Source organism: Accipiter gentilis, chromosome 31, assembly GCF_929443795.1.
Source record: "Accipiter gentilis chromosome 31, bAccGen1.1, whole genome shotgun sequence".
Classification (NCBI taxonomy): domain Eukaryota; kingdom Metazoa; phylum Chordata; class Aves; order Accipitriformes; family Accipitridae; genus Astur; species Astur gentilis.
The window spans coordinates 10,969,182-11,545,897 of record NC_064910.1 but is presented as its reverse complement, the minus strand read 5'-3'; the positions used below and the strand labels follow the sequence as shown (position 1 = coordinate 11,545,897).

Sequence of the window (576,716 nt, the reverse complement as noted above, 5' to 3'; positions counted from 1 at the left end):
AGATATAGTGGAAAGTGAAACAGATTGGAGATTTTAAAAGTAGAATGCAAGGATCACAGAATTTCTCATGTCCACTGTTCTTCAACTCGAAGGCTAGGATGTAAAATAATAATACAAGAACCATGGAAAAGTCTAAGAAGGGAATAGAAAATGCTAGAAACATGACATATGCCAATAATCAGGATTAATATTCTGCCACAGTGGTCAAAAATGGCATCTTAGAACACATTTTCATCAATGTTAGAAATCCAGCACCTTGTTCTTATACAAGCCAGTGTTTCTTGAGCATATAGGACTGAGTCACATGTAAATTTTCTTGGGTGTCACGACAAAAGCATGGCTGGGACATCACCTGGTCAGCTACTCCATGTGTCACTATCACAAGCAGGAAAAACACTATGAGCACAATGTATTTGTGGGTCACAGGATGCTGGCAGCAACTCTGCTGCAGTTCCCAGAGGTACCTGGACTTCTAGCTGTAATAAGCACAGAAGAAACTAATGTGATCAGAAGACAGAGGGTAACTTCCTCCAAATGTCATGGTCTTTCTCAAACCCGGTTCCTTCATAGCACTAACATTATGGACTTGTTTATTAAGCTAGGTAAATACCTTTCTCTCCAGCAAGAGAGTGAGCATGAGCTGAGGAGATAACCCCCTGCTATTTCTTATTTGCTGGTTTTGTTGATGACAAGAGAAGGTCAACAGAACAGGGCATGGCAGACTTGCTGAAATATTCCTCTATCCCTAGTGAAAGGCTTGACAAATTATTAATACCGTGATTCAGTTGTACACTTCTCATCAAGGACGGAGCATGCCTATACACTACAGGGATAACAGAAAAGTATATAACAGCCCATCCAGAAAGTGTGCTAGGTATACACTTTAACTTGCCACATGCTCTTACAATCCTTCACCAAAAAAAAATCGTTACGCGGTAGTTGTGTGGTGTTTTGCACATTCAGGGTGTTGAAATAGCATTGAATGTCTTCTGAAGTAAGATACCTGTGTCAGTTAGCTACCCTGAATTCCTGTTAAAGCTGATGAAAATAAAATGGGTGCTTATAAGACCCAGCTCATTTCCTCCAAAAGCAGAAGCCATATGAATCACATCCTAAAAGCCCTTATTTATTTCCATCACCTACAGAGAGACCATTGAGTAACCAGCTCAGATGTAGATGTCCACAGCCGAGAAGGCTGAGGCAGCGATTCCCATCCCTGGAGAACAGATCTAAGCAGGGTTTTGAGGATCAGTGCAGGAAGGGCACAAGGTGCTGGGAGACACGTGGTCTGAAAGAGGCTGGAGTGTTGATGAAGCTGTGGCAGCGGAGTTTGGTTCAGGCTGTACAGGCTCCATGTCCACTAGCAGATTTTTAAAAATTACACAGGCAAACGCCTGCTGACTTCCACACGTCCTCAGCGTCAAGCTCAGCTTTAACATACAAAGTGGTCTGACCCCATCTGCCTCCACGGTGGCACTGTGTCAGTTCGTGACCTTGGTGGCAGCCCCGCGTGGCACCGATTAACCCTTCTGCCTGCGGGAACCGCAATCAGGGGGGTTGTGTGCAGGTCTGGAGGGAAGGGACATTATTTGGAGATCACTGTGCCATCACTGCCTTGCTGAAATCACTCCTTCAGCCAGGAGATCTGAAATCCAGAAGGCAGAATAATCTAACCATGTGTCTGGCAGTTTTGTCTGCCGTGGTGGGCAGGCGCTCCTGCCAGACCCTGAGAGATAGCAGCCAGCGTGCCAAAAGGATTGCCGGCTTCTTGCACATGAGGCATGAAGACATCAAACCCATCACTAGGGACTAACTGAGCTTCCTTGTGGAAGTGTTTGTCCCTCTCACTGACTTTACTCAGAGCCTCCTCCTTCCACCAGATGACAAAAGTTATGTAGGAAATATGCTGTCTTGACATCCTGATTTAAACAAAGCCCACTGACATAAAAAGCTCACTCTCTAATGATTTCAGTAGGGTTTGGACTTCATTAAAGAAAAGAACAATGACCTTGATACGATCTCTTCTCTATTACCGCCACCAGCATATCGGCTAGATCGGAGCCAAGGAGTCCAACTTCGGATCGGAGGCAGTTACGGGGTAGGTGCTGAGCGCTACCGCGGGAGGTGGAGACCTTTGGCAGGGAGGACATGCAGTCCCAGGCACGGCTGAGAGCTGGCCCTCCTTTTCTGCCCCATACTTGAGAAGGTAAGCTGTGTTTTCACACCTTCTGTAGGAACTTGAGTGAATACTGCAGAGTTATTGCTGGGTCCAAGGCTGCAACCGTATGTTCTTGCTAAGACCGGTATCGCAACCCTGCAGAATTTAAAGCTTGTACGCGTATGTGATGAAGCATGAAAGACCACATGCCGCCGTTCAAGGCAGCATGGGGGTTTGGGCACAGGAGATAAAAGACCTGCTAGGAAGGCAACGGGAATGTGTACCCAGAGCACTCAGAGGGGAACAGTGCTCAGTGGCAGGAGGCATTTACCCTCAGGAGGGGTGCCGGGGGGACAGTTGTGCTCAGGACATGGATGCAGCTCCCACAAGCTCAGGGAGGTAAGATGGACCAGCTTCATTTCCTGACCACGTCAGAGCCTCCCGGTATTACAGAGCAATCTGAATTTACCTTATACCATTTCTCTATGCCTTAGTTTCCCTTTAGGAGAAAGGAAGTAATAACTCTTCCCACCTCCCCGCGATGCACAGTCACTCGCGTTTCTGGGGCAAGTGGAGCCCTGAAAGCTCCTCAGCTGATAATCTTCAAGTGGTTGATGTAAAGTGAAATACAGGACCAAGATGGGGTCAACCTGCCTCAGAAGGCTGCTTCTCCACCTTTCAAAGAGGGCTAACCAAACAAGTGGATCAAGAAGATGATATCAAATCAGAGTGGGCCTGAAGGTCACCTTGGCTGAAACAGGGCCATCCTCTCAGAACACCAGTCCAAGAAACAGTTTATTAAAAAGTGGTGAGGTAAACCCCACTTGCAGGAGCAAAGGGAATTGTTCCACATTTTTGGCTCCAGGAGGCTGGAGGAACCCTCACCTGAAGTCATTTTAAAGTGCTCTGCAAATACACTAAATAAGAGGGGGGTTTCTGCACAAAATGAAAACTTATACAATCCCTTAAAAAAGCCAAACCTTAAACATGTGAAAGCTTATGAAAAATTAGATGATGTGAAAAACACTTTAAATCAAAGCAGCAGGTAAAGCTGGAAATAAAGTTATCTTCGGTTAAAATCTCTATGTACCACATTGACGGTAATGCTTCATTTCCTGTAGACTGTAAGTAAATCAAAGCCTACTTTGGGTTTCCATATCTGTCTAAGATCTCATCTCCAAGAATGTATTATTTTGGCATTTCCCACATTGGAATTACCTCTGGTCCAAATTTGGGTAATAGAGTATGATAACATATTAACAAGTAATAAGCATGAAATTTTTATCCATTTTAAAATGTATTACTGAGAAAGAAAACAAACACATAAAAAAGCCAGCATTTCAAAAGTAATCAACGATAGAACCGAGAAAACAAAAGACTTAGGTCACAAAAGAAAAATGAAAGGAAAGGAAAGTATAGCTAATTGGTGGCACTTTTGCAGAGAAAGAATGTAAGAAAAACTGCATACCTATTCAGGAAAAGTAAAACAGATGTGTGAAGTGTCTGACTGAGCTATTGTTTTAACTGTGTAATCTAAAATAGCTGACTTGATTTCATTTTAACAAGGGATTAGTTTAGCAGACAGTTTGGATTAGCAGCAACATATATAAATAAACATGCTACTCTTAAAACTTAAATACTCAGCTTACAAAATGCAGGACAACAAGAATCAGGAAAATGCTAGCCTTGAACTTTTAGATTATAGAGCCAAAACACATGCCCATTCCACAGAGACAAGGAATTAGCAAGAGCCCTCACACTGAATAATGTAATACAAGAAATATTTGTTATTATGATTTCACTGAGAAGCAACTCAAGCCCTGCTCTATGCCCTAATTGCAGAGGATTACAAAATATTTTACACCTATGCTATTTTAAGAAAAAGAAGGATAAGCTCACACTTCGCTATTCATATGAGAAGAAACCTGACACAAGTCAGAAATCGTGGTCGGGGATTTTGTAAAAAAAGATGCATGTTGCTTCGGCCATAGGAGAGGGGGAAAAAGCCTGTCTGTAACCAAAGCAAGCCCTTTTCTAATATGCTTTTCACACAGCAGCAGAGATCAGGATTAACAGATCTGAGGAGGGGAGGTGTCTGGGCTGGTAACCAGAAAAAGGATGAGACTGGGAGAGAACCACTCTCCCTCCCCTGTAGGCAGACAGCTGCCTTTCAGCGAGCAGTCTCAGAGCCTGCACTAACTTTTAAGTCATAAACATTCACAGACATTTGGGGTTTTATATAGGATCTTGTATAGTCCCTTCCAGCACTGCCAAGCCGGATGTGATTCTAATGTCATGGTGTTTTCTGTAGCAGTCATTTTGCTGCCATCTGTTAGAGGTCAACACTAATACAGGTCCTCTATTTTTTTAGGCCCTTTAAGTCAGTAAAGGCTTAAGCCTGCTACTGATTTCAGTGCACTTTGGCTCTTGCCATCAGGGTGAAGACCTGCACCACTTGGATATACAGAATCACAGAGACTATTCACGTACAGGAGATGGGCAGGGTGCTCCCATGAGTAGCAACTACCTCGGTTGTTACAGGAGTTTTCCGTTCAGTCCCTGAATTCCTGCATGCACTGTCTATAGGAATAGCCATGCTGGAATGGTCTTCCTTGGAAAAAAGTACAGCAAAGAGGAAGGGGATGTGCTGTTCTCCACATCCATGACAAACAGGCGAAACCCAGCAGGCTTTAATTAAAGCAAGATAAATTTAAGCTAGACGTTAAAATCTGCTCTAATGCTACAGATGCAAAAATGTTGTGAAGACTTCGTAAGTGGAGGTCTGTAAAATGAGTTAAACATACATCTGTGGGGAATGGCTTAGGAAGGCAGAGCCTGGGCTATATCTGAGGTTCCTTCTGTTTCTCATGGAATAACATTCATCTGATCGAGTACTGACAAACACATTGGCTACTCACCATCAGGTGTATGGCAGGCAGAGCCTAACGTGTGTTAAATCCAGAGAATCTGCAAGAGTTCCAATTCAAACCAAGAATCTTTAGCAAGGAGTTGCATCTGTGTGGACACATGGCTACAAAAGAGAGGTCCTGAGAGAAAGACCCTGCAGGTGCAGGAAAGCAGGCTACTGAAGAAATCGGAAAATGTCAGACCAGAGACACATACCTCCTACCAAGATAACTTGCAGGTAAATGCACAAGGTAATAAAGAAGAAAGCAAGCATGATAATACAACAGGAGCAACAAAAAGGTCATTTGGGGAGGGAGCCATCTCCTGTGAAGAAAGAAAAAACTAGTGACACCAAAAAGGAATAAGAAAGAAAAAAAAAAAAAAGAAGAAGAAGAAGAAAAAAAAACAACAAAAACAAGCAAACAGAAAGACTGTAGTGATAGGTAGGAATGTACAAACATCATTTTTGAAAGGCCAGTGGCAATAACGTATCTGACACTTTTTTCTCTAGATTTATCACCAGTCATGACAGTTATGTCCTCCAACACATAGTGTAATTTCATGGAGCCCCAAAATCTTCTCAGGGGGCTGGTGCAGAAAGAATATAAAGCAGGGTAACAAGGTCTGGCCTCAGCATTTTGGAAAAAGAAAATAGGAGAAATAAGTTCATGGCATCCAGAAGGAGGCCTTTGGCCTTAGTACTACCTGCATGTCTCATCTTATGCTGAATAAAAGGCAGCATCTGAATCCTCTTGCCTAAGGGAGAGCTGACCTGGCAGAGAGAAGAGAGTACAGAGAAATTTATCAAAAGCAGAGCTATTTCATGGCAAACATAAGCTCAGGCTATGGCTGTGCCCTCCAGAAGATGTTCACAGATTGAGAGAGTGAATTAATTCGGGAGCATCCTGCTTAGTACGGGAACTCATAAACAAAGGGCTGCTCCATAGCAGGATGGTGTATATCTCTGAAGAGGGGAGAGCAGCTGGTGTTCTGTACTGAAGACCCTCTCCCCTCTTTGGGAGTGAGGGGAACACAGAAAGGTTCATCAGAGAAGAAGCTGCTTCTGACAACAGAGGGCAAGGAAACTCACTGTCGATCCACCTGTTCATCCTCCCAAGGAAGGAGCCTGCTGCCTACAGAATGATTACAGGGAAGAGCTGGAAGTGGGTTGAGTTTTGAAGCCAGGCAGCATGTTGCCCAATAGCCCAGTAAATCATTAGTAACAGGACACAAGCTTCACACTAACTCTGTAAGGTCTCAAGACCCTTCAGGCTTCATCTGGACTTGTCTTCACCTGCCTGAAGCTCTGTTTTATCTGTATAAGTGATCATCTGATGACACCGTGGCTATTGCCCAGTTTGTTCTTCTGTTTGCTAAACATCTATTTACATTTTAACAGTTGTTTGAGGTAACCATATTTTTTATTTAGATATAGTAAGTAGTTATTCTTGGTAGAATGAAATATCTATGAACCCAGGATAATGATGCAGTGTAGAAGAATGTAGGCACGAGATGGTAACAGAAGGGACATGGGAGAGGATACTGGAGACCCTTGAGCTATTAACTTATCAGTGATCAATTACAGATGATTAACTGCAGTTCTTAAACAGTGCCAGCTCAGCCAATCACATGGCTAAGACCCCTCTTCCTTCTGAGCCATGGTGGGAAGGTGCTGACCAGGACAACTGGCCCCTCTGCAGCTACTAAGCTGTTCTGTGCCGCAGGCACCAGCAGAGTGAGAAAACCATGTCCGTGATGTTGTATAAGAGCCAGTATCACCCAAACTCAGGTATCTCAAGTGCGTGCCTTAAGTCAATGTGACTCGGAAGTATCATAAGAGCACTTTTTTAGAGCTCCCAAGCCACTCATCTGTCATGACAGCAGCTATCCAGGGAAAAAGGCAGTAGTTTGGTCTCAGTGGTTTCCAAAATGACTGTTTCATTGGGAAATTGCCAGATACCAGTTCATCTCTCCATGAAGAAGGTTGGGCTTTTGAATCTTTTCTTCCTGTAGTGACAGATCGCTGGTTTCACTTTTTTAACAAATCCTCTCCCCAAAAAGGTGGGGGGAAGGTCTGCCTGTTTGCCACAGCAAGGAGAAGCAGAAGACCCATCAGAAACTTACAGTCACCTGTTTGCCTATCAGGCTCTTCCGGACATGAAATTCACCCAACTCAAGAGGACCCAGGAGTAGCACATAGCTAGAGGCAGGGGCTGAAAGTGACCCTGGCAAAGAGAAAGCTTAGGAAATCAAAACCTGAAGTAGATCCTTTAGACCTTTGCTTCAGGTAAGAGCAAGAGGACTTTATCAGCACATCCAGGCTAAGCTTCCCTCGTATCCTTGGTCCACCCCAAAATCTCACCAACCAGGCACTTATCCAAGCACAGCTGTCCTTCCACTCATGTACCATGTGTGGTGGAAGGGCATCCTTCAGGAGACAGAAGGATATGCCTGTTCTCAGCCGGGGATCTTCACAGTCGCATTCACATGCATTTCACAGTATAATGAGAGTAGTGCTGAGGATCTGGCCCGTGACTCAGCCCTGACCTTTTCTTCTGTGGCACAGCCTTAACTGGTGCGACCTAAAAGTGTCAAAAACACGGAGCAGGGAGTGAGGCAATATTTGCATGTGCCGCCTGCCTACCTCCAGCCTTGCCAGCACCTGACAAAGCAGAAAGCAGAGAAAAAGCAAGTTTTGACTACTCCAGTACATTTTGCCTGAGTAAAGACTGTGAGATATGTCCTAACACTATTTTAATTAAAATGCAATATCAATTTGATTTGAACCACCACCTTTGATACCAAACTCAGCAACTTTATGTAGTAGGCTTGAGTAGAGATAAAAAATTAATGTGTTAAATAATTTAGGCATCAGAGAGAGTCCCATGACCATAATATAAACATATTGATGTTGGCAAGAAAACATTTATTATTAATTTTACATAAGAGCTACAAAGTTCCAGGTGCATTTCCTAATTCATGCCAAACTTTGTAGACATGCAGAGCTTCATGGTAATTAGAACTTATTTATTTGTATCAATTTACATTTATGTTAAGAAAAACGATAATTATGCAAAAGAAGGAGGATTGTTCTAAGTTTTCTATGTATATTTGGCTTGAACAAGAACTCTTAATAAGTTTTCAGTGCTGCTGCAGTAAATGAATAGGTGATTACAGGAATACAAAATCTATTAACTAACCACCTTTGGAATTGTCATGGCAATGCCCCAGATTTCCCATAAAATCCTGAATAGATACTGACTAAAATGTTATTTTCTTCTGTGTTTCTTTGCCTTACCTAGAATGACGACCCCCCCATCTACAGAAAATATATATGTGTATATAGATATATATACTTACTGTAAGTACACACCCACGGGTGTGTGATATACATACATACATTCAGGAGGCTATATATGTATGTGAGATAAACTAAAAGGCCACAAGCTCCAAATCTTCAAGAAAGAATTTACATATTTTTGTTGCTGTTAATAATCACCTGGCAAAGGGTCGTTCTTGTGGTTTCTTCATGGTATGCATCTTCAAGCAGACTCTCATTTTCTGAATACTGCAACTTTAAATGAAGAAATCGCTTTGCCTACTCTCATTTAAATTCAAACACAGGTATTACAGTAAGTTACTGTGTTTGCTCTCTTCATGATCTGGGCCCAAATTTCCAAACAAAGATTTTCATGCCAAAATTTTAGACCCCTAAATTTGGAGAGAAACCCAGCATCGTTGTATTTGTTTTTCTTATTCAGCATTTTCCTGTTCTGAAATAACAGTAATGGAAGCAGAACAGACTGGCCAGTGCTGAGCCCCGGCTCTGGCAGCCGCACGGCGCTCAGCAAAGCGGCTCGGAGGAGGGAGTAAGGCTGTTCTTAGGTGGCATCAAGATGCTGGGACTGGCTCCAGCAAAACGAGCGGGCTGAGACTGCAAGGAGCCACAGCTGGACCTCCTTGAACTCGAGTACTGCCCGAAGGGTGCTGCCTTGCCACCGTCGCTGAGGCTGCCGTAAGCTCCAGCAGAAACCTGCGACAGAAGAGCGAGAGGTTTGACTGGAGCTGCTCTCCTCAGCCCCGAGCACAGCACAGCTCAGCCAGCCCAGGAGAGCCGTCCGTCCATATTATGCGGCTTGTGTATAATAAAACATAACTCACGCGTTTTTAGATCATCAGCTGCAGTATTAAAACAGGCACCTTGCTGAGAAAATAAATACAAAAAACATGACTAGAGGAGATGGCACAATCTCCTGAGCAACTGAGAGTAAAATCAGAACTATTCCTTCTTTTTCTTCTTTTTTTTAACTAATGTAATTAAAGACTTCCTCAGCATGGACACAAAGGGAGTATTTAATGTGAACTTTAAAAAAATAAAAAGATTTAAAGGTTTAATATACCTCCAGGAAAAAAAAGCAGTTAAAAGATTTCCTTAAAAAAAATATAAAGATCCACAAATGGCTGGTGAAACTCCATAAAGCAGCTGGAACTTGTTAATAGTCACACTCTCCTGTGACCTGAGATGCAGGAATCTAACCATGAATTTTTTACAGATATCCTTTAAAACAAGTGCTGGTTGATATCACTGTGGCCTCCTGGACTAAAACTTTCTGAAGATACTGTGGCACCTAGAGGAAATCATCTCTCCTGACATGTAGGCTTCAGGAAAAAACCTTTTTTTTTCATTTCTTTTTCTTAAAAAGAAAAAAAAAAAAAAAAAAAGAAACACTTAATCAGTAGCAGTGACTCAGTATTAAAAACCAACAGTATTCTTTTCCCTCTGCTCTGCACATATGGTTCCTCTGAGAGACCAGAGTTAATGAATAATAATAGTAATTTCTTCACTAGCCATTGCTAACTTTGATACCATGTGAAAAAGATTAAATGCAAGAGAGCAGTTTTCTACAGAGATGGGCCCAACAAACCTTCTGGATCTAAACAGCCAGAATTTTGCAGGGAGTTGATAAATGGAGTCTAAATGTCTCTGGCTTAATCACAGCCCCAAACAAACCCCCAGCAAAAAAACATGTTCAGAGTCATGCTTCCAGGCACTGAAATCAAAATCCAGATTCAGATTTTGGTCACATCTTACTGGGAAAAACTGAATGTTGTATTATACCAAGGGTTCTTCTAAACGCTGTTAACACTCCTAACTCAGAGTTGTGCAAAAATAAAGGCTATGCTTTCCTGCAGGATTTTGCCCCAATGCATCAAGGATGAAGGCCCTACTGTGGTCCATCCAGTGACCCATCTAATCTTCCCTTATGGCTCCCCGCTTCCTTCCTTGCACAGGAAGAAAATAGCACATGCTGTGCCAAGCAAGCTGACCGGCACACCAACGCAACATAAGCCGGCTTCAGACAGGGTCCTAGTGGCTCTCTTGTCATGGCACTACACATTTAGCAGGACTTACTGGATAAGCTGGAGGACACCACCAGCCCCGGGAGACCACCCAGCTTCTGGGTTAGAGCACATCCACCTTGGGGTGCAGGTAGAGTGAGCGCAAAACTGTTTGCAGTGGTCAGTACACCCGCCCCTGTGGTGATGCCAGCACGAGGTTTGAAGACATTGTGCCTAGACTGGAGAACCCTTGTTAAGAAAAGCCATGGGGTGGCCTTTAGTAAGTCTTTGCTAAAGCAAATTCAGGAGTGGGACCTTGTTTTTAAAAACCCCCAAAACATATCAAAATCTGGAGGTACAGCAAAGTAAAAATTTGCTCCCTGAGCCATTACCTACTTACTGGAGGTAAACTCAGATTCTCATCATCCACAGTCAAAACACAGCAGGATCGATGTGCTGTGCTAGCCAGGACACTGGAATAACCGAGTCCTTTTGTCCACTTAACTGCGACAGGGAAAGCTGTTTTATTTCCCTATGCCTCTGCTCCTTTATTAAAGAGATGAGGTAGGAGGGGTTGTGGCTTTAAGCATTTCTCCTCCCACATTTTTTGCTGTCTTGCTCTGGGTTTGTACAAGGCCCAGCAAGTATCAGAGCCTAAGCGCGGCTGTAATAATAGAGCCCTTGGGAAAGGTGGCACTTCCATGGCTGCAGGTGTTGAAATACTCACCCTGAGATCTCCATCTCATTAGCTCTGCTCACCAGCCTCTTATTATTGGAAAGGTTATTACAACAGTGTGCCTATGTGAAAGAAGTCAGGCTCCGATTTGGACATGTATCAGCCTCCCAGAAGCACCGCCACATTTGGCACAGCCTGGCTGTCAGTCTTAGCAAAAAGGCCGAGAACTGGAAAGATGAAGACTGACTCTACTGGGCCCTGCAAAAGGTCATTCAAGGTCAAATCAGGGTGGTAATATGGGGAAGCTCACTCTGCTGGAGCTCGTCCCGTGCCCATTCTGCAAGGAAAACTACAGTCTTTAGGGCCGCCACTTTCCTTCACAACCACTAAATTCAGACAAACATTTTTAAAAAAAACAATCTCAGAAAAAGTTAAACTAACAAACTCTAAATAGGGAAAGGTGTTAAATTATGTGTGGCCTCATTCTTGTGCTCTCCCTGACAAACAAAATGTGGCCAAAGGAGAATTACAAGCTATGAAGCTGTTAAACTTTCCTTGGACTCTTTATTTCAGATTCCTTATGAAGGAGTTGATAGACTGGATACATCGGCATGCTGTATGATACAGGCCATGAGGAGAAGGGAGAAGAGTGATTCTCTTCTCTCTACATGCACGCACACACACAAACACGTGTGTACACACATTGCCATTGAAATGAATGAGCCCATTCATAGGAAACACAAGTTCTATTGGTTTATTAGGCTTGGAACTAAGTCACACCATCTCAACCTGCCAGAGTTAAGTTGTACATACCAGAAAAATGTCTCACCTGCAGTACCTGTCAGCCTGTTTCACATTAACGTAAGCCTTACGATTTCCACTGTCTATGGACCAAATCCTGAAGGCCTTTCGCAGCCCTGAAAACGGGCAGAAGGAGCTTTTCTGCCTCATATCGCAGTCGCTGGGACTCACCACCTCCTTAGGAGGCAGGCGGTGTTTCCCGCAGGAATGACTGCCGGCGGGAGGAGGGACATTCCTTGAGGTTCCCCTTTCAGAGACTTCTCAGAATCCCTCTCTCTGGGTGGGTTGGCATCTCCTCTGCCAGCAGGAGCAAATGGCCTATCTCCCACAGGGTCTTAGCTGATCAATCATAGGTGGAGGGCAAGTTGCCTCTAGGCTGTCTTCTGGCCCTCAGTAGCTCTTCCCTCTGTGGTCTTCGGAGCTACTCGGCAGCGGAGGTGCTGGGAATGATCCTCTGTCTGCATCCAGCTGTCTGTGCGCTGCAACAAGAGCCTCACAGTGCCCTGCCAAGCTGCTCGGCCTTTGAAGGCACAGCCCCAAATACCACACGTTCCATTCCAAGGCAGAATGTAACGACAGCTATAATTAAAACCGTTATTAATGCAAACACATGAAGTCACAATAATAACTAAACTGTCCAACAGTGTCTGAGGTGGTGTCTTGCTTCCTCTGGAAGATCAGACCTGCTCCTGTCAGAAGACAGGACAGCTGCTTCTCCTGGCTAGTTCATAACCTGGAGACCTATTGTCTAAACTCTCTGGGTTTCTTTCCCGTCTCACAAACCGCTTTTCACCCGTCTCCTGGACAGAAGCTCGCTGGGACTAGTTCATAGCTGATGTGGTGGGTTGACCCTGGCTGGACGCCAGGTGCCCACCAAAGCTGCTCTGTCCCTGCCCTCCTCGGCTGGACAGGGGAGAGAAAATATAACAAAGGGCTCACGACTCGAGATAAGGACAGGAGAGATCACTCAGCAAGTACCATCACAGGCAAACCAGATCCAACTCAGGGAAAATTAATTTAATTTATTACTAATCAAATCAGAGTAGGGTAATGAGAAATAAAACCAAATCTTAAAAACACCTTCCCGCCATCCCTCCCTCCTGCCCGGCTCAACCCCCCTCCCGGTTCTCTCTCCCTCCTCCCCCCGGCAATGGGGGTTGGGGTCAGCTCGCCACCCCTGGTCTCTGCCGCTCCTTCCTCCTCAGGGGAGGAGGACTCCGCACTCGGGCCCTGCTTCCCCAGGGGGGGTCTCCCGCGGGAGACAGTCCTCCACCAACTTCTCCAACATGGGTCCTTTCCACGGGCTGCAGTTCCTCACAAACTGCTCCGGCGTGGGCTCCTCTCTCCACGGGGCCACGGGGCCACAGGTCCTGCCAGGAGCCTGCTCCAGCACAGGCTTCCCATGGGGTCACAGCCTCCTTCGGGCACCCACCTGCTCCGACGTGGGGTCCTCCCCGGGCTGCAGGTGGAGATCTGCTCCCCCGTGGACCTCCCTGGGCTGCAGGGGGACAGCCTGCCTCACCAGGGGCTTCCCCACGGGCTGCAGGGGAATCTCTGCTCCGGCTCCTGGAGCATCTCCTCCCCCTCCTTCTGCACTGACCTGGGGGTCTGCAGGGCTGGTTCTCTTACATGTTCTCACTCCTCTCTCCAGCTGCAGTTTCTGTCCCCACCACAACTTTTTTCCTTCTTAAATCTGTTCTCCCAGAGGCACTACCACCGTCGCTGATGGGCTCGGCCTTGGCCAGCGGCGGGTCCATCTTGGAGCCGGCTGGCACTGGCTCTATCAGACATGGGGGAAGCTTCTAGCAGCTTCTCACAGAAGCCACCCCTGCAGCTCCCCCACTACCAAAAACTTGCCACACAATACAGCTGATTAAACCAATATTGCACTGCAAACTGCTTACATTCACAAGCACCTAATTTTGGCCTGGTGCTGTCAAGTAAGGTGTGTTAGACAAGAAATGATCTTTGATGTCTATCATCAGTTCTTTACCTGTACCTCCCAACAAAATTATCTCAGAGGAGTCAGAATAATAGTAAGTACATAGTTCATAGAGTTCTGGTTCGGACTTTTTTTTCCCCTAATCAATGTAAATAATCTATATGTACTTTGCTCCAGCCAGTTTTTTCTCCGTACCATCAATACAACACTTTCCTACACCTTGATCTTTATTTCTGGCATATGCAGCAAAACTTAAGAGCCTCTTCAATACTACTGTTCTTTTAAGGTCAAAAAACCTCTCCTCTTTCCTTTAGAATTTTTCTCCTCAAAGAACCCCTATCAACCTCCCTGACTACTTTTCGCAAACTTTTTAATAACGACTTAGGGGTCATGATTCTTGAAACAGGATTTCATGCAGTGATAGCAGTTCCCTTTACACTGAGAACAGTGATGAGGAATATGCTGGGTTTGCCACTATCATTTTAATCTTAATTATTTTGTGTAAAGCCTCACCCTAAGTAGTCAACCTGGAACTCACGGTCCTTAGCTCACCTTAGAACATAAAGTTTATTTTTGTTAGTGTAACGTGCTAATGCTGGATGCCACCTCTGTCAAATGATTTAAAGAGTGTGTCTGCATCTCCAAATCTCTTCCTGGTTCAGATTCAATTTACAAATCATCCATTTGTAGTTGGAAAAAAAGTAAGCTGTGAATTCTCTGGAGTGTTCGCAAGGCCATTTTCAGTAACAGCAATAAGTGGTTTGCAGTCGATTTCAGCTAATAAAATAGTAATAGCTAAGGCCTCCCACAACTAAGACATGAAGTCTTTTACAACCATGCCAAAGCCTCCTTCTCTATCTGAGCTTATTAACTCTCATTTCCTGTTAGCATCTACTATGCATAAACCACTGGTCTCTAGCTGTGACCACTCTCCTGCAAGAAGATTGCACCAAAATCCTTTTTCAGAGACACCTGTGGACAGTAGAGGTTTGTGCATACCATCCTCTCAGATTAATTCCTTTTACTTCTTGGACTTTTTATTAAGGTCAGGCAATGTCATTGCATAGGAGCATTCTCTATTTATTTATTCAGGCAGCAGTATAAGGTACAATTGTCCTAATGTAATCCATCATTCCAAGAAATCTACTATTTCTTTGTCAGCTGTGGTGGTTTCACTGTTACCTATGTGTCTTGCTGAATAACCTTCTCTCCCAGGTGTGTTATTTATGTTACAGAAAATGTACATTTTGCTGGCGTCACATTAAACCAGCAGCTCTGGTTCTGTTCCAGGATGCTCAGAGATTCCAGTCATTCTCTTCTGACATTTCAGTTTCTTTTACCATTTTTACCAGATTAAAATATCATCTATGGTACCCCAATTCCTTCTGTACTATCAAAACTTTTTTCTATTTCCTGATGATGCAAATGGAGCGCTGTGCACAACCTAAATGGAAGTTTGAAGAAAAATGGTTTTCTCAATAAGACATGGAAAACGCACAAACCATGTGCTGTGTTTTTCCAAAGACGTTCCCCAGAACCCTGCTGATATATCCAGTGTATAAAAATATCTGGTATTAGACAACTTCCCTGAAGATGATCCCCTAACAACTACTGTGACTTTTTTCGTTTTTTTCATATTTATTCAATTCTTCTGGTCTATCCAGACACAAAACATTCTGTCCCTCTTTTCTTCTCTAGAGATGAGCAAAGAATGTACCCACAGTTCATTTTCTTCGCATTTTGCAATTCTTGGGGTAATAAACTCACCCAGCTCCTCTTTTAGCCTCTTCCTTAAGAGGAATGGAATTTGAATAGGAAGAGGGACTGGAGGGAGGCTGACTCCCTCCTCTGATGTGTGCTCTGCTCAGAGACAGCTTGTTCCCTAGCTGGTGTCCTCTAATGCTTCCTCAGGTATATTGTCCTCCTGCCCCCTCCTGTAAGCTCATTGTCCTGATGAGAACAAAGTCTCGACATATTATTTATTCCATAATGGATGCTCTTCTCCATAAAGTTAATACAGACTGTATCTGTCCACTTTATTTACCCTCACGTTAACTTTAGTTGCTATTAGCTTACCCCTGTAAGCCTCCCCTGACTCTCCATTATCTGCTTCTTGTCAGGAGGATAACATTATTTCAATCAACACACCATCATGTGCACCAGTATCCAATTTAAAATGAATAAATGTCTTACTTGCTTTCAGGGTGATAGTCCATTCATCTTCTGATGAATTGCTCTTATGAAGAATCCCCCAGAGCAAATGGTGCTGTCATTGATCTCCTGTACGCTGCTTCTTGCAAACTATTGCACAGTGATGTAATCTAGTGCATACCTTTTTCCAGTTTATGGCTTGAGCTATTTTCCACACCATCTGCAGGCCCAGATGCTGCTCTTGTAAGACTCCAGTTATAACTTCCTCAAGCATCTTTCTTTGCACTATTTTGGATTCTCAATTGTGTCCTCCCCTTCATTCTGAACTGGGGAACTGGTTAGTTTGACAAACTCTAACTCCTTTGTCAAGAGTTAATTCTTGATGTTCCAATGATTTGTTCCAGATCCCAGTCACAACCTCCTCTGTAATCAGGGTCTTGCTCCATTAAATTACAGAATTTTCTCTTCAGCCACAGAGACTCTGACTGTTACGGATTTTGCCTTCTTTTTTAATACATTCTTCTTTTTTTAAAAAAAAATCCTTATATTTCATTATTTCAGAGTAAAATACTCCTGAACACTTTCATAGTTAATTCTGACTGCCTAAGTAACTGGAAACCAAAGAAACCTGTCAGGACTTCAGTACCACCTATTGTCAGACAGAGCTATTATCTTCTAACTGTCTTCCCTTTTGTAAGCAGATAAAGAGTATGGGATCATTCACAACTTCTACTGTTATCTTCCACAAACCCAGAGTTGTCTCCGCAGTGAAATTTTTCATTGCTTCATTCTTCCACTCGAGGTACTTTCTTCCTTCCTTCCTTTTTATTCCCAGCACCATCAGTTACCTCCTGGTGCTTAATTTGTGCGTACAAGGAATTGACCTGGTATCTCGCCCATTTCCCATCACCATGGATAGCTACACCAGCTCCACGGTCCTCAACCGGACTGGTCACCTGGGACCCTTTGCCTTTACAGGCTGGAGATCCGATCCCGCGCCCTGTGGCTTGCCAGCACAGCGGTTCACAAGTGCCGCACTGACAAGGCTGACACCTCGAAGGAGTTTCTAAGGCACAGAGGTTGCTTTGCTGCCTCAGGGGATTATAGAGCCTGCAGCCATATTAACTGTTGAACAGATTTCTCTCTCAGATACTAAGGTTTCTAATAGTCACTGAATTTGTCTTCTGTCCAAAGCTCACAGAAAAAGTTTCCTGAATGTGGAAGCACTCCTTGAAGGTCAGTTTCCCTACAGTGGAAGGCATTTCTCTTCTTCTTTCTAATCCCTCAGAAGAACTAGGGCTAGGGCAATTCCTCTCATCATTTCCTAGGTGTGCAAGCCACGTAGCACAAGCTCAGTAAATCTAACAGTTCTTGGAAGGACTGGACCCGTTACACATGCAGGGTGCAGATGGTCTGCACACATCCAGTAAATCTACTGCTCTCAAGATGCGCACAACCTAGCACATCTGGTTCAAGATGAGTGGTACAGTAATAAATAAAAAAGGCAAATAAACTCACACCTTTGGTATAAAAGAGAAGCAGGCAAATACCACAACAGATACATTGAAGTGGGAAAATACCATTTCCCTCTGCTTGTCCTTGACTACATCTTTATCATATGCTCCATGGAAATCCCAGGCTTGCTGCTTTTAAGATTATCTCACCCATGCTCAGTATGACAGATCTCTGAACATGGTAAGCGAGACTTGAACTACACTGTAGGCCCAAGCAGGTTGTCAAAAGTCTGAAAATCCATTATAAATAAAGGCAGTCTTCAAATTCCATGTGGTTAGAATTGGCAAAACATAGAAGGGCATCATCTGGAAAACCTAACAAAATGTAGCTCTAAGCAGAGCCAGGAGAAAGAAAAGAAAGGAAAATTACTCAGAGTTACCTCTTATCTTGCTTTTTTGGCTGAAAGGCAGAGTTTGAATGTGATGTACACCTCAGTGATATGCCAGGTGATAATGAAAGATCCTCCGTATAAACATTATACATAGGCATATCTGCAAATTCGTAAAAGGTCTGAAGCTGCTGCAAGAGCTGACCCAGTGAGTAGTGTTGCAAATCATTGTCTCTTTGTCTCCCAACCGCATAAACAAACTGTCTCTATATAATAACTGAGAAAGATGCATCATCAGTCCATGAGCTCCTGCCAAGAGGTAGGATGTACTCTCAGATTGTGTTAAGGTATTTAACAAGCCAAAGCTGAATCTGAAGTTAGACCACAATAACAACACCTTTAGGGAAAGACCCAATGAATTAATATCATAATCATTTTTTCAAGGTTCTCACAACACATAGTTTTGACTGAAGTCCTTACAATCCAGCAGCAACATGCTATAGGACAGTGCAAGAATTTATAGAAAAGTTTTCATCTTCTGTGTTCACACTTCATATGCTTTTTAAATAACTGCTACTACACTTTTGGTCTCCCCACTGTGCAAATTCAGTAGGATTTACACATAAGGGCTGGTCCATCGTCTGTTTATGGAATATTCAACTCTTGCAGGGAAATAAACTATCTGACATAGCCAAACTTTCCTTGTCCAAATTCCATGTTCTCATAATCCCTGCAGAGCTACAGATTCCAAGAGAACTGCTGCAATTACAGACCAATGCGAGGCCAACCTTCACTCAGATTCAAGGCTCTGGAAGCACTTTTCTTAATCCAAAACAAGAAGTCAGATTAAATTTTTCCTCCCAACCCTGAGCAAATCCATCACTTTAAACTCTCACAGCTTAAAAATATTAATGTTTTTTCCCTTTTGAATTTGGCAAGATTCTCCTGAGTCAGTGAGAAAGCTGACTGTTTTAAGTTGGACCTGCATAGGTCATTGTGTCCATAACAAAACCAAAAGAGAGTGGTTTTACTGACATCATTCAAGGTACATTGTGGTTACACTGGCTGAAGATACAGCCATATATTTAGCACCATTTCAAGTCATAAAAGCTTGCTCGCAATTTTTTTTTTTTTTTTTTTAACTTGAAAAGTTTCTGGCTAGTCACACATGGACAATTGCAAAATGACTGAACAAATCTTCCAAATGTCAGGTTTCTTTTCAAAATATATTTGTCATTAAACTGAGATGACACTTGATGATTTTTACTGCCAATGGACCATTTTAAAGAAAATGTGACCGAGTGAAAACAGGATTACTACAGAGATTTTCTAATCTACTATAAGCAGTTCAAATATGAGGATAATTTGTGTTCCTTTCTTGATTATCAGGAAGGCTTCTGAAAAGTTTGGAACTAAAGGCTAGAGACACCAAAAGGGAAGTTCAGAGTTTTGTCAATTGCTTCCACTCTGAAAGATTTCTCAGAGTTTGGCTTTAAAAGAATTTTTGAAAGAGTAGACATCAAGCTACATGGTATGGAAAGTCCTGTATATTTTCCGGTGGGGGAGGGGAAGGAAGGTCCTACCAATCATACTATTACCATTCTTATTACTAGTTTTAGAGGTGAATGACCATTTTGCAATTTTAGAAATAATGACACTGTATCATCTGATCCTTCTCTTTCCATAATGCAACATCCTCAAGAACACAGTTTTGGGGTCCATTCTTCTAAAAATACCTAAAAAGTTACAAATTATTCCTGACTGTCAAAGTTGGTAATTGTAATATATAGACAGCACTGACTAGCCAAAATTCCTGTAATCAAACTCACATAGAGAGATAACAGCCTGTGCACCACAGGCCTTAGCTCACTGAACAACCCTCCCTTAGATGAGCCTGAATTCATAGGGCTGGTTACGATCAGCACGGAGCACTTTCCCTATCCTTGCTGGTGTTCTTGCAGAAAACAGAATAGTGTGTCTCCCTATAGCTTCCACTCAAGAGAGGATTTAAAGGATTGAGGGTTCCTAAGAAATGTGTAATTAAATACAATAGATCTGGAGGTCTATAGCATTACAGCTTCATTTGGCCATTCATCAACATTTCATAACCCTAAGCACATTACCTTGACCAACAATGCGAAATGTGAATGAACTAGAACACCGACAAGGTTGAGCCCCAAGAGAGAGGGTAAAAGAGATAGAGAAAGAGAAAGGATGGTGGGAAAAAAGCTTACTGAAAAGAGATCTGAAAGAAGAAATAGAATTAGGCTTCGTAATGTTCGCAAATAAGATAAATGGACATCAGCATTGCAAGTTTTATTATCTTTAAGGTTTGGGAAGCAGAATTGCTATCAGGAGGGAGAAGCTGTCTCTCTTGGTCTCAGATCAGGATATGCTAAAATTCAAAATATATGACATAATAAGGAAAGATAATCGGTCTTCCAGTACTGAAATAATACCTGAAAAATTAGTCTTAGGTCTCTGTTCTGCCCTGAAGGTACTTTTTCTGAACATGATCGGAAGTGTTAGCTCCAGGAAGGGAAGGAAAGTTAGCCCTAATGAGGTAGAGGCCATAGGTCGCGCCATGTGCCAGAATGAGAGAGAAGCATATGGCAGACCTGCGGACCACAGGTGGATTTTTGCTTCCATTGACTAAATTGTCTCTTCTTGAGTCAGGTCATATTCATACCCCAGTCAGTAGAAAGCCAAAAGCCAGCCCTAAAGCAGGATGCAAAGTAAGAGGCTTTGTTAGTAAACATGTTGATGGTCTGCAGCTGGCAATCTGACCTGGAAAAAGAGACTTCAGTAGCTGACAGTCAAAGTCTCGACTCTAATCTACAAGTGCTTCAGAAAGTGCCAACTGACCCCCAGGTTTATGGAAGGGATAGCCAGTTCAATAGCCTTGCTAGACAATTCATTTAGCCTTGCTCACTCCCGATCCTTTATATGTGAACAGGGAATAATCCTCAAGCAACAAGATACTTATAAGCAATAGGCATTTTTCTGATCATGACAGTCTGCCCTCGCTCACCTTCTTTCCTGGACCCCTCTGAAGCATGTAAGGTTTTCCTTGAGGCATATATGGGGTTTAGCAGAGCCTTAGCCAGCCCAGCAATTCTGGGAAGTATCAGCCTATTACCCTCGTGTAACAAAGCCAATGATCCCAAGCAGTGCCAGCTCCAGTGCTCCTGTACAGTGGATCCCACTATGATGGGAGACAAGATGCAGCCTGTGGTCTCATCTGCCACTAGGAGAAGCTACTTGGCTCCTCTGACCGGGAAGGCAAAGCAATATTGTTTTATGACATATGGAAAAAACTAAAGGCAGGAAAAGTATGATTTAATGAAAAGTGATTTCTGGAGTGCCCACTACAGATGCACTCAGCTGCATCGCATAAATTGTAAGGAAAGACTCTGGATTTTTGTGCTTTATTTGGCTTTAGGGCTTTTTCTCAGCCTGCTGGATTTCTCAGTGCAGGTTTCTGCTGCTTCAGAGATTCGAATTTATGCTTTAATGTTTTTTCTTTCTTACATGAAGTAAATTCCTACAAATGCAAAAAAAATATTTTTGTAACAGACTTTTCTTCCCAGTACCAATATGTTGTTGTGTCTATCAGGAGTATGACAGATGCTTCACTACCGGCCTCATCAGCTTGAACAGGTGGGATTTCCACCTTCAGAGGGTTACCTCTACTAGTGTGTAAGATTTAAGGCATTTCTGCTACAGAAACAAGTGCAGTCTGGCATTTATGCCATTTCCAGCAATCAAATCATATTTCAGCCACATATATGCTGATCTGTTGATCTTGAGGTATTATTTCCAAAAATCAATGTTCTGTGTATGACCTTCAGACATATGTTTTTCATTGTAGGAGGCTGATGTGAAGAGTATGACAATCAGCCAGTCTTTTATCAGCGCCCCACCATCACGCCTGTCCACTGGGACAACATGGGAGGTTTCTGTAGCTGCGTCACCGACCATACCCACAGTGGGCATACCAGAAGAGTTACCTCTGATAGTCACAGATTTTGAGACCCCTACAAATTGCTTTATATCTCTTATACATTTCCATATTGCCTGGCAGCATGCTTAGTGGCCTGAAGCAGATCAACGATTTCATGTGCTCTCTTGGGATGCTATTTTATATCTCTCTCTCAGTTTCCCCACCTGTAAAATGTGTTATATTTCCTACTGAAGGATATTGTTGTGGTTAGTTTTAAATGTTGCTGAAGCATTTTGAAGTTGAAAGGTTTGGGGTAGTAGTTTCTGACTCAGGTTTACCTTAAGCAAAAGTGAGAGTGTAGAGAAGGTATGTTGCAATTCCAAGCAGCGAATGAGAATCACTACAGCAGTTGTGAGGAGAGGCAGGTGATATAGTGAGAAAATAGGTCCCTGAACATAGATTCAAATAACAGCTGGAAATATATTTTCATGACATTTGGAATCACTTTAGTGCATTGCATGCAAATATTCATAATTTTAAAAAGAGAATTTTTCCAAAACCACAGACTAATATAAACATCCAAACAAGAACAAATTATTATCCATATTCACAAGATAAGCTTTTTGTAGTATTTATTAAAGTCTCTATGCCTTTGATAAAGATCAGTTACAAAGTCAGAAGGAATACCGCCGAATTTGTTTGACTAATCCCATATCATATGTCACAGTCAACATGACCAAATTCCAGGAATTAGTCATGGCACAGTGACTCTGGAGTGGGAATTTTGTTCAAGATTCAGATACCTAAACTTAGGTGTTAACAATGTAGATGGCTGCAAAAGAATGAGGTGTCAATCTACTCAATGGGGAGAGATCACGGCTCAATTAGCTGCCATTTCAGGTACTCTAGTGTATCCTGAGAGGTGTCAGCTCCCTCTCCAGAAGGTCCCTCATATCTATTACATCAAAACTGATGGCCTCACTTGGCGGTCTCAGGTACCCTAGAACATCTCCCCTTGGTACACGGATCAGGCCCTAACTATCTGCTCTAGACTCCATTGACTGAATTAACTAGACCTCCATCCCCTTTAGTGGGAGTTTGGGGCACTGAGCTAACATAGAAACATACGTTGTCGACACCTATATGGAGGCCAAGCTGTATCCCACTCCAAGCTGTAACCAATCCCTGAGGCTGAAGTACGTTATTGTTTACATAAAGCAGCTTTCCCAAACTGTGGTCATTTGACCTTTGTTAAAGAACTCATGGAAGAGTCATACTAGCACAACTCCTGGGAGGTACAAACCATCCTGTTTATTTTAAAGGTGTTTTAACCAATTGCTCTGAAGAACCCTTTTGATGTTCTTAGGGGAACTGTGTGAGGTAGGGAGAGTGCAGGGGCCCAGCAGGCAGTGCTGGGAACTGCTCTCCAGTGTCTTCCTCCAGAAGAAATGGCTTTCCTCCAGAGGAAAAGGAGGTTGTGCTCTTCCTGCCAATTTCAATGAGAAAGGGTTCTTTCCGTACCACAGCAAAGGGAAAAAGGGGCTTCCCACCATGCTGCCTGCTGTATAGCAAGAAAAGGAACCTCTTTACTCTGCAACTTCCAACAGGGGGGCAGATCGTAGTATAGGTGGAGTTAAAAAACAGAACGAAAGCTTATTGCGATATGACACTGTTTCCTAACTGCTGACACAGATACTTGTTAGTGCAAGGCAGAGAGAGTTAATTTTGTGTCCTTTTGGAGAGTCTTTAAAAATTTCTCTTCTAATAACGATCTCTTTTAGGTAAGGAGGGGTCAACTTTAGAGTTTTGAGCATCATACACCTAACAAGTGGTTCAAGAGGTGTTGCCATGCTAGCAATGTGTCACTGGCACAGGGACAGCTGGAAAAGTGGTGGAAAGCAAGCGCAGAAAGACTGAGCCTTGAGCCCCAGCTCTTCACCTAGTCCGGTCCCATCCAGCAGTGGATCATGGCACCCATCCCCTGCTATGCTGCATCAAGAGACCTTACTTCGGACTAAGACTTTTCTTGTTAGATTCCTAATATTACCTGAAACAAATGGTGGTTAGGATGAGCAGAACTTCACCACCAGCACAAATGGGAAAAGAAGAGTGGGGTCAGAAGTAATGGGGGAAGTCAATGGGAATTACTGATAATTTCTACCCAAACTTGTGCTCCTTGGAGGTAAGTGGTCATATTATTCAGGACAGCAGGAAAACTTGGAGGAAAACTGGTGGAAAGATACCCTCTGTGGGCTTGTGGTGCAAGAAGGAGAAGTGATGATTTTTGGTCCTCAGATAACTTCTTCTAGATTTACAAACACCAAGGAGCAAGAAGACACTGAAGTAGTTACTCTACCCCCAATGAAACTATAATTCTTATGGCCAGTGTAACCCACTCTTTCCTCTAAGAGCCGCAAATGCCGTATTTTACAGATGGCTCCCAGAGAATGTCAAAGGATGTAAAAAATCACATGCAGCCAGACGGCTCCTGACTGAGTACCTGTCTGAGGAGGCCCTAGAATGAGAGGTACTCAAGGAAGTGATATGAGATAAAAAGCATTTGTTAAACTTGCTGAGATGTCATAATACGAATAATTACAATAACAAAGAAAGATCACCCTTTTGTTTCAACCTCATCTGTTTAGGGGGAGGGGTTGTTAGCACAAACATTAGACCTAGGACACCTCTCAGCCTATCATACATTTTAGTAGGATGTCAGAAATCTCCAAGAGCAACAGCATTGCACGGGAGCTGCTGATAGCTCCTCAAATGCATAGATTATTCTATTTTTGATGATATGCATATGTCAATCTCAGAGCAAAATTGAGCCCTTAGGGCAAAATTCTCCTCTCAGATCCACACATCAATGGGAGTTCCCCTCATGCAGGAAGAACAGACTATTGGAGCTGAGAGCTGCTGTGTAGGTCAGGATGGAAAATTTTGTCTGTAGTGTTTATTTTTGAAATAGTAAATTTAAAATATAAATATAATTTTCCGTCATAACAAAACATTTTAACAAAATCTAAATCTGCCCTGCCAGCATCACAGAAAAACATACCATGTTCACAAACATAAACAAATATTTAGCTCAGGGGTTTTGGAGTGAAAGGGGAGGTAAAATTATGTCTTCAGAAAAACTGAATATATTAAATTCTTCTTCTACAATGGTGAATCTCTTCAGAATGAAAACACTCTTTATTATAACAGTCTCGCTGGGGACAAGGTGCTTGAAGAATCCGTTTTGTGTAATCCTTCATAAGGTGAGAAATCAGATTCCTAGTGCCTTCAGGCCTTTACAGACTGTCTGGGTACATATGTAAAGAAGAAAAGCCTCATTCCACCACGCTCACTATGAAGCATGTCCAGCATATAAAATGGAATTCCATTTTCCACAGGGCATGACGAAGAAGGATCACTAATCTAGAGCAGCCACTCAGGAGCTCTAGTGCAACCTTCCCAGATCTGCACAGGCCAATTTTATATGTAAATTTTTAGTTAAATGTAATAAAATGTACATGTACAAAGACAGTAGCCAGTCAAGGATTTAGCTTTGGAATTGCTGCCAAAGTGTGTATCTGAGCCAGATCTGTGCTCACTTTACACATGCTTTTCTTTGCATGCTGCTTTAATGATAAAATTAACCCCTTCACAGTGAAATGGTACAGAACACATACCTCCTTATAATTCCTAATTTTCTCTACTTGCTAATTTGAAAATTAGCAGCTATTAAAATAATGTTTAAAAGAGTAAATTGGTGCGTATATCCTATACTGATCCTTTGGATGGGTGTGAATTTCACCTGAAAATTCCAGGCTGCTGCTGTGAGGTTTTAATGCTGGTGGTTTGATTTAGTGTTCAAAGACCTTTTTTTTCTCCCTTGCTTCTGCTATTTACTGTCTTTCAACATCTTCTTGCTTGAAAACTTCTATACTCATTAGTCACTATTGAGATCATTAGCACGCAGCCTGGGCTCTCTGCAACTACTATAAACAAAGACATAAAGTGCTTTCTCATGTTTCTTACTGCATTTTTGGAAGCAGCTGATACTGCAAGAGGGTAAAGGGACTTACAGCTTCACACAGAGTACAAGCAAAGCAGCAGTCAGGGACAACACCTAAGGCTCTGGAAAAAATGGCACTATTTTGAATTATTAACAACAAACAATCTAAATTAGAAACTCCACTAATGTGGCTGTAGGAACCACATACCCCTAACACAAATGTTTATGAATTAGGTAAGCATTTAAGTACTAGTTAAATATTCAGCTATAACCCATTCTGCCTGTGGACATGTAGATAGAAATCTTTGTTATCCTGCTAGAGACACTATGTATATAAAACAGTAACAAGGACAGCTATAAAAAGTTTGCAGCCTATTTCCACTTGAGAAATGTCAAACTTTGGGTTTGTTAGTGGCTCTCTGGGAAACATTTCTCAGGCAGTTTTTTAACCATAACCTGAGAAGGGTATTTAATTGCAAGAATAATCACTGTTGAGTATCAAAATTAACTTAATACTCATTAGTTCTACTATGGCAGTAGTTCTTAACTTGACTTATAAAATTCGTGCAATGAATTATTGAAAAGCCATTATTGAAATAACCTCTTCTTTTCTAACATGGCTGCTTATGTTTCCCAGCTGAAATACAGCATGCATCTGTTGCCATAGCTACAGTTAGTTTCTGAAATAAACATTACTTATTTCTCATTCCTATGTCTACATACAAAAAGCTAAACTATGCCATCTTTTCCAATTATATGTATTGTAGGTACAACAGTCCATTTAAATAATAATCTTATTAACGATAAAAACCTATCTTACCTCAAAATGCAGACATTTCAGTGACATGAGCGATAGTAAGTCTCAAAGTTTATAAACACAACATGGCATGTACATATACAAACTTTAAAGGAATGACCTTTCTGGGACTCCTGTTAGCGTATAAAATGGGATGAGGAGTTTCACTAACAAGATGTGGGGCACAGGGAATGGTTTAAATAAAAAGCAAGTTCCCCAAAGTGTGCCTGTTGTACCTCTGGGGTTCCAGCCCTGTGGTCTCTGCAAGCTTGGAAAAGAACCTTCTGTTCCATGGCTGGGTGGAATTTGGGGTAATTTTATTTGTTGAATTGGGCAGTCCTTTTTAACCTTGTCCTCTTGCAGGACAGAGAGTTTGTGTAATTTTCAAATGTCTCATATACAATTTCCAAAAATAACACTCAGTTCAAGGAACTTAGGAGACTGTCCTTGGGGGTCAGTCTTGCCATGTCCATGCTAAGATAGCCTCATGCAGCAGTCATGAAGGAAACATACTGGTCCAAAGAAAACGTATCATACTTCTGACAGTAGGGAGGAAACAGAATTTCCAGAGGTTGCTTCTCTGCGAACTATTACACATGCAAAGCACGTGAGTGAAGACCAAACTAAAATGACACCCCAGAAAATCAACCACGAATGCACATACAAGTGACCAGACAAAGCATCGTACAAGTTTCATCCAGGTCCACTTCTGACTATGGTGAAGGAGACAGACAAAGTTATCAACAGACGCTTATAGCTCAGACCCAAAACAAGGGCCAGGAATGTGGAGGATATGAATCGGCAGTTGTCCTGCATCTTCAGCAGAACGACACTGCAGTATGCAAGCAGTAGTCAGCCCTCATGGTGTTGTAAAAGTTGTGTGGATATTCTAAACATTTGCTTGGGTTTTTTTAAGAACCCATCCTCAAAGCACAATCGACACAGAGCAAAAGCAGGCCGTATCAATCCCCAAGAGCCTAAGTAGACAGATGTGCCTTGCAGCATATCTTAAGGGACAAAGGATTGGTACTATTTTGGACCACTTCAGGAAGTAGATCCCAAAGGGAATACCTTGACAGCAGCCTCCTTTATACACTGGAAGATTTTCAGAGTAATCGTTCTTTACTGACCAATAGAAACGTCAAGAGAGATGTGTAGGTAAGTCCAGAGCCACTCAAGGCTTTAAATACTGAAACCAACTCGTTCAATATCACCAGAAAAAAAAACAAGCAGTTGCTGTTTAGCACAGAATGGTGGCTACCAGCAAGATATTCCAACATCTGAGTCAACATAAGATGTAGCTGTATTTGCAATATATTATGATATTCTGTGATAGTTTACAGATCCTAGCTAGCATTACTCTTCCTTCCTGTGAGCGTAAAGACACAGATCAAGAAGATATAACTTGCTAGGCCCTATAAACTTCACAGATTACAACCCAAGTGAAAGGCTGAGACTAGACTAGCTTGTGACCTGGCTGTGCTGTGGTGTATGATAACAGTATGGCTCTTACTCTTTCAAAATTCAGTGTTGGTCTGGCAGTGAGGGACCCCAATCACCATTTTTCAGAAATCTGTGAAAACTTGCAATCTGGTTTTAGCCTATTTATAGAAAGACCGCTATAGATTACAGTTACCAAGCAAGACTGGATGTGGAGCAAGCATCCAGATAAAAGGACTAAAGGAACACGGAGTAACTAAGAAAGCAGACAAATTGAAGCAATTAAAACAATCTGAGAGAAACTATCACTTGCCAAGAAAAGCTATGCCTTTCTGCAACAGCAAAAGTCATAGGGTCCAAGGTAAAGTGAATGAGGCCCAGAAAGAGACATTTACAGTAATAGGTATGAGAACCTCATTTTCTTGAGATGCATATAGTTTTGATAAAGAACTAGAATTTGAACATTTAAAGGACATAAGTGAGTTGAACTCTATAGCATCTTCTCCCTTATTCTCCGCTATTCTTGTTCATCAAAATTACTCCAGACCTCACATCATCTAGTGTATCACTTATTCAGGACGAGTATTCATGGTAAAAAAAATATCTGTTTTTTCTGCTTCTCCATGAATAAAATGCTGAACCCTTCTCAAAGAAAAGGTATTAGACACCATTCAAGGCCTAGACATGCTTTATTTCCAAATGGAGCATTTCCAAATGTTCCCTACCCAATTTTTTAGCAGCAAGGATGAAGGGACAAGCAATTCCAAGGCACTGATATATGAATCATGTGCCTCTCTGCTAAGCAGAGGGGTTCCCATGAGCACAACACCCTAGTTCAAGCCCTGGCTCCGATGACAACTCCAAGCTGGACTTTCTAAAGCTGCAGGCATCTATTTATACCAGCAATCATATCTCTGCCCATCACTGGCCAACAAAAGCTCTGTGTCCCTGTAAAAGTGCAAGTCTCAAACACTAAAGATAAAGTACATGGGGCCCAGAAATAAACATTCCCAGGAAATCAGACTCTATTCTAATTCTGCCACACTGAGAAATGGCTCAATATTTTGTCAACACTACAGCTTTCTCTTTATAGCAAAGTTAGTAACTACAGAAGGAGCAGTAACAATCTCTCTATATTAATAATGGCTGGCACCTCCTGCAAACTTTTTGTCGTGATCAATAGTCCTAGGGCTCAGATACACAGAAAAGTCAGTTCATCCACAAATATCCATACACATGTTCATAGTCCTTGGCAAACATGGTATAAACTAGATTAAATTAGCCCTTGAAGAAAGACCTCATTTGTCAGCCAGTGATAAAACATTCATTCATCTCACCCCCGTAATGCCAGGTTAGAGCTTGTGCATCTCCTAATGAAATCACTTCAGATTTGGCCAGCTTCTGCATTTCCCAGCTGTTCCCCTTGCTTTGAGCTAGCTTAGCTTCTGCTTGCAGCCTAGAGCTTTCTACGTTTTGAACAATTATATATCCAACATCACCAGCACTGGACCGCAAGTGATGATGGAGAACACTTCACAATGTACGGGACACATCTGGATGGGATGAAAACAAAAGGGGACTGAGACTGTTTTTCCCAAGTCAAAATATCCTAAGGTGATAAATAGCCTAAGGTGATAAAAAGCCTAAGGTGAATGCACGGTCTGCTGGCCACAGTTAATATCTGTGAGCCTTTCATATCCTTTACTGGTAAGCAGAGACTCACACTGCACTGAAAGCTTATGTGAGCTGAGAACCTACCTCTTACTGACCTCTACGCAGAAGACGGCCTAAACCCCTTCCCCTCAACCATCCCTCATATCAGAGGGCTCCAATGCCTATAAAATGGAGTCTTTTGTACGTTTGGTGACAGTGAGTTCTACACCCCTTGAGATGGCTCCTTTACCCAAGTCCCATGTAAGCTTAAGACACCGTAACCATCTTTTTTTTCCTATGAGCATAGGTTCTTTTGTGGACCAAGTGATCTCTAGACTTCAGCAGAGTGTCCCAGTCCTAATGGTTCTACAGTGTATGCAAACTGGCCCTTTATTTTTAATTCAAAAAAGGATAACTACAGACAATTGCTTATGTAAACGTTGAAGGAAAGATTCTTAAAGCTGAAAAAAATAAGCGTCCATTAATTCATTAAACACCCAAAGTCGGGAAGTGCCATTACTGGCATTTACTGTGCAATCGAATTCTACTCCCATGTGTATACACATTATGATACATTCTTTAATTATACGATAAGTCTTCTTTTTTTTTTTCCACAGGACCCCAGCTTTATTCAGTGCACAGTGTTCAGTGAATACAGCAGCTGCTCAATATTTCTCTTTATCCTCATGCTTTATTTACTGCACATCCTCTGAACATTGCATTGAATACAGAGTTACTTGTTGCCTCGTGGGTTTTGTGCTGATGCTCACAAATCTAGTATATCAGTGTACTATAAAGATGAATGAATTTACGGTCACAATCCCCCTATGTACACACTAGGAGAGCGTCATTCCTCTGTACACATTAGGAGAGTGTCATTAAACCCATTTCATAGACTGAAGCAGAAAGACACAATGACCTGCCTAATGTAAGGCAATAAGTCAGTGGTATATTGCATGAATCTACACCGCTATGTAATGCTGTCTGCTTCCTCAAAGTCCCAAACCTACATAGTTTGTGTTAATTAAAGTTGCGGCAGTCAACACTGAGCCTTTCTGTAGATCAGACTCCTGGTCTTGTGGCTTTAGCCCCCAGAAAGCAGGAAGCACACATTCAGTGTTACCCTGGATATGTCTTCCTACCTTCAATGTACCGGTTTGAAAGAGTGTAGCAGGCTAGATCTACTTCTCCTACATGCTCATTAACCGTGCTAATGAGGAAGCCAAACTTGCACTTATTGCCATGTTTTCCCTCATTGCCTACACACGGACACCTACCAGTATCTCATGCAAGTGAGGAATACTCCTAGAAAACAGCTTCATTCTCTTCACAGTCCCAGTTCATTCCTTGAGCACAGTTTACCTCATGGAGCAACTGAGACAGAGGTCCTGTGGTAGGAATGTACATGATAACAGGTGATGGAACCATATGAGATTGCTTCATTAAAGACCCTAAGGCTATGTGTGTGGCAATTTAAATTCTGTCAGGTTTTGAGGGATTTATTTATTGATGTTTATGTGTATATGTACATCTCTATCCCTCCTCTCAGGAGGTCTTTCTGCAACCAGGAAGAGAGAAAAATTGGAAACTTCATGAAATCTAGGAACTTTGCTCTGCAAAGCTGACATATTTAGGAAATATTCAAATATTATTGTATTGAGCCCCACCTAGGGAAAATGATAAGATTAATCTTTTTCCCAAGAACCTGTAGAAAAACAATTTGCACTTTAGTTGACTATAATATCAGAAAACACAGTAGGGAAACCAGTTAGAATGGAAATCATAGCAGAAAGGTCATTTGCCTGCTATGTCATCAAAGTGGCATCAGCTACAGCCAACTCATTCCCGAGAGACCCATGTCTAGCACATTCTGTAAGTATTTCTCCAGAACCAAGAGCTCTACCTTTTCAGCTACCCCATCTATTCAGACAAAGGAAGTCAGGAGAACCCAGATTGTAGAGTCCTGTGTGAATCTACTAGTCCCTGAGTCCTTGTGTGAGAAGAAATCTCCTCCTCTGAAGAAAACAAAGTTGTGGACCCACTGTCATTTGTGGCATTGTGTGGAGGACACACGAAGGAAGCATGTGGAAGACACTTGCCGTGGAATTGGACATGTCCGTCCAAAGGGAGATGTCTACAGAGGAGGTGGCTATACGTGAGCTAGGCTGCTTCTAAGGCACACCTTAGCGTACTCACTGGAGGTCTATTTGCTAACAGTGTCTGCTTGCTTCCACTGACAAGTTCTGATGTAGATGTCTGAATTGTAAACATCTGCAGTTAAGCAAGATGAAACAGATGCCCAGTTTCTGTAACTCAATCAGGCTAAAAAGGGAGCAAGCCTCCCAGCCACAGAGATCTGTCAGGTGCCAGGCGCATACAAAAGTAGAACGTGAGGCTCATGGAGAAATGTAATGTGTGGAACTAGAAGACCTGCAGTCCTCGGGCTTCAGTAGAGTTTGAGAAGCAGCCAAGAGTCCTGTGTTAAGGTTTTGGAACTAAGTGCTTAAATTCCTCTGAAGTCTAACTTTAGAGTGAGGCATTAAGACCCTTTTTTGGATCCAGCTTTCTGAGCCTGTATTTTATAGCCTCTTGGTAGCAATTATAAACCAGCAATTAAATGTAAGAGTAGGATCATTACCCTTAATCATATTGGTAATGAAGTCTGAGTATTTGATTTGGGGAAATGAAATTACACATATTTCCTTTTGTTCTGTTGTCCAATCTCTAGTCATTTACATGTGGTCCTTGAATGTAGATCTGCCTTTCTGTGGTTGCTCCTGCAGACTTGAGTATACAGATTTCTCTCTAACTTGAACTGGACTTTTGGATATGCGAGCAATATAGGACTGAACCACACATACTGGTAAAATTTCCACAGTTCACGGGTATTCATGCCAGCAGATACTCAGTCCTGTTTCCTGTGTAGCTCCTCATAATTTTCTTTTCAGATGTTTGCAGCTTAAAAAGTAATAGTCTAAGAAAGAAGCTACTCAAGAAAGAAAGGAAAATTTTACTGACAATTCATAAGGAATTTGTTACTGTGTTTATTCTTATCCAATTCAATTCAGATCCTACAGAGAGAACTAGAGACAGTAGCCAAAAATGCTGATGGCAATAGGGTCAAAGTATAACTTTGGGGGGAATTAAAAATAAATTTTCATGCAATGAAGAAGAAAAACGTACACAAAGACAAGAAAGAGGAAACCTCCCTCAGAACTGTCAATGATTTCAGAAAGCAATAGAACAAGTAGCCATTGGAGAAATATGTTAATTAACAGAAATGAAGTGGGGAAAAAAAACCTTCCTAACAACCAAACTGCCAAAAGAACTTATCTCTCTTTTTAACTTCCAAACTGAATATGGATAGACAAAAAATAAGAGTGTTAAAACATATTTATTTATAGAGTGCTTATTAGACTGTCTTCTGATGAATCTAATCTTTCAGCACACACTGTTATCACTTTATATTTTATCTGATTGCTCTTACAGTACATGCTCCTGACAACCATTCACTGCCCGTGTATCTTTAAGAGACAGAAAGGAAGGATTAATTTTCTTATAATAGCCTGTCTCTTACATAGTTAATGACAGGAAAAACAGGATGTCAGTTTGTGGTGTTGGCTTAGAGAGAAGCAGTAGTCATGATGTGGGAATATAGTACCAACTGCTTTCCAGCAATGTTCCAGGTCAGAGCTCCAACAGACGTAAATACTTGCAGAAAATGCAAGGTTAAAAAAGCTACATACAGGTTCTGACTTCAGTTTATACAGCTTACACAGCCAGCTGCAGACAAGAAAGAATAAAGACACGCCGGGAGGACTTGGGGGAAGGGCTGGGATATGGAACTACACATCTTGTAAGGCTGATGAAGTTTAAATGCAACATGTGTCAGACAAACCGGCTTTCAAACAAGACAAGTCTAACCTAACTCCTCTGACTAGTTCGGAAGTTTAGAACCTGATCCACAGACTGCAACCTAACAGAGAGATTTCCACCAACCCAGTTTGCTTTGGCGCTGTTGATGAAACAACACGGTGCATGAGAACAAGAGGATTCCCTGGGTATACTTTTCAACGTCAGAATGCCAGATTGCAACTAGAAGGAATAAAACTATAGGAGAAAATTACATCTAAAATACCGACAAGCAGGGACATGGAAAAAACTCCTTAATCGCCTGAAAAATAAGAGCCTATTCTAATGCCTCTCCTATTGATTTGAACAGACGGCAGATCTGAGCCATCAAATACAATTCTTAGAATGGTCCGCTGTGAAGACTCCTTTATTCCTCCTGACACTAAGGAAAAATTATCGGTCCTTTAAAAAAAATAGGATGCCAAACAAAAAAAATCATACCGATAGGTGGGATGCAAAAGTAGCTTCTGATTAGTCATCGTTAAGCTATAACTTGCTTTGTAAAACTTACACAGAAGCCTGTGAGAGAACTGCAAGCGGAATGGCTACAGGTTAAGATGCAATGCATTCATTCCTTGCAAGGAGAAAGTGAAGAAGGTGCTTAAAAAAGAAAAAGCATTAAATACAGAAGAAAAAGCTATTTTAACACGGGGAAATGCCTTGTTATTAATAGTCCCTTTTCCCTTTAGTAGTAGTTATTTTGGGTATCCGTTAACACGTGTTTACAAATATTTATAAGTTTATTCATATCTCACTTTTACAAGATGTACATTCATATCATGTGATTCAACATAATACACTCTGAAACTGGAACTCAACATGTCTGGTGAATTCATGTAGGAGCATGCTGGCATAACCGAAACCCAAAAAAAAGTTGTTTGCTTGTTTGTTTTTCTCTTCCACAATAACAAAGGGGTACAAACTTTTAAGACGAGTTGGTTTTGGAGATTTTTTTTTTTCTTTTTAGCAATCCCTGAAATGTCTGTAAACTCAGACACACTATTTGTACATAACCAAAATAATGCAATGGTACCGCAAATCATACTGGCTGCTCATAGTTTTGCAAAAGCAACAGGTTTAAAAAATATAAAAATAAATGCAAAGCATTGTCAAATTTACACTCAACATAATTAAAATAACACACATTTAGAAATTTTCAAACAAAAAAATAAATAAAACATCCACATACATTAATACAAAGAAACAGAGATATTTGCCTGTCTTTGATGTAATTAATACATACCATAAGCCTAGATTCATGAAAGTATTGCCTTTCAATAAATATCTTCAGCTCCAAAATCTGATATTTTCTACATTCTTCAACCGATTTTAGTTAAATATCAATTTTCAATATAAGGTGTAGGAACTGCATCAAGTTTCAATTATTTATTGGAAATCAGCAAGTTTCTAGGCTGATTTACTAAAATTAGGCACCAACTTTTAGCATCAAATCTGTCTAACAGACAAACAAAATTTGAGGGCTATCTGCTATCATACGCCTTTTGAAGAATGCCTCAAACACCGAAGCCTATGACCTTCCACTGACCTGGCTAGAAAGGCCAACTAACAAAAATAACCAATATAATAGTAGCCACTGGGATACATTGACGGAACCCATGTTGCACCTTTTAAAGATGTGACTTAGAGATGCAATTTTACAAAAAGCGTGAGTCGTAAAGCAGAAGGCTCTATACTTCTCTTAAGGAGGGGAGATCACGCTCTGTAGCACACCACATTTCTCTTTTTTTTTTAGTTTCCAAGCAATACCAGGCCTTCTCTGGTCCTACCACATCTTACTGCAACCAGTAGAGATTTTCAAGTGACCGAATGAGAAGCTCTTGCCATGTTAGCCACAGCTGTTTGGAAACTTGTTAGCCATGGGAATTCTGTCACATCAAGGAAAGAAAACAGCATAATGGGGTCAGTAGGCTGCTTACAGATGAGGAGTGGGGCACTTCGACCATCCTTTTTAACCAGGAACACAAAAAATTTCCAACCACATTGGTCGTGCGCACTTTATAGAGTTGAGTACAATTAGCAAATTACAAGGACACCACCTGGATCTTCAGATATTAGATATTATAAAAATAAACACATTTCTAAGAAAGATGTGTAATCTATTTTTCCTATACTTTGAAAATTTTCCTCAAACCGAACGGGGAAAAAGCCTGCCACCTCCAAAGCAATAATGCTTCCAAAAATTAAATTAGTTGTTTAAAAAAAGAAACAATTTATTTTGCCTAGCACATTTAAAAGAGCAGAAAACATGCGTATTTTTTGTCACCAAAAAAAAAAAAAAAAAAAATCATAGCCTGGGTTTGCCTGAGGGATCTGGATTTCCATAGGACTACATGTCTATTGTATTTGAGTCAATAGTCCCAACGTGTCAATGTTATGTCAATTCAAAACCATGTCTTATTATTATTTTATAGGCAAACATAGGACTAAAAGATATAGCAGATAAAGCATGCAAAGAATTGACATCAGCACACTTGGTCTGTGTGAAAAATTTATAGTAGGGGAAGCTGGAAATCAGGGGTTTCTAGCAATTTGTACATGCTGTCGGGAACTCGGATTTTTGGTTCTAGTCTTAGCACTGCCGCAGCTCGGCCCCACTGAGCCATAAACCAAATTCCCGCTGACATACGGGGTCAGAGGATTGGGCAGTAACTTCGTGTTCCGTGGAAATAACTCACAGACAGAGTCTGCCACTCTGAACCACGCTCAGTGTTCCCTTTAAGACTTTTGCTGAAGTCAGGTACGGAGTTTAAATTTCTTGGAGCAGGGCCTCCGCTACTTACAGTTGTGAAAGGTGTCTAGCACCACAAAGTTCATGTCGGACTATGATCTGCGGGAATGCTGCTACATTACAAAAACAAAAGTAATAATGCCCAGTGCTGACAATGGGTGGTGGAGCCTGGCCCTTGATTTATATGCCTTAATTTCTACAAAAATGGGGATAATAATTCTTACCTACTTCATAATGGGTGAGGATTAAATAATAAACATTTATACAGTGCTTTGCAAATAAACATTATATAACTGCTAAGTATTATGATATTAACCAAAATGTCACTACATCTATATGACCCTACTAAGCAAAAAAACTTCCAGTATAATTTTTTTCACACGTTTCCAAGTCAATAAAAATGAACCATGGAGTCAGCTTGCTATTTTGATACAAACGGATGAAGTACTTAAGCTTATTTGACAGTTCCAGAAAAATCAGAGACTATTTTTTCCATTATAAAGGGGCCCATGTAATGCAAAAAGCCTATTTTTATAGACTTGTTTATAAACAGCATTATTCATTTGGCATTCATTCAAGTTATTTTTCAAATACCAGACCAAACTTTTGAGGAAGATTCTTCAGCAATCCACGTACACTAAATGAAGGCCTCCTCCAAGGGAATTCTGCCCAGCGGCCGCCGTTCTGATGATCTTGGGAAATCTCACACTTCTCAAATGAAAGATTACACAAAGTTCAGGCTGGATGATGGTGGACAGTAAATGAGGCTTGGCATGCCTGAGAATCTAAAACAATTACCATACTTATAGACTTTAATAAGCACCTCAGGACCTTGACTATCTTATCTTCAACCTCCAACCTCCTCAAGAAAAATAATTAAGGAAATGCAAAAAAAAAAAAAAAAAAAAAAAAAAAAAGACCACACGTTAACAGAGATGGAGTAGGCGCTTTGGTCCAGATTCTCAGCTTGTATGGATCACTGGAGCTCCACACGGCGAACGGAGCCACAGCGACTTACACTTACTGAAAAGTACAGTCCAGTACACGGTAGCCCAGGTAGGACTCCTCATTTCTTCCCAATGTTGTAAGGATGACAAGAAGAGGAGGCCACCTGCATGCATCATCCAAAACAAGGCAAAGCTTTTATACCACCACTGATGCAATTGGCCCATCCGAGAAATAAGCAGAACCGGTTTCGGCTACAGCCCTTACGCAGTGCACCTTTTCATTTCCTTTCGTGCTAAATGAAATGCAAGAGCAGCATGAAGCGCCTTGGTAGATTCACAGCAACACCCTGCCCCTCTCCCCAGGCTGATCTATGGTACCTCCTTCAAAACAGACTAAGCTGATAAATCTTGCCACCTCCTTCCCTTCTGCGGTAGAGGGCAAGGCTGTCCTTGAGACATCCATTGAAAGCAATCAGAAGAAACTGTAAGAATTTTCCATTCTGGAAAAGATGTATGCTACACTACCAGCCTTGTTTCACGTTAGCAGGGAACTGTATTCATGTTACCGCTATTTTTTGAATACAAGAAAGAAGCTGTGTGTAGCAAAATTTCTGAGAGAAATCGACAAGCGTTTTTGCTGTGTTGGTACCTAGTAAAACAGCAAAGGTGGAAAAGTTATTCCTTCCAGTATGAGGTGGACGCATAACTCTACGTGCATCCTGTAACGCTGTGAGATCGGTAGCACTTCACAGCCTCACTTAGAAGATGTCTGAGAAAATTCAGATCCCAAACCTACAGCTTCGACTGAGCTCATTCTATGGAATCGTTTGAGGGTGAAAATCACTCCTTTGCGAAGGTCCAGCACAGGACTGAAAAAAATCACATTAGCCTCTCTTAAACTCTCAGAAGAGGATTTGAGAGGGTAATAATTAGATCACAGGTACAGATAACAAGCAGTTCCCGCTCAATCGAAAGCTCTATGCCTTCGGTTTTCAGCACTGTGTATCAAATTCTCCTTCGATGGCTGTGGGTATCCAGTACAACAGGTTACTTGTTATAGCCTAAAGCATCTCTGTAGTAATGTTTATTATTTTTCAGATCTGCATGTTAGAAGTGCTGGAACCACTCCAGGTATTTCTTATTTTAGCCAGAAATTCATACATCATCATGAATAACGTTTTACTTTCTAGGTAATGTTTTGTTTCAATAAGAAGTTGTTAATTGCCTGAGACTTTTGTCCGTATTTCTCAGCAGCAAGCAACACTACCTTAGTATTTTGGCCTTGCTTTAAAAAGGTACTGGGCTTTCACAGAGAGGTAGAAAAGGCAGGTAACATTTATCAGCTCTAGCAAATCCAAAATATAACTACTTCTCACATAATAAATAGAAGGGAAATGGCACAACTTTTGACATTCCAGAAATTTCGCTTGCTAGAAAATATCAAAACTTGAAGGAGAAACAAAAAAGAAGACAAGTGTCTAAAATTTATCTACAGCATGAATTTTTGTCCTACAGTAATATTTGGATTTGATAAATATCAGCAAAAGCCAAAACTAGTAATGGATTGCTAAACGAGACATAAAAAGCAGGCTTAATAACGGTACTATTGAGAGGATAACCTTCCACCAACACAGGCCTCGGTAACAAAGGCAACAAGTAACTATCTTGTTAGATGTAGACAAGACCAATATTTGCACCTTCCTCTCTCCTCCCCGCCAAAATTTTTTTTTTTTTTTTAAAAAAAGGTCATAAACTAATTAGAAGTGAATAGCATAAAAAGTAAAAATGGGGTGTCAGTAAACCCAGACACTTTGGTAATATAATTTAAAGGATTTCCCTACTCCCCATCCTTTCTGGATTTATATTAGTTATTTTGCTTAAGCATTAGCTTAAAACTTGGTGTCTAAATCACAGGTAAAAAGTTAAATGTCCAAATATTGAACTTGTCCACCTCTACAAAACACTTCTGTGGGTTGGTTTTTGGGGGTTTTTTTTTTTTTCCTTTACTTAAGATGATTGCAAAAGTGTCATACAGACTTTTCAGCTTACTTCCCAGAAATATGGCACATTAACTCCACTAGAAATCATGGCATCTACCTTTTTCCGTATGCGATGCATATAACTTTATCCATTCATAGAAGACTCAGACCATCATTTTGGCGAGAAGCTGCAATGCACCAGTCTGAGTATAAAGGACTTAAGTTATGGTTCTTGCAGAATTGGTTATTAACAGAATAAGTACGGCTATTTTTTTTAATCTATAATATTTACAGTATTGCACTTTACTGCACTTAATTGCATTTCACTAAAATTAATGCTGCATCAGTATTATGCCTTAAAACCATATGTCCATCTTTGTTGTATAGGTCATTCTTTCTATGTCCTGTAAAACAGCGAGATTTTGATTCAAAGATCCAGACGTTTGAGGAGAAAAAAAAAAAAAAAAATTAGAAAAATTGACCTGTTTCTATGGCACAATGCATCTCATTGAGTTCAGGTGATTCTGGCAAAACAGGTGCATTTTTTATTGTTCCCATCTTTCAAGTTATCACTAATGATTAGTAAATTCTAGTCTCTCTCTTTTTCTCCTTTCAAAGGACATAGCCATTTGAGACGCACATTTTTTGTTATTGCTGCTTTTTTTCTTTTTTTTCTTTTTTTTTTTTTTTTTTTTTTAGGAAAGAAAAGAAGAAAAAAAAACTGCCTTGCCTCAGATCTGAAATTCCACATTTAAATTCAAACCAGTTCTGCAGCAGCAGCTCCTCAGTGATGGAAGAGATTCATGGCAGTGAAATAATACTGTTGGCAACAAAGAAATGTCATCTTTAATGGAGACCAGCCCCAAGGATTTATTATTTATTATTATTACTATTTGTTTTGTTTAGTTTCGTTCTAATATATTTCTGATCTTCAAAACGTGTTTAGTTAGACACATGCACAAGGTAGCAAAACTGACAGCAGCAGATGACGTTATGCTGGAGCGATCACTTTTGCCAGGCTCAAAAATCCAAAGTGTCCTCAATGTTCACAGATTAACATAATTTAGAGATCGTTTCCTTCCTTTTTTTTTTTTTTTTCTTTCTTTCTCTGCGTGTGTGTGTGTGTGTGTGTGTGTGTTGGGGTTTGTTTGTTTGTTTTCTTAAACTCTCCTTCCTCTCTCCTCCCACCTACTTCATCCTCCGCGGAGTCTCCGACCCGTGGGTGCGTGTTTGCTGCGCGCCCGTGTGCGTGCGTGGGTGGGTGCGCGTGTGCCCCCCTCCCCCCCCCACCCACCCACCCGCGTGTGCCGGTGCCCGCGGCGGGCGCAGAGTCCGCCCCGCGCCGCGCAGCACCCGTGGGCCCCCCCCCCCCGCTCTTCGCCCGGTTCTCCCGGCCGCCGAGTCTCTGGGGGGCGAGAGGGTGAGGATGAGCGGCGGGAGGAGGCTGCCGCCGAGCGCTCAGGGACCTCGGGAAAGGGGAAAGAAAGAAAAAGGGGAGGAAAAAAACCAAAACGATAAAAACGACCGAGCAAAAATAATAATAAAAAAAAGAAACCAAACCGAGAGAAGGCGGCAGGGCGGCCCGGAGCGCCCGCTGCTCGGCCTGGGGTGAGAGGAGGAGGAGGAGGAGGAGGAGGAGCGGGGGAAGCGCGGCGGTCCGTGCGGGTCACCCCCCCCCCCCCCCCCCCCCCGCGGGCACCCGGGGCGGGGTGGGGGCTCGGCCGAAGCGTGTCAGAGCCCCAGGGCCTCGGCGTGCTTGCGGGCCTTCAGCCGCAGGTCGGCGATGCTGGAGTTCTTGCTGTTACTCTTGGCGGCGGCGGCCACCACGGCGGCGGCGGAGGCGGACTCGGCCAGGGAGGCGATGGGCAGCCCGAAGGGCGGCGGCGGGAACATCAGGTAGGGGGCGTGGGCCGCCAGGTGCGGGTGCAGGTGCGGGTGCGCGTGGGCCACGCCCTCCAGCTGCAGCTGCGCCTGGACCTGGGCGGCGGCGGCAGGAGAAGACACGGCGTCAGCCCCGCGGGCGGCGGAGCGGACCCCCCCCCCCCCCCCCGCACACACACCCCACCCCACCCCACCCCCCCCCCGCCTCGACCCTTCCCCGGCGGCTGAAAGAGAGATTTGTTTAGCGGAGCCCCCCGCACGCGAGGGGCGGGGCAAAGAGCGCGCGGCCCGGCAAATCTCCGCTCCGCACTTGGCCGGGGGCATGCCTCACCCTCCTCGCATTTTTAAAAAAAAAAAAAAAAAACCTCAAATAAATAAATAAATACGCGGCCCAACGCACGGGCGCCAACAAGTGCTAAATAGCTAATTTTTTTATAATTTTTTTCTCTTTTTTTTTTTTTTTTTTTTTTTTCCAGGGATGTTTATTTATACCTTGCTAAAAACTCTTTGGCCACCGGTCCCTTATATACCGGGTTGGTGTTTGCTTTGGAGCTTTCTCGACCTACACAAACACGTTGGGTTGACTGAGAGATTTCAGCTCCGGGTAGGTTCGGGGAGGAGTGGGGGAGAGTTTATTTATGTATTTAATTATTTTGGTCCAAATATGTCTTTTAAAAATCAATACAATTAATCTGTCCGCTCCACGTGCCTCAGAGACGGAGAAGGTGGTGGAGGGTCCCTTTGGGCTGGGAAAAATCGATTCCCCGATTAATTGACCCCAAATAAAAAAAAAAAAAAAAAAGGGGGGGGGGGGGGGGGAAAGAGGGTGGAAGTTACAAACCGGCTGCCAGGGGGGTGGCTGGAAGAGGGACGGAATTTCATCCCCCTCGTCCCGGTTTGCCCCAGCGGCCTTGCCCCGGGGGGGACTGTACCTCGCTGGGGCAAGGACCCGGGCCCCGCGGCGGCCCCGGCGGCAGCGCTTCGGGGAGAAGCCTCCCCACCTCCAGGGCGGCCGCCTCCCTCGGAAAAGACCCAGGCCTCGACAGGAGGGGGGGAAAACGACAGCGCAAGGGTCTGCATAGGTTGATTTGGGGTTGGGGGTTTTTGGTTTTGTTTTTTTTTTCCCCTTATGGTTTCGCCCACCGGCGCCGGGCGAAGACCGAAGGTCCCCGGGGCGGCTCGGCACCGGGCCGCTCCGTCCCCGGGTGGGGGGGGGGGCTGCGGGCCGGTTTGCCCTGGCTTCTCCCCCCCCCCCGGGAAAGCGATGAGCCCCCGGGAGGCCAGCCCGCCTTTGCCACGTCTGCGGGCGGCCCCGGGGCCCTGTGCCTGCCCATCGCACGGCGGCGGGGATGGAGGAGGGGGGGGGGGGGGGGGGGGGGGTCTTCTCCTCCCCGGGCCCGCGGGGCGCTGAGCTGCCGGCAGCCGGGCGGGGGCTCCTTCACCAAGTTTTACAGCCTGTTTTTAATACGTGCCAACTTCTATATAAATGGCACTTGTAAACGTGTCCGGCTTCCTCCCGTGCAAACGAAAGGGGGTCGGAGCTTGCCGGGGGAAAAGGAAAATAAACCCGGAGCTAACTACCTGTTGGAAAGGCATCCTCAGGGCTCCCATATTCACATAGGGGGCCACTCTGCAGGCGTCTAAATGGCTGGCGGTTCCCAGGATCACACCTGCGGGGAGAGACAGGGCCGGGTGAGCGGTGAAGGCGGCCCGGGGCTCCGCGGCCCCCGGCCCGCCCGCACCCCTGCCTCACCTTTGTGCATCTGGTTCTCCTGCTTTCGGCACTTTGCTCTCCTGTTCTGGAACCAGACCTGTGAAAAGAAAACGCAAACGAAAAAAAAAAAAAAAAAAAACCACCCAACGAAACAACAACGACAACAAAAATGGAGGCAGACCGGGCGGCTGCTAAGAGAGGATTCTCTCAGGGGGAGGGATGGAGGGGAGAGGCGAGGGACTCCGCGCAACTTTGCTGAGGTCTTTCCTCGGGAGAGGTGAGCCCCTCTAGTGCTGCCGTGGGGGCTGTCTGGGGGGGGGGGGATCCCGCTCTTTGGTTTCTCAGCGGGAGCTGACCCTGGGAGCCCAGAAGCGCCCTCGCAGCCGCGGAGCCCGGGAGCTTCGCACCGAGCGTCCGAGACCCCCGGGCGGGCAGCGGCGGTCCTTGCGGCACCCGTCCGGAGCGAGGGGTCTCTCCCACGAGCACTTAAAGTAAGCCCACAGGCAGGCCGGGTGGGACCCTCGCTCCCTTTGCAGTGACCCCTCAGCAGCCCGGGGACAGCCGGCCCCGAGCGGGGCTGGGAAGCGAGGAAGAGCTCGGGGAAGATGCCAGGTGCCCAACTCGCCCAAAGGAGCCGAACCGTTCCCCAAACGTTAAAAGAAAACAAAACTGGCTTCTGCAGGCTTCCGGACAGACGCGAGCAACGACACCTTTGCAGGCGGGGGCGTAAAGAAGGGCTTATGCCCCTACCCGAGAAACGCCTGTAATCCAATAATCCTGCCCTAATTCCGGCCGTTCTGACTCAAACAAGCGCAGAACTTGCCGCGGCCGCTGCGCCTCCCCTGCCTCTTTTCCAGGGGCATTTCAGACCTTCAGACCTACTTTCCCCCTGCCGGGGTTACAGCTCTCCCCAAAGGCTCCTCAGAGGCACGGCCCACAACGTTTCGCGGCCCCTCATCCTTACGCCAAAACCTACCGATTGGGGACAAACATTGACTTTCGCCGCTGATAAAAATCTTGTAGCTAAGTAAACACCTACAACCTTTGATGTTCTCGCACTTGCCAAGAGATCATACGGTTAATTAATACTAACTGCACTTCCTACATCAAATTTTCCCTTCAAGCTTTCTTCAATTGCCTTAATGATGGTCATTTACAACGGAGTAATTAGTGCAAAGAAAGGCTTCCAAAGGCATTAATTACCTCGGGTACCTCAGTGATTTTCTTAAGTAGGAATTGGCCTTCTCTGATTCGGAGCACCATTTTTCCTGCCTAGGGTGGACGGCGGGGGAGCGGGGAGCGGGCGGCTGCGGAGATGGACCGACCGACCGACGGACGGACGGACGGACAGACAGACAGCCAGCCCGTTCCCTGCTCCCCGCCGGCTTGTCGCTAGCTCAGTCCTCCCCGCTCCCTGAAACGCGCAGCACGGCACAACTTGTTTTTCCCTACGAGCAATACGCAAATATTAACAACATGCAACGCTTCTCCTTTTAACCGGGCCGTTAGGGATTTTTATATATTTTTTTTTTAAATATGAGCATGCAAACTGTCGTGGTGCTGTAGCGACAATAATACTTTTTTTTTTTTTTTTTACGGTTGTAAATACTTGCAGGAAATCTCCTTGTGTGTGTTCCCCACGCCCCCCCTCGCTCCCCCCCCAGGAGTATAAATTGTCAGGAGGAATTTAAGCAGCGTTTAAACAACTTCTCTTGCAAATCAGAACATCTTTCAAACAGAAATTATATTTAAATCTGGAAAACGAAGTGCCCTTTCCCTTTAGCTATGAAAAAATAAGGTTATGAGGAATAAAAGTGATGAATTAGCCACTACGTTAAGCGATAATAAATCAGGCTTGGTGTGATTCACGATCAATTCCAATTAGTCATGAATATGCTAAGTAAAGCACAGTACACTGTTTTAGACAGTTATTTCTTCATTAAGGATCACTCAGTGATTTCTTTCACAAATGCTCTAATCTGATTTCCTTTTGATTTCCATTAGAGACAGTGAATAATGACATTTAATTTAGCCCTGCACCATAAACCCAAAGATATTTGTTGTAATTGAATTACTGCCTGCTCCTCACTATGGTCTCATAACTTTCAATTATAACCCTGACAGCTGGGTGATATGAGTTTCCAGTACAACACTAAAAATAAAAGGTTAATAAGGACTAGCTACCATAGGAGCTTCAATTTATTTACAGCAAATTTCCACACTAAATTGAAACTATATCCTTTAACAGCAAGGGACAAGCGGTTCAGATAGGAATTAGAGAACAATTCCGAAAGTATTAAAAAAAAAAAAAAAACCAACCTTTTCCTTTTCCCCCCTTCTCCTCCTTTTTCCCCGCTTCCATTTATTGATGAATATCAAGCTCTCTGCTTATTTCCTAATTAATTATCCATTTCTCCTCTTTTCCCTCTTGATATTTCTTTTATTTTCATCCATGAAAACCTCTTTTGTAAGATGATTAAATTTATTAAATTTTTTTGTCTCATAATCTCCGCCTGAATCAGGGTTGGTTGGGGTTTTTTGTTTGGGGTTGGTTTTTGGGGGGTTTTTTTGGTGTGCTCTTTTAAGATCTGTAAGCACTTGAAGCACCAATTTTCCTGTAACTATGAACATCCTGTTAAGGTGCTGCTCAGTAATAAAGTACTTGAAAGAAAGAGTGCAGAATTCAATTACAAGTAATTTATTTTTATAGAAACAGTACATCAAGGCCTTGGAAAGATATTACAGAGCCCAAGTAAGAAGATCTGGGAAGATGACATAAGAGTTGATGTCCCCTTCAGCAAAAGTTTAATCTTTTCATTAATTTATATGGTGTGGTTAGATCAATCTTCCAGGAGAAAGTAGGCCAGCAGCACTCTGAACCCCTGCAATATCCCCTGCAAGCCACCCTTCCTAAGGCATGTGCCCAGCACCATCCCTCGCCCAGCTCGGTTTGTACTGAGAGAGGCAGGAGCTGAGGGGAGAAAAGAGCCTTTCAAAAACCCACCCAACAAAACAAGAAAGAAAACGACCTAGCTGCTCTATTTATTTCGGGAAATGCCTCCAGGAGGCAGTTTAAAGCCAGATAGTCGCTTACCCGGGCAAAGGCTTGGGAGCGGGTCCGGGGGGAGTGGGAGCTGCCTCTGCTTTCCACGAGTGGGCACGTTGAAGGGGGGGTGGGGGGGGACAAGCCGACCCCTCTCCCCACTCCAGGTCGGGGCTGTATTTGCCGTCTTCCCCCTGTGCCCTGGGGGTGAGGGCAGGCACGGGGACGGCCGCCTGTGCCCACGCAGCCACACCCGCACCTATGGGTACCCACGCGCGCGCACCTATAGGCAGATATACATATGCATGCGCATCTCTTATCTCCGGGGTGCGAAGGCGTTTTGCTCAGTGGAGGGGTTGGCTTGGTGACTTTTTCTTCTTGGGTTTGCGTATGTTAGGCCAAGCACAGAGTTACAGCCCAAGCAGGGATTTCCTTCAGGTTTCTCCTGCTCTAGGCCTGCTCGTAGAGCCACAGGTTGATCTTATTAATTATTTCTAGGAGAGGTTTCTGTTGGTTGGGGTTTTTTGTTGGTTGGTCGGTTGTTGGGGTTTTTTTAATACGACATCTGGTTTGGGGACGCATTCCCTAGTTAGCTTAAGGGGAAGGGGCGGGGAGGGGGGGATTTTTTTCCTCTGCATCAAACCGAAAATCAAATTTTAAAATAATCGATGTGAAACCACCCAAACAGACGGCTCGGATAGCTCCAGTACTACAGCAGCCCGGACCTATTTTCAAGGTTTCGAAGGCTAATTGGTATTTAGCCGTATCTGAAGCGGGATGGGAGGAACGGGAGGAGACTCTACCAGATGGGGTGCCATGCATTCATACGCTTGCTGCGCGAATCAGAGCGGGCACCTTTCCCCCGGCTCTGGCTAATCCCGTCCCTCAGCACCCAAACCGTCTAGCCTTATTCACGGCGATTGTTTTCTGGGCTTTTTTTTTCCATAACGGCCCCATAAAAGGAGGGGGAAGAAAGTGTGGATTAAGGGAGAGTTAATGGCACGTTTGCAAGGAAAAATACAATAATTAAACCAAAAAAAAAAAAAAGCGAGTTGCTCAGCTATTGGAGACTTGTCAACACTAGCACTACCACCACCACTACTAACCCCCGCCCGGGAAAAAAAAAAAAAAAAAAAAAAAAAATCCTTCCTAGGAAATGCAAGGCACGGGCAGATACTCCCAGAGCAGAATTACTGTTTGGCAGGACAGGTACAGCGGAGTTGCAACCAGCTTCCCCATCACACGTGTCGTCTCTGCCTTCACCTCCCCGCTTTGGATGAAACGGGGCACTGTGCTAGGATCCGCTGGCAGTTAGGAAGTGAGGTGAGGACGTTTCCAGGAACAGAGCCTTTCTCTTACCTGAACCCTAGCTTCAGACAGTCCCAGCCTCTGGCTTAGTTCCTCCCTCATGAAGGCATCCGGATAGTGAGTCTCATCAAAAAGTCTTTCCAGCTCATTCAGCTGCTCTAGTGTGAAATTGGTTCTGCTTCTCCTTTGTTTGAGCTTGGTCTGTCCATCTTCATCTTCTGACTTCACGTCTTCCCTCTTCTCTTTGCACTCGTAGATCCCTGCCGGGGGGGGGGGGGGGGGGGGAATGGGGAAAACGACACTGAGCCTCCCCTCGCACCTCTCCGAAGCTCCTCTCCGCAGCGCACGGGGGGCACCCCCCTCCCCTCTCTTCGTCCCCAAACTCAGCACGACATGCGGGGGCAACGGGTGGGCGGGAGGGGGGTCCCCGGGCCGGCCCCGGCAGGCCGGAGGGGCGGGGGGGGGCTGAGGCCGGGCCGGGGGGCACCGGTGCCAGCCCCGAGCCGAGGCGGGAGGAAGGGAGGGAGCCGCTCTGCCTCGCCTGGCTGATGCCCCATCAGAAAAAACCCTAGATCTATAAATACAATTTTATTCTCTTGCCAGGGTGAGGAGGAAGCCGTGCCGCCGGTTGGCACGGGCAGTTCGGGGAAGGGGCTGCTAGGGAAACCGCCGGCCCCCCGATACCTCCAGGCGGTGGGAAGAGGAGAGGAAGGGCATTTCTCCGTCGCCCTTTTCTCCCGAAGTAAAGAGGGTTGTGCAAGAAGCTCCCCGCCGCTGCCATGGAGAAGCCACGCTGAAAACATTTGCCTCGTAAAAGAAACTTTCCACGGGCCTGAGACCGACACCGTCTGTCCCTCTGCCCCTTATCACCCGTCCTGTCCCCAAAATACCTGCCGGCGGGTCGAACCCCCCCCGGGGCGGTGGGCCTGCACGGCCCGGGGTGAGGGAGCGCTCTCAAGAACCACGGCTGCCCCCCCAGCCCCTCCAAAAGAGCAGACACCCCCCCAGCCCCCGTGGACCCCGAGAGGGCTCGGGGCGAGCCTGCGGCCGGAGGCAGCCGCTCCGCACGCTTGTCCCGGCCAGAGGGGAGGAGGGCTGGGGAGGCAGCGGGGAAAAGCAGTTGCCCCTTTTGGTCTTGGCGAGGAGGGGTGATTTCTTTTGCTTTGGCAAATTATCTTTCTTTCCTCCTCTTTTTTTTTCTTTTTTTTTTTTTTTTTTTTCCTCCCCTTTTCCTTAACGTCAGGCGGCCTAACGCACCGGCCCGCTTTTAAATCCGGCTACCGAAGAGAGGAGAGGTGCTGGAGCAGGGGGCACCTCTGGAGGCCGGACCGGTTCCCCGGGCTCCCCTGCCCGGCCGGGGTGCGCATCCAGCGCGGGCACCGGCGGAGTCCCGGGACGAGCCGGCTCCGGCTGCCTCCTTTGTCCTGCTTCACCTTCTGGGCGGTGTGGGGCTGGCGTGGGGGAAGCCATATCTGCAGACGATCCCGAATTGAATCCGTTTTCCCTCACCAAACACGCACATATTTTCTCTATGTATATGTATACGCACGCACGCAAATGTGCGCACGCACATATATACTAACCCTCTATACTTAGGGGCATCCCAAAATGCAAATCAGGAGCTGCAAGTCGTAACTTAATCGAACGTAATAAAACGTCCTGAACTGCATCTGTGCTTAAGCAAGGCGGGGACCCAAGCCCAAGCGCTCCTTTTCACTTCCGAGACGAAAACTGTCCCTGGCCGGAATCGCTCCTCCGGGCTCCCCGTCTCCCGCTCCGGCTGCCTAAAACTTTGGGAAGGGTCTGGCCTCCGGAGGTGTGTGTGTGTGGGGGGGGGGGTGTCGCTGGGTGGGTTTAATGGCGTTTCTCCTGTAAGAGGAACCCCTGTGAAAAGACGAGGGTGCTAACCTAGCAAATGCCTAGGGAAAATTAGGCGCGTTCAAAAGCTCTGTCTCCTTTCGGAGATCCGAGGCTACAGCTTGTCCGCGATAGGTATAAAATATTAACTAGCATATCGGTGGGACTGAAATCACACGCCGGAATCAGTTGAAATTACACTGAAACCTGGCATGAATTTAAACTGTCACAAGCATCTCAGCTCTTTCCAACTCCTCCCTTCCATCCCCACCCCCAGCCCCTCTCCATAGATTAGATTAGCTAAACATACAAGCCAGAATTTCGATACACAGGGAAAAGGGAGAGTAGTAGAGATATTTTTTTTCGTTCGTTCGCATTATAATTTTTTTTTTTTTTAGATTTTTTTTTTTTTTTTTTCCTGGAGCATGCCCTGCTTTCATTTTTTAAAACCATCTCCTGCGCGAACGATTCCTCTAAACCGAACCCTCTCTTTTTGCAATCCCTCGACCAGAGAAGGCAAATCGGCAGTGCTGAGCGGTACGGGCTTGTGCAGAAAAACGGGTACCCGAATATGTGATTATACCCGGTCCTTCTGTTTGGGGAGGGGGTGGAAGAGAGGAGGATATTAAATAAGCGTTTGGGCTGTAAATTAAATTGCCTCTCGCCCAATGTTATATTAAACAAGATCAAACAGTAGGAAACAGCTGAAAGACTGGTTGTTGTTCCCCAACCTATTAACCGTTTTTTATTACCCCAAGCTAGCCAGTAGCTCCCCAGGCAGGTCCACCTGTCTAACTTGCCTAGAGACACTTTCTCAACTTTCTAATCCCCCCGCCCTTTTTATTCTCTCCTTCCCCTGCCAGCCCGTGCGGGATTTTCAGCTCGCTTGGTTTAAAAAAAAAAAAATTATTTGTAATTGTCATTTCTGTTCCGCTACGAGAAGGAACGGCGCTTTCCCCCTCGGCCGGCGGCGCCCGCCCCCCGGGGGGATGCGGTGCTGCCCCGGCCCGGGTGAGAGGGGCAGGCGGGGGGGCACCGAGGGACCGGGCCGGCCGGTGCCTCTCTCCGCAGGGATGCTCGGTCTCACCCGGGCCCGGGCAGCTCCCGCACAGCCAGGCTCCTCTCCTCCTCCTCCTCCTCCTCCTCCTGCCGTCCTCCGCCTCCTCCTCCTCCTCCTGGCCGGCCGGAGGCTCTGGCTAAGGGCAGGCTGACCGGCACAGGACAAAATGTCCAGGGAGAGCCCTCTCCGCATCCAGCTCTCTCCCAGGAGAAGCAGCAGCATCCTGACGGCCCGGAAGCAGGAAGAGCAGGTCTCCTAAGGCATTCAACCTCCCCGGACAAGGTTTCCTCGTCCAAAAATAGAGACAGACAAAAATGTCTGACGTCCTGCGCTGCCCCCTTCCCCCGGCCGAGCGAACGCCCTAACGCACCGGATCGATGTCGGATGCGAACGGGGGGCTGGCGAGGAGCGGGGGCGGGGAGCGGGAGAGGAAGGACCGAAGTTGCGACTTATTTTTCAGGGCTACGTCCCCGTTCGGCATGCGGGCGTATGTGTTTCCAGGCGTTATGTCCCCGGTGCCGCGGGAGGGAGGCGGCCGGAGGAGGGAGGCAGGATGCGGGAGGCGAGCCCGTGAGCCCGGCCGGGGCCGGGGCCGGGGCCGGGGCCGGGGCCGGGGCCGGGGCGGCGGTGACCGGCTCGTCCCCTCGGCGGGGGCGGCGGGGGGCGGCCGGGGAGGGGGCCGGGGCTGGCGGCGAGGGGCGCGGGGCGGAGGGCGCCCAGCCCCGCTCTTACCTTCCGCCGTCCTGCCCGTGCTGAACTCCTTCAGTTTGTCCTTGTCGCTCTCTACGTGGTCTTTGAAAAGATGCACCGGGCAATGGTTGCTGCTCTCGGTCATGTCCTGAAGGTTAGAGTCAGAGTTTCCAAGCTCCCTAGAGCGAGCCAACCCACTCTCCAAAACTTCCCTGTACGTGATCGTCTCCTTCTTGTTGCTGCTGCCACTGCCGCTGCTGCTCTCTTTGCTTTTCTGGTCAAAAGATTTGGATACAAAAGCCGTAAGTTCTTCCATGGCTGCCCGGTGCTCTTATCCACAGAGATCCACTTGTTTTCAGTCGGAGATGTGGCCGTCCTCCGCACGCTGTTTTTGCACGTAGAAGATGGGCTGTATAGGGTTAGATCACTCCTGCTGTTATTTATGCCTTTCAATTTGAGATCACACTATTTATACATGGCTACCTCAGCCCAACCCCCAGCTCTCCCTGTCTCCAGCAATTACTGACTGCTCCATAGTCGCAGGCGGACTCCTAGCAGCTATCTCCCCCACCTCAGTCCAGCAATTGGCTTTCTTTTCATTTCATCACTCTTTGGCATCTTTGCACCTTGATTTAGGGAGGCGAAGAGGCAAAAGCGAAAAAGAGGGGGAGAGAGAGGGAGAGGGAGAGAGAGGAAGAAAAGGGAGGGGGGGAGAGGAAAACACCAAAATAGGTATCTGCATTCTGTAAATGGGTTGCAGAAATGAAAGTCGAGGAAGACTTAATTGATTGTAAGGACATATCCTGTGCGTGGCAACACTGTGAGTAAAACCGGACCTAGCTAATCAAATAACTGTGCTCCTGCAATTAAATGTATCGCTGTCAAGAGGAAAAGAAAATGAGTGTTCAATAAAAAAGGTAATGAATAAAAAGCCGGAGATGTGCATTTGTTGTAATCACTGGAAATTCTACCTGGTTTGCTATTTAGCTAATTGCGCTTAATTAAGTGGTCAAAATAATCGGCGAACCAAAAATGCTGTTTTAAAAGTGTTGCCTGCTCTGGCGGGTGGCTGGGTGGGTGGGTGCGCGGAGGGGGACGTGTGTTGCAGTTAAACAAGTCGCGAGGTGTCGCGGAGATCCGTGTCGGTGTGTTCGGAGGATTTGGAGGGGGTTGCTTGGCTGGGGAGGGGGGGGGGGGGGGGGGGTTATCCATGGGTAGTGGGGCTCTCCAGATGCGTGTAAACATCGCAGGATCTGTTGTCTTGTTTGCTGTTATTATGTCGTCTGAAGATACTGTTGGGGAAAATTAAAATCTAAAATGTTTTTTTGGACGTAGAGCTATCCTGCTGCGTGAAGCAGAGGGGTAATTTGTTAACACGAGAGTTTGTAGGCGACAAATAGAGCATTAAATCGTCTTCCTCCCCCCCCCCCCCCCCTTCTTTCTTCCCCAACGAAACCCATCCTGCCGGATTTAAGATAGAACTGGCAATAATTTCCCCACCTTGTTCTTGGTAGGCTGCTGTTATTTTTGTTGTACTCCCGGAATAACTATTATTATTCTGTGCGCTTGAATAGCTGCCTGAAATTCATCATCAGATAACAGCGCCGGCATTTCTAGCGTCTCTCCGCACCGTTTGGTCCTCTCGCGGAGCCGACTTTCCAGCTATTTATTTCTATCTCCTCTCCTCGGGCTTTAACGCGAAGGGTTATTTGGTATTTGGAGGAATTTTGTCTTCTGGTCCTGTGGCTTTTTACGTCCTTCTCATTCCCTCGCCTCGAGTTTGAGATAATCAGAGCCCATCATCACGCCACCCTCAGCTCTGAATCGCAACCAAAGGAGGCTCCTTGCTGGAGCAAGGGGCCATTGTTTCTTTTCCGGGGGAGCGTGGGGCTGCTCTGAAAATTAGCAGAACGTTAAAACACTAAAAATACGTTTAATTAATCCGAAGGTGCCCCCAGCACCAGAGTTAACACCTCCACAGGAGGAGGGGAAAAAATAATAATCGAGGAAGCAATTAATAAGGGGCTTTAAAAGAAAAAAAAAAAAAAAAATCAATCTCCCCCCCCGTGCGAATTTAAAATGATTATCTAGGGGACAAGGATTGATCATTTGATCTCGGCACTGCGGATATCCCTGACATTTATTATATTGTTGTGTCTCGGTGGCATCCTTCCTCCAGAGTTCATTTAACAAGTGAGGGAGCCGAGGAAGCCTTACAACTTAACAAACAGGTCTTGTCATCGCAAACGCCAATCAAATCCGAGGCTCTAATGTATATCACACGGCACCACATAAATAATAAAGGCAAACGATAGACGTGGAAGTAACGTATGGCTAAGGAAAGATCCCGGCACGACACGCTGCTTGTGCCTCCCTCCTGCAGGCTGCGTGGCGGCGGATTGCTGCACACGCGGCTGGCGCCCTGCGAGGCTGTCACGGACACGGGCACCCACGGGGACACGGAGGGGAGGGGGGGGGGGGGGCTCACTCCCGCGGGGAAGAGGCTCCGCGGGGCTGAGCTGCCGCCGGGGAAACTTTCGCCAGCCCCCGGCCCGACCGGCATCGATCCCCCCCCTCCCGCCCCCCCCCCAGCCTCCCTCGCAGCAAACAGCAAATAAGGACAAATATTTACTAACTCCGCTTCCCCAGCCCCGGCGCGGCACGGTGAGCTTCGGCTTCCCCAGGCTGCCGGAGTTTGCACCCCCTCCTCCGGAGCTCTCCCCCCCCCTCCTTTCGTCCCCGCGGTTCCCCCCCCCCCCCCCGCGCCCAGCCCCACGCCTCCACCCCACGCGGGTGCGGGGCCGCGTTTCTTCTGGAGACATCCCCCCCCCTCCCCCCCGGGTCCCTCCTGCCACCGCCGGGGCTCCTGCCCCCGAGGACAGGGGCAAATCCAAGCCCCCCAAAACAGAGGAGGAAAAAAAAGCCTTGTTGCCCCCCCCCCCCCCCCGCCATCCCCATCCCTCCCTCCCTCCCCGCTTCGCGGTACCGCGGGAGCGCCCGGTGGGAAACCGGTTGCTCCACGCTCCCCTCCCCCGTCCCCGGCTCCCGCATCCCGTGGGGCGCAGCTCGACCCGGGGCAGCCACCGGGCGCGTAAATCCCGCGGCAATCCGCGGCCCACCGCCACTCGCCGACCCCGATGGCAGCGGGGAGACCGCCGCGGGGGGGGGGGGGGGGGGGGAGCCCTGCAGACGGGGGTGGGGGGGAAACTTGCCTTAGACTCCGAAAGCGAAAAGCGAAACAAAGCACCGGAAAGGGAAAAGGGGAAAAAAAGGGGGGGAACTAAAAAAAAAAAAAAAAAAAGCGGTGCAAGACGCAACCCTCCCCGGGGATCCGGCCGCGGACCCCACGCCGCGGAGGCGCGGGCAGCCCCGCGGGCGCGCACGGTCTCTCCCTGCGCGCTCCGCGCAGCGCGGAGTTTTGGGAGGGATGAGGGGCCCGGCGGGGAGCGGGGGGAGGCGGGGAGCACCCCCGGGCCCCCCCCGCGGCCTGGAGGGCACCTAGGGCAAGGTGGTGCGGGTGTGGGCAAAAGTGGGGGGCACTTTTGACCCCGCTACAAACTTTGGCTGCGGGTTCAGAAGGGAATTGCGTTTATTGCTGCTCCGGATAACGGGCTGGGGAGGAGGGAGGGAGGGAGGGAGGGAGGGGGAGAAGGAGGGAGGGAGGGAAGGAGCTGCCGTCCCAACCCCATTCCCTTGCAGGCACCGAGCTCCTGGGACCCTGTCGCAAAACTCAGAAGTCACCCAGGCCCCCGGCTCAGCTCGGCACCCTGGATACCCCTTTGCCTCGGTACAAGCGACCCCCCCCTCTCTCCCTCACCCCCACCGCCCCCAGCCGCCTTACAGCACCGGCCGTCAGCGGCATGTTGGGGGCTTCCCCTGCAGCACGGCCTCCCGGGTCACCTGTGGGGCACTGTCCCCCCAAATTCTCCTCCTCCTCCCTCCCCACCGCCCCGGGGCACCGGCCAGGAGCCCTCCGCCCCGCTGGCCGTCCCAACTTGACAAAAGCCGGGGGGTCGTGTCCCCCCCCCCTCATTCTTCCATCCCGCTTTCTTTCCCCTGCCGGCGGTGGCGGGGAGCCGCCGGCGGGGGAGGGGGGAACCGGGCAGCCCCCTGCACCTCTGGGGTGCAGCCCGGCGTCTGTGTCCGGCCCCCGGAGCGCAAAACCCGGCGGCGCAGGCCGGGAGCGAGCGGGGCAGGGGTGCGAAGAGATATTTGCGAGCAGGGAATCTCGCCCTGCCAGGGAACAGCCCCGGACCCGGTACCGGCGAAGAGGGTTTATTTAGCGTGGTGTCGATAGGTGTGTTATTTATTTATTTATGGTTTTATTCCTCTTTCAAAGGGAGCTCTTCACCATTGCGGTTTTTTCTCCGAGTTAAACGAGAGGAATAATTATGAATGGGTTGAAGCGTTGCATTAGCTTTAAGCATTTCCAAGGCAAAGTATTGGATTTCATATTTATAAGAGGAATTTACATTTGTACATTGACTCATGGTATGACGTAGGGTGAAGCCGATTTCCTCCCTCCCTCCCCCCCCCCCCCCCCCCCCCCTTCAGCTTATTTTGGTCGAAATGGGGCAAATAAGTAAACAGAAAAATCACCGGTTTAATCCACGCTTTAATAAGCGCTGACCCGAAGAGCAAGATTTTGTTGAGTAGATAACCGAGTCCTCTCTCTCCATCTCCCTCCCTCCTTCCTTCCCTCCCTCCCTCTCTCGTGATTAATTCAGAGACTGTAATCATGGACATTGTACATCAAACCTTTCTGCTCACGCTACAGACTCCTGCAGATTTTTATTGGTTTACATGAAAGCGAGTAAACATATTTCAGAGGATGCCCTTTCAATCTGGCTCCATTTCCACAGCACATAATTCCAAGGACAATTTGTTTTAATAATAAGAATGGATGCAGTGTTAATGGTTTTCAATTTGTGTTTAAAAAAAAACATTAAATATTTATAAGTATCGATCGAGGGTTTCAGGATTTTACAGACGTCTTAACACATTTCATAGATGGGATTTTTTTTTTAATTTAGAAACCTGCGTCGTATTCTCTTTTATGCTGTTTATTGATTTAAGCAACATCCGTGTCTCAAGTGAGAGACTAATAGATTTTCATTAAAATAGGCTCTCTTAATCCTGATTGTGAATGGATATGATTGATCCATCCAGCACACTACACATCTATAATATTAATAAAGGACATTATCATGGCAGGACTTGCTTTTCCGTCATCAGGGCACTTTTTTTTTTTCCCCCTCCTTGCAACCTTAAAGATTTATTTGGGAGCGGTAAAATGGCCCACAGGAGGGAAACGCATTGCGAAGAATACAATTTTATATTAGATTTTTTTTTTTTTTGGTAGCTTCAGTGGAAAGACTTTTTTTTTTTTTTTTTTTTTTTTTTTTTTTTAAATCTGCAAGCCGCTGTGGCAACATATGGTGAAAATTAAACTGTTTCCCCGCAAATCTAATCTTAAAACATTTATGTTGAGTTTTATTTTTAGAAAAACATTTTTAAAGGAGAGGAAAACAATCTTGGATGAAAAGTAAAATAAAGAACATTTGAAAGGCTATAGTTTAAACCAACAATAGCCTACTTCCCCGGCTGAGGCTGCTGGATGGGTATCGTACCTGATGAATATGTTACGAAGCGGTCGGGACAGGAGCGGCTACAGTAATTAATGGAGTGTGACAGAAATGCTAAGGGCTTAATTGTCTTTATTCCGACTTCTAGAAACGTAACCAAAGGGATACCTTAATTCAATACAAAGCCACACAAATGCTCTTCTCTCTCCTGCACGGAGGCACATGCAAACACACACGCTAACGCACACGCACAACGTCTCTTCTCTATCACAATTATTTTTTTAAAAAAACGCTGGATCTTTCCAGCAACGTTAATTACTCATATATTCATTACAGGGAGCCTAGACGCGTTCAACTCCTCATCTACTTTTACTTCTGTAAAATTAAACATTCACGTGGTGAATTACAATAAGCAATTGCCTTTGTGTGTAATTAATTACAATTTAGTGGACGAGCATAATGGGTGAGTAGCCCCCTTGATTTCAGTCGCCCTGGATAACTCGACCAGAATTGGAAGAGTCTCTCAGAAAAACCGCAGAAAAAAAAAGAGGGGAAAAAAGTTCCGAGCTGTAAAGTTTGTACTGATTTTAGCAACGCAAAATGCACACAGAGAGAATTGTTTGCCTCCTCCAGTAATGTGCGAGGGACGCTGCAATTTTGAACTCTGTAATAATGATTAATAAGTCAAAAGGGCATATTTTTCTTTTATGGTATGCAGCGCTCAAGGGAATATTCCATGTATGTCTTTAAAACGAAGTAGGACTATTTACACACATGCACAGAGTTAGCAACAGCACCAAAGAGAGAAAAAAACCCACGAATATTTCAGTGAACTATTACATTTTTTCAATTATTTCCCAATGAGTATTTCAATGAACTGTTACATTTTCCCAATTCACAGGGAAGATTTATGGGATTACTAAGATTTCTAGTGGAAATATTATACAGTGGAAGTTTATCGTCTCTCAGGGATTGTACACCATTTGATATCAATTTCCAGATGTTATGATCTTTTTCAGAAAACAATTGAGTATATTAACTTCTTTCCTACAGAAGACTATTTAGGGTTCTGTTTATTTATTTATTTATTCTGCTAAGGGCACAACCATCTCCCCCCCCCCACTTTTCCCTTAGCAGAATGAAATTGTTGCAACATTAGAGCAAACTTAAATCAGATAATAGTTCAATACTCAAGGGAAGGAATAATTCATTTGCCAGTTTATTACAAGCAGAAGCCCGTGGATTTACCTGTATTTTGAAATAAGAAGGAGGTACAACCCGAGAACACCCGCCTGCCTATTTCGCTGCCCACAGCCGCGGGGGGGCGGGGGGGGGGGGCGCGGTGGCGGCTCTCGGTGGGTGCCGGAGCCCCCGCCGGACCGCGGCGGTGTGCGTGGGGGGGGGGTGTGGGGGTGTGGAAATCCCGCGGGCCCCCACGCTGAGCCGCGCTCCGCCGTGACCGCGCCGTTAAAGCGACTTGGAAAGGACACGCGTGGTTTCCCAAGGGCTTTTCGAGGGGCTGCTCGCCTGGCCCGGCGGCGGGTCCCCAAGTCCCCGCACACGCGTGGACTCTCACGCACAAGCCCCGCACCCCCCCCCCACCCCGCAGCACCACTCCGGGTTGTGGCGGGGCTCAGCGGCGGGATGTCCCCCCCTCCCCGCTGCCTCCCGCTCCCCCCCCGTGTCAGACGGGGCGGGACGCTGCCCTGCGTGGGGGCTGCATCCCCCCTCGGGGCAGGGGGGGCAGCGGCGGGGAGTGGCAGATCCGCAGCCGTGCCCAGGAGGAGCGCAGGGCGGGCCCCCCCCCCCCCCCCCCCGCCGCCGTCCCCCGTCCCCACTCGTGTAGGCTGCGGGTGGGAGAGGTGTGCCGGCCGGTCCGTGCCGCTGAGCTCTTCCCCGAACCCCCGAGGGGGTGGGAAATCAGTGGGTGCCCGACCCCAGCTGCCGCCCCCCCCCCCCCCTCCCCGCCGCGGCCCTCGATGGGCAGAGATCCCCCCCCCCCTGCCCCCGGCCGCCGTCGGAAGGGATGGGGCCGGCAGGAGCGAGGTTTCACCCCCCAAAAAAAGGGATTAAGGGCTGCGGTGGGCTTGAGTGCCCCTGCACGGCGAGGTGGGGAGCGAGGGGGCTAACATTTCACAGGTTACCTCGCCTCGCGTTTAGCGGGGCAGTTAAAGGGAAAAAAAGAGGTGGGGGAAAAGGAGAGAGAAAGAAAATCAACTTTAAGAGGCTCCGGGTTTAAATAACAGCCTTTGATATTTTGACAGTAAAATGGAAAACACTTAACAGGAGTCAAGTTTTGATGTCTGAGGCTGGCAGCGCCCCCTAAAATTATATTGTCTTGCCTGCTGCTTCAAATTGGACCCAGGACCTTATAACGTCTCTCCAGGTCTTTATCTGCAGCCTTTCTGATTGCAAAACCATAATTGTATCGTTTTACACCAGTCAACTAAGCAAGTGCCAGTGGAATAAAATCCACAAAGTGCACACACATACCGGCTCTCCGGCTAAAGCAGTCTGTTCTTTGCAAGTTGTAAAGGCCTGCAAATTAAATACCAATTACTGCAAGCAATAAAATGTTTTTTTTATTGCACGAAATCTACTTTAAACAGAAAAGAATAGCCGTTTTATTTTCGGGAGGGGGAGCGGGGGGCAGCTCACGAAGACATATATTGGCAGAGAAAGATTATATACAGCGCCTGCACGGGGCCACAATGGAGACATTCTACCGCCGGCGGCAGGCAGGGCTTCCCCCCGTGTTATACAGAGGAGGGTTATGCAGAGGTGCTTATGATAGGGATTATTGTAGGTGAGAGCCGGGGAGGTGGGAAGCCCGGGAACAGTAGCTCTAGGTAGAAGTGACTGAGCGGTGCAACCAAGTTATACGACAGCAGGCCGATGGCCTTTTAAGCCCCTTGCCAAATGAGCTTCTAAGGGGTCGGTGGTGAGAATAACATGAGGGGGGGTGGTCTGCAAGGTGGTACAAGAAGCAGCCTGCCCTCTCCTCCTTCCCTTGCCCTCTCTGCCTTCCCCGCTTTGGGGAAGAAGGGGTTACTGGCTTTCTCCCTTGTGAGCATCAGCATAAAAAGGCTCCTAATTCCCTACTGTACTCTCTGGCCCCCTCAGTGGGGTAGTCCTCCCCCGGAGGCAGCATGGGGGGGAGGGGGGGGGGAACAGCAAACTCCAGTGTTCCCTGGAGTACCAGCCCACAGCCAGGCTGCCAGCCCCCCCCAGACATCCTCAGCTTTCCCCAGATGAGACACCCTCAGCTTTGCCTGAGCCGGGCTGCCCTTCACCGTAACGCAGCCCGGTGTCTAGCACAAAAAAAGAAGAGTGGAAGTGGCCAGAAAGCCATGCTCTGGCAGAGGAAAACCGGTGGGATAAGTGATACGACAAATTTCATTTCATACGCTCAGCCCCTGAATTGCGCATCGAAACGTCTCTCAGATACATGAATGCCACTCCTAATTTCCCTAGTGTTTCATTACTCCCGGAACATCCCGTCATTGTGGTTTTCCCTTACATTGTGCCCGCGCTTCACCCTTGGCTTCACTTAATGCCAGGAACTGCCTGTGGACCGGACAGGGGACAGCCCTGGGGAGCACCTACCACGCATGGCGGGTCACGACACTTACGCTGACGGGGGCTTGCATTGTGCCTCTGTAAACAGGATTTGAAAGAGCGGGGTTTATTTTTTTCCAGTGACAGAGGCGATCTGAGGATTGCAAGCTTGTTTCTTAACATGACCCCATTCTAAGTGAACTAAATTCTCCGACTCACCAGAGCGCATTATACAGAGCCAGGCTGAGGCAACAAAGAGATCTTCCAAGCTAATTACCCGCAAGCGTGCAGGCTTTCTGTAGATGAATTGGATTTAGCAATGCTTGAAGACTAGACTTGACTACACTTGGAAACACAGGGAAAACCGAAACTCTGCTATGTCTTTTACTGCCATTTCAAAGGTTCCCTGAGCTTGCCATGTGAAAACTCCAACTTTCGAAACGACCGATTTAAGCCGCCCCGCTGCTGCTTGCGCTGCGAGGAGAGCAACGGCGCAGGCCGGGGCTCGGGGCTGCTGGTTACACGCAGCCTTTGCCTGGCCTGGGGGAGCCGTCACCCCCAGAGCCCGTGCGATGCAGAGGGCCCTGGGCCGGTGCTGGCCTCCAAGAAGAGAAGGTGGTCGGACGGGTGAAGGTGGTGCCTGGTCCCATGGGGCCACCCTCCAGCACCACTGGGGCTGTTGCGCTGGTGGGGCTGGCTGGAATATTTTCCAGCCGGTGGAATATTTTCCCTCCTTTCCCCAAACTGGAGGGGCTTTGGGGTTTATTTTCCCATCGGATATTATTTTTTTTCTCGGTTGCACTTTCCCCCCACCTCTGTGGCAAGAAGCGCCCTGCCGGTGGTTTGCCTGGGGTTCGCTCACGAGGGCTCAGCTGCTCAGCAGTAAGGACGTGGCCTTCAGAAATAGTTGGGTCTCCTGATATCAGCCCCAAGGAAATGGAGGCCCAGGGCTGACATCTGCAGTTCCCTCTGCTGCGCCGGGTCCTCATTTAATGCGGAGTGAGGAAAAGCTGTGGGAAGGAAAAGGTTTAATGGCATAGTAATGCTGCTCCTTTTGGGCCAGGGGGCGGGAGCCACTGTCAGAGAGAAGAGTGTTTATTCATTCATTTTTCCTTAAAGAGGGGAATTCTGTCCTCCACGTTGCTGAATAAGCAGGGCTTAGGCTGCTGCGTGCCCAAATCACACCATGTGCTCCCGTTTACACCCCTCAGTGCACATCCACGCGTGCAAATATTCACCCATTGAGGAGGCTGTGGAGGCTGCTGGTTTTGTTTAAAAATTGGCCGCCTGCAGCCTCCCCTTAGTTCCTCTGGGTACGCGTGAGCAGCTGTGGAGAGCTGCAACGCTAGCCAACAGACCTTGTAGCCCCCACAGATGTCAATTAGTTTCTCTCGGGCTTCCTTTGGATACACTGGGGTCTTGAGACCTCCATGTGCTGACTTATTTGTAAAGCATGAGTTATTCACTAACTCCGTGTTATTAATTAGAAGATTATCAGCTCTCGGTGGTTCGCCTGCCTGCTGCAGGGAGGTTCCAAGGAAACCCTCGTACAGACTGTGCTCAAGGAGAGCGTCAATTGATTGCTATGGTGGGACAGTCCTGCTTTCCACATTAAGGAGCAACTGGAGGGATATGAAAGGCTTTGGAGACCGTGAGTGCCTTTCCAGGCTTGGGTAACCCAGAAAGCAGCTTGCTGCAGCTGCGCTGCCGTGGGTTGGTGAGGGCTGGCCGGCCGCTCGTGGAAGCAAGCCCGGGGACGGGGGCCAAAGGTCTCGGGAAAATGTGCAAAGAGCCCGTGTTGGGCTGTAGGGGGAAAAAAACCTGCATAAACCCTTCTGGCAACTAGAAAAAGACAAGGAGCTGGGTGCTGAAAGTGCAAGGAGGAAGGGAACGGTTAAGCACATCGCCTCTAGACACCACAGCTTTTTAAACTAGTTAAACTGACTGCGCTCCTCTGGGAATCCATTTTAGAGGAGGCAAAATTGAATGCATCTTTAATTTGCCTAATTTTCTTCATCCTATACATTTTTGGATCCTCCCTGTGCTAATGAATCCTTGCTGCGTTCACGGGGAGTGAAACTTGTTAGTATTAGCAGAGGTCATCACGGCCTTTCTCCGAGCCATCACTGTCCTTCCTGTGACTCGATCAAGTATTCGGGAGGGGAAGGAGAAGGGTCAGCTCAACCCGCCTGAAGTTTAACCGCTTGCCTTTGAAAGAAGGCACACTTTGATCTAAGGTGTGGCATCAAGCACAATATATAGTTAGAGATAGAGAGAGATATATATAAAAGCTTTTGTACAGAAAAAAAGAAATCAGGAGGCCAGCTCTGCAGTAACATGAAAGTCTTGGTGCAGATAAAAACCACCGGTGAAAGCCAGAAGGAGAAGGGTTTGGGTACTAAAGAGGGTTTGGTGCTGATGATGCTGAAGACCTGGAATATCTGCTGTTTGTGATCTGCGGCTTTTCCCATGTGCTGTTGAGTGAGTCACTTTTTAATCTTTCTCTGCCTCAGTTTCCCACCTGCAAGATGGGAATTAAACAGAACACTTGGTCTTCTCTTCATTTGTCTGCCTTATCTACGCAGTCTATAAAATTTAGGGCATTGCTTCTATTTTTGTTGTGTCTACTGCTTGGCAGTTTCATGTTCCTTGGGACCCTTAGGCATTTTCCATAACACAGATAATAAGTTTAACAGGTTCTCTCTTTTTTTTCTGCCTTTGGCCACGGAGCTCGTCACATCTTGTTCTCATGAGCCAAATGCAGGAAAGTGTCTTCACAGCATCTCTGTGGGGTCTCTGCCCCTCAGGGAACAAGGTCTTACCAGATTACATGGAAATAATAATTAATAATCACTGCTGTCCGCCAAACTGACCCATCTCATCTGTTCTGCCTGGCAGATTGGTCTGAACCACCAGAGACCCCAAAATAACTGCTCTTCTTAAGACAGAAACACTAAACAGCAAAATGGTTCCATGATTTTAAAAGGGATGATTTGTGGAATGAGAGGACCCTTGCAGGATGTAGACCTCACGCTTGAATGACAAAGATGCAGAAATCCTTTACCAGGGTGGCTGGGAAGAGCAGAGCCCCTGCTTTAAAGTGGCCAGTCATTTACTTGTCTCTTCCCTCCCTAATTTGAGGCAACATGTCCAGATTTAAAACTGTGGCGTGTGTTGTCAATTCCTGTTGTCTTCAACCCTAATAAGTTGTTAAGTACCGTGCTCTTCAAGAAGTCGCGTCCTGCCTATCTCCTAAATCACCAAAAGGTGAGGCACCTCAAATTAGAGAGTGCATTCGAGAGGGTAGGTTTAAGTAATTACAAATTGTTTTGGTTTTTTTTTTTCCATTACAGCAAAAGAGGGGTATGATTAGATTAAATCTGGCAGAGCTAGCTGGAACAGTTTAAGAAGTTACCATCACCAGCTGTTTATTGCTGTTCCTCTGCCAGAGGTTGCCTTCTCCCACCCGCAGAGAGCGGAGTCAACGTAGACCTCGGCCACTGAAATGCATGGGCCAGCACCTTAGCTCAGACTTGCTTTCTCTTTGTGTGCCACTTTCTCTTTTATCCAGCATGGCACCCAGGGAGTAAGAGTCGAGGACTGCTATATTCATAGTTTGGACAGTCAAATACATACGTAAATGTTTGGGACTGACTAATTCCTACTTTTTATGAATACATAAGTAAAATGTATTGGAGTGTTCTGAATAATTTTCCTTATTTAATTTTTGACGTAATAGCTCATGTGATTGTTATTTCAGAAGCACACAGATGCAATTAATTTTGAAAATAACTTACTAGTAACAACCGCTAAACATGGTTGTGTTTTTTATCCATTACTTTCTAAGATTTTTCAAACTAGGTTTTTTTTCTCTTTGTTGTTTTCTTTTCCCATGGCAAATATTCAGGCTCTGTGGACACAGACTTCATGCTGCTTGAGGGAGGAGATATAAAAATGATATTGTCCTTCAGAGAATCATAATGTGAATGAGAGAGAAGAAAACTCCTTTTGTGGTCTATTTGTGCATTACCAGGCAACCTTCCTATGCCTCAAGATCCTTCACATTCAGATACATCATCCTGATATAATAGACAGATTGGATGAAATGTCAAATGTAAATTGTGCACACTTCAAATTTCTATGACTTCTAAAGTGATTTTAAAATAAAACAGGCCCATTGGGAGAAAAATTGCATGAGTATATTTGCTAATCCTAAACTGTAGTTTAAGGAAGATTTTTGGCAGGGGTGGCTGAACAGACATTTCTTAACATTGCTTTGTTTTTTGTTTTTTGTTTTTTTTTTTTTTTTTATTAGACAATCGATCAGTAACAAGGCTCAGCAGTAACCAGTTTTTCCTCTGAGTTAGATGCGTGATGCAAACCAGGTGACTTCATGTGGTTCTCCTGCTTGCCCAAGTTCAACAGAAGATGTCAGAGTTAGGTCTGCTACTTGAAGCTATTTTCAACACAAAGAATGGCAAACCAATGACTTTCCAAAATTATTATAAAAAATTCTGAAATTTGTTTGCCAAGCAAAACTATTTCTAGAATATTAGTAATGCTTTCTCAGTTTGTTAAAATTACACTTTTACATAAGTAAATATAGACTCCTTCATCTACACCTTCCCTTAGTATTAAACAAAGCATATTGTACAGGGGGGGAAATTAACATTCACTAGGAAAATACGTATATAGTCTCCATAAACAAATTCTTCAAAAGAAACAAAAAGAAAAGCTTACATGACATACACAGCTGTAAATGCATACAGGTCAGTTGCAGAGCTGACCCCATTTAGAGCTGGACTAGATGACCTACCGAGGTCCTTTTCTACCTGAATTATCCTATGATCCTAAAATCACAGCTCGTGATTAACCATGTTTCTGATGCACATGCAGGCCATAAATCCCTGATGTAAAATTTGAAAGCCACTAGTATCACCACTGCCCCCGAACCAGAACCGCAGAGTATGCTCCATCCCTGAGTGAGATGTTCATTGTGGAACTGCCTGACACTTGTCAGTGGGAAATGAATTTAGATGCATCACCACACTTGAAATACTTAGTAATTGCCTGCCTGCTTCACTGCATGTTTTCAAAGGCTTGACCTTGGGAATTAATTTTCAGGTGGGTTCACATGCCAGTCTCCCCAGTTACGTTCAGGAGACCAAGCTCAGAGCCTGGACAGACATCCATGCTGCTGAGTTTCATTTGTGAGGCTAGTCTCACTGCCTCACCCAGGGGCAGAGGCAAGTCTCTCAAGGGGTCTATTCAAAGCATCTAATTTAGGGCCTTTTTCTGAATCTCCCCCTAACAGAGAACACCTTCATGCAGAAAGTCTTTGCCTGTCAGCCTCCTAACATCGGTACTTAAATTGGGTATCTACTATAGCCCATATAAACAGCTCCTCTCCACCCCTTCCAGTCATAATCCCTCTCCCTTTCACCTCCCTGCTCCCAAAGACGAGGACTCTGCAGCCACTCCATACCGGGCACAGCCGTGTGTCCACACCAGCCTTTCAGCTCAGACCAGGAGAGTGTTTGTCACGTAAATCTGATGACCATTGGACACCACTGGAAGCTGTGCGCCCGGAGCTGCCTTGGTGCACACTGGTCAGTAGTGGGAGTTCATTCCCCAGGACCTGACTAGATACAGACCAAAGGAACCCCCCCGAAATGCAGATGACATGGGTGTTGGGTTCCCAGCACCCTTTTGCTCTAGTGGTCAGCGCCTGCTGGGATGGGCTACTTGCTAACGCAGACGTAGCCACGACACGCTCCGCTGTTGTGCTAGCACAGCTACCTCTCTTGTGTCCCTGGTGGCAGATAGAGATGAGAGAGCTCCCCAAAGTTTTTGCATGAAGTACTGAATACTGAATCCGTTACCCCTCAGAAAACTGTAGGAATATCTTTGTTTATTCAGACGTTGTGCTCTCTACAACTTGCCAAGCCTTTCAGTGCATCCAATGAGCGATGATATCTGATGCTAAAGGCAACTGAAGACACTCAGTAGTGGTACCTTGTGTAAAAACTAACTAGTTCTCCACTATATAAAGTACACAGATGATGCCAGTCAGGAGCAAAGTTTCCTTACCCCAAAGCAAGGTGCAGTGTAACTTTGAACTCCTTAAAAGTGAGAAACTGAAGCCTGTGGAGAGATACCAGTCATGGGAACATCTGACTGATAAGCATTTTAATAACAAGAAATTAATTATACATACCCTTTGCCAATGTAACATCTACACTAAAGTGGCAGTTGCACTAATAATTGGTATTTCTTTGATAGGATCAAAGTGGTGGGAGTGTGGAGAAGAGTAAATAAAAGATATTGCAAGCAGACCTTCTAGTCCAAACAGACAGCTCTTCCACTGATGTCAAAAACTTTTTATATTCAGGTCTCCTTTTGTGCAGAAGGAAGAAGAGACCATCAAGGACATGCAGCTTGAGTGGAAATGTGTGAAAATAAGATGATAGGTTTGCCAGCCATGTTATTGATAAAGCTACAAACTCACATCCAAAGGCTTTCCACAGCGGGAGTGGGTGCAAAGGAACAAGCAGACAGACTGGAGTAGATTCACTGGGTGTCAGGTAACTGCTCCCAGCACAATTGAGCAGAGATTTCTGTGAGAGTAATGCAAAGCTCAGAGCTCCACTAAAAAGTTCAAAGAAGGAACAGATCTCCAGAGAACTGTAGAAATCCCTCATGGGCACCACCAATGTCTCCTACAGTTATCTGTCATCCTGAATGTGTAGAAATCCATAATAGAAACATTAAAATCAGTCTGAATGGAGAATGAATGGAAATGCTTCAGTGTGGGAGCACCAGATGAAAGGAAAGGTAGAAGGAATGTATGTTTTTAGCACCTAGTCTAGCAGGTCATCGAAGTTGTGCAAGATATACGTGCAGCTTCTCAGTTTTGGAAAGCAAAGGAAAGCCAAAACTAGGGGCGGGGGGGGGGGGGGGGGGAGGGGGAGGGGCAGAGAAAGCCAAAACTAGGGGCGGGGGGGGAGGGGAGGGGGGGGGGCAGAATGGGACTGGAGCCTCAAAACATCCAGAAAAAGAGAGGCAAAGGAGAAAGAATAAATCCCAATGATGCCAGAGGTGGGATAGGAAGGAAAAAGAGAAGAAAGAGGGTAATCGTTGACAACTCCTAAAAGGGGGTACATCCAAAACCAGAACATGACCACCAGTCTAAAACCCCAAGAGAAGTAAAAAGGAGTCACCAGGCAGCACCTCTTGTTCTACCTGTCAGGGAATCGGGAATCCGGGAACACTGGCCGGGCTGTAGGCACCCAAGACTTGGGGCTTGGGAGCCTGCGGGTGTGAGAGCATGAGCCAGCCAGACCTGTTCTGCTGCAGAATAAAATTGCCTTCCCTGCCCAGCTTGAGCTCTGCTACATTGCTGCTGCAAGGCTGCAACAGTATACTACCTTAATTAATGGCTACGGGAACAGGGAACAAATAGACCAACGTTTGGCATAGAGGTTTTATTCGGGTTCCTGGATCCCACAGAAAGTACTAACTAAAGTATGGAAGCAAACAGCTACAATGAAAGCCAAATCCAAAGCAGGCATTTCTTCACCCCTAGCAGCAACACACTGCAAAATTAAAAGGCTGATTAATGAAGATGACATTACGATAGGCAGCCCTTGCAACTCTTGCATAATTCAAAGGGTAAGTTGAGATACAGGTGCTGATAGCTTAAACGCACACTGACATGGAGTGTGCTACAGTGATAGTGGAAAGGAGCATTTATAAATGATGAAAACAAACCATTTCAACAGAGCGGCTCTTCACTGGAGTGGAAAATGCAGAACTGTATCTAGCTAGTGAAACACTGGTGTTAAAGGTGATGGGAACCAGAAGAGACTTAGCTCAATGGCTGAAGAGGCTTCAGACCATCGGTGTGGGTTCAGGCAACCAGGGCCAGGAGTGAGCACTCGGTGCTCAGGGACTCCCAGATGCCGGCATTCGGATTTGGAAGTTTTTCCTGCACAATTGGCCTCTGTCAGGGACAAAGAAGGCTACGGACCAGAGGTGTTTCTGGCTCCCACTGCTCTGCTCGGCTCCAGAGAGCCTTCTTTTTAATGCAGTTTTCCTTGCTTATTCATTTTCTTCACATTTAACCTTAACAGAGATTTGTTTTGACTATTGGGAGAAGGGGAGTAAGCTCAAGCAGGTGCGCGGGGCTTAACTAGAGCTTCGATAGGCTCGGTTATATATGGGTATGTTAACAAAAATGAAAAAAGAAAGAAATTGCAAAAAAAATAATAATGCAGGATAGCAAATGTTTCAGGGTTAGGCCATATGTCCTTAATAATTATCTTTTGCACAAGTTACTAGAAGCAGTCTGGAGACAAGAGTATTGGACTACTAAGACTGACAGTGAAACAAGTGAGACCTAACAATGGAATAAGTATGTATATTTTTAATGATTGTCTGTAATCGTCTTGTACTTGTAACTCATCAGTAAGTAATTCTTAATTTAAAAAAAAAAAAAAAGGTATTTAAAATTTTTCAGTAAAGCTGCCTGTAATGTGATTCCGAGATGTTTCGTTGGTCTGAGGTATTCTCAGATGGCTGATATAAATAAAAGTGTCTGGTAGTGATTCAAAAGCATAAACAAGGCAAGAAGGCTTTTAGGATTCCTTTGTGTATGTGTGTCTATTTATTTAGGTCCCTTCTGTCCTTCTGACAAAACTCACCTTTTTCAGGGTCCTCTTTTTCCACAGGTTTCCCCTTATTTTGTCCAATGTCATCCACAGCCTCTTATTCACTCCACACCATTTCCCCATGCTGAATGTGTTTTTACAAAGCTTTCAGGGTTCCACACATTTCCAACTGCTCATTTGGGGGAAATAAAACCCCTAGCTATTTGAACAATAGCAAAAGCCATGAAGTTGAATTTATGTAAGAGAGGTGTGACAAATAAACAAACAAACCTCCTCTTTTGAGTACCCAGGAAAAGATGTAATTAAATTCCATAGGAATAAACGGAATTACTCCACACACAGACTCCTTCGGGAGGCCACAGCCTGATTCCAAAATGGTTAGAGTAACCCTCGGTTACTCTGGGCACATGCCGCCCTGGTATAAACAGTCATAATAATGGTGAGTTCAGGAAATCTGTAGCCGTTTTTATAGCGTGGACTTTTCCTCCCAACACATGGCTGACTGATAACACCCCATGGCGGCAGCAGGGACTGGGTGCGTGGACTGCACACACAGTTTCCCCACAATATTAAACCAGGACGCTGTCCTCGATCCCCAGATGTTCCCCGACCACAGCAGAGCTGTGTTTGAGCACACAGTGCACTTCTCCTTGCTCACTGCTCTCTGCCACCCGTTACCAGAATTCAGTGTGCCTGCCCAGGCAGCTTGACCCAAGCACACTTATTCACGTAGGATGTACATTTGCCAGCTATGTACTATATGTAAAGTATAAACTGTAAAAGTCAATGAAAAAAACAGTCCAGGGAACACTGTGTCACAGAATGGAACCAGAAAGAGGAATTTATTACATAAAATATCAGACTTGCCTGCTTATTTTGCCTGAAGCACAGCGTAAACTGAGAATGTTGCCGACGAAAAGTGAAGTTGATTTTAAATTAGATGCATAAATTAATCACATTTTAAAACATAACATTGAGGGTATTGAGTAATGAGAAGTAGAATTGCATTCACATCACCTGAATTTACTTATCTAGAAGTTAGGTGTCCAGTTAAAGGTGGTGGTGTGGGCTGCTTCTCCTGTACTGCATAAAGAGGCTGTCACCCCTAGGGGGGAATTTGTGCTGTTTCATTTCTCTCACCCATCTCAGCCCATGCTGCATGCCCCAGAGGGATAGCTCAATTTCACTTTCTGAAGGTTCTTCTTTGCCCACTCCAGAAAAATCCCAAGCAGGTCTCTCAGAGTCATGCTTAACTCTAAAGTAAGGTAGGATGAGCCTTACCCTCCTATGCAACACCGCGGACTCAAAAGTTATTGCCTGCCATTTTCATAATTTATTAGGAGCAGCTATAACACAATTTTATTCTGGTAACCATGTGCATGACTGTGGCCCATGCTCTACCGATGATAAAATCCCACAGTTTGAAAACAAATCCTTTCAGTTCTTACAATAAATGTAAATGTACCTATTGCCTTCTAGTGAACCGAATAAAACCCACTCATGTATGTATCGGTCTCTATAACCCTAACTGCTTCTGCATTATTCATGCACAGATTACTATCCGTACACAGGCATATAAAAAAAAATTGCATTTGTATACCTTTACATTTAAGTGTCTCTGAATGTGAATAATATAAAGACAGCTTGCACAGTATGGACTAGTAGCTTATAATTTGAGGATATAAAAAAATGTGGGTAATTTATCTTGTGTTTTTAAAGAACAGCTGTTTCTCTATCTACGTGGCTTTATCTACCAACTAGCTTGTACTGTCAGGTATCACTGAAAGAATATCAGCTTTACTTATGCCTTCTTTTTCTACAGCAATGGTTTACAATATGGAAAATATTAAGGTGCATGGCTCATTTAATCAGCAGTTTTGCAAGTGTTTTACTTATGTCAACAAAGAACAAATTGTTTTTAGCGTCTGGTATCTAGAATGCAGTATGCAGCATAAATTATTCAAATCAAAGCAACATAAATCTTTGTACAGAAAAAGTGAAGCTACAGAATTCATCGCTGTGTGTTACAGCTTTGGATAGGACAATGACCTCTAATCAAAACTCCTCAATACAGTCCTTACACTTAAGATGCCAACTTGCCACTAAGGACCTGATTATCTATAAATTTATGGGAACCTGCAATAACTGGTGTTTGCCTCCTGATAATGTTTTCTGACACATATCAGGAGATTCAGCTGATCTGTGTTAGAGATTATTGTACAGAATCTGCAGTTTATACAAGCAATGAGTAGACAGAAGGTCCATTTGAGACCTTTAGCTATAGAGAAGCACATAAGGAAAACTGTTTCCATAGAAACATGCCCCACAGCTGTAGTTAGTATAGGAAAAATAGTTTTATGATTATTTCAATGAAGTTCTACCTTTTGTTTTCAATGCAAGATGTATAAAGTAGGTTGTTTCATAGTGTGATCTCAGTGTAGCTACAGTCTTACATGTGAAATTCACCCCAAAGTGAAGGACCCCATGTTTCTCTTATGTGTTCCTAAGAGTTTTATTAGATCGTGTGCACAGCGTCCGCAGCAGAATGATTTTTACATAAAACAGTCTTGCTTTTCAGTATTTATTCTCTATACAATGAATTCTTACTTTTACATTAACTCACAAAATTGCACATAAATTTCTCAGAAATTCTAGATAAAGAGCAAAGGACCAGATAAGATTCCAACAAATCCAGGAGAGGGATGTCCAATGATTCCAGGAGGAGATGAGTCAGGCTGAAGGACAACTACAGGAAAACAGGAGGAGGGTAGGCATGAATAATTTGCAAACAGTTTGGCAACATCTTCTTTCCATTCAAGTCATTTCTGATCTAGATGGAAAATTTCTAACCAGTTCCCTGGAAATGACAAGGTTGGTGCATCTCCAAGCTAGTTAATACAAGCCATTTTTAGGAGAGCTTTTGGTCCTCCTTCTTTGCTTGGCTGCAAAGGCACAAGGCAGAATCCATCTTGTGGTGGTAAGAAGACAGATCCGCACGTCCAGTTGAGATTTTTCTCCCTCTCATTTCAAAAGTGTTAACAAGGCTGCAAATTTCCCCTTCCTGCCTGGCACGAGCACGGACTTTATTAGCTGCTTCCATGTACATATGCAATGCACAGAGTAATATGATGCTTGGATTTTTTCTTAATGAGTTCGAAATTAGTATAGCAGAATTGCACCAAGTCACACTACGGGCTGGGAGATGCAGGACTTTGACTAGGAGCTGGATTTTGTGCATGAGTGAGTGAATAAGCCCAATAAACAAGGATTCAACACTGAATGTGTTGAAATCTGTTGCCATGTCAGCTGTGGCACAGGTTTTGTGTGTTTATGATAATAAGAGTGGTTATTTTGTTTACTCTGTCATTTCCAAACAGGATTGAAATCACATCCTCCTGGACAAATTTTGCTTGTAGACTTCATACCCATGCAAAACCAATGCAAGTTGGACAGACATCTGTCTCAGTGTCTCTGAAAGGCACATTTTCCAGAAACTGCGTTCAGTACAGTGAAGGAAGACAGAGCCAGATAAAAGATATTTAGACAGAAACATGTAATAGCTTACAGGGAGGGAGCAAAGGTTCTCAAGTTAGATGTGATCCCACATACTGCTTAACAGAGCTGTGCTTCAGGGGCTCCATCTGCCCGCCAGCGGTCTCTGTATGATGCTAAGTTTTAAAGTTACGTGCTTAAGCTGGTGCTAAAAAGTAGCTGTTGTCAGTACACCCAAATAAGTCAGCCCTGCTTCAGAAGTGATGTCCTACAATCTACCAACTCAATAAAAATTAGGTTCGTAAATCCCAGGCAACTGATGCGGTAACTGATTTTGGTGGAACCTGTAGCATTGCTACCATTTTAGGCAAGTAACTTCAAAATCTATCTCTTTGAATGGTAAGAAGAGGCAAGCTAATTCGCTAATTTGCTAATTCTACAAAATCCCAGAACAGCACTACAGAAAAAGAAAAGAAAAAAATGGGGTAACATGTTGTGCGCTATTTTAACAATAACATACTAAGACCATACCAGTATGAACTGGTTTGGCTACAGAGGATTTGAAAAAGTACTTCAATAAAAAATAACTTAATAATCCACAGTTCAGTAAGATGTAACCAAATAATTCACATATACCAGACAAATAAACACTCCTACATGCCTCCAAAGCACCTCCAAGGAAAAGTTTCTTTCCAAAACAGAGATCACTAGCTTAGTCATTTTCTTTTCAAGTTTGCAATATGACCCATCTTGGCTTCCCAACAACTACAGCAAGGCTTCAAGAAGATTTTCCTCGTAGCATTTAATTTGTTAATGGGATTTGCATGCACCCTTCCAAAGAAGTATCAAGAAAGTTGGCCTCATTGTTCGTGATGGCCAGACAAGGGGAAGAATAATTGTGTCATACAAAATCTATCCATGTTCTCCCCACAGAGACATAATTACACGTTCAAAAGTTAGAGAGGTGGAAGAGCCAGCTCAGATTGCACCTAAGTCTGAAGGATTAATCTCTGTGTCAATTCTAATGGTACAAAAGATCTGAGTGTAATTTCCTCTTCTGCCTTGTGGTATACCAGATTGCAGAAGATTGCATGTATTATTTTAAGTTTTTCCAGCGAAAATTTCCCCGGGCTTCCCTACAAGGACTTTCAACCACAGTACAGCGTTTAAGGGGAAGGGCATTGGAAGAAACAGAAACGGAGTACTTAAGGAGTATAGGAAGCAAGTTTCAGAGCAGGCAGAGACGATAAAAGAGGGAGCAAATTCATGATGGTATCTGAAGATGACAGAGGAAATCTTGGCCTGATGAAAGGAAAAGGCAAAATTCCCACTGACTCAGTGGAGCCCAGAGTTTACTCCAGGAGGGAAAATTGTGCTGAGAGGGAGAACTGTCAATAAAAAGCAGGAGTCTGAGATACATCAGCAAGCTGAATTGCCACATTTTCGTACAAACTTGAATGCCACGAGCCAATACTGGTAGATGCACAGAAGAAGGGAGCTGCAGTGGAAAGGGTCAATATAAACAACTCTTGCTGCTGGCAGAATCACCAACACAAAAATTTTGATAAAGGGTGAAAACAGAAACAGCTTTGATTTGGGGGACTCTGGGTGCAGGCAAGGCGTAAACTTGTCCTCACTGTAAGCTGACAGGACTGAAGGAGCCACGAGGTAACATTGCGAAGGGACCCAGCCTGCTCGGGAGCCTCAGCCACTGATCTGGGCATGGCTGAAACTCGTGTTCAACGCGGAGGAGCCAGACCTGCAGCCGCGGCTGCTCCAGCCTAAGTAGCTGCTCCGTCACAGCAGAGATATCTTTGGCTGCTCATTTCGGGGGGGTTTCATGGAGGGGGCCTTCGCCTTCTTTGTTTTCAGGAAAAGCATGAAGTGACTTTCCCCCCTATACTTACAAAAGAAAACAAAAAGAAGAAGGAGCTCTGTAAATGGAATAAAAAAGCAACAGTTATTTCTAAAGCTTCTGAAATTAGTTCAAGCGCTTAGGCAAAGCTAACACAGCTAGAGGCTTCTTAGAAAGCCACAGCAAAAGGGGACTTTACCCCCATCAGGCACATGTGACAGTCCCCCACCACGGGCAGAGATGGGAAACGGCCAACGAGTTTCGTGGTTCTCTCACCAAGCCTTCTCCTTGCTTTCTATTTTGACTGTATTGCAGGGGTCCGTTTTAACGTGCTGGTTTTATTGTTTTGTTTTGTTTTTTATTTGTAGTGCTATCCAGTGCCTGACTGGAGAAGAGAGAGAGACTTGAGAAAGGCAAATCCATTTTGCATCAAAAACAAAACATCACATTTCTAAGGGAAGGAAAACAACTGCTTTTTTAAAAACAAGGCTGTGCTTGTTTGTCCGTTGGTTCGTGCAGAACGGTTATCAAGCCAAAAGAGTCCTGGTGATCGTGTTTTGCCAGCACAGGCAGAACAAAGGATTATTAAAAATAATATAAACTGATGACATATGTTACCAGTATTAAAATTGATGCACATTCCTGCGTAGCATAGAAGAAGCCAGGAGCCGGATTTTATCTTTAACAAAGTCAGAAAATAAAAGCAAATCTTTTCGGTCTTATTACCTCTAACAGGGAGATATTTTTTTCTGTCTGCTTGTGGGGGAGAGGTTGGGGGAGCAAGATTTGGTTTGGACAAAACTCAGTCAATCTCCATCTCCGTCCATCCCTCCCACCCCTCTGCAAAAAAAAAAAACCCAACAAAAACCCTAGATCCGGCTTGACAGAGGTACTTCTGCAAATATTTTCCCAACAAAAAGGTTATGAAACAGAGATGGGAGCAACCAGATGATTGTCAAAAAGTAGCAGGATCAGACCCACCATCTTCAGACCCAGAAAGCCATTTCATAAGACATTTTAATATCGGGTATTAAAACTTTTTCACAGCAGTGGCATGTAGACAATGCTGCCAGAAATTAAGGTCCTTTTGTCCCAGCCATGAGACAAATAATTACACAGAAAGCCACCCCTGTTTCAGAAAGTTCTCCCACCTAGCTGGTGACTTCTGTACCACCACAAGCAGTTTGAAGCCGTTCACAGAGGTCTTTCCTCGTGTCGCCCCTTAACCCATGCTCACCTGGTCTTTTGCACGGTCTGGGAATCCTCAAATGAGGCTGGGTTTGCAGTTTCGCTCTACGCCTGACCTTATGGTTCCCACAAAGTGAAGAAACTTGTTTGTAATGCTTGCACATTACATGGGGATGGCGCGCTGTCAACACATGCAGCGTTATGGACTGGAAAATCCAAATACAGTTTGCAAAGCCATTGGAGGTTTTCCACAGAGTACTTGCAAGGGCCTCTCCTAATTGAATTTGCCAAAATTCACATGAACTCAGATTTAATCCAATCAGTTCTACATCACATGTCTTTCAACATTGACAAAATATTTTTTTCTAATTGTGACTCTCTTATGGAACCAAATGAATCAGAAAGGGACTTAAATGAAAACCAGTCGAGATTGTTCTACACTTTAACCTTACATCTGTGCTTAATTAGGATGCTCAATTTCCCTAAACTCAAGTCATAAAATGGAAGTAATCTGTGGCCTGTTTGTCAGTCATTATAGGGCAGCAGACCTGCAAATCAAGGCAGGCTCAAATGCACAGGATCCTGTTCAACACGGCCATTGAAGGAAACATGGGAGATGTTATTGTGCAGCAGGCTGGAAGGGATTCGGGAGAAAAGTTTGCCAAGAAAGACGCGTGTGAATGACCTGCGTGCTGAGAATGTGGCTGAGCCTTGAAAGAAGGGAGCAAATGAATGTGGAAAACATGTGTGATTATTTAAGGCTCCCCCATTCTGACCGCATGAGGCTCTTACGAAAGGCCTGATAATAACTGGTGCTGGACAATATCTTCAGCCACAGAAAAGGCAGCAGCCTCCTCCTCAGATCAAAACTGTTCTCTTAGGAGTGCCAGCACCTTTGGCTGGTGTAACCTTTTAGGGTGCGATTTCGGGACGTTACAAGGTCCTCGGTGGTCACACCGCTCCCCCGGCCCTGCTCTCTGCTCCTGGTCCTGCACGCCACGTGGCTCATCCATCCTTCCCTGCCGGTGCAGTCATGTGAGGGGCTGTGCTGTAGAGCCGAGCAAGAAAAACTCCCCACAACCCCAGGTCCCCCTTTCCAAGGGCTTTTCTAAGGACCTGGATCATTTCCCTGGCTCGGTTTCATAGCCCGGCCCCACACGCTGCGGTACCAGCCGCAACCACAGCAAGGGAGGGCTGGCATCTCCCGAAAAGGCTTTGGCACCGGCGGCGCTGCCGCGTGGAGTGAGACCCTCGAACACCTTGTCTCCTTGCAGCCAGCAAAAGTAGCTGCAATTAACCCGCGTCCTTAAAAGCGTGAGAAAGGCTTGTCATCTACAGTTGTTAAAGATGCACTATCCGGGGCTATGGCAAACCACTGGAGGAACAATAAAACCCTACCCCACACACCAAGGTCTGTCATCATTCATTTCAAACATGCACTTCAGAGTGTTGCTGTTATGTTGTTTTTTGACATCTTGAGATCTGCATGAGAAATCCCTGTGGACGTGCTGTAAATCCATATCTACAGCAGTAAGTTTTCATTGCATCAGTGTTATTAAATATATATATACACTTATATATATATTATTTGGCAATGCTGAATGAACAATTGGCCTTTAACTCCTCCTAGACTATTAGGTCGTACTATAGGTCAGTGAAAAAGTAATTTTCCCTAGATTTGTAATAAGGTCTGGGATTTGACCTATGACCCCAATGTCACAAGGTATTCATTATCTCCACACAGATGATATACAGGCAAAGAAACATATATTTTTTATAGAACTGGAAGAACTATATTTGATGGATACATTTAATTAGATGGATTTTATTACCTGGATAAACTCAATTAGCAGACCTCATTAATTTTGAAAATGTAACTTATTTACATTGAGTTATTCTTCTTGTGGCCATTAGCATTCAAAACATAAACTTGAGCTCAGGCCACCGTTGAATTTTTTTTGGTTCAGTGGCCAAATGAAAAAGAAAAAAACATAAGAGAGAGGAAAAAATCTTCTAACCAGAACAGAAAGCTTATTTTGTATCAATGCAGAACGCTTCATTTAACATTAACTAAAACTTTTTTCCTGGTTCTTAAGCTTTTTTTTTTTTTTTCTTTAATTCTTAAAAAATATTAACCAACATTCAAAATGTCATTTCCTAACAAGAAGCTGAAATGTTTTGCTTCCAAAGCAATAGAAACTAGCACTTCATCTTTTTAGGGTGGGGAGGTTGTTTGCTTTGTCTTAATTTAGTAAATAGTTTCAATCTCCTGCCTCTGGACTCAGGAAACAATTTCATTAGTCTGTGAAAACATTCCACCCCCACTGAGTACCCCTATTTACAGGAAAATACTAGTGACATGTAGTAAGCAGCATGTAAAGGGCTAAAGACGTAACTGAAAAGCGTCTGCGTAAAATATACCCATATCAAAATATACATGTTGCAAGAGTTTTTGAGAGGTAAAGGACGAGTCTGTGAACCACTTATCCATACAATATTGTCCCTCAGCTGATTCCCAGGTGCAATTCTGCCACAGCCACAAAAATCCACCCCCTGTATGGCAGATGCCTCTCCCCCCACCAGAAACGGGGAGCGAGGGGCCATCCGCAGAGGATAGGGTTCATTCCCTAATATTAGGCTGCTTCAGGTTGGATGCCCAGCTCAAGCTACGCTTGGAGGAAGAAAAACTTCTACCTGGGACTGAGCCCCAGGAGCGGGAGGCGGTGGGAAGGGTGACTCTCCTCCTGGGGTCCCTGCTGCTGCCCCCGCTGAAGCAGGAGCTCAGGCAACGTGTCCAGACCAGATGTCTCGCGTGCGTGTGGTTTGAGTTAGGTGAGGTGAATCCCATCCACCTGCATCCTGGGAAACATTAGCAATGAGCATGTTAGCCCAGAGCTAAATATTCAGGATGGAGCTCCCTCAAGCTCGCTTCGCCCAGTTCCTGCAGCCCAGAGCTGCTGTGAGCAGCCAGGTGGGAGCCCCTCGGCACAGGGAAAGCTCCCAGGGATATATGAGGTCTGCAGGACAGCTATATTGGGAAGAAAGGGGCATAGGAGAATGGTGTTCCTGCTTTCTCCCAATGCAGAGCACCTCCTCTGGGGGCTTCTCCAGCTAAGCGTAATTTAGAACAGCCGTAAGGTTTTAGTGGCCACTGGCTTGGCTCAGGACTGGTGGTGGGGTGGCAACGCAGCGTGAATAACCACCCCACTGATGCTGAGGATCCAGCCGCTAGAGCGAGGTCCACTATTATTGTTAGCATCATGAAGTAGCTTTTATTTTGAGACTGAACTACTTGTGTGTCTGTCCAATGAATTCCTGTTAAAAGACTGAAACTGCTAGGGGATAAAAATCCATTACAAGTGAGAAGCAATTTACAGTAGAGAATTGACCTATAAAACCAACGCATTTCCATCGCACTAATCCAAAACATATTTCAGAAAATAGGTCTGCACTCTGAAATAGGTCTTGTTAAAACAACCGACCTGTTAAAATTATGGGCTTAGTGCAGCAAGCCTGTATATTTTAACAGGATTTTCATGTGTTGGGCCATAGTCCTAGGAAATTTTCTAAGTGACCTCACTCCTCACTCCTTAAAAAGCAGTTGGAGATTTAAAAGCAAGGCACATCCCTGGGACTTCAGAGCGAGCAGCTTACAAGGCTCCCTGCATCTCAGACTTCTTCCCCTCCTGCTCATTTCTGCATCGCCTCTCATGCTGTCCCTTACACCTGGAACATTTTGGCCTCTTCCTATCTGCCAAATATTTTCCCTTCTCCATTTCAAATTCCTCCTTAACTCACTAACTCACTTCCTCCCGACTTCTTGGACCTGAGGCCCCCGTTCTCCCATATTGAAGCTCCCTCACTTAGGGGAGAAAGCCAGACGGCCGGCACGCGTGCTCTGCAGCCGCCTGCGAAGCCCAGGAGACGTGCACAGATGTACGGCGACTTGGCGGACGAGTCCCCGCTGTCAGGACAGGAGCGTCTCACATTATCCCAGAGCATGCCTCTCTTTTTTCAGGACTGGCCCACGGTACTTGAACCGGGATCCTCTGGTGCTTGCGTGGGAGAAGTCAGAGGCTCGGAGAGGGGAAGAGCAGCATCCAACTTTTCAGGAAAGCCAACTTCAATTCCTGAGGGCTCCAGGTCCTGTTCTGGAGCCCACTGAACTCCATGGAAGGAATTCAGTGGGCTTTCAGTCACCTATAGCTAGAGGCTTGCATCTCAACAGAGAAAAAAATGAGGTGCTGTTGTGTAAAAATATCTGCCCCTGATAAACTATTTCAGTGAAAAACATCTCCATGAGCTGGAGACGTTCACAGTGACCACTGGGAAGACCCTGTGTGCTTGTGCTTTTTTTTTTTCTGCTGGTATAGAAATGCAACTCCAACTTAAGATCACTGCTATTATTAAGTACGTTGAGAGAATGAGAACTGGAGTAAAAATAGAACTAACAAATCTTTATTTTTTCCTCTTCCTACCCTCCTGCTTCCAGATGTTGCATGAGTACACAAGATTTATTTAAAATAGTAAACATGAACAATTTCACAATAAGCCAATTCATGAGTGTGACAGATTACTTCATAATAAACTATTTTATTAGCATACAGATAGTAGCACAAGGGTCAGATTCAGCAAAGAGGCAAAGGCATCTATCTCAGCCTCATCTCTGTCTGTCGTCACTCGGCCTCTCCTCCCATTCAGCAATGGGCCCACATTTCCCTTGTTCAACCTTTTACTACCAATGTAGCTGTAGAAACCCTTCCTATCACCCTTGATGTCACTTGGAAGCATTACCTCTAGGCAAGGTTTGGTTACCCTGACACCACCCCTACATGCCTGGGCAATATTTCTAAATTCCTTGTTCATAGCACATCCTAGCTTCCACCCGCTATATGATGCCTTTTTGCATCAGAGGTCCATCATGAGCTCTCTGCTTACTCAAAGCAGTCTCCTGATACGTCTGTCTTCATGAGTACTGGAATGGACTGCTCTTGTGCTTGGATCATGCTGTCCTCGAAGGCCTGCCAGCTTTCCTGAGCTCCTTTGCCTTTCAAAGCTGTGTCCCTGGGATCCCACCTACCAATTTCCTAAAGGAGCTGAAATCTGCTGTCCTGAAGTCCAGGGTCTGTTCTCTGCTACTCTCCTTCCTCGCTCCCTCCAGAACCTCACTCCCAGCATTTCACGGTGACTACAGCCAAGGCTGTTGCTAATTCCCACATCCCCAACCTGTTCTGCCTTGTCAGTCAATAGCAGGTACAGCTGTGGGTCAACCCTTCTTGGCCTACCCAGTTCTTGTTTCAAGAAGTTATCCCTGATGCCCTCCAGAAACCTCCTGGACTGCTGGTGTCCTGCCATGCTGTTCTTCCAGCAGACGTCGGGGAGGTTAAACTCCCCCATGAGAACCAGCATCTGTGCTTCAGAGGCTTCCTCCAGTGCTTTGAAGAGGACTTCATCCACTTGTTCACCCTCATGGTACGTCTGTAATACGCTCCCATCACGATATCCCCCTTACAGGCGTCTCCCCTGACCCACAGGCTCTCCACCAGCCCATCATGCATCTCACTGAAGAGCTCCTTGTACCCGGGCTGCTCCTTCACAGAGACAGCAAGGTCCTTGGCCCCTCATCTTCCCTGCCGGTCCCTCCTGGAGAGCCGGTATCTGTCCCTCGCAGCCACCGCAGGTGTGCAAATGTCCTGGTTTCAGCTGGGATAGAATTAATTGTCCTCCTAGTAGCTGGTACAGTGCTATGTTTTTGAGTTCAGTATGAGAAGAAAGTTGATAACACACAGATGTTTTCAGTTCTTGCTAAGTAGTGTTTAGACTAAGTCAAGGATTTTTCAGCTTCTCCTCCCCAGCCAGCAAGAAAGCTGGAGGGACACAAGAAGTTGGCACAGGACACAGCCAGGGCAGCTGACCCAAACTGGCCAATGGGGTATTCTATACCATGTGATGTCATGCCCAGTATATAAACTGGGGGGAGTGGGGTTGGGGGATAGCTGCTCGGGGGCTAACAGGGTGTCGGTCGGCAAGTGGTGAGCAATTACATTGTGCATCACTTGTTTTGTATATTCCAATCCTTTTAATTATTATTGTAATTTTATTATTGTTATTATTATCATTATTAGTTTCTTCATTTCTGTCCTATTAAACTGTACTTATCTCAACCCATGAGTTTTACCTTTCTTTTTTTTTTCCCCATTCTCTCCCGCATCCCACTGCGGGGGGGGGGGGGGAGTGAGTGAGCAGCTGCGTGGTGCTTAGTTGCTGGCTGGTGTTAAACCATGACAGCAAGCTGGCCCACCACTTCTCAGTTATTCCAATGACATTGTAGTTAAGTACAAAAAAACCTCCTAGTTTTCAGTCTTGTTACAGTATCTTGGAGCCTGTTCATTTTTAGGTCAGTCCCTGCAGGAAGGAGCTCAGGAAGCAGAAACCCCTGCATCCTTTGGGTACGGCAGGAGGACCCAGCACCGGCCACAGCTTTTGGCGCAAACAGCTGCCCTCTGCCTTGCAGAAAGCATAGACGTTACCGAGCAGAGGCAGCAGCCAGGTTAGTTCCTGGGACAGGGGGACTCTGCTGGGGTCTACCCATGGCTGTGCCAAGATGGACCCATTCCCCTTGCAGTTCCCCCAGTGGCTCCCCTGTGGCCTTTCTCCTGGCAAGGGCGATGAAGACGGCAGCAGGGTGCGTAAAGCCAGAGAGGTCCAGGAATTTCCAGAGGCCGCTGGAGATGCTGTTCACTGCTCGATGAGGGTCTGGGGCTGAATAATTCAAAGCTGAGCAGGCTGCTGGAGTCAGCAGACACCTTGCAGAGAAGCACAGGGTCTGCTGTCAAACCACTGTCTCCTCCACACTCCAAAGCGCTTAGTACGTCTTTCTATCAAAAAGCTCTGAACTCCTCATCCTTTCAAATGGCTAACAAATACGTTTGATTATATGGCCAAGCAGATTTTCATATGTTGACAAAGCCTTGTTAATCAGGAGAGCAGGGCTCTATCTACAGAGATACAGAACATACAAGGAGAAATTTCATCACCTCATTAGAAAAATAAATTAGTGTCTGCTCTGAGATTGTGGCATGGGCAAAACATGTCCTCATATGGTATAAACACTTGGTGGGATGAGCTTCATAACTTTACCATGATTTCACCACTCAAGTGAAGTGGCCATCCCAAACTGACACAAATCAAAACTTTATGCTACCCTAGGACATGTTCTGCCTCTCCCTTCTTGTGATGATCTCCATCAACCATCAGATCATATTGTTTAATGTAGCACAAAATCTGGACCTCTTGACACAGATTCCCCTCCTGCACCCAAGGAGGGACAGCTCTAATTTATACCAGATGGCTTCAGACTATAAGAAACCCTGTGCCAGCTGAGGGCTAGCCAAGCACAGGTGTGCCCCACCCTGTCCCAAAATGCCTTTTCCTATTCTCCTTCTTTCCACCCAGGGAGGAGCAGATGTGGGAGGGAGCTGGCAGCACTGCTCTGCACCAGCTGAGAATGATGCCAAGCCCCAGTTAAAGCACCCAGGGGTCACATCTGAGGCATTCTGTACAGAGGTGAAAGGAAAAAAAAAAATCTGCTCTTTTACTTTAAGAAAGAGTAACAAATCAAGGGGAAAAAGAAAGCAGCAAACTTTAGAATTAAATGCATGAGAATGTTTAATATATTGCCAGAATGTTGATGAAAATGAAGAAGTAGATTCCAAGGAATCTAGAGAAAATGATCCCTTTGAGTCAAACATTAATAAAAGTCTGCAGTGATATAGAGATGATCTCATGCTCATGGTTATTTCCCATTTGTAACTTTTTTTCTTGGTATACTGTTTTTTTGGTTTTTTTTTTTTACTCCCAGATGTTGTAAAGTTAATTACACAATCACTTGTGTATTACAAAAGAATGAATAAAGAATACTGGATACACATGAGTCATTACAGTGTAGCACAGAATGAAGGAAAATGATCTTCAGAAAAAGGGAATTTATACATAGTATCGGAGCTGAAATTCTTCAGCCAGATACTGCTTTTTGCAAGGGAGAAATTTTCAGCTCAGGCTGAAAATTGCTGGGAGCTTACTTTGTGCACAAGCTGCAAGAGCAGTACAACCCCAGCTGGAAAGTAATGCTTGCCAATGAAGCATGGTGTAAATACAAACACATCTAGAGGAATGTCTTTTGCAGACCACTATGTCATAAACCCTCTATTCATTGTGCTTCATTGTCCCCCATGCAAGGCAAGATGTAAGGAGCCGTGTTCTTTAAGGCCCACTTGTTTTGGGAAACACATGCACTTAAGTACCGTTGGCATTCACACAACCCGTCTCTGCAGTGCATAGCTGTGCCATTAGCCTGGTGCTGGTGATATATTGAGTGACTCAGCATGACTGCAAATTTGCAGGATGTGCACATGTAAATATGGGTGTGCAGGTTCACAGTAATGTTTGGAAAGTGTAGACACTCCTCCCCTTTTGAAAAAGCGATCCATTAAAAGTTATTTAAAAGTACTTGGAACTGGCTTCAAAACATGAATCAAGCTCCTTAGCCAGCTCTTCCGAAAACATCCAAAAATATTCTGGTCCACTTCCTCACTGGAAAGAGTATACCTGTGGGCAGACACCAAAGAGATCAGCCACTAACTTATTTACTTTAAAGAAAGCACGATGCCTGTTGAAAGGCAATCAGCCATCCTGGTTTGGGCTATGCTATACACCAATTTTGCAGCTGTAGCACATGACCGAGCCTTTTCCACAAAGATCTCAACCAGTCAGAGCAGAAAGGGAACGATTCTTACGCTGGAATGTGGAGTCATCTCCCATCGATGGTAAAGGTGCTTGGGTGCAAACACCGAAAGAGAAGACAGACTTAATTTAAGGCAAATTCTGGAGACAGATAACATCGATCTGACAGTAGCATCTGGCCTTTGGTGATAGCATGAAAATGAGGAGATAGTTTGTCTAATAAGTACTGGTGAAAGCCAAAAGATTTCTAGAAAATAATAACTCATAGATTCAGAGAACTGGAGGCACAGAGTTTCTGTTGTCATTTCGTTTCTCAAGAACCATTTTCCCAGCTTTTTCCTGACTTTCTTCTGAAGGCTAACAGGTCATCTTTTGGCACAGAGGATGATAGTCCACTACCTCTGACTATTTAAAGTTAACTCTTTGATTGTGCCACAAGGGCTTGGGGGATTACTTTGTAAAACAGATTTTTTAAAATACTTCCTACTAGGTTTGTCAGGTGATGAGACATTTTATTAACTTTGTTGCTATGAATTTTTATCAGGCCAATGAGGAATATTCATTCCTAAGGGGTTTGAAATAATAAAATTGTAAAATGAAAAGCTGTAACAAGTGCTTCTTCTCTTGATCACTATGGTTTTAGAACTGAATCTCATCCTGTGACTAATCCTGACTTTTTCTGCTTTTGAAAGTACTTACGTTTGCCTTTGTTGCACGGCGGTTTTTAAAGCCCTGACACCTGGAATCCTGTGAATATGTAGGAAACCAAATTTCATCGCAAAACCAAAATGAAATTCTCCAAGTGTTATACAAAGAAACATATAAACCCACGATTGATGTAGATTCCTAAACTGACCAGTTTTAGAGCCAAGAGGTATTGTTGTGATTGTCTCACTACTTTTCATATAATCGAGCCCATAGAAATTCGTGTTTCAAGATTAAAAGCTGTGCTTGCAGCAGAGCAGCTCTTTTAAAATAGTGTTTCGTTTTGATTTAAAAATCTCCATTAATGAAGTATCCAGCACAATCCTGTGTAAATCATTCCAAATGATTAATTATCCTTGCTGTTAAGAATATGCACCTTCTTTTTTGGTCCGAATTTGCCTTGCTTCAGTTTCCAACCATTGGTCTTATTAGTCACTGTACCTTTGTCTGCCAGTCTGAAAAGCCCTGTATTACCTAAATCTTTTCCTTGTAGAGGTACTTACGGGCTATGATCAAGTCACTGTTAACCTTCTCTCTTGGAAGTTACTTAAATCTTTTCCTATTAGTTATCCTTTAATTATTCTCAGAGCTCCTCTCTGAACTCATGCCATTTTTTTTACATCCTTCTTGGATTTTGGGCAGCAGATCTGGACGCAGGACCCCAGCAAACACAGTGCTAGTACCGACAACAGTGGAAATAGTCCCACACTCTATTCCTTTTTTTGTACTGGCAGGAACTGATTTAGCCCTTCTGGCCATAGTGCCATGGTCTGAGCTCGTGCTCAGGTGATTTTCATCCTGACCACAAATACCATTTCCAAAATTTTCTACTTCCCCAAGCAGAGCTCCCTGGAAGTGCAACCTGCCTGTGTTGTTTCCAGACCAGTCATTTCACATTCAGCCACCCCAAAACACTTCTCACTTGACCAGGTCCAGCATTTTCTCTTTGTATCAGTGACTATCCCCAAACCGTTGTCTCAGTTGTGAGGAGTTCCATCTGTGACCCTTAATTATTGCTAAAAATGGGAAACAGCAAGAAAACCAAAAACCAAGGAATGTACCTTCTTGATGAGGGTCCCCATCTACAATCAGATTTGGATGCACCATTGAACTCAGTTTCAGTCTATTTAATGCGTGACATCATTGATTTTATAACATTCTGCTTTGTTATTCAGGATGTGTTGTTCCATATGCAATAATGTCAGAATTTTATTACAGTGCAAATACTATTACTTCTATCAACTGCAGTTGTAATCACATTAAAATTTATCCTTAGCTAGTCTGACAAGTTTCTTCTATAAATAATTATTAATGATATTTCCTTCCTTTAAATTATTATTAATCTGGTCCCATATCTGCTATTCCACTATTTTGTCAGGGAATCCTATCAGTCAGTTTTGGTTACTTGAAGTAGCTCTTCTGCTTTTTCTAAATATGGGTGCATCTGCTTTTTTTTATGAAGTCTTCCTGTTTCCCAGAATTTACTGAAACTCAGCATTAATGATCCACCACACTTCTCAGCTCACAGCCTGAAACTCTTGGACATGATAATTTGAAAAGGTCCTATTTTGGTATCTGTCATTTAACACCATCTTTAGTCACTGTGGAAGGGGGATATAGTTTATCGTTATTGCATGACTTAAATACACTACCTGTTTTCTCCTTCTCTCTTCCTCCAGCCACCGTATAGAAAGGTTTATTGAATATTTCAACCTCTTATCAACAGTTTTGTGATGTCTAACTAGTCAGTGAAACAACACTTTTATTGCGATTCCTTTTGCTTTTTAGATATTCAAAAACTCCTTCCACTGCTTTACATTCTGCTGGATCTAACTTTCCCTTTGTATCCTTTTACTTCCCTCACCAATTTTCTTAATTTCACAATTTATCCTTACTGCTATCCACTTTTTTTTTTCCCATATACTGTTTTTTAATTGCCATGCATGCTTTCTCTTCACATATGCATCTGGCTGGTTTTAAGCCTTCTTTCTTGACTTTGCCTCTTGGATAATTTATAAAACATTATAAAAGAATTAAATCTTTCATATTTTACCATTTTGGTTCTTTCGAGCTGACTCATGTCTTAGTTATTCCAGTTTTGTAAAACTGGACTCTTAGAAACTCTAAATATATTACTGATGTGAACTTTATGTGGTTTGTATAAACAGATGTAGTCAATCTGAGCCTAAACAACCACGGACTTCTAGTCCTCATCTCATCTTCTATCCATCTGTAAAGATGAGCCCCAGTACCGAATTGTCCTGTGTTGGTTGCCACCCTTTCTGAGCTAGAAAATTGTTACCTATAATTTTGCAAAATTTGAAGGGTATCTTAATACTTGGCAGCAGGAAACTTCCAACACATGTCATTTGGACTGAAATCCTCCATGATATCACAGCTTTTCTTTTTCTACACCTGATAGATGGGTGCTTAAGCAGCCAGTCATCCTGCTCTCTAGTGTGATTTGGCGGGCAGCAATGGGCACCAGCAGCCCTCCATCTTCCACTTTATGTTTTGGAACAGCAGCCTATAAGCATTTAAGAGCACTTGGCAATGACTCAGAGACAGACGATGCCATTTTCAATGTAGACTGCCATTCTCTGTCCTTTTATGCTAATTCGATCAGTCTTTGGAAAAAAGTTTCGTACTACTGATTTTAACATTCCAGTCATGCAAATTTTCCTGCCGGTGGCTTATAATACCAAGTGGAGTGTGTGTGCACTAATCAGTGAGCAAGTCCCTTTCCTTTTGCTTATTACTGTGCTCCTTGCAATCCTTGAAGGCAATTAGAGACTTTTCTTCGGGTCTCTGGCACCTTGATTAATTTTGTTCTGGGTCTCTTGATTTTTCTGCTTTCTCTCTCCTTTGCCACCATGCCCTTTTGCTGTTGTTTAGTTTAATACCTTTCAGACCAGTCTAAGCAGCCTGTATCTCAGAAAACTAGTTTCCATCTGCTATGATTACTTCTTCTACGACTAGTTAACCTCCCTTTCCTCACCCCTCCATGGGAGAGACAAAAATTCTCTTGAGGGAAAATACTCTGCCCATTGCCATTTGTCTCACCAGCAGCTTGCTTCTGGACGCTGCTTGGGTGCATCTTCAGGCTGTCCGTGGTCTCTGGAGCTGATGCCAACCGGTGGGACATCATATAGTCCTGGGTCACAAGTGCTAGGCAGGGCACAGGCAGCAGGGCTGAGGCAGTGAGAGCCTTCCCTGGCAGCACATTCTCGTCCAGTGACATCCAGCCCATCCAGCCCCACTCTAATCTGGTTCTTTTTAAAAGAAAGTGGGGCTTTGCACCCTCTGATTTCATAAAAGCATAAGAGTTAGAATCAATGTCCTGGCCATCAAGAACTACTGCCACTTTGATACAGCTGAGCACTGGGCTTCTCAGAGCCCTCAGAGACCAGTTGAGTGTCCACAAGCTCATTCCTTCCCAAGCACGCTCCCCATCTGGTTGCCCACCAGCAGGATCCCTGGCCCCTCCGTGGGGGTCTCTGGGAAGACCACATTCAGTGATGCTGGGTTGTCCTCTAGGATTTAGGCAACCGAAGTCCTCCCTGAAATGTATGGTGCACGTTCAGACAAACTGTAGAAGAGATTGATTCAGCAGAAAGACAGAAACGCTCGTGTGTGTCCAGGCAACTTTATGGCCTACCTTGTGTAGGATGAAAGGTTGAAATCCCGGTGCTTTTGCAGCCTAACAGATCATACTGGTGCAATGCGTGTTCCTTGGTAGGTATGTATGGAGCACACCAGGTCTAACTGAGACCTTCCTTAGCATGCAGGAAGTTTTCTTCCTTGTTTGTTCACCTACACAACAGTCAGCCTGTACCCTAAGATCATTATTCCACTTTTATTTGTTTCCATTCTGCTATTTATCCATTTAGCATCATCCCATACCACCTTCTATGTGCCACTCTAAGAATCGCTGGGCTTTGCTGGTTGTCACTGACTTTCCTGCCAAGCAGAGTTGAATCCCAGATTCTTCTTGCCCTCTCTGTTTTGTTGGGTTGTTTTTTTTTTTATACATTGATTATATCAGTAGAGTGAAGGAAAGTATTACAGGGAGAGACAGTGTGGTAAGAGAGGCATTGGAAGGGAAGTCAGCATATATTTGTGCTGTCAGCTTTAATGCATCATTTGTTGACTCTGCATATTTTATGTGGTCCAGAAATAGTTTCTGCATACCTTGTCCATCTTCTGTTTTATCCTGCAATTGGGATGTTTGTGTTTCATGTTCTTTATTGAGTTTAGACTCCTTTCTTTGATTCTTGGGATGGATGTTTGTTTCCCAGGTCTGATGACTGCAGAGGGTCTGATGAATGGCTAATTCTTTCTCCCAACAGGACTTTTTCTATAGTATTTGATGAGATGATCATAATAATGTTATTTCACCTTTCCAATTGTGTTTAGTAATTTATTTCCAGAAACTGCACAGCATAGCCAGCTCCAGAGCAGAGAAGGGGTGATTTTGCAGTCTAAAGACTGACAAACCCTACTTGTCACACACACAGACAGATCCCTTTAGTCATTAAAAACTGCTGCTCTGTCTCTTTTTAAATAGGGAATGAGGACTGGGACAAGAGGAGGCTTCAGGAAGTGAAACCATGAAAGTGCTTCTTCCCCAAATGATGTTAAAACCTCAGCAAAAAGATATTGGGGGAAAAAAACCCCAAACCTTTTCCTCCTCCCACTCTTTGGAGAGTAACTATAGCTATTACTCGGAAAAAATAATCACAGTGTATCCTCTTAACAGGACTTGTTGACCACTGCTAGCAAAGGCAAATATTCCCTGCGCGACCTTTACTCGGGGCCAGCAGACAGAGCCAACCCCCGGAGCTGCTGGCACCCCGTCCTTTAAAGCCGGCATGCACCAGCCCATGGCCAGCGCGGCTCAGACCGCCTTTAACAGCAATGCTGTAAAAGACCTGTGTTTTACGTACACTTTCACCTGTCTTTTTCAAGGCCATCTATTCAGGGTTTTAACATAATCATTTTACAAAGGGAGAAACTGAGGCAAGGAGAATGTACGGGTTTTTCTACGCTTTATACAACAGAGCCAAAAATATAACTTTAATTTTCCAAAGTTCCCTCTAAGACGGTCAAATTGCACTCCTTAATATTTGTGCTATACAAATACCAAAACCCACTGTCAGCCCTGCACATGTGCAATGGGACAGAGCTGCGCAGCTTATCTTAAGAGCACTAGCCCAGACACCGCTGTTAAATGTCTGTTTCCGTGTTTGCCAGCAGTCATGACACTTTGACATGAGCACCAAACCCAGACCAGGTAACAGAAATGCATTCCAGCTCCTGGAAAAAAAGGCAAGGATTGGGAAAACAAACAGTGGGGGCGAAGTAGGTTGACCAGGTACCTACAAGGGGTTTTTGGATTTTCTGTTTTTTTAATTGATGGAAAAATCGCATGTTTATTCTTAAGGGGCTGAGTGTTTCAAACCCAGCAAAACCAACACAACAAGAAAGTGTTGGGTGATACAGCTCACAAAATTACCATATGAGACTGAAATTAAGAAAAGTTGCTTCTACTGTACTTACAGTGCCCCGGTAGAGAGCTGTTGACTTGGGTCACACAGCTTAACAGACATCATGTAAGGGACTGGTTTGTAAGCCATCATAGGCAGAGCAAATATATTCGTCCCTTTCAGGAAAGGGCTAGAAGAAGAGGAGCAATGATTTTCCTTTGCGTTTCAGACAAAGTAGTCGCATCAGTCAGGCATGGCTATGCAGCTTCTGTTGGCTGAATCCTGCACAAGCACATGTGGGGGAAGCTGCCTGCAGGGTAGATATCCTGGTGGCAGAGAAAATTTTCAGAAGTTGATTTTATTTTGTCTTGCTCTCTGACTGGTAGACCTTAAGGAGATACCTCGAAATGCTCATAGGCTGAAGTGGAAAGGAGGACCAAAGTGGGTAACATTTATGCCTGCAAAGGAAAAGCAAGAGAATAATAGATGTCAGCTGTCAAAGTTGCAGACACCCTTTTGTCATCCTTTGAAATACACGAGTAGCTGCTACATGTATAGACATCTAGGTAACCCAGAGAAGGAAACCATGCAGGAACTGAATGAACACAGTAGAAACCCACCACCAGCAGAAGCTGGGGAATAAGAGTTGGAGCCAAGGCGACCAGTCCCTAGTCCCTCCTCTCCTTTTGATGCACTGTCTGACCCTGTAGAGATTAATGCTAGAACCCCACAGACAACTAAGTGCTCACTTCCACTGATTCAGTAATCTGGAATCTGGTAAAGCCTCACAGATCCATGGGTTTCTTCTGCTGCATTTAATAGAAGCACAAAGAAACTCAGCGTGAGTGTTGTAGATGCTTGCTCAGAATTTAGAAAGAGCTTCCAGATATGGTAGATTACCTGAGCAGGGGAAAAAATAGTCCCAAATTGCCACTTTAAAATGAGGTAATTTGGAGGTTTTCTTGATTCTCACAATCCTTTGAAGCAACTAAGCTAGATGTGCATTATCAACAAAACAAGAAACAATGTGGGAGGAAAGAAAACATATTATCTATGTACACCATAAAAAAAGAAAATATGACACTGAAATGACCATCCATTATAGTTCACTGTTTGCAAATACACTTACGGAATAAATTCTCATTAAAAGAAAAAAAAAAAAAGGAGGGAGAAGTGGAATAATTGCCATTATGTGTCTGAGAGAGTGTTTTTCCATTAGCTGCAATTAATACAGTAATGGTAAATGAAAATAATTTCCCATTTTGCACTTATTGTGAAAAAACATTAAAGAGAAAAAAAAGAAAGAAGTGGAATGAAAAAAACCCAAGGCATAATAATGAATATATTGATGATTCGGTATCATGTCTGACCTGATCGATCATCATGAGGTTTTGGTTTTATTTAATTAGCGTATGGTAATTTTATACAGAATCCCAGTGTGCCGATGAAAACCAGCAAGTGAAAACATTGACCTTCTGCTCACATATGCAACGTCTTCTTACAGTGCTAACAGCCTATATGCATCAATGCTAAAAGGCTTCAGTCTCACAGGAGAGCCCCTGTATCGTGGGGATATCATTACCGCCTACAGCGAGATCAGAGTTTGGCTCTTCTCGGTGCAGAGGAGGCTGGGGAGCGCAAGGGACATCGGGTTTTGCCAGAATAATAATTGGGTGCTATGAGATTATGGAGTGCTGCCATAAACTGAAAATGAACAGACAAGTTTCTTTTTGTTTGTTTTATTAAATGCTATTATTGTTATTTATTATGTTCTTGGTCATCAGTTTTCTCGGAGTTGCTAACAAAGTGCCACATAAATCCAGCCTGTCCCTTTCTGACCCTTATAACATCATGCAAGTTTCCTCATTCACCCTTAATTTGAGGTATAAACTAATGTGAAAACATGCATTTTATTAAATGGCAAGTTTTCTACAAAATACATTTCTTTTGCAGTAGGAAGCAACTGCATTAGAAATAAATATCTCGGCCAGACCTCCTGCATACTTCTCCCAATACATAAGCAAAAAAATATGTTGTGGTCAAACCTACATTGTTCCATTTGCCAATTGCAAAATAATAATAATGTTTGATGGGCAAAAACTCAGCTGCCAGGAGAGAAGACAGACGATTCTGCTTATTGAATGCTATTGACTTCATGGGGCCAATAAAACAACTTGCAAATGAAAGAGGAACCGATTCATGTCCTAAGATTGTGTGACGTAGCCTTTTTCTGTTTGTATAATGTTGTGATTAAATATGGTGGGGCCCTGGGGAGTGAATTTTTTACTTGAAGGTTAAGCCAATATTAGCAAAAAATAAAATAAAATTAATCAAATGGCCCAGAGCATCACAGCCACAGTTGATTCCAAGAATGTTTGGTTACAAAATGAGCAACTGACTAATTGTGTAAATGCTGTTAATTAGCTGTGCAGAGCCCCTAACTGGGCTTTTCCCTGTAACTAATAAGAAATCAATTAGCTAATGAAGTGGCCATTAAATGCTATGCTAATCTTAGCTGGGATATTTTTAATGTTTCTTCTTCTTCTTCTTTTTTTTTCTTCTTTATGATCCTTCCTAATTGCCATTGCCATACGGAGCTCACAGCTTTCAGCATGTCTAATGAAACATCATTATATCATAACTGGCATTCTTGGAAGAGTTAGTGGCAAACCTGCTTCCCAATTATTTTTAATTGCCAGACATACTCATAACTGGGCCTTTTACCAAGTAGTTCAGATCCCTGCACTGTCATGTAATATGCCCAAAGATTGTGTTTTCTTTTCTTTGCATATGAAGCGTGGTGGTAGCGTTGGCCACGACGAGGGACGCGCGTAACACCCTAAACAAGGAACCCGAGCGGTTGCCTTTGCTCTTCCTTTGATTGGAGCCTGTGGAGACTCAGCATTGCCTTCCTTCCCACTGCGCAGTTAAAACTAGACAAATCTCAAGGAGGCTTTCCCTTTATCTGACAACTTCTGGTGCCCAGTAAACATTATTTGCCACCAGCCATTCCAAGCTAAAAAGGTGGCTGCAGCTTCTGGGCGCTTATGCCAAAAACACTGCGATTTAGCAATGATTATTAGGATTAGCAGTTGAGGAGTGTGAATGTCTTCAGTGATTCCCGCAGATTTTGTCACTTTCTAAAGGAGTTCATTATCACCATTTAGTTATGTCTATAAATTCCAACTTAGAGAAGGCATAAAAATGTATCTTTTCTTTAGGTGGCACGGCTGCAAAACCAGCATCTCCTCTTTATCAGAGCCCATTGTAAGAGGATGGAAGCAAGACCAAATCCCAGTTTTTAAAACGCTCCCGTAGCTGAGAGTTTTTATTTACCAACCCGGCATCTATCTGGTAATGGCATCATATTTAAACCCTGAATCTCAATGAACTTCTCTAAATCTACTCGCCCTGAAGTAGGTTATGTGTCAGGATTAGACTGGCTCCTCCCCGCCCCCCACAATACAATAGTCCTTAGGACATCTGTGCACAAAATACGTGCTTTTTAAAAGAATGTTTTCAAAAGGGAGTCTTGTCCCTCTCTCTTTTTTTTTTTTTTTCTTTTCCCCTCCTCCCTCCTTTTTTGGATAACATGCAAATTGAATTGGTTAATTCTGCACCCCAGTTTCAGGAAATCTGCCACCAGCAGCTGCCACTGTTTCAGATGTCAGGAGGATGCAGATACACTGTGACATTTTGTTCATTAAATAAACAAACCAGGTTCAGGCTAACAACATTAGGTAGAAAGCCCCATCAATTCTTGTACATTTAGTTCACATAATAGGAAGTGACAATTGTTCCTTAGCTTCATAAGCACTATATTGAAGAACAAAAGGAAAAAGCATACATAATGTGGCAACAGCAACAACAGTTGCCATAAAATCCTGCAAGGTTGATTTAGATTAATGAGGCACATAACTTTTTGCCCAAGGCTACTTAAAATAAATATGGCTACAAACGTGGCTACTAGGGGAGAGGAAAAAAAAAAGTCAGGATTTTTTTTTTTTTTTTCTCTTACGTGCGGTTTTGGTCTTATTTATTTGATTTTACTATCAAATAAGAAAAGTATTCCAACAATAGCCCCTCTGTAGGTGAGCTAAAAAGATTTGCACAATGTGGCAGTATAAAACCAAAAAGAAAACACACAAAAAATCTCATTTTTGTACATTTCAGTGGCATAATATTTTACTTAAAAAAATGTTAACGAGTATGTTGACCTTAGGTTAAAATGATAGAGATATTAAAAACTCAAATTAAAAGCCATATGTCTTTTCTGTTGTGACAAATCAATCTATCTGAAATAGCAGCATTTCTGGCTTTTGCATCAATTGAATGTATTCTGACTTTTGCATCTAGGAAATATAAACATTAAATAGCCAAGACAACAATGACAATTTGTCAGCTCTACATCATGTAACATAAATGTCACTAAAACTGGAAATTCAGTAATGCAAAAAAAGGAAAAAAAAAGGATGATGCCGAAGAGGAAGCAGAGTGGCCTATCTAAAAATCAGACCATCCTAAGGCTTGGATATCATAGATAAGGCTGTCAGTCAGACTTAGACTGAAAGGTACAGACAATAGAAAAAAATCCTCGCGCATTAATATGTATAGCACCATGATGTGGCTTTTAATATTCCAAAGGGACTTCAGCAACTCCATGGGAAAAAAAAGCCAAACCTGAGACTGGCTTGTGCAAATCCTCGCCGATGACAGCCTCCTCGCTGGAGGACGCGCTCCGTGGACATGTGAAGGTTAGTCTTTTCCACCACTGGTGGTTTCTCGGGTCCCTTCCCCTCGCACGTCCACCCATCTCCGAGGCGGCTGCAGTGGGACACTCAACCGAAGCATGGGGTGGCTGCTCATGAGGAGGCTCTCCCCATCATGGGCAGCTGCTGCCAACCCAACAGCAACACTGACAACCCACCACCACTCCCCCCAGGATTTTTCAGGGGGTCCTGTTCCCCACTCCATGCCCTGATCAAGCCCAGCCTCCCTCCGCCCGGGTCCTTGTCCTCCCAGTTGCCAAAACCCTGGAACCACTTTGGGGCATCTCCAAAGGCCCGTCTATGCCCGGGGAGCCGATGGGCAGATGGGGTGTCATTCTTAGTGTCCCCCCCGCACAGTAGACGTGGGGTGCCCTGCCTCTCCCAACCCAGATGTGGTGCTGGCACCACGTTCAGCAGGGGGGGGGGTGAAAATACACGCTCATCCAGACCTCTCCCTAGTGCCTGCCTCCCTGCAGAGGCTGAAAACAGCAAGTTGTTCCAGGGCAGGTCGGCACCAATTTAAATGCAGGGATTTTTTTGGCCCTTTGATGTCTTGCAAGCATATTGCTGCATACTGTCAGGGATCCCAGACTCCATCTCCTCCCCACGTGGGACATGTCATGCAGAGGGCCCCCCCTTTCTGGAGGAGGGCGATACAGGCTGCAAGATGAGCAGAGGGGAAGTTCAGAAGAAGATGTGCAGATCTCATGGTGCCCTGTGGGCTTGGGGGGCTCTTGGGTGCCAGCAGAGCCCAACCCAAATGCTGCTGAGAGCAGACAGTACATTTTCAGTGTCAGCTTCCAAATGATCTCAGGGGGTCTGTCCATCAGCAGCCAAGCTTTGGTCTCTCCTAAGCCTGCAGGTGAAGGACAAGCAGATGCAGTGACTCAGGAACAGTGAACACGACACCCACGGTCTTGCTGCTACTTTTTTCCTCGCTCGCTTGCATAAAAGCTCCTTCAGGTGTGGTCTGGTGCGAGTGAGAGATGAAGGAGAATTTTGGCAGGAAATTGCAAGAATGAGATGGTGGGATCGGTAGCATAATAAAACCCCAGCTTGGACTAGCTGCTTCTGGGGGACCATGGAAGTTATTTCTGAGGGATCTCCATAGCCACAGACTGTAAACCAGCCTGAGACCTAAGGCGATCTGAGTTTTGACTGGAAAATGTTACACACGCAAAATTTAAAAAGAAAGAAGTTAACATTTATTCATTGGCTCATTCTAGATTACATTAACTTTAGCAACAAAGGAAGGCTCAGACTGTAACAAAAGCAAGCCGTTTCTTCATTTCTGTAGACTATTTTTCTTCATGATAAGATAAGCCTGTTCTTAACTTTATATATTCCCACTTCTTGGAATAATTTTTGAAAGATTTCCCTCCCAGATCTTAGGATGACGGGGACGCTGCAGTTGATGAGGACGTTCTTTCCCTTTAAATGATCCAATTAATTTCCCTCATATTGCAGTACCTGACAACACACAATTTGTGTGAATAATATTCCCACAACAGTGACACACCTGTTTCCAGTAAAAATATGGAGATAATTTTCATTTTCTCTTTTTCAGTGAAGTGTGATAGATGACGTTTTGCAAACTGAAATAAGCACTTCAAAATCTGTGAAAAAGGTTAGATGCAAGAAAAGGATGAAACTTAGAAGACGACCCGATAGAAAAGTAACCATCGTTCTGAGTGACATTTCCAACAACCAATAAACGAACAGTAAGTTTTGCAGATATTCTCTTGGGTAGGGTCTTTAATTTCCTGATATTTCAGTAACAGGCAGAGCGACCTTCTTCCCTTCTTTCTTCCCTCCCTCCTTCTCTCCCTCCCTCCCTCCCTCCATCCCTCCCTTTTTTTCCCCTTCCCCTTCCCTTTCCCCTTCCCATTCCTTCCAGCATCGGGGCTTTGCCAGATTGAAGTCATGCACCCAACCCTCTTGAACCTTCTCTTAAACCAAACATAAGAATTTGCAAACCTTCATGAGCTTTTAGATCTATACATAATTTTTTTAATGTAGTGTTTAAAAATTCTCATTGGGGACCAGTGTTGTAGGGACAAGGAATAGTTTTGAACCCTGCCTGTCTGGGGAGCAAAGTACCACAGACAGTGTGAGTAACAAAGAGGGGAAATACAAAGGGAAGCAATTTCATGTGGGGAATCCGTGGATTTTACAAAGTATGACTGAAAGTCCCAGTCACTGTGGGTGAAAAGCTGCCCAAGGATTTAAGACCTCAGAGTTGAAATTATATAGATTTATCTGAAACTGGCAAATTACCAAATCGAGGTAAACTCATTTAAGCAAGGTTTAAACCAGTTTACATATGCCTACATGAGGGATACGCACCAGTACCACCGGCAGGATTTAAAATCATTTTAATTGACAGCACTGCAGCTTTTCTGATGTAGATGGGTGTGTTCGTCAAAAAGCAATGTGAACACGAGCAAGTTAAATGCAGGTTAATCATTAATTTCAGAAACTCTCTTCACACTGTAGGCTACGCATCACTAGGGAAAAAGAGATAAAACAGGAATACATGTAACCAACTATTTTTTTAGTTATTATTTTTTTTTTTTACTATTAAAATCCACTCTTTGAAAAGTACTGAAATTACCTCCAGAACAAAAGAAGGAAGAAAATTCACGCTGAACCCGTCGTCACCTCCCGTCCTTCCCGGCAGACCCCAGCCTCCGCGTTTCTCGCAAGCGTGGAGAAGCTCAGCAGAGGACTTGGGGCCTTTGAAACACGGCTGATGTCTTCACCAACAGGAGGGTACCCCTTCCCTGCAGTGACTGCCAGTTTCACAGCCTGGTGTCTCCTTGATTCCTGGAAATTTATCCCTTCCTAATTTCTCGAGAACCAATTAAATAAATCCCTTCGCTTTGTGCCTGTAAGATTTTTAGCTGTAAATGCAGCCTTGTGGTACTTTGCCTCAGCCAGCCTCCAATATTGCTCTTTCAGTTCCCCGGGCCGGCAGATCTGCTCTGGTGCTGTGTGCTTAGCTAACAGCTTCCCCCGAGCAGCTACGGAGATTGCCACAAACTCCTGGGGCTCGTGTGTACACGGGAAACACAGTCAGGAAATTAAATTTTCCCTCCCCATAATTAATAAGAGCTAAACATTTGTGGTTTTGTTGTCACTTTTTAAAGTACTGAAGCCAAGTCAAAAAAATATGAGCATTTCCAAATAAAAAGTAAATATTTCTTACTAAAGGAATTAAAAAAGCCCCAATGCTGTGCAATCAAAAAAACCCCTTTTTTTGGAAGTTTGGTTAAGGAATTCTTTCACAGTTGCTATGGGCATATTTTATTGCCAAGGCTGATTCACTACAGTATGTAAGCATGCATTAAATGTTAAGCACATGAGTTATCTCACTGACTTCAATGTGCCTGTTTTCATTCTGAAAGTGAGCACAAGCTTCTGAGCTCTGTGGAACAAGAGGCTAAGTTAGGACTCATCCTGTTAGGCATATTGCTAGGGTTTGTACATTTTTGCAGAGGTCATTACACAAAGCACCATACTTACAAATAAACTCTGCTTTTTATGAGAACTATTCTGACTTTGGAAATTCTGGGACCGTACAAATGCTTGGCAAAGCAGGAGGAACAATGTGCAACTGATCTGCTTGACAGCGTATTGCCAGCACATTTTTAGGTGAAATGCATTGAGCCCTGAAAACAGATAATAGGCGTTCTTTCTCTGAAATATCCAGAGCATCTCTCAGAGCATGGCTTGGGCTATGCCGTGGAAGCAAATTCCGAGGACCTTTTCAGTTCACGTCTCATTTTGCCTCTCTGCAAAATCCTGCATAACCTTCAGACTTTCAGGCAGAAGAAAAATCCAAGTGTTTTTTCATAAAGGGGTACAAATCACTTGATTAAAGGTTGGGGTAAACCTCCTTCTAGCCACTATTTGCATCATTTTTAAACAATTGTGCACTGGAAGTTCCAAGTTTCTTTTTTAGATTTGATTTTCTAAATCAAAATCTTCATATTTTAGTTCCTATTAAGCCTCCATTTTGAAACCATACTATTTGTTCTCTGTTTTAAGCAAAATGAATACTGGATCCTGCACAAAGAATTTGTAAAATCAGGTCTAATATATGTCTTCATCATTAGCTGCCATATCATTGTGATTAAAATATGTAATCTATGGAAAGATGGCCTATCATTTTGAATGATTCTGTCTGAACTCACTTAAAGGAGACAAATATCAGAACTGATATCTAAGATGTGTCAAGGGATGCATTTTTTAAAATTATTTAAATCCGTATTACTCCATTGAGAGCCATAGAGAACCCGTCTAAAATTCGGGATAAACACTTCTTAGCCCATTATGTGTTGCAAAGATCATGTCTATAACACACTGAGCAGAAAAACCACATTTTGTGCTTATCCCATTAATCCAATAATTTCATGCAAAATTATTTTAATTACTTTTATTGAAGCACTGTGTACACCTAAGTCAGTGTGTATATTATAAATAATTATTACTAGAATTGGTTGAAGCATTCATTGAGGATAAATTATCTGACAAATACAGGTTTTTTTCTCTGCTTGTGACTTGTTTATGAGCAATCTTGTCTTCTCTGAACGTATTCCTTTTCGTATGTTTTTTTGAATAATGAAGGGTATTCAGCCAAGGACTGCGAACTCCTCACTTAGATTGCTCCCAGTTTGATTACGTGTGATTATTTGTGAGGCACGAACATGTCACTCACGTGGGCCTGGTTCTGGTTGAGTGGCTGGTGGGTTGGAAGAGGGTCCCAAGGATTTGGGGAGGGTGACAGGCATTGCAAAAGTGCGGAGGCACCTCTCTCAGAGCTACACCTCCATCACTTCTCACCCAGCCTGTCATCTGTGTTCACAGTGTGTCATGTACAGTCTCCCTAGAAAGCTGATAATGCGACAGGGATCATGAGCTTAATGGAATCAATGTATAATTGATAGCTCATAAAATCTTCGAGGAGTGAATGAGGAGCCCCACCTGGGGATGAGAGGGATGAAATGAGCAATTAAGATGGGATGGGGACCCTTCACAGCAAGTGGATTTGGAGTGAAAGGAAAATAGCCCGGCAGCACCCTGGGTGCCGAGTCCCTCGTAGAGTCGACACTGGTGTTTAGACAGGTCACAAACTTGCTGGCTATTTAGCCAGAGCCCATAAACACCCAAGGTGCCAGATGACGTGGCCACCATAGCCAAAACACTAACCCTACAAATAAGGATATGAGGATGGGGGGGAGGAGGAGGACATGAGGGTCCAGACCTCAGAGAGCCACAGGGCTTGTGGGGACTCAGCGTGTCTCCATCGCCAGTCATCCCCGCCGGGATGTAACACCCGCTGGCACGGGTGGGACTCAGGGGGACCCCTCTGCCAGGGCCCGGCTTGAATCCGATCCCCGGGCGGCCCACGCAAGCTGGTGGGCAACCCTTTCCGGGGGTCCCACTCGCCGACCTCTCAGGTGGTCTGGCTGTGGTGGGTGAAGAGAGTCAGGACGCAGCTGTCGAGCGGAGCAGCCAGCCTAAAGCCACGCGTGCAGGCTTGCCAGGGGACCCCAAAACTGGGCAGCTTGGGGGTCTGCTGCCAAGGCGGTGGCGGAGTGGCTGGGAAGGAGGTCCCTCTGGTGGGCATCGCCCAGCCCGGGGCGGGCTGCAGAAGGACATCCCACAGCTCTGGGCAGTCCCAGAGTGTCACAAAGACAAACGTTGGAAAGCGAACACTCAGCCAAGCAAAAGGCAACAATGAATATTTCAGTTTGCTCGCGGATGCCTTTGTCTTGGCTGCTAACGCGGAAGTTCACTGTAAGAAAGGCTATTGTGCTGACAAAAAATGTGTGTGAGCAAATGTTTACACAAAGCAGCTAGAGGAGGGCAGGCAAACAGCAAAGGGAAGGGTCCCCTGGAACCGGCAGGGTTTTCAGGAACACCACCAATTCCTGCGAGTTTGCTTGCTTCTGATTTTACTGCACTGAACCAGTTCTCGTCGTGGCGGTGGGGCTCCATGCCGCCCAGCCGCAAAGCCGCCGCTTTCCGGAGACGCGGGGCGCAGGTGGCAAGAGGGTGGTCCCGGCCCCCCCGAGCCCCCGGGGCACAGTGTTGGATGTGCAGTCCATGGGGTGGAGGGGATACATTCCCATCCCACACCCTACTGCCAAGGCCCCTTAAATTAAAAGCAGTGGGCCAAACCCTGCCTCTGATGTGCGTCTAGAACTGCCTCTGATTTCGAGTAAAGCTGGATGCACGTGGATTTGTGCCAAATTTGGCCCTGCCGCCTGCTCGCTCCTTGTGCAGCAGGAGAGATTTGCTGCCTTTTACGGCAGCTCCAGAGTGCTGCAGGTCCCAGGGATGGGTAATGCAGCACAGGTAGAAATCTGCCAGTTCCCAGCGTGTCAGGTACCCAAAACCATGAAAGCCACGTTTTTGCTGATATTCTCTTTCATTGAAGATTAAGCCTCCATTTGTTTTCCGGCATTTGATGTTTCATTCCTAATGATCTCTAGACTTGGTACCAAAGTCGTCTTCCTGACAGCGAATGCCAAGTGCGATTACTTGCCCGGCTAGAGAGCCTCACCTCCATCCGATGACTGTGCTCAGGGATGCCATTGCTGCGGGAATGGCCCAGCCAGACTGCCGGCAGCCGGAGCATCCCGCCAGCCCCCGCGCTCTCCTTGCTCCCTCCCTCCCTTGCTGCTTCTCCTTCTTTTTTTTTCCTTTGGCTTAATATAACTGCACAAAGGCAACACTAAATAAGGAATATATGCTTCCCAGTAACCAAAACTGACAAAAACAAAGATGACATGTTTATATAATTAGTTACACATCTAACTTTTTTCAGCTTTTCTTCCTTTCAAATATCCCACAATGACTCCACAGCCCAGGCTATGAGTGAAGCTGAAATAGATGTGGAGCAAAGAATTTAGCCTTTTTTTTTTTTTTTTTTGGTCTCCCTAAAAGCCATTATAGACCTTAGGTAACTCCTGAATCTTGGAGTCCCTCTGTGACTGCTTTCTGCTGCGAGAGCAATTCATTAAAAGTTAATTAAAAGGTGAAGTTCAATATGCAGTTTCCTTTAGCTAATCCTCCTAAGGCAGCTTCATATGGCACTAATGTATCCATTTTGTTGATGTTAGAAAACAAAAAGGCAAGATTGTCTAATTAAGAGGTTGGTGTTTACAAGAGAGAGGTTTTCTAATTGGTGACTCTGAGTCCAAATTAATCTTAATGCTGCTCATTTAAGCATTCTCAATCTAACTTGGACTTTTCCCCGACAAGAGCTTACAAAACGCGAATCATTTCCAGGACCTTTGATATAATAGTATTCAGCCTACTTACTCCTTCTGTGTTCATACCCCTTCGGGGCCCAATTCTGACCCCCCCCCTCACCGCCTGAGCTGCTTTCCCCTGGCTCTGGTGCAGGAACCTTCTTCTTAAGGGCTTTGCCAGGCCAGCTGGCTCCTAAAGGTAGAGTTTCATCTCTGTCTCTCAGCATGTTTTCACTCAAATATCTAAATATGTGTTGTATTTCCATGCACAACAGTTATTTTTCTGGTAATATGTTTTAAATGCTTTACAGAAATGAACACGCTCCATCTGATTATGTTGGTGCCAAACATATTTTTTTTGCTAATAAAAGACAAAAGCATAATAACTGTATTCCTACTAATTCTGGTTTCTTTTGACGGTAGCTGCTGACTTCCTGTCCTTGCAGTGGGAATACAGAAAAAGAAAAGAACGCTGCCCCCCCCCCCCCCCCCCCCTTAAAAAATATGAATTTACACTGCCCAGACACACTTATAAGAAAGGGTAAAAATATCCTAAGCTGCTATCACTCAGCCGGTTTTGGCCACTCAGACTTTAATTTTGGAGACCATGCTGGTAACAGTATGTGGAAGAAATCTACAGACTATCGCAAAAAATAAAACAACTACCTCAAGAGAAAACCAATTCTAAAATATAGGCTGTCCAGGACAATTCTTTCCTCTTCAAAAAAATGGAGATACTAACAAGGATGAAACTTGATACGTTCATCAAGGACTGTCACAAAACCAAATTAAAATTGTAACTTGCCCAGAAAATGAAGTGCCACCTCAGGGCTAAACAAGGTGACTTTTATGTACAATGTTTTACATTGATTTTTGTTTCTGCAGTCATCACTGGTGACTCTGTCCTCCCATGTGCCAGTGTTTTTCTCTGTGTATATGACAATCTGCTTCTCCTTTAAAGGAAGTCACGTAGGCAGAACGTTTTCCACTTTTATCTCAATGTACCTCATGCAGTAATCTTATGTTCTTCAATAACATCTGAAGGTTAAAAAAATACCTCTTGCCAACATGATGCTTTTCCTTGACATCTCTACCTCCTCTTGTTTCTTCCTTCTCCTTTGTTCATCTAAACTGCAGGCCAACAATAGCCAAAAAGAAAGAGAAAGGGGGGAAAAAAGCAAGAGAAAGGTCTTATTTCTCTGCAAAACCATGGACGCCCCTGTATGTCCGTTTGCGCTGCTCAGAAGCTGCAGACATGTCGTGCTGGACTGAGAGTTGTGCGGTTGGAAACTATTTGCTGCCCGCTAAAAAAACTCTTCTGGGTACGCCCTTGCATTCAAGGTATGGAAGCTAAAAGTGGGACCGGCCTTCCACAATTCTAGCTTGCAAATTACACTAAAAAAAAAAAAAAAAAAAAAAAAAAAAGAAAGAAAAAGAGAAAGAAAAAACCTTGGTTCCCATACGGGAACGCCCAAGCCTTCCGGTTTGTCCTCAGCGCACAAACACTGGATGTACTACAGTATTTCTGGGAGTTGGAATAGCATTCTGGGTATACTGAAATTAAGAGGGTTGGGCATGTTTGTGAGCCTGCTGAGTTCCTCGCTGTATGTTTTCCAAGAGAGAAATGTGAAAGAGTTTCCCAGTTATAGCCCCCATACCTTTGCTGAGAAGGGATGCCACAAATCACGTGAATAATTAGTGACACTCTTAAGCGTCTAGCACTGTGCCCATTTATTTTCTTGGCACAAAATGTATTAGTTCTACACTATTCATTTAGTCTGCATTTAGCAAGAGATAAATTTTAGTCGGAAGCTGTACTGAAAGACAATATATACTGTATGTTGCAGAAAAATCTATTTGCTCTAAGACCATAGCTTTCTCTAAAAAAAAAAAATCAGGAGAAATAGCATGGAGTTAATTTATATGAAAACCTAATTTTTGCATAGCTTTTGATTGTTCAAATCGCCTAACAAAATGGCCTGCAGTGACCTTTTCAGGAATGCGGTATTCAGAGTCAAATTCTCACCAAAAAATACACATTTCTGTGATCCCCTCATTTAGATAATAGCTCTGTGCCTTTTGCTATAAATGTGGAGTGAAGGGAGGGAAGAAAAGAGAAAGTTTTTCTTTCTCCACAAACGTTAATGAGACTTTTCAACTATGCTGTAGAGTGGAGGAACTTAAGCCTCTCTAGGTGTTTCTGTTTTTCAGGCTTTGAGCTCTTGCTGTGCCCCGCTCTCTCCATCCCACCTCTGAAAGGCCCTCAACAACCCATGGCTTTGTGTCTCCGTATTTTTCGGCTTAAGCTACACTCTACCAGGACCACTTCTAGCTTCCATATTTCAGCAGAAAAACAAACAGAAGCGGAAACCGTTTGATGTATTTTAAGTAGAGAAGGCCAGTAAAATATTTTTTAATGGGGACACGAGGCCTTTCAGCCAACAGGATGCTGGTTCAGTTCCAGCCCAGATGAGGAACAACTAAAAGTTGATACCGTCTAAAGGCTATTAAAGCCTTTGTAAAGTGAGTAGCCGCCTAAGTACCGTTCCCAGTGGCCGCATCACAAAAGCACACTAACAAGTAAGTCTGTCTTCAGTTGCTTTCTTGCCTGTTTCTCAGCAAGAAGACATGGAGTGAATGGCTGTGAGGACCAACCATCCTTTCAAGGAGGTCATCAACACTCCTGCAGGTTCGTGCAGCAAGCTGAAATCTGCCCAGAGAGTCTGTCACGGTCTGGTAGGTTAAACTGCATAAATGTATTGAATATAAACAGTCACTCCCTCTCGCAAGCGGTCTCTGGTGAGATAACAAGTGTAAATCCATTAAAATACGGCTTTAGAAAGCCAGGCTCTAAGCTTATCCCCAAGCCCACAAGAGAATGGATGGCTAGACTTGTAGCAGGCATACGGTCTGGTCTACCCACGCAGATACCAGCTACGTGTGACCAGTGCCACATCCCAGCAAGGTGGCATAGCGGGGCACCCACAGACTGAGAGCTGCTCTGCAGAAACCTGTGCTGGACCCAGGAAGAAAAGACTAAGGAGATACAGGGGAGATACACGGCCCAGGGCGGTCATTCCACATCCACCCTCCTGCACTAAAGGTAACCTATGCCCATACAGAAACCCTCCTCCCCAAAATCAGGACACGCTTCCCTCCGGCAGCTAAAGCTTTATGTGCTGACAGAAAATTAGGCTGGATTTTTCCTTAAAGGAGTACACGTTCAGCTGAGTAAACTCTGTTTTACCCGCACATCTCTCTGTAGTGCAAAACAAGTGAGAACGGAAAAGGCACAGAGTGGAAGTCTGATTCAGGCATATAGGAATACAAACTATGTTTTCATGCATACACACAGACTTGTTTGCTGGAAGTTTCACATACATCAAATTAAAACAGATAAAGCAACAAACTCAGACATCATTTACCCATAGGGAACGCACTCAGCCTTTATTTAGCCACTGAAAATTTACTCCTGCTTGTCTGTATCGCTAACCTGCTTGGCTAGACTGATGTTTTGATGCCAGAATACCCGTAGGGTTTCCAGAGAACATATCATAAGATTCACAGCTACAGACACATCCTTGTAACAAAGCAAATTGGACTTGGATGAGAGCCTTGTGCGGAGCTGCTCAGCCTACAGAAGACAGGACAATGGCAGAAGAAAGCTTTAGCACCTCAAGAACTTTGCTGTAAAAACATGGATACCTGGGGTCATGGGGTGCTTCTAGAGCTTGGAGGAGAGAGGAGAGTTCAGGATTACGTTCTGTGGTTTTAGGGCAGAATTCAGGTGCTATAAGTCATACCTGAGACTTTTAATCCTTTCATGAATATGGCCCTATATCTTTCTGTGCCTTTGACGTGGCACTGAAGGCACTTTCCTGCCTCCCAGCGGTGTTTTAAAAACAAAATCCTGGAAGACTGCGAAGCACACGCTAGTCACAGGGTCACGCTTTGGACCCCATTTCTGCAGAGCTTGCTTTGTGCGGGGTAGTGGCTGTGAGACCCAAGCCGTAACGGTCCCACGTTGTCTCTGTTCTCGTATGGCTATAAGGGTCTGAAAACTGCAAGTAAATAAACTCCAGCCACATAAGTGGTCCTGGAGAGCTTAGAGCGTAACGTTCCTCCTACTGTGTCTGCACAATAAGACACTCAATAAAGTTGCCTCCGTGCCGAATGACCTGCGCAAGCACGACCTATAGAGGGACACAGATGGCAAAGGTGCTTTTAAGTTCTCCTTTTATTTGAGACTTAGGATCGCTTTAAAGTCCTCCATTTTCTTTTTCATAATGTAGAGCGAAACTTAAAAGTGGCCCCAACTTGTAATGAAAGCTGCAACGAATTTTAGCAAATAAAAAGCCACTTAAAGAAAAAAACACTACTGTCCTGGCTGGGAATTTTAATAGTGCTGCACTCACAGCCAGACTGCTTGTAACTTTTCTATTAAAATGTTAAATCGAGAGCATTAAACAGCTTCCAATTAAGGGGTATATTATCACCTCGATGCACAGGGAGTTTCACACGTAAATCCCTATGTATTAAGAAGAGAATATACCCTGTGGCTTTTTAAATAACAAATAAAAGTTAAAAGAGATTTTGCAGGAGGTAGAAGAGCCATGGAAAGGCTTATATTTTAACACGCTCTGAGTGGAAGAAAACTAATGTTTAAAACTGTATAGAAAGAGTATTTATTTTCATTTTTTTCCCCACTATTCCCAAATATTTCCACTGGGACCTACTTACTAAGATGAAAGTCTAAGTATTCCATAGCACTGGAAGTAATGATTTTTGAAGGACTTTCATATGCACAGGCTGGAGGTGCTATTGGTCACGTCTTGTTAACACTGAGGGCATCCTTCCCGTTGCCACAGAGCCTACTCTATGAGTCAAAACTCATTTTTCTAAGGCAAAGGCAAATCTGTTAATTAATTTGATTTAATATTATTAAAAAAAGTCAGAAACAGTTAAGAAATCCTCCCCTTAGCATGTCTCATGTTCCTGAGGGCCTTTTGAAGTAAGATGTGAAGAGCTGCAAGCCTCCCAGCCTATACACATGCTTAAATTTTTTCAGTGTAAACTCAGGGAATAATGCACACTTGGAAAAGTCAGACAGTACTGACAAAGTTAGTTAGCAATTATTTGTGATTAAAGCCAGAAGCAGCTCAACTGTGACTGTTCACTATGGCCATAGTGACAGCAAAAGCAAGTCCATCGGCCACCTTGCCTCTTGATCTGTGGGTGTAGCTCAGCTGGTTTAGTTGGGTCGAGGCAGGGAGGGCACCACACACAGGTCAGAAGAGTTTTCAGACAACCTGCTCATAGATGTTGTAGCAGGAGACACATCGTGGACCAACGCCAGGTCCAGTAGATCTGAGTGGCCACTCATTCCTGGTGGCCACATCATCTTGGTGAAGTCACCTCAAGTGGCTGCACGCCAGTGGTGCCTGTAGTGAAAAATCCTAGCAGAAGCTGATATTTGTGGTCTTTCGCTAAGGAGCTATGGCAGTAGCGGCTATGTATGTGGTTCTCAGCTGTTTGAGGTAGACTTCAAATTCATGTAAGGTAATTTAAAAGGTAGTCGGGCCTCCTGCCAGACTAGGTAGATGCAGCTCTGCTGGACCAGCAGGAGGGACTTTGTCCAATGCTTTGAGCTCTTTGCTGTTCAGTTAGGCATTGCAGACAGTCAGGGTCCATGCCACCTGGTCAGGGACCACCTCAGAAGTTCTGGATGCCATCCCATTTCTGTCCTGTTCTGCTTCCCTTGTGTCACAGTACAACACCTGAAGGACTCGGGCACCTACATGAGCGCTGCTGAAATGGATGTTCTCTCCCACCTGATGCAGAGGCATAAGCATTTTACACAGAAAAACTGTGAGATGTCCTTGGCACACAGAGCTTCTGGGACACTACAGAATAGGTGCCCATGGTATCCCACAATATGGTAGAAATAGTTGTGGGTTCTCAAAAGAAAAGCTTTCCTGTTTGTACCAATCTGGGTCTGGTCATGAGTGAAGACTTGTCGGCCTCTAACCACCAACAGAAATCACTACTCTGATACTGGACAAATATGTGCAAGAGCCCAGAGGACATTTTGCTCAATGCATGGACTCTTTTAATTCTGAGAAGTCAGCAAGCTCCTGTACCTCTTTGAAAGAGGCTTCCCCACTTTTCTGGAGTTTAGAGTTCTTCTAACAGGTTTGCTAAAACAGTCTTAGGAAAGAGCAGCTGACGGAAAAACAGTCTGACAAAAGTTCATCCTCCTTGGGGCAGCCATATGACAACATTTGGCTCAGTAAGGCCAGGTGGTGACCCCAAGTTTTCTTTCAGCTCTTGCCAGAAGGAAGGGCTTGGATGCACAAGGGACACAGCACTGAGACGTCTGAGAGATCTTGCCTGGATGCGCTGAGACGATGCAGTTTGCTGGGAGGAGGGAGGTGCTGGCAGATGGCTGGCCTCTCCTTGTATTCAGCTCCAGCCATGCTGCTGCACGATGGGAGAGGAGGAAGCATGGCTCCCTACTGCTGTAGTCGCTCTCCTCACTGCCCCATGCTGCTCCCCTGACCCTGCTCTGCTCTGGCTACATGGCTATTGCAGAAGTCAGTAGGAAGGAGCTCCCCCAAGCACTTTCCCTGCACCTCTGCAGCCCCTCCCGCACACAGCTGGCCCAGAGGAACAGAGGCAGGAGGATGGCCACCTTCTGCGGCAGCGTGAACACCCCGTCTGAAAGCTGCTGACTTCAAAGGGGACAGAGACAGGAGGAGCAGCCTCTCCTCCTCTGACCCTTTCCCCCATAACAAGTACCCCCAGAGCAGCTTCTGCATAGGAGCCTGCATTACAGAGCTGGCACATCTTCCTCTGCTGTGCCAAAGGCAGCATCCCTCTGGTCCTGCTCCTCCTCTTCAGAGGGCCATTGGGTTTGGAGGTCACTTCCATGTTCCATCAAACAAACACAGCTTATTGTTTCCACGTTAATGTGCCATCTCAGCAAATGGTATGATGAAAGAAAAAAACCAGCATTCAGGTGCAGGTCTCAGGTGGAAGCAAAGGAGGCTACCTAATTTTATATTTATGCACCATATGCTTGAGAGTAAAAAGACCTGGAAGCTCCCCCACTCTCTTCCATTACAGACTCCCAAGGAGTATGACACCTCTAAAAGCTTTGGCACAAATCCTTGGGTTTGCCTATATTATTCAAGGGTCACCATTTATTCAACAGTCTTGAAAAACAAGACACACCAATACAGACCAAGGTAGGTAACTTTAGATGCTCATTTTTTTTAATACATAGCTTCAGTTTGTTCCCTTGAGATTTTTACTAAACTACGGTTTTCCTTTTTCCTTCTTCCTTTTTCCTTTTACCTTTTTTTCCTTTTATCTTTCTCTCTTCTCCCTTTCTCTCGTTCTCTTCTCTTCTCTTCTCTTCTCTTCTCTTCTCTTCTCTTCTCCTTATGCTGTTTCTTTAATAAGTAAATGCTGGCTATATCCTGTGAGGTTGGGGTGGACTGTTGGTAAACCTGTTATCCATCACAGTAATTCATAGAATCTGGCATGTACCAGATGGACAATATTCCATTGTTTAAAGTGAGCTCTGTCAATCTTTGCCATTGATATTAAACAAAAGTCAAGATTATTAAAGCATATGGGTACATCGCTTCATACACTGGTTAAGCCTTTGCTTTGAGAATGTGACTGCTGTTGTTGAGCATTCTGAAAATATATATAGTGCGCTACAGTACACAGGGAATCACAGATGTCAAGGGGAAATGATATGTGAAAGCAGTGTACGTTTAAAAATGCAGCACTACTGTACCTTCTTAAAAGAAAAAGAAACTTTCCTCCTTCTTCCTCCTTCCCCTTGTTGCCAGTTAAAATGAACTGTCAGAGCCTGGATAAAGATACAAACAGGATTGCATACCTTACCAAGCCTACAGTGACTCTTAGACTTTGATCTAATTCTATTTGCTGCTTTATGATGCATGAAGCTGTCAGATAAAGAGGTGTTCAAAAAAATCCACTCGAGCTGTCAGGGCTGACAAGCCCTGTGATGGATTACAGAGAAAACAAAAGGGTTATCACCTTAACCACAAACATTTATATCTTTTTTTCATAAGGGTGCTTCAATCAACATGTAGTTACCAGGGTGCAGGTTGTTGTGAGCCTGTAGGAACACAGATCCAATGACACATGTTGAAACAGCATTTAAAAAGTACAACACACATGCGTTGGCACTAATATGCTGCTGACATGGTACAGTTGTGCTTACTTAGATCAAAGATAAGAACCCTATAGTTTTCTATATAAAAAGGATTCTTTTCTGAAGAACAGATTTCCCCCTCCCCACCCGTCTTTCAAAGATTAAACACAGTCATAACAGTCTGAATGGGGTTTAACTCAAAAAAGCCCAGTACTTAAATATGCCCATATGATTACTTACACAATAGAAACTTCAGCACAGAATGAAGAGCAGTTAGCATTTGGCTCATGTAGAGGAAACAAAAAAAAATTGCACTCACTCCTTTTTCAACATCAGAAAGCAATCTCATGGCCCATTCATCTACCAACTCTTCCCCCTCCCTCACCAAAGTCTATCAATTCTTAAAAGGCCACCACAACAAACAACATTGGACCTGAAATTTGTCAAACAAAGCTAATATTCTACCTCTAGCACTGCATCTTTGACACTTTAGGGAAAGAAGACAAGAAAATACATCAAGATTCTTACTTGAGCTGATAATACAGGCATTTTACCTGTGGTTTACCTTGTGGATCAAGACCAGACACATTCCTTTTTGGCCAGTACATCCAAATGCTGAGAGTGACCAGAGGCTATATTACAGGATACTCTGATCATGTTTAATTCTTCAGTGGCTGTTTTTCCCCCATTTAGTAATTGTGATAACAAAGTTGACTTAACACTAGCCCTAACTGAATGAGTTGAAAAGGGAATTTGATGATTTATGGAGGATAGGTCCACTGGTAGCTACAGAACAAGATGATCCTTGTCTGGGAAGCCCAGGAAATCTCCAAGTAACAGATTGCTGGAACATGGGAATAATGCCAGGGAAGATTGCTCTGTGACTCTCCTAATTCCCCATCTTTTCCCCAAAACCTGTTACCGGCTACTGCCTAAGAGAGGACCTAGGTGGACCTGTAGTCCAAACCTTTATATCTCCCTAGTTCTAAACAAGGGAACTTGTATCTCCAGCAGGAAAGATTTTTGCCAGGGTATATATGTATCTTATCATGCACACATATATATGTATGGATATAGCTGGATGAAGCCTGCCAAATTACTAATGAATTGTGGAAGTTAATGCATGCCCTGTATATGGAAAGAAGGTTAAAGGTAAGGCATCTTCACACATCACCTTATGCACAGGTGAATTCTTGATGTGCTGGGTGGGAGAGAAGGCCTCATTTTATTTGGCAGTACATGTCTAACGTAAGAAAATCACTTGGGTTTGGAGACTGGGACTACAACAAAACCATCTTGAAGCTCCCTAAAAGGTGGATTGTAAGGTTATAACCAGCATGCACAGGCTTTTAGAGGGTAGAAGGAAAAAACCCCAGAGAATCCCAGTAATAACAGCGTAGGGCCAGGTTCTGTGTTCATGTACAAGGCTATTGCTCTACAGTGCAGAAAGCTGGGCTACGACCCTGGGAAACAGAGCAGAATCTACCACTGGAATGGTGTATCAGAGCAAGGCAGAAGCAAAGAAAGATCTCACAGAGAAGCGTTTGGGGCAGGATGAAGAGCTGAAAGGAAATGCCAGCAGGATTGAAAAAAATTCTCTCACACAAATACAGACCGCCTGACAATCCCAATAAACCACGCTGGTATTAAAGTTCTCCTTTCTGATGGATTTCCCTTTAACACCTACTGCCTAATGAGGAAAAAAAGAAAGAAAGAAAAAGAAAAAGGTCCAAACACATTACTTACAAAACAAAATTTAGAAGTACTCTTAAGTGCCTCTCTAACTATACCAAGACTGGACGTGATCTTATCAGTCGTCGGGGGAGGGAGGACACCGTTTCTTCAGTAATTCTAGCAGGGTTTTATGGCTGTTTCCCTTCTCAGCTCTACCTCTCTGGCACGACTTGCCAAGCACTAATAGACACAAGCATTACCATCATTCATTAAACATATTCCTATGCCATAGCCATCCAACAAACCAATAAAACTCCTTTTCAAAAAGTTGAAAGGCAAGCTGGTTCAGATAGGCCATTATTAGTATGCACGGAGTGTACATTCACAGGCAATAATACAGTGGGAATTCAGCTAGCCTGAGCATAGGCTGATGTGAAGCATATGATATTACTTATGTAGGCATGAAAGCAATCTGCTTTAATATCAGACACTTTAGTGCAAAGAATGTCAGGGTTACCAAAGGTTAAAGACAGGCCGCTGGATTTGTTCGTTGCTCTTTTTTTTTTTTAGTATGAGCTGAAAAAATGTGGGATGACTCTTTCCATTTTCGGTTTTTGGGGGCTGCTGAGTAAAATGGTAATAAATGATGCAAGCTAAAAGCGCCAGCAAGGTAAAAACCAAAAGGCGGAATGTGCTACAAAGCATAACATACAGAGGAAAAAGGAGAGTGTGAGAAATGGCCAACTGCCATTCAGCTGATCCTGGTAAGCGTTGCCCCCAGCCCTGATGTCGCTTGCGGGATTTGGGCATGGTCCTTCAATGGGTGCTGGATGGAGTCACAGAGCCTCAGCGGCCAGATTCCCACCCGCCCGTGCCGCCTGCCAGCCCTTGGTTTCTTGTGCGGACGTTGGGAACTACAGATTTCCATGTCGCTCTGCTGTCGCACACCCCGTGAGCATCTGGCCTGGCAGGATGGGGCAGTTTGTTGCGTTTTCCTTACAGGAGCTTGACACTCCGCCACGCCGCTCGGCCACGGTGTCAGCCAGGGCAACCCGCGTGCTTGGCAGGCTGCAGGATCAGGCTCCTTGGTACCCTGCCGGCCCCTGGTCCCTGCGAGCCCTCGCTTGCATTCCACCGCCAACAGCTGCTGCAGCACTTTGAACTTTCACTTTTCCTTTACTAAAATTAAAAACCAGGCACATAACCAAGCTGAGAGCTCCCAAAATCTCAGGTGGGAAGCATTACTGAGAACAGAAGCCAGGCGGACTGTTTTTCAGAGGCTGATTGCTTTTTCAGAGTGTATTAGCATCTATTTTTTTCCCCAGCACTGGAATCCTTGGGTATTGGGGAGCCTAAGAAAAGAGGGAATTCTTATGCCGGAAGATAAGGAGCCAAGACAAAGAACAAAAAAGGAACAGAAAATGAAGATGTTTCTCGCATTTTTCTCAAAAGCACTGCTCTGTTTCTATTTGATTCCATGTGTTACGGAAGACAAAAATTGTAAATATTGAGGAGCAATAATGCAAGCCATTATGAAACCATTTGCTTTCATAACCTACTGTGAAGTGACTAAATCCCCTTTCTATACTGATAGCCTTCTCTCAGGCTTCTGCTACCTGCCTGTTAGTCCTCATGCAGGACTGTGCCTATAGTTGACAGTTTATGACACATGCAAAGAAAGAAAGAAAGAGAGAGAGAGAGAAAGAGAAAGAAAGAAAGAAAGAGAAAGAAAGAGAAAGAAGGGGGGAGCATGCAGTGAAAGGAAGACAGATGGGCCTATCAGTTATGTATATTGTGACCCACCTGCCAGTCACAGCCCCATGGGAATGTGGCATAATAAATACTGAAAAATGGAAAGTAGGAATTAAACTTTAAAAAAAACCCCCAACAACCAAACATATTGAACAAAGTAAATTGTCTGGAAGGGAGAAGTGTAATAAAGATTTTTTAGGAGCATATAAATCAAAATTTCAAAAGAAATTTGCCAAATGGGGTCTCAGCTCGTGTGCAGTCAGTGGCAGGAGGGTGTAAATTGTGGATCTAGAGAGGATGATTGCCAGCACGCCTAGGTATGAGGGGGTTGATTCAATAAATATTCATGATGCCACGTACGCTCTAAGCACACACCCTACCCCGATAAACCCAGCTTGGCTGAACTTCACCCCCACCCCCCAGGAGCCTCTGCCTGCCCTTGCATTGCTCTCAGCTGAGTCTCACTGCTTTTTGTGGTTGTGTGTGTGTGCACACGTGTGTGCACATGTGTGCATGTGCAAATGTATGAGCCCAGCCCCTGCAGACCAGACCTGACTTCTCCTAGCCCTATCTCACTACCTGCCCTCCCAGAGCCTGGCAATAAACTCAGTTGTGAGACCTCCAGCTCATCATGGCCACCTAAAACAATCTCAGTGAGTGAAAAATCCTTCTTGCTAAGATCAGGAGTAATCAAAACCCATTCTTCCTATGCTGAGTAAGTGTTTCATGAAAAACCTTGCTTCCCTTCTCAAACAATGTGAAATCCAAAAGATCACCTCTTGCTTCTGTTGTGCATTTCCTTCACGCCAGCCCTGAAGGTGTTTCTACGACTTCATGGAAATCCCATCCACTTTCATGCCAACTGCACGCTTCTCCAGACTCCAGAGTCTCCCTGATAATTCTGCATTATGTGGATATTTGCTACACAGAGAATCCCCAGCCTGCACGTAGATCTGTGGAAAACCATATGTTTTCCCCTTGGTCACGGACCATTGTGCATTCAGACACACCAGCATCTGCCTACCTCTTTGTTGTAAAATCTCACATCGGTCCATGCAGGTGACTGTTCCCTGCAAAATCCTCTCACCTATTTAACAAGGATGGGTGTACAGTGGCAGAAATTCTCTGTTTTCCTTTTCCTTTTCTGCTCCCCTTTCCCGTCTCTGAATTCATGCTCATCCTCTGCTTTCTGTCCCCTTCCTGTCACTGAAGTCCTTCTCCCTCTTGTCCTTTCACCTCTCATCCATTCATTCTCCCATCAGGGAGATATGCAAATGAACTCTAATTCTAATTTAAGGGCGTCTTTGATGTAGGCTCTGTCTAACCAGAAAAAAACCCCTAAGAGTATCTGAGTTAGTTTCTGCTCTGACCTTTTCACTGCTTTTAACCCTAAGAATTCATTGTCTTCACATCACAGGCAGGCAGACAGGACTGTTGTTATTTAACTGTTTTTAACAATATGTGAACTGAGGTAATTACCTAAGAGAAAATATTAGCAGAAAGGTTTTCTTATCTGACTAAGGAAAAAACCCAAAACTTTCCAAAGGAAAAGTAGTGTGTGGTTGGAGAATACTTTTGCCATTACTGGGTATTCACACCACGTGTGGGGGAACCGCCTGGGGGCTTGCAGCATCTAATGGAGCTCAAGGAACCAGCAAAATGGAGGTGGTCTCTCAGCGTGGTGCTCCACCTGGGCAAGTATGCTCTGGCTGAGCAGCAGCGGGCAAATCCGCCTCTGGTGACATCCTGCCAAGGGTTTCTTCATGAGATCTAAGTCCTCACATGGAAATAAATACCTACACTTGTTGTCATGCTCATTCAACACCTCTTCCTTCACAGTCTTTGCTATTCGTTATCTTGTCTAGTTACTTTTGGTTCCAAATATTACTAATACGCAGATCTAAAATTTTGAGGGTTTTCACTAATTCTGCACAAACCCTTGATCCAAAATCAGCAGAACAAAACCAGCTGAATCAAATATATCTCTGAACTACTCACGCTAGGATATGCCCAGACATGAAGATGGTCCCCACTTCCAGCAACACACTGGGGTCCTGACTTTGCCATGTGGCTTGAATAGTAGATCAGACATTGGCCTAGGTGGCTTTTGGGGACAGTTCCACCACAGACCTCTACCATTAAATACAAGGACCTAAATATCAACTTTTCCATATTAGTGAGGATGTTTAATACACATGAAGTCTGAGACTCAGATACATCCTACAGCAAACACATGAGACGACCAAAGAAAGCATTTTCCCCTGCAAAAGAAATAGCTCAAGCCTCATGGAAATCAATGGTCTTGGAGAAGATTGACAGCACCAGATATGGAAATTGGAGAATTTTACTGGAAAATAGTTGCAGGAGCATGAATATAAAGGGTATACAAACCTCTTCAGGTTGTAAACACCAAGAATGAAATTATGTATGGGCTACTTGAGTGAGGTATGTTTTCTAATAAGACAGAAACAGACACAGTGAGCATCAGTTGAAGGTATTGAGACTGTGGAATAGATTTTCAAAATAATTAGAATAAAAAGACCCATGAAGTTAAGGCATGGGAATAACTCCTTTTTTGTGAAGGATGAATTAAACAGGCTGATGTTTTTCCTGTACACAGCACTCAAGCTTTGGGGGTCAAAGTTGTATGGGTTGCAAGGTATCCTTTCAAAACATGAAGATCAATTAATTTGTTCTGTAATGTGCTTTGAAAGTAAAGAGTTGCAGGTTCTGCTGTGCTTGTCACCAACTCGTGGCTCTCTCCCACTTCATGTGGTTCGTGAATTATCATTTCTCTTTGCTTGATCTTTTATACATAATCAGACATTGCAACAAGAAGTGAGACCTTCTCATCCTGCATCAGCTGGCAGAGGGTGTGTGCTCCCGTCTTCACCCTGCCTCATAGCAGGACTTTCTTGATCAGCCACTTCAGTGTATGTCAGTTATGCCAGTGTGTCTCTGATGAGACAGGCAGATTATTGCATCTAGGGAAAAGGCGGCCCATAAAAAATACTCACCAGTGCTCCACAAGCCAATGGTTTCCCTATTGAAGCAGAGTGATTTACAGGTGATGTGTGCAGCCTGGAAGATTAATCTAAGTATCAGCCTGACAGTTTTCACACTGGATAAGAATAAAATTGATGGATGAAAAAATATAAAAATATGTGCTGCATGTTTAATATATTTTCAATCTTTCCAAAAATATATGTAGGAAATCTATATGCTCCTTCCTTGGAAGAAAAATATGATTTGATCCTTCTCTAAACTATTGGTACTGCAACAAGACATCAAGACGGACACCATAGATGTGTAACTCTATTAATTAATACTATCACTGGGACCTAAGGGACTAATGCGGGAGGTGAGGTCACATCCAATCCCACATCTCTATGATTCTATAATTAAATCCTGATGGTCAGGAGAGAGTACCAGGTGTGATCCTCTGAAGTTTCATAAAATACAAAGTCTTAGGACTTGGGAAGAAAACCCAGGGGGGGGACACGACCAAAAAAAGATGGCTTGTCAGTTATCAAAACTTTATGTTAAGAAATGGTTTCACTGATGGAGGGTATGAAGGTAACAGAGGAACAGGAAAGAACATTTACAGTGCTAATACAGCAGCAGGCTAATACAGCAAACCCAGTGACATTAAGGGCTGAAGATGAAAAAGTACAAGGCAATAGATCTTGGGACAGATAAGTCACTCTGTCACGTCTATGCTTCATTCTCAGGAAACAAGAGGAAAAGACTACACCAGATTTTATTGACTCTACAGTCCGTGCACTGCCTCTGCTTCACAGAGCAACGCTTCCTTCTGCAGGTCCTCAACCAGCCACTGCCATGCATCAAAGGGCATGGGTGAACACACAGACCACCCCGTCCGAGATGTGTGTCCATCCCAGTCTGGGTTTGTCTACACCCGCAGCCCAGAGGCTGCCCGTAAATCCCACCGTGAGGGGTGTACAGTCAGCCAGTTAAGATATAAAAGCTCAGGCGTGTCTGGAGTGTGCTTTTTGGAGCACAGAGAGTTCTGCAGATATATATATATATATCTCTAGCAATGTAGTTTCATGTTACTCAGGCCTCAGATCACCCACAGTCACACCTCTACAGCCATAAGGCCGTTACTTGGGTGGGAGGCAGGGCAAGCAGAAGCCAGAGTATCCCATGTTCACAGTCACTTCCAAGCCCACTTTTTCCCAGTAGTGTAGATATAGTCTTCACGAACCCCAAGATCCACTGGGCAAAATGGCTTTGGGATTTTTTTGTGGGTTGTTGGTTGTTTTTTGGTTTGCTGTGGGGTTTTGTTTTTGTTTTATTTTGTTTTGTTTTGTTTCGTTTCGTTTTTCTGCAAAGCTAATTCTTTATTTTTAACTTCCAGACTGGACAAGCCACAGTTCACTGCAGGAACTGGGGGCAAGGCAGATTGCATTCTCCATTGCAAAGACATTATTAGGTTGAAATAGCAGTGACTCAAAAAGCAGAAATATTCAGACAGCCCTCCATATGTTATCTAATTGTTTGTACTATTTTTTGCAAAGGCAATGAAGAGAGAAGAAAATGCACTTCCTCAGAAAAGTAATCAATATTTTATGAAAGCTAACAATTTTTCCACACAAAAAAATGCAAAACTAGGGAAAATATTTCAAAAAATATTTTAAGGGAAACATACTATTCGTATTTTTACAATTTAGACACTACTCAAAATTAGGGTTGAACAGGTCATTTGTAATTTTATTCCTCCTCTCTCCCCTTTTTCGCCTTTCTCTTTTTTTTCTTCATTCTGTTGATTATAGAATAATAGAGAAAAGAAGAGTTAAAAGGGGTGAATAAGTACTGATCAGCTGAAGGAAACACTGAACACCTTATTTCATTTAAAAAGGCAATCTTAAAACCTCATTTTCATCATTATAATTTCTGCCCTCTTTCCAGGCCTGATTCTGCAACTTTCTTCACATGCACCAAGTTTAAACTGCTTGTCCTTGACTCATAAGCCCTGTGAGATGCCAATCCAGCCTTCATCCCAGTTCCTCAGAGGAGGAGCCAGGCACTGTTCTGTAGAGAGAGCTCAACAAAAATGAGAGATCTCGCCAAAAGCATTTTAACTGCACCAGGGCAGAACTTATGTGGGCTTGTTTATCCCACTTAATGAACTGCCTTACTTTGTCTCCTCTCAGTGATGTTAACTTTATTCCCTTTATTTACTCTTTCATTCCCTTTTCAGTGGCTTTTTTCAGTGCAATCCCTTATGCGTGAAATAGCTTCCCTCACCTTGATAAATTGCTGTACCTTCGCTTCTTCCCAATGTTCATAAGTGAACTAATCAAAACTTCAGGGACCCATGTTTTTTCCATCCTTGAATAACTAAGTTACTTGTTCCTTCTGTATCTGTTGTCTTTGTGTTCACAGCCCTTCTAAGTTGGCTCTCCCATGCAGCTTGCTGAGTTGCCTTTCGCTATTGATCCATGCAGCCTTTTGGTGGCTGGACCACGAAAATTTGTAAGGCCTTGGAGATTCGCTTCGATATTGCACAGAGCCAAGTATATCCTGTGTAATTAAAAGGACCCCATCAAGTTCATGTGTGGGGCTTATTATTAATATGACTGTCCTAAAAGATTGCAGTGAAAGATCAAAAGGAAACATAAATTTTTCCTGTTTTCCCAGCTTACTTACTCTGTGCATTCAACAATTGTCTCAGCTTTATGGCACTGTTGGCAGCAGGCTTCCCTTCCCAAGGTTCAGCAAAAGGAGTTTTAAATGAAACAGCAGTAGCAGAGCTAAAGCAGAAAGAAAACAGGCCATGGGCAGCACACAGCATGTGTAAAGAAACACACGCGAAAAGGAAACCTGCACCAGTATGGTCAAGGTTTCTGGAAAAAACAGAAGTTCTGTTGTTCTGCAAATAAGTAAATCTGGAAGAAGAAGGTGCTTGACTGAAACAACTGGTTGGTTTGAAATTCACCCCAATCTAGTTGGCACATTTCTTTTAATAAATACTACAATAACTGTCAGCACCAGCAGCATTATGCATGCAGGTAACTTCAGTGGAGGCACTGGGGTAAGCAAAGGGGCTGCGATAGACTTCGTATTCCCCGAGTCCCCAGCACGTGGAGAGGGTGAGCCATTAATGAGCAGGCACGCAGCCATACCAGTCCCGGTTTGCTTGGGTTTGTGAAGCCAGATCAGAGTGATGGGAGCTTCAGTTGTCTTTGCTCCTTCCCCACCTAGCAAAGCTCCCTCAGTTCACAGCTTATAGAGTATGACAGAAGTATGCCTTAAGTCTCTAGCTGAAGGATTAAAGCTTTGCAAACCTCTTAAAATCAGCCAGACGGCTCTAGCACTCGTTAAAGCTTTTACCTCATTTCAAGCCTGGGTGCTCCCCAAAACTGGACTAGCGAAAACACGCATAAAGGAAATCTCTTCATCTCACTGTAATAGAGGGGAGGCCTGTTCTGACTGAAGAAATTACTGGCACTACCTTGAAAAGTACAGGGGAAAGGTAATGGGACATTTGCAGCAACTTGCACGAGGAAGGTACCGAGGTGATTGCTATGTCCTGTACTGCACACTGGGGAAATAACAGAAAAGGCTCTGAGCTTGTAAAGCTGAGTTGGTTTCCTAGTAAGAAAACAAATACAGCGCTTCAGCCGCAGCTAGCACTGTACCCAGACTGATTGCACCACACCTCCCCCAAACACTTCCTCCCTGCAGACCTCTCCCAGCTTGCTGCAAATTGCTGAATATTTTCTTCTAACGACTTTTATTGGCTTGATTTCTGTGCCACCACCTACTGACTTACCACAGCCAGAGCTGGTGAGTGCATAGCTTAATCCGAGGTGTGTCCATAATGCCTGGCACGGTGGCCCTGGCAGACCTGTGAGGCTTGGCACGTGCTACGGAGTTGCCACAAATCCCCATTCTTTCCCTGGAAATCAAAGTGTCCCCAGATGCAATAGCAGACGTGGGCACAGCACTTCCAAGGTGCTGGTTTCTTAGCCTTTTCCCTGGCTCTACTGAGCTTGAGCGGGCAGCGGGGAATTTGTTTCTGCTCTTTTGCCAGATTCGTCCCTGGAGGGTGGGGAGATTGCCCCGGGACTTGGTCTTGCTCCTGTCTTCAGTGCTGGCCATGGGCACATGTTCGTGCCACCCGCACCGTGCCAGCACCCTGACATCTCTGGGGTGCTGCCTGCTTTTCACCACCCTTCATTTGTGTTTGGTTTTACTTCTGCAGCTGTCCCGTCGTTGCCTGATGTCACCCACATCCCACAGAAGGTAGGACTGCTGCTGTTGGTCCTGTCCTCGGGCTTTTAACCAGCTGCTGCTGCCAGGGCTGCTCCTCAGGGCTTCTTCCTGCTGCCAAAGCAAGCTGCCGGTGTCAGCCTGCTGTTTTCTTATCTGCCTCCAGCCCTGTTCATTGCTCCCGTGCTGGTCTACAGCAAATCCTCCTTGCACCGGGCAGGTGCTTTGCCCTGTGGAAGCACGCTGTGCTGGGCCAACTTCAGGGTCATCCAGATTGTTCACCTTCCAAAAACTAATCATCTGCCACCATGCTTCCACCCTTAAAAGAGAGAAGAGCAGTTCTTGGCTTTTCTCAGAGCCGAAGAAGCATCCCAGAGAGCCTTGCATCACTCCAGGTGCCCTGTTGACCAGACATTTACTCCCTGACCCACAAACACAGACCTTGCTTACTTGAAGTATGCCTCTATATTCAAGAAGGGAAGAAATCAGTCTAGCTCTTAAGGTCAGGTGTTTAGGGGCGCCTTTTACTGCCTAGTCCACTGTAGAGATACTACATCTTGTACACGTTACTTATCTCCTGCCTGGTAGCAAGATTGGTTTAAAAACATGTAGGGAAAAAAAACACTTTTGTTTTAATTGCGTTTAAAAGACTCAGCATTTTCTTCTTCTCAATCAACTTGTTTACAAATAAATTTGAAATTATCACAAGTTATATTTAGCCCTAAATATAAGATATGTAAACAATCAAATTTAATTAAAATAGTCCTTAAACAAGTACACACTTACTGCTCTTTTAAAGTCAAGTGGGTGAAATTAAAGAAGTCACTGTCTGAACACCAAAACCCAGCTGTTGTTGAAGCTGTAAATCAGCTCTTGGCAGGGCTAGTATTTTCTGCAAGTGCCAAGAGGAGAGTTTCTTCATTTTGGCTTACTTCACCATCAATTCCAAATAACTGGCTCATGTAAACTTGAGAAATTATGGCGAGATAAAACCCAGGAAATCTTGTTTTCCATTTCCCTTTGAAGAATACAAACAATATGTAGAAGACTATGAACTGTTATTTCTAAAATCTTAAAGGTCAGGCATAAGCATAAAAGATCAGTTCAAAAGTGTGAAACACAAGACTTGCTGGCTAAGTTAACTTTTTGCTACTAACTGTGAAATGCTTCATTGGCCATAACGTGATACGACAGCCAGTCACCTTGACCACTACAGCCTGGCTGAAATCACACTGATCGCTGACGCAGGTTTCATCCTTTCCCTTGGCACTTCCATCACCTTTGCTGTAGAGAGGCAGGTGTCCAGGGTAAGATGTGCTGCTTACCACAGTTACTCTGACAAGAACATCCCACATAATGCTCTCATTTCTGTCCGGCAAACTTTTGGCTTACAGCTCCAGAGTTAGAGGCAGACCTCAGAATCCACCACAATAACTCCTGATGTCGTGGTCCCTCAGTGGTCCAAGCTGGGACACCTGGCTCTGTCCTGGCTCATGTACCTGGGTGTCCCCTGCACGGTCACCACGGCCGGGGTCGACTGCCCTTGCCCACAGCTGGGCTGCACGTGGGGTACCCGCATGGTATCTGAAGTTCAGAGGTCTCCAGGACTCTCACTAGAGATAGCATCAAAAGGAACAAGTTACAGTGCGACGTGGAGAGCAATTTAAATCAGGTACCACAAGTGGAGAAACTCCCCTGGAGTCAACACATAACCAGAATAACAACATAGCCTGTAGCTTTATGATATTTGAAGTGATGCCAGAACCTGATGTCGGAAATCTGAATTGAACTAGGCTTTGATACACCATATCTGAGGAGACAGAGAAAGTTTTTTAAGTCTGAGTTTGTCCTAAATGAGAGCCTATGGTTTTATTTTTCACATGGAAAAAAATATTAATTTTGCTCATTATGTTATATTTTAGCTGAAAAAACCTGAAAATCCATTTACTGAAGATGCTGAATGCTTTCATGCCAGTAAGAACTAAAGAATTTTCAGGGGTTTGTGTCAAGGAAGACCTGAATGCTTTTTTTAACAGAAATATCCATAAAAAATTACACATTCAGAGGAGCATTTAATAACAACAGCAATCATAGAAAATACTTCTTTCTGGCAACTCACCTTTAAATCCTTTTAAAACTTGCAAGACTCACTTCTGTAGTGGACCTACCATGCTAGGAGACCAAATTATGAAGGTCTCAGTCAAGAAAATATAGTTCGGAGGTTGTTGCAAGTAATTAACACAGTCAAACCAGCAAATTAATTCACACTGTGAATTAATTATGCTCAGCATTACTGGCAGCTCTCTTTGGCTTTATATTTATGTCATTACCATTATTATTACTCTCTCCCATCTGAAGTCTTCTTGACTGAATTTGACTTCTAAGGAACATCTTTCCATGCTCCTAACATTCCATCACTAAGTGAATCCCTGAGCAAGGAATGGCACTTGCTCATATAACTCTCAGTGTTATCAGCTCTTGAGAAGTTATTCCAAGCCTCCTGGCAGTTAGTACTTTTCTTAAAGCTTCAGTTCTAGGAATCAATTACTTACATGGAAATTTCAACTTTAGTTTAAAGAAAGGAAGCATCTAACCCTCAGGATTGTATGGAAAAGCTTGAAATCAAAAAGAAAAAAAGGCTTAGATATCATAAGGCAAATAAAAATGTCCATGAATGATTACCTTTAAAATTCATATTATAAGGCAGTCTCTTGATTTTAGGGGTCTTGGTAGGTGACAATCTGAAAGGACCTTTGTGCTGGAAGTTGTCGGTCACCATCTTTCAGGATACTCTGCATCTGCTATTAAAGGGGTTGCCATGAATAATGCACTCACCTATTTTTGCATTTGTAAAATTTTTATCAATGCCCTGCAGTGTTTAGTAACCAAAACCAGAAGTTAAACCCACCACATTTTGTTCCACAACAGCCTTGCTTTTATTATTCTTGGAGTCAACAATGTAAACTGAAGCTTCTCTCTTTTTTTTAAATATTCCCTGTCCCTAATACCAATTGATTCTTCTGTTCTTCATCTTCTTTAAATTATCTATGCAGCAATGTGTTGCATTTGAGTACAAAAGTTCAACAAACAGCAGAAATGTCCCAGGACATTGACTTGTAAGACTGCAGGGATTCAGTTTTCTCCCTCCTTAAGTGTCTCTTCATTGTCCCAGTTCATTCCCATTGTATGTGCTGCAGCAGCGAAGTATCTTTGGCGTCATCTACAGCTTTTGTCCATCTTGGAAGTGCCTGCTTTTCTTTTAGGAAAAAAAAATAGTTACTCTCTGCTCATTATATGCAGTAATTGTTTATTTCTTGGTTATTGTTCACCCAATGGTAGTACTGAACAGGAATCAGGTCTTTATTTAGCAGAAATAGGAAGTCAAACCAGAGACATATTTAACTGCCAGGTGTCAGTTAGTTTGTCATTTAGCAAAACAAAACAGCTCTTTTCAAATATCGTCCTTCTGCATTATGCACTTTTAGTGCTTTAAAGTATTAGACTGCTGCCTAGCACTGCAAATATGAATGTGCCTTGAATGCCAACACATTCAGACATCTACATCAGCAGTAAAATTTGAATTCATGCTCCTTAAAACTACATTGCATAATTTGAATTTGTATACAACTTCCATCCTCTATCTTGTGCACAATTTACCATGTATATCTGAAAGTAAAATGTAAATCCAAAACAGCTCTCAGGCTCCTTAGAGGTTTTAAGACTTGCCAGCACTTTTTTAGATAACAACAAATGGTTTTCTGCGACTTTTTAACATATGGGGCACATTCTGGACAGAGCTGAGTTCACTAGATGAGTAAAATCCTTGTGACTTCCTACCTATATTTCTTGCCTCTTTTTGGCTTCTTGAAATTAGGTATCAGCCAAACCAAAACTAATGGGGTGAATTCAGAAACCTCTACTATTGTATGTTTAATTTCCAGCTGAAAGTTCTGCGATTTCATTTTCATTCCAACAGGAAATCTCCAGCATTTGTGTACATTACTTTGTTCTTATTACTGAATTGCTCAGGTTTACCTCTGAAAATACCATTTTCACCACTGAAGGGAAAAACATCAAAGTAGCAGTGTTGTTATTAAGACCCTAAAAAGATCAGTTACCACTTTTGGTCCAGTGCCCTCCTGACAGATCTATTAAAGGCATCAGCTGGCAACACATCACTTTTCTGAAGTTTTTTCTAAAGTTAATATTTAATGTTCTTGGCACTGATGTTTTTCCTCAACAAAAATCAGAGTGAAGCTCTCAGCTCATGTAAACTAACAGCACTATTGCCAGATCTGACTACAGATCCATCTGAAGATCTGTCCCCCTTTTATTTGAAGTTCCTCATAAAGTAATCTGCTCTGTATATCATTACCTACATTACTTTATACAGTACTGTTTATAGCACCAAAGCAAGATACCAAAGCAATACCAAAAATCATCCTGTTACCACATGTGATCAGTCACCATCTGTAAACTTTTAATGTGGCCAGCGTACCTTCATATCCGAACAATCTAAATTAGCTGCTTTTTAATTATCAGTAAATCAAAGACTCACAGTAAACTTTCCAGCCTTTGTGGTTCATTTTTTCCTAGCAGAAGAAGATGATGTGGGGATCAGTGTGCCACAGCAACAAATGCAGCAAGGCATCCAGCAAGCAGACCTTCTGGGTTGGGTAGCCATCTCCCACCTGGGCTGGTGAGCACTGACCCACCTTCTGCCCGGGTCTGCTTAGTCACTGTTCTCCCAAGTTCCAAGTCGCCCTGCCCCAAAACATTTGCTGTGTTAATTAGGGTACACCGGACAGCATGTTAATGTGAACGCACAGACATGGCTATGGCCACCTAGTCACAAGCCTGCAGCGTTCATACCACAGATTGCTTTAAAACCTCATCCAGCAAGCATGAAAAACAGTTCAATCAACTGTTCCGTTTAGATAAGAATTAGTGTTTGCAACAACAGTTTACAACTGCAACAGCACCATCGTTTCTTAGCATGTCTTCATTTCCATCAGGCATACCATAATTTGTGGAAGCTGTGAGCTCACAGGCACCTTTTCTTTGGAAGAAAATGACTAAAATTGATTTTAAGTTGCCTTTTAGCATAAAACATAAGAACAATTATTATAGTAGATTCAAAAAGATTTATTTTGCACACAGAATCTAAGATGGACCTTTTCTCCATCTACCAAGGGGATTTCTTCATAAAGCTTAGAATTAACTTAGAAAGATTCATGAACTCATGAGACAATGTAATCAAAAAAGGAAATACCTGAACATTTACATGCAATATAAATATTTATCAAAAAAACACCCATTGGACCAATATTAAACATGGATCCTGAAGAGCTAGAGAATAAAGGATTTAGACTACCACATGAAAGAAAAACATTTGGAGCAATGTTAGCCCAGGTTCTCAAGGGGTAATACACAATCTGTTCTTGGTCCAAAAGCTGTGAGAAATGCACTTGTCATTTTGTCATACGTACTTTGACAGAAAGGTCAAAGGAAGAATTTATGGGAATAGTACAGTCGTCAATATGTGCTACAGAGAAAAAGTGATCAATCAAACCACAACCCGCTGCAAACTCCTGAACTCTGTTTTCTTCTTCTGTTTATAGCCTTATATAATGCATTACTTTCCCATCTTCATCATTTGAAGCAAAGTGGCAAAGATAACAGTTTCTTTCAAATCCAAAGAATCCAACTAACATTTTCATGACATTCTCAATCCAAAAGAATATATTTTCCTGTTTTTCTCTGAACAATGACATAATGCCTCTTTTAAAAGGTCATTTCAACTGACATTCATGAGTACAAGAGAGAGACATGTTCTCTTGTAAAACATTGCAGAGACTTGATTATTGTTCTACCTCTCAGCATTTTTTGTCAAAGACTGAACCACCAAGCCAGCTATGTTTTCCTCTCAGCTCTTCTAATCCCAGCCATTTTTCAGCAGTGGCCTGATTGTCATAAGTTGCAAAGGGTCTGACACAGGGATGAGCTGAAAGTCATTTTGCGTTGATAATCCCAATGACCTTTTGCAAGCCAAGGAAACCCTTGATTCTGGGAGTCTACGAAGAGCAAAGAGAATGAGCCTTTATCCAAGATGTGGAGTGACGGCAGAATTGCATCCCCCTTCCTAAGTTCATCTACTTGGGAAGCAGCCATTTCCCAGGGAGAAGCTTTTAACAAAAGAAGAGAGGGTTTCTGGCTGCTAGGAATGTAAACTCATCAGTTTAAAAAACTCTGAACAAACAGAACTGTCATGAAAGTGGTAAAGATTACCTGCAGTAAAAAGAAGCTATATTTTTAAAGTTTCTAAGTAACTAAGGAACATGTTAATATTTGCTGTTAAACATTTTTTCCTCTAACATTTAGGCTATTAATAAAAAAAAAAAAAGTTGAAACCTGGTTCATAGCCACCCGCTGGCCTCTCAGCATAAGTCCAGTGGCTTTTTACCCAGAGCAGCCCTCCGTTCAGAAATACCAAATGCAATTGACTTGTTATGCCAGACACACTAACGATGACAAGCGCTTATCTGGCAGTCTTTTGGGCGACACGTAGTCCCCACCGAAGTGCAGCACAAAGCATTGGTACTGCTGGCTTCCTTCAGGTTTGTACAGGAGGTTGTGGATGCCAGTAGTTCCCGTGACAGGGAGGAAAGGCAGCGTGTCTCGTCTGCCCTGCATTTCCAGGCAGATATCATAATAAAAGTGCGAGCCTGGGAAGGGAGGTGAGCAGGAACAGAAACGTTTTTTCTTCCCCATCTTTGATGCCATGCTTCAAGCAGTGAAGAAAGGGGAAGATGGAGCTGCTGTGTCTAACAGATTACTTTGTCTCTCCCGCAAACTCTGCTGTGCTGGGGAGCTCGGAGTCTCTTTTTTCTCACAGGACATAACTCTATCTGGCCAGTCAGTCTGTGAGGAGATCAGAGTGACATTTGGTCAGTGACATGCATATGGAGGATGAATAACTCAAGCCAGATTTATAAATGCAGCACTTTTAAAAAAAAAAATTATACCTGTGCTGTTGGAAGTAAATTCAGTGGATAGGTCAGATTGAGATGATGACTATATCAAGCATAACCCTCAAATGAATAAAAACCTTGTCATAAGGTATTTCAGATGACAGAGACACCAAAGCTTCAGAAGAGGGCTAGTGTTTTGAATCATCGTGGCCTACAGCAGCACAAAAATACATCACTTACCTTCAAGAGAAAGAGGAAACAAGGATTAATGTGAGCAATTGGCCTGGGGTTTGGAAAAGAATATTTACTGACATTGCAAGATGTGATGAAAAAGGAGAGTTCAGCGTAAGCTGGGAATAAAAAACATGGGAGCACAGGACTATTCACTCATCGGCAAATGGGTCAGGACTGACTTCTGAGGAGCAGCTCTGCTGGCAAGAACTGGAGGACCCTCGTGGATAGCAAACTCAGCCAGTGCCCACAGGGCATCTTAGCAGATGTGAAGGCTGACAGCACTCTGGGCTGTATGAACAGCCGCGTTAGACCACATCTACATACTGCATCCAGTTTCGGTCCTGCCAGCACAGGATAGACAGAGACAAACTGGAGGGGGCTCAGAGGAGGGGGTGCTGGGGGCTGGAGCACTCATCCCATGAGGAGGTGGGCTGAGTCAGCCTGGAGAAAGGGTGGCTTTGGGGGCACCCAGTAGTGCCATTGCCTACCAGTGCCTACAAGAAGATGGAGCTGAGCTCTTTATAGCGATGCATGGGGGAGAGGACAAAAGACAATGGGCAAAACTGCAACAGGACACGTTTAGCCAGGGTATAAGGAGAAGGTTTTTTCCCCATGAAGACAGCCAGGCAGGAGAGCAAAGGCTGGGTACCTGGATGCCTGCCCCATCCCCAGAGGTTTTCAAGACCCAAGCAGACAGAGCGCTGAGCAGTCTGGTCTGTCCCCAGAGCTGGCCTTGCTTTGGGCGGAGGTTTGGAGTAGAAACCTCCAAGGTCCAACCTGAATTATTCTGTGATTCTTTGAAAGTTAAAGGATCAGTGAATCATGCCAAAGTTTCATCTTGAGCTATATGAAAATGTTTCAGTAAAGGTTATATTAGAGGAAAAAGCTCTTGGGTGCAAAAAAAAAAAAGGAACTAGACTCTCATTCTAGGACTATATATGCAAATTTCAATTTGAACTGAATATACTAAGGAGCAACAAGTGAACAGAAATAAACAATACCTGCTGCCTCTTTCCCTTTAGTTTAAACTTTCCCAGATGCCTAGGTTAGAGGTGACAAACAGATACCTTCACCATGGGGAGAATGCCTTCTGCTTTTATTCCCTTTGAAAACACCTCCATCAAAGCTGCTTCAAAGCCCCAAAATGCAAAAAGAGAGATTTGACAGGAAAATGTGAAGATGTCTTTGCTTTCCTAGAGAATGAAAATACCTGGCTTCTCTGGTCTCTATAGCAACAATCTGTAAATACGATTAGCATTAACAAGAAAGCATATCATCTTGGGTGAATCTTTTATCTTAACTTGCTCTTATAACTGATTTTAAAGGCCATTCCTGGTATTATCATATAGAAGCTCTTTATTGCACTTTTGGACAACTCTATGATTCACACTCATTCCTGTTATAAATCTACTGTTTCACACTAACAAGAATAAGTATGTCTCTAAGTCTATGACCAAAGAGACAAAAGGATTTTCTTTAAAGTTGCACGGCAAGGGCTGCATGTTTATGAGAATATGCCACTTTGAGGATTATTTATCACAAGCAACAGACTTTCCAGACTGCTGAGCAACTTTATTACGAGCAGGTACACACCAGTCTATTTCAGATATACACATTTCTCCCACATTGTAACAGGACCAAAATGATGTGATAAACCTGGGTTTGGCACTCTGAGGCATCAGGAAAATCCATAGCACTGTGGTGCAACATTTCTGTTGGGTACACTCCTGTGACCATATTGTTCCTCCTTGCTTTTTAAACACTTTTTCACAGAAGCGGCTGGGTCAGGGTCTAGCGGTGAATTTCAGGGCCAGGCAATGCGGTGTCTAAAGGAGCTCTTAAGACCCCAGGATGCAAATCTAGTCACCATCTTCCCTATGCAAAGACAGAGGCACTTTCCATGGGGAAAAAAGATTTTCATTCTGCATTCAGGCAGGTGATCTTTTACAAAGACCTGTACCAGATTGTCGATGATCTTCAGTGGGAAGGAAAGCATCATCCACTTTCCCACTTTAGAGAGAGAGTAATACAGCTGGATGCACTCCCCTCTCTGTTACAATAAGTGTGATTTAATTACACATACACAAGTATGGATGAGCAAATAGATCCTCTTGTTTATATTCTAGGAATTGATATTATTCCAGGTGTTTCCAGTGAAAAGTCATGTAAGTCTCGCTGTTTGCGAATTTGAGTCATTAGATCCTTATTTATATGAATAGATCTGCTAAAACATAATGGGAGCTGCCTATGTGAACGGGGCTGGCAAGATCCCTGCCTCTACGCATCTTGAGAAGTGCAGCTTCCATTGCAGTAGCTCAGACTGAAGCACTGGTCTTTTCAATTTATATTAGGCTGTGCAATGTTACACATCGCCAAAAGGAAAGGCAATGGAGGGAGCAGATGTCACCACGTCTGATTTACATTGCACTTTGTGTTCTCATCACTTCTGATAGAGAAACTGCAAATTACCGGTTAAACTGACAGCATATTAAAGTCACATGCAAATGGCTATATCCACTTCAAGGCTGTGAAGAATCAGGCCCTCGTGTCTCCCACTAATCAGGCTACGTATCAGGTATCCTCCTGGCAGCAAATGGATCATGTAACAAAGGCAGAACATGCCTAGTATGTGAGATGAAAAAAAGGTAATAAAGCTCCATTTATATCATGTATTGGCCCTTTTGGACAGTCTTTGGAGCATTACTAATGTCAGTCCCATGTGCTAGTTGCCTTTTGAAGACCTTCATCTATTTGAAGCTTTTCAAACACTTTTGAAAGAATGTCTACAAAGTCCTGCAAACGCCAAGAGCAGTTGATTTAACACGACTCTAACTAAGGCAAAATGAACTGAAGCAATTTCTCCTGTCCCTGCAGGTACTGTGTTGAAATATTTTATCTGAAGTCTTCAGAACTATCCCATTGAAAATATCTTTTAAGAAGCTTCAGTCTCTTCACACATCAAAAAAGTGTGCAGTGTATTTGGAGGGAGGGGAAAATCCCTAAAATCAATGTTGTTATTGCGGTCCTAATAGGCTCTGCCATATTCTAGGCAGTCTAGTTTTGATAGCGGCAAATTTCATTAAGATCTATCTTGAGACACCACACAGTTTCAGAACTCTTTAGAAGTCAGAGTTTTCCTTCAAAAACATTTCAAGCAAAGGCTATAAAAATACTACTAGGGGTCTTTTCCTTGATCGCAGTGGTACCTCTGGGAAAGGAGTTATTACTACCTTTGTAGTTTGGTAATAAGGGGCTACTGTCCGTCCTTTAAAGTGATACGAGTCAGACCCTAATTTGCTGCATTATAATGTGGTGTGTGTGATGTCTGTTTATTGTCTCTATCTCCTCCCACATATGCCTCTGTCAAGATGTTTTTGCTGATACTGTGTTTTGTTCATTTTTAAACAATCCTGTCAGGTAAGGATGTGAAAAATAGAAAAAGAAATAGTCAAAAACATGTAATCTTCATGAGAACAAAGTAATTTATGATTCACATGCTTGAATATATATAACATAGTCTAAAGAACAGTATGTGCATTTCTATGAAGTGCGTAGTACGTAGGGAATGGGAATTGCTGAGAAAACTTTGGAAAGTCACATTAAAAATGACAGCTTCTAGGCAGAATAGGAGCAGTCTGCAAAAAGTGTGTTCTCATCCTGGGGGGCGAGAGGGTTTGTTATTAATTTACATCACCTTAGCAAGATGAAGGCTCCTGTAGAGGAAACAGAGAGCAAAAATCATTCGTTTCCAAAAGGGCTGTTATTCAAAAGACACCCCAGGATATTCCAGAATAGTTTTGAAACCTTTTTTTTTAAAGCAGGTACCTTTCAGTCAGACTGTTGACCAATTGTTGTTGTATTGCGCTTTACTAATGCTGCATTACCTATGCGTTGCGGGGATGTTGTCTGCATTACGTCCTCCGTTTTTGGTAAAAATATTTCTCAACCAACTCATTACTCATTACTAAGGTTAAAAGAAAAAAGAATCATCACAGTAAAACACCTTGCCAACATTTCTGGTGGAGGAACAAAATACCATATTAAGGCCACACTCAGCATGGGATGCAGACCGGGTTTGGCCACAGATGCCAGCCAAGAGCCCCCCGTAACATTGTTAATTGCCATGAAGAGGAAAAAATGAAAAGGCATTCGCCAAGGAAGAGGTATGGTCATACTGATGCAGTGAGTCAGGAGGCGTGCGCCAGGCTGCTGTTTTGTGCCACCCTCGTCCCCAGGCAGCACCATCACAGAGAAACAAAAAAGAGCGCGCGTCCATGTGTGGCTCAGCTCAGTGAAGGTGAGGCTTAAACCGATGCTGTACAAATAGAAAGTAGAGAAATGGGGAAGCACCCAGCACTGATGACTCCCTCATAACAGATACTTTCCCTCTGACTTCAAATGAGATGTTAACAGGATCTAGATGGAAAAACAGAAATGTCATCAAAGGGACAGCCAAAGCCTTTATCGGATGCAACAGACAGCATCACTAACCTACCTTTTTCTGTTAACTGTGGGGAAGAAAGAAAAATAATGCCCAGTTTTTCTTGCAGCAGTCTTAGAATACGTCAATATTAACATCTAGCTGAAATGAATTTAGAGAGATCGCTGTTATATGCAGATTGAATTGTCAGAAACACTGTATTAAAATCCTCGGAACTAGTTGTTGGATTTGTATCTGTTGTTTCAGAGGCATGGGAGGGCTGTAGGAATAGATGCTGAGAAATGGCTGTCAGTGAACTGACTGGAAGAGAAAACATTGCATTAATGAGCCACAATTTTTTAAGGCATGCCTTGACTTGTTTTGTCACGCAATTTTGCTAAAATCATTTATCTACCTAGATGAAAATTATTGCAGCGGGAACTTTTTTTTTTCATTCATCTTTTTTAAAGAAATCATATGATTTTTTAACATGCTCTTTTCTAGATCTGTTACGCAGTGAATTACAAGTTGGAAGCTGTGTTTTTCCTTTTTTTTTGACCAGTTCTAAAAAGTGAAGTGATGAACAACATAAGCAAATGAAAAGCCACATTGTGCATGTAATTGAAAAATTATTTTAAAGTCAACTTGTGGTAAATGACAAGTCCACATACAGATTGAGAGCAAGAAAAGCCCGTTCCATCTTCAGATCCTCTTTAATTTTACTTATGAAAATTGCCTCTTTAGTGGTTTATCTAATTAGATATATTGATTTTTTTTTAATTTTTTTTTTGGTGGTGGGGAAGAGAAATCATGCTCTTATGAAGTAATAATCAGCTCAGCAGAAAGGCTTAGCTATGATTATGTCAACAGTTTAGAAGTAATCTATATCCGAACTTAATAGAGGATTTCATTTACCTAGAAAATATCCGAGTGGAAAACAGCTTGGTGAGGGCATTAGTGCACACCCAAATCTAGGGTGGATTTGCATACAGTTGAGACAATTAGAAAAAAGGGTCCTTATCACTTTTATGAAATCAAGCCGATTCACCAGAGTACCCCAAATACACAGGCTGGCACTGGGCACTCTCTGTTCTCATACTTCACAGGGTTTGGAGTAGGTTTCTGTTTCATTTTGCTTATATTGCATCAGACAGCTTCGGAAAACCAGAGAGAAATAAACCACAATGCCACAGTAGTGGAGAATATTTTGCTGCATTTTTTTTCAAAAGACAGTCTCCTGAGCCAGGCATTTGAATCATAAGGACTTCTGGGATGGGATTTTCACTCAGAGATCTCCATTCTTACGTGGATTAAGAGGATTAAAAACCATTAAATGACCATCCTCCAAGTCCCTAAAGCAGATTTGCCTTTTTCTATCCTCCTTCAACTGGGGCAGACTTGGGGGTAACAAAGTACTGCACAAAAGACTCCCTTAGCATGACAAAAGGTGAAACAATCCACTGAACTGCCAATGTACCAGACAATGAAGTCGGTGCAGTCTACTCAGCTCATTTTCATCAGAACAAATGGTATCAAACTTGGCAATGGCATTGTTCTTAAACTTGAACATGGGGCTCTTTTTTCCCCCCTGTTCTTTTTTTTTATTTTTTATTTTCCCATCCGAAGCTCAAGGTGTCATATTAATTATTTAAATCTTCAGAAGATTTCAACTGTATCCTCCAAGGCTCTGCTCAGTGCCAGAAGGTCTCCAATCTGCATTAGCTTTTGTTAATTAGAGCTGAAACAAGGACTTTGATCTCAATGAATATAATAACAAAAAAAAGCAAAACTTCCTGTGTGATTTATCTTTTACCTATTTTCTGCCTTTACTGTTTTTCCACTCTATTAGACTTTGATTTACCTTGTCTGAGTAACATTAAACAACTCGGGTACAAAAGAACTTAAACAGCTTCAAAAGCCTGACTGAAATGATAGTTAAATGCTACATGAAGTGATCCTGAGTCTTTAAACTTTGAAAGAAAATGACAAAATTTTACTTTATTTTATTTTTTGTAAGCAGGGCTGGCATGGGGGGGTGGGGGTGGTTTGTACAGCATGGATGCTTGTCTACTGATGTCAGATATCACAGGTTTTCCTGTTGGGATTGATCTTTCCTCATTAAGAGCCTTGTTTCTAGAGCTATAGCACTGATAGAACAGAAGGCCAGTGATATTCTGCAAGATGTTCCTCATGCATCAGGCTTGCCCTGAGTTTGTAGCGCTGCTTAGATCCAAGGGGGTCACCGCCAGGGCTTGCCTTGTTAAAATTTTTCTCATTAACATTTATCTTATTGAATAGCTCTGAAAGGCAAATTTTTTAAGCCCAAAAAGAAATACTAGCAAATTTTAGTGTCAGATGAGGTCTAGCTGTATATTCACTTGAGCGAGGACTTATCGTTATGGTCCCCTAATATGAAAAAAATAATCAAAGAATATCCAAAAATACTGTGAGTGAAATCTACATCTGAGATTTATGAGATACATGAGGGTAAATTTTCATTGTGATGGACAAAGAGTTGCACACACAGCCTTCATTAATAACAACACATAGTGCTGAATATGTGCCCTGTACCTTTTACATAAGGCTTACTACAGCACGGCACAGCCCCAGGGGACTGGTCACTCGTGGTTTATCTCATTTTAGGCAGAATAAATTAAAGGATACCTATCTTGCGAATTCTGGACAGAAAGTAGGAGAGCTGAAGTGAAGAGTCTTAAAAATAAAAGCGAAGAACTATGATAACCTGCTGGAGGCACCAACTGTGACAAAGGAGGTTTGTCTAGAAACGAACAGGATTTTGCTGGGGAAGTTTCAAATTGATTCAGTGCCTGAGACAAATGCCAAGGTCTGGCTTTGTCCACAGGACCCGGACAGCCTGGGCAATGGTAGCACAGAACTCCTCTGCTCACAGCATCAACGTGCTTCAGCTCCAGGTCTTTGCAAACAGGTTGGGAATTCGATAATAGTCTGATCCATCCCCTGCCAAAATCTATGGAAGGCTGGAAACCAGCTTCAAGAGGGTCTCTGCCAGGCCCTACCTCACTAGAGATTTTGCCACCGAGTCCTGGTGGATTTGTGACGTGAACACCCATCCCCTTGTTGACTAAGACCACTTTTTTCCTATTTCCATGCCTTTTTTCTCTCTTGACAGCCTGTTTTGCAGAGGTCGGTAGTGGCAGGCAACGGGCACATTTCTGGTCACACATTTGGGCAGGAGGTTGTCATGCTGCGCTGACTAACAGTTTTAGTTAATGATGCAAACCACGAACCCTCGTTGGTTTTCATTTCCTGCTCCTTTTGTAGTAGAATTGGGTATTTTTGCAAAGCCAAAGAATGTTACCAGTCAACTGGAGGAAAAATTTTATATAAAGGCAAAAGCTTCATGTTAGGACCATGTCTTTGTTTCCCACATGGAGGTGTACCTGGGAGAGGGAAGGCCCTCATGTGGCTGTTAAAAGGGATATGAGAGTAATGATGTTTCTTTGCTATTCCTCTTCTATCTAGAAGATGGCCAGAGAAAAGGGAGCAGTAACAGATTACCTACAAACACAGATATTCTCTTAAACCAGGACTTTTGGTCCCATCATGCAAACCTGCCATCCTACTACCAGTCAGCACATACACCTTGAAAATCCAGACAAAATCTGGTAATGCCCGGCATCTTCTCCCCTGCTTTTCCCCACCCTTCGCACCATGAAAGGTTCATGAGTTCTGGAGCTTCCCTAAAAGTCTGGGATACATCAAACTAGGAAAGATAGGGTGGGGGCGTGTAAACTGCCACCTTCCTTGAGCCGCTGCACCCAAACACAGCCCACATGGCTTTGCTCACAGATGCTGTCTTTTATGGGACTGAATCCTCCTTCTGACACAGTCTTAAAGGATGGGAGCAATGACTACACATTTTAAACCAAAAATACTGAAAGCATGTGGCAACCATGCTGAAGCTACTGCGCAGAGCAATGGCCGAGTCTGGGGCCCTGCTCCGTACACCTGGGCATCCCGTCTCCCTCACTGCCTCTCCTTGCTCCAAGAACATTGGTTCTGGCTTTGCTTCACTTTCATCTGTCAGCACAGGTTAGTTTAGTTCACGTCAGTGCTACCACAGACGTACGCTGATTTTTTTGTTCACCCAGGCTTCTTCGTTTGTCCCCCTCTCCGGGCTCAGCATGAGTGCCAATTGCTGTCCTGTGCTGTTCTCCCAAGAGAAGGGGCGACGGTGTCCCCCATGCACAAAGCCAAAACCCCTCCTTGGCAGTCTGGGAGGGCACAGGGGTGCAGGAGGGTCGGGCTGCCTGGCAGGCATGTGCCAGGGCTGGTCTGACGGCTGTGAGCATTAGCAAGACATGCATGAGCCGTTGCCCCCTCGCAGCTTGTGAACCGCCACGATGCTCTGCCTGGAAAAGTCCTACAATAAATACTTCTTAGAGCTGCCTGCTGCCAGAAAGGACAGGAATTTCAAAAGCTTGAATGAACTTCCCCAGTGCTGTTCAAAACTCTAGGGATGCTACCCACTGGCCTTCATAAAACTTCCCTAGAAACAAACAGTTGAAGTTTGCATTGAGGTTTAGGTTTTGGAGCAAATATCTTTGCTGTTTACCCCAAGCTGCCTTCTGTTTGGCAGAAGTCAAAGCCATGATGATACGATAGGCAGTGTCAGGCCATGGAGGGTGTAGAAAGTGGGGACAAGTAGCTTAAGTTCAAGGCAAAAAAGCAGAGGGAGTCCAGGGAGGGATCAAGTCAAAGCCGTGGACCAGGAAACTTATTATTTCTGCAGCAGATTTCTGAATGGGTATAAGGGAGGTTGCATTAATCAATGCCAGAGAAAAGTTTGTTGAACCAATGGAGACACAACATTATTCCCATGAAAATCAAAGGAAAAATACTCATTGACTTTAATAAAAATAGCATCAACCCCTAAATCACTAAAACTGTCTCACAGGACATAAGACTTCTGTTGTTTTACATAGTATGTTTTTTTAGCATTGAAAAAGATAGGTGCTTGTCTATTATTTAACCTACTAATCTTACATCTCCCCTAAATTCTTCTTTGGAGAAAGGAATGGAGAATCATATTTAATTACTTGACTTCTTTTAGAGATTATCAGTTTAAGGCCTTATTTTCCTATATTTATTCAATTTGAAACTCAGATGATATATCATCTAATTATGACTTTTTACAGCTATTCTTTTAGCTGGGCTCAACAGCATTCTCGATTTAATTCAGTACTCCTCCATATAAAACAACAGTGTGTTCTATGTGCATTGCTTTATTTGAAAATGATGTACACGATAATATGTTTCTGTCTGCAGATTGTGTCTGATTTAGCTGACAAAAGATTGCAGCAGTCATTCTGGCCAGAAGCTATTGGAAAGCAGCCAGCATTAATAACAAAATAAATACAAAGCAGAAGCAAGTGATGCCATAAAACACAAGGACAGTGGGTTACACTTTTCTGCATGAAGTGGCATCGCATCATGCATGCAGCATATTTACCAATAGGGCAAAAAGCAACCTCTGGGTTTGAACTTCTCGCACCACTAAAATGGCCACATTCTAAGGGGACCCTCTGGACTCAGCATATCCCTGCCTTGGAAAAAAAATGCTTCACACAGTGACAGAAGTCACTGTGGTGATAAGACAAGTTAGGAAGAAAGAATGATGTAACTAAAAGCCTCCCTGCAAATGCGATGGCTGCAGAAGGAGAAGCACCTTATCCAAGAGACATTTAATATGAAGATCTGCTATTTTGACTCTTTTGCTGTTGCCACTCATTGCAATAACTTTTTTTAAGCTGGGAAAAGCCTGATGCCTTGAGCCTTGATATAGCCAACAGCACTGGCTCAGCTCTAAGCCTAAGTGGTGGGAAAATACAGATTTCTTTTTAGATCCCCAGAGCAGTGGAAATGTGGCAGAGCAGTGGACAGACTCCCTCTTGAGTCCCACATTATAAAATTTTCTAGAGATGCTGTTATGGGGGAGAGGAAAATGGGAGTCTTACCAGCACAAGCCCTAGTGCTGTTGCATGACCTGCTACTGCAGCAGTGTCCTCTACTTACATCAATGGCTTGTAAATCCCAAAGGAGGACAGAAAAAGCTCTTGTTGTAGTGAGGGTCTAGTCCTCTGCATACTTTGAAATTGAAGTCATCTGCAAATGCAGTGTAGTGGGCTGCTGTGATTTAAGTCAGCTACAACTTCTTAATGTCTTCAACTGCCAGACTAGAGTATGAAGCTTTGCTGTAATCTAGTCTCAAAAGATGTGCATGGCTGCACTCAGGTCTTTTTCTTCAAAGAGTTTATGTATTTTGCTCAAGGTGATAGACGAACAAATTTCTTCCGTTAATGTGACACTACCAAACAAAGTCAAGCAACTGCATGGTTTTGCACTCCACCAAACCTACCGACTGCAGGGCTCTCCCAGGAACCGGCTTTGAAATGCTCCTCGGTGCTGGAGGGCATAACCGTTTTCTCTGAGCTGCATTTGGACCAGCTTCCCTTCAACTACATCTTTCTGTTTCTGTGATAACTGGAGTCAGTGTCTGCTTCAAATGAGAGCAACATGCATCATCAGAACACTGTCCTTATTTGTGCCTGCAGCATTTCATAAAGTCTTCTGGAGATTTAACGTTCATGTGGAGCAGATGTTGACTTTGTTGGGGTTGCTCAGTTGTAACTGGCAGCACAGTTTGGAGCTGGTCCTTTACCTTGAGCAGCAATAGTCTACTGAATTAACTATTACTAGATTTTCATTAGTTTTGAATTGCAGTAGCTCCTAGAATTAGGGATGGTCATTGCCCCACAAAGTTGGCAGCTGTTGGATGTAGCAATTAAAGATGGAAGAGGAAAAAATGAGGAGGTCAAGAACACAAGAGGAGACAAAAAGGAGGAGACAAAGTAATTCCCCTGGAGGATAAGGTTCAGCATCAAGACCACTATTAGGACAGCCTGGTCACTGCCCAGTGCTTTGAAGGACTGCGGCAGAAGGGAAGCTTAAGGAGGGGTTTGAAGAAGAACAGTGCTTTGTTAGGTGGCACAAACATACTATGGCAACATGCAAACAATCCAGAACATGCTAAAATAAAAAGATAACCCCCCAAAATTATTAAAATGGACACTGCTGAAAGAGGAAAGGGAAGGGTAGGCAGCATAGCAATATATGTGGTTGGCTTTGGACAGCAAATTAGTCAATGAGTAGCTTCCAGGTGTTGTTTTTCCTCTCATTTTCATGCTATGTCATCAAATCAAGACAAATTCTTCATTTGAGCCACATAATAAATTTTATTCATCTTAAAGAAACATTTCTTTCAAAGTAACCTGCTTACTTGTTGAGCCACTCTGAAATTAAGAGCTATTCCCCATTGTGTTCCCTTACCTGCAGATTAAGCAGAAGCAGCTCTACTACTCTACTTCATATCCCTTTTCCTCCTCAGATCTCTCTAAAAGTAGAACAGGTTCTCAGCTCCACCACGTTTTGCCTCAGAAAGGCTTCCTTCCATCCTCTCCTTGCTGTCTTGATCATTCTGTGTCCCTCAGCTAACCTGACAGATTCATTATGGCATGTGTCAGTGATCAGTCAAATCAGCTGCCATGGGAACATCTCTGTAGTGTCAGATCTCTCTGAGTGAACCACAATTGCAAGTGCCATTGCTGAGAGACCTACAATGCTTCTGTGCTGGTTCACGTTCAGGATGCTGAGCTGTGCCACTTCCACTGATGACTCCTTTCCTGAGCCTTTAGCAAGGCTGGGCCAGACATATGTTTTGGTACCAAAAAAAGAAGTAAAAAAAATAATTCTTCACACTCTTCTCACCTCACTGGATACACTGGAGTTCTCTCAGATGAAATGCAAGGCTCTGTAATGACATCAGAATTGAAGTCACTGGACTTTGTAATTTCCTTCCCAATGAGTTATTACTCACAAGGTGAGGGGGGGAGGGGGAGGACTGGGACTGTCAGAGGAGAAATGACTCCTCCCAGCCCCTCACAAATGAGAACTATGGGAGACAGATATCCTTCAGAGAGTAATTCTTTTGGGTTTTAGCACGTAATGTACAATGGGAACAATCACCCCCTGGAAAATCTTACTCTGTATGCTCTATGTGCTGTACACATTAAGAGATTCTCAAATTGCTCATTCTTCTAATGACTAAAGAGATGAACAGACATATCAACTAGTGAAGGGACTAAGGTCTGGTCAGCCACTTGGTCTGCACAGCCATGCGTATAGCTAGTACAGAAAAGGCTAGAAATGTCAAACACGCAGTGTCCCTCCCCAACCAGCCTTTCAACAGGCAAATAATCTCTCACAAATAAAGCTTTCAGGAAAAACTATAATTTTGTGTCTGAAAGTTCTCTGCAAAGAGCAGTAAAATTTCTAGAGCAAGGATTACATCCTTAGAATGCAACACTACACATTTTTATTCTGGTACTACCTTGAATTCCCAGTCACCAGTGCAACCCTATTGTGTCAGCTCTAGGCAAACACAGAAGGAAGCACTGGTCGCTTCCCCAAAATGCCTCTGATATCGTGCAACAAACCAAGGTGGAGACCACAAGTGTCATCTAACTCTGTTGCATCTTCTCCAGGTTCTTTCAATGTCTTCATCACCATGTAACCTCTGTACTTTTCAACAGAAACCTCAGCAGCAAGACTGTCACCTGCTGCTGATGGACACATCTATATTGCACATGGCTTATTCTTTCTCTCTGATGTGCCTAAGTTTTGGAGAGGAACATGTTTATGGTAGCGCTAAGTTCCTCATGGAGACTGCACAGGAGTACTCAAGAAAGCTGGTTTTCATTCATTGACACGCTTCACCCTTACGGTGAATAGCTCCATTTTTACTTAAACAACAAAACTACCAACCTGGAGCATAAGTGCAGACTTTAAGTACAGTGAGCCCAAGTCTTCATGCACTATGGACATAAGGATAAAGCAGTGGGGAGGCCAGAGGCCAATAAATGTGCTGTCTTAGAAGGTGACTATGTTTAATGAACTGCGATCACAGCACAACAGCTATTAAGCCACTTTTTTCTAGGTCTGATTTTTTACTATAGAGCCTATTCTGTCTGGCTCATCCATCCATCTATCCAGCATCTGTCCCCATGAAAATACAAAAAAATAGGGCTTGCATCAGACATGATGTTTGGTTAAAGCCAAAGCAAATCCTCATGTTTGATTTTTGCATGTTTTCAGTGCTCTGTCCCTAATGATCTGTTTGCATGGGTACTCCCTCCCCTTCCCTTACTGAGAGATCAGCAGGTCCTGCTCTCCTCCTCACTCCATCCTTCTGGATGAAGATCTAGGCCAAGAAAGGATTGGATTCACCCTGTCTTCCTATAGCTGTTTGTGCTCCTAAGCAGAGGGAGATCCTCTGTCCTTTGACATGAAAGCGGCATGTCAATCTCCACCACTTTAAAAGGCAGAATTACAGAGAGTAAAAAGACAAGGGTGTCAGAAAATCAGGTAATGAGAAACTGTGCTGAAGGCAATGGGAGCTCCTTAAGAGAAGCAAATATAATCCATTTATTTCCTATAGTCCTTCTCACTTTTGCCAAAGTATGCATTATTTTTTGCATCGGCTCCTTAACAATGCTAATATGGTTGCTTCCCCATCTCACCCACACCCCACTCTTGCCCATCCTGCCACCTCTGAATTGGGCTGCATATTAATCTGTTGCCTTTGCAGTGCTTTTTTTGTTTGGTTTGGTTGCTCGGTTTTTTTGGAACGGGTGATGAGCTGGGGTGGAAAGATCAATTATTCCTTTAGTCAAGGTTCTTATCCAAGAGTTCATTTAACCTGGTTTGAATGTGTTGCTGAATCAGAGGAATTAAGCTGGAAGATAGCCAAGGACCGAAGAGAAAGTTAAGACACAATGAAGTTAATAGGCTCCCATTGGCCGCTATTGTTAGAACTGGTCTTAAAAACAAAAACAAACGCACATGCAAGTCTGGTTTCCTGTGTGGTAAACTGAGTGCTTTACAGGGACCTCCATTATGTCATGATTCATTATTTCCTTCTCTCAGCCTAAATGGAGCCTGAAAGTAGAATTAATAGCAATAGGATCTTCATTAAAATGGCTCTTCTGAAAAGGAGCAGATGAGGATAGTGTCTTTAATGGGAGGGTTCTCATTTTAGCACTCTATTTATGGAGTACTGTACCTGCACAAGGCACTTTAAACATCTCCCTTTTGAAAAAGTCTGATAAAGACGAAGATAATATAGCTTAGTTGTAATTAAGTAGGTTTCTGTAGGAACAACAGTGGCAATAGACTAAAAAAAAGGAAGTTTATGTTTCTCCAGACTTGTAAAGCAGTTCTGTAAAACTCAACTGAGAAGTAGATCCCTGCTATAAACGATACACGGAGCTCGAAATTATTTAGAGTTTTACATTCTATATTAAATTCTTCTTCCCATAAGGAATGAGACATGATCTCTTCATCCGGGAGGGTTACAGTCTACATGTAATAACATTTAGGTTTTGCTTTGTAAGTCAAAGATACGGCACTCCCTACAAGTACTCCAGACCATATGGAGCACTGTCTGGTAACGATTCATACTCGGCTCTGCTTCCACTTAGGGCTCAGACCCTAGGGTGGGAGCTTCATCTGATCAACAGGATTTTCAGTTGCTTCCCATTTGGAAATTCATCAGTCAGAGGTGGAAGGCAGAAGGAGGCTGAAATCAACAGGACGTGCCACTTTCACAGCTGAGGTGTCCCTTGTTTTCCCTCTGCAACCAGTTGACAAGAACCGCTTTTTTTCAGATGGTCTTTATGTTGCACAAGCCCAAGTATTGTGCCCCCAGTTAGCCCCTTGCCAATTATAAAGGAGTAAGGGCTACTAAATGCATTTGTTTCAAAAGCCCATCTCAGAAGATTGCCTTTCTGTATGTCACTTCTCAGAATCCAGATTTTCCATTTCTGCCTTGCAGTTTCCCTAAAACAATTGTAACCTTTTTCCACATCTCTTTAAAAAGAGTGAGTCGCTATTTAACCACAATGCATTTTCCCTCATTGTTGTCCGCTTCAGTCAAGCCCGTGTTATGAAGCACTGCTGGCTTAGTATGGTAAATAAAGCAAGGTTTGGTTGCTTTTGTCCCACCAGTCATCAACCCACCTTTCAGTCCCACTCAAGCAGTTGTGAGTGAACTAAAGGATACAGAAGATTATCTTGCAAGACATTTGGCCGGCATTGCTTTCTTTTGGAAAATTAGTTTTGCTTGTTGGATGTGCCAGTCCCCTGCTCTAGGACCCATCTCTACAAGGAAATCTTTTAATTACCTCTTCCCCCCAAATGACAGCTTTCACCACTGGAGTTGAGTTCTTGGACATTAGCAATTGAATAGGAAGCCTTCATACTGTATATCATTTTAATCTTTCATGTTTAAGTAAGCCAGATGGCTTATTATTACAAGGTCTGTTTCAAAAAGGCACAAACTTTCTATCAGAGGATTTGTAAGATGATAGTGAAAAAGGGAGATTTTGCATCACACAAAATAGCCTGAATTTTAATTGCACATCATAGTTTGGCAGCAATTTTCCCGTAATTACCATTCCTGCTAAATGAATAGGTGGATTAAATGGATAACTAAAATGGCATTGAAACTTCCTAGAATGGAGATTTATCCTCTAATGTATGGAATAGCTAAGTAAAGTTGTCAGTTGCTTGGGTGTAATTCACGCAGTTTTAACGTTTTTCCTCAGCAGAGGACCTGCTTTACTAGCAGTAAAACCTTGGCTGTTATTGGTTGGGCTTTTTTGCTATTGGAGTTTTATCCCAGCACTTCAGATATGTCAGGTGTCATTTGGCATGTTACACACAGAAGCTTTTGATCGATGAAGTTGAAAAATAAAAGATGCTTTCATCTGGGCTTCGGCTGCATTCCTTCCAAACACTTAAGAATATCATTCCTTTTCTTCATACCGAGGTTATAATCCCACAGTCGTTTATCCCTATAACATGGCTCTTGTACACAGTCATGTATGTAGTCACAAAAAAGCCAAAAAGGACAGCTCAGATGCATCATGCTCCTTCTGTGCATGAGCAATGGCAACCTGGAAACCCATATGCTTTAAACACATGCAGAAACACGCTAATGTTGCCACATCAAGTGAGGAACAATTAAATCATTATTGAGACCACTGGGATGACAGAACATATTCTTGCTCAAATGCATATGGATTTTTTAAAAGCCATGTGCATTGAGAAGACAAAATATAACCTAAAATGTGAATTCATGGAACCCTATCTGTTAGTCCTAACCAGATATCATGTGATGAATAATAAATGCTACTATTATTTGTCTGGTCTAACCCCTCTCTAACACTGTCTATGATCCATCCTGCATCCTTTGAATTCAAGGACAAAATTCTCTGGGCTTGATTCTCATACAAGAGCAGTGTTCAGGCCGTTCAGGCAATGCTTAGATGCCCCAAGGTCTGTTTAAATATTATTTACATCTGCGTGGCTTCTTGCCGCTGCCAAAGTGGGGTAAAGGGCATTACACGTCAAACAGAATCAGGCCATTTGACAGAATGACTGTCATTGACTGTCACTGACTTTGTGATACACAGTGTGTAGAGCCAGGTATGACAGCACTACTGAGCTGTCGGTCTGAGACATTAAGTTCTTATTTCACTGGGAAGATGTGACAGTGCAGATACATTTGCACAAATGAAGTTTGTATCTTAATCACGACACCCTATAGTTAGTTGGGTGGCATTTATCCCACTTAATTTCATCTGTTTAAATGCTAGGCTAAACCCGCTGTGCGGACACACTCGCTAGAGTAAACAGAGGGATTTGTGCCTCAAGTCTTGATTGTAGACATCAGTTTTAGGATATGATGAATCATCCTGGGGTGGATGCTGACTATAGAGACTGTCTAGATGATTGCCTCAAACTAGTGTCCTATGCCTTAAGTAGGCAAAACAGGCAAGAAAGTCAGATATACTTCATATCAGGTGTGTTATTTTAGACCTCCAAAGGGGTTGGAGTTTTGTACTCCTTCTACGACTAACTACAATCAGTTCATGAAGAAATACATATTCTTCTCTCTCAGCTGCAAGTTAGTGATCATTAAAAAGGGTAATTATCCTTCATTTTCAGTAAGACTATAGTCATATTACTTGTGCTATCTGAATATCTGCCATTCAGCATCTCTGTTTTACTTAAGGGAAAGGGGGAAAGGGGAGATAGCAGAAAAAGCCAGGCACAGTTAAAATGCTTTACTGAAAGAGCAGAGATTTTAGCAGGGCTTCTGAAGGACTCAGTGTTGCTTGTCTACCACCTCCTTATAATTTTGGAGTGTCTGGACTAATTTAAAGCCTATTTGACAGAGCAGGAGATAGCAGCATCAAAGATATTGTGTCGCTGTCGGTGCCACAGAATTTGGTGACCAGGCAGAGGACAGAAAATTAAATCAGCAGCCCCCTGGAGAGCAAGGCTGGAGGGGGAGTTCAGCAACAGCTGAACATGGCCAGAGGGCCGGTGAGTGCAGGGGCACCCCTGGGCCACGCAGCACAGAGCAGGGACCTGCCTTACCCAGCTGGGACCTATCAGGCTTGCAAGGAGCTGAGGAAACCCCATGCCAGGCTGGGAGTCAGTCTGTGCCTCAGAGCAAACCCTCGCCCTCTGCCACCATCAGCATCGCTCATCAGTACCTGGAGAAACGGGCGCTCTGGATAATCCCACGCTAAGTTCCAGGGAAACGAGCCCAGGATGGACATCACAGTACCTAAGGCATGGCAGAAATAAAGCAAAACAAACTAGCTGTCCTCCTTTATTTTATGCAAAGCAGTCCATGAAGTCATTAAAAAACCTGGACTGCCAATACCATTGTTTTCCCAATTACAAACAGTTATTAATGTAACACATCGTACCCAATGTTAACAAATTGCCTGAGCCACTGATCTGAGGAGGTGGTTGTAGTCTAGCAGCTCGGGCTGTAGCTTTCTAAGGACTCATACTGCTTGAAAAAATAATTGATCACAGAAGTGGCTTAAACAGTCAGAAGCTTAATGTAAATGTTGGCAAGCCATCCAAAAAGTGAAAGAAAGAACTTTTATGAATGTGTTTGAAATGATGTAGTTAATACTCTCAGCTGCCCAAGCCTTATTGTCTTAAGAAGTTTAAGTGGTCCTGAAGTCTATTATCCGTATTAACAAAGAGTTTATATCACTCCCAGAGACAGCGCTTTCCAAGTGAGATAGAGCACTGTAAAGTGAAGCCTATTACTGTACCTCTGGGAACAATGACACTATCAGAGATTTCAGCTCCAGCTTTCTGCTCTTTCCAGACAGGAGCGCTGGCTTTAACACAATTGTGTCATTGAAGAGGCAAAGCTCTCTTAAGCTAACAAATCTGGGAGCAGCCGCTCTCCACCGCTATCTAGCACTGTCACGACACACACAGTGATGGTGTAGATTAGCCGCTCTCCACCAGTCACGCTTTCCTGGTGTGCCATCCGCTGCCCGTGCGACAGGGATGCCGCAAGCGTGTGGAGTCACTGCTCTTGTAAATACGCTGGGTAAAGTGTGGGGGGGGGTGCCTTCTTTTTAGCAAACATTAAAAATATAATCTGAAATACTCACTAGACCTGACTTAGCATTTAAGTCTATCTGGGATTTATCCTGCAAGCCTCAATGGGGAAAACAAAAACAATAAAAAAACCCAAACATGCCTCATTTTTGAAACCCTGTAGAAAGTATGTGAGATTTTTGCAAACAGGCTGATTCTCTGGATCCACTGACACACTGGATCTGCTTGCAGGACCGGGGCTTAAGTGTGTATACAGATTATGTGGCATTTGGAAACCGATACAGTTAATGAGTGCAAGTCCTCTACTGCAGTGCGGTTATGCCAGAAGTAACCCTGTTATGTGGTTATGCTGGTAGAAAGTCCTGTAATAACAAGATGTGAAAATTTAGGGCACTCTTCAAAGGAGCAGAACAATTAGAATTTGAGCCTTTTAGGGCTAGAAATACATATGGTTTGCAAATCTGAGAGTCCATGATTTCTTGAAAATACCTATTAAAATATTTTTGTTAAAACCAACTAAATATCCCCCTGCTGTATTTGCAGTCCAAAAATCCTTCTGTCCAAGTGTTTTAAACTGCCAGCCATCACAAGGCTCATTGAGTGCCATCCACACAAAATCTATAGTAATTGCAACCCTCTGTCAGTGCATGGGAGCCAAAGAGTGAAATTAACTGGTGGTGACCAGAAACAAAATGAAGTTCACCAATGCGTAATATTTTCATTGTCCAATCAGAAAGACAGGAAATTGCAAAAGTACAGCACACAGTGAGAAAGAACTAAATCTGATTTTTAAAAAATTATTTCACTTCTGGTACTCTAAGGTATTGACAGTGGTTTAGGTGAAAGAACTTGAGGAGTTTTCTTTCTTTCAGGCATATATGTTTTCTTCAATAAAATCATTTCTTTTCTATGTTCTCCTTTAAAAAAACCTATATCTGACCCTTCCTACATGTGTGAATAGAGTACAAATTGGCACACAAGCCAGGACTCTCTCTTAAATGGAATAATTATCATTGAATGTGACTGTAAAGGAAGATAACGGGCAAAACAAGTTGTTGTAACAAATTACGTGTAAGTACCTGTGAGGAGCATTTGCCTAACCCATTACAAAGCTAGAATTATGTGCCAAACGATCTGCTTTTATCCTCATTTTTCTCTCCACCTCAGAGAAAAAAAATCTCTGCTCAGAGTGAAATGTGAATTAAGATGACAAGAAAGGCTCCGATAGAGCACGTAATTTTGGCAACATCCTTCCCAGGAGCTCAAAAGTTAGCGACGCAAAGCCTGGATGCTCAACGCTGGCTCCTCACGTCTGCCTGTCCCCCAGCAAAGTTTTTCAAGGATTCCTTCTACCCCTAACTAGCAGACAGGGGTAAGAGAATGACATACTGCCAAAGCAAATGAGGAGTGCTCAGGCTCTCTCGATGCGTCGTGGTCCGCATGGTCTTTGTAAGCGCAGCACAAAAAGAAGAACAAACCCTCTGTCTCCCGGCTACAAAAGGCAGCCGGAGTCACAGACCCTCACCAGCCACCGGCGTGGAGACGAGCAGCTAACGCACTTTGAGGTCGGCGGCGTGCATTTCGTGTGCCAAACGGCGGGTAGATGAGGCTCCCGGCAAAGCAGCCCAGAGTTTGACAGAAAAATGAATTCTTTCTGTGGAAATCGGTGCGGCCTGGGCTATTAAGGGACAAGTTAAATAAATCTTTCAAAGGCGCACTGTTGAAGTTACTTTTTCAGCAACCAACCTTCGTGGAAATCCCACACCAAGCCCCATCTATCTTGATAATGCAGAGTATCTACAGCTGAAAGCAGTTTAACAACTGCAAAACAACTGGTTGCTGAAGGGGAAAAAAAACTGTAATAAAAATAAAGGAGGCTTTAGGGAACAGAAATCATTTTCAAACATTGTAATAGTTAAACCATTTTAACCTTACATCCATTACTTGCAAACAAATGTGACATTATGAATCAATTGCAGTTATGTTGTTAATAGACTTTATTAATACCAAGGAAAAATAATATACAGAGTATCCTCAATGGATGTATAACTACCCTCTCAAATGGAGTTTCCTGATATTTTAAATGAATGGTGGGGTTTATTTTGGCAGCAGCATCACATAACTAATGTTTCATATTACACACAAAAATGATTTTGGTGCCATTCTTTAAATGAAATGTTTCATTTCTATAAAAGCTTGTAATTGTAACACTTAAATGCTATCATTAATAGCAAAAAGAAAGTTCTCCCAGCAACATTAAAGAGTGAACTTCCCCGCTCTTTCCTCTATTACAGCCAATGTCTTTTTATTGTCTGTTTTCATCTCCATTTTACTTTATCTGCCAAACTACTTTGCATTTCAAGACATTTCCACTCACCTTGAGTTCTTGGTTCAAAAAGAAACAATAAAGTTTAATCTTTTCACTTGACAATGATGTATGGGTCTGCTGAAAAACACTTTTCAGGTATTATCATTAAAAAGTCTCTCTTTTTTTAGTTTCTCTTCAACTCTTGATACACAGAGAAATACAAGATGTCACGCATGCGAGGGCTTTTATCAAAGCTTCTAATAATACCACTTAATTAGAAACCAAAGCCTGCTAATGTTCCTTCTGAGAGATCCTCAGAGTAGTCTTTCCCTAGCTTTAGTCATTCCTCTTCAACTAAACATTGTCTAATGACTTTATTAGTGATTTCAAAGGCTAGCAAAGGCTACCACTCCGCTCTTTTCTTTCCAGATTACATCTTGCTGGTCAGGGAATTTGCTGAGCTCTACCATCACGCAACTGGTTTGAATTAGGATTTTTTTTCCCCCCTCTCTTGCAGTTAGCTACTTATTAGCATTTGTCAAAACAAAGGGAAAATGCAGCCTCTGAATGTTTAATATTGTTCAGCATTCTCTGAGAAACACAGTCAGACAGTGAAAATACACCAATTGTTCCCTTCGCTGGAACGTACAGTACTGCTGAAACCCCGCTGGGGTTACTTAGACTAAATGCCTTAACTTAATCAGACTGATCACATAACTGTGTTAAAGTTATTTAACTTTTTGTATTTTTATAAAAGCTTTGGAAAGAATTTTTAAAATGTATGATTCGTTATGCAGGAGCCATTCACGAACCCGCCAGCCAACGCAAACAGACTGCCTCACCAAATAAATGAAAACTGCCTGACTGATAATAAAAAGGTTTGGGTGGTATTTTTTCTTTCCCTGAGAAAACTGGCGCTTAAATATATAACGTTACCAATTCTATTTCCAGGTATTTACCAAATCTGGGTGCATCTATTAACAAGAAGGAAAATGTCATTTCTGCTGAAGGCTCTCAAACTAACATCTAGCTACGCAAAACTAAAATACTCGAAGGATGAGAGCTTGGTTTCCAAAGCGGATTAATTTTCTTAAGAACATAAAGACGACTGCACTCATTCAGATGCTTACACTAAAAGTTGCTGGTTTATCCTAAACAGAAAGGTGGAGTCGAGAAAGAGGGACTGTGGAAGAAGATACGTTAATTGTATTAAAAAGTAGATTTTGCTCTTACAGCCTCTCGAGTGTAAGCCATGGATTTATCATTTCAGCTGAACGGTACATTCCATTCTGCACAGCGCTGGAGCTGAACTCCCTCTCTCTCACTCATTTACTATTCAGAAACACTTAAGAAATTATTACCACATGTCCAGGAGTCACTCATGATGATGACCACTAATGCCATTCCTCTTGTTACAGTATTAACTCAAAATATACCACTGTTGTCTTTGATTAGCACGAGCAAAGCTAAGAACAAAGACATACCACTGACATAATGACAGTTTTATGGCTCCCGTCTGAAAAAAACTGTGCTCATTAGCATTCAAAATATAAAACACTCTCTTCAATACTTCAGCGCAAAACGACGTAATCTTCTTTTTGCTGAGAAACCTCAAAACCACTGACAAGTTACTTATTTCCTGCAACACACATCTGGGGTACTTGCTAAATATGGAAATTAAAATATCAGGTAAGCTGGGCCAAACAAATACTAGTCCTGCAGGCTCAGAACAAACCCTTTCTTCTGGACCGACGGTCTTCCCAAAGCGACGATCACACAAAGATATTCAAGCAGCCTTGCTGCAAAGTGTCTACAGGTGTCTGCAGGAACCAGCCCGTTGTAAACTCAAACCCACTGGGCCCACTTGGAAGCGGAACAGCCTTTTGGCTTCTTAACGTGCGTTACAAAACAGGGCACATTAAGTTAACTTCCGTAAAGTCCTCCCCTCCTTCCTCCACCTCTGGAAGAAGAATCCTTACAGGTTTCCCACCGGGTCCCTCTAAAGTCCAAATCAATAACCTACTTATAAAATGTTTCCTTTAAGCATGACAGAAGCTGCTATTTATTAGCTCTTCACTGTTTAAGCTAATGAGGTATAAGCACATCTGCAATAATTAAAAATAACATGCACCTCATTGATATTAATTAGCTGACTGGACTCCCATCCAGAGATACTTAGCTCCCTTCTTTATTCTTTTGCTCCATGAAGAGATGGACCAGAAGGGTGGGAAGATCAAATTACAGAGTCTAGGGCCCGTAGCCAAGAATACTCAATTTCTGGTCCCCAGATGTTGCTATCCAGGGAGCCCTATCTCCTCGCTGCCACACGCAGACATCTCCCACAGTTGTCCTAGGGAGTTATGTGCATGCAACAGCAAAGTTCAGTGGGGCCTGGAGTCTGCTAGTGAAAACATCAGCATGAATGTAGCACCATCGATCTTCGGTGCCACAGTGGTTCATCACATAGCCCACATAGGGCTGTAAGGATCAAAACAAACATATTGAGTCACATGTAGAAATAAACAGAAAGAGAGGGCAGCCACCAGAAAAGAGATTTTACATGTTCCCTACAGTTAATGCCAACAAGAAGCAAGGCTCATTTTGCACTTATCTGGGCTTGCAAATTGAAGATGTACTGCATGCAAAACCTCTGCAAGTGAAACTGCCTGATGCTTGAACAAAGCAACGTTGCACTTGACCTCTCCTGCCAGTCCTACCACAGAGGCAATCAGCCGCTGCCAGATAAAATCACCGCTGTCAGTGAAGTAAGCCAAAATCTCTTCAATCGCTTGTGTGCTCTGCCTTCAAGTGAAGGAAGCCAGCAGAGAGTGCGCTAACTGCTATCCTCAATAAACTAAACAAGAACAAAACTCCTTTATGGAGGAGTTTGTAGGGGTGAGAATCTGGGAAAAGACTGGTGAGGTGGTGTGGCGGTGATGGTCGCAGTTGGGTGAGCGCTTGGTACAGGAGTCCTAGACCCTGGGGGTCCTGCTCTCAGGGTCCTGCTCTCTGAGCTCTTGGGCAAAACATGGGATTATGGAGCTTCCCTCACCCCTGTGGGGCAGGAGGGACTGCTTCTGCTAAGAGCTATTGGGAACGCTGTGTAAACGCAGAGTCCAGAGCACTTTTCACGGGGACCCATTTTGCCTCGTCAGGTAGATAGCGAGCAGGACAGCTGGTGGAGAGAGGGGGGAGAATGGGAGGGGAAACTCTTCTGGGGGAACAAGGATCCAGAGGGGCTTCTCTTTCCAGTAAAACCGCAGGCAGAAACGAAGGCAGACCGTGTGAAGCAAAGCAAGGCACACCAGCTTGCTCCAGCAGATCTGCTTTAGGTCTTGCCGTGGGAGGGAAAAGGGCAAGACTCCCTCCAAACACCTTCAGAAGAGCATCAGCCACCCTCTGCAGCCAGGCACCACCACAGCAGCCCACGGCGCACACCCGGGGCGTGAGCAGGAGGCATCCCATGGGAAAGCAGAAACGTGCTGAGGTTCTCCAGCGCATCTGGGCAGGTAGGCAGCACCCTGACAGCTCAGAGAAACAAAGTTCCTCTGCCCCTCGTTGTACCTACCCAGTCTGAATAAGCCTGGGTGTTGTTCTGACAGAGACTGCCCAGAGCCTGCTGCTCTGCTCCTTTCCCTGGCAGGAGTGAGCTCTGTTTGGGGATGTATCTACAAGAATTTTTAAAATAACATTCTGCTTATGAATAAAACCAGTGAGGAGTCCACAGTCAGAGGAATCAATAACCTAATTAGTAATTAGTGCTAATTAGAGATTTATTAGTTCAAGCTACTCATAAATGTTCAAGTAATGCAAAGCCACTCATGAGAATACCAATACAGCATTTAGTTAAAACAAAATACCATGTGTACTGCTCCCCAGGATTTGAGCTTTCATTACCACAGGCTCCAATCTTTCTTCCAAACAGAAAAGACACTAATGAATGGTATACAGATTGTGTGTAAGAAGAACATCAGTTTTTATTCAGCAAGATGAGAGGGACTTAAACCAGAATTAAAGATAAATTACATGCGAGGGATCAAGTTTTGCTCTCATTTACACTGATGTAAATCTGGAGTTGCTCTGTTAACTTCAGTTGTGTTGATTTCGATGATTGCATATTTATATTAATGATACTGAACGAATACTAAAAGCAGTGGGGGAAAAAAAAGACCAACATTTTTTCTTTAGCAGACTCTAAGTGTCATCTGCTGCCTGGAGTTTAACAGAGATCAATTACTGAAATTTTGTAGTTGAAATGTTTGCATATGTCAGTTGTAATGAGTCCAACAACTCGGTTTTGAATGCACAGAGCCATTTACAATGTTCCAGTTCAGTGTACAGACATATTATCTTATATGTCCAATTTTGCTAGAAAATGGTATACTTTGAGACACCCAGAATCTTCTGCACCTGATATTACTGGACTATCTGTGAAGGCAGCAATTACAGTTCTTTGAAAGCTAGGTCCTGAGAAAGCCAAAAAAAAAAAAAAAAAAAAGGCAAAAGAAATCTCAAAATAAATCAGTAGCCAAAAATAACGTCCAGCAGAAACAAAAGTAAAACCAGGAAGATAAAACCAGAGAAATCAAAACAATGAACACTTCAATCAAATCAAGAAGTTGAACATTGACACTGGCATGCAGAGGGATGCTATTGACACTGGATGAGATCCTGGGCTTGCAGACCTGGTAGGACGGACACCAAGCCCTCCGTTGTGATTTCCCCAACTCCAGCGCTGGTTGAGCTGCAGGAGAAGATGCAGCTGCCGGCAGGTAGGCTCTCTGCCCTACACATGCTGTGCTGCACTAGCCTGCCCATGCGGGTGTCTCAGCGACCCTCATGCAGCTCAGATGTCCCCAGGTGCTACACGTGGGCAGCTGAATCCCCCAAGGGAGATCATCTAGCACTTCCCTGAAAGAGGTGCCCCTCTGGGAGACCAAGGTGGGGCTGGAGCGTGCTTGAGAAGCTGGGACGCTGCTGGTCCCGCAGTGCTGTGAGGTCAAGTCTGTTTAAGCAAGATCCCACGTGGACATTGGGCTGTCCCCGTCTCCAACACGTGATTTCACTGGCTGCAGTTGGTTGCACGCGTGCTTTCCACATGGTTCAAGCTCTCTCAGGGAGACTTTATCCCGAAGTGAGACTGTGGCGGTCAAATCAGCATCTGGGCTACCTGCTGTGTTCTTAGCCATCCAGCAAATTCACACAACTCTGTATGCAAACACTGGGAAACAATAGCTCCAATGTCTTGTGAACCCACTTCTCTTCAATTTTCAGTAATGCAGATCATCGCTAATTGGCGTCCCTCTGCCAAAGACAGCAGTTGCTCTACCAGCAATGTTAGGATAGTACTTCGAGAGGAGGTTAATGATCCTCAGTGCCACGACGTACCTGGACTATAGAGGAAAAGCAGACCCACAGTCATCAGGTTGCTTTAGATACAGATTTTGGGGACCTCACAATTTCCCCAGGCACTGTTCCAGCAACCCGAAGCACCATCCCTCAACCTGCTCAGCCCAGCAAGGAGGCTCAAGCAGCTTTCCCCCATTGCCCCAGTCATTGCTTGAGAGGAGCAGAAGCTGTTGCCAGGCAGGAATATGTCCTTCCCAGCACCCCTCTGCCTCTACCAGCACCTTAGAGGCAGCAGCAGTCAGCACGCACCTACATAGAATCATAAAATCATAGAATCACATCTCCAGACTTGGCTGCCAGCAGGCACTGCAGAGCATCCCCCCACGTGCCCTCCGTCTCCTCCGCAGAGAAATCCCCCACAAGCTGGGTTCAACCCACAGGCCGCCAGGGTGCCCCAGATTTTTTTTGGAGTATCCAGATACCTAACCACAGACAGCCTGTGGGATTGCTGGCATGAGGTTTCAGTGTGAGTTAAGTGGCTAGATATTTTTGAAAGCCCTGCTAGATCAGCCTCCTTAGGCTAGGAGATACCTTTAAAACCCTGACCCATGTGACTAGCAGCTGTGCATGAAACATCAGCAAATGTTGTGGGGCCCATCCATGGTGGGCAGAGCTCACTTTGGAAATCACTGAAGTTGGTGTCCTTATGAACACTCAGAGGCAGTAAATCTGTTGCCACTAACATTCCAGCTTGCTGCTCTGCTTGTTTCATTAATCCCTATGCAGAACCGTGCGTAAGATTTGGGATGTGTAGCTTTTAGCAATCTGCTTTTTTATGCTCTGATCTACTCTTGTGCTTAGATACCACAGCAATGGGCTACTTAAATAGAGTAGCTTGAATTCTTTGTTCTTTTGAATCCCTTCTCCATATATAATGCAATTAAGTGTGTTGTTAAGGCAGTCCAGATGGGCACTGTGTTATCTTCTGATATACTCAAATATCAAAATGTTAATGATAGTATAACATTTAATTTGGTTTGTTTTTCCCAATTTCCTACTAACAACAGATTCTGAAGTTAAAAAGACTAAAAGAGAAGAAAAAAAAAATCTTACTTACAGAAGTTACAGTTATTTGAAGGATTTGATCAAAATACAGTTAAGTAAATAAAAGCTCAGCTTATACCTGCCTCCTCTTCTGGCCAGTCCACAGGAGACATGAGCTTTACTGTTCCCAGGTCCATGGGCAAGAATATTGCCTGAAGCTGTGGAGGTTTTTGACTTCCAACAGAGGAGAATGCTAACTCATTAGGCAAATGTTGGCTGGATTCATTGCCTTCTTTGTATGCATGTACCTGAGGAAGGAATTTGGCATCTTATGTCTAGCTGGATGAAAATTGCTCTTTCCCTGAAAGCTTTTGTTTTTTTGACATGTGAGCTGTTGAGTATGTGATATCCTTAAGGAATTTTAATGATTTTTTATTATGGAAGTGCAGTCTTCTTTGCAGTAGGAGACAGTTCCTGCCTCAAAACCCATACAATCTAAATATGTAAAACAAGAGGAATCACTAAATGATGGCTGAACTACAATCAGGCCTTGACCCAGTGTTGAAGTTCCCTTTCCTGCTTCTCCTCTTGTTTGAACAAGTCAGTTTGGATGTGATTCAGCTCAAATACCTAAATTCAGCAATTCAGCTCACATTAAAGTAGACACCCATGTTAGAGCAGCTGAACAACACTAAAGGCTCCACCAACGGGAGCTCCGTTATATAGTTTCCCAGCCAGGAAAATACATGCATCAGCTAAACGTAGCACACCACCGTCTCCCTCCTCTACAGAAGGCACCGGGGGAACCCAGCCTGCCCCATGCGTGGGAGCCACCAGCCACTCTCTGGTACACCTACCAAAGGCTACGGACATACGCAAGAGGGAGACAATTTAGAGCAGGAACGTGATTTAAGCGGGCTGAATCATCTGCTGGAGAACCCTGGCTGTCTGTCCTGCATGGCAGAGAGGTAGATCCCTCAAATTATGTGGTGTCAATACCTCCTGACAGACGGTTTTCTCTTTTTTTTTTTGCTTTTGTTTTTTGTGGGTTTTTTTTGTAAGTACTGCCAGTGCTGTCATTGACCTACAGGAACTGCAGGAAAATTCCTGTCTTTACCCATGTTGCACCACAAATAGGAACAACCCAGTGGCGATCTAGCTCCATCTGAAAGATAAAGCGGTCACAAATTTAAGCCCTCAGTATTATCGTTCACTGATTTTTTTACCTCATGCAGGAGCGCACAGCCCTGCTCAAGTCAGCATCAAATCAGCACTGCAGAAAAACTTTTCTTTCCCACACCAGACACCGGGCAACCGCACAAAGAACTGGAAAGTCGTTGGATAAACCTGGATAAAACGTGGGCCCCAGCCCACGTTCCCGGCTCGCGGCTCCACTTCGGTCCCAGCTGTTACGACGAGAAGACGAAGCAAGCAAGCCGTTTCCAAGCCTAACGCCAGTTTCTCCCGCTCGCCGGCCCTTCACGAAGCCTGCTTTACCCCCACCATTTTCAAGGCTCGAGGGACCAGCCAGGAGGAGGGCCCAGCAGCCCCCGGCCGCCCCGCATCCTCCGGCTCCCACCGCCGGCCTGGCTCATCCCGCAAATCCTCTCCTCCGGGTTAGCCGAGCGGTTCTCCCCATCGCCAGCCAGGGCAATGCCCAGTGGGTGCAATTAAGCCGAGCCACACCGGCCCCCACCCCCCGCAGCCTTCCCCCACAGCCCCCCGTGGGGATGGGGGTCCCCGGGGAGGCAGCCGTGCTGCCCCTCGCCCTCTCGCCCCAGCCAGGCAGCACCGCGAGAGAAAACTCGGCGTGCGGAAGGCTTGTCCGTCCGTCCGTCCGTCTGTCTGTCCGGCCGCTCCTGTTGCTGGGTGACCGTGCCCGCTCGCCTTCCCCCCCACCTCGCTCCCTGCTTTCGGAGCTGACGAGGGCTGCAGCGCAAATTTGTTGTTGACAGTGCCGGTGGCATTTCAAAACGTTTAGCAAGCAAACGTGTTCGCTCAGCCTCCCTTTTCCTTCCGAGCATCATTTTTAAATGTGAGCATAGATGTAATGTGCAGATACATTAACAGAAAGCCTTACACGCAGGAGGCTGGTGTGCATAATAAAACTCCCATCGGAAAGTGCCTAACGTGCAAGTTCACTTGCCACTTTTTCTGTTAAATTACTGAGTTGCTTGACCTCTTTCTTCTTTCTCCCACCCAACCCCCACTTTCAAAATACCAAAAGCAATTAGAGCACATTACAGGCTAAATCACTTGTTAAATTTCAGTTTTTAAGTCAAAGCCAATTCTGAATTATTGCGAGCAAAAAAGTACCTTAATTGCAGTAAAGCTTAGGGCACTTAACTGGTCCTAGCTGCCAGATTTCAGGAGGATTATTGCTATTATAAAACAGAGCAGCAATACGGCAAGGCAAGACACCGATAACTTCCCAAGTGGGATGTGAAAAGAAATGGATTTTTCCAACAGTTGAAATAGAGAATATGATGCTATACTACATTTATAATGATTGGTAAATCAAACTATGCATTTAACTCTCTGAGTAGATTTCAGGTGGGCACAGAAATTCACTTCAGGTTATTCTCCTCTTCCCTCCAAATGAATTAACAGCCTGAGGGGAAATCCTCTACCTGTCTGACACTAATGCAGACTTTCCTAACTAATACTTTTCACCTGTGACAGTCACAGGTCAATCCCAGTGCTTGGCACCTGGGATAGAGACGGGACTAAACCAACATTTTCACCATGGGAGAATAAATAAGTCTGTTGCTGTGATCACTCCTCACGTTTTGCGTGGCAGAAAGGCTTTTTGCCTTTAGATATTAGCTAAGGGGCTATTAAGTAAACAATAAAAAAAAGTGTCGTCTTCTTTCTGCCCTGCTAAGTGAGGGTGGTGACTCTAGCATTGTAGCTGGAGCCAAGTCTCAGGTGAATTTTAATCCTTCATTATTCAGGACATACTGTTTTTTCCCTTTCCCTCTAAAATGACAGTCATGCTGTTAAGCATAATAATTGTTCATGAGTGAGCACTGCTTTTTGTCCCTCTTGATTTTGCCTCTAAGGCAGGCTTCTTACTCAGCAGAGGTCAAGGGTCACCTGCTAAATCATGCATACCCACAATCCCTTGTGAATTATGCAGTTGACAAACTGCCGCTAATGATTAGTACAACCTGCATTAAAACCCTGGCACTAAATTGATATTACTTGAGTGATGGATTACACCTCTAATGAGCGGATTATTGCCACAAGTGACCTTGTCGGCTGAAAGAGTGTTTCAATATAACTAACATCTCTCACATTCTTGTGTCAGAATGGTTCTAAAAAAATATTCTCGCTCCTTTTTGATTTTTTTTTTTTATTCCAACATTGCTTTCTAGTCCCTCAAACAAGTGGGTAATCTGTACACAGTACCTCTAATGGGATTAGTCATTAGACTGCACCCCAATTAGTACAGCCTCATGCCTCTGAAATATTCAATGCACAGAAAGGTAATTTTTTTTCTGATGAAAACTGCCATTTTTATTTTGCTCCCTGTTCTTCAGAGCATTGAAGTTCACCTGCAAGCACCTTGCCTTGCTGCTGAGGGGATAACACGGCCCCAAGATACGAATGGATTTGTTGCCGGTTTATGAAGAAAAAGATGAAATGATGGCTGTGAACTTCAGTGGTCTTTCAGAGAAAGTCATTGCCGCTTAATCATATCGATGGGACGGAACATGGTCAGAGCATCTTCTTTATCAAAACACTCAGCCAGAGTAGATGACCTGCACCGCTCGATCACGCAGGGTCAAACCCCGAGCACTTCGGAGCAGGGAGCTTGTGTTTTGTACGTGCCTGTGAGCTCTGGAGAACCACGTCCAGCTACCCCAGTGTTTTGCAGGACGCGGTTCAGACGGCAGCGTCGCGGCTCGCCAGCATCCAAGTGGCGGTTAATTCACCAGGAGGGAGGAAACACTTTTTACTAAGTGTTCCACCAAATAAGAAAACGCTCCTGCAAAGGGGCTGTGCCTCAGCCGAAGCCGCGGTCTGTCTGTGGAGTTAATAGACCCCTCGTGGAGCCTCCTCACTCCTTTGTCTGGACACAGTTAGTGGTATATTCACAACTGCCTGTCACGCTACACAAGTGCAGATGAGGCTGGGGGGGACCATATATTGATGGAATTAATTGAGCATAAGCCATGCTGACTGGCGGGGAAAATCACATGAGAGAAACAAAACACACGTGCCTCACCAGTTCTGTGCTCTAACAAAGAATGAGCAGCTACAAACAAATAAAAATCGTGGTGGAGGATGTCAGCACGAGCTCTTTATTATCAGTGGCATTTCATTCCCCGAGGGACCTGCACACCCCTCAAAAGCAAGGCTCATTCCCCCAAAGTCAGCCGCGTTATACCAGAGAAAATCCAGTTTAAATAAATGCAATATTAAGTCCTGTGACAGCCTCTGACAGGGTCAGATTCAATCTCCTGGTCCATATTGCTTCCCTCCGACCGCAGCCTCTGCCTTCCCTGCTCCTCCCCTCCTCCACCCCACATGCTATCTAATACGTTTGATGTTCTGCAAAATGAGGAAAAACCCTAGCGCTATAGCTATAATGAGAATGTGTTCTCGGGATGCCCATTAATTAATCCTGGGAGACCTCTGCTCCCCTGTGCCGTGCTGTTAAAGCTACAGGCAGCTCAGATGCTCTTCCCGGCGGTTCCCAGGGATGCAGCAGAGGTGGAGAGGAGGGTTTGCCGGGTGCTCCGAGGCGATGGCTCTGCACACCCTGCTCCCCTCTGCCCACCCGAGACCTCACCTGGGCGCTTCCAGCCCATGCTTGCTTAATCGCCCGTTGGACCCGGCAGCATAATGGCAGCGGTGGCTACTTGTCTCTTCCATCACAGGGTGTGAGAGGGGGAAAGGCATGACCGGTTGGCATTGAGATGTTACACTGAACGTCAGCGTCGGACGGATCACCCCACGCGCATGATAGCTGGCCCAAAAATAGCAAAGGTACCTAATGAGCCTCCTCTTCCCTCATTTCGGCAGGTGTTCATGTTGCAGGCAAGGCCAGCAATCTTAAGTTACAGAGGCCTCTCTGCTTGGTTTTTTTTTTTTTTTTTTTTTTAACATTCCCAGCTCCCGGGTATGCTTTGGGACAGCTCTACAAAAAGAGAAAAAAAAAGTCACAGTTGAAGCTGACAGATACATTCATCCTAATATTGCCACTGAGAACCTGGCAGGCGAAGGGGGGCAAAGAATATTAAAAAAATAATAATAAATCTCCGGCAAAGAAATTGCCAAGTGCTGCACGACACCCAGCTTTATTTCCTAATGTTCATAGGAGAAGTTAGCAAAACAACACAGAAATATCCTGTCACCCCCTCTGCAGTGATTACACCATTTACAGTAGCTATGAGAAGTATCCACAGACAGCAACAGGATATGCAAGGATGCCAAGAATAAGACAACTCTGTCACCTTAGGCTGGCGTCAGTGACATCAAATGTAAAGTGGCTGTCATGTGCTTCAGGAACCTCATGCATGATCTTCTGGAGGGTGCAGGGAGGGCAGTGCTGGAGGCTCCGCAACAATTCAAGGCAATGCAGCGGCAGGCGAAGAGGCGTCAGGAGACCCCACCTTCCCGCTGGCCAACACCTGCGGTGCCACCTTCGCAAAATACAATGGGTCAGCTTGTCTCTTGCCTGACTAAACCGCCCTTCATCTCTCCACCTGCAAAATAATCCTTCACTGTTCGTAAGCGTAGACCTAAAAATATCCTGCTCTCAGGGCCAAGAGACTATTATGGACAATGTTGATGAGAAAATTCACACTCTTTTCAAGCATGAGATACGTACGAGAATGGCGTCCTCTGCTTCTCTCTCTCTGCTGCCTGGTGTGAAGCCTGAATGCATTCCAAAATTATAAAGAAAACATATACAGACTTTTTTTTTCTTCTTCTCTCCAGCTCTTTTCCATTCAGAGTCAGCAGGGAATGGACTTTGTTTGTACTTATTTATAATTGCGGTATATTGAGGAATGTTCAGAGAGATGTGTTTCACATCTTGCCTCAGAAATCCATGCCTATTTTGATCTTTTCAAGTGCAGTATCATATACGTCTCTGGTTGCTTAGAAAGATTTGTATCTTGCACATAAGCTCTGTATTGGAGGACAGCAGATTTGTTTTCCTGCGGAATTCAAGTGTTGTGGGTCAGAAGAAGAAAATTTTGGCTATACTGCTCCTTCCAGTAAATTAGTCATTGCCTGGTTTTTGTTTGTTTGAAGATGTGGCCCAACACCTGCTATGTCCTATTATGTTAAATAGCTTGCTAGAGTAATTTGGTTTTGGCAGCAACTTGCAGAGATGGGTGTTGTGTGCTGAAACAATTGTGCCGCCCACTTAGCACATATTGCCCTAATATTTTTATAGCTATGTACACAGAGGAGGGCTACTCAAATATTTTCCGCAGAAAAACAGTTTACTGACGGTTTCCATAAAATGCTGCTTCTTTCCAAGGAAAATTCTACTACTGGCTGAGAAACTAAACAACTGAAAACTAGTGGGCTTTTAGTCTTGGGGCAATAACCAAAAAAATGTTAATTAAAAAAATGTAAAAATGGCAATTCAGAAAGCAGAACCGCTTTTTCTGCAGGAAAGCGTTATAAAACAGTCAGTGCTTTAGAAGATGGGTAGTTTTTATGCTCCTCTTTTATGTACAGGGCTTTTCATCTGACCTACTTGATACATAATGTGTGGTAGGCAAAAAAACCCTACCATGATGCAATCAAGAGAAGACACCGTGGCACAACAAATACAGAAATATTTGAAAGATCAGTCACCAGTCAGAGAGAGAAATTACAGTACTACCTTTATTAACTCTTCCATTGTCAGTCTCAGATATGGGGAGTCTTTCTGGAGGTGCCTTTCCTGGAGTCATTTCAATAAATAGACAGTCCTTGCTTCTACTTTAAAAATAATAAAAGGTTGCAAACTCTCTTAGCCGTGGAGCAAAGATTACTAATGGGCACTAAAGGCTTTAAAAAACATCAGGCAAATAAAGAAAATTCAGAGCATACTCTTTTTATGTGTTCCCTCATTTTTAAGACAATTTCTAACAAGAAATTAAGAGAAATGTAACACAATTTTTCTCACTGACTTGAGCTGGCAATTCTGGAACTATTTAATGTGATCAAAAGTAATAGAAGAAGACCTAGTTTGCTGAAGCTAAGAACTGTCTTAGCTTCTCTTACATCGAATTCATTTGCTTAATTTCCCATGGTTGTAGAAGCAGTAGTGTTTGAGGTGCTTTGAATTAAGTATGGAGATTCAAGCCAAGAAATCATAAAAACCATGAATCATTGTGGTTATGTTTGAATCCAACAGGTTGGGGCATAGTTTTCTAAGTAACCCTATTACACTAAGAATATACTAAAAATGCACACTGAAATCCTGCACTGGCAGAGAAATTAGATGACTAGGTCTTTTCCATCTACACTTTCTCCAGTTCCAGATTTCTGTGGTTTTATGATTACAAATTATTTTAGGAATCTTTTTTCCTATAACAATGAACATACTTGTTCTCTGTTTTAATCACTGCGAGACACAACAAGGCTAATATTGTCAAATATTAAGTAATTGAAACACTTGGCCTTCAATCGTGGTGATATCCCAAGAGATTACCCCTCCTGCTGGGCTGTATCACTTAGACTACATAGCTCCTATACGCTTTTCCTCTTTTGGAGGAACAGAGTAAAATACTAGCTAAAGGAAGAAAAAGGGGAGTGAAACTGTAGGGCTTTTTTTTCCTGAGCTTTTAAATTTTTCAATTGTCTTTCTTCTTATGACTGTCAACCATTCCAGCTATTCAGAGACCACACCAGTATGAACTCTGTGAATATATGCCTTGAAGGCTAGCCAGGACTAATAGGGTCCTCACATTTGGACAAAACTGTGGTACTCTTAATCTTGATGAATAATCTGATTTTGGTCTACATCCACCAATTAAGTTAAGCTGCCTAATGTCAAGAGCAACAGGGAGCTGGAAGGAGCTATGCTTTTGAGGACTCCATCAAAGCCAAAAGGTGATATGAGGAGTGAACCACTGCCAAGTGCCAGGAAAAGCATCACTGCATGACCTTTTGTGAACAAAAATGTCTGGAAAACCCATATACTCTACAGTTCAGAGTGGAAGCCAGGTAGAGGCTGAAGGAAGTGGCTTTGCTTTGCTGCTTGGACTTATAAAGCCCAGTGCTTAGACTTCTCCACCTCAAGCAGCTTTGGCTCAAGTGAGTGATTCTGCTGTGGTCACAGGGAGTATGAGCATGTGGAGCTGAACCCCAGTATAATGCCCATGTTAATCTGAGTTGTCACAGGAAAAAGGAATGAAAAAGTTAAATGAATGTGCACAACTAAACCTGAGAGTCGTTGTAGTTGGCCGAGGTAAAGAGTAACAGGGTATTGAAATGGAACCAGTATGGTCTGCAGAAACATCTATGAGCTAAGAAATACAATGCAAGTGAAATGTGCATTATACTCCGAGTGGCAAAACGTGGTGCTCTGCTTTAATGATTCCCACAGAAGCAAAACCCACTATTCAATGTTTGCAGTAATCCAATGAGTGAACTACAGCAAGACCTTAACGATGCTCTCTCCTTCCAGTACCAACAGATACAGGCAGTGCTGTTCCTTTTTTCAAAAAAACACTTTCCATTTTTTTTCAGTTTCTTTATGCCATGCAGCACAGAACATAATTACTTTACACTGTAGGCTCAAAAATCACTAAGCAGCTGATAAAAGGCAAAGAAATCAGTACGATTTTCTAGCTGAAAAAAGAGCCTTTCTTATTGGACCTGATAACTCTCACCAAGGGCTCCAGGCTTTTGTTACATCAATTTGAGGAACTCATAATCTCTGCATTATGAATGTTCAACCAGGATATTTCCTGCTGTAGTGCATCAGGCACCTTCAATATCACAGCTCCTGTTGTCATTGTTGGGTAAACAGCTTTTGACACGTTTTCAATATGATTACATTAGAACAAGTGGGTCATGATTGATAACCTAATATTCAGGCCATGCAAATCATCAATCACAGGAAGTATATTAATTATTCAATGTAACCGTCTAATGCAAGAATCAATGTTGGAAATGAAGAAAAGAAACTCACAGCTCCCAGCAGAGGCTACACCAGATAATAAAAAAGGAATACTAAATAATCTCAGCCCATAATCCTGTTTAATAAAATCCATTTATTTAGCTGTCAAAAACATGATACAATTATTTAAAAAAACAAGATAATGAAAAACATTTTTAATTTTTTTCTCGTGGAAAAGAGACTTTTGCACTTTTATGCTGTGATTAAATGTGAGGTCTAAAAATACACTGTAAACAATGAGAATAGCTGTGACATATGTGAAGAAAAATATCACTCAGAGAAAACAGGTGTTCTCAGTTATGCTTAGTGAGGTTAAATCAATTATGACAGTATGACACATGGTCTGCAACAACCCAAGAACCATACAGATCCCCTACACATCACACACACAGAGTAACAATCCTGCATAGGAGGGGACACATTTCCTCCTTAAACAATCTAGGGCCAAAATGACTTATGTAGCCAAAGCACCCCTAGAGAGAAGGACTCTTGCAGTGTCTGCCATACTTCTAAAGTGTCAGAAATTGTGGCCAAAAATGTTTGTAAGGCAGAAACAGAGAGGCCGTCATGTTTTAACCCGAGCCAGCAACTAAGCACCGCACAGCCACTCACTCACTTCCCCTCACCCAGTGGGATGGTGGAGAGAATCAGAAGGAAAAAGATAAAACTTGTGGGTTGAGATAAGATCAGTTTAATAGAACAGAAAGGAAGAAAATAATAATGATGATAATAATAATAATAAAATAATTGGAATATATAAAACAAGTGATGCACAGTGCAATTGCTCACCACTCACTGACCGATGTTCAGTTAGTTCCCGAGCACCGATCCGCCCCCGCTCCAGCCAACTCCCCCCCAGTTCATATACTGGGCATGACATCACATGGTATGGAATACCCCTTTGGCTGGTTTGGGTCAGCTGTCCCAGCTGTGTCCCCTCCCAACTTCTTGTGCCCCTCCAGCCTTCTTGTTGGTTGGACATCCGAAGCTGAAATATCCTTGACTAATATAAACACTACTTAGCAACAACTGAAAACATCAGTGTGTTACCAGCATTTTTTTTCTCATGCTAAATCCAAAAAATAACTCTATACCAGCTACTAGAAAAAAAATTAACTCTATCCCAGCCGAAACCAGGACAAAGGCATAGCAGGCAACACAGGAAGGTGCAAACTTAATGTCCTACCTTGCTGATGTGTAGTTGCATGGTGGAGAGGTGACTTGGTGGCACTCACCTGAGCAGGCAGCTCTCTGCAGGCACTTGTTTTCCCATATCCTCTGCTAGAATTGACCTCAGTGATTTCCCAAATATTTCAGCCTGCTTCAAACAACCCAGAGCATCTTAAACATAAAAATCTCTGGTAATTAATACTGGCACGTAGGTAGGAGTCTATGCACAGACTTCTACATTTTCCTTGTAATATAATCCTACATGAGTTCCACTCCATCCACTTTCTTGCTGATTATTTCCTCCTTTCATCACAGTGCCTCATCCCCAGTTAACAAGGCCTTTCCAATTTTTGGCATAATGCTGTTTAGAATGTCACTGACATCATCATCGCATAGTTACCTTTCTTTAATTTTAGCAAGGAATCCCTTTTTTCCACGTGCTTTCCTTCTGCATTTTAGCATTAGATTTTCAAAGTATACCTTTTATTCATAGGATCTGGTTTTCTTTCACAGGAAACATCAAAACATACTGGTGCCTCCCCTTCCCCCAAGCAGAAAAGCATGACATTTTTCACAAAAGCTCCACTACACCAGAATGAGGAAAAAGAGTAAATACAGGAGCATTTGACTTTGCCTGTAATTACAGAGCAACCCTTTTGGAGCTTGTCCTATTTCACTTTGTCTAGTATTTACAGAGGTTTACATGTACTCCCTGAGTGGCAGATTGTGACAACTTGCAGTAACAAGTCCACCAGAATGAAATGGTGACCATCACCACTAACGTTACCCACACCATGCCAATCCACCTGCAGAAAGGCAATAATCGTCTTTATTTTGTAGCTTATATTAAAGACATTTTATCACTGCCAAGAAATAGATATTCCCTATCAAGAAACGTGGCTTTCGAGGTTAGAAGCAAGAAGGAAAGTGTCAGTCACAGCAGGCTTTTGCAAACAGCTCCAAGAAGCCCTGACTCAGATGAGGCAGCATCCCCATCCACAGTATCTGCCCAGTGAGATACACCCAAAGATTTAACTCAGCCAAATTGCAGACCTTGTAGTCTAGCTTCCTGCTAGGAAACAGCACGGTAGTTTCAGCATCCACCCACTTAAATGGCAGAAGGATTTGGCAATGCCAGGCTTAGGCTTGTGGAGGAATGCCACAGCACAGCTTGTGATCTTCTTTGGTCTATGGGTGGAGAGCCACAGGGGCATGGTGGGGGCACATGGCAGTGAATCCCCACAGAACCATTCACCCCCTTTGCCTTAGTGGACTCATTAACAAAGTCTTGGTTTTAAAGCAGGATATTCTAAACAAGAGGAATAAATGTAAGTTTCTCTCATTTCATAACCATATTTTTAAATCTTGTCAAGAAGGCTGGGCTTCTTGGCTGGGCAGCCACCCAGCTGTTGCATAAGCCCTCAGTACTGGGCTCTGCGTAGTAGTAAGTTCCCAGGGGTCTGCGTGCCTCCAATATTTGCTCTTACCTCAGCATCTTTTGAGTACATTTCTCGAACACTGGTTCCTACCTGTGACCCCTCTATTAATACCTGTCATAAAAGCCCAGATGCTTTAGCTCCAGACCAATGCTAGCCGCAGAGGCATTTCAGAATCTGAAATACAACCTTTCTCTTACTTCCAAACATCTTCCCTGTTCAGAGACACATGTTCACTGAACCCAACAAACACAAAGCTGTTGGAGGGTTCTAAAGGCAATCAGGGTTTAGGAATGTAAGACTGGAAAGAACTTCTAGGCTGAGAGTGCAGTCCCTTGCTCTTACAAGGACTATTCATACAAACCCTTTCATGAACTTCCTTCAGAAATTTACCAGGTTCTAACTTAAAAAAAAAAAAAAAAAAAAAGGCATTTATCCATAGGTGTATATATATTTACCACTGGTATGGGAAGATTATTCCATAAACTCACTGCTGTAATATATAGAAACTCTGTTCTAATTTCCAGCCACAAAGCATTCATGACCAGGTTCTGCTCATTTATTCTGGTCTTAACACTGTTTTGTAGCTCTTCTCTTTCCCTGGAAGCAAAATACTGTAGAAAATGCAGACAAGCCCTGTATTGAAAATGGAGTACGCTGTTTAATGTAATAAAGATAGGAAGTCCCAATATAAAAAATCATTCTTAAATTGTACAGTCTTCCTCAAATTTTCACGTTAATAAAAATCCTCATCTGTTTTCTAAAAAGATAGCAAAACCAGCAAAATATCGTTGAATAGCAAAAAATTGTTAAGCCAAAGCTTTAAATGTTGAAGCAGTTCATAACGAAGTTCCACTGAATTTCATAAGGGACCACAGACAGTTGTTTTACAGGAAAATGGAAGTTGAGTGTATTCGACTTTCCATTCAGCCTGTAACAGGGAAAAAATACAGATATACAGACAAAGCAAATGTGTTTAAATAACAGTTTTCCTAGACAGTGCCTCAGGTAGTTATTTTGGAGGACATGGGGAAAAAAAAAAAAAAAAGAAAAAAAAGAGGAAGAAATAAAATCAATTTGTCTTTCCAGAGAGGTTTCAAAAAAATTTTCCAGCATTAATGTGTGTAAATACAAATCACAAACAGGTGAAACACTGTGGCCAAACAGCAGTATGACTGTGCTTACTCATTGCTTCTCCCTTCAACCCAGCACAGCTTCTCCCAGCCCACTGCCCCACCACGCTGTCACTCTGCGTTGTCAGAGGAGAGTGCTGTGGTTCATCAGAGAAGAGTCAGTGAAAGAAGTTGCAAGCAACTTTCCGCTATAACGCAGCAAGGCACTTTGAAACTCTGTTAAAACAAATGTTCTGATCACTTATTCAAGTACTTGCAGTTCTTCTTTCAAGGCAAGTGAAATGATGGGACTGAGCAAAGGAAATTCAACCATAGTTAGAGCATTTTGATCACTACAAAAGATAGTGCCACGCAGGCCTTCCTGATTCTTGCCAACTCTTGTTAGTACATTCAGGCTTCTCCTTTAAAATATTTTTTAGTATATCTTTTATGTTTAGTTCTAAAACGCATTGTATTTACCCGAGAGATCAGACCAAGTTTCCGCCTCCAAAACATTTAGACAGATTTTTTTAAAAAATTGCACAAGAGACCAAAACTCGTCTTTCTGGTCTCCCAGGCAATTACATATCTAGGCATTAAAAAAAAAAAAAAAAAAAAAAAAAAAAGTTTTTCTTCCATACCCCAATGGATAGTTGATTAAACACACATTATTTTAGCTGTGGATTATCTTTTTAGTTTTTAAATCAGAATGTATATATTGGTAGCTACTTGGCCTCTTGCATGCAGCAATGGGGAAAAGTACAAGAAGTCATACAAAAGGCAACTGAAGCTATACAAATAGAAAACTGGTCAAAGCATGTGGAGCCAGAAAGTCCATCAGAATTTGGCCCACAGTCTGTATCTTGATGTTATCTGTGGCAATTTATCCACAACAGTTTAGCTTTATCTCATTTTGAAATCTGATACACTGATTTTAATCAAAGAATAAATTTGACCCCCCATCTCCAGAAGCAGAAGATAAACTTTGCCAGTCTTGCTTGGCGTTAAGAAGCTCTTGGGCCAGACTTTCACTGTTGCTGCCCTCTAGCCAGATGTTCTCAGCATAGCACAGAATCTTTTCTCAAGCCACCATCCATTTTCACAGTGCTGCCCCTTTAGCTCTTCCAATATTATGATATTGCTCATAGGAAGAGACCCAGAACAATTTCAGCACATTTCCATGCTGATGCAGCTCTGCAGGTTTTAGGAGCTATGCTGGTATCTCCAAATGGAGATGCTTCTCTGTGCCGCAGGCTCCTCACTCAGTAGTACCAGGACACTCAGAGCCCTGAATGTTCTCCAGGGTAGCTGTCTAAACCTTTTGATTCAAAATCTGAGAGGAGGTCGCTGCTTTATTTCATAACTCCGTTAGAGTTTTGACAACATGAGACACCAACAGCTGGGAGGACTGGGCTCATTACCTTCTACCTGAAGGGATTCATGTGCCTTATGTCACAGGTGGTTTTCACCTTCTCCCTCTAAGCTATTCTGCCAAAAGAAGAACAGAGTTTCAGTCTTAGAATGAGTTCCATTCTGCATCAAAGATGTGGCTCTGAACGGCTTTAGGTATCGAGAGGATCTGATGCTAGGTTTCTCACACAGCCAAGACAAATGCTTAGCTACCTGGTTGAGGGGAGGGGGATGAGAAGATGGAGGGGTACACAGCACCTATATTTTGTGCAGAACCCAATCAAGTTGGTATGTTTGGAGAACATCTATAGGATTGAGCCCCTCAGGCAAGAAAACAGAAGGAACACCTCATTTACAGATCCAAACAAAGTTGAAGCATGAAATAGGCTCTGAGCTGCTCAGACTGCCAAGGCAGAGGTGCCTCTGAGAATGCCCAGAAGCAGAATTTAGGTTCTTGAAAAAAACCAAAAGTCAAAAACTTAGGCAGCTGCAGACTTAAAGCAGTAGCTGAGCAGAATTTTTGAGAATCTAGGTTTTGGACTAAGATACCAAAGCCCCACTTGGAAACTTTGGTTCCTTCACGGATGTGGCTCTTGTTTTTCCAGTGCCTTCATTCCCCTTCTGCAAACCGAGGATAGGAGCACTCTCTTCTCTAACAGGAATGGTGAAAAAATGCACACAGCAAAATCTGTGAGGTGATGAGCCCTACAGGAAAAGTGCAAGCCTTTGAAAGAGAAATTACAATTCATAAGTGGATTTTGCAAAGTAGGTCTTCAGTCAACAGCAAGCTTCCAGAAAAGACATTTTCACTCTGGAGCAGTGAGGCCTTGCACCTAGCTCAGGACTGTGCTGGCTGGACACAAGTTAGTCTCATCTATAATGCCTTGTGTCTTGTTGACTGTTGTTACCACACCGCAGTGTACAGGACTCGATATGTTATTTCTTGTATAGGACACAAAACACACGCAGAACATGTTAGTCCCTCACTCCACCCTGCTCCTGCTTTGAGCTGTCCATGGAGTGGCAGGAAGAAATGTTGCTCCTCTCCCAGATGAGCTTTCTTCTGCTTCCTCCATCACGGAGATTGTCCAGAGTTCCAGAGAAATGTTCGCAGGCATTTGTTGCATGCAAATAGCTGCCAAATAAATCATTGTATATTGCAGCACAGCCCCTGAGGGGGTTTGTACCTATGGAACTTGCTACTGTCACTCCACTTCCCCATATACCTTAATCATGTTATTCATTCAGCAAGAAGGATGAATGTTACAGCATGAGACTTTAATCCCTCACTGCTGAGGATCTGATTCTCAGAGAGAGAGAAGGAGCAGGAAATCCAGAGATAAAAACTTTAGGTAGGAGTCAAATACTATTATTTCTCAGCACTGGGTTTAGGCAAGGATTGCATTATAAGAACGTCTTCCCAAAATACTGCAGGAGAAATTTACTGTGTGAGCACACATTCATTATGGATGCATGTATGTATGTATGTACGCACATGTCAGTAAATGCAGGGCCTAAACAGCACCTTTAAGGCAGTGAATTCACCACATTTTAAAGTATCTGAAAAATTCTTATCTTCTCACTACCTATGTGGGGTAGCTCTATGGATCACAAAGCAACTTACAAAAATGTTTCTTCTATCCTTTAACCCTTTGAATTTTTTCCATAAAGAAAATGAAAATGAAGTAGCAACAGACATCAGAGGGAGAGAAGCACAGCATTTAGTGGTAATCTAAGAGCCTGTCTTTTTAATAGCCTCAGTACTTTTTAAAGGTACCAGTTTATTTGATATCTCTGCAGTCAGTGCTCTCTGTATGAGGGGCAATGCCTATTTCTCCATGCTGGCCTTGACAGTAACCCCAGATGGATCCCTTCCACTAAGATTCAAGGTCTCAGCCCTCTGTTAAGACTGCTAACTACGAGGTCCTAGACAAATCTAGAGGAAACTAGACTAACACTATGTCACACCCCATAATCCCCCCAGCACAGCTATGGTATAACACTAATGGCGATTGATACTTTCGCTTACCTATGTCCAAGGGTGGTTATAAATCAGCAGCTGAGAGATGCAAGGCTATGTAGTTCATTACAAACTAGCCTCTCCAGCATGCCAGCTTCCAGCTGGCCGCTATTATTCCAAACTCAACTAGGAAAGCACAAGAATCGGACAAAAAAATACAGCTTTGCATATTTTCAAACAAATCAATAAAAGGAGCTAACAGAACATAGTCTAGTTTAGAGTTTATGAGAAGCACATCTAACAAAGTTTCTTGTAGAGCTTTTCTCTAAGCATGATTGAGTGACAACTTAATGAGCTATCTTCATAATGCCAGATCTACTTACACAGCCTGAAGATGCAATCTCACTTTCTTTTCCAGCACGTCTTTCTGATCTCAGCCTTGCTTGAGGGATTGACCAGCAGTAATTTTCTAGCTCCATTTTGATGTAAGGTGTCTGCAAGCCTGCTGACTGTCTCCCTTCTTGGCCTCATCCCAGGTCCTCTATCCATCTACATGGGAAAGAGTACTGCCTTCCTCAAAAGCCCCTGCTTCTAGGAAGCAGCAGCATGACAAAAGTCATGAGTTATTGAAGCTGGATATGCAGAAGTCTCAGCCCATTGATCAAGTCACCAGTTTTAGTAATTAATTATAATAATAATACTATAGCAGACAGTCACAAACTGCATTGTTCCTGATCCAGGAAGGGAGTGGGAAAAATCACTTTTTTATTCAAACTAGTGAAAAAGATTGAAATTTATTCCAAAACCTCACCTATCAATCAGATTTCCCAACTGGTTGATGAGTCTGGGGGACTCACTACAGAATTACCACTATTCAGTGATGTGGCACATTGACACTATTTTCATTCTTCCAGTACTTACCAGTCTCCACCAGACAGACTTGACACCTCTATCTGTTCTGGAAGCCCCACATGATTAGATTACTAGTTTCCCAAGTGGGAGAAACCTGGACTTTTTAGAATAGAAGGACTGAATCCCATTTCTGCTACTGCCACCCACTTCTGAGTGGCCACGGTGCGTAGCATAGTGACAACCATGACATTCCTGAGTCACCATGGATTTGCTGCAGAAGTTTAATAGGCAAAATACAAAAGATTGTAATGAGGACTGGTGATACAAAGCCCTCCACACTTCCTTCTTACCATCCCTGCCAAGCTAGGGAAGAATAATGGCTTATGGACACTCAGTTTACTCTCTTGTCCTTTATTATTAATCATTCTATGTCAATGAATGAAAGTACAATGGCTAACATTACAGATTAATTGTTGCAGCTTGATCTATAATTAAGGGATTACATGTGCGATAAGATTTTCAGGCATGGGAATAAAAAAGAATATGTTGAGATACAGTATCTGGCATTAAAGTCTTGCTGACTGCACAAAATTAGAGCTCAACCTTGAGCTGCTACCCAAAAGTGCCATATCATCTCAATTTGCATCAAACACAGATGAATGAAAGTAAGGGACTATATAATTTGAAACACTTGCAAGACATAACAGAGACCAAAACCCAGTTTAGGCATGTGCTGTGTGAGTTAGGATTTTTTATTAACCTCCTTACTTTTTTACTGAATCAAATGAATTGGGAAATGTCAGCATTTTATATTTTCACATAATCCACATAGAAGGTAATAAAAAAAGCATGATTTTACATCAAATATTTTCTGCACAGTACTCCACAACAGACCACAGTCTAGACAATCATGCTCCATGAACTCTCCATGGATGGACTCTGTCATGCTAAACCTCAGAACTCCGTAGAATTGCTCTACAGCAACTGTTCTATGTCATGGCCACGAATAGCAACTATGTCTTTGGGCCACCAGATCTGATTAACTGTCATGATCCCAAAGCCTTCTGCTCCTATCCCAGTGCTTCTCCAAAACAGAATGTCATGACACAACCCTGTGGTTGCTCAGCTCATCCTTTTTCCCAACACCAGAAAGCTTTGCAACAAGACTGAGCAAGCTTTATTCGTACAAGGGAGAAAGGCGGTGGCTGTATGCTCTGATTGACTGCATGAAACCACAGTTGTATGGGCAATTGAAAATCAGTTGTTAATTTTAAACACAAAAAGTGCTCAATGAAAAGGTGGCTAGGTTATGAAAATATACCCAGCCCTTCCAAAACTGGAGTCTGTGCAACGTGAATGCACCAAACAGTCACTGCTGAATGGTTTGATCAGGTTGCAGGCACTGGTTTCAAGAAATGTGTGCAACAAATAGTTTTCTCATTATATGTCTTCACCCAGATTATTATCCTGGAAAATACTAATTTAAGAGTGACAGTATGTGCTGTTGCAAATTAATGACAGTTACTTTCTTAAAGGCAAAAATATTTTACTGGAAAGGGATTTCTTATATTATTCACCACTTTTATGAGGTTACATTGTTTGGATTCAGCGCTAAGTTTAGGACTGAAATTCAGACACAAACACATATGCACTCTTAACCCCTAATGTCACCCTGGACGTAAAGGCTATTAGCATTTTTCTCTTAATTATGTTTCTCCTGTTACAGTCTGTATTTTCAAAGATGTTCACCACTTTGTTTTATGCAGTGTGCAGATTTTCATGAGGGCACATACAGACTGTTAAATTACAGAGATATTTAGGATATGCACAAAATAGTTGTGCACTCATTTTTTTCTTTTTTTTTTTTTTTTTCTCCTCCTGTCTGTATTTTCATAGTTTGCTGGCCAACATCAGCATAACAGCTATGCTGTCAAAAAAAAAATTCCAAGCAATAATAGGCAGAGGCTTTGTACAGAAATTCACCCTATTCTGACAGGCCATTTCCTTATTATTTTTTTATCGGGAGAGACATGTGTTTTACAGGACAAATAGGAAGACACAAGCATTACCCGAGTGACCTTGCAATCCAGCTTTTGCAAAGCTGCAAAGGTGAGATGCCATGCCATAGACCAGGCTTTTATTCTTGGCTCTGCCAGTAGCCTGCTAGCAATGCTGGGCACTCACCTTGGCTCTCTGCAGCTCAGTTATCTCATCTGTAAAACAGGGATAAGGGTACAAAGTACCCTTAGATCTATGGTTGACAACAGTAGTGCAGTATAATGGCTAATTTTCTAAGGGGAGTAGGTGTTATTCCTTCTCAGAGCTTGAATAAATTAGGGGGACAAGTGGGAACACCACAGACCAAACTGAGGAGGATTTCTCCTACAAAGCCATCAAGCTGTTGTACAGCTCTAGCCTAGAGGTCTCTGGCTACATGCCCCTGTCTCATCCTTCCTGTGTGAAAGAGAGTCTTACAGGCTTTCTGCTTCTGGGACCTGGGCTTCCCCCACACTTCAAAGTGCTCCTGCCTAGCAGCTGGCTTTGCAGAATGCCCCTCCACAGGGCTAAATGTACAGCCAGCCACAGGCTGCGTGTGAAGCCAGCCGCTTCGTGACAGACCTGCTGCCGCAAGAGAGGGAAAGGGGCAAGATTAGGCATGAAGAATGAAATATAGCAGACTCAGCCATGCCACAAAGCACACACATGCGTGCAAACAAGCACACCACATTCCCACACTCCATGAGAGTCAGGTCCTTACTTTTATTACTGTCGCACACAAGTAAACCACGGGGTTTTTTAAAAATCTGTTTCTATGCTCTTACTGCATAAGGTCATCAGGCGTAACCCTTAGAGCCTGATTTTATGACATTGCGCTGGCTGTACACCTGTCTGAAGGGATGTCCCAAATGTCACCAGCTTAGAGGAATGCTTGGACAGTGTAAAGCCATGACAGGAAGTTTTATGCCACTAACCAGTGGCTATATCCCTTTGCATGGGGCTTATCTGGGACTTAGGGGCCGAGGTAGGTTCCAGCATCCTAGAGTTGATAGTGTCAGATTGCTAACAAAAAGTTTTCAAATTCTTTTAACAGATAATTGTCAAATAATAGTCAAGAAAACAAGATTCTCTCCTGTGTCGTATAATAACGGACCTTTCTACCCATAAATAGATCTTTCTATCCATACACACACATATTTTTCAGCGGTGATGTTATTGCCTCCATAACATCAAGTGTCAAGGAATGGCATGAGTCAGTCGTGCAGTACCTACAGACAGTGGTTTAGGTTCACATGCATCACCTCTTCAAAGACCTGAAATCACGAAAGAGCTGTGGGTGAGGGACCCTCAGCCCAGGCTGAGATAATCCTTCCTGAGGGTCAGCCGGCCGTGCTTGCCCAAACACACCTCAGCTCTGGCACTGTGCCATCACCCGACCACAAGCCTTAAGTGGATTCAACAGTTGTGAAAGAGGGAAGTAGCATGGCAAAGAGATATTTGCCCATCAGATGTTAAAACTGGCCAGTAGGAAGCATTTCTACCAAAGCCTGCTTGGGGAGCAATATTTAATTATTATTCATAAAGATATTATATTTACCAAGCTAAGAGTTAGCTGTCTCTTTTTTTTTAGCTTTCCTTGATGCAAAAGGGGAGGAGAGGAGCAAAGAAATTACTCTATAAAAGCTCTTCAGAGATTGTACCTTGTTAGCATACAAATTTTGGTGTGAGTTCTTTGTTAGTTTAAAGACGGACTGAAAGATATTTGAAGTCATGTAGCCCTATTCAGGGCTTTCACTTGGTAGCCCTATTTTTCATGTTAGAAAAAAGGATAAATAAGAACCCGTGATATATCTATTTTATGTCCTTCATCATTTTATATACTTCCATCATGCTCCTTCCTAATTGTCCTCTCACACTAATCTTTTAATTCTCCCCAGATACAGAGTTCGAGCAATGCCTTTAATAACTGTCATTACTTCTATCCATTGTCCCTCCTATTTATGTTCTATATTTTCAGTTATAATTATATGATGACAATCCAGTATTTTCAGTGTTCCCAAGACTCTGATTTTAACATTTTTCTTGCTTTTTCACCACTGCTGCTCACTGACTTGTCCACCGACAGCCAAACCCTTTTCTGCAGCGGCTGTGGTTCATTTAGAGCCCAGCAAAGTGAACAAAGTAGATCAAATTATTCCTTCCAATATGTATTACCATGTATTTGTCAGCACTGAATTTCATCTGACATCATGTTCCCCAGCCACCTAGTTTTGTTAAGTCTCTCCAGAGTTCCTCACAGTCTCATTTCGTCTGGAGTAACCTAAATAATTTTGCAGATTTTGTGACCTCAGCATATTCCTCCCCCACTTCTTACAGATTATAAATGGATCTGTTAAATGCTTGGGATCACACAGAGTAACATCGTCATATCATGCTGAAAATGGACCATTTATTCCAACTCTTTCTTGACCTCGAAGACAGCCATGATTGGTGATGGAATTTCACCCCTCTCCCCTCCCCTAGAATGACTGGATTTTGTTGACTTGATTTTCTTAGCCACTTTTTGAAAAACAAAAACTGTACCTGCTAGTTCTCAGAAGCTGAAGACAACTAACACGCAGTCCTGACCAGCCTCTCAGGTGCTGAATGTATTAATTTGGACAGATACCTCATCTTTTGACACTTCTGCTTCCTTAGTCAGGAAAAGTATCCCTGAATTGCCCTGTTTTATACTCTTCCCTAGGCATCTGCTATTGGCCACTTCTGAGACAGAAGTTGGGATAAATGGGCCTTTGGTCTAGCTTGGTACAGCCATTCTTATGCAGTAATCTCATCTTCATTATCTGAAATATTAGGTTTCAGGTTGGGTTTTCCCCAGACTCCCTGTGATGACGAATGATTTAAAGAAAACATTAAGACAAAAGTGCTTGAAAGTGGCTGATTTTGGATGGCATAGGATGACAGCTTTGTATCATGTCTGAATGTAAATAACTTCCTACTTACTCTCACCTTCGAATCTTTAATGGAGACAGTAAAATAAGACAAATCTTATATTAGTACACTCTGGAGCCCATCAATCATTTCCCTTCCTCCACAGAATACGATTATCTTTGCTTATGATTTTTCCTACAGTTTTGAATCCACATGACAGTGTCCATGCTCAACCACCTTTCAATGAATTAAGAGGAAAATATTTTTGAGATGCATGTAATGTTTTCCATGCTGTTATTATCTATACACTCTGTATTTCTCTCTCTCTCTTTTTTTTTTTTTTTAAGGAAGAAAAATAACAGGCAAGCACATATATAAAGCAAATAGTTTATAACCCCGTGCTTGTGGTCAGAGCTTCACAGAAGCTCTATTTCTTTCTTTTCTTATCATATGTGTTGTTTTATGGTTTTGGAAAGACACGTTAGACAAGAGATTCAGTCACCCTTCTATTTTGGAGATTATTACCCCACTTGCCATTATTTAACACTAGATTTGAGTGGCTCAGTCCTAGACTCTCCCACTGACATCAGTTAAAACTCCTCTAGCACTAACGCTGGGCTCCACCTTGACTGGTATTTTAAATTAGAAGCTGAAGTGTCTGGATGAAGGGCAAGTTAACAGCATTTACGTTGAGTTGCTCTTTGTACCAAGGCAGATGTGTATGCTTTTGACAGTAGGAAGATTAATCAGCAGTGGATATTTGGGTAATATTCCTCCTCTGGGCCTGTTACTTACTGCCAATTTTTCAGAAATATGTGAGGTTTAGAGCACTGGTGATTAGGCTTTGTACTTTTGGCACAAGGTCTGACATCTGGACCACCCAGGTGAAAGTCCACTGCAGTTCAGGAATCAGTTGACGCTAAATGCCTGGGAATATCCCCTTCCAAAATGATGTTTGGGGGCTGATTCGTGAATTCTACATATGCTGCAAACATCTGCTTATGCTCCAAGCTCAGAAGAAGACCTCTGAAATAACGGAATCAAAAAACCCACCACACTTATTTTGTTGTTTTTAAGAGCCCAAACCCTAGACTCCCAAATCTGAGCATTACAGGGAGGGAAAAAAAAAAAAAAAAAAAAGAAAAAAAAGCGCAGGTTAAGGCAACTGCTCTGGGATTCTTTATCATTTTTGACTGCCATTTAGCCTGGAGATGCCATGTTCCACCCACAAATCACACGTTCAGTAACCAATCCACCCAGCCACAGCCAGCCAGTAATTGTTTGCTGCACAAACTCTGTAACACTTCATTAGTTCTGCCACACATCTACTTCCACTGAAGGTAACTTTCCAAAACGAAAAAGCACAGGGCAACATTACAACTTCCATCTATTTTTAGTGCAACTTTAAAAAAAATACAGGAAATGCAATTGAGGAAAAGGGCTGCTCGCACTATAGTTTACAATTTAAAGCAAAAATATGGCCTGCATTTTTTTTTCTGTCAATCTTACATTTCTCCAATGAGACTGTGAGAAATGTGCAAAGTTATGTGATCATTTCTGACAGTTCTTGGCAGCTGGGCAGGCAAGCATTGGAAAGGATATCTCTCTCCCGATCCAAGATTAAATTTGGACTGAAACACAGGGCTCATTTAGGCAGCAATTAAAGGACCTTATAGACTGAGGGAGAATGAAATGATAAATGCAAAGAGGCTTATTTAATGGGGATATTAAGTAAACTGCTGGTAAAAATGCCCATTTATCATCCACTGATTCCTAATTGGTTTCCTGTTCCTGCCTGCATGTGGCATTTTCAGAAGGAATTACCTTCCTTTAGTGCGACTGTTGCAAATGCAATAAATCAAGCCCATAGATTTCTAGCTAATTTAGATGGAGACTAAATTGGAGCCAAAGCATGCAAGAGTGCTTGCAATTAATGTTCATTACAAGTTTTAGCTTCAAAAACAGGAAGGATCATTTTAATGCACCATTCCTGAGCAAGGACACTATTTCAGGACTTGGCCACCCTTTGTACACTCAACAAAAATCACTTGCCTTTGTAAGCAACCGGCCTTCCTAAAAACTTCCTAGGAATCCAGGTTGAGGTCTAGCATCCCTTTAAACACCTGTACTTCAAGAAAATTCCCTGCTTTTTGTTTGCATTACATGCCTCATCTGTCTATAAAGGGCAACTTGCACAGAAATAGCTTACATTCACCATATCGTTATTGATCTCAGCCACCTGAATCCAGCAACATAAACTTTATTTCCACCAGGTAGTGTGAGAAGGTAACAATTTTCTAGCTGAAAAATCAATGAAGTAAACGGCAGTTTCCCAAGCAGCAGCTTCAGTAGATGGTCTATGGTCATTCAGCATATTCCCTTTCCAAGGGTTCAGCTTTGCAGAAGAGAAGAAAAAAAAACTTGCTAGCATGGGAATTTCTTTGTTTTGCCCTTCTCACAAGGTGCTTTAGAGATGCAGTCTCTGTCTCATTTTATGGCATTTTGTTGTTTGATGCAGCAAGCTACTTTTCAAAGCACACACAGTAACCCAGACTTTCTGCAGCTTTTGGCATCTGCTCCACTTGAGTGTAGCTCTGATATGCAGCACTGTGAGCATGAACAAAACTTGGTTAGCTGTTCTGAGTTCCAAACAAAGCAAAAAGAACAAAAAAAGTCTTCCACCTCCTGAATCCACTGAAGTTCATGGCACTCATTTATAACCGGTGGAAAGAAAATTAGGTTTACTGGGTCTTAATCCCCAAAAAAGTTTTTCTATATATGATAAGATTTTCTTTGTTTCTCTTAGTCACTGAAAGAAAGGACTGGTTGGCTGGTTGGTTGGTTTGGTTTGTTTTGCTGCCAAAAATACAATTGACACAATCTAAGTACCTTATGGCAATCAAGAGAAATAGATTTAGAAACACTGTCGCTGCTTGGTGTCACAGAGCAGGCGACAATCTATCTTCCATTTAGACCTGAACCCAGCTACAGTCAGGTTTTTTGTTCTCTCTTCTGCTTGGTCATTTACTGTTTAATTCCTTGCTTTCCTTTTGGATCACGGCTCACTGAATTAACATTCAGAATTTACAGCCTTCAGAGCTGGCATGTTTGTTGCAAATGATCAGTTTTGAGGGGGTTATGTTGAAACCCAAGTGGGTGATAAAGAAATCCATTAACTTACTGACACACAAATCTTCTGTCTTCCTCTGTAATGTACCCATGAATGGTTAAAGGCAGTACCCTGGGGAAGATAAGGGTTACACTTATTCTCCTCCCCCAACCACATGTAGATAAATATTCATTGGGAAAAAACCTGACATGGAAATACAAATGTTGGTATTAATGCCCATACTGAGAGCCCATGCTGTGGAGGAAATGGGCTGGCAATCCAAAGATCCAGTTCCCTTTTTCCAGTCTCTACTACCAACTTACTATTTCACCGTACGCAGAACACTCATTTTTCCATGCCTCATCTTCTCCCTCACAAAAGCGTCACTGCATTCCACAGATGGGAATTACCGTATACAAGCACTAACTACTTTCACTTGTTTAATTTTAAGCAGCTTCAGGACATTTACCCTGAATGCCAGGAGCACAGAGAAATGTTGAGGCAGGCCTGGGAATGCTCTGCCATCACAGAAAGCAAGGAGTAAATGTTCCTGAAGTGAAACAGCCTGTCTAGCTCTTGCCCCAGCCACACTTCTGTTTCAACGCTTGTCGTACAAACAACTGAAGTGACATACATAGTGTTAAAGGAAAGTGTGGGTTATACAGAGAGGGAGAGCACTTAAACTTGCCATTCGCCCTAATGATTCCCATCAGTTTGACATTTGATGAAGCCAGCTGAGGTTCCAGGCAATGGAAGTTCACATTTAATTTACACAACACTTAAAACAATAGAAAGTTACACTTTTAAAACTACTTATTGCCTTTTTTTTTTTTTTTCCTCCTTTTACATTACTTTAATACCTAGGCCTGCCCCCATCTTGACTGTTGCTTTTCCCTGCTCCCAGCCTACCACCTGCACTCAGATGGTGACACCCGCCGTTTGCAGAGATTTGGCCCAACCTTCACCAAAGCAAAAACAGATCCTCTGTGAGCCCAGGACACTTCAAGGGATGACATGAAGTGGGGCCAATGTCCCACTTCAGATGTCCCAAGCCTTGCCTCACCCAGTTGTCAATGACTGGGCCACAACCAGCAAGATTTGCCTGCCTGCTGCAAGCTCTCCTATCTTTCAGCCAGCCTACTAAATCCTTTCCAATTTCTTCTTCTAATAATTAAAAGGCCAGAAGCAGATTTCTTCCAGCAGAGCACAGAAGGCTGTTGGGGCCTGGTACACTGAGCTATTACACTTCAAAAGGCAGGGACTGCATATCTTGGACTACAGTCCTCTCAATTCCAAATAACTTACCAGAGCTTGATCTCACATTAATGGGTTTTATACTGTGTTGATGTCACTGACTCTAGTGGAGCTGCTGATGTTTTTTTACCAAGGCAAGTAAAATCAGAATCAGGCCCCAAACCTCATGGTTAGTAGGCTCTCTTACCTAACCAGCTCAACAATTTTTTTAAATCCTTCCCAATTTACCATTGTCAAGGACTTACAGTCTTCAGAAAAGAAGATGTTTGGTTTTTCTTTAAACCAGATGCAGCTTGTCTGCCAAGTATTTAGTCCAATTAAGCCCCAATTTTATATTATTTTTCAGCCACATGTTACAACAAACAACAGAGTAGAAACCCACATATGGTTTCTGATATTGGGATAATGAAACTCAAAGAAAGAAAGAATTGAATTTCCTGTGGTTCCTTTTAAAAATATAAAATGTGTAATATTTTAATGGTCTAAAATCAGTACACATGGAATACTACTTGGTCCCAACTGAATACAAGGTTGTACATTAATGGAAAAGTCCTGCTGATGTAAATGAAGAGGCAGAACACTGTACTAAATAACTGGGAATTTATTACTCAACCAAAATCATGTACAGAGTTGGTACAAGTCAAATCTACCGGCAGAAGGGGAAAGCATGTTCGTGTTAAAAGCAGCTGCCCGTAGCCAGTGGTGGTGGAGTGAGCCGATTGTGATCTCACATGCCTACAAATGAGAAGTAATTCCAGTGTTTCCCCAGGGGCTGCAGGAGTACAAAACAGTTGTGGGGAAATCTTAATCAGCCCAGGGAGTAATTGACTTCACCAAGTCCTCATGAACTCATCAGCAAAACACATGTAATACCGCAGTCAAACAGATATAGTCAAGTACATTCCATTCCTTTTAAATGGCATCCCTGTCCCATAAATAGTCAGTCCACCCAGATACCAATTTGTTGTCTGCTTGTTTTGTTCTGCAATGCATGGATTTGATAAGGGAAGATGAGGGTTAATGCTCTACAGGTCCTTGAACATGAAGGCCTAGTAGTATGTGTGCTACTGGTCTTTCCCCTACGCAGACTCCACAGAATCAATGACCACCCAGAGTGAGAGAGGTTTAGCTCAAGCCGTAGCCATTCATGCTTTTGACACCGTTGGTTCAATCCACAATGTGGCAGTAGTGATGCCAATAATCATACATGCACCATGGAAAGACTCACTTCAGGAGGCAATGGCTGACACCCCCAGGGCATAGCCTTCAAACCTGGATGTCTTACAGTAAGCCGTGAAGACTAAGGTGCTCAGGTGCCCCTGTGGGGCTAGAAGGGAAAGAACTGCAGAACCCAAAGCCTCTCTTCTCCCTCCATCTCTTAACTGTTTGCCATGACTTAGGAAAAGAAAAAAAGCGAAATAACATAGTGACCTGTGCAACCCACCTCAAAATGGTCCTGTGTGAGGAATGTACCATTATTAACCTTCCCCGTGGCATATATTAATCCACAGCATTCTTCACTTCTGTAGGGTATCAGACACAGGAGGGAAACAAATGCAGTAAGTAGAAAACAGCACAAAGTAAAAATACGATCCAAGTCTCCTGGACAATAGTAAAATGCAGTAATCCACCGGGGTAAAGTGACCATTTCAAAATTAACCGCAAGGATTTATAGCTGAGAATTAATTTCATCTCTATTATTATGTCAGGTAAAATAGTTGCAGTTATACACTAATTTGTATGGAATCACAAAGGAAATCCTATTTCATTAAGTGGATTAAGCATTAATGTATTACCCTTTCCATTTTTATCTTCATTTCATAAAGTGCCTAACAGGAGGTCAAATTAAGAGACCAAATTAACATTTAAAAAAGTCATAGTGAATGCTATACCACAGTGATTCTAACCACACTATTCTTTATCATGATGGTATCAAGGCTATTTTAGCCTTGATACTGGAAATTAATAACTGTTATTTCCACAGGGAACCTTTTTTCCTGAATGTAAATCATTCAGCAAAGTCAGGCAGAAGAAACAAAAGCATTACTCATTTCATACAAAGGTGTAAGCAGAACAGGAAGAAAGTAGAAAGTGCTAAATCAGTTCCCCATTCTCCCTGCGTGAGCCATACGAAGGAAGCCCTCACAAATCTCAACTCATGCTTATGACTGAAACCATCAGAGTCCACCCTAAGCTGGTAAATCATATCAGCTATTTTGAAGGCCTTTAGTTACCAATTATTCAAAACAAGATGACATGACCATCGCCCACGTAAGAACACATGCATCCTCAAAGCTTTATACACAGTTACCCCCTAGAACAGTACTCCAAATCAAATTCCAGCCACAATATTTTGTTTACTCTGCTTGTTTGTGTTTCTTTACACCACAGGCATTGTCCTGCTAACACAGTTTCCAAGTCTGTTATTTGTTGGTAATTTATATTATCCTCAACTAACATTAAAGGTTTATCACTCCAATGTTATTAGATCAGTTTTCTGAGGAATTTCTATTTTATTTGTGTAATGGTGTTTATATGTCAAATATGTGTCAAGTCTGAGGGCACTGAGAGTTTAATAGCTTGGAGTAACTAGTGAAGTCACATCTGGAAAACAGCATTTGTTTGACTCTGAATAATAAACTCATCTCACCATAATGCCAAACAGGAAAGATTTCTGTATAGAAATACATAATTTTGAAGAAATATTTTTTGTATTCCATTCTTCAGAAGCATCAGTGCCAGGAGGTAGCCAGACCATTCAATTTAATTAGCACATATATTCACATCTGCTTTTTTCCCCCCTTTGCTCATAACGAGCTTTAATTTGGAATGCTTTTAGACACCAGTGAAAATAGATTTTCCACACCACATGGGTAGGGAAAGGAGTAAGAAGAAAAGTACCAAATGCAAATTGAACCTGTCCTCTGCCAAGGACTTAGATATGCCATCCTTCCAGCCCCTTTTCCCACCAGCAAGCAACCCACATCCTCCAAGTCTTTTCCTAAGAACCACTCTTTCTGTGCAAGCCATTTCACAAACTTCTTTTTCCAGCAGTGGCTGGATTCTCCACCATCCTCCCACTCCCACATCCAAGTACAGCTTTTCTGTTGGCTGGTATTCTTCCTTCTTCATATTTCTTCTCATTTTTGGAGGGTTAGACTTCCTTCTCATGAGATTCACCTCTCTCCTTAGAGACTTCCCACGCTATGAAAAGTCCACAAAGACAGCTCTGACCTCTCTCTGCCAAACTCTTCTTCTTACTCTTACTCTATCTTTCAGCAAAGGGCATTCTGGTTCAGTTGACAGCATGGAAAAAACTGGCTGATATTAGTGGCTGGTGGCTGTATTGGGAGAAGAGAGGAAACATGACTGAGGACGCTAAGAGAAAGTATTTCCTACTCAGTCAGGACCTGTCCCGTGGATGCTGCAACTGAAAATGTACCTATTGGTCAGGTTACAGAACTTCTATAAGTTCAGGGTACATTTGGCTAATCCTGAGGTTTCAAAAAATAGCTTGCCAAATTCACAAAAATGTGTATCCTGTAAGTTTTATATCTCCATATCCGAAAAATTATTCCAACGCTAAGAATTATTGCTATCACACTGTACAGGAATTCCAGGAAAGGAAAGGGCCAAGTATGTCTGAAATGTCCTTCTCTTCTTATTCAGCCTGGGATGGCTTTCTAAGCACTTTTCAATGTCTGTTTTTCACAGCTATTTTTATTATATGTTGTCTTGTAGAGATGTTTAGGTAAGAAGTGCTAGGTTGGTCCAGCTGGCAGAATGGAAAAATTCCCTAAGGAAAAATTCAGTAAGGTAATTGTTTTTACTGTTCTGTCACAAGTACTCTTCACAGTGAACCAGTGATACTCAACCTCTATCTAGCCGGTTTGGCCCACTGTACATCAGGGACAAATGCAATGCATGCCAGGCAAATGTGTCACCGAGACTGTGGGATTTGCCCTCTGAATGTGTTTCTCAGCTGACTGTGGAAAGAGACTTAATGACTAGTATAAACCACCTGGACTTTTAAATGCCTAAAGTTAAATGCCTAAAGAAATCAACTACGTTCATGTCAGAAGCCATGAGTAAATCAACTACTATTTATATTGACACACAACAGAAATATAGTTTCATGCCAGTCCAGCCAGTTCAACCCAGCAAGACAGAAATGAAGGGAGAAGACAATGAGATGCTACTAGTTGTACTTGTCACAGATAATCCAGCCATCTTCTGGTCTCGCACAAAACAAATTCACAGATGTGTAGATGGGGAAAGGAAACAGGTTTGTGTTGGTACGAGCTTACAGTGCATTTGAAAAGACAAAGCTTAGGGAAGGCATGTTAAATAAAAGTCACATTCTTCCAGGGCAAGGAAGATTTCTTCCCCTCCTTTCCATTTGGCCAGGGAGTCACTGGACTGGGATCACAGATGGGACAAGTTGAGGAAAGTTACTTCAGCAGTTCAGAAACACAGAAGGTAGCTTGGAAAATGATATTTTAGAACTTGCAGAGTCCAGTGTGGGGCAGGCAGATTACAGATGTAGCAGGCTGGCAAACAGAAACCAGCAAAGGGGTAGAAGGGTCGGGTGTCCAGAGAAGCTGCTGAATGAAGTTGGTGTCTGATCATTTCTTCACAGCTCTATTGACCACATGGAAAGTAAGGCCAGAAAAAAAGCCAGAATGGCCATGCTGGCCAGCCATCCTGATGGCAGCCCTCCAACAGGTGGAGTGGATTATGGAAGGAAGAATGATCTGTTTTGTACAAGTTATTGCTGGATAGTTCCCAGGTGTGTTAATAAAGCTGCAGGCTATTCAAACAGCATCTCTGGGTCTATCCTGGCTCCTCCTCTACCTCTACCCTAATCTTGAAAAAAACAAGACTATTAGGTAAGCCAGTGACCGGCTTACTAAAGAAGTCTCACTTTGTCCTGTGAAATAGAGCAAATTTTATTTGGAAAAAACATAAAATTTCCAGGAAAATCAGGAACTAATGGGATTAAGCTGATTGGCAAAAATGGAATGACAGACACTTGACACAGTTCCATATGCAAAATATCACTGGTTTCCAGAGCTCAGAAATCCAAAAGGAGGAATTGGCTTTTTTATGTAGGTCCACAAATAGAAGTCCAAAAATAATTTTGTACAAAACTGTGCAAGCTTACATGGGTCTGATATAAAACTACATTTTTTTTCAGGTACCACCAAAATGGCAAGTTAGCTTACTGAGCTATGGCTTTCTGTTTTACCCAGCGAGCTTCCCTTCTTTGCATCTTTGGGAATCTGTGACTGAACTATAAGGAAAAAATGCCTTTCCGGGTATGGTCCCTGTCAGCTGTTCGCTTTCCATCTGCCAACAGAAATGAGGCTGCTAGTCCTGGCTTTTCAGCAAGCCCATGACTAGCAGAAGTCAGGAAAACTGGCTTAGTTCATGTTTTTCCTAAGCACTGAAAAGAGACATTCAGGCACACAGAAATATCTGCAGACATCATGAAATTAAGGTATTCCTGATGATTTTGCTGCATTTTCTAAAACACTGCTTTTGTTTGAAAAACAGTGAAGTTTATAGCCCTCTTTAATGCCTTCACTATGTCAACCAGCTGACTCTGTGGCCAAACAGACTGAAATAATAGCTTTATTCATTTAATAGGGTGTTAGCTTTGAAGTTTAATTATCAGGGATAGGAACTCTCCACATTCAGGGAAATGCAGACTGAAGTATGAAATCCAGTTGGCTGCAGATCGTTTCTACTCCATGTCAGTGCAAGGAGGAATTTCGATTGCGTGCCTGCAGAAGTGAAATCAGATCTGTAGACTTTCCTTGTTGCCTTTTACAATCCCAACATCTGATCCAATCTGTACAACCTCTCGCTCATTTCCTTCCAAGTCCTGACAAATTCTACTCTTCTTTCCCCAAAGCGGCCCCTGGGAAAGAGGAACTTGATTGGATTGGATTTTTCATTTCTACTGCTGTCTGTACTACCCTTTGGAGCATCCAGTATTGCAGCTTTGGCACAGACATCAACAACCACATCAAAAATCCTGAGACTTTGGGAACCATCCCAACTGCCTGAGAACTCTCCCAGAAGATAGAGGGACCTTCCTGTGCTGTTTAGCACATTGGGCACTCATCTCACCTCCATAAAAGCAGGTGCAATACACCCTCCTCCTAGTGCAACAATTGTCACTTGCATTGCAATTATGTCAATTGGGTTGATCAATCCAACTGGCAGATCTGTCTCATGCAGTCCATCCATCCTGCTGCCTTTATTCCTGTGGTCTCAAAGGAGAGGAGGAACACTTGTTCAGACAGCATACAGGGCACAAAAGCCATTTGAAAACCTTTTACACTTCCAGCACATGGTCGGGTATTTGGAGGTATGAGTGGCCACAGCCATGCTGGACATGGAGACAGTCCCCAGGCTGGCATTCAGCCTCAGCCCGACTGAGAAAGTTGAGACGCTGTGAATTTTAATGATCCCAGGGTGGAAAGGAAAGAATGACACAAGCCACTTGTCTGCAGCAAGACAGATCTGCTTGGGAAGAGACTTACTTCTCAGGATTTAGGGCTCTGTGAACATTAAGCCTCAAGGTTTATAAACAGGATTCCAAACCTTCTCTGAAAATGTCACGGCACTTCATCCAAACAGTCCAAATCTGGTGAAAATCAAACCAATCTTTTCCAAATTCAGCAATGGCCCTTCCTCCCAGTGCCCATTCTCAGTTTATAGGCTTAGATGTCAGCCGGTTTTCTTAAAGCCCAGTTCTCAAGCAATGTTTAAAATGTTGTATTTGTGACAGTACACAAACTTCCCTTTTGCTCATCTCCAATACCTCAAAAAAGACTAAGGATTTCATTTAAACATGCCAAAACTGAGATGTGCACGGTAAAAATTGTTCACTCCTGTGCCAATAAAATCAATTAGAATAACTTCTTACACATATGATTTGAAATCTCAAGGGGTTTTTTTAAGTCATTTTATATAGTTGAAAAAACACAATTATTTTGACTCAGCTATCAATTATATCATAGTAAGTACCTTACTGCATTATTTTAAGACTACAATAGATGAACATATAATTGTGGTATCAAAATACAAGATCATCGAATTCAACAGCTTCACAGTGACTCTAACCAAGAATTTTAAGACATTAATCGCAGCACTGATTGAACAAGAATATGCAGTCAACTGCGCATACAGCATTCATGGTAAACAGCTCTGCAGCTCCTCCCCCAGTATTAAAAGGCCAGGTAGAAAAACAAACATTTCTTTAAAAAAAAAAAATAATCTCACTTCTGACAGATAAATCCCCTTAAGCTAAAAAAAGGCAAATAGGATGCAATAATTAGGATGAGTTATCCAATATGCAAATTGGTTTCTGTGGATTGCTCAGGAGCTGCTGAAGGTTATTCAGCAGGTTTATCCAGAGACAGTAAAAAAAAAAATCCTGGGAAAAAAGCACAATGGAATGAATAGGCCCTGCCCTTCCACAGAACATCTAGCTGACATGTAGCTTGCTAAAAAAATGTAAATGATTTAAAGAAAGTCTAAGCAGAAATGTACATCAAGTGCCATTATTTTATCACCCACTTTAATCACAGGCTGCTGTTCAGAATGGCTTGGGATGTTGGTTGTTACAGAAGAGATTTCTGTACCATTATTAGTACCTCTGAACAAATGCAGTGAGCAGGGGGAGAAAAAAAAGACGGCGGGGGGGAGAGTGAGAGCGAGAAGGAAAATGTAGCAGCGGTTAAAGCATAGTTTAATAACTCCAATCTCAGTCACTTTTTTCATATGTATTGTATGTGCAAGTCCATAGTACAGCATAATGTGTCATAATTTGGCCTCCAATTCTGACAGCACTGCTTGACTTGGGCATTAAATCATTGCCCCGAGGAATTCACATTCTGGCAATTCCTGATGGTAGGACTGTCATCTCCTCCCACACATGACCTATCATTTTTGACATGATTGAATCAAAATTAGTCAGTACATTTAGATGTAAATTAGAGACATCCAAGAATAATAATGAGCACAAAAATATAGCTCTGTGTAATTGACACGGCAACAGCTTAGTACAGTCTTCCACAGTGTCCTCGAAATTATTAATACCATGATAACAGAAGTACTGTATCAAAAAGTGAGAAAACTTTTCCTTTTTTTTTTTTTTTTTTTTTTTTTTTTTTTTAAGAGGGGCATATTTAACTAACCCTTAAATCCTAAGGAAATCTGTAAGTGTTTGCTCACCCAGCACTTGCGTGGTCCGGATGGTCCTAACCAGAGGCAGACATAACCAGTTGGCCAAGGCGCGTGCGAGGGCTCCCACCTCGCGCCCGTCCCTCCGCCTTCCCCACCTTCTCCCCTTCACCAGTCACCGGCCACCGCCGGCCCCAGTGCCGCTGGGGGTCCCACCAGGAGCACTGCCAGTCCCCCTGACAGGACAGCCGCTCGCTCCAGGAGGTGACGCCTTCCGAAAACAGGCAGGACCCAGTGCTGCCCCGCAGCAACACTGCACCCAGCGTTTTTGGCCTTATAAGCCCCTTTTTTGTATCTTTGTACTGACCTACAAGGGTGAGGCTGTCAGGAAGGTACCAGAAGCCACCAGCACGCTGCCTCATGGGCCCAGCTCTCCTCACACCTCCCGCTACACCTGGGCGGCCCTGGCTGGATGGGACCCAGCCTACCCTGAGACTCCCTCACCCCTTCCCAGCCCTGGGGAGCCAAGGGGAAAATCCCCAGGGAGCACATGAGGGAGGAGGCCTGAAATTCTTGAAAAGAAACTACTCCAGTCCTCCCCCCGAAGGTCTTTCCTCCACCGGGCAAAGAGCCCTCCATGTTGCCACGGCCTGAGGGATCGCCCTCACCCAGGGTGGGTGTGAGGGGTACAAGAAACAGCCGCAGACTTTAGGGAGGAGAGACACCCCCCATTCTGTAAAAAGTGCAGGGTGTAACACCACCGCCCCTACAGACCCCTAAAGTACTCTTTCATCAGGCAGGAAGAGGGGGGAAACAGGAGAAGCTCTTGGGTTTTTTCTTCTTTCCCCATTTCCAAAGGGGTCGGTTGTCCTCAGGGCAGGCAGGTGCCTGAGAAAAGGACAGGCCTTAAAGCCAGAGCTGCTGTACACACCGGGCTGAGGCAGACAAAAACAGGCACACAGTTAAGAAGCATTTCGAACCAGTTTCAGACTTTTCCCTACGAAATGCCATTTAACGTTTCTGGTGGTGGCTTTTTGCGCACGGGGTGTGCCCACACCCCTATCTTGGAGGAAAGGCCGTCCACCATCGGCCGTCCCCGAGCCGCAGGGCACGTCGTGCGGGGAGAACCTGGGTTTGTTCCTATGTGCTCCACAGGAAAACAGGTAACTGTTCAGGACCAAAACAATTCAGCGAGTCCTTTTTTTTTTGTATGGTGGGAGCATTTACATGTGTTAATGTGGCACTCAGTGATCTTGATAACCCAAGTCGGTATTACTACCTTGAAGCAAACCTAAAATCTCCTGGGGTCATGCCAACATCTCAATGGTTGCGTACTGAATATCTCCCTAAAGTCTTTGATTACCATGTTGCCGGGGGAAAAAAGAAATTAGCTGGAACAATTTCTGTGTCAGTTGTCTGTGATGAAAGAGGAAGTGCCCAAGATTACTATGTCCTCGATGCACTTGCCATACCTTCACTCAACAGAGATGTTAATATTTTGAGTAACCAGGTGAAGCAAGTGTCAAAGCTGTTTTATTGGAATATGTTTTTCTGGAAGCCACAAATCATAAAACCATTTCTGAAACTATGTTGCAAATACTACAAAAGTTTCCCTGTGCAGAGCGTATATGGCCAGAAACTGCTCAGTGAAACAAGTGCTGGTAAGAAAGAAAATTGTCTACCTTTTGCAACTCAGTTTTCAGGGCTGGTTAGTAACTTGCACCCTAAACACTGCAGTTTTCAGGCGCTTAGCACCTCTGAGAATGTGGCTAATGAGTGCACGTGATTTGCGAGATTTAAATGTCAAAGCTTACTGGGTGAAGAAATCTCACAGTACACATGGGCTCACTAGCTCTGTTTTAAACAATAAAAATAAAATCCAGGAATACTTCTGTAAGAGAAGAAAAACACAAGCAGTTCTTATGTACTTCAGGCAGATGTTCAGCACTATTTTCTTTGACAGGAGTTGGTAAAATGCTCATTTTCTACCTGTTCTTTACCCTAAAGTGTCACTGGATAGTTACTGCCTTTTGAGATTGCCATAGAACCCAACATGTGCTAAAGTATCACATCTCGCATTCATATCAGATTCAGTACAGGTTGCTTCTTGGGGTTGAAAATGATCCACCCACCCATGACGGTAAACCAGAGCAAGTAAACCTAAACCCAGCTGCAGCTTGTGCCAGCTTTGGCTGGATGAAATTAGTTCTGTAGGACCTATGACAAAGTCCAAGCGAACTCAGAAAATGTGGCAGCAGTTGAACTAATGAAAAGACTTGTGCACTATGAAAAGATTCACAATCATATTAACATATCTATTGTAATTTATCAAAAATGGAGGGCATTTCAAAATACTGTTTGGATTTGATGCAGAATGCTACTAAGAGGACTGGTATTTGGGAATGTAAAAAAATGTTCTCTGGTAACAAAGGGCTTTGAAATCAACACAGAATGCCTGGCCTTCCTTCAAGGATTGTGTCTGAAAATGGCTGTCATCTCCCACTTCTTCTTAACAAGGACTGACTTATTTAAAAGGCCTGTCTCTCTTTTTCTGCTCAAGACATGTTGCTTCTAGTAGAGATGACCATTGTGGTGGGAAGCGACCAAAGAATAAAAATGAGGTTAAAAAAAGGAAAGAGGAGTCCCTTTATACTTCCCTATGGGGAACAAACTGAAGAAATCGAGAGCAAGGAAGATTGAGAAGAAAGTAAATAAAGTAGGAGATAGAACTAGGACTGGAATGCCTTTTTGGAGCAGCATTACTGGGCTAGATTCAGAGGTTTCAGAAGAAGGAAAAATGAAGGAGTTGGCAAAGGACTGAGTGAAGCACATTCCCCAGTTTATAGAGGATGTAGCTGAGACTCAGTGGAGCTCCAGTGGACTGCCCATGGGAATGAGCCAATGGGAGAGGGAAAGCCTACATTTTAGTGTCACTGGAGGTGGAAATCTGAATTCACCATCTATAAAATCAGGCTGAGAACCTCTCACTAAAGTTGAAAATATCCAGGACACCACCCCCCACCCCCCTTCAGACCTGACAATGTTCTAATTCCTTGTATTTGAGGAATGTGAATTACATTCTCAGCTTCTGGTAACATCAGTTCTGATAAGCCCTCCTGCAGTCTGCATTACATCTAGCAATCCAAAAACTCAGGATAGGGTCAGAATTCAACATCTCCAAGCAGTCACAGGAATGAAATGTTATTTTTGAAGTTACTTGAGCAGGCTGCTAAAGGCTACAATAAGCCCAAACCAGAGAGCCCATGCATTTGGAATTGTTCGGCTGACTCCCTTAGGCATACACACCCTCACATTTGAGCCCAAGCCCTACCCCTTCAAATGCCTTAGAGTGTTAAAACAAGGGGAGAAATTGCCACAGTAAACCTCGGTTGTGCTGTCATGCTTCCCCACGCAATAAAGTGGAAAATGTTTTCTTGCTCAGAGAAGAACATATGGGTGGAATTACCCACATGAAGGATAAGAAGTACCCTGGTGGGTTCCTGCAGAATCAGGGCCCTACCCTTTAGCCATCCAGCTGATTGTGTACAGTTTGGCAGATTAGTTGCCAAAGACACACTTATACTTTTGTATCTGCCTTTTTTTCCTGTCCTACCCTAATGGTACCAAGGAAACCAAATGCAAAAAAACAAAGGTATTAAATATTACATTATAAGAGAGAGCATAAAGCGCCTTGATAAAGCTGACAAGCCAGCCTTGTGGGGAAATATTACAAAAATAATTCTCTTGCAAACTTTAGCTATGTTCTTTTGAAACAAGTCTTCAAAAATTCAGGCAAATCCCACCTCAGTTTGACATGCAACAATGATAAAAGGCACACATGATATACAAAATTTCTGTCTGATAAACAGATCAACCAAGCTACATTAAATTAGGTAATTAACACTTACTTAGTTTGTCAGACATGTTTAGGGGAGCAACTTGATTCTTGAAAATGTCATTATGTGTACAGACAATCTCCTCTGGCATTTCTTTACTTGCTAAAGAAGAGCCTGATACAGTTAAAACTATAGGGTCTCAGATACATTTTGAAGGAGAGAGTAAGGCAAACTATACAGCTGTATTTAATGATTGCCTCTACATTGTATCAATGACTGGTCTAACTAGGACAAGGTGAAAACCCGCCTCCAGCTCTGTAGAGGCAGGAAAGCAGAGTGTATGTTTATTATCACCCTGGTGAACAGAAATTCACAAGTAAAATAATCACACATTGTTATAAATAGGGCAACCCAAAATCCACCTGCAAAGAAGAATATCAGTATCTCACAAAAGTGTTTTGGCAAAATAAACTTTAAACCACGTGAAACAATTTCTTTGATAATAGGTATTTTAATCTCCTTTGCATCCTTAGGTATTTTTCCTTGTACTTCCACTACAGCAAATGGGGAACATTTTGAATATTCTGAAATATTTCAATATAATAGTCTTCATTCATTAGGGAAAAATTCTGTTATTACAGAGCCTTGTAGAGGTGATAGAAAAACTAACTTAATCCCCAGATTGTGTTCTGTTTGCCTCGAGTAACCAGGCTTTTTGAGTGGTAAGAAGTATTCAGCAAAAAAGCATTTATCTTTAAAAAAAATAAATAAATTCTTTCTTCTCCATCTTACCTTTAAAATTAACTGGCATTTTCTGGTTTACAGAAGATATCATTGAATGTGCCATTCTGTGACATTGCAGGATTTATGCAACCCCTGATACTGGCTGTGTCACAGAAGACTGCATTCTGGAATGTCTTTAGCAAATTAACAAACACCAAGAGGATTTCACAAGAGAGAGAAAAACTAAGACTTTCATACTCAAATGGTTTCTCTTGTATATTCCTCAAGGTGGTTCATAAAGATATTCTCACAGAAATCTAACATTAATTCAATTTTACTGTTAGCACGCTTCATCATCAAACTATGACAGAGAAAGAACAAATTGTTGCCACACTGTATGACAATTTTTCACAGTCTCACATATATTCTTTGTTTATAAAAGTGCATTTTCACAAGGACTGGTGCATTGTTTGAAAGATTCTGGATAGATAAAAGGTTGTATAGGAACTGTGGCTGGCTTTATTGCAGTGTTCCAGATCAAAATATTTTCTTTAGAGCATGTTAGTTCTTATCCAGATTTCAAAACCTTCTCTTCATTCACACATACTCAACAGCAAAAATTTAAGACTGAGCCTCAGGAAAAGATCATCCTGTAATTCCCTGGGCTACTTTGGAATACGTTGTTCTAACTGCCAGATTCTCAAAAGTTTTCCCTGAACCACTTACACACATTGTCCATCTGTATCTCAAATATCCTTGTTCCCGAATGCTGCACCTGCTCTTAGTCCAATGCCACAGATGTTTTTTACCAGATGTTGAAAAAAAAAAAAAGATGTTCTCAATTGGCTGCAGTACAGTTGGTCTTGTCTTGGATATTTTTTTCTTAATTTATTTATTTATTTTATTCAGTTCATTCCATGAGATTTCCATCTACAAATTGAATGGGGGAAAACATGAGTAGTTCACATGAGCATGCTATGCACCTTTCCAGTTAGAAGACAAGCAAGAGAACTTAAACTTAAGCCACCTTGAACAAATATGCATCTCCTTTTATTGTAAACATAATAAACTAGAAATTACGCAAAGTTACGTTCTTATGAGTATAAAAAAAAACAGAGGAACCAAAAAAGTGTGACTGTTTAAGAACAAGTTCCAATGCCCTCCATAGTAACAAATATGTTTTTTATGAAATACAGCATTCATCATGGAGAGGAAGACAGTGGCTTTTGCCTGGCGAGAAACAGAGGATCATGTTTGAGGAAAAGTATCACATGGATAACAACAATCACATATTTTAGGTTTTGAATGCTCTAAAGGCACTATCCCATGTTGATCATTTTTCTTCTTGTTTCTTGCATATTTGATCATGAATTAAATAATAGTATGAACTCTGAGACAGCCATCAGTAGGCTTCAGAGTCAACAAGATATTGAAGTGAAAGGAGTGAATATAGGCCATTCTGAGCTGCTGTCTCCAGTTATTACAGAAGCTAGAGGCAACACGGCATCAATTTGCTGTCAGTCCAAGTGGGGAAGGCTATTTTTGCAATTACATGCTAGAGGCTATTTTTAATGAAGGATTAGAATTTGGAGCACAAGATGACAGCTTCCTAAAACAATAGGGCTTGTTCAGCTGCTGTGAGCCAACATCATTCATCCGCTGAGTCGTGGCCCTGATCCGTCAAAGCACTGGATCTTCAAGGAGACTATTTGCATATTTTTCAGTTTTATTACTTGAGCACCTGGGAGCTTTTTGTCATGGGGAAGAATGCCACTGTGAAAGGCACTGTATGAAAACCAGCAAAACAGCCTTGTCCCTAGTATCTTACAGTCTAAGCTTTCTTCAAGTTTAGGGTTCTGTTGGATCAAGGGCTTCCTGTATCTCTTAATCTCTTAATCTGGTTCTAGTAACGCAGATGTTATGAGACAGTGGGCAAGCATAGTATTTCTCTCTTCCAAACTACACCAGTTTAAAAAAAAAAAAAAAAAAAAAAAAAAAAAAGGCAGGGAGAAATTTGAAAATGACAGTAGGAAATCCTTACTTAGGCTAGAATATGAGTAGGAAAATGCAGCCAGTTTACCAGCCTGTAATGCTGAATCCAAGCTGGTATTTTCTGCACTTAAGAATAAGAATGTGCTCTGTAATATTCTATTTTAGAAAGTGTGCTCTCTTCTAAGCAGTCTGTAGTTTGGCTTCCAAAGCCACCAAGTTCTTTACTATGTAATTAATTTACTCCATTAAAACATACTGCAAATTCCTTGGCTGAAAGCAACAGTGTTATTGAGGGGGTAAGCTGGATTCTCAGCTGCCAACCCTTAAGCTTAGTGAAGTAACAAAATTAAAATGGGCTTAAATTGTCATTTTTGGAAGAGCACTGTTTCCCTTAGTGTTTTGGCTCATCACAACACAGACTGTTGACATGCACAAAAATCTAATGCAACATGGTGAGTCAAATTATTTGGCTAGTGTCACTCTGCAGAATTCTGTCACTGTGTTAATACCCAGATTTGATAGATTTTGGAAAAATGTCATTGTATATCCACTGTTCAAGCTCTTTCTGCTGGGAGTGTAGTGAAAACTATTGGACCTCTTACCTTACATAGAATACTCTAGCAGGCAATTACCCTGAAGTTTTATGGTCATAATTTACCATGCAATTATAGAATATTACACAGAAATGTCTGCAGATAAATTAAAATAAACAAACTCCAGTGTGACTGCAGCTCAACAGGAACTCGAAGTGTCTTACAGTGGCAGAAAAACACAGCCCTTGTATGCTTAAATAGGGGAAGCAGGAACAAGAGAGGGAGGTGGTATATGACATTGGTGAGCAGATGTAGTGTCCATACTCTAAAAAGGAAATTGAAAAAAGGGAAAATGTGAAGAAAGCATCCCAAGAGCTAGAGAAAATGCTTTACAATGAGACACTCTAGGAGCTCAGTATATTTATTTTATTGAAGCAAGACTGAGAGGTCACATGATTTCAGTATGTAAACACCTTCTCAGGTAGCAAATGCTGTGCAAAATTCTAGAAGAGAAAAGTATAGCAAGAACCCAAAGGCTGAGAAGCTGAAGCCAGACAATTCCGATCAGAATAAATGTATCTGGCTTTAATGCCGCAGGACAGCGATTAAGCTTGGGAACTCTGTACCACTAGAAATGGTAGGTTTGTCACATTTCTTGGCATTTTCCATGTAAGACTGGTCACCTTTCTAAAGATATTATTTTACTGAAGCACAAGTTATTTGGGTTCTATATATGTAATTTGAGATATGTAATGGTCCTTGATAATATAGAAGGCTAGACGAGATGACCACTTCCTGGCCTTCAACTCTACATGTTCTGGGAAAAGAACAGATACAATTTCTTACAGCAAGGGTTTTATCTCTGCACTAAAATATTCAAATTTAAAATAAACTCATTCTTAAGTGCCTAGTTCTGCCCACTGAGTAAAATGGGAGCCTAGGTTGACCATTTCATCTTTGACAGGGTCATATCAGATTAGGAAATTCTGCCTACTCATAGCCAAACAAGATCATCGTCCCCCTCTACTCAATATTATATCATCAGGAAATAACAGATAACCACTACTCCCAAGGATCCACTTTTCAACCTTGACAAACAAGGGAAAAGTATAGCATTATGACAGCAAATGTTCAGCTAATTCTACAATTATTCTTCATGAAAGGGCAGTGTAGTATGGACACTACCCTCCTAGGGATACAGTTACCTGCTTTGTCTGTGTCATCTTCAGTCTCCAGGGTGATAGCAGTGGGACTACACATCAACGAGGGGGGGGGGAAGTTATGGCAAATAGATGGAAGTCATACCTTTCTCTCAGTACTACTCAGTGTCCACTGGCCAAAGACATTTCATTCAGCCAATAAGTAATTATGGGTTACAAAGGAAAAAAAATTACAGTATAATAAAGCATAGTTACCAGTCCAAGTTCTACCCAACTGGGGCATTCCAATAGTATTAATCCAGAAAAGCATCACCGAATTCCCTGGACTGATTCCACTGGTTTCATGGCATTTGCACTCCTGTAACTAGGAGCAGAACTTGGGGTCTGTGCAATGATTTGTTTAACATAAGAAATGTAATGTGATATTTGTTTGCTTTCATTTTTTTCATTTAAAAACAATACAGCTTTATGAACAAACTGACACATTGTAAAAGGTGGGGTATCCCTGAAGATTTCAGGACGAAGATTACAAAATCAAATAGAAAATGTAATTTTTATTTTACTTCCTTATACTGCCATATGACATTTACTGTCTGAAAGACAACTTTTTGTCCAACTGAGCTAAACCAATGGCTGGCAGTGAGGAAAATGCACACAGTAGGGAAATGTCTCCAAAACCAGTTCTAAAATATTATTTAGGGCACAATTAAAAGAAAAGTAAATGCTATCCAGTGCAATGAAAATAACCTTTAAGTTGTTCTGAAAGTTCAGAGGCCCAGGATGGTAGAAGGCAGCAGACTTCTGGAGGGACACATCTTGCACTCAGGGTCCTGCTCCCCTCTCATTGAGCACACGACAGGCAAAGAAGTGATGCCCTTGAGTGCATGTCATTACAGGAGTGTTACAGCTCCAGTGGCACTCCTATGAATTACTCCATACTCCATACAGATTTTCCCCAGCTAAAAAACTGCATCATAAACACAAAAACCCATAATTGTCTCATACTCCCAGGATGATACGTGATATAACTGCTTATTGCAAATGAACCACCCCTAGAAACTGTAGTTATTGCCATCCTTCTGCACCATATTTGCCCTAAATGCTTCCTGTGGCTTCCAAGTTAGCTGATAACTTTGCCTGGTGTAGAACCTTTGACTGAAGGTACTTTTCTAATATATGTGTGTGTGTGTGTACAGCATTAACAGAGAGACACGTAGAAAATTAAAATGTAGTACAAGAGTTAAAATATATCAAGCTAAACATGAACAAACACACACACACACAAAAAAAAACCCCAAAACCCACAGGTGTGCAGAAAGAGATATTCATTTTAATATGAGAATGACAAAATAGGTTTTCCACAGAAGCTACGTGCCACATCAGGGTGCCAAAAGCTGCCACTGGCAGAGAGACAACCCCACAGAGCACCTGGGGCATCTAACCCCTCCCTAGAAGATGCCGAGTTCACCCTGAGAGGATGACCGATGCCCCACATCCCGACTGCAGTGAGTGCACTGCCCCATGTAGTTTCATAGCGAGGGAAGGGTTTTAGAGAGAGGCTTTGGCTGAGCTGCATCTGCCCCATCACTCCAGCTGGAGGAGCAGACAGGCTGGTTTGCCCCTCCATACATACAGTGGGCAAACTGCAAACTCTGGCAAATCTCTGCTGGTTCCAGCTGGTTTTGCCTGAGTTCCACCTAGATTCTTATTTCCTCATCAGACATCCCCAAGCCTGATATGGCATGCCTCTTTGGGGGGGTTTAAATTACAAAACAAATTACAATAGATATAAAACCAATACAGTTTTGTGTGCTTTGAGTGCACGATTTTCAGAAGTGACTAGTGATTTTGGAAGGCTTCCATATGACGTACGCATGTCTAGCAGAGACCTCTTTAAAAGGACCGAACTTCCAGAGATCAGGTACTCTTCATTTCCTTAAAGTCTAATGACTTTCAAAGGTCTCAAGATGAGCTTTCAAATACTGAGAGACCTAAAATCACTAAATTGCTTTGGAAAAACTTGAACTAAAAATGCACCTAACTGCAAGAGACTGATTTCAGCTGCTTGACATCAAAACCCAACAGTTGCCTTTTCTGAGACCAAGAGCAAGGCTTACTGTCTCTGATAAAGTGTTCTCCAAAAGGAACTCATTGCATCTGACGGAAAATTAACACAGGGCAAAGAAGATCACAAAAGACTATGACCTTTCTCCTATATAAATATTTAATCAGGTACTTGACCTCACCGGATTACAAATTAACAGTAATTGGGACCCAAAAGGTTTCCTCCTCTTAACAATTTTTTTCAATTGAACATGTTATTAAATTGGTTCAACTATATTTTTTTTTAGTAGAAAGGAATTTGTTACTTACGAAAAATATATTGAGGGACATTAAGAAGACTGCCATCCGTCTTACCAGTTTTCTGAATCCATACATTCCTCTTCTCCGCATGAAGAAAGTCACTCATCCTACCTAAGCTTCACCTGAAGATATTGTAGACATGAGGCACAATGTTGTTTGCCCTGGACCCCACATCCCAGAAAGTAAGTGAGATGCTTAGGCACCCCTGTTAATATCCTTTTCTCCTTGTACACATACGCAAGGGAAACAGGGAAACTTCCTCCAAAGCTTTTGAACATTTCCCGAAGCAGCAAAGGAAGGATTTTGTTCTAAGCTGGGACCTCAGGTCCGTTCAAGACAATGATTTTCCAGCCTGGGAATTTTGTTTGCAAGCATCCTATTAAATAATATGCACATGTCATAAAGATTATATGAGCATGTCTGTCCACTCACAGAGCTCATGAGTACATAATCTGCACTCAAGCAAAACTACCATTGAAGTTTCCAAGAGGATTTTGATTTGCCCCAGGCTTTCTGACTCCAAAAAAATGTTTCTTTCTTTCTTCATTAGTGCAGCAGTCCCCACTACTTATGTTATATTTTTATCAACAATGCAATTATTCACCCTGCATTTTCAAAAGTTCATAAAGCATACGGAAAAAATTGATACAAAAGGAAACAGCCAGCACGTTTTGGGGGGAGGACTTTTACTGGACATAAAATAATTTGCTTCAGCTGTGTGCAAGTTAAAAGAGAAAAAAAATGCAAATATAGCAATTTTGTGGGATTGGTTGCTTTTTCTTTATATCTGTAATTCTAAACCAGCTTTGAAATCACAACTCTCTGTTAGGACACATATTAATTCTTGTCTGCAAAGTGCCATGGGCATGTTTAGTGCCCTGCCCCACAAGAAAAATCTGTGTCACAATGATATCTGCCCTCCTGAACAAGAAGGGTCTCAACCCCTGGGACTGCACATCTGCAGCTTCCATTTCATCGAGTTACAGTGCTCAGCACCGCTCAATTGCAGCCTTTCAGGTCTAACAAAACCTGCTTTGGATGACCAGAGACTGACCTGGATACAGAATGTGAAGAGGAAGCCTGCAGAAGGAAGAGCTCGGAGTGATCCTATCCTGGCAGCAAGAGGCAATTTTACCTGTGAACTGGCCACAGCATAAATCAAAGGAGAACTCAAAGAAATGACTGTGGGAAACAGGCCTTCAGATTAATTCAACTATTCCCCAAGTTAACCTCAATGCAAGGGCTGATGAAAGTACAAAGGTGACTTTGGGCTCGGCCTTGACAGGTAAGTACTGGTGATAAAAGAGCCACGTTGTTCTTGAAGCTGCTCAGTGCCTGTTCTTCACGTCCTGAAGACCAGAAGATCAAGGTCACTCTCACCTTCACCCTGGCAATAGCCGAATCCACGCTAAACACATACACACTGCTTGTCGTGCACCAGGCTTTTGCTGGGCTAGCTGATCAGGGGAATTCTCCAGCTCTTTCATAAGGTGACCTTGTAGCTCTAATTTAAAAAAGAACAGGGATATCAGCCAAATACCAAAGTCTAAATAAGTTTTCCTATAAGCACAATACCGAGATGAGAAGTTTGTCTGTGAAGTCCATTCACTGGCTCCAATCCCAGAATGTAAACCAGGTGATGTATCTTCACTCCTCTTTTCTGACAGCAGTAATCTTGCCGAAGTCTGTGTTTCTGGGCTGTGGCAAACACCTGGTGACTGTTACAGTTCTGTGTCCATTTTGGCTTCTCTAGGCTGTTTGCCAAAAATCACAGTTATACGTCGTTCTTTGATTAAGGCTTGTCTCTACATCTCAGATATCTATGCAGACTTCTATGGCTCATTTTCCCTTTTTTTTCCCAGGGTTCTCTTGTGCCAAGTGTTTTCTGAGCAAATTCCTCTGGATATCTATGGTTTAAGACTCATTTGAGTTCCTTACATACGAGTACCTAGGGGATTTGAGACGCCCTAGGGTGTCCACCATGGAGTCTAGCTGACATTCCAGTAATACAGAGGTCTCCTTCAAGTCCTGCATCATTCCTTGTGGATGTTTCAGGAATATCTTTGCATCTTAAATGGAATAAGAAGCCAATATGTGGGCAAGTGAATCAGGCCTTTGATGTCTGCATACATTGTAGAAGCATTTGGGAGTTCAGAATGAGTGAACCGGAGTGCAATAATATCTATTACATTTCTTAACAGTTATGCATCAGTTGTAACACATTTGATCACAGCTAAACCTGTGGTCTTTTCAATTAGTTCTATGCCTTGAGAGATGCTATGCTTATCCACATAAATCATCTTTCCCTTCTGATTTTGGAACCTAGAACATATGAATAATACAGACACTACAGTCTAACTTACAGGGATCTACTTGATGCGGTTAAACCAGTCTTTATTTATGTTCACCATTTATGATATCTCTCTTTATCTGTGACTAAAATACAGCTTTACTGGTATGGTTTTTGATTAGTCATCCCAAGGTGTCCTTGTTGATGAACTTCTTCCCTACATTTTCTTTTGCCTTACTGTGGTAACTGCCATTCTTGTACTTTTTGTGACTGATCTCCACATGATCCAGTATGAACATGAGAAGTGTTGCTTTTTATCATTCTCTGCTTATAGTTTATATGACTGCTTGCATAACTCATTCCACATTCAGGGTAAATGTAGAGCTTCATACATTTGTAGTGGTCATATAGTCTGTTACAGCTCATTCCAGGTCACCTGGTTGCATGTCATCAAGCATAGCATATCATCTTGACAGCATGCTTACAATTACTAGTTAATGTCTTAGCTGGACCTCCACATTCACAGCTTCCTCTTCGCTTTTCCAAAAAGAATTGCAGTGAGCTTGGCAATGCTTCACAAGTCCTTTCTTGTGTTTCATAAAAAGTGATCTGTGCTTAGTGTCTTCTCTTTTGATTCCAGACAAAATCACAAAACTTTCTGTGGCTGTTGCATGTTCTACTTAGAATATGCATTCATACACCTGTCCTCTGTCACTGTCAAAGCCCTTGAGGCCTCTGCTGTAGATGAGTTAGGCATCATTCATTTTGTGGTCTATTTGTCTCGTTAGCTTGAGATTGACAATTTGATGTTGTTCAATTTAAGGTTGTTTCTTCTTGCAATTTCCAGTATTCTCCACAATCATTCCTGATGTTCAATAGTGGTGCTGCCCCTTACTATTATGTCATTCACATGTATTTTCATTCCTGGGAGACCTCCTAGTGTTTGGGTCATTGTGCTGCAATATGCTTCTGGTGCTAAATGGATTCCAAAAGGCAATGTCAGGAAGCAGCATCTGCAAAACGGTGATTTGAAAGCAAATTTTGAAGCATTCGGTATCCAGGGGAATCTGCCAAAATCCTCCCTCTGTATCTAATCTTCTGAAGAACTTGGCGTCTGCCATCTCAGCAAACATTTCGTTCCTTGAGAGCAAATGGAAATGTTTCCCTTTTTAAATGATCTTGTTCAGCATCTTGTGGTCACTGCAAAGTCTAAGACCAATCCTTTTTGCTATTTTTCTCCACAGCTACAAAGAACAAGCCTGTTTTATTGCCCTGGCTGATCCTGTGAATGAAGCCATCTGTTGTCATGTTTTGCTGCACTTTTATTAGTGCCACATGTAAGAGATTCTGCATCTTCCATTAACTGTACCTTGAATGTCACCAGGTGACCCCTTTTTTCTGCAAGCACACTTCACTTCACGCATTGGCACATTCACGTCTGGTTCAGGTTTGTTCCCAGGGCTATGAATCTACTGGGCTTTGGCACACATTCCAGTGACTAGACCAAGCTTATGCCCATGGACTACTTGCTCTCTTTAGCGCATTACCACAACGTCTTGTTTTACTTTTTGTGCCTTTGAACATCAGTGACACTTCACACTTGGTCAGGCCTGGAATTTGTCCCTTGCTTTCAGATTTCAGTCTCACCTTTGACTTCTCCAACTTTATACTTTCTTTTGAACAAGTGTGTTTCAGTTTCTCTCACTTCTTTCATTTGTGCTCCTGGGCCTAATTTGTGCATCACATGGAGGCCATTTGTGCTTTGTTTTATTAGCCATTCTTTTGACTTTGCAGCATCTTTCTTTGTTGAGCAAATGCACAGATTGCCTCTGCACACTATTTATTCATTTCAGTACCTGCTCCAGTCTGAGTGTTTTTGCAAATGCGCAGCTTCTTTTCCTTTCTTGATATTGGCACGTATACTGGACTTTTTCGTACTCATTTGCATCAACTGACAAAGCTATTTTTTACCTTTTTTTTAAAAAAAAAAGTACCTGCATTTCTTCTACAGAGCCATTTGACTGGTGTTCACAGTCATGGGCTCAAACACATAGTCTGAGTATTGAGAGAACTTTTCACTGATGCACCACGAAGTGTGTAGTTTTGAACAAGGGCACTTTTCAATGACCTAAATTCACAAGGACTGGCCTGGTAGTTTTGAGTCTGTGATAAATTACTTTATTGTTTCATCTATATTATCAATAGTACCTCTTCTAGAGGCTTTTTTTTCCCCCCTGGTGGAACTTTAATGATCAAATATCCATTTCTTTCTACTTTGCTCTCATGAAAAATGTGGTACTTCCATGCACCAAACTCAGTCAAATATTGTGTCCCTCTTATGTTTTATTTGCCTTTACAGCTTTCATATAGCCTCTACATATCTGCCTGAGTTTTCTCTTTACCTTTTCAGCATTCACCATAATTTTTAAACATTGGAGACTTTTATCTACTCCACGCACTGGCTTTTTAGCAGGGAGAAAAATAAACTTCTATTTTTCTGCTCAAGGAACAGCCCCAGTTGGCTCTGCTTTTGGTTTTGTTTTCCTAGACCCTGAAATAGATCCTCTTGGTGGCCTGCTGATGAAATCGGGGAGCTACTCTAATTGTGTCTCTACGTGATGAAAGTAACATCTCCCATCCATAAATCAGAAACAGCCCCATAAGCCATCCTGTGAGCGATCACTGCATTTCCAGCCCTTATGACTCTACAGGCAATCACAGAAGATTTGCAGACCTGCCAGCTCTCCATCAGTTTGTGAAAGTTAGTCCTAATGAGGACAGGGAAATGTCACACCAGATTACACTTCCCTAGATTTTTTGCCAAATCCAAAGCACTCTGTTTCACTTCCCTCTTCCTCTTACCATTTGTCCCCTTTCTTGGACTCTTAACACCCTGGTTTGCAATGCATTGCACAGGCAGACCTTCAGATTGGTGTGCCAGTAAGGCAAACTACTAAATGTGGAGCTGCAGCTGATATGGCAATGTTATACAACAGGCATCACCTGTAACTTTGTACTTTTAGTAATGTATTTTCAGGGAAACCTGTGGCATTATTTTATAAATCAAACGAAAATGACCATGAAAAGTGATGAAGCTGTGTAACAGAAAATTTGAAAGACAAGCTAGCACATTTGGATCCAAATGGATGGGAAAGTACTAAATATACTGCAGCTAACCTGAGCCAACTTAATACAGTTTGTCTCCCCTTTTCTCTGAAACTGCCTTGCCAATCTTCCTGCTAGGCTTTATGTGGAACCGTTTTTAACCAGAACAAAATTGTTTTGTCTCCTCTCCTATGTAAGAAAAACACTCACTGACTGTCATCTCCATAAGTCATTTCTGTTTCTCTTTTTGAAGGTCTTTCTGTTTCACTCACTTCTCTCCATCTTGATACCGAATTTTACTTCACATTTGTTATTAGTGCTTCACATTTGTTATTAGCACACTGATGGAAAGTTGCATACGTGGACCAGAAATAGCTGAGATGTTTGGGTTGGAGTTGTTTTTTTCTCCTGTTTATTGCTTCCTTTTTTTAAATGGAAAAAATTGTTGTGAAAGTAGTAAACTGTATTCTTAACAAGACTGGTGTAAGCACTCTGAAGTTCACTTACAACCTGATCCTTAGTACTAAATTAGGCCAATTTATCCTGGAGAAGGACTTGCCATGTAGCTTTGGGATTTTAACTGTCATAACGTTCTTCAATAATGTAGGAGGCGGTCGAGGGCTGAAGTATTATATTTAGCCCTTTGAACTATGCAGCAGGGTAGGTTGTATTGCTGAAATGAAAGTGAGCATGTCAGAAGGGTTATGGGGTGAGTGGAGTGCTGTGGTGATAGGGAGATAATGTTAGGACCATTGTATTGCGTTAAGTTAAAACCTGTTTTCAAACTTGAAGTTTTTCTGGTGTGCAGACTGCTCTGAGGAAACATATTTCTGATATCTTATTTTAAATGCATATACATGTATTTAAAAAAAACCCATGCTGTTCCAAAGTATGCATGCAACAATGATCCCAAATAATAGTACTGGTGTACTCTAATTCCCTTAGAGTGGTTTGCTCACTTGTTTGCTTTTGGAAATGAAAGAAACAAAATTCCAGCTTTGTACATCACACAGTGTACAGTCTTTCATGTTTAATTCTTTATTCTCAAGGTTTGACCTTATGTAAGAGTCAAAATATTTGCACCCAAGGAAAAGTATTAATCTCAAACCAGTCCAATTATGTACCTGTGCTCTAACACTAGAGAATCTCTGGATACATCATTCAAAACCACCCAAGTGACTTAGAAGCCTGCACAGATTTCCAAGATGGAAATGAAGGATTTGGGGGTGAGGCAGGGGGCTGCAAATCCCATCCAAAAGGAGGCATCGATTTTCAATTTTTTAACTAGAGTCAAATTCTAATTTAAATTTAAATTTCATTTGATGTAAATATTTTCAAAAAATTTGCATTTAAAATGTCAATGATAAGTGGGAATTCTCTTGAAGCTGCTACCATCCAGATGTTGTAGTGTAAGAACAGCAAGTGACTCATGAGCCATATAAAAAAGGCTTAGAAGCAAAAATGTAAGATTAACTGGTCATACATGTTATCCAACAGGGATGAAAAAATAAAACCAACACAAATGATGAAAATTCACTTTTCCCCATCTCTTTACCTCCTTCATGATATTTGAAAAGCATTTCTTTTATTTTGTTCATCATTTTATCCCTGATAATTTTCCCATAATAATTGTGCTTAATTTCAACAGTATCCACAGTCACACCCTTTATGCTAAAAATCCTGTTCCTATGCATGAGCCTCTCATGTTAAAGTGAAAATACACCATTGCCATGCAAGCAGCCCATCCCATTGTGCATTTCACTTGTGCATTGAGTGTTCTCTGTAAATAAGAAGAAAAACCTACAAACTCTTAGCATCCAAACAATTGTTTCTTTTAATGTAGAAACCCAAGCTAAGGTCTAGAATAGGCAGATATTAAACACGATTAGTCTAAATACATGCCTAAGGACAGCTTTATGGTAATTCTATGTACCGCCCCCTCTGCAGTCCATTGAGTTAAAAGCAAAAGCACAAACATGAGGCGAACATGGAAAATGCCATTACAGTATTTTGAAAAAAGCAGCAACCCAGTGTCTATGAAAATTTAATAACCATTGACTTTTTTTTTTTTATTATTTCTTACTGTGAATCCAGGACAAACTTTTATTTGACAACCATATGTCCTTTAAAAGAGATCCATAAGTCTTCAAATAACCCAGACTGTTCTTCCCTCTCTCTTCCCCTCTCTCTCTCAATCTCTCTCTGTCTCCCTTTTTAATGCCCACATCTCCACTATCAGGAACAAATATGATTTCTGATTGAACATCACTTTATTTGCCAGTTCTGTGGTCTTTTCTTATCTTGTTCCACACTTCTCAGGCTTTGTGGTTAAATTATGTATTAAGGTCAATGTCAAAACACGGAAGATCTGTAATCTACAGGGAGCTCCCTTTTATTCGTTATTACAGTGAAGGCTGAGCGCAACTGTCAGGGAGCTTGGGATGTGCTCAGCATGGAGGCTTGCTACACAGCAGGGCTCTACAAAGCCTCTCTCCTTGTTCTCCCAGGACGAACCCTTGATAGATTTACCCAGATAACCCATCTCACTTTAAAGCTCTCTTGTCTCTGCTTCAATCTGAAAGCTGTCAAGTGCACCTATATAGTAATGTCATAAATCAAACGTAAAATGTGTACACTGGAGACACTGCGAGTGTCATGTATTCACTTGTACTTTGAGATCTTCTAAAGTAAAATGGTGTCAGAATAAGGAAGGCTGGGAGGAATGTTTTTTTCCTTAAAAACGACAGAATATTTGAAAAGGTTGGCTGTAAACTTTTTTTTTAAACTTTTGTTGTTATAAAGCCAAATTCTGGTTTATCCTAAATTAATCAGGGACAGCTATTTAGTAAACAACAAAAAAAAAAAAAAAAAAAAAAAAAGAAGTTGCAAGATATCTATCTGTAAACAATGTGATTTAATGCAAGACCATGTATTGATTTTGTTTCTTTGGTTTTCTTCTTGACAAGCATTTGTCAACATGGATTTGTATTAGTTCCCAGGTTTGTTTATTAAAGACGCATCATTCTTTCCCTGAACTAGAAACAATTCTCTTGCAGCAGCAGTACAACATCAAAGAGGGATCCTAAAACAAGATGCCAAGCATGACAAGAAAGAAAAGGAGCCCTCTATGTGGAATGTACCACCACTGAACTTAATTTTTTTCTTATCCTCAGATAAAGAGAATTTTAATTTTTTTATTGGCAGAAAAGGCTTGCTATTTCTTATTTAGTGGAGTCTGCATTTTATTTCTTATGGGAGGAAGAGGTTGCATTTGCAACATCCAGGTTGCCTTGTAATCAGATAACTCCTAGCAAAACATTCTACAGAACTAGTCCTGCAGTTCAGACTTTCTTGACTTTAAATGTTCTGGCTCAAAGCATATCTATTTTGAGGTCAGTTTGCATGTGATGCGTACTGTATTTGGGTATTTGGAGGTCTTTAATCTATGTGTTCCATACTGCATCCCAAACAAGTTTGACAAGTTTACATCATTAATCTGCAAAGAGCACTAGCATAACTTTGAAAGAATCTCACCCATAGAAGCCCTAAAAGAGGATTGTCTCTCCTTTTAAATCATTTGGAAGTGAAAAGTATCCAGTTCAGCTGGGATCCAGAGTGTGTGCGCTTTCTGGTGGAGGGCAAGGGGAGGCCCAAGAGGTGTTCGGCTCTGGAGACAGATGTGTGAGTCTGAGCTATAAACCAGCTGGTGCCAAAGGTCACCCCAGAGGGTGCCAGATTTTTTAGGCTGGGGAACCAGCCTGAACAGGATGTGATACTAGTTTTTTAATTCCCTCTCCTAGTGCTGGCTGCAAATCTCCACAGCTCCTTCACCAAACACACCTATGGTCTGCCTAGGTTCATGGAGGTACTTGGATCTCTTGAAGCTATAAAATCATTCATCTTTATTTCTGTATACATCATGCAATATTTCAAAAGGCCTCAGGTATGGGCAGTGACTTGCTCTGTAGTCCATACTACTAACAGAGACATCTTTGCTGCATGAGGTGTTACTTTTGCACTTTCCTAATCTATATCTTTTGTCTTGTTTTCATTTAAAACAAAGATGTTTCTGCATGATAGCATCTGTTTCATCCTCTTTGAATTTGAAAATGATGCAGAAATGCTTTGCCATCAAGATCTCAACATGGTATCTCAGGAGCCATAATACAAGAATGTAAGAGTGACCGTGCTGGGTCAGATCAGAGGCCCATTTGCCCAGTATCCTGCCTCCATCTTTGGCCAGCCAAAGAGCACAGAAACAAGTCAAGTAGTGATACTTTCACCAAACTGCTCACAGCCCCCAACAATTTGTCATTTAACAACCTCCTGACCCAAAGATCATGACTTTACATTTAATAGACATCAATGGACATTTCTTCCATGAATGTGTCTACTAAATGTGTCACTGTTTAAATTTAAACATCCATGGCAGAAGTTCCACAGCCTAACTACACACTGAGTCAAGAAGACCCTCACTTCACACTTTTGAACAGTTTACCCAAGATCTATAAAATGGAAAAAGAGCAGAGGAACGCTAAAAAGCACCTGACTTAAAGGGAGCCAGGAACCATTAGAGGGTGTATTGTCTTACTGACATCAGCTGGAATCTTTTGATTATTCCAAGCAGGAGGAGAGGACATTGTGCTTTGTACTTTGAAGTGCATCTAGATATACAACTCTATTAGTGTTGTTGTTTAGAAAGACAGGTTTTATGAGAAGAACAGTACCAATCTGTGCCTCTCCTTTACTAGGAGAATTTTTCTGTTCTCTCTTAAATATTTTATTCATTATTGAAGATGAGAAAGTCTGAAAAAAGCTTTTTTCCAGTCAAACTTCAGTCAGATTTCTTCAGGGTGATCCCCAAGTAATGGCAATGCTCTGTGCTACTGAAAAGTAAATGACTGTGATCTTACCAATTGTATCTCTCCATTGCAGGCTTAAATTCTACTAAAGGAGGCATTGCCTATGAGAAAGAAAATATCTTGGCTAGGTGCTTCAGTGTACAAATCTTTGTACAGCTTCTTTTTCTCAGGTGAGTAACATTCTACTGAGGCTGATTATTACTAGCATTAAGGCTTTGCATGTTGAGAATCATGATTTTCCACACTGTTGAAGTATAGAAAAGGTAAATAGAACTGTGCTTTTAGGTATACATGCAGTTTAAGATTTCCATAGAAAATATACTTTTCTCTAATGCTAGTCATTAGAATTGAAAATTTCACTTTCTTTAACTGTCCAAAAAAATACCAACCCACGTTCAGATTTTATTCAGCCCTTCCTCACAGAAATGTTCTTGTAGCCTCTCAAAAGTATTTCTGGGTTCCAAGAGTACCTTGAACTTCTCTGCTTAATGTAGTAACTAGTCTAACATGACTTTTCCTCTTTTTGTTTTTAATAAGAGACAAGAAGGTTTGCTTTCAATGTTCTTCTTTTTGTAGAGGTCAGAGGGTATACCCTAAAAGCTCATGGCTACATTATTATCAGCAGTAGCTGATGAAGAGAGGAATGAACACTCAGAAATACAAATCACATTATCATCCATCATCCATATTTTGCATCTTCAGATTCTTTTCAGTGTCAACATTCTTAAGTGGCAGCAACAGTAAAGAAAAGTCCCTGAAACCCCTGCAGATTTTTTGACAGGTCACTCCAGAGAGCAAGTTTAGGGCTTTCTTTAAATTCATGTTTTTATATTCTCAAGCCGTTGAGTGTCAGGCTCACCACTGCTCCACTTTACATATATGCTTTCCACTTCAGAAGGAAAAACCATGGAGCCTCTGAAGCAAACCCTATCTGAAGAGCCATGAAAATAACTTCTGACTACCAGGCCTAATTAATGCCTCCACGCTGACCTCTACATCCAGCCCATATCAAAAATGTTACAGCACAGCTGATTCAACATGAACTCGAGATCAGGCAAGACCTGGTACTAATGAATACTAATGAACAGTAATTACTGGAACTCTGCCACAGAAACCCACTGCAGAGACATATGCTAATGGGCTTTACACAACCAGGCACAGGACTTCATATCACTAAGAAACTTCTGCTAGACTAAGAGCAAAAGGAACCATATGTCACACACAACCTTGTTTGCACCTATTTCTTCCCTCACACCTTTATGCCTGACATCCAGCTTCTGTCCCCCATACAGGCCAGCTCAGGTCAGTTCTGGTTTCCTTGGCAGGCACAGGGGGTCTTTTGCATCAACTTGGTGGCTGAGTTTGCTTTTCTGCTCTTATTTCTCCCTCAAGATGGGCAAAACATTACCTACAGAAGGGAAAGGGATTTTAGTAGGACAGGTCTTGTTCCTTAACAATTGTACAGATGATATTACTTGCCAGTGGGAAGACATAATGGGAAGACAGAGCCAAGTATGACACCTTGACCTTCCCTGATATATTTAATGGAAAAATTACCCTCCAGAAGGAACACACAAGATATTTTTAAGCATGGTGGTGGTCAGTTTGACAAGTCTCCTCCATTCTGTAATGTCCAACACTGGTCCTGCCCCACTGCGAGGATACCCTGACCTCAGTAAAAATTGCTCCTGAAATGACCTTGACTTTCTCCTAATTTCTGAGGCCTAATCCTGGCAATAAAGGAATAGTCACAAGAGTAAATGTAACATAATCAAGCCCCCAAATGAGCTGTTTATGCAATAAACTTACTACTCCAGGCTAGTGCAAGAGGTCAACATCAGAAAAGAAATCAGGCTTAGGGGTGGATCAAGCATCTAAAGCTGTGAGTGTGGGGCAGCATGGAGTGAGAATACCCTAAACTGAAGACTGGAGAGTGATCGTCTATTCCTCCCTGGACTACAGATACTTGATTCACACAGGCTTCATAGTACTGTGTTTTTATTGAAGCCTCAGCTCCTGGAATGATATAATTAGGATCTCAGCTCTCATTTTACTTAGTAAGCAATTTTCTAACCCTGGTGGGTGTGGGCAAAAGCTTGTAAATGTGACCACGTGAACACTAATGGCTCCAAAACAGAGTGCTAATAAAAAAGTCTAATGTTCGTTGACTTGTTTTAACTATGCGATTTAAGACAACCTCCTCTTTGGAGTAGATGTTGAATTGCAATACTTACAACTTAGGATTGTATGCAGGTTGCATAGACATTGTGCTGAGAGTGCTGCCTGCCAAATGATTTGCACTCTTCTTCAAGCACAGTACGCAGTGACTGACTCTGCTGCCTCCCCCCAAAACCCCTCAGTTACCACGTTGTTGCTGGTCATACCTCACTCAGGCTGTTTAACATGCCCTGAATTTGCCATGTGTTAGTGGTATCTTCTATGCTGGTCCTCACGTCTATAAACATAGGAAGGAGCTTCTGGGAGGAAAAATTAACCATCCCTGCCAATTTGCATGGGGGCAGAAAGAAAAGAGAAAGCACAAGGGCACACAGCATGTTTACCTCTTCACTTGACTGCATGCTCCTACCCATACTTTTAAGATTTGGGAGGGTTTGACTTTCACCTAGCAAGAGATGATAGCATAGCACATGATTACCTGACATAAGGAAGAGAAATGACTGACACGACAAGCAGCCGCATGCTGGGCCCTGGAGGGTCATGAACACTAAAGAACACAGGGAGCTGTGGCTAGCACTGCCCAGTTGTCATGTACCCAGTCACTGGCTTAGCTGTCATTTAGCATTCAGATTTCTTGTTCTTTGTGACTTTTTGGTGTTCAGTTCTTCTCCAAGGGTATTTTCTGTCTCTGATCCTCAGTCCCCCTCCATTTGCCCCTGTTGTATGAAGAGGTGTCCTAGTAACTCATGGTTCCTCTGGCTTTAGAGGTCTCTGGTGAGCTGGGAAAGGCAAGATTTTTGTCTTTTGAGGGGTTGTTCACTCAGCAAGAGTGCTGGCTACATCTGCTTACATTTGAAAGTTTCTAGCCTTCTGGCTAAACAGAAATATTTCAGGTTTTTCCCCTTTAAATAAAAGCCTAAACTCTACAGAATATGAACCTACCACATCTTCCATAGAAATGCATCAAACAATAGATAGCCATCCCGTGGGTGAGCTGTTTGACATCTGGTTCTTACTTCTGTACTTTTCCATCTCCTCTCCAACCTCCTCCTTTCTCTTATCCCTGCTGCGTTCATATCTTGCTAACTGAAATTGAACTAAACAGGACATCACGATGTACCCATAATGGTCAGCAGAACAAGAGGTGTATTTGTCAGCTGCAACTATTTAGGAAAAACATGCACCTGCCAGCTGAAAGACCTCAATACACTTGACCTTCAGTCTGAAACAGCAAGCAACAGAGTTGTTTTGCTACCACCCAGGCAATACACAAAAATCCATATTCCTTGTCCTCTAGGGTGTTAGTGGAATTATCCCATGTCTAAAAGTTAAGGGGTCCTGTACTTTCCTTGTCTCTTGACTAGCACTTTTCTGCCTAGCACTCTGGAAGAGCTCTTGCTCTTTTAAGTACCTCCTGATATTCCCTGGGTTGCATTTTACAGAAGGGGATGTTATTTTTTTTTCTTCCCCCAAGCAGAAATGTAATTGGCTTTTTTCCTCATTGTCTATGGTCCAAAAGTAAGAAATCAATTAACTACAGGTGCCTGGATCTGACTGGATTATTTCTGGAAAAGATCCACAGTATCTTTAATTAGCTACTACAAGCTGAAGCAAACAAATGCAGTGTCTGCCTGCTTTGGCTGCTCCTTCTCATCTGTTCACCAGAACAAAAGCTTTTCTATCAGTCAGCAATCAAGCTGTTAGGCTGGAATTAGATTTTCTTGATCAAGCATGTTTTACAGAATCTAATACATTAACATTGTTGGTCATCTTCATCAATGCATGCCTTTCTTCCAGCTTTTTCTCACATGATTTTCCTGTAGCTTATGTATCCAATGCATTCTCCGTGCTAATAGCCAGACTTCAGTAATACAAAGGAGGTACATATTCCATGAAGCCTCTCAATTCAACCATAAAACATTGTAAGCATGCATTACCATTTTTCAAACTATCCAAGAGCAATCAGTGAGGTACAACAGCTATTAAAGTCAACATTTAAACACCTGCTTATTTCAGTGGAACCAGCAAGTACATCTGATGGAAAGTGCTCCTGCCAACAAGGTCATTCACTTGTCAGGCATGTAGTCCCACAGCTTGATAATTTATCCTTAGAGCTGTTTGGTGCCCAGGTAGACTTTAAGGAGGTGGGGTTGAATCTTTTGATATATGAAATCCTAGACAACATTGGCCCTAAATCTTGTCAGCTGTCCGTTTCTTCTAGTGAGGGGGGGTGGGGGGGTGCATTTGCAAAGACTGTAGCAGCCGAAGTCAACTTTGAGGACAATTTAATTCAACCTACTAGTCACAAGACACAGGTGCAGATTCACTAGAGGACAGACAAGGACGGTAGCTCTCCATAAGCAGTCAAGGCCATTGGAGCATAGACATACTCCTAGCCACATGATGCTGCAACAACTACATAGCTTTGCCACCCATGTTGCAGCTGTAAATGTCTCTGAGAAATTGTCATATTATACCAGTTTGTGCAGTCAAAGATATTAGTCCCCCTTACAAACTTTAACTGACTGGTAACCTTATATCCACATAGGTACCATAACACATCAACAATTTCTTATCATAACTGCTTTAATATTAACAATATTCCTGAACTGTGTATCCACTATACTTCAGTGTTGGGTTTTTTCCAAGAGTTTTTTTGTAATTGTATAAAGTGCTTTAGAGTTCATTAAGTCATAAAAGAACAGGGTGTTATGGCAACTTTGGTACTACCTATACTCTTAAGTTTTTTTAACAATATACTGTGCAGGACTGGAGATGGAAAGATGTGAGTTCAATCCCTTGAATACTTTGATATCAACAGTGCGAGAGCCACATATGAGCAGAAACAGATCTGTTTGCGCATCAGCGATAAGCTTTGCCAGAAAGATTGCCATCCCACCTGGTAGTTCTTTATTGTACCAGAAGACAAAAAAATACCACTTTTCTACTTGTCCTGTGGAGAACATGCTAAATTTGAGAGACTCCTGAAAGCCGGCCTCTTTGAAAAACTTCTCTGCTCTTTCTGAGGTCTTCCTTTTTACATGTGGTAAAACATTAGGTGTATTTGTGAAGGATTCCAGGCTTCAAGGAAACTTAGAATAGCTGCTGCTTCATTCCTAAAAAAAAGCTTCTCTGAATGATTAATAATCAATCACTTTCTACCCATCTAGTTCATCAGCATGTGAGCACTCTGGTAAATACCTGAAATGTTTGAATGTTTCAAAATACAGCATTTTTTAAGCCCAAGTGGAACTTACCTTCAGCCTTCAAAGTTGAAACAAAACCACCACCACTCACAGTATGTAGTGTTACTCCCTCCTGAGCCTGCTTCTCATGTCATGTTCTTCAAAGAGCTGCACGAATATTAACAAAGGTCCACACTTCTCTGTAAGACCAGGTATCATTACGGACTTTTAAAATACGGTGGAATTCATGAGGGATGAAAGAGTTAAGCAATTTAACCACACAACGCATCAATTCCAGACTGGGACTTGAGCATTAAAACTTTACAGAACCAGGTTGCAAGTTAGCTCAACACATCAGTGACAACCTTTAAAATATGTGGTAAGCGTAAAAACTTTCCATGTCTCAGCAATGGAAACACATCAGATGCTCAGCGAGCAGGATTTTACACAGTATTAGTCATGAAGCACTTGAGTGATTAATATTTTAATGAAGGATGACAACAGGTCTTGTGCTTGAAACTTGAATCCTTGAAGACCAGTCCAAGGTTATCAAGATGAAGGCCAAGTCAAGGTGAAAAAGCATAGATCTTGCAAGGCAAGTCACAAACTGCACAACTACAATCCAAAGCAGAGTAGAATAAAATATAAAATAGGCCAGATGTACCTATTTTAAAAAGCTAAGGAAAACTATGATCCTACAAATCTTTGGCTGACATCACTTCAAAACTAGTAGAATCCAACATACCCTTCCTATTACTAGCTGGTTATGGAAGTGTTAAGCTGTTAACAGTTATTACATCATCAAAGAAGACGTTGCTTTAATATGCTGTCAGAACAACATGCACCCCTTAAATATTCCATGAAGAAATGAGAACACCACTGTGAGGGGGAGCAAATGGTGTTTTAAGATACATCTTGATAGTATCCTTGTATTGCATCATTCAGGGCTCAGTGAGCAGGTGCTTAAGTAACATATTGAAATCACTGAATTTTCTGGGCTGGAGGTGAACCAAAAGAAATGTGTCATAAAAATGAATCACTCATCCTTTACACTGTGCTGTAGATAGCAGTGAGAAAGATCTGGACTTGATAATCAATGCTGAAAATATTCTACGAATTCTGCAGATTTTGTGGATGGTAGGAATGGTTGCTTATCTTGGTGACTGCTTGAAGAGCTTTGTTACATGCAGATGGTTGCCTAAGTGAGTTTTTTCACTTACTTCACTGCACCATAGACCGGGTCCTACAGTGCTGGAGTCTAATTAAGTTGCAGACAAATCAGTGAGTTTTTAGTGAATCTTTAAAGATATACTCACTGAGGCTCAGTGTTCCCATGCTACTTTATTCAATCATAGTTTGGTACTGTTATGTTTTACTGCTTTTGACAGAAAATGTTATTACAGCATTTAAAAAAATATTTTCAAAGGGTGGCCTTTGGACATTGTCTCCAAATTCATGCAATTTTTTAATGCCCAACTTATAGAAAAATAATCTCTTTCCCCATCATTTTCATCATCTTTTTCCTTCAGTTTATTTAATTGTAAATCTGATGCAGATAAACCTCATCTTGAGTCACCTGGTCATAATATATGTAGTAACTTGCCAAACAGAATTCTTTATACTGGTGATAATTTCATTACAGCTGTTATACTGAAGTGTTGGAGAAGCTTCTCAATAGATAAGTCACAGGAGACTAAGTGTGCAAATGGATATCTGTCAGTAACATGGGAGGAAGTTCTGTCGTCAGGAAACCCCAAATTTCCAGTTTTGTGCAGGGAAAAGCTAATTGAAGTGTTACCATCGGACCAGGAAACTGCTGGATCTCACTACAAGCCTGCCCAGAAACTTGCTTACACCTTTAGGTCTCTTCCCTTTGATAGACAGCACATTTCACAGCAGGCAACACAGGAACAGCCTCCAAGTATATCCATGTTTCCGCACTGAAGGCAGGTATGTGCATTGTTGAAGGCAGTTACTTGTTACTCGTTCATCTTCATCCTAATGAGGATGGGCACTTGTTAACATTAGCAGAGGAATTCATTTCACTCATATACCCATATGCCCTTATATTTATGGAAGTCCAGGCTTAAGACAAACCTGTTGAGGCAAACAGATAAAAAGAAAAATCATGTGCGTTTATGTGTGTATGAATGATAATACGCAAATGTAGCAACTTTTAGTTGTTAGGTACCACAACAGAACCTACTTGAGGTTCTTCATTCTCTCCACCTTTTATAGTCAGCTCCACCAGTTATACTCCACTCTTCCGGGCAAGCCGTATCATCTAGCAAAGCAAAACAGTCCAAAATACCAAAAGTTTTTGCTTTCACGTCTCCCATCTCTGTTGGAGGATTGGTGAGGTGAATGACTATATTACAGAATGTGACTGCTGATGTGAAGGAAAAAAAAAACCAAACCTGTTTAGTACCCTATTTCAAATACAAAAGCAGAGAATAACTTCACAGTGCTTCTCTTACCCACCCTTAGAATCCCTGGCAGAAATCTGTGGTTGCCAGCAACCCAAAGCCACTGAGGAATAATACATTCCCTCTTCGGTCATGCAGCTGTTCAGTTTGTGCTCCCTTTTTTTATTTCTTCTTCATAATGCTCCTGCCCTGATCCAGAAGTGTTGTCAGTCTGTGCATACAACAGAAATCTCCAGCGCTTTGGCACCAAACTTCCATGTAATGCCTCCCTTTGTTTTGCCACTAGACTTTCTGCATGCCTGGAAGTACTATGGATTCAGGGTACAGACAGTGAAATCCTGCCACCCAAAACATAATGCAGAAAGAGCAGAATTTACCCATTAGTCAATCCCTGACTGTACTGCGTTGTCCCTGCAGATACCATTCTGCTCTTTTCCCGCTGTATCTATACTGTCAAAAGCGATAAGCCAAAAGATTTCTTCTGTACAGTGGAAAAGATATATTTCCCAAGTCTCCTTTCAGATTTGATTGTACCTTTTTTATCACAGATGAGATTAATGTGTATATGCAAGCACTCTTCTTTCTAGATTCTTTATTTTTTATTAAAACAACCACTTCCCAATTTTTCGATAACTTCTTTTTACTCCTAACAAAGATCTTCCTGTTTCTTTCTCTGTTTCCTTTCTGAACTCAAGTATTCAATCCAATTAAATTATCATCTTTATTGAGTATTTAGCATGAAGAGTCTTACTGTTTAATACATGCAGTCATCTCTTTCTTCTGTCCAATACTTAGGTTTTTTTCAACTGTTTGTACCTTGAGGAAGATACATATTTCATCAAAAGATCCAATAACACATTAAACACATACCCCCTCCTACCTTCAAAAGATCATACTTAACCCCCTCTTAATTTGGTGAGGTATGCAGCCTTCATCCAGTTTCTACTGAAGACAATGAAAATATAAATTCTGTCTTTAAAGCAGATAATTCAAGCCCTTGACAAGCAACTACAGCAAATCTAGGGCATATCCAGAAGGAGGCATCATTTTCATAAATGGAGGAAGACACCGGTCTTGAAGCTATCAGTCTGATGCTCTCATGTGTTTAAAATCCATTAAAACTACTCCTTTAAAGAAATAGAGATAAAAAGCTCAGAATATCATGTGACACAATATAACCTATCACAGCAATAAATCAAAGATTCTGACCGTGATTACAGATATTGTCTCTTATTACCTGCAAAAGAAAATATAAGCCAGATATCCTATTTTGTATCCAGAATGTCTCTAGCGGCTTAGCAGCTTTCTAATGAATATCAGCTTAAAATAAGCTCATCTCCTTAGAGATCTGCTTCTGTGAAGGCAATATTCCCAAGGAAAACCCGTGACTGCTAAGTAACCTTTGTTATACTCATATGGCAATGATCTATTGGCCTAGGAAGCATGTACATTTTGTATAATTCTCAGTAAAAGGTAATTTTTTCCCTGGGAGGTTTTAAGAAAATATCCCTTTAAAATGTTGATGTAAAACTAATTCTCTTTCCTGACTGATTAAGAAAAAATATTGCTACTGTGGAGGAGAAATGTCAATGAATGTGGCAGCAACCTGGGCTTGATTTGCAAAACAGTAGAAGAAAGGTGGAAGACTGTAAGAGAAATATATAAAGATAGTACTTTTAAAACAATCTACTTAGATGGCATGAAAGCTTTTAAAATCTTGCATGTGAAAAATGAGGTTTTATCACTTATGTGTACTTTGCACCAATTTATACTGAAGAATCCTAGCAGGCTCATGATGCAATTTTTATCCATCCCATGAAAGCTGTTAGAAAGTTACCACATAGTATATTTTGCTAAATAAATCAAATGAAAAGAAAACCCATTATTCTACTACACTTTTCTGACAGCTACAGTGCAGTAATGGGAAACTTTTTCAGCAACTAATCTGCACCCAGCATAATTACAATGTTTAATAGTTTAGTTTTGACATATTTGTCACTTACCTCATTATCTTCCTATAAGCCTAGATCATCACATTTAATGATATTTCAAAAATCCTCCATCCATGTTGAAAAGTTTTAAGGAACAGTCTTTCCCTTGCTCTTTCAGTACCTCTGGATTCTGTTGTTTGATTAGTGGATGCCCTGTCCTCGTTTAAATATGCTAAAACACTCACCTCTTCTGATTAGCAGAGTCTGCCATGCAAAGCCTTTGTGTTGCACTTTCTACTGATTTGTACTGTATTACGCTGAGATCCAAGTATGTGTCTGCTCTTTTCTATTGAACTCATTTATCTTTGACGGTCAGCCTCACATGTGCATGTGGTGTCAAGTGTTGGAGAGAGAAGCAGGCACAGAAATGCCTCTTCTCCATACTCTTAATTTTTATACTGAAGGGAATGTGGATTCAATGCCTAGCAATTGCCTTTCAAGTCGGCAGAACCACAGATAATTATCAGAGTTTGGATTTGAAAACACTGTGCCAGACAAAAGGCTTCTTGACAAGTCTGCCTCTAGGGGATGGGAAAACATAGCAGGATGAAAATCACGGTGGCCTAGCACAATGAGAAAGAGTAGTACACAACCAGTTCTTGGGTCAAGCTCCCACAGTGGTTTCAAGATACTGTTGGCACCATTCCCCATCCAGAGTAGGGGAGGGTTGAATAGGTGCTCTGGGTCTTGCTGTGTCAGCATTTCTAGGGTTTCTAATAGAACAAAAGGACTTCTGGCCTTTTTCCTGCTGGTTATCTTCCATTTCAGTTGATTTCAATGCAAATAATGGGCCAAAGCAGTAGTTACTGTACACATCCCCTATTCCGAAAACATAGGGTAAAACCTGGCTTACTGAGGCAGTCAATAGCTCAGGTGGCAAAACTGAAGCCTCCAGCATCCCTTTGTCACTGGCACACCTTCTGTGCTAACTGGGCAAACGTGGCAGCTCTGTGCTGAGCAAGGTGTCCAGGCAGGGAAGAGGAGGTGAAAGACTATGCTCAGAACAAAAAACTGGACCTATATCTTCAGGTCTTTTGCACATGTTGAAAATCTTTTGACGAGTGATCAGGTGTGTCTCTCTGCTGAGAGACAGTAGAGCTGAAGTCACCCAGGTGTCAGCTCTGAAACTTTGCTATAAGCATCCTTAACACCAGCTTTATGAACATTACCAGCCTTGTGGGTCAACCTTCAAGTGGGTACAGCTAGTTTATCTAGCAGTCTTTAATTGCCCCAGATGAGCACTCGTGGAACAATGTGTGTCAGTCAGCCCTGAAAGGAACACAAGGCACATGGCAAGTCTTACTGATTCAGAGGAGTCACACCGGCATCTCTGAGGTCAGAACTGAGCCTATGGGCTGTAAAGCTCTGTCAGCATTCACCGATACGCTGTTCAAACCACTTAGCTGCATTGGAAACGTATGTGTAGGCAGCATACTGCGGTCAGCAGAATCCATACAAAAAGCATACCACGGGCAGAGTACCCAACCCCCAACCTCTGCAGCTCCATTACAGAAGGCCAGGGATGGCCAGTCTTCCTCTGGGATGAATGGGGGATACACGCTGTCTTTATTCTGCCTGCATTGCCTGCAGCTTGTTTGGCCATGCAGCTGGTTTTGTACCTCCCAGAATTTGTAACAAACACTTAACCCCCCCAAACACAACCAGGTGATGTGAAGACGGTACAAAACCCTGTTCGGTCCTTCCACCCCTGAAAACAAAATCATTTGGTCTTAATGGACAGCCAACTAGAGGCAATTAAGAAGCAGGGGGGGGAGGAGGGAAGGGTATCTCTAGCTCACTGATTACTCTGTGACAAATGGACCAGATACTGGGGAATTACTCTCAGATGAGAATGCTGAGTTCCCATGAGGCAGAGAGTGACCTTTGGGGAGGGAAATGTTGGCAACCCTAGAACCTGAGTGCTTCTATCTCTTGAAGAAGATATTATTTTTCAATGTGCAAAAACAATGAAAAAAGAGGAACCAAAAGAAAACACTTTTCCCCTATTAAGGAAGTCTGATAAAAACTGTTCTTTCATCTAGCATTTGATACTCAAATGCACTTTCCCATTCACAGTTGGATGGAGATTTTTTTTTCAAGTTCAACCCTAATTTATTTATCTTAAAGCAGGCAATGTACTGTAATTTTACAATAAAGGACTCCCAATCAAAGCTTACCTTATCCAGAGGTAATTAATACAAAGATTGTTGAATTAAAGATGTGAGTCTTGACACTTTGGCGGGGGGTAAGGGACATGGTCTCAAAGGCCCAAATTATGCCTGAAACAGACCAATTAACACCATGTATCTTCTTTTATGTTAACTTCAATTAAGGTTTCTTAAAATTTTTAAAGTTATTTTCTTCTTTACAATCTCAGAATGTCAGAAATGTACATCAAAGAAAAACGCTTCAGTGTGAACACCATAGGTAACGCTCATTTGCACACAAATCTGCATATTGCAAAGGAGTTCAGAGCCCATTTTGCATGAATTATTGCCGGATGTGAGTCAATGAATTAAACAGCTAAAAAATAACAACCATCCAAGTGATGATAAGCTGCACCTACTTATGTTGACATAATGAATTTTAAAAAAAGAATGTCAGAATTTGAGTTAAGTTACAGCGGAAATAAAGAGGTGATTTAAACTATGATGCTAGTCAGGCCTGTGTATTTTAAAATACTTTTCAAATTAATTTTGCTTATCATGATTCACAGTTCCTGCGCTAGAAAGGGATATTCTTTTTTTCTACCAGATGAAACAGAAATGGATAAAATTTCACACTTTTGCCTCTCTTGGTTTTGACAGTAAATCCACTGATTATTTTTTTCAGCATTACATACAGTATGTCATCTATGTAGCTTTTATTCTGCAGTCATCCATCTATAAGATCACTTTGTACTTGTACAATCCCTCTTGCAAGATGCCATCTCTTCATTTGCCACTGATTTGCCAAGCCTCATCCTTTTCCTTGTGTCGGTGCAAGCAACGTATTTCTGAAAGTGTCACAGCAAAAAGGAACATGGGCTAGCATGACTATTGCAGAAATAGCTGACTAAAGAAAGAGTTGATTCTTCCAAGAGTTAAAGTTTAATCACAAATAAATCACCAAATAAAAAGCAGAAATCCAAAGTTTTTCAATGTAAAATCTTGTTTTTCAGAATCAAATCTATCCCTTCTAGAACCTGTATGTGGCTCCCACTGACTCCAGCGTGCTCACTGCTGATCTGAACAGGCTGCAAACAATGGACTCCTCTGCTGGGGCCTTTTCTTTTCTCCCTCACAAATTCTCCACACATGGAGCAAGATAAATTTTTTTCTGAGCTTGTATGCTCTTTGTAATTGTTTGACTGATTGCTTTTATGAATATATTTGGGTTTACAGATTTTCCACCAATATTCATAATGAGTGTTCCACAGGGCTTTCACCATTTAGAATTCAAACCCCAGATTGTGTGAGTGGTTATATATGTCACTTGGCATGCTGCTTCTCTCCTCGTCAGATGACATCCCTTTTATAAAAAGAATGGTAGCTTGAGAAGTCTGAAGTTGACTACATTTTTCAAAAAACGAGAGGGGGCTTTAGGGAAAAAGTGATAAGCAGGATTACAAAAACTCTGATTGCACATAAGGGGAAAATAGTCCACAGTGAGAGTGGTTATGAATGGGAACAGGCGGCACAGAGAGGCTGTGCAATCTGTCTACCCTTGGAGACATTCAAAACGCGACTGGAAAGGCCCTGAGCTGCCTGGTCTCACTTGGAAGTTAGGCTTGCTTGGAGCAGGGGGTTGGACCAAACGTCCTCCAGTGGTCCCTTCTGACCTAAATCTGTCCACGGCTCTAATCTGTCACTCTATGGCCTCAATATTAATGGAAAAAGGATTGCCAAAAATGGGCTGGGCCAAAAGCCTGATGTAGTTAACAGCAATGTCTACATTTTCCCACATATTCTCTTTGCTCTCCTAATAGCTGCCATACTCACTACGACGTTTAAGCCAGTGACAACCCAGAAGGCATGCCCAGAGCAGAACTTGGGTGTTTTTGTGAGTAGCAAGTCTACTGTGGGTTGTGCTTTTCTATAGTTTATTACATTTATTATAGTAATTATAGTAGCTTGTCCTTTAAAGAGCTTTAGGAGAAGTGGAGCATGACCCCAGCTTCCACTACATTAAAAATGGCTTAATCATTCCCAACCACAACAGGAACAAGTAATGGTTAAGGTCAAATGCAGGTTTTGTATGTGCTTTGCTCTCTAAAGACCCTCAAGAGTTTGGAAGTTATAATAAATTTTACACCTGTATTACCTCCACCTTTTTATGTTTGTGATCACAGGGCAAAAAGAAAAAAAAAAAAGAAGAAGAAAGAAAAAGCCGGCTCAGCTCAAACTGTAAGGGCTCTAATTCCATCTGTTTTAGCTCATTTTTTCTCTGAGATGTCAGTATTTTTTAAAGACCAACTGTGATAAAACTTATCTTTGATCAACAGTTCTGAAAATACTGGCCCTTGGCCAGAACTCATCTGTTTCTCAGTTTGGGCTGAATTCAAAAGTGTCTACTTTTTCATGAACTCTGCCATGAAACTCCTAAATAACTGCAGCTCCAATAGGAGGGAACCATCCTGTCAGGGCAACTGGCAAGTTGTGCTACCTTTGCTACCTAAATAAGCTTTTTCCTAAAATCAGTCACAGAGCCTCATCCTTCTGAGCATCCCAAATCTCAGTCACTGGGATGAAAGGAAACCCTATTTGATTTGGGTCTTAGTAAAGGAGACGTCCTAATCTCTTTTGGTTTTAGACCAAAAACATTTTGCCTGTAATATGGAAGTGTTGTTCCTCAGCTGCAGACTGAGAAGAAAGACTGTGGCAGCTGACATTTAGCCAGCTGATGGGATTATATCTGCAAGTTGGTGTTTTCAATGAAAAGCCTGTGTACAGACATATAGCTGCAAGGAATGCAGGTGGTCTGTGTGCTACTTTAGGACTTACAGTGGACCATTGTCCAAAAAGCTTGGAATCACTGGTTAAAACAACCACCGCTACTACAAAGAGAAGGGGGTGTCCATTTAGCACCTCTTCTGAAGAACACAACATCTGACCGGGAGGCCCAACCATTAGTGTTTTACCACCATAAGACTGAGCATGAGTCTAACTCCTGCTCGTTCAATCTCAAAGAAAACAACAGAGCTTCAAAAAAAGAAAAAAGACTATCCTTCTTATGGACTCTTTCCCTACCAGGACATAAATAGCAAGTATAATCTCTGCTACCATCGATCATCTGAAAAAAAGACTGAGAGAAGGCCATTGGGCAAGTAGGGCAATCCCACAGAGTATTGCACCAGGGCAGGGTAGTAGAGGCAGGGCTAGCTAGCTGTGAATATTCATTTAGGGACAGGTTATTAAAGCTATTTAAGCACCTAACCTCCCATTAGACATAAGCTGTGAGGTACCTGAATTGGTGCATTCAAACCTCAGGAAAACACTGAATGCTTTAACTTATGGCCAACCCCTTATAAACAGAATTGCAGAATTCAGTCTGCAAACATCACCATGAACCAAACCCTACAGAATTCTCACAATTATTACTATTAGGCCAAGTAATCATCTCCAAAGGTAAATGATGGAAGCACTGTTACTTGAGTTATTTAAAGCTAGATTGGACAATTCTCCAGGGAATTTGGGGGGGGGGGAGAAAGTGGGGACTGTGTTACGATTAAACTGAGTCTATAAATAGGAAGACATTAATGCAGTGCAGCATTACTGAAACAGCAATGCTGTTTTATGGGGTTTTTATAATCTGAAACTAGGGAAATTCTCACTTCCCACAGCAGTCTCCACCATCCTCAATTGCTCCGATTACATTGACCAGTAATAACACCCTGTGGCTTTTCATTCATTCTGTAATGTTGTAACTTCTACCTTTCTTCTCATCAGATGTCAGAAACAGGGAGATCTTGTGCCTTTCCTGTGAGCCTGTGTGTGGCTTTTGATTCCAAGGTTTACAGCCCACATGCATTTGCTTGGTCCAGTAGAGCTTGGACCCTAAGAGCAGAATTCTTAGAGCAATATGGTAAAAATAAGTGCAATTTGGCACTTCCGTGCTGTACCTCCAGAATGAGGAATGCATAAGAGAGTCTTCAGTCTCTGCAATGAGGAGCAAGTAAAGATGTGTTACTCATCCATTTAAAAGCAGGTAGCATTTCAGTCCATACTTGAACAGTCTTTGAAAGGTGTCATGTTTTCTTCTGGGTGGCAACATATATTTTGATTCAACTAGCTGGAAGAGTAAGTTCGAGATCAACAAGATGGACACCTGGAAATAGTGGGGTGTCTCCTCAGCTCCCTGTCATTGTAAGGATTTACATGTATGCAAGTAAAGGCAAAGCAGAGGTAGGAAATGTTTCTGGATCAGAAAAATCTGTGGCATGTCTCCTCTACCTGAATGTGAAGACGTGCACCATGTACAAAGCACAGAAAAGCTAAGCTTTTTGGCAATATATGCTATCCACAAAGGCAGGATTTCAAGGCAACCCCTATCAACAGGAAAGTTTGATGATTTGAGGAACCTCCTCATCCATTTTTTTCCGTCTCTTGGTTTTTTAACTTAGGGTGGCTACATCCTTTGCCTGACTTTTGCTTTTTGTTTCAAGAAGAACTACTTCTGCCTTGTCAGTTCAATCCAGAGGCAGTGAAGACTGTGGAAGGTGCTTCCTCATCTGTTGAATTTCTAATGCTGACCCATAGCATCATTACAGGCTCCAATATACAGTACAGTTTATCATTAAAACAAACCTTTTCTTCAAGTGCCTTCTTCAAATGGTGTTTATGTGCCTGTCAACATGAGCCAGAGTGGTGCATATGTGCACCTGAGATCCACAAGCTTGACTCTGAATTCACCAAGAAAATGGGACGTGACACCCAGCACTATGGGATGTTCAATCATTTCTGACCCGCCTGCACATTTGTCAAGGCCATGTGATTGTGTTCTCCACCAGCTTCTAACAGCCCTGCAAACAGCACTTGGAGCGAGAGCTTGCTTTTTTCCCCTTAGACTTTAGCGCATAGTTTCAAGACGAAGCTGCAGAAAATGTTCCATAGGCACATGCACGAGAGCTGGGCGGATAGCTTCAATAGGCTGGGTTGCATGCACACATGCAAACAAACATACTTGAATGCACACAGAAAAACATTCAGCTAGCCTAATTCCCACCCTGCTGCCACCCATCTTTCTTGTAATGTTGCTACGCTCGTTGCATTTTCCTGCAGGAATAGCGGGTGAGTTGTGTGGACAGGTATGTGAAATACCTACAGGAGTGCTATCAAGAAAATCACTGTTCATGAAAATAAATAATAGTAGCACTTCCGCTCTCCCCATGAATGCACAAGGGGACACATTGTGAAACATGTCAAACCATTTACTAGTTCTTGTCTCAGTTCTTGCCCTAAGTCCCTGCTGCTTCTTACTGAATACTAGTCCTTTTTAATAGTTAAAAAAATCCTTGGTACAGTGGCATTCCAGAAAGCACAAGACATGCTCAGACCCTTTTTCTAGCGCAGTCAACATCTTTCTTCTTCTGCCTGAGCAACAGTATTTTACGGCAGCTCGCACAGAAGAAAAGCCCAGCACCCCCAGCACTGTGACAAGTAGACCTTCAGAGACCAAGGCCCACCCCTTCCTACCACTGCTGTGTGTGGCCTTCGGGCTTAAAAATGCTTTCCTTTTGCCGTAGTCACTATATGTTTTGAGCCAGAATTTTATGCTAGACATCTGCAAAGAAAAATATTCTTCTAAGTATTGTTTAAGCACCCAGGGTGAGGCAGATCCAGTGCACACGATGCTACGGAAATTATCTCTGCCCTGTTTCAGCTACTTGCAGACACTGCACAGAGAACTGCTTGTGGCATCTCAGCAGAAGACATCAAGAAAGCCTGGGAATCACCCAAAGAGAAGAAATACAGATGTTTCTTTTTTTCCCATTCTGAAAGAAAACTTTTAAAATACAAAGGCTTGCATTTCACTTCCCCTCAGTCTCATACATGGTCAAAGTTCTTTCAGTAATGGTAACTTGGTTTTAACTGTAAGAATGTGCAGAGTGCTTCCTCCCCCTGACCTGCGCACACAGACATGCCACAAGACATTTTCCAAGTCCCTCCTGCTGAACCTGGTTTAAAATCAACATGCAGACAAACAGCAGAACCGCTGTCCGCATTAACAGCTTGTTGTTGAAGACAGAATTAGCAGGAAGGCATTTCCCCATTGAAGAGGTAAAATAAAAAACACTGTTGTGTCTTCTCTGACACAGACTCTGAAACACTGCTGTGCGCCTGTTCTGATCACTTCTATTTCAAGTGATTTATTTGAAGGATCTCTCAGTTCAGCCAAACACAGGTCCTGAGAAGAAAGCAAACTCAGCCTATAATAACAGAGAGTCAGTGGGTCCACTCTTGCCCAATGTATTCATTTTTCCATTCCATTCAGCTCTGTGGCCACATATTGATTATTTCCCATAGTCCTAATTACATACATTTGTAGCATGGATATTTTCAGAGCTGTGACTTCTGTCAGGACAATAGTACAAGGAAAAAGAAATTCACGTGACTGTCAGGCTAAAAACATTTAAGTCTCACAAAAACTTATTCAGCAGTTGGTATTGGTGTCAATGTTCAGTGTCACTGCTATGCTAGGACTTTGATCAGAAAATTGTCTCACAGGAGGCTGCCTTTGTCAGTATCTTATGATCTGGCAAATTTTAAAGGTGACCTTTGGAAGGCAAAGGTAGACTTCCGAAAGACCACGTTAGGAAATTGAAGCTCTTCCTGGAGGCTGCCTAGTCTGGTTTATGGTACTGCTAACTCTCATCCCCCTCAGAGGATTTTCATTTGATACTTCTCAGCTATTCACTGCTCTTCATCCCACAATTCCTGTACAAACCTGAAATTATAAAGTGAAAAAAACCCCTTGGGCTTATTTTGTAGTGTTTGGGGGTTTAGATTCTTTGTTGCTTTTTATGATACTAGGAAAATCTGTGTGATGGGTGACTCCCGTGACAGCGAGCTTCATTTTTTCACAGGGCTGAGCAGCCTAGAAACAAATGTCAGCTACAAACAAAGGTGCAGTAATTAAGTAAGTCCTAAAAGCCGTTGGCCTTTAAAGTAAAGTTTTCTACAAAAGCTGTGTAGCAGAAAGTAAACTAACCCACAGGTGACTGTCCCAACCAGAGCTGTAACAGCAAGGCTGCTTCTGCCATTCAAGTATACTTCTACTGATTGCATTAGCTCTCTTCTCAATATGTTTTGGATAAAACAATGCAATTTCAAAGCTGCAATTGAGAAGGGTAAACATAAATATTAACAGGGTGAAAAAAGTCTTCTGTAATTACCTGGGGTTTATATTATGGTTATTCAATAGTTTTGCAAAGCACAATGCAGAGGAAGGAGTAAGGTGAATACAAGGAACATCATTGCTTCTGTTTATCCAAGCCCAAATTTCACACTAAAAACTTTTTCTCTTTAACCCTTAGAAATAAGTCATGAAATAGCACAAGAGAGAAAATACTCATGTCTCAGGTTAGGTTAAAAACAGTAGGATACTTTCAGTCTCTTTTTACACCAGTTTGCCAGTGTTTTCTTGGCGCGATGCTTATGTGTAATGCAGTTAGTAAAAAGGGACCTGAGTCACCACTTCTTCCTCTCCTGCAGACAGAGATAGCTGAGAAAAGCCCCATCAAGTCAGAAGGACAACATACAGTACAAATAACTACTAGAGATGCCAAACAGCATTAACGGGAGCTCAGGGAGAGATTCAGAGATGAGTTACATCTATTGATTAGGAATCTTTATTTCTTGCAAGTTTTTTGCTCTAGCACCTGCCCAGGACTCCTGGACAATATTTTTGCCCTTCCAGGTAATAGGATTTAGGGTGGAAAACAGTAAAGCAGATAATTTTACGTTTTCCTGAAGTCCAGTGGGCTCTGACTGGATCCAGCGAAATAAGTCTAACAAACTGCTAGTGCAAAGAACAAGTTCAATATTATAATGTATTGAAATGCTGATTTAGGTACTGTATCAGTAGATTATGCTGTCATCTAGTGGCAACTACTTAACTTGCATCCCAAAATACTGGAGACCAGTCTACGCACTGCAGATACCTACCAAGAAATTTTCTCTTAACCAGGTTTCTGAAACAGCCAAATGATCAAGGACACTTTCAAGGGATATCATCATAATAATGGAAGACACAGACACATTGTGGACTTGATCGTCCTGCATACTTTGAAAATAAAAATCTCCTTAAAAACTATCTCAGAAGATGTATAGCCCACCCAAACTTATCCTACTTCCTGAATAGTGGAAGGTAAAAACCACAAGCTGAAAGTTAGAGAAAAGCCAGAGCCCTCTATCATGATGCAAAGGCAAACATGCAAGTCCCTAAAACTTTACATTAGGGACTAGCTGGTGATATTTTACTCTTTTTTATAGGAATGCATTTTACTAGGATGTCACTGACATAAGAATGCATAAAGCCAAATATTAACTTGGAAATAGATTAGCAGTAAAGTCAAAAAAACTTCCAGATGTTCAGAGAACAGAAGTTAATGGAAGGAAAAGGACAAATTCATCACCAGATGAATATGAGAAGTAGTTTAAGCGTGATTAAGAACCCACAGGCCTGTTTAAGAGCCACAACTCTCAGTGTTCACCCCATTCTAACATAAAACTGCCCATAAAATATTTGATTAAAGGATTGTTAGAGTCAATCCACTATTGACAGAGCCAGCCAGAAAGAGTGCAGTGGCATTGAACAGTTTATCAGGCTAAAGTACTTACCAGTCTGCTCAGAGAAACACCAGATTTAAACATCAAAGCACAAAATTCTCACACACACCCCCAAAAAAAAAAACAAACCCAAACCAAAAAACCAACAACCCCACCACATTCTGGATCAGATTTAAGATCATTGTAAGAAACTAATGAATTCCTTTAAGGTAGGTGGAAGAAACAGTGGGTTTCAATTTTCTTAAGTCACCCACCAAAGCATATAGGCTATCTCTCATTTTTTCTGAAGGATGGCACAGATGTGAAAGAGAGCCAGAAAAGAAGTCCAAGGAGAAGGAGATGGAAAACAGCAAAGAAACAGTGAGCTTGGCCTGAGCAAACACTGAAGGATGGTTCCAAGCAAAAAACGGATCAGACCTATGGGGCCAGATGCTGACTGAAAGAGAGGAGTGTGAACACCGATACTGTGTATTGCTCTTTAGTTCATTCTGACGACCAGAGACAGGGATGGGTAAGACTTGGGGGGAGGGAGGATGCCTAGTCCTGTGGCTGTGACCTTGTCCAGCAACAGAGACCCCCTGCACCCTTCTCCCATGGATATAGCTCTACCTGCCCAGGGAAAGAGGTGTTTGTACGCACAGATTTGCACCCAAGAAGCAGCTGTTCCTATGCCTACAATGCCACAGATTTAACCAACCCTTTTGGACCAGAAAAGGGTCATGACTCTTACAGTCACATTCTGCCCGCAGCGCTGTGCCAGTGTAACCAGAGCTCACGTATAAAGCACCTGTGTAAGAGAAAGCAGACAGGAAAAAGTTATTTCTAGCCTGCACCAAGAAAGCAATCTTTCAGAAATGCTGATGTTGTTGGTCGTTTGTTGTTTTGTGTTTTGGGTTTTTTTAAGGCAGATGGTTACACTGTTTTTCCAAACTATTTTATATTCCATTTATTGCACATCCTGATATTTTATTCACTTTTGTGGATTGCTGTGGGAGAGATACTAATATTTGCTGGACTAGACCTCTGGGTTGGTCTTGCGCAGATGTCCTGGTTGTGAAATCCTGCGTACTACATTATCCATCTCCCAAGCCATCCCGTTCTCCAGTGAATTCTCTTTTTATGGCTGTAACAAGTAAATTTTCTGGCTTTCACAATTCATGAGGAAAGACAGTGTTCCCTAATTTATTTATACTTATATTTTTGTAATTTGCACAAATGCAATGATCTACAGGAAGGGATTCTCAGCAGTATAAATACGTGTTATCACAAAGAACACATTTGTAACAGCATTAAAGAAACTTCAAAACTAAAAAGCATTTTGATTGCAGCAGGCCATTTAATATGCATACCCCTCACTGAAATTAAGCTACATTAGCTAATCAGTGAAGAAATAAGAGAAGCAATATCTTGGTATGAATTAACAATGATGGCTCTGAAAGACAGTTAATTGAGATCTGAAACACAGGGAATTACAAACAAGAGACCAAAATATTCAGAATTAGCACATGTTCTGAAGTTTGACAGCACTTCCACTTAATGAAAAATTTCTTATCTTTTAGGTAGAAAGGCAGGACCAAAAAATCAAACACCAAGGGATGACCATTCATCTAACTGCGGCTGTAGCTCAGGTTTACAGAGGAGAAAAGTGAGGGCAAAACAAGAGGCCATTTTTTTATCCCGTTGTTTCTAAACTTGTATTATCATATGGTTACTGCTACCATCACTCGCTGCCACAAGAGCAGCAGTCTTGAACCAGAAACTCCTGTGCTAGGCACTGCACAGGACGAGACAGGCCTTCCTTAGATGCTGTTCAGGAGACAACAGATGGACGGAGACAGACCACTGACTACAAGGACATAACGGGCAGGCAGGAGGGGCCGCAGCCCGGACCATGGGCAGCCCAGGACCTCTCTCCTTTGAGAACAGCACTAATCAAGGATCCTAAACCCCTCCATAACAGGGTGATTGGATGGATTGTCTCCACTTCATGGATGGTAAGACAATCTCAGCAAAACCGCTCCCTGAATAAGCACACATTTTATATATACAGCTGATGATTACTGTACTGCTTTTGGGGACCCATGTCAGGGAAGCCTGTGGTGCCCCACAAAGTTGCCTCAATGCTCAGATATGTTTAGAAACCAAAAGCCCTTCGGTATAAGCACGCACTTGTGCACACATACATCTCTTCCACGTACTGCGCTCTGCCCGGCTCACGACAGAGCAGAGGACTGGCTGGAGTCTGCCCATTCTCAGCCTCTTGCTTTAACCAGTGAAGATGATAGCTCTGCAACACATAACCCTCTGCTACAAGTTTATAGTTTAAAACACATTACTGGATAACTTCAATTTTAACCGCTGTAGCAGTACAAGCATTATATTTCTATGGATCAACCTAATGTACTGATTATACATTGCACTTTTTCATTATTTTTTATATAATGAACCCTCAATTATCCAGGGCAATGGGGAAGGCTTGAGACAGAATAACCCAGATAAGGCAAGAACATGGGTAATACAAAACAGATGTAAATTAGGTTGTATGAACAGACTAAATACATTTAACTTTGAAAAAGTTGATATGAAGAATGAGGCAGTAAACATAATGAAAATGAGGTGGCAGGGGGAAGTGGTTAATCCACAACTAAAATAATCCTCACACAGCTAATCAAATGTTGATTGTCCGAGTTTACACCTGCAGTAAACCCTGCTGCTGCTCTTCTGACCAAAAATTCCAGCCCCTGGCTTGTGTAGGCCTGGGACTATAGCAACCAGGGGCAAAAATCTGATCTGTCTTGGTGAAGGAGATCCAGCCTCTCATGGATATAGAGGTTCTCAAATTGTAATTAGTGAAGGTGGAAATCATGACTGGTACCTAGTGCTTGGCAGGCCATAGATTTCTAGCTGACCACAGACCTCTGGAGATGGAAACTAATGGAACGCAGCTCCCAGGCTCCATGTGCATGCTGCACTTTCTTCAAAGCATCCCCATCAATTGCTGGACTAAGGCAAATTTCAGCCTGGCTAAGCAGCCATTTTTGGTGCACTTCTAAAGCAAGATGTGCTTTAATACATCAGAACTTGTTAAGGACAAAAAATAAGAAATCTTTAATTCTCCTGTCACAGCAAACAAGAAGCTTTGCTCATCTCTTCACACTACAGGTATGTTGTGGTTTAACCCCAGCCAGCAACTAAGCACCATGCAGCTGCTTACTCACTCTCCCCCACCCAGTGGGATGCGGGAGAGAATCGGAAAACAAGTAAAACTCATGGGTTGAAATAAGAACAGTTTAATAGAACAGAAAGGAAGAAACTAATATTGGTAATAATAACAATAATAAAATTACAATATTAATAAAAGAATTGGAATATACAAAACAAGTGATGCACAGTGCAATTGCTCACCACTCGCTGACCAACGCCCAGTTAGTTCCTGAGTAGCGATACCTCCCAGCCCCACTCCTCCCAGTTCCTATACTAGACATGACATCATATGGTATGGAATATCCCTTTGGCCAGTTTGGGTCAGCTGCCCTGGCTGTGTCCCCTCTCAACTCCTTGTGCCCCTCCAGCCTTCTTGCTGGCTGGGCAGGAGAACCTGAAAAATCCTTCACTTAGTCTAAACACAGCTTAGCAACAACTGAAAACATCAGTGTGTTATCAACATTCTTCTCATACTGGACCCAAAACATAACACTATACCAGCTACTAGAAGAAAATTAACTCTATCCCAGCTGAAACCAGGAAAAGGTATCAGTTCCTCTGTCCTACCAGTGCAGTCACAGACAGGTTTTTGTGCTCTGAGTTTTGTTCTAATAAAGAAGTAAAAGCAAGAAAATCAGAAAAGCCATGGAGATTTTATGATATCTTGAAAGCTGCTCTGAAAATCTCCCATGCTAAAAAGACATTATGCCCCATCCAAACCCTGGCCCCCAAGGCCATCCCCAGAAAACAAGGCCAATGAAGATATGACTTAAGAATATAGTGCCTGTTTTCAGTACTGACTGAGAAAGGCAGGGGAAAAGTGCCACAGGACCAGTGAGTCTGGAAGATTTTAGAGTTGGAGGCTTCTGCTGCAACACAAAAACTTAATTCAAGACCTCCTTCTAGTTTTCTGAGAAAAAAAAATACTTGTTTATTTCAAGAGGTTTTGGGCGTTCCTAAAGAATCAGATTTATTTATTTGCACTGCTGCAAAGAGCTTCAGAGGAAAACTGGAAATGTGCCTGGTGCTGGATAAAAACTCAAAGAATTTACAATCAAAATGGATGGGACAAATGCATTCCAGTTTTACAAACGTGAAACTGAAGCCTCAAATTGCACTAAAAGCCCATGATAGAGCTCGACATTCAATTTACATTCCTGAACCTGATTTAATGCCTTACCTACAAATATCTTTGTCTTTTAATTGTGTCAAATTACTTTATAATTTGCCTCATTTACAAAGGTTATTAAAATTGACAACTGAAAGTAAAAACTGACACAGTTTAAAGCATGAAGTAGGAGAAGCAGCAATGCAGTCTCGTGTCCAGTGCAGATTCCTACAGCCTAACTTCTGCTGAAGTTCACCAGTGCAGGAGTTCCTCTTGACCAGTACCAGTGGTGGCCTACAGCCAGCCAAGGAAGACTAAATAGCACTCAGCTGGCTGAGGCTGGTACAAAACTAATGTGACTGCAACTGTGTGCCGGTATATCAAGACTTGTCCTCATTTAGACAACCTCTCTTACAAGAATGAATGATCTTGAACAGAAATATCTTAGTTATGAGAAAATTAGTAATGGCAGAGGTGAAGCAGAACCACAGGTGGCATTAGTACTAGCCATACATATTTAAAATTTACTTCCTTTGCTTATGTGAACAATCGTTTGTATTAGGAGTCTCCAAATGAGACATGATCAAGTCTTTTCAAGTTCCATTACTTTCAGGAAATGCAGAAACAAAGACCAGGTCACTTTGTGAATAACACTCATCAAATTGCTTCTTGTAGCTTGGCTCCTTCTGCCTTTTTAACCTGAGCCTGCACTTGCATTGATTGTATTCGGATCATACACCCATACAAAGCTGTCATCACCCCAGTACCACGTGTCACGCAGCCACCCCAGGCCAAGAGTCATCTGAGCTGCATGATGCTGGAGGATGGGAGAGCAAATCCCCCAGTATGGATGTTCCTCTCACACTTTTGCCCAAGGACCCGCCTCAGGGTTGTCTGAGCTCCCTTTTTCAGCAGTGGCCCAAAGCAGATCTTTAAATGAGAGTAAGAGTCAGCCAAGCACATGTGATGGTTCCCCCCAAGCTCTTCTGATTTCCAACTGTTTTCAGTTCAGGGAACTTACAGCTTGATGTGGTTTGTCAGACTGGTAATCCCAGTGGATTTCTCTTCTGAGTACTTACGCAGTCTTCCCTGAAACTCATGTAAAATTTGGTTCCCGCTAAGTCTACTAACCATTGCATGAAGAAGAACCTCCTTCTCTTTGTTTTGAACCTGGCTATGGAGCTACGTGGACTCGAAATCTGACCCAGTACAGCTGCTCTTATATTCTTGCACAGACATTTGGTTTGTGAGATCAAATCTGCAGCTCATACCTAATTTTACCATGAAATGTGTGGAAAAGAGCTGGCTGCTTCAAATGGGATTCTCAGCAGCCACCTGACCCACAGTGTTATCAAAACTAACTGATAGGAAAAGCTGGAAGAAAGGGTGTTTAATAAAAAACCTGACTTTTCAGGCTAAGGGCGCTAAGGCCCCGGGGAAACATCTATGTCAGATGAGGATTCATAGCCCTCACTCTTCTGCTCCCTCACCACCTCCTCATTCCTTTCCAAGCTGCAATAGGCATCAGTTTTGCCTGCTGCAGTACAAGAGGAGGAGCAATTTGGCAATATCGCTGCAGCTGGGATACCAGTCCAGGACAAAGGAAACATTCATTCATATTCTGCATCAACCTTCCACATCTCGTCTCCCAGGAGGGTGCTCCAGCCATCCAGCAGCAGGTGATTTTGGTGGAGAAGTGCTCTCCACTCATTCAGTCACTGCCCGGGCACCGTGGCAGGGGGAACTCCAAAAAATTGACACCTGGGTAATGCAGGTGGCTGCTCTGGGCATTCCCCACCCGAGGGATGAGGAGACAGCACTCCAGACTCTCTGGCAAATGCTGCTTCTGTATTTCATGCTAAGCACCCTGGGCAAGTGCTCCCATCACTAAAAATCCCAAAGTCTTAGTCACGAGAGAGACACAGAGATGCAGATATATGCCAGGGTGGTTTCAGCCTTTGGCATTCACAGGAGCAGAAGTTCAGCAGAACCATTGTCCACCTGTAAATACATAGTGCTACTTGAGATGTCCTAGGGTACCTGGCCCAAGCTCCACCTGTCTCTCCAGAGACTGCATGTCTGCCATAGGACCTGAGACATGATTGCCAGGCTTCTGCAAACTTTTCTGTCACCCACCGAAATGTTTCAAATGGTATTCAATGCCTGGGTGTAGGAAACTGAGCTGAGCCCACCTACGCCTTCCCCTGCGTCAGTGGAACTTCACAGTCGCTATTGGACACCATAAGGTCAGGCATAGGATTTGAGGTCTGCACATTGCCTAAATACATGAATTCTCCTTTAAATGCTCTTTAGGAACCCATATTCTTCCACGGAACAAGGCCTTGTTGGCTGCCACATCTCACATTGAGGGTGTAGGGTAGGTGTCTTGCATTGCTGATGGACTTTCCCTTCTCTGCTATGTGGTGTCACTCTGCTAATGAAAGAAACGTGGAAAGCACTTTCTACCTGATGTGACATATTACATTTAGGAGTCACAGACTGGTGTGGCCATGAATCTCATGACGCTGCTTCAATTTTTTCCCTGCTCTGATTGCAAGAAGGTTCCTATTGTACTAACATACTGTATATGTTTAAAATGAGTGCTTGGAGTAGATTTAGATCCTAATGGATAGTGGTCAGCAGAAGAGCACTATTTTTCTCTAGGGGACAGATCCACCAGAGAGACATGAAGTGACATCCTCATGGAAGTTTTGTTCTAATAAATCTCCAGACTTTAGCTACGTATATATAAAGGATGGATCTCAGCAGTTTGTTACTAACTGGAGATTGATCCTGCCTGTGAAGGATGTCAGCTTTCCTGGGGCTGAATTTTCTGTTCAGGATGTTCACAGGGATTTTCTCTTACTTCAGAGCTCATAGCTTGATCTGGTGTCTCTGAGGCATGCAGAAGATTTGAGCCAGGCCTTTCCAGTCAAATAACATGTTCCACAGCTACATATCTTTTAATAGTCAGAAAGTAACCTGCAGAATAGATCATATGAACTAGTTTTAGGTAGTCCTGCAAGGAGCAGGGAGTTGGACACAATGATCCTTATGGGCCCCTTCCAACTTGAGGTATTCTATCATTCTATGATTTTCATTACAAATAAAGCATCTGAACATTAAGCATATTCCCTTGATTATGAACCAACTCTTACTGCTACTGATGTCTTTATTCTTCATAAGTTGCTACAAAAACCTTGGACAAACAGGAGGTGGTTTGCCTGGATCATTTACTCTGAATATTTGACATTTGTAATTTACACTGGGTGATCCTTACCTTAGATTAATCCTCAGACATTCTCCTCCTTGATTAGATGATAAAATTTAATGAGAGAAAAAAAGATACAAATAGGTAATAAAGAATAACAACTGTTTACATTAATATTGCATTACACGTTACTTACCCCCAAACCCAGATATTAATAAATCCAATGTCATTGACAAGCCACAAACAGTGTGAGGCACACGGACATTGTCAAATGCAAGGTGAATATAACCAAATTTTTTCCAAGTCCTTACATTGCAGCATCCAGCCAGCTCTAGCCTATACTGCCATGGTGTCTCTAAAAAAATAGCATTATTTGTATACACAATTGAGTTTTTTATAAGCCACAGGGACACAAAATTTAAGAGTCTCTTTTTTCCTACCTTTTTTCTTTCCACCTAAAAATTAAACTCATTCAGTATATTTCTGCAGAAACTTTACTTAAGATTTTCCTTAAGTACCTTTTTGAATAAGGGCCAAAGATCATAAAATTAAGAACTCAGGACTACAAAAATCAAATTAATAAGCTAGTGTGCCTGGGGGAGCATATAAGAAACCACCATAAAATAATAACAACAGTAATGCTTACATATGTATATAAGAATATGGGGGGGTGTGCACGTGTGTCTGTGTTTATATTTACAGCCTCTCTTGGAAAGGTGTATTACACAATATAAGTTGGTAAAACAGCCATGAAAATTACTTCCAGAAGACACTATAGAGACCATACAAAACCTATAAATATCAATAGCTGTCGGTAATAATTTCAAGCATCAGGTATACTACCCTTCACATCATGTGTATTTGATGGCAACTGCTCGCAGGACTGAACACCTTATGTGTGATGGGCTTTTGGGGAGATACTTGCTGGTACAATGGTACCACACAAAGGGACCTTCACATTCATGTGGACCTAGTTAAAAGCCTCTTACAGGGTTATTAGGACCTCTGCTATGCATAATATAAACTTACACATTAATACTTCTGGTGTCCTGATCCAGAGTCCACTGAAACAGTGAAAACGTCCATTTGCTTTGATGAGTGCTGCATTGCCTCTCATCTTTTTGCTAAGTTTATGCCTTAGTTGAAGTCCAGCTCAGCCATTCAATTGTATTATGGCAAACCCCAGCTTCACAAACTTTTTCATGACTTCAAGAAATTAATTTTCTAGCTAAAAATGGTAAGACCTTCAAATAGTCACAGCATAGGGTGTTTGCCTTCTGGTTTTTAGAGCCTATAGATCCAAATGTACTTACATCCCATTTTTAAGTTGTTCCTACGTCCCTAATACTTAGCAATTAATTTTTCTTTTGTTACTGAAAACAGGGCCTCTTGCATAGACACTTGCTCTGAGGATCTAAGGCTTTAAGAAAGACATATTTAATGAAAGCACAAGGGTTAGCTTGTGTTGACTTGTGGTTAACTTGTGTTAACTACACTAAATAAGGCTGAGCCATAGATCTGGGCAAAACAGTATCACTGAACAGTAAATTTGGCAAAAACTGATTTTCTAAGGAGTGAGAATATTTGCCAAGTCAAATCAACTCTTACAGACTGTTTTAGCCAAAAAAAATGAAGAAGAAATGTCAAAAATGTCAAAACACTTCTCAATGTTTTTTTGAGCGAAGTGTTTTATTTCAGAAACATTATCACATTGTATCTTCATTTTTCCAAAAAAGGCACTGAAATTTTCTATTTGGAAAGGCACTTTTGGCTTACAAATTGAAGTGCGCTTCAGAAAGGAAGTGTTAGAAAGGGTTAAATAACCCAATAATTAAACACAAGGAATTTCCTCAAGCCAACTGGTCTTGGCATTGTTTTTTAAAATCAAAATCTTCAAATCCATTGTAACTAGTTGTGAGGAAACCCGTAGCTTCTTAACTGTGAGGAGATGGCTTAGTAGTTTGAAATTATTAGGAAGGACTCATCTTCCTAAATTTGACTGCCAGTTTTGACAATGTTTCCTCAATGACCTTGAGTACATCACTCAATGTTCTGTGCTTCAGCTTCCTCCTCTATCTACCTGGATTTTACTAGGATTGTATCAAAATCATCTCATGTCAAGAATATTCATTTACCAGTATGGATTGTCATTTACTTATCAGTTTATCTGTGACAAGGCTGTCCTGTAATGTCATTGTCATCTTATTAGGTGTGAAAGTAGAGCTTTAGGTGTATTTTTATCCCACTGTGGATTACAGGAGTTTGGTTGGTGTGGTTATTTCCATTCCTCTAAGTAATAAAGTGATTTTTCTAGTGTGTTTGTATGGATTCCTAAGCTGTTCCAGCTCACATTTGCCCCTCGGTAGTGTTTCCTTCAAAAATAATTGTATTGAACTGTGGAAAATAAAGAGAAGCGTCGCTGTACACATGGTGCGGCACGCGATTCCTTCCCTGATGGGGGAAGGTTTCTCGTGTGACCTACTGCATGCTCATGCTTTTTGCTTTCCTCGCAAGGAAATTAAATGAGTTTCCACAACCAAGCTTTAACCACCAGTAAAATACCAACCCGCTGGCACAGGCCATTACAAGCAAGGCGAAGTAGCTCACACAGAAGCAGGCACTTGTGCGTAATCTTTGCTCTGGGACCTCTCAGAGGTTTTGCAGTATCAATTACTGGGACTAAGCCACCGGGAAGGTACTTGCGTGCCGCAAATTTCTAAACTCCCTTTCTTTTGTATCCCACTCAGTGGCCCCTGGCAGCCCATGGGTTGCCGGGTGGCACCTGGACGGGGACAACATGAGGCCTCTGCTCCCAGGGGACCTGCGTGGGACGTGGCATTGCTGCAGGGCACAGCAGCAGCCCCAAGTAGTGCGGTTTCTCAAGCATTTGCTGACCAAAACCGTCCCTCGTCGGGCAACAAGCAAGGAACAAAAATATTGGACAATTCCTGCTCCTCATGAGTTTCGCTTTGTAGCAGATGGAAGCATTTTGCTCCTGAACTATGAGAACCTGGAGAAATGTGTTTATCTAGCTTAGGCGTGGATTATTTTCCACACCGAAAATGACCTTTAGCCACATTCACGCTGTTCCTAGGAGCAGAAAAACCCTCCAGCTCTGCCCTGCTGGGGTCTCCCTCAACTCCTAAATAAAACAGCCCTGGGACTATTCTCTCTCACATCCCCACCATTAAACTTTCCCCAGGCAGGGCGGCCAAATGCAAATCACCTTATGGGAGCAGTCCCAGGCAGGCAGGTGCGGGGCTGCCCCAGCCAAAACCCGCACCCGGCCCCTCCCTGAGGCTCCAGCCCCCATACCGTTACTGGAGCATCTTGGGGCCACCAATGAATTCACCTGGGAGGGAAAGGCAGAATAATGCTGCTACCGGCTCAGGGATGGGATGCTGACTCTAGTAGAGCTAAATTACGTGCCCAAGGCTGCAGCAGTTGCCGGTGGGAGAGGCGGTCAGAGGGCCGGGCACTGCCTGGCCACCCGAGCACTTCTATCCCAAAACTGACTTCTGAAAATGAAGAGCCTCGGTACACATCCTACAGCTTTTCTAGAGTACAAATGATCACAGCAACATTTCAAAAGCATGAATGGGTAAATTTTCAGCTGGTGTGAATTCAATTAAGCTATGGCAATGAGCACCAGGAGAGGGCATGACCACACGCAGAAGCACACACACTCAAGGGAGAAACCAAGGGAAAGCTCCGGTCACCTGTGGGACCTATCTTCTCGCTGAGGAAAGCAGAGTGGCTACTAGAGACTGTGTTTTAATAGCTGATTTCATAGCTCAAGGACCATCTGTTTCACAGTTTTGCAGTTTGTGATGGTGAGCAATGAACGGAAAAAACTTCCAAGCAGAAGTACATGTACGTTTTTTGGGATGTTATTTGTTAAATACTTTAAATTAAATAATAGGTTTGGCTGACAGTAATGCTATATGTAGCTTCATGGGTTTTATTCAAATCCAGCAATGATACCTCACAAATTTTAAACTTTAACAGCACTCCAGTACAGGCTTAGCTGCTTTGCTGAACAGAAATGGGTTTCATCGTCCATCCAAACATAAGCAAACACTTCATTCCTTGAATTCCTCCTGGAAAAGCGGTCAGAAAAAGCATGAACTTCCTTCCCAATCCTAATCCATATTTCTATTTTATTCATTTTTCTATTAGGACTAGTGCCAGATTTTTCTGTTCCTTGCTGAAACATTCACAGAATGTATTCTATCATCTCATCCTCTTACAGAAATAAAAAGTATGCTTAACTCCATAAAAGATGTGTTTAGCATGAAAACCCAAAAATATGACTAGCCATTGTTACATTTGTTAATATCTCTTTTGGTGCAGGAACCTGTTTCTGGAAGAGGGAATATGCCCACTTTGCCAAACTAGTAATGCATATTTTTTACAGGGCATTGTATTTTTTGATAAGGGCTTTGTCTTCTAAGGTGATACCCTGTGCAATAGTCGTCTATGCTTAGTTTTAAAGCGGTGAATTTGGTTCCTGTTGAAATCTACAGCTAAATTGTGGTTGAATTCTCTGCTAAATGTCCAGCACCTGCCTCCTTTCACTGCATGCCAGCATAGACAACCTTTCATTCAAATACTTAAACTGTGTTTATAACCTCCCATATTTTTCTGAAGATACCACAGAAGACAGAACTAGTTTATGTGCTACAGGTGTTTTTTTGGATCCCTATAGCTGCACACTGGGTATTTGCAGGGTTCTTGTTTGTCACTGCTAGGTACCACCAGGTCTGTATGTATACTTGCTGGGTTCTGCCTGCTATTAAGATATCCAGGTAGTTTTTTAACGTAAATGTTCAATAGATTTCATTTTAAATAGATTAGAGGAAAGAATTTTGATCAAAAGACTAAGTTTTGTGTTGTACTTTCAAAGAAGTAGGTACGTATAGACAGTTTGTTAAGTTGAAGCATGAAGTAGCCCTTATCTTCAGAGACTCCATCTCCTACGAAAGGACGTCTCGCAGAAGTAAATCTTCCATGAGTTTATGGACTGTGTCAGGCCAAATCCCAAAGAATTCCATGGAAGATCATCTTCATTGACTCTAAGGTTTGTCCTCCAATGACTTGGCAATGTGGATGATCGAATTATTGGCCACGTCTAAGGAAACATACACACAGTCGTGGCTGCAGAATGACAAAAGCAAGACACATTAACACCCACGCTGCCACTGCTCTGCACTACACAACCCAGCAGAGAAGATTCTTAAGCAAGAGGGATTTTTCTTTGGACATTTTATATGACTCAGGCTGGCTTAAAGAACATTTTCTCAGAGCACATGCATCTTTTTTAAAAAAATCGTCATTACCACAGCAGTACCGCTGCAAGAAAAAGATGTGGTAAAAAAAAAAAGACACCTGAAAATTTGTTTTCTTCAGAAATTCTGTGTTCTCCAGAAGCGATGTTGATTTTCTTATTGGCCTCGAGGAAACACTGCTACACACATTTTGGCTGGCTAGCAAAACCAAGTGTCCTGGTTTCAGCTGGGATAGAGTTAATTTTCTTCCTAGTAGCAAGAATGACTGCCAAGTATTTGAAATGTCTGCGCATCTTTTCCATTACACCAAGATGAATGCTGCTCCCTGCTATAAACGCAGGGTCTGGTTGCATTCCCATCAAAGTTAGAGGAAAAATTTCCCATTGACTTTAAAAGTGCAACACAGGGCCTTTACAAAACAGACAGGGCACCTTTGTATTTCCTACTGAATATGAAAAAGAAAAACCTGAGTACCAAAGTCTTTGATCAAAAAGAAAACAAACACATCTTATGGGCTTTTTAATAACTTTTTCCCCAATAAAAAGAGTAAAGTTGGTCTGAAATTATTATACCTGTTTGAACAGAAAGCATATTTTCTTCCTAGCTAGGTATTATATCATTCAATCTATGAACACAGAGATGTAATATAAAGTAATAAAGAGGAAATACAACATAAAGTAAGATTCAGACATATTAAATTGCTTAATGAAAACACAAGAGAAAAAGAATTACTAGAAAATATGGTTTCCTTTATTGAGAAAAATCCCTTTTCAAATGTTTAATCAATAATAAGGTTCATAATTCCTGACTTGAGATATTTTTTACATTTTTTTTTTAGAAAATTATTAAATACCTTTAATGAATATAGATCATCATTTTTCTGCAGCCCAGCCTGGCAGCATCCTGGATAGATTGTTCTCTGCTTACTCTGTTTTCCTTCTGCAGCTGACTGTTCCAAGCACTGCATTTCATAATTTAATTTCAGATCATTCTTGTCACTGAATTCTATCCAGTAAATGTAAATACATATTTGCAAATGCACCTGGGGAAAAGGAAATCCTGTACTATCATGCTGCTGGTAATTTGGAGATGAGTCAAATTAACACGGAACATTCGTTATCACTTCACAATTTTATGTTCTTGTACTGCAGAGCAGATTGAGGCTATGAGTATTGTAGTCAAACTGCCAATATTCCCGTTTCCATATTCTTTGGCCCTAATTTGCTGTCCACAGGCTATTAAATACCTGGAGTCTAGTGACCAGGATGTAAGAATGAAAGACTTCCGTCAGTGCGTGAGGCCTTAAACCCACCTACTCCACCATCGGTACAGTATGCTTCTGAACCTTCTTACTCCGGGGGGTGGAATATCAGAACTATCACTTAAAGTAGCTGTCACCCCTGGAAAGCTGTGGAGCACTCGTCTTCTCTCAGGATCCTGCGGGAGCTTTACATTTCCTACATTTCCTGCTCGGCACGGCCAGCTTTCTCCCAGGACGGGACTGCAAGCACCTGGTGCCAGCACAGACACAAACCTCTGCATGTAGTTCCCAAAGGAGGAGGGGGGAAAGGCACAGCAAATCTGGGAGATGACCTTAACTGTGGTACCAGCAGGTTTGGAGCCTCTGTGGTGCTGGCAGTCCCGCAGGATGCGGGTTCTGTGGCACAGGGACCTATGGAGATCACAGAGAGGGAACAGAAAATTCCCAGTGCCTGGGGAAACTGGGATGGAGGAGACCCAAGGTATCTGCAGTGATGGTGCAGGGAAAGAGGTATGGTTTGGTTTGGAGAGTCCCGAGAGGTAGGTGTGTAGATAGGCAGCAGACAGGCGTGCCAGAAGACAAGTACGAGCAGGAGTACCCACTGGGGAAGAGGTGGTGGGCACAGGGGGGGTGAAGGTGCAGGTGGCTCAGCTGTATGAAGATGTCAAAAAGTTTGATCACTCCTGGACTAGCCCATTTCTTCTCTATTTGTTCTATGATTTGACATCAAGACAGCAATCCAGTTCCCACACGTATGTGAGAACTGCTGTTTTGGACAGCAAGTACCCAAAAAAATGAGTCCAGGGCCAGCAGACACAAGAGAGAACTTACAGAAGATGGAGGTCCTTCTGGATTGGCATTTGATTGCCAGCTGGGAGGCTTCCAGCATGGCATCTATGCTTAGGCTGTACTTATTCTTTGGCAACTGGTCCCAAATTAAAAAAAAAAAAAAAAAAAAAAAAGCTTCTATGGTGACAACAGCTTCTACAGGGTGTGTGATCTGCGGATAGCCAGATCTCCACATTCCCCCACTCCAGACCACAGGGTATAAAAGCCCACCACCCTCCTTCCCTGAACACTACCTCGTGAGCACCTCTTGAGGCGTCACTAAAAATTAGTGAACGTCGACTGAGGTGCCTTAAGCTGCACTTTATAAATAAGGGGTGGGAAAATAACAGCGTGCAGAGTGCGGTGCCTGGTTTGAGCTCCACCCGTGGCCAAGCGGCAAACAGGTCAGGGGGGCTGGAGCCCCCCACGTACTGCACGGGCCATGTGGCACCAGCTGCAGGAGAGGAGCAGCTCCTGGAGATGCTTCGGATGGTCATGCTGGGATGAGGGAAGTCACAGAAGGGGGTCAGGCAGACAGAGGGTAATACACCATAGTGTATTGAAGTAATCTTATTTACATATCTGAGTTAAATTTAGCTAGTTTCTAAGGAGTATCACTATAGGCAGTATGCACATATCACCTGGAGCATCATCTCCTTCCATTATAAACCTCTAATGATGGTTTATAAACAGAAACGCGGTCAAGCTAGAAATAAGCTGTCACACAAAACGCTGACATCTCTAAATACCAAGAGTATCCAAGAGATTTTTTTCTCATTAAAAATACTGCATTTGTTTTTCTCAGAGGAAGTAGCAGTCATAAGAAAAATCAACATTACATTACCTAATCTTTCTCATTTTCATTTTTAATTCCCCCAGCCTGGGGCTGGGATAGCTCCACTCCTTTGCACCGAGTGCCATGACAACCAACAGACCCATCAGGTATCTGCATAGCCATTCTGCTTGTTACCTGGGGAAAAACGTACGCACCAAATGCTCAAACTCGTTTTAAACCTATTAAATATAAATAACTAATATGATTTGACCTAGATAGCTGAATGTAATGTATCATAACATCCCAATATAAAAAAAACCCTAAATGTAAAAGCATTTATATACATTATAGAGACTAAGTAAAGTTGCTACAAAGAGTTCATCAGTTGTATTATGTTTTAAGAGAAGCTTTCCTTAAACGAAATGCTTTCAAAATGAAAAATGTGAGTACGGTATTCAAGACTTTAGGTACTAATTCTACACTATAAATACAAATTTCCATGAACAGTGTAGTTAAAGCACTTTGAACATATGCACTTTTATTAATAATATACATTGCAAACCTGGATAATTAATATCCCCAAAGACAAAAGTATTTTAAGTTGCCCTTAGGGCTTGAGCTTTTGTACCTTATTGGAACCTAAAGTGCACAGGTAAAAGACCACAGCTTTTAGCAGTATTCATCTATGAAGCAAGCTGTAGTTACACACACATTCAAACACAAATAAGCAAAATAAAGATACATTAATTTCTTGCCACTAGCCATTACATAAACACTACATATGAATAGGTGTATCCAACTCAACTGCCAGTCTTGTGTTTCTCTTTCATCTTGCAGTTAACCAATATATGCTAGAAATTTTATGTGATACCAATGTCCTGTTTGCATTTGATGTGGAAACACCAACAATATATCCAGCTTTACTTCTTGTCCCTATAATTTATGTTATCATTTTCACAGATAACCTATTTAAATGTCCCAAGGTTTTCCCTTAGAAGCACCATCATTCTGGCAGCTGGCCTTTGCAACACAAAGTAAGATTCTCATCTGAAAAATGACAAAAAGCTGTAAGACCAAGCCTTACACTCCTCAGCTGGCTCAAGGCTTTCATTTAATAGCACATCTTTATCTCAGCCAAATTTAAATGAATGTGTTTCTTGGTAATACAGGAAAAAGGCTTAGGACTTGCATCCTGTGACCTAGGTAAAGAAACTGCTTTAAAGATGAAGGGCTTGGGGTTCTCTGGCTGATTTTAACTTTATCCAGTTTAATTCTCCTGTTCTCTAATCAGTATTATCCCATTCTACAGCAGCTTCTTCCTCAAACATCTCTCCAGTCTTCTTCCCTCACATCACTGAATTCCCAAAGCCTTTATTTTCTATTTGATTTTATTTTCTTCCCTTAAATGTCTCTCCAAACACTTAATTGCTTCTTCAGTTTCCCAGATAACATCCAGAGATGTTCAAACATTAATGGCTTTGCTTCCAGCTACTGACCAGCCACATAAATCTGTTCACACACCACAACTCTCTTCATGAAAATCAAGTTCAACTTGATCCCAAACTTCAATACAAAATCTGTTTGAAATCCACTGATTTAAACCAGTGTGCCACTAAAGACACAGTTGTCGATGCAAAATGACCACCTCTGTGACCCTAATGTTTTGACACATTCGAATCTGTCAGGAAGTCCAAAACAAATGAATTTCATTTGTAGCCGGGAGACAAATAAAATTCATTTGGGTGGAGGTTTCCCCATAAACTAATTCCTTTAGACTCACTGCTGCCTTTCATCTGGTACCACACTCATTCATCTTTTGCTCAGAAACAGGAAGAGGAGGCTGCTGCTTCTGCCAGCCCTGATTCAGACCACATGAGCTCCAGCGAAGATGCACAGGTTGGCTTGAGGCTGGAATTTGGCCCACAGGAGCTGGTGAAATCACTTTTTCTCTGCTTCAGACCAAACTACACTCACAGAAGTGCAGCAGAAAGAAGGGTTGTAGAAAAACATAACTAAGCTGTTTGTACTTGTTGTCCTCTATGGAATGTTCTATAATCTATTAAGTTCTTGTTCCTCTGCTACATGACAGTCTAAGAGGGGAAAAAAAGAGAAACATTTAACTAACATGTGAGAATACTTCTCAAGGTCACCCCAATTACGTATTATTGAGACTTTTTTTTTTTTGGTTTGCAGCTGTTGCAAGAGAATTCCTTTCACTGAAGTAAGTATCCCCTGGCTGCAGTTTCCAACAGAAACTGGAACTGAATATCAAGACTACCAGGTATGCACAGCCGCACTATAGAAATGCATGTTATCTGGTCATCTCTTGCATGTTACTCCATTTTTTTAAAGTTTAAATCAGTGTTTGAAAGAGGAATATGGGGGTATACAATTGAGAGGAAAAACATGTAAAAACAAAAGCATCAAATAATTCCTGCTGAAGATATTTCTAAAAAAAAGAGAACCAGTGAAATGAAGCCCCATATATGACCCAGGGTTATTTGTACTTAGCTATCTGTGAAATAGAAGTACATTTCTATAAGCAGAAACAGAAGCGTGAGAAGTGAGTTTGAAGAAGCAAATGAGGAAGACTGAATTTCTTGGTCCACAAGCACCATTACGCAGAGCCCTTGGAGACCCAAACCAAAGAGATCACTGCTCATATGAGAAGAAGCAGGTAAATCAGAAAATGTAGAAGCTTGATGAACTATAGGACTATGGTCTGACATTGCGAGGGATAATAAGCAAAAGCAAACAAGGACAGTAAATGATGTCAAGGGTAGAGAAATCAGCTGCATTACATGCACAGGCAGCGGTACCCAGTTCTGGGAATTCTGTATTTTGGGACTAACTGGGAACTATTTTTGCTGAACTGGTGGCTACCAGCTCTGGAATGGTGTTCCCTCTACAGGTTGGCAATATTGCTGAAAACCAATTTTGGGGTTCAGCTGGGGGTATTGGAAAAAAACAATGGAAAACTGACACGTGGATAACATTGACAGTCCCCTTCCGACTGTCAGCCAAAATCCTGCCAGCTCACACAGCTCCAGCTCTGCGCACAGTAGTAACTGCAGTATCTCTACAATTCCTTTCCAGTTCTTCAGCACCTGGCAAAATACTTGCTTCTCCTTCATGCTCACAGTGCTGAAGTTACAAACAGAAGTTACTTTAACTTATTCAGTACGCTGTCCCCTTTCCTACATTGCTGTTGCACTGGATTGCCCTAAGCCCAGGGTCACTCTGCACTTGTCAGCCATTAGAGTTAGGCCAGCCTCTGAGTCCTGTTTTACACTCGCTTCTTTAGAGATCAGACGACCGTGTGGAGATCACATGAAAATAATTCAATGAGAAACTTCCCACCCTCCTTTGGACACACAAAACCAGGTTTTTCACTGGAACAGTTCCAGGGAGAGGACACCTCATGGACCGCTTCACTGTGCAAGAAGTCCTGAGCCAGGCTCTTGGGAATACATGACGGGACAGACATGCCAGCCAAGCTTCCCAAACCTTTCAGTCCCAGGTGGGCGTCATAGGAATCTAAGGCATCGTTGTGCCATGTTTGCATTTCAAACACCAATCACATGTATCCCACCCCCTTCTTCAGTGAATGCATCCCACAGGAAACCAAGATACCGATGGAGCCGTTTTCTTGCATCACAGCGGGCAGTGTTATGGCTTCTGTGTCTCTTACCTTCAGCAAAGCATTCAGTCTACCAGCGAGAACCCTCATTTGGGGTTCAAATGAGGGGGAAAGGAGGCTTGATAGGGTATTTGCTATGTACAATGTATGTGTGAGACAGAAAAGACAGTCAATTTCTGCTGCATTTAAGGATATAGACTTTGGCATCTGAATTTTCCTCCTCCTTCTATCAGCCCAATGCTGCTTTTAAATGTGTTATTTTCTGGCTGTCTTCATTTTCAGTGCACTATTCCTCTGCCATTCTCACTGTCACAAGAATCAATAGACACTAATAGCATTACATCGGCAGGGGTGGTAGCCTTGCCATAACTTCTGGAGACATGGACATGTGGTTTATTAATTTATCATGGATCTGTGACTGTCTCTTCTCCCCTTTGACCTCTTACCTACCTGCCAGGGCCTCATGCTAAGACTGCACAGTGCTGAGAGGCTATAATGCACATCTTTGTTTCACTTAGATCAAGTGGTCAGGAAAAAGTTTTCCGTTCCTACAAATATAAAATCATCTTTGCTAAATATTACACTAACTTGTACAAGGTCTAGGAATGACAAAACTTGCTCCCTGGTTTGTGAGACAGATATATATGTAATAACAACCCTGCTCAAAAATTCAACAACTAAAACCACTGTGACAATCAGAATTTTGCCACATGGAAAATGGAAGATTGCTAGTTTCCCAGTGAGTGTCATTTCTTTCTCCTGGCCATGGAAGAAGCCAACAAAAATGCTGAGAAACTATTTACAGTCACATTTACAGTATTTTATTCTGTTGTATAGCAGAATGCAGTTAGAAGCAGGGGAGACACACGACTATTACCTTCTTACATGATAAAACAGATGGACTGAGAAGGCAAAAATCGAGGAAGATATGTCACTTGAGTTTCACATAATAGTATTTCACAAAGCAACAGTTTTTGACAGTTTGAAGTATGGACACACTTCTATTCCTACCACAAACGTCTGTGTAAATGAAACAGCTTATACCAGGAACCATTGACCAACACCACCTGCTACCCTCAACAGCAACTGCCTGTTGTATACGCTGTTTACTGACCTATGCCATAAACTGTATTTATTTCTCTTTATCTAGGTTGTTTATGTGAAACTAATTAAAAACATCAAGATCATTGTTTAATAGTCAGTAACATATAGACAACAGAAATGTCATTTTAAGGATATATTAAATAAAACACTGGTTTGCTTTTTCAGCTCTGGCTGCCTAAATCTGCGCTTACTGTAAGCATACAGGGCCAGGTAGACTTGTCAGTACTGCACACCAGTGAGAATGAAGACAGTCAACTTCTGAGCTGCCACCAGCAACAATAAAGCACACAAAATGACAACAATCCTTACACATAAATACCGATCTTATTTTTGCTGAAATCTAGAGTTCTTGTTTCATGGTATTTTTATAGACTACCCTACATATGCATTACATTACAGGAAGCAGTTATGATGCAAGAATATTGTTACACTCCCTTTTATAGTAGTATTATGAAATAGTGCAAAATGAAAGGAAAACACTGAAACAGTATTGCACTTCAGGAAAAAAAATAGTCCAGACCTCTGTAGCATTCAAAAATCTTTCCTCTGTACAATCGTGGGTTTTATTTAGATATTCAGAGTAAGGAATATTCTGCTGTAAGAGACATAGATGCCATTTGTTACTGAGAGAAAAGTGTTTTATGAATGCTTGTATAAGACAGCTTTATGTGCCTCCGACATATCATTTACCTGATTTGCCATAAATATATTTCTTCTTCAACTACCTCGAAAACAGCAACAAAAACCAGAGGCACAGTCAGTCAGTCACAAGAGTGCACACATGTTACTGCCTCACAAGTAGCCGGAAGGCTGAAGTTTCTGTTAGAAGAGAAAATAATTAAAGCAGTAGATTGGAATTGCTAATTTTAACTCTGCCTAGCCCATCCCAAATAATACAAAAATTCTCTTGTGATTTGGAAATTACTACATATTTTAAGAGAATGAAAAAGGTGATGAAACATTACAAGGAGACAGAGAGGCAGGCACATGCTTTTTTATATGATAGGAGAGTATTTATATCATCATTTGAGACAGAAAGAGAGATATCTATCTAATTCATTGGTTTTGGTAAGGAGGAGAGAGGTGATTCTTCCTTCAGTGAATAGATAACATGGATCTACACATATTTTGCTTAATTTACAGCTACAAATAAACTTGCATGTCTTTTCCTGATAGTTTGTGATGCAATTTATAAGCTTCACTTCAGAAACAGCAAGTCTGGTATTCCCAGTGAATGTTTAGGAATTTTGTAGTGCTGATGACATAACATATTAGTACAAATATGACCTAGAGTCACTGCAGTGGCAGTATGGGAGATGCAGTATGGGAGATACAGTATGTACACAGCCTCTGGCATGTGGAGGTGCCAAAGAGGAGAAGCAGCACAAAAATCCTTTCCCTTTTGCAGGTTCACATTGTTCCCATTTCCTAAAGGACAGGATTAGGCATGTGTCAGTTACACCAGCTCCTACAATGTAGGGAAACAAAAGGGATCCTTTAGCTGAGGCAGTAATGGGAGATTCTTTATATTTTTCTTTACTTAGAGAAACATTTTGGAAGAGCTATCTTGCAACTGAGGTCAAGGTTGTAAGTAAGGTTAATACAAGTTTCCACCTCTGTTAAGACGTGAAATGGGAAATGGGAAAGAATTTTCTTATTCTCTTCCAAAATAAAATTCACCTGGGAGGCCTTCAGAGACTCTAGACAAGGACTAGTGCTTCACTCTAATATGGCTAGAAGTATCCCATCTTGTTTCTACAGCACAAAGAGGAATGGGTACCACAGTAACATGCATAGATCCTTTACATCTTAAGTTATTTAGAACAGATGAATTTGAAGCTTGCTTATTCATTCTCAGAGGAGTTGTCTAAGGAGTTCAATATTCACAGTTATGTATTTTTAAGCAAAACACTTAAAATTATATCAGTAGCATACCAGCTGATGGGTGTTTTATACCCTGTTCATATAAAAGCCCATTCAACTAACTGTGTTTCAGCCTTTGGGGATGGTAGGAAGGGAGCCTTTAGCTGATGAACTGCGTGGAGTTACCACCGAGGAATCCCTGCACACATATCTAGCAATATAATTTTCATATTCTTTCTTCAGCAGACAGCTGCACGGTCATTAGAGGATATAAGAAAGAGTTTCCCAAAGCTTAATAGGCTTCTCCTTTCTACATCTAGCAGTAACTTGTCCACAGTAAGCCTTTGTACTTAACTACGGATGCACCAGTATGGGTTTGGTCTACTTAATTTAGATTTTCTAGTTTTTCACACTAGCTGTACTTTTTATGTCCCACAAGGATGCTTTGAAAGTCCTACCCTGTACAATATCATCTGGAGTTAGAGTTTTCACCTGGTGCTTAATTTTTCCCTTTCATTTTCTCCCACCGGAATCTCCCTTCCCATCAGGCAAAGCTGGCAAGTCCATCATCAAGCATATGTACTATTCTCATCTGAATTGTGTCTTTGGCAATCAGGTTGTGGTAAATAAAAGGTATGGCCTAAAGAGGATTCTGCTTTGGTTCTTATTTGCTTGTAAAGCATAGAAGAAGGAAAGGGATGTTTCTTCTCTCTTTGTAAGACCGAGGTACCAAAAGAAATAATTAAATGCGGAAATTCTATATGTACCAATCTGATATCTTTCCTAAGAAAGATTATTCTGCAATACACTCATGTAATCACTGCACTGTGCACTTATGCAAAGCAACCTCCTGGACAAATCTTGCTTGAGAATTTTACCAAATGATAGCTGTATTTTAATAAGCCCACAATCCAACAGACAACAAAGTAAACAGGAAAAGCTCTGCTGGAGCCAGATCCTCTCTGGGCTTTTCAGCTGTTTCTGTATGTAAAATGATTAGTACATGTGTACATATTCATGCATGGGGGAGAACAAGTTCAGATTTAACTGTCAATATGCATATGTGCATACCACTGTACACATTTGTTGTTAATAAAAAAAAGCTAATAAACAAGGCTTTGTGAGTTTACTTTTCATTAGTAAAGCTCAATAAACACAAGTGCTGGTTTTCTCCTAATCTGCTCTCACCAAATAATCTCAGCATAATTTATTCTACCCACTGAAAATTTTCACTGTTTATCAGTTTAAAACTGATCACTCTTTTCTTGCTTACTGTTGCAATAAAGGCTCTGCAGCTGAAAGAAAAGGTTTTATTCTTATAAATAAAAGGAACACAGTCAGATTAATGTTAAGATATTTCTCCCATATTGTAGGGTTATAAAAACAGAGAAGGAAACCGTTGGAGGGTGGGGGTTGCCACTCTGCAAATTTCTATTAAATGGAAGAAACAATTGCACAGAGTATGGCTACCCAGTCCTGGCAGTTTCTGCCTGCTTTTATTTCACTTACATTTTACTGAATAAAACTGTCTTCTACTACACCTGCATCTCTGTTTTTCCTACCAAAGCAGTATCCTGCTGGTTGCGACATTAAGTTTCGCTGAGGTCATTGATAGCTCAAGGTGTTCAAAATCTCACTTAGATTCTGATCAAAAATATACAGAGATAACTGATGTATTCCTCTTAGCAGAGGACGTTTCACAGCACAGTTTTCTGGGTGGGCCCTTTTTCCACCAAGTAGTCTGTTATACACTACACCATTTGCACACTTGGCTGTTCAGAAATCATGTTGTTGACATGTGGGTAGGAAATTCCCTTATACTCAAGGTGTACACAACTGCATGTTGCTGGCTAAGGCCGTGCTCCCTTAAAGTCAGAGATGACTCTTCCAGCAATATCGATGGGAGCTGGAATGGATCCTTTGGTCAGCATACCATGGCCCACAAAACCAACAGTATTTGTAAGCTGCTAAAGTTGGCAACTTCAGAGGGAAAAAAAGATACATATTAAATGAGCTGGCACAGCCATAAAAAATTTTCAGCCACTCAAGTGAGCTCTCTCCAGGTGTCCGTCTCCAAAAATATCTCTTCTACTCTTTGTGGACTTTTCTAAATATCTTGGTAAAACAGCAGCAAATTTAAGAACAGCATTAGAAAGGGCAGTCCCATACAAGTATTTTCTGTAAGTCCAGCAGGGGTCATATGAGGGACAGTGACTTTATTTGATACTTTTTTCCCCTCCATTCCCTCACATCTCCAGGGGTGGCACAGCCACAGAGGGACAAGGTCCGAGTTGGAATAGCTCCAAGGAGCCTGGCTCATCTCCAAGGCTGCCATCATGATGCAGAGTGGTAAAAAGTGCACTGTCCCTTCACCAGCATACAAGCCTTGCTGCAATTTGGCTCTAATGAAGCCAGCCCAGGACCTCAGAGACATGCAATTCCACACAGTTATGTTGCTCTAGCAAAGTAGCTTGTCTCCTGCTCCACCTGTGTAATATTTTCCCCATGGTGAAATATAATAGGGCTGAGCTTACTGCCTTACCCATTGGGAACTCCTGACAACTGAATGCTTGATGTCATAATCCTAACACTGTGTGGGAAAAAGTGTTGATATATAAAAAGTCTTCCCAAAAGCATTTGACTAAGTAGGTCCCTCTCTTACCTAGACAATATATTTCTTTCACTTTACTACAGAGTAGTCATTAGGCTGCACTTTCAAGCAGTGTTTTACCATTTAAGCGATTTGCTTGCATTAAGCTAACAAATACACATGTGGCCTTTAACTGTTTATCTCTGGCCTTCTAGGTCATTGGTTTGGCCTTGCAAGTGCAAGCTAGTACCTGGCCTCAACTCCCACTGAGTTCACCCTGAGCTGAGGATCTCTGGCATCTTACAAGAGACACGCAGTGCAATCATCCTTAGGCCGTTTGTATAACCTTTTCCTTCTTTGTTGCCTACATCTTCTGGCCCCTCTGCTCTTAAAGTGATACCTCTGAAGGGAAGTGAAGGTTTTCTGTTATATCTTGACACATTCACAGCGTATGTGTAGTTCTACTTGATGCTTGTCGCTGCCTAACTGTTGCTTTACTGCATAACCTCTATTTTGCTGCATTCTTCAGCAGTCCACAGTCCATCAAAGTTAGTTAAAAAAATGAAGTTCCTCTCTACAGTCCAGGTGGTTGACATTGGTTTTAATTCCCTTTCCCAGATCTTAGGATTTAATCATCAAATTTCTACAGAAGGTCTACCCCATAGAACTTTATTCCCAAACACTGAAGCTGAAGTTTGCTTTGAAACATCAGTGCATTTATTTTATTTTACATTTATTTTTATATTATTTTGGTATAATTACTTTTAATTTTAATAATCACTTGGTTTAATTTTCTGCACTGTATATATTTTCTTTTGTTCCCATCACCCAAGTAGTTGTTTAATAGTTAGCTATAAATTTGCATTTGTTTGATCTCAGGTGTCTTTCTGCCTAAAGAATTAATGGTGTTTTTGATAATATATACTCCAAAGGTATATTGTTTTGAACAATTCTTTTTGACCTACTTGTTTCCATAATGTTTGAGGTTTCTGTCAATGTGATTTCTCTTTATCATTTTTTTTCCCTTTTCTTTACCAGAGGCTGATTTTCTTCTAACAACCTATTTCATTTCAATTCAGTAAAACTCCCTTTATTTTTTAATTTTCTTAGGTTATTGAAGTCCCCAGTTTCCAAAAACATTAATTTTACATTTTGTCAAATAGAAGGAAGTTCAGTAGATTCAAATAGAACCAGACTGAATAACCTTACCTATGTAATGTCCTTTTTCCTTCACGTTGAAAAATTCAGCAACTGTGTGTGTGGATGAAATTCTTGTTCCTGTGATAGGTTGAGAAGAAAATTAAAGTAAGTCTTATTTCATTAGATCTGAAATATAAAACTCTTTGTCACTTTTCAAAAAAAAAAAAATTATTCAAATCTCTATATAAAGTAACATGCAGACAGACACTCCTGATCCATCTAGTAGGAATTTTATTTTACAAAGACCCCAATCTTGCAATCCAATCTGAACTGAAGAGCCCTTTCACTTCCACTGAAAGCCAGTGAATCTGTTAGGCACTAGGCTTACAGAGGCTTTCTGGAACTTAAAAATACAGACAGGCACATAGTAAGACCTTCAAAAATGTACCAAAAGTGAATACCCACTGAAATAATTTCATTCCAGCTCATTTCAGTGTCTATAACAGAACCCATTATACTTTAAATGAAACAAGCCAACAAAATCAAAACATAATTTTGTTTTACAAAAAAAAAAAATCCAAGAATTGAGATTTCTGTCCCATGGAACAAGAAAAGGGTGCTTTGGGGAAGGTTCGGGCCATGCATTCTAAAGGACCTCTGAATTTGGGGTAAAATGATTCATCTCTATGAACTCTGTCACATGTTCAGAGATGTGCTGAGTACCTCATCATTGTTTTCTGCTTCCAGACAATACCAAGTGCATGTGCTTACAAAGCAGCAAAAGGCCTAAGTTCACATCTGCACATACAATCCTTGCACCAATAGAGAATGCAGGTTGCGATTGCTAATTTCAGTTCTTTAAAAAGAGACTATTTTGTTGAAAGGTCTGCCTTCATAGTCAATATAACATTCTTTTAATAATTATACAGTATTACAACTACACCGAAAAGGCAATGTTCGGATTCAGATTATTACACTGTGTTTCAAGATTTGCTTTCATGTTGTCTCTCAGAGATGACTGCATTTGGCTTCAAGACTAACAATATTTTCAAATTACTTTTCATAGAACATGAGAATAGTTTCCCTAAGTTCTAGCCGATACTAGATCCAACCCTAACTCAGAACTGGTACTTGCAGTATAAAGGAAGTGCTCCTTAGAATGAAAATATATTTGAAAGTTTGGTTATATATGGTACCATCTATTCTAACTGGACAGACTATAAATGGTTATGTAATGATAAACTATTAAAAATGATCACTTACCAAATACAGAAAGGTTTCAGTGATTTTGGAAATTCAGTGTTCCTGGAAAGAACAAATATTTAGGAAATGACTGCAAACAAAACTGACAATTACAGATGCAGAATAAGAACTCCTGAGCTATCTCAAGCTAATTTTGTAAATCACTGTGTAATTTACACAGGAAGTTTAGGAAGTTACTAAATTAGCATTCTAGGATCTCACTGGAAATCTTATTTCCTCTAACATTAGCCTCAGCTTTAGCTCAAATGCCTTTAACAAGAGGAAACTTGTCCTGCAGGTCTACTGGCAGCAGTGAGACCAGTCATGCAGCAGAGAACCGAGCAAACGTAGCAGGTCTTTGCTAAATCATGGCCTGTATCTCTAATTGTTAATGTTTCAGAGGTGGCCACATTGGACAGGGCCTGGTTTATTTTATGAGTTCTTGGTATCTACACTAACATAAATAAAGAGAAAGACTAAAGTAAAGAAAGAAAAAAGCAAGCATTTTTATGGCATAACACCACCATGCTTCTACAATTATTTTGAACATTTTTCATTTAACATTATGAGTTAAGGAGGAAAGTGTAGAAATTGTTATGGCATACTGTCTTAGAAGGGAAACTGATCATAAATATTTGAGAATTGTTCTTGCTTAACAAACAATTTTATCGATATAAATTGTTGCAATTACCTCCCCTGCACCACTGATTAACAACCTAAAACTGCGATGGTTAAGGCTATGAAGAATTGAACACTCCATGTTCACATGGACTTTTACTATCTCTTTATAACTGATTGAGAATGTTTCCTGATTTATATTTTTTTAAAAAAAAAAGTTTAAACTGCTTGACAAATATTTCATTGTCCTCATACAGCTCACTGCTGCCACTTGTTTGGAAAAATGAAAGGTAAGTTGAAAAATGCACCTTTTCCATTTTCATCTCTAATTGAATTCTCTCTTGACCCCCTTATTCCCCATGGCTGTATTTCAGGTTTTGATGATAAGAAAAAGAATTTTGTATTTGGATAATACAATTTTCTCACTTGCCTTCAGCGACCTTCAGCTCAATTTCCTCTCCCCAGAGACACTGTATATTATAGAATTGAATCAAATTCCTTATTCATAGAAAAAAAGTTCCAATTTAATCTGAATATTCAGCATTTTACACTGGTCAGGGTGATGGATGGCAAATTGAAATGCTTTTGGTTCAGGTAATCAAATGGTAGAATTCAGACTTGTATTGAAAAAAATAATGAAGTCTATTCAATATTCTCATAAGGTGCAAAAAATGCACATTACACAGTAGAACTGGGGCTTTTTCTTATTACCTAACCAATAACATCTCCATTGTAAAAAGTATAGTAAAACATTAAGAATTTATGTAGGTTAGAACATGTGAAAAGCAGCCACCGTTGCGGGAAAACACAGGCATCTTCCTAAGAGGGCTCAAATGAATGACTACGAACTTGGAGGAAAAACAGATTTGTTCCCAGTATGTACCTGCAATGTTCAATGCTGGCTTAATGAAGCCTTTTAATGTGTTTTTAAATGCTTTTAGAGAAAGAAACACAGGCTTTTTAATCACTTCAAGTCATTTGATATACTAAACTACTGTAATGCTTCATTTCCATCCCCAGAAGTTTTGTCAAATAACATTATCTCACTATTTCCAAAGGACTACCAGTTTCATTGTGGAAAACTGTCTTGCTGCTTTTTAAGTTCAACCCCAAAATGACGATTGATTTGAACTTCAGCTTGGTACCACACTACTTGATGCAGCATGCTTGGACACTTGCACTTGGACAAGATGTCTCCAGGAAAACAAGAGGATAATGATGCTGCATAAATATAGTTTGGCTTAAAAACTCCATCAACAGTTCCTTTCTTCCCTTCTAGAGATGCATGGAATTACCCTGTTTGGTTTTTAAATACTGTATTAAAGTTATTTGTTTTCTATTTATTTGGAGTATTTAAGCCACAAGGAATGCTTAACTGCAGGCACCACTAGCATTTAATTAAAATTGCAAAGCAGCAATCTACATGTTAAGGCACTGTGTTACAAATGTAGTCCTAGGCTGCCTTTACTGACTGTACTCACTTGTTATGGGTTTGTGTGGTGGATTTTTTGGTATGGGGTGAGGGTCTGCAGGGCCGACTCCTGTGCGAAGTTGCTGGAAGCTTCCGCGGCTCCAAGCCGGACCCGCCTCCGGCCCAGGCCGAGCCCCTCACTGATGGTGGTAGTGCTTCTGGGAGAACAAACTTAAGAAGGGGAACCGGTACTGAGTAGGGGAATGGGATGGGAGAGGAACCCCTCTGTGGGTACCGAGGTCAGGGAGGAAGGAGGGGAGGAGGAGCAGGGAGGAGGGGATGCCCCCGCAGCCCGCGGTGAGGCGGCAGGCCATCCCCCCACAGCCATGGAGGGGAGAGGGGGAGCAGATGCCCCCCAAGATGGCCACCACTCCATGGGGGACCCACACTGGAGCAGGCTGTGACTGAAGGACTACAGCCCATGGAAGGGACCCATGCTGGAGCAGCTCGTGAAGAACCGTAGCCTGTGGGAAGGACTCACCTTGGAGAAGTTGGTGGAGGACTGTCTCCTGCAGGAGACACCCCGTGGGGGAGCAGGGCCCAGGTGCAGAGTCCTCCTCCCCTGAGGAGGAAGGAGCGGCAGAGACAGGGGGTGAGGAACCGACCCCAACCCCCATTGCCGGGGGGATGAGGGAGAGAGAACCGGGAGGGGGGTTGAGCCGGGCAGGAGGGAGGGATGGAAAGGTGTTCTAAGGTTTGGGTTTACTTCTCAGTATCCTTGATTTGATTTGATTGGTAGTAAGTTAAATTGACGTTGTTTCTTCCCCAAGTTGAGCCTGTCTTTTGCCCGTGACCCTAAGCGGTGAGTGATCCCTCGACCCACGAGCCTTTCTTCATATTTTCTCCTCATCCCACCGTGGCTGGGGGAGGTGTGAGTGAGCAGCTGTGTGGTGCTTTGTTACCGGCTGGGCTGAAACCATGACACTTGTGCAAAAGGGGAAGCCTCCTCCATGTTTATGCTGTCACCTCACCTGTACACACCTGGTGCGGAGCCGCTCTCCAGGCCAGGCTGAGGAGGGGAGCTCCCCTTCTGAGTAAACATCCCCATACCTGGCAGACCTAAGATGGCCTTCACAACCAGGGGAGAACATTTTTCCCTCCTCCACATCACAAGCAGCTCACAGGGACGGTGCTCAGACTCAAGCTTCCTCTGTGGAAACACAGAACTCTCCACGATGCTGGGCGTGCTCACTGGGCATTCATTTTCTGTTAAGTAACCTGTTGATGGAGTTTACCTTAACAGCTTGTGCAGTTCCACAGCCACAGGGTAAAGACGGGTTGTAAGGCTTGTGGAAAAAGCATGCACAGGAGCGCTCTCAGGAACAGGATAAGTGCTCAGACTATCGAGGATAATGGCTACATTAGAAACACTTGCAAGTAAAAGCTCTTAATATTGCACTAACTATTCCAAATTAAGAAACATTGGCAGGAAATGGCGAATGCTAGCAAGAACAGTAACTTGTGATCCACCAGCACAGTCATGGGAGAAGAGCTGAACCTAGAGAGACGTACAAATACATTTGTTTCAGTCAAGCCTCAGATAAAAAAAAAAAAGATTGCATTTTTCCAACATAGCCCTGCAAGAGCAATTTAGGAACCAAACATCACATGGCATCACTGTACTGGTGTAAGGGTGGTTCTGCAATGGAAGCCACTAACAGGTACACTGATGAATAAGAAAATAGAGCCCAATTACTGTTCCCAAATCCCTTACCTCTTCAGGACTAGCAGGAACAGAAGTCATTAAAATGCACTATTTTATAGGTTAAAGTGAACAGATACCAAATAGATACACAAAGGAATAAAGTGTGGGGTGTTTTACATAATCAGAAACACAAAAATGAACTTAAGATGTCACAGAACAGGATTTAAGCATGTAATTTTGAAGTAATTCAAGTAGAAGCTTGCAGTCTGTCCTGAATAGGTTGGGGAATAAGTGCATACTTCTGACTAACCTCTTAGCTGCATTTTGAGGTCCAGAACACTAAAGACATTTGCTGCATGTACTTACTTCTGCTGACATGTATTTGGAACCTCTTCTGTGAACACCTCTGTGGGAAAATAAAAAATGTAAGACACACATGTAACAGAAATTTGTACAACATAGTACAAAAGGAAACTAGAAAAATGTTTTAATTTTGTTGAAAAGTTGCATTCAGATCTTGATACTTCCAGAAGAGTTCTTAGCACCCTTCCTTGTAGAAGGGCTAGGTACGGAGTCAGGACAGTAAGGCTACGTGAGGAGGTGCTTAAAAATGAGGAGGCGCTTAAAAGTCAGGAAAGACCAGCATTAAAATACTAATAAAATCTGGTTTCATGTTACCATGGGGACTATTCCCGAAGGCCATATTAGCCTGTGGACACTAAGCCCCATGGAGGAACTTCCACAACCAAGGGAATACCAACCAGCTCTTCTGAAGGGCAGTTCAGATCAAGAACCCAGCTCAAGCCCTGAGAAGTCTGCATCACCCAGATAAATTTAGCCCCGGCAAATGCTCCCCATACATGCAAATTATATTCTTTAGCCTCAACTATTTTCCCCAGGATCACGTGGGACATTATGCAACTTTTGTCTTCTTTTGGCTTGCACTTTTCTCATTTCCCTAAGAGTCCAGTATTGGATCTGTATCTTGGCACTTGCTGACTGCTGTCACATTCACTTCTCTTTTCAGCTGATAATATTAAAAGCTAAACATTAATTTCAGGCACTATTTCTCTAACCTCGTCTCTGGGACAGAGTATTTAGCTGAGAACAGTATAGTCCACCACAGCTGCAGTCTATTTGGTAAGTGCTTCTTAAAAGCCCGACTCCTTGTCTGCTCAGTGCACTGTCTTGCTGATGATTGGGGGAGTTGGGGCTCTTCAAAGGAGTAATTTGGCTCAAGGTAGCCATTTGGTAGTGCGCCTCAAGTGCCTTCTTCAGAGAGGACAAACATCGTTGTGACAGTGCGCAAAATACTCTGGCCCAGCATTCAAAGGGCTTTTGTTCTTCCTCTGTGTGCTAATCCCAACGAACATGGAGGGGAGCAGAGGTTCCCATGTTAGCTGGCACACCACGCGTTAGTTGCTGATAGGCTGTGTCTTGTTCGCTGTGAATGTAAGCCAGCTTGGGTAGCAGTTTAATAAAGCAGCTGAAGCTAATGCCATTTTTTGGCACCACATAAGAGAGTTTGTTGTAGGGTCGCATATATGCATATAAGGGGTCATGTACCAGCAAATTTTCAGGAAATAGTAGACATGCACATTATTAAGACTGAATTGCTGTCTGGCTCCAGTATCTAAAATATGTAACTAACTCTTAACCCTAAGTCTCAGTGCTCTGATGCATTTGAATCACAAAAACGTGTAGGTTTTTTGTGTCTTGAAGCAAGTTTCTAGAGTAGGAAAAGAAAATCAAGAATGTAGCACCAGATCCTATACAGAAATACTTAAAGAGCAATACTGCTGGAATTAGTGCCACTACTGACACAATATTTAGATTAATAAACACTTCTCAAAATCTGAGTTTGCTTCTAAAATCTTGATTTTTCAAGAAATTAATCTGGGGCTGTTATACTTTTTTAAATTAGAATTTTTGAGCTATTAATTTTATATTTCCAAGACTTTCTTTGCAACCACAAGGACTCTTTTTAACATACACATTTAATGGAAGATAATATTATTTCATAATCATGGGACTCTGGAGCTGGAGCTTTATAAGAAAAACACTAAATCTTATTAAATTTGTGATAAAATTATTGGTGTTGGCAACCTTGCAGACATATGCCTAGAGCTGCACAGTTCTCCTCCTCTAACTACTGTAACTAAAAGGACTTTAATGAGAGCAAAAGAATGTGGCTCTGTCTGCCCAGAATCTTTTGGAATTTTCACTTTTCCCTAATGAAAATGAAAACAAATACTTTTTTTTTTTTTCCTGTAAGCTTTTATGGACATCTGAACTGACTTTTGTAATGAAGAAGGATTAAGCAAACTCAGGGAAATGATAAATGTGGTTTGTATTAGTGTACTAATTAGCTCATAAATTTAGAAATAGTTAATCTTTAGTTTTGCTGAATCAAAATAGCGGTCAAATCGCAGATCAGATCTTGGAACTGGAGTAATGCAGTGGTGAATTAAAACCCCCTGAGCAGAGGTGTCTGATCCCATAGCATTATAAAAACTGGAAATTTTGCTACTGGCTTTGAAGAGCACAAGGTGAATTTAACGAAAGTTGTAAAATATTACTCAAGCAGCCAGATACTTAACAGATAATAATAAAAAAATGTGATTTATTAGGTGTGTGCTACGCATTGTGTTGTAATCCAACGATTAACTATGTTAATTATTTTTAGTTCGGTGAGCTAATTAAGAGCACTGGTAGCTAGCATAGTTCTGTGTTTTACTGCAGTTTCCATTTAACGTATATATGTACATATTCAAAGACCATGCCCTAGAAATACACATTTTATTCAGAAACAGTTCTGGGTGCCAAGTGATAAAAATGTACTTGCCCATTACATGATTTACATGTCCTTAGAACTGTCAAAGTAGAAAAAGAGAATAGTTACTATCTTTTTTACACTGCCCCTTTGACAATCTGATGAAGACCACTCCAATGAAACACAGAGAAGTGTGTATTCTATCCCAAAACAACAAGTTTAGGTCTCAGTTCTTCAGACTGGGTCCTAGCCAGGTGGTGGAGATTCAAGAGCCAAGCACCAGGGCATGCTTTACAGTATGGTAGCAGACAAGTAGCTGGCAGACACTGCAGGCTGCTGAATACAATAGCTTAGAGTCGCCTCTCCCCTTTAATGGTTGCACCAGGACAAGGTTAGAAGAGAACTGGGCTCGCTAACGCTCAATGTGGAGAATGAATAGACTCCCATTCTCACACCCCATAAACATCCTCATGCACACCTTGTTAAACACCACCCTAGAGACTGCATTTCAAGCAGTTTTCCATAAACTCCAAGTGACCTGGATACAATGCTAGATAAAACCATCGGATAAAATACAGCACTAGAAATATGTGAACCTGGGATTAGAAGATCAGGGCGACTTAATGAGGAACCAGCCTTCACATCTGGACTGCTGTAAACCTTGCCCAACCCAAGGCCCCTGTGGAAAAAACCAACACACCAATAGTAATTCAGTAAAACATACAAGGAATGTTCATTGCTAGCCCTGCAGTGATATGCAGTAGGAATTAATCTAAAACCATGATGGCAAACAACTGCTGAACCAATTTTCTTCTTTGGCTTGTAGCGCACCTGCTCTTACAGTATCTACATTTTGTTCTTTTTTTCTTGCACAAATGTAAATATTCCTACATTAAACCAACTCCACATGTCAAGAGATAGCCAGTGACAAGGCCTTAGTCTAACTACACAGTGTGATAAGGAGGAAACAAAATGTGTCTGCAAGTACAGAATGTTTAAATGCCCATAGTCGTGATGCAAGCTGGCAAGTTACAAAGCAATTTGTAATTATACCTCCTACTTGCTCTTAAGGAGTTGTGCATCAGCAAGCTATTAACCAGATCCTATATTACTGTAGTATTCTACCTCAAAGTGGTAGGAGACAGACAGAAGTCAAGACTCACGTCTCGATATCAGGTTCTTCTGAGAGCATTGCTGGCTGCCAAACACATGCACCAAGTCAGCATTGCTGAAATTTTTTTGTCTGCATATGATGCTACTTCTGGAGGCCATATGACCTGTAGTTCACCATCCTAGCTCTATTTTTGTAAGCTGCTGCAAGAAAGGATGAAGTGGCATGGTTAGCTGGTAGGGATGCATAGTTTAAGGGATTCCCAGTTATTGTTATTTTCTTAACCTTTCCCTGCAGTTTAAGTGAGGCTGCATAAGGCACCCAAAGTCCTCTCTATTCCCCCCAAAAATAGTACCAGGACTAGTAATTTTTGTTTGAGTGACAGAATGCTAGACTTTACCTTTCACTAAGTGGAAAGCAACATTTATACTCTCCTGAAGGCTCTCTGACTGCATACCATAAGCAGATTTACAAGGAACACCACCTTGGCAGTGCAACCTCAGTGAGCCCTTCTGGCCAAAGTTTTCAGTTACGGTGACTTAAAAGTGACCGGCTTGTTAGAGATATTCAGCACGCTTGCTTCCAACTAAGTTAGCACATCAGGAAATCAGGACACAGTTATTTTAGTGCTTATATATAGGTTAGAACCAAACGTCATATGCCTAAATTTGAAATTTGTGAGATGTGCCAGCAAAAGCATTGTAAGAAGCCTGATCAAAATGCAATATTCTCCTTAAAGCAACATCCAAAAGAGGTACTGTAGTTCTCTTCCCTATATTACAGGCATATGAAAAGCTCTAGAACAAGGACTCGTAAAGATTCTGCAGTGAACTGCATTTTGATCTCAAGCACGTGTTCCACCCCAACCTCATGCTCTGCGGAACAATGGTGACTCTACTTTTGAGACCAGATGAGACTACATCTAACGCAGCCCTGTGCAACCAAATAAATGCAATACCAAAACCACATTTATCCTACCTAACTTTAGACTTCTAAAATGTGGTTGTGTATACCTCAGATACTAATTGAGAGTCTTATTAATTGGTGGAGAGGAACAAGCACTTTTAAGTCATGATACATCTGACCTAGGTTAGATGTCTACCTCAGGATAACATTAACTAGGCCTTAGAAATGCTACTTTACTCCCACAAAGTACAGAGGGAGTGGAGACACCTCTTTCATACCTATTATGTCTAAATTGTACATACCCAAGGTTATCAGGGAAGAGGCCCAGCCCTTGTTGTGAAATGCTGATGGAGAACGGGAATATTCCCAATGAACACCACTGCCCTGTGTCACCATAACAGTGACAAATAAAGGCAAAGGACTTTGATATTTAGCCATTAGTGTATATTGGCAGTACTGCTAGTATCACCTTGTGTGTCAAGACCGGTAAAACAAGGTCAGAAACGAGCTGTATGCAACAGAGAAAACAAGAACTGGAAGCTAGTGGGGCTCTTCAGTTTCTGCACCGGGGTTAGTACCTCCATGCACTACATGGAGGGAGGTACTGTGCTACATGGACATAGTAGCATGGGTGTACTAACTCCACTGCACTGTGTAGTTAGGCCCAGACACTCCTACTATTAATTGGTATGAATTATACCAATACATTACTCTCTTCTACTTGTTAAACAGAACCCTGCCTTACCTAAAGTGCAGTCTGAATCTTTTACAACAATGCTAAGTGTGACCCCATCACTTTAACTTTCAGGTATCAGTTGGATATTGCACACCCACTACTTTTATATTTAATAATTATTCAATGGACTTTTAAAGGAGCCCATCCTTAAACCAGATAGATACCGTTGACATACATTGTAACACACTAGAACAGATTTCTGTTTTCCATACATTGAAAGCAACACAGGGAAGCTACAGCTTCTGTACTTACCACGCCACCAAGAACATGGAAATAGTGGTCAAAAAGGAATTTCAAGTTTCAATTCTTGGTGGAATATCTGAACAAAGAGGTTCAATTTAGGTATTTTTCCACTTTTGGACAAGTTTGGGCTCCTGTATCTCTACAAACACACATCCCTAGCAGTAGACACGCTGCTGAGTAGACCCGATCCATCCAGAGACATGTTCAAAATATCCCTGTCAATTGCAAGTATCAGTATGACCTGATGATGATGGCCAAAGCACTTTCTGTTTAACAGAAGACACATGGAATTGATTCCTTTCTCATACCAATGTTAATCATAACAAACTGTAATAAAGTCAGAATTAGAATTGCTTTGCATATGCACTAGCATGCACAAGAGAGTACTGTGACTGTGTGTATTTCTCAGAGGGGTTTTTTTGGTTTCTTTTTTTCTTATTTCTCACATTCCTCTGGGAGATCTCATTGCCAGTTTCAACAAAGGGCATCAGCTCTATGCAGATGATATCCAACTCTACAACTCTCTCAACTCACTCTCTGATCCCCTCCTTGCCACCTGTCTTCAACATGTCAATCAACAGATGGCTACACCATCACTAAGGAATGCTTCAAAGGCATTTAAAATGTTTTAAAAGTCCTCTTTGTTCCACGTCTGTGGCTCTGCTATCCGTCTTCTTAATTCAGCACTTCAGTTCTCAGCCAAAATCTTGCTCTCTATAACACAGGGTTTTCATTTTCTTTTTCTCTGCTTTAAAGCTACTTCCATAATATTTACAGATTTATCCATACTTTGACATCTGCTTCCTCTGTGTTATGTTGAATGCTCTACTCCAGTTTAAAACAACGCCATTTTGTCCACTTTGGTTTTCTAAAAACATACATTCTAAACTTCACCAGCCAATGGGCAGGAAACAGTACTACTCTGCTTTGAAAAGTAGAGACTCCCTCAAGAACTTTCAACACACTTTCAACAACAGGTTTTCTTGAATGCAGAATCTCATCTTAAGACTTGTGACAATCTATTTCAGTGTCTACAGCAGTAAGTCAAAGCCTTCTGATATACTTACAAGAGTAACACTGGTTTTTGCACGATAATGATAATATTTTGAATATTATCAAAACATAATTGTGTTGAACTGTACCAGATCTGTCTCACAGCATCTAGTCTTTTGCTTCTCCTCAGCCCTTTCTTATCTCTGCATCCTCTCTCCAAGCCCCCAGAAATGAGAAAGCAAGCCCATTCCTTCACTTACCCTATTTTAATCTTGTCTGCATTTTTAGGCCTTCCCTTCAAACCAATGTAACATGCAAATGGTACCATCTCTGGAACAGCCTCAGTACCACAGCAGTAACATTCCAAGTATTTGTGATAATAACCCATCATAAACCTGGGGTGTCTCTCATGGTAAAGGAAGAATGTAAAATGGATAAACCAAAGTTAAGCATTGCCACATGAGGAAAATACACTGTAGTGGAAGCAGGGATCTGATGTAAAAACACAGATAACAAAATATCAAGGAAAAGAATTATATGGGGCAAGGCTCTGCTGCGTAACACCCCACTGACAACTGCCCCTAGAGAGCCTCGCCAGAGCGCCCATGGAGGCTGGCAACTGCAGGTTTCACTGTTATGTTATCCGGTGCAAAAACAGGCTGCAAACAGCTTGGCACAGGTTGTTCTTTTAATAAGGGGAATATCTTTTTATTTGCTACTGCCTCCACTTCCCCTTTCATCCTATCATTTGCAATTCCGCAACACTAGCAGCAACCACAGCAATCGTTTCTGTAGAAACAGCGTTTCGTGATCTCCTCTAACGGCATTTAGCAGCTGGAACCAGCACAGGTACGCTCCCGCATTCTGCCAGCTCCTCACAGAACCGGTCGGCGAGGAGCAGTCTGTGGGCCACCGGGCAGAAACCGAGCTCTCGTCACAGCTGCCCTGTACACTCGACACGGGCGGCGGCCCTGGGGAGGCCCTGGGACCACGGTGAGGCCGGCAGGCAGCACTGCGGCAGCTCAGCACCCCCCCCCCACCCCACCCCAACCTGGAGAGCAGGGCACCGGTCCGGTCAACGATCGCCCCGCAGCTCTGGCGGCGGGAAGCCCAACCGACCAGCCCGAGCACTCCACTCTCCCCACCCTGCCCCTACCGAGAGGGGCCCCTGCGCCGAGGCAGAGGCCGAGCTGGGCGAGGCAGCTCCCCAGCGGCAGGCGGAGAAGGGCACCCTGCCCATCGCCCACCACGCCGCCGCGACGGGCGCGCACGCCCGGGCCCCGGCTCCGCCACAGCGGCAGCGGCGGGCCCTCCCTCCCGCCGCAAAGGTTGCTGGGAAGGCGGTAGACGCGACTAGCGGGAGGGGAGGGAAACACCAACCCCTCCACCGCGACGTCACGACGCCCGCCGAAAGCGCCGCCTGCCCCTCCCGCGCCCCGCCCCTTCTCGTTACCATAGCGACCGTCCGCCGCGTCTCCGGCGGGGAGGAAAAGACGCGCTCTCGCGAGATGTCGGCGGACGGGGCGGGCCGGAAGGAGGCGCGGATTTGAAGGCAGCGGCGGGAGGGGCGGCGTGGCGTGGCGTGGGGCAGGGCAGGGCGGGGCAGGTGAGTGGTCGCGGCTGCGGCCGTTTCCCCACCCCCACCCAGCGCCGCGGGCTCGTCGCCGCGCGCGCCCCTCCCTGGGGTCCCTCTGGCGGCGCGAAGCCCCGTCGCCTCTGAGCCGCTGGCGGGGCGGCGGTTGCTCCTTTGCCCGCGCGCCCGCCAACCGTCGCCGGGGCGGGAGCAGGTGTGTGGTGGCGGCGGCGGCGGCGGCGGCCATCCCGCTCCCCTCCTCCCGTCCCGTCCGTCTTTCCCGGCCGGTCCCTCGGGTCTGCCGGCGGGGCCGGCCCGTCACCCCGGGAGGTGTCCGCTAGCGCTGGGCGGCACCGGCACCGCTGCCCGCCCGGGCGAGGGCGGCTTGGGGCTTACCGCCACGGCCGTGGGCGCCGCAAAAGCGTTGGTCTGAAAAGCCGGTGAAACGGCGTGACCTTCGGTTTCAGCGACAGGGTAGCTTAGCCGTTATTAAACATAAAGGTTCAGGAAACTTAACCGGTGCGGTGTTATAAGCTTATCGTTCTGCCACGGGACGAAGTCTGAGCTTCGATTTTAAGAGTACATTCGTGTTACTCGCTTCCAAATTCAAGTGCTTATTTTGAGGCTTCTTCAGCAAAGTACTTGCATATCTTCGCTGCTTTCTACATACGGATCAGATATTGATGAAGGCTTTAAAAAAAAAAAAACAAACCAAACCAAAACGGGTGGAAGCACAGGGTTTAGTGAAACTGTACCAAATCATTACATAATTTGATTGCAGAGATGATGATAGTAACTTGGGTTCTGTTCTCAGTATTTAGCTCCAGTCCTCTGGTTCTCTAAAAAAAAAAAAACACCAAAGCATATTTTCTCTTTGTTTCAGGTGAGCAACTGAACCTGAAATCATACTTTTCCAATTCTTGAGTCATGTTGCATTTCACATTGGCTTTAAAAAAAGTAAAAGTGAATGTCAAATAGATCAGTTCTTAAAATACAAAATGACTGTGTGATACCAAGTGGGCAGGTTAATCAAATCCTGAGGAAGGATCTTCGGGAATTCAGCTGGGCATCGCTCATATGGGAATGCATCTTGCACTGCAATATGCAGTGCAAGATTTTTAAATCGGAAGCACAGACTTCAGAATGAAAATTGAGCCTTCGGTCTTAGCTCTAAATCTCTTGGCTGAAAGGCTTGCTTTTTAAATCTTAATTGTACTATCACCAAAGCTTTGCATAAACTGGTGAGACATTTAGTTCTTAGCAGGTTCAATTATAAGTCTTTTCAAGGCTATTTGTCATAATAAATGTGTTAACACATGTTCTTGGAGAACATTTGTTAGATAGCTTTTTGAGAAAGTCTGAGTGCAGTTTCTTTCTTTCCAGTCTTCATCACTTACAGAGTATGCTTTTAAAAGAAATTATCCTCTGGATTTGACTGCGATTAATGGCTTACACTTACAAAATGTTGTTGTAGTCGCGTGTTAGTGTGTATCTTGCAACACCTGTTGGTATCTTGAGGGAATAAATATCAACACTTTGTTAACACTCTAAGATTAAATAATAGTATTTTTCTTAACAGGAGCCCTGGAGTCTGTGAAACACTGAAAGTCAAGTGGAATAAGTAGATGATTGTCAAACTTTTATTCTGAATTTGATCCAACAAAAAGGGAAACTCCTAGAAAATGTCACCTGGGAAAGTTCTGCAACCTGTACTGAAAATGAAGGTGGATGAACTCTTTTTGTGCTGGTTGAGTCAGCCTGCAACTCAGCTGACACTAAAGGACTGCTTGAGAAGAATCAAGAACGAGGAGGAAATGGAGACTGGTCATGGAGATTCAGGAAACGATAAAAATGAGAGGTTCGCTAATAAAAATTCCAATTCCAAGCAATGCATGTTAGGAGATACCAGATTGCCTTTGATGTCTTTCAGTCCTCCCCAACTTTCTACTACTCTTCCATTGGCAACTCCAGCCAGCCCAAGGAGCATTTCTAATGTTAGAGCAACACGTCGGTCGTCAGGAACCAGAGTAGTAAGTTTGTTTCTTAATTATTAGACCTATTTGTTTAAATGGAAGTGAATTTTGTGTTTGTGGTATTGGCAAATTATGCAAGTAATTAGTTTCCCCACAGGAGGTGTCGGGAGTGGAGTGAAACGGCAACACTGAACATAAAATGTCAAGGTTTGTTTGTCACTACCGCTGATGGCTAGGTGGCCTAAACTTCCAAAAGACTGTCTTGGCTCCTTGCAGCTGTGTTTGTTTTTATAAGCTATAGATGCCTGACAAAAAATGAAAAATTAATTGTTTTCTATTTCCAAAAATTTTTCTGTCAAAAGCAATGTTGTCCTTGTTCTTTAAAACTGCAGAGTGGAAGGTATCTTAAAAATTCCATATCCGGTACAGCTGATTTAGATTTGGTATATCTACCCTGGGTTTCAGCTATAATTTCAAACATCATGCAATACTGATCTGTGTTGCAGCTAATTTACATGTTATGTTTGCTTCAGTGTGTGCAGCATAGGTAAGGAAAAGTCAAAACAAGTGATGAGTGCTTTCTGAAGTATTGCCTCCTATGCAATAAGGTTACAGCTAGTATCTGTATTCTTGTGTCTCTTAACAGGCATGAACAAACTAAAGTGGTGGAGAAGCTAGAAATAACCTTATAATAAAACAGTAGTTTTCAATAATGTCCTTGTGTCCACTGAGCAGTGTCCAGTGTGGGGGAAAACCCATATTTCTAGCTGGAGAATGGAAGAGAAATAATTGTAAAAGCCAAAACCTGGATAGATAGGTCAGATAGCCATGACTAACCAGGTGTCATTCATGAAATACATCTCACATTTATATTAAAAGAAAAATCTAGCATTCTATCAGACATGGTAGTTTACAAAGGCTATTTAGTTTACCAAATAGATCACAGTTGCTGGATACCTCTTGTTTAACTTAGTTTTGCCAGCGGTAACCCAAACTAGGTGTTGATGCTTCAGATGCCACGCTTTCAATAATAGGCCCTTCCACTGTTAAACACAATCTAATTGTGGATAAATGTAAGTCCCTGTCTCTGTTTGTCGTGTTACTTTTATAGCATGCTGCCTTGACTGCAAATATTCTTTTGTCTAATGATACCAGGCACTATTGTTAGTACAAGACTCAAATTTGGGTCCACTGGATCTGCATATTAACAAAGTAATTGTTTTGGTACGGCATGGTACACTCAATGCTTCCTTTCTAAGGAGGTCTTGACTTATAATAGACAATGCCCTCTATGCAAGAATGACACCCCTGCCCCCAACCTGAGGTGCTTTGTTTTTTTGTTTGTTTTTTAAACTTGCAGTTCAGTTCAATCTAATTACTAGCCCTTTTCATAAATTCTAAAACCAAAACTGGATAGAAGATGATGTGGTGACTGACAAAACTAAGTATTGCATATATGATCTGCCTTATATCAAAGGAGTTGTTAAGAGGTGTGCTGTTTCTGCTATGGGACTGTAAATTCATAGAATCATAGAATCGTTTAGGTTGGAAAAGACCTTCAAGATCAAGTCCAACTGTCAACCCAACACCACCATGCCCACTAAACCATGTTCTGAAGTGCCTTGTCGATGTGCTTTTTGAATACCTCCAGGGATGGTGACTCCACCGTTTTCCTGGACAGCCTGTTCCAATGCCTGACAACCCCCTCAGGAAACATTTTTCCTAATAGCCAACCTAAACCTCCCCTGCCACAACTTGAGGCCATTTCCTCTCATCCTATCTCCAGCCACCTGACAGAAGAGACCAGCACCCACCTCACTACACCTTCCTTTCAGGTAGTTGTAGAGAGCAATAAGGTCTCCCCTCAGCCTCCTTTTCTCCAGACCAAACAGCCCCAGTTCCCTCAGCCGCGCCTCATCAGACTTGTGCTCCAGGCCCCTCACCAGCTGGGTTGCCCTTCTCTGGACACGTTCCAGCACCTCCATCTCTTTCCTGCAGTGAGGGGCCCAAAACTGAACACAGGACTCGAGGTGCGGCCTCACCAGTGCCCAGTACAGGGGGACGATCACCTCCCTGCTCCTGCTGGCCACACCATTTCTGACACAGGCCAGGATGCCGTTGGCCTTCTTGGCCACCTGGGCACACTGCTGGCTCATATTCAGCCAACTGTCAACCAGCACCCCCAGGTTTTTCTCTGCTGGGCAGCTTCCAGCCCCTCTTCCCCCAGCCTGTAGCGCTGCGTGGGGTTGTTGTGACCCAAGTGCAGGACCCGGCACTTGGCCTTGTTGAACCTCATACAATTGGCCTCGGCCCATGGATCCAGCCTGTCCAGATCCCTCTGTAGAGCCTTCCTGCCCTCGAGCAGATCAACCCTCCCTCCCAACTTGGTGTCATCTGCAAACTTACTGAGGGAGCGCTCAATCCCCTCATCCAGATCATTGATAAAGATATTAAACAGAACTGGCCCCAATACTGAGCCCTGGGGAACACCACTTGTGACCAGCCACCAACTGGATTTAACTCCATTCCCCACAACTCTCTGGGCTTGTCCATCCAGCCAGTTTTTTCCCAGCAAAGAGTACACCTGTCTAAGCCATGAGCTGCCAGCTTCTCAAGGAGTAACTCATATAATTTAATAATACTGGTAAGTTGTAAGTGGTCATCACTCTCAATCACTCTACATACTTTGGTATCTAATTCAATATACTGGCCAAACCTCCTGGTGTCCCAGGGAAGCCTGCTCAGATTGGTAAGTGTAGAGAGGTTAGAGCTGAGGACGTTTAAGGGTATTGGTTACTTGTTGTCTGTTATTGGTGTGTATTGAATGTATATACCTACCTTTTGACCCACAGGAGTAACAATGTGACTACTGTTTTGCACTGAAACATTTAATCTGAAGTGTTGTCTTGATTTCATAAATACTAATTTTCAAATCTAGCTTGACATCTTGAAGTCCCCACTTCTTAGTTTCAAGACATCACACTTCCAGTCTAGAGTTTGTCTAGATTGACTTTATTTTAATAGGGACTTGTATTTTATGCCTAATCACTAGCCAGACAGCAGGGCATGACAATGGATTTACTCTTTTTTTCCTTTATGTTCACACTGTTATGTTTCCTGTTTCAGTGAAATGTAAGCAAAGAAATTAGCAGATGCTCAGTTTATTCTTGTATTGGATAAAAGCAAGCAAAGGAAGAGTTTCCATTAAAAGCCACTGTTACTTGATGTACTTGATAGCTAACTTGTGCACTGTAATTTCTTCTTCATGTGTGTTGGCTGATCACTTGAAGTAGATTCCATAAAGTACTAGAAGAGATTAATGAAGAGTAACATTCTTAATTGGAATTGTTTGTATAGTGCTGAGAGAGAACCTAGAGAGTTAGACTGTTGGTTGTGTTTTCTCCACCCCCCCACTCCGCCACCCCACCCCACCCCACCCCCCCCGCCAAGAGTTGGGCAGGGGGAAGTTTCCAAGCAATAAGAGATTTATTTATGGCTTTATTATTCAGCTGAACTGAAGCTTCATCCTAAAAGTTTCCTAATCTTTAGGAAGTGTAAATTACATTTGGAGCAGGCATCAGCTTTTTAATACCACCAAGAGTTGCATAATTGCGTGTTGTGCCATGACAGTGTATTTTCCTCATAGAAGGCAAAATATACTCATTTTATTTGTCGTATGTCCATAAACTACCTGCCGCAGTGTCAAAAGTAATACATCTGGTTTTGTGCACTTAATCACAGCTGACAAACCGAGCCACAATGGTCTTACCTACCCCATTTGAGTTTAAGTAATTTTGAGGTCCTTGTGTTGTTTCTAGAAATGGAAGAAAATGTTTCAGATGTCTTTTTAAAATAAGAAAGCTTGTACTGTAGGTCCAGTAATACAGATTTAAATTCTAAATAGCAGTCCTAGAAAATGGTAGAAGTTAATGTGCTTAACTCTCTGTGCCTGAGGGTGATACTAGGAAAGGGCTTTTACATCCAGCCATAAAGAGCTGGAGAATTATTTCTTTTAGGACTATAAAAGTCAACCTTAGGCATCTTGGTAAACTTTTTCTTACTGTATACAGGAATTCTTAAAATGCAGCGTACAAGCAGTAAACTTATTTTGGCAGGATACATTTAGAATATCACTGAGCTGAATCACTACACTTGATTATGGGTAAGGTTGCTGTACGCCTTTTCCTGTTTCTTAAAATGTTCCCACAACTTTTTTGAAGGACACCAAACAATAAAGCTGATAACAGAAAACTGCCATCCTCAGGTTATTACCAGGTAGTAAGTATGAATGTGTAGGAAACCACATTTTCCTGCTACAGGTTTCTGTACTTGTTAGAAAAACATGTTTTGCAGAATGGAAAGCGTTCTTGGAAGACCAGTCTTGAAACTAATTAGATATTTAATCTTCAACACCTTAAACAGTAGCATATGAGCAAAACAAGCTGGTGTTTTGATGGCAACTGTTAAAACAGCATTAAAAGTACTGAAGATGACAGCTATTGTATTTCAGGAGATCTTGTCTTTTTTTCAGGGATTAGCTTGTAATTGAAATTTGAGGGTTATATTTTTATCCAAAATTCAGATGTTGCCACATCTTGTCAGTGGAGAATTTGCTGTCTTTCAAGATAGTTGAAGCCCTCCACTGATTAGCAAGTCTCAAGTGCTCTCAGATAATGAAAGAACCTACATGCTCCTTATGTTGAACAAAAAACTGAGATGCACTTAAAGCCACGTTCTGGAAAAACATTAATTCAGAATAAACTGTTGGCTTAATCCTTATACATATTTTGAAATCTAGACAGAACTCTACCATGAAAATTCACATTATAGTGTGTTTTGGTGCAAGTGAAAACAAAACAGTGTTTGTTTAGGGTGGGTGGTTTTTTTTTTTAGGGGAGGTACTTCCCTTCGCTTGCATGGTGTCATTCACAGTGAGGTCAGTGTCTGACTGCGTCCATTGTACGAACACTGTAATTGCAAAGTTCTGGGCATCTTCATTATGTGATGTGCTAAGTGCTTGGTAGTATTCTGAAAGTAGGCTTGTGATTTGTATGTACTAAAATGTATTAAAATAACAAAATCAGAGGCATAGAAAAATCTCAACATTTAACTCTTGAATATTTTATGAGTATATTGTTGTAAAGAAAGGAAGTTCTAGAGCTCTTAACTTTCAAACTTGAGGAATAGCTGTTATAGCTTTCTTCTAACCCTTATCACTACTGTACATGGATTTGCCAGTGTTTCTGGCACTATAGATTATCTTAAACATATGGGGTATACACAAATGTACACTGTTCCTCACATTGTCAAAAATGCTAGGCCTCAAGGCTTAAAAGATGCCGCAGGCAAGATGTTTAATCCTAACCAGCTGGTGTGTAAGGCATCTGGGGAAACAATTCACAGAATTCCCTATGGGCATTTTTGGGGGGGGGGTGGTGCAGAGAGAATGTGATATGATCTGGAGTACTTAAAAGTTATTTTCCGTTTCTCTGCAGGGTCAACCTTTAATATAAAGGTAGTTCTTGGATTGGTTTCTGTATATCCTTTGCTTGATAAGCATACTGTTCCTGCTTGTTATCCCATGACAATTATTAAAGCTTATTGTCCCATATTTCTGTAATTTGTAATGCTTTTACTACTTTACCATATTGCTGCATAGCTGTTTTCATCACTACCATTCTTGCAAATTTTTGTTACCAGTTAGTTGATTCAAGTGGGGTGGTGCTACTAGAATCCATTTGAGTTTAAAGGGAGACTAGAATGAAACCTTTTAACATTGACAGAAGTTTGAGCATAATAATGCTTAACAGCTCCTTTTTGGGATAAATGAGTTGTTCTGAGGACTTCAGTTAAACGGTAGCTAGGCTTATACCTGCATCTGTTAGACCAGTGGTGGACTATCTCCATGTTCTGCAGGTGTGCTGTAAGTTTTTTGGGGGATCACCTTCTACTAGCAAGGAGAGAAATGATGTTCATAAAACATCAGAAAAGTAAGAGGAATGACAGTGTTTGAATCCTGCCAGCTTTTCACATAAGTAGTTATTAAGCTTTGATGTTGGCCTTGACATTTCAAGTGTCTAGTCTTATATGTTGTCTGCATCTGAATTGCTACCTAGTATACCTTAAAACCAGAAGCAATGTTAACTACTAATTCTGGGTTATGTAAGCTGTATTAGCATTGCACTGCACACCAGGTTATGCTGTGCAGGACTGAGCATGGTCTAGCACGTATACTCCCTAAGTCTGTATTATGCAAAGCTAGTGTTAACAGCACCGTGTCCCACGACTAAGTGGGGAGCATGGTGGACTTGGCTTCCAACTCAAGCCCGTGACTTAAAGGCAGACTGTAAATAACCTGGTATCAAACTGATGTACTTTTATGATGATAACAGGGTACTATGACAGATGTCAGCACTAATGTGTTCACAATAAAGCTCCTTCTATGGTGCCAACAAAGGAAGGGCAGCCAGAAGTTCATATTAAGGTCTGGAAGAGTGCAGCTATAGGTGTTCCTAGAAAATCATTATTAGTTTCAAGTGTGGTGAAATAATAGTAGTCAGCATAAGCAGCACTGGTAGTATGTTGTGTTACTCTTAAGCTTTGCTGTACTGAATAGCTTGGAATAGAAGAATCATTATCCTGATTAGAGAACTGGCTATTCATTTTATGTATAAATGAGAAACTGAAAGTTGTTCACTGTTGTAGCTTTTTGGTAGTGCTCCTTATTCTAACTGCATCTTGTCCCCTGGGATATAAATGTTACACTTTTCTTAGCAGTAGTATTAATTCTGTTTACACATTGTGCTTTGTTAGAAGAAATAGTGATTTTTGTCCTCTTTCAAAGTGGCAGTTGCACTTGAAAGAGAAAGTATTTGTCCTACTGGAAACGCATAAATATTTCTTATATGCTGCATCCAGCCTTAAGAGGTTTTGGCATTTCTAGTGCTGAAAAATTGAATTCAGAATTATACGTATTATTCTTCAAATTTAAAATTCACCTGAGTCCTGACACAGGACAAATTCAAGTATTTGGATGAAACTTATTTATCACAGGCACTCTCTTCTGTGTGAGTAACTGTCACTTAAAAGCAAAGAAAAAAAAGTTCATAGCTGTATGAGATCATTACTTACTTCCAGTTGCTTCTTTCTGCTCTGTCTTTTGAAACATTTAAGCTTAATTATAGCTTTACATCAGTAACTTAAACAGTTCATTCTTTTAACAGGTGGTCAGTCTGGGAGGAAATTAGATATTGATATAGAGGAGATAGCTTTCTTTTTTTTCCTGCAGTGATGCTTGAGAACCCATCTTATATTTTTGAGAACCTCTCCAGATGCCCTACACTTACTCTGTCAGCAAGAAATAAGCTTGAGGACAAAAGTAAGTATGGGCTTGCTTCAGTACAAAATGATTAATGCAGTTCATCCAGTGAACTAGTTTGTCCTAAGATAGACCTAGTAATGATTGCACAGAACTCTTCAGCAAGCAATGTTATGAGAAAAATCTACAAAATACCAATGGTAATAACATATGGCTGAGCCTCGCAAATTTGGAGGCTTTGCACACACAACTGTCTTGAAAAATTCAATGAAAGTTATGCAACTTAAGTAGTTGCATTGATTCGAGAAGATACCAGTTAAGCGCTTTTGTTGTTTTCTGCAGTCCACAACAAATGGTTACTAAATTTAGTGTTCTAACTGTGGCATAATATGTAAATAACTCCTTTGTGTTGGGTTGGATTAGTGTGGTGTTCTTGTCTTAAGGTTAACCAGATGGTACTAATGTCTTGGTAGATAAGATTAGTTTGTATTCTGTGAACAATTGGTACAGCTTAAAATGGCTCCATAGAAAGCTATGTTTTTAAAAGTGTGTTCTGGTACTTCATGTTAGATGTGCCCCTTTTGTATAGCAATCACTATTCTATATAAAAAAATAGCTAGAAACTGTAGAGCTACCCATGTACCATTTCTTGACCACAGATATTTGCAGGGATAATGGGCTGTTAGGGCTGTTGGGATATGTTCTTAAATAACCTTGTGCTTACTGCTTAGTTTCATTTCATATGTAACTAGCCTTACATATTTGTTCTATGCAAATCTTACTAGAAACTTTGGCTGATTTCGGGCAACAAATGAGACAAGTTGGAAGACTACAAGGAGACTTTCACAACATTTGTAGAAATCTATATGCAAGGAGAATGCAGGGAAAGACCTTATGAGTGGGTGACAAGGGAACATTGCAAATTATGTATAAAATGGAGTTGTAAATGTGCCCATCATGAACAAGGTTTGATTGGACCTTCTTGACATTATCTTGACAAAACAAGGCTTGTAGAGCTTATGAAATGGCTTGACTTGGTCTGTTTTTAGAGTTCAGCAGAACAAGAACAGTTTGTAAGCAGTTTTATTCCTTTAGAAGCTAGATTTGTATTGATAAACAGCTAACACTCTAGATTTTGTAAATATTTCTACTAGATGTGATCATCACTGATATATCGTGAATAATCATCCTTGTGGCATACTTCATTGACTAAGAAATAAAGCAAACTATTTGAAATTAAGTAATGTTGAAAACAATAGGTTAGATTATTCTTCTGACTACTAATAGTCTTCATGAATAGTCATCATTTACAGCAAAGACTTGTAAAAAGTCTTCTGTTGTAACTTAAGACTTTAAACAAAAGATCACCAATTTTGTCTTACTTGCGGTTAACACACTGAAGAATACCTCCTAAAATTTTGAGTACTTGCTTATTAATCAAGGAACAAATTTAAGCTTAGTATTTTAGAAAGATCATCTAGAATGTTTGAAAAGATATTTAGACTTCACATCAAGACTTCCAGTGATGGAGAACGGAGGAAATTGCTAGTCAAGATTACTGTTGCTGTTCTGGCAATGTATTTGTGGTGTTATACCTCTGTAAGTTGTCTTATTACTTAAGTCTTATTTCTTCATGTGTAATGGTTGCCCCTTTAGTTATAATACTGGAAGCTAAAGTTCAGTTGGTTACCAGTGACCAGCTTCTTTGCTCTGCCTTCCTTCTTTGCTTTGTTCTTTAGCACTGTACCCTGCTTGCAAGCTTGGAAGTGCATGACTTTTAATTTAGCTCTGCAAAAACCAGTATGGTTTCTGTTGCCTATACTGAAATCTGTATATTTTAATTTCCTATGTTCCTATAGTTTCATTTCCTATATCAGCAAAGATTTTAGGGTGGTACATGATCAACACAGTAGTGTTAGTTCAAGAGTAAGTCTTTACAGAAGTTCTACCAGAAATCCCATTGTTGGTTGGTAAATTACAATTTGCAATCCTAGTGACTGACTTGTAGAGCAAGGTCTGTATCTTAAACTTCCTGATTCGATGGTTCTGCTTTAAGATCTGCGGGGAGGGAAATCTCAAGTGAAAGCAAGAAGCTGTCCTGCAGCTGTCACTGACTTGAAATTATTGTCTTGTGATTTCAGGGACTAAATTACATGTCGTGTTAAGCTTGTGATGCTGGAATTAAAGTAGTGGTTGTACTTCATACACCAATCATTCTAGTTTTGGAAATGATGAAATTTGAAGATATAAATGTGTTTTTGAAAGGATTAATTGAAAATTCAGTTCATGTCAAAATGATGAAGTACTGAATAGCTGGTGCAATGTTTAAGTAAGTTGCTGGACAGTTGTAAAACATTGTCATTCATGTTCTTTATACCTGATTACTCTGTCAACTTCTAAATTAAGGTGACACAGGGTAAATAATGGCAATCTAGAAATGACTAAATACCTAAAATGGCCTGTGTGACTTTGAAAAGTTGCATAATGCATAACATAACTCTGTTATAAAAGCTGGTGTCTCCTGTGGGAAGATCTCAGTGGCATTCCAAATCAGCCTGAACTGCTTCTTCATTTCAACCTATTCTGCTATTCAGAGGCTTACCTTGGTAAAGTTACAAATGTATATGTTATGGACTGTAGCTTCCTCTGTGGCTAGTCTCTGTAGCATCATGGTTCATCTAAAATGTAAAAAAAAAAACAACCCAGCATCTTATTAGAGCAAGTGTGACTTTAATTTGTATAATTCATACTAGATATTTTGCTTATGTCTTTCTCTGTTGAATAGCTACCTCAGCAGCATCAATTTGGGTGTACCTGATTTTCATGATCTGATGAATAAGGTCATAGGAAGATCATGAATAGTAAATAGGCTCCGTCTGTGGAATACCATTCCAGCAACCTGTTTCCATTAAAACTCTGTTTATGCTATATACAAATAAATAAAATGTAAATGGATAAAGTTTTCCTAAGATGGCAGAGAACATGAGAATTGTTCTGAAAGGAATATAAACCATCCATTAACTGTCAGGCTTTGGTTTTATAGTATCTAGTGTTGATGCTTGCTGAAGTTAGTGTGCCAGATGCAGTTAGCAATCTAAAAAGGCCTGTGCTATGTCCTTGGAGTCCAGGCAGTGTAATCATAGCAAGGTGACATGTATCTTATCTTGCTTATAATCTGATAACAGCCCATGGCGTGGTGTACATACATGGCATTCTTTGGGTAATGCGCAGAGAATCTGATCAGTCCATCCTTCCTGGGCTACCAACATGACCATATATCTCACATCTAACCAGTGTCTTTTTATTCACTGGCTTGCCTCCTAAAAATTCTGGATTCTTCCAGCAACTGTGGAAAGATCGTCCAGGCATTGCTCTGTCTAATCTAAGAGTACAGGAAAATTTAATCATCAGAGAAGGCATGCACATTCAAGACTTCCATGTTTTTTAATTGTCTGTGTGCTCCATGGGAGAGGCATTGCATCCTCCAAGGAAAAAAAAAAAAATGCATCTAGACCCAGATTCACACTTCCTTCCAAGGCCAAAGGGTCAGTTTCTCCCTGTGAAGGCAGATTTAACTACAAAGTGACAACATCTAGCAGTTCATCAGTGTAGCACACCACACTGTCAATAACTTTAAAGCAATCAGTTTGGGTAGCTGGTACCCGGGTATGAGCATAACTTGATACCTTCTTCTGTGATGTAGACATTGTAGACTTCATCTTCCTTGGGTTTTGTCAGTGTACTGGTGAAAAGGGGTGGCTCTCATCCAAAGGACAGTTAGAGATGGATAGTAATACTTTATCCTGTTCAGCTCACAGGTGCATTGTCCTCTTGTTCTCTTCCCATACAGAGCAGTTAGAAATGGGAAGTTATTAGCAAGAAGCGAGATAAGTATCTGTAGAACTGGGAAAACTGATTATTTGGGTTCCCATTAAATCTCTTCCCTTATCCATCAGTATAAGGATAGATAGGTTTCAACCTTGTGCATCCTTATTTCAAGACAGTCGGGGGTTTGGGTAAATGAAAATAAAAATCAATATTTGTGAATTCAATATTGAAAAATCAGTATCAGTGGGTTTTCCCCTCCCACCCCTGAGTGGGTCACCTTGTCAATAGATGCTAATATTCTTGATTGCTTAGGCAGTTATATGGATAAATAGTAGAATTTTCTTTGCTACTTCCCATTTATTCTTGTATTTTCCCATTCTGTAGACATTTCATGTTTTGCAGTATCTGCTCTACTGAGTTCAAGGTCAGTAAATCTTGCTATGTACTGTAGTCTCCTGAGAAGGGAGTGTTTTGTTTATTGGTCATAATAATGTAAAATAACACACTTGGATAATTGAGACTTTAGTCCATTGCTATAAAGAGGTTTTCCCTGCAAGGGCCTTTTTGAAGACTTGAGAGGGAGTTTTAGAATTCTTTTCAAAGAGAAGGACTGTCATTCTTCATTCATTTATTTAGACTATGTCAACACTGGGCATCGCTATATATAGTGTTAAGCAGAAAGGTACTGCAGGTGCTACCAAACCTGCCTAAGTTGTGTTTGCTCAATTTGTAGGTCATAAAATCAAATCTGACTGAGATGGACATTACCTTTTAATCTTTCCCGTTGGTTTTTACTCAGTACCTTGAGAACTGCTGTTACAACAGTGACCCATGGGCTACCGCTGGTCTGCAGCAGTAAATTAAAGATCTTCAGACTAATGTAAATAATGCATCTACTTAACGAGCATTTTGTTTACCGAAGTGCAATGTCACTTCCATCTACTATTATGCAATGTGTTTTGCAGAAACTGGGTTAGGTCTGTTAGAAGTTCAGTCTGACTGTGGAGCTTTGATCTGAGGTGTTAGGAACCAATTAATTATCAAATGCCTAATATTTATGCAAATAATGGGCCATATCTAGTTCCAGCATCTTTCAGTATATCAAAGGCCAGGTATGGACTATCTGGTCTAGAAATAACACTTGATAATATTAAATAATGATAATAGTCCAGTCACAATCCTCTGTGAAGACTGAGGAAAAAAAAATCCCAGCATTTCAGGTTTTTTTTGTATTGTTTGTTTGTTTTCTTAGGCTAGCAATGAATTGCTGCTTTCATTTGTCTGTCTTCTGGTATATTTATGTAACTTCTTGTTTGTATCTCCTGCCTCATAGTAGCTGTGTCTTACCAAGTATTATTTGCTGCTTTACCTTTTTTGTATATCTTCCTGAACTATTTGCTTGTACTAGTAATGCCTTTTTTCTACTTGAGTACTAAGATATATTTCAGATGTTTAAAGTTAGTTGTGCTGTTTCATTATTTTTTTTTCTATATTGAGAAAGATGCTACCTTGCCTTAGTTATCGTCTCAACTGCTCTGTTCTGCCCCTCACTAATCAGTTACTTTTGGAAAGGGTTACACTAGTTGCATAACCCTTTACATCGGCTGTTGTGGAAATATGACAGTTCTCTTTCCACAGTTAACCCAGGAGCCACTGTAATTTCTGTAGCATTGCAGGCTGAGGGATTCTATTAGGCTGCACACTGTTGCCATTGGGCTTGCTCATTCAGCCTTATTTAAACTGTCTCCAAGGGCCAAATGGGCTTTCTGTCATCTTGGTTCACATGTTACCGGGTTGAAGACTGAACCCCAGCAACTAAAGTTTTGTATGGCTGAATACATCTTGTTACATATTTAACTATTTTCTTGGAAGCTTCCTGTAATGCTGGGATGCTTTTTTCAAAGACCTGAAGTCAGTTCACCATAATCTCTTATGACTTTATATCTGCCAGTATATGCTTCTGACAAGCAATTGCATTTTTGTAGGCAAGATTTTTTTGAGGCATTCTTCAGGTTTCTATTTCCTCTACATTACCCAAAATATAAGTGATCCTTGTCTTTGTCTCACTTGAATACTTTTGTGTTAAAGCCACATAAATATTACACTGCTGTCGAGTATGTTTAGGTCTCTATTAAAGTGGTAAACTCTTTAGCCACAGTCCCTTGAGTCAGGTCCATTCATGGCGTGTATCTTTAGCTTTGGAAGGAAGCTCTGAGCATGCATCTTCCCCTCTGTTTATCTAGCTAATTATAAGCTGCCAGGATACTTGAACAGCCTCATGGCTGGCATCCAGCCCTTCATCCAGGAAAGGGTTTTGCCTTAGCTCTCACTAGAGAGAATTCAGATTTAGAATAAATGTAATGCTATACCTGAACACTCCTAGTTTGATCTGGATGGAAGCTGACTTTCCCTTTCTCCTGTGGGTAATTCATAACTGAAAAGGTTAAAATAGATCTTGGGGTCCTGTGGGTAATTAATAACTGAAAAGGTTAAAATAGATCTTAGGGGGTTCTTGACCACATTGCTTTAGAAATGCTCAATCTCCTTAAATGTGGCAGTACAAAAACCTTTTCTGTTCAGATGGTAAAAAGGAAGTGATTAATAGCTGCCAATGTACTTGCCTCTCACAGTGTATTGCAACTAAATGCTCAGTTGCATGTAGATTCTTCATATATGGCAACCTGTGAACTTTTGACAACTATACTGCATACAGGTATGTAAACGACCACTAGGTTTGAAAACAGACTAGTGACAATACTGCTAAAACAATATTAGGGTAACAATGGGGACTGAGTTAACATCTACCTCGGGAAGTGAAGTAATATTATGACAGTGAAATACAGAATATTCAAAATACTGAGCATAATATGCTGGTTAAGTGATGGCAGACTCTGAGCTCCATTTGAAAAAAGGAGGGCAATCTGCAACTCTTTCCAAAATGGAGTTCGGAACACTGATTTCTTACTGAGGCTCCTTCAGCAGGTTTAGGTGAACTGGAGCTCCAGTCTTTTAGGTTAGCTTTCCATGTGGCAGTCAGTTATCTTAATGGCATATTACAGCCACCTCAAACAAGACTGTGAATTGGAGTGTATCACCTGGTGAAAATAGAATGCAATTCAGGTGACAAGATACCTTTCCTTACTTTAAGGGTTGTTTTGCCTAACCTGAAATGCAATCTGCCTTGCAATACAACCTTCCTGACCTTCCCCAAACATCTTGGTCTGGAATGGGTATTTGTTGCCAGAGCAGGATTCTTCTCCTACTCTAACACCTCAGTCCTTCGTCTCAAGTTCCAGGCGTGCTGCTGTTGTGTGCTGTGTACCCGGCTCCCCACTGGCTTCCCTGTGGCTCTAGGGTTATCACAGGCTAGTTGATCTGATCTTCCTAAAAGACAGTGAGTGACAGACAGTTTTGCTCAATGCAGTTTGATAATCTGGTCATGCCAACCACAACATGTCTGACTCTTGCCTTGTCAATTCCTTTCTTGTTCTCCCACTTCCGAAGGAAATAAATATCTTCATAATGAGTTGCAATAAAAAAAGAAGGGGGAGAAAGCTGGATACTGAATTAAAAACAAGAAAACTGGCTTTTTGTCATCATTTATTTTTTAACAGTGTGTGATAAACTAAAATGGATCCAATTAAGACAAATCATGTTTCACTAGTACTTTTTCACGGTTTCCTTTTCTTAATCTTATGAGGATATTTACTGTGGGGTTTTAATACATTGTTACGTGACAGAATGGCTATGAATGGACGAATAGGGCTAAAGATTATAGATAACACAGTGTGGGGGTAAAATAATGCCATCCAGTAAGAGAAATCTTGAACTTAGTGGTGAAAAAGTTGTTTTAGTATTTCTTGGGCTGTGTACATCTTTGTGTGATCAAGAAAGTAGCCTTATTTAAAGCATGAGGGATGAAAACAGAGCAAGACTGGCCAGATCTTTACTTCTATGCTGTTAGTAACTAAACTTGTGCCTGAGAAGGTACAGGTAGTAAATGGGCAACATACCAATATCATGGAGAATTTTGGGGTGCTAAGAGTGTCCACAGCTTGAACTGGAATAGCAAGAGTTGTCATACTTTATAGCTGTAATGGTGGTATTTGAAAAAAAAATTTGATCAAAATAGCATCATTTCATAAAGATTGCTATGGTACAGGTATACCTACTTAAAATGTGAAAACTTTACCAGCTACCAATTAATGTACCTAAAACCTCCTATAAAGGAGGAAGGACAGAGGGTCACTAATTTCCACAAAAGCTTATCAGATTTCTGTTTCTGTGAAGAATATTGCTGTGGACTAAAACATGGCCTCACCCCTATCTAAAATGTATTTGAGATTCAATAAACTGAAAATAGAGTGGTAGCTGACTCTAACTTTAGTGCTACTGAAATGTGACAAGTATGCAATCTAGTATGTGGATGTTAATGTTTATAAAACTCCTATCCTATTTAAGAAAAAAAAAAGTATCCTGTCAACTTTTTTCATATTTTGTTACATCATTGATACTTCTAATGTAGCTTTTCTGTAAAACATGATTTAAAGCAGCATTTCATTGTGGTAACATTTGCCTCATTTCTGCTACTGCTTTCTGCCTTAGCATTTGAATGATTAGATTCTTGGACTATAGTAACTTAGGTCTAGATGAATGTAAAAAAATCTGTTTCATTAAACTATGGGAGCCACTCTGAAAGTCTGTCTAGCTTTTTCTATCATTGCCTCCATTTTCCCAGTGTAATAGGGTTCCTGCTAAAGGGCTGAAGAGTTTAAAGGAATTTAATTGCTGTGTAATAAGCCTTATCCTTTGGTGAGGTACTTCATTGAAGCTAGACAGTGAGTGTTTTGTGACAGAAGGAAGAGCTGAGGGGGATGGGAGGAGGAGGAAGCTACAAAATGACCAGGGCTGGCCTCTCTGCATTCCTGTAAGGCTTGCTTTTTTAAAATTGGAAGCTGCTTTTATAGATGCTCCAGCAAACAGGTTTGGTTTTTTCCATACTGTCCCATTTAGACTTTGGAATGCGCGTACAAAAGGGCAGGCCCCCAAAGTGACTTTCCAATCTGTTTTTGTGATTCCAGCCAAGTTCCCTTTAATGTATGGAGCACGCGAAGTTGAGCTGACTCTCATAGTATCACGGAACTCGGGCGCAGCTGCTGCTTTAAGTGGCACTGTGTGATAATACAACAGCTCTGCTATTTACTGGGACTCAAGTGCCTGGACTGGCACACAGAGACATTATATGAAATCCGAAAGCATGAGGATAAAGGAGATTTCCTTACGGCAAGATCCTGATCTAAGAAAGGAGTTGGCATTGCTAGCTCGAGGATGTGATTTTGTTTTACCTTCTAGATTCAAGAAGAGGCTGAAAGCTTTTCAGCAGGTCCAGGTTTGTCTTTCCATTCTTATACAATTAAGTTATTGTTGTCAGTTGTACCTTCACAACCACGCAAACTGCAGGAAATACATTGAAATTCTTCCTAAACTAGCAGAATTTCAATAGTCTGTTCCATATATGATGATTTCTTCTGTGTTTTAGAAGACAGTGCAGGTAGTTTTCTGCAAACAAAAAAATAAGAGTTTAGTGAAGCATATTGTGTAGATAAAGTATGATGTTTGCACAGAGGCATACGCAGTGGAAAGTTGGTGTGCTTAATGCTATTAGACTTTTAAAGGCTGTGTTTTCCTTAATCTGCATAATCATAATCTGCATGCATTTCCCCAGGGGGTGTAATTTACCTTTTATTGAAACTGGGCATATAAAATACACTGAAATAGGCTGTAACTTTACTAACTCAAACATAATATGTGAAAAGGTGCTTTCATTCTTACATGATGATCCTGAATTCTTTTAGGTTATGTTTATTTTGGACTTCATATTTGGATGAGATCAGTGGTTGCTACATCCTACACATGTGCCTCTGCTGTTTTGCAGCAGTGAGTTAAATCCACCATTTTAAAGTGAGCTCATAATTGAGAATAGAAGCATTTGAAATGTATAATTAGAAGAACTACATATATAGTAAATGTTCAGAGAGATTGTCTTTTGGGAGGGAGAAAAAAGTGTACAACTTCTATTGGAGAAACTGAAATTTGGTATTTCCTCAAACACACTTAACTTTAAGGCTTTTGGTATGTGAAAGCATTCACTTTGTCCTTACCTCACCCTCACTTCTACTATACCAGTGATGGTATGTGTGACTTTTTTTACCCTTTTTTAATTAATTAAGGAAATTTTAGCAGTTGAATAAATATTACATTATCTTAGGATTCCTGGCTTTTAAAATCATTCTAAATATAGCCTGCTACTTAATTTTGAATTCAGTGCACTAGTGTCCCTTTCAGGTGACCTTCAAGAGAGGGCCATAGAGCCCTATGACCCTAAAATGTGTTAGCCTTCTGTCTTCTACATTATTATTTCAAATTTGTTTCAGCTGAGCTATATAAGCAATGTTTATTCCTTTGGGAAAAGCAGAATCTAAGTGCTGACCCTGTTTTATGCCATTCATCATAAACTTGTGAATGAAAGGATTTTATTACTTGAATCTTTTGTGATGAATTGGAGACAGAGAAGGAAACTTGCTGGCTAGAGACAACAGGAAAAGAAAATACTATCTTAATTACCCAAAAGTAGTGGTATCAATTAATATTTAGGCTCCTTAGAGCATAAGGCAAGTTTAGTCTAGTCATGACATCCTCTTGTAAACAAACACACTATTACCTTGTGTGGTGCCCCTTAACTTGATCTGTCTTTCATCGAAGTTGGGTCACTTGCACTTTTACAGGGCTTTTTGATATTGAGCGAGAAAACATCTCAATGTAATATGATAATGCATACCTACAAGCAACTAAGTACTTTAGAAATCTGCTTGTCTAATCTTTTTTTAGCATGCTGCTGGCTATAAACTTACAATGCAGACAATGAACAAATTTTTCATTTTTAACCAGATTTGCACTTCTTGGCTAAATGGGAACTGTAGAATAATGTATGTTAAACCATTTAATTATATTACAGTCAGAATTCTGTGGGCAAAACAGACTCAACAGGAGCATAAAACTAAAATCTGATGTCTGCCTTTGCTCAACGTGATATAAAGTATTTTATCGAAGGTTCCTTTTTTAAATGGTACTTTGCTTCAACTTCATGATTTTAAGGATGCCTTTTCGAAAGTACCTTAAAAAAACCAAAATATGAGTACTGATAGCTGTTGATACAGAAGATGGCCATTCTTTACCTGATTCTTCATGTTAATGTCAATTTCAACTAGTCGTTGTAGGTTGGGTGCATTTCAAAGCTATTCATCATCTACAAAACATTGAAGAAATTTCATGTTGAAATTAAAGACTGCTTAGAGCTTTTGTAGAATAACTTGAAAAAATTTTCTCCTTTCAGTTGCTAAGCTTCATTGCCATTAGAATTTAAAACCTTCTATACCACTGTAATATTGGCTTTCAGACAGAACAGTTCATGAATAGGATGTAAAATTAGAATGCTAAAATCAAGCAGAAATGGAAGCCAGTCTGCTTTTCTATACTTCTGCTACACTCTTATAATTTTTCATATCCATGCAGTTTCTATAACTTCTTAAACAAATAGCAGATTCTTCTTAAGAGGTTTAGTGCTATTAAAGCTAGCCTCTTAAAATAAAAAATGAGTAATGGTGGTGGATAGTGAGGCATGTGGCTCAACATCCACTCTGAGGTGGATTGGAGTGACTAGGTCTTCCACGGGTTCTAGGAATTCTAAGGCAGTGGGTTTTTGCATAGAGCCATGTAAGTAATCTGTGTAGGTAACCCCCTGTGTTGTGGAAGGGGCAGTCATTGGAGTGTAGCAAATCAAGTTTTGTGAAAATCTTTAAATAGACAACCAGTAGTGAGGTGGGTGGCTCTGGAAGGTGGAAGAACAGGCTGTTTCTCAGTGGTTGCGTTTATTAATGAAAATTGATAACACTGGGCAAAATAGGGCTTTCTGGAAAGATCGGTTTCTCAAAAGGAAGATAAAACAATACACAACTGCCGAAATGTTCAGTGTTACTTTGGGGAACTGAATTTTTGAATAGATAACTGCATAAAACTCAGTAGAACTTTAGTCTGTCTTCTGATGTTGGTTGTAAGCAAGACCTTTCTTAAGTAATTTAACATCTACAGAATATAGTGAACTGGAAATGCAGCACTGGAAGAGGCACTGTGTCCATCTTGCTCATCAATTTCTCTGAAACTTTCGGGGGAGAAGAAACTATCACCATGTCAAATGTACTGGCAATTTAAAGATGTGAACTGAAAGGCTTATTACCTGCTGATAGCTGAGCAGTGTTTTAGCCAACAGCTGGTGACATCCCTACCTGTCAGAGCTGGAATATAAGCAGCATCATTACCCAGGCTATGTGAGGAAAATATGTCTGAAGTTGGAAAAGGATAACAGAATAGAATACGTCTGTGTACAGTGACATGCTTATACCCATGTAACTCAGTGTTAGCTAAACTAGGAAAATAAATAAATTTTGCCACTTAAAACTGTTTTACAACATGGTGTGGCCTCTAACTTTAAAACTAGACTTTCTTATGGTCAAATAAATTTGTGATGAATGTGATCCTTTAAAAAAAAAGGGGGGGGGGGGCGGGGGGAGTTGGCCTAGATCTTCAATTATCCTCTGAATCTCAGTGCCAAAACTAAGTGCTGGTGTATTTTCTGATACTTGAACTGCATTGTGGCTTTATCTGCTGTTACTGTTTGGTAATTCTGTAGTTGCATGTGTCACACCTCAGTGTGGAAATGGAGAGCTACTAGTTTCATGACCAGCTGTTAATGATACTAAATGCTGTTTATGCATGCTGTTTGTCAGCTGTATGAGAAGTATTTCTTCAACTTCTGCAGTGCCTCCCAAGACTGGCTTTCCTTCTGAGTGAAGTAAGTTTAGACATTAGTGCCTCTTGATCACTTTTGCGCTCCTCTGTTACCGAAGTGCTTCATAAATACTTGTGGCATGTTCAAGACGGCAACAAATACAGAGCCTGCAGGTGCTAATGTGTGCTGGGCTGGTGTGTGGTTGTGCTGTAGCACACTGATTCTTCCAGTCATGAAGATAACCTTCCCATTTGTGAGATAAAATGAATTTTAAAAAGTTTGAGGCAGTTGGGTTTACAACTATAGTCACAGAAGTAGGTTGTGTAACAATTAGAGGTCTCTGGCAGGCCAGCTTTCCTATTAGCATCAATTTTCTAATTTAACATGATTTGGAGACCTTTTAACAGCACGGAGGGAGTACCTGATATCCATTCTTACATAATAGTTTTACATTAGGCACACAAATGCTTTTTTAAAAGAACAAAACCGAAGTGTTTGGGGAGGAAGGCGCAGGGGGGGCGTGGAATGGAAATCTCATTCCGACTATAGCTAATAGTTACACTTGATGCTAGTTTGCTGATATAGTGCAAATTTTCTGGAGTAGATGCCAACATTTAAGATAGAATGAAAATATCTAAGCTGCCTGTTGAGAGTGGCTAGTTAACCATAAATGGTCTCTTGCTAATGGATTGCCAGGTCTTAAGCTCTAGCCTCTTAAAGAAAGCTGTAAGCAAACTGGTAGTGTTTTACCACTTCTGCAATGGAGACTCCTGGTTTGAGTTTAAAATGTATTGGCTGCCCTGTGGTAGGAGCTTCTTTACCTGCTTGTGGCTGGTAATAAATTTATGCAAACGTGTACTTTTTATGTAGAAAAGCCGATATGATGCAATTTTGTTACAACTTACTTTACCTGATGCATGATTTAAGAGTCTAGATGTCATTTCCCTCTGCAGCTAAGTTTTTTGACCCAACAATTCAGACGTTGAAGAGTTCTGATTTTTTATTTTTTTTTCCCTTGGAATGAAAGTTTCACTAGCCTTTTCTTCATATTTCCCATACCTTTATAATCACTAATGCTACTAATAGTAGATATTCTGACAGTAGTACTTTGTACGCTAGAAAGCCTGAAACAGTTTGGCACATCTTCATATAAAATATCCTTCAACTTTTACAGTATCAGAGGGGTATGAGATTGTTTTTGCAATTGTCCAAATCAGAATTTGTTGGGGCATTGCCAGACAAGAAGTTAACAGAATACTTGCTCCAAATGTTTACTCTGCAGCTCAGTAACAAGGCTGAGCTTGTTGATATTTTTCATGTTTGAGTGGAAATTGCATTGAGTGATTGAAACTTGTTTTGTTGTAAACATGGAAGGATGAGAAGCTATTGCAGAGCTTAAGAATTAAGTGGATGTCTGTCTTAGCCCTACTGGTTACTTTTGATACTGAACTGATAGCCTGTCCTGACAAGGGCTGTTTTCTGTAGACAAATGTTAGAATTGCCTCAGGTGTAACTGACTGTCAGTTTTTCCCCATTAAAATGATGTTTAGGCAGTCATGACTTCTTTGCAGGTAGTGAGTCCCAGTGTGGTCCATTGGCTGTGTACAATCAAAATGAATTATGTACTAGAAGGATCTTGCCAGCTTGTCTCCTGAAAGCAGTTGGGGTAACAGAATATACTGGTAAAGAATAGGAGTACCCATTTAACTTACGATCGGCATATTACCCAAGAAAGCTGCAACTGTATGACAAACTGGATATATTACTGACTGGGATACTTGATTTGACATAATTCATAAAATGGAGGCTGTTTGACAGCAACTCACAGCCAGTGACTAATATTTTTGCACCACTTCTGTCTTAACCACAGAATGTGGAAGAAGTTGCCTTTCACATGGTAGATTTTTTTTTTTTCTGAAGAATCTTGCTTTTTTCCCATCTTATAATCTATACCTTTCTCCTTTTGTAAATTAGCAGGGCATGTGGAGGAGACAAAGTATTTTCACTGGTCAGCCACAGCAAACTGTTAGAGGATCTGACCTCTAAAGCCTTTCATAAAAGTTTTGTCAGCAAATAAAGCAAGTTACTGATGGACATGGATGTAATATGCAAAGATCTCTTGTGCTCGTGGCTTTGGGGAGGAGGTAACTACCTCTTCCTTTTTCCATTCCATCCCCACCCCAGGGCATTTATGAATAAATCATTAAACTCTTTCTAACTGTGTAACTGGAACTTTTTTGACACTGAAGCTTTATGTGACTGTGCAAAAAACCAAACATATGCAGCCATGTTCGGAGGTGTTTCTACAGCAATAATGCATTTGCAATAGCATCCTCCAGTTTCCAGCAGGACTGCATGATTTGTCTATGTCTATACCAAACTGCAACTCAGGAGAATTCTGGTATGTCCAAAATCAGAGTTGTAAAACTTGGGTAAGAGATCTGTTAGTGCAGTGTATGAATGACTGAAAGTGAGGAGATTGGGAATGGGGTGCTATAATGGCTATGTGTCATGCAGAACAGTGATGCGAATTTCTCAGGTGGAGAGTTCAGTCTTCACTGAACTAGTGAAAATCAGGTTTTGACCATTTCAAAGTTTTCCAGTGTTTGCTTGTTTATTGCATGCTACTTTTGTATGTGTGCACGTGATATGACTTGTCTGTGGTGACTGTTTACACATGCCTTTAAATGTGATTTTAATTTTAATATGCAAGATGGCGTGTATGGAATGTATTTCATAGTTTAGTGTGGAAGCTTTTCCTGGATGCCACTACCTACCATCTCCTCCTATACGAGAATTTAACACACTAACCCAAATAGGTTTGTGTAGATGGTCCAAAGTTTGCATGGTCTGTTAAAATACTGAGGCTTCAGTGGCTTTTTATTGAGGCTCATTTTGGCTGTTTCAATATGGCTTGGTTAAATTAGAGGGGGAAAGTTACTGATAGCTGTGCTACTATCAAAAATTTTTGAAAGAATTCTTTAAGCTTTAGTAAGATTTTCAAGACTATCCAGTGATGGCCCTTAACACACCAATTTCACTAAAACTGGGTGGGGTGCTTTTCTCCCTAGCTATCATGCAATTAAGAGTAACTAGCTGAACTACTTCTTACTCTGCTGCCTTGAGACTTAAAATAAGGGGAGAATTTAGCTTCCAGTAGCAAACAACTAGGAAAATTTTTTTTTCTATCTCAAAATCAGAGGTTACCATACAAACAGTATTTCAGTGACAAAATGGACCTGAATTCTAGTTTGCCAATAAGCTGATTTTTCCAACATTAAGTTGTAAAATGAGCATAGATTCTTATCCCTGCCACTTGGTAGCCAGGGATACTCTAGAAGGATTGATATCTTGCTGTTGAAGTTGGTGTTTGCTCTCAAAATGGACCACATTAGTGGCGAGTTACTGCACTAAGGGCACAGTAGAATTTGATACTGAGTGATTAAAAAAAAACACACAAAAACAACAAAAACCAAGCAAATCAACTAACTCTTCTGAACTTTCTGTTTGTAGTTTGGCCACCAGTTGCCAAACCAGGAAGGATTTTGCCTGACTTGGATTGTCTGTGGCCAGAAGAGGGAACAGATCAGTTAGATTCACTGTTTGTTTTAGCTTACAGTAACAGTATCTGCACTATGAACTTCTGAACACAATGAGCTTGACATATAGTTAAACCAAATATACAAAAGGTTATCCATTGTTAGAGCTGTTTTTATATGCTTATAGCAGATAAGAAAATGAATATATTTTTAGGCCATGGAACTCTAGTTCTAGGGTCTTCCTTAGGCTTCATTTTTACTGATGTAACATGAAGAAGGATCCTGGACTTCTGACTGCTCTAAGCCTCACTGAATCTCTTTTGATTTGCTTATGGAATTGCTACTTGCTGGAACGTGTCAATCCCAGAAACTCAGGGGACTTTAATTCTGCCAAAATGGGACAGAGCAGTGTATGGCTCTGTCTTTAGAGTAAAGTTGGTTTAGTGTTGAGGATTATTGTTGGCATTGAATCACAAGACCGAATGACCATACACTTTTGTACAGAAATAGGCTTGAGAGTAAACTGCCAAGAACATGCATAAATGAGATCAGAATGATAGCAGTCGATCTGTGTAAAACTGAGATGAGTGCACAACCTGCCATGTGGGCAGGAGACTCCCAACATACTTGGTTGGAATTTGAAGGGGAACACGAATAGCTAACTGGAACACAGACTGCATTGGGAGGGTTGCTGAAACCTGTTCCCTTGTGTTAATTCAGGTGACCAGTATCTATAAAATCAGAAACAGTGTAGTTTAAAGTACTTTTTTTTCTTCTCATGGTATATGGCTAGAACTTTATGGAAAAGTGTATTAATTCTTTCATTTCCTTCCCCTCATTGTAGCACAAATTTTGAGTAACTACAGACCAAACTGGATCAGAGAAATATCTTAGTTAAGGATAACAGCAAAAGTAAGCTAGTCTAAAACTGCATCAGGGTTAAAATTAATAGATGTTTATCTCTTACTGTGGAAAGGATAGGGGAGCATGTATGATAAAATTAGTCTCTATGGCACATCCAAAACCAGCTGCCAGACAGTGACTGAAGGATAGCAAACTGAAGTCTGGGGTAGGAAGAAGCAATGTTTGTTGCCAGAGGAAAGACTTTTGCATATATACCCTGACACCTCTTTTTAGCTTAGGTTCATTCTCTGTAGGTGCCTCTCTGAGCCTGATCGTTCACATATGTCTTAACTTTCTGATTAAGTTAGGCAAGATGAATCATGATCTTAGCATGGTTTTAAGCTTAATGTAAGCTTATTTCAAACAATAATGCCGCAATATTCCTCTAATCTTCCTTATGTTAACATCAGAACCATGTTGCTTTTAAGTGGAATCAACTGTCTGAAACTGGATGAGGACAAATAGGGTTTTTTTTTAAACTTTGCTTTTTAACTGTCTTGGTGACCTGAGGCAATTCACTATACTGCTTCACTATCACTAGTACTGACACATGGGTCAGTAAACTCTATTAAACTCTATATGCAGGAGTGGGGGAAGATGCAGGTGTGCTGTGGTGTAGCTTGCCTTATGCCATGCTGTGCAACTTTATTAAGCTTTTGGCAATAGCTAAATTTTAGAGAAATCTGGCTTGGAAAAAAAACAACCACCAAATTTTGAAAGCTTTAAGTTGTCAAAGGATCACCTTTCACAGAGGAAAAAATACTGTTAAGTATATCAAGCTGAATGGGAAGTGGTACAATCAGTGAACTCTTACAGTAATAAATCTGTCTCTTAGTTTGGCTAGAAAGAAGCTAATGGAGAGCATACAGAGAACAAGGGAAAATCATCACTTCTTTAACTTAGATAATTGGAAATCTGAATGTCTACCACAAGGTCAAGAGAGCTGGTATTACAGAAAAGATGTTTCTCTGGGCTCTTCCTGAGGGAAGTTCTGATAGTAAGCTTACTTTGCCTATTCTGAAGCAGGTTTTTTAAGGCACTTTAATATGCCAAAATATTTGAGGTGTTGGAACAGATTTTTCTAAATTAATGTCTTTTCCTTCCAAATAAGACTGAACCCTTTTCTAGACAATAGTAGCATAAATCTTTCACCTGGTGTTTTCAAGATTTAAATTCCATAAAACTACTGGTCATGTCACCTGCTTATCTAGAGGGAAATATTGAGTTCCACTGTGTGATCAAATAGTTAAAGAAATATTCCTGTGACTTTATTGGTCAGACTTAGACTGACAGCTGTAAAGGCTGGTCAGGTACTAACTCCTTTTGAGCCTGCTTACTGATAACATTTTCTTACATTCACAATTACCATTTAACTTTGATAGAGTGTAGGATGCCTTGTATTCTGTAAGAACTTGCTGAATTTAACAAAGGAGAGACTTTTCATTTTAAAATAGTGTAGCATAGGCTTAGAATTTAGAAGTTCATGTGCTAAACAGCATTTGGGTCTCATCACTACCACCCTGTTGCCCTTTGGGTCTCTGGGTTGACTTCCATTTTCTGTGGTATATCAGGGAACTTCATGCAGTATCTGCTTTTGTTGTTGGATGGTTTATAAGCATTGTAGATGGGTGGTACATGCAGGGATGTTAGGATTTAAAAGGCTGAATAGCACACCCCTGCAGAAAATCCTCTTAGCTTATTATGCACTTTGTTTTACTCAGGTAAGTTTAGCACAAAGTATGATACATAAGAATAGAAGACCCAGTGTATTGAAAAACTAGATTATTTATGCATTGAACATTTGAAAAGTATTGCAACATTCCTTTTTTTTTTTTTTTAAATTCCCTAGTTAAAAATACTAAGGATTTGTACCAAACTTTACCTATTTGGTAGGTAAAAATCTCTTTATAGTATTTTCAGTATTTAATGCCATTTTTTGTTTGGGATTGTGATGTATCACTTCTTAGAAAAAATTTAATGTGCAGTTGGGTGTAAACTGAGGTAGAATTTTTGGGGGTGCTATTGTCTTGACCCTGTTGTATGTATTCCATTGACTTTTTTTTTCTAACATGGACATTCTTATGGAGATTCATGTCAAATAATACAGCAAGAGCTGAACTCAAATATTTAAAACATATTTACAGAATTATTTTCAGAGAAACAGGCATAACACATGTTGGTATCTGTCAGATACTAGAAAGCATCAGCATTCCTGAATGAAGTTATCTTTTTCTGTAGTCATGTCAAAACAATGCAAATATCAAATCAGTTCAATGAACTTGTGTCTTAATCAGTAAGCTGTCTAAAAAATATTACATACTTATATAAACATTTATAAACATACTTACCTTGTTTCCTTTTCCAGGAAGTGCTTTTTAAGTGAGCTTTCACTCTCTTGCATTTGAATCCACACATTCAATCCCTTTGTGGGGTTCAGTACTTCTGGTTGGTAGTCTCTATGTGCAGATGTTGATACAGGCTTTACTGAGTGTACAGTCTTAAAATATATGGGAACAAACACCTTCCTTTTTATTTCAAAAATACATCCTGTCATTGAACAACTCCATCATAGTCAGCTCTTTTTCAGTTGAGAGCCAGGGAAAAGGGCACCTCATCTTAAAATCCCTGCTGTGTTTGCATTTGCTTTAGAACCAAGTTAACTGCCAAGTGCAACTCATCTGTTGGTAGATACAAGAAGACTGAACTTCTATTTGGAATGAGGTCTATCCATGTTCTCTGGTATTTAATAATATTTTACTACATTGTAATTATAATAATGGTTTTATACCATTATTATAAACAACTGCTGTAAAACAGTTGGAAAAGGATCTGGAGAGTTGCAAAATAAAATGGGAAGTTTGCCCTTTGAACAGTGAGTCCAGTGGGATATAAACTTCCACTTCCTCCTTTGTAAAAGTCAAGGCAAATAAGTGTTGGATAGCTGTGGACAGTCCTTATGGTTCTGTATGTCAGGAATTAAAACTGTTGAGGTATTAGGGGTTTTCTTGAATTCCCATACAGACAAATCTTCCATAAGTGTGTTTACATTATTACAAATGAGGAATTTTCAAGGAATCCGCACTTATCTTTTACATAAAACTAAAACTGCAATGGTAACTTCATAATATGATTACAGATTCTGGACTTTACATATACTTATTGCAAAGGTTAATGTGAGATTCAGTCCTGACACTGGAGCACATATCTGCTTGTATGAGTTATTCACGAGCTTATACAGCTGTTATCCTTAACTCCAAGCATGTTATTGTTTGTGCAATTTCTCAGCAAGTTGCAGGGAAAATCTTCATTTACCAAACCAGTCTTTTTTGTCAGTTTAGCTTACTGGTACCAGTATTATAAGTTTTAACTTAAAGCCGTAAGAAAATGTAGATCACTTTCTAAATGTTAAATTTGCCACTGAAATGGAATAATTGTGTAAAAAGAATAACAGATTGTTGCTGCAGATTTTCCAGTCAAAGATTTAGTGTTAGCAGACTTCTAGCAGTTCTTGTTAGTGAAGAAATTCCCTGGTTAAAGTTATAATTAATTGTAGAACAGCTTAATCTCGCACAACTGTGCATTTTAATTGCCCATGAAATAACAGAACTGACTCTTTTCATCAGCTATACAATATGTGCATCTACAGAAGTAACTAGCTGAAATTATAGGAAGTAGTGAAGCTTTTAGAGCCCTTTTAGTATTGCGCATTCCTTCATTAGAGCACATACAGCAGAGCAGCCTCAGTTTTACAAGAAGCCTTTTGGTTGTTGGATGGGATTCAGACTGAGAGAAGAGAAGAATCCGTGGCCCTTCTTGGGAAGGTGAGGAGAGAGAGGAGATGCAGTACTAACTTTATAGTGCATTAGTTGGAGCTGATAGTTTTGGACGACCCATTTCTTTCTCTGGTACAGGCTGTTATCCCTGTGTTGACTGACATTAACAGTACAATTCAGTTGTCCAATTGCAAGTTGCTAGTGGCATTTAAGAAGCATTAGTGTGCTCAGAACATCCGCATGGCAGATGCAGAGTGAGAGCTGTGCTCTGAGCTGGCTGCTGGATACCACATGGAATATTCAAGGGCATTTTGGTTTGTGCCCTACATGGTATTCTCACTAGATGCCTGTATGTAGGCACCAAATAAATCTATCAGAAAGGATTGTGGTATGATCATGCACTTTCTAATGCAAATGAAGCATTTTTGTAGTTTCTTCTTTCACTGACTTTGAGAAACCAGCATGTAGAAATAGGCAGCATCTTTCAATATAGGGAGAGTTATTTTGTCTTGCAGTGAGAGGTTTGTATTCTATATGTGGTTTTAGAGTTGAATAAATATACTGTCTTACAGATTAAATATTACGTATTTTTACAATAAGCATACTGTATTCAAAGTCATGCTTAAATGTAACATTTTCATCTTGGAAAGATCAGTTTTCTTCACCTTTATGTCTGTCTTCGGTTAACTTCTTCATAATCATGGTTTGGAACATGTTTACAACAAACAAAAAGATGAAAAATAAATAAAACGCCTTTATTGTATAAGTCTATTTAAATAACACCCAAGGAAGTTACATGTAATAGGATAGGTCTTACTAAAAATCCTGAACTGAGATCTCCACATGCATTTAAGAACAGCTTTTAGCCTGGACTAATGGAAATTACTTATTGTGCTCTCTGAGGTATCTGAAGTAAATTAGTAGTTTCTGAAAAAATATAAAGCTTCTGATGAACAAATAGTTCTGTTGATAGTCTTTCTTCTCTTGGGACCTTTTCCAATGTAGTCTTCCCTCTGCCCCTACCTTTCCTTTTAAAAGAAACTTTTTTTTTTTCAACCTGAGGCTTTAAATTTTCCTAGCTGTGGATTTTAAAATGCTTTAACTGTGTGTAGTAGGTTTTCTTGAAATGCTGATTCACCTCATGTTACCCGAAACATTCAGGGGATGTTGTTAGTCTGTGATTGACACTTACCCTTCTCCCAGATGAGGCATGCCTCGTGGGGCATCTCTGAGGAACTGGAACACCTGCTGCTTCGGTGGCAATCTGAGCAGCTCGTGTAGGAGCAGCTATCCAGGCAGATCTTGTAAATGGGGAAAAGGGGAAATAAAATAAAATAACCTTGCTGTTTGGAATGAATATAACAGTTTGATTCTGTTAAGTAAGAGATGGTTTGATTGCCAGTGCTCAAAAGCATGCTAGCTACCTGGCTGTGTGGTACCAGTCCAAGGCATAGGTCTTCAGCCCAGTTTTGCATAAGGGTAACTGCTAGGGCTCTACTAAATTGCTGATGCGTAGAGCTGGGTTTCTAGAATGAAACATGGTGTTAATCCAATTACATACTTTATTTGTAGTGCTGGTGGTAATGTTACTCAAAGAATAAAATGTTGCTGTCCTTATACTTCCCAAAAGTTTCGGAGTCTACAGTTGAAAGGGATTTTTGGATTTTTGATGCCCTGTGGCACTCTTGTCCTAAGCTGATGCCTCGTTAGCTGAACCACTGAACTAAAGACGAGGTATCAAAAGTTCTAATTTACAAGATTCTTAGAAAATTACAAACATTGACTCTTGGGTGTCACAGATTCAAGGTAACTTCTTCCTCTATGAAAAAAAAACCTTGTAACTCAGTTGAGGCAATTCTGCAGCTGTGAGCAGGAATGCTGGCTCAAATGTAGAGGGGAAAGAAAGGTTAATTCAGGCTTTTTTTAGCATGTGTAACATTCCAGTGAAGGTTCCTGGGCTGGAACCCTGCAAATTAAAATCTGCTGTCCGTAAGCACCTACTTCTTTCACTGACTTAAGGAAGGACTTTGATTGTGGTAGGAAAGCTGGGTATCTTTACAGGCACTTTGACAAAGGTGATAGAGTAACATGAGGGTTGGAGGTTTTGGGGGACTTGGGGGAAATTTGGGTGGGGAGTGGGGGTGGGTTTTTTTTTCCCCCAGTTCTGGTTGGAAATGAGAGATGTAATTCGGGATCTTGAACATATTTACCACTAGGACAAGCCACCACATAGCATTAACCATTGTTTTTTACATTTGAATAATGACCTTGGGATGAAAGGCTTCATATTTAATGGCTAATTTTGCGTTGCCACGTAACTCCATTGTTACTTTGCTTATCTTTGTTTCTCTGCCTTGTTGGACTTTCTTTTGGAAACTAAGTACGAGGTTAATTCTTCTTTATGAAGATAAATGCATTTAAATAAATAATTTCTTTTGTTACTGGTCATCTACTTTTTTTATTTAGTAGTACGGTATATCACAAATTCTTGAGAAACATATTTCTAAGCTCTCATGCTATAATTGTGTATAGTTTACCAAAAAAAAAATCCCTCTGCAAGAATCATTTACTACCTTTATAAAATGAAGCATTTTTTAGGATTTAAAAAAACCCCAACAATTTCACTGTAATTAAATTAAACAGGTTGGTGGGTTGCAACAAAGTTGTCATGCTTATTTCAAAAGTTGGAAGCTGTAAAACTAGAAATATTTCAAAAGCAAATTCTTTCATGACCTGTCTGTTAAGCTAGAAGTTGAAGTTTTTTCTTCTGAAACTGATAATATACGCTGAGTTATTTCAGATGTCTCCAAAAAGCTGTCTAGTGTATTAATCTTGCAACTTGATATGTTGAAGACTGAAGTTTTTCATTAAATTTTTAACAGCCTAGAAATCTTTCTAAATGACAGTTTTTGGAAATGCTCATGAATTTTTCCAATGTGCTCTCATTCTTAAATAGCTTATTCAACCTATCATCAGAAATCTTTTTGAAGGTGTGTTGTAACATAATACCAAGAGATTCAAGTCATCTGAGGATGACTATTAGACGCGATCGCATTGTACTTGACTGTCAAATGTGTATTTATCTATTTAGGTTCAGACAAAGAAGGAAGAAACTTTGCCACCATCACTTAGTCAAAACATTCCGACTTTCTATTTTCCTCGAGGATGTCCTAAGGAAAAAGTGAATATAGATGCTGTGATTGCCAAAATTGAGAGGACTTTCTCTGAGTTTCCAAATGAGAGGGCAACGTTAGAAGACATGGGGAAGGTTGCTAAGGTGAGAACTTGCTGGCTGTCTGCTTTTAGTACTGTACACCTGTGGAAAGAAAGCATAAGTTCTGTGTGCTTTGTTTTCTTGCATTATGTGTTTTCATCTCCTACAAGGTAGTACCAGTAAGACATCACATTCAACATTGTTGACAGCAGAGTTAGTTAATGCAAAGATTTCCACGCCTATCTCTCAAATGGCCCTACATTTTGCTTACAAAAAGAAACAAACATTAAAACAAAACTTGAACTGGTTTTTTTAGCTGCATAAACAACCGAATACTGAAGGGCACATTGGACGTTGTTCTGTATTCTGTATTGACCAACAGACTTAAGGCAAAAGCACTGTTAAATATGCATTTTGTTTTCTGGTGTCCATGCTGGTTTTTCTCATTCAGCATTGTCATGAACCTCCATTGTAAAGACATTGAAAGACAGAATGGTTTAGTAACTCGAGATTATAGCCCTCTAGTTATTAATGAAGAGCTAATTTAGAGTTACAGTAGAGTGACAAAATACTAAGCTTAGAAAGCAGCAAATATTTTTAAACTTCTGTGGAACAGACAATAAGCTAATTAAATTTCCATTTTGTTATATTGAATCAATGCTTGAAGTAATCACTGCAAGTCATGGTCTTGGTAATGAGTCTCAGGTTCTCATCCCTGTTCCTGTCACTTTGCACTTAAAGTCCATGGTCTAGAAAATAGAAACAAAGACACTTCACAAGAGCAGGACTGGGCGTTCAGAAACTCCTTGTCTGCTTCACCACAAGTGTTTAACCGCTAAGCTAAACGGTAGGATACCTGCCTCCCACACAGAAGTGGGGAGAGGTGGAAGAGTCCCTTCTCTCTCAGCAAGAAAGGTGGAAGGGTCCAGTCACCTACAATTCAGTGGTGAAAGGCACCCTCCTGAAGCACAGGGAAAAGCCTTTCTGTCTGAGGACAGCATTTGTCAAACTCACTTCTTATTTTTTTAAAGTACTGGTTAAACTATTGCATGAGAAATACCTGTCCTTTTGCTCCAGTGACCTTATACATCTTGCAGTATTCACAGTCTTATTTGAAAGCCACATGAGATTCTCAGAGATGCCAGCATGACTGACTACTCCAAGTCATAGTTTTAGGCAAGACGTAGGTACTTGGCTGTTACGACTGAGGAAGCTTGGTTGGAGCAGGCACAGAAGGAGCACTGTAGGTGTATGTGGGAGCATTGAAGTTGTGAAGGTGTAACTGTTGGGTATCCTGAAGCAAGATACTGCTGCTCAGGGCAGGCTGGCCTACTACTTAAAATTGGATAAATTATATGCCGTGCATATGCAAGGATGCAAATGAGTTGAGCCATCCTCTGAGCAGGACAAATGTAAATTTGCTCTAGTTCAGAAGTTGTGTAACTGTTAGTGCTGTCTTGAGCTCAGCTTAAAGATATGTAGCCCTTTAGCAGAGCTTATTAGCATGGACTCTGTTCAGCTGCTTGGAGCATGGACAGAGCAGACATGTGACTGCATTCAGCTATTAGGAATGCTGCAAGTTGCCCTATGTTTTGCTTTCTACTTTTGGATTTCAGCCTAAAGCAGTTGCTTAAAGTTAATTACTTTGGAAGGTGCAGTTAGTTTCAGAAACAGTGTTTAAAAAATCTGTGCCTTAATGTTTTCTTCTTAACACTTGTAAAATCTAATTTTTGAAAGATTTATAAATAAGAGAGTAACCCTCAGATAAGCAATGAATAAACTGACTTGATGTATACTTTAATTCTAGGCTTGTGAATGTCCACTTTACTGGAAAGGTCCTTTGTTTTATTGTGCTGGAGGTGAACGAACAGGATATGTGTCAGTTCATAAATTTGTTGCAATGTGGCGGAAGTAAGTAGATTACTTTTTTAGAAGTACTGCATTTTAATTGAAATGTGATATTTTAAGCTCTGAATGAGATCCAATCTGTAAAGGGGAATAAAACACTTTCCCATAATCAACCATTGACAGCAAACTTGTACCTGGTAAAATGTAACTAAATCATCACTTTAACATAAACAAACAAACTAATCTTTATTTACAGGGTTTATAGATATTAAAATGTTTGGTAAATGACTGGCTGTTTATGGGAAAAGTGAAAACCATGGCCCTAACTTGTAGATGCCAGTTCTGGACAAAATGCTTTTTATTCTTTCTAGTTCTCCTTCCAGTTCTAATTTAAAAATGTCCTTTCATGTAATCAATTACATGGTGTACCCACCTTCTAATAATGTAAATGTATGATACCAGTACTGCTTTGATGAGTGTACTTTGACATTTGTAATTAGCTTTTGAATTAAATGTTGTGGTTAGTTTCATAGGCCTTGCTCTAGGATACCTGTATGAGGTAGCATATACTGTGTAGAGTATAAAAATGGAAATATTTACATTTCAGAATACTTCAGACCTGCTATGATGATGCTGCAAAGTTTGTTCATCTTCTAATGAACCCTGGATGCAACTACTTGGTGCAAGAAGACTTCATTCCTTTTTTGCAAGTAAATTGCCACTGAAACTAATTCTCGAAACACAACAAAATGATGAGCTGGCAAAGCCCTGAATTGTTTGAGCTAAACATACTTTTTCATGGTCTTAATTAAAATTCATTGATAATATTCAGTGTAACTCACTTCGTATGGTCCACTGAGGTGCTAGTGAGGGACTTCTTTTACAGTTAATCATTTTGTATAACGTGAGGTCTTTTGTAAGAGCTACAGTAAGATGCGTGGATTTAAAATTGCTTGCAGGAATACCACATGTATCAGAGAATCCTTACAGTTTAGAAAGGCAGTTGAACTTAACTCAAGGAGGGCCTTTGGATGGTAAAGGCAAAATGGCATATGAATTCAAGATTTAATACAGCTTTTCTCAAAAAGCAGCAAACAACACCTTTACTAATGAATGAATAAAACCTAAATTGGCTTTTACTGAATCATAGCCACAGAATTACAAGCTACAACAGTCAGCAGTGTGTTCAAAATCTTCGGCCCATCTAAAACATAGGGAAGCTTTTGTTTATCTGGCTTGTTTAAAAGATAATCTTATTTTTTAAAAGTCAGCAGTGTTATTTACACGAAGTGTGTTGTAAACGAAGTTACTAATTATTGTGGTAGTTAATTTGAACTGGTTTGGTTAAGGAAGCAGATGTGCTATTCTATGCTAATTATTTTATATGGTCATTAATGATTACTGTTTGGGATGTTGTTATTCCTTTTTTTTTTGTAGGATGTAGTGAATAGTCATCCTGGCCTATCATTTTTAAAAGAAGCTTCTGAATTTCATTCTCGGTACATTACCACAGTAAGTGATTTGTATTTGGAAAAGCTATTTTTTAACTAGGAAGTTAAGTAGGAAAATCAAAATTATTAAGATTAGTCAATCTGCATTAGCACCTTTGTCCCTTGAGAAAAGTTGAGTATGCTGTTGGTCTTCATTTCTACATAACTAGAAATCTCATTAAGAAAGACTCAATTTCTTAAGCATCATAGTTTTTCTTAACATTTATAAGAAATTGCTGAACTTAATACTAGTAAGAGAAACACTGAATTGTAATAGTGTAGGATAAGTTAATGACCTTTAAATGAACAGCAGACTTATCTTAAACACTCCATTGTGGCTATAGACTGTACTCATTAGAATCCTGACCTTACTCTGGGATTAATTAAATGGAATTCTGAATGAAAGGTCTATATTAACATGATTATGTTCAGTATTAAGTAAAATAATGATAATATTGAAGCTGCTTGCTACTTTCCTCTCTGGGGATTTTTCTTTCTAAGCAGGTTTTATACATGAAAAGTTCCATTTCTGTCTTCCTAGGGTTATGTGACTGAAGTATTCTTTTTGTACCCAAGGGAAAAATCAGTGACATTAAATTTTCTCAACTGTAGACTAGACAGCCGATTCCACTGAAGTCTCAAAAGATTAAAACTCTTCAAAATGACACTCAGTTCACTTTCTTTGTGCATGTGAAAAATAGCTTAATGAATATTCTCCAACAAAAAACATGCAGAGTTGATCATCTTTCATCCAGCTTATAGTTTGACCCAGACCACAACTATGGAAGCTTTTTTGAAAGTGTTTCGGTTTGGTTCCTTGTATCCTTCTTATAGAGACTTGCCAGCCTATCAAGTATGTCTTGCTGCATTAGGTTTTGCTGCTTGTTATATTACATGAGCTCCCAGAACTTTCTTGTCAGATGTGACTGAAGAAAATGTTCTACCTCTGAGTAGTTTTCTTTTAATGGATTCTGGGTTGTATCAAAGCATCCTCTGCTTAAAATTGTGAAAGCTTGCTGCCCGTCCTGAAGGACCATAGGAGGGAAAAGGTTCTGCTGTTTCCAGTTACTTTTCTTTGGAGGAACAGCTTACCTGAGTAGGCCTGAGTCTAGCAATATTGATTAAATTAGTGCTGGCAGTACTTTACTAACAAAAAGTCATGATTTAACCCTCAGCCCCATGCAGCTGCTCGCTCACTCCCCCCGGCTGGGATGGGGGAGAGAATCGGAAGGGTAAAAGTGAGAAAACTTGTCAACTAAGATAAAGACAGTTTAACAGGGAAAGCAAAAGCCGCGCACACAAGCAAAGCAAAACAAGGAATTCATTCCCCACTTTCTGTGAGCAGGCAGGTGTTCAGCCATCTCCAGGACAGCAGGGCTCCAGCACGTGTAACGCTTACTTGGGAAGACAAATGCCATCACTCCGAACATCCCCCCTTCCTTCTTCCCCAAGCTTTATATGCTGATCACGTTGTCCTATGGTCTGGGATATCCCTTTGGACAGTTTGGGTCAGCTGTCCCGGCTGTGTCCCCTCCCAACTCCTTGTGCCCCTCCAGCCTTCTTCATGGCTGGGCATGAGAAGCTGAAAAATCCTTGACTTAGTATAAACACTTGGCAACAACTGAAAACATCAGTGTGTAATCAACATTATTCTCATACTAAATCCACAACACAACACTATACCAGCTACGAAGAAGAAAATTAACTCTATCCCAGCCAAAATCAGGACACAAAATTTAGTGTAGTCTTCAACAGACATCATTATTCATTCAAAAATCCCCAAAATAAACTGGTATTGCTGTGAATATAGCAACAATATTTGGAAATGGCAGGAGGACACTCTGCCCTTTCTTGTCGTATTTTAGGGTGGAGTAACTGTTGCCCAATGCAGTCTTCTAAAATTCTGTCCTGCAAGTTACTACTAATAATTGTAGGTTATTTTCTCCAAGATGAAATAAGGCATTTTGTACCTGTATTCAGTTAGCTTTACCTTGCTACATGAAGCTTTAACTAAAGGATTTTGTAAGCACTGCAGTTAAGATTTAACATCTGTTCGTGCTATTAAATTAAATGATCTGTTCTTCTCCTGTCTTTGTATATACATATGTATATGCATATATACATTACATACATCTCTTTAGTGAAGCAAGTATCTTGTGAGTGGTGTTCAACCATGGAAGCAATCAGTTCTGTCTGCTAGGCTGTAGTATAGATAGGTTGGTTGGTTGGTCAGACTAGTGGTAAGGTTCAGTACATATTTCCAAGGTAAAGCTGAAATATATTAGAACTTTTGCCCTGACAAATGAGGTACTACATTTCATCTGCAAGTATGTCATATATATATAATCTGAACTATGAATTCTTGAAATTGCAGTCTTTGTATTGCCCATTTCCTCTCCCTTCTGACAAAACACTGTGCAGCATAGTAAAGAAGGCAAGTCTCTGACAATTTGCTTATATTCTGCTTCAATTCACTTTAGAAAACCATTTTTAAGTCTGTTCCCAGTTGTCTTTAGCAAACATTCAATTTTGTTTTTATTTTTAGAACAGTTAAATGTATAACAGATGAGATAATGACATGCAGATGGATTAAGTTGCAAAGCTAAGGCAAAACCTTTTTAGAAAAAATTGCTTTGTAGTATAAGCCAAAAATAGGCCTTCCCTAAACTCACAATTAGAATTAAGCTAATTAAGTTTCAGAAGTAGGCTAGTCTATTCTCCTTTCTGGATTTATTGAACCAGCTGTTCTTATTCAAAGTAAGAGCTGTAGAGCTTGCTGCATGCTACAGTTTAAGCTTTATTTTAAAACTTCATGAATAAATTACTCTTCTGTTTGTAATTTAGAAATGTTTGGTTTAGTTTGTTTAAACTATTGATTTACTAGAATTAGTGTGAAGTGATAAAAATGTAAATAATGAAGGCTTTAGTTGGGAAGAGGTTTTGTTTGGGGGAAAAGGGTTCCTAAAGACATGGGGTTTTTTAGCTAGTAACTACTGTGTTGCAGATGAAATGCTACACTTGCCATATTTAGTCTTGCTAATTAGCAGGTATAATCAATCTCCAGTTAAGCAATTATAGTTCATAATATGTTTAGATTTTTTTGTCTGCTTTTGTTAGTGGTAAATGACTTCACTTGAAATGTGTATTGGTTGACTTAAGTCAAACTAATTCAGGTGAATACTGAATTCAGTTAAGAAACAGAAAAAAATGTATTTTAAAGTCCTATGTTTTTAACTAAAACTAAGCAAATTATGATGAGTACATGAGTTTACCAAAATATTGTACATGTACAACTGATTTAAACAAAAGTGTTGGATACTCAACTGAATGCATTTGTTTCTGGTTCCAATAGCAGTCATGGCACAAGAGCTATTCATCTTTCTTGCATAGATCCTTTTGTTCTTCAGTGAGGAAACATTTATGTAATTCTTTTAATACTATTAACAGGGGTTTTTTTCAAGTAACTTTAAATAGAATAAAATTAAATGGGGGAAAAATGTATTCTCTCTGCACGTGCAGGAAGTATTTCTGTCGAATGTTGATTTGTTGTATTTGCAGACTTCAGAAGTAGCGACATCCCCCTGTACTCTGATCCTTAATCAGTCCCAATTCTATTTCTGTAACTTCATTTATGAAGTAAAATATTCTTACAGTAAATATAGGTCTTTAAATCTGAAGTAATGAGATATATTAATAGGTTTATTAGGTGATATCCTGTAGGTCTGGAAGACTGGGAGGTAGTGAAATTGCCAATAGACATATTCTGGACAGCATACAAGTATTCTGCAACTTTACTGTGTGAGATATGGGTACTGCAGCACTGAAATAAGACTTATCAAGATGAGTTTAGATATAGATTTAGAATTGGTTTGGTAATATGACATTTAAGAGAAGCATCAACCTGCTAAGTAAGAAGAATAGAAATAGGGGAAGGACGGAATGCATCTGAGCTAAGACTTATCTTTGACAAATGTTCGGGAGGGTATTTAGTTAGCATGCCTAAGATCACCCTTCCATTTTCTGTTTCTTGCAGGTTATACAGAGAATATTTTATACAGTAAATAGGTCCTGGTCTGGGAAAATAACTTGTAACGAGCTCAGAAAAAGCAACTTTTTGCAGGTATGTAATATCTAAAATCTTTCAAGGCAGATGTTTCTGCAAGTTTAAAAACTGCATTAACTAAATGCTTAAGGGAGTAACATAAGTAGCATTTCTTCCCTTTCCAAAAACTAGTGAAGGCTCAGTTGCATTAATTCTCATATGCTAGAATATGTTTAAATGTCATCCTTTGTCTAGAGCTGTATATATGCATATGTGTTTTACAGAAGTCTAGCTGATCTCATTTCTCTCTGGATACACTAGTTTTCTACCTTGTGTGTTCAGTCTTTGCTGTCAGGCAGCATGGTGTGCACTGTCTCTGAAGATAAAAATTGTTCCACGGAAATAGCATTAGATGTTAACTTGGTCATGAGAATTCAGATAATTCAAAAAATGTCTTACAAATTCGTTAATGTGTTCTATTTATCCTTCTGATAATAGAATGTGGCATTATTGGAAGAGGAAGCTGATATTAACCAGCTGACAGAGTACTTCTCATATGAACATTTTTATGTTATCTATTGCAAATTTTGGGAGCTGGATACAGACCATGACCTCTATATTGATCGGAAGGATTTAGCTCGACATAACGATCATGGTATGACAAACAAAGCACCTTTGCTTACATGTATTAAATGACCTGTAAACTTTCAACTGAGGAAGCGGTTAACTGCCAAGGCCAGTGTTCATGAGTCTGTTAGTATAGCTGATCCTATGGACTCAGTGAAATAAAGCAGGATGAGTCATCTCTGATGCTGCTTTGTTTCTAGCAATACCAAATTTGAGGAAAATTCTGAATTTGAATTCTGATCTTGGCAAAGAAGTAGGGGAAAAAAATCATTTAAGTCTTGGTGTATTAGAAATGGCTGCATTTGGCAGGTTTGGTTATTATCTTGGAAACAATCCATTTTACTAATATTATTCAAGTAGCATGGCTCTTATGGCAAAGTATGGAAAGAGTAGAACAAGGCAAACATACATTCAGGTACTTCACTTATTTTAAAGTTTTGCTAACTCAGCTGCAGTACATTTTGTTTTAATACTACTTAGCAACCTTACATTTTCTGCATTCACAATATACAATGACTGTGATTCTGTAGTCTTGCACACTTGTACCTATTTTAAATATTCTTGTAGCTTGTATGGAACTGTTGGGGTTTTTTGGATGCTTTGTGTCCATTGTCATCTTAAAAGTATTCACTTCAGGACTGGAAAGCTTACGTAAGCACAAAGTGATTACGGAATATTATCCCACATTAAAAAGAATAAACACAATTCCGATTGCTTCTGAAAACTTGGCTCTGAAGTCTCACTACAGTTTAGGACACTGTGGAAGGAAAGCTTCTTTCATTTGAGTTGTTGCTCTACTGAGTTAGTACACTATAGAAAGGAAACAGAACTGATATGATGCCACTTGCAATTTAGTTTTGCATCCTTTAAACAATGGAATATTGGTTAAAGCTTAACGGCTGCTGCTGAGTGAGAATTAGACTAAATAAGAGCATAAAATGGATATGATAACCCACCTTTAGTCTTAAATGTCTATTTTTTTGCATGTCAGAGTTCGCTAATCTGGTTTCATCAAACCCTTCCTTTCATACTGTCACTGGTCTAAAATTAGGCTAGATCAAACACTTATATGTATTAAGAAAATATTAAACTATGTAGCTGTTGTTGAGAAGGTTGAACAACTTCAGTGTTTCAAAAGTAGATAAAAAGCAGCAGCAGCACATATGTCTGAAACAAATTGGCTGTGCTACAATTCTGGGGGCAAATATTAAGTAGGGACTAGTGTCCTTACTAGAATAATACAGTGATAGCATCACCATAAGTACATAAACCAGATGAACTATTTGAATGGTTAACCACCTGCTTTAATTATCAGTATTTCTACAATGCTGAAAAAATATTTCAGAGCTAGAATAATGAGAAGCAGTTCTCCTTCTGTGAGAATAGTATCAAGTGCTACTTTGAGTACCGTCCACAATTCTTCAGGATAAATTGAATATCCTTTACGGAGGCAGTGCTCCGTTAAGGCATGTCTCTAAAATCCCTGAAATGGTTTCAAAATAGAAGCATGGATCAGAACCATGTCAAAAATAGACCCATGTCAGAATCAGTTAGGTATGCTCATTATGTATGAATGTGCCAATTCTATTTTGGCTCTTTGCCAAGGTCATATAAAATGTAATGGCACTTGAAAACAAGATTTACTTGTTAAAGAACTGGTAAATGCTGTCTTATTAATCAGCCAATTTTTTTACTTTTATTACACTACTATTCCTGTATCAAGTCCAAATTCAAAGCTGGTTGGTTCTAGCTTTGCTTTGGAGACTTTGTGTTAAGTGATTTTCTCCAAGAGGACTCAAAGGGATTAATGAGCACTACACTTGATCTTTCTCACAGATGTGTATATATAAGGGTTCCAGTAAACTCTTCAACTAGACAATACAAAGCAAAAATAACTTGTATCTAATTGACAGTGTTTTAAACCTTTTTTCACAGCAATTTCAAATAGGATGATAGAACGGATCTTCTCAGGAGCAGTAACAAGGTACTTACTTTGTATGCTGATCTAAATCCAATTTAATATTTGCTTGTTAAATTGTGTGACACTCCTAGAAAAAATGCCTTCCTCTTGAAATGGAGCAGTGAATTTCAAGATTTAGTATTGTAGTTTAAACTCTAGTAGTACTAGAGTGCTCTTGGAACCTTTGGCTCAGTCCCAAGTTCTTTACTCTCTTTACCCATATGAACATTTGCTATTGGATATTGTATGGTTTAGCAGGGATGGGAAAGAGGAAGGGAAGAAATGTTTGTTGTTTTTCCATCCCCTAAACCTGTAAAATTTTCAAAGGGAATCGGGCTTTTCAACTACTTGCAAAATCAACGTTTATTACATCAACAAATTTACAAAAATGCCTCCAGTTGAGTTAATTCATATTTTTGACAGTCATTCTTCATTTTTCCCACCGGGATTGACTTCCTCTTGTGTATTTATGGCATTTTACTCATTTTTGAAACATTTTGCTAGCACTATATCTGAAGCTAGAAAGTGACTCATAAACAGAAATAACAAAAGCTGAAATGAGTGAAATGACACTTGGCAGGCATATGTCTAGAGCGTACTCCTTTATGTGAGTTTTTTTGGGCAAGACAAAACATATGCTGTATTTTTCTAGACATATTGAGGAAAAAACAGCAAAAAAATGGATTTTAGGAATGAAATGCAATATGTCTAGGAACTGCTTACCTGACTTCTTGCTAGACAGGTTGACCATGTGTCTTCAGAATGTATTTGCATGCTGTATTCTGTGGTATGAGAGTAGAAACAGACAATTACATTCTTGCCACAAACACTTATTTCCTGAATGTTTTTTGTTCCTTTTTATCTTCATATTTCCATTCCAATGCTTTGAGCTAGTGGAGTTCTGTACAGCTTTAAGTTCTTATCACTTCTACCTGAAAAGAAATTCTAAAAAGCATGTGTATGTGTATATAATAGATTTTTAAAAATTGAGATAACTCTTGTCTTAAAAATTAAGCAGTGGTATTGCTGCCCAGGAAGGAAAGCTCTAGGTCCTTCTGGACAGAGTGCTACCTTCCTCTTCCAGCTGCTCCCTTCCTCTTTACCCACTGCAGTAGAAACAACAGAGCACACAGGCTCCTTACCCTGAATGATCAAAGTAGTCTGTGACAAGTCACCTTATGAACACTGCATCATTTAGAAGTAAATAAACAGTTAATAGCACCAAGGCAAATAATCCTTATTTTTGGTTAGTAAAAACTAGGTGGTTTAAAATAAATTTTTAATCTTTTTCCTCATTGGCCTTCAAGAGGTAGAAAAGCACAAAAAGATGGGAAAATTAGCTACGCTGATTTTGTCTGGTTTTTGATATCTGAAGAGGACAAGAAAACACCAACTAGGTAAGAATGAATTTATGTTTTAACAGAAATAAAGACTGACTTTATTGGTTTTCCCAGTGGTTCCCAATTAGGGACCACTGATGCTCAGCTGGAACTCTGATGGATAAAGCTAAACTATAAAAATATGAGTGGAAAACTTGGCCCCGTTCGTTGCATCGTTCTTATTTATCAGTGTCTCCTGTTGTTGCTGCTGTAACAAGTCTATTTTAATGACTTTTAAGAGGATGATTGAATGTTACTGTTCTATATGCTGTGTGTGGCCTACTTGCAGACAAGGCCATAGATAAAGGAAACTGCAGTTGTTTCATGATGCTAGTGACTTTGGGAAACTATACAGCCAGCATTAGCTGTAGGATATTGATAAGAAATCTATTGACACGTCACTGGCTTGTTCAATATGAAAAAAAGAACTTGGGTTTTGATGCACAGTTCAATTTTTCATTGGCTCCCTTGAGTTTTTATGTAAAACCGCATGTTTTAGTTCTCTCCTCCTTCACCCACTCAACTAACAAGTGTGTTTTCAAATGCAGTAATGGATGGCATGGCAAATACCGGAAACTCTTATCACAATAGGTGGTGTTTAATGACTTTCTATGGTATTATGGAATGTAGTCTTTTAAGGCTAGTTTTGCATCTGTAAGTAGCGTAGCCTTTAAAACAGGCAACATAAATTCCTGAAATTCTGTAATAAGTTTGTGTAAACAGTTCTTTGCTATTAATTACTGAATTCCAGCATTGAATACTGGTTTCGCTGTATGGATCTTGATGGGGATGGTGCTTTGTCTATGTATGAACTGGAGTATTTTTATGAAGAACAGTGCCAAAAATTAGACAACATGGCCATAGAACCTTTGCCATTTGAAGACTGTTTGTGCCAGATGCTGGATCTTGTGAAGCCACAATATGAAGGTAATAAAATCTTTTTCCATCTGTAACTTCTGTTTCTCTGGATTAGGAGTTAGTATACCCTTAAGAGTACTCAGTTTGTCATACAAAGAATATGCCTTTAGGTGTTTTTTTTCTCTAAAGTCTGTTAGAACTTAATAATCTAATGGTCTGCCAACTGCAGGCAGGCATTCATTTTCATACTAAAATTTAATATGCTGCTTTAAAATTCCTTGGAGGCTTTTAGTTTGGGCTTGTAGCCATGTTTAGTCTTAAATGAAATCTTGTCACTATCTGGCTGAGGTGATGCTCTCAAAAAAAGCTCTTGACTGTGCTGTTCACTTCCCTCTTACCTGTTCCAGTACTCATTTAATGGAGTATTTCAGAGAAACAGTTTCTGAACAGTGTTTGTCTCTGTAGCTCAGTAGTGACTTATTTTAGGTTAGAAGTCTAAGCTGCCCTTAAGAAATTCATGTTAAGGGACTTAAAAATAATGGAATACTAACCTGTTCTTAGTTTTTGGCTATTTTCTACATTCATTTGAAGCTTCACAGACCTGCATTCTACTCTCCTGCATTTGATGTGTATGGTCTTTAGCTGATGAAACTTCAGTTTATATTTTACACCTGGAAAAAATTATGAAATCAGCATGATGCTCACTTCATATTTGCCCTTCTGTGCTGCTCAAAACTAAAAAAAATTTTGCATGCCTTGGTAAACATATTACTGTGATGTTCAAGAGTGATATCTTGCATGTTCATGGCCTCTTACCTCTGTGCTGTTTCTGATATTTGTCTCATAAGTTAATAAAACTGTTGTAGCCATGATGGATTAGTCTTCAGGGATTTGTTGAACTCAACACAAGTGAGGTCAACGTGTATCTAAACTTAATGTCTCAACACCTGACCATAGTTAGCACTAATAACCTTTATTATGGCTATACTTTTTAATGTGAATTTCAGTGTGCAAAAGGGTTTGGAATACAGTCTGGTTGCTATTATTGTACAGACTCTGCATTGCAATAAATTTAGAACTTGCCTATTTGCTCTTGAAGTGTTTGATAGGAGTAGCAACCTGTATCGCATATACTAATGTTCGCTATTTTTTATGGTAAAAGAAAATTGTTGGCCATCTTATTTAATGCTTTTGTTTAGAAAATGTATTGTTGTGCTAGTGTTTCACATTTAGATGCTTCTACATGAAGCACCGAGTTTTTCCTACTTGAATGTGAAGTGTCACTTTAGTTGAATGTGTAAGAGGTTCTGTTTACTGTATATACAGTTATGGTTAGAGAATCAACTAATAATAGTCTTGCTTATTGCCCGCCTTCTTTCTAGTATTAAGAATACTTAATTACAAGAAACTTAATTTTCTTTTAAAAAGGCAGTTGTCTTTTATTGAGACATGATTTTTTTGCATGCTAAGGGAATTGAAATAACTCAAAACTAGAACTTAAAGCCTCATATTCTTATTTAAACCAAGTTAAAATGGATTTGCTAGGTGAAAACACATTTCTAAAGGCAGAAAAAAAAAATGTAAATGAAAAGGGAGTATTAAGTTTGTTTTGGCTGGGAGCTCAATCCTAGATATCAGTGGAATGAAATCTTAGACCAACACTATATAATGCATGGGGCGGTGGGAAGCATTTAAGATGAAGTGAAGCAAGCTCTGAGGAACACATTTATGTTATATGGTTTCCTACAATAGCCTCCTGAACTCAGGGGCTCCCTTCCAGTCTTGTCTGCTTTTCAGAAGCATAATGTATGTTTTCAGCAATGTTTCTGTTCTGCATTTCAAATGCAACAAGATTGATAGATCTGTTCTGTATCATGAAGATGATAAAAGGAGGCTGTGAAACACAACCAAGATGAGAGTTATTTAGGGCAACAAAAATGAAAGGCAATTGTGAAGGGTTGATGTTTTTTATAAAACCTGAGTGATGTTTAAAAGGTGGATTAAGAAAAAATTCTTCTGTTGTTTTCCCAATACAAAAACTATAGCAGCATAAAATGGCATTTCACTTGGTAGATTTGAAACAAAAGAAGGTACTTTCATACAGTTATGGCTAAACTGTGATACAGTTTGCTACAGGATGTTCTGTGTACTGAAAAGCAAATTCTTTAATTTGTGGAGACCTGAATTATCTCATTCTTTTTTTTGTTGGTCTTGTAGATGCCTCTCAATGAGTGTTAGGCATCTAAGCTCCCATTGCAATATATGGAAACTGGAGAGCAAATCAACGAACCAAATATAGGTGTCTAACTTAAATTGGGAGCTTATATAACTGGGACTCAAATTATTTGCTTGGTTGTGGAGAGTTGCTGCCACTTGAGATGGCTCAATACATCAGACATCTGTGTGGGTCTGACAGATATGACACAGGTGCCATGAGGGATTTGTGTCATTCTGGAGCATCAGCTATAAGCCAGGCAGAATACACTAAGGCACTTCAGATGGCAACAGCCACAAGTGTGGCAACCATTTCCAAATGGGATTCAGATTTTGCTTTCCTCTGATGTCCTTGAGTTATACTTTGTTAGAGGCTGGGACAGTATGCTGAGGAAATGTTGTTCTAAATCTGGCTTTGATTGAACTCTTCCATAACATCTGCAGTTAGCCCCTCTTCATTTGACAACAGAAGATTGGCCATATTTCAGGTGAATCAGTGACGGGGAGTTTTAAGGATAGCCATCTGTCTTCCCCTGTATATCTGATATTTTTCGGTCTTTCTGCAGAAGCTCAATATTCAGCTTTGAGATAAGGTAACATTTCTGAGCAACCTTACAAATACCTCTAACACTTAATGGATCCATTTATTTGAGTCTTTGAAGTATCACTTTATAAAGAACCAACCAAACAAAATACCTCTGAGCATTTAGCTTTCCTCTCAAGCAGTAAATATTGATCAGGCTGGACAAGTATGGCAAACTAGTCTCTATGAAAAATTCATCTGTGTGAAGCATAGTCACATACAGTCATCTCTGTCATACATTTTTTTCTTTTCAGGTCAGGGAAGAGAAATGGCCACTGCCAGAGGATATTCCTACCTGGTACCTAAGCACTTCTTGGGAAGGAATGGCTAACTCACTGGAGACTTCTGTCTCTTGAGGAAGCCTGGATAATTATCTTAAATAGTTTTTAATAGCTAAGTAACATAGACTGCATCTCACTCACTCCAACACATTGAAGGATGGTAGGATGACAGTTAAAGCAAGTAACAAATGTGAAACATTTAAAAGTTTTGTCCGCTTTGAAGGACACATTTCTAGGTCTGTATTTCATCTATGTGCTTTCTCCCGTTGTGTTGAGCATGAGTGACAAATGTTCTTGAACATAATGATGACTTAACTTTTGTATAACATTCCTCCTCTTTGGAGAAAGGATAACTTCAGCTTTAAATATCTTTATCTTGTAATCTTCTTTACAGGAAAAATTACTCTGCATGATTTAAAGCGATGTAAGTTGACAGATGTGTTTTTTGATACTTTTTTCAACATTGAAAAATACCTTGACCATGAACAGAAGGATCAGTTTTCTATGTTGCGGGTGAGTACGAAGTGTTCAAAGTCTTTTTATCTATGGGCTTAATAATTAATATGTTTTTGTATAACTTGTAATGTGATTGTTTAGGATGGTGAAGGTGAAAGCCAAGAGGTCTCTGACTGGGAGAAGTATGCTGCTGAAGAGTACGATATCTTGGTAGCAGAAGAGGCAGCAAGTGACCAGTGGAATGACGGGTAAGAATATTGCAGGAGGGTTGGTACGAATCCTCTCTACTAACGTAGAGCCTCACCATTGCTATCATCCTTGATGCGATTTTTGTAGAATGTTGCTGTTTGTCATGTTTAGCCATGTGCTCAGTGAGGGAGGAAGAACCTTTCTTGTATCTCAAATTAAACCTTCCTTGACAGTTTGTGATTACATTCATTTTGTCGAAGAAAAGCTCCCACTTCAAATTTTGGGAGGGAATAAGATTTGAAAAAGCTTCAGCTCTAAACGAAATACAACATTAATTTTTGCAGCTTGTTGTTAAATGAATGAAGAGCTTTTCGGGGGGGGCGGGGAGGACACAAAATCTCACTTCTGAACTCAATTATATCAGCTCAGATGTATTTTTTCCACAGTCCTCTAAGAGTAAATAAGATAATAAATCTTGCTGTTTCAAAATCTCTCCTTTACTTTTGCTGTGTAGCTTCCAGAAACTTTTGGAATCCAAATTCCTGAATTTGCCATTCATTGTTTTCGTTATTTAAAAAGATAAGGAAAACAAGTATAAATTTAATTTGGTTTAGGCCTTAAGTTGATTAACCCATCTAGAGAAAACACATTTTCCTGCATTTCCTGCATCAGTATTCCATTTTAAAATATTTGATTCTTGCCAAGTGTTTAGAGAATGACTACCTTGATATTTAAGAGAGTGCTTTAAATCCTGAGAAAGTAAAATCCTCTTAACACATTGATTTCAAGAAACTTCATTAAAGAAAGCATATGAAGGAAGAGAGAGAGGGGAGGGAGAGAATTGTTATCACTACCCAGCCTCTTCAGCATTAAGGGGGATCATACTCTTAACCCTTCATGGAATCCTCTACTAGAATTTATAAATATTACAGAATTAACAAGCCAAAAAATAACTGAAGCTTTGTTGTGCTGTGAGTTAGGCAATACTAAACCTTCAATGTTTTTTTATCATCTTTAATCTCTTAATGTCATGGGCTAAGTTTGGGGAAGGTACAGAATAGGTATGTACATTTTTGACAGTTGTTTGAGACACTGTAAAGCTGAGTATAATAGCTTAAATGATGGATCAGAGGACAGAACAGTTTCTACAGTTACTGGCTGACAGATGTTACTTATTTGTAACTCAGCTGACAAAACTAGTGGGATTCTTATAAACCAGTGAAGGATTCAGATTTTTGGCCCTCTGTTTTAGAATACCCTTAGAAAATTAACACGTTTAAACCATTAGAAGTCAAAATTTTAAAAAGTTACTAGTGGACTTAGACCACTCCTGAGAGGATCAGACTGGCCCCTGCAGTGTCTGCCATCATCTCGCTGTCTCTGAGGGGCCCCTTTAATATAACAGTAAATCAGTGCATCAGCAGGTCAGCTTGAGAGCCCAGACTTAACAGGAATGAATGGCATTTAGGAGACAAGGTACTGTTGAACCTGAACATCTTAAATCTTAACTAGAACCACTTCCTCAGATGTCTTGCACCTTTGTTGTTTTAGCCTTATTTTCTCTTTCTTCTGCTGGTCTGTTTGTTTACTCCTACCATAGTAGTTGTGTGTCTCCACCTTCTTGTTTTAAGATTCTGCTGCTGTTGTGACTTTCTAGAATCTGAGTGGTAAGCCCATTTTCAGATACAAAGTTACAAAATTCAGATGGTTTTTGACTAAATTTGTCTCAAGCTTACCTGAGAGTTGATGGTTAAATGCAGATTTCCTGGATTCCATTAGGATCCTATTTATTCTGTCTTACAGCTCTTAAAGCCTCTTACAGCTTTGCTGTGAAATACCCTGAGAAACCAGTTCTTCTGTCAGTTGAGATACACTGAGGGTTCAGAAGTATACCATGTGGTCTGTAAAAGCTAATCCTTAGCTAGATTGTCAAGGAAGGATTTCAACTGGTCCTCTAGCATTCTGTCCTGAGGCTACATGCAGTATCACTGGCAACTGAAACTCATTGGAGGCAAAATATCCTTTTGACATTAGTAGTAAGGGACCTGCCTGTCAGAAAGTCAGGTTACTCTGCACCTCTGCTTACAGGCTTGAAATTGCCAGGCTGTTGTAGACAAGTATAATTTTGTAAAGTTCTAAGATATTGTTTAGGCACAATTTCACTCACAAGTGCAAACAGGATATAGAGTAAGAGCCTCAAGGTGCCTTTATTCTGATTCAGTTATGAGCTTGTTGACTGCAGCTGTTTCTCTGAGCTAGGAGCATCTCTGATTATTGTTTACACTAGGTTATTTTATTTTTATGTATTTCCCACTCCCACCTACCCCACCCCCAGCCCCTGGATGTCTGCTCTTGGAGAAGATAAAAGCTGCAAAACTTACAGCCAGTATTCTTGGGGTCAGATCACTTCTGTTCTTTTCCACAAAAAAATGTATTCAAGGTTTACCTGAAACCATGGTTCCATGGCTTTACACTGAAAGTGGACAAAATAGAAACTAAAATACAAAATGTTTCTCAAGTTAAATTTTGGTTTTATATTTTAAAATTTACCTCAAATTTTCCCTTTTCAGTAAACTGCTAATAGGTCTTGAACAGTTAGTTTTCCAGGTACTTCCATGAAGTTTCTCTCTGTGCTATAGGCATAGTCTTCTTTTATGTCCATGCAATTACAGCTTAAGTAATACAGAGAATGTTGTAGAACTTATGGTATGTAAAGCAGAGTCCTAATAACGCTAAAACTTGAGAAAATGCACCTTCACTGTGTAAATACATTCCTTAAGGAAAACCAGTGTGTTACTGTAAGAATAATGTAGTGGAGTACACTGGGATATGGAGAAGATGTACGATGATAAAACATCCAGTTTCTCATTTCTCTTGAACCTGGTGTTTGTAAACTCAAGTGACTCTTTAGCTGTAGGTTGCCTCTGCTTCTGGCATTAGCAGATTAGTCACAGATGTTGTAGGAAAAAAACCTGACAATTAAAAATACTGCATCCTATGGAAGCAGAGCCCAAAAAATCATGCATTTTATTTAATTACTTTCTGTAACCCTAGTTGGGTTTGATGCATAGGCCATAGCTTAACTGTTGGCCCTCCACACAGCTTTTATTCAAGTGTTCCCGAAGTTTGCTGCTTTGTTTCCTTGGAGTACAGATTGTAATGCTCATTGCCTCCATTAACTATCACTTTGACAAATTACAAAGTGTTTCAAGTATCATATACACAGTGTTTCTAAATTTCCTTAAATATCTTGAAAAGCAGTAAAAGTGATATTCCATGAGGCCACCAAAGCATTGGAAGAGAGTGGGATTTTAATTTGGCCCAATAATGTTTGAATAACAATCTTCTGAGTATAGGATGGATGGAACCTACAAATAGTATCTGAGATATTCTCATGCTGCCATCTTTACTGACTGGAAAAGCTGCTCTGTATCACTATGCAATAAACAAATCCAAAAGGTGCATTCAAGATGCTTCTGTTTAAAAAAAAAAAAAAAAATACTCCTCAAAAGGATGGAATTAACGGTGTGGAAGACTATAAATAGGTGTGTGAGCCGAAACTGTTGTTATGGTAGAATATGAATCTTTCTTCCAAATCTTTTGTTTTCAAATGTGTTACTCACTAAAGCAACTCTTAGGATCCTGACTTTTGTGTCCTGCTCAAATCAGTGGTGAACTGGTGGGAGAAAGTCAAGCTATTCTGTTCACTGCCTAAGCACTGACTGATGCTTACATAACTGAGACTTTAGTATCCATGGGAAGGATGTAATAATAAAAAAAAAAAGAAGAAAAAAAAAAAAAAAAAGAAAATCAGGACCTTGCTGCTTAATCTTTACCTAAAGTTATCAAAGCATCTTTATTTTGTTAGATTTCTTTTACTGCAAATGATGGTGAAGCTGGCTTAATAGTTTATCTATGAAGTGTTTCACCAGAATTGCATTCACAATTGAAAATGTTGTTCTTCCTCTCACCCCTACTCTTAATGCTACTCTATTTTAGTGTTCAGAGTGGATTCTTAGTATTTAACTCTTCTTTGCCCTATGTCTCCTAATCACCACATAATGGCGTTACAAAGTCACATTTGAAGAAAAGATATTGCACTACCTAAAGCTTGTTCTTTGCCTAGTCTTTTTAAGTAGATGGAATTAATCACGTGCTGAGATAAGATTCGGTAGCACTTGGGAAGATGTGCGTGAACCTGAGTCAACCTAGCCCGGGAAGTGGTCAGTTCTTTAATCTGACATCATAAATCTCCACAAAGATTTAAATTTTTTTTAAACAGCTATCAACTATAGATTGATCCCACCTAAACAGTGCTGAAGCTGATCTTTTTTAAATGTCAGCCTTCACTGACTTGAGTTAGTTAAACATTATGTTTCATTATCCATCTGTTCGTTTTCAGCAGCAGCAGGTGGTTATCAGTAATTTCTGGTTAAACAATTGGCTTTTGCTTTCTAGCATCTGCTTTAAATACATGGTTGCTATCACTTGTGCTCATGTGCATTTTAGTAAGACTTTCAATTCAGCATTCTTTCTCTTTTGTTGTCTCTACTGCAGGTGTAGTTTGTTCTTCCTAATGAAGCCTAATTTCAGCTTTCTTAAAAAGAACTTGAGGTGTTTCTGTCAAGTACTTAAGTCTTGCATTTGACCATTCTAACTTATGAGTAGTCCACTAGAGCAGTATGTGCTTTGAATCCTTTCAGTAAAGCTGCATATCTCACTAAGAAAGAAGTTCTGCATGTGGTGGAAAAGTAAGCTAGCTTAAATTTAAGTAATTATTAGAGAAACCTTGTGCTGCTTCTGGTTACATATTTTACTGTAAATATACAATATTGGAAATTATATTCTTCCTGCAGGTGCCTTGTTAATGTTCTAACTTTTAGGTACTTCCTGACGTAGCTAGAGTCCTTCATTTTCTTTTTTTGCCCATTCCTAGGTATGAAGCAGAACTGAATCCTGTAGACCATCAGAAGTCCAACGTCCTAAAGTATCAAATGGAAAAAAGACCATTTTTTGAAATGCCTTCCCATCTGGCTGATGTAGACTTGGATGAGTATGACTATGAAGAGGACTTTGAGTAGTCATTGCTTACAGTCAACACTTGCAGAAGAGAAGGGACAGTCTGCAGCAGGTCTGCTACACACCTGTATGTTTCAGTGGGTTTTGTTTCCAGGAAGTCAGCTTAGTTTTGTGCTAAAAATATTTAATCACTACACTACCTTTTAAATTGAAGAAGCAGCGCATTTGTATGGAATGATGAAACTTTTTGTATTTATTCAATAGTCTATAGTTTGTAAAATAGATTAAAATATTTATTTACAGATGTTGCATAATTCCTTTTTGGAAGAATAACAATATTTGACTTTAGAGAAAAGTATTCTACTGTTTTTAAGAGAACTGTGTAATTTTCTTGAAGTTGATGTGTGCTGCACTGACCATCCCCGCCCCATATGTGAACAGGTATTCCTGTCCTGCTGTGGGAGGTAAGGAGACAATTTATACCTGGTCTGCAATGCTTATATGCTCATAGACAGCCCTAAGGGTTTTATGCCTTGGCAAGGAAGAGACGTGACTGTGAGTGCGTGATCCAGCTCTCATTTACAAATAGTTTCATTTGAAAAGCTGAGCATATTGGCATGCAAGGAAAGTGAACGCTTGAGACAAGTTGCTTCTCTTCTCTGTGTAGTCCTTGTTTGCCCCAACTTTAATTTTGCTTGCCCTTTTAAACTTCAGTCTTTTCATTGATGTTCATTATAAAAAGATTATTTAATAATGAAGTCTGGTTTAGTGTTCATACTTGATCCAAAATGAGTGTGTTAATTCATGTAGAAGGAACCAATTTTTTTAAAATCCTTTGTATAAATGTTACTTGATCAGTGATGTGCACTAATTTGTTGTGGGCATTCAGTGCTGTTGTCTGTCCCCCCTTCAGTTGTTTGCTATTGACACATTCCATGGATATTCATCAGTGTCACAGCAGCTTGAAATTGTTGCCTCACTCTTACTGTTAAACAGATTTTGAGGAAAAAAAAAAATGTACAAAAAGATGTAAGTTATTTTTGGTTGCAGTGTAGATTTGTTAAAATGTTTAAAAATCATGTTTGTATTTTCAAATAAAGATTTTCATATACGTAATTAAACAGCTCTAATTATTATGTACTGCATACTATTAACTTCTTACTATTAAAGAAGCATTTAAGATATGATGGGTTACACATGTGTGCAGTCTGGGTAATTACACCAAGCTGCATATTTGAGGCAATCAAGCTCTAGCAGGTCTTTCTTCATCTCAGTATTGCTGAGCACCTGGAAGTGCCACAGAGAAATCTGTTCCACTCAACTCATCCCACCATCTCATGTGGGAACTTGCAAACCTGTGAATCTTCAGTTAGTGTACCTTACTAAGGAAACTCAAGGCATTTTAATGGCACTCAAAAGATTTTTTAAAAATAACATCAGGGTTGATTACTCCAGTTTTAATGGAAACTTGTCAATGTCAGATACCTTTCACTGCTTGCCCCTGGTTTGGGGTTTTTAAACAGTAGAGGTACACAGAGCAATTATGTTAAGCTCTGTTCCTGAAGGTGCTGTGGGAAAGGAGGACTAGATGACCCTGAACTGCTAGTTTTCCCTACCTGAAACCCTTCAGTTGGAACCCCCCTTCTTAAAAAGGGGGCTTGTAAATGGGCACTGTACAGCGATGGGTGTTGCCATCACACAGTGACACTGCCCCATTCAATGGAGCTATGGTGAGGGAAGGTCTCATCTGCAGAGCCTTGTAGCTTTGTTGCCCCTTTGTGTTTAAGGTCCTGTTAAATCCTGCCTTCTATTATACTTGGGATAACCAAGCCCCTTTTTTCCTAAAGGATTTGCACAGATCTAGTAGAGCAGATTATGGTGTTATTGTGGAAGTGCCTTTTCTTGTAAGACATGAACTATAAACATTACTGTACCTTCTCCCAGAAGGATAATTCCCATCCCTCGTCCTTTGTTACAAGAATTAAAGCATCAGCATGTGTGATGTGGTCCCAAGTAAAACTTCTTTCTTAGTCCAGCTGTATTCTGCCTACCTGGTAAGTGTTTAGGCCTAAATCCACAAATCTAGGTGGATGAGGGAAACGTCACCAAGTCACAGGGGAACTGAGAACAAGTTGATCTGGGTCAGAATCAGCATTGTCTTGTGAAGTGCTACCTCGCCCCGTGCATTAGCCTACTGCATACTTCATACAAAATGAAACATAACGCTTTTACTATTGCTGCTTCAGGCCATGTGATAGCTGGAGACAGTGATGGCTTTCACTTCCATGTTCATAGGTGCTCACTTCTTAGTCTAGAAACCCAGCAGCACTGCTGCTGTTCTCTCTCCAGACTTGGTGTGGGAATATCACTTGCAGTTTCAGTACTAACAGATAGCAACAGTTCTGTAGTTTATTTTACACAGTTACTATATATATATATATATATAAAAAATAAAGCTGATGATAGGATTAACACAATGTACAATTCCATGGAGCAGTGACAAAGGGTCAGCAAAAGCAGCCAGCACTCCCCAGCCTACTGCCTCTGGAACTCTCTTGAGTGAAGATTATTTGCAAATTCTGGAAAAACTACTTTTGAAGGGCAATAGTTACAGTCTATTTACATGGTCTTTTCAGGCTTTGTATTTTCCAAGTAAATACCACATGATCACTGTGTATGAAGGATTTCTTCCAGAGGAAAATACTCAGTCAAGTGGTCCCCTGTTTCTTTGTTACTTAGAAGACTTGATGCAAGTCTCTGGGAACATGTCCTGATCCCCACGAGACCACTAACCACATCGCTGTAAGCACTGGAATTTAGAAATACTTTCAGACAATTTGATCCAGGTTTTCCGTTTTACAGGCAGGAAATGGCACTCATGTCAGTTGCCATCACCCAGCAGGTCACAGTGTTTGCAGCTGGGCCAGGCTCCTTTCTCCCCAGCGTCAGGTAGAAGGAAACAAGTAGATATCCATCTTGGTTATCTCAAACGGTAAAGAATACATCCAGCAGAACGCTGCCCCCACGCTGATCTGAGCAAGCTTGTCTCATCTAGTTTACAGAGTCTTTGACTCAGTAGTTGTCAATACCCTGATTCCAATCCTTAGGTTGGGAATTTTTCCAAGGCAACATCAAGGACCAGGATGCAGTTGAGTAATGATGTTCACTAACACCCACAACCTTAGAAGCATAACAGTCGAATCAGTAATGCCCCCAAATAGCAATGTGGAGAAATGAACTGCAGTGCTAGTAACCCGTTCTGGGTGGCAGGCAGAGATTTGACTTGATACCTATCTCCTGCTGCCTTGGTTGATGCCATCGCAACCCCATTTTCAGTTAAAAAATTTGCAGAAAAAAACGGTAGTGTGTTCTTCACTTCCATTTATCCTCTCAGCATCATCTTAACTGTCCTATACCAGAAGAAAAAAAAGATTGTCAGTCTCATACTATGAAGAAAACATCATGGAAGAGCACATAAGGAATCAGAATAAGAGTGTAGCATCTAACCAACTAGCAGCTTGACCATAGCTGGCTCTTGGAAAGCACTGTATTTAGCTTCCACAAAAAGAAAGAAGCATTTCTATACCACAGGGAGTCCTGAAGAGTCCCTACAGGGAAAGGCCACATACTAAATAAGCAAGCAGTGCATTTTCTGTACGGCTTCAATCTTGGTCCATGGATTTAAATTCTGTTACTATCTATCTTCAGTAGGAGCTGCTCCAAGCACATGGTCCAAGCAGTCTACATTTGAACAGGCATATGACTGGAAGAAAGGGTAGAAGACCCTTTTTCCTTGTAGTCTTTTAAAAAAAAAAAACAAACCAACAAAAAACCAAAACCACGACTCAAATATGAAAAGAAACCATTTGCTCAACAGGAAAACAACTAATTTAAAAAAAGTCAAGAATCATACAAGGTCTTTGAATGTGGCTGCTAGGTCCCAGATAACCAGATCCACTGGAAATCAAGGGGTTGCCTGAATCACTGCAAAAAACCTGCCTGCCAAACAGTGGGTTTACATTCTGTAAGAAGTTCAGAAAGCAGGGGGAAATACAGCAGAAAAACCTGAAGGAACCGTTCAGCCCCTTGCAACGGCTGACATTATCTGCAGCACAGGAAGCCTCATGGCCTTTCCACCCCCCCACCCACCCCCCCCTTATAGTTACTGCTGCAAGACCCCCGGCGTAAAACACCCTATTTGAGTCCTTGCACTCCACTGGCCTAAAGGGCTAAAAGTCCTTCCCTGCTGCAAGTATGCATTCCAGGGCTGAGCTGAGACCCAGGCAGACAGCTGCAGTCTTGCCAAACTTTTATTTGATCCCAAAGGCAACCAATGCCCACAAGACAACCCGCAGGCTATGCTGGCTGCCACTCCAAGCTTCCCTTCAAATCCCCAGCCGGTTTGGGGACAATTTAATCTCCCCAACAGCCTTGACTGGAAAAGGGCAAAGAAACAAGGGACACTCCAGTGAGAGCCCTGGGCTGACCAGTGATCAGACACAGTCCAAATCTTTCAATCTAAACAGCACAGTGCAAACACCATTTTTGAAGCAGACATTCCCTGCAGGCCATGCAGCAGTGCCATCTCTGCAATGTGTCAGTGACATGAAGCAACTGCAGCAAATGGCTCTTAATCAAGAAGCTACCCAGTATGGGAAAAAAGGAAACTGGACCCTCCTCTTAATGCATCCTAGCTAGTGTTCAATGTACATAAGGATGTCTAGATGCTACAGAAAGAATTGCCTTAAAAATGCAGATCAAGCTTAAGAAGGAGGCTACAGCTGCAGCTGGAAAGAGGGGAAACCCCCTTTCCTCAGCCTGAAAGGGGCCACAAAAGAGCAGCCCCTTTGCTGCCAGATGGGTACTCATGAGATTCTGAACTCCCATTCACCCACCTCAACTACAGCTGTCCTCAGAGCTGGAAAACCCAAGCTGGAATTACCTGGTCTGCACTAACAACATCAACATCAATATCTTCAGTCGTGTCTTCTGCTTGACCCTTCTTTGAGACATCTTCTGTCTTAATCTCATCTTTGCTGGGGAAAAAAAAAAAAAGCTAAGTCTTGAGAAACTTTATAAGAGAGGTTGCACATTGCACAAGTGTGCTTAAGGTAGAGTAGTTCACATATTAAGATCTGCTGCTGAGATATCCACGTAAGGTAGCCCAAAGTTTCTGGCCCAGTATTTCCCAGGTATGAAATAGGTTATGCTGCGAGGAATTTCCAGTAAAGCAGTTCAGAAACAAAACACTCATTTAAACAGGGGCTACCTTCATGTTTAAAAATTTTTTGTTCTATTTCACTCGTATTCACCAGGTCCATTCAACAAGTGTCCCAAAACCTGGAAAAGCATGCGTCTTTCTGGGATTTGTGTTTCATCTTTTAACCTGCCAATATGGGAAACAGCACTTAACACGTCAATAAATGAACTGTATTAAAGGAAAATATCCCAACTGAGCACTTTGAGTACCTTACAGAGCTCAAAAGTAGACTCAGGACTCTATTTCTGCAACAACTCTCTTACATCCATGTTCTGTGGGGTTTACACTCAGGCATGTGTGCATGCTGCACACAGACATGCACGTCTCTAAAAGAAAGTCACCAGTTACACAGTAGTTAAAAGCAGATCTGCAGAGACAAGAATCCTCTTTCACTTCCAGAGATGCAGAAAACACTCATTGTTCAGCTGCAGCAAACAGGCAGGGACTAACCAACACCACAGCCCTCTTATCAGGACCAGAGACAAGAGAAGTAGGACAGGGAACCTTCCTCCTTCCTTGTCTTTTTCTCTGCACACTCAATATTAGTCCAAGAAGGCACAGAAGCCCTGTCACAGTGGGGGACAATCAGGCTAAAGCAGCAAATATAGAAATTGGACTGAGTTAACAAAAAAACCCAACCTGTCCTTGGGACACAGCCCATAAGAAAGACAGGTGGGGGACACACCTTTTTGCCCACAGAAGTATTACAAAAAACAGAAGCAGAGATGGATAAAGACCTCAACTGTCAATTACCAGGACAAGTGAAGGAGCTTGTAAGACGTAAAACTCTCACCAGTATCTTCTTTGCAGCCCTCCTGGACAAAGGAATGGCAAATGTTCCTGCAAGTGCACCTCTCGAGATTTCAGCCTCTTTCTTCTTTTCGCTGCAGAGGCAAGCTGGGAAGAGCATTGCAGGTCTGGAGCTTTGCCTTCTGCTTCAGTCTGGCTGGTTACAGGCAAAGACCCTGTAACAGACAGCAAACAGACTCGTTCTTCAGCCTCACACCCAGAGGTCTTGAGATGGACGTTTCCAACATGTCCCCCACAGCAGTGAAGCAATGGGGCCAAGCTCAGAGGGATATTTGGAGCAAAACATTCATTTATTGAGGGAGCAAGCTAAACGCCACATAAAAGAAAATCCATTCCATTTGCCCACTGGTCATTTTTGCAATCTAGATTTATGATCTTGGCCCCAGTCCATAAGTGCTATCAGTACTGCTGAGTCTATATAACCTTCAAGAAAAGAGGGCCTTTGGGACACAAATGAACAAGGATTCTGATGGCAAGTCACTGAAAAGAAAATTTCTGAGAAAGGATGAGAAAGAAACTAAAGGACGCTCTAGAAAAATTCCCTTTCCTCCACACACAACTGCCCATGTTCATAGCACTTAGTATTTTTACTGGCTATTGTTTTCATAACTGCTTTACTACATTTATCTAAGTCCCACCATATCTGTGCAGTGAATACCTCATTATGGGTTGGAAGTCCATGACAGCTGCTAAAGCCTAGATGCAGCCCACCTGACTATAACTCTAAGTCAGGAGTATAATCTTACAGCTTCCTAGAAATTCAACAGAGAGAAAGACCCCAGAATATGATTTGGCCCAGATCACCTGAGTCAACTCCTGGAAATATGCCTCCTGTCCCAAATACCTACAGGGCCTAAAGCAACAATGCCCTTAACTTAACAACTGAAAGCAATGACCCAAGCCTCAATGGCACAGACAAATGCCAGACCTCAGTACAGAGCAGAATTCAAGATTATCTGAATTCAGCTCCTCAAAGTCTCCAGACCAACCTGACTGCTACTGAGTGAGGAAGAGACCTTTAAAAACAACAAAGCTGAAGGCAAAAACCACAGTTCAAACTGGAAAGTCTGCAACATCCAACACACTGTGGTACTGCTAATGCAAAGCATGAAGTGCATTTGAGCTGGGACAAAGCAAACACGGCTGATCCAGAACAGGTAAGTTTTCATACCATTAGACAATTTCCTTTTAAAAGAAGGCATCTTAGATGTGCCCACGGGGGACAACTCTCCTGAACTGCCGAGGACAGAGCTCTCCTCATCTTCATTTGCCAATAAAGAGTTTCTGTACCAAATCAATGGCTGCCATTCGTCTCCTCTGCAAGGCAGTGGTTCTGCTATATACCTCTGTAAATAAGCGTACCTGGAGAAAACCAAAAGCAAGAGTAAGAAAACTCAGTATCTTTCCCCTCAATATCTAGGGAAGGTATTGCTAGAAAGGCATTTTCCCTTTACACACCAAAGGTGCAGACAGAACTGTTGAAGAAAAAGAAAGGACATCCCTTTTCTCTGAAATATCTGAATATTTAAAATGCAAATGCCTTCAAAGCTAAGAGTGCTTGAATTTTAGCATTAGAAACAACACAGGAATTACAGGATTACATCAGTCTCTAGAAAGAATTTCCTTCTCCTGGAGGCCCTTTTCTGCCTCGTGGACTGCAACAAAGGAGATCCCCAGCGAGAGATGCTCCTTGTGATTCAATAGTACAGCAGGTCAGGAAACAGGATATTTACACCATAAGTGCCTGTTTTGTCAAAATTAAAAACGAGAACAACCAACAAAACCACTTTTCTCTAATATGATCTCAAACTCAATCCAATTATCTCAGGCTCCCAATAAAATTTCAAGTGTCTGCAAGAAGCAGTTAACAGCTCTGCAGTCGTGACAACACACAGGATGTGGGAAACACTGGTTCAAATCCCTGTTCTGTCCGATTCGATCCAGAGACTTGACACTGGGCCTGCCTGAATCCCAGGTGAAGCCATCACCTTTTCTGGAGCAGAGAGATCTCCTTCAAACATTCTTTCTGAAAAACAGGACCTTCTTGACGAAGTCTTTCTGACCCATTCCTACTTCATAACAGTAAGACCAGAGAACCAAAGTCTGACTCAGGATTAGAAACTGGATATTCACTACATTTCAGCTACAGCTCATCACTTCAAAATCAAGCCCAGTGTTGTTAAAACAGACCTCACCTTAGTAAATACCAAAAGTGACAGTTTTAACGCCAGCCTGTACAGTATATTATTCTTCCTTTGATTAGGAGTGTGGCCTGGAAAATATCAGACATTTCATTCACTTTGCAAAACAAGAAAACCAGTGCTGGGAGGAGGTTAGGGTAAGCACCGACTCCGAAACAATTAAGAGTCCTGGACTCTGGGGGCCCCAGGGATCAAGAAAGCCTGGTAATGGAATTTGTTGGTTTCAAACAAGCATGTATTGTAACTACTGTTTTAGGGTCTAATCCAACTGCTATCAATGTCAATGGAAAGACTCCTACTGATTGAGGAATCAGGCCCTTCGTACGGCTTGTTATTCAATAATTCATTTCTTGTGTGCATTTTGTGGCACAGAGCAATTGACAAGTCAGGTATTTTACTGCTACAGCCTGGGCAATTACAGGGGAGGAGGTTAAAATCCATATACTTTGATGGTGTTGAAATACACTCCTTTCTAACAAATGCCCATATTCTGTATCTCATCTGTTACAGGTACATTCACATATGTTAACATACAGATCTGGACATCAATCCTATGATTAATAATAAAAATGAAAATAACCAGATGTTTATTTCTGAAAGTTCATGTTGACCTAAAACATTCCATCCCGTAATTTATGATGGAGCTAAACCTAAATATTTCTAAGAGGAAATATAATCTCCAGCCCCTGCAAGGCATTTTAGGCCTCCCAGAATAGAAACTGTTACTCTAGAAACAGTCTGAATGTAGTTGTGGATAAAATTGCAATTTCCCCCCTTGTGAATTTTATTATTTCCCATTTGTTCCCAGCAGCAGTAGGAAGGTCCAAAGCAGTAACAACTGATGTCAAAGTGCGTTCCCTGCTAGATTCTGTATTTCCCACAAGAGTTTTCAATGAATGAACCTACCTGAATGTATCTAATACATTCAGGAATATACTTCTGGTATATAACCTCTGATCAAGAAGTTAAATATAGCCCTATGAAAAAAATTATCAGGATTCAGATTTAAATCTGCCCACATGAATGATGAAATATTTTCCTCCTGTTTAATTAAAAATTACTCCTTGGAGGTAAATGAAATGACAAATTTTTTTCAAGGACAGATTAACAGAAATCTACTTACTACACAACTGTCACCACACAGATGATAACAGCTCTTTAAAATCCAGACAACATGGACAGAGTTGTAAAGAAACTGTACGAAACGGAGGCTGAAGCACGTCCCCTCTGAGGACAGGCTGAGAGAGGTGAGGTTGTTCAGCCTGGAGAAGAGACGGCTCCGGGGAGACCTTATTGTGGCTTTTCAGTACTTAAAGGGGGCCTACAAGAAAGCTGGAAAGGGACGTTTTACAAGGGCATGTAGTGGTAGGACAAGGGGTAATGGTTTTAAACTGAAAAAGGTAGATTTAGATTAGATGTAAGGAAGAAATTCTTCCCTGTGAGGGTGATGAGGCACTGGAGCAGGTTGCCCAGAGAGGCTGTGGCTGCCCCATCCCTGGCAGTGTTCAAGGCCAGGCTGGATGGGGCTTGGAGCAACCTGGTCTGGTGGAAGGTGTCCCTGCCCATGGCAGGGGGCTTGGAACTAGGTCATCTTTAGGGTCCCTTCCAACTCAAACCATTCTGTGTTTCTATGGTTCTACAAAAACCAATTCTAGTTGTAGATCTCAAAGATTCTCCCCCAGAAAAATGCGAGAATAGAAAGGGAAGTTATCACTACCCATAGATTATCCACTTTAGATTTACCAGGGGTTGTAATCAGTATATGTCAAATATTCTTCTGTATTTTGCATTTGGGGTTTGAATTAATATTTTAAAATACATTGTCTGGGTAGCTGGCAATCGCTAATAAATTGTGTTTGTCAGGTAAAGTAACAGGAAAGTAGATATTTTACCACTCTTGACCCTTGCTATGTAAAAAATGATTGATGATCCCCATGGAAGTTAATTTCCAATTTAAGACAAAGCGACACAGGAGCAAACAAGTTACACAAGGCTCAGCAAGATGTGATGGTTAGGTTTTTTTCCATTTCTGCTGACTTTTTCTCCAAAGTGGAACTTTTCTTGTCAGGTACTAGACTGATTTGCTCAGAAATTCAAAAAAGGCAGGTGTATCTTAATGTTTCATCTTACATTCCCATGTCTTTGAATATACTCTCAGGAAAAGGGAAATACCTTTTACGTATTTTGCAATAGTTTTTACAGTATCTGTAAATAGAAGACTGAAGTGCAGAGATTCACATCCAAAATAAGCAGCGCTGACTAGGGAAGTAATAAAATAAGGTCAAATAAAAGGAAGAACATTACTTCCTTCTCAAAAACGACTGGAGTTGAGGCAGGTGAAGAACGGAATAAGAGACATAATTATACGTTTCTTTGTTCAGATGGATAAGGCCCCATGATGCCAAAATAAGGCTATCATTCTTATATTATTAAATGTAAATATTTAAACCACTGTAAAATACAGGCCCAAATGGATCAGGGCATCCCCTGTAAATAGTAAATTCTTGAATTTCAATATCCACATTATTAATAGTGTCATGTATATTTCTATTCCAAATATATTCCATGGAACTCACATAATTGAGTCCTGAAGCTGCAGAATTAGATTTGTTACAAAATAATGATCTGGGGACTACCTCTTCCTCAATCTTTTCTGCTTACACTTATGTTCAGAAAAGGATTCCTGCCACTCCACTAGCCAGTCACGTTGCAAATCTCTTCCACCAAATTAACATTGTCTTTCCTTGAGAAGAATTGCCATATGTGGCCGCAACTATGTCTAAAAAAGATCTAGAATGCATACTGCACATATAATTGGAAATAACTGCTACTACAAAATTCAAGAGTGTCTCTCAAACTAGCAGCCTTAGGGGCAGATTGGTTTCAAAGGTTCCCTGCAAAGCCCTTGAGCAACTTCTGCAAACTGAAGGTCAAGTGTCCCATGTACAGGGATACACAAAACACAAACTGTGTATGACAGTGTACAAGAACTTAACTTACACTAGTCTTTTGTCTGGCTTTAGCAGCTTGCTGGAAAATTCACTGATGATTAACAGAAAGCTCAAGTTAGGAGGCAAGCATTTTCCACCTACTCCAGTAGCTCCTTGAAAAGCAAATTCAATCCCTTCCCTATTGGAAGAAAAGAAAAAGAAAAAAAAAAGAGCAGAGTAATAAAACAGACAACTAACAAAAGCAACGACCACGGACAAAGTGATGTTATGTGACACATACTTGTGTATCATGGCTACAGATTCTCTAGATTTCACTTGGTCCCAGCCAAACGTTAGTGAAAAGCGACGAGCAAGTTCCTTCATATTTGTGAAGGAAGCAGAGTAGAAGTCCACACTGCTACTGTTGTCTTGGCTTTCTGCATGTGTCTGAAACAGCTGCAAAAGAAGTCTTATATAAGCAACGATATGTAATCCTACAGGCAAACAAAGCACCAGGAGGACACAGAGACGTGCACAGCAAGCAACATTTAGCTTACACAGACAGAAGCCTTACAAATGAGCAGGTAAGTCACGTGCTTCAGAAGCACACAACTGGAAAACAACAAGGAACTGATACAAAGGACACTGTTGTGCTTAATAGACAGGCACAAATCAAAAAAAAAAAAAAAAAATTATGTGCATAAATAGAAAACTAATTCCTGAAAATGACGGCTCCACTGACCCCATCTCCTGTTGGGACTTCTGAATCAAGCCCCAGAGGCTAATTCACCTGAGAGGCTTTCAGAATATCAGAATGCAGATATAAAGCAGCAAGTTTGACAGTAGCATAGTCCAATTTCTGAGAGTGAGACTGGGTCAAGAGCACATCTCGAGCCCAGTCAACTCTGTTTGGGTTTTTTTTTTCCTAACAGAACATGGAGGTAGCTTGTTCTCTTCAACCTGTTAACTTTCAAGGTCAACCAAAGGCCAAAAAGGGCCTGTTGTCTATGCGATACCTAAACACAAAGTCCTGACTATGTCAGCAGAATATATGTAGCCAAATGCTCCTTAGCCTCATCTAAGCTCAGATTTCAGGGGCTAGTTCACAGATCTAAGCCCCTGGCAATGTGTGTGAAATAAGAAAAGCTCATGTATCAGTACCCCCTGGGAGGAGCCTGTTCTGTGGCTTACAGCACGACTCCAAGCTAGAAGCAGCTCTGGTCATGGGCAGAGCTGGCACAAGCAGCTGCTAAAATAGCTAACTGGCCTCATCAATCAGCAGCTGCAAGCCCCAGCAACTGAGACCCTTCAGAAGAGCTGTGACCCACTTTCTTCTAGAAAAAAATACTGAAAATACTGGGGATAAGAGCTGGCCAGCCACAGACACATCTGTGGTTCCTCAAATTCAATAGGAATGGAGGTAGTCTGTAAAACACAGAATATCCTTAACCTTTGTTAAGGTTAAGAGACACCTACCATGTCCCAGGAAACACTCCATAATCTCATGCCAGTCCTAACTCACTACGCATTTGAAGGTTAAAAACAAGAAGAAAAAAAAAAATGTGCACAAAATTACATTTTAAAACAGGTGGAATGATTTGAAAGGAGTATTAATTATGACATCCAAAACCAACACACACATAGGAAGTACAGGCAAGGAAACGATTTCTTCCACTAGGTTTTTTAATGAATTTGAATAATTACGACAAGGTAGGTAAAAAACTCCAATATGATTACAGCTGTCATAAGAGCCCCTAGCCTCTTGCTTTAATCTTAATCTTACCTGCTGCAGACAGAGAATCAGTGTCTTGGTACTCTGAATTTTGTTATTGTGCCTCGTCTTGCTTAGCGTTTCTTTAATGATGTCTCCAAAATCATTGTAGGTCTATTAACAGCAACAAAACAAATGAGAATTATCATTCCCCACTGGGAGTACACAAAACACATGACTGTTCATGTGACACAAGAAGTTCATAAAACACTCCCAATATCAGAACATTCAAGCTAAAATATGAAAACATATTTCATATGTAAAGCAATGGTATGCTCCTTTAAGAGCTGACTCAAGGAAACTGCCCATTCTGTGCTGTTCTTGGCTCTCCTGAAACCAACTGCAGAGTAGCTGAAGCTCTACCAGTTGTCTAAACACCAGGACTCATGTGAAATCTAGGCCATCTGCGTATGGACTCTGTTAGCTGTATGAAGTAAGCTGACAGCTTCAGTGTCAGAATCTCTATCCTTAAGACACTCTCTCAGACATAAACTGCTTCTCTGCAATGGCCTCTCTGGAGAAGCTGAGGAGCTGATGTTCAGACATATCCTCTATTCAATTTTCAGTTAATTTGTCTGCCATGAGGTACCTTTGCAGACCAAAGAAGAGAGATTGGTCCCACTCTTGCTTGAATTTATAGCCCTTTTGTGATTATACAAAGATTCTGAGCCATAAGACTATTAACCCCACATCTTTCACAAACGCTGGAGTCACTTTCAAAAACTAAAATGGACCGATAGGCAGAGAAACCTTATCTAAAGCATTACCTTCACATAATACTTATAGATCTCAGCAGCCGCAGACATCTCTACCACATTATACACTATTAACTTGCAATATGCTGCAAGAAGACGCCGCTTTTTGTGCAAGTCGTCAAGTTTGCAACTTTCATCCTTTCTGTCCTCCTCTTCTGTCAGGTCTAGGAAAACAAAAGCATTGAAGCTTTGTTCTGCTACTTTATTCAAGATATCTCAATTTTAATGACCAACTTTCATCGAAATAGCAGACTCAGCTGTTCAGTCAACACACTAAGCAACAGATGCTAGCGCTTATTCCTGCATATTCGGAAAATGCAGGTTTATTTCCATTTCAAAGCTTGCAGCTGATGACAATGAAAGTGAGTTTCCACATTTCCACAGTCCTCTACTCTGATCTTCATAGGGCTTTCACATCTCTACTAGTCAGAATCTCCCTGTACAACACTGCTCACAGCTACAGAACAGAACCAGAGTGCAAAATAAAAGGCACAAACACACCAAATGGAAGAGACCAGACAAATTGCAACTGCGTTTTTTTTTCCTAGAATAACACAGATGCTAGAAAACCAGCACATAACTCATCGGAAACCCTACAAAAGTTGCCATACACAGCCAACAAGAGAAGAGTTCATATGAAACTCTCCAAGTGGTTATCAACAAGAGTGAAAGAAAAAAGTCATTTCACATCATTAAGAACAAACTAAGTCTCTGGAACATGGGTTAATCACTAGCTGCACAATTTGTGGAAAACAGATACTCTTAAGAGTCTTCCAACACAGCTACGAAGGTGCTTGGGGACAGCTTCTTGCAGCAGGAGAGTTGAGGTATACTCTTTCTGGCTGCGAATGTAATCTATCAACTGCCAAAAGGCTTCAGTCTTTGACCTATAATTTTGATGTGGACTGTTTTTGCTTCTGGCACAACTGTGGGCCTGGAAACAAACATAAAGCAAGTGACTGATCAGAAGTATCTTCAAATTAGAGTTAAAACTAAAATGGAGCAGCTGCCAGCTGTGCACACAGACAAGGAAACCCATAGTATCACAAACACTCGTTCAGGAAGGAATCTGCAATGGGACGACAGGGATCCTTTGTGGGGAGGACTGGAAAATTGAAAGCATCATACAAAATGTGTTTGAAGCAGATCTCAGGCCATCTAGCCCAAACCAGGATCAATTTTATCAGTTTCAGATACATTACATATACAAGCTGAAACATAACCTGCTTCAAAAACTCCCATTACTAGGATACTACAACCTACTTGAGCAATCTTTTCTAGTGTATCTCTACCTTTACCAATAAGGATTCTCTTCTACTATTTCCCTGTTGCAATTTAGGTCCATCACTTCTTGCATGTACACTGTGACCTGAAGAAGCGTAGTGCCCAAAACTGAGAACTCCATCTGAACAGCTGAAGAAAAGAGTTTAACACAGTAATCTAGAACAAAGCTTGGTTTTTCAAAGCATGACACTTGAACTTGGCCTCAAAACCACAATGAGCTAACAATCTAGTTTCGAAACACTCCCCAAAGAAACCAGCCTTCACAATAACAGCCTCAATATGGCATCTGAATGTGCTTGAAAAAGGCAACAGAGCAATAACCACTATTTCCCACTAAATCTGCCCTGCACCCCCCAAATGAAAATCCACTAGTCCTTTACTCTGATGGCTTAGAAATATCTGTGCATTGACAGAGTCACACTGTAACACTTCAAGGCCTTCCTCTAACACCATCATCTGTACCACCAAAGTCAGTCTACTAAATATTTTTACATTCTCATACATCCCTGCATTACATAAGCCCTTTTCATCCTACAGGTAAATTGGCAGCTATTTCCTGTGGTTGATCCACAGTGGCTAACAGATCAGTGAATAACAGGTCAGCTGCTTTGTTTGTAAAGGGGCCCAAGCAAAAGAAAAAAAAAAAACCACCACCACACACCACACACCCCCCCCCCCCAAACAACAACAAAAATTACAGCCCCTTTTCCTGATACGTTCAGTGCAGATGACATATGACAACAAAAGTGGTAGATTGTTTCTCCGGTGATGAAGATCTCTAACCTTTGCTTTCCTCTTCTTCCTCCGTGAAAACATGTTTCTGGATGAACAAAAGCAGTTTTTCCTGAAGTGATGTGCTAGGAAGATAATCTAGAAGTCCGACTGCTTCTTTGTTATTATTTGAATCCTGATGACTCAAAATCAGCAACCAGTCACAGAGTAGCATGAAGGCCTGTATACAGCAAACAAAGCCAAAGAAGGATTTAGACACCATGTTACTTTTCACGCCAACTCCACTTTGCATCTCCATCAAACACTACAAATCACAATCTAGCTTCTATCCCACTTCTTCCTTGCAAGCTAAAGATTTCTGTTTGCCCCAACATGTGGTAAAATGCCACAGCTAAGCCCTTCCAGAACTTGTACCTCAGGATAAAGGATATACAAGTATCATGCATTAACACCACCTAAAGATTTTCAAACTTCCATGGGAAGGATGAAGAGCTCTATTGTGCTAGAATATCTCTCTTTTAACACATTAATGACTGGACAATTTCTCCAATTCTTTTATTTTTTTAAGTAATATTCATAGCAAGGCATTAATAAAGCAATGAGCAACCAGTACACTGATCAGTCTAATCAGAAAACACAATGATTATCAGCTGGCAAATTGAGTCATTCAGATTCAGGCCTTGATTCTGCAGAGGGACCCATGCAGACATATATCTATGCTTGATTAAAGGACTAACTTTTGTAGAATTTTAACTAACATAACTTTAATTTTCCTTTAAAATAAATAGCTGAAGATTTTTTTAAAGAGTTATTTCTGAAAAAAAATAGCAAAAATCAATAGAAGGAAATACTATTATGAAAAGAAAGGCAAGCATATAAAAGGAGGACTTAGCATGAATGCCAGTTAAGTGATAGAGAAACACAAACCTTTTCTCTTACATCTTTTTCCTTATGGTGGAGGAAGCACATGCAAATCTGACTGAAACATCTCAGCTCTCTTCTTAGTGCGAAAAGTGTCTCCTAAAAATGTATTTAGGAAAAGTGACAGGACAAATATGTTAGGGACTATGATTCAATAGAGAATTACAGAACAAACAACTGTTGTATCTTTCTTCCACTGATACTATTCATTTACGATAGCACAGCTGATAACATTATGAAAGAAGCAGACATCTCAGTAGCAACAGCTTACTAGCTATGAACAACTTTAAAACTATGTCTTGTTTTCAGGCACAATATTTGGGATCGAAGGATCAATCCATAAAAATATATACTCTGTGCCCCCCCGCTGGTGCAGAAATATGACAAGTACGGTAGGACATGTGCATCTGTCATACTTGCTGAGGCTAGTGGTATTCAGCAAGTCACAAACTCTTTGTTTCTCCATCTGTAGGATGGGCAGCTCTAATAGCATGTATTCCCTTATTCACTTCAGCTTATACTTATAAAGCAGTGATAATGATTTCCACTTTAGAGATGGAAGTCAAGTCATAAAAACTCTGGTCCATCCCACCTAATTTTCAATGTGAATTGCCTTCTGGAGTTGCTCTTCTCTCTCCCCCTGTTGAGTACAGAAGGAACACAGTTTAACTAGGCTGCTAACTTTGGCACTCAGAAACTTAGACACGTCTATTAGTTAAGATGAATCCAGCAAGAGAGACTATTTGATTTGCCTACGGCCACATAAAAGACTTTCTGATCCTTCAGCAGGTCCCAGCTGTTGCACTGCACTAAGCTTTGAGCAGTCAATAGAAGAGAAGTGCCCTTACAGCAGGACTGGATTTCATCCTGTGCAACTCTATCTTGGTAAGAAAGGGGATCCATCCCAGGGCATGCTGAGAAGGAGCAGATGAGGAGGCAAAACATTGCTTTAACACTATTGGGGGAGGAGGGGGGGAAGAAACAATCCTATAGCTGCTGTCCAGGAAATGTTCTTTTTTGCTCTTGGAACTTCTCTCTCTGCCAACATCTAGATTTGGCCCTGCAGAGTGGGCCGTAACATTGTGCTTCCAATCAAAATCTGCTGCCATATGAAAGGCCAAATTGAAAAATGTGCTGTCCCATTATCAGTCAAGTTAACTGTCTGGACTGAAAGGCAGAACATACTAGAGCAGAGAGAGATGTGGACATCCACACAGGAATGGAACGGGACAAGAATAGATAGTGAATCAGTCAACAAACGGGTAACCTCCCTGCTAGCGTTTCTCACACAAAACAAATGTCCGTGTCAGTGTCCTGTTCTGTACACACACAGGAGTACCGGGGGAAGGGGACAGAATGACAGAAGGAGCAGCCCTCAGTGTAGTCAGAAATCACCATAAAGAGGAGCCACACAGGTATACATTCACATGTGAACCAAAGCATAAAAACATTTTCCTCTGGTGTCTTGAACGAGACTGTCTTCCAAAATACCTGCCAGAGCTTGGCACTTTAAAAAAACAATTAAGGAAGTAAATAGCTGATAAGAAAATTACCACTTTCCTCAAACTTTCTGCCAGAAATATACAAGTAAAACAAGAAAATAAAAATGAAACAAAGCAACAGGGCTTCCTGGAGTTTTCCTTGTTGCCTAATACAAGAAAACAACAAACTGTTTGGCAGTGGAACAAGTTCCTTATCTCCATCAAGCCACAGGAATTCAATGCACATGCTTTGCAGTAAAAATAGAGGTGAACCATTGTTCACTTATTCTCTTGCAGACTGAAAAAGCATAAACACTTCTTAAAAGAGGGCAAGACAGACAGAAAATGCCTCAACTCAATTTGGTTTCCTCAAGAAAACACAAAAATTAACTTCTTAGAAAGCTTAGGTTTTTCTGGCAATTTGAGAGCAGAAAAGCAACTTAAACTTCTAGAAGCACAACTCTGGGTTTCAAAATTACGTGGAGTGGCCAACCTTGGGAGAATTTTCCGAAACCGCAGTTAGTTGCCACAGGAGAGAAAAATACATGCACTGGAGAGCTGGCAGGATCATCTGCAAATAAAAACACATGTCCTTTATTTATATGAAAGGCTCAAAAGCAAAAAGCTTAGGACTAAGCAAAGCATCCAGCCCTGACATTCTGAATGCTGCTTACAGGACCATTTCTGCACTATAAAGTATTTAGACCCCCAAAATAAACTTAATAGGTTTACATACAAGCAAACATTGCCTCCTTCATTACTAAGGTGCTGCTTCTGCAGAACTCTGACATCTTGACAAGCTCAGTGGAAAGTAACCATGTACTAAAAAGGGTGTTCACAGAAGCTAACTATAGCTTAGCTTCTCAGGATTTCTCTGCAGTCTTTGATGAAAGGCAGACTCCTCCAGAGGGAAATTCAGAGCAGCAGCCAAACCTTGGTGCTCCAATGCTCCAACTGAAGGAGTCCACCTCTACCCACTGGCTGCCAGCTCTCTCTACTCAACTAAATTTCACTCCTTCCCAAATAACCTCAAGTTCTTTCCTGAAAACAGAGGCTGATTAATATTCATGACTGCTCAAGTACTTCACCTTGTAATCCCAGGATATACACCTCTACCTTGGCACAGCCAGTGTTTGAGCTGAGGCAACCAGACAATCAAAGGCTGCAGTTGAGACAACTGGCAAGTACAAACCATCTTCACCAAGAGTCAATCTGCAAGCAACAATTTCAAAGTATTCCAATTTCTGGTTACATGCAATCTGTAAGGCAGTCCTCACAGTCCCAACAATTTCGTATGTACTAAGGGCAAGACTGTGCAATGGGACGTACTGAGCATGACAAAGGACCAATCCACATGTCAGATGCTTATCATAGTTTTGGACAATCTCCAAAATAAATGAGTCTGTGGCATGAATTTACCAATTCCAGTAACATTATACCAAAGACAGACTCAGTTTCCCAGATTGAGAAATGGAAACAGTATCTTCCTGTCTCACAGAACACTGATCTATAAGATTATTTAATAACTTCTAATTTTCCTGCTTTCAACAAGAAAAACCTCTTTCAGTGTTAAATATTAACAACTCACCAGAACAGGCAAACTCCCATGTTCCATTTCAAACACCAACAACCTTAAAGTCTTGTCATACAGATTCCACTTGGTGAGATCATGGGCACTGCAAGTGAAAAAGAAACAATAATTATACACTAAGCAAGAAATGAAATCTCACCTGACCAAACAGATTAAAATGTATCCTATTTTTGCCTTCATCTGATGTACAGCAATAACAGGAAACAACTAATTATTAATTATAAGGGAGGGAAATGAAATCAAGTTTTTCATGATCTAATGCTGCTACCTTTAGTCCATAGCTTTACAGTCTGCATTCTTATAATGAAACTGTAGTGTCTTGAGGAGAGGAAAAAGAAGCTTAAGCTCTGTACTTTTTCCTGTACTCTATCCACATTCTCTAAGTGCCCAAAAAAGTCTAAAGAACAATTTCCCCACGCCGCTTTAAAAGGCTATTTCTAATACTCTTGAGTGTTCACAACTCAACGTTAGACTTCTCTTTGCAAAAAACAGAGCAGCCCCAGCACACAGGGTAGGTAAAAGACACATTGAGAAGGCGGCCCAATTCCCCTACCCTCTACTATATTGCATGATAATTTACTTGGTGAACAATCCTTGGAGAACCAAGCTTTTGACAAATCCATCTTTTAACAGAAGAAGATCAAATAAACTAAAACAAACAAAGCTGATTACATACACTGGGGAAAAAAGACTGTATTCACTATACCCTCTTCAGACTGACCACCAGTGTTGAAAGTAAAGCAGTGCAAAAGCATCCAGCTAGGAGGGAGGCACCACAGAGAGGATCCGTGTGTCCACTCTGACATCCCGACCCTGTAGCACACGCTTCCCAGCCACATTAGGGCTGATGCTCCAGACTCAGTAATGAGTCCAGAAAGAATGCCATATCCAAGAGTACAGTTCTGTTAAGAAGAAACTAAACCTTGCAGCACTTCTCATAGGGATCATTTTCATTCTCTTGTGAAAAATCTCATTAAACTTAACAAAAAAGAGCAATTCTGACTTTGCACCTGTCAGGTCGACACTTAAGTATATGGGAAAGTAAATTGTGTAAATAAACATCTCACTTATGAAAAGCTGCTACTCTTCTCAAAGCAGAGTGCATCTGGGAAATTTCTCCTGCATCCGTACAAAATCCTTCTTCCTAAATTATGAAAGTTTGGGAAAGAGAAAGGAATTAGCCAGTGTGGGGCAAGGCAACTGCCATGTTTTCTTCCCAACCAACCCACAAGCTTGAATTACTCTCCTCCAGCCCTCTCCAGTCCCTTCACCTTTAACCATGCTACTCATGTCTTCCTCTACAGTAAAAAGAAAACAACGCATTGACAGAAATTTTCTATAAGGAAATGTCCCTGTCACAGCACCCTCCCTAGACTACAGTATTGCTAACACAGAGTAAAAACTAGCAATTAGGCTAACACAGAAGTGCTAACCCTCAAACTCACATGGCCATTCACAGTCCCTCACACAGTTGTCAAGGATCTCTGGAAAGCTAGCTGTTCACATGGTGCTGACTCTCCTTGCTTCCAGCTGCCAGATCACATTCAAAGATAGCTAAAAATATATTAAATACTTTCCCATAGATGCAATTGCTGTAGTTTCCACAAGTATACTACGTGATTATGGGAGATGGTATATACAACCAGGAATTAGAAGGGAGGGGTTCCAGAAGAAAATCTCTTTATTTAGATATGGATCACACTATGAAGGAGTTGAAGAATCCCTGGTCTAGCACTTATCTTGTTTCTTGTAAGTACACATTCTCACACATTGACATAGATATCTATTTAAGACCAACCAAATAAATCCAATCTGAGGTTAGGGGATTTTTTGGCTTGACACATTTTACAATATCCCAGTGTCCAATAAAAACCTGCCAGTGTTAACTCTCATACCATGGCATGACACCTGTTCATGACGGCACAGTTGATCAGATCAGCTGCGGGCTTCTGTTGTTCAGTTCAGCCAGCAAGCTATTCATATCACCACCAGCTGTTTCTGCTTTTTAGAACTAATGAAAAACTTTGAGGGAGACTCTGCAGTCCTCCCTCAAGGGGAAAGTCATCATTTCAAAGATCCCAAAGCTACACAATCTGCATTACAGACTGCTGGGTTTGCGATTTTTTTCCCTAGTACTATCTTTACAGCCAAAGTGGCAGCACAAAGGATATCTTGTGTACAGTCAAATATGTGGAAGTACAGAACTATACCTTTTGGGAACAGTGTCATCACCTATAGATCCACAGCACTTACTAGCTAATCTTGCACATGGTATCTTTGGCACAGTAACGGAGCAACTACAGAGCTTACTTCCAGAATATTCAGAAGACATAAAATGCCCTATTGCTGGTGTGGACTACCTCGTTTATTATCTTCCCCACTCTATTCCTGCCAAAATACATCTGCTTCATTAAAATGTAAACAGTCAATCTTTTCAGAGGCACAAATCCACCTTTGAAAGCTCTGCTTCTCTTAAGCAGAAACAGCAGGCAAAGAATAGTTCCATATCCCCCTTAATTTTTTTGTCTTCTTTTTTTCATAGAGAAACAGTCTGTTTATCTCCACGATGAGTCACACTTACCTTTTGCCAGAAGCCATCTAGTAGCTGGTTAAGCTGTCCCATCAGCTCATCTATCAGTTGAGTTCGGGCACGATCTACCAGGCTATAGATGGCAATTTCTTCACTGCAGAGGATATAGTAAGTCCTGGAGGAAGCCTCAAGGACAGACATGTCAGAGTGTTTGGCCACAATGCCTTTTACCTCTCTCAGCAAAGCATCCAAATGCTGCAGGTGATAAAAGGCGTATTATAGGTAAATTGTACAGGAATCCACTTACGCTCTACATACATTTCACTAGGCCCATGTATCTCTACAGGTCATACAACCAACGTGAAATAAATGCCAGTCTAAGGAGCAGAGGGGCAGGATTAGAGGACACAACTTTTTCCTGGGTTTATAGCTCTTTTTCATTATTATTCTCTCTGGATCTTCCTAAAGAATGAAGCAAATGCTTTAATTCTACTTTAGCAATACATGTTCAGCACTACATAAAGATGAAGGTGGGGAATAAAAAAATGCCTTTCCAAAGGACAGGCATATCTCCAACAAAATGGAAGTTGTCTCCCTCAGCAGCAGAGGATGGAGAATGTTTCAGATCATGTCAGCAACTGGGGTCTTCATTCTTAGTGAGAGGAGGTAACTTCTGCTATTCTGCTGACTCTCTCTTCCAAAGTTTTGTGCTGAAATTAACCTAGGAGTGTTTGCCTAACATTACCTTCCTGTAAACATCCCTGCTTAAGAACACATTAAGCTATTTCAAGGATTTCATCTATCTGTTTCTGACCAGCCCTCTCCCATCAGCAGATATACTATCTCCATTCTTATCTTTCAGTTGCTATCATTCCCCAGCAGCTGGGAGTCAGTCTTCATGGAGAATGAAACCTGTTCTGCAGCAAACTCCTGGGAGACACCATTTTAGACACGTGGCATAACCCAGCCTGTCTCCACCCAACAATGAAAAACCCAGGGCTGGGCCTACCACACGAAACCACAAATCATTACCCACCAGGGCCAGTCACAGCATATCAAGAACTGACAAGCACTGAGACTTTTCTTTGGCAGCCCCAAAGTAAAGCCTGGATAAGACCACTTTCCTCAAGGTAAGAGATCCGTTCTTTGTATTTCAACAGTCTTCTACTTGTTCCAAGTCCCACTAAACTCTGTACATTGTCACATAAATTTAGTACGTTCCACATGAACCGACTAGCCCAATTGCTATTCACCTTCCTTAGATGTCCCATACGGTAAACGTCTAAATCATAATACTGAGGAATCTGCAGAAGATTTGCCACTTTTTGTGCATCTGTTGAATACTGCAGAGAAAAAAACAGGATATGAGTACACTGCAGGAATTTTAATGAAATATTTAACATGCATTCACAGAGCAGCTGTTAGTTACCTTTGCCAAAAGCTGAGGAAGCACCATAATAAAGTGCTCAGTAATTTTGGTACAATCTTCCAATTGTATTTTCTTCTCTTTTACTGACAGAATCTGCAGATAAAGCAGTTTGTTTCAATTACAAAATATCTTAGAATTGAGTGGAATTTTATATGTAACCCAAGGTGAACTCCTATGCCTTTGTCTAAAGCATATCAAGCTAAGACAAAGATACTTTTCCATGGAGACAACCAGATGCCTTTTTATTTTTTTGTTAACCTTAAATTAGATGCAAATGGCTGAACAGCTATATCTCATGGATAAAATGTTCACCATTTGTCAATAACATGCTTCAACTGGCTTTCCTCTAATCCTCACCTCCTTCAACATCCACTACTAATAAAATCTAGAGGTCAAAAGACACTGTGTAGTTTCATAAAAATAAGCCATTTCCTAAGATATACCTACCACTAGGAACATGCTGTCTGGCAAAGTACATAAGGCAAAGAGAATGTGATTACAGGACAATAAGTAAGACTTAAGATGCACTGACTTTTTTGGCTGCACCTCTGCCCACTGGAGGATGACCTTCAGCTGCTTCTCTAACCGTTGCGAGGATAATTTCAATGAGAGCACTTTCATGGGCATCACTCAGTGCTGTAAGTAAATCAGTCTCCTTTTAGCATTCACACAAAAGAAAAATGAAAATGCAGCAACAGCTAATGTAAAGCCTACTCATTCATCTAAGCAACTGTGGAAGGATGCTACAGAAAGAAAAATAAACACCTAGAGAGTGTTTGATTTAATTTGAAGAAAATTATTTTCTACATTTTTCCACATTTACTGAACACAAAAACAATTGCTTCTCTCCTGGCTAAACTTTTTAGGGCAGTTGGGCTCCCAAAAACACAGGCAGTTTTAATGGGGCCTACTGCCACTATGTCATTTAGGAGAAACCTGTTTCTTTGAGTACCAAAATGCTTTAACTCACTGGGTCTACAAACTTTGATTTCAATCACACAACCACCTCCAGTTCTACTATAGCTACTCATAGAATGGTTCAGGTTGGAAGGGACCTTAAACATTTATTTAAGTTCACTTTAAAATAATTCTCAAAAAAATAATCCTCTAGAGTGTTAGATGTCAATGAACTCAACACATCACTCCTTTTCAGGCATGAACAATAGCCTGACAATACTGCACTTCAATCAGTACTTTTAGATTCTTAAGTTTTGGACAAACAAACAAACAAAGTAAATGCCATGTAAGCATTATGGCTTAATTATGCAAGTATTCTTGCAAAGTTTCTAAACTAACATTACATAAATACAGAATATTGAATAAAAGAAATATGTTGATATAAATATCACATTGGCAGTGCTTTGAGTTGCACCTGCTCTGTGGCTCTTGGTGACCACAATTTGGGATCAAAGAGTACTGCAATATGGAATGATCCTAAACTAGCTGAAGGCAAAGTTCAAAAAACAGTATCAAGAGATTCATTCAGACAAAACTCAGCTCTTTGCTTACCCACCTTCTCCATCTTCTTCAGCATTTTTTAATAGAAGAGTGGTCATGCACTCCCAGTCCTTCAGGAATTTGCCTGCCCAGTCCCACAAGCTGTCTATGAGGTATGCAACATGTTTGTGTAGCTAGGGATTAAAAACACAAGCTTACAGAAGCAAGCACATCATTAAAAGAAATAGAGCTTTATATGTTCCTCTCCCTTTTTCCAATTACTAAGCTTTCTCATTCACACATACATGCACACATAGTATTCCAACGTATTTAATTTGAGGCTAATCAACATTCAAACACCATGTCTTTAATCTGATACAAAGCAGGAAAGTGGGGAAAAAAAGCAGGTAAAGCAGAAAAAAAAACTTTTCTCTTTTTATGATACCCTTCCTTTGTAATTTAAGTAATCTCTTTGAAACTAGCTTCTGTATTGCTTTTATATTGCTGACCATAGCAACTAAAAATCCAACCTTGGGACTAGAAACAAGTCAACATTTTAAGCAATGTTTGTGAAATTTTTTGCAGAAAGATTCAAAACTGCTGTGCCTGCCACACTTTGGCCACACATAGGTCTGCACCACTGCAAAAGCCAAATACTGAAGCATAGCACTTAAGTTGATAAAACTCTCAGTAAAACTAGGCAGTTTAGTCAGCATAGAGCCATGGTACAGCAACCCATATCTGCCTGCAGAAAGACACAGACACATACCAAAAAAATCTCACTCGGTGGCATTGGTCTTTCAGGTTGTTTTCAGAAGCTGCTTCAGCACTGATTCTCTCCGTTAGCATAGTTGTAAATTAGTTTTAATACAACAGAACAGAAATGTCTTCATTAAACACTCATCCTAGAGAGCGAAACCATTCCAAACACCAAACATTTCAGAGCTCACCACCAGAAATAGTTTTCAAAAGGAAGCCAATACTTGATTTAATATGCAACACTGGATTTAAAAGGCTTACTGCAGGGGCTATTCTCCTCACCTCACTCTCCAGGAAAAAACTTATTAATCTTTTCAACTGGTCAGTACTTGCCCCAAACTTCCCTCCTCCTTCAGGCTGAACTTCTTCATCTCCCTCATGACTAAGCAGCCTGCCAACAGAAAAGGAAGTCAGTCCAGTTATGCCACATTCTTCTTATACTCATTTGCCAATGTTACGCAAATTCTGTCAAGATCCCAAGGACTGTGTTTCTTCTAAATGTCTACTTACTTACTCCAAATCACATTAGACTTTTTTATGAGATGAAAAGAAAAGAGATTAGATTGTTTTCCATTATGAGAGATCTTCTATCCCCGTGGATGCAGAGACTATTTCTGACAGTTTCACAGGTACCCTGCCAGCTTTCTGGACAACAGATGCAGATTCCACAGTGTTGAACACATAATGAGGTAGGCATTTGCTCATGCTTGAAAAGGGGCTTGCTCTAGGCTGAATTTAAACCTCACCAACAGAGTGGAGATATTACTACCCAACCATTGTTCACATCGTGGTCCATCTCGGAACTGAAGCTTCTTAAAGAAAGCACAGTATCTTGTATTTATAAGAGGCAATTTACTCAACTTCACAAATACAGTGGAAAAACTGTTCTTCCTCTTCTATCTGAAGTATGAAGCACAATATGACGCTTCAGTTTCCATTTCCCTCTTTATCCAAAATAAGTGTGACTGTACTGCTCTCTAAAAGTGCTAATCCCAAGATAAATACAGGAAGGCCACCACTGCAGATTAATATAAGGCCCAAACGGCCTGGATTTAAGAGCATGACCACACCACTCAATGTCAGTAAAAACTTATACTTTCAGGAAGTGCTTCTGTTGGTATAATTTATGCCAGCTACGTAAGTAACCCAAGTTAAAAATGCAGACATTGAGGAGATTTCATGCAAACCACGAAGAAGCAGGGGGAAGCATAAGCATTTATACTAAAACTTTTAGCAGTATCACCAGGGAAAGGAGGGTGTCACATCTCTATCACGCCAGAATGAACATTTGTATACTGGCATAAGTGCCAGAGAAAACTGGGCAAACAAGAACAAGGACGAGGTTTACAGGGTCAAAGTGTCCACACTGCACTGGGAAGCTGGGTAGAAAAAATAAAGTTATCAGGGCAATCAATTCAATGGCAAAAAGCAGCAATGTTACAAGAAGAAAACCACCTGATTTATAATAGAATATTAGAACCAATACAAAAGACAAATAAGACTAGCAGATGTGATAGAAGACTCAAAGTAGAAATTTATCTTTATTTGTCTTTCTGTTGGACTTGGCTCCCCAAACTCCAGAATATCAGCAATTCAGCTAGATAAGAAGAGACAACTAGGAGGAGATTCTGCAAGTGCGGAAACACAAATAATTATTATTTCTGAATTTTTCCCCACAGAAGTCTTGCCAAAATATTTTTATTTTCATTCCTCTTTGTAAGGCAAAATTATTTCTCTCAAACGTAGAGAGAGAATATTTATTTCTTCTCTTTTTAGCACGCCAACTCCATTCACTTCATGCAACCATTGTTATAAGAAGCCAATTTATAAGAGTTACTCCTGGGGAAGATAAACCCTGTACTTCATTAACCTGACAGAAAATTGGGAGGGCTTTTTAATCTGCTGCATCTCTCATTATTCAAAGCCTTTACAATGTATAAGGCAGCTTCCAAAGGGAGAAGAGGAGGCCATTTTTGTGATTAATCACCAAAGCTATGGAAATCCAGCAGATGCCAGGTGATGAATTAACTTGTAAGAAGCAAAGCAACAGGAAAAGAAAGTCAAAAGAAAGGAGGTATGCTCTCAACATAGCATGGCATCTGTGGATCAGTCAGTCGTTTCATATTCTCTGTGTTACTCTTGCAACTTCTCTCATGCCTGTTGTGCCAGGGCTGTGCAGGGGAACAAATGATTACCCCCAGACAGCATTTCTCTTCTGATTCAGCAGAAGAAAGCACATCTACTACCCTCGTGGTACACACTTCCAGCAGAAAAATGAATGCTTAATGTCGCTCTTAAATAAATCCACCTTCATTCTGAAACAAATGAGAATATGCAAGAAGTAGGTATGCAGGCAGACAGATACCTTTTATAAAGGAACTCCCCAGCTGCTACTGCAAGCGGACGGTGTGTGGTATAAACAAACTGGTATAATGTTTCACAGTCTTCATTTGATAACACATCCCCACAGTTCCTAGGCAAAAATAACAACGGAAGTTATAGTTTAGGTCTATCTGCAAAGAATATTAGGAATGCTATGTCCAGCTTTTACTAGACCTGATTCTCCATAGCTGTACAACTTGTTTACACAGTTAAATTTTTGTAGGACATATCTAAAAATGCTGTCAAACAAAATTGGCAGCATTCTTTTACTCACTGTGTAGAGAAACAGAGGTTTCTGCAAGCCATGAGGAATCAGGCCCACTGCACAGACATGAACATTAATTTAAAGTGTAATTAAAGTTGATTAGCGGTCATAGTAAAAAGACTAATAGTAATAAAATAGGAAAATCGTGCCTCTACTTTATGCTTAGACGTTCAACATGGAAGATAATAAACAAGAAGCAACCTTCATTTTGCACTACAAATTACTTTTACATTATTTATTACAGTATTTTAAAACCTATATTCTATTATACTAGGCTAATACAGTAACATGTAAGAAGAAATCAAAACACATTTTTGATAGCATGCTCATGACTGTGACCTTTCCGTGCAAACACACTCGAAGTCACAATTTTTTTCATTCAGCTACACATCTTGAGAATACCACATGCCAACTAGTAAACCTAGAACACTCTACGAGAGGTGGAAATGGTATTAATATTAACCTTTTTGTAAAAGGAAACGGAAGCATCAAGGTTGAATAACCCACTGAAGAGATACCAGAGGAGTGAAGACCAAAGCAAGGATTACAGTTTCAAAATGCCTGCTTCTTACTGCCATAGCAATGTCATTGGACTAAGCTACTTCAGAGAATGAAAGGGCAACATGAGATCCTTATACTTACTACAGCCAGGTGAGGGGAAAGGCATTTTATTTATTACTGCACTCAATCCCCAGGTCATAACAGTTTAAAACAATCTACAGCTGTGATCCAACACCTTCTCTAAAACTGAGTATTCATGGTCTTCATTTGCTGAGAGTAATGCCTTACAAAAATTAGCAGCCCTTCCTGCGCTTGCCCATTTGTCTCCAAACCCATTGCATCACCTAGCATCCTCACAAGTCAAAGCCCCAAAACATCCTCCAACCTGACTGAAAAAAAGTGAGCTCACGTAAGGTGAGAGTAGCACTGGAGTGTCCACTGCAAATATTTTTTAGCACTGTCTGGGATTTAAAATCAGTAGGGGTGGGGGAACAACAACAAAAAAACAGCACTCATTTCTCAAAGCCAATAGCCTCTCATCTGTAGAAGTTGATACCCTGTAATTTTTAGCTTTACGATGTATTTACTTATGTATCACTTGAATTTTTCATATTTTTTTCCATGGTTGCTTACAGTGGTCACTGGAACAGTAAAAAGGTCTTTAAATGGAAGTGTATGATATGTCCCCAAAAGTGATGGGTCAATCTCATGAGATAATGCTTGCCCTCAACCAAAAAAAAAAAAAAAAAAAAGCTGCCTTACATACTTCAGGCAGGTTTTGGTGGCGTCTTTTAACATGCAATTCCCTTGAGTATATATTTGCAGCAACACGACATACAGAAAGTGCTCTGAATATATGTATTGTGAAATCAGCATAAAGGAAAATATTTATGCAACTCTTACTCAGCCATCTACAGAACTGGGGAAATAGAGTAAAAATGTGTTTATTGAGGTTAAACAGTAAAAAATTGAAAGAGGTAACATGGTGCAGTAGAGTACACGAATAAGCATTGGTGTGTCCTGTGAAGCCACAAATGAAGTATCAAATTTATTAAACTTCTACACGTTTAACAAGTGAGAGTAAAACAAAGACTGACAACAAATTGCACTTACAGGAGTAAAAATACATGGTATAGCAAGTCTTAATATTAAAAGGCTATGGGGAATTTACTGAAATAAACTAGCAGTCTGACAAGGTTTCTTTCATTCTTTTTAATGTCAATCTATTATTTAGTTTTCTTAAAAGCACTAGTTTCTATGAAGCTGCCCTTGTCATTTTCTGTATATATATTTAAAAAAAAACAACTGTGGACAGCTTGAAAAAGAAGACATTTCTATACAAACATACCATGATCTAGAGTGGGCCAACACAGAATCACAGAACCGCTGAGGATGGGCAGCACCTCCGGAAATCAGCTAGTCCAACCCCTGCTCAGAGGCACATCAGCTAGAGCAGGTTGATGAGGGTTGTATCCTATCAGGTTTTGAATATCAACAAAGTCAGAGACTCTACAACTTCTCTGGCAGCCTGTTCCAGTATTGGACTACTCCCACGGTAAAAAACTTTTTTCTTATGCTTAAGTGGAATTTCCTGTATGAACATGCCAGTCAAATGTACCTATTTTTTTTACATTTGAATTTTTTATCCTTTATGTTTCAGGTTTTTTCTTCTTACCACATTCATGCAAATAGTGAACACAACACCTGTGTGTGTCTACTTTAAAAAAAACTCCTTGCCTAAATTGTTCAGATAGCTCAAAGAGCTCAGCAACATGCCTGCCATCCCTCTGGGTAGAAATTAAGGATTCTGCCTTTCCTTAGAAATTTCCTTTCATTAGGAAAGGACCTGGGGGTCCTGGTGGACACCAAGTTGAACAAGAGCCACCAATGTGCCCTTGCAGCAAAGAAAGCTAATGCGTTAGGAGGAGCGTTGCCAGCACGTTGACGGAGGTGATCCTTCCCCTCTACTTGGCACTGGTGAGGCCACACCACACCTGGAGTGCTGGCTCCCCAGTGTGAGACAAGGACATACTGGAGAGAGTCCAGCAAAGTGCCACAAAGACTAGTAAGAGACTGGAACATCTCTCCTACGAGGGAAGGCTGAGAGAGCTGGGACTGTTCAGCCTGGAGAAGAGAAGGCTCAGAGGGGAACTTACCAATGCGTGTAAGTACCTGAAGGGAAGGTGCAAAGAAGATGGAGCCAGGCTCTGCCTCGAGACAGGACCAGAGGCAATGGGCACAAACTGAAACACAAGAGATTCCCTCTGAATGTCAAGAAACGTGTTTTTACTGTGAGGGTGACAGAGCACTGTCACAGGCTGCCCAGAGAGGTTGTGGAGTCTCCATTGCTGGAGATATTCAAAAGCCATCTGGATGTAGTCCTGGGCAACCTGTTGTAAGTGACCCTGCTTGATCAGCGAGGTTGGACCAGATGAGTCCCAGAGGTCCCTTCTAAGCTCAGCCGTCCTGTGATCCTGAAATCCCAACCTCCTTGTTTTTAACTTTGTCTTCAAAGAGGCTAGGAATTTGCCCCAGTTACATTAATCTACAGCAGTGTTATTTCCTCCCTCCTCCAGACAAGAGTAGGTCAGGTGCAACAGCTCCAGCCATGTATGAAGCACTCCCTAATAGCACAGAAGCAAAGGAGGGGAAAACAACCCATTTTCTTCACAGCACAGGCTGACCGACACTCACGACACCACTTGAGCACCTGATCTTCTTTTTCTTTCTTGAATGAGAGGGAACACCTGTATGTACTACTGCTACTACTTTTCACATACTGCTCAAGCACTACTCTCTGTGATACAATGAGGTTTATACTCATAACTCCCACTCAGATGAGCGCTTAGGGGTTTTACTTGCCTCTGGAAGTAGCAGCACTTAACTACACCTGCTACCAGTACCACAGTAAATGAGTGCCTTTCATTTTACATACATAAGCCAAACATCAAACATTCAAAGAATACTTCAGATACAGCAATAATACTGCTCCCAATTTACAGCCCTCAGAATGCCAAGCAACAGATAAAGGTTAAGCCTGAAGCGCCTGCCAGTGTTTAGGTGCCTAAAAATAAACAGGCATGGCCTTCCACATACCAACGTCATGACATGCCATTTTCTCTGCACTTCAGTGTGAACATGTCACGAAGAAGTTGGGATATTCTATGAGGAGATCACAGACCCATTTTGTTCTGCATATGGCACCAGCTGAAAGATCTCATATCTTGTTTTTTGTTCCATTTTACTGTACGCAAGAGACATGACTGCTGGAGTCACCTGTCTTGGTCTGTGCTATTGCTTTTATCAAGGATAACCATCAAAATCACGACAGTAAAATAAAAATACACCTGATGCACTTTTCCAAGTTTTGCCACCTTATTCTTTCTGGTTTTAATGGCTGTGCAGGGAAAGATCTGGCACAGGTTACTGGGGCCATTGGTAATACAAGGTACAGCATCTCACTCAAAAAAACCTGTTAATTTTGCATTGAAAATTAATTCAAGTTAAACACCCAAATCTGCAAATACATTGTAAAAACATTATTTGTGCACTGAGCACGATCAACCAAAACATATATGTTGAAAGTATTCTAATGTCCAAGATAAAATTTTCAAGTAGAAAAATCAGCTAATCTGTTCCGTTATGTCCCTCTTGCTACCCTGCTGTCATTGCAGGTATTTCAAGATGACACTTTGGTGATCAGAGAGATAACAAGGTTGCCACTACAATAACAAGAGTCCTTTCCCACCCACTTTAAAATGGGATTAGGATGTTGCAATACACTGTGATTCTACAATTATGCTGTGACAGAATGCAGGAAGATGCACGTTAGATGCTGTATGGTATGCTGTTTTGGTTAAGAAACATAACCCTAGGCAACATGCAATTCTTATTTTTCTTGTTACCTCTTCAGACAGGAAAGATAAGGTTTCAGAATAGATCTCAAGATTCTTGAATAGAGGTGTATTATGGCAGAAAATTGCTGAAGGTAACTTCCAAGAGAGCATAAACCTGAGAGGATGGAAAAGAGAAGACAGAGGAGAAAGCCCCTACCTTTGTTCCATTTCGGTCTTTCACTTTTGTTTTGTTTGGCACAGGCTTGACAAAGCACTACCGTAACTCCAGCTGAATAGGGTTGCGGGGGACCTGAAGGACTAAGAGGAGCTGTGAGGAGCTCCATGCCGTTCCCCTTTTGATAGTACCTAATCTGCAACAAGCAAGTTACTGATGCAAGATATCAGAACTGTGCAGTATAATTTGCTTCACTGCTTCATATGCTACTTTTATCAGCTTCAAGATAACATTTCTTTATTTTTCCTAAAAGCCACTAAACAAGACAAAGGTAGATAATTTCCTTATTTGTATCCAAAGCACGTCTCTCTCTTCAGCTTTTTTTTTACAATCACATGAAAACACTGTTTATAATAGCATTTAAGCCTTCAGTAAACCTAGCTGTTTTTCTGCACAATGCTTTGTCTGAATAACCTTGCTAGATACAATGCATTTGCCTAACAAATGTCAATTTCTCCTCCAAAGTCCATGGTTTAGCTATGAAATAACACTACAGAATCACAGAGTTCAACTCTCTGCTGACACTGAACTACTTGTCATGGGACATCTACATCTACCGCTAGAACTAGTAACACATATTATATTATTTGCCATGGCATCCTTTGCCAAATCTAGTTTTCAAGTTTCTCCTATGGTAAAGCCCCTCCCTCTCCAAACTAAAACATCCTTCCCAGTCTACCTGAGAATCGGAAGGGAGACTTAAGATTTTTAAACACAACAGTGATGTACCCCTACTTGACTTGAGCCTCCTGTGCCAAGCAGGACACTGGGAACTTAAAAACCTCAGTTTCTTGACTTTTAAGATGGATTAACTCTACCGACCACTGTAAAAGCACTATGGTGAAAATTAATGTATTTATCAGCTCCATTAAATAGTTTTTAAACTATTTATGTGAAGTCCTCAATGAGTGCAATACACTCACAGTTCTCACTAATGCAGCTCTTCCAGATTTCAAACTTGAGAGTTTTGTGTTTAAAACTCAGTTTAATTTCTAGTTACATTTAACTAATGTAATACAAAGTCATTTTCCCCTTTGCTATTTACACATGCAAGCTATTTGTACATTTGTGCCCCCACCTGCACCACTTGTAACCCTTCCTCATTCATCTACTACAGTTACCTAATTACTTTTGCTGCTCTTTTCCAAAATCCCTCTACTCTTTCAGGCAGTTAAGCACAGAAAAACGAACAGAATTGCCTGGCAGTAGGCACACTAAACTAATTTGCCTCCAGAAGGGCAGTGTTTTCAGTAAGATTCCTTGGTCTCTCACTGTCACTCATGTTTTCTCCCTCTTTATTTCCTTCCTAGTTCTATTCCCTCTCAGATCCTTTGCAACATTAATGCTAACAATGATGCATAATTCAGTAGCATTAATAATTTCTATTATGCTAAACCTCATAGGCTCATTTCAGTTTCGGGATCGCATCATGGTGTTTAAAAATAGAAACCTACTAGCCCAAAGACCTTGGCATTCAATTGAGACAACATGCAACAAACAAGAAGAAAAAATTCTCAGCTCACAGAGTTAGACAAGATGAAAATACAAATATAGATTTGAAAAAAAACAGGTATATGCATAGCAAGAGGGTTTTGAATCAGCACTGGAATTTTTTTTTAATAATGCAATGCATATAAGTGAATTGAAAAGATCAGTGTTTTCACTGCCTCTCTAGCTAGCGAGAGAGACTGTAAAGGCCAGCATAGCAGTTTTATGGGCCAACAGTACACAGAGTAGTCAATGTATATTCCACAGGACTGGAATGCAGTGATGTTTAAGACATGCTCAAAGCCGTTACTGACATACATGGACCACAGCTCCACTGCAACCATAAAACGATCACAAAAATAATTAATTGGCAATGAGGTCTTATGGAAGCCAGTAAAAGAGAGTTACTGGTATAGTACATTTTCCCCAAGAAAGTCACAGAGCACCCAATGGACTAGCTGGAGGAAAAGGTTACTCCTGTCCTTGCTTCTTGCCAACACATGTCATGAAACAATAAAAGATTTATTCCAAGATTAGAGACATGTTCTAAAGGTCAGTACCTGACCAGTTAAGATAATATTATTTGTTAAAAATAATACATTATTCCAAATCAAATATAGGGAGTTCATGCAACAGGTTCCTGCCAGTAGCTTTAAAAAATAGAAACTTGATCTGCAAGGTCTTTCATGTCTCACTAAAAATGCAAGTTGGGCAACTAGAATTCAGTTGCCAAATTTGCAGATGACAAAAATGAGCCATCTACAGAGAAGCCAATACGGCATGACAAAAGTGGCAAAATATTTGATTGCATCAATGCATGCAAGTAGAATTGCCATTTATACAAGCCATCATTTATTATTCTTTAAAGGAAGGGGAGCTGCTGTCCCCAACCCCATTTCATGCTTTACTGCATGTATCAAGCAGCATTACTGCTCAATATCCAGATAGTGGTTTTGAGCTATGAGACACACCTATTTGAGACACAATAGCCCTGAAATTTCTTTGCTTCTGCAATGTCAGCAGCGAGTCCTTTCTGACGCTGTTGTAGGTACTGAGGCATAAGCTTTTCCCCTGCTAGAAAAGCATCTTGCAGTCTCTTATTAAGAAGTCTGTACATGTGACCGTCTATATTGTCTCCACTCTCTTCACACAGGTTTTATAGAATGGTCAGTACTAGTCTTATCAAAGAGAAGAGCTGTCACTGAATTTGCTTATTGAGTCCCCAATTCCCACTTTCATCACTCCAATAATTAAGCCAAATCAGCAGGGCTCAGAGCAACTGGGGGCGGGGGAGGCGGGCAGAAAGGAGGATGGCTATGCACAGATGAGCAAAAAGAAAGGGAAGCATGCATTTGCTAGGTCTCCACACTGCCTAATTAAAAACAATTTCAAAATGTATTCATTTTACTTATGAAAACTACATTTTATGATGGAAAACTGTCATTCAGAAAACTTTAGAAGGCATTTATTCACACTGGAAATCATATTTAAGAAAAATTAGGAAAAAATTGCTTCAGGGAAAAAGAAACGTTGATCAAACTTTTATAGCTGCAGCTTGCATTAATGAGAATATGATCCCTTATAATAAAGCCAAAGATGATAAACAGCTGCAGTGCCAATATAGCACTTGTTAGTTCAGATACAGAACAAGGGCAGCCATAACTGGTGTACAGCATCTTTGTATTTCAACAATGGTGTGCTGCTCTTCCTAGCACAGGGACACGTTATACACATAGACACAGCATTGTGCTTTGTTCCAACAGCTACACACCATGGAGAACCAAGGGATGTAGAAATGGACATTGTAAACACAGAAACAATATAACCCTAGCTACTACTAGGGAGGCCCAAACAATGGTGCTCCCTTCAGAAAAGCATAATACGTTCACAGAATCGTATGCTGTTCTGATCTGTATGTTGAAGTAGGCCTAGAGAAAGGCCACTCAAGTCAATGGAGTGTGAAGTGAGATAGGAGACCAGACTACAAAGCAGCACTTCAACATACAAACATACTTGAAATTTAATGTAAATACCTACAACACTATATTATTTGGTCCATTAAGGTCTACATCCTCATCTAGCAATGAGCAATACCCCTGGTTTAAATTGAAAAAGCAAATCCCACAAGGCTACTGGACAATGCCAACGTTGTACATGGAAGTAAGCATCTGCATCAGCAGAACTCAACTTGCACTCCGAGACAGAAGAGACATCTACTGACTCCTAGCACCCCAACTGTACTAACAACAAAATGCAGTGGGTTTTTTATTCTCATTTTGCATTGAAAAGGGACAGATAATTTATTCGTCATGTATTTTGCAAATAAAGCCATTTCCAAAATACACACGCTGCTCAAGGATGCATCAGAATAGGATTCATATACTTCTGTAACATTAGTTTTTCCCCACACTTCCAGCTTGCCATTATCCTACCAAATCTATGACTAGCAGGTAATTTCCCAAGAAAACAACTCTTCCGTTAGTTTTCCACTTCAGCAAAATCATGGTATCATACACTTGCTTATTTCCTGTCAGTCAGTCTGCTGTGGGTTCAATAGCTCCCAGGTTCTCTGCCATTGAGCCAAGAATCTGAAAGTCCAAATTCTAGCTATAGCCTCAGAGCTCAAGGCTTCCTGCATCAGGTTAGGAGACAGGGAAGATGGCAAAGTTCCCTGAGCTCCTGGTCAAGGCGTGGGCAACCGTGGGACAGAAAATGGGGTGGAGAACCCATCGTCAGTGGGGACTTCCCTCGAGACAGGCAGATGCTCTATTTGAGAAAAGCCAAAATAAAAATGTGGAATTTCCTTTCAAAGGTAAGTATAAAGATATTAAAATGTAGTTTTCATACTGAATCTCAGCACAAGGGTTTTCTTAACATTGGTATTTCCCTCAGAAAGAAAATGCCATGTCTTGAGCAGCTTTAACTGTAACTCATATCCTGCTAGGAGAACTGTCTCCCGGCATGTAACTGATTACAGGAAGATTCATCAGGATTGTATCTGGATCTTGTTGCCATTAAAACAATACAGTAAATTAAAAAAGAAATTATTTACTGTGACATAAGCATCAAGAGTTTCATGGCTTGAACTGCTACTTCATGGTCCTTGTCCAGAGGCATGGACACAATTCGATCCTAATGGATGTAAAATGACAATAAAAAGATGTAACATGGTTTGTTCTTAATAAACATATATTTTTGCTACAGCTAGATCATGTATACTAGTAGAGCAGAGATTTATTTTTATTTCAGCAGCTATTTCCTAAGAGACATAAGGCAACTCGATTACTACCAAGTAGTTCCCCAGCCCCTGAAAATTAACAGCATGTTAATTTTTTAACTGAATTAATCATGCAGTAATATGATATTTTTTATAGATGTAATGTATGCGTTCACAAGAAATCAACTACAGTCTACAAATTAAAAGTGACTGACAACTTGTTTCTAAGATGTTGTTACTACTGGCACTTCAGTATGTTAAATGAAGGTAAGCCTCAAATTACAAGCATTATATAATCAGTTTCTCCCATCAACAATAACATGCGTGTACCTACATGTTACAGAAGCCAGCGCCTTGCTGGAAAGCCAATTAGGACTTGAGTCATAAAGGTACTTCATGGAATAGAAGCAATATTCCTGACCTCCAGAATTCACACTATTGTAACTTGGTACACATGCAAACATCTCAGAAAACAGTGGAAATTTTCCTGTCCTATGTACCCAAGAACTCACACCCCTCTGCGTGGCCTACGTCTTTAAGGTATATTAAACCTTTGGACTTGCTTGTTTTGGGACTAACAGCTTTCTCACTTAACATATCATTTCTAAATCTCTAGCTTCATTTTACTTTGCATCTTCCTTTTTCTCACAAGCCAGCTGCAAGGTGTAGAATTCCGTGAATCCTGAGTTTGAACACTCAAGGGTAAGGGTAACAGAAGGAGCATAAGAAACTCCCGCTTGTGGGAAATGGATTGATGGTTATATGATTACATTTCCCATCACTGAGAAAGCATGATTTAAACTTTGAAATCAGATTCCAGATCAGTCTGTATTTTGTGTGTAGCTGTTTGGATTTCTTTTGTTTAGAGGGGAAGTTCTTGTGTTTGTATTGGGGTTTTTTGATCGGGGGATGGCGCTTGCAATAATCCATTTATATAGCAACCTCCACACAGAGGGAGGTCACAGTACAAACAGACTGGAGCTATTTCATCAGACTTTGAATACCAGTCCTGCAGTTACCTCCAGCAACCTTCTTTTAGACAGAAAGGTAAGGGACTACCACACAACTGTTTAAAACGGGTTAATCTTAGACAGCCAAGTTTCAGTCTGAATCATTTTTTTCTTAAGATATCAATATTAATCTATTTCTTGTTCTTTGAGGATGTGCTATAGTTATTTTTTACTGTTAGCAACTGTTTTGACATACAGGTAAGCCCTGCACCTTTTACAAAAAGCACATGAACTACCACCACATGCAGGCATTGATGATGTAGTGATTCAAAGGGACTGAAATATCAATCACAGCATCTTGAGCTTTCTTATTCAAATACTGAAAAGGTGCAGCCCCACTGGAATAAGAGTAGCTGACAAAATCATTACCAAGGGCAGGATTAAAAAAAAGTAAAGGGCTTACTTCTTAAATGAATTACAATGTTGGAATATGATAGAGGCACTGTATAGGGTCAGTGCAGTCACAGAACAAGCTCTCAAAATTATAGCATATCACCTGACTTGTTCAGAAAGGAGATAAGGGATCCTTCTTCAAGATTCCTACTGACATGGTGGATCAACATAGAGCCATTCCCACATCAGTGGGATACACAGTCAGCCAATCCAGTAACTACAAGGTTAACCCATTATCAGGCACAGCAAAAAAAGGGACTTTTAGAGTAGGAAATTCTTTGTCATCTGCCAAAGATCCTGTAAAAAAATCTGGGCCATTCTGGATGAATGGTGGTGATAACCAACCACAGTGCATGCTAACATCATTTTGTGCATGAACTAAAGTGAAACAGAGAATTCCATAGAAAGAGAGGTAAACATCTCTGCAAAACTCCTTCATCCACTCAGTCAAGCAGGCTGTTTCTGCAGTACTCTTAAGCTCCTGTCAGTCAAAAGAGTGAGGAGATCAGCTCTGATCAAAACACCAGACCCTGTGTATACACCCAACCCAGACTTAAAAAATAGCAAACAGTAATCTATTTACCTTGAATCTGCTAGTAAAGAGATCCATCCTGGAAACAAGTTCTTTTCTGCTATAAATTCCCTGTAGTCCCAGAAGACACTTCAAGCGCACTTCAGCTTGCTACAAGACAAAGAGAAATTGTCTAACAGTAAAAAACATGTTATCTTTGATGTTATGCACTATTGGCATTTATATTAAGTAAATAAGAGTTCTTTGTGGGTGCCTACAGCAGACTATCCAAATACTGCCTCATCTTCTTTATTAGTGATAACAGCACCATTTTGTCTGTGTGCACACACGTGCATCTCTCTCTCTCTCTCTTACACACACACAGAGGAAGCCTGCAGTGAGCCAAACTTAAAGGTGACACCAAAATTTGCGTTAGGTTCCCTAAGAGTCAAAGAAACTCTCACAGACCTTACAGTTAATAAAAGCAACAGAATGCAGAAGGTGCCAGAACTGTGCTATTCACCTTTTAAAGACACAAAGACAAAAGTATGTATGACCTACTTAATACAACCAGCACTCGTCCATACATCAGACTTTGCTTGCTTCCTTTCAACATTTGACTCAGACAATTGTTAAACACAGACATAGACTCCAAGAAATTCTGGAAGATTCCCAGAGGAAGAGGTACCCCTTAGAAATGCACTGGCTTATCATTCTGGGTTCTTACACATACAGTTAAAAGTTATGCCTTCTCCCTATTTCTGTTTTACACTAGAACGTCATATTTTAAGCATTCTAAGAAAAGGGTTGCTTTGAATTTGGCCTAATTAGTTGATCTAGGCAAAACATATTTATCTCTCCAAGGTGTTATTTCATACTATTAGTACTGCTACTTCATAGATGCCTCAAAAAGAAGACTTTTCCTTATCCAGCTTTTAAATTATTTCATGCATATTGCTACACCTTTCAAATGACAAAGCTTTATGACAAATGGCATTAGGAAAAGTCATTTTGAGTATCTAACATAGAAAAATCACTGTATTCTGTAAACTTATAATGCTAAAGATATCAGCAGAGACACTAAAATGAACTACAGGCTTTGAATCTTCATATTTCTTCCTTAATTCCTCTTGCTAACAATAGCAGTAAGAATAATCAAGGAAACCCAAGAAAGGAGACCACCTACACATAGGCTATCCATTACTACAAGTTCCTGTTCACCTGCTTAGATGGAAAGCAATGAATGACACCCAGTAGCAGGCTTTGACCAACAGTTTTGCATAAGACAACTTTTTGCTAGAAATATAATATGAAAGATCAACAGGTAACAATGAGTATTGCTCTCTAATCTGCCTGTGACATACCAGCAGTCCCTATTCTATACTGTACCTTAAAATTAAAGGCCTTGTCTGAGAAAGAAACTATTGCCCACACCTGCCACTTTCTACAGCCACAAGGGCTCCACAGCACAGAACTCACTCACAGCCCCAATTTGGTACTCATCACTGCACACCGGCACAAACTCAGCTCAGCCAAGGTACTGCAATCCTGGCTTCAGCTGCCATCAGTATTTTATCACGAAGGCTTTGCTTGGGGAAAAGGGAAATAAAAAGGGGGGGAAAAGTTTGTGATGTGTTGGATGGTCATATAGCCCTTGGCATGCAGCTAGTAATGTCATTTGCATTTGTTAGTCAGGTGGCATTCAAGCGTAGGTCTGCAGATATAAAGTTTAATACATTAAACTACACCACCTGCCTTCTAAGGTATCCTGTTCCCACCCGAAAGCTCTCAGTCACAACCCTATATGTAAGTTTCTTCTAAGTGTTAAGAAAATTAACTGTAGTAACTAAGAACAAATAACTACTTCTACTATGACTAATTCTGCTGTCTTCCTGTTTTCAGCTGCATTTTCTCCTTCTCAACCACCTCTCCTTTTCTAGATTCATCACTCCTCATAGATTCTTAGTCATTCAAAATTACTTCACATCATTCCATCTTACTACTTACCTTCAGCTACTTTTGACAGTAACGTAGGCAAGTACAAACACCCAGCCATCTACTCCCCTCACCAGAACTACCATTCTAACCTTGACAAAATACCTGCATGTTTGGTCTTTCAAAGCTGTGACAGAGTGAAGGGGAATTATGTAGGCACATTTTCAGGATACTCTGAACATATGCTGTCCCTCAGCTGTATCACAGTGTATTTCGACCCTGACCTGCAAACAGACTGGCAGAAAACATCACTAAGATGGTGAGGAGCTCTAGGGACCTCAAAGAGCTCTGCATGGGCTCCAGCACTGTTTAGATGCATTCAGTTATGAGATTTCAGCATCACCACTATTACAGAGATGGGGCCATTCAATAAGCCTTACAAATACAGGCTGGGACCTGGATGATTTGATGGGGTCACTGCGTCATTTTTTTCTCTTCAATACTCCCCAAATAAGAAATTGGGAAGACTAGGTCTACTTCTGAGTTACTGCTGAATAGCAAAGACAATCCAGCTTACCTGTCCTGTCAAGGTAAAACAATTTTTAAAACTGCCCCCTACCCCGCGCAAAAAAATAAATAAAAAAAAAAAAAAAAAAAAATCAATCAGTACATATGCACAGAGGTGACCTGAGGAGCAGAAAACCACTATATTAACATGACCATTTGAAGAAAGAAGTATTTCAGAAGTAGCCATAACCACAGGATCAGTTTCTATAGCCATGTTGAATGGGAGGCAAAACTAAAAACTCTTTCAATTTCCTGAAATTTGCCAGGAGGATCACACAGTAAGGACACAGAAGTTCATTTCAACAGCAAGTTTGTGTTTCCACAGGATTTCTTTGGGTGTTTTTCATAGTCTAATGAGAAAACCTCAACAACTTGCCCTGAAGTTCCGGACAAAGCTAGTCTAACATAGTAGGAGGTCCCAAGCGTGCATCTCCATTGTCTTTGCCTTCCTGTCTGCTAGTTCTGCCTTGTACTTTCACCATCCTTATTCTTCATTGTCTTGATTTTTCTGGTCTTTAACTCTGAACTTTTTTACACAACACTTCCCTTCAACACCTGCTGCTCAGATCAGCAGTGGTTTGACTGGATCTGGATGCTGATTTAGTAGCTACATATTCCCTTGGAAGAACACTAGTGCCTGTGAGTGCAAGTTAGGTGCCTGGATTTCACAAATGCACTGATAGGTGACTGCGCTTACATATAACATTGTTCAACTACACACAGTTGTCAGATTTAGTATCAACTGTTGCTTGGTTTTCAAAAATAAAAAGTTAAATTATTTCTAGCAGATGAACATAAACTACTCCAAAATGTATCTATAGCGCTGTTCCACAACTCACTGGGCCAAAGAGATCATCATATGCAATTTTGAGCATATTGCCACTGAATTTAGAGCATCTTCTTGCACCTAGGAAATAACTTTTCATGGAAAAATATAATGTTTCCTATCAGGGTATAATGGCAAAATGGTATCTCACAGGGAAGAAATAATGATTATATTCAAATAAAAGACTTCGAAGACAAAATGTTAATTTTATACTTACTTCCCCCTCCCCTCTCTGCTTTAAAGCCTCCCAAATGACTGAACTTAATCTCTGTTTACAGCACTGTAGATGATCCTGGCCAGGTTTTCCCCCACCACTAGAATACTTTTGTGGTTGTTCCACTCTGGGGCCTAAATTATTTGGCAAACTTCTCTATGTTATATTCTAAAAGAAAATTGGCTCTGGGAGATATCAGTTTCTTGCTGCCCACCCCCAACAAGATGGGATGGAAATGCTCATTAAGGAGGAGTAGTGGGAAATAACATTCAGATGTATATAAAAGCACTGCTGCCCGTGTTGCTGCCAAAAATGCCCTGCTCTCATTTTGGAATTGGGCAATTTAACAGTGTCTGCAAATCACAAAGCACAGCCAGGGACTGCAACCACCAGTAATGGCACACTACCAAGTCTCAGCCAAATGTGGAATATGGAAGACTTCTCACTTTATCTCACTCTGCTTGCATCTGCATTGCTTTCAGATAATAAGCTTTAGAAAAACAACCATTTCCAGTTCCCAATAAATGACATTGGATCAGCTATGTGCGTTAATCAGAGACACCAGCTGTTAATTTTCACTGTACAGCACTGGGAATGAAGACACATCATCTTCAAAAATCACTTTTTCTTTTGACAATTCTCCCAACTGAACATATACTAAAAAGATATTCTGATCAGATAAGATTTATGCAGAAAAAGACGTTCTTGATAGATTTGTTGTTCTAAAAACCTAAATACTACCTTTACAGTAATGGCACAACGCAGAAGTAGTAAGGCTTCGTGCTCCCCCTCCTGGCTTTGTGGTAAACTACAATTTTATTCACAGAACACAGGTATTGCCTAAAACTGACAAAACTGAGGATGTTTCAGAATTTATACAGAAGCTCTATACACTTTAAAAGGTGGCCTGCAGAAGTACAGTGTACCAATTTCTGTAATTAGGCATTCACAGTAAATATTCCTATCCCCCTAAAACCTCTCATGCATTTTAGAAGCATGAGAAAACACGTAGTTTTTAGTTACTGTTTTCTTTTGGTTGTTTTTTCTGTTTGGGGGGCGGGGGGTGGGTGTGTTTTTCTAAATGTGCCTCTACTCAAAAATAAAAACAAAATGACTATAGGGAAAAGGAGAAAACCCTTTGGGAAATGACTGGACTTTCTGTCAATATTTTCTATATCCATTTAATTCCAAATGAGAAATGCAATATTGAAGACTATTTTACTATAGGCAATATATTTTTGTTCATTTATATAAAATAAAACAGAATTTTAAATGTAGCCATCAAACCTAAAAGCAGAATTTCAGTCAACACTGGACACTGCATGTGCTCAAAGGATATAGGCCGTTTTACAATTCAGTAATAGCTCCCGATTCAGTAACATATAAAAATAACTGCACACACAGGGATACACATTGATACAGAACTGGAAAAAATGTTCTCCGTTATTTCATGCTACAATAGCTTTAAAAATAAAACCCAAAATGGGGAAGAAAGTAAATTCTTTTTTGTACTACCACAGTCTTAAATATCTAATCTCAAGAATTTACATGTTAGGATTCTTTAAAAAAAAAAAAAAAAAAAAAAAAAAAAAGAAAAATTTTTTAATTATCATCTACTGCCCCCAGTAAGAAAAATTAAAATTTTACCTTATCATACAGCATCCACCCAATGTATTTTAAGTAGCTATCATTTAAAAAACCATCTGGGTATGTTTTAATCCAGCTGCCAATTTCTTCAATGCAAGTTGCTCGGATCTCAGGGATCACATCACTGTGAAATTATAAAAATTGTAGTATCAATACATTAAAAATACCTAATATATATTAATTACATTATTTGCAGTATTTTTATTTTCTGGAATTGCAGAAGCATGTATAATCCAAAATATTACAAGTATCTTCATATTAATGTTCTGAATTAGTCTTCAGTTAAGCCACTTTTATCTACAAACGTTTCATGCAGTAATTTTTTATAATTCTGGATATCTTCTCAATCACAAATGCACTGCTCTATAGCCAGCAGGAAGAACTTAAGAAACATACTTAAGAGAGGTCCTTTCGTAAGCCAAAATTCTTTAAAATAATTTAACTGCTACACTTTCCTTGACACCATCAGTGCCTCTAGGATGTTTAACTTCATTCTGGTATCTGGACAATCTGAGCAAGAGTTCCTTGGGAACGCAGATACACATCACAGCTTTATTTGTATTCTTACCGGTAACGGTTTAGAAACGTCCCTTTGAAAATAGCATTCATCATGTTCTGTATCTCTAGAAGCTTACACTCATACTGAAATACAAAGGGAACTGAATGTTAATATTGGTCCCACAATTCACTACACAGGAAAAATTTGCATCAGTGCACTTACAATACTACTGTAGTGTAAATTGCTGGCATTCACATGTGGTACCAACATAAAATGAGTGGTCTGTATCTACACCAGCAATTGGCCATTTTGTAGCTAATTTTATCAGATACCAGGTTTATCAGATACCAACTGCTAACCTGGATAACAAGGGACTTGTTTGATATAGTGAGTCTTGATCTATCAATACACAGAAAGATACAGAACAACCATTAAGCAATCTTCACATATAGGTCCAAATTCTCTTTTTATGCACTTAAACAGAGATGGAAGAAAGGCAGACAAGGGAATTTTCAAAATGCACCTATTCCACAATGAGCATGTATTTTAACCAAGCCCTGAAAATCTAGTTACGAACTTCTGGAAACCTAAGCCACTTAATAAAAACATTCTCTCATCAACAGAATCAGCAAGGGTTCCCCCCCCACAACACACACATTTTCTCTGTTTTTCCCATAAGATCAGACTTATGATGATACTAAAAACCCCTGTCTCACCCAAACACTTCTTCTCACACAAAAAAGGGGTTGTTTCTACAACTGAGAAGTCCACGAACACCCAAAGCTAAGAGCAGAGGTAACTGATTCTAAAGTTAGGAGAGAAGGAACTATGCTTGATGTTCATACAGCAGGTCATCTCCACCCTCAAGCCAGAATTATTTCTTACAGTTATAGGCCTGGCTCTGGGAGTTGATAAGGAGCCGTCTGGCTGAGCAGGGAAGAAATGACAGAAACTGAACAGCAAGAAAGATACAGGTCATACCTGAAGTTACAACAATTTTTACAATGCATTACTTACATGTAGATGACAGCTCTCCTGTGTCCTTTTTCATTCATTGAAATTCAGTTCAAGAACTAAAATTTTGGCTTGTAATTTGTATAAAGATATGCAAAACTGCACTCCCACAACACCAGAGCTACCGATGCAATTACAAGTGTGTGTAAATCCATATTTCTATACAGATCAAGGGCTAATGATGCCAATTTAGAGAAGCAATTAGTAGGACAGACATCGCAAGTTAACAGTACACAGGGCAGTTATTACCTTAGTCATTTTTGTACCACTTAATCTAGCCAGTCACAACTGCTCTGCACCATGAATTAGACAAACACATAAACCTCAAAGAACTGCAGTGACCCCAAAGCAAGCTGTCAGCAACGCCTCTTTTTACATCTTCACACATCTCCCGTACAAGACACCTGCCTAACCTCTTTCCTTTTTCTCTCTAGCTGGTCAAGTCTGTAATTGGTCCTCTTGCCACTTATCCTCTTCTTCTCCACCTCGTATAATCTTTCAGCATTGTGCTTGTTGACATCAAGGTTCAGATGTACGCTTATAACTGCTGTCAGAAGTTTCATTGCTAAAAAGGAAAGAAACAGGGATATGTAGCATAAATATATTCATCACTTTACCACAAAAAGGATATGGTTAGCCAAATCCAGTTTATTACGCAAAATAAGAACACTACTAGATTATAGTCGTTTGTTTTAAAATACAGTGCTTATTTTAAAGGCAATTATCAAAAAAGGTAAATTTAGTGATATTACTGGTGATTTACAACTTTTGGACAGAGTTCTAGTCAGAGTTCTAGTTAGAGAAGTAATTTACTGGGCAACTCTCTTGCAGAAAAATCAAAATTATATAAACTAAAAGAATCTAGAGTTGTAGAACAGGTGATTTTCAGTAACAAAAATAAAAAAAACAAACCCAAAAAAAACAGCCAACAGTGAAGCAGGGCGATAAAAGACCGGGAATCTTAAGATTTTACTTGAATTGACAAAAATTCACATTCCTCTAAGGATCACTAGATGGTTTGCATAGATTTCAGGTGAGTTTTTTGAGCCTTCAAAGCATACAGTGTACTTTAGAACAAATTATACTTTAAGTGCTCTTTGCGTGGCAAAGAAGGTATCTACTGGCTTTAGGGGCGTCGTGGTTTAACCCCAGCCAGCAACTAAGCACCACACAGCTGCTCACTCACTACCCCACCACCCAGTGGGATGGGGGAGAAAAATCAGGAAAAGAAGTAAAACACGTGGGTTGAAATAGGAACGGTTTAATAGAACAGACAAGAAGAAACTAATAATGATAACACTAATAAAATGACAACAGCAATAATGAAAGGATTGGAATGTACAAATCATGCGCAGTGCAATTGCTCAGCGCCCGCAGATTGACACCCAGTTAGTCCCCGAGCAGCGATCCCCCACCCCCACTCACCCCAGTTTATACACTGGATGTGATGTCCCATGGTATGGAATACCCTGTTGGCCAGTTTGGGTCAGCTGCCCTGGCTGTGTCCTGTGCCAACTTCTTGTGCCCCTCCAGCTTTCTCGCTGGCTGGGCATGAGAAGCTGAAAAATCCTTGACTTTAGACTAAACACTACTTAGCAACAACTGAAAACATCAGTGTGTTATCAACATTCTTCGCATAAACATAGCACTGTACTGGCTACTAGGAAGACAATTAACTCTATCCCAGCTGAAACCAGGACAAGGGGGAAAAAAGAAAAAAAAAAGTAGTAGCTTTAGTATCATCATGCTGCAGCAAACAAGAACACGTAACACGCAATGTTCTTTTTAGCACAGGTACCACAAGAATAGCAGCTCTCCAAGGAAGCTTTTTTAGGTAAGGCATTTAATGCAACTTCATCACATTAATTAGTGGAGGGAAGAAAATAACAAAATAGAAAACTGACTGTCAAAAATAAGTTACTGCAAAAAAAAAAAAAAAAGATTCAGAACACAGCATAATTCTAAAATTAGTCATGTCAGGCATTAAAGAAAATTTCTTCAGAAATCAAAAATTGGTCTAGATCTATCATATCTAAAGCATCCAAATTCCATTCAGATACACGTGGGAACAAATAATTTATATTACAGTAACATACATTAGGAGGAAGGCACTGTCAGTGCATAAGAAAACAACTGCTCCAGTAAAGGCAGCTTTTCAATTTTGAGCAGTTTTGTTTGTAGACAAGTCAACAAAACACGATCTACTGCAACTCTGCAAGTTATTTTACCTGCCAAAGTGCTTGTGTGTCTAAATGCTCTGACCATGGAGTCCGCTAAGCCTGTAAGCAGCGAGATGATAGTGTCCATCAAGTAGCTATCATACAGGATGTTGCACTGGCACTGTTGGACAAGCACTGCAATAAATTCACAGAAATTGGCCTTGAACTTCTTCCAGTATGGTCCTGTTCTGATCAGTGGGTAGTCTTTATTGTCCTGCACAGGAAAGAAAAGTCAAGAGAAAACACACTAATTAGTTTTGCTTGTGCACACCATTTACATCTCTCTCCCCAGGTATCAGAGAGAGCTTTGCTGACAGTCAGCTTCACCTCAGCCCCCCCCTAATTTTTTTCATGGTTTTTACTCCAAAGTAGGGACATGCAACTAGGTTACAAGCAAGCACAGAGACAAACTAGCTTCATTAGAGCTACACTGTCATGAAAGCTCACATCTGAAAGCAATGTATGCGAGGTAGCTGTGAACAGATGGGTGGGAGAGGGCATGTGAAGCCACAGCATGATAAATAACTTTCACTGGCGTAAACCATGAGCACTCCTGGCCTCTTCTACTCCCTCACAGGTAATAGTGCTTCCTCACTTCCCCATCCTTCTTGTTGCTGCAAGTGTGTGGTAAAGTCCAGGAGGAAACTGAGGTGACTGAAAAGTGAAGACAAACAACTGTGATGTGAGAAGGATGGGACTGTTTCCCTCAGCAGCACTGCCAGCTTAAGGAGTTTATCAGGCTACAGCTTAGTAACAAATACTGAGTCACCCAGCTACACCACCAGCACTTAGGTCTCTGAAACCCTTCACAGAAACAGTAAGCAGGCAACACCTCTGACATTATGCAAAAAGCAAGTTACAATAAAACCACAAGAGTGTTCACAGTACGGTTGATACTGCCAGGAAGAAAGCAGACAGAGGGCAGTTCAAATGACTTCTCACACAAAACAGTGTGCCTCATGTGAAGAGCACACTAGGAGGAATTTGTAGATGACAACCTCAGGCAGCATGAACACTTATTTCATTTGCACCTCACAGATCCAAGGAATGGCTCTGAATATCAATTTACATCTTGATAGTTTCCAGGTGTGAATGGAGCCAGGGAACTTCAAATCTTCAGTCTCTATGGAAAACTTCATCCTGAAGGCAGGCCACTACTCAGCTGGTCCTTCCCTAGTTGGTCAAACACCTTCTCAGACATATTCTAACATGGAGCTTCTCAGCCAGAATTACCTCATGTACTTACAAAGTGCACTTCATGCTCTTCTCTTGTAACTTCGTTTCCACAGCACAGGACTCACTGCTTTCTTGAAAAATAAATGCAAACAGACTAATCTCAGGGATACCCGCAACCCAAAGCACATTGGGAATTTGGGATGTGTTCCTGATCAGGTTGTAAGAGTCAGTTCAGAGCCCAACAGTATTAGCAAGTGCCGAGATAGAAAGGGAAGTTCCCAGCAGGCCCCATTCAATGCTCCTTGATAACGACACAGACAGTAGAAAGATAACCTACAACTTCAGGAAATACCTACTTTATCACTGTAGCTTACTCCTCAATCTGAAAAGTAGCACAAATACAAAAAGACATCTCACTTTCTAAGAGCATTTCTGCTGTCCATGTTTATCATATTGGGATACTATTTAACGGTAACATGCATACTGTAAATACATAGACAGCAAAATGGGCACACCACGTACATTTAGGTGCCTAACCTGGGATTCCCCTAGATTCCCTCCATAACCAGTAGAGAGAAGCAACTCTACTTCCAGAAACCAAGTCAACACAGGCTTTTGCAGAGAACTATTCAAATCACTCAACTGAAGCTCCTGCTCTGACTCATCCTGGAAATGTTTCTTTCTTTCATACAGAGTCTACGGAAAGAGAGGAAAGTCACAGTGAAGTGCCAGCAAGGAGTTAAGATGAATTCCCCACAATGCTGCAAGTGTTGCATGGGAAGAGGCATTACAGAAAAGCTGTTTCTGTTCTCAAAATATTCTTCCAGTCAAACATTTATGTTTGCAAGAGAACGTTTTGATGAAACAAGCCTTTGAACAAATCTGTCTGCCGAAATCTCTGTGTGCATACATGCACATGCACAAATGCATGCACAAGTGCATTGTGTGTGTGTAGAGCTTGCTGGAAGGGATGGGGAACACTTTTGAACACCACTGCAACTTGACATACACCAGTCTGTTCAAAATGCTGATGTCCTTTTGACATCAGTAGGGAGAAACGGACATTTGAAAACCATGTGTTCACTCAAACAGGGGGTCTAAAACAGACCAGATGAAGCAGACCTCAGAAGCACATGATTAACTACATTCATTAATGCACAGTTTAAGATGACTAGTTCTGATGTATTCACGTACACTTGAAATAGGAAATACAGCCACAGAAAATGCTATACTACAGTTGCAGAGAACTACAAGAGTCCTACCGTGTCCACAGGCCAAGTAACTGTCAGGATCCAAGGATAGGCCATGAATTTCTTGTACTGCAACCCGGTTTCCTGTGATGCATGAGAGAAAATTTTAAAAGCTTTTTGATGCAACAGCACAGTTAATTCATAAAGACAAAAGCATCACAAACCATGCATCATATTTAAAAGGCTATTAAAACTTAAGGCAATTTGTATTACAGGTGGCTCCAATCCAATGTACTAAACAAAATATAATTCCTTCTCATCTCGGCATTTTTTATTTATAACCAATGATAGAAGAAAAACAAACTTTTATATAAAACCTGAGTTTTCTTGCTACAAGTAAGAGACAACTTGTTTTTAAAATTTGTAAGCAAAGATATACAAGGTATAATCCTCATTATTAATTCTAAGATACGGCTCCTCAGCAAGTCTAAACAGATATCCCTTTCCAACATTTAGTAACTAGGTACTGTAAAACATCTAAAATCTAGAAAACTATTCTGAGCTTTTCAAATTATAGAGAAATGTTTTCGGCACTAGTCTGACTTGATTCAGAGATGTTTCCTCAACTCTGCAATTATTCCAAGACAAAAGACGTGAAATCTACAGTTCTTTATTAGGCTTGGCGAAGCACAAGTATTTCTATCCCTATCTGGCTGTACAGTTATGCATCTAACTTGGCTCTTCTATTGCTAAACATTTCAGGAACAAAATGGGAGAGGGAAGGAAACCTACAAAAGAACTAAGAACTGCAAGAAATAAAATGCCACATACAGGAAGAAAAGCAGAAGACAGAAGCAGAATAGTTTAAGAAAGAGGGGAAAACAAAAAACAGTGGTCCTAAAGAGAAGCCTGTCTCTCCACTGAGGAATACCACCGCCCACAGCGAAGAAATAAATGCCTCAGTGACCATGTTAAAGCCATTCTCTGCTTCCAATGCCGGCACAAGTTTTCACAGAATCACAGCAAGACTGAAATTGAGACGGACTCTTTGAGATCATCTAATTCAACCCCACCTGCTCAAGCAGGGCCAAACAAAGCAGGCTGCCCAGTGCCATGTGTAACTGGTAACCCCTGTTCCCAACCCTGATAATGTGGTTAAGCATAACTAACACCATTTTATGAGGCAAGCAGCCATTCTCTGTGACCAAGCGCATCACATATTCATTCCCTTTCCCTCATTATCAGTCCCTGAAGGTCCCGTGAACCAAGTAGACAAACCAAACAGATTTCTTCTTCCCCTCCCTACTGGCCTCAAGGTTCCTGGGCACCAGGCCAGCTGCTCCCCTCCTTACTGGCCTTAAAGGTCCCAGGCACCCAGCCAGCCAGATAGTGGTGATGACCCCGTCACAGAAGAGGGAAGCACCACAGTACCCAAAGCACCGTCCATAAAATCAAGTGGTGGCAAGGCCCAAGCGGAGAACTTGGACCAGAGCTGCTGCTGGACAGCGAGACCCGTGACCCCCCAGTGGCAGGGACACCTCCACCATCATTTGCTTCCTCCAAGGACTGAGTGACTCGTATTCTTTTATATGAATTTCAATATAATGATAATGATTGTTATATTGATACAGCAAACCACATATTAAGATTTGACCCAATCTGCAGAGGGTCCAAGTGATGAGAAATAAGTTAAATTGTGTTACAAATTCCGTATTACTTAGGTGATTAGAAATTTTAAGTTAAGTTGTATTATAAATTCCATATTATGCTACTATATTGATTCTGCTTGTAGAAATCCTGTGCCATTCTAGTCATAAATTGTGTGCTATACTAATCACAATTTCCTGTTAAGAAAATAAAGCTTTTATTGTAACTACAATCAGTGCAGTCATCATTCTGCCAAGGATCCCTAAAAGAACCTGTCTGTCCCCTCAGTGTCGGGTGACACTGTGTGCAGTCAGCTGTGTAATATCTTCACAGATGGAGACTCCACAACCTCTCTGGGCAACCTGTTCCACTGTTTGACCACCCTCACAGTAAAAGTGTTGTTTTGCGTTCAGGCAAATTTCATACATGGCAGTTTGTGCCCATTGCTCATCTTGACTTACCTTTGTGCTCACTGTCTCACTGGACACCACTGAGTAGAGTCTGGCTTCCTCTTCCTCATTCTGTCCCATTGGGTATTTTTACACATGGATGAGATCCCTCTGAACCACCTTCCTTCCAGACTGAACAGGCTCAACTCTTTCAGCCTCTCCTCATATGAAATATCATTAACCATCTTTGTGGCCCTTCACTGGACTCACCCCAGTAAATCCCATCTCTCTTGTACTGCAAAGCCCAGAACATGACTCAGCACTCCAGATGTGGTCTCACTACTATGAGCAAGAGGAAGGATCACCTCTCATGACCTGCTGGCAATGCTCTGCCTAATACAGCCCAGGAGTTTGTTGGTGGTCTTTTGAGGGTGCGTTGCTGGCTCATGTTCATCTTGTCATCCACAATGACACCGAGATCCTACTCTGCAGAGCTGTTTTCCAGCCAGTCAGCTCTCAGTGTGTAGTGATGCATGGAGTTATTCCTTCCCAGGTTCATGGGGTTTCCTATTGCAGAACTTCATGAGGTTCCCCTTCACCCAGCTCTCCAATCTGTTGAGGTCCCTCTAAACAGCAGAACAACCACCTGGTCTAGCAGCTACTCCTCCCAGTTTTGTATCATCTGCAAACTTGCTAAGAGTACACCTTGCCCTATTGTCCAAACCGTTATTAAAGATGTTAAACAGCCTTGGCCCAAACATCAAACCCTGGGGTATGCCACTAGTGACTAGCCTCCAAATGGACTTTGTGCCACTGACCACTACCCTGACGGCCTGGTTGTTCAGCCAGTTTTCAGTCCACCTAACTGTCCACTTAACTAACTCATACTTCATCAGCTTGTCTATGAGGATGTTACAGGACAATGTTAAGTCTTACTGAAGTCAAGATAAACAACATCTGCTGCTTCCTCCTCACCCACCAAGCTAGTCACTTTGTTACAGTACGCTATCAGGTTGGTTAAGCACAATTTCCCCTTTGCAAATCCATGCTGACTACTCCCGATCACCTTCTTGTCCTTCACGTGTTTGGACATTATTTCCAGAATTAGTTGCTTCATCACCTTCCCAGGGGTCAAGGTGAGGCTGACCAGCCAGAGTTCCTCAGATCCTGCTTCTTGCCCTTCTTGAAAACAGGAGTGACATTTGCTTTCTTTGAGTCTTCAGGAATCTCTTTCAGTCACAACCACCTTTCAAAGATAATCAAAAGGGGCCTCACAATGACATCAGCCAGCTCCCTCAGCACTCTTGGGTACATTCTGTCAGACCACATGGTCTTAATATGTTCAGTCCATTTAAGTATTCCCTAACCTGATCCTCCTTATCCTCACTGAGGGTAAGTAGTCTTTGCTCCAGACTTTCCCTCTGGTGTCAGGGATCTGTTTTTTCTGAAAATCAGGTTTACCAGTAAAGACAGGGGCAAAGAAGGCATTGAGTACCTTGGGTTCTTCTGTGTCCTCTGTCACTGGGGCCCCCGCCCCATTTAGCAGTGGGCCCATGTTTTCCTTGATCTTCCTTTTGCTGTTGATTATTCGTAGAATCTTTTCCTGTTGCCCTTCACATTTCTTGCCAGACTCAACTCCACTAACATTTCCCATTAACACTAGTGAGAATTTAGGGAGGAAGCATTGGTACATGGATATAGCATTGCAATTAATTAATGGAACAGTAAAGCAATGCTTAAATCACTGAAATGATCAAGAATGAAGAAGCACAGAAAAAACTTTAATCTTCCAATCCGCTGAATGCCATAAACAAACTATAAATCAAAAGTCAAGATGATATACTCAAGCAGATATCTGGTAATATTCTCCATTCTCATTACTACTTCCACTACTATTATCATTTGTTTTCAAAAAATATTTTTGAAATCACAGTAGTCCTATATGGCACTACTTCTCAACTAACTCAATCACTATGTTAGAAACACAAAGAGGAAACAACTCAGTTGAAAATAACAACCTGCTTTGCTCTTGCTCTTATAGTTCTGCTTTAAAATAAATTGGTTTAATCCTCTTTCAATCACCTAATAACTGCAGTTAATATAGAAATGGTTGCTTCAGACTTTTTTTCTATATTAATGCTGACTTAATACTAGTCATATCAGTTAAACAAGCTGACAGATACTGTCTTTAAAAATTCTTAGTTCTGTATAAATCATCTTAGGAGGTTTTTTTAGAGTCAGTTTATCTAAAAACAGAAAAAATTTCAAAATTCACTGGATTTAGAATTAAAGAAAAAAGAAAAAAAGACAGATACAGAGCATATAACACAGGGATTATCACTTCCTTCCATCAGTAAAATTCTTCACTAGATTAGCATGTCAAAATAACTTGTTTTTACAGCATGCAGAATACAGCTTCTAAGGCAACTATAAAACCCTCCTTTTTGCCCACCAGGGCAGGTGAAAACATTACAGAGCTCTAACACATCCAGGCTGATGATAACAATAATCACATCTTCATACTTTCCATTGTGCCTACCATATCATGAGGACTATTCAGGGATAATTTAGTTGGGAAAGGAGTGCCAGATTACTAATTCATATGGCCAGACACATATCGGATCGTTTCTGTCAAAAATTAGCCCAAGTGCTACTACACTTCTAAAATGAGGAAAACCATGTTGGCAAATTCATCCTCTGTGGGAATTTCTACAGCAGCTGGTCTTTGAGAGATGCTCAATTAAAGCAAGGCTGATGGCTGCTGCTTGACAAATCAATTCAGAGGTGGCAAATACAGAAAAAAGGCACAGAAACAACTGTGAGAGAGCTGCAGAAAATTTGATGTTGGCATAATTAGCCAAGGAGCGGTCAAACAGAGAAACAGAATTGTAAAGCTGTGCATTTTTCTTAACAATTCTCAAGAAATAAGATATTCACTATTGTTTTGACTACCTAAAAATCAGAAATGCATTTTTCTTCTTTCATATGACATAATAGTTATAAAAATTCATAGTCAGTAAAACAGAAGGAAAAGATACAAATAAAAATATCAGCTAAAAAATATCTTTGAATTAGCTCATCAGTAATCCACAATAGTATTTTCAAAAGGACCTATTAACCAAATAACAAAGGAACTGTTTACCTGCTGCAATGCTAGGTTATATTTACCTCTATAAAGTCACTATCAAAAGAACTCCTCAGAGAAAGCCAGATTTAGAAGACTGCAGTTATATAGCCCTAACAAAACTCTGAAAATAAAAGTGCTGCTGCTGAAATGGGTCATTACAACACCAAATTTCTCTTGTGAAAAGCAAGATTATTTTCTTATATTAAGGAAATGGGACACAGCTCCTGATAAGCAGCACGAACTCTGTCAAGGTTGGCTATTAAGGTCAAGCCTACTGTTTATATAAAAAAGGCATGCAAAGTCAAAGCTGGGCCTACCTCATCAAAGGTCTCTGTCATTTTTCGCATGACATCCTTCTTCTGCAAACTCTGAAACATCTCTGCTGTTACCATGCCTAGAAAAGTAATGTTTTAAAAACAATTACCAACAACTGTATTACATTAATCAAGTCCAAGTAAGGACTTTATTTTAAATTTAGAAACACCAAGAAACAGGGACTGTTTTATCTCTGTTTACACTGGTATGGGCAACTTATTTATAGGGAGACAAATTCATTTATAGTAGAAAATATTGATGAAGCAAACCAGAAATTCACATTAGAGAAATCTGCCCTGTGTTGTCTGGTATGGCTATTTTCTCTGTCCATTCATTTACTTCAAGGATTTACTAAAGTTTTGCCCACTGCTAGTCAAAGACCCCAAAACATTTCCCATAAGAGAAGGCGTATCAGTTGAAGACCTGAAAAAACATTTGAAGTGTAAAAGGTACATTCTAGCTGCTTAAAACACTCAGAATTTTTAGACTAACAGAAGTCTTCTTAAAACTCTTACTTGCCATCCTGAAGCATTTCACTAGCAGACTGTCCCCAGAAGTCATTGTGTCTCAATGTTTGTTATGAAATAGACAGCTTCACAACCCTCTGGTAAAAGTAACCGCAATGAGGCAAGAGATTGCTCTTCCAGCCACCAAAGCAGGGAGCTTAATTTGCTAGTTGTTTATTTTCAAATATACTAGCAAAAGAAAAGATACTAGGAAATTACAAAACAAATGGTAACTGAAACACTAGATTTTTATTAGAACGGTCATCAAAACCATCTTCCCTACATGGGGATTCTGCAAAGTGACATGACATGAGGCCATTTCAGAAACTTGACCTTGCAAACCATGTTCTAATACAAGTCTGAGAGTTGGTATGCTGTAAACACAGAGTCAAAGAATTTAACCAGCAACATTCTTTATTATTAGTCCTGCCCATTTGGAGTTTGTCTTAAAGAACAGTACAGATTGTAAGTACATGATTTACTGGAGAGAAAAATTCCATTTTAGAAAGCACACTTCAGACTACTCTCAACCCACAGACAATGGAAAGGGCTACTAAGAGGGTAAGTTACCTTGACAGCCTGAGCACTGAATGAAGAAGTTGATGAGATCTAGAAGTGCCACATTCCGGTCTTGTTTATAAGCTTCAACCCAGTCATCTACTACAGACTAGAACAGATCAAAGAAACTCATTAGTCAGGAGTTGAACACAGCATGCTGCACTCCACTGATGACATCCATAATAAAAACACAAAATAACACTGTTCCATCTCCATTAAATTATAAAAATGAGAATAAACTCCACACCATTTTGTTCCATTTCTAATAGTACATGTAAAAGATTCCTTCTGGGGCAAAATGAAGTCTTGAACTGCTCATTCACAAGTTCTACTCTAGGCAATGTTGCCATTCACAGATGCTTTGCTCCCTGTTAACAGGGAAAATAACCACAGCTTTAATAAATTTAATATACAAAAACCAAAACATCGTCCTCCTGACTTCTTGCCAGCACTGAGGTAACAGTTTCATTAAAAAAAAACAACCAAACAAAAAACAACCAACCAACCAAACAAAAACCCCACATTTACCTCTGCATCATCTAATAATTTAATATTAAATTAATAGTAGCAATTGTCCCTGGGAGTTCTCTTCTTCTCTAGCACCCAGTTTGTGCAGTAGGCTGAAACCGTTCACGTACTACACTTAAGGTAAGAAACAACTCCAAATTTCACTTCTAGGACAGTACAGCCTACAGACCTGTACGTGACAGGCCCACTGGGACAAACCATCCAGGCTTCAACCCACCTGTAGTGCCACATAGGTCTAATGAACTCTAGCAGCAGCAGCAGCCCGGACTCAAGCTGCTACCTTTCCAAGCCCTTCACATCATGCTTTGCACAGCAGAAGCTGAGCTCTTCAGAGAGCTCTACTGAAGTTAACACAGCTGTAGCACAGCAAAAGTTCATCCATACAAACATTTTGGAAAAACTAAGGTCTCACAACCAAAATATAAATGTATATTTCATGCGTGCACACACATACTTTACTTATAGACACTATCTACTGGAGACATATGTAAAACCCTGTAAAAAAATATTCAGGGCTCCAGATTTTAATCCTTCATACACATATACAAATATAATATAAACATATCCTGACAGAGTATGGGGAGGTGGGCTTTCTCACACTGAAGAAAGTTGCTAACTATATAGATGCACAGGAAATGTGACTATTATCCAATCCAAACTGCTGTCAGACTGCATTGGAATAGAATTAGAAGAAAAATACCAAAGGCAAGCTCCCAGAAAAAAAAGGAGAAAAAAAAAAAAAAAAGAGACTGATTTTCAGAATCCTGAACAACTAACATTTTCTACTGGTGAACCTTTTCTGTATTTTTTTTAAATAATTCCCTCTTCATATGTTCAGACATTGCTTTAGGAACATTGGTTTAGGTACATATTTCTTTCCTCTTTTTAAATATCTGACAGCTACTTTTTCACTAATTTCTTGAAGATGCATTCTTTTCAAGAGCCATGCTCGTAACAGTTTTCCAATCAAACACATTTCTTCCCCACCTATGCCAAAACCAGAACAAAATCTCAGTGCTCCAGTATATAAATAACTGAAATGACCACTGTTTATCTGACTTCCCTCCATCAACTCCTCTCAGAATTCAGAGCTAGAAATACCTGCATGGCCCGCTTCCCCATGCTAACCACTTCAAACAACGTAACTGCCTCAACCACTTCGCCATTCTGCAGCTGGCTCACTCTTCTGCTACTGGAAGAATTTCTCCTTATGTTTTCACACTGTTCTCGGACCTTCCGTTTCTCTCTCTGAAACAAGTCAAGGAAGGAAAGTATGTGAGAAAATGCAATACGTAGCAGCCATTCACAGATACACAAATTATCCCCTAAGAACAAGTTTATTTTGCTCTCATTGTAATGATTTCCCCAGGGTGCTAACTTTTAAGCTTCAAGAACACTGATAAATTCTTATCAAACATGACCATACCAGAAGGGGATGAAAGAAAGGATTTACCAGTTTGAATTTTTTCTCAACAATGAGTCATAAGTACAGGAAGGTATAACAGAAAATAAGCTTCTGAACACTTGTATACTACCCAGAAGGCACTTTTCAGTGGCAGCTGTAATTTCTGAAGAATAGACAGCAAGCACAGAAGCTCTTCTACATCTTTTCACTCACAGGGTAAACACACAACCTGCAAATTAACATCAGCTGCACACAGTTCACAGCTAAGGAAGAACACACTCTGAAATGAACTGACTATTCAAAAGCCAGCATTGAGGCTCTGATGCTGATGGAATTTGGAGGTCAAGCTGTATCCAGTGACTAGATTTTAGATGCACTGTATTGTGATTGTTTTATGTAATACTCAATTTTGTAACAATTGAATGAGACAGAAAATAAATTCCATAATTAAAAAAAACTTAAAAATTTTTAAAAATCCACTTACTGGTGTTTTCAGGTTGCCATTTCTCACACTACTGCCGTTCTGCACAGCAGACTCGGGCGCAGTCTCATCATGGACAGCATTCTCTCTGAAATGTAACAAACACATTGAAGGGATTAGCAGTGAGAACACAGAACTACACACTTCAGTACAAACAACAGAAGAAAATAACAACATATATACATATTTTAATATTTTTAATGAATCATTTGGAAGTTATGTCGTTTCGTTACTAAAAACCAAACAGCTACCTTTAAAGTACAACAGATATATGAGGCCTTTTTCAAACTACTTGTTTTCCTGCAAGATATATAAATAGAGAACTAGCAAGACTATTAAAGCTATCAAGGAAGTAGAAAGTAAGTAAACAAAACAGAAAGCTGACATTGACTTAAGGCGGCCTTTGTTGACTTAAAAGCTTTGCACCATGAAGCAGTAACACAGTATGCCTTCACTTCGTGGGTGCTCTACACAAAACAAGGCAATAACATTTGATGGGTCTACAATTTAAAATGAGAGGAAGAAGCTGTTTTACGTTTTCTATAAAACATGCTGAAGAAAAAAGACACATAAGAAATTTCATTTGCAGGTCATTGCTAATATGATGGAGGAATAATTTTATAAATAAAGATGCACCTTCTGGGAGATCTGAAGCAATACATTTATCTGCAATGAAATCATGTCACGTCTCATCATTCCCAATGCTAACAATATGCTTTGCCAAAGGCCATGTTTGAGCAGACGAGCTGGATCCCACTTGTGCAGCAGGTTCAGTACTGGTAGCTGGCTGCTATGGCCTCCTTTAAAGCTACGGTGGCCAGGACAAAAGCCAGTTGACTTGTACTATAAGAAGGCACAAAAATAAACATGAGAGTGTACAATTACTTTCATTTTCATGAGACTGCTGCAACAAGAAAGTGTACTAACACAAGTGACCACTTTACAAAGAAAAAAAAACAGTGTATTCCACTGTCAGATACAGTCAACCCTCCAATACCCAGTGCTGGCGAACCCAGATGGAGAATTAACTGTGCTATGGATGCAGAGCCAGCTTGATCCCAGATAGGTTTATCAATGCCAGGTAAGCACTGTTGTCGTTCTTCCCAAGACTGTTTTAGTCAGACATTGCCTCTGCAAAGCAAATCCTGAGGCTGAATAGCAGCAACTGCAGGACCAAGGTTCTGATGTTATTGCATTAGTGACAGCAGACAGACATTTTTATTTAAACACTACTTTTTTAATCTACTGGAACACTTCACTGTAAGCGATGTAGAAATAGGCTTTTAAAGACTCCTCTAAAAATTCTATATGAATATAAAAGTCTGTAAAAATATATCAAATTTCTAAATACAGTTTTGCAAATGCTGAACTTCCCTACAGAGAAAAGTCCCATGAAAGTTAAATTCAATCAACACCTTGTCATAGAAAAGTTCAAAATGTGCCACAGTGTTTGACAGATAGAAGCCAAGAAAATAACTCAGGATGAACCAATCCGTACATCAGCTGTCTGGACTTCTGCATGTTAAAGAAAAGAGAGGGATGAAGTATAATTCACAACTGAGTCAGCTCACTATAAGCAATAGCTTGCAAAAGTTTTCAAATGTTTTCTTTGATTTGTAATTGCAAGCCATAGAGATTAAGTATCTCAAGCACCACCAGAGACTTCCTAGTTGAAAAGAACAAGCAGCAAGAGATAGCAACATGTATTGCTTTTCTGACGCCAGTTAGTTCTTCCCACATTCTTCTACAGACCTCAAATAAACAAAAAGAATCCAAACGTGTTTGTCAAGAAGCTGCTTATCCTATGTGATTAAATACTTTCACTCTTTATTTCAAAGCAGACTGCAACATTATGAGGCTGGACTAACATGTCCTTACTTGCACTGTTTCACTAGAACTACAACTCAGATGCCAGCCAACATCATGGTAACACGCATTACCTGTTTCTGCATTATACCTCAACATAACGCTCAACTCTAAAACAACTTTCCTGAATTATTTACATGTCATATCCAACAACTTACTCCACCCCATAATGAAAATAAACACAGTTCGTTTGATTACAGCAACCACGATTGAGTCCAAGTTGAATTAAAACATTTAAATAATGGAAAAATCAGAACTGCTGCAGGACAGTTCAGTCAAGTACTTGTCTGATCACATACTGCTTTTAATATCTCTGTCCAGAACATACTTCTTTGAAGCTTCAGACTCATGCGTCTCTTTCCCAAGAACATCCTGAAGGATGGCACTACAGATGATATCTACTGGCCTTGTGCTACTTACTTTGTCAGCTTATGCCGGGCAAAATGTACCCGTAGCAAAAGGGGCTCAACAAAGTAAGTGAATGCCTGGTATGTTCACTTAGTTTCAGAACAGCATGCTTACGAAAGCTCAGCAAAACCTGCAAGAACAAGACCACTGATCTACAGCTTCCTCATGTTGGGCTAACACCACCAAGTAAAACAACATCTCTGTGATAAAACCAGTCAGAGTAACTTTCACATATGCACTAAACATCTGTCTTAAACACTCAATGAATGTAACTAAACACTAAATACTAACACTGAAAAGCCATTTAGTTTCTAAATTGTTTTATTAGTGCACCACAACACATAACAATGCCACAGGAAGCACAATGCTAGAACAGAGAGCCTGCGCAAAAGTAGAGATTTTTTTAAATCCAGATAATATCAATACTCATGTTCCTCCTTTCTCTTTTTTTCTTTTTCCTTTTAATACTGGTTTCCAGTAAGGTTATTCATAAGGCAAGTACTTAAACATTTGCAGGAAGAAGCAGCAGCTTCTTCTACATAAGCTACTACGTAAGAAGATCAGCTAAATAGCCAGTTACCTTCCTGGCACTTCTGAAACTAAGAGGCTGGCTTCAGATGAAACATACCAGAAAGGACACATGGGAAACTATATTAATTGTCATCATGGACTATGAGGAATACAGGTCTCAGCTTTCATTAGAGTTTAATGAAGCAAAAGACCTGGAGCAGACTTGCTCAGAAGGTGACAGGATCAGCAACGGTTGGGCTGCAACGAGTCCAAAGCATGCAACACTAGACATCTAAGAAGCTTCACTCTTTAAAACTAGACAACATATACCCAAATGTTTTAACTTTATCATTTATTTATTTACATCTGCTCTTTCTACTTCAAAATACCATTCTGTAAACAACAATATGAACACATTTGGTTTATAGCTCATTTCAAGCGATGACTAAAAACTATGAAAGGGAGAAGACTTGACGCATCCCTGATAAAAACAGCTACAGAGAAGCAATGCCCCCCTCAATGCCAGCAGGGAGACTACAGATTACTTAGCACTCTTCCCCCTCAGCACCCCCAAATTCACCGCTGAAGTGAACACACGCACTGACTATGAATCTGCCCGTTATTTTTTTTCAAAGTGGCTTCATTTGCACTGTAGCGAATAAGGAACAGAAAAGCTTGTAAGGCCAAGGTCTCTGCCAATCAGCATAAACCACTACATTAAGAAGATGCTAAAGAACACATAAAAGAATAAAATGGAGACGTTAGTAAGAAGACATAGTACATAGCAAATCCCTTTTTTTCCCCTCCCCCCAAGATGACACATCGTAGACTGTCCCAGTATCTGCAGGGCACAAATTCAAGGGACAGCACCCTGATTTACCAACAAATTTTACAGGCGACCAGTGCCGGCTCTTACTTTTGGCTGGGAGGGTTACTGGCTGTGTTGGGCTCGGCTATCATCTCCACCACATTATTTCAGACAGCAAGCTAACGTGATCGGCACCGCTTCTGAGGAGACTTCACCAAGATCGGTAGCGTTAAAAACTTGGCAAAGCTTTGGCTCTTGCGGGCGTAAACGGCAGCCAAAAACTGTCAAGAAAAGAAAACAGAGAGTTAATTCTCGGCAGCTCCCCTAAAACCAAGCCGGAAAGGCCCCCGCAAAGCCGAGCCGCAGAAGGGGATGCGACCTCCAGACACTAATTCGAAGGGAATTCGGAGGCGGGACCGCTGCACCTGGCGGGAGCCCTGACGAGGCCGGGCGTGCAAAGCCGCCGGAGAGCCGCCCGGCCGCTCGCCCTCCTCCCCCCCCCCCCCCCCCCTCGGGCAGACCCCCGTAACGCCGGCGGCACCGCGCCCCAGCTCTCCCCCAGAGGCCGCCGCTCCGCACCGGCGGGCCGCCTCAGGGGCGCCGGCGGCGGCGGGCCGGCCCGGGACCTCCAGCCACCCGTAGGCACACGTACGCACTACGTACGGCTGCGGGCTGGAGGCGGGTGCGCTCGCTGCCGCGGCGGCGGCCCAGGCGGCGGCGGCGGCGGCGGCGGCGGCGGGAGGGGGAGGAGGAGGGGGAGGAGGAGGAGGAGGAGGAGGAGGAGGAAGGAGAAGCGCGCCGGTGCGCGCGCGCCGCGCGGGGCCCGCCACTCACCTGCCGCGGGGACGCGCTCCGCGAGCCCGAGCGCACGCCGACGCCGCCCCCCCCGGGCTGCCCCCCCCCTCCCTTCGCTGCAGCGACCCGCGCCCCGGCTCCAGCCCCGCCGTCAATCACGGCCGTCCCCCGGCACCGTCCGGCCTATCAGAGGCGGGGATCGCTGTCACGTGGCCCAGCACCGCAGCGCGGGCGGGGCGCCGGTGTCCTCGGGGCTTCCGTCGCGGCCGGGGCGAGGGCGGAAGGACGCGGCCCGTAACGACTCCTCCCGCCGCCTCGGCCGGGGAGGGGGTGGCGAGGCGCCGCCGGCGGCCGCGCGATGGGGCCCGGCCGCCTCTCGCAGTCGCTGCTGCTGCGCTGCCGGCAGGCGGCGGCGGCGGCGGCTGTCGTCGCGGCCCGCTGCCGGCCGTTGTCCGCCCGCCCGCTCAGCGCCGCCGCCGTTCGCCTGCGGGCTCCTCAGAGGCCGCCGGGCAGGGGCGAGCCCCCGCGGGCGGGCGGCGGAGGGCGGTGGAAGGAGGTGGCGGGCGCCGGCGGGGATGAAGAAGACGAAGAGGAGGAGGAGGAGGAGGCGGAGCTGGAGGAGCTGCTGGGCCCCTCTCCGCTGGCCCTGGGGCCCGGCGCGCAGCGCGTCGCCGTGGTGCACCCGGCTGTCAAGTGGGGCCCGAAGAAGCCGCCGCTCACCACGGGTGCGTGGCCGCGCCGCGGCGGGGGGGGGTCGGGCCGCTTACCCCCCGCGGGGCCCGGCGGGCAGCGCCGCTCTCCCGCTGCCCTCGGCCGCCTCGGTTCTGCTCCTTCCCCCCCCCGCCCCGTTGCAGCGCTCGTCCGCCCGCGGGAAGACCCGCAGGGAACCGGTGCCGGTAGCGTGGAGTAGAGCCGTTATCGCGGTGGTAGAGCTGCGAAACGTTGCCGGGGCCGACGAGCGAAAGGCGAACTCGGACCAGAGGTCTGGGGCGCCGTTTCCCTCTGCGGGAACTTTTTAAAAAAGGACGCGATTCGGCCGAGCTGTGCTTTCGCTCGGGAATCGCGGCCGCGGCGGGTCTCGGGCGGCCCAGCGGCTCGGTGCGGAGAGGGACGGGTTGCCCGAGGGGACAGCCGGGTTTCCCCGCCGTTAGCAGGACGTGAGAAGCCCGCAGCCCCCGGGCGGGCGGCAGTGCTTCGGCCTGAGGGCTGCCCAGAGCTCGGCTGAAGAGCAGGAGTGCTGCCCTGCCCGTGGGAGAGAGCGCGGCGAAAACGGTCCTGTGCAAGTCCTCTCCCGGGCTTAAAGAAGTGCTTGTGTGCCGTTACCTGGCCACGCAGTCACCAATAATTCCTCTACAAGGAAAGGAGTGCTTTTGTGCAGTTACCTAGCCATGCAGTCACCAGTAATTCCTCTGTAAGGAGCTTATTTTGCATTGCTACTCTCAGATTTCTCTCAGAAATCCTCGTAGCTAGCTAATAGACAGGCATTAATCAGGCACAGTTAAGATATATGATGAACTTGACTTGATGCTTCCCCCAACACTTCTCCAACTGCAAAGTTGTGATAGAAAGGATTAAGCGTCTTGTAAGTTAACTTTTTACACATACATGACACATATTCTTGTGTTCAAATTTGTTATGTCATGAACCTAGATCTCATTTAGTTTTATTAGTGCTGCTAATTATAACAAATTGTCACGTTGCAGAATTTACATAAGCACTCCCATTTTACAACTGAAAAATAAATAACATATGAAGGCACCTTTCTGTCCAGACATACAGAAGAATAGCGGTGATACCTTTCCATTTATTTAGGCCCTCCAGATGAAGAGCCTGAAGTCTGAACAAATGGTGTGGAATGATTGTTGAAACACCACAGGTACAGCAGGAAATCTGTGCATTTTACAAGGAACACTAACAGTATGAGGAGAAAGAGGATCATGGTTATCTTTAAAAAATACATTGCCTTTTGGACCAAGGTAACCTATTTAATATACAAATTACATTTTGCTATCTAGAGAAACTTGACAAATCTGTTATGAAAAGAGGAAAAGGTTGGAAAATCAAAACGATCTACCGATCTGATATGCCTGTGTAGTCTTTGTGATATCACAAAGTCCTCAAAAAATCGGTGCTTTGCCAAATTTTTTAGATGTTTTTAAAAAAAAATCTAAATCTTTTTTTTTAAAAAAGTGACTGATGAACCAGAATACAGGATTGGAATCGGCTGGTTTTAGCAGGTCATAAATCAGTGTAGGTCCTTTATGAATAAGTAGCAGTGAAGTTAGCAGCAGGATATGCTGTATTAGTGATTCTTTAAATATTGCTGCAAAACACCAAGGAATTAATCACGTGGGTTTGTGCTCATCTGAAATAACAGAATTTGTTTTCCAGTTAGTTATTCATTTCACTTCTTGAGGCAAAAAACTTGGTAATTTCTTTGCTGACAATACAATTTAAAATTCTTCTAAATCAACAACCGTAGAAATAATTTGTACAGGCAGAAAGATGCTTTGTGTGATAAAATTGCATCAAACTAGAAGTTTGATTACTCTGATTAGAGGTAAGGCATTTTGCTCCTTGCGCTAGAGGCTAAAATAAATACCCTAGTAGAATTTCAGTGTAGCTTAGTCTGTTGCTGTTCATGCGCATACTGTAGTTATTGGAAATCTGAGCAAAGTTAAATGATGGTATATTGTAATCTTTTTTTTCTTTTTCTTTCTTTCTTTTTTTTTTTTTGTGTGTGTGTTCCTAAAGCTGAATTACAGATTGCTGAAGCCGTTGCTCTTATAGATACCCTTCAGAACTGGACAGTTTTAGAGAAAATAATTATTCCTACAAAAAATCCTGACAAGAAGTTTATTTTTGGCAAAGGAAACTTTCAGGCGTTGACAGGTAAGGACTGAGATTTTTCAGCACTGCTCATTCTAAATGGAAGACTTCTGCAGCTGAACTGTTTAAGGATGGGTATTGAAAGGCGAAGAGAGGGAGAATTTTGTTTATCCATCATGTAGGTTTGCAAGCAAACTTCAAAGAATTTTTTTAAGGTTACAAAAGCAGCACAGAATAGAAATAACCTGTGCTCACTGAAAATGTGTGAAGCAACTTAATCCCTACATTTGTGTGATTGGCATAAGTGAAACTGGCAGCTGTTCTTGACATAGTACTAAATTAGTGCAATTACAACTGTTCTGTGAATGAAGGATATGGTGCCATTTAATATGAGCATTCTGCTCAACATAAAATGGTTTTATATTCTGTGTATTTTAAAAAGAGAATTGACATTTAACACTGTTTTGCAATGGTTATCCATCTTTTAGAAAAGATTAAAAAATTGCCCCATGTGACAGCTGTCTTCTTGAATGTGGAAAGAATATCTTCACTAACAAAGGTAATATAATATCAAATCATACTCTTTACATCAGTATTGTTCGGAAGCTGTTGATGTTATGAGAAGTAGGGTCAGTTATGACTGAATTTGCAAATGGTAATATATGAAGCCACCTGGACTGGGTTTTGTTGAAAGGAAATTTAATTACTATGACATTTGTCCAGTTGATATATGTGTTTCCAGCTCTGATGCATGAAATTTTCCATCAGCCTAATAGCTATTTAGCATAGACTCTGCTCCCACATTTGCCGCTGGCCCTGTTTCAAATGTTGGAAAGTTTAGTCAAGGTCTTTTTCACAAAATGAAGATGATAACCCAGCTTTCGTTATGAAGAATGTCAACGTTTTGGATTAGCTATATGCACAGGTTTCTATACCTATGTGGATAGTGTATTTGTTTTCCTATCTGTGGATGCTGTATTGTGTTTTGAATATGAGGTGTAAATTCAGAGCAAGGTTATATTTCGAATATTTGAACTTTCATTCCTAACCCTTAAAAAAGTCCCGTATTTTAAATGGATGGATTACGTTGAGGGGAGGAGCATGCTTCACTTTTTTTTAACACTGGCAGTAAAACAACTGGTGCATGAACTATAGATGCTCTTTGAAATGCTTAGACAAACAGAAATAAATACTTTTAGGGTTTTGCATGTACAGCATCATGCAGGGTGTAAAGCGCACGCAAACTCTGCAAGCAAACGTTAATGCTTTGCTGGTAGTTTTGAATGCTTTCCTCATTATAAAGCGAACAGAGATCTCTTAGAGATATTTACCTCAAGCACTTCAATTTATTGGTGAAATGGAAGTTGAAAATGTTTCATTGCAATTTCCTAGTTTTTATTCCCTAATCTATAGTATGAGTTCTTTTAGTACTAGATCCGTTTTAAAAAAAATTCTTTTCGCAAATCTAGATCTTAAGAGCAATTTAACAGGGTTGATTCAAGAAAGTGCTCGTAAGCATTGCCCATCCATTGAAATAGAATCCCGAGGTCCTCTGTGTTCAGGTGTCTATCAGCTAACTATAACTGTAGTGCTGTGTAAGAATTGATCTACTGATACTGAGGGGGACAGAAAACATCTAGTTTTTTTGTCTTACATGGCTAAAGAAAGAACTAGAAGATGCCTGGGGCGTGAAGGTCTTTGACAGATACACAGTTGTACTTCACATTTTTCGTTGTAATGCCCGAACCAAAGAAGCAAAACTTCAGATAGCATTGGCTGAAATTCCACTTCTCAGGTACCTCAAGCTGTGCAAATCACGTACTGATACCTACATATTGTAGTGACTATTTCTTTACAGTAACAAAAATGGTAATACTGTACTGTAGAGAAAAATGACACTGTTTCAGTTCTTGCATAGTATGCTCAATGATTGATTAGAGCATAGAAATATTTGCTATAATGTCATTGTTTTAAGCTTCTGCAGTGCTGGCAGGCAAAACCAGAAAGTGTTCAATAGATAATCTTACAAAATATATTTCTCATTAAAAGGTCCCGGTTCTTTCTAATGCAGCAGGTTAATTGCAAGAATATGTAGGAATTGGATATGTGTATCCCATATATAATATTGATGGCTTTAATAAGGAGAGCTATAAACAAGGAGGATTAAAGGCATTAATTTGTGTCTGAATTTTCCACATTTCTACATTACGTGGCATAGAAATATTTGTACATGGCAGTTGGCGTGAGTTGTGTGGATGTATCAGAGGCATCTTTGGTTCTCTGAAATTTCAGAATAGCCGTTATAATTTGCTAAGAGAGTTGCATGCTTTTTCAAACCACAGTCAACGAGTCGGGAAAATCTGGATTTTTTTCACCAGGCTTCTTGCCATGAGGTGGTTTTATTTAGAGCTCTGTCATTTAGTGGTTTTATCTGTACTATTAGAATATCGCTACTGCTTCACTTGTTAGGCAGTTTAGGATAGCTTGATTAAAGAAAATTGCTTCTAATTAACTGTTATTCCACTGCCAGGTCAAATCTGAAAAATGATGTGTCTCGGCTAGATCAGCAGAGAGGTGGCTCGAGATACATCATGGGCTCAGGTAAAGTTCTCATGAATTAGAGGGGTTTTTTTCTCCATAGCCTTTAAACAAATTTAATTGCATCTTATTTTGTCTGGAGGAGGCTGGAAGGAAAAACTGTTTGTGTTCTGCATCTAATTAAGTGAATGTACAAAAATTTATTGGAAAGAAATAGTAAAGTTTTGGTCTGTACTGGCTCAGTAAGTGGCCATCGACAGACTATTTGCAGCCACAGGGGTTTATCATAAGTGTACTTGGTTATTCTAGAGTGCTTAGCATATGTTTTAATAATTACTTATCACTTTGACTCTTAGGCAACAATTCATAGTTTTAGTTGCTGATTTATAACTTCATATGCCCTAGTGCTAACTCACTTGATTTCCCAATGCACAACATCACTGGGTTTACTGTTTCTCTTGTAGATTATTCTGCCAATTATTCATTTGTATTTTTCAGGTGAAACATTCATGGAGACACAGAATCGTATCTTGAAAGAAAAAGAACTTAAAATTAGGAATGCCCTGGAGAAACTAAGAAGAAAAAGGTCTTTACTTAGAACTCAGCGCAGAAAACGCGAGTTTCCTATTATCTCAGTAATGGGCTATACTAATTGTGGTAAGCAAAAACTCTTGAAATTGCAACACGAAAGAGCTTACGTTGTCTAATTTTTAATTAGAAACTCTAGCCGGAATCTCATTTCAGTGTGAATAGGCTTCGTATTTTAATTAGTTTTTAAATTGTGGAATGAATATGTGTCAATTAGGATATAGTTAGGAAAGCAAATTATGCTTGTTGTAGTTAGATTCCCCCCCTCCCCCCTCCCCCGCCCCAAGTCTTGAAGACATGGTTTGGAGAAATGCATAGCACCTATCATGCCAAAAAGATTTTATATATAGTGCTGTAGACTGTACTGTTAGTGTCCCTTTATACAAATCTCTATTACTTGATCAGAAGGGGTAGAGAAAAGTACATGGGTGTTTAGATCACTGTGAAGGCTTGAGGCATAGGAGGAAAATTCAGAAGAGTTGGCAGTTGATCTGAGAAATGTGCTTAGGAAGCACTGTAGCTTTTCATTGATTGATGTATAGTGTTCTGATATGTGTTCATAAGAGAATCTAAATAAAGCTAAAGGGTTTTTCTATTCTTTTTTTTTTATAGCTTACACAAGTGAATTCATATACAAGGCATAAATAGACTTTGGACTAGACACTTTTTTCAGGTTACATTATCTTAAGACCATTTCATTTTCTTATTCAACATCTTTATAAAAACAAACTTCCCTTGCCCTAATTTTGTTATCAGTTATATACTCAAAGATTTGTATTACGCTGTGTCTTTTTCTTAAATGTGATACTTCCAGACTTTTAAAATGGAAGATTCAACAAAATTATATATATATTACAATTATGTACACATAACTGAAATACTTTAACTAGGGTATACACTGAGCACTTTAGTTTAATGTTCATGAGGAAATGCCCAATAAAAACATAAACCTAATAAGCTACATGTTATTAGTGCTTCTGTTTATTGTTGGATTTAACAAATAAATATTGAATTGTTTTATCTGACAACAGAAGCAGTGAGGAGTGCATAAGTGTATGCTTCCTGATGCTGTCGTGGCAGTGCTCTTCAGATAGTCTTAGAGGTGTGAGAGATGTGAGTAGGTCGTTTCGCAGGTCAGTTCAGCCTTTGATCATCTTGTGATTTCACAGCATAGCTTCCAGATGTGGCCTTAAATCCAATTCCAAGTTATAAAAGTTAAGACTGTCTTTGAATTTCCTAACATCATGTAGATAACTAATCATAGGCTAGATTCAAATTAGTGAGATAGATATGAAAAGATATGTTACATCATACAACTCACCTGAGCCTTTCAAATTAAATTTCTGCTTGAAACAAGCCATTAAAGTCTTTTCCTTTTTTTCTTTAATTAGGAAAAACTACTCTGATCAAAGCCTTGACTGGCGAAGCAGGACTTCAACCGAGAGATCAGCTGTTTGCCACTCTTGATATTACAGCCCATGCTGGCTATCTGCCCTCACATATGGCAGTTATTTATGTTGACACCATTGGCTTTCTGACTGATCTTCCGCATAATCTGGTTGAGTCCTTTTCAGCTACGTTAGAAGAAGTGGCTTACTCAGTAAGTAGTTGACTAAACCTAAATAGTGCATCCAAATAAGTTGAGGCTAGCTTTCTTGAGAGTTAAAAATGAATTAAAGTCTCTGGAATGTTCCGCTTTTAGCTTAAGTTTTCCCATAGCACTAAAAGTGGATGATTGTGATGTGATGCAGGCAGCATGTAATAAACATAAATGTACTTTTCCAGTCATTTTCTCATTAAAGTTAGTTTCCTGTGTTATAGCAAAGTGTAAAGCTGCATACACACAGATACTTAAACAAAAAGCCTGTATCGTCAAAGGTAATGAAGTTCAGTGGTAGCAAAATGCCTTTGAGGACTAGACTTCACCATGTAATAATAGGATTTTCAAAAGTCTGCAACTATCCTGGTTGTCTCTTATTCTGAAATGTTAAATGAAAGGCAGGAAATTTACTTCTCACTCATTTTCAGGAGTTTGAAGCAGTATCTTGAGCAAAGATGATGAAACATTTTGAATGCAAATACTGAATTAGGTTTATTGGTTTTTATCATGGCAAACATGATCGTGTACTTGAAACTGATAACTTTTGTATAAAGCTTTCTAAAAGTGAAGCACCAGTATGTCAGGCGCTAAGGATAAGGATAATCTTCTGCGTTTTGAATGTAAGAATAGAATTACAAGGTACATAGGGGTTTTCCCCCATTTTTGAAACAGTTTTTCAGCCATTACTCTTCTAAAACCTTTTTAGAGTTCAGTCTTTTTCTTCTCTAGTATTTTTGAAGCCTTACTGTTACACAGCCTTGGCTTTGAAAAATTGGGTCAGTTATTAATTGAAATCTGAATTCTGTAACTAGCTTGGTTGACAGGGTTTGTTTCAGAGTTGTTAGAAGCAATTCATCCTCAAGTGAAGACTAAGCTACTGCAGATTTTTCTTCCATCGTGGTGCAAAAAACAGCATTGGTTTAATACTGTTTTAGCAGTTCATTTTACAGTGTTAACCTGCCAGTGTATTTTCTAATGGATAGGAGAGCTATATGAATTATCAATGCAAAAATAGTATAAAATCTCTACAACCTGGTAACTGATATGTTTCAGTAACTGTCTTATATATTCAATATTGCTTGCCAGGATCTGATAGTTCATGTGAGGGATATTACTCATCCAGAAACCGTTCTCCAGAAAGCAACCGTTCTGTCAGTTCTGAAGAATCTTAATCTTCCCACACATTTATTGGACTCAATGGTAGAAGTTCATAACAAAGTGGATTTGATAGAAAGGTAAGCGGGAGATGCTAAGTGTACTTAAACATTTCTTGTGTTCTGGAAGCTTTTTAATTCTTAGTCTAGAAAAGAGCTCCCGCACTTCTGAATTCATTTAATAGTGTTTCCTCAATCTTTTACATATGTAACTGTGGTATTAAAAAGAATTAATTATCTTTTAATTACAAAAGAAATCACTTGAGTCATACAAGAAGTGGCCTCTGTAGGAAGGTGCCAGTATGAAGTAGCACAGTTAAATTGTCTGTGCTTGGAATATTTTCACAACCTCATCTTCAGGAGCAAATGTGCTAGCAATTGTTAACCTTTCAGATATAAACCCACTGAAGAAAATGCTTTAGCCATTTCTGCTCTACATGGACATGGTTTAGAAGAGCTGAAAGAAGAAATAGAGAAAAAAATTTTGGCAGCAACAGGGAAGAAGATTCTGACAGTTAATGTCAACTTAGAGGGACCTCAGCTAAGGTAAATAATGTTGAACTGTAAGAAGGACTTGGAGAAATATGAAACTCTTAGTTTTGCATGTCTTAAAATTTCCAAATCATATACTGATTTTAATCTGTGTTAAGAATTACAGGGATAATTATCAAAGTTTTCTAACTTACTGAGAAAAAATATCCCCATTAGATACCCTGGAGTCTGCGTCTGAAAGTGTCCTTCACAGTGTTCTGTGTGTTAGTACAATAAAACATACTTCCTGAAAGACCATGCCACTGGTCCTGGAAGCCAGATTTCTGACAAAAACACAAATCTGAAAGGTTTATGAAAATGCTATACCCTATTTCCAGACAGCAAGTAGCAAATGAAAAGTTAAGTGAAGCACTTCATCTTTTAAAGTATTAAATTACCTCGATTGGACCATGTTGACCTAAAACAAAGATCCCATTTTATGCAGTATGTCATAACTTTAAGATGCTAATATGCTTTTACTTTTACAGTTGGCTCTATAAAGAAGCAACAGTTCAGGAAGTAGAAGTCATGCCTGAAGATGGCACAGCCCGGGTGAAGGTGATAATCGGTAATTCTGCTTTTGGCAGATACAGAAACCTCTTTCCCAACAGTAAGATTTTTATGCCATGAAACTGCATCCTTTTCTAGGAAAAGAAACTGATCTCATTAAGAGGATGTGAAATTAAGTTAATGACCTGTTAGTCTAGGTGTTGAAGAGCGTATTTCTTCTCCAGTTGATGTTTTTGATGCATTTTAGAACTGGACAGTTTCAGAAAACTTCTGTTTGGAAACAGTAAGAGATTTGGGCTTCATTCTGTCAGCAAGTGCAAGGACAGCACTAACTTCTTAATGTTAAAACAGTTGTTGGCTATAAGCTGTGGATCTCAAACACATGGAAATCACCAGATGGCATCTGAATTAACCTTCAGAAAAGTACCAAGTTTCTTAAATAAATCTTTTTACCCCGTTTTTAAGAATAAAATAATAGTAATTATAGTTAAGGTGTCTCAGATGGTCCTTGGAAAATGAAAGTGAACAAAATGTTATGGCTTGTGTATAAATAATACAGATAAATAAGGTATTCAAGCAGAATGCATGAACCTAAATAAATAACTGCCATGTCTTACTGCAGCAAAGCAAAAAATCCCATAGATTTGTATAATTAAGCAATAAATAAAGTTAGCTGTGAACATCTTTAACCCATACAGTTGTCTTGCCTACAGTAACTTATCCACAATACCTATTACTGTGTCAGTTTTTAGAGAAAACATTTAAGGTACAGCACACCATGGATTTTTTGTGAAATTATTTCACAAAGAAAAAAAAAACCAACAAACCCTGATCCATTACTTGAGTTACAAATTACTACTGGGAACCAATAAAAGAATCAGTATGACAGAAAGAAGCAGCAAAACTATTTCAGTCCATATTACACAGAGAGATCAAGTTTTATTAGATAAACAAGCCACTTGAGGGTACAAAAGATAGGCAGAAAAAGATCCTGAGTATATATAACGTAACACTTCATGCAGGTAATGACTAAAAAAATCAAACCTGAATGACTGCTTAGTATGAAGTACATAGAGGTATGAACAAGGATTAAAAGTACTGTAAAAAAAGCATTTAGAACGTCTTTTCTATAAATGGAATGTTTCAGTTTGTACTCCTATGTATTCTGCAATTGCAAGAGATTGCATGAGGAGGTAGCATCTTAGCCCTTCATGCTGAGAAGTCCAGGTTGAGTTTGAACTGATGTCAAGTAGCAGGTGACACCTACTGCAAACATTAACATCTTGCCAAAACATTTGAACTCAGCTTTTGCATATAAAGTGCATCTAGAAATTGAGGTATATTGATGAAGCTGCATAGTGAACTTTACACAATGCCTGGTTTTGTTTTAGTCCTGATGCTTGCCATTTCTCTTGCCATCATGATCATCTGTTACTGCACAGTTCATTTAAAAAAATTAGAAAAATAGGATTAACATGCAATGGCAAAGAGCATAAAACCCTTAGTTTTTACATAAGCAAAAACTACTTATTGAGAGGAAAAATAATTACAGAACTACAAAAATAGCTAAATAAAAGACCAAGTGTGAAACCCCAAATGAGCATTACGGAAGCCAAGAATCTGTATTTCTAGAGCAGTCTGAGTTTAGATAAGGAATTTGTTTCATATGTGTTTATTTTCAATATAAGGCATATTTTGGCAGCACCTAAAAAAACGTATTTCATTACCACAGATGAACTGTTTAGGGGCCTAGTTTTGGTATCTTTACCGCTGCAGAACTGGCATGAGTGATGAAAAAAGAGTTAAGTGTTCAAATACACATACCTCGTACAAATCATCAAGAATTTTGTGACTACCCTGTTGGTAAAAGTGCTCACAACTGATACTTGACACACACCAACAGTACAGCCGCTTCTAGATCTCCAATGCTAACAATGTATTGATGTATATATAAAAATCATGTCAGACAGGATTGTCAATACAGTATCTTTGATATATATCAAAAAGATTTTTAAACTGTACCTTTTGTATATTTAACTATGAAAATAGGCAAGTCAGTTTCACACTGATATAAAAGAGAATTGGGGTTGCAAGTAGTGCAGAATATCTTTACAAGAAAGATAAAATCTTATCACAAAATAATTCATGCAGCTACTGATGTATTTCTCCTTCTTGTCATATATAAAATAAAATAAGATCAAGTTCTTGGGACTTTCACTATTGCCAACTGTTGCAGAATCTAAGCATCTCCAAGTAAATTATACCTATATCATAGTTCCCTACAGACTTTAGCAAGGTCTGCCTGCTCTCTTTTCTGTGAAAAGGCCTTGAAACCCCGATGATGCTGAGAGCGCTTTTCTTACCGAGTCTTTAAAACATCCCTGATTTAAGTTAGCTGGACCTTTACGGGATCCAGGGTGTTTAAACCAGGAGACATTACATGCAGACAAAGCATCTTCAGCTTTTCACAGATCAAGAAGCTGAGAAGGAAATGCTATTTGTTCCCTTTACTTTGACAGTGTAATGAAGGATTAATTTTTTTGTTAAGTTCTATCACATCTTTGACAAAATCATTATTTCCTATGAAGTCTCCAGCAATGATGTTAATACATTCTTTCCTTGGTCCTGGATACTGTTGCTTTATCCAGATTTTCAAGCATGGAAAACTCTGCAGCGTCATTTTCTTCAGTGATCCAAATGGGTGTACGAGAATATACCTTAAATTTTCAGTAAGGTTAATCCCTGCTACAAAGAATTTTTCTGAAACAAAAATCAGGTGACACATTAAATATTCCTTTGAGGAGAACAGAAACTGCTCAGCATTGCATTAACACCAGATCTCATTCCTCTGGGAATCATTAAAATAGTAACTTCACACTCTTTCTGTATCATTTCCCAACCGTAGAACTGTTTCAGTAGACTGTCTCCCCTTGATGCAACTGCATGCTGTAGTAAATAGTTACTGAGCCAAGCTTGGTTATTGAACCATTCCAGTTTAGCTAAATTTATCTAAATTATTCATTGCAGACTAAAGGTTCTCCACTAACTAGTCCTCCTTTATAATTTATGTTTGTTTCTGTAAGGGTTACTTCCAAATGCTTAGCCTTCCCCCATGACGGACAGGTACGCAGGGTGCACCTACCCGGGCATTTTCCTTTGGGGGGACAGTGTGCTTTTGAAGCAGTTCTCCCCTTCATCACCCCATGCATGCACATCACAGCGCTGCATCGGAGGTTATGAACGAAATTTCTTTCAGCTTAGACTACACCAGCATGATTGAGCGCTGCTATTTCCTGACACAGCTACAGCCTTCACGCATCATTCTTGCAGGGGTCTCTTCTCACAGCAAGGCGAGCCCAATGCGTTTCCCTTGTCATCAGCACTGCCTAAAGCAGCAAGCACTGGGTCGAGGAAGCAGTCTCCTACCTGTGAGATGGGCACAACAGCACCAGCGAGCTGGTCTGTGCTGAGGGCTGCTTTTTCATGGGATCACGCGAGTGAAGCAGCCGCCATGATTTATATAGCCTACGCATGTACATACACTGACGCGTGTATTTGCATGACCAAAGATGAATGTTGTACTTGCCCATGGGTAGGCAAAGCACCGAGTAACATGGGTGCAAAGTGGTTATATCCCGTAATGCTGCGATCACCCAACTTCTGATGAGTTTTGCGTTGCTGTACGTGCCCCTTGTTTCCTCCAAGCAACTCCCCGTGCTTACCTGGACGGCCCATCTGCTTCATGTGCTCTAAATACTGGATAAGAGCGCGAGTGGCAGTTTTGTTTCCCCACCAGTATGGGATCGCAGGCCACAGCTCACAGTGCTTCGCCACTTCCATGTCCTCTTCGTACGAGACTATGGCCTGATGGCCACACTGCCACATGGTCCGCAGTGTCGGCACCACCTAAGAAAGCATGCCCAGGTTGAAGTCAGCAGCATAGCAGTGTTCCCAAAGTTCAAATACTGACCTGTGACGTCACCTTGGTAGAGAGGCACAGATTCAGTTCAAGTAAAGCTTTTATAAGTGTACAGCCCAGTAGGTCACTGGCTGGCTTTACAAGCTGCAGGGGCAACGGGAGCCTGGGAACTTCAGCAGGTTCCTCCTTTCCTCAAAAAATTCAACTATGGTGAAGTACATAACTGAAGGTCTTACACCTGTGTAACAGGATACCACCCCTGTGTCAGCCCTGCTGCACATACTGCTGCTGAAAATTTGTTGGGAGAGGAAGACACAGGCCATTTGGTGAAAGGAGGTAGGAGCAGGGCAAAGCTGTAGGAATGCAGACACAAGAAGCAGGCATAATTTTGGCAAATGCCCCACATAGTGATCCAAATTTGTTGTAGCCATCAAAGAAAAGTGAACTGCTTAACACTCGGTATGACTAAAGTCTTCAAGAGATACATTAATTCTGATTTCTCTAAGCAAGTGGGAAGTTTCTGAAATTGGGGTGCTCCAGACTTTTTGAATTGAGAGAAGGGAAGACTTGCATCAGAAACCTCCTCAGACAGACAAATGGGCTGAAACAGGTCTCTTAAATTCGAGTGTTTCAATATGAAATCACATTTTCCAATCCTTGAAAGTTACTGTCAGACAGAATTGAGGCCCTCTGACTAGTTTTATTGGCAAAACCAACATATTTAACAGCTACTGGTTTTTTAAGAATTTTGTGCTTAAAAGCTATGTCTGTTGCTTATGAAAGGAAATGGTGGCTTTTTGATGTTCCAATTAACTTATTAATTAAAATAAAAGCCAAAGGCAGTTGAAAATGTTTTATGTAAATCTTTGAAGACAGACAGGGGTTCAATGAACATGGGAATCCCTCTTACTTCATCCAAGACAGAAAGAGTGGAAGCCCCAATTAGGTCAGAAAATACTGCAAAATTAAGACACAAGCTACTCAAACTACAAAAACCTGTGGCTGACAGAACCCTTTGCTTTACTCCAGCTGCCTTTCTAAAGCTGGAACCTCTTAAACAAAACAAAACAAAACAAAACAAAAGGGGGTGTGGGATAAAAGCTAAAAAAAAAAGCTACCAGAAATGTGTACATGAGCACAGGTGCTTATTTTGCAAACAAAGCAGAAGTGAAACTGTAAATGTCTAACAAGGGATTTTTAAACCCAGATCAAAGGAAGACACCTTGAATAGTTAAGGCAATTAAAATTTTAAACGCAATGTAATGTTGTCACACTGTGGCCTGTGCCAGTACTACATACAGACCTCTACTTAGCAGTTGCTTCATAAATACTTTAATGCTTACTTTTGTACAACGACAGAGATGCAGTCTTGAAAGAGAGTAGATACCAGATTATTTTAGAATATGTGAGGAAGTACTTGGTTATCTGATGTTCTGTGATCCTGAAAAACCCCACAGCTACCTAACCTGCAATGGTAGCGCTTGCAAAAATGTCGAGATCCATTTTGCTGGTCACAGACCCCACAAAAAAAAATTCTTCCTGCTTGAGGGAAGTACTTGGCTTCTCTTTTCTTCAGTGCCCTTCTTCCCTCCCCCTGGACACACCTCAGAAACGTTCTTCTTTCTTCAGTCAGGTGATCTCAAACCATTTGTTCGTCACCTTTGTTCAACAAACTAACAGCAGCAGCCTGCTCCTTTTGCAGTTAATACCTTTTTTTCTTTTTAAGAGCTAGCCATGTGTCTGAAAGAAAATTTGACCGTCTTCTCCAGTATTGCTCTGCTCATCCACGACTTACACACTCAAGATATTTGGGGAAACAACAAAACAGTGTCACTCAGGTCTTCAGTTATTCAGCTGAGGCCTGAATATTCAGAATCCCCTAGTTCTGCTGAAAATTGTTCTATTTTAACTCTGCTGTACAAAATGCTTTGAAATGGTAATACTCACCCGTTACTGATACACCAGCTTCAAAGGCTGTATTCGAATCACAAACAGGGTCATCATTATCCTGTACCCCTCACATCTCCAGAGAAAACCCTCTGTTCCTGTGCATCTTTGAAATGTTAATTGTTTAACTACTAAAAGCTCCCACACCTTGTAAAAAAGAGGAAGCTAAAAATCTCAACTTCTACAATTTAGCAATCAAATGATTTCTGATTATGTAAATTAAGGCTTTTCTGCAGGTTTGGGTGACTGAAAGCATATTAAGCTAGTTGGAAGGTCAGCTCCAGCTCACGTCCAGGAAAGAAAGTCAATGCCACGAGAAATGTGCCGAGGGCAGAGGTACTATTAAGAGGGACCTTGACAGGCTGGAGACATGGCCTGGCAGAAACCTCATGAAGCTCAACAAAGGCAAATGCAAAGTCCCGCGCCTGAATGGCCTCATCCCACGCATCAGGACGGTCTGGGGGCAGCTGGCTAGAAACCTGCTTTGAAGAGAAGGACCTGGAGCTCCTAGTAGACACCAAGCTGAACATGAGCCAGCAGTGTGCCCACATGGCAAAGGTCAACTGCAAACTGGGCTGTATTAGTAAAGGCACAGATAGCAAATCAAGAGAAAGGGGTTCTTCCCTTCTATTCAGCACTTGTGGAACCACATCTCAAGGACTGTCACCAGCTGGGGCTTCCCCAGTACAAAAAAGTCATTGATGTGCTGGAGTGAGTCCTGCAGTGTGCAACCAGAGCTAGCAGAGGCTGGAGCATGACACGCAAGGACAGGCTGAGAGAGCTGGGTCTGTTCAGCGTGAAGAAGAGAAGACTATGGACAGGTCTTACTGCTGCCTATAAATACTAATGGGTAGATGTAGAGAAGACTCCTCAGATATGCACAGCTAAAGGATGCAAGCCAGCAGGCACAAGTTACAGCAAGAGAGATTCTGATCAGATAGATAAGAAAAACATGTTCACTGTGAGAGTGCACAAGTGTTGGACCAGGCTGCGTAGAAAGGTTGTGGAATCTCCATCCTTGGAGATATTCGAGAATGGATGGGACACAGCCCAATGTAACTTTGAAGTTGGTCCTGCTTTGCATGTTGAGCTTGAACCAGATGACCTCCAGAGGTCACTTCCAACCTAAACTATTATAAATAGCATAAAAATTCATTCATAATTATTGCTGTGAAATGGCAGAAACTGGATTCCTTGAATTCTATAAATACAGTATGGACTATATTTATAACACACACACACCTTCTTTTATTTTCTTTCTTTTCTTTTTAAAAACAAAACTCAGACAGGACAGTGGATGACAGTTGTGTGCCTACTGTTGTCCCACAACTCAACAGACGTGACAGTCAAATTTAATTCCCTCCTCCACACTGTGGGATGTAGGTTTGCTTTATCTCCTCTATTTTATTAGGTAGAGACCTATCTCTGATGCAGCAAATGTTACTTTTCCTAGGTTAAAAATACAGTGAAAGTAGAATATATCTAAATTTGGAATCAAAGATCTCACTGTAATATATCATTCTTAAAAAAGAAGAAAAAGGGGATCTCATACTTACATTTCGGGGACACAGTTTACACTGGAAAATCTCTTTTATACAGGCAATAAGATGACAATGAAGTTTCTTCGTTAATCCATCAAAATTCCTGCAGGCTAAGATAACAACTTCCTGAGGATGAGTTTCCAACCAGCTTAACACTTCCCATAGAATATCCTAGAAGAGAGAGTCATGACAACTTAGAAAATCGTCTGTGCTATGCAGGGGAAAGGACATAAAACCAACAGACCATTGATGGTGGGGTAGACTCGGAATCACAATAATGAAAATCAGGGTAGGTTTCTGGAGGATGACCATCTGACAGCCCACAAGGTGGTCCAGAGAGATGCACCCCAGGAAAATCCACTTTCTGCAGGTCTGTGCTGGTTTGCTCTGGATGTGGTTCTAGCACACTACACTTAACAGCTTTGTATTTTGGTAACACCCATGAAATGTCCTACTGCCTGGAGGCAGGTTAGCAGTAAAACCATCTCCCCAAGCTTCTTTAAGGACAAACAACATATTAGTGGCAAACTCAAAAACAGGGAAGAGTTCTGTGCTTGCTTAAATGTAACAGGACCTGGTTTCCCCATTTGTTGTGGGCAATGACAACTTCTTGAGGACCACAGGGTAATCGGGCACTACACCTAAGTGTTTACATGAGCACGCCAGTCACCATGAAACCTCAACACATGAAGGATTCAGACTCATAAGCATGAAACCAAAGTTTACAAATTAAAAGCTGCATTAGCTGGCTGTGCCTGGCTGTACAGGTCCCAGCAAATGGACAGACGTAAACTACTCCACAGTGACAGAGTGCATGTGAAGAGCAGCTCACACTAGTTTCTTCACAGCAGCTGACAGTAATTTGATCATGGGATCCAGACTTAAGTCTCTCTGTCTTTCAGTGAAATACTTTTTCTTAAAAAAAGTGTTTCTGTGATTTTATTAGGCTTTTAATACCTACTTCTCTTTAATAACTTCTCTCCTTATGGGGGAAACAGGATTGCCCTGGGTAGCATCCTGGGACAACACAAGATAAACCCCAGATATTTCAGGCACTTGGTAGGGGCTGGGCAGTGGAGAGCAAGGCACAGCAACTCCGGTTTGAGGATGAGGAGTTGATTGATGATCCAGTCTCACTTGCAGCTGCTGAAACTAACTTCCAGCCCTGCTGGTTTTCTCTAGTTTGAAGTCCTCACATTAGGAAAATAAATAACCTACTCAGAAAAGCTTGGGCTAGTATTTTCAGATTATCGTGGCTCTTGAACAAAAGAAACAGATCTGGTTTTATAGCCATCCCAAAGGTAAGGACAATACCTGTACAGTAACAGTTGTGTAAACCATATGCACGAAGTACAAATTCATAGATGGATCATTAGCCTTGTGGGCAATCCTGAAATCCAGGTATCTAACTCCAGCCTCGAGCTGCTCCGTCACAGTCAGTACCTGAAAGGTGAAGCAGAAGACAAAGGTCCCAAGAGTTTGGAAGAGATTTGTTTCTTCAGTTTAGAAAGCTGAAAAAGGTGTACAAAGTTAGCCCTATGACATTTTTCACAGGTCTTTCATCTTTAAAATGGCACTATATGGTAGCAAGTCGTAACTATAACATATTTTACTCTCTGACAAGAGGGATCCCAATTTCACTGAGGCATATACTGCAGGTACAGATTAGATTATTCAGACCTCTGCCCTTGTTGTGTCAGAAAGTTAAAGATCCATTCACCTGTGCTTAATACACAATCACTCCTCACAAGACTATTTGTAAGTACAAAAACTGCAGGATCAGCACTTTAGAAATGCTGTATTTTTTTTATTAGATCAAAGACTTTACAATGGTTGTCTCTGCGGAGATCACTCAACCTCAACAGAAGAAAAAAAAACAAAAATAGAAAAAAGTACTGGCTGTTGTTCTTTTTCAAGATAAAGTCTCTTAAAGACTTTGAATTAACCTGTAGAAGTCCTACAAAACAGAGGTCCTTCTCTAGTTCCACTTCCATCAGAGTTCTACTGGATTTGAGGGCTGAATGGAACAGGCGATAAAGCTGAGTTTCTGGGCCAAAAAGTCCCAAATGATATGTCTCTTACCTCTATCAAGACTCTTGTTGCATAAGAGAATAGAATCAATTTAATTAAATATTTTTAAACACTAATTTGTCTCAGTTCAACCTGCTATGGACAACAGTTTCAGGTTTCAGAAGGCATACACTGTACTGATTTAAGTCAGAAAGGGTTCCACAAAAGCTGATCAATACAAGGCATTGCACCTGAATAACCACATTTGTAGCTTTAGAGCCAAGATAGAGCTTAAGACATATGCCAGGATGCTCACCCTGCCTAGCTTCAGCCACCTAACTTTCTGTTCTTAGGGTGGGAATTTAATCTCCCCAGGCTATGCCTGAGCTGCAGGGCTGGGGACAGCCCAGCCCCACGTGTCCCAGGGTGCGGGTGGTGGGGTGCCTTGGGCCAACAGCTCCGTCTGTGCCTGCTTGGTCTCCACCAGGCTGGAGCAGCGGAAGGAGCGATCTGTGCCAAAGTCCCACCTTCGCTTGGAGCACGCTGGAGGTGGGAGTGTATATGGCTGTAGGTCGTATATAACCTTTGTGGCCAGAACGAGCACCAGGTGAAATAGCTGCTCTGGACTGCAGAGAATTAATTTACCTCTGTTGACTGCATAGGAAAGCTAGACAGACTCTCTAATTAGTCACCTGGGTTTGGATACTGAATTAGACAGTGTGAACATTGCCCCCCAAGGCCAAAACTTAAGAGGAAGCCTCGGGGTGCGATGCTGCTCGGTGCTGTGATCTCACACCAGACATCCAGGGCACGAGTGGAAGTTACACCCTGACATCAGCCATTGCTCAGGAAAGATTTGGGCCTCCAGACTGACACCCATAAGAGCCCGGGCTCAAGCCAGGCACTGCCTCCGAGGCACTGGGCCATCCAGGGACCTGTGGGTCCTACCATCAGTAGGGCTCCTTGGTGTCTCTTCTGGATACCAATGGGCGGATTCACCTCCTCGCAAAGATAACTCGAGGACCGCAGAGCCAAGGACAGGCAGGATCGCAGCCGTGCCTTTTCCCCGTCAGCACCAGACCACTTCCCGCTCAGCACGCTGGGTTCTGACCAGAAAATTATTATAATGATGGAAGGAGCTTGTTAGTCACCCACAGGGTCACTGCACTGGCCAGCAACCCACAAGTTGGCTAAATCTTGCGTTGGCTTAAGTCCCAAAGCAAAAAGCAGCTCAAGACAAGGCACTGTGCTAAGTGAGTGCCTTTCCACATCAACTCATCATTGCCATTACATATTCAATATCTGGTAGTGTCTACAACGCCAGTTTGCCAGGGCTGCTCAAACACAACGAAAGAAGCCTAGGCATAATTATTTCCATTTATCAATTATTCAGTTTTAATTCCCTAATAATGAACTACTCCTCCAATAAGAACAAAAGCGAAAAGATTTTTGGGACCTCTTTGATGCCAGGAAAGTCTGTTCTTCAGAAAAATCTTCAAAAGCTCTAGCTTAAATCATGATCCCCAACTTTGCCTTTAACTTACATTTGTGAGGAACAAAGAGATAACTACTACCTTATTATTTAGACATTTTAAAAAATTAACTAATCCTTACAGGAGGACCACACCTTCATTCTCTCAATGTTTATGGATAAAAAAATTCCCTTCAACAAGATTTTTGTCTTACACAATATAGATGGGGAAAACAACTGACATCTCACACAACAGTGGCAGTAAAAGTGACAAGCATTACCTTCTGAACAAAGTGTAAAAGAAAAAACCTCTTTTGATTATAGTAATATTAAATGTTATAAATAACAACAATAAACGTGAAAAAGAAGATGAGTTCCTAGTACCAAGTGGTCAGCTTTAAACAACATCTTTGTCTAAGTATCATCCCTGCCTCACTTACACACTTTTTCCCCCACAAAAGAAGATCTGGTATGTATGGCACCTATCTCATACCCCAATGGGCTGGTTTTGGCTGGGGTAGAGTTAATTTTCTCCATAGCAGCTAGTATGGGGCTGTGTTTTGGATTTGTGACCAAACCAGTGTTGATGACACAGGGATGTTTTCGTCACTGCTGAGCAGTGCTCACCCAGAGCCAAGGGCTTTTCTGCTTCTCCCCCCACCCCACCAGCGAGCAGGCTGGGGGGGCACAAGGAGTTGGGAGGGGACACAGCCGGGACAGCTGACCCAAACTGACCCAAGGGACATCCCAGACCATATCATGCTCAGCATATAAAGCTGGTGGAAGAAGGAGAAAGAGGGAATGTTCGGAGTGATGGCGTTTGTCTTCCCAAGTCACCGTTCAGCGTGCTGGAGCCCTGCTGTCCTGGAGATGGCTGAACACCTGCCTGCCCATGGGAAGTGGGGAATGGATTCCTTGGTTTGCTTTGCTCGCATGCGTGGCTTTTGCTTTCCCTATTAAACTGTCTTCATCTCAGCCCACAAGTTTTCTCATTTTTAGCCTTCTGATTCTCTCCCCCCATCCCAGCCGGGGGGAGTGACCAAGTGGCTGCATGGGGCTGAGCTGCCGGCTGCGGTTAAACCACAACACCCAAGAACAGTATCTCATCAGAGCGCAGATTTCTGGGCAGAAAGCTTTTCTTTCATTGCGCGCAGGAGAGCATGACCGCTCTCAGCACTGCAGCACAAGCTTCAACTTTGCCCAGGCATGACAAGAACGCTAGACAACAGTTACCTGTGTTGTAGACCACTTCATGATAATGGGGTGCACAATGCAGGGCATACATTTGTTCAAAAACTTCACCAGCTTCAATTCATTGCCACTAACACCAGAGTTTTTATCCAAGCAGTAGGTCATAGTGTCATGACTCCCTGTAGAATACAAAATAAAAAATGTACAGAAAATGTATATTTCTTAACTACTCAAGACCACAATACATGGTTATATTGCATGCATACACCTGACATGCCACCCCATTTCCAAATCACACACCTATATTGCCCGACAGCCTATGTAGGTATGGCAAAAAGGTGGGCTCTTCTACAGAGGTTGCTCACCTGACATTAATAAGCATAGCATGAAATCCTAGTGAAGGGAAGGCATCAAGACTTTTCAATAAAGCATCTGAAGTACACACCAATGTTGTTTGCCTTAAACCACAATAAAACAGCCTGTTTCAACTAGCATCTTCCACTGAAATAATTATCTTGATGTGAAAACTCACTTTTTTTAGGGAATAAATAGCGGACAGCTGAATTTATCTAGAATTTGTCCTGTTTTCAGAGTTGTCCAAATGCAGGACTTCATACTGAAGTCCCATTATCTCTGCACAGGAAAATATGACTGAAAGCAGAAATTCAGCTTCTTACACCTTTGACTGGACCAACTCCTAACTTGGCACTTTCAGCATTTATGTCTTAAATATCTGGTAAAAAATGCCCTCCTGAACTAACAACCACATACCCTACAAAAACAATGTAAGAGGTGGGTGCTTGAAGGTTTCAGAGGCAAATCCAAGTCCAAGTTTACATGTGACAGATGAACAAGATCCACTTTTTATGGACTTCAAAAGTTACCCGACTCTTTCTAGCACAGGGAATTACACAGGGGCAGGTTAAGCACCAGAGCCAAGTACAGCCTGCCCAAATATTTGACTTCTTTGAAGTCTGAATAAGTCTGACACATCTCTTGCATCATGTTTAGATGAAAATGTGTTGCAACTCACAATTTCTTCAGGATGGGAAAGCAGTGATTTTGCCAGCTTTTCCTGTTCCATTATTTCTTCTAATTTTATAAAGCATCAATAAGAAAAGCTAACAACTCAATGAAGTGACTTGCTGGGATCTTTACAGAGTATCTGTAAGGAATTTGCATATCATTTTGTTTTTTAAGTCTTCTGTCAAACAAATTGTTCACTGGTGCTAGGAGCTGCCTTCCTGAATGGTCAGTCTTACTGGTGCTAATGGCAATATTTCTAGTAGCCAAAGAAAATGGACAACATCATTGTATTTGAAATAAAGAAAATCCTTTGAAACTGTCAGTAATAGTTTAATGTCTCACTCAATTTTTTCACCTTTTAAAACTGGGTTTCTGTCTATTTTCCTGCTTTAAACACCCAAACCAAGCTCACTGCAGATGGAAGATCGATAATGAGGGCATGCAATCAAAGAAGTTTGTCTTACAAGATGTAAGAGTCAAACCATTAAATACCCATGGACCAAATCCAAGTCCAAAAGGAGTGAACAGGATTCCGTTGATGGGCATTGCATGTACTGATGCTAATCAGCAAATGGATAGTGACCTTTCATTTAGGAGTCATCTTGTGATGTCAGTGAGTTATAGTAATGAAAGGAAGATGGGTATATCCATGACACAACTAATATGATGCAAAGAGAGTGAGCTGGCAGCACTGTGCTGAACCTGGTGCAAACACAACACTAATTACTGAGACTTGCCTCTGTCTCCTCATCATGCTTTCAGAATGCAGTCTCCCACATTTCTTGCATGCCTTGTTGTCTTCTCTATCCGAGATAAGCTTCAACTTCCAAACTGGGCTTCCCCCAGTCATTGCTCCCTCTAAAAACCTGCCAGAGCTGTCTTGACCTGGTTGGTCTTGATCTGCTTTTGTTCTGACCTGGACCAGTTTTGTAGGTCAGCTGGACAGCCATCAAAATCTTCCAAGCTAATGGCCTGCAATGCTCTGTAAAGGCCTCCAATGTTTGCTGAAATGGGCTTGTCTTCAACTATTCTTTTCTTCTCCTGCCTGTTCTCCATGCAGGTATATTCACAAGAACAACAAACAAACGTTCACAAGAATAACAAGGTCACCGTTAGGAGAAGAGCCAGGAAGTCAAAGGCACACATCAGCAGGTTCTCAGCTTTCTACAATGTCCAAGAAACACCACTGTGGAAGTTTTTTAGAAACAATATGGTTCCTTTTCCACAAAAAAAATACAAAAACCACTGACCATGCTACTGACCTTTTGAAGGATTTTTGCAAGAAGAGCAAAAAGGAAAAAAAAAAAAGGGGGGGGGGGGAGAGAAAAAAAAAGAGGAGAATATGACCTTCTTTCTTCTGTCATAAAACAGATACTTATTTTCTTTTCTTGATGGTTAAATGAGAAATACAAAATTTTTTATAACATCTGTTCTGAGGTCCTCTTACATAGGCTTTATCCAAAACAGAGGTGCGCTTGTTTTGAAATTAACATCAATTTAAATTACATATCCAAGAAGTCACCACAAAATAAGTTTCTAGGTTTCAATTTTACCATTAGTTCACAAAGGGCAGGGGAACAAAAAAAAAAATCCAACACAGTTCTTGCGTCCTCCCAGGGCTCCACCCACTGAAGACAAGACTTGATTTTTCCCCACTATCTCTCAATATACATCTTTGCTAAAGTTAACCTACGATCCTGTAGCCTACGTAAAACATTTATCTACATGCTGTGCTGCTTTCTACCCAAACTACCTGTCACATTAACAGGTGTGAGAAAAAAAATGGGCTAGACTTTTCTATAGTGCCATTTTCATTGTGGAGGCAAAGGGAATCACTCAAGAGCTGACAGCCCTCCAGTGCCTCTCCACATGCCAGTGAAAACAGGTTCTCCCATAACTTCTTTGGACAGAATGAAAAAAAAAAAAAAAATCACCTATTCAAGGCAGCAGAGAGAAGCAATACTATGACCAAAGGAAGGCTAATGATACACAGGTCTGAATGTAGTACCAGTGAGGGCAACAGCTATAGCACAGCTGTGTTTACCCATAATAGGATAAATCCAGTTTTTGTAAGCAGGGTCATGTAGAAAAGTCACACTCTACATTAATAAAAACATATGTTAATTAAAAGTCTCCATCCTCCTTTTTTCATACCTTCACACACTCTTTTAAACAATACAAAGAAACAAATAATAAGGTAAAATGTTATTTCTCTCCTTTTGGAACCATTTTATTATGTAGGAAGTGACAAGAACAAATTAGGAAAATCTCACCATTGCCCAGATAAGCAAATGCTCCAGTTATTAACACTGATCTGACAAGATGATGCACAGGGACTGCAAAAAGGTCCCTCTTTCTTTCCTTCCCTCAAAACAAAATGAAATGAAAAAATCCTTTCCCCCCCCCCCCCCCTTCCAAGAAACCCCAAACATTACAGACTAAAAGTATTTACATGCATGCACACATCACACAAACCCTCCCTCAAGCCCTTCTCCCACACACTGACCCAAATAATAAATGTAGCCATCCTGAAATGGGACAAACAGGATGTTCTAATGCTTAAATGACACACTAACAAAACAGTGGAGAACAAAAGTTAATCTTTACCTGGAAGAGCTAAGTTATAGAGGGGAATATCCCAGAGCTTCTCTGGTAATTGTGACATCCATTGTCCATATTCATGGCACACATGAACGGAGGTCTGCAAAGGGCCTTCCATTAGTGCCTGCTCTAGGACTTCATAGGGTATTCTGGGAGGGAAAAAGAAAAGAAAAAGAATAAACCATTCCATATACTGTGGTTGAATTAATGTCATTGCACCTAAGCAGAATGGATTTATACATGCTATAAAATGTCAACCCTTCTCTCAAGTAGTTGTGTCAACCCTCCTCTCAAGTAGCTGCAGCAAAATGTCAAGAGCTCCTCAGCCACAACATGAGCTGCTTTTGATAACATTGTGTCCCAGCACAATGCCAAGGGAGGGTTCCAGCTTCAGGCTCAGATACTGACCAACTGAAAGAAAAAAATAGAGGCAAGACAAATATGTGAAGCTTCGCTGGTACCGAGAAATGACTGTCTACATTGGCTATTGTGGCATCATGAGGAATAACCTACCTCCAGTGTGAAACAACATCTGTTCCTTTTCAAACCTTTTCAGAAAAGCTGTCACTGTGAACGATTCCTTCTTGTCTGCTACAGCAATGGCAGTCAGATATGCATTTGTGCAGGTTTTGTGCTCTGCCAAACATCCTCGCTGGTGCCTGGTCCCTTTTGCTGCATCTCAGCACAGTCATTCCTGAGATTGCTTCTCCGCAAAGTATTCTTCAGGTTGCTTTTGGGAGGCGGTTGGTTTTTCTGGATTTACAGGTGACCCATACTGTTTATACGAAGAACATTTCCTTAAACATGGTGCAGTAGATATATTTTTTTTTTTGGCAGACACATAGGGTCATCTGAAAGGCAACTTTAGGAATTACATTCCTAAGTTTTATGTCCATACCGCACATAACAGATACAATCTGCTTTTATATCTGCCAACACACGTAGCGTCACTCATCTAGCCTGTCCTGCTGTGCCTTTGTGTGGCTTTCAATTGGTCTCACTAAGTACGGACAGCCCAGTTAAGAATGGGACCGTGTCAGCTGAGGGAAATGCCCAGCACCCCTGGAGCAGTGACACAGGCTGCACGTGTCTGCTGTGTAACCTGGGGCTTTCCTCCTGGCGAGAGCAGCTACCTCTGAGGTTATCCATACACACAAGGCCATTGCGTAAGCAGGAAAGAAGTGGTTTAAACCCCCTCTTGCTCCCTTTGTATCCTTTTTAAAAAACAGATATTTGATGGGCCTAGTGCAAAGTCAAGTGGAAAAACTCCCATGGATTTATTCAAAAAAAAAAGGTGCAGATCTTTTAGTCCTGCATAAGCAAGTGGCCTCTATATGCCACGTCTGGTATTCTTATTCTTGGAAAGAAGTTCGGATCTCGGGCAGATCAACTCATCCGTCCTCTGGCTCTGGAGTTTAACATGCTGAGCTCCTGCCTCCTGCAGACCCCTTGCTCAGACAACAGAAGCCTGCAGCTGATCTTGGCCCCTTTTCCTGCGTTTCGTGCTTCCTCAGACCGCACACCCCTGCCCACCCAGGGCTGCTCTGCTCTAGTCTATGTACCATGGAGCATCAGCGTGGACAGGGGCTGCAGATGCTAAGAACAACATTGCTATTTAGTAGTTGCAAAAGACTAGATAGTTTTTCTCCTTCCCAAGCTCTGAAGCTGACAGGAGCTGTGAGGACAAAACACTCCAGCACATGGCAGCACTTAGGCAGGTCATGTACACAGACCAGAAGCCGAACTATAAGCACTCTTTTCCTCTTTTCCTTGGGATCTGCAGCTCCCTTTCCAGAGCCATTGGGGCTGCCTAATTCCTCTGTTCCCCAAAGCCACCCGGGCCCCCCCAGAGCAGGCACACAGCCCCCCAGTGAGCAGCAGGGACCCGTAGGCCCGCCGGCCAGCAGCACCTCAGCCCAGCACAAGCTCCTCTGCACCGACAGCACGTCCAGGACGCGTCCGAGGGTGCAGGTTTACCTGCTGCCGCCCTCTCCTCCTGCCACGGGCTCTCATCGCCTTGCCTGGGCTAACGCAGGCACAGTCCCACAGCTAACAGAAAAAAGCTGGTTTTCTGCCATGCTAGTCCCTCACACCAGTTCACCACCGAGTCCGGACAGCCCACTGCTGGCCCGTGCTGAGGAGGCAGCAAGTCCCATGGTCGGCTTTGCCGGGCTGTATGACAGACCCCTCGGTGTTGCCGGGCCAAAATCCACTGGCAGCAGATTCTCAGCCTGGCACAAGCTGCCATTGATGCCCCAATCCCTGCAGGACCAGGGCACTTCACAAGGAGCTTCCTGCTGGACCTGGGAAAAGGTAGCAGAGAGCAGAAATGGCAAGACAAAGCCATGCTGTGGTCCTGCAAACACAGACAAGTGAGATTCACATCTCCTCCTCCTCTTTCTCCTCCTCCTCCTCCTTTTCTTCCCACCTGCCTCCGCAGCACCCTGAGGCTGAGAATGGCAGCCGCTGGGAGCGCGCAGCAGGAGCAGCAGCACCACGGCCGTCTGCTGATCAAGGCCCATACAGAAGCAACCGGAGCAGATTTTGGCCCGATCCCCTGTGCAATGCAAAGCCCTAGATGTTCACACCACCACCTCCAAACTCAGCTGCTACCTTGTGTTTGAGGTGTGGGATATCCTTTAGGGAGAAACCGAGGCTTGCCTGGAGGAATGAAATTACAACCATTAGCTACCGCCTCTCATGACTAAATCCTAAACTTTGCCAAGGAGAACCATGTCTTTATGCCCCCCCTTCCAGACAGGCAAGTCCACCCTACACACATTGCTGTGATTAACTACTGTATTGAGTTTGTGTGCAAGGCTTTGGTAGCGGGGGGCCTACTGGGGGGACTCCTGTGAGAAGCTGCTGGAAGCTTCCCCTGTGTCCGACAGAGCCAATGCCAGCCGGCTCTAAGATGGACCCGCTGCTGGCCAAGGCCGAGCCTGTCAGCAACGGTGGCAGTGCCTCTGGAGAATGTATTTAAGAAGGGGAACCTGTGGTGAGTGAGAGGACTGGAATGTGAGAGGAACAGCCCTGCAGATACAGAGGTTAGTGAGGAAGGAGGGGGAGGAGGTGCTCCAGGCGCCGGAGCAGAGATTCCCCTGCAGCCCGTGGGGAAGACCCTGGTGAGGCAGGCTGTCCCCCTGCAGTCCAGGGAGGTCCATGGGGGAGCAGATCTCCACCTGCAGCCCGGGGAGGACCCTACGCCGGAGCAGGGGGATGCCCGAAGGAGGCTGTGACCCCATGGGAAGCCCACACTGGAGCAGGTTCCTGGCAGGACCTGTGGCCCTGTGGGGAGAGGAGCCCACCCTGGAGCAGGTTTGCTGCAGGACTTGTGACCCTGCGGGGGACCCACACTGGAGCAGTCTGGGCCTGAGGGACTGCAGCCCGTGGGAAGGACCCATGCTGGAGCAGTGTGCTCCTGAAGGACTGCACGCCATGGGAAGGACCCCATGGGGAAGCAGGGCCCGAGTGCGGAGTCCTCCTCCCCTGAGGAGGAAGGAGCGGCAGAGACCAGGGGTGGCGAGCTGACCCCAACCCCCATTGCCGGGGGGAGGAGGGAGAGAGAACCGGGAGGGGGGTTGAGCCGGGCAGGAGGGAGGGATGGGGGAAGGTGTTTTTAAGATTTGGTTTTATTTCTCATTACCCTACTCTGATTTGATTAGTAATAAATTAAATTAATTTTCCCTGAGTTGGATCTGGTTTGCCTGTGATGGTAATTGCTGAGTGATCTCTCCTGTCCTTATCTCGAGTCGTGAGCCCTTTGTTATATTTTCTCTCCCCTGTCCAGCCGAGGAGGACAGGGACAGAGCAGCTTTGGTGGGCACCTGGCGTCCAGCCAGGGTCAACCCACCACAACTACCCTCGCCCCCCTCGTTCACGGCAGCTTTCCGACCTGACCTTGGGTGGTCTGAGCGCAGGCAGCAATTACATTCTGAGGACTCTACCAGGACACAAACAATAAACAAGCAATAAAACATGCAAATGTGCAAAGCCAGTAGAGATCATTGTCCTCTAACCTCAGGACACCGAGAGCATCTGGTAGGATCTTACCCGGGTTGTGCCCAAAGCATGCCTCGCACCCGCAGCCCCCCCAGCCCGGAGTGCTGGACAACAGCCAAACACCACGCAGCTCCAGGAGGGAAATATAATTAATGAACGCTGGATGATGACATAATTAAAGCATTTTCTGCAGCTGACCCAGAAGCTAGCTAACGTCACAGGAATTACAGGGAAACCCCGTGACAAGAACTACCCGAACCGCCACAGCCGGGAACAAGCTGCCGGCCCCACCAGTGGCAGGGCTGATCCCAGGGGAGAAGCTGGGACCCCACACCCCCTCGGGGCACCCCGCTATCCCACCTGCGGGAGGATAGATTCTTCCCTCCCCCCTCTTTTTTTAATCGCTTTACTTACTGCAATGAAGGACGAGGTTTCCATCTTGGCTCTCCCAGCAGCCCCGCACAGCCCCGCTCCCCCCGGGCTCCCGCAGCAGGCACTAACCCCGCACTGCCCGCCCCGAGTGACGGCAGGTCTGAGGAAGGTGAAGGAGGGGCGAGAGAGGGGAGGAAGAAGAGGAGGAGGTGGTTGTGGTTAAGCAGAGCTGCCCGAGACGCGGCCGGTGTGTTGGTTCGGGAGGAACCCGCGGGTGGGGGGAGGCGAAGGGGTGCGGGGGAAGCAGCAAGGAGTAGTGTGGAGCCATCCTTCAGAGGCATTTGAAGTCTATTACTGCAAAAAAACCCTCAAAATATATATTTCTAAATATAGATATAAAGTCCCTTAAGTGCCTGCTTTGTCCAACAGAGTTTCACTAATTCTTTTCCTCCTCTTTAGCCTGTACAGCCCCTCATCCGTGGTGAAATTCACTCGTATTTACTATGGTACCTTGCAGAAATCTAGCCAAGCTCCTCAAAAAGCTTTTCTGTGTAAGGAGGCAAAGAAGTGAGTGAACGGCAGGTAGGGGCAAACATGCAAATCCTTGGTGTGGTTTTGGAAAGAGGGTGCCTTCTCAGCCTTCCCAGGGTGGTGGAGGAAGCTCCCCTACTTCATCTCCCTGTTCCAAATCAAAACGCACAGTTCCCTCAGTAAAGAATGGTGAGCTGAAACTCTGATGGAAAGAATGGACAGAGAAGATTAACTTCCCTTTCTCCCCCACAGGGCAGCATTCCAGAGGGTCTTCTACAGCAGAACTGGGATCTGACCACTCTGGGATCCGACCACTTGGGATCCTACTGTGGTCAGGACTAGGGAAAATTCAGGCTGCTGCAGTGTTGTGCATCTTAATGCAAGGATGTATTTTTCCAGATACTCCTTTTTCACTGTTTCATTTTTGTGTGAGGCAGAGCAAAAGGAAGAGCAGTGTTCATATACAGAGCAAAACTTGCCGTGCCAACAACAGCGGCCGGAGCAGTTTAATATTCAGCTAACCGAGTCGTTCCCGTTGGTGAGTCCCAGGATGGCAGGGCTGCCTGGGCTTCAGGGTTATGCCACAGTTCAGACTGCTGTTTATATATCAATTCTCACAGAGTATCACAAAACTAGCTGGAGGTAGATGCAGAATAGATGCACAGCAGTTTGTAAAGCTAGGCACAAAAAGGACAAAATGCCAAAAGGGATGAAGTAGAGCAAAGGAGAAGGTAAGAAAGATGCTATTTAAAGGCTGTGTGCTTTTTGCACCACCATGATAGAAAGTAGCTGAGAACAGTTACACAGAAGTATTACTGTGCTCTTCATGGAATGAAATAAATGGGAAAGTATTTCAAATGGAAAAGTTAGGAGGAAAAATCAGACAGAGTCAACTTTAATTCTTCATTTACTTAGAAAGTTAAGACTATGGAGGTGTGACAAAAACAGCAATCAGGCAGTCTCTGGATACTACCATGATGAATACAGTACAGCCAGACACGGTTCTGGTCTTGTAAAGCTAACCTGTGTGAAGTTGTTGGGACTAGCAGGGAAAACATGACTGTAGAAAGGAAAGTTTAAAAGCTATTTTTGTGTGGATTTGAAATGAATAACAAAAAACTCAAAAAGAACCATGAAACTGAAACCCCAAAACTTTTTATTCTGGAGGCATTACAACAGGACTTTACACTGTAGTAATGGGAAGTATCTGCTGACTGATGTGGAAACAATCTTGCAGGTCGCACCTCAATGGAAATATTCTATCAAAAAATCTCAAGGCCTCTCCAAACCCTCCTAATTCCCATCCCTTCAAGTCTGAGTTTGGGTCTCAGTTCTTCTTCATTTGCACTGGAATTACTAGAGATGTCAAGAAAGTTGCTCCTGGTTTAGTCCTAAGATCACAATCTCTCTAGAGGGATTTAGGAAACCCATAAAATGAGGAATGACAGGAAATTAATCAGCAAGCGATTAAATCCTGAATAAGCATGTCTCCTGAGGAGCGGTCAAGGCAAGGATAACTTTTAGCAATATTTGCAGAAATAATGATAAGCAGATTTCAAGGTGAAAAAGCCCAAGATTTCTTAACCCACCTTACAAAATAAATGTCTGCATTAAAATAAGTGGAGTTCAAAAGCACTGGACAAAGAAGAACTTACCCAGAAGGAGCTTATCAGGTTTTGAAGCATTCAGTACTGAACAGGTTTGAATCTGGTAGCATCTAAGAAGATCAAACCAGGCAGCACCAGAAACTTCAGCACAGGCATGGATGGAAATGCAGGTCTGATCTATGGCTGTGGATCAGAGTGAAAATTTCTGATTTGTTAGTCACAGTGACAGCAGTCATAGAGCCTTAAACTGGACTTTATACATTTAAACAGCTTTGGCTTACCAAAATATGCCACACAGCCTGGGAGAAATCAGTTGATTTTTCAGACGACTTAGAGGTCTATGAGATTTTTAGAACGGTTACAATATTTGGGATGTTGCGTGAGACTTTTTTCTTCCATCCCAGTTTTTTATTTTCAGACACAGCACATCTTTATGCTATAACGTACAGAAATGCCACTAAGCATTTAAACAACCTTAACTGAATTCCCAGGATTTGCAGTGTTTGTTCTGGGGACATTTGCAACACCCTGGCAATGTGTGTGTTTGCTCCTGCCCTGACTTACTGATAAGTCCTCTCAACCCTCACCTAATTTCTGTCTTTGGGGAAAAAAAGGCAGCTTGATATTTCTGAGAGAAGGTTGTATATCTAGTGGCAGCAGCCACAATGGCTCCTGAAGACCTGGGAAGAAAAAAATGCAGCCCAGACCTGCTGGGAGCTGGTTTCTGGTTCCCTGTGTTTGTTTCTGGGGTTACTGGACCACGATGGTACTCCAAGGTTGCAATGCTGTGAGCAGGACCTGGGGGGGGTGGGGGGGGACACATTCCGGAGCCCTCCTTTGCACCTGATCCCCGTGCCTGTCAACGAGGTGCCTCTGACGACCTGGCACCAGCCAGCAGAAAACCTAAGGCAGAAGGATTTGGGTGGGATTTATGTTGCCTGAACACATCGCAGTGTGCCAATGACATCATGAAGGAACAGCCCTGGCTTTATTTGTAACGGCCAAATTCAGTGATAAAATTCAGTGGCTGGTAAAAATGCTGCTGTGATGGTTAGACAATGGGGTACCATACTGTTCCCTTCACATGATGGATTCTCAAGAGCCAGGACTACATGAGATGGGTTTTTTTTCTTATCAAAGTTTTGCAAGATGGGGGAAATGTTTTGACTTATTTTAAAATAACAGAAAAGAGGAGAAAAATTAGAGCTGAATTTTATTAGAAAAATTTTTAATTAAAATTTTTGAAAAAGAAAAAAATGGTGGGAAAATCCTCAGATTCCTCCAATTTGATCCAGTCGCACCAATGTTAAGTGAGGCTTCAGTGCATTTGGAGCAAGGTCCAGGCAGACAGTTTTCCTCTCAACCAGAAGCAAATGAGATTTGAATTTCAACTTAACTACACCAGTATTGACAAGTAGGGTTAAAATGCCCTAGGAAACATCTAGTAAAGCCAGCTTCCTTCATGTCTGGCACCAGCAGTGTTTAAAACAAGACATTAAAAGTCCTTCCAAGATGCACAGGAGAGCTGCTTGTAGTGTCCTACTAAAAAAAGAAGCTTAAAGGGGAGGTAAACAAACCTCTCTCCTCAGACCCAGCATCTGAGAAGATAAGAGCAAGAGGAGAACCAGGCTTTGTTGCTAGAATCCATTCCAACAGAGAGAGAAACTGGGGAGACACAAAAAATAAATGCTTTCCTGTCCACTAGAAAGTATTTCCAGTTACAGGGAGAAGAGAAACCGCCTCCTCTCATTCTTCCCTTTGCTCTGTTAATTTGTTATCTAGTCCTTCAAAATTCTGCAAACAAGGTAAATTCCTGAGCTGTTTTCTTGCCACACTCCTCATTCTACATTAATATCTTTTTTTTTTTTTTTTTTTTTTGCTAGCTGGAGCAGGTCAGAAACAAAGCCCTCTACTCCGACGTCCTGATCCCTAGAGAGGCTGAAGTGACAGTGTAGATCAACACCTTCCATGCAAGAAGGCAGCTCTCAGAGAGGCACGAGAAGCAGCAGCCCAGGCAGGGGGGGTCTGCAGCATTATCCTGGGAAAGGCAGGACCATCAAGACACCATGCCCTGCCCACGTTTTCCCTGTGTGCAGCTCCTAACTTGCTGGCAGACCATGGGGAGGAGAAGGAAGGACTCTTTATGCTTAAATTCATCACTATGATGAAGCTGAGGGAGCAAGACTTGTGTCCTTCAGCAACCATGAACAACATCCCACCTTCTTCCTGTGACCAGCTGTGAAAATTAGGCATCTGTGTCCTCAGGGACAAATTTCCTACTGGAAATTTGACGCTGGGCAAAGGTTAAAGCTCAGAGTGTCTGGGTCTTTAAGCCATCCAGACCTTAACTCCTGTGGTTCTCATGTAGGTTAAGCCTTGATGGCTCTGGGCTCATAATGCATCATTGGGGAGTAACTGTGAATATTCTTCTAAAGTTAGTGGGTTCTTTTTTCCCCATGCATTACTGATTTGTACTGTCAACCATAACCACAGCCTGCCATGGAGCAAGACCTTTTAAGGGCCACAGTTCAGCACAGAGATGACTCACAAGCTGATACAGGTCAGCTAAACTGGGTCCTTGTCATGGTTTAACCCCAGCCGACAATTAAGCACCACACAGCTGCTTGCTTACACCTCCCCACCTCCACCAGGATGGGGGAGAGAATCAGGAAAAAAAAAAAAAAAAGTAAAACCCATGGGTTGAAATAAAGACAGTTTAATAGGACAGAAAAGGAAGGGAAAATAATAATAATAATGATAGAATATACAAATGATGCACAATACAATTGCTCACAACCTGCTGACAGGTGCCCAGCCAATCCCCAAGATGAGGGGCCCCCAGGCAGTTCCCCCCAGTTTATATACTGGACATGACGTCACATGGTATAGAATATACCTTTGGCCAGTTTGGGTCAGCTGCCCTGGCTGTGTCCCCTCCCAATTTCTTGTGCACTCCCAGCCCCCGCTGGCAGGGCAGCATGAGAAGTTGAAAAGTCCTTGAGTTATTATAAACACTACTTAGTAAAAACTAAAACATCAGTGTGTTATCAACATTCCTCTCATCCTAAATCCAAAACACAGGACTATACCAGCTACTAGGAAGAAAATTAACTTTATTCCAGCCAAAATCAGGACAGTCCTCTGTGCAGAACCAGACCTATTCTGTGTGCTGCAAAGCTGTTGCAGTTTCATAGACTTGGTGCTTCTGTTTGGTGTCTGTGTGCATTTGGTGTATGTTGGGGCACGTGAAAAAAAGCATGCAAGGATGGATGTCTTGGGCAGTGCAGGCATGAGCTGTGGTGACCTGCAGTAGAGGTTTATCTCCCAACAGAACTTCACACTGCAAACAGTACAAGTCATCCATGGCAGGGATTTTAGGTACAGGGCTGGTAGCAGCTGAGCTCGGGATGTCCCTCTGGGTCAAACACTGCTAATATTAAAGGCTAAGATCTACAACATAAAAATGACGTAAGTTTCCAAGGGGGTCAGATAACTTAGGAAAGTACTTCATCTTTTATTAAATTTATTTATTTTATTATAGAGTAACAAAGCACCATAGTGACCTCCCACACTACCACAGGGTAGTAATTTATAGCATAGGCATTTATAAACTACTCGATAGGTATTACTGGGCCTTTTTTTCTATCAACATGGCCTAGAAATCACGGTCCACTAAGGCTCTTCTAACTACCCCCTGCCCTATCAGGAAAAAAATCCACTACCTCTTATAAATGTATCAAATGCTACAAAAGCCTTAAGTCTGAAGACTATCGTCTGGTTTAAAAATTGGCTTTCCATGGATTAGGATGTTCCTGACTGTCAGGTTTTGCTGTAAAAACAAAGCAAGCTGTTTTTTCTTACAGTTACATACCTCCATATCTATTTTACCCGCAGTGTTCATGGCAATGGCAACTAATCAATTCATAGTAATAAAGCACAGTAATAAATCTCACCTACAGGAGCATATGAGCACATTTATTACAGCACACATGTTAGAAGCTGCAGGGAGCAAGGACATTTGCGGCAAGTTGAAATGCAAGTTTTTCCTGTTCCCTGGTTACAAGTGAAGAACATGCTGGCACGCCCACTGTTCACTGTTGCACTTATTAACTTTTTTTTTATATGAATAGCTGTGCTACCGAGACGAGAGAATTTCATTCAGTTCGTGGGTGTGATGAGAATCATCAGCTACAGACTCAGACATTGCTATAAATATACTTGAAGCATTTCTGATCCTGAAATGGTCCTCAGGTCCTCTGATGTAGACAAAACTTTGCATCAGGCTACAGGGTTAGACCCTTTTTTTCAGCCTCTGCTCCATACTGGAAGGAAGTTCACATAAAGCCCAGGGCTCAGCTAGTGGGGAAAGGAGGTTAACACAAACACAACTCCAAGCAATTGGTGGTTTATAGGAAATGGAACTTAGTGACTACAGGTTTTGGTTTGGTTTTTTTTTTACAGAAATGAGGTTTATGCAGTAGCCTTATCTTGTACTGTCTTTCTTCCTATTCTCTTACCCCCAGCACTTTTTAAACCGCAACCTGAGTTCAGCAAAAATTATATCAGCCATAGCAAGAGGTACTTGAAAAAAGTCTTTGTTTAATGTTTTGATAACTTACCCCTAAAGTCAACAAGAGAGAAAAGACACGTCTAGCATGCCATTCATCTAACCTATTTCAGATGATTGGCTCAAACAGAGACACACCGCTACTGAAGTTTTCCAACTGGTTTCCACCCCCTGGAAGCCCTTCCTAAGGGCACCAGTTTACTAAAGACTCACATTACAGGTGCCCTTCCTTCTTCAGTGGAATGACCATGGTCTCCAACCTCACTGTTCTTCCTGCCGCTTGTCCCTTTCCTTTTCAGTGCTGATCATCTCGGCAAGGAAACTCAGTCATCTTTCAGAACATCTGCTTTCCTTCGTACAGTCAACAAAGGGATGCATAAAGGTCTGCCTCATACATGTAAGCTTGCTCCTTTCCAAACCTGCTTTCTCCCACTGGGTCCTGTGATCTGCAAGGACTATGCCTACAGCTTGGGACACAAAGCTATTTCTCAGCTCTGGGGTTGAGGGGCACAATAGGGTTGTGTTCCAGACCCGTGTCAAGGTGAGATCTGGCCATGCGTACAAATCTCTGTGCTTATTTCTGTATAAGGAGCTTGAGCAGGTCCCTTAATTTGGACAACCAGGAGAGAAAAGCCTGTACTTCAGGACAGAGGCAGCCAAAGTTTTTTGCCTATGATGGCAAGTCTGATAAATTTAAAACAGTCGCCCATGATGGCTCACAGTGGCAGGTAGGGAAAAAGGGTAGCAAGATACTACCATGCTAGAGTGGAGCACAGGCAAGACCTGGCCATTGAGAGCAAGCAGGTGGCTAAAAATGAAACATGGTTCTGCTGTCTGCATTCACATTTTACCCACTGAGAGGACGACTGGGAAGGGAAAGCGCTAGCGCCATGTTCCTACTGTTATTAATTAATATGTATAATATGACTGAAATAACCAGGGAGCTGCCAAAGTCCTGTGTACAGCCCCCGTCAGTTAATCTTTAAAATAGGGAAACAATAACTAGACATGATTTAGAGTTTAGGAACTAACTACTAGACAATGGGGCTTTATGTTTGTGTCAGAAAAGGTAATGGGCTGTGGTCTAGTCAATAAACCTTGAAGAACCGCTTGAAACTGCCAAGATTAGGGAAGAAGTAGGCAAAAGGTAATTCCTACAGGGGGAGATCGTGACGACCGACTCATTGACCTCCTACTCAAATGATACGCCCTACTCAAAAGAAGACAATGAAGGAAGAAGACAGAGACTGCGCACTAATTTACACGAGGGGCGAAGAAGAAAGAACTAATCATTAAGGAAAATAGCAATTAATATGTATTAGTTAAGTGTATACATGTGAGAAATTTTGAGACAAGGGTGTGCTGTCTGAGACAGACACCCGTTCATGCACATCAATGAAATTAATTTGAAAATACCTCAACTCTCTGTGTTATTGGCTTGCACACCAGGTAAATGAACCCCGTTTGTGGGATAACACTACTACTACTGCAACTTGAAAACCGATTGTGAGATCATTAGTTAAAGCTATGAAATCACTCAGCTGGGCAAAGGGGAAAACAATGGTCCTGAAAGGATAACAATTTTTCTGAGAACATACCCATAAGGCATCGAAATGTGTGAAGCTCACTCACTCTTCACCCCGCAGTCCTGAGCTTCCTCATTTTTAAAATGAACGTAAGCATAAAACCCCACAAATGCTTTCAGCCTTGCGGCCGTTAGCATGAGGCTGAGAAATGCAAGTCCCTTTGCTCTCACAGACAGAGTTTAGAAGATGGTAATTCTAGAGGAAATTTAGGATGCAGCTGAGCAAGCATATTTATGCAGCAGTCTGTGTTCCCTTCCATTGCCTTGCCTACCAGAGCATGACTGCCTAGAGAACTGAGACCAGGGATATGCTTGTGTACAACAGGAGAACAGCATACGTGCAGCTTACCTTTGCTCAGGTGTTATTTGTGGGCTCTGTATACCACCCAGATTCAGCCTGATAGCAAGCTCTCGTGGTCAGGGTGTGGTTCTTCCCTCAGTTCCTCCCCTGTGGGCTTCCCACCAGTGGCTTCAAAGACGACCTAACCCACAGTGGTACAGACAGAGCTGCTATATTAATGGCATGCACTAGTGGAACCAGACCAACAGCAGAAGCCCCCAGCTTGCACAAGGCCTTGGCGTGATAATCATGGTTAAGTAGAAGTATTTACACAATCTCCAGTTATCATTTAATCCAACACCTAGGCCGAAATGTCAGGCTATTGTCTTGCAAAAGTGCAGAGTGATGTCAAGGGCTGTAAAATTTCTTACAAGAGCTTTCTCAAGTCAGGCTCAGAAAAACACAAATAAAAACATGACTCATATTCTGACAGAACAGCTGAGTCTCAGCCTCCACTTTGAGCAGCGCACGAGCAGGCATGTCCCTGCATGTCACTGTCCCTCTCGTCTTGATTAGGCAGGTTTCCTTCCAATACAAAAGCTAACAATTTTGCTTGCTAGATGAGAAATGAGGGCTGGAGAGCCTGTTTCTTTCTCCACTCTTCTTTAAAACTTATCTCCAAAGGCTACGCATGGCAACAGGCACAGCTTCTCTTTGAAATGCCTGTGGACTGACAGAAGTACGAATGAAATATGGATTCATGTATTTCCCCCAGTTACTCAGTAAGCCTAGAAGTCTCTGAGGAGTTTCTTAAAGACACACAAAGCCCCCCAGCCCCCCAGTTGTTCGTGCAGGTGCCCCCAGGGGAATGGAGAGGAGTACAGATATCTCCTAAACAGAAATTTCCCAAGTATTTAGTCCTTGTATAGGCAGACAGCAAAGGAAAGCTCCTTGTACTAGGGCAGCCAAAGTTCACAGAACCATCTCCCACTGTCATCCCTCCCAATGCACACAAAGTCTTCATTTTCCTGAGGGTACTATGCTCTTTAGCAGCATTTTGATTGCTTCACCCATCAGATCTTGGCATCACCTGGAGTTTCATCTGAGGCAAACGTAGCATGTACCTGGAAGTCATTCCCGCTGGAGGATTGGAGCCACACGGCACAGGCTGTTGTAGAGAGCAACCTCCAGAGAGCACGTCATCCCATCCCAAACAAAAATCAGACAACCTGCAGCCTGGGAATGCCCATTTCTCTCCACCAAGCTCCTTTAATGCTTATGGCAACTAGCTCCCCTGAGAATCTGTCTCCAGGAGAGAAGCAGCTCTAATTGGAGCTAATTGGTCGAAGTTGCTTTAGGGTGTTGCAGAGAAGAAGTCTGCTGACAGCAGGCCAACACTGCATGGACAGGCATGCCTGACAGTTCATATTGGATCAACACAGGACGGGATGATGTGGCAGTACAAAACAGGCTGGAGTCAGGCATGGGCACGCAGTTCACCATTAGCCAGAGCATCTGACGGAGCTGTTGTGTGTGCTTTTTCTTCACAGCCTGGCTTTATGCCAGCCGCAGAAGGACAGACAGCCAATACCTGGTCCATCACAGAGCCTGCTGGTCCAAAAGAAATCACCCAGCTTTTTTGGCATATTTAAAACATCTGACTGGGGGGGGGGTGTTAAGAAATCAACACTGTGTGTCATTATGTCCAAGAACAGTGAATTGGTTGAAGAGTCACAGTGTTAGATTTACTGTGGCATCGGAATATGGCTTCATCGTGAACTGATTCTGCCTCAGGTCTTGTCTTGGATGTGTCATCTATTTTCTGGAGTATCAAATTCAGCATTTAAGAGGAGTTTCAGTAAGAGAGGTTGATGCCAACAGAGGTCAGTGCATCACCGTAACTCAGTCTCTCCTAATCTCATCCAGTAAAAACAGGTCACCCTGTAGATCATGTTTTCTTCTAAATGGGTAAAGTGATTTAAAAGATATTTTTAAGTAACATCTTTTAAGAGGAATCATCCTAGTCAGTAGCTTACCCTAAGAATAATAATAGAAGAAGAATGAACAACAGAACTCCCTATTTTTAAAGGAAAGAACTTTAGTGAATCTAGCATTTTTTGACATTAATTCCTCCTCCACCCCTGAACCACATACAAACATTTAAAGCAGATGCTGAAAATAAATGAGAAGTTTATAAAATTACCCTATGTGCTTTTACTTATTAGAAAGGTCACTAATGCGACAGGAAATGTGCCTTATGAACTATGGCTCACCTCAGGACATCATTTTTGCATCAACAAGCAACTGTACATGGAAATGTGAAGTTGAAATGGATAAAGCCATTTATTAAATTAAACAGGAGGTTTACTTTCTGCCCTGCTGAGAAATCCCTAGTGACAGATGGTAGAAAATAGCAACTTTTTCTCAGCAACCTGCCTCTTAAGGAAAATCAAGAGCAAATTCCTAGGATAGCCACCTCAAAACCGCCCCTGGCAACTTGGATGCCTGCATGCTGGGCAGAGATCACCTACACTGAAGAAGCAGTAAGGACACATTCAGAGCTGACTCAAGTTACTCCCACTCACTCTTGTGAAAGTGGGTACAAACAGACCTCGTTGGCATCAGCAGCGAGTGGGAGGAAGATGGAACAACAGCAGCAGCAGCCAGAGGAGGAAAGATGGAGTCTGCAAGACTTGCTATCAGCTTTCCTGGCCATTAATTTGCCTTCTCTTCTCTCAGCAGTTAAACCCACTCGTTCCCGTTACCAACCCCTGCTGCAGTCCCCATGTTGCCAAAACCCACCAGGTGTTAGTGCAATCTAAGGGAGTAAATAATGAAAAGGTGCAATTCACTAGCCTCGAGTAGACATCTAAAATCAGCCTGCTGAGTTACACCCTAGAGCTGCCTGTTTCTCGTCTCCACACAGCGAAGAATTTGTTGGTTTCAAAGCAATAACCTTTCATCAAAGAGCACAAACGAGCTGTCTGGAGAAGCAGAAAGAGCCCTGGCCCGGGTGGGAGTCTGGCAGAGGGGGCAAGAGAACACAGCTGTGGCCAGTCCTCCCCGGAGCACAGCCTGCAGAGTATTAAGTGATCCCACACCAGAAGACACAATTCCAGATCCTAAACTGTTCCAGGCCAGCAAAAGTACAACCTTCCCCAAGCCAAGATAGCACAGTTGAGTTTGTCCATAGTACTCTATTTTTATTTTTTTTTTTGACAGAAGGAGTAATTTATGCTGGATCACTCAGAAAAAAATGCACTGTCCCCCAAAACATTCATGCTACAGTATCATCTCAAACTAATCTTCATGTTTTTCACTCCCTTTCTCCACAGCAATATCCCAAGTCATCTGGAGCTTCCACCGTTGGTCTGTAGCTCCTAAGAGAAAGCAAACACCTGCTCAAGCCTTTCTGTACAGGCATCGAAAAGATGATTTTATGTCATATTTCCAGAGATTGTGGCTATACTGGCTTTCCTGAGTTCCCATCACATGAGCAAGTCCAAGCTGCTCCAAAGAAGCATACGCAAGTGCTGGGGCAGAATAGGGTAGAAAGATGACTGAAGGGGGGTCCAGGCACAGGCACGAAGCATGGCATAAGGCAGGACCGGCCAAAGTTAGTCTGCCCTTTCCCGGCCACACAGCATCTGGCAAGGCATCCAGGAGATAGCTCAAAACCCACCCACAGGCCTCTACAGACAGGGAAAACCAGGAGGAGGAAGGCCACTGATCAGGCTTTCTAGCAGGAACTGGTAGTGCCTGCAACATGGAAAGCTTCTGGGTCCATATACACCCTCATTTTCCTAGAGCAAAGATAAATACTCTCAGACCAGGGAATGCGTCCCAAGATGCCCAGCATCCCAAAACAGAAGCCAGCCCAGCACCTCATAATACAGACAAGGCTCCCCTTAGCAGCTCCAGACCAACCTCACACACCTTGACTTTCTTGTATCTTGCCTGTCACTGTTCCAAACTCTTAATGTGACCATGTCACCCCAATGGTGTTGACGTGGGGATAACTCCATCGCTCCCCATCGTCCCACACCCTGCACTGACCCTCCTCATCATACTAGATACAAATGGGTCCCTTGTGGACCAGCCCAGCTGTTTGGGTCTGAGGTGATTTTAAAAAGAGGGAAGGCTTTGCAAGAAGCATGGGAGAGGGCAGTTCAGCTTTTCCCCCACCACCATCTCCCTTTGGATACAAGAAACTATCAGCAGGGAAGCAAAGCCCTGCAGAGGATGGAGCAAGCATGTTCAGTTTCCTCTGAGTCCTAAGTGTCCCTCCAGGTACAATTTTCCAGTTCAAGCATTACTTCCCAATTATGGAGCCCACCTTCCTGTCACTCGCCTTTTCCCACACCTGCCAGCAACATGACCTTCCCTTCTCTGTGCTTTCACATTTCTCTGCATCATCACCTCAGCTTCCATGTTCCAGATTAATTGTCACCTCTGATAGCTCTTCCTCTATCGGTTCATCTTAAAATTCTTACAGTGTATCACTGCTGTGATATCAGCTCTTTCCAAAAGATACCAGTCTTGACAGGGAATTCGCCCATATCCTCTCTTCCCCAACATGACTTGGGTACTGCTCAGCACAGAGTTGAACACTTTGCTCTTTAAGAAGACAGCAGCTGATGAGGATGAGGGTCTCACCTCCTCAGAGGTTATCGCTGCTTGCTTTACAGCTCGCATGAGTCTTATTTTGGTGCAGGAGGAGAACCTGACATCAATACCAACTGTTTCTTTGACTTTCAGGTTGTCAATACCGCAACACGCAGCGCAAACAAACTCAATAAACCAGTACTTTAAGCAGCTCAAGCATTCTACAATCTTAGACAAAATAAATTAATCTACAGCTATTTCCACCCTTCAGCCGTTCTTTTGTGGACACCCAGTTTCCACTCATACACCTCCGAAGGAGATCCCTTTTGCTCCTGCAGCCATTTTCCCCGTCAGGCCCATCTGCTGACCAAAGTCACCCCACAGGTCATCTAGTCCTGTTAATAGTTCATAGAGCAAGTGGCTTCTCATTTTCCAAGAGTATTTTCATGGGAATAGAGTTCGCATGTCTCCCCTTTGTAGGCTATGCATTACTAACCTCTGAAATCTCAGTCCACATTGACACAGGGAGATAACAGCAAGAAGGTAGCAAAGATCTAGATGTGAGTATGGAGCATGATAGGGTCAAGGTAAAATAAACAAACTATGCAAAGCCAGGTCATTTCAGCAGGGCAGCTACCTCTTTTTTCTGGCAGGGACTTATTTACCCACAAAAGATAGCACTTGTGAGTTTTTTAGTTAAAAAGTCAGCTAACTTGTGTCTGTCCCCTCTCTCATTAGCAAAGAGACCATCTTTACAGTTTCTCTTTAAGACAAAGTAGATAATCAGAAGAAGAAATAGATAAACAAGGATTGCTAGAAAAATGATTATGTCTCCTTATGCAGGATTAAGAAATATTTTTACACCTTCTTTCCTGCCCGGAGTCCTAGGCACAACAGTAAAAGCTGGTGAAGCAAACCTTACATCCCTGCATTTGCCAATTCCAGGCCTGTGACAGCACGTGGGTGCAGCAGCAATGCCAGCACAGCTGTGGTGTTTAACCAGCTTCATTCACATCCTAGCTGCACTTATGAATATTTGGAGACCCTCGGTTTAGATTTAATAGGTTTTCTCAAAAATGCATCTTTTCAGAAAAGCAAGAAAAGGCAGTCAGGTTGTCCCACAAAGAGCTAGAAAACACAAGGACCAAAATCTTCCCAGTTGAGAGCCTATTCCCAACACAAAAGAATGCAAGAGAAGTAAGATTTATCTAGCCTGGTATAGGTTAAATATACATTAAACATAGTAAATACTTAGAAAAGCTTATAAAAGGCAGGATGTACAGACCAATCCCTTACAAGGGAAGCCAGGTCCCATCAGTCACTGCTATCTTGATAACAAGCTGGTTTATGTTCTGCCTGTGATCCACGTTGGGGACGTACTCCATCAGCAGGTTACCCCTGGGCAGCATCCTCCCTGCCATGCTTCTCGCCACATGGGGCTGACCCACACCAACCACGTAGTCAGTCACCCAGTAACCATCTCAGAGTGTATCCTCACCAAGGACTGTAGATACCATATTGTTCCCTACATGGGCAAAGGGAATGAACCCAGTCCTACACCCCCTTCCTTCATGCCTTCATCCTGCTCAAGGCAAAGGGCCTTTGTCTCACTTTGGTTAACGAGGCTGGAGAATACTCCCACCATGGTTTTCAATCAACACATTTTTTTCTTAGGAAGTGAAATCACAAAACAGCAACTTCTGAAATCTGAAGAGAAGAAGTAGTGGACCTTTGGGTAACAAAGAGAAATTCATCTTCAAACCTTTCTTTAGGAAGCTGTGCTACAAGAGAGACCCCAAAGCACTCAGACCTTGGAGTCTGAGAGCAGCATGCACAGTGTCTCTCGCCCTTTAGAGATGGAAGAAGGAGTGGCTGGAGAATTACAAATCAGTGACTCTGGCTTGCATGCCTGGGGAAGCTCTAGAAAAAAATTATAAGGGTATTAAGGATTTCTCAAGAGCAAATAGTTTTAAAATTATCTACTTTCCTTTTCTGGAAGAGCAAATAGCCTAGTGGATAGGCAATTTTGCAACTAATTGGGTATTTTTTATTAAATAAACTATCTGCACACACTTCCTACTGTTTTTTTAATTAAAGGTTAGGACACTTGTCTCCAAACATCCTGCCTTCACATTCCTCTCCAGACTGGGTAAACAGGAAATCTTGCATAATTGTCAATGATGTTCCTTATACCAGTTTGGCATTGACACTGTGCCAAAGGGCATTTAACACCTTCACTCTTAAAAGCCCCCAGCAGCTTAATTACTATTGGAATTATAACTAGGGGGAAAAAAAACAACTGCCCAGTTGTTGAGCAAACATTAGAATGAGCCGAACAATTTATTTCTCAATCAAGTTGTCTTTGTGCAGCTCTACGAACTCACCTCCTTTCCAGGGCAAGGTAGGAGTGAAGCAGAGCCATGGGCCAAGAGCCTTTACCCTGTTTTACTAATTATCTGGTCAAGTGGTGAAGAAGCAAAGTGCTTGTAGTGTCTGAAAAGTTACTAATGTGGGTTTTACAGTAGACTTCAGGTAACTGCATTGAAATAATGCACTTTGGAAGATCCTGTTCCATGGCCAAGCGCTTAGTGAATTCAGTAGTCCTTAGTGAATAAAGCTCCCCTCTTGGACCCCTGGATCTCAAATCTCTTTCTGGACTGTGGCCCAGTTCAATTGGAGGGGCCAAATATACCACCTAACCTTCCCCACATCACATCCCCCTTTGAAACGGGTAGGACATTGTCCTGGGACATGTGGTTTGACCTGCCCTCTGCCTGATCAAAGCTGAGAACCAGATCTCCTGCTTATCAGCAGGCAGAGAGTCGGGCATTGTGGGTATTTTAAAAGGAAGAAATCAACCCAGCATGGTTCTTTCAAAACTGCTATGAGGGGCCCCTGGCCAGGAGAGTGATGCTGGAGAAAATAGCTAATTCTAGGGGCAATCTGCATATAGCCCCATGTAAACTGTGTTGAACACTTCTGCTAACTAGTTTCTCTGCTATTCCATGCATAGGTTATTGTGGGAGATTATCCTCGTGAGGCATCGAGTACTTACTCCCTGCTCATAGTGTCTGAGGGCTAACACAAGGCTTTGAATAGCAGTAGTGGAAAGGCAAAATACCTCAGAGAAAGACACTGAAACATCTGCTCTGGTAAATGATGACCACTATCACAAAGTATCAGAATGAAGGATCTGAAAATGTATTATGTGCTGTGTATCTTTCCAGGCAGTAAAAAGATAGCAAATTCAATGCAAAGGCTAGATTTCACTGGACATCTACAAGTCTCAAGCATTCTCAGATAATGGAAGGATCACAATGGTTCAGTGAATCCAGCATAGTGCTGGGTCGTTATTTAAATAGCCTCTAAAAGTACACCTTGACATTGTGCCTTCTGCAGCACTGTGGTATCATCGGCTCCTGCTCACCGGGAAATGAACTGAGGGTCATGGAGTTGTAGGAGACAAGGATAGCCTTGTCGGGACCCAGGTCTGCACAAAGCCAGGCAACACTGAGAGATCCCCTCCACAGCACTCTCTGTTTTTACATAGGCTCATCTATCAGCGTTTTTCAAAGTGCATTTCATTACATACAAGATGCTATTTCTGCCCTGTCTGCAGTAGAAGCAATGGGAAGAGGTGAGCAACTTCTCCACTTCCATTGCTCACCCGCTCAGTCTGGCCAGGTTTTGGACAGGACCTGGCTCCTGGCAGGTATGCTGAGGCCTTTGGGGAAAACCCAAATTCAGGAGTCAGCTTTGGTGTGGGAGAAAATCTTGCACATGGGACAAAGGGAGAAATGTTGATAGGCCAGGTTTGCCCTCCCAGAGAATAAGAGGTGAGGGTAATGCAGCAAGAAACCTGGGCAGATATATACAGCACTGAAGGCAGGGACAAGGACTTCAAACTCAATACTGACCAATATGGACCACAAAGAGACAGAAGAAAGCTGACAAAAAGTGAGATTACTCTAAGTGGAGAGAGAAGCTCAGGGGGAAGAGAAGAAAACAAAAAGAAAATCTAAAGGGAAAAGGGAAAAAGGAGGAAAATATTTGAAATAGGAGAGGAAGAGCATTATAAGAAGGGGAATAAGAAGGTGAAGCCATGCATGCAATAAGAAGATATGTAAAGCAGAGAGAAATCCATGTGTATGGGTGTAAATATGACCCCTGACAGGACGACTCTACCTAGCATCCGTTTTTGGTATCACAGGCCATCCTGGTAGCTCACAGCCTGTTTCTACCCTCACTTTGTGTGGTCATTCAGCATTTTCATGGTAATATCTGAATGCTGAAAAAAAAATCTGTAAGTATACTTTAAATATGGTTGCATAGTTTATTTTCAGCAACATAAACGGTGTCCTAAAGACACGACAGAAGAATTCATGACAAAGCAAATGGAAACAGGCTAGCAAGGATGTAAAAATGGAGTCTGGATACTACAAATAGGTCTGATCACCAAGAAAACACCTTGGGGAGAGTCCCACAGCAGAGGAGCAGTCCGGTTCAAGTCACCACTCTTAAAATGTTTATTAAAATCTGCCATACCATTGCTGGTACTGCACTGTAACATGACAAGGCAAAGCAGGAGTCAGATTCTGCCTCGGGAACCCCACAGACTTGCAAATTCAGAGCTGGTCATCCAAAAGTTCAACAAAACTAAGCTCAAGCTTGAAGAGGTTTATGGAAAGTCACAAAAGCTATCGAGGCGTAACACAGATTAACTTTACCTCTCTAACCTATTGCATCAAGCCACAGGCCCACAGAAGAAGGAATATCTTCCATTCCAAATAAGCATGCTCTCAAATGTGGGTTTAGAAATCCTCACACCGCTAAATTCTGTAGTTCATTGGACTCGTCCTTGTCAGCGTTACTACAAGATGCAAGCACTTCATCTTTGTTATTTAGCGTCAATGTTCAAGCAGCATAGAAATTCTGTGGGATCCCTTTCACACCCAGGCCTGTTATCTGTTTAAAAAAAATAAAAAAATAAAAGAAAGGAAACAGATAAATCTCCAGCTGAGTACAATGAAAACATTCAAATGTTGTACAACAAATATCACAGCAATCTAACCCTACGTGGAGGGTCCCCTGCTTCAAGAGGAGCCAAAAAAGTGTCATTACATGGAGTTCTTTAGAACTCTTTAAGATTACGATCTTTAAGATTATCAAGCACCACTCAATAATTTTGCTAATTTAAACATCATCTCTGCCCCTTACATGTAGTCCTGATCTCCGTATTAACCAAACAAGTCATAGTAACTTTTAATGTGCTTTGCCCATGCAAGACAAACATGAGTTTGGAAAATACCAATTCCTTTCTACTGGAGAACCAAGGAACAGAGATAAAAAAGGCAAGGCTCATTTAATTCTCCTGTGGGCTCCTAAACATCGCTGCTTGAAAAATCTATCAGTTCTCAGCCATGAGAAATCTGCTTCAAGCACTGCTTTCAACTAGAAGGTCCCAGATCCCAGACTACATCTCCATCCCTCCTGGAACATGTCTTCATCCTATTGCCAAACTGATAATACAGTTTGGGTGGGGTTTTTGTTTTTTTTTTCATTTCCCCTCATTTACAACCCTTCCCTTTCATGCTGTGGTCAACTTTCAGGGAATTAAGAACTGCATTTTATTCTCCTGATGTACTTTTTGCTAATGGACTGAAAAACGAGGAGAGAAACAAGTTTCAGACAAAAATGTGGACTATTAGTTTTTCAAAATGTAGCAACCACTTTTAACAGACTAAAAAAATCCTGAAAGTTTTGGGATTGGGAGGCAAAATTTTGCCCTGGTGAATTTAAGCATATAATTTTTAAAGGAGCAATCTGTGCTGTAGACATTTAGATTTCCTGGCACAATTAAAACCTGAGAATTAAGGGAGTGAAATTTCCAAAACTGATGAAAATATAGTAAGACGTAGGAGCAAGACCCAGTTCCTTACAGTGTATTACAGAATATTTTATACAGGGCAGATCCAGATCCACTGGCTGCCTTCAGATCCTGACTGGATACCGACTTCAGCTAACCAACATATCAACTATTACTAGCAATTTCTCCAAATGCATGAGCAGCCGTGCAAAAACCAGCGGTTCCCAGCCAGGGGACAAGCAACACATCTGGACCAGCACGTCAGGTGAGCAGGATGAGCGAGGGCAGCCGGGGGCATCTCACCCTCCGAGCACGAGGCTTGGCAGGTCTGATGTATGGAAAGAAAGGAAATCCGCTCACCTTGAAAATCTCTCCTGCATGAGGCTCCTTGGCTAAGGTGCTCTCGTCCAGTCCATCATACGCAGAAGTCACGTACATTTCTGAGTAGTCTTTTCCACCAAAGCAGCACGAGGTGATCCTCGGAGTAGGCAGCCTCACAGTTTGGATTCTTTTTCCTGGGAAAAATGTGCAATTGTTTCCTAATGTCCATTTTCTAGAAAGCATGTAAATATGAATGTACTATTAGTGCACATGGCACAGACGTGGCATTTACTCAGAAGGCATCTCCCCTTCAAACAAAGGCCATATCCTAAAGGACAGTTTGTGGGGAAATCAAATTCTTTCATCTGCCTCATCTCAACTATTTTTCAGCCTCTCCCCTATATCTGCAAAGCTTCATTTCCTTTTTTCAAAATGAAGCAATACAGTATGTGAAGCCAGGAAGGGCAGAGACACCTCGCCTGGGATGGCTGTCATTCCCTAACAGCATTTCCCAGTTAAACATTTCAACGCTGACAATTTTTTTCTTTTTTAATTGCAGGTTTACATTTCTTGCTTTTTTTTTTTTTTTTTTTTTTTTTTTTTTTTTTTTTTTTTAGTGGCATTATTAAGAAGTGGGTGTCCTGTATCAGAAGCCTGGAGGAGCAGGGTTACCCAACATCGGGAGGCAGCACGGGCTCTCCATGTGGTCAGGACCTGGACCAGTGATGCTCAAGGCACCTTCAAACCATTCCTCCTGGTTGCCTTTCCTCTCACATTCATGGCATGTAGGTGTTGGAGGCCTTACCTGTCTCTGGGTCTATACGAATGACTCTCCCGCCATCAATACAGGCCACCCAGAGCTTCCCTTCTGCGTCTATGCACATCCCGTCGGGCATTTGCTCCTCCTTTTCTAGATGGTACAAAAGCTTGGGGCAGGCTGCAGGGAGAGTTACGAAACCAGTGTTACGTGGGCTGCTACCAGTTCTGTATCAGATCCCAGTCTAACATCTGCCATGCTCTTGCAAACAGATAAGTTCATTTTTTGTGAGAAAAACACATTTCTGTGCTGTGAAATGTGTATCACTTGCTAAAAGCCTAACTTAGCCTGGCAGAAACAAGCCTGCAGTAGAGCCATTGCAGTTTGGGATTGTACTGAATTAGGGCTCCTGTTATTTTACCAAGGGAAGAGAACAAAACGCCCCTGTCCCTCTTGTGAACCCACTAACTGCCTGTCATACCATGACTCCTGCAAGTGCAGTAATTTTTCCTGGACCTTCATTGCTCATGGCAGCCTGGATGTCTTTTTATGAGCAGTATCACATAAATAATGACTTGGGTTTAAATGTTGGTGATAAGCAATCTCTGCTAGCTAAAGATTAAGAACTTTACTTTTTAACGGCCAATGAAGCTACCGGTTTTGATTAAGCCTGGACACCAACCACTAGCGGTCGAGGCTGCGGTGCAGATGGGTTGGTGGGCACATGCATGGTCCATGGGGCAGTGCCCAGGGGCAGCAGTCTGCCTACTCTGACCCAGCGCCTTATGGCCATTACTCCACCCAAAAATAGAGAGGCACCAGCATAAAGCCGAGGCTAGGAAGCTCAAACTCATTATGTTTTTATATTTGGGGGGGGCATAGTTACATTAAATCTTCTTTAGAAATCTTATAACCTAAAATCTGTAGAATGGATTTTCTCAGCAAAATGAAATCTAAGTGAATGTAATTATTTTGTACAATTTTCACCCACGATTACACAAAGTCCACACTCATTAGAGTACAAATGCAGTTCAGCCCATTTAAATTCCCATGCAGTATAACAGGTTGATACAGCACAAAAATATTTCACAGAGTTTTGAAATGAAGTTACATCCATTTTGCTTGCGCTTAAATTTTCCTTTTTGCAGATATAATAAAACACATTTGTCCAGAAAATGAATTTAAGTTAAATTTGCCAAACGTCTGAAGGCAATTTTAATTTCAGAATTGGGAAACCTTAGTCACAATGATAACTTGATTCTTTAAATCCATTCCTGTGATATACATGCATGCATATTCTGTGTTTGTATTTATGGAGCTAGTACAATCAAAGCATTCCAGTAGATGGCACTCAAGAATAAATAGCATCCTATAAGGTAATTCTCTGCAGTATAAATGGCTTCTTCCCTGCAACTCCTAGAAGGGGTCTAAATATGAGGCACCTATCCAGATGAAAGTAAGTTGAAGGACTCTCAAAAGTTTATTCATCAAATACACCTGGTGTGTAAATAAATTTGAAAAAAAAATCACAGTCAACTTGCTGACAAGCTGTAACCGGAAGATGAGATCTGTCAAATAAATCACTGCATCTTACAGGCCCAGGTCTTGTTGCAGAAAGAGTAATAGTGCTACTTGTCAACCAATTTAGAAAAGCACGTGTACCAATCTTTCCAGTGTGCACATCATAGCTGAAGGCGTGCACAGCATATGCCAGGCTGTCGATGTGAAAGAAGGTCCTGTGGTCCAGGGACCAATCCAGACCATTGGAGATGTCCACCTGGTCTAACTGCTTTATTACTGAATGGTCGGGGAAAAGGGTATAGAGCGCGCCTTGCCGCCTCGCTCGGACCCCCGGTGCTGTCTCTTCAGCCATCGTACCTGAAATGGAAATGGGAGCGCCAGTTAGAAAGTAGAAGCTTGTTCCCCATGCTTGATCAAAAACCTCCTCCGTTACTAAGAGGTCCTAGGGAGAAAGGGACTAACCGGGTGCCATCAGATTGATGAGAAGGAGGAAAAGGAGCAGGTCAGGAGTAGCTGTCTCCCATAGAGGTGATCCTGGCCAAGGGAAGAGCGAGTTTCTGCATTGCCATGAGGTTTAAGTCGCAGACACCAAAGACCCAAAGGAGCACCACAACATGCCAGGGGCTGAGGTTTTGCTCACAGCAAAAGCTGAGATGCAGGAAACCATCCTGTGTTCTTATTGTGGTTGCTCTTTGTAGGCTACTTTCATCATTTAAATGGGCTCTGACTTTAAAATACAGGTGCTGTAAATCATGGTTTTCTCAGAATCAAGTGGAGAAAACCACAACAGTGAGATTTTTTTCTTCCTGAATTTATCCCCCAGTGTTATGCTTGTTATTTAGTTTCTGATTCTCGCTTCTCCAGAAAGGAGAGAGCTCTGCAGCAATGGGACAGGAAGCACCTGAGGGGGGCATTTACACCTTCTTTTTACTGTGACAGACCGTCTCTGTTGGCCTCCCCTTTTAGAAGGCCTCATGAGCTTGCTGTCTAACACTTGGCCAAAAACCCTGTTGAAACCATTGATCCACCGCACTCAGCGAGGAACGGGTGTGCAAAGCAGGGTTTTCTCTCTTATTCTTGCTCTTAACTCTAGTGACATGTCAGACCTCAAGCATAACCATGAGCCAAATGAAATTCCTGATTTTTGGCAAATTTGAAATAAGAAGAAAAGGCTGGCTGGCAAAACAAACAGAGCTATTTTCACTCCCATCAGTCGCTCTCTGCTTCCAGCATGGATTCCTGTGCTTGGCTCATCATTTATATGGGAGGAGAAAAAGCACAAGGGGGTCCTGGCTGCATTGCAACTGGTGGCAAAAGTCCCTCTTGCCTTCAGGAGGCTGAGGATCTCTCCCCACATCCCTGTTTCCCGTGGGCTAACTGGGGGAGGCTGTACATGAAGGGTGCAAGCCGCAGCTCATCTTCTGCTCTAGGCGCTGCATCCTCCTCTACACCTCCAGAAATCTTCCCACCTGCGTGAGCCCTTCACCACCTTTTCACATCCCGTGGAGGCAGACATTTGAAAAACACCATCCACCAAGCAGAAGGGGAGCCTTCCTGCCAGCCAGCCCTTGTCAACAGCCCCTGTCCTCATTTAGGTCAGAGAACGCAGGGTCCCTTCTCCTCCCTCCGGCAGTAACCGAGCAGAGCGTTCACAAGGCGGCTCACGCTCGTGACGGTGGTTTTTGCGGGGAACTCAACAGAGGAATCGAGAACATGGAATACAAATGCACTATATAAAATACACTGTAATTAGTTCCTTTTTGCTCTGGGGGAAATTTCTGCCAGGAACTTACCAGCAAAAAACCTCCCCTTTGGATCCACTTTCCCATCATTGAACCTGTTGTTGGGTTTATTCTGCTCAAGCTCAAGGATGGTGGTGACCGCCTGGGTGTCCCAGTCCAGAAAGGCAAACCTGGTCCCCAGGGCGATGACATAGCCCCCGCACTGCCGCAGTGCCACCGAGCCGACGCGGGCATCTGTGGGTGAGAGGCAGTGGGAGATGGCGGGCGGCTCTGGGGCCATCAGTCAGCCCTACCCCTCCCCACCTCACCGAGGGCATCTGGGCTTGATTGGGACATCCCCGACCCAGGAAAGGCTGAGCTGATGCTAAGATCCTTCTCCCTGGGATCATTATCACATCTCACTGGCTCTGTGTTCCCCAGTTATTTCCACCTTCTGGGCGGACACAGCTATTAGGACTGTACCTTTTCCTCTGCAGGTCCCAGATGAAACATGCCTTCCCATTTGGGCTTAGCAAGGAAGGACAACATGTGCACGGCCCTCCCCACCTAAGCACGGTCCCCTCTGCTTGGCTGGCTCGGGCCACACCGTGCTCAGCAACATGTCGTGGGAGGACAGAGTGTGTGGCCCCATGGAAAGTAAGGGAGACCACCATGGTGCGGAACTCCTCCCGGGAGGGGTGGGCAGGGGCGGACGGAGAAGACTCCCAGGATGAAGCAGTGAGTATGGGCTCTTACCCACAGACACGCTCTGCACCTCGTTGGTGAGTGGGCTCCAGCGGCAAACTTTCTGTGAGTTAATGTCTACATAGACGAGTGCGCTCTCCCTTTCTTCCCAGACCGGGCACTCTCCCATCCTGTTCTTCTCCTTCACGACGGATTCGATTTTGATGGAGGAGGACATGGTCTGAGGGGAAGAGAGCTGATAACGGATTTAATGAAAAGCTCTCATTGTGTGGGTCTTTCATGCCTACAACGCTTAAAAGCAGAATTTGTAAATGGTAGAGACCTCCAAATCCCACATGACAGAGTAATTTAGGAGGTTCCTGTGACATTTCCATGGCCTCATGGCTGGAACTGAGCTCGAGGAACCAAGGCTTCTCCTTAGAAAACCTTCCCTAGGCGAGAGACTTTCAACCAGAGCTGCTGCTGAGGCACCTGCCTCCAGGCAAGGCAGTGCTGTGGACACGGCCCTGGGCCGGGAACAAGCTGTCAGCGGGGTATCGGTGATCCCAAGGGCCCCCCAGACCATGGGGAGGGACCGGTGGGCAGCAGCACCGATGAGTCAGAAGCCTTTTTGTGGAAAAACAAGACTCTGCCTTCTTAACGCGGATGCATTGACTTGCTCCGTGGTCATATACACACCCACAATACCGACTGCAGTTTGCCACCGAGGTCACTGCAGACCAAGTGCCTGTTCCCACACAGCCAGCGTGAATATGCAAACACCAGGGAAGGCTCCTGCCTTTGAAATCCTGCTGCTTTGTTTTTCCTCCAAGCGCTTCATCTTCGTCAGCCCCCTCACCGCCCTAGCCACGGCTCCAACCCCTGCCGCAGACTCCAAATTTCACCCTGTGCCAGGCTGCAGGGTGTAATTACCCCAGTCGCTGCTTCGGGGGCAAAGTGGCCTATGAAGCGTCCATCCCGGGCGCCTGCTCCTGCCACGGGTTGTTCATGCCCGGGCTGCCATGTCCGCCCGTCCCCGTTGCAGCAGGGTGGCCGTGGGGACACCAGCCACCACCCGAGCACAGGGTGCCCAGTCCCTCACGTGTGTGCTCAGAGCCCCTCGACGCCCCCCAAAACAGGCAGCTTGGCCCCTGGGCCTGCCCTGCCCCTGCTGAGCGTGGGATGTGAGCAACAGCCTCCGCCGCTCGGCTCTCACAAAAGCAAGGGGCCTACTGGCCGCCTGTCACCGCTAATGGAGACGAGGACGCTGCCGCACCTGCCTGCCTCGGCACAAATTTATCCACAGATCGGAGAGATATTTCCTGGGAGGCAGCCAGTCCCTGACATAACACTATTCCTATGGATTACTGTCTTCAGGCAGGCATTGTTTCCTAGCAGGTGAGCCGGTGATAAGGTTTACAGATAATTAATTGGCATTAATGCGCTTCAAAGTACGTGGGAAGACCCAATAATCACTGTCAGTAGAAACGCCAGCGCTGGGGACCAGGGATCTTCTCTGCTCCCCAGCCCCAGGCACCCGTGACAAGGAGTCACGCAGCCAAGGTAAGGTCCAAACAACCCATTTATCAAATATATCCTTCTCCCTGCCAAGAGAAACGGCCACAAGAGGCTGGGCAGCAAGCTGCTCCACGCAGGCGAACAGCATCAGTCTAAAGCGTAAATGAGGATACACAGCAAGATACCAGTAAAACCGCCTAAAACCTGTTAAGCCATGCTCCAGCTGGAGGAGTGAGCTTCTCTTGGGTTAAAGTTTTGTATCATGTGGCTGCCGTATTTGGGACCCAAGGCTTGGAGACACAACACTGACCTTACTGTATCATGGTCTGGAAAACACAGAGCTGCTCTCTCCCCCATGGGAAAATGGGGTTCGGCAGCAGCCCGGCATCCACGCGGCTCCCACAGAGGCAGAATGTCCAGATCTGCAGCAGCTGCTGTGTATTTGCCTCATCAGTTGTTTCATTGACCCAGCTGAGCCTTATTAAACCTTCCTCATCCCACCAGCCCCAGTTTCATTTACTGTCCCTTCCCCAGCTTCTGCAGCAACAAAACAGGGGCCTGGGCAGATAAGCCACGGTAAAATACCGATTCACAGACCCATCCCGCATGCCACCACGCCATTGCCAGCTGTTTCACAAGGCACAGGCAGGGGAGAAACCAACCTGCCTGCACCAGCTGCCTGCTTACCCCTCTCATGCTCTCCCCCCGATGCTGCGGAGACCTGCCCTGTCCCACCGAACCTCACCGCCTGTCCACCTTCCCCAGCTGCGCGTCCAGCCTCGGCATCCCTCCTGTCCACCAAAGAAATAGCTCCCATGTGTCCCTCCAGCTGTGGGGTTTTTTTTTTTCCAAACAGCTGAATATTTTGGCTCAAATTTCCCCCGTTTTTAAGAAGAGGGCAACCAGAAGGGAAGATTTGTGCCTTGCTGGCTGAGGTTTCGCTAATTTTTACGAGCAGCTGAAAATGGAGGCTTTTAACAGGAAGGGTTGCCCAACGCTAAGAGGCAGCACTGCCCTCCAAGAGAGTCCCCACAAGCGGGCAGGGATGCCGCCCCTGGTCCCCCCATGCCCTGAGGTCCACCTCCTGCCTCACCCTCCCTGCCATCAACCCATGGAGCTACGCAGCTGCAGCGTTTCACACAATACGGTATCTCAGAGGGAAAAATGAGGAAATGACCCCAAAAAGCCTTGTTCAAAACGTCCCGGCTTCATCACTCCCCAGGCATTCTTCCACCTGGCACCTTTTTGTGTGGCACCTTGCACCCTGCTTGGCACAGCACCGACCCATCAGGGATGAGCGTGCAGGGAATAAAAGAGCAATGCCAAGCAGAAAGCACCAAATCCTGCCATATTCTCCCCAGACAAAATCCCTGCGGATAAAAACATCACATTCACCCTGCTTATATCCTCTCTGCAACGTTTTGTTGGCGTTCTAGACTCCTGGACTCATGCCTAAACCCCTTACGGAGACTAAGGGGCTGACAGGCGTCACTGAAACGTTTTCCAAGTTAAACTGTTTAAAGTTACCAGAATTTGAAGACCATAAGAAAAATTTCCTGTTAGGAATGAAAAACTAACGTAAAAACACCCAGTCTGCTCTAAAAACTAAAACATCTTTCTGCTAGCTATTTGAAAACAGCCTTTCTAATCCTTAGACCACATTCCTTTTCAAATGATCTGGACAAAAATTGATCATTTCAGTACCCCTAAGATACAGATAAAATACAAATGAATGACTGGCCTTAAACAGTTTCTTTGCTGTTTCTCTCATTCTCTCCCCATGCAAGCACACATCATTTCATTTTTAATTTCAAGCTGAAGCTTTGAATAAGCAGGCAGGCAGCTAAAGCTTTTAACGTGCGTACAATGAAACAACCGTCTGTGTAAACCAAGGAATTTTAAGAACTGCCTTCCCTCTGTCAAACAACTGAATATTTATAGCAAGCTGGAGGACACCTATGTGAAACTCTGCAGTTCACCACATCAACACACCTGCTCAGGAAAATATTGCAAGACCTGGGTTGGTGTCTCTTTTCCCGCGCTGGTCCAATGAAACCGGCTGCTGTTTTCGGCGACGATTAAAAACGGTTGCAATAGTTGATGTTATCTGCACCGAGCAGGTAACCTTTTACATTTTGTTTTCAGTCAGCAGTCACATGAATGATGAGGCATGGACCAAAGCCCTTCTGAATGGTCTGCTTCACTGTGCCAGCAGCAGAACATGTGATAGGGAAAAATCCTTGCTCAGTATTTTTCTCATGTCATGAGAGCAGGAAAGGGAAACTGAGATGTTGCACCATTCGGTTCCCCCAAGGGCTAGCCCAGTCTTCCCAAATTTAGGGGCAAATGAACATCTCGAGTGATAAAAAAGGGAGGTTAATGAAAGATGCAGGGGAAGGTTTTGTAGTACAACTCATTTTGAATGATAAGGAAAAACATTCTTGTGATTAAGGCATATTAGCATCACTAAGACTTCCCAGCTGTGCCACAACCTTCTCATGTGCCAAGTCACCTGCTGTCCTCGCAGGGCTCCTCACCTCAACTATGCAAAGCCCAATCCCCACCCTGGTGGAGACTTGCAAGCTGCTGCCCACAGCACGCCCAGGGAGCCTCGGCGATTGCCACGGAAGCTGCCGGATGGCAATACCTTGCTTGGCTTTTAAGGCTTGTATTTTTTCCCTTCTTTGGCATTTGCCATTTTTCGTGCGTGGGAGGTGCAGGTGGAAGATGCTGAGTGCCTTCTCCCACCCAGCCCAGCTCAGCAGAGGTAGGTGGCGGCGGGTCCCCCAAGGTGGGGACGAGGGCAGCCTTGCCGTGGGGACAGAGTCCAAGCCGGGCAGCGAGCCGGGGCCACCACCAGCGTTTTGGTGACAAGGAACCTCTGCGGGTCCTGCCTGCTGCGGCGATGGGGGGAGGCAGAGGGCAGGTTGCTGCCGGCGGTCGCTGCCCCCACCACATTCAGCGAGGGCAGAAGGCACCTGGGAGGAATTGGCCCCAAACCAGCATGCAAGAGCAATGCATTTCTCTACTCGTGCAAGACTTTAATGAGCATTTTAATTTGATGTTCAAATGATTCACAGGATGAACATTTTTCCCAGATAAGCAAATAGCCGAGATAGACCTAGTATTATCCTGTCATAGTCACCGTTGATCAAAATTTGGAGATTAAGAAATTACAGCCCTAAGACAGAGACAAATCCAAACACTTCTAGTGAAAAAGCCAGTAATATTTCCAAGTTAAACTCCTGCCAGGGTGGCTGCATTACAAGCAAAGTGGTTGCGGGTGCCTTGAGGACCCTTCACAGCCTTCCTTGGCCTCCCAGCCCGAGCCATCGGCTCCATCTAATTTCAGCGTGAACCCTCTGTCTCTGCTTGCTCTCACAACATTTTTCACGTTACTCTCCACTTCCCTTCATTTTAACCTAAATGATAACTTTGAAGGGAGGTTCATGTAGAACAATAGGCATCTTTTTTTCACAGCATTTTCAGCTGGAAGACATATTCAAAAGCAAAATTCTGGTTTACAACAATTTTAACTGCTTTAATTTAAAAAGAAAAGCAACTGGATCTCAGCTGCAGGAAAGAAAAAAAAAGGCATCTTTTTTCCTGCAAAGTATTTCCCACAGCATTTTTTCTAAAGGAATTTTGATGAAGAAAACCACATTTCCCGTTCAGCTCTTTTCTTCTGGTGACTTGACTGACTTCCCCACCACCGGCTGTGGCAAAGTAAAATCAAGTCATGCAGAGGGATGAAGCATTCACCTCACCACAACTGAAAAAAAAAAAAGCATATGCTGCTTTCCTGGCAAGCAGCTTGGATGCCAGATCAGCAGCACTAGGCAGGACAGCAGCCATGAAAACACTACCAGAGCACGTCTCTCTCGTTTACTTGGGTGGCTGCAATTGCTCTGGGGATGCCCCCACCGCATTTTGCACCATCTCTTACACCAGCACAAGTATCACGTCTCCCACCTTCGGCACACCATTTCAACGTCCCATGTCTACCTTTCCAGAGGCCAGTCACTTTAGGAGGAGACACCTCTCAAAGGCTTTGTGGATGCTGTTGACAAATGGTGCAACCCCCCAGTAGCAGGTGCATGTATCTGTTGCTAGCCAGCCAGCTATTCTTTTAATTATTACCACAACGTAAAGAGCCTACCCCTGCCATGCACTTCATTTGTTTCTAACGTTGCTGGGTTGCAAAGCAGAAGTTTATAGTAAAGTTGGCCAAAGGCAGCCATGTGCTGCTGTACCTCTGGCTGATGCCCCACCACAGCGTCTCCTTCTGGGGTGCCTTCCTCTCTCCTTTCCCACTGCTTTGGTCTCCTCTGATGCAACTCCCACCACTTCTTTTTATAGTCCCTAGTTTTTATCGACAGTGTAGCTGGGAGAGTGTATCAAGGCATTAGTGTACCACATAATGTGGTATTTAAATAATTGTATTTGTCTTCTGTTACATACAGGCATGTGCTCAGACAATAGGTCTGAGTTTGTTACTGCAGCTTTGCAAATATTTAGTAAATCCATCGTTGCCCTCTTTTTTTTTTTTTTTTTCCACAACTCCCCAAATTACATTTGTGTCACTTATTACCCTTAAGGGTCTACCCCAGCTTTCATTACTCTAGAAACTCGACTTTGCATATAATTTGATTGTCCCAATCTCTTACAGTCATTGTTCACCTAGACAGTAATCTTCTGTGGCTGTCTCCCTCTTGGAGACGACAACAGGCATAGTTAGAGTTAATGAAGACCCAGTTATTAAAAACCCCAGACAGACACAGGTGTAGCTACTCACCCCGGCAATATCCCACTCGACAGCGTTATCCAAAGGCGAAGCCAAGGCTTATCTTCTCGTGGCTTCGCCCTTTGGTAGGAAGGGCCTGGTCCCTCCCCAGTGCTCAAAATGGGAAGAACCAGAGCTCCCCGGGCAGTCAGTGCCGCCTGCTTTTATTTCAGCAGAGCTATTTTGCCAGCAAAGGATTACTTGAGTTTTCTCCAGCTTGGTTGGGAATAAATACGCTTCACCTATGACTATAGATTTTGGTCACGAGGCTGAAGAAACCCTTCGGGGCACAGCAGCTGCTCCTCCTGATACAGCCTTTCCTGTCACTGGGTTCTTGCTCAACCCTAATTGAAATCAGTGCAAGTCTTTGATCAAAGAGGTGAGCGCCATTAATAAGCGAGGGATTAAACAAAAGTCAGGAAGCCTTCCTAATTGAGGGAACGGGCAACTGCTCAGCTCTGGTTTGCTGGATCCGGTGCTCTGTCATGGGACTCGAGTCAAGATACGCTGGCAGCGCCTGTTTGGGCTCCTCGGGGCCGGGACGCGGGAAGCAGCTACGGCCTCTGCACTGGAGGCTGTGGTGAGGCGCGCTCCCAGGGCATTTCGGTAACGTCAAAAATACAACTCTCCTGGCAGAGTTGGCTCTTCCTGCTCATGTGATGCCAGTGAAACCAGTGTAGCAAAGCCCAGCAGGTGATCTTGCAGAAGGGGGAGGTGGCATTTATTTGCAAAATGTCTGCAGAAGCTTATTTTACCTGCTCCTGCTCCCACGCTCCCAAGCACAGAGACACGCACGCATCGGACTTCTGCCCAGGGAGGATGAGGGGCTCCAGCAGCCACGTCCTCCCTATGTCTCCTGGGTGCCTCTTGGCCTGCAGTGACAAACTAATCTTTGACCAGAGCTTTCATGCTTGTACAAGCTGTTGTTGCTACCTTTCTAGTGCAGCAACAACAAAAAAGGATCAGCAGGTGCCATGTGTTGTGCTGGCAATCACCCTACTGCCATTGCTGTGGGGTGAGGGTGAGCACAGGTATAAAACCTCATGGGGCAACCTCTGCAACATGATAGCAATGGTAGAGGGAGGGGAGCTTATTTATGTTTATGCCTACTTATTTTCTGCTGCATCTCTGAATGTCCATTAGCGATCAACCACAGCAGCCCTACAGCATGGTTCCTGAGCTGCAGTTAGCACCAGGTTCATGACTTCAGTGAGATCAGAGCCCTAAATTTGCCACATTCACCATCTCCCTCAACTCATAGACTTTCCCTCTACTGTGCTGGGATTACCTCGTAGCACATAAAGTAAACAAAGGATGGTAGGCACTCAAAAAGAACAAGCCCCAGCTTCCCTTACCACTCCATGCTCATCTTCTACCCTGAAGCGGGGCTGCTTAAACCTTCTATTTTTCCAGCTGCCAAGACATACCCCCACATGCTTTAAAGAGGGAAAATGGTGACTTGCACAAAGTCACAAACCCTTGGTTCAAAGCAGCACCGAGGCTTTGGTGTGACCAAGGGGCTAGCAGCTGAGTCGCCCACTGCACACTCAGGGGGCAAGGCAGACACAAGCAGATCCAGCAGAAAGAAACTAACTCCAACAGGCTTGCAGAGACACACTGCAAAACCATGATATACCAATTCTTGGAGCTACCTGCAGAGAAAACGCACAGCCACAGGCTCTCTTGGCAGTCAGTGGGTTACCCTCACACAGCAGAACAGGGTCGGGGACCTGCAGGTGGAGGTGCACAAGCACGGAAACATCTAACATGCCAAGAGCAAAATCTTGCAGTTTAAAAACCAGCTGAGCTACATCACAGTTGTTTCAGCAGATACAACAAAAAAGCAATCCAGTGAATAAGCATGCCATTTACAACAGGTGCTGCGAAGAAATTACAATAAAACTTCCCTTTCTTGCACATTTGTAGAAGCAGTGGCCATTTCGGCATGCAGGCCCCTCTTGCCTCTCTGGCTGCTGTGGGGGAGTTTGGTTCAGCAGGAGGTATGTGCAGGCAGCATTTTCTTTTAAACTCAAACAGCCAAAAATGCCTGATGCTTTCCTGTCATCACAGATCTCCCCAGAACAGGCTGAGACCTTCAGAGGATGAACAAAGATATTGTTCTTGATCCCAAAAGTTTGGGTTCATGTTTAACAAAATGAGCAACACAGTGACATGCACTGGGGAGAGATGATAATCGGCTCCAGCCAATCAGAGTTAATTTATGTACAACCACAGCTGAGGCCTTAAAAATGTAATGTAAAAAGGAAACTGCAGGCGCACAGTAATAGGTATTAATGTTTCAGTTGTTGAGAACATCATGGGACAAATCAAGTTCCAGTTAAAGCAGCAGTAAGACCACAAATGGATATTTTATGAGGAACTTTGAAAATATGTAAAAGAGACAGTACAAGTAGTTTAATCCATAAATCAGTATAGCATAAGTGGCAAATGAGATGGGTGAATAAACAATAAAAAGAAAAGATATTAAAACATTATTTAATCATAAAAGAGTTACAACATTCAGTAGTTTATAGGGTAAGAATCTTTTTAGCACAACAGAAAAAGGACCATCAGGTATTTACAGTAATAGAGTTTAAAGGGGAAAAAAAGGGCCAGTTTTAAAATATTCCATGTATTTCAGTAGTTTTTCATCTATTCCTGATGAGATGTTATAATTGTGTTATGGTTTCAAAGCAAAAAATGCTGAACACCAGAGTAAGACCTTGCAACTTGTCTTGCTTACTTCAGTCCTCTCTAATCCATTCTGAAGAGTGTATATTCAACCTGCAAATGGATATGGTGGGACTCCTTTAACGCCTAGCCCTGTTATCTATTAAAACAAAGAGGGGAAAAAAAAGATTAGTGCAATAATTCACCACTAACAGGCACTTGCTTTTCTTTCACAACTAGACATGCTTTAATTTAGAAAAGGACTGCGTCCTCCAACTTGACACCCTACTATATTTTGCACATGGCAGCTCATCACAGCCAGGAACTTCAACCTATGCTCTTTCTGTAAAGCTCAGTAATCGCAGGCCAGAGTCCATTCTCCAAAAGCCTCTTCTCAGATACTACTAAGCCTTCATTCTGCAATTCAGAATGTAACCTTCAGTATGCACACATAAAGCAGGGCTTTAAAACAAATCCCAAGATGATAACTTTTTAAAGAGATAATTTAGTTATAGCTAACTAGAAAGTAAATAAAGGCAGATGCTTTTGTCTGCCATTGATTAAGACACAGAAGTATTTACACATTCTTTCCATAATAAGTAGAAAATTCAAACTGTGTTGGGAGGGGCAGAAGTAGAAAAAGGTGATGGCATAGAAAATTTGCAGTATCGGCATTGTTACAAATTTTAAACCCAAAAGTATTTTCAAATCTCTAAATACATTTAACTTTCTCATCCTGCAACAGGAACCAAAAATATGAACAACAGTTTAACATATAGGACAGATGTTCTAACAACCACCCTCTTCCTGCTTCCCACCACTCCAACTGGTTTGCTACCTGAAAAATGCAGAAGGAAAAAAATGGCCTTCTAAAAAGACAGGAAAAAATATCATTCACCTTGAAAATCCCGCCAGCCTGTGGCTGCCGTGAAAGCCACTCTTTATCCATCCCATCACTGGCAGAAGTCACATACATTTCTGAATAATCCTTTCCTCCGAAACAGCAGGAAGTTGTCTTGTCAACAGGAAGTTTCACAGTCTGGAGTCTTTTTCCTGGAGAAAAACCATGCATGCCATTTCCTGTTTGTCTACTTACAACAAGAAATTTAAATAAATTATTGTGAATAATCAGCATGGAGCCAGGTGTTCCACAAAAGCAGGTACCAAGGCGGGGGGGTTCCCGTGCTGAGTTTCAGCATACTGATGAGCACTGTGACAGGGAGCAACCAGACTTCTGTCAACCGTGTTGTTAATGATGCATTATTTGACAAGTTTCAGTCTCAGTTATCACAAACAAATCCCATCCCAGTCCCAGCCTGTCCTCTAATTAAATGCTAACATCCACAGCACAGCCATCTCTATCTAAGCTCATCATCTAGGCTGCCCATGCAGTCAATAGAAATGGGATATAATTCCTCCCTAAAATAGGTCACATGAATCACGCCCTAGACCTGCTGACTTTTCTACTTTTAACTACAAAGGAAGCCTGGAGCAAGCAGACCTGGTGTAGCTCTAGAGGCGTACCTCGTGCTACACCTCTACTGCCTGCAGTCAAGAAAGATTAATTCCTAGAAGTTTTTCCTGAGATTTCAATAGCCTTTCAAATCAAGCTTGCATAAAATAGGGATCATAGGACATGTCTGAAGTTTACAAGAAACTAGCACTACTGTAAGTAATATTACGCATTTATTATACCAACAAATAGCTACCGTCCTAATGACAGTAGTAAACAGATTGCCTCCAGTCTTAACCAGAAGGCTGTCACAGCAGATTTTTTCTAAAATTCCTCCTAATTCTGGGCAATAAGTGCTTATACCCATCATGCCTATTTTGTTTACCTACAATTGAGTTTCTCTTTCTAGAAATATGCTAAAGCACATGAATACCCTTACAAAACATGTAATTTCCCTGGCCCCCCAACTGCACATGTAAAGGGCTTGGTCCCCTTACAGTAACTGTTTAGTGATGTGTTGAAATAGCAGGAGAGTAACTTTGGTGTTGAGAACCCTACAAGGAGAAAGAAAAAGTGGAAAGTTTGGCCCACTTAACACCTACAAGAAGTTTTTGGTCAACTTCAGAGTGGGGCACCATTTGCCAGGAGGTGTTTATCAAAGCAAGCACCTGTCTTTAAAACCTTTTGCCTCACCCAACAAGCTGTGCCTTGCTCCCTTGCAATGATGTAGCAGCACTGCAATGAATTGACAAAAGCACAGACCAAACAGCTTCACCTGTACCACAATACTAAGTGGGTCATAAGCACAGGTAAAAGCAGGGCCACATTATTAAGCTGTTGGTGCATTCCTGGCACAATTTTGGCCCACCTAGTTGGGTATGCTGCTCTCCAGAGACAGTCTAGGCTCTGTTTTGGTGTGGGAAGACAGCCTGGCTGTGTAAAATAAGCTATGATATGCCATATCATAGGCAGCACTAAAGGACATTGCCTGACCCATTTTACTTGCTAGTATGGGTGTAACCAGCACATCCAGAATACAGGACAGAGGGATGAGTGGAATTGTGTTTGCTTCACCGACAACCCTGACATGAGGGCTGGATACTTTTAAACTCTCTTTTAATCCCAAAATAAATAAAAGAAAATAGCAAGCAAGCAGTGGTGAAAGAGCCTCTTGTATGTAATAGCCCGGAAAGTTTGAGCACTCTGGGATTCTTGATGCTGTATAATAAGCTTATTTGGCATACACTTTGTCCTACAATGTCCAAAGTAAAAATCAAATTCAAAGTTAAAAAAAAAAAAAAAAAAATCAAAACCAGGGTAAGAGCATTTAGATTACCATAGAGATTATTTGCATGTCTGGTTAACTGTGTTTTCCCTGAGAAGAACAGATTTTTCAAAATATCTAGAAAATTTGGAGAGAAATAGTCCTGTCTGTTGCCTGGCAGTGACAAGGACCAATATGAGACCCAAGACAATGCTCCTGCCAACTTGCTCTAGCAACACTTTGTGATTATCCAGTCAGCTGGCAGTGGAAGGATTACATGGCTACATGGGTTACATGGTGGGTTATAAAATGGTCCAGAGGCCACCCTAGAAATTGGCTGACACCAAGTCTAGGAGAAAATGAGTGGAAAGGGCATTCAAAGGGAAAAAACATGCACTGTAGGATAAGAGGCATGAGGCAAGAGGACAAGGGGAGAGACCCTGACTGTACTTTCGGAGTGGTCTCAGTGGATAACAGCCTGGAAGATATCGTTTACAAAGGTCCGAGATGAGCAATGTCTTCCTGGAGATGCAAGAAAATCAGCACCTGGATGCTTTAAAATCTACCTGAAGCATTCATCTGTGCTTGGCATCTATAGAAGAGAGAAACTTAGCAAATCTTTTAGACCCTATACAATCAAAGGATATAAAAATACATTCATTAGGAAGAATTGTAAAATATTTAATTCCTAATTGAAAGATATGATTGCATAAAACTAGAAAGCAGGTCACTAAGTGACCAGAAGGTATGACAAGACTTGGCAACACACAAGTTAGACATACATTTCCAGCCTTTGCAAACTCACTGGGATCAGTCACCACAGCCTTTCCCTGTAGCACATCCTGAATCTAAAGGCAGCAGCTATCTAGGCTAAAGAAGCCTAGACCTGAAAAGCCGCTTCACCCTGAAACTCAAAGCCTTCACTTAGAAAAGATGTCAAACAAACACGTTTCCTCACCCATCCCCCTAAAACTGCAGTCCAAGATTTGCTATCGGTGAAACCTGAAAATCCCTCATGTGCTTTAGATGAGCTCTTTATCAGTAGATGTGCCTGCAACTGGCTGACAGCCATTCAAGCCACACTTAATAGCTATTGTGCATTAAAAGAGAGGCTTTCATGGAGTTCTTTTCAAACCTGTCTGGGTTATCTCCCTAAATAGTCACAATTCACTCAGAAGTCAGCAAACTGCAGATTTTAGATAGCGCAGAGAGGGCAGATAAGCATGAGATATTCACAAAGAAGGTGGCTCTTTTTGACATGGACACTTAACTTATTGCTGCGGGTGCTGGGAGTTTTACATGGGCGAGGGAAGACAGAAAATGTTCACAGAAGAGAAATCCACTGGCACCTACCTGTACAACAAAATCACATCCAGCTCTGAAAGACCCTGATCTAAGCATAGTTAAGAGACTGGAAGTACATTAGGGATATGTACTCTGCTGTCAGTATTCTCAGTCTCCCTATGCATCTGCTTATGGACACTATATGGACACTTCTCTTTAGCTTTCCCTTAAGAAAACACCTCCAAAAGGCAGGAGGAAAGGGAAAACAAGTGAGAAAAGGAAGAAGGTGAAGGCCAGGGAGGAAAAAACTTGAAACCGTGAAACAGAGAGGAAGAGTGGTAAGAGTCCACTGCTCCAGAAGTGTATTCAAAGGGCTGGCGGAGGTCACCAAGGAGCGGTCTACCCACCAAACAGGGAGGATGTGGGAACAGAAACAGGTCCCAGAGCTGCTGGGATCTCCCAACTGGAGCTTCCTCCTCCTAGGGTTGGCGTGCAGGCTCTGCAGGACTGGAGGAAGTCCCACAGGTTGGCAAGACCTTGGATGGGTACAAATCAAAAGCACGGCCTGAGCCTTAAGGAAGAGGTTCCAGCGGAGTCAGAAGAGAGGCTGCAGCCTGACCCGCCTGGTGCACATGTGCCAGGCTCTGCTGTGCACTGCAGAGGCGGCACATGTCAAGGGACACTAGCATCACTGAATCTGCAACACTGCATCTACAGCCCCACAAACCCCCAAGACTTCTGTTAGGGCTGGACCTGGGTTCAAGAGACCCCACATGCAACCCAGCGCAGTTGCTCCTACGCTGCATTATGCAAACCTGTGCTGCCTGGGGTCTGTCAAAATCACGCTCCCATTCTCACCCACTGGCCCCTTGCAGACAGCGTGGTTCAGTCTCTCTGAAGTGCTGCACAAGTGTTTTTTGCCCAGACTAAGCCATGCCTGGCAGACCACCGAAGTCCAAATGAGGGTAGCAACACATGACAGGCTGAGACAGTGGGCACACCCGAGACATTACTGTGGGAATGATAAAATGCTGTGGAATTCATTACATATTTTTTATTATTTCAATTGCAAAATTTATTATACAATTTTTTACAATAAAAAAATCTTTCTGACATCAGTGTCATCTGGGACTTGTATTAACATCAGTAGGGTGCCCAAAATGATACACTATGCTGAAGAAATAAGACAAAAAAATGGCTTAAGTCATCTTTGCCATTGCATGGTTTGTTCTTTTTCTTCCACATCATTTCTCAATAAGGTAAATACTGATCTTAAGTTTGGAGGATGCAAGAGGATGCTAACTCAAACAATTCGCAAGTATAACAGTAATCCCCTCAGCCACTTTACCTTTTCCAACACAACAGAGGCTGGGAGCGAAGGAGACTTATTTACAAAGCTAACTTTTGAGAGTAGGAACATAAAATTGCTTTTTTTTAAAAAAAAAAAAAAAAAAAGTAATGTTTTTAAAAATAGTAGATGCACTATTTCTGTGAGGGGAAAAAACCCCCCTCTGTTCTTTGCTTTTGTTTCTTCTTCCTATTTTTTTAAACACAGAATTCCAGTCCACCCTTTGCAAGGACTTACCTGTCTCAGGATCAAGACGAATCACTCTCCCACCATTGTAACAAGCTACCCAGAGCTTGCCTTCTGTATCAATGCACATCCCATCAGGAATGCTTTCCTCTTTTTCCAGTTTGTATATACTCCTACGGTTGCCTGCAGGGTAGAAAAACCACAACAAAACTGAGTGAGACAGTTGTTAAAATTTTTATCAGTCACAGCCCAGCAGAGTTATTTGTACTATAGTTTTCAAAAGCTGTGCTGAAGTCCAGAGTTTTTTCATATGAAAGAAATAGATTGTGTCTGCTGCCCTCTTTGTTTCCTGAGACAGTTGTTTCTCAGTGTGAAAGCCTGTGGATCAGTTTCTATCCACTGAAAATAAAATCCTTTTTTCTGGTGTTCTTTTCTAGTGCGTCACTCATGCTCCCTACTTAAAGTATTAAATGAATAACTGCATAAATTAATATTATATATATTCAGAAAATTAATTACTTGTTCTAAAAGCAGTTTGGATCATTTCAAGTATGGGTTGCTCCCAGCCAAAGAACTGGACACTTTTCAAACAGATTGCTGGAACGTGCCAATAATCACTGTTCCAACACAAAACTGACCTTCAGATATATAAACCAAGAGTTTATAAAAACACAGAGTTAGGAAAAGCATCAACTTCAAAGCCATACTGTCAACCTAAAACCAAACAACTCTATCTGAACTTTTATCCACTGTTATTACAGAAAATTAAAACCAACTTTCCAACATTGTTTATTTTATGCTCTGACAACTTCAGTGTTTCTCATATGTAGCAATATTTTTAATGAGTTTCCTTTGTGCTCCTGGGGTTTGTCAGATTGCCCACAGAAAGACAGTGAACGAGCAGGGATCAGAGAGAGAGGAGAACCACACTGGTTCCTAAAGAAAAATTCAGTTGTAAGCCATAGCAGAGAGACATCAGGACAAGATGCTACACCTAAAATGACTTTAAATTCACAGTTTTAAAACTAAATATCAAATTGACTGGGTTCTTTTAAAGCAAAATACCACAGTCCACGTACTCAAAAGCAAATTATTGGTCCAAGTCACTGGAATTTTTCTTTTGCCCAAGCTTGTAGAAGCCCTTAAGGGCTTGTTTTATTTTGTTTTAAATAAATGAGGGAAGAAGTTTTGAGTTACTGCTTTCCAGTTGTTGCTTAGCTCTGTCTGCAGAATCTTCATTTAGGAGCTTATATTTTAAAAAACAATACAGGGTAAAAAAAATTTGCAGAAGCCAGCAGAGGTTTTGCACAAGACTACAAGCTTTGTTACTTTGCCTATGCTGTCAGTAATAAGAAACACGCAGCCACATAAAACCTAGCCACGCAAGAAACAGTTCACCCTTTTCACACAGGAAGACCAGATACGCATTGTGTTTAGTAACAGTAGTCCAGATTACTACTCAAACTCTGCCACGCAATTTAAGTACTACCAACAGCCTCTGACTAGTCTGAGCTAGGAGCCTACGCAGGCACAGACGGATGTTAATATGGCTTCTGTTGTTTTCTTCTAAAGAGGTTTCTGAAGAAGCGCTCACAAAACTCTGATCATCTCTGTATAATAACCAGTATGGAAAAAAACATCACAATCTTTAGGCACAAAAGATTATTTTAGAATACAACAATTCATACCAATTTTTCCAGTTTGGAGGTCATAATCAAAGGCATCCACCGAGTAGGACAAGCTGTCAATGTAAAAGAAGGTTTTGTGATCCAGGGACCAGTCCAGCCCATTAGAAATGTCCACCTGATCAAAATGCTTCACCACTGAGAGGTCAGAGAAGAGGGTATACAGAGAGCCCTGGTGTCTTTCCAGCACAGCAGGTTGAATCTCCTCAGCCATCGTACCTAAGCAGAGCCGAAGGGGAGAAAGCAAGTTCAGAGTGAATGGGCTCTCCTTCAGGTTTGGTGGCAGCCCCTCGCCATGATGATGACCGCACTGCCAACGGACAAGGGGAGCAGCGTGGGGGCTTCACAAATCTGGGGAAGAAACTGAGTTAAAAGCAAAAGAGAAAAGTAGATTTCAAAAGTGCTTGCTTTTAGCAGAAGATGACAAAACACAGCCTTTGTTTTTTTGTTGAACCGTGGCAGAAATGGTGTGCAGCGTGACTTCTGCAAAACACTTTATTAAGTCATTCAAATATTAAGAAAGGTGTGGTCAGCGTTTAACTTCCCACAAATCTTAATGTCTTGTATAGCAGAGAGACTGGAAAAAAATTTCCTCCTCCCTTAGAATGAGTCTCACTAAAGCTTCTTCAAAAGGAAATCTCATCTTCGTGGCTCAAAGTTGGCAGCTGAGACTGGCTCTTGAGAGGCTGGATAAAAGCAAGTTAAGGTAAGCCTGGGGACCCAACTGCACGGCAGATGCACAGAACGGTGTTTTAAAAATCAGGACAGCTGAGGCTGGAGGGCACCTCTGGAGATCATCCAGGTCCACCCCCTGCTCAGAGCAGGGTCAGCCACCACAGGTTGCTCAGGGCAGTGCTGTGTCTTGAAGATCTCCACAGATGGAGACTCCACAGCCTCTCTAGACAACCTGTTCTACTGTTTGATCATCCTCAGTAAAAGAGTTTTCTTATGTTTAAACAATTCCCTGAGTTTCAGTTCATGCCCCTTGCCTCTGGTCCTGCCACTGAGCACCACTGAGTAGAGCCTGGCACCAATGTCTTTACTCCCCCCCCCCATCAGGTACTTAACAAACATGGATAAGATCCCCCTGAGCCTTCTCTTCTCCAGGAGGCTGAAGTCACATAGTTTTTAGAAATATCCTCTATAAATTCTGATTTATGAAGAACAAAACCAACAATATCATAAATTTTTCACTGAAAAAGTATTTTGTATTGGCACTCTGTCAGTATTCAAAACAAGCGTGCCAAGAGGGAGGAGGCAAGGCCAATGTCTTTAACTAGGCAGGCTCTGAACCGTAGGCCTCTTTTTAAAAAAATAGTTCTGGTTAGGTGATACAAATAGATTTGTAAATGGGATTAAACTCTGCTTGAAGACAACAAAAAAAAATCCCCACCATTTAACTATGAACGAGCACTTGCTGCATCTACAACCTTGTCACCAAAACCTAATGGAGCAGCAGAAGGAAGGAACCGGCTGCAGCATACCTGCGAAATACCTCCCTGCAGGATCCACTTTCCCATCATTGAATCGGTTGTTTGGTTTATCCTTGTCCACTTGAGTAATGGTGGTTACCAGCTGCTCTTTCCATTTCAAAGCAGCAAACCTGGTTCCCAGAGTGATGACATAATCTCCAGATTTCCGGAGAGCCACAGAGCTTACAGGAGCATCTAGAACCAGGATGAAATGGAAAAGAGGTATGTGCTATAAAGACACGTTTCTTTTCTGCTGACTTTAGACACGCAAGCAGTCACACTGAACTCAGTGAGACCACAGGCAAGAGAAACAACTTACTTTTCTACCAACAAAACTGATGTTTAAATACATAGAAATAGATCCTTTCACATGAAGAGACCATACTTAATAAATACAGAAAGTGGCTACAAAGAGAATCACCAGTTTGGGACATACAAACTCAGGGAACTTGAGTATTACCACTGCTCTCAGGAGCAATAATCATTACCAGCACCTGGTTCTGCTAGGTGCTTTAGAAAAAAAAAAAAAAAAAACAAACAAAAAACATAAAAAGGGGGACAGATACAGGCATGTATGCTTTTTACAACAGGTTACTGTGTGAGTTCCCCCCCTGCCCAAGGGAAAAATCGATTGCCACAAGAGCTCTGGAGCAACTGTGTTTGTTTAGCACAGCTCCTGGGTAAATCAGCCCTGCACATGTAACTTATGGAAACAGAGAGTATCTCTGCACTAGGACAGGTCACGCTGAGCAGGAGAGCCACCCCCCTGCACCACGCTCTGCTGTGCAGTTCAGACATGCCTCCAGCAGCACCAAAAGCATGCCAAGGAGTGGCAGAGCTTTCCAAGAGTTAAAGCAAACCAGAAAATTAGTAAATCCTCCATGGTTAGTTTACACTCATTTGAGCTATTATGCAGTAAAACCTCAATTGCAGGTTATTATAAAGGAATTAGTAAAAAAACCCCAAGAAATGAGTGTGAAGATAACATTTCTGTAAAAGCCTACAATCATATGCAATATAAGGAATAATAACTTTAAACAGGGCAATGAAGTCTGGGATAATATTTAATATGTATGGGACTACTCACCAACTTTCTAATTTAAAAATAAAACATTTCTTGTATTTATAGCTTTGCAGAGGTGTTATTAGGTAATAGTTTCACAAACACTTATAACCACCACCAGCCACCACTGTTGCCAAAAGGAGCTGCTCCTTTCTGGCTCCTTGCTCTCAACCCAGGATGCCCCTTCCCTTTGCAGCTCTGGCAGCAGCACCACCGTGCTAGAAACCCAAATGCTACTTGCCCCCAACACCTGAGTTGCACACTGGGTTGCAAGCTCAACTCTAGCAACTCCTTCACCTGGAGGCGTGTGATCATGCTGCTGGTGGCCCGGGCTTATCTACGCTGGGCAAGTGGGAGCAGCCCCCCAGCACAGCAGCCTGAGTACCCCTGCCTGCCTGTCCCTGGAGGTATTGATCCTCCAGGTACCCCTACAGCCACAAGAACGGCCCCACACCCTCCCAACGAAGCACCGCAGGGGAAAGGGGTGTATCAGGCTAGCAAGAGGGACACAGCCACCCTACCGTTCACAGCACAACTGCAGCACAAGCGAGTGTATCAGCTCGTGCACTCGGCTCAGTCAGTCCACAGCTACCCCGGAGGGCTTCGTTAAGCAGCATCCACAGGAATTAATTTATTTGCAATACTCTTTTATGCCAAACAGAAAGCTGACCATAAGGTCTCCCCCCAGGCATGGTTATGTATGTACTGGTGTTTTCCCTGTAGAGTCAAAAAGGGCATTTGAAGCTGTTGCTAAGTGTGACATTGTTGTAATTCTCTATAAGCTTCAGTAATGAGTAATTTCTCTTTCAGTTTCCACTTTGGGCATCAATCCGCCATTTTAATCACATGGCACTTTCTGGGTGTTTGGGGTTTTTTTGGTCTTTTAATCATGGTATTCCCAAAGGCACAGCAATTAATTATAACTATTCTATTACTAAACAGAGGAAACAGAAGTAAGTTTAAAAAAAAAAAAAAAAGGGAGTAGCTACAGCTATTTCAGCTACTATCCCTTCTACATCTCCAGAGAGGCCACATGTAAAAGATTACACCTTTGAGAGTAGGTCCGAGTTGCAGTAGGAAGCAGGGAGATGCACGATCTCTCAGCTAAGGTAAGAGGAAATAAGTTTGGGAAACAATGTTTCCAAAATCTGTATCAGGCCTTCTCTCATCTTAAAACTGGTAACTACAGTAATTTGAAGGGCAGACAAGCCCAGATCCATTTACTGTGAATAATGCGAACAGCTTATAGGTGGGCAAAAGTGATTTTCGCCAAATGTTGCTGAACATGAGGAAGTAATAAATCCAAGTACTTAAACCATTTAAGGAGCTGTCTTCAGACAAACAGATATTTATGTAATCACATCCAGAAGTAAATCTGCAACTCTTTATAAGAGTTAGCACACCTCTTCCTTTCTTGCATAAATAATTGAACTATTGATGCTCCAGCTGGTGACACCGTAACCTTAAAAAAAAATTATCTTCTTAAATCATCATGGGAAATTTTCTTCCAATAAAGAAAATGTTATGGGCACTGCTCATTCAAATCAGTAACAAAACTCCCACAGACATCAGCACCAGAGAAGGAGAGTCTTGGTGACCTTACCTCTGGGATAAAGAGGGAGCAGGAAAGAGAAGTAGATCAAATGTAATCCAATCATTACAAACTACAAATCATTCTGGTTGAGATTTGTCTGTCAAGCGCAAGCGTGTATAAACCCAACCCCTGGGTCCCAGCACACAATCATAAGTCCTCAGGACTAAGTCTGGCCAGGCACTGCATTTAGTTTCTGCGTGTCCTCTTTGGCCTAGCAAGGTCAAGTTTCAGGGAGAAGTCTCCTTGCACCAGAAGATGAGCACCATCCAGCATCACCTACAGCAGTCCTGCCCGCGTTGGGCAGGGACGCGGCACCGAGTCGGAACGCACAACTCGGCAGAGGGTTTTTCGAGCCGTTCCTTACCCACAGAGATGGCCTGCACTTGCTTGGCGGCCGGGCTCCAGCGGCACACCTTTCTGCCCGTGATGTCCACGAAGAGGAGCGCGCTTTCCTTCTCGTCCCAGACGGGAGACTCCCCGATCCTGCAGCCCTCGTTGGCAACGCACTCGATCTTGACGGATGACATGCCTGTGGGGAAAACCACTCCGGTTGACGTACGCCCGCCAAGAGCAACCGCCTATCACCCCAACCCTTGGGTCCCAGCGCTGGGGCAGCGGCCGGCGCGGAGCCCCGTTTTCAGCCTGGAGGGGTTTTACCTGGATCAGCAGCGGGCTCCATCTGCGGTCGCCCGCTCCCTGCCGGTTCAGGGCTCTGGCACGGCCGGCGAGGCCTGCTCCCCCGCCGACCCCCCGCCGAAGCCGGCGGAGGCCGGAGGGCGCCTGGGGCCGCCCCGCCGGGCCTCCCCCCCCCCCCTACACACACACCGCGTCGCCGCGCCGCCCGGCCTGCTGTCACGGCGGGCGGCAAATTTGACAAAATTTGAAACATAAAAAAGAAAAAAAAAAAAAAAAAGAAGGGGGGAGGAGGGGAGCGATAACAGAGAAGGCGCCAAGAAATCCGGGGTGCGGGCGGGCGCCGGGCCGGGCCCGTCAGGGAAAGGCCCGCCCCTGCACCCCCGGCTGCTGAGGCGACGGCACGGCTGCCGTGCCCGGGCCGCTGTAACTTAAACACGCACACATATACATATATGAGAGAAAAGAGTAATAACACACACACACCCCCGCCGTCCCTACCTGTTCCCAGCAGCGCAGCCGGAGGTGCCGGCCCGCCGCCGCCGCCGCCGCTCTTATAGCGCGGACGGGAGGGGAGGGGAGGCCGCGGGGCGAGGGGCCGCCGGCGGCCGGGCCCCGGGTGCCCTCGATGGGGGCGGGCACGGCCGGGGCGGGCTCCCCCGGCCTCCCTCCGGGCTGTCCTGCCCCGCGGGTGGGGGCAAGGAGGGGGGGAGGGCGGCCATCTCGCCGGGCCGCTGGGGTTCGTCTCCCTGTGGTGTTGCGAGGCCAGGGCCGGCAGCGGACAGCAGCGGTTGTCCCGGCTCGGCTCGGCTCGGCTCCCCCCTCCAAGAGCTGCAAGGCAGGGAGAAGAGATTTCTCTCCACCGTGGGCGGAGAGGTTGATTTCCAAAAGGCCCGGCTTCTGCCTGCCTTCGCCTTGCCGTGGTTTAGGCGTCCACTGGGCCTTGGCCCTGGCTTCCAGCGCCGGGGGGCTTTCTCCACAGCTCCTGCAGCATTTCCCTGGTTATCCAGAAATCCAGGGCCTTCGGCGTGCCGTGCCGTCTTTCGCTCCCCTCGCTGTAAAGCCTCAAAAAACTTCCAGAAGTGCGAGGCAAAAGGCTAGCATCAAAATTTCCGCAGTTAGTACTCCATTGCGCCTGCTTGTCTCTGTGGTACAGCCAGGGCAGTCCCCAGGCCTCGGGTCATAAAGCAAAGGGCACTCCGTAAATGCCAGCTCTCCTCTTCAGCATCCCACGACAGATCGCCTTTTGACTTGGATTCGGTCTTCCCTGTAGGGATCCGCGATATAAAAGCGACTTCGGTCTCACTGCTCCGTGTGCCTTCTCCTGGCGACTGGGGGTGCACCAGGTAAGCACAGGCTGGCTCGCCGCTGTGTCCCCACAAACCAGGATTAACTTGGCTGCTCCAAAACGCACCTTTCCCCCAGCCAGGCTCTTGTTTCCAGCTGGCACTTGTAGCAGCCCCTTTATTCCAGAGACATGGCCCAGCGCTGCACGCTAGTGATTGCACAGCACCCACCGAGGTCTTTTACCAGGCAGCCCCCTCACACAGCTCCTGTTAGAGATTTTATCTGTTCCTTATCACAGCGGCAATTATCTACTGTCAAGCATTTTTACTGGGTTAACCTTTATTCATACAGCAGATACTCACATGCCAGGCTTCATTTGGTTATGTTTATTTTTCTTACAGTTGTGTATTTGGGAAGTTCATGGGCTATATGACCTTACCAACACCTGTTTCACACAGGCTTCCCTTGATGGACTACTAACGTGATATTTATTAACTTATTGTCACCTTAGCTGAGCAGTCAGGCTTTTATTTTACAGGTTTGCATAGCATTACTTCAGTGCTTAGCATTTAATTTTCTCTCTCTGTCCCCACTGCGGTGTTGTGCAACAAACAGCAGGATTTCATCTCAGACATGAGGCAAGCAAGTTATTAGCGACTGCCAACATAGAAAACAAACATCCAGAAAAAAAGTACAAGCTCTCTTTCTTACATTTTACAACAAGGAAAGAAGATCCAGAGGTTTAGAAAAGGAATGTATGCAAACAACTCATTATGTAAGTACAGTTTAGTACAATTAATGCTTTTTACAAAGCTCAGCCACATTTGCTGCTCTCCCATTGCCCTTGCACACGACAAGGCCATTTGGGATACGCGGCCAACACAACGGCTTACTGAATTCAGCAACAGAAGATACTCACACCCCCAACCTACCCGGCCAGTATCTCTGCTCCTTGCTGACTTAGGCATTTGCCAGCATGGTTTAGAGGCATCAAAACAAGCTATATGTTGGCACACACCTTGGGAGAAAATTAACAGCTTCTGTGAAGGCTAGGTTACAACACAAACTCTGGCCTTCTTCCGAAATGCCAAATATTTTGAACTTGGATCTCTAGTTACACGGGACAGTACTCGTGCTTTGTCTTTTCTGCAATGGCTAATCCAGACTTGCTGAAAGGTAGAGCAGGGAGGAATTAATGGGGGGGTGTCTTCACAGAGAGCATGAGCTGAGGTCTTCTGCCAGTACAAGTTCACTATGGGAGAGAGAGAAGGTTGCCAAAGATGGTGCTGCCGTGTGGCTTCCCTGTTGGGAACTTCCCACTGTTGCATCGCAGCCACAACATCTACTCTGTGGCCTCCAGATCTGAGTGATAGGGAGCACACACAGCACCTCCTTGGCTTCCAAAGGAGATGGCTGGTGGCCCAGCATTTATTCCATATGGTAGGGCACATTGTACGCTTACTCCTCCAGCTTTGCAGGGGAAGGGGAGCCTTATTATCACAACCACAAAGAGCAGAAAGAGCAGATGTGTGACAGAAGAGGTCCTGTAAGGTGAAGGCACAGCCCTCACCCAGCCTGCAGTTCCCTGAGCCTGCCATAAGCCATTACCGTTCTCACCAGTCAGGAAATGCTCAGCAGTTCTGGGGAACAGCCCAGTGTGCCACAGAACTGGAAAAATGTCTCCACCCGTAAGGACTGCTGGCAAGAAGGGGTGCTGGACAATTTCATGCATTATAAAAAGAAACCATTTTTTGCTTATTCTGGTTCCTGGAAGGTCACAGATGTTCTCTCCTTTTATGAGCCTGATCCTGTCATTTCTTTATCTTTAGAGCCATCTTTGGCTTTTTTCTTTCACCTTTAGTCTTCTTGTTTTACTTCTATGTTAGTCCTCCTCCCTGCTTGAAGGTGGGAGGGCTGTAAGCCTTATCCACACCTGGTACAAAGTGCAAATGCCACATATCAGATATCCGTGTCTTATAGCTGCCTCCAAGCACCACACGAAGGGTGTTTGTCAGGCTTCCTCCACAGCTGGGCAAGGTGTGGCCAAGAGTGGTGTCACCAGAGACCAAAGAGCCACTACCTCACTGTAAGCCTGCCCTGCTGTTAGATCCATTAGGGCAACCCTAGTGAGCATGTAGGAATTTACCACTAGCAAATAATACTGCATTTTGGGGCAGGGGGAACCAAAAGGAAAAAAAAACCCAAAATCCGAACACTAAGCAAGAGCAGACGTAGAAATACAAGATCAGTCACTGCAAGCAATTGACTGGAAAGCAAGAGTTGGCACCGCCATGCACTTGTTTTCAGCCACATATAGTTCTTGGAATTGACTTGCGTGTCCAGATCAAGCTTTTATTTGTCAGTAAGCAACAAGTAGGTCCAGGAGAGATCAAGCTGCTAAGAAGTCTCAAACGTTTACTAGTGTGGATGATCACAGTCGTGTATTTAAATACTCATACAGTTTGAACATTTGCCAAGAACACCTTTTTCCCATTTTGCAAACATCTCCTTGGGAGAAGGTGGCACGAGGGTGTTAAACAGCAGACTTGTCCCCATTGATTAATTTATGTGTTATATGAAGTCTAACACCCATTGCTGTCACAGTCGGTCATAGAAGTTAATGCACAATGGATTAAGAATCTCAAATGGGGAATAGTTTCTAAAAAGGATTGAACCAAATTACCATGAAATCATATTGAAGCATTTAGCCTTAGAAGTCCAGTTTCTCTCACAGAGCAGGCGATGGTATCCTCTAATTACAGTTTATTACGCAAACTTCTTTCAGCACCATTTCTTATATACCAGCCACGGGCTCATGAAAAAGCATCTCGCACCTAAGAATGTAGTGCTATAAGCAAACACCTGACCCTTCCCCATGCAGCCAGCTTCTCAAGTGTTTCGGGAACACCCCTCACCATCACACATGCACCTCCAACTTCTTTGTCACAGGAGGCCCTGCAAGCGTTAGTTCCTGCCACCTTAAGCTGCCTCACAAAGCTCGAGTGCCCAGCCTGTGCCTTTCTAGCCCTCTGCTCTGCACTGGAGCAGCCAGGCAACAGGGCGTTTCAGAAAGCGTTCTTCAGTGGAGCATGGCCAAGGCATTTTTCATTAATGCCTTACTTTTCTGCTTTTTGTACCCCACGTGACCTGGATTTGCATTTTGCTTGCCTCAGGGTAAAAAAAAAAGAGCATTGATATGTGCTACAGCAGCTGCAGAATTATAGCCACAACAGAGGCCATGCAAGGGAGCCAGGACTTCAGGGAAAAGCAGCATCTTTCATTCAAGTAGCTGATTTAGTAACAGTGCTTTCAGTGTTTGCAGCTTTCAGGCACACAAGCCCTTCTTCAGGCCCAAATCAGAAGCAAACTTCAAATTAATTGCAGGTTTGGGGTGACTGCTCTAAGCTTAATTTAGCATGTTCAACCAGACAATTTGAGAGAAGTCTGTTTTCTGTATTAGCCATTCCTAACAAGTGTAAACTACAACTTGATTATGGATATCCACATCACCTGGCTCATCCAGCTTTTGGCCTCTGTGCTTCCTTAAGCCAGAAGAGACAGACAGCTGGCTTGTAGAAGGAATAATCAGAAGGGAGAGGGCAAGGCAATGCCCCTACTCCATTTTAGAGGAGATAACAGAACAATGGCTGAGCCATCAGTTTTAAAGGAGGGGAAGTACTTCCGTCAGGCTCCATTCAACCAGATGCAAATGGAGCCTAAAATGCCAGTGATGCCAGGGCAGGGGTTCCCAAACTACTCAGCACCACCCTTCTGAGATAAGAGAGATGGAACTACAAAGGAATGCAGCCAGACACCATGGTTTCAAGTGAAGTGGGTGGGCTAGTTTAGTGATTCCCCCCCCCCCCCCCCCCATTTCATTACCTCACTTCCAAAGGTATAACCAGAGCCATTTTTCCAAATGGCATGTAACACATTTTCTTTTTATCGGTACTACTCCAGTGGACTCCTTGTGGTTGCCAAGACCACAGAAAGTAAGAAGAGTGGCATATCGTGATGTCAGTCACAAGCTCAAGGGCTTTCGGATGACCAGCAGATTTCTTGAAGGCATCTTCCTTTATACATTGCTGTTGTGCTAGGTTTTAAATTCTTCCTCAGGACACTGGCCCACCAATTTGGCCAGCAGAACATCTCTGGAGCTGTTATAGAACTCTATCAAAATATGCCTTGTGTCTCTGCCTTGCCCAATGCTCTTCCCCAGGGTGAGGGCAGGTGGGGCAGCATCTAGGGAAAAACAACAGAAACCAGAAAAAAAATGTCTCGAGGAGGGTTAAGCCAAAGAAACCATAAAGGTGTCATTACAGAGCCTACCCAGAGATTTAAAACAATGTCTCAGATAAGGCAGCCTAGGCGAGGCAGATACCCAGCTTTAGGGCTGCTGAGAAAGCAATGGGAAGGCAGGGAAGGTCTGCCCAGCATGAAACAAAAGAAAAGTCCCAGAGAAAGGGCAGGGCAAGGTGGATCCAGGAGGTTGTCCCAGCCAAAAGAAGCCTACTGGAGAAAGAGAAAGATTATCTGGAAGCTGTACTCACAGGGGCAGGGAAACTAATGGGCAAGTATCTGCTTCTCCTTACACAACAACATAGTCATGCAAACTTTTCCAAGCTATCTGCAGAGGGGTTAACTTGAGGAACAGAAATAGACATGGCACATCTGCTATTTTCAGACGACTTATCCAGCTGCTATACAACATTTTGTTTCAGAAAGCTATGCTTGCAGTCACTTTAATCCACTTCTGTCACATCGCTCCATAAGAGTCCAGCAGTTGACAGATGTTCTGACTTGATTAGGAGTCGAGCCTGGGAGCAGTTATCCTAGGATGGTCTCTGCAAGAGGGGTATGTTGCAGAGTTGCACCCCAGGAGAAGCAACAGCCTGTTCAGCCATGAAGCTGGTATAAAGGAAGATTGAGGAGCAGCAGTAGCAGGGCATCATCTCTCATGAAACCAGAACCCAGACGTCCACAAGTCTTCACTTCTTCCTAAAGAAGCCGCATTGAGGCACTCGCATTGTTTTCCGTCTCTGCCCTTCCCCAGTATTTTTCCCTTGCATGCCAAGCTCCCAAGTTGTGCAAGCAGCTTCCTTTTGCTCATTAATTCACATCAACAGCATGTCTTCCCAATAGATGTGTCAATTCCCTGCAGTGCTAAACCTTCACAAGTACTGGGATCATCAAAATGACTGGTTTCGCAGGATTATCTTTGCAGCTCACAGAGGCAGGCTTTGAACACTTGGCAATGCTCTGTCCCTCCCAGGTATCAGATACACATCACGTGCCTGCAGTACGGCCTGTGTACGCCCGGGCCTAGTCATCAGTGAGGTACCACATCAAAATCAAGTGAACGTTTCAGACTTATTTTTAATAGTTTAGTGTTTGTAATTCCTCCTTCTATGGTTAGGGATTCACAGTGCAAAGAAAACATTCTACAAATGACATATGCATGTTATAGCTGAGAAACATTTCTCTTTGGACAAAGGCATAAATGCAGAAATGATGGTGCTGGGAATCACCGCACAGCCCCTATTAGTGCTTGTGAGAGCTTGGTCCAGTTACCATCCAAAAGTAAACACTCTTACTTATTTGTAAAGACTCTGCAAACCAATAGCAATGTTTCTGAAATAACAGGGATACCAATTTCCTTCCTTGGCCCCTTCTTTCCCACATCCCAGCCACAAGCAGACTGTACTTTCAAAGGGAATGTGAGGCCACCAGTCAGAAAGTCACAAAAAGGAAGTCTGTTGCTGGAATCTGTTGCAAGAACACCTCTAGGGAAGGAGAAATCCTGGTCCTGAAAAACAGCTGACAATCCATCACTTACTGCTTCTTCCTCCTCTCTTCCATATGCACCTTTACTGCCTTTTTCCTTTTTTTCCCCTCCCGGTTTCTTTTCGGCTGAGGGACTTGTTGCTCCATTTCACCCAACCCACCTCCAGCTCCGCTCCCGGCCCATCTGAGGTCACCTGCTCTGCCCACACGCCAGGCCACAAGCACGTTGGCCGCTCAGTTTACGGCTCGCTCTGCCGCTGCCTGACCCGCTGCAGACAGGAGGGTCACCGCTGCCTCCAACACGTGGATTGCAAATCCCCCATCTCTCTTGAAGGCTGCCAGCTGCCGAGCCGATTGGAGCAGGAGGGACGCTATCGGATCGGTTGTGCAGCTACACCTCCTCCTTTCTCTCCATCTTCCTCTTTTTTGCCTTCTCCCCTGCTCTGGCACAGGGAGCAGCTCCTCTCTGCCAGCAAGGTGTATCACAGCACCGGCCTGTGGGAGCAGGTGGAACTACAGCAAAAGGTCATGCAAAACCGACATAAAACATCAGGCCAGGAACTTGCTTGCACTGATTTGTCCTTTGCACTCACATGGCAATAGCTGGCCATTAAGTATTCACTTGCGTGTGTGTGCGAGTCTAGAAGAAGAGGGATGAGATAGGAGGCCTGGCTACAGCTCTTCCTTTATAACTTAATTTGCCCAGCCAGGGAAAAGCCGTCATACTACGGCATAAGCACATATATTAAAAAATGAGACCAGGGCAGCAAATGGTCTGTTGCATTTGCTCAGCTAGGCAGAAACAAAAACCAGGCTTGGACTATTTGCTATACACAGCAAATTAGCGTTCAGCGACTCTTTCTTGGGTGTTGGAGGGGGAAAGGTTTTCCTTGACACTTTAACTTGTTAACATATTGCCAACTCTGCAGAAATAATCTACTCTTGATGGACACAGTACTGCTGTTGGACTGATGAGTTTAACAATTTGCCAGACACAGAGGGTAAAGCCCTGAATAAATCACAACAGATGAAAATACTGTTAGCAGTTTCATAATTTAATGAAAAAGTACTTGTAAAAAGGGGACATCTGAAAAAGACCGAGTCCATCTTGGAAAATTGAATATATATATATTTATATATATAAAACAAAATGCAAAAACACAAAAAAAATTGACAAATAAGGTTAAGAGGTAATACTTCAAACAGTTAGCCACTGAACACACAATAAAAACTAGCAAATGCACTTTGGGGACAATACTTGAGAACTACATAACCAAGGGCTCCTTCATATATCTATTAAAATCATGTAAAAATTAGCAAAACCATTGCCCAGACTGGAAACAACTGAATTAATAACCCCAGAAGAGCAGAAACACTGAGTTTTGCTGAAGCACCATTTTCCCTCCCTTCTGTCATAGGCTTCTGGCCACAAAATAACATGAACGCTTTGCTGACCTCCCAGATAAGTGTTCCCAATACAAGCTTCATAAAATTTCATGACCAGCAAGAGAGGATTACTAATAAATATCGAAGGAGAACTAAGAGAATCAGAACTGGAATACAAATGAACAGACATTTGTTTACTTATTCTGAATGACCCATGGCTTAGAACACAAAGCATTTCCCGTTAAAATAAAATATGTGGAACCTAAAATGCTACTGCATATTTACACCAAAAGAAATAATTTTGAAGATACAGCTCTAGAAAGATCAATTACACAAATATACATAAAATCAAGAAGTAAAAAAAAAAATAAAATTCAGATGCATGAAGCAAACAGAGCAGAATTGCCAAGTATACTTTTTTTTTATTTCACTACTGAAAAGTCTTCCAGCCCCTGACCTGCTAGTCCTATTGCAACTAGGGAGATTTCAAAGTTTAAAACAAATCTGAAAATGTCATTGCCATTTCCCAAGCTAAAAGCAATAAATTAAGATTATGAAGAAAAACAGGTGGTTGTTTGGATTCTGCATAGTCATCTTCACGCTGGGTCGGGAACATCTTTTGTTTCTAGACAAAAACGAACCCTCAACAGCAAGTAGCCATATGACATGCCCTATACAATCTATGGCCCATTTCAGCCAGTTATGTGGGGACACGGGACCTTGCATATTTATGAAATGTACAGCATTTCAGAGAACAACAGTGCAGTTACTTTGTTGTTTTCCAGATGGTGTGTTGATCAAGAAGTTTGTCTGCATTCAAACAAAAATCCCCTGTCATTGAAATGAACAGAAAAAGATTCCCTTCCCTTCTCACTTCCTCAGTACTGGCTGAAATTTAATCACTACTTAACAATTGCTAATTTTAAAGGACATACAAAAAAGTGTTAGTTTGGGAAACAGCAACTGATCCAGAGGTTGAAAAGCAGCTTAATAAAATAATAGTTTTTCAGCAATTAAAAAAACCATACTCCAAATGATGACTGGCTAAAATTTTACAGACCTAGATGCCAGAAGTAAGCCTCCTATGCCTGTATTCAGGCAACTAGGGTTGAAAATTTGTGCCTGCATAAGAAGTTCAGACAAAATTATTTCTAATTCAGCTTATTTTAAAAATACCAGGTACAAACACCTCTGGACATGAAATCTCAGTTTCAAGAGGAACCTGGCATCACTGGTGATTGCCTAAATTTAAGTGTCAAATAGCATTTTTCTTTGAAGTAGTACATCTACTTTTGTAAACACTATCCACAAAATTAGCCATCTGTACTTGTTAGCTGGGTAAAATATTTACAAGTGCATCCCACAACAAGCAACTATGTACAGAGATTAAAAAAACTGAAGTACTAGAAGTTGTATATTTACAAAATAAGCAAATTATTGTGAAAAGAAACACAACCTTCAGCAAGAGCAGGGAACGGGGCCATGTCTAGAGGTCAGCGAGTCTGGCAGCACCAGCGACGCCTGCTTCCACCCTCTGCAAGGAGCCTGCAAACACCACTGCAGTTCAAAGCCTCCTGCAGAAGAGGATCGTCACCTAGTAGTCACTTTGGGCCTGATCCAGCAGAGCACATCGGCATGGACTCAGACATCTGAGCACAAATGTTCCCGGGGGAAACCATCAGGACTTTTCACATGCTGAACTTCCTAACACATCCGCAAGTGCGTTGCTGGATCAAAGCCATACTGCAGGTGCTGTAAGAATGCAGTTTCAGTGTCTCCATTTGCAGTCTCTTGCAACACGTTAGAGCAATGCAAGGACTTCTTTAATACCTGTCCACCACCACAAGACTGACGTAACATGAACATGTTGCCTCGCACATAAGCTGGCAAGGGGGAAGCAGTTTCCTGAATTTACGCAATGATTAACCGCTTCATGCTCTCCCAGATGTTACCCTCTAATAAAACATATCAATTTCCACATGACTTTGCAATAACTGAGTTAACCTTGCGAAGGCTGCAAGCCATTTCACAGTTGAACAAAACTATTCTGATTTCTCTCCCCTCCCTCCATCCCCTACTGCAACTCTTCCTAACGTAGGTCCTGGACTATTTTCTGGAACCTTTTGATGCTGAGCTTTGCACTGGTACACTGGAATACATAAAGGCTGAGTTACCCCGTGGGGGCTTCTAATCACCTTTGTACTGAACTGTGAGAAATCATATTCTTTTTGTTTCTATTGTGACAATCTCTTCCAAAGTCCTTACTTGGGCTTTCTCTCTCTGAGCTACTTCGTCTTAACCTCACTTGCTCTTTGTTTTCATCACTTTCTGCTTCAGAGTCACTCAGCTCTAAGTCAGGACAGTACCCGTCGTTGTCCTGGTACGGAGCACCTTCAAGCGTCTGCTTGCTCCACAAGCGATCTTTTGTTGCAAGTCTTCTGGTTGGCTTTTCACAGCACCGGAGATCTTCTGTGGTCCTCACCAGACTGTTGGTAGCCTCTTTAAAGGACCGGCTAAAGTGTTCTATGGTGGATTTTCTGAAACTGCTCTGGCTGGCCAAGTGAGCCGTGAGCACGGACTCCTGTTCGTAGGGTGTCTGGCTGGAGCTGTCTCTCTGGCTCACGTCTCCAGCCCTGCCCATCAGACCATTGGACTTGGCCACCAGCCTCAAGTTCTCCTGCTGCACCCGCCCATTCCCAATGGAAGACTGTCCATGCAAAGCTGCCTGGAGCGCCAAGGGCTTCCCGGATGGCTGGCCCCGGTAAAACTCCGGCATCTGCGTGGGGCCAGAATCCTTCACCTCACTCCGAGGCTTGCCAATCCCTGCCAGCAACCCGTTACTTCTGCTGTCATGCTGATACCTGGAGTAAGATTTTGCTTTAATTTCAAATGATTCCTTTGACATTGGCACGCTCCGTTTGCTGTAAACAGTGCTGTTGTCAGGAGAAAGTGGTCTGTTGCCAGGCTTCAGCGAGTTATTTTTGCAATCTCCTAGTGCTGATTTGGGCATTTTTAACTTTAGGGTGATCCTGGGAGGTGGGTAGAACAGTGTGTTCTCTAGTGCACTTGTCAGGGTATGGCCTACAGGAGAAAGAGACAAGGGAGCAGAAGAAAAAAAGGCTTTTTAAAAAAAAGGGTAATTGTTTTGTTATCGGTAACAAGTTTTATAGTCCATTAGAAGGTCATTCAACAGTAAGAAGCATTTGCAAACAATTACTGTGAAATTATTTTAGGACATTAAAGAGAAGTTGGGATAATGAAAACTGTTCCAAATTATCCACCGTTTCGGAATTTAGGTAAGCATTTTAGCATTTCCATTAAAAACAACAATGTGCCCTTTTTACAGGGCTTTAAGCCAGTGAATTGAACCAGTTTTGAGATATGACTGAAGTAGTTCCAACAAAGCTATAAAAAAGCTTCATATTCAGTTTTGGATGGAGAAAAAACAATGCTTCAAACTGAGTTTCAATTTGGACTTAGTTCAACTCTCTGCTTTGTATTATAAAATTTTCTAAGCTTTAAAGTCTTTTCGCCTCAATATATTAGTCTTTATGATATTACATGCATACAGCACCATTGCGAAGTAGCTATCAAGCTATTCTAATAAGCATTAAGAAACTACTTGTATTTGTAAAGACATAAAATAAATTTAGTAGACGTTTCTAATAAAAAGCATTTACACAAAACCAAAGTGCTTTAGAGTACTGCTGCTTCTACAAAGTACTAGTCTGACCTAAAACAGTTTAAAAGAACCACCTTGTCAGTATTAATGAAACTTATTCATGTTTCAGGGGTAGAGAAAAAACAAAGCACAAAGACTTCACTCTAAATTGGTCATTAAAAACATAACGTGTATCTTGAAAGAACAGAGAGATCTTAATTTCATATTGAGCAAATAGCTGCCTTCCCTATTAAAAAAACAGAAGTAAAATCACACTGTAATGTATACTCATTCTCTTTCCCAAATCTTGTGTTCCTTATTTCAAAACAGTTGCTATAAAAATGAAGGGCAGAGTGGGGTTTGGTACATCAGCATTCCTAACCAGTTAACTGTTCACTATTTAAAAGCAGAGTACTTAAAATCTTTTTGAAGGAAGGAGAGCAACTGCAGATGGCAAGCTAAGAAATGCCTCTTTGCAACGTTCATCAAGCATGCAAGGCAACGTGAGAACAACAGCGATTCCCATCAGTCACTCTTCTCTTTTGCCTGAAGGAACCAACAACTGACAGCAACGGAAAAAAACCTCCACTGGAGAACCAAGCAGCAGTGCAAAGCTTGCTGTGGGGAAACAGTGTCATAACCAGCAGGCCAAGAAAGCAAACACCTAGTGATCACCACCAGCTAATTTCCACTATATGGATGCCATAGTGATTGATAAGTAATAGGCCTATACCAGAAATGGTCATAAACCAAAGAAATATCCAAGTAAATATTTTAAGAGATTAAAGAGTTTTGTGTGTGCTACTTTCGTTGACTGTGTACTTGAAGAAAGTTTTTAAAGGCAGATTCACAGTGTTAAGGACACTAAGCAGGAACATAAAGAGAACATATTTTTTTAAGTACAGACAGAATTTGTATATATTTTACTTTTATATGATTACCTGCAGCAATTTCCTGATTAATGAGCTGGACTTGCAAATTGAAGACCTGTTCATGTACTTTACTGTGAGACAACTTCAGTTTCTCTCTCCTGCTTACCATGTAGCAGAGATTTCTCACCTACGGAGGAATAACAGGAGACTTAATAGGCAGTAAGAAAATAAATCCCAACATAGTTAAAAAAAGGGCATCAAGAACAGAATTAAAAAAACATCCTGGAGGGTTTTTTTAATTGTCAATTTAATGAATGCCTTGAATATATTCTGCAAGACAGCAGAATATATTTTCATCTGTAAGAACAGTGAGCAAACACAAAATTCCAGTCAAAAGAAAAGTAAGTAAGTTCTAAGACTTGCTTGTCTGTAAGCCTGCTTCCACTATGTACAATGCCATGGATGTTACTGCAGATAATACTGGATTCTCCCTGCAAAGTGTTTCATAGAATGATTTTTAACAGCTAAACTACGTTTGTTTCCCCTAAAATTATTGCAAAATTATAAAGCAATACTTTTTACAAAATTACCCAAGAGAGCTGCCCCTGTTCGAACCAAAACTAACATGCAGATCACCTCTAAAAGAACACTCTGGCTTCTTGCACAGTGTATGCATTTTGGCTGACCCATTTAGCAGTTTCTTTGCTGACTCCATTGCATCGACTCATGAGGTTAAACAAGGCCGAGCGCAAGGTCCTGCACCTGGGTCAGGGCAAAACTCAGTATCAATACAGGCTGGGGGATGAAGGAATTGAGAGCAGCCCTGCAGAGAAGGACTTGGGGTTACTGGTGGATGAAAAGCTGGACATGAGCTGGCAATGTGCACTCGCAGCCCAGAAAGCCAACTGTATCCTGGGTTGCATCAAAAGAAGCAGGTCGAGGGAGATGATTCTTCCCCTCTACTCCACTCTCATGAGACCCCATCTGGAGTACTGTGTCCAGTTCTGGGATACCCAGTACAAGACAGACGTGGACCTCCTTAAGCAGGTCCAGAGGAGGGCCACAAAAACGATCAGAGGGCTGGAACCCCTCTCCTCTGCAGAAAGGCTGAGCGAGTTGTTCAGCCCGGAGAAGAGGAGGCTCCAGAGAGACCTTATTGCAGCCTTTCACTATATGAAAGGTGATTATAAGAGAGAGACCAGGGCCTGTAGTGACAGAACAAGGGACAATGGTTTTAAACTGAAAGAGGGTAGGTTTAGACTGGATACAAGGAAGAAATTCTTCCCTGTGAGGGCGGTGAGGCACTGGAGCAGGTTGCCCAGAGAGGCTGTGGATGTCCCATCCCTGGCAGTGTTCAAGGCCAGGCTGGATGGGGCTTGGAGCAACCTGGTCTGGTGGAAGGTGTCCCTGCCCATGGCAGGGGGGCTGGAACTAAATGAACTTTAAAGGTCCATTCCAGCCCAAACCATCCTGTGATTCAGTGCCACATAATTCTATTTTCACTATTGTTTGAGTTAATACCAACATTTCCATCTAATGTAATGAGAACAGTAAGAGGCACTGGAAGTTCTTCATGAACACTTAAAAGACCTTTCAAAACACAGAAACAGCGTAGGGGCTTGTTGAAAGATACTTGCCAAATGTACTTCCCCCAGCACTCGACTCCCATCTGTTCAGAACTGGAACCTCTCTCCCCAGAAGGGAAATTCCAAGATTCCCAAATTTATATTTATTCCCAGATATAACCAAGTAGAAAATCTTGTGCACGAGAAGTTTAGAAACTTTGAGACGGACATTTCAAACTATGCATTACCTCCTCTCAGAATAAGTACATCAATTTCAACAAAATTTGATACAAACTAACTACTCGTTCAACAAAAAGAAAAAGCTCTAAACAGTCTCTTGAAAGAAAAAAACACCCCAAAATCCCAACCCTCCATTTGAAGCATGTTATGGGTTTTAAAATTTAAAAAAAAATAAGGATCCATTTCCAAATTAGTCCTGCAAAAGGAGATCTGAGACTGATTATGACTAGATTCAAGACAACAGTTACAGTTACAAGTGCAAATCTTGGCTGCAACACTCAGCTCCCCGTATTTTCGTGTTCTCTCCCCAATATTGTTTTCTCTTTTCTTACAACACTATTTTCCCTCTTCTGCTTTTCCTTCCCCTCTCCTCTCCAATATCTCCGAATCACATTTAGCACATCTACTTCATTCTGTTACCCTTTTTACATTCATTACCTATCGCTAAGCTCTTGAAAACTGCAGGTGCTCACCAGCCAACAGGCCAACCTAACGGGCAGCCTTTGAGTGGTAACAAGCCTGGCTTCCTCCCCCATCAGCTGCCAAAAAAAGGCACTCTGTATGCCTTCCTAATAAATTCCTGCTCTGAATTTTGCTGATGGATTCCATCTTTTCAAACTACCAGGTAGCTGGCAATTTGGTTAGAGCCCAGCTAGCTTCTGATAAAAAGATAATTTCCTTTTCCTCCTTCTCAGTAAAGCCACAAGCAGTGGTAGACTCAGTGGGTTATTTTCAGACCGCTAACCAACCGTAGCGCCTAAGGCAGCTACGTGCAGTGAAAGCATCTGGTCAAGAGAGTGACAAGTGATTCAGCCTGCCCGCTACCTGGGACAAGCTGACACCAGCACACTGGTGAGGAAGAGAGGTGAGTAAGACTCCTGAATCAGATGTCACGGGAAGTGGTATGAGTAAAGGCCAGCATTCTTCTTCTGTGTGCGTGGAGCCAAAAAGTCACTGTGGAAGTTAACCATCTAGGACTTCACCTACCTACCCTCAAACCATGAGGGTGAGAAGCTCTGCTTTAATATATTTTTAGGATACTACAAAAGCTTAATGCACACTCACCAAAGAATACTTACTACTTTACCTATGCAAATTCATTTTTCCAAAGCCAGAATTGACCGATATTTACCATTCTATTATAACCATCACAAAATGCCTTTTTAATTACAAATCAAGAGTCACTCCATCCCAAGACAGAAGGTGGAAGAGAAGAATTTTTTAAGCCTGCCCCATTCCTTTGCTGTTTGCACTTACTTTTGTTTAATAAAAGTAACATTTTTTGTTATTGTATCTATATCACTAGCAACTACTACAGCTGAGTCAAATAGATTTACTCAATTGTTTTTAAACATTTACTCAATTGAAGTTGAAATCAAAGAGTCAATTAGCAAATATGTCCATTGTGCATAGAAACATGCATCTTGAAATACATAAAGGAATAACCTCTAAGCAAGTCTCTGCAGCAGGCAGTGCAGCATATCAAAAGAGCTGAAGGCCTTACTTTTTTTTTTTTTAATTACTGTTTTTTAAAATCATCTCCTTGTGCTTCCCCCATTCCCAATTTTGTCCACGAACAAAGACCATAGTTTTTCAAAACTTTACTAGTTAAATTCTTACCCTTTCTAGGTCCTGCCTCAAATGCATGAACATCCTCATGCGAGTATGAATGCTATCTTCTTTTGGCTGCACCAAGCCATTTTCTTCATCCTCCTTGGGAGGAAACAATGGTTTGTTAAAGTTACTTTTTCGCTTTAATTTCCAGTAATTGTAGATGAAGTCTACAGCAAGTTTAGGAAGGCCCAGTTCTGCTGCAACATCCTCCACTTTAACTAGTGAGTAAAACTCTTCTTCCAGCTCTCGGAGTTTTTGGGCTCGCAGACTGGTTTTCTCGCTCTCTGTTTGCTTCTGGTCTGACACACTCTTGGGGTGCTCATCAACATCAGGCAGGGAATTCTGTTTGTTCTTGCTGTGCTTTAGACAATACGACTTGAACTTCACCTCATCCCCGTCATCCAGGATAGTCTTCATCTCTAAGCTATGCTCAAAGGCACAGGTGACATGAAAGGCAGTGATGCAGCTTTTCACAGAGCACTGCAGACAGAATAAAACAAAAACCCTCAATCACTAATAGTAGCAACAAACCAGAAAAAAAGGACAGAAATATTTTAATTACATGAAAGGCCATCCCTAAAAAAACTTATTTCCTAAGCACTCTTAAAAATATCTGTTGATCTTTTTGAAGTTGCTATCATCCAATTTAGTATTTTCTTGTTTGTGAACAGCATTCAATAGAAGGACCTTTCTATCCATCTCTGACCCATGTAGTAGCAGTCCTTATACATCAGCCTTATTCAAAAGAAGGCAACTCAGACTAACTCCTAAATCTCTGTGCTAGTGAACTAATGTGAGAGTGAACAGCTATGAAGAAGTAAGCATCTACCCAATGGTCATCTGCATTATAATGCACCTCTGAACGCAGGAAGAACAAAATGCAAAACCGAAATTGCCTTTCTCACATAAACACACCACAGAGAGTCACCACAGAGCAAGTATGTACCTGAATGCAAGCACCAGTTTTCAGTTTGCATAAACTACACACTAGAGCCCATCGACTTGGTGGAATGTGAGACACCTTTGTGATTGGCTCCATCCTTTCTGGGCAAGCAATACTAACCTGTAAATAAAAAAAACAGCATGGAAAGCAGTTATCAAGGCAATAAAAGCAAGTGCCCATTAATACCAGAAGAAGAAACATGACCACACATTTATCTCACTGCAAGATCTCCATATGCTCATACTTCTCAGCAAGGGACCCTAAAAGATCCCACATGAAAACAATAGTGTGGAATACTACCAGTTTAACCTGGTGGCTAAAAGTTACAATTCTTCAAAACATTTGAGGCATCTACAGCATGCCTTGTTATGAACCAGTTGAGAGACTGCAGTAAGTGATGCTTATTTCCTTTCCTTTCTGGTTTTTCTTCTGCGCTGCTTTAACAGGTCTAACTTAAAAAGTACCAAAATACGAGCTACTCAGAACAAAATAGGAACACTTACTTGTACTTACCTGAAAAGTTCACTCTTTAAGATCAACAGATCTGCTACAACAGCTGCTTCTGCCAGCTCACAATTTGGGGCAGAACCAGATCTATCAGTCAGCAGCCAGGAAAAGCCTCACTTCCCAGCTCTGCCTCTCCACTGAGCACTCCCAGTGCAAGAGGTGATTCTAATACACCTCCCTAACTACAGATTGTATCAAGTATAATTTGAGAAAGAATACAACAAACTTCTCTTACTGCAAAGCATGGTATATTCTCTTGTGCCAGTTTTCACATACTTAGACTGGATGATCCATTTGTCTCTGGTAGACCAGATTATGGATATTAATACTAAAAGAAAGAAAAAAATTTAGATAAGCACAGGATACCTTTTCCTAGTCTTTCTCATATTAACATCCACATATCCATTGTGATAGAAATTTCTCAGCTGCCTGTTGTCCATCCTGGGAAAAAAAGACTGTCCACTGTAATTTGGACTCCAAAACAGGCATAAATTATCTCTGTAGGCATCCCTGAGCCATTCCTGACAGGTTTTATCCAAGGACAGAAACAAAAAGTTGGCCAGCTCTGAATGACCAACATGCAGAACCAGGCCAGTATGACAATGGCACATGGCAGAAGATTTCAGTGAGATAACTGTTCTGTCCCAAGAATGCCTGTCTCCAAAAGCTTGGATTTTGATGCTTACATAGCACTTTTTGAATTTAGCAGGTGTGTGCTTTGGAGGGCTACCTGCCTGAAGCAGAAATACAATGCTGATTCTAGGTAAGAAGATCACCACACTTTCTATGAACAATTCACCTGGACAGGGCAGACCTGTATTTCCAGTGGTGGGATATGGGCCTCTTCTCAAAGGGGTCAGCTATAAGAATTCAAAGAAAGGAGGCTCCTAGGTCATGCTTTGTGGCAGTGTGAGGCCAGAATAAAGCTGATTCCTTAAGAAAGCAGTTAAGGCTGAGATTTGAACAGCAATTTTTTTTTTTTTTTTCCTAGAAAACTTTAAGAGCATTATACTACAGTAATTTTCATGTATCAACTCCATAATAAGACTCTCCCAGGGAAATGCAGGTTATATGATTTAGTTTAACGTGTGATAATTAAACTGTTGACTTACAAGAGCCAGTAGACTAAGCTGAATTTCCTAGCTTCCCTCTGGGGATACATCATCACTTGATGCAGGTATTCATTTTAAAACCTGCTTTAATCCCTGAGGAGGAAAGGCTTTGCTTCAGCAGACCTTCTCTGTGAGGTAAGACTTATCCAAACACAGCAGTGCTAAATTCATCAAGTCTGATTATCATAGCAGCTATACTCAAACTGAGTATTTTTACTACTCTCTTCTTATCATTGCATTGCTCTTAGGATCTAAGGCGGAAAAGACAGCTTTGCAAGAGATTAGTTGGTTCATAATTTCCACACTTAAAGTTGATCAGCAGCTCATGAATTAATGACATAAATTGACTCAAAATTTATATTTGTTACAGTACTTCACCCTCTGATCCCCCAGCTGCAAGCCACATCTTCTGGAATATACTGAGGTCAACCTCCTGCATAGCATTTCCAGAAATCTTCATTGGGAAGATAGTGAGTTGCTTCAGAGGGTCCAGGTTTTACCAGACAAGAAGGAGAATAGGCAGGCAATACACAGTAATGCCCTCATCAGGTAGAGAAGACAAACAATTTAATCTGTTGTGGCCTTCCTATAAATTGGTGGGAAAGTGACAAAGCTGCCCCTGAAGTGCCTGAATGGTTCCACAAAATCACGTCCAGCACTCTTAAATATCATCAAATGTAGGTTTTTTGCTTCCAAAATGAAAGAGCCTTTCATCAGCCTAACTTGACCTTGCTCAAAACAGACCTGGTCACAAGTTGCACAAGTATTTCTGAAACAATATTGTACGAAGATTGACCGCAATTCTCGTCCCAGTTACCACTATACTAAGAGGCAAGACTTCCTTTGGGAATTAAAGGATTATATCAACCTGTCGGCTTGTCTATATTCCTTTCAAAAAGAAACCAGAATCTTCAGTGAATTTTTCTGGAGACTGAGTAATACCAGCTTTCCACCATGCTTCCCACCATGCTTCCCAGCAGGAGCTGGGAATCGACACACACCTTCTCCCTGTCATTCTCTGCCCCTTTTAATGCTCTCCCTGCTGCTTCCCCAGAGGGGACTCATAAGGTCAGGAAACATTTATGTTGGAAATACTGTCCATTCAGCTTGTAACACTGCCTGTTTATATTACCCAACATTGTAAAAGCACAAAGAGGCGCTTACAGTCAGGTGCAATTTATTTATACTGGCCTCATGCCGCCTGCATGTTTCTGATATTCAAAGAGAAGAGTCAAGGGAAAGTCTGTTTGAACTTCACTGCTCATGAGGGATCCAGAGAACGGAGAGGCCAATCTTTTAATTCCCCAAAACCTCCCATCCCAAGGCAGAAATGATCCATCTGCCATAACATGTAGCTGTTTTCTCTTATTTCTTCACCTTGTATCAGGTTACATTTTGACTGCTGTACTCTGAAGAAGTTTTAAGAGTGGGAGAGAGTGAAGACAATGGGCTGTTGAAGCCTCTTCTCTGCAACTGTTATGCACATGAGCTGCCATCTGGATCGCCACCCTGCTGTCCTCCGCTAACCTGCCACCAGCATCTGCACAAGTGCACAGTGATCTGCATCGGTGGCTGGGAAGGGCAGCCCTGTGGCTGGAGAACAGCCACTCACAACAGCAGCTAAGGATAGTCAATTTGATACCCTTCCAGTTGCAGCAAAGAAAAATAACTTTCTGCTTCAGCTAACACCACAATGATTGAGGGAGGGCGTAACTGTAATGGGTTATCTAAGGCAGAGCAGGACCTTGAATTTCAAAACATTCAGTGTAAGTTTGCTCGTCTCAGTGTTTCCATGAACTAGACTACACATTTACACTAAAAGACAATAAAGGGAGAAACCGACAATGAGTACACTTTGGAAAGTAAAAACCGTCAAACATGCCAATCAGTCAAGTGAAGGTCAAGAAAGCCTTTTGACAGCATTAGCTCACAAGGGAGGAAGGGAAGAAAAAACATTTTAAGACAGCGCTGAATGAGTTAATGAAGGAAAATACCTGGTGCAATTGCCTGCAACAATGCTAGCCTACACTTGGTGACTCATGAAGTCTCTCTTTGAACCTTTTACCACAAGGCACAGACAGGTTTATGGCCCATTCCTCTCTGCATTCTGCCTTGCTCCATTTTGTTAGGGCCACAAGAAGAAATGGCAGTGGCTTTATAATTAATCTGTTTCTTTTGGGGGGAGTTCCAGTGTGCTACTATCTGGGGGAGAAGAAAAATAGGTATATGAGAATACACGTTCTCCCCTAAAGTATCCATCCCCAGGTCTTCAAACTCTGGGTCTTTCTTGTCCCCCACAGCACGTTCAGTCCACAGTGACTCTACACACAGTAAGTGACCTGCCATTTTAGCAGATTCCCAAAGGTTTCTCTGGCTTCTCTGGTGACTGAATTGTTTTACAAGTGACAACGCAGGAGACCAAGAGAGAGAATGGATCCAGGAAGCATTTTCCACTCCTACTGGCAGGTGTCACCTCCTTCCTATGTCCAACACATTTGGCATTGGTGTGGAGGGGAGGAGGTACCCAAGGCCTGGAGCCACCAAACGGGCTGTGTGAGCAGCTGGATTTGGGCTGTCCCACCTGGGTGCTCCCCCAGCAGGTTCTATCCCTCAGCCAGAGGGAGGCGGGCAAGAGGAAAGGCAGCATGTGCTCCCTGCCCTGCCATCACCTGCTTCCCAGACCTGCTGGTTCCTCTTCTGCTGGCGAAAGCATCGAGGCAACCACATGCAGAAAGGGCCTCTTAGGAAAACCAGTCTGCTCAGAGCCGGGAGAGCTTCCAGCCAAGACTCTTCATAAGCACAGGAGGAGAAGTCAGGAGATTTTTTTTTTTTTTTTTTTTACTTTAAAATAAATCTTTTGTTTTTTTCTCAACCCCTTTCTCCTTAAAGGTGGAAGAGACACCAGGAACTACAAGCAGGCCTGAAAGGAAAAGTGTAACCGCAAAGATAGCCTCCTTAAAAAGCAGATATATGCCCGAGACAGAGCTAGGAATCACACACTGCATCAGGTTGCCATGTTAAACAAAATACTCAGAAGCTTAACATCTTCCTCAAAGTTTTGCAAATGTGAGGCCTGGCTGCGCTTGGGAGCAGAAGGTTCAGAAAATAAGACATCCATCCCCCTGATGTCATGGTGCCGGCAGATGTGGCTACTGCCTTGCATTAAACCACCCACTGTAATGGATCTGCGGATCTTACCAGAAAGAAAACAGAAATATTCCAAGTACAAAATTAAACACAAACCCCACCTCTACCCAAATGAATATTCCAATTTATAGAATTATAATGTGATGCTAAACTTAATTTAAAACAGAGGAAGAATTGTAAAGCTTCATTATTAAACTCTCCATATATGTATGCATAGATATATCAAAAAAGCCTTTACTTATAAAATATAACATAGAAGATAAAAAGCCATATCTCCCCACCATTCAGAAAACTTTTAGTTAAAAAAAATCCTTAACCACAAATCTGACAGTCCATCCTACACAAATAATGCAAGGGAGGCTGGGGTGTCTTTTTTTAAAAAAAAGAGTGGAGGTACACATGTAGATTATACACCTAAGCACAGAAATTCATCAGAAAATAAGAGAGAATGAAGCTGCAGTAGTACAGTGAATACTAGCTTAACATCAGTAACCCTTTCTAGCAGGTCACTCAGATGCCATAATGACACCAAGAAGTGACTGCTGAGTAAATGGAGGGGACAAAGTGATTAATTAATGGAACATAAACTGGACTCTCTCCCAGTCCTCACGGACTGTACAGACTCATCAGAATGAAGTCTGGCATTAAGCCAGACAGATACCTTAATCATGAGAACATAAAAAGGCAGAGGAGGGAACGAGAAGGAGGACGACAGAAAGGAGTCTATGATACAAAAGAAAAAGGCAGAAATTAAGTTTTACCTCTGGAATCCAGAGAGCACAGCTCACATGTGCCCACTTGGTCCCTGTCCTGGTAGCTTTCATGGCACCTCCTCTTTTGGGACACAGGAGGCACTGAGGATGGATTCCCAGGACACAGGTGCGACATAGCCAGCTCCCTTCGGGTACTTTTAAGATTCCATAGCATGCCTTGGAGGAAAACAGGTACTGAGATCATTGTCCTGATATGATTTCACACACAAGCATTAATATTCATATGGACCAAAGCTTTCAAATACTAAAAGCGCAGTTTGGCCTTTATTTGATCCTTCTCTAATTTCTTTACCTTAAAAAGAGTCAAGTGATCAAAGAGATAAACAGCCTCTAAGGCAAAGTCTTTTTATGCTGGCTTTTTAAAATGTGTGCTGGTATTGTTTTTGTCTATCGTGTAAAACGTACCATCGTGACTGCATAACACCACTGGTGTTAAGAACCTTTGTCTTTCCTTTTAGTGACTTTTTCTTTAAAATAGCTTCTGCATCTAATCCTTTTTAAAAATCACAATTTCCTACCACTAATAACTTTACACTCTAACATAATGCTATTTAGATGTGAAGGGATACGAGCTGTTTGACTGAAGACCATTTCCTGCAATACTAAATTACCTTTGTGGCTGCAGTTCTGTGAATTGTTTGTTACTTTAAATATTTATATGATATTGCAACAAAAATTACAGCATATACTGAAATTATGTGGTGCTGGGTTTTATGCCTATTTCCCAAGTATTGCACTTAACCTCTCAGAAAATGAGAAATTTCTTAAGTTTTGCTAGGTTTGAGAATTAAAAACAAAAAGGAAAAAGAAAAAAAAAATAGTCAAATTCCTAACAGTTCTTAACGGCTAACTACACGCGTATCTAGATACACCCTGCTGTACATACATAAATACATATTAAAGCTGAGAATATCTGAAATTGGCTGCCACCAAGGTCTAATTCCACTCAGCTGCTCCAAATAAAAGCTTTATCAAAAGGGTGACTTTCAGAGGAAGGCCCACCATTCCTAACATCATCTCGGGGAACAGTAACATTGAAAGCCTCAACAGAACAGGATCATTAGCTGTAACCAGTCTTTCAGATTCAAATCTAGTATAAAATTCCCATACCTGTCTTCCCAGCCTTCTGATTATAAGATCTCAGTATTTAATATGAAGCAATATCATAAAACATTGCACATTTATGTCAGGCCTGCAGAGACAAGGACTTTCCTGAATTAAATCCTGCATTATGGAAACACCAAGACTGACCAACGTAAATGCTATTTTGATGTGATGACTGTTGTAAAAGCCCAACAGGGGGAGCTGTAATCTAAATTTTACAAGCATCTCCCCCCCGCCCCCCCCCGCCTTATGTGGCACATTCCCACCAGCATTCTTTCTATTGCTAATGCAGAAGCAGCATTACACCCAAGATCACACTTAGGTGGTTGGAAATGGACTGAAACTATTTTCTGATTTAATCCAACTAATGAGTGGAGAAGGCCTAGACTAGTAAACCAGTAATTTCACAATGTGTTTGAGCTGGCACAGAGGGCACCATGAAGGAGGAAATCTCCCGCAATCTTCCTCCCCTCCACCTCCAAACTGTGTGATGACAAACAGACCCGAGGCTATGTGGTGAACCAGGGCCAACACAGATTAAAAACAGAATGATTTTTTGTTGTTGTTAGGATCAGCTCTAGCCTAGACATGCTCCCCGGTTTGTTTCAGGCAGGTCTGGCATGGGGAAGGGTCAGAAGGAAGGAGGCAGCAGGCCATCAGCTCAAGCTCAGCTGTCAGCAGGCAACCACAAGCCTCCGACTGCAAATTCATCATTACTTTTGAACAGGCACAAGCAGGGGCTGAAGTAGATGGCACAGCTGCTGGCTGTGTTCCTGTCACTGGCCACATTACTGGCACTTGGGCTCACATGGCTGCTTCACATGGTGAATCAGATGAGGAAAGCAGCCAGGCTGGAAGCCAGCCCACTGCAAGCAGGGAGATGACAGGTCCTTTTTCAGCCAGATATGTTTTCTGAGTATTGCTTGCAGTCAGTACAAAAATAAATTGTTAAAAAAACCTTCTTAGTCTCTTTTCAATTTACAGCAAAAACCCCTGCCAGAACAGGACACACAGAAACCACAGGATTCACATCCCTGTTTTGATTATAAGGATACCTCTGCCTGACTACCCTGAGCTCAGTTGGTGTCAAGTCTTGGCTACATCTGAAACCCTATAAACGTGAGCAACATTCAGACTGACAGTATGGTTATTGCAGGTGCTTACGCCTTCTAAAAAAGATCAGCCAGTTAAAGTACCTACATGTGGTTTCAGATGGTTAGATTTGGACAGCCTGTGTCTGGCCAATTAACTAGTCAGTCAAGGAGGAAAAACCCCAGCTCTGAAACAAATTATCTTTAAATTCTTCAAAAATAGGCAAGCCAGCACCTCCTGCCCTGTGTATCTTCAAAAGCAGGTTTAATAGGAGAAAAATTGTTTACTGTCACAGAGCAAGTACTTGAAAGTCCCAAGAACACACTTTGTGCTCCTATTAGAATGTAGATGTCCACATATTTACCATGCTAGGTCACTTATCTACTGTAACTGTCAGGGCACAAAAATTCAACTTAGTATTGCACCACCCTTCACACCTAGGAAAACCACAAAGCCCTCTAACATTTAATATCAGTTCAAATTCCACACTTGCCAAAGTTAACTAAGATCACAGGACAGTGTCAATGTTTCTGCAGGCACTAACCTGATGGACACAGATATTACACTTGTCACAAAACACCATGTCATTCCCATCTTCACTGTCAGGGGACCGGCACACATCACAGATGACGTCTTCATCATATTCAATACCCAGCCCTTCTTCAGTCTCAATAGCATGATTCATGTTCTCATGACAATGCCGTTCCAGCACTTCAATTGTCTTTTCCATTGTGTTTTCATCCAGGGGCCCACATCCTGCAACACAGAATAGAGAAAGGGCATCAAGAGGACAGTCAGGTGCCTGAGTCCAAGATGCAGGAGAGAGAAGGACAACTTCTAGCAACTAAAGCAGTAGACACAGCATCTTCCTCCCATCACGCATACTAAAAATAAAAAATAAAAACAAAAACAGAAACCCTTTTTCACTCACTGGCTAATTGTAGCATTATTTTATAAATACAAGTAGAACTACTATTGGAGTAAAAGTTCAAGCTGTACACAAAACCCAAGACTGTCTGCACCTTGAAGAAAACACTACAGCATAAAAGACAGACAGCAGTTGCTCTAACTGCTAGCTGCTCCCATACAACCCTTCTTCCACGTCCATCACTAAGAAACACTGACACCCAAAATTACATACAATGTTCTTCTGAAGACTAACTTCCTATGAAATAAAACTCACCAAGAACACTTTAGATCTTATAAAGATACAGAAGTTGCCACCATCCAGTACACTACTTAGGTGATCAGCATGATGGTTATGCAAAGTGCTTTTATTGTTTTGTTGTTTTTTTAAAAATAAAATGGTAGATTATTGTTGGCAATCCATACTATGTGTTCACTTGAACACTACACATGCGATATACGCTTACACTAATCAAACTTAGTGTAAGCAGAACCACCTAAAAAGTATTTGCTGCAAGAGTGGTCCTCAGCTTGCAGCTTCAGGACACATGCTGCATAGAACAATACAATGTTCACAGCTACAAGAAATCTCCGAACTCCATCCTCTCAAAAATCCTCAGTCAAAAATGATGCTGCTGCCCATAGTTCACTATTTACTCAGACCTTCAAAGGCTGGGATATTCACTTAACATTAATATCAGAGGCTAACATCTTAACTGCTGGACTATGCACAAGAATATAGCTACTAATTTTGATTCCTTGTTGCAGATGATAAAACCGCTGATACAAAGTGCCTTCTGCTACTAAACTGTTCTCTCCAATGCCCAGATATTTTCTCACTCCCTGAATTACAGAATCATTCGGTGGAAAGGGACCTTCAGAGGGCTGCAGCCCAGTCCCTGGCTCCAAGCAGAGTCAACAGTGAATCCAAACAAGGTTGTTGCTCAAGAGATATGTCTAGTCAGATCTTGAAAATCTCCATGGATGGAGATCTGTCCCCCAGAAAAGCTAACAGCTTTTGCTAACAGCATCCCTCTATGCCTGGAAAGCTTGTCCTTGCTTCTACCTCTTACATACACCCTTTGGCACTGGAGCTCAGTCACGAGTTCCCTCCCTCACCAAGCTAGTCTCCTGACACATCAACTTGTTTTCCTGAATGTCTGGATGGATCTTTCTTGTGCTTGGAGGAGACTGTCCTTAAAATCCTGCTAGCTCTCTTCAGCAGTTCCACTCTTCAGAGCTGGCTCCCAGATCCCACCTACCCAGTTACCTGAATAAGTAGAAACTTACTCTCCTGAAGTCCAGGACCAGAAGACTACTTCCTTTCCTCAGTCCTCTCAGGATCTCAGTTACCACTATTTCATAGCTACTACAGCCAATGCCACCATCGATTATTGCATCCCTACAGGTTCTTCCTTGTTTGTGAACAGCAAATCCAAGAGATGCTAAATACCTCTCTCTCTTGCCCACCTGTCCTTCCTAAAGGACCTGCAATCATGCATGGAAGAATGCCAGTCACACAGGCTATTCCACCACAACTCAGTTATTCCAGTGATAATTCCAAGACTATTTTCCATAGCTCACTCCCCCTCATAGCCCTCTATACCCACAACTTGCATGGAAAAAAAAAAGTTTACTTAGCTGATTTTAAATGGGCTAACATGTGTGAAACTTAATTACTCTGTTAAGAACCCAGCATGCAAGCTCCTCAGAACTCTGAATTTGTAGCAATATTATGTTCAAGTTTAAGAAATGGAAACATCTGCTTTTCCTACATAAAATCTTTAACTTTTTAAGTCCTAAAGTTAATTCCACCTGGTGTGGGCTTCTTCTTTCCTGCCTCAGCCTGCAGAACGTTGCACGTGATTATGTAGGTGAAGAAATTTTTAGGCACAACAGGTAAAACAGAAAACATTAACAGATCAAGCAAGCCATTATTTTAAGCATTTTTACCTCCTGTTTTCCTTAGCATTTCCATTCAATTCTCATTCAGCAATCTTTAAGAGATCTCACATGGCAGACTACAACTCAAACAGCAGAAATGAAACTGCTGCTTTTAGAATTAGAATGTGTTATGAAATTACCCATTTCTGTAAGCTCTTCATTTAGCTCCTGAAGCCAAAAGATGTCCATGTCATCCAAGTCATAGCGACACACAGATTCTGCCAGTTCCAAAATGTTAATGTAACCTGGTTCTGTGGGCTCTTGGCTGGAACAGTGGATATATTTCCTGGGTCGTGTATACAGTACTTCTTTCACCTTTTCTGCTACAACCCTAGAGTGAAAGTAAAAAAAGAAATAGAGGGTTACAGCTTTTTAAGACCCATCCTTGAAAGTCATGAAATATTTGCTCTAAGTGTGAAGAAACCTAGTGTTTCACAGTTTTTAAACTAGTCGGTAGGTGTAGCCAGGCTAGGGAGACAAGATTCTGTAAATGTCATTTCTTCACACAAAATGTGCTAAGGTTTGCTATGTATACAGAATCTTTTTTAAAATATAAGCCTGTGCATATGATTTTCAATTTAACAAATGCTACTACTGTGATGATGCAAGTGTTTTTGAAGCCCACATAAAGTATTATGCACAAAACCCCCTACAATCTTTGTTCTATATTCTTCTTAAATGATAGAAGGAAATCTTGCCAACTGATTTCTTGAAAATACCAGCTTTTTCAGGAAAGCTTAATTTATTCTACTGCATGGGGAGGGGAGGAGAAATGCCTGCTCTTCATTGGAGATAAACAGTCTACCCTTATTTTGTAAATGACACTTTATCCATGTTACAAATATATTATTTTGTTATGTAAGAATCACTCTGAGGCCAAGCAAAAATGTAAAGGGGAAAAACCAGCTAAAAATCATTCAGGAAGCAAGGGAGAAAAATATTGGTGTTTTCAATCTTTCAATTATTTTGAGAGATAAACCTCAGCATTTGATTAGTAAACTAGCCTATGGGAACAGAAAGATTGACCTTGGCTAAAGTCAATCTTTCTCTGAATTCAACGCAAAAGGCCCTGCATCTGAAAGGAAGCCAGGGAGATACTGAATGGAATGGTGCCATGTGTGAGCAGCTCTGCATGCTTTCTGGAGCTAACCCTCCACAGGATAAGGAGAAAAGAAAAGCTGTGGGAAATAAGGCAAGAGGAGTAAAGAAGGAGCAGGCAGCAGTCAAGCAGTATTCCACCTAATTCTTACTCGACAATGTGGGTTGTCAATATTAGCACAAACAATGTTCTTCCGCCATTCTTCCTCCCCCTTCACCTTGCTCATTTTTTCCCCTGGTTCCCTTGTGAGCTCTTCTTTTCTCTGGTCCAGCCAAATCTATAGCAATTTTTTTCCTCTAATGTAATACTACTGGCATGAGATGCAATATATTTACTTTTAATAACTTGGTACTGACAATAGCCCCAGTGGAAATTAAATTATGCTGGCATAAGCGCTTTCACTGGACAATTCATTTATCTTCATCTTGAAGACCACGGTGGCAATAACATTTCTATGTTGAAACACACTCTGTTTCCACCACAAAGGGTTGCAGGACTACTATGTTATGTTTTCCTAGTCTAAACACAGTGTGAGAGAATGAAAGGTTATTTATCTATCTCCTGAAATGGAGACCACTGAAATTCTGTAATGTTAAGCAGCTATTTGTGGTGAGAGAAGGCAGAAAGGGTTAAAGCTTTAGCAACAATAACCAAAATTAAATTATATGAACAATTGAGTAACTTCATCAGGTATCAGTGACTACTGCATGCCTACTGCTCTATATCATCATACTTTACAGGGAAGCCTTTCAAGTAACATGTATAAGATTTGGGTTTATTTTTAATCTATTGAACTCACCATACTCAAATAAGAAAAGTTTTTAATCCATAGCATTGTGTGACTCAGGGGAAAAAAGATCCCTTTTTAAACTCACAATGTAGATACTATAACAGTATACAGACAGAACCAGATCTGGACTGAAGTGTCACAGAAATGTTTTCCAAATTGGTACTTGTTTGTGTTAAGAATATGCCTGAAGGCTGCTGCATTGGGGATTTAAATAACACAGAAAAGCTGACTGCATTTAGACAACCTATTTTTGAGAGACCATCTTCTCTAAGTTGACGTTCTGTAAACATGATCTGCGTCTGATCGCCATTACCTGAGAGAAGGCTGTGGAATAGTTTCTGGACTGGCTGGAACTTGAACCCCTTTCTCCCATTCTTGTTTCCATGTGTCCGCAAAGATATAATATTCATCAGGGTTGACATGGTGAGAATCTGGTAGTTTCATGGCACTAATGAGATCCTTGCGGAACACCTGCAAGAAACACCAGGGAAAAGAGTGGCTTGAGAAAGAGTGTTGTGCTAAAGGAAGCAGTAGGTATTTTTCTTAATCTACACTGAAACAATGCATATACCTTGATAATTTTTTTTAAAGAGTACCAATACACAAGCAAGTCAATTTGAAATTACGTTGGTTATTAACTCTCAGTGTATCAGGTGCAGTATGACAAGAAGTTTACATTAACTCAAAACCACACTGCTGCCCAAAGGCTAATCAGAAGGAAGAAGGCTGTTACAGGCAAGCAGGGAGAGGGGAAAAGAGGCCTGCATCTGATTTAAGACTCCTCACCGTATCACTTTCAAACAGCTTCTTTTACTTGCCAGTCTGTAGGCTTTACCCCAACTTAAGATACAAGGTAGCATATCCTTTTCTTTTACTCAGTGTAGCTACTTTAAACCATCATATTCACCATGGGCTATGAACAGTTGCCATGGCAAAATTGATGTTTAGGCACTTGTTCATTTATTAAAACTGCTTGAAGTTTTATTGGTCAGGATCTCAAGGATCAAAGATAAACAGCTGTCTTTGCTGAAACACAAGACCTGTGTTGCTCTGTGCCTGAACTCCAGTGATGCAGGCACAGTGACACAATCCAGGCTCAGCATCCTTTAGCAAACCTATACCATGAAACACACCATCGTGAAACAAAGCAAACCCATCAGTGACAAACCTCCATTCAACTCTTGGCTCAAGAGGATTAAGTTTTTACGAGCATGCAAACATGATTATCAGTCATCTCAAAGCTTACTTAATGTCAATGTCTGTCAAATACAGATGCAAACAATTTAAATGAAGGGCATATGCATCCTTTGTGGGTTTTTTTCTCCACTGCTACACTGCACCAGTTTAACATTCATAAAAGCAGAACAGTGACTGTGGCTTGGTGTTAGGGAGACATCACAACTAATTAACTGTATTATCATAATGAGAAATCAAATCCTCAAAGGGCAATAAAATGGAACAGAAAATATCCCTGCAATAAGCTGTGGCAGGTTGAACTCTCTTCTTACTAATTCCGTTTTATAGCCAGAAGAGTAATAAAGTATCTCAGAGCCAAATATCTTTGTGTACCCTTTTCAATTTGACAGCACCAGACCGGTTATGCCTGCTGCAAAAATTCTCAGCTGTTCTTGGAAATCATCAAGTAAACTTTATTAAAAAAAGCTCTATGCTAAAACCAGGTATTGAAATAGGCTGCCGGTGACCTACATCATCAGTGTTGCTTCATTATGTCCTACAACCACACCTCGTGTGGGCTGCCAAGAGAGCAAGTTGACCAAGGTAACTCAAAATCACAGACTCAAGGCTCTCTTATTTACTACTGATGTGTTATCTGCTTTGGTTCAGGCCAGAGAGTTCACTGCTGTCTCCTGCATAAAAATCCTCAGGTACCTAACAGGCCTGTATTAAAATCTGAATGACAAGAGTGAAAGCATTAAGACTGCAAGCATCCATTTTTTCCAAGCAGTATCTGTACACACCAAAAATAAAATGTAAAATGATTTATGCCACTTAAAAGGCATTTTCATTTTCTGTGTTACAGGTACAGAACCAGGATTATGAGAAACACTAACATGGCACAATTCCAAAGAACTCCAGAAGGAAAAAATAATCCAATAAATGAGAAGTGTGTTGACTGGTTTAATTATCAGAAAAGATATTCCTCAAACCTTATCTGAGGTAAGTGCTTCACAAACTACCTTTTAAGCCACTGACACAACATAGGAGTGCTTCATATCAAGCCCACTATTTTTTAAACACTAGATGAAAAATGCTATTTAAGGCTTCATCATAACTACATTGCTTAACAGCAAATTCATCTTTTGAACATCCATTGTATATGTGAACTGTATCATTTCTATTTTTAGAGCACAGATGCCCTGGAGCATGGACTTTTTTTGTTGTTTTTTTTGACTGTTGTACAGTACTTGCCACACCATCACCAGGCTCAATATCAAGTTCTCAGTTTCAAATTTCTAAAATTTACAGTAGAGGTGCCACTGAAGGTCAAAGATTTAACCAATATAAACATAACTGTTGAAACCTTGAGGAACCCCAAAATTCAACCAAGGCTTCCTAAGAATTGCCTATTCATACTTATGATAACAGCGAAATTGAGTATTTCCTGCAGACGCTTGGAATCATTACAATCTCTAGCTCTCATCATTCTTCATTTCTTCCTGTGTGGCTAAGCAGGGTCTTCCAACTCTCAGAGGACAATGTATGAGAACACTCACTCTATATTTCTTTTGCTGTGGAAGTAAACCAAAACACTGAAGGGACCCAAAGAGAGTTTTCTGACAAATCAAGTAAATTTTACTTCAGCAGTCAGCCTCAAGGCTATGACCTAAGCCAACTCAGTGAAGAGCAGACACATGCTTTTAGGACTTAGATAGCCAGCTTTTCCTCATGGTTGTTTCTTTTTGGACACTTACTTGAAAAACAATGCAGCTCCTTTACTAACTGTATCCATAAAGTAACAGCTAGTCCACTCCACAGCACATACTCTCCTCTTGGCAAGGACCACCCTCACTTCCACAGTTAGCCGGTGAAGCGCAACAGTCATTGTTCAGTCACCCAAAAGCAGTTCTATTTCTTACCATACAAAACCCACAACCCTTCAACTTTATTTTAATATCATGTGTAATATCGTACATGCCAAGACCTGAAAAATGAGCGTGCCAGGTCTAGGCTAATAAGGCATTCCCATCCCAACACATCATTCCTCAACCCAACACATCATTCCTCAAGAGCAGGCTCAGCTAGCGCTGCATGTCTTCACCATGATTGAGAAGGACCTTGCAGAGCTGAGCTACAACCGACCGCAGCTAGCATAGCCAGGTCGGTACACACAGAAATGGGAAACACCCCACTGCTGTAAGGATTCACAAAGTTACTCCATAACTGTGGAATTTTTTAAAAAAATATTTTTATCAATTGAAAGCATGAAAGAAGAGATGAGTTTTAGCCCTGCTTACCACGCAAGACTACTTGGTCTGAACTTGCCACTTCATTTTGCTGCCAGGAATTTTTAGTTTCAGCTGAAAATAGTCCAGCTGAATGACATCAATGAAAAACATGTTTGCTTAAGTCACCATCATCACCATCATCATCATCTTACACATTTTGTTGAGAAACTCTAATAATTATATCATGCTTTACAGCTGGGGCTTAAATCTAGAAGAGGAAACCTTGTTCTTTGGTCAAGATTAGCTTTTTGCTCTGCAGTAAAAGCCTGCCTGGATTTGCTGAGGCAATGAGAACTTCCTAGTCACCTCTGCAGAGATGCACTGCTATCTCTAAAGCCTTTAAAAGCTAAATTCTACAAAAATTCTCCAGAAATAAGATGATCTGCTCCCCCATGGCACTAACATATCAAGCAACAATGATATCATGGAGCTGTGGAAGGAAAGATATGGTGCATATATGTTATTTGTTTTTCAGATTTCTGAGTTGTATTTGGAAATTACGTTAGAAGAGTATGTTCAAGGAAAATTAACTTCTTGGAATCCGTTTCTAAATGCTTCACCAAAAGCTGTCTCTGACTTTAACCTGAACTCCTTCTAGAAGCAGTCTATGAAAATTCTATATATAATCTTCCTCACAGGACCCTCTTGTGCTTACTCTGTGTATAAATCAATCCTGTGAAACAAAGAATGCTACTTTGTGTGAAGTATCCTTATCCACTAAAGATATCAGGGAGGATACAAGTAATGCTATAGAGAATTACAGTAAAATATTAGCATCAAAGACAGAGAGTGGGTCTTGACAATACAACAGCCTTCTACAAACCCCACCTTCGCTGAACAATTCGAACATCAGATCTGCACAGACTGTGATGCACCTTTTGTTCATGACCACTGCAAACCTAAAACCACATTTCAAAAAAAAAAGGAAAAAAAAGTAGTCACATACCTTTTCCAATACCCTTCTGCAAGCTACTACTGAAGCTGACATGCCATTGTTCATTCACCTTGTCTTACCCAAATACATGTGTGAGGGAAAACAAATGGATTGCATCACGTCTTAAAAATGGAAAGAAACTGTGAGCTTTCAGGTACTCTGACCACTTGCTTACAAACCCCCAACAAGGGTAAGCCACTTGTCACAAGCACCTAGGCCGCATCTGGGAACTACACCTCAAGGGTGTAAGTAAATTATGGGTTAACTGCTCTGCTGTCACAAAGTGGGATTTCTGCTGGATTGCAACTAATTCCTTCAGTCCTAAGGCTTCCCCTGTGACTGACCAGCAGAGCCACAGTAACATGCATTTCCATTGCTCATGCCCACCACTCAGGGAATCAGAAGACCCACTGCCACAGAAAGACAGAGCCATGATTTTTTAAAGGTAGGAGGGAACTACTGTATGTTCCATCCTGTCCCCTCCACAAGAGTACACCCTCAGAAATCTTTTACAGAAAATAGCGTGGAATGAGGGCCAATATCCTCTCTAACCAGAGAAAGCTGAAACAGCTAGTATTTTCCTGGATTTTTGGTCTCCTTCACAACCCATCTTGAAGGCCAACTTTGAAATTCCAGGTGCCAAACACTCAAAATACAGAGACACTTTCTGTGAAGTAAATTACATATGAGTTTTTCATCATGTTTGGGGTCAAATCATCTTTTTTTATTCACTGTTGAAAGGATCTAGTAACTTTTTTATTCCTCTAAGCATTAAAGCTTACTCTACTATTATAGCTCTCAAGTAGAACACCCTCAGCAAAATTTAAACACACTTATAAAGCAGCAGTTTACACCTAAAATCACCTCATAAATAATAAAACAAAAGCCAAATTGTAATATGACTTACTAGAAGTGTAATACAGCCACACAGTATCTGTAAATAGTTTAATCTTTGTACAGATGTTCCACAGTATGTGCAAGAGACTGTCCATTTACAGAGGATGAAGCATTAAGGACAAAATTTGGTGGGCTCATCCTGGAGAGGTAGAATTTTTCTCATTAATACATTGCAATCTGGGCATGAAGTTTCTGAATTAAGGCACTTTATTATAGAAGAGTCTGGAGACTCACGACAGGGTGGGTTTTTTGTTTGGTTGGGTTTCTTAGGTAGCAAAGTAAATAAAAGGCAACATAATTTTAAAATGGAAATAAAGCTACAGTTCCAGGCATGTATACTCACTGGATTGAAAACTTAAGATGTTAAAAAAGCTGGGACAGACAGAAATAAGTGTAGCATTAAATTTGTAGTTCTCAGACATCTACACAATTTGGACACGCACTGCAGTAAATCCTAATGTTCGAAGCCCTACTCCCTAAAACTATTTTTATGGATTATCCAGGACTCAAGCAAATGAAATATAGTACTTTTCTTATAAGTAGCCATGAATCTTCATTGCCTCCTTTACAAGATGTATAGGAAAAGCCAGGAAATCAGATACTAAATCAACCCCACCTAACATCATGTCTGACAGTATCTCATGAGCCAGAAGAATGTGCAAAAACACATCAAGTTTCCTTCTGGTTGTTAATCAGACATAAACTTTGGATTTGGGGATTAATCCTAACAATCAAATTTTTAAATGGTATTAATTTATACAGATATTTAGAAAAATCTGAACTCATTAAAAAAGGAATTGGACAGATGATAATCTTGTTCAATTCTCAGTCTCAACAACTTCCTGTAGCAATGAGCTTCACAGCCTAATTACATAATGCATGGAAAGGATATCCTTTTAATTGCTACAGATTTCCTAACTTTTGGCCTCATTCACTGCTGCCCCCCCCCCCTCCCTTCCTCCCCATTTCTTCCATGGCAAGGACAGGCAGGACTGAAGCTCTAGGTGTCCTGTTTCCAGACCATTCATACTTTACTGTAATGCCTGCTCATTCACTTCTGAAGGTAAAATAGCTCAGCCTTTTCACAAGCAAGTTTTTCATGGCCTTATGTACTCCGGTCACCTCTTGGTAAAGAGTTCAAATAGTCTGAGACAGCATCTCAAAGCAAATAAAGATTATAAAAATAACCAATGAGGTTGCACCGCTGACTTACATAAAAGTATTGTAATTTTTTTTTTAATCGGTTAACCCAAGCAGACTAAAAAGCAGCTCATTGAAACGCATAAGGCATGTTTGCCAGAGGTCTTGAGAAGCCTGTACAGATGTCCAAGTTAATTCAGAATTTTCTAAGGTAAGCATGCGCATAAAGGTAACAGTCTCCTATTCTATTACGAATAGCACATGCAAAGCAATACGATTTAATCATGCTGCCTATTCATTCACAAAACAAAACCAACCACTTTCAAACTGCAAAAATAATCCATTTTCTGCCAAGAGTCTAGTCTTACAGGGTGCTCCTCAGGATCAAGACCTAAAATTTATGTGGCAGTTAAATACCACTAAAAAAAGTTTCACATACCTAAGTAATGAAAACAGACCATTTACTTGTAGAAGACAAGCTACATTTCACATAAGACAGCTGTCGCTATCAGCAATGAGGGATTAAAAACTACTGTTGCTATGAGATTCAAAACCCTATTTGCAAAGAGAGGTAAAATACTGCCATCTTGTATGGGAAGGGTTAAAAAAAAAGCACAATGCTGACTTAACTCCTTTACAGTTTCAAGAGGGAGAGAGGACTGAAACAAATACATATGAGCTTGAGCATCATAAAGATCTCTTAGGCTCTTTTGTGACCCTGCTAGCCTAAGGGAAAAGAAACGGTCAGTCATTCAGGACGGTCCAGCTAATAGTTTTCCCTGCAAAAATGATTCCAACTACTCTGCCATCATTTTCTGCTGCAGCTTCCACAGAGACAGGAAACTGCAAAGTACAGACTTCATGCTGAGCCAGACATCCAAATGCCTCCTGCCCTGCTACTCCCACACAGCCTACTGCCTAGCCCCACGAGCCCCTCCCGTCTACATTTAAATCTGTGAGGGGCAACACCACAAATGGCATGTGGCCAACATCATCATAAAGGTCTGAAAAACTGTTAGGACTTATACTACTAGCATGCCTGTGATCTTAACACAATTCACTTATTCAAAATAAATGCTAAAGTTAACCAGATAGCAGAATTTTTAAGTCACCATTTCAGTAGTTTGTGATAGATTGTAATCCGGAAGGGGAGCACCAAGAAAGAGTCACAGTCTTGCCTTTGAAATTACACAGAGAAACACCATGGTCTGAAGAAGCATCGTTACAGGCTTGCCTTGTTCTCACCTTCTTCTCCAAAGAGGAGAATGGAGTAAGCGGACCCCAGGTCTGACCCAGTAACATCCCTTCTCCATTGATGTAAACCCCTGGGTAATTCAGACTCTGGTAACGGGCTTTGACATTTGCACTCTAACACTGCACCCCTTTGCCCTGCAGTTAACACCAGACAACCTTGCTCTACCGAGGCCATCCCCGCACCGCCTCGATTTTGAAGCAGCTGGGAGGCATTCAAGGCAAAGAAGTCCTCAACTGCAGCCACTGATCATTTTTTATAGGCGACCACAAAGGACTATGGCACATACAGAAAAGTCCCGTGAAGCAACTGACAGATACTAACTTGCTTGTTGGTCACAATACCAAAACTAAGCTTTTATTTGGAGAGAGAATCCAGGTACTTGGCTTGTGCTAGAGATGGTTGAGAAAGTGGAAAAAAGCCTATGTATTTACATGCAATTTAATTGAGAAAGCCAGGCTTCCTGGCATGGAAGAAAAATTAATGTATGAAGACCACGAGCAAAAATATTCCCAAACAGCTATTTATAGATTTGACCTTTTAGATTTTCTGCATCCGTAACTCAAGAAACAGCCTGCTGCCTGGCAAGCAGAGGTGAATGAAAGGAGAGCAATGCCAACTTGTTAAAGAGAGCCCTTGCTAAAGGGATGCTGTCAGCCTGAAATTTTAAATTTCCATCTAAGAGAGATTAGACAACTATTACTACAAAAACTTGTGGAATTACAACACGATTTTTGGAAGGGTGTGTGGTGGGGTCTCTTTCCAGTCTTTGCTTTACAACCTTGTCACCACTTGGTGCATAAATAATCCATTTCAATGCTCTGCTGACAACAACATTTCATGTAATACACTCTCCAGCATATGCTTTTCAAGGGTTTGGAAGGAGTGCTTGCTTCTAGCAGAAGAAAAGGAAAAACTGGAAGGATAGCCAAGAGTCTTATGTACAAGCAGTAGAGATTACTACTGTCACCTTCCCTTCTACTCCTTTTCTTAGAGGAATTTTTTTTTTAGTTCTTTTAAATATTGTACTTGGGACACTCCTCCAGAAGAGGACATTCTAAGGTTTGAGATTTCTTTTTTTTTTTCTTCTTCTTCTTTTTTTCTAGGAGGGGGATCTTAAATGAAAGATGACAAAATGATGCCAGTATTACTGGAAGGATGATGTTATGACATACACTTTTTTAATTCCAAGAGTACATTCCAGATTTTGTTCTTCAAAGTTTTGTATTTTTAAGCACTGAAGGGCTCAAGATTTTCCCTTGGAACAGACAGAAGCAGTGAAGATCTCAAGAGAAGGAACTGAAAATACTGCTCATTTTAATTCCTAGAAGTTATGTAAACAGAACACTTGTATGCTGTAATACATGGACAACACCTTCATTATTGTTTATAATGTACATATGCACATAAAGACAGCATGGAGCAAAGGCAAAGAAAACTGTAATAGGACAATCCCCTAAGAGGAAGAGAGACAAGAAGAAAGCTGGATGGCCGGGCAGAAAGAAAGGACTGGTAAGGGACAAGCACTGAAGTGTATTTGAAACAGTAACAAGTCTGGCAGTGTATGTGTTTCAGTTCCCATTTGCCCAGCTTGGCTAGTAACAAAGCTACTGCCTAGGCAAACATCAGCAACAATTACAAGACCTCAGTAGCCATAATGTTTTAAGATTAATATCTTACAGAACCATAATCCTCAGACCAACATTTTAAAGGTAAAAAGCATAGTAGGCTTTTCTTAACCTTAGTGGCTGTAAATTAAACATTATGTAGCTAGTTCTGGCCCATTTTGCTTTTATTGAAACACTCACGCAAGATTTTCTTTTAGAAATGAAGTAGTGCGTTTTCTCCAACTAACTTGTGATAAAAAATTAAGCTTCCAAAGAAAGGACATGTTCTGTAACATTTACCTTGTTCTTACCAAACCAAACTTACCTAGTTAGCAGCATTTAGAAAAGAAAAATAAAGTATGTTTGCTGAATAGCTTTTGATGTATGAGCACAATCTATGTAGTTTACACAACCTATCACAGTAGTATCCAAGCAGGTAAAAAGCTGCTGATATATTATACAAAATTTCTTCTGGGATATAACTCTCAGCTTTAAATTCTAGAAAAGCAAAGTAGGTTTTATAAGTCTTTTTTTTCAGTAAACTCTGGCATCAACAGTCATACCAGCATGTTTAAAGACTCATTTGGAGGGAATGTGATAGCAAGTAAGGGGAATTAGCTACAAGAAACATTTCTCCCATTTGCAGTTATTATCTGACTTCAGCCCTTAAGAAAGCAAGCATCAAATCTGGAGAAGGCAGCCAACAAATCCTCCCCAAAATCACCTACCAATGGAATGGCTGATAGGATGGATTTGAGCACTGGATTGTACATAAATGCCAATTTATTCAATTGGTCAATACAGACTCAGTGACAGTGGTGATAGGTGTTGAGGTCCTAAACAGGTGGGGATAGTAAAGTAAAAAAGATTTGCTGAAGGTAAAAGCCAAGAGTGAGAAAGTGGTAGAAGATGAGTAAGCACTATTCATGCATATCCTGTCCACTTAAGTGTCCCACTGTTTTATCCTAAAGCAGAAAGAATGTATCCTTCCCATACATACACATGAACCACTTCTTTCTGTGGCATGCTCTCGGATTGTAAGACCATCCCAGCTTTTTCAGTTTCAAAATGAGACAAAATTTCAAGGGAAGAAAGAACTACATGTTACTGTCTGCAAATGCCATAAGTCATTTTGGGACATCAAACACCAGAGCTCCTATAATAGTCGCGCAGTGGGGAAAACACAGTTTCACGGAGAATTTGACAGGTGACAAAAGGACTCACTGGCACTAGTTCAAAGCTCGGAATTTCAAGGCTTAGAAACATGAAAAACTACATGACAAAAAACTACCAGCGACCAATCTTTAACCTTGGTTCTTACCTCAGCAGGTTTCTTTTGTTCATTTGCTGGTGTTTTTGACTTGCTCCTGTATTTAGAACAAGAAGAAAAGGAAGTGGAAGGACCTGTTAAAAAAAAAAAAAAAGGAAAAAAGAAAAGACAACCATTATGGCTCATTTCAATTCATTTAATTTTTCAGCATAACACAAGGCACTTCAATCTCTTGAATTATCATAATTTTTTTTACACGATGTGGGCAAAAAACTCTTAGGCAGTCTGTAGGCTTGATTACAGCTCCTCCTGTTCCACTCTTTGCAAAACCACAGCACACTGAGTTTACGGGTACATTCCACTCTGCCCAATACAAGCATGAGTAAACAGAAACAAGCAGGCAGACCACTTTCCTTCATTTCCTTTCTAACAAAGTGGAAGGAGGACTAAAGCCAAGGACAGAGTTTGTAAGTGCTAAAATACCCAAAAAAGCAGTGATACTAAACCATGCGGGTGAGAGATGCAAAAAATTGTAGTGTGATGTCTAGACATTTCCGGGCAAAATGTTACTTCAGTATAGGATACACTGATGACTTGAAATGAAAATCACAATATATCACTACGTATAGAGTTATTAGGCACAGGTTTATAAGAAACAAACAAACCCCTTCCATATCATGGGAAGATGCAAGCTCAGGCAGATCTGTGCCAAGGAACATTTAAAATATAACTTTACTAAATTGTATAACAGACCAAGGTGGAACAGATCAAGAACCAGTATAAGGTAACATAACAATCAATACACTTGTTATAGCTCTATCTTATATATAACTCTTAACATATCCAATGCTCAAAAAGCTTGCCACCTCCAGAAATTGTAAAAGTCGAGGCTCTCCACAACAAGAGACAACAGGACTTAAAAAAAAAAAAAAAGGGGGTAGCAAATTAGGAACCTGGACAGTAAAATTTCCCTTGAATTACAGATTTCTTTTTCCCAACTCTGAAAGGGAAAGACATACAAGTTGCTCTTCATATTCTAAGTAGACTCAAAACTCCCCCCCAGGTTTACAGGATCCTTCACCTCACTTCCCTCCCTTAACAGGATTCAGAACACCGAAGACCACAGAACGCAAGAAGAAATCAAGCAAGAAACATTTTTTTTAATTATAAGAGGTGAAACAGTTTGCCCTCAAACCACAGAAGGAAACCACAAGGGGGTGATAGACCAAAGAAAAACTAGTAGGTATTACTTACTCTCATTGTCTGAGCTGTCACTGGTGCTTAGATGCCTGTGGCGTTTCATCCTGACGCATCCTAAAGAGAAAAAAAAAAGTTGATGGCAACCATTCTACCAGAAAATCACTGGCTGCTGGCTGATGCCAAGCTCTTTGCTCTAAAGGCAAAGCTCCTCTGAAGAGCTTTCAGGCACAGAAATAATCCCAGTTCAGCCACTACGTTTTATTTCTGCAAGCAACTGTTAGACCACAGTCTTATTTGTGAAACTGAGCACCCTCAAAACCAGCATCCCTCTGCTGGGCAGAGCTTGCTTTAAATTTTGCAGAAAGGAGAGCAACCCGCCAGCTGATTCCCGGCAGGGCGTGAGCGGTGCTCTGCTCTCGGAGGAGACTCAATGTCCCATCTGTTCAGCCAGAGGAAGAGTTGCCATGGTGGCAGTCGCTAGCTGAGAGACGGGTGGAGGCCAGGAAATAAGGTGGATGCACAGCAAGGCAAGGATTGAGAAGTATAACTCACTTCAAAAAAGGCAAAAAAACCCCAGAGGCATCCATGCAAAACAAGAGGCAGATTTTAAATAGGGACAATCACAGAAAATGGTGACTGATGCCATTTAAGTTAAATCATCTGATCACCACTTAGTACACAAGAAACGTGGTTTTCAGAAGTTTGAGATGTGATCAAGGGTATCACTGAGAAATACTTCTGTGGCACTGCTCCAGTTCCATTAAAAAAAAAAGAAGTATTGAGCTTTTTGAAATTGATTTTTTAACATGTAACATATACAGAGAACAGGAAGAAAATTCTGCACCACTACTTAATAAAAGATAGATCATAAAAGTGATCAGCTGTATCTCTAAACAAGTGCCCACAGAAATCCATATACATTTTTAAAAATACTGCCATTCTACAATATTCAATGTTACTTTTGTTAACTAAGAACCAATAACCCCAATAACCATTTACAATTAATAAATGAAAATCACCTCTATCTTTCTAATGGGTTGAATGAGCAAATCATTAGAGAAAAGTAAAAAATGATTCTGCAAAATTTTATTTTTTTTTTTTTTTTTTTTTTTTAAAAAGCAGAAGATAGGCACAAGTAGGTTACAGACAGCTGAACCTGAAATGCCTGCAATATTAGAAGTGCCAGCCTGGCCACACCTGAAATGTAAGCAGCTTCATTTCTTAAACAAAACCGCATGCCCTTAAAAAAAGCAACACAGCTGAATAGACCATTTGATAAACCCTCCACATTAGTTACTGTACAACAGGTCTTGAGCTTATCCAAAGACCATGGGATAAACAAGATTTCCAGATAAGAGAAGCCTGCCCAAAGGCTTTGAAGAGATTGCAATTGAATTGTTTGCAGCACAAGTGTTTAATTTAGTGGAAATTTTCAGCAGCCTTTATATTTAAGAGAGTGAATTTACTGAATCTAAATGCAATGATCACTCAAAGTTTAAAACAATCCTTTTGATTTATCTGTTATAAAAAGACATTGACCACACTCCTGCAAGTTGAAAAAGGAAGTGATGCCTGCAGTTTTCAAGCAGGTAGACACAGAACTTCTGAGTCAGATATTTAACCTGGGGGGAGGACAGATGGACACAGTGGTCAACAGGATGGGACATCAAAAGGTGTCATTTGTATCACTTAAGCAAGCTATAAACTCCCATTATATAACAATTAATTTCACATTAATTCACCTTCTCACAGCTTAAGCAAACTTGGGGACGCAAGGCAGCCACACAGTATACAAAGACCAATGTCCAACAGAAAAGCAAAATCAAAATACCCAAAACACTGCAGGACTTCACTTCCAGCTAGCAATATAAGGTGGCTTGTGCAGGCACCACTTAGATGAAGAAACTTCTATGAATCTTAGGCAAAAGCTGTTTGACAGGTAGAAGGCACTTGGGCCAAAGGGCTTGTCTTTGTGCATGTTTTGGGGGCACCAGGCTTGAAGTTAACTGCTGGGTAGTGGGGGGAGGACTAGAAGACTACTTTCAGCTTGCCAACTCATGAAGTTTAAAGGCATTGACTTTAATGAAGAGCAAATAAAACAGTACTACCTATTTTGAGAGCTTATACTCCAGTAGCCAAACCCAGCAGCCCGGAGCATAGAACCCATCCCTAAAAAGCAGCAGGTTCTGCCCATGGCAACACCTTCTCTGCCTGGCAGTTTTCAATTCCAAACAGTCCTGGCTTACAGACCATCAGGCATGTTACAAGAACTTGGGAGACGATGAAAAGACGCATCTAGGTGTGCCAAGCAGTAATCCTCGCTTCCATTTCTTAGCAAGAAATGCAAGTGCCTGCTGCTCGCTTCTTTTATGTTCAGATGAATTTTTGAGCAGTTGTTAAAAGGTGCTGAAAGCTTATGGCAGGCAATTCTCATCTCTTATAGTCTATATAAACATGCAGCAATATAAACCCTTTCACTCCGTACTACAGACAGCTATCTGCAGTGCACAACATGAACATTCAATTAATGCAGGGTCAGACACTAGGTTGAGAGAGACAACTGCAGGAGGGAACACCCAGGAAGCCTAGATTTCTGCTTGGGCAACTGGGAAAGCAGAGAGGAGATGGCTACTTCAAAGACAGCTTACACAGAAACAGCAAGCGTAACAAGAACTTCCACACCGAAAGCACACCCCTGCCAACAACTGCACAGGAGAAAAAACCCAAACTGAAACTAAAAAATAAAATAAATCAAAAAATTTAAATAGTTGTATTTGAGAAGTGAATTTGTAGCAGCTCAGGCAAGAGATTTACACCTCCATCATAGCAGACAAACAGAAAAAGCGGTCACTCAAGGTAAAAGCCATGAATAGTAACAACACTGGATTCCTGCCTGATTTTTTTGCAGCAATATTAACCACAACAGTGAATAAGAGCCCATAAAGCTACAACAAATCACAGGTGTGCTGCGCTGAGACACATTACTGAAGAGACAAACATGCTACAAGTTCACTGTATGTCCCCACATGATGCAGAAGTAACAGCCTCAGCATCATTCAACAGGACCACCTCTGCAGGGGGGCTTCACTTTTGTTTTTAATAGGGGACTCCTTTGCTGTACCCTTGCATACACTAGGACAGCCACAAAACTTCCAGCTCACTTCCACCCCAAAGCAGGAGGGCTCATCAGAAAGGCTCACCAATGATGTTTCCACCCCCTAGCCATTACAGAGGGATCCCAAAGTAACACTCATTTCCTGGTAAAACTCCCATCTCACTCCTTCACCTGCCTTTGCAGAATGTGGAAGAATCGGCAGATGCTCAGTTCAGAAAGACAGGAGATGCAAAGCCAGACCCCACAACATGGAAACCAATGTCAACCTTTCCCAGCTTCAGTCTAATTCCCCCCAAAGCAGTCTGGCACCCTCCGGTTTGTCCCTCAGCTTCAGACAATACTGCTAGCCAGGAGATACAATCCAGAGCAAGGCTGCAAGCAGCTCTGTGCCTCAATTCCTGCTTCTTCCATCACATTTATGTTTTATCACTTGCAAAGAACTGTGAAGAAGTTAAAATAAAATAAACACATACACATATATCCCTAAAAGGGCTAAATGTAGAAAGAATGTGCAATCCGTGCACATCAAAAACACAAATGAAACAAGCAGAACCAAAAATGCCACAGAAATGGGTACAATCTCTTATATAACCTAGTTTTGCCCCTTTTCTAACTTCACCTCTGAAAACTATGGTGACAACGAAGCCTAGAATAAAGGAGCACAATTAATTTTTTTCAAGGTGTGCATCATGACTTACTGAAAAGGTGAGAAATAAATTCATGAGATTGCCAGTGCCCTTCTCCTACCTCAGAGTATCAGTATAATGAATGGCATGTGGCAAGACCAAAAGAGAATCAAGTAAATAGTATTATTTTTACACACAATATGAAAAATTCAGTAAATTTCTATAATAGATAAAAAATACTTTTTTTCCACAGACTTGTTCAAGAAGAAATTTAGAAAACAGTCTTAAATAGACGCCACTTAGAAAGAAAAAAAGAGGTAAAAAAAGATGAGCCGTCATTAGGAGCATGATGGAAATGCCATACAGCAAGCAGCTAAAACCATCAGCCTCCTTCCACTCCCTTTATCTTCATCGAGGCGTTTTGCAAATGTGCACGTTGAACTTTGTTTGAATTTTGATAACTTAGTTTTAACAGTTTAGAAAAGTTTAAACTTTCTAGCAGTCCCAATGTACAAGCTAAGAAAAACAAGGAGAGTAAAGCAACTCAACAGTGTTGTCACAGAGTGAAAGAAGAAAGTGGCTCCGCCCCCCCCAAAAGCCCCAAGAAAACCCTCATTTTCACTCCCTTAAAAGGTAAATAGGGGTGCTTTGGCTGTGGATTCAAAATCTGCTCAAGCCTTATGGTCAAGCACAGATTACCTTAAAAATGGTCATTAAAAATAAGAACATAACATCCCTTGATCTAAAGCAGGTTTTGCCTCCCCTCCCCCCCCCCAATCCACAGAAGGACTAATAGCTGATCAATCACTTGTATGACAACATATCTAAATTCCAAAGATGCTCACCATCAGGGATCTTTTAAATAAAAATTAAAAGACAGGAGTGACATTAAGAAATCACTATGTCAGAAGCAAAAACATACTCAACTCTCCAGGCAATTATTGCAATGGAGCATTTTTTGGCATCATTTTTAGTATCAATTACCAGAGCAGTTCCTAAACTTGAAGCATATTGCACACCTGTCGCACTTCTGACTTGTCAGGCCATGGCTGCGTGCATATCCCTGATCTGCTCACAACAGCTTAAGACAAAAAACACAACTTAAAAAAAAAAGAGAAATCGGCCGCATTCCCTGCCACCACCTAAACCTCCAAACGCAGATCAAGATGCCCTGAACCCTTCGGGTGTTCAACCAAAAATAACCCCAGGAAATGCACTCTCCTCAGCCACTGGCAGCAGTCAGGCTGACAGCATTTCCCCAGCTTCCCGATTGCTGCTGCCCATATTGGGAATTTTGCCCTGTAGCCAAAACCAACGCTGGATCCAGCACATCACTGCGCTTTCAATGAAAGACAGGAAAATGCCACCCTGCACTCACCTGGCTGAAATTAAACATGGATGCCAAGCTATGAGTAATCCACATATCAGCCAGCACGTGCAAGAATCTGACTGAAATACACTGGTATTTCCAAAAATCTAGAGGAGATGTTTTGTAATTAATGATTTCTAAATTATGTTTGCTGCTTTTTGGTTATTCACAAATATCTGCGCTGCCAAAGAGAACAAGAAACAGCCACTTGCTTCTACCACCATTCTCTCCTCTCCCTGAGGAAAAAAAAAAAAAAAAAAAAAAATCAATGTGGCACTGACTTACGGCACTTCCCATTTCTGAAAAGCTAGTTACCGTGCATTACTCAAAAAAATCAGTCAAGCAGCGTATGTAAACAGCAGATGGTTAACAAAATTTCAGAGCCTTATTCAAAGCAAAAACCCATTTCAAATACCTGCAGATACAACAGCAATAAACATTTTTCCCTTTTCAGTTTGTGTCAGAGTAAACAAATAAATTTACCAAATAAACTATTAAGTGTATCATCTTGTTCTGACACATTCCTCAGCATAGTTCATCACTTACAGAGTCAGGAGAAAGAAGGATAAGGTATCTCAGAGTCTGAATGCGCACAGCATATTTAGGCAAGACATCAGTGACAAGCGTACAAAATGAATCCTTAAATCCAGCCAAGATTTCTGAACAAAACAGTATCTCCAAGGAGTAACAGTCCTTCCTTCCTGGCTTCAGTTTGTTACAGAGAAAGGTTAAACATATCCACACACTCCGCAGTACCTGTTAAGACCTATACAGAAGGAAAAGGCAACCAAGAAATTCAAGGAACTGTAACACAAACATATCCTAGACCTGTGAAATTTTATTTCTTCACATTTTAAAATAGACTGACAAAAATGGAATTGGCCACAGCACTAAGGAAACTTTCAAGTGGGACAAAAAATAACCTACTTTCTTTATCTTATTAAAAAGAAAAACAGCAGCTATGTATGAAAACCAAATGACAAGCTACATGCAAATCTTAGATTAAAATTCTGTACTTACGTTTTTACAATATGGCTTGTCTAAAAAAAAAAAAAAAAAAAAAAAAAAAAAGCAGAGGCAGTAGGTAGAAATTTCCAAGTCTCCAAAATGTGGTTTATGTAACTGTTAAATTTAGATTAGGAAGCAAATTATCTTGAAAGGTCTCCAGGAAATGTAGTACAGTAAAACCATTTAAATAGGTCAAATTTCACAGTCAACTGCCAGGGAAATTACGAAATATGAGTAGAGTTAATACAACCTTTCAAATAACTAGAGGAAGAGAGATCACTTGTGTTTGGGTTTTTTATTATTATTTTTAATATCCTATCCAATCTCACAAAAAGGCTATATAAACTGGAAAAAACACCCACATGAAACTTGGGTTAGCAATATTTGCTGCACTGAAAAGGTTTGAAAGGTTAAACAATTCACAGAAAAGGAAGTTCAGCAAAAAAAGTAACATTGCTTCTTTATTTCATTCTAACCAGAAAAATTTAAAAAATTAATAATATACCCCTGCACTGCTTAAGAACCCCATAACAGAGTGACCACATCTATCCTACCCTCCCCTCTCCCCCCAAATAAAATCTTGAATTATTCTCTGAAGGCTGTACTGGGCCTACCACAAAATGAAACTTTCCTTGCTACTATTTCATACTAAAGTCTTGGTTGACATAGTAATCTGTAATTCAGCAAAGGAGGAATGTGCCAAGTCTTAGAAGCGGCACTACCAGCAACAGGCAATTCCTTTGTCATTAGGTAAATAAAAAATTTTAGTAGGCAAGGAACCGCATGTTACTGAAATCTGGCTAATAACATGGGCCTGTACGAAGTGCAAAATAGCAACTAGATGTATATGTTACCTCACCTATATAAGGCAAATTTGGCAGCTGCCACAAAGATACCATGGGTTTCAAAATGGGGGGACGGGGGACAGAAAGTCCAATATATCATCTTCCAGCACGACTTATCCCCTGAAATAGTTAAATTCTGGACTGAAATCAGCTGATAGATCATAAAACTAGGATGAAGATACCCCAAACATAATCCCCCACCCCCCGCATTCATTTGTGGATTATGGGCCAAAAGGGAACCCTGACATCATTTCATGTGCCCTTCTACAATGGTGATTCATCACTCGGTCTAGTGCAAAGCACTTAATGCCCATCATTTTGCACTGTGAGCATAAAGAGGGGGTAAGTGATGCTACTTCACATTTATAACATGCTTCGACGATACAATAAAATACAGCGCACCCCAAGTACAACCACCTTTCCTACCTTGAAAACAGAAATGCAGCTTTTAATTTCCAGTGCTTTATCGGTGCGTCAACCCACCGCGAGGGCAGAGTGGGAAGATTTCCACCAGAGGCCTTCAGCTAAATCACCTCACGCCAAGCAGCTTGTTAAAAATCAGAAATCTTTCTCAGAGGAGCAAGTCACCAGTAACACACGCAGTGCCACCATTACCTCAACAGAAACTCTCTGAGTGGCTGGAAAGAAATTAAATTGTGCTCTTTTCCCTGTGCTTCCTCGACACCCGGCAGTGACCGAGCAGCCTTATTTTCATCTTTGAAGCAAGCTGCACACGTTGGCCTGTACAGAGAGCAGACAGGTGGGCCGGGCCGACAGGAAATATCTCTGCCCATTAAACACTGCAGCTTTAGCAGTGGCATCCTGAAGACGATACCAATCTAGGCAGAATCAATTTAAAAAAAATAAACGCCATCAGACTGTCATTGATTCAAGCAGATACACCAATGCGTATGTGGTTCTGCCCTGCCTGTTTTAGTCCTCGTAATTACTTTCCGCTCCTGAACACAACACTTTTACACCAGCTGTTTACTAACAGAACTAGTGTTTTCCTAAAACAGCAGCAGAGATTCAAACACACACAAAAAATTATTTCCTTCAAAATACCATATTGACTTCGAGTGAAAGCCTGCTTTTAAAATAAAACAAAGCAGAAGAAAAAAAGCACCTCCTCCCCTGAACAGCGCAACCATGGCGGCACTGCCTGGCATCGCCACGCTCGCGCGCCCGAGGCGTGCCTGTCCGGCTGCGGCGCGGTGAACACTCCTTGCCCACCTCCCGGCATCGCTCCCAGTCAGGGCAACGCTAAAACAGAGGCACGGCCCTCAGGAGAGGGAACCGCCGCCCTCAGCAGGGTACGGTGCTCTCGCTCGGTATCGCTGCCTGCGCGCAGCTGAGGGGGCACGACACCCCGCCGGCGCTCCCGCTCTGCCCACACCAGCCGGGCCACCCTCCCCGGGGGAGCGACAAAGCCCCCAGCGCCACAGAACGAGTTCCCAGCAGGAAAGTCACAGCAGTGTTTAAACACGTAGGCAGCCCGTGGAGCACCACCATCTTGGCCGCCGTGCTGCAGGTCAATGCTGGAGGTCGAGGTGGCTGGCAGGGCGGGCAGGCAGGCCCACAGGGCAGGGAGGAGCGCCATGTCGCCAGAGGGAAGCCATCACAGCTCTCGCTTCCTCAAACCACCTCTTGTCAGGCTGTTGGAAACTCCGCAGCAGCTAACTGATCCCTGAAGGAAACCCCCAGAAGGCAGGGGCTAGCTCGCATACAGCCCTCTAACTACGCACGTGCCCCAAGCGTCACAGAAAAGCACCTACCCCGGCTAAGCGTGCTCGGGGAGTTCATCTGCTTGGAAGAGCCCTCGGCAGGTGAGACGCAGTTACTGATAGCGTATTGTCTGTTTCACAGGGCTCCCTCAGAAGACAACTCATACCTGACATTAACAGCGAGGCATCTAAAACCAAGGGGCAAAAGAAAAAAGAAAACCCCACAAGCCCATGTGTACTTACTCAACAAAGACGAACCTAAGGACAACGTCCGCTTGGATGAAAGACTGATGCGGACGTACTCCTACCAAAAATGGCCGAGTCTCAGGTCATCGCACCCAGTGCTAAGCTGGGTAAACGAGGAGCTGGCTGCCCAGGAGCTCCCCCAGGGGATTCGACACCCGAAGGCGGCCACGTGCACTGTATCTGCAAGGAGACTGCAGTCACGGGCGTGCCAAGCGCCAGCAAGAAACAGGAGCAGCACGCACACGCTTCACCAATATGACTGAGCAGAAAAACCTCGGAGAGCGTTTAGCCGGGCTTTCTATTTTAAGAACTGGTATGATTCACGTTACCTTGGCTCTAAGTGTTTTGCAGCCTTTACTGTATCTACCCTCACGATAAGCTCATGTTAAGCAAGCACTGAAAGCCCTGACATTTCAGAGCTGTGGCGCAGAGCAGCCATACATCACGCAGGGAGCCTCCGGCAAAGCAGGCAGCTGCATCCAGGTCTCCCAAGCATATAACCCGCGATCCTGCTACTCGCTGCCCTTCCTGCTGATGCACATGCAGAGGCAAACAGCAGAAAAATCCCTGTGATGCACTAAGTCACTAAGTATTGTCCTGCTGTTGTACAGCAATGAAATTGCACTGCAGTGGGGCGGGGAGGGACGGACGACGGGGGACGGCGGGACAGAGAATTAAAAAAAACACCAGAGAAGCATCACTACTTAACTGAAAATTAGGCAATAACCAGTATTACACTAGTTCAAGTGAAGCTGCCACTTAGCCCTATCCACCTGATGCTGGCAGCAGTTGCCCACTTGTACCTGTTTCTCTACTCTCCAGCTGCACTAATGCATGCTTTCATGACAAAACACAGGTAAGGAACTAGTATCACAGCTAGGAATACAGGCAGGAAACATCATTAAAGAAGGAAGGATCTAGAAATGTATGCACTATTTGGGATTAAGAAAAACAACTTTTCTATTAATAGCATAGGCAAGAGTTCTCATATCCTGCAAGATACTTTCTTAAAATAATCATTTAATTTTTTGGTACTTGCTAATAAATAAAGTAGGTTTCACTGTTCTTGTTTTGTTTTTCCTAAATCTCAAATAATAAAAGAATCAACGACAGCAGCCTGCATTACATATTTTATCTGTTTTGATTCATTTATTTCTTGCTTATAATGAAGAGGCTAACCACTTTGCTGCAAAGTTTTGCACCACTAAGAAAACCTGAAGGATTGCAAAATGCAACATTGAGTTGTGTCTTTACGTTCTACTCAAAGATTAAAAGAAAGCAAAACCACAAATATTTTCCTATAGGAAACATAAGTCAATAATTTCTTTCCTCATCTGACAAGAAAAGGTTTTCATTTACAAGTTGAAAATAAACCATCTGCATGCTAAAGTTTTCCTCAAGTAAAAAAAGGGCACCGAGGTGATCATCGGACAGAAACAATTAAAGGGAATGTATTGCCAGAGCCAGGACTCAAAATAATATTTGAAATATTCCAAATCATTGGTTGAATACTGACATCCTACTGTATTTTCTAGCATTTCACATGACGCATTTATATGTGGTTGTACTATTATTTTAGTTCTCCATGTCAAAACATCAAAACATGAGCAAAAATTTACTAGAAGGTTTGTTAAAGCACTTCTTTTTAGTTTAAAAAACTTTTCAAAAAGGCAACAAAATTTGTCTTCATAACTAATGATTTTAAATTAATTTTAATGGCCAGTCAATTAATTTAATGTTATGTGCTACAATCTGTAATATACAACACACCAAAGACATTGAGGGGTCTTTTAGTCAGATAGATGTAAAATGGATTTATAAAAAAAACATAAATACTATTCCAGGTTTCTCTAAATCACCAAACTGAGGTGGGAGAAGACATCATGAAAGAGATGCTGTGACCAACTGACGTTTGTCCATTTTTTACGTACAGAGGGAGAGGCAAAAAGAAAAACTACTGTTTCTTTCTGTCATAACACAAGGTGCAGCAATGACACAATAAACAGCAAACTTGACCACTGAGGCTGACACCACCCTGCAAACAGGAACCAAGGGATGATTGTACTTGCCCAAGGTTTCTAAAATGCCACATCTTGTTTGAGAAAGCAGTCAAGAGATGCATCCTTAAGACCACATAAGGTTCAATTTCTCATCAGACAGCAAAGTTGAAGCCAAAGTACTTTTATATTTTTTGAATGAGGGGACACACTGCTCAGGACTGACCATTAACACTCTAAATTCCTCCTTCCTCTTCCTCCCCGTTGACTAAATGAGATTAAAATGAGTAAGACTAGAACACCACCCTTCTACTGTTCCTGGTGGAAAGCATGCCCTACTTGAGCTGTGCTAAAGCCGAGTAAGCGGATGGAGGTAGCTTTTTTTGGCACAGGAAAAAAGGCACAGACCCACAGGGTGGATCACAGACAACACTGGTACTTCAATAGGTGGAGTCAGAAAGTACAGGAAAATACTATCCTTTCCATCCTATGAGGATAAGGAGCTATCACAGCTAACCTTCCAAAGCTGCAGGTGTGTGAGATAATGAATCTGACTCCAAAGCAGGTCCCTTCGTCCACTCTCCACTCCCGTACTGGGAAGAATGGAAATGCCTACAAGCCATGGAAGCAGGGAGGTGTTTCACCACATCTTTATTCATAGGTAAGAGCCCACAACATGCTGCAGGTGCTGCACCCGAATCCCATGATGTCAAGAGCAGTAACAAAATCTCTGCTGATAAACAGGGAGAGAAAAGGAGAGGTTACCACAAAAAATGTAACTATAAAATAGAACAAAACAAACAAAACCACCTTTACAGCAGAGCCACTCTTAAGACTCCATGACACAGTGCAAAACGTGCACAGTCGGTATGTTTTGTACACGCACCTCCAGTTGGTCAGTGAGGTTTTTATAAACCTGTGAAGAAGTCTCCTTCTCTGCAGGCTCTTACCCTGCGCAGCTGCAGGGCACGGGGCAGGCTGCAGCTGTACAGTTTATCAGGTGCTCTGCGACTGACAGGGCACAACTGAACCTGCGCTCAGGCCACGGCACATGAAGCCACCTGAGACTCCACTTCCACCATCCACCTCCCCAGCTCTGCAACAGCAAAAGTGACCGGTTATTCACACCGAAGCTGTGCCCCCAGGAGCAGCTCAGGCACGGTCCATCCGCTCCCTCAGATGTCCATGCCAGGGAGGCCGAGCGCTGCTGCCTACCCCAACACCGGCTATGGCTCCCAGTTAATACACGCACAGCCACGCCACAGCATCTGCGGGACACTTCTGAAAGGTCTTAAGGAGATGAAAACACAACACATTAATTGAATGACTTTAAAAATGGGGTCCTTGGGCATTCCCAGATCAGCTGTAGCAGAAACTATCGTAGGAGGAGAACAGTGTGGAGAGCTGTGTGTCGATACAAGAGAGGCATCCTTCTGGCAAGGCCCAAGAGCAGCAGCAGCAAGCACCGATACAAGCCTGTCTGGTTTCATTTGCTACACCCGCTGAGCCACATGGAGAAAGCTTTATGGATAAGCAACACTAGTAGATCACTCATCTGGGCTAAGAGCAAGGGAGTATCTTCTAGCTCCCTCCCCCAGCACCACCAGAGAAAAGCATTGGCAGAATGTGAACCCCCAACTACCGCTGCAAGGGAAGCGTGCCATGGCTTTAGGGTAAGAGATTAAACAGACGGAGACTACCCAGCTGAGGAAGGAGGATACAGAATAGGAGAGATCTGCCATAAGTGGTAAAAAGAAGCAAACAGGATGAAGAGACTACTCACTGCTTCTCATTGCTCAGGAGAAAAGGGACACACAAAGTTATGGAACAAACTTCAAAAGAAAGTCATTAAGAGAAAAAAAAGAACTCATTTTGTACAAAATTACTTAGAGAAACTCAATGCTACGGGATGTTGCAGAGGTTGAAAAGTAAACAGATTGAAGAGAATTAGGCAAATGGAGGACAAGGGCTATTAAACACAATATGTCATGTCAATCTGCTGGAAATCCCAAAGTCAAAATTTTACAAGAAACAGAGTCTATACAAGCTTTATAATGCTTTCTTTCCCTAGGTGTCCACTGTTGACCATTATCAGAGTCAGTGATTGGCCTAATTCAATAAGGGAGTTCATCTGAAACCAGATGAGACTCTATCCCAGCCGAAACCAGGACACTTACTCATAACAATTCACCTCTGTGCAATGAGTTTTATTTTGTTTTATTAATATATCAGTTCCCAACCCAATATCTGTGGACTACAGATCAGATAGGTGGTCTATAGGGCCATGGTAAATACTGAAATGAGTATGTTAATCAGAATCTTGTCTGATAATGATGAGCACAACCACCAGAGATTCTGACAGTTGACATACTGTTGCCCTGAAGAGTTTGTTAATCGCTGTTCACTGTAGAGAGCTATTTTGGTCAAAATGATTAAGTAAAAGATTAGATCATTCCCAGTGCATTAGAGTTGTTGCTTTTTTTTTTTTTTTTTTTTTTTTTTTTAAGAGAAATTAAATAAACATGCTGTGCAAATATAGCTTACACGCACCTTAGGGCACTATCCATTCAGGATTTTCTTTTGGGTTCTCTTCTACTCTGCAGAGATTCAATCCCTTTAATAACTAGACTTTCAATTCCACGTCTGAAGTTTAAGAATCCACTATATTTCCATTTCCTTCCATTTTTCCAAATCTGGATAACTAGCATGGTGTTCTCATGTGAATTCTTACAGGTTTATTATCTCAAACCTTTCCAAGATACACATCTGAAGTTATTCTGTCTCCCTCCTCCCCCACAGGGAAATAACCCAAAACTTGCAGCCAGCATTGTGTTACTGCATGCTTGAATTCTGTAAGCTAAACTCTTAAAAACCTACTTAAACTACTTAGAAAAAAGTAAGCACGCTTAAACTTCTGCCTTTAAAGCCCAAACATGACAGTGACCCATCTCATCTGAGCCATTAATTTTCAGTCAAACCTGTCTGAGGCTGTGTTTTCTAACTGCAGTGGCAAAGCACATTGCACTGTAGCCCTGCTAACAGTACAGAATCAGGTGGGAGGAGAGACTGATGCTGGTTTTGTGTAGAAAAGAATTGCTAAGCCCTGACCCCTCGAAGACAAAGCAATGGTGCAAGAGTAGTCAAGGCCAAAGCTCTATTTGCAGAAAAATCAATGGATTATGCACAATAGCGACTACACTCAGATGTTCAGAGCTCAGCTGGAGTCTGTAGATCTGGTCTCTAAATTCAGAGTATCTGACACTGAAAACTAGAAAAAAAACCCTTACCACCCCCGATCTCCCCCCCCCCCTTTTTTTAATCTAAACAGTCCAAGCAGAAGCAAGCTTTGAACTAGAAGTCTTGAAATTGAGATGACTGCACCCCTTCTCTTTGCCACTCCTTACGATCTTTGGTAGCCAGCCAAATGGCTCAGCTTAGCTTCACTTTCCACATCAGTCCAAAAGTTGAATAAGTAATAAAACTTGCATCAGGAGAGGGCTTTATAATCACATTAGAGACATGCAACACAGACCGGCTACCTCGGTTCACTGGACAGCTTGAACGAGGCTTCATAATGAGGTACAGGTGTTGGCACTAATTAGGAATACCCAGCTCACTGCTGACATCAGCCCCTCAAAGCAATGACTGCACTTTAATCCTTTAAGCCACATAAAAGAAAAGCAGAGAGCAGGCGGACAAAAAAAAAAAAAAAAAAATCTCTGATAACACCTCTGCAGAGGATTGAAAATTTTTTGCTTACTTAAGGGAAAAAATGGAAGTGTCACAAAACTGCAGAAAGTTTACTGTGAAGTATCTGAGTACATAAAAGAATCTAAACCTTGTGCACAACCAGAGTTTTTAACTTTAGGAAGGGTATCACCATGTACAGTAGGTATTCATCATAACTATCAAATTTATATCCAGAAAAGAAGCACAGAATAAAAAGGAATAGAAGCAGCATGTGTCAATATTGCAGTAAGATAAAATTATTCCATCTATGCCTACCAGCCTTCCAAGTATTATGGGATACATCAAGATAGATTTTAAATGAAATGATTACAAGGAGTTCTGCAGGCTGGAACCTCATTGTTAACAGCTTCTTTTATGACTTCCTCTCCTTTAAAAGACTTTATATTCCTTTAAAATCGACAAAGCTTTCATTTAAAAGGCAATATCTGAATGTTGAAGGTATATAGGTTCAATTTACACATTGTAAACACCAACACACACTTTTTTTTTTTTTTTTTTTTTTTTAAGTATCAGTTCCTCCTTCACTTACATGCCAGGTCATGAGGTAGATGTTTTCACTTCAGCTGATGACATCACAAGCTCCTAAAAAAACGAAAGGAGTGCTATTTAGGTAGTAGGAGTGACATCAGGCATTTCATGTTTGAGCTACAATTTAATTTTGGCAAGTAAGTGAAGGGTGTATTATATTTTTATTGCAATTTTCCCAAGCAAAGAATACATCCATAATATAAAGCCTTAAATTCTGTAATTCTCACTTAATATATAGAAAAATGAAACGCGCCAGCTGTATGTACACATACTACAATATAAATACACAAAGTACTACAGTTAAAAGTAAATTCCTAAGAATAATCTCAAAGTCAGTTTTGCCATCCTCTTAACATGAATGGGAACCAACTTTAGCAATACCAACAAAATGAAACTTTAATTAGTATTTTCACTATCCTGTTTTGGGAATACAAAAAAAAAATTAATAAATTGGTCAAGTAGCTGCACACTTACTTAGCTGACTTTCAGGGGATGATTTCTCCAAATACATTGATGCTTTCTTCCTTCTAGAGGGTCTTCTATGAACCGAGCATGCTTATAAATTCATAGGAGGGCAAATAAAAATAAGTATAGAGGGAAAGCTCCGTGTGGCTCCTGCCTTAATTCCTCGAGACATTCCTTCAGACCTCTCCTTGACAATCCTGGATAGCTCAGCTTCCTGGCAGAGATTCTGCTTACTCGCCCTTTTTAATCTAGTCCTGAGCCTTAAACAATATTAAGTATGGGAATAGAAGGAATTTTTCTCTCCACCAACTGCCCACATTCCCTTCCTGCAGGATCATGCACATGTATGTTTTGTGTCCTATTGTAATGGACATGGCAAAAGCATTAAAGTTGTTCCACCCAACAGATTAGTTGCAGCACTCCTTTGAGATGTCAGCAGTTAGACCAGGGTCTGCCCTGGCAGGCAGTCCACCCCATGCCTTCGAGTAAAAAGCTAACAAAAACAGGACCGCTATGAGCCGGGGAACAAAGTATTAGAGAGCAGAAATTCAAGTAAAAACCAAGGAACCGATAACTGCATACCCTGCCAGAAAAAAAAGAATAAAAAGGGGGAGGGGAGGGATGGCAGTGTCTTTCTAACTGAAATAAGGCAGTTTCTGGCCAAAGTGTCAGCACCATGCTGTAACATTTTTGCTTCTCCACCCATCTGCAGTACAAGAAAAGGATACCACCACCCATCCACTGAGGAGTGGCACAGACCCTATTACTTAAGAACTATTGTTGCTCAACTTAGGCTGCGGCATCAAAGGAAAACGTTTCCTTACAATCGCGGGGTGGGGGGGAGAAGAGAAGGGAATACACAATATATTATAGCTCCTGTATGTTGACCTTACAAAATTTTAAAGTTTTGACTATGTTAATTTTCTTTGATTTAATGTTCGTTCCTTGTGTTTTTTGGTTTGGGATTTTTTTGTTGTTTGTTTTTTTTAGTTTTGTTGGGGTTTTGGTTTGTTTTTTGTTTTTTTTTTAAATCATCCCAGTTTCCTCTTCCCATCTCCTTGACAGTCTCTGGCTAATACCCCACATTAAGCAATTAATTTTCAGCAACAGGAGAAGATCTGTAGATCAAAGCACTACCAGAGCCAAGGTTGCCGAAACATGATTCACGCTACGTGGGTTGGGTTTTTAACTAGAGATAAGCAGATACACACCGCTGCCGCCACCACACACATGGCCTGAAGCAATCCACAGGGCCCATGAGCAGGATGCTTGGCACGGGCATCGATGGGAGCCTCCAGTCTCCATCCGGAGGGACCCAGCGCGCACAGCAGAAATACGGTGTGCCGAGCTGACACACAGTGAGCGGGGGTGACCGGAGGGACTCCCTTTAAAAGCCCACTGCTGCTCTGCCGCAAAACCCCAGTACTACCACTGCCTCTACCCGCCAGCTAAGAAATGCCAAGAGCCTCACCCACAAAACGCACTGGAGGAGAGAGCGCAAGGGAAGAGACTAAGTAAAAAAAAAAAGAATAAATGCCTGGATCAATTTTTCAAACATGACTCTGAACAAATTTTTCTTATGAGATGTTTCGTTGTGGGATAATTCTTTAGTGTCCCGATTGAACCCCTTTAATGTAAGTTTTCCATAGAAACACAAGCAGAGCCCTGGTCATGGCAGCTCAAATGGCATCATTAAAATGCAACACAGCCTACAACTTTTAAGTGTGAACAAAACCACAGCTTTTGCCTCCCAGCTGAACCACAAAACTAATATATTTTTGAACTCTTCATTAAAAACACATTTGTTTGCTCAGTTAAATGCCAAGATGAACTCTGAAATACAAAAAGGTTCAACTAAAAATCTTTTCTTTCTCTAACCCTTACACTATGCAGTCATAATCTTCAGTCCCAATTTGTTTCACAACCATGTACAAATATACAGAATTGCATTAAAGATACAGCTAACCCCACAAAATACCACTCCCCTTTTCTGAAAGCCAGTCTTAACATATCAATTCAGAAACATTAAAATCATTCACCTCAAATTAATGAGCAAGGGGCTCTTCGCTAGTAGGTAAAAAACCAGAATAGTGCTCCCCAGCCTGGAAGTGTACAACCCCCCAACTTCCCCATCAGCAGCAAGTTCAGGAGCGGGGCAATGAAAGCACAAGAGACACTTGCCCTCCTCTCCGTACACACTGTGCCAACAGACTCTGCATTTCTACTCCCTGGGTGCATTTGAAAAAGCAATGGGGCAGCAACAGAAACCGTGGCACAGAGAAATAGAAAAGAAAAAAAAATTTATAGGAGCTAAAGGAAAATGTAGACACAGAAAACAAAACTTAAGAAACGCACAGTAGCTTTTCATAAATACTGCCTGGAAACTAAGCGTCACCAGGGGAAAAAAGCATCTGGAAGATTTATTTCTTAAAATACAACTTTTAACAACAGAAAGCCATTTGGAACAAAGACCTATTTTTGCAGTTATCACTACTGTTATATTATCATTCCCTCTGTAATTTACCATAGTACTTACCAACGGCCAAGCCTCCAAAACAAGAATTGTGCTGGTTGAAAACAGTGCTTTGTGCTTCTCTCCTTAACTGTCCCACACACTGCACTGCCATTAAAAAAAAAAAAAAAAAGAAAAAAGAAAAAAGACGATCACAGGAAAAAAAAGATCTGCCAGGGTCCTGGAAAATGGCACCAAGATAGGACCAAGAGCTCAGACTGTGCATAACAGAGGCTCTGCAGCCTCTCCAGGTGAGCCCCTTCCACCCTGCATGACCCTCACCGCCAGAAAGCTTGTCCTGGCACTTAAAGCAAACATAGCATCCATCTCCCTTGATATAGCTCAAGCCCTTTACCAGGTCTCACTCTGCACTGGACCCTGAAGAGTTCATCCCTTTCTTCTTTACACAGTTAACTTCACGTCTGAACACTACACTTAACTCTTCTGTTAATACGTCCTAGTCTTTTCTCCAGAATAAATAAAACCCAGTTCTTTCACGCTCTGCTCATAGGCCACACATTTTTGATCCTTCTAGTTGCTACTCTCCACCACCCTTTCTAAGGCTGGCACACAAAACCACTATGAGGTTGTGATGCCCAAATCTGGGTGAAGTCTTCCAGTTGAACCGTTCCCAACACTGAAAATACTCTCATCTTGCTACAGAAAAGCGTCCTTTACTGCCATGTGAGCTGCGGATAATAATTCTGTGTACGAACTCCAGTGCATTTGCTTTTGCAAGAGCATGACTCCGTTGCCCCACGTCCCGGCCGTGAGCAGTTATTGCTGCCGGGCCCATGGCTCCCATCCTGCAGGTGTGCAGCTGAACCCTCCTGCCGCAGAGCTGCCCCTCAGCCCCATCCAACCCCTCCTTCCAGAGTCCTTCAATCTGTCAAAATAACTCTAAGTTCAAAGCATCTTCTCAAATAGACACATAGCTCCACCCAGTTTCATCCGGGTATTTAATGAGCAGAGTCCTCATTCCTTCACCCACAGCTTTAATGGCAAATATTAATTAATACTGGACATGGGAGCGACCACTTAAATCTCACCAAATTCACCTGTCTTGTTTCAAACGAGTAAGTTTGAGTTTCCTCTCAGTTTTCTAAGCAGCTGCAAACATTCCTGTGAGCATTTCACCTAATCCACATCTCCTTAGGTCGCTTCTCATAACATGCATTGTCTGATAACTTGCATCATCTACTGTGCAATTCTCACCTCACAAATGACTTTGAAGACTGAATTAGAAAGCTGGTCTTGTGATGCTTCGAATCTCTTTAACAATAAATAATCCCACAGATAAAACAACTGCTTTTGTGGGAAAGGTATTAGAAAGTCGTTTTATTATTTCCAATTTTTTTTACAGACTGTTTCAGATATCAAATGGATGTAGCCAGTTCCCCATAGACTACCAATAACATTACACAGACCTTTTACAAAAGGCAGATCAAGATTTTAATACTACCAAGACAGCATATGAAATAAAGCCAGTAGTTTTCGAGATTATAAATCAATTACAGTATGAAGCCAGAAGGTAATAGTACTCTTCCCCTTATAGTTCTGGAAAAATACTTCCAGGCAATACTTATCCTATGGGGACTAGAAGTAGAAAAGAAAAAGTCACTAAGCGTCAAGAAAAGTCTTCTAAAATCCTTATTAAGTATTCATAGCAAACAGGCTTGGAATTTTGCTTGTAATAAACTGTGATCCAACGCTGCTTCTTCACAAGCTTCTAACAGTGCTAACTACAGGGAGTATTCAGCAGCTTCTTGATTTTTACCTCTCTTCCACATTGGCTTACCCAAAAAAGTAGTTCAGTATAAATTCACAACCTCATTGTAAAAATCTAAAGATAGTCCATCTCACCTTAAGGTAGGTCAGAGACACAGAAAGCACCTAGCAAAGCCTGCAACTCTCTAGCACCTTCACTTCCTTCCACCGTCACAAAAATATTTCATTACACCTTTACGCAGCAACAAGCCAATTCTTAATAATAGCCACTTACTTAGTAATTCCTAGCAGCCAATTAAAATTTGCTGGGAGAACAATTTCCCACAGCGGCTTACCCCATTTTCAGACAAACAATGCAGCAGGATGTCTAGAAGGATAGGTTTCATAAGGCAACTAGCAAGTAACATCAAGCCATTTTATGAAACACTCTGAAGTCCAGGGCCCCTAGGCACTCGGATGGTGACCCAACGCAGCAGTTATTTAGCACGTGTGTAGCGCCAGCCATTCTGCAAAATGCTGAAAACTTCTTATTCGTTACTTGAAATTACTTGTTACACCATATAATTAACATATACATGCAAAAAGCAAGTCAGGGGCTGAAACAACTGCCCTTACAGGGAAAAGCTACCAAGACCAACATACAGGGAAGATTTAATTTAAACTCCTAACCTAAGGCGCACACAAGGTTGTCTATATTCTTCATATACCGGCAAGATACTAACATTAGTGATACAAAGGCATGAGTCTGTTAGAGATAAGCTGTAATGGGATAAAGTTAAGAAAAAAAAGTTTAGGCTTAGCATTAAGGAAACGTCCTGACAGTCAGAACTGCTGGTCCATGTCCCCAGGGGAAGAATCCAAGGCTGCAGCTCTTGACGTTTAAACAAAGATTGGACAAGAGTCTGGGTAGACTGCACTGCCAAGCCGACATGCTCCAGCTCAGCATTTCTCAAACCAGCCCGAGGGCAAGGCAACAACAAATGGGACCCAAGTATAAAGAGGAGGACTGCACAAAGCGGTTGATTTGGCCTGTCTGCACTGAGGACTGCACCTAGCCACACAGACATGTTGCTGTGGAGCAGCAAGTACTGTACATCAGCTACTCCACAGCACACATGCATACTGCTGTGTGTCGGCAAGAGCAAAGCAATCCCAAGTAGCTATTCCACCCTTACATATCTCCTCCCTACATCAGAGACTGAGGGATGTATATGCGCCGAGGGATACTACAGCTGCACGTAAGGACAGTCACTGCACACCAACTTAGCTACGTGCTCCTCTTTTTCAGAACAAAAGTTAAGGAGACGTATTACTTCAGCCTGGTGCAGGATGCATCCCTCTCGGAGGAGTGGGTATTCCCTGCAGCAGGTCGCATTGCAATGCAGAGGAGCGTAGCAGAAAGAAACCACAAATGCATGTGGCAGAAGCCTGCAGTAGAAGAGCTAAATTGGGATAAAAGTATCAGGAACTGACAGGATGCTTCCTGAATCCATGAAGCCTGGAATAGGGTACAGGCAGAAGTAACAAATGTATTTTGGTGATACCTACTACCAGGAGCTAGAGAAGGGGGCTGTGAGCCACAGACCAGCAAAACCAGGTTATTTATGAGGATCTGGAGCAAAAAAAATAAATCCAGTTCTTGAGGAAAGGCAACACTACAAGTCTTGCCATTAGCCACAGCCACATGTTGGCCTGTCGGATTTTAACTGTCAACCCACCTCATTCAACTTGTACATCCTGTCCTAAACAGATGTGCTGGTGTGCATTTCCTAAAGCTGAGCAATGGCAGTACTGCTTCATGGTAAGTTCTGAAGGGAGGTTCAAGTGAACATTTCAGAAGCAATAATCTAGATGACCTAGAAGCATCTTTTCCCATAGCTAATTCCCATTATTTAATGCAACTATATTTGTGGACAGTTATAGATATCTTTAGTGGAGATCTTAAAATAAAAATTAAAATGGTTCACCAAGTGTGAGAACTTCTAAAGTATGGTAACAGATGTTATGTTTCTGATGGCACAGCCATGCCATTCTCATCCACTCTGCAGCAAGTCCCATGACCCCACCACACACACAAGAGAGTCACAAATTCTAAAAGCAGCAACAGTGTTTCTTGCCGGATCCCCCACACACTGACAAAATAAAAGATGAAGGGCCAGATTTAGACTTCGGACTGAAGTAATACCAAACTGTACTTCAATGCCGTCAAGTTCGATCTCTGGCTCCGGAACAATAAGAAACAACAAACCCCGTAAGGCTTCAACTCCCCATACACCAAATGAAAAGACCTTTACAGTGGGACTCAAAAGTGCCCAGCACATTCAGGACAGCCAGTTCACACACCAAAGAGGGAATGATGCCAGAAATCTCTCTTCTCATGGATTCAACCGCTGATTTGCAGCCCTGTAAACTGATACCTTCGGGAATCAGATCCATGCTTGGACCTTTCCTCCTCCTCACCTCACATGCACTCTTCAGGCATCCAGTTAAGCATCATGTAAAGCCTCAGCAGTTGCCACACCTGCAAAGGCTGTCCCTCATTCTGCACCTTACCACCTTCCCAGCCCTCTTCTCCGTCCACTGAAATTCAGCCCCAAACACCTCCTCCCTCCCAACCCCAGCTACCAGACCCTGGCCCCTTTCCCTCAACCCCTTTTCCTCGCAGGACTCTGCTGCTGCCTACCTGGAGCACACAAGCACTCATGGCCATCCCCACTACTCCACCAGAAGACCAGACTGTGCAAGCTTTTCCTAATATACATCATGCCGTTTAGCTTCAACCACATACTCGCAGGATGGCCACCAACTGCTAGGCAGTGTCAGGAGGAGCTCGTGCCTCAGGCTCCAGCTTTCATGAAACAAATGAGCCTGATCAGCCTCTGTTCCTATTGTGGTCAATGCCAAGTAGAAAAAAAACCAAAACTAACCCACAACTGGTTGACATCAGTTAGTTTTAAAGAAAAGATAAAGAACACTTTATGTCTGGATTACAGGAGGAAAGCTCGCTCACAGTTGGATGGCAGTAGTCAAGAAAAGACCATGTCTCCTCTTCCAGATACATTAAGTTGCAATGCTCACCAGCGTCCAACACAGGGGTTCAGACAGGCTACAGATCATGCGCTTTCCAGTTTCTTCAACTGCTCTGGGTATGAGCAACTTGAGTACTTAAAGTAGTGTGGACATACTGAATATTCCCACCCTTGAAGGTGGTCTCAGTACTCACAGAAAAATCACTCTCATGAACAGCTCACCTCATATCAAAAGGCTTAGTCAGTATTTAACTGAATGACAGTCAGTTCCCAGAGGAAAAAAAAACAACAAAAAACCAGAAGGGCAAGAGAAAAGTAACAGAGCGTTAACTTCACTTGCCCATCACAGTGATTTAAAGTACTTGCAACATCCTTCATCAAACTTGAGACGTTGGTATTTGTGAGATTTCATAAGGAAAGGCCCCCTGTTCTTTCTTGGTCAGACATCTGATCATCACACCAGCACTCAGACTGTCACCTCTCCCTGCAAAGAAACCCCATAAGTAAATAAAGCACCCAAGCTTTGCACTTAGACCACAGAACACAAGGCTTGGAGCGCAATCAAATGACAATTAATGAAGCAGCAGACATGAAAACACAGTAAACAAGACTTCATCAACTTCAACCTTTGTGGCTGCAAATTCCACAGCAGCAACCAGAAATTAATTCTTCCTTGAAGATGATCTGAAATGGTTGGAAAGGGTTGGAATTTTTTTACTGCTATGGAAGAGAAACCTGTGTCAACTAACTAATCCTTTTCCAAAGCCACTCACGGTCAGTCAGACAAAACACATGACAAGCTCCGAGAAACAAGCAGGGAAATTTTGGCCTCAGTGGAGTCAATAGGAATTAAAGTCAGTGTGAAAACGAAACCAGAAATTAGCAAGGCATTTATGTGATGAATCTGTGAGCCTAACTCCTAAGTGACAAATCTGAGTTTATTTCTTCTCAAAATTTCCTGATGCAGACATGTTGGGGAAGGGGCAGGGCGTTGCAAGATCAAGTTGTCATGCAAGAGAACTATTCCTTTAAAAGCACCCACTGCCAGAAGAGCTTACTGTCAAGAGGAAAAATGTGACCTTTAATAAAATTGCCTATAAATATAAAGACCTTTATGATTTCTTGTAGTTTATTAAAGTAAGACTTCTGCTATATAAAGCTGTCGCCTTTATGGAGGCAAAGCTTTTGACATTGTTTAGCAAGGGGTTAAACTAGACAGAGGCTGCCACTCACATTAACAGGCTCCCCCCACCAGTTCTGAGGACAGCAGGTAATGCTGCCCCTCACAACACACTGATATTTCTGCACTTTGGGTACACAAATGGCACCAAGGTCCCCTGTGCTACACTTGCCAAACCACATCAATGACCCAAAGGGAAGAAAAAAAAAAAAAAAAGAAAGAAAGAAAGAAAGAAAAAGAAGACAACTTGCTTTAACAGGTTTGCTCCCTGAAAGTTTTACATCACTTCTGCTTACCTGAAGGACAAAAACTTCTATAATCCTGTCAGTCTTGGAAAGCTCAACAGAGAAAGTATACACAGGAGCTGAGCTTGTTCTCCTTTGAGAACTACCATCACACAGTTAAACGCACAATACGGACTGATTAAATCTCGATGAGCCTATAAGAGACCATGAACGTGCAGAGGTGCTGCAGAGTACCCTAATGTGGCATTAAGACCTTTGAAAGATAGATCTAAAGATGCTTTATTATGGCCAAAGAAGTTTGGTACAGGAACAAAGCAGGCTCAACTTCTATAGTCCTCGTGCAAGGGCTGACACTAATGCCATTTCTTCAGAATTAAACGTATATGAACAGTCTGATCATTATGACATAGTTACATTAGTGCAACACCTTCAAATCGTTACAAAAGCTAGTTTCTTTGGTAGAATGAGCTTAATATAGATTCCTTAAAATGATTTCAAGGGGGAAAGAAAAAAAGCATTTTGACAAAAAAAATCATCATAGGGTAGAAAATGGTTAGAAAAGAATTTGAGAACAAGTGCATCCTGGTTACTTCTAAGTGTTTTGAAAGTTACTCCACTAAACCAATGCTCTGCCACTGTCTTGTTTTTCCAGCGGTTCCTCTTGATACATAAAAGTTTGCTTTTGAAGCATACTTATTATCTGTACAAAACACACATCAGCAATTGTATTTACTTTAAGTCCAACACACGCATTCAACCTGCTTAACCAAGCACAACTTACATATGTACAGGCATAAGAGCACAGTTTTTGTTAAATACACAAGCAAAATACTCATCACATCAATACAAACGTTCACTGGAAAAAAAAAGTGTTATAACATCAATGCTGTATTTTCTATGAATATTAAAAAATACAACTTGATTTTTCAGTGGATGATGCTTTTATATATACACATATGGAAACCCACACAAATGTACCAGCCACAAAAAACCACCACCTCACAAAAAAAAACATTGATGAGGGAAAAGCCCCTCTTTATCATACCTAGCAAACGTACACAGATCTTATTAAAAAGAAAAAAAATCCCAAAAGGTCTGCCAAAATATTTTCAGGCTGACTGCAAATAATCTGGAAGTCCATACTGTCTGGAATCTGGTACAGGAGACAAATTTAATTTGACCTAGCTGATTTATAAGGTCCCAAGAAGACTGCAAGACACTCACTAGAAATGCCATTTTCTCCAATAACAAGGAAAAAGTTGGGAAGTCAAGGCAAAAAGAAGAGGGGACAGCCAACGGGAGACTACAAAGGCATCAAAGACATGGCTGGAGGAGATAAGTAGGGAACTATTAATCACTTTCAAGTTGTCATGTGGACTTGAGGGGGCTTTTTTTTTTTCCCCCTTTTTAATTTAGTTTAGACATTTTTTCCAACTCTTAACCCATTCATACCTCAGAAGTGGACTGTTTGAAATGTGGAAGTCAAGAATGCAGAAGCAAACGTACAGAAAACAAATTTATTTCAGTAATCTTAAAAAGAGAATGAAACAGCACCTGCAAGAGCTATTAGAGTTCAGCAAGCTAAATTAATGCATATCCGTGTTTGCTGTTACATATCGAGGCTTCTGAAAATCTAGAACAAGTACACAGAAGATGCCAAACAAAGGACCTAAAACAGCACTTAAGCCAGATTAATCGCGTAATGGGAGTCACGGGGCTCTGACTGATACTGAGCTGATTGTCAGGAGTGCAAGCTTTCTAATAACTTACATCCCACCTTCTGAAGTTTTACAGCATTTACAGAGAAAGAAAAACAAAACCACACGTCAGATCTAGCAAAGAGCCATATATCAGTTTTAAGCAATAGAGGAAAGAGAATACACTAAGTACTGATACATAAAGTAATTTTTAACCTCCTCCTCTTTCACTGAGCTCATGACAGAGCCTTTATATTTGACAACAGTTGTACCATAGCTATTTCATCTCTGTATAGGTGTATAGATCCGATTAGAGCAAGTCAGATCTCCACTAAAATTGCAGAAGCATACATGGATGTAACCTGCTAGTCACTGGCAAAATTTCGTTCAATTGCCACTGTAAGTAAACTCTTTGTACGCTATGTGTATAAAAATGTTTTTTGATGAAAAATACGCTCACTACCAACTTTAACATACTTCACCGTATGAAAAATACCCAAGAAAAGAAAAACTTGTAAAATTTTCACAAAATGTCACTGGGAAATTACAGTATGAGATCTTAAAAAATACAAAAACAACAAAAAACCAAAATGAAACCAACTAAATTGACAGATACCAATTGCAAAGAACACACAACACCATCTTGCATTATTTCTACTTATATAAAAATTTGGAATTATTTCATCCCACAGGTTTTTTTCACCTTTTTCCTTTTCTTTTTTGGCCCAAAAGAGTGAAGAACCACTAACCAAAGAAAGTGCAGAAAAATAATTTCTGTAACACGGACAAAGTATTTTGCAAAAATAATTTCCATAGAAGAATCAATACCATTAAGCAGGAGTGAATTTTATTTCCTATGTATGCCAACAGCCATTACAATATTGTTGCTCATAAACAAGCACCTTGTATTAAGACCAACCTTTTAGTTCCTCCCTCACTCTTAGCACATTCTGTTGCAAAGCTGCAAGTTCAAATTTGTCAGGCAAAATGCTTCACTTACTTCTTAAGATTGCTCATTTCATGCTACGCTGGGAATGATTATGTTGTTAACATAAGGAAGACTGCAACTTCATTATCAGGTTTAAGTATCTGCCTTTCAGTTGCTTAAATGACAGTCAATCTGATTGTTGTAAAAGAACACAACTGCTCTTGAATTAGGTTGAAGAGTTGCTAGAACTCCCCCAAACAAGGTCACTGCTGTCAAAGCCGACAACCAGTAACCCTTCCCTTGTCAGACCACCAGTCAGCAGTTCTTGAAAAAACACAAAAAAACCCTATTTCCTGTGCTTGAAATGAGCATTAGTTCTTCTCATCAAACAACATTTAACAAGGTTTATATTGCACTGCAGAGTAAACACCTGTTATCACTATTTCAGTCAGTTACCTGCTGGGAAAAGAGCCTGTTTACATGAAAGGAGGAACAGGAGTACGAGATTGTTACTCCTCTTCCCTTGCAAGTACTAATAAAAGTGGGAGAGGTCTTACTCCTACCTCGCCTTCTGCTGAGGCTCCTCCTCACCAGGTAAGTGCTGAGCCTACCATTTTCTTGCGCGTCTCTGTAAATCGCTCGCATACTGCGTGTTTTAGCTCCATGAAGTTTTTGGTTGGGTTCCCCCCCACCATTAAAGCCAAAACCCAGGTGGGACATGGCACTATTTCAAATGATGAGTCCTCTACAGTCACTTTGATATCAAAGCCTGCAAATTAACACTGGAAAAGTATTAAAGAAATACAAGCAGTTAAAAGCAGAACAATAAAGAGAATTAAAACCCACAAGTAACGTTACTAGGGACATTTTTTTTCCTCCCTTGACAGGATACACCCTTCTCCTATACATTTTTGTATCCAGCGGTTCAAGTTCAAAGATTTTCTATGCAGCAGCAGAAAGAAAATACTGCCATTTTATTCTGCTATACTTGATACATGGAGAAAATTTAAATATTTGTGCATTAAAAATAACAATTTTCTCAATAATCTTCATGCTTTTTAATAAAGAATTATTTAAAAATTGCCTGATCTGTTAAACCAATACTCACATTTTTAAAGTGGTATGAATGAAAGCTCAGAGTTAAGTTATGATTTTTCAGGTACTGGTGAACACCCATGTTACTGTATCAACCCAGAAGTGTATCAACCTAACAACCAAACTGCATCAATCCAACAACCAAAATATCTTTAGCAAAAAACTTTGTCTAACGTTTGTAGCAGATACGTCATTTATTTGCATATTTAAAGAATTTCAGTCATCCAGTATTACACGATAAACTATATATCGCAATTAAAAGCTATTTAGCACACGGGCATGTCCTATGCCGAAGTTTGCCTCCCACTACTTGATCATCTACCCAACAGCATATTCCACAACAAGAGCTACCTGTAAATTTAAAAACACAGCTTAGAAAAACACTTCGTAACACAGTCACGCAGAATTAACCATTTGCAATAAATGCTCCCGTCAGTAGTTTTGCTTTGCACGGCCTGGCAAGCGGGGTACCACCCCTCCCTTCGGAGGATCCCAGGCACCCCAGCGACTACTCACCCACCGCACAGCCCTAACTCTCGGAAGCTGTTGGACTTGCTGTACATCAAAGTACACCTGCGCAGGCACCAAACTGCTCTCTAGGACACGAACGAGAGCCTGAGCCTTTCACCAGCAACGGCTACCACACAGTCAGGAGCTTTTAGCGGATACGACAGACCCTCGGAAAACATTCAAGCAAGAATTTTTTAGAGTGGGGGAGGGGAAAAAGAAAAGAAAGGGGGCGAGGGGGAAGCCCTGGACAGTAGATTAGTGAAATAATACATAATTCCCTCAAGACCGTGTGACAAGCATATTCGGTTTAGCAACCAGTCAGGCATGTGTATAAACCTGTTTTTTAACATCTCCCTACAGCTCTAATTAAAACACAAGGAGGCATTAATGACACGATATGTTATGTTCAGCATTCAATTCAATAAGCAAGAAACACAGCTCTGTAATCTAATGCTGTAACAGGTGTACTTTAAAGAAGGAAAGCACTCCAAAGTTTTCAAACAAAGTTTAACAAGCTAAGGCAAGCATCCCAGTGTTTAATCCAGGTTTTAACAAACAGCATCAGCAGTCACGAGCTTATCCTCCCACCTTCTCCTGCTCCTCTGAACAGGGTGACTTAACAAGTGCCAGTGGAGCCTCCGCAGCCATGCTCACAGCTCAGGGTCTCTTCCATTTCTTTAAATCCAAGTAAAGCTTGTATTATAGCTCTACAAATGCAGGAGATTTCATTAGGTCCAAGATCACACATCCCAGACTGCCCTAATCCCCAAATTCTTGGGTCTCCTACACACTGAAATAAGATCTTAAATGCTGGAAAAGTTCAGATGCCATCTAGAGAAGGGTGACTTGGAAGTAAATAAATATGAGAGCAAACAGCCCAGGGAAACAGGGAGGTGGTTAGTAATGACACAGACATCTCTCCGCAGAAGTCAACACCCAGGCTGTCACGTTACACTTCTAAACTTCTTTGGCAGGTACCACCTTACAGCTGAAATAAGTTGATGCATCAATAAAAATATTATCTAACACACTTTTTAGGGGTTCCGAACATCAGATGTGCAGTTGTAGCTACAAGATAGCATAAAGAAAAGCAATTTAAAAGTAACGGTGTCATAGATCATTTAACATGGAAAAATATAAAAAGAAGTCACCTCTCCCTCTTTTTATTTTAAATAGCAGCATTAAGTTAAAATCGGCTGTGTGCTTAAATGCAACGTTTCATGTAGTTATCTCACTTTTCAGAGGTGCCACCAAGCCTACAGATCTCTGGCATCTCCCACTCCCACCTGACCCAGCCCCCGCCAGCAAAAAAACTGCCAGGGCCCTGACATAACATTTTAAAAATCAGCTCTTCAAGATGCAAATAGCATCTGTTGGCTTCCATTACATAAATATCCCCGATAAGAGCTATTATTAACTTGTTAGTTTCCATTTTAAGTAAAGTATGTCAAAATTGCATTTATGTCTCCAATTACATGAAGCCTCAAGTCTTATAAGCACTTCAGATCTTCAGAAAAGAGAAACGCCACATGATTTCAGAGGAAGGGTTCCCCTCTCCAGAAATTCAAAAGCTCCTGAGTCCCTTTAGCCGTAGCTCCCACAAAAATTGTCAGAGTGGGGGAGATTCAGCTGGCATGATCAAATGGCAAGTTTTGGCTAAGTCCATTTCTGTCAACAATGCAAGAAGTCACCAGCCAAAAAGCAATGATGCCACCGATCTAGACAAAATAGCAATTTTTTAGTTATAAGAGTGCATCAAGAGAATGACACCCACGCTTAACAAAATATTAACTTTTAAATTCCAGTTGAATACAACGTTCTTTGTTATTAAATTGCTCTCTATTTTCTGAAGAGCGGGCATAATGCTACACTATCAAACCTATTCAGTAAGAGCCCCCAAAACCACATACCAACTTCTAAAGGAGACTTCTAGGGACTAAAGGAGAAAGACACACCACAGAAGCACAGTTTTATATAAACATTTTCATCCATGGATCATAAAAGACAGCCTACAAAAATGGGTACGCATTCCTACTCTGGATATACCCCAGGTCTCGCTAAGATAACCAAAAATGTACAGACACCACGCCATGCTCCTCACCCTCTGGGGCATGATGGTCAGAAATTAATTCCAAAGATTGAAATAAGCTACCTAAATAGACCACGTGGAACATTGTAGGGCTATCAGTTTCAAACTCAAGGCAGCTTGTACAGGGTTTAACTTAATTTCTCACCAGCGGGTCTAACAAATCCAGCTGCGTTCACCACGGCCTTGGACACCTGCTGTCAGGCCAGCCAGGAGTTCAGGTCACCCGTCAAGCCACCCCACAGCCCAGCTGCAGCAAGCTCTTTGGGATGAACGCTCTACAGCACTTAGCACATGGTAGCTACTACAGTGACCACACACATGCGTGCCTGCCTGTATGTACATATATAAAGCTGTACAGGTAAAAATAATACTCAATTGTAGCCAAGCAGCCTTTGTAAATTCTCCTCCATAAGTGAACCACCCAGATCTATGAAACATACACGTATTTTTAAAACCAAAAGAAAAACCCCGCAACAATCTCAGGTTTCCCAATAAATCTCGGACGCAATCTTCCTGATTTTCTGCCATGGAGAGGAAGTCCACAGAACCGTGGAGAAGGAAAAAGCTGGGTTTATTCTAACGCTACACTGAGATCTGCTAGCCCAGGCTTTTACGTTCACAGCAGATTTTCACGATTTTAACGAGATCCCAAATGAACATGCATCCTTGCCAATAAATACCACTGCATATGTTCCTGCATCAGCTCTCTAGCAAATCTTTGCAGGTACCTGCCACACGTACATAATGCAAATAAAGCAAACAAACAAAAAAAACGCACAGTTGCGCTAATTGACCCAACTCAGGGGAATTTTTCCTGCTGGGGGAGGAAGGGAGGCCTATTCTGTAAAAGGAACCTAGAAAGAGGAAACATCAAATGAAGGACAGGTAATAGAAACAGCTCTCATTATTCTAATGACTTTTACTGCATCTAAAGCCCAACTTTTGCAGAAGAGAGCTTTATTCTGCTCCTCTTTGGCACTAAAAACAGGACATGTCATGTCTAGTCTGGAAAGAGGTCAGAAGTTCAGTTTAAAAAAAAAAAAAAAAACAACAAAAAAACTTTGGATCCTAAAAGCACTAACTTGCTTTTAGTTTGAAAAAGCACTTTCTTAACTAAAGTGACTTCAACTTGCATTTTCTCCCCTCAGTAACTGCAGGGGAAGGCTTTTCTGACATCCTGCTAAGGAACAATGTGGCAGGCTTGAAAGTTACGCTAACGTGCCTTTATCCAGGTCGCCCTTTCCTCTCTAAACCCATCCAGCTCTTGCACTTTCAGGTTAGATCTAACCATCGCTAAGATATGGTCTCCACTTTGTAGAGATCAGCAGGTGTGCTCGAGATGCTCTACAGAAGAGCCCACAACAAGCACCAACATGACGTAAAAAGTTGGCTGCAGATAAAACATTTCGCATGCACCAAGAGAAAACACAGTTCCCTTCATCTTTCAGTTTTAGCGCAAAGGCTCTTTTACGTTAACAGAGATGCACAATAGCTTTCAAGTTTCTAGCGTATTTTAATCACGGAACGCCTAATCACAATCGGATGCCGTCTCCAGCACCCCCTTCTCCTGGACATGAAAAAAAAAATACAGCTTTAAAGTACAGTGCTAATTTAGTAATACTTTAATTAAAGTACATAGCCATTCATTATAACAATTTGCAAACAATAGCCAAACTCTTCAAATAACTACAAATGCTCTTCATAAAAGAACTGTAGTTAAAAACCAGGAAAAAGCAGCATTCGTTCTTCCCGTTAAGACGTTATTTTAAGGTGCCCTGTACCCAATCCTCCCACTAATCATCACAGAATTGTTCGCGAGTGCGACTTTTGCCACATCCCCGGCCACTAACCGTACGTCCCTAACGCGAAGCCATCCATGCCTTTGCAGAGAGACGAGCAACGTTAAAGCCAACACCGTGCGAAGCAGGGAGGTTTCGTCTGGAGAACCGAAGCCGGGAGCTTCCCGCTCCTGCCCCGACACGCACGGGGGGCACCGTGGGGCGACCCGCCCCCGCTGCCCGGGGTGAAACTTACCTCGGCGGCACGGCGGGCCGGGCCGAGCCGTGCCGGCGGGAGGGCAGCGCTAGCGCTTCATTGTCAAACTCAGTTCTAGCAAGTTCCTCGACATACTGGCGGAGCGGGGCTCGGCGGCGGACGACCGCCCGGCTGCCTGTCTGTCTGTCTGCCCGGCTTGTCTGTCCGCCCGCCACGCCCAGCCGCGCTCCGCAGGGCCCCGCCGGCTCGGGCACCGGCGGGTCGCCGCCTTCTCCGGGCTGCGGCGAACAAAAGGGCGCTTCGCCGGGGGCCGCCGCCGCCGCCGCCCAGCCCCTGCCGCCCCCCGCGGGCACAGCCCGGCGAGCGCGGGGGCGGAGCGGCGGCCCGACTCCGGCGGGGCGGCGGAACCGCCGCAACTTTTCCCTCCGGACGCGGCCGGGGACGCGGCGCCCACGCCGGACGGGCGGCCCGCCGCGGCGCCCGGGGGTGGGGGGGACACGCTGCCCGCCCGGCTCGGCACGGCCCGGCCCGGCCCAGCCGCCACCCCCGCCCCGGGTCCGCAGCCCCCCTTCCCCGGCGCCCCACGTACCCGCAGTACCCGCCGCCGCTTCCTCCTCCTCCTCCTCCTCCTCCTGCTGCCGCCGCCGCCCGGCCTTGGCGCCAAACGCCGCCGCCGCCTCCCGCCCGCCGCAGGCCCGGCGCCTCCCCCGCGCACAGGCCCGGCGCGGCGGCCCCGCCGGCCCGGCGCCCGCCCCCCGCCCCGCCTCCATGCGGGCAGCCCGGGCCGCGCTCACCTCCCGCCGCCGGCGCGGCACGGCACGGCCCGGCGCGCCGCCGCCGCCTCCTCCTCCTCCTCCTGCCCTCCTCGCCGGCGTGGGCGGCCGCGGCCGTCAGGGCTGGCGCTGGCGCTCCCGCCGCGGCGGCGGTTGCTGCTGCTGTTCCTGCGGCGGCTGCTGCTGCTGCTGCTGCTGCTGCTGGTGCCGTCCCGCGCCGGCGCGCATCGCCTCCGCCCGCCCGCCCGGGCCCGTGGCCGGCGGCGGCTCCCGCCCTGCGTGCCGGCTGCTCGGCGCGCCCGCAGCCAGGCCCCGGCCCCGCGCCGCCGCCGCCACTGCCACTCCTCCTCCTCCTCCGGCGGCAGCAGCCGCACAAGAGCCCTATTGTATTATTGACACTGCTGGGCTCCAGGCCCCGCCTCTTCCCCTTCCCTTCCCTCCCTGCCCGCGCCGCGCCGGGCCTTCCTGCCAGCTGCGCCGGCGGAGCCGGCCCCCGCCCCGGCCAGCGGGCGGGAAGGGGCCTGAGGGGAAGGCGCCTGAGGGGAAGGCAGGCCTCAGCCGCAGGCAGGCCTCAGCCGCGGGCCCCTCGGGCGGGCCTCGGGGCTGAGGGGAGTGAACTGCCCCCGGGACCCGGTGAGAAGCGGGAGATGGCTCCCGCCTCGCTCGGGTGTTGCTTCTCGCTTCGAGGTGCCCAGGGCAGGCGATAAGCGAGCGGCAGCGCCTGGCCGGCGTCCACTGGCTACCGAGACCCAGCTTTGGTTTGGGCAACCGGCGGCAGGGGCGGCCACCTCACCACATCCCGCCCACCTTCCAGCAGCTTCCGAGGGCGCCGCGCGCCCACTCCCGCCCCGGCCGGCACCGAAGTGAGAACGTTTCACACAAGTGGCACAACTTGTAAAATGCTGGGCATAAAGTCTACCGTAGGGCAGCTTTTAGCCAGCCATCGGTGTTAATGGTTTGGCCCCTGACAGAGTTCCCCATCGAAACAAGGTCTGACAGAAAGCACAGCAGGCAGCATCAGTTAAAATAAAGGAAACAGCGGCAAGATTGCCGCAAACCTTCTCCATTATTAGGCCCCACGCACATTTCCCGTACTGCTATTACCAAGCATCACTTGCATCAAACACGCTGCAATCCCCTTCTGCCTTCCTTACCCGAAGGGCTGCTGCAAAGAGATCGATCTGGAGCACACCCTTCGGCTGCTGCAGCCCCATTCTTCGTGCACGCAGTAACGGAGGCACGGAAAGGCCACGGAGACACAGCAGAGAAGAAAATCGAACCCGAGGTCTCAAATCTGGGATACAAACCTTCTCTCTAGGCCAGGCACAGAGAAGAAACAGCAAGAATATAATAACGAAGAGTACAAAGGAAAAGAAACGAAAAGGTGAGCAGCAAGTGTGGCAGCGATAGTGTGGCGTGTCTGAGCTGCACTTCCACTGTCTGGTGTTTCCAGATGGCAGCCGAAAGATGAGGTGAAACAGGTCGTTAGGAAAGGAGGCACTGTTTCAGGCCAAATGTTCCATCTGGCTCAACAGCCTCCTGCATGCTCTACCAAGTCATGGGCCCCCGCATCGACTTCCTCCTGGCCCAAGTGGGCATCCACAGTAAGATACTTCCCCCGAGTACTCTGAAAGCCTCCAACTACTTCTTGCTCAGATTTCCCAAGCAGGATGTGGCGCGTCTGTTTAATAACCCTCAACAGATCACTTCTCCAAGCACTTGTCCAAGTCAGCTTTCACTGAATCCATGTAGGCTTCTGGCTGTAAATCACTGCTGGCAAGGACTTCCGTGGATCTCCTACCTGCTGCAAAAAATACAATCTTTTTTCTTTTGAATAGCCGGTTAATATTCCTGTTTGTAATATGAAGCGTAGCTTTCTACAAATGCAGTTAGACTGCAACCAAACGGTGATGCTGACACATATGACTTCCTTCATGCACCAGTGATCGATCACCTCATTTGCTTCTGTTCATTAATATACACTTGCCAGGAAAACACTGAGCAGCTTCAGAAAACCACAACCTCAAGTAAAATACCAAGAACGCTGCCCCACCACCCCACCACCCCCACCACCACTTGTGGAATCCTCTATATCAAACCCGCTGGTCCAGGCAGCAGGGCAGGCAACACTGATTTTTAGACAAGAGAGTTGAAGTCCAAAATGAAGAACATTCAGAGTGATAAAAACAAGTCCACGCACGATAGAAAAAGACCTGTTTTGTAGTCATAAAAGGAATTTAAAGTCTGATTGAGTTAAACTAAACAGAAACTATTTTCAAGTACCAATATTTTCATTGGATTTTAAAACAAGTTCTATTTTTTGTGTGTCCATGAAACCTGCTTAGTAGAATGTGTGTATATAGAGATATATATATATATAGTGTTTAAAGTACCCTTCATTCTGAAGGACAATGAAGAACATATATTCCCATCAGTGAAGGAAACATTCCTATTAGAAGTTTCCTGCCAGATTACTTTATATATGAATGACTTCATCAGGAGCAGATGTAGCCCAACACGGGAAAGGTGTTGTGCAGCTATCTTCATTTCCCATGCCTGGAATCGCACACACACCCCTGTGCTGGCTGTCACATGTCAGGAGAAGATGACATCCAAACCTCTAGTTCTACAGTAAATACACAGCTATATGTGGTGGGCTCAGGGCCAAAAGATAGGTGACACAGGAAAACCCATGGCAGAAAGTCCATGGGGCTACTAATTTCAATAAGTGCTTTTATGTGCAAGTAAATTTTTCATTATCTCATCCTGTGTAACTTCTAGCAAACTATTTACCATTTGATAAGAATTTACACAGAATTTCTTTACATTCACTGTGCATTTGTATAGGAACACCGAGCAAGATGAATAAATAGCAAGCACATTGTACACTGTTGTTCTTTTTAAAGACATATGCAACACAGTTTCCACATTTTCTCAAGAAAGGATGAAGTACAGATGCTCTTGTGCACCTAGAGACTATAAGGAATTTACAAAGCCAGATGTTAACATGTTGATAAAATATAGCACAAACATGCAGTCTTCCCAAGGGAGGAATGCTCTGGAAACTAGAAGTATAAAAGAGATGGTCAGGATAAAATAATGTATGCATGAATATCATACTCAAGTTGAACCAAGTCATTATTCAGCCATACAAAGGCTGCCCACAGTATATTAAGGTATTAAGAAAGTAACACTGAGGTAATGTTTAACATCTGAGAAGAAGGGTCACGCAGAGTTTAACATGGATTGGAGCCACAAAAGAAGCATCTCTAATTGAAATACCTAGAAGTATTCAATGAATTTCAACAGGAAAGTATTTTTTCTACAAAATCTGCTGTCTTTGATCAGATGCCAGAGTAGAAGACAACAAACATGCCATAGTATCACAGAGGAGTAGTGGGGGGAAATAAGAACTGGAAAGGCCTGGGAGGTTAATTCATACCCCTTACCTCCACACTTTTGCAGCATTCCCAGCCTGCACATAGAAGCCTCCATGGGCAGCGATTCTACCTGACTCTGATAAAAGAAATACACAAGATACCAAAGCCTCGTATACCACCTTTCTTTGGAACGTGTAGATGCTGCATAAAACTGGCTTCATCGGTAGATCAGATACTATTGAGGAAACCTTAATACAACATCCTTGAAACCAGAGCAAGCATTGGCAGCTACTGGTGAGAGACAGAAAAGCTTAACTCCCTTATTTTCCTTTCACAATGAGCAAAATTACTGAAGTGTTACCATAAAGCACAAACACCCACCTGCAAACGAGAGAGCTAATTATCACTGCGGAGTAACTTTCTTTCTTCTGTGGAAAAAAATGCAAAGCAGAATCTCATCTAAGGATGGCTAGCTGTCTTTAAACCCTCTCATGACTAAAAATGTTTCTAATACTCACTATTAGAAATAGAAGCAAAGAGCACTCAGAGCTTCAAAAGATTGTCTTTAACACTGAAACCAATCCTTTAGCACCTGTTGGGGCAGCTATCAAAAGATGCCCTCGGGTCATATCACAGCCCTTCCATTTAATCTCCAGAACCCTTTAAAAAAAAGCCCCTGAAGTGGTTTTTATGGAGGGACTTCAGAAATGGGGGGGAAGGTCTCCCCTCATACAAAGATCAGCACATTCAGACAAAAAAAAAAAAAAAAAAAAAAAGTACTTCCACAATCATGAAGCATTTACTACTCTCTTTAAAGCAAAATGTGCCAGCTTCAGTTCCCAGGATCTGACAAGTTCAAAGTTCTGTGCTTAGGGAGATCTTTGATTTATCTTTCTCCTTCTAAGACAGTAACACAGAATGGAGAGGACTGCCAGCAGCTTTCAAAACCTATCAGTATTATGGCTCCGTACCTTAAATGCATGCAAGTAAGTACCTAACAAAAAAGAATCAAAGAATACATCTTATGCTTGTATTAGTGAGGAAACAAATTGTGTATCTTGCCTAAAAGAGTTGGAAAGTTAGCTGCCATACGTCGCCATATGCACAGTTTGGGGGAAATCTCCCCTACAGCAGTCAGCATCCATGTGTGTAGGGGGAAGTAAGGCTGCTGCTCCCTTCAGTGCTCAGAAATCACAAGTCAACGGCCAACTCCACCCTTCCCCACGCCCCCAAAAGTTTCAATTTTTTAAATTTTTGAGACACACAAGTTTAATGTCTCAAACAGCAAAATAACTTTTCAAGTTTTCTTCACTATGACAAAAGGTACCTAAAAACGTAAGTGGAAATTCTCACATGACTCTATGAACTAGGACTTCATCACCACAATACTTGTGATAAAATGAAGTTGGAAAAGCAGAGATACACATACCACTGTCATCCAGACACAGAGTCCTTTCAGCTCTCAGTACCGCAGAGGTGCCTAGCCTTAAATTTAGCCCCATCACTTGGGTAAAATCTGTAATAGCACATTGCTTTTCGCCTTTGCAGTTTGGGAATGTCAAACAAACACTCATTTAAACGCTGTTCAAGAGCCTCATAACCTCACCGTAATTTCTTATCTATCAACTTTACCTGATGCTTTTAAGGACAAACTTTCTATAGCGGTTTTAACAGAAGGATGTGAGGGAAATCCACATGTATTTGGAAGATCTCTTAGACCCTTGACAACAATGGCAATTTTAAAGCCTTGTGCAACTGGAAAGAGGATGACTCGTGCTTTACAGATGCTGGTCACATTGCTTAACACGTTCTGGGAAGGTGCTCAGATACTCTAGCCATGAAATTGTACATAGCTGGATATTATCACTAGATGCATAAAAAAAATAAAGGAATGAGCAGTTGCACATTTTTCTTTGTGTACTTGGAAAACTTCAGAGCTTTTTTAAAAGCTTCTCTCACTTCCCCCTCCTTTTCTTCTCTTACTCGGAACCAGTGATGACTACATATGCATCAGGAAGACTGCATGACCACAAACATCACCAGCAACAGTTTTATGGCAACCAGGCATTCTGAAGAGATGAAAGCAGTAAAAAGCATTCTTCTATCAAACTAGACACCAAGACATTCATGTCTGGCCTGTTAACACACTGTGACTCCCAGCCATTTGGTGAAGCCTCCTGTACATCCTGCTTTTTAGCAGGTTTGATGCTTGTAAAGTTTTCCCATACCTATACGATTGTGTTGACAGAGCTCAGACTAGATAGCTTTAAGAAGAACTTCCAGGCTGGCAATACAGCACCTCATTATTTTTCAGGAATTGTTATCCTCAGCAAACTGCTACAGCTCGTACTGTGAGCTCTGCAATGTCCAGGGAACAGGGTGGACCACCACAGAGCTGCCTTCTAACATATACCACAGCAAGAATGCAGTACTACAGCACAAAAATTAATGAAGTGCTACAGCCCGCTATGCGCCATCCCACTCAAACCCATGCATACTAGACACAATGCTTATGATCAACACTTACAGCTTTTAATACTGTTGGACTAGAATTTAGATGTTCTAGATCAGGTTTAAACATGCCTTAGAAGAGCTGTTCCTGCAGACCTCCAAAGACCTGTGTGTCCTGATTTCAGCTGGGATAGAGTTAATTTTCTTTCAAGTAGCTGGTATAGGGTTAAGTCTTGGATTTAGTATGAGAATAATGTTGATAACACACTGTTGTTTTCAGTTAGTCTAAACACTACTTAGCAACAAGTCAAGGATTTTTCAGTTGCTCATGCCCAGCCAGGAAGAAGGCTGGAGGGGCACAAGAAGTTGGGAGGGGACACAGCCAGGACACCTGACCCAAACTGGCCAAAGGGGTATTCCAGACCATGTGACGTCATGCCCAGTATATAAACTGGAGGGAGTTGGCTGGTGGGGGCAGATCGCTCCTCAGGAACTGACGGGGCATCGGTCAGGTCAATGAGTGGTGAGCAATTGCATTGTGCATCACTTGTTTTGTATATACCAATTATTTCATTATTATTATTAATTTCTTCCTTTATGTCCTATTAAACTGTTCTTATCTCAATCCATGAGTTGGGTGTCCCCCCCCCCCCCCCCCAATTCTCTCCCCATCCCAGTGGGGGGAAGTGAACAAGCAGCTGCATGGTGCTTAGTTGCTGGCTAAGGTTAAACCATGACACTGTCACTCTTATGGTTGCAGAAGGCTTACTCATTAATTCAAAAAAGAAATGGCAAAAAGGTCCAGAGGAGTCAAAAAGGAATGTGATTGCAAAAATCCTAGAGTTTAGGAACTACTAAGGCAGGCACCTGGGCTGCTACTTAAAAGATTCATTTCACAACAGCTTTTATTAAATCTTTAGGAAAAAAGCCTGGGGAATTGACACCTTCTAGAAGATATTATCAGCAACACTAATTTAAATATGCACAGAAAGCTGAATGTTGTATGAATAAAGCCTAAACACTTAAAAGCCAGCATTTAAGAGAAGAACATATTCAGCTACAGAATTCTCACTCACGCTTAAGTTGGTAAAACTCATTTTTGTCCCTATTAGTCAGAAGGACTGAAGCACTTATTTTGTAATAAAAAGTTTCAGGCTGCTTTTTGGAATTTAAAGAAAACCCAAACTGTCCCAGTTACATAAGCGCAGCCTGGTATGTGGATTACTTTTAAATCCATGAATTTTATGCATGACTATTAGATATGCCAAAAGAAAATGGGTGACTTCCTAGCAACTAGGGCACAGATACAAAGCTTCTGCATGTTAGTATTCGAGGATGCAGTTGGTAAAAATTGTGAAAATACTTTAGGACAGCTTTGCTATGACTTAGATACTACATAGAAAAAGATTACTAGGCAATTCAGATACAATTGGGGTACAAGATTTTTTTTAAACTGTAAAATTGTACAATAATAGCTAAGTGTAAACTAAAAGCTTTGATTCTTTAAATTTAACTCAACCTATTGAAAAGAAAATTATATTGATACAGTACATCATGTTCTTAGCAAACATTTACACTTCATGGAAGTTACCCTAGACCATCTCTAGTTGGAAGATCCTCATTTCTGACCAGTTTAAAGCTGAGTTTGGAAATTTATTAAATGTTTACCTGTTTTCAGATGTGAAATTGGATATTCAAAGGAATTTCTTTCTAAATGAACAATTCTACTAGTATAACCACCACAATCTGTTTTTGCTGTGAGCACATCACTAGCATGCATCTAGTACCAAAGAGGTAAGCACAGTTAAAAAGCACAACACTTTTACAAGTTAAAAAAACCAAACCAAACAAAACAAAAAGAAACAGCCACATGTGCACACAGGTCAGGGAGAAGTGCTTTAACAGTCTCCATCCAGGAATCTCTGTACTTGTATCTCTACAGCCTGATATACGAATACCTTCTTCCATATTTTACTAGGAAAACTGCAGTATAAAGGTAATCACATCCTCAGTGACTCTAGGGAAAAATCCCTGCTGTCAAAAATCCACCTTTTTTGGAGGGTGTATGACTGCAGAATTAATGCTTATTTTCAATTAGATGTGAGTACCTATTTAAAGTCCCATTTAAACACAGAATTCAGGTTTTATACTTAACATAATGTAATTATGTTTTGCAATATTTCATTATTTTAAAAAGTCTTCCAGAATCCAGAGTTTAGATTTTCATTGTTTATTATGAATCACATTCACAGTGCAATACAAATTACATAAACAAATGTACAAAGACTACATAAAGCACATACCATTCTGTAACACATACAGTACCTGATGCTTAGGCTACAAGTGTTCTCAATGCCTGTTAGCAAGAAATTGAAGTCAAAAGATAAATAATTGGATTGAGAAACTCCTTCATTATTTAGGTTTTTATTAAAAACTCTTTATGTTGGTAAGCAGGCCATCAATGTTTAAAAAAAAAAAGGCAACAGTGCCCTTTCCTACCATGTAGAAAAGTTTTTCCACTGTTTCAAGCCTAGGTTAATTTTCACTTAATTATTCTGTCCTCCAGCAAAAGCAGTCACAAAAATCAATCCAGCACTTTGTTTCCAGAGCAGGTTAATGATACAAAAAAATAAACCAAAAACATATACACTGACACATGATTATAGAAAAGTTTGGAAATATTATATGTAAAAGTTTAGAGACCAAGATAGTCCAATATATGCACTGCTTAGATAAATTACACATGACAGTTCTGAAGTACATTACACAATTTTAATGTACTGTCCATACCAGAAAAATACATTTACTGTATGTGTCTAGAATAATTCCTGCAAATGTTCATTGATGAGTTACACTAGTACTTTGGAGACCAATCTATGATTTTCAGCTGTTTTCACAGCCTCTCCTAGCACATATAAAAAAAAAAAGTCCTGGCTGGCTAAGTGCAAATAGTGGTAATTTCCACTACCAGTCAGATTCTGGTGGCAGCTTGATTTTATTTCACTTTGTCAAATAAAAACATTTCTGAAAAGTGACATTTTTCTTACCTTCAGTACACTAATGGTTTAGTGACTTCAGGAGATAGTCTTCCTTATTTAATCTATACCTAACTTTAACAAGAGGTCCTAAGGACATATTCTTGATATATAGTTTAAACTAAGGGCCAGCATTTGCCTAGTAGCAACAGAACGACAGCTCAGAACATCTCTTGGGCATGACAGAATTATGAATTTCATAAGAACAGATTCTTTCATTTGCCAATTCTAAAAAATTAGAAAGAGATGTTTTTAGCCACCCACTTTTAGAGCTCAAGAGCTGTGAAACTGATGAGTTGAGACTCATTTTCAGTTAAGACGCACAAGATCTTCCCTTTTGACAGATGACCATAATGAGGAAATTATCGCTTTAGCACCTCAACACAGCCCCAGTCCATTCAATGGATTGTAAAAGCTACACAAACTGGCAAGCCACAACTTTAAGAAATTTGGTTTTGTGTATCTTCATGCACAACCTGTTCAAGTATTACAGAGGGCTTGTAAACCTGGACATAAGCTTTAAGTTTATGTAGAAAAATCAGTAAGGATGTGCTATGCAAAAATACATCAATCATGTTTAATATCCATGTAGATTTGCATTCCAATATGCACTATATAGCAGTAAGCATCCTTACTGACCACTATTCAAATGCATCTCCCAGAATGCTAGTAGCACTTCTTAGGTCTGTTTTTAGAATTAAGCCAAAATAAACCCTACAGCAGTGTGTAGTACTTTACAGCCAAGTTTTCAGTACTACTACTGAGTGTAAAACCCTTGTCCTGGGGTCTAGCGAGGAAGAGCTTTTTTAATGCCATCAGAGCCCTCATCTGACTCCTGGTTGCTGTATGTCCCTTCTAGCAAAGAACAACAGTGCCAGAGACTTATTGTTCCGAGTCCAAGGGAACCTCATGTATATCCCATACGTGACTTGGGAATACCGGAGGAAACTCTATCGCCAGAGACCCTGAGTGGACCTTGGAGCATCTTCAGCAGAACACTCATGCTCAGCATTCACCTCAAAGCAGAAGAGCCTGGTGAGTGCTCACCTACCCGAATGCTGTTATGACAACTCTCAGCATAAATGCTGCTGCAAACAACTTTATTCAAAAAAGATGCTGAAGCAGAATAAGCCAGATGTACTTATAAGTCACACACTGCTTCTGAAAGCATGCTATAAGAATTCATTTCAGACTAGCCTTTCAGAAAAAGTCAACGACTACACCTTCCTTCCTGGCCCCCAATGAAGACACATTTGCATGTGGGAAAGTTTTGAACAGCGAGTTTCACATAAATGCACTTTCTAAACAACGTGTCCAAGTTAAAGATAACAATTACTACTGCATCAAGTTTGGATCAGCATTGCACTTTTCAAATACTTATTACCATTAGATGTTGACAAGAAATATTCAAGTGTCAACAGAAGTTTAGAAATTACCGTAAAAAGTTAGTAGAAAACCTCCATCGTTTCTGGAGTTGAAATATAAGTTTCAAGCACAATGCATGTGGGGAGCTATGCCATTTACTCCAGTTCAGGTAATATGGTATTAAAAGCACCAATAGCTTTATAAAAGGGATATATGAGAAATACAAAACCAAATGACAAAAATTCTCAGATACTAATACAATATTCAAGCCAAGTGACATGACAAACCATATGTGAACACCTTCATGTTAAACTTCACATTCCCATCTGCATGTCAGCAAAGTTGTAGAAATTGTCTACATCTTGAGCTGCTGATGCCTTGCTCTCCGATACAAAAACCTGTTTTATTAAACGAGGAAATAGTTATGCATTACTAATAAAGAAGTTCAAGTAGTCTTTGCTCATTCAGAGCCCATAATGGTTATTTTCATTTTTGCATTTCATGAGGCACAACTCTGTTGGTTCCCACTGTGTGACAGAATAGTCCTAGAATTCTCTCAACCCTCATACACCCTTTGTTATCATCACCTCTTCTTAGCAGACACACTAGCTGCAGTAACCCTAGCCTTCCACTGATGGGAACGAAAAAGTTTTGGACTTGATTACTCAGTGGTCACAGCTTCAGCTAGCATCCATTTAAATGTATTTTGCTTGGTAAAGTCAAACTCTGTCCAGGAGAGGTGGGAGGGTAACAAATACACAAAAACCTTAGACTACCATTAAGCTTTCCTTTAACAGAAAGGCAGAGTTTGTAAGACAGACTCCCTTGTACTATATTTCCCTCAAAAACTTATTTGCTTCTTCATCAGATGATTATTTTAAATAACTTCAATTACATTTGCATTTTGCAAAATTGATCAGTGCATATGAAAGTCCAAACTCTAGGACAGTCATCTTTGAAAACTTTCAGCAAATCAACTACAAATGCCTTAGGCAATGCCCAAATAGTTCTGGTGAACAGTCAACACTGTTACACTATCTCAACATGCAAGCGATAGCCTCAAAAACTTAATTCTTACTCTCTTATATTTTCTATACCTCAAGAAGAAATCATCACTGTCTCAGCACATCAGTGTTGGCATAGCCAACTGAGCTATTCTGAAGTGCACTGGGACTGCAGGAATGGGTTATTCCAGACAACTATGTTCCTACAGTCACCACTTACTTAAACTACGTTTTAAGATCAATATCCTGTTGCCCAGTAAATTTGCAATTAAAAAAAATAATCATCACAGAGCAAGTAGTTTCCTACACTGTTGCTTAGATGCATGGTAGACTTCTGTTTGTAGGGACTTGAGAAAAGTCTGCTAATCATGTGGCAGTTGTTTGGTGTGACAGCAATTGGTACCATGGTCACAACAGTTGAATACCTTCTTTTAGCATCCTTCCCTACCAGGATATTACAATTTACATTTTGCACAGTATTTTATGAATAACTGATGAGACAGAGGAACGATACTAGAAAGCACACTGAAAAAAGTGCAGAAGGTCACCTAGAAAGAATATCAGAGGTAAAGGGTGCAGATGTAGCTAGTGCACACAAATAGGAAGTCTGCTTAAGTGCAGAGGGTAGAGCTCTCCTTCTAACACGTTGTTTCCACCAAACAACTCAAAAAAAACCTCTGGTGGTGCTATTGCTGAAGAACTTTTCTACCCTTACTAGAGTATCAACAGTTGTTTATTAGATTTATTTCAGAAACAAAAACCTGCTGAAATTAAGGTTATTAACAGATTAATTTAATCATTTTTAACTGTGGTTTTCAAATGCAAATGTAGCCACCTGCTTAAAAGCAGATTAATCTCCTTCAAAGTCTTACAGAACACATTTCTTCCTAAGAGCTTTTGTCATTGTTTCTTGATCAAGGACACCTATAATTCTTTCTGAGCACTATAACAACTCTCAAACACAATAAGGGCCACCAACAATGAGGTGAAACCATTTTATAGAGCATTCCTGAACCTTCTGGTAGTAATAAGTCTGAAGTTCATTATTCCCTAAATTGCTTCTAAATTACGTCCCAAGTAAGAAATACATTTTCTAAAAAAAAGTATACTGATGATATCCAATTATCTAGGGATCCATGCACAAACCCAGTGTTTATCAGAAGTTTTGGAGTTACATTTTATCTAAATAAATACATATACTTCTCAGGAAGCCCAAAGTTCTGCTTCTTAATTCAGTGCAGCAAGTATTTAATAAGTGAGGTAGATTTTACTATGGAACCAGGCTGTAAACTGAAGTTTTAAATCCAGATGCAGTAAGTAATTTCACATTTGTAACTGAACCCAAACACTACAGATCACCTCCAAGAACAATGCTTACTTCACCGCTTGAAGTGCACCGCCTGAGGTTTCTGGATACATCTCAGATCAGGGCATTCATAGTGTTATAACAGTAGATACCAGTCATTTCAGTGAGGAAAACATAAAATTTTATTTGTTCTAATAATTAATATCACTTCAGTCTTTGAATAGAGAAAAAGATCTAGAATAACCAGTGAATTACCTACCCAGTATCAGCTTTGTTCTGTATGAAAAAAAATAAAATATGCTAAGCACACCAAAAAAAGCCAATGTAAGACTCTGCTTAAAGAGGCCATTTTTATGGTAAAATTTGCAGTGATGACTGTTGGGTCACAAGAAGAATCTGTAATATCACAATACTGCCCGGACTGTAGTTTTGATATTCTCCAGACTCAGAGCGCTAAATTAAGGCCCACTACATATCAGGTTTTTGCTGGTGCAATAGCAAACAGAAAAAAAGCAAACTGTGCAGTCTATTTCCAAGTAACTCTTTCAAAAGGAACTGAAAGACAGTAAGGAGCTGTATGGACACTGTATCTCAAAGACATTCTAGTCTTCTTTGAACAGCTGCTTGAAGGCAAAGGGTTTGTCACTTTCTGGTTACCATGAGTGCTCTAATTGTTTCCAGAAACTTTCTCAAAATCATTGACATTCAGAGAAATGGGGACAGCAAGCAAAGAGGAGGTGTGGTGTAAAGAAGCTACAGTAAAACAAGCTGACAGAAGAAAAAAGAAAAATGCCTTTGAAGGAAGGCATTCTGCAATATCCTACACAGCAAAAGTAAACCTTGAAAAAAGTTGAAATCCCATATCATCTTCATCAGGGTTTAATAGACTAGGACATCACAAAGCAGACTTCAGTATAAGACTTGGAGCAGAGCTTTTCTCCACTATATTTATAGAACTTGTTTTTACTATTATGTGAAATAACAGTTTTAAGTGGAAATCTTCTATTTTTCAATGGATATGGGGATTTAGTACTCTCTTTCCTAGGGCAATTTTTCCTGTCTCTGACAAGCAACTTGAGTTTTGAATACAAAAAAAAAAAACCCCAAAAAAAGGATATTCAGATTTTACTATTCAGAAACCTAAAAAGATTGTGCAGTATGTCAACACTACAGTTTGACCATGAAGTATCCTAGACGTTCTGTAACATTTTCTGCCAATAAAGCAATACACCAGCTTACCTTGGTCCCGCTAAAAACATCATTTATAATGCTTCGACATCCTTCCACAGCACCATCTCCATTGAACTCTAAAGCAACCACTGGACCTAGAAGATAGTTTCATCTAGAATCAATACTACTTTTAAGCTTGGCATTGAAACAGTAGATTTCTTAACCATAGGAAATTGCGAAGCTTGCAAGAAGTGTCTCATGTTTTTTGCCTGAGCAGCCATAATGCAGGATAAAGAATTAAAAACACTTAACCATAGCTTCAAAGTACAGTGTTATCTGAGAAGGAAATATCTGCAATTCCATCCTCATTTTTGCAGAGATTCTGGCAGGAGTCCAGTTTTACTTCTTGAAAGGCAGCAATGGCATAAAAACACTAAGGAGCGCAGGGCACCATGGAAGTGAGTCAGACTACACTGCTCAAATAGTGAGCCATTTCACAGACATCTGGAGCAGGACTGAGTCATTCAGGCACTTTTGCCTCAGTCCCAAGATAGCAAACTGCCTGATTTTTAGACTTGTTCTCACCCACTATTTGCAGATCCCCTTTCTCTAGTTTCATTCTGAACACGTTTCTTCGCACACGGGTGCAAAAGAGCCCTTAGACTGTCATCTGATAAGTACAATAACTTTTGTCCTATTCTTGCAATGAGCATCACAGATGTCTTATGTTACTATGAAAAAACCTGCACATTGCTACTAAGTTTGGGAGTGTGTACTGAGCTTTAGCATATAACAGATGGCAAGATGTCAGTACTTCTGCAGGAAGAGACAAAAACCAATTACAGTCAGATCAATAAAAAGGCTTTTGAAATACTCTGACAGTACAGCAGTTATAAACAGGAATTTAACACTTGCCCGCTTTATACACATCTATACCGATTTGCTTAAATATGTATACAGAAACACGGAACATCTAGGTGGTTGAGCAGCAATGCTGATAGGTTAGAAGTAGTCCAAAAGAATGAGCTTCTTTTCACCACCCCAGACAGATCCACATGTGCCACTGCTCCTGAGCTATGCGGTTGGACCACTAGAGGGGGGGCAGAGCCACAAAATACACGTGGAATAGCTCATATCCAAAGCCTTAAAGCGTTTTGGCTGGCTTAAGGCCTCATTGAGGCTTCCAAAACTCATCTCAACCGGCTTTACACTATGCCCTTGAAACACAAATTTCTCCTTCATTCCTCTTTCTTCTCGAGAACTCTCCAGTGATAGCTAAATTACTGTATCAAGAAGAGAAGGAAAATACCACAAACACACCTTTGTCAAGCAGTGGAATGAATTCTGATGCACACTGCTGGAAAACTCTGTGAGCATCCTCTGCCTTCATTAAGACTTCTTTAGTCTGTACCAGCTGAAAGCCTTTACCAGTCATCTGTTAACAGAGAAAGAACTTATGTTAAAAATGTTTCTAAAGGCAGAGAGTTCAGCTCAAGTATCCAGGTTACACTGGAATAGACCCATTTTCCCCATTCACGTTAAGCCACAGAGCAAAGGGACCCTTTCTGCTCTTTTCAAAGACCATTTGCTTTTTCTACATTTCTGTTTATTTTCATTCCATTCATCCAGATTTTCTCCTCTGCCCTAGCGCACCTAGGAGTAAATGTGAATGGTTTTGTTTTATATTATGGCCCAGGGTTGTGTTTTTTTCTCCCCAATCCCTCACAAGCTGAAACTAATGGGAGTTAAAAGCACTCAGCATCTGGAGTCAAGCAGTTAGTTCTCATTAGCCTGCAATAGTTCAGTCGAGCATTAGCTCAAACTCTCATCTATCCACCGCTGAAGTTTTCCATTTTGGAAAAATAGTTACAAACTTTCAAACACACACAGCTTTTTACTTCAAATGTAATATGAAACTAAAGGCATGTGGAGAAGGAGCAACTGTATTTGTACTTCCAAAGCATCCATTAATCTACAGAGCAGTAAGATTTCCACAGAATCTAACTAATCTTTTAGCATCTTAACTCTAATTTCTAAAGAACTACTAACACAGGAGAACCCACCTATTACCCTCTTCACTGTAGCTATTCCTCCTTCAGAAAAAACAACCCATAAGTATCATTATCTCCGTTCACTCAAGTAGCTGTTAGCAACTCCAGTTCCATAAAAATCCAACTGGGCAGTGGGAGGGCATGGAAACACCCTACAGCTTGCTTTCCTTGCAGTTAAAAACCCCAGGGAAAGAGCTCCATCAGTTTTGTTGATCATACAACACTGGGATCAGCAGCTTTTGCAGATATCTCAGAAGCTGTAGCTCATGGTTGCTGGCTCTGCTCTGTCATCCTTGGCACTCCAGGGTGCTAAAAGCAGCCAGCCACTCCCAGATTTTAGCCCCAGGAAAGCCCAAACTCAGCCAAGCCTGGAAGCTGCTGCTTCACAGGGAAAAAAAAAAAAAAATAATATGACAGCACCAGCTATTTAAGTAATGAAAGACAGCTGACCAACCCTGACAAACACTCACTGCCTCTTCCAGAAAAAAAATTCCAATACTGGGTGGCAGGGAGGCTACAATTTAACATGTTATTTTTTTAAAAAGTCTCTGTTAGTACTGGAAAAACTTTCAGGACAGTTTTGTTAGCTGTGACTTTTGGGGCAATAAGCTAACAAGTTAATTGGCTGTATCCCTTTCACAAGCATTGCCAATCACTTACACTACATTTGGCCAAGTACATCAAATCAGCTACACATTTTCTTCAGAACATAGCTTTGCTGTGCCATGATGGAAAAGTATACTGAACTATTAGAGGACAGATGTGCTAGTCACAGGATGTCAGCTGTAAAACAACTGTGATCAGATAAGCTCCAGTCTCTTACCTTGCTTTAAGGTTTTAACAGTGCAGTTGATCAGTATGGTTAGTAGACAAGCAGAGCCTCTGCGTTCTCTCTTCAGGGAGTACCAGAGGCTGTCCAGAGGAAAGTTCAAGTGGAAATTCAAAAAGCTGAATGCAGACAAAGGTCACTTACCTCATCAATTAACTTCCTAGCATTTGCAGTTGTGTAGTCACCAGCAAAAAACACGGCCAAACACGATTCATCGCTGCTTTTCTGTCTCCGCCCTCGAGTTATTGGTATTATGCTCCTAGTAGCATCAGTAGAAATTCTGACAGCTTTCAGCTCCTCAGAGCTGGGCAGAGGAACGTAATCTTGGACTACAGCATTCTCAGGCAAAAGACCCCAATTATTTTCTCCTGACACAGGGGTAAAGTCATGGATGTTGCTCCATGTGTTATTGAAGATACTCAGTCCAGCATCTTTAAATTGTAAAGCAAGCTCAGGATAATAGTACTGGAAACATCCAAATTTCATACCTGTGGAGGACTCAATAATGGGCTGAGTAGCACAGCACAAGAATACCTCCAGCTTTCTGCAGTCCCGAGTGCGAAACTGTTGGCAGGCCACTATGCATTTACAATCTTTGCAGTCACGGAAAAACACGCTGCCTTTTATTGGTCCTAAAAAGATTTGGCAGTTTACACAGTCATCAATAGTGATTGTAGCAGAATGGTCAAATATGTAGATACTACAGTTCTCACAGTCCTGAATGACGAATTGTTGCCCTGCTACTTTTCCAGGCAGTCGACCAACAGTTTCATCTTTCAGTCCAGAAAAAGTGTAATCTTTGGGGTCAATCTGAAGGAGGAAGAAAAAAAAAAGAAAAAATAAAGAGTTAAAGTCTTCACATACAGAGACTATTATAATGCTAAATGTCAATTGACTTGCATTAATTGAGGTAGCACTGAATTGTACAGGATAACCTGCCAGAAAACTCTTCAAAGAGTGACAAAAGATCAGAAGCAGCTCTTCAGGCTAACTACTGGAATGCACAGCATTGAGGTACAACAAAGAATTGAAACTACACTTCTGAGATGCTCCAGGTAAAAAATAAACTAACTCAGTTTGTCCTCTATTAGAGAAAGGGGACAGGGGAGCTTGTTTTCTCTGTGGACTCTAAACTGTTTCAACAAGGATGATGGTCCTGGGTATTATTGTAATAACTGTAATAAATTAATTGGCCAACATACTTAAAGATTCATAAAGCTAGAGATATAACATTTCCTTTTCAAGCAGCTTGCTTAGTCATATTTTACCACACCAACAAGTTGCAAGGAAACCTTGCTGCTTTCAAGCAGTATCTCCTTTACTATTTTTGCAACCTACAAAGAGTTTGCTTATCTTCACCACAGCATTAGCTTGTGCTAACAACTACAAGCTTTTAGTGCCAACAACATCTACGTGTTTGTTTTAGCTACAACCAACAAGCAATCATTGGCAGTGGTGGTGCAGGGGGCACATTGACAGACCTCTCCTCCTCCACACTCCAGCATCCCCCCACCGGGGAGGGACGCTTGAGAGAGGCTGTGGCTTTCCCTGGGACTCTCTGTCGGGGAGCAGCGACTGAAGATCCACACAGCACCCAGGACAGGATGCAATACAGGTGGACAGCATGAATAATACAGCCCGTGCTGTCCTAACACTGAAGGAATCTGAGCTGGCTCATTTCTAGATATATGCAAGTCTCAAGACAACTACAATTCCCGGAGCAAATTCTACTCTGCCCTCTTGTGAAAGCTTATTAAAATAGCACTTAGAAGTACACAAGTACCTGAACTAGTCTAACACAAGACCACTTGACAAACCTGCTATTTGATTTGATCATTAGCCTGAGGGCCCTAAAGTTTGCTGCACTGTAATCAGTGTTAATGCATTACAACAGTTTCTGTATAGCCCAATTTGTAAGAAACTCCTCCTCCTCCTCAGCATTTCAAACATTCACATGAGATTTAGAGACCAGAAAAAGGCATAAACCAGGATAGTCTAGTGCCAGACATTCACTAAACCAGCTCAGCCTAGCTTTTGTCCAGAACAGCTAATGGAAGCTAAAAGTCTCTACCAACCAATAAAATGTACTCCTTTATATATGATATATGTAACCTCCAGACAGGAAGGGAGGTTTGCAGCTGATGAGTCCTCCAAATAAAATGTAAGTTGAGACAATGAAGATGGCTTCCTAGAAATCTGCCCTCAATCATATTTAACACCACTAGTATACATCCAGGAAAGTTAGTTGGAAGAGTTACAAATAAAATTGGGAGTCTCAAATTATAAGGAACACAGCATGGAGACTCAGCCACACAGCACTATTAGGATTCAAATCCTCTAAGGTCTTAAGTCTCCTGTAACGTTACATATTTGACCCATATACAAGATATTTACACTCATATTCTCTCACACTTGAGATTATAAGTATCAAAATTGCTTTTGGACATGTACTTCCCAGGCATCTCCTAGAACATTTATGTATGTGTGCGTATATATGTATATGTTGGGTTTGGGGGCTTTTAATAACCTTGGGAGACAGGCTTACTGCCTTCAAAACAGGGTACAGAGGAACAGTTACTCTTTTAAGAAGTTCAAAGTTTCCAGAACTTACAGCTTTTTTGAAAGTTGGCACCGAAGCATGTCCTTCTAAATTGGTCTGCTCTAAAAAGCCTCTGAAGCAGCACTAGCTTGTCCTACACGGCAGCCTTTATAGAAATGTGTGAAACTTCAACTTTACCTTGCAATTTTATTTAGGCCTAGGTGAAAAATACTGGTTAGCCAGTTAACCCACAGCTTACAGACAGTTTCAAATGAGAGCACTTGAGAAAGAGTATTAGTTGAGTTTAATGATAAAAAAAGTCTGCTTATTACCAGATTCAGGAGCTCAATTTTACTTCCCTGATGTGAATGAAGAGTTCTGACCTGACACAACTCTTACTTCTCAGTTTGTTCACCACACTAGGGAGTTTGCCCATTTCTTTTAATTTTGCTTTGCAGTTTTCCTTTTAAAGGCCAAGAGTATTTCTTGACTAACACTGCCATATAGAGTGGAGGGACTGAATGAAATAGATTTAGCTCCCTCTCCCCCCACCAGGTTATTGGCCCTGCAAGAAGGGGGTAACTCAAGAGAATGTAGCAGATCTGAATGTTTCACTTCTTTTGGGTGAAAGAACCATGCCAGAGAAGGGAGCATGAAGGCAGAAGTATGATTTTGAGGATGCATCCAACAGCTGTTAACATGCTAATCGCAGAGTTTCATGCTCACCACCTCTGAAGTCTGCAGCTATCATCAACAGGTTAATATTAAATCACTACATCCACCTTCCTTCCCCTGACAGTCAGCACTAACACTTCTTAAGTTCCATCTCAGCAACATAGCAAAAAACAGGCGAGGAAAACCAAAAGCAACAGAAGAAGGTAACATCTGCAGCCTCACACAACCATAACCAGGGCAATGTAGATTTCTCTGCCCATTCATCTGGTGCAACTTTTGCTGTAAAATCTTAAGCATGTGGCAGGTCAGCAAAAATTAACTGTTTGGTAACTTATCTATTTATTCTTTGCATTTGGAGAAAGCTTCAAAGACCTTTGTCCAAATCCACCCATCTCACTCAGACAGATGCTTTACTCCCTGTCCCTTATTACATTTTTAAATGTCTTTTTTCCCCAGGCTGGTATAAGTCTAAATGACAGTATTTAGAGAGGCAACTTTTAATGCTTTCAGCTGAGTTTAAGAGCTTTTGGAGTAGATACGAGTCATGCATTAATAGATATGGGCACAGCTCAAGAGTTGAAGCCTTCTAACAGAAGTGCTATGCGCAGGTTCAGGAATTGCTCCATAGAGCGACCTAAAATAACCAGCTATGATGAAAAAGTAATCCCTGCTTACACAATATTCTTCCCCTTCAACAGAAGTCTCATCTTTGGTTATCAGCAATTACATTGTTGATAAATCTGTTACAAAGGACTAGAGGACAAATTGTAAGGAGCAGGGATTTTAAAGAACAAAGAAAGGGGAGAAGCGAAGGCAAACAAAAGTTTGTCATGGTTGCTTTGAACTCGAGGAAGTTCTGCGGCAACAAGTGCAAGGTGTATTAAGCAGCTTTCCTTCCTGCAAACACTTGTCTTGCAAGAAGGTCAGAGGCCAGATGTGAAGGCTGCAGATGACATACATCGCTTCAGCCACCATTATCCAGTTTACTGGCACCAAGACTAGGCAGCTACCATTTGGAAGAAGATTTATAAGTACTAAACCCTCACAGCTTTTATTGGTGACTGTGCCTAGAATCACCAAGGATCCCAACAGCTTCTTGAACTGTTTCTGGTATGAGTTCATGTCTAAACAAGACTTTTTCACTGGGTCCCTCAGGAAAGTAGTTTTAGTCAGCAATGATATGCCACCACAAATATGAGAAGGTAATGCTGTTTGTAATGGATTATGGTTCTCTGGGGTTAGTTACCTGGGTCTAGCCTGTTGAGCAAACAGTAATTTGTAAAGTCTTTCTAAACCACTTACACTAAGGTCTTCTCTTTCAAATATCAGTCTCAAAAAACCATTCCCTATCTCTCTAAAACACAACAGATGGCAGTTCAGCTATAGACTTACATACAGTTGATGACATACAAGAATTAGCTGCAGCTTTTAATGTCACTGGGTCAGCAGCCATTGGATAGGCACACAAACTTAAGAGGCTTTACATACTATTTTTGTCAATAGGGGAATTAACAGAAAGGAAATAAGCAAGAAAAGTGCATTCCCAGGCCTAGACACTTCTGCATATTCATACTTGCATGGGTTTGGTGCCCTTAAGTACCGAGTTGCAACATCCTCTGGACACTTGTTTGTTGAAGTTACTCACCTCTGGCAGATTTCTAGATTCTTAAGCAACAAGAAAAGGTGGAAAGAGGAACAGTATGTGCAGGTTCCAGTCACTAGCATACAGTTTTTCATCTTGGAGCATGTCCTGTGCACCTTGACTTTAAACGTGGCCAATACAACAGTCTGAATGCACATTTCATTCTATTCTTTGTAATCTTCCCCCTCTTCCTGAGTACCTGTTATAGCATAAAATGATCATTCTCATACTTTTCTGAGCAACAAACCACTGCCAAAGACTGCAGATAGGAAAAGAAGAAGAAGAAAGGAAGCTACTACATGCCTATATCTGACTTAACTGGAAATATTGCTTAATGTGAACCTGCTGACCGTTTCTCAGTTGATAGACTATGTTTTGAGAAATACAGCAGTAGTTCTTCTGGTGCACTGGGAAGAAGAAGGGAGATGCATTGGATTTAAGGACAAAATATTTCATTGTTTAGTTAGAGGAAAAAAGTGGGTTTATTTATATTCCAAAAATAAAATATAAAGTGGCTACCTAAACGAGATCTAGATAGTTCAAGACGCCCATGTCGACTCAGACCATTCTAGCAGAATCCTCAAACATAAGATGACTAACAGAAGACTATCTATGATTTATATGGAAAGTTAAACCTCTGAGTTGTTTCAAACTGTTTGAATACAGCAATCACAGCCTGATATAGCAATGATAGCTGCGCGTTTCTTATCAACTAAAGCAGTTAAGTTGCAAGTCAACTGACTTAAAACAAGACCTTACTTGTTCCTTCTAAAAGGAAATATCATTTGGGAAGGAAAGTCCCTCTAAGCTTTAAGTGCCATTGTGATCATAATTAACCTAATCCTACTTCTTTGAACATGAGACAACAGAAAAAAAGATGATGCAGCTTTTCGTGTTTCTTCTGCAGAGAAGGTCACAGCACATGGGTATGTCTGCCATCACAAGACACAAAACCCCAGTTCCAGTCTACATGTATCCATAGACAGTTACTGCTGTAGTTATCACCCTGGTCATGCATGTAAACAATATTGGTCACACAGAAGGTAGTAAAGTAGGAAGGGAAAAGGGACACTGGGAGCAGAAATGCAATCTTACATTCCAGGTAGAAACATAGCTGATGAAGGCTGAGGAGGGCTGAGCACCACCAAGATCCCTTCCCACACTTGGTCAGAAGGGGATTCTCATGACAGCCCAATGACGTCAACGCATCACAAGTCCCCAGGATGCAGTGCAGTAACAACAGACTCTATAATAAACTGTGGTCTACTTAGTCTCTTGGACTAAGAATCCCAGAGCAGCAAGGAACTGAATACTCATCCTTTTCCCTTCCGTTTTCAAGATAAGCTGATCCTTTGATTCTTCTACTGCACCATAAGTAATCTTCACAGAGTTCTCCAAACCCAAGCGTCAGCAAGCATTACAGAGATCCCAGCAGACTTATGATGCAAGCTAAATTTGATTAATTTTTGCATACCTTAAAAACACAGACTTCTGTCCTCATTTGAATAAGGTCAGGTAGAAATCTGAAAAGGCCCCTCAAATTGATATACTTTTCTTAATTTCAATTCAACTATCAGCATCTTATAATATTTTGTATTTAGGGTTTTCTACCACATGGTCTGGTTTTGGGACTATTATACAAGAGTTACATGGTCACTAGGATATCGTCGTACTACTCTTTGGCAAGGTCTATGCTAGCAGATCATCTTTTGCCACCAGAACATAATTAAAATAGACTATGCTAGCAATGCTGTCCTTCAGAAGCAGAAGAAATAGTTTCGCTGGAGGAACCCCTCAGGTTCAGAGCTTCATCCAGCCCAGCTTTCAGCTAGCAGTCACCTCTCTTCACATCCCTAACCAGACAACCATGCACATGAGCGTGCCTACATTTCTCTGCCTACAGTGAGAGCATCAGCATGGCATTAGTTTACAGGAAGACAGCTGGAGTGCCTGAGCAGCAAGACTTATCTACCTATAAGAACATACAGAGGATAGCTTACAAGAACTGCAGACAATTGCCAAACCTGTCTGCAGAACTGCATCACCGAGTAGGAGAGCCTAAAATTAGAAACACCCCTAACCCAAATGGTGTGTTGACACATTATTAAAAGTAACAGGAAATGAACATTGAAAGACCACCAGCACATCTGTTCACAAAGTTGAGGTTTTCCGAGTTCAGAATACAATTCAACACACTTGATGAACAAAAAGGAGTCTTGATGCCACAAGTTTTCTGACTGATTTCAATCTAACTCTGTGTACAAACACAAATTGTGAAATGAATAAGTAATATATATCATGCATCAGAAATGACAAAGCAATAGACAACAGGATAATGTATCAGAGACAATACTTAGAGCTACTACATTAACACTGACTTAGTATCACTTAATACAAACTGGAATCAACAAGTTTAGCATACTAAGTGCTCAGTATTCCTTTACCCAAGAACAGGTGTCTCAGTAATACTTACTGGTTTAATGTACTAAGCATACACCCAAAAGCCCAATGAAAGATAAAGCTGCAAAGAGCAAGAGAAATGGGCTTAAACATTAAATAGCCATTCTTGCGCTGTACAGTACAAAATTAAGCAGCTCATTTGAAAGCTTCCGCAGTTCAGTAGCACAGCCCAAACTCACCAATTCTTCTGGTTTCTAAGAGTCTTTTATAGAGAAGGAGGAAGTTGTTGCACATGCAATACATTACGTGCTTTTTTTTCCCCCCACAGAGATAGATTGTTGGTGCTGTAATAGCCTCCTCTGTTAGCTTGAACCCACTTCCAGCACATTAACAACAGTCATCTCCTTAGCAACATGGCTGGCTGCTCTCTGAATCGTGTTCCTATGTCCTGACTTTCCTCCTTTAGTTTTAGAAGTTAGCACGCTGTAAGCAGATTGAGTAAAAAGTCTCATATCAGTTGAGCTTTAGCTGATGAATTTGCTCTAAAATTAAATAATATGATTTCAAATGCGCATTTGGTAATTCACTTTTGCACAGAGCTAAGATTTGTTCTACTACTCTAAAATATGGTTTTGGTACAGCCTTCTCCCTGTGAGAATAGTCTCCATACAAGTAACAGGCTGCTGTCCTCCCCTTCCCTCTCCAATGCTGCACTGCAAATATCCACCAGCAAGTCAAAGCAACAAGCCCAACACAGATCAACTGTCTTTATCCTCAAGGAACTGATTCCTCTGGGCCACGCACACGCTCTCTAGCTCATCTCCATCTGAGCTTGTCTTAATCTACTTGGAAGATTTAAGGGACACCCTAGAGCACCTGGCCAAGTTTAAAAAACAAGCAAGCTAAGCATTCAAATAAGTTCACACATTTTATTTTCTGTACTTGTAAAATATGGCCTAAAGGTGTGGGGATTTTGTTTGTTAAAACCACATCAATTAAGTTTATGGCCTGCCCCATTTTCTCCTTCCCCCACCCAAAGGCGGCTGGAGAGGAAAGGAGACCTAGTAGGGCTATGATGTCATGATATATTTAGGATGTGAAACTTGAAATGAGGGTGGGAAGAAACACATTTAATCCAGCACTTAAGTGCCTTCCTGCTTGAGACTTCATGATCGCCTTCAACAGGTCAGGAAACAGCGCTGGGAAGGATTTGTCTGCATCTAACACTTCAGGGGCTGATAGGCTAGCCCTAGTTCCTCCAGCTTTTACAAAAACACCCCACCCAAACCCCGCAACCTAAACAAAAAAAAACCCAAAAAAACCCCAACGACCCAAACAGCCAAGCAGGAAAAATAACCCTCACGGACAGTCAGGACCCAAGACACGGGTTCTATGCCTCCGCCGAGACACCGGGTGCGGGGACTTCAGCCCACGCCGGCACAGACGGCTGACCGGCTGCCCGCTAACGCCACCGCGTCGGTTCGCTCCGGCGAGGCACACGGCCACGGGACTCCACGCGGTATCAGAAACCCCGATGGCCGGCAGGCATAAACTCGCCACCCGCGGCGACTGCCACAGCCGAGCTGACGGCCACCACCACGGCCACGGCCACCTGCCCGGGCGCGCAGCGTGAGCTGCCCGCGGCCCGCTCTCCCGCCGCGGGGGCGCAGCCGGACCGGGGACCGGTGCTGGCACAGGCGGCGGCCGCCGGATCCAGCGTGCCGCCCTCTGCGCTTGCACAATTTGAGACTGCCCGGTAAAATCCTCAAGCTAAATACTTTTTTTTTTTTTTTTAAAATAAACGCACTGAACTGCACCGACCGAGCCGTAACAGCGGTACGGGGGGTGTGTGCGAGCTCCCGCCGGGGAGCAAGCCCCCCCCACCCCCCCACCCGTGTCCAGCGGCCGCAGGGGCCCTGCCACGGCTACAGCCCCGCAAACCCCGTGCGGCAGACGAGGGCCAGGCGCTGCCCGCCAAGACAGCCGATACCCCGGCAGCGGCTGCCCGCGGCCGGGGGGTGGGGGGTTGGGGGGCAACGGCCGGGGCGGTACCTTGGCTCGCTGGTCCCAGCTGTACTGCGGCGCCTTCTCCTCGCCGGCCGCCGCGTCCTGGCCGGCTCCCCCCGCCGCCGCCGCTTGCTGCTGCTGCTGCTGGCCGCCCTGGGCCGGCTTCCTGCGGCGGGAGAAGAAGCAGCCCATGGCGCCGCAGACTACCGCCGCCCGGCCGGCCCGCGGGGAGAGGCTGGGAGCGCGGGAGGGAGCGCCAGCGCAGCGCCTCAGCCTCGCCTCGCCTCACCGCCCCGCCCGCTTCCGCTTTCCCTCCGTCTCCCGTAGCGACCGCGACACTTCCACCACCCCCTCCCCGCCCCGGCCCGCCCCGCTCCAACCGTCACCGGGCGGGGCGGGGCCGTGTCTGACAGGGGAGAGGCGCGGCGGGAGGGGAGGGGGGGGGGGGGAGCAGCGCACCCTCAGGGCTGAGGGGAGCGGCGGGAAAATGCGGCTTCTCAGTGACGGCCGTCGCGTCCCCGAGAGGGTGCCCCCGCACCCGTCCCGCGGCAGCGGGCTCCGGGCTGCCCCGGCGCCCGGCGCGACCCTTCCGCAGCGGGTCGGAGGGCACGGAAAGCGCCGTGAGCCAAGACCCCTCAGGGGGTGAAGGGGCTGCCGCCGGCGGGAACCCCTCTCCCGCCTGAAAAGGCGTTTGCGGGTTCAGCTGCGGGAGTCGGAGGCGAAACGTCAGGTGCGGCGTGTAAATACAAACCGACTAATCTGACATCGAGTCGTTTCCTACCGATGCAACCCGCGCCGTAGGCAAGAGCGTTACCCTCTGGGTGCGTGTCGACGCAGGTCTTGCCGCCTCGCTCGTCCGCCTGAGAGGACTGCACCAGAAGACCCAGCTCCCTTGGCTTCTTGAAAGTGTTTCAGAGCACCAGCAGCGAGGGGCAGCACGAGAACCCACCGTGTCCTACAGCTTCGTGCCTTCCTTTGCAAATAGCTGGGCTTTCTATGTGGGTCGCGGTTGGGTTGGGTTTTCCCCCCCTCCATGAGACTGTCCAACCATTCGAAGACATTTTTCCCAAGATTTTACAGATTTGATTCCTGGGGGTAGAGGGGAAATAACTTCAGAATTGTCTCTGACCTTTCGTCACCCAGTGGTGGTTGACCGCTGCCAGCTGCCCACCCAGCTGCTCGCTCACTGCCCCTCCTCAACGGGACAGGGGGAGAAAGGATGGAAAAGCTCGTGTGTCGAAGTAAAGACAGGGAGATCGCCTACCAGTTACTGTCACAGGCAAAACAGACTTGACTTGGGGAAAATTAACGTTTTCTTGCCAATTAAAAATAGAGTTGGATGATGAGAAACAAAGACTAAATGAAAACAACACCTTCCCCCCACCCTACCACTTTCCCTGGATCAACTTCACCCCTCCATTTCCAACTCCTCTACCTCCCCACCACCACCCCCCAAGCCGTGCTGAGGACTGGGGGTATGGGGGCTGCAGTCAGTCCACCACAGCTCCTCTTCGCTGCTCCTTCCTCCTCACACTTTGCTCCATGTGGGTCCTTCCATGGGCTGCAGTCCTTCAAGAACTAGTCCAGCATGAGCTCCCCACGGGCCACAGTTCCTTCAGAAAATATCCACGTGCTCCATTGCGGGGTCCGCCATGGCCTGCAGCGTGGGTATCTGCTCCACTGTGGTTGTCTCCATGGGCTGCAAGGAAATCCTTGCTCCAGCACCTGCAGCACCTCCATACCCTCCTTCATCTCTGACCTTGGCGTTCGCACTGCTGTTTCTCACTTTTCCCCCTCACTCCTCTTTCTCACGCTGCTACATAGTGGTTTTGCCATTCCTTAAATATGTTGTCCCAGAGGTGCCACCGGTGTCGCTGAGGGGCCCTGTGGTGGGTCTGTTGGAGCCGTCTGGCAGTGGCTGTGTCCAGCACAGGCAGCCCCAGTCTCTCCTCACAGAGGCCACCCCTGCAGCCCCCTGCTGCCAGCACCCGGCCACCTGCACCCAATACATAACCGCTTACAAAACTTTGGAGCCATTTTATGTGAAATAAAGGATGGCATTCCTGCTGTAGGAGTACAAGAGGAAGAAGAGAGGAGAAGCCCCAGAAAAGTAGCAGAGAAGTGCCCTGCCAGCTGAGCAGGCTGCGAGGCTTGCCCGGCTCAGGGCTGCAGGGACAGCAGAAAGGAGGGAGTAAAACCAACTGGCCAGAAAGAGTTGCTAAGGGAGGGAGCGACTTACACCCTTTTTGGCGTCAGCTGTACTGCGAAACCTCATGCCTGGGCAGGCGTGAAGCCTGCTCTGAGCTTTTGATGCTACAGTTCAAGTCAACAGCTCAGCCAGCGCTACCAACACCACCACAAAGTACAGTTTTACATCTCGTCTACAATGTGGATTTACTCTATGAGTCACTCCTGGGTTTCTTGGGCACTGACTGGCTGGATCCTGTTCTTTTAGCGAGCCCCTGTGCACCAGCTCTTTCCGTGGTGCGTCCTGCTATGGCAGTTGTAGACAGTTTGCAGCTGCGGGGAGTCTGATACACCCTCACCTCTTCTAGTTCACTCTTTTGAAGTCTAACAGTCTTCCCAGGCCACTGTGTAATTTATACAGATTAGCGAAGTTCTGCAGTCTTTTGGCAACAAGGCTCTTCTTTCTGTACATCCATTAAAAAAAAGTAATTTTTGATAGAAGGAATAAAAATAACATTTGATACATCTTTGTTAAAAGCTAAAATACCATTTAATTAACCTATGCAAAACCTAAAACTACATTACCACAACATTGTTACCTCACATTAATGGATTATCTGTCATAACAGAGGACTTCATAGTCCATGCGTGTAAAGAGACTTCTTCCCCTACTGAGATGCAGCCAGCTCTACAATGGAAATACCTCATCACCAATGTCAGTACTGCTTCACAAAGGTATTTGAATGCAAGAGAAGAAAGTAACTTTTACATTTCTAATGAGCATATGCAAGGCAAATGCAAGTTTCTGAGTTGGGATTTTTCCATGCTGCCATGACCAATACGCTTGTCTTGCAAAATTATCTGTCCCATAAAAATACAGGGGTTTTATGTGGCTACACCTGATCAGGACAGGCTGTAGGTTTTATCTCTCTGTCACAACACAACCTCTCAATCTCCAGGGTGTTTCCCAACACCAAAGCACCAGAATATTTATTCCAGACCAAATTAATTTGATTTGTGATTTATGAGCACATGGCTTCTTAAGAAATTGCAGATGCCTAGTTCAGTTCTTCATTCTCTATTCATATGCCAGCCAGACCCAACCCTCTTGGCTCCTGAGATTTGATACAATCATAGCCTGAAGTGTAGTAATACAAGATTGCAATAATATCATAGTCGCTACCAACCATTATTATACTTACTTTAATTTCAACAAACTGCTATAATTAGTGACTTCCCTCGTAGAGATGTTGTGAAATATATCTAATTACAGTCTAATACAGAACTTTGTGATTCCCGGGCACTAGTTTCTAGGTAACTGAAAAATAAAACGTTTTCATTGTAAAGGTTATATTCTAAAGGATTTGGTGAAGGAGACTTGCCACATCCATACCTTCTGGGCACATGCAGCTTGCAAGAGCCTTTCAGACCTCCACTGTCCTTCCCAGGAGGGCAGTGATTCTGTTTCAGCAAGAGAGAAGTCCTTCTCGAGCAGATGGGCAAGGCATGTGCACGGGCTGTGTCTCTGTATGGGCTGGCTTTTATCCCCACATAGCTTTGTAGTGCCTGCTGACCCGCAGGTGAGAAGATCCTAACTCCCTTTACTCCTTCTCTTGTTTGACACTCTTGTGCATCACCCCAAAGGCACAGGGAGGGAGGTGTTCTCAGGAAACATCGGACCTGTGTCCTGGTTTCAGCTGGGATAGAGTTAATTTTCTTTCTAGTAGCTGGTATAGTGCTATGTTTAGGATTCAGTGTGAGAAGAAGTTGGTAACACGCTGATGTTTTCAGTTGTTGCTAAGTAGTGTTTAGACTAAAGTGAAGGATTTTGCAGCTTCTCCTGCCCAGCCAGCGAGAAGGCTGGAGGGGCACAAGAAGTTGGCACAAGACACAGCCAGGGCAGCTGACCCAAACTGGCCAAAGGGGTATTCCATACCATGTGATGTCATGCCCAGTATATAAACTGGGTGGAGTTGGCCACTGGGGGGATTGCTGCTTGGGAACCGACTGGGCATCAGTCAGCAAGTGGTGAGCAATTGCATTGTGCATCACTTGTTTTGTATATTCCAATCCTTTTAATTATTATTGTAATTTTATTCTTGTCATTATTATTATTATAAGTTTCTTCCTTTCTGTTCTATTAAACTGCTCTTATCTGAACCCACGAGTTTTACTTGTTTTTCCCCAATTCTCTCCCCCATGCCGCTGCGGGAGGGGAGGGGGGGGGTGGGGGGGACAGTGAGTGAGCAGCTGCATGGTGCTTAGTTACCAGCTGGGGTTACACCATGACAGCCTGGAAGTCTGCGCAGGTCTTGAGCAGGTAGCATAAGGATGCGAGAGCTCACTGCAAGCACATATGCACTTCTCATAACACTGGGTAAATCAGGTTTACTCTGTGCTGTTGGAAGCTTGCCAAAATGCACAAAGCCAAACTTTCACAATCTTCTTAATGAGATTCATTGTATTCTGTGTGTGTGTCTCTTAAAGCTCTTGAAATCATATCTTTGTGAGAAAATCTGAAGGGTATCTTTTTTAAAGTATGTTTTTGATTCTGTTGTTTATACAGAAGACCTTGAAAATATCACCTCTAAGACATGAAAATCAAGAAGACAAAACAAAAGAACTTAAATACTGCTACGTTCTAAAAGCTCATTTCATGTTTTCTATCAGGGAAGGTTATAAATCCTGTACTTGAGATCCTGGAAACTTATCTAGAATTGGTATAAAGCTTTGAAAAGGATTCCTAATTAAGATTAGATTCACCTGTGCTCATACGACATTGTGAATTAGGGATGAGACAAATTACACCTGACAGTGGCAATTCCTTACATAGTGTTCAACAGAAAGGAAGGGAAGGATACTTTACTGCTGGGTTCACTCTCTGAGGCTATGTTCTGACACATGTTTAAGACAGAACTGTTATAGAAAGCATCCCTTGCCTCCAGCTGCTTATTTAAATCCCCAACCACCTATGCAGTGAGACAACACACATGTTTGTACAGACACATGGTAAACTGTGTTGGGGAACTGATGAATGTGAAAAACAACCATTTCAATTAGACATCTGTGCATTTGAGTCTCATACAGACACTCTTTTTTTTTTTTCAGAAGCAGATGACAAATATACTGAATAGTATTTTCACACAGCAGTCATCACATACTCTGAGATCACACTGGCCTTTTTTTCATCTCTTTAGCAGATTCTCTACTGCCGGAGACTCTTGCCAGACTGAACACCAACAGAAGCTAGTCTGGAACTTGAGACCAGGCAGAACAAATAATATGGCTAATTTTGTGATAAAATGTACTAGAATCTATTTTGCATTGCTATTGGTGATTTTAGACGAACGTCCTCCTGTTTTTCAAGCAATATATGGCTTTCCAGCGTCTCCTTGCATATAGACCTTAGCTATGGTCACCAGTAACTTTGCTGAACCACACTACTGCTGGTCAACAAGGGAATGCATTTTCTTGTAGCTGTCCCCAGCATAGAGTCTGTTAAGTGTGATATACAGCTTTAATGCTGGGGTTATTTAAGTGGGAACAATGGTCAGGTGTGCCTGTGCCCCAGGTTACCGTGAACTTACATGCTATGACAAGGAAAAGCACAAACAGCAAAAGTGAATAGTTTACATTTGCTAACTTGTTTCTTCAGAAGTTAACTTCCACATACTCCCAGTGTAAATTGCCTGCTGTGTAGGAAATTACATCGTGTCCACACATCTTTTTCTGTCTCTGGTGGTTGGGATAAAGATGAATAGAGTTCTATGCGGTACATGAGACGCAGACAGAGAGCATACTACTTAAAGTCATTTTTAAAAGGCATTACATACAACTACAAGTAATTTCAGAAGTTTTTTACTGAAGATGTAAATAGTCAGTAATTTTTAAAAGGCATAAATTAAATATTGTTGGCCAAATGAATGAATCATTTGAAAGTAGACCATAATGTATTTTATCCTATAGAGTTGAAGTATATATCCTAATATGAGCATAATGGACAACATAATGTATGATACAAAACCCACATTAATTCTGGACTTTGCCACAAGCCATCTCTGTGACAGAAACTCTGTAGCGGGGAGGGCCACAATCTGCTTAAGGGCTGCTAATGTAGTGAGTGCACTTACTCAAACAGAGCACAATTAAGTTTTCGGCTATAAAGCATATTCTTGTTTAGCAACTACAGGTTCATAGATCTTACACAAGAGTCTAGATCCCAGATCCTTTTCCGTGATATGAAGAGAGCTGCCATAACCAGGGTGTTGCCCAGCATTCCATTTGCCAGAAAAGCTTGTGTTCCACCTGCGCCTCTAGCTGAGGCAGACAGACTCTTCAGTTTAATGTTAAATGAAAATGCAATGTAATGACAATAAAGTTTATGGTATTTATCTCTTGTGGTTTATATGTAATAGGGCAGCAATTCAGATAACAAGCTATAGTGCTGATTCAGCAAGGCATGTATGCATGTGCTAAAACCTACAGGCTTCAGTGGGATTTAAGCAAGAGCAAAGAGTTAGACACATAGTTAAAATTAAGATGAGCTTTAATGGCCTGCTGCATCATAGCCCAGCAGCCCTTACCTTCTTCCCTAAGCGTACAGGACTTTTTTTGTTCTAAAGAGGCACTCCAATTGCCTTTGTATCCTAGTGAAAATTGACAAGATCATCTGCTAGCATCTGCCTCCAGTTATGTCTCTTTATCCTTTATCCAGGTCTCTAGCACCTAACGTCAGGGCGCTCAGTGGAGCACTGTTCCAAAGGTGGGGTCTTAGAAAGTTTTGCTCTGTCACAGTCCTAATGTGGAAAAGGAAAGCCAAGAATCCACTGAGTAAAGGTTGCTTGCTCTTATCACTTTATACCTTGCCATTTTTAGAGCCTAGGTAACTTTTTGACCATAAAAGGATAGAGGTTCTGTTTGGGTTTTTTTTCTTGCTTGGTGTCCGACATAGTATCAACCCTCTTTCACTGTTGGTTTGAGCTGCTGCTGTGGCACAGGAGAGGGATTGCTGAGACCTGGGGCAGACACTGTTCTCCCAATTCTCGTGCAGAAGACCATCAAAGACAGGTAGTTGGAGGTAGCAACATGTTAATTTGCTATTGCACAGTTAATCAGAATTTGTCTATCTGAAGTCTTATTTTACATTGTTGCACAGTCTATTGATGGTCTTCCAATTTCAAGCTCTTAACATTAATTTTATGGGTTGGTTTTATCTATGGTGCCAACCTGCCATACACATTGTCCTTGTGGGTGAGAACAGTGGCTGTCTGATGCTTCCAGGGAGATTGGCAAAAAGTGAGAAAAGTGGGATCTCTGACAAAAACATAGGAGACATCACTTACCTGGACCTTGGTGGAATCCTGGCAAAATAGACTCAAGGGCTGCAGCAGTGCCGGACTCTGCCTACATGAACTTTAGGGAATTACACAGGAACCTGTAACCCTGAACAGTCTCCACACTGGTCCAGATTTTTGTCAAACTTCATCAGCATCGTAATGAGCCAGCAAATCAGATCTAAACTGCACATTTTAAGATTTAGTGTTAACTGTAAAAACTCCTGCTGTTAAAGTAAACAAACACAGGATTCCATTTGTTTTGCCTTTTCTTCCATTTCTGTCTTTCAGCAGAATGTGCGATAAACATTCTAGACACTGGTTTTGGAAACACTGCTATGTCACTGTAAGACTCTGAGGAATAAATTAGTTAAACTGTTGATAACACAAAATAGCAAGGGATTCTGCAGAGACAGCAGATGGAAAGAAAATACTGAAGTAATTATTATTTGGAAGAGCTTAAACTCTAAAGCTTGCTTGCGTGTAGGAACACTCATTGCACTAAGATTGGTTTTCAAATAATGTAATTTGCACTGAAGGAGCAACAATGTTCAGTACAGAAATCAATAAATTAAAATGGTCAGATGGAGAGGAACTGGGGTGGAATGAAAGATACGGTCTCTTGCAAAATAGACCCATTCACCAGAGAGAGGTATGAATTAGACAAATCTGACATGTGGAAAGACTTTGCTTTCAGTCCAGACAGATAGAAATACAGATTTTAACACTGTAAGGTGAAATCCCAAAGGAATTCTGTGATCATATACAAGGGTAAATACACTCCCCATAGCCTACATATAGTTTAGGCAAATTGATCTTGACTTAAAGGTCAAAAGAAGGGAAGCACAGCCATGTCATGAGAACCTGGTGCGGAGCTGGCCGATGAGCAATGGGAAAATGGGAAATGTCTTTGAGTTAAGGCAAATGAAGTCTTTTCTCGTTCAACCATGTACTGTTTTGATGAATTTCAGTCCCTCTCTTTCCAGGAGCTCAGGAGATATTCAAACTGCAGTAACCTCTCTTAAAATTTTTCATCGAGAGAGGCATCAGGACAAGGCCAAATAAAAAAAGAACCAAAGTCCGATAACAATGGCTCACTTTGGGACTCATATTTTAGTCTGTTTCAGACCTATTCAGCAGGATCTATGTCCCCAGCAAAACAGTCTATTGTCTCTGGTTTTAATCAGATGAGGAAAAATCTGTCTCTCTCCTACTTCTGTAAGTGACTGCTCATCTTTAGTACGGGCAAACTATCAAAAAGTGCCTTTTGTTTTTTGAGTTTGCAGTACTCACTGGGATCCACTGCTGCCAAAAACTAGATTCATGGGTAGGTTTCCTTAGACTTAGCATAGTAGGTCTACTAGTTAGATACATAACTCTGAGTTTGTCACCCGAAGAAATCTCTTTGTAGGCAGTGGGAAAAAAACTTTGAGATGGCAATTCATCTCAGATAAGCACTCTTGGATGGTAGCTAACCCAACCTATCTTAACTGTCTCTTTTTCTTTGTTAACTATAAAGTCAACGAAGGGTGATGAACACAGATTTAGACATCAAAACTTTAGCTGTCTAAAGCTGACCGTCCAAAGCTGTTTTAGGTAAATCACACTTTTTATGCAGAACTGTTTATCATTCATTATTTCCAGCAGTTCTTTTTAAGTTATAGGTGTTATACATAAATGAAACCACAGTTCGTGCCAGAAAGGGCTTATATCTGGAAAGCAGCTAAGCCAAATCAGCTCACACACACATTAAAGAGGTGCCTGCTATAACAACTCGGCTTCAAACAACTGGCTAAATTATACTCACTGGTTGATTATGAAGGTGATGCAGCTATTTAGATAAATATACTGAGTAGATAACCCTGGATCACACCCTGAAACCAATCCATAAAAAATCCTATTCAGGCATATGAAAAGAGGTTCCAATTTAAATACTTTTGTAAGATAAGGCAAACACAATGTTAATTTTCTGCATTAAGCTAGTTTGTGGTCAGTTTTTTATATTGCCTATTTAAAATTATTTCATTTTAAAATAATTTGCTTTGAAGTTCCTCTCTCTATTTTGCAGCTCTTTACACACCAAAGTACTAAGGAGCAAATAATAGAGAACAACAAGCAAATAATTAGAAAACATAAAAAATACAGCCAGGTGCCATGGATGTAAAAGAAGTGCACTGGAGAAAGGCCCCAAACCCTAGAATTTGAGTGAAACCATAAGTGCAAATAAAATACGTCTTCCATAACAAGCAATTGCACTTTGTCAAAATGTCTGTGCATCTCTCCCATTTGCGGCAGAGCACTGAAATACTTTCCACTGACGGGCTGTTGGGGGCTGACTCATTGCACACTCAGCATGGCATGGCTCAGAGGCCGCAGAATGTGATGGATGAGAATGGAAATCATGGGAACAGGCCCCATAACTCCACAGAACATAACTTGTCTGTCTCAGGGTGTCCCACAACCTGCTGGCTGTCCCGCTGAGAGGCTGCGCCAGCAACTCCCTGTGAGAACGCTGGTATCCTCCGACCAGTCTTGTGGGAAAGCCTGGCTTCCAAATCACACAGTCACGTTGCCACATTTGTTGCCATTTCCACTTCATCTTTGTGCCAGTAGCTTCCTTCTGGCAGCCCTGGTCCTGCCTCTCCCTGCTGCCAAAGTCAGTATCCCAGGCAGTGGGTCATTCCTAGCCTCCTTCTCTTGCTGTGGGGACTCCGGACCCTCTAAGGGGATGTCAGTAATGACGGCTTCACCTCTTCAAGGGAATAGGACCCAGAAAAACAGGGAAACAACATTATTTTTCTGCTGATATTAAAAGAAAATGTTACTCCTGTTTGACTTTCTGAGTCACTGCAGAGAAGACATTGCTGTTTTTACCTCCCGGTTCTCATTGCCATTCCTTCTTGCGCTGGTGTCACCAGGTTCCTTATTTTGCTACATGAAGACAACAGCAGGAAAGATTAATGACCATGTGTGATTAGTTGACAATGAAAGCATCGCTGCAAGACATTTGCTCTGCTGAGGGTTTGGAATTTCTGCTGAATTAAAAACTTTTCTCAATCTTATGCTGGCAGTGTGACAAAATTTGGGCCAGCATAAAGCTGGCATTAAGGTGGGTTACAGCAGCATAGAACTAGCATGTATGTGATAGTGCCTCTGTAATCTTGGCATTTCCCCAACCATATCAAGACTGCTATGACTGACTTTGACAGTGCCTTGGGCTTAATACCACTAGAGGTCATGCAATGTACTTATTATCTAAGCTGCTTTTGAAAAATGCTCTAATACTTCACATCTAGTAGATATATTTGTACTGACTGTATTTGCAAACACTGCTTTAGACTCTAGATGTCCCTGCTTTGTACGCATGTAATAACTACACCACAATAAATCACCCCATCTATTCTATTGCCCAAACCTGGAATTTATCTCAAAAGGCATACAGCTGAGGAAGGATGAGGAATTGGGAATATGCAAATAACATTAGCGTGAAAAGCCTTCTTTATAGAATGAAGTACCCTATCCATTAAAATTAGGAATAAAAAGGGAAAGGCAGTGCAGTATAACATCAAATCCTTCATTACAATAACACAAGTGGTAGCTTGTGTCTGACCTGACTACTGTGATGCTGATTCCGCTAATGTATC

General features: G+C 42.1%; 9 protein-coding genes across 28 annotated transcripts; 2 read left to right on the top strand and 7 right to left on the bottom strand.

The window, feature by feature from the left end:
* Positions 1-40,968: 40,968 nt before the first annotated feature.
* Positions 40,969-51,106, bottom strand: SHOX (short stature homeobox). Of its 2 annotated transcripts, none has more exons than XM_049834319.1 (5): positions 50,833-51,106; positions 47,235-47,443; positions 42,872-42,929; positions 42,700-42,788; positions 40,969-41,214 (listed from the first exon to the last, which is right to left on the bottom strand). In XM_049834319.1, exons 1-5 carry the CDS (start codon positions 51,104-51,106, stop codon positions 40,969-40,971), a joined length of 876 nt encoding a protein of 291 aa, XP_049690276.1. The 2 variants fall into 2 exon arrangements, with proteins under 2 accessions (XP_049690276.1, XP_049690277.1); XM_049834320.1 differs by lacking the exon at positions 40,969-41,214 and adding an exon at positions 41,829-41,864.
* Positions 51,107-272,709: 221,603 nt separating this feature from the next.
* On the top strand, positions 272,710-325,985 carry PPP2R3B (protein phosphatase 2 regulatory subunit B''beta). 3 transcript variants are annotated; one of them, XM_049834391.1, is made up of 14 exons: positions 289,181-289,227; positions 289,326-289,633; positions 304,396-304,581; positions 306,326-306,429; positions 306,974-307,076; positions 307,804-307,878; positions 311,890-311,976; positions 312,397-312,553; positions 314,461-314,509; positions 315,793-315,882; positions 316,616-316,791; positions 320,195-320,313; positions 320,398-320,504; positions 325,382-325,985. In XM_049834391.1, the coding sequence occupies exons 2-14, from the start codon at positions 289,487-289,489 to the stop codon at positions 325,524-325,526; spliced, it is 1,545 nt and encodes a 514-aa protein (XP_049690348.1). In that variant the 5' UTR covers positions 289,181-289,227; positions 289,326-289,486; the 3' UTR covers positions 325,527-325,985. The 3 variants fall into 3 exon arrangements, with proteins under 3 accessions (XP_049690346.1, XP_049690348.1, XP_049690347.1); XM_049834389.1 differs by lacking the exons at positions 289,181-289,227; positions 289,326-289,633 and adding an exon at positions 272,710-273,155; XM_049834390.1 differs by having other exon boundaries at positions 289,191-289,633.
* A 691-nt stretch (positions 325,986-326,676) lies between these two features.
* LOC126052975 (cohesin subunit SA-2-like) lies at positions 326,677-389,918 on the bottom strand. 11 transcript variants are annotated; one of them, XM_049834381.1, is made up of 34 exons: positions 389,863-389,918; positions 389,137-389,309; positions 386,073-386,279; positions 385,440-385,524; positions 384,652-384,798; positions 383,035-383,131; positions 381,961-382,037; positions 376,553-376,624; positions 374,124-374,328; positions 372,309-372,460; positions 370,951-371,024; positions 370,383-370,506; positions 365,266-365,364; positions 363,115-363,194; positions 353,721-353,828; positions 351,638-351,746; positions 350,673-350,790; positions 349,692-349,795; positions 349,160-349,252; positions 348,984-349,073; positions 347,782-347,985; positions 346,268-346,344; positions 345,198-345,285; positions 344,103-344,180; positions 342,135-342,227; positions 341,259-341,427; positions 339,204-339,355; positions 338,449-338,550; positions 336,967-337,121; positions 336,736-336,864; positions 332,706-332,896; positions 331,518-331,689; positions 330,360-330,500; positions 326,677-328,874 (listed from the first exon to the last, which is right to left on the bottom strand). In XM_049834381.1, exons 3-33 carry the CDS (start codon positions 386,096-386,098, stop codon positions 330,377-330,379), a joined length of 3,594 nt encoding a protein of 1,197 aa, XP_049690338.1. In that variant the 5' UTR covers positions 386,099-386,279; positions 389,137-389,309; positions 389,863-389,918; the 3' UTR covers positions 326,677-328,874; positions 330,360-330,376. The 11 variants fall into 11 exon arrangements, 10 of the variants coding, with proteins under 10 accessions (XP_049690338.1, XP_049690333.1, XP_049690339.1 ...); XM_049834376.1 differs by lacking the exon at positions 386,073-386,279; XM_049834382.1 differs by lacking the exon at positions 386,073-386,279 and having other exon boundaries at positions 330,407-330,500.
* A 263-nt stretch (positions 389,919-390,181) lies between these two features.
* GTPBP6 (GTP binding protein 6 (putative)) lies at positions 390,182-400,262 on the top strand. 2 transcript variants are annotated; one of them, XM_049834392.1, is made up of 10 exons: positions 390,182-390,548; positions 392,578-392,715; positions 393,141-393,211; positions 394,317-394,447; positions 395,183-395,253; positions 395,689-395,847; positions 397,170-397,378; positions 398,465-398,613; positions 398,926-399,078; positions 399,552-400,262. In XM_049834392.1, the coding sequence occupies exons 1-10, from the start codon at positions 390,182-390,184 to the stop codon at positions 399,691-399,693; spliced, it is 1,590 nt and encodes a 529-aa protein (XP_049690349.1). In that variant the 3' UTR covers positions 399,694-400,262. The 2 variants fall into 2 exon arrangements, with proteins under 2 accessions (XP_049690349.1, XP_049690350.1); XM_049834393.1 differs by having other exon boundaries at positions 390,296-390,548; positions 392,589-392,715.
* A 1,365-nt stretch (positions 400,263-401,627) lies between these two features.
* On the bottom strand, positions 401,628-419,751 carry PLCXD1 (phosphatidylinositol specific phospholipase C X domain containing 1). 4 transcript variants are annotated; one of them, XM_049834398.1, is made up of 7 exons: positions 419,696-419,751; positions 415,286-415,428; positions 411,695-411,831; positions 408,295-408,423; positions 406,996-407,151; positions 403,296-403,479; positions 401,628-402,333 (listed from the first exon to the last, which is right to left on the bottom strand). In XM_049834398.1, the coding sequence occupies exons 2-7, from the start codon at positions 415,395-415,397 to the stop codon at positions 402,068-402,070; spliced, it is 984 nt and encodes a 327-aa protein (XP_049690355.1). In that variant the 5' UTR covers positions 415,398-415,428; positions 419,696-419,751; the 3' UTR covers positions 401,628-402,067. The 4 variants fall into 4 exon arrangements, with proteins under 4 accessions (XP_049690355.1, XP_049690354.1, XP_049690353.1 ...); XM_049834397.1 differs by lacking the exon at positions 419,696-419,751 and adding an exon at positions 415,793-415,859; XM_049834396.1 differs by lacking the exon at positions 419,696-419,751 and having other exon boundaries at positions 415,286-415,493.
* A 17,969-nt stretch (positions 419,752-437,720) lies between these two features.
* Positions 437,721-443,936, bottom strand: LOC126052983 (regucalcin-like). The gene is made up of 6 exons (XM_049834402.1): positions 443,771-443,936; positions 443,087-443,269; positions 441,435-441,650; positions 439,821-439,952; positions 439,055-439,209; positions 437,721-437,793 (listed from the first exon to the last, which is right to left on the bottom strand). The coding sequence occupies exons 1-6, from the start codon at positions 443,934-443,936 to the stop codon at positions 437,743-437,745; spliced, it is 903 nt and encodes a 300-aa protein (XP_049690359.1). The 3' UTR covers positions 437,721-437,742.
* Positions 443,937-452,426: 8,490 nt separating this feature from the next.
* Positions 452,427-465,329, bottom strand: LOC126052982 (regucalcin). Of its 2 annotated transcripts, none has more exons than XM_049834401.1 (7): positions 465,153-465,329; positions 464,383-464,547; positions 461,374-461,556; positions 459,893-460,108; positions 458,256-458,387; positions 453,568-453,722; positions 452,427-452,829 (listed from the first exon to the last, which is right to left on the bottom strand). In XM_049834401.1, the coding sequence occupies exons 2-7, from the start codon at positions 464,543-464,545 to the stop codon at positions 452,779-452,781; spliced, it is 900 nt and encodes a 299-aa protein (XP_049690358.1). In that variant the 5' UTR covers positions 464,546-464,547; positions 465,153-465,329; the 3' UTR covers positions 452,427-452,778. The 2 variants fall into 2 exon arrangements, with proteins under 2 accessions (XP_049690358.1, XP_049690357.1); XM_049834400.1 differs by lacking the exon at positions 465,153-465,329 and adding an exon at positions 464,676-464,805.
* A 7,496-nt stretch (positions 465,330-472,825) lies between these two features.
* On the bottom strand, positions 472,826-539,986 carry JADE3 (jade family PHD finger 3). Of its 2 annotated transcripts, none has more exons than XM_049834387.1 (11): positions 539,720-539,986; positions 506,299-506,358; positions 505,096-505,178; positions 494,791-494,948; positions 492,729-492,919; positions 490,283-490,494; positions 487,531-487,698; positions 482,007-482,123; positions 481,067-481,540; positions 477,711-477,828; positions 472,826-476,189 (listed from the first exon to the last, which is right to left on the bottom strand). In XM_049834387.1, the coding sequence occupies exons 2-11, from the start codon at positions 506,345-506,347 to the stop codon at positions 475,300-475,302; spliced, it is 2,460 nt and encodes an 819-aa protein (XP_049690344.1). In that variant the 5' UTR covers positions 506,348-506,358; positions 539,720-539,986; the 3' UTR covers positions 472,826-475,299. The 2 variants fall into 2 exon arrangements, with proteins under 2 accessions (XP_049690344.1, XP_049690345.1); XM_049834388.1 differs by lacking the exon at positions 539,720-539,986 and adding an exon at positions 517,692-517,833.
* Positions 539,987-547,738: 7,752 nt separating this feature from the next.
* On the bottom strand, positions 547,739-565,858 carry RP2 (RP2 activator of ARL3 GTPase). The gene is made up of 5 exons (XM_049834395.1): positions 565,598-565,858; positions 556,434-557,099; positions 554,730-554,844; positions 553,479-553,564; positions 547,739-550,327 (listed from the first exon to the last, which is right to left on the bottom strand). Exons 1-5 carry the CDS (start codon positions 565,742-565,744, stop codon positions 550,244-550,246), a joined length of 1,098 nt encoding a protein of 365 aa, XP_049690352.1. The 5' UTR covers positions 565,745-565,858; the 3' UTR covers positions 547,739-550,243.
* Between the last annotated feature and the right edge of the window lie 10,858 nt (positions 565,859-576,716).

Coding starts and splice junctions, on each gene's coding strand:
- JADE3 (XM_049834388.1), bottom strand. CDS start 517,833: ATGAATAAAGATGTGGTGAAACACCTCCCTGCTTCCATGGCTTGTAGG. Junction 492,920..494,790: donor ATTCCACAGCCTTCTCTCAG/GTAATGGCGATC, acceptor CTTTCACTCTAG/GGTTGTAGCAGAAAAGGTGA. Junction 490,495..492,728: donor TGAAGAGCTTACAGAAATGG/GTAATTTCATAA, acceptor TCTGTGTTGCAG/GATGTGGGCCCCTGGATGAA.
- SHOX (XM_049834319.1), bottom strand. CDS start 51,106: ATGGAAGAACTTACGGCTTTTGTATCCAAATCTTTTGACCAGAAAAGC. Junction 47,444..50,832: donor CACGGGCAGGACGGCGGAAG/GTAAGAGCGGGG, acceptor CCCCCCCGGCAG/GGATCTACGAGTGCAAAGAG. Junction 42,789..42,871: donor GGAGAACCAGATGCACAAAG/GTGAGGCAGGGG, acceptor CTCTCCCCGCAG/GTGTGATCCTGGGAACCGCC.
- LOC126052975 (XM_049834376.1), bottom strand. CDS start 389,180: ATGATAGCCGAGCCCAACACAGCCAGTAACCCTCCCAGCCAAAA. Junction 346,345..347,781: donor TAGATGGCTTCTGGCAAAAG/GTAAGTGTGACT, acceptor TTCATAATTTAG/GAAGAAGGATTTTGTACGGA. Junction 341,428..342,134: donor AAAAAGATGTAAGAGAAAAG/GTTTGTGTTTCT, acceptor TGCTGTATACAG/GCCTTCATGCTACTCTGTGA.
- RP2 (XM_049834395.1), bottom strand. CDS start 565,744: ATGGGCTGCTTCTTCTCCCGCCGCAGGAAGCCGGCCCAGGGCGGCCAG. Junction 553,565..554,729: donor CATTCCACTGCTTGACAAAG/GTGTGTTTGTGG, acceptor ACTATCTTCTAG/GTCCAGTGGTTGCTTTAGAG. Junction 550,328..553,478: donor ATGTTTTTAGCGGGACCAAG/GTAAGCTGGTGT, acceptor TTAATAAAACAG/GTTTTTGTATCGGAGAGCAA.
- PPP2R3B (XM_049834389.1), top strand. CDS start 272,808: ATGTCACCTGGGAAAGTTCTGCAACCTGTACTGAAAATGAAGGTGGAT. Junction 306,430..306,973: donor TTTGTTGCAATGTGGCGGAA/GTAAGTAGATTA, acceptor TTTACATTTCAG/AATACTTCAGACCTGCTATG. Junction 307,077..307,803: donor ACTTCATTCCTTTTTTGCAA/GTAAATTGCCAC, acceptor TTTTTTTTGTAG/GATGTAGTGAATAGTCATCC.
- GTPBP6 (XM_049834392.1), top strand. CDS start 390,182: ATGGGGCCCGGCCGCCTCTCGCAGTCGCTGCTGCTGCGCTGCCGGCAG. Junction 392,716..393,140: donor AAACTTTCAGGCGTTGACAG/GTAAGGACTGAG, acceptor TCCATCTTTTAG/AAAAGATTAAAAAATTGCCC. Junction 395,254..395,688: donor GAGATACATCATGGGCTCAG/GTAAAGTTCTCA, acceptor TGTATTTTTCAG/GTGAAACATTCATGGAGACA.
- LOC126052982 (XM_049834400.1), bottom strand. CDS start 464,697: ATGGAGCCCGCTGCTGATCCAG. Junction 461,557..464,382: donor AGTGCAGGCCATCTCTGTGG/GTAAGGAACGGC, acceptor TCCTGGTTCTAG/ATGCTCCTGTAAGCTCTGTG. Junction 452,830..453,567: donor AGGCTGGCGGGATTTTCAAG/GTGAATGATATT, acceptor TTGTTTTAATAG/ATAACAGGGCTAGGCGTTAA.
- LOC126052983 (XM_049834402.1), bottom strand. CDS start 443,936: ATGTCCTCCTCCATCAAAATCGAATCCGTCGTGAAGGAGAAGAACAGG. Junction 443,270..443,770: donor GGTGCAGAGCGTGTCTGTGG/GTAAGAGCCCAT, acceptor TCTCACCCACAG/ATGCCCGCGTCGGCTCGGTG. Junction 439,953..441,434: donor TGTGCACACTGGAAAGATTG/GTACACGTGCTT, acceptor CTCTCCCTGCAG/CCTGCCCCAAGCTTTTGTAC.
- PLCXD1 (XM_049834396.1), bottom strand. CDS start 415,493: ATGACATTAATTCAACCACAGTATATGGAATGGTTTATTCTTTTTCTT. Junction 408,424..411,694: donor TGAAGTGGTCTACAACACAG/GTAACTGTTGTC, acceptor TTCACCTTTCAG/GTACTGACTGTGACGGAGCA. Junction 407,152..408,294: donor ACACAACTGTTACTGTACAG/GTATTGTCCTTA, acceptor TCTCTCTTCTAG/GATATTCTATGGGAAGTGTT.